The 543792-nt window shown below is 40.7% G+C and overlaps 3 protein-coding genes across 7 annotated transcripts; 1 reads left to right on the top strand and 2 right to left on the bottom strand.

The window, feature by feature from the left end:
- Positions 1–20690: 20690 nt before the first annotated feature.
- slc25a25b (solute carrier family 25 member 25b) lies at positions 20691–62024 on the top strand. 5 transcript variants are annotated; one of them, XM_078426434.1, is made up of 11 exons: positions 20691–21069; positions 48333–48459; positions 48570–48657; positions 49469–49504; positions 49800–49911; positions 54197–54355; positions 56859–57011; positions 57242–57349; positions 57443–57610; positions 57778–57928; positions 58662–62024. In XM_078426434.1, exons 1-11 carry the CDS (start codon positions 20842–20844, stop codon positions 58844–58846), a joined length of 1515 nt encoding a protein of 504 aa, XP_078282560.1. In that variant the 5' UTR covers positions 20691–20841; the 3' UTR covers positions 58847–62024. The 5 variants fall into 5 exon arrangements, with proteins under 5 accessions (XP_078282560.1, XP_078282562.1, XP_078282561.1 ...); XM_078426435.1 differs by lacking the exon at positions 20691–21069 and adding an exon at positions 28208–28501; XM_078426437.1 differs by lacking the exon at positions 20691–21069 and adding an exon at positions 44840–45014.
- Positions 62025–86338: 24314 nt separating this feature from the next.
- Positions 86339–97428, bottom strand: LOC144608319 (alpha-1-acid glycoprotein-like). Its single transcript, XM_078425959.1, has 6 exons — positions 97300–97428; positions 94945–95087; positions 92838–92908; positions 91774–91884; positions 90714–90817; positions 86339–88740 (listed from the first exon to the last, which is right to left on the bottom strand). The coding sequence occupies exons 1-6, from the start codon at positions 97414–97416 to the stop codon at positions 88699–88701; spliced, it is 588 nt and encodes a 195-aa protein (XP_078282085.1). The 5' UTR covers positions 97417–97428; the 3' UTR covers positions 86339–88698.
- Positions 97429–109274: 11846 nt separating this feature from the next.
- On the bottom strand, positions 109275–443624 carry LOC144608367 (uncharacterized). Its single transcript, XM_078426045.1, is given in 62 exon segments — positions 109275–111314; positions 111930–112148; positions 120764–120873; positions 121763–121931; positions 122056–122121; positions 122584–122610; positions 122775–122810; positions 123299–123316; positions 124790–124825; positions 124953–125006; positions 125673–125735; positions 128236–128289; positions 131437–131544; positions 133258–133365; positions 135514–135621; positions 137608–137661; positions 146044–146097; positions 146398–146451; positions 148831–148884; positions 151355–151411; positions 164136–164189; positions 170197–170250; positions 170819–170926; positions 171779–171832; positions 193599–193706; positions 196573–196626; positions 198607–198660; positions 202751–202804; positions 204617–204670; positions 207449–207502; positions 211129–211173; positions 211297–211341; positions 211910–211963; positions 231333–231386; positions 236384–236437; positions 251501–251554; positions 252726–252779; positions 254058–254102; positions 256341–256394; positions 261578–261622; positions 262137–262190; positions 262451–262504; positions 277815–277868; positions 279090–279143; positions 283440–283493; positions 287238–287282; positions 289635–289688; positions 296959–297003; positions 301193–301246; positions 308267–308311; positions 311403–311456; positions 321398–321442; positions 327847–327879; positions 327882–327896; positions 334338–334382; positions 344776–344829; positions 345630–345683; positions 359898–359951; positions 370373–370426; positions 388721–390147; positions 414192–414262; positions 443427–443624. Coding segments are annotated over 62 exon segments (5220 nt in total). The 5' UTR covers positions 443480–443624; the 3' UTR covers positions 109275–111167.
- Positions 443625–543792: the final 100168 nt, after the last annotated feature.

Here is a 543792-nt window from a genome sequence, read left to right as displayed (position 1 = left end):
CAGTAATCCAGTAATTCCTACCATTGCAAATCCCTGCCAAATGTATACCATTGCAATAATTGCATAACGGTACCATATGCGAGGGTACAAAGTGAGTTATTCCTGGGAGAGGTGTGCCGTTTAACTGTCACTCAAAGGTGGATAGAAGGATAGAAATATTTTGTGGAGCAGAGACATCTACCATCTGGTTGAGATTGGATCTTTGTGTCACACACTCGACACTAAGAACCAAACATATGTCAATTTCCGTAAAATTTCCTGCCAATATGTGATTAATGTTCAGTCTAAACACAAACTGTTGGAGTTCTCTCCTGATAAAGCTCTGCAGTATGCAAATTGAACCAGTGTTGAGTATCACATTGTACCTCTTGAACACTCATTCATAGCCACCGAGGCTGGTGCTGTCAGTTCTGATTTACTGCTGAAAATAAAGTTCTATTGTTTATTTGTGTGATACATATACTCTGACAATAATTGAGCAATTATCATGACCTATTTTATTAAAAGGCACAGCAGAGACCAAAATAGACTTATGTGCTTCATACCAATTTCCCTTCAAGGGAATAATAAGTATTATAATATTACAAAGATTTGAAAAATATTTGAAGTTTAATAAATATTTGAAATTTAAATGTTTAATATTAGAAACTATCTCTGACTCACATTTTTAAGATATGCTGTGCAGTTTTAAGATGAGTTGGTCTCATTATTATTAGCATTGTGTTATTTGTCATGAGAGGGTGACATTTAAAGCAGATGCTTTCTTCTGCTGCATTAAAGGTGTAATTGACAAGTAATGACTTTCAGTTTTCAGTGCTAGCTACAAATTATTACAAGGCTTGGAACAGTTTTTCATTTCTTCGTTAAGATAGCATCGTAGCATGAAACATGCAGGTGTTCAAATATTTCTGAGATATGTTGAAACGTGCACCAGGTCAAATAAACCCACTTGGAATTCATTATTAACATAGAACAGCTCAGTGAACCTTTCAACCATGACTCAGTGGAAAGATCTCTTATTGAGTCAGAATTGAGTCTGATATCTGAGGTGATGCTGCATTACAGGAAGTGCTATCTTTTGATGAGATGTTAAATCAAAATCTGAGATCATTATCAGGTTGCAAAAATTAACCTATGGCTACACGTGGAACTGCAGAGGCTGGAACCGAGCAAAGTTCAAAGTGCTGGAGGAACTGGCAGCATCGGTGGAGGTAATGGGCAGGTGACGTTTTAGGTCGATCCCCTTCTTCAGATTGAGTGGAATACGGACGAGAGCTAGAAAAGAGAGTGGGGTGGGACAAAGCACGGAGTGAAATATAAACTCAGAGGGAGGGATATAGGTGGAAGGGGTCAGAGGGTGAGGAAAGAGAGGGGATAAAAGGGAAATGTGGGACTCGGGGATGGGAGATGAACATACGAAGGAGGGGAAAGGAGCAGGGTGACTGGGATGGTGAGAGATGGTGGGAAATATATGTGCACTCCAGAGTGAGATGGGGGACAGGAAAGAGAAGGGCATTCTATTGAGAAATGCAGTGAGGCAATTGTGTTGGGGCAAATATTTATTCCCCAGCTATCATCATTATCTGGTCAGTGTCACTACAATCTGCAGGTGCTTCCTGGGCACAAACTGCAAGCTGGGATTCTCGTATTACAATTTCAAGTAAATGCTTCAATGGTTGTAAGGTACGTTTGAGATGTCCTGGGATTGTGAAGCGCTTTAGATAAACGCGTGTCTCTGATAGGTTTCTTCTTATTTACATGATCGTAAAGCTCCATGACCAATGTATTCGGCAGGATTTTGCTGGCTTCGTCCACTGCTCAGAATCATGCCCATGGTTCCAGCTTGCGATGCTGACCTTTGCTGATCCTATGCACATGGAGTAGTCAGACAGGGAAGTCCCACCAATCAGCATGTGTAAAGCTGAAACATTTAAAAACTATTAAAATTGATGTGAATAATTTCTAAAAAGACAAGTTTTAAAAATACACCAAATGTTAATTAAAACACATGTAATTGCTTGGAAATCATTAAAGTACTTTCCTTCTGCAGACTGAGAATCTCCACTGAAATGAACGGGATATCAGATTCTGCTCCTAGTCTAATCTGAGATGTGGCTGATGAGGCAGACCCCTGATACAACACTGGCCCAGCCACATTGGGCTCTGCTGCTGGATTTCCAAATGTGGTAAATGTAATTTGCTCTGGTAAAGGAAGAAAGGCTTGCAGTCAGCAGAACATTTGTGGATTGAATGCAATATTGATGCCCTGAATCCCTTATTCCTTTAGTTTATTGTTGTCACATGTACAGAGATACAGTAGAAAGCTTGTTCTGCATGCTACCCAGTTGAATCATACTATACAAAAGGACAATTGATCCTCTTCTAGAACAACATGCTGAAAACCGCCACGTTTTGGCACCACACAGGTAAAAACAGAAATCCAGTGATGCTCTTCTTGCTGTTACTCTGACGATGTTGGACCTCTCATGCAGTCCAGTGCCAAGACAGCAACTTCACGTACTTTTTCAGAAATACTATGGGAAACCTGTCTATTTAAACTGCACCGAGCTAGCAAGTTCTGCAATTCCTTTCATTTCACAGGATATCAATGGCTCCAAAGAAGAGTGGGTCATTGCAGGTAATTTTTGTTTTTAGAATTAATTTAAATTCATTTTATTGTTATATAGTAATAATTTTCTAGTATTTCACATTTTTAATTTATAGTAAAAGTTTTCATAATTTTCATTCATTAATAGATCATGAACATGGTTCAGAAATGTGTGTCAGAAATATTCACAAACATTCAAAGCATCTTAACGGTTTGGACAGCTGGTAAGCCAGGAGTGTGGATTAATCAGATATACAAGCATTTTGGGAGTGTGGCTCATCCAAGTGCCTTGGGGTGTACTGCACCTTGCCAATCGTGAGCCAGCTTTCAGGTCTGAGTTTGCTGTTGCTAGTAAGTTCATTGTTAAGGGCATTAAGTTCACCATTAAAGGCAAGAAGCTGTATGTGAAGGAGCAGTAAAATGGGGGCAGCCTATCATTGAAATACATCACTGATACACCCCTCCTTGGCACGCAAGGCCCTGGCGAATGCCTGAGGCAGATTGAAGATTCACAAACCCAACGTTTTTTTCTATCCATGTCATTGGTACCAAATATATTACAACCAGTTTTAGTATATAGATGGAATTGGTAAAACACAGGCAAATGGAATGAGCTCAGCATTTTGACCTGGCACCTGGGAGGTGCCATTTTGGTCAGCGTGGACTGTTGGGCCAGTTTCTGTGCTGTAAAAGTCTCTCTCTATGATTTTAACCTCCCGCTATACAAGAATCTGTGCACCTCATGACAATCCTCAAAGTCTACTGACCTGCCATTAGCAGCTACATCTTGCTACCTGACCCTAAACTAAGGATATCTCTCCCCTAACTGCTCTACTCTTCATCTTTCTCACCCCCTAAGAATATTATATAAAGAAGGTGAAAGAGAGATTTCAGAGGGACCACGGAGGCACTTTTTTCACAGGGTGGTTCGTATCTGGAATGAGCTGCTAGAAGAAGCGATAGACGTGGATACAAATATGGTTTTTAAGACATTTGGACAGATGTATAGTTAGGAAGGGTTTAGAGGAATAGGGGCTGAATGCAGGCAAATGGGACTAGCTCAACATACCAACTTGGTCAGCGTGGTTAAGATGCACCAAAGAGCTTGTTTCCATGCTGTACAGCTCTAGGCCTCTATGCCACATAATCAATGAGGAATGATGTAACTTGGGAGAAGTAATGATGTGCTGCTGACATTAGAGGGAGCTGGAGTCCATCTTATTAACCATGGAGACCAGATTTAAAATGCAAAGATCATTAAATGATGCTGGAAATCTGCAACAAAAACAAAAGATGCTTGGAAAAACTCAGCAGGTCAGAAAACATCTGTGGAAAGAGAAATAACGATCCAGTGTGCAACATTATGAAATTTGGATATGAGATCGGACAACTTGGAACTGATCTATTGCTACCTAGATGAGAATGCTGCCATCTACTGTTGGTAGGAATTATTGTATTCTTATAACAAAGTAAAACACTGCAGATATTGGAAATCTGCCAACTAAGAAGAAAATACTGAGAAATAGTAGCAGGTTAGGCTACACCTGTGAAGTGGGAACCAGTTGCTATTCAGATAGATGATCACCAACGAACACCACTCTCTTTCCCTGAACCCTGACTGACGCATTGGTTTCTTCCACATTTCCCCCACCCAAGCCTTCAGCATACATCATTCAACAAGCACGCAAACAAAACCTTTTCATTGTACATCAGTACTTGTGTCAATAACAAACTAAGCTAGAAAAATAGTTTGGAACGATGTATTTAATTTGGGCTCACACACATGCTTCTCTCCAACAATCTGCCTATCAGGTACCCCCTCGCCTGTGATCATCTGCTGCCGGCCATGATTTGTCTGGCCCCCTTTTCTCTCCCAGTTCCCCACCGCTTCCCCTCGGCAATCAGTCTGAAGAAGGGCCCCAACCTGAAACATCACATGCATTTTCTACAGAGATGCTGCCTGACCTGCTGAGTTACTCCAGCATTTTGTGTCTATTAATGACCTTGCATCAAGTCTGGTAGTTACTAAGCTTAGTAGTTACTGCGCTTTCCTCATTTTCATTTAAAATTGTTTCCTCCAAGTGTCATGTAGAATTTTAGGCTAACTTTCTGCCATTGTTCATCCGTTAAGATGTTCTTCCCCTGCCACATAACAATGTTACCAAAGTTCTGTCTTCCAATAGACCAATATTATAGAATGGTGGTGGTCAGTGTCATAAGGACTAGCCAAGGTTCTCAGAAAAGAAAGCTCCTCAGCCTTCTGCTGTATGATAGAGGTGTTTAAGATAATGAAAGAGTTTGATGGGATAAACATAGGGTTCATGTTCCTATTTGTAGGCAGATAAGATAATTATTAATACATCTAATAAAGAATTCAGGATGAGGTTCCTTTTTCCTGAGAGTATTTAGATTGTGGAGCTCATAATCACAAGGAGTACTGATGCAAAGATGCAGAAACAGAACATTTCAATGATCAGTAGGTTGAGTAGGGCTGGGAAAAGGCAAGAGAAGTCATCGTTTTGATCTTTGACAAAGCCAAAATGTCTTTGTCTTTTTCTATGCATAGCTCAATTTTCCAATTTACTTCCAATTCTCAATAACTTAAAGACTGCAAATGGTCTTGCAGGAGAGAAAACTAGCAAGGCAATGAAGACGGGATTCCTGAATTTAAGACCTTGCAACCTTTGTTCAACCTACAGGATGAAGGTGGGTAGTGAGTAAATTAGAAACATGTAAGAGGCTAGAAATAAGGAGGCATAAAAATTAAGTGTTTGTGGAATTGGTGGAGGTTTTAGAGAGAGAAATGGTCAAGAGCATGAGGAAACATGAACACAAGAAAGGGAGTTCAAAATAATTTTACATTGTCAGACCAAAACCTAATTTAAATCGGTGTGAACAGGGATGATGGCTGTGGTGTGAATTAGGATACAGCAGCAACATTTTGTATGTTCATGTTGAAGAATGTAGGCATGTGATATCTGTGGCTCAAACAATTCATTTTTTGTACCCACACAGAGAATCTTTAACAATTACCTCTCTGATAGTTAAAAATCTCCTTTTCAAAGTATTCTCCGTCGGTGGCCGGTTGAAGTTTGTGCTTTGATCCTAATCTGTAATTAACTGTGTGACCTAAATAAACACTTGTCACTGAGTGCAGCTTCTCTTTGGATATTAAAAAGGATAATTCCTCTGATAATTAGCTTTTCAGCACTTGGTTTCTAAAGCAGCAGCAGATTGGGTTTTGCTGTTTGTTTTCTCAACATCAAATAATGTTCATATTTCAAAAGCTCAAGGTGAAGGACGGTTTCAGGGGTTAGGTGAGGATTTTTGAATAGGAGTTGGTAAGCCCATGAAATGTCAGGATAAACACAGGGAGACCTTGAGTCACCACAATTCACCAAAATCCTTGGGACGTCATGAGTTTCAGAATCAATGGACACTCAATCCCAATTGTAAACTGCAACTGTTCCCAAGAAGACAAGGGTCACTGTTCTTAATGACTACAGGCCTGTCACACTGACCTCTGTAGTCATGAAGACCTTTGAAAGACTTGTGCTAGCCCAGCTGAAAAACATCACAAACCCCCTGCTGGACTCCCTGCAGTTTGCATACAGGGCCAATAGATCGGTGAATGATGCAGTCAACCTAAGCATGCACTTCATCCTCCAGCACCTCGACCGCAAGGGGACCTATGCCAGGATTCTGTTTGTGGACTTTAGCTCTGCATTTACCACCATTGTGCCAGAGCTACTACACTCCAAACTCTCCCAGTTGACTATGCCTGAACCCCTCTGTCAGTGGATCATCAACTTCCTGACAGACAGGAAGCAGCATGTGAGGCTGGGAAAGCACATCTTGGACCCGCAGACCCTCAGCATAGGAGCACCGCAAGGCTGTGTACTCTCCCCTCTCCTTTACTCTCTACACCAACGACTGCACCTCCACAGACTCCTCTGTCAAGTTCCTCAAGTTTGCGGATGACACAACCCTGATTGGACTGACCCAGGATGGGGAGGAATCTGCCTACAGATGGGAAGTGACACAGCTGGTGTCATCATAACAACCTGGAGCTCAATGCTCTTAAGACAGTGGAACTGATTGTAAATTTTCGAAGAGCTCCCTCTCCCCTCCCCTCACTCACCATCAACAACACTACAGTCACATCTGTGGAGTCATTTAAGTTCCTTGGAACCATCATCTCCAGGGACCTTAAATGGGGGGGCACCATCGACTCCACCGTCAAAAAAGCCCAACAGAGGATGTACTTCCGGCGGCAACTGAGGAAACACAATCTGCCACAGGCAATGATGGTCCAATTCTACACTGCCATCATAGAGTCTGTCCTCACCTTCTCCATCATGGTCTGGTTTGGCTCAGCCACCAAGCACGACATCCGGAGGCTGCAACGGATCGTTCACTCAGCTGAGAAGGTTGTTGGCTGCAACTTTCCCCCCATTGACGAACTGTACACTGCAAGGGCCAGAAAGTGAGCGGGCAAGATCATCTCTGACCCCTCTCACCCTGGCCACAAAATCTTTGAAGCACTTCCCTCTGGAAGGCGACTCCGGACTGTCAAAGCAGCCACAGCCAGACATAAAAATAGCTTTTTTTCACGAGTAGTTCTACTCAATAACCAAAGTCTGTAGTCTCTTTTTTGTTCTGGTTTATTTTCACATGTTTAGACCGTAATGTTGTATCCTTATTGCTTTGATGTGTTTATGCTTTATTCTTAATTGTTAACTGTATGTTTGTGTTGTCATTTGTGAGCAGAGCACCAAGGCACATTCCTTGTATATGCACATACTTGGCCAATAAACATCTGAAACTCCACAATCGTGCTCTAGAAAATATCAACTATAACATACAAAGAAGTCAATCTATTCCATTTTACTCTTGTAATGGGACAATAACAGAACAGAGTTTAATATTCAAGAAAAATGAAAAACAAATTTAGTAAAATTTACTTTCAGATCCTGTGGCGAGCTGCTGTTTTTGCTGCAGATCACCTGGTTAAATTGGTAAATGGCTTTAGGAAACGTTAGCTAGGTCAAATCATGCTCTCCTTTCTTCAGCGATGTCTCCTCCCGTCTGGCTCAACTCGCACTACTCCCCACATTGCCCAATGATAGACAGTCATTGACATGTAATATGCACAAGCCCCGTTTAGACCTCAGTGCAATCAATATGTAGCTTGTAAGCTGTACTAGAAATACAGCAATGTCTTTGTTAATATTTTAAAATGTTATTAAGTATCAGGGGAACTAGAATTTCCTTCTAGGAAAGTAACATAAGATTTTAACAGTATATTTGTTTCATTTAGTTCTGGCTCTGTAGTTTTACTCATTCCACTCAGGCTTGAAGCAGGGCACTAGAAAAAGTCAACATGATTAAGTTACTCAATGCTTCAGTAGGCAACCTTCTGCCTGCTTTCTCATGCAGATGTAAAAAAATCACATAATGCAACATCAAAGAGCAGACTTATTCCCAGTGTTTGAAACAATATTTATCACCTAGTCAGAAGCAGATTATTTGATAATTATCACAGTTTTATTGAAAATGGAAAGATGGAGGTATTAATTTGTCACTGATACCACTTGGGTAATCCAGTGCACTTTTACTTGTTAAATTAAATAAACGTGCAGTCAGGGGCTGCTTTGTTTTTTGCCAATTTTTTTTCACGAGATGGCACTGTGCCTATCTTGAATTTCTTGATGAGAGAATGTCAACACATGCCCAAGAGTCAAGAGAGTGCTTAGTTGTCATATTTACTGAAACAGAATCATGAGATTCTTTTGTGCAGCAACATAGCAGGTCGGTAAACACAGTACTCAATAGATAACACAATAAACAAACAAAAAAAATCAATAAATAAAAAAACAATATTAGTACAAAAAACAAAAACCTGTAGTCCCTCGTGCCCCAGACTTTAGATCATAATTACAGTGGAATGTTATTAAGTAGACTGTCAGACTATTTTAAATTTCAATCAATAGCAAGGTGCCCATCCCTTAATGCTTTTGAGGATGTGATGGTAAGTCACCTTCTGGAGTTGCTATAGGGTTTCTGATGAAGGTACTCCTCTGGTGTTGCAGGTGTTTCCAAGATTTAGCCCTAAATCCCCGCTGTGTCTCTAAACTAAACTATACTTTATGTGGCTGACCCATTTGAGTTATAGTCCATAAGTCACAGCACGGAAACAGGCCCCTCGTTCCTACCTGTACACGCTATGATTTTATATCTATGCTAGTCCCACCGGCCCAATTTTGGCCCAGATCCCTCTAGACCTTTCCTATCTATGTATCTGTCCATGTGTCTTTTAAATGCTGATATAGTACCTGCCTCAACTACTTCCTAGGGCAGCTCGTTTCATGCTCACTTCTCTCTTCACCAATTTCTGGGTGAAAAAGTTGCCTCTGAGGTTCCTGTTAAATCTTTCCCTTCTCACCTTAAACCTATGTCCTCCAGTTCTTGATACCCCTACTCTGGGTAAAAGACGACATTCGCCCTATCTATTCCTCTCATGATTTTATACATCTCAATAACATCTCCCTTCAGCCTACTGCGCTCCAAGGAATAAAGTGCAAGCCTGCTCAACCTCTCCCTCCAGTTCAGGTCCTCGAATCTCTGCATTTGTTCCAGCTTAACAACATCACTCTTATTGCATTCTTCCATAGCAGACCAAAACTGAACACAATATTCCAAATGCGGCCTCACCAAAGAGTTGTTGTACAACTGTAACATAACACCCCAACTTCTATAGTCAATACCCTGACAGATGAAGATTCATTTACTGAAAGCCTTCTTGACCACGCTATCTACCTATGATGCCACTTTCCGGGAACTCTGTACCTAGGTTCCTAGATCCCTCTGCTCTCCCCAGGGCCCTACCATTTACTGTCAATGTCCTGCCCTGGTTTGACTTTCCAAAATGCAGCACCTCAAACTTGTCTACATTAAACTCCATTAGACGTTACTCAGCCTACTTGCCCAAATGATCAAGATCCTGCTATAATTTTTAATAACCATTTTCACTATCAACAAAACAGAGGTTCATATGCACCTCCTCTAACCTCATCTACTCCATATGGTGTTCCTGAGGTGGCCTCCTGTATATCGGGGAGACCAAGCGTAAACCCGGCAAACATTTTGCTGAAAACTTGCGTTCTGTCCACCAAGACTTTCTGTCCTTGGCCTCTACCACTGGCAGAACGAGGTGACATGCAAATTTGAGGAATAACACCTCATATTTTGCCTGGGTAGCTTACAACCCAGTGGTATGAACGTCAAATTCTCTAATTTTAGGTATCTTCTATATACACTCCCCCCCCCCTTACTTTATCCCTCTAGCCCACCCCCCTCTCCCCATCCCCTTCCTCCACTAAATGTCTGTTAATCAATTCCACAGTTCACAACAATGCATCCCTCTTGGGATCACACCGCATCCATCTTGCTCTTCCATCGTCTTCAAAGTAAAGTCTATTTCAGTGGAACGTTCTTACAGTTTTGTACTGTTTATCATTTTGAATGCTTATTTGTCTTTTTTGGGGGGGGGGTGAAACTAGTAATTTCATCCAATTTCAGTACATTCCCTCGGCTTGGGATCATCCAGTTCAGCACGGAACCTAGGTCTTATCTGACTGAGTGATTTCTCACATAAGGTATGACTTAAAGAGCCGGGGAGTATTTAATTTTCTATTTGCAACATCTTTTGCAGGGAGAATTAATATATCAGAATTAATATATGTATTAATAATACATTCTTGTCTATGCACAAGATTGATAAACTAGCTGACCCACTCTGTATAAATGTGTTCACAAGATAAGAAAAATATAACAGCCATGTCACTTGAGGATTGCTCGTAAACAAACACACAAGGAAAATTTCTATGGCATATAAAATACAGTGGTGTTTGCACATTGCATGCAAGAGAATGATTAGCAAGGCACATTGGCAAAGACCGATATGTTGGTAAACAAATAGGACAAAGTTTCACAGTAATAGAATGTGGCAAGATTCGGTGAATTGTTGCATTCTAGAGGCAAAGGTCATAAGGCAACAGGTCTAAAGGCTGAATGGAATATTTTCTCTGCACGTAGATTGTGTAGAAGCTGTGTTCAACAACATGGACTTAAACGTTATAGAAATAAATTGGGGAAATTTCAAGGGACATGTGTTCCACTAAAAAGCCTCTCCATTAATGTGTGGATTTGCAAGCGTAATTAAAAACAAAACTTTGTTTTCTCCCACCCAATTAAAAATATCCATGTTGTAAAATTACAGTGTCTACAGTGGTGTTCATATTTAATTGCATTGTAACAAATAAATCATTTTTGAAATGTACACATGGAATAATAAAGGTAATATAGCACAAACATGCACACATTAAGATCCCACAACAGCAATGAGGTAAATGACAAGGTTTTCTAATCTAATGAGATTGCTTATAGAAAGAACATTAGAAAGACTTCAAGAACTCCTTGCTCTTTCTCCACTTGTAGCTGTGCAATCTTACACCCGCCCATTGGTCTTAACTGGAAGACTGTGTGATCATCCCTTAATAGGAGGAATGTCATTCTGCATTCCTTCAGGAATGGAGCCTGAATCAACAACCTTCAGACTTGAGATAAAATGAAATAGCTACCCACTGACTCACTGGTGATACAAGGTCTGGCAAAAATATTTCTCTCCGTGGTTTTCTATAACTTTCTTATAGACATGAACTTCTTGTTGGTTTGAAAATCTATCAATGCCAGTGCCCCAAGCTGCCATTCTTCACATGAATAGATTGGCAGTTAGCAAATCCAAGGATTTGAACAGCATCTAAAGTCCACCCCTTGAGACTGATTGGCTGGTGCAATGGAGTGTATGTCGACTCCATCCACACACGTTGGTTAAGTAAAAGCATGCCTGGCAGAAAGCGGCTTAATTTTCACAGGTTCCATTGACCTTCCTCCCGCAATCATATTTTGGAAGACAGAATTCCAAATGAACACCACATTATGACAAATTGCATCCTGAAATCTCTCTGGAATAGCATGATGTAATTTTAATGTTATCTCCCTTTATTCTAGATTTTTGATACGTTGTGGTTTCTAAATGCATGCAGATGTGCCTGGTCTATGGCAGGGGAGGAGTGTGGGTGGGTGGGGATTTGTGGGTTCAACTGTTTCTCAATGGAATTTTGTCTCTAATTGCATATCTCATGTTTTATAGAAGTATTGGTAATTTTACAGCCTTTTACTATTCATAATAATGAAACAAACCATAGCAGTCTGAACTAAATGCACTGAATAGAAAGGTTGCTACATAATACCCATTGGAATAAAAGTTCATTCAGACAAATCCCCTAAAATGGGCTTCATGCTGTTGCAAATTGCTTTAATGCATAATACACCAATTTTGCAACACTGTTCTGATGCTCATCGGCAAATTCATTTTCTCATTTATAGCGAGTTTTGTTTCTAGCATAAAATTCCACCAAATTGAATCCACAAGTGTGCACATCCAAAATGCGATGTGGTTTTTCAACCTCATTGGTTTGAACAACCATAGGCATTTGCTTGCATTGTCAACTTCCTTAAAATTCTGAAGTATACAGATTGCACTCATGACCTTGTATAGAATTCATGGGACGCCTAGCTGTAGCCATTGAGGTATCTGACCTATTTTACTTGCTCTCCCTCACTTTGCACAATAGCTATCTGCTTAGATCGCACCTGCTGGGCTGCACGTTGAAAACTGAGAGCTAGCAACACTGCTGAAGCAGGCTATGATAGTTGAAGTGTGACATTACACACTGATCCGTCTGAAGAAGGGTCTTCTTAGGCCTGAAACGTCGCCTATCCATGTTCTTCAGAGATGCTGCCCGAGCCGCTGAGTTACTCCAGCACTTTGTCTTTTTTTGTAAACCAGCATCTGCAGTTCTTTGTTTCTTCTTGAAAAAAATTGTTGACAATGCTGTGTCAGCAAATGAGCTGGATATGGGGCAGAGCATATAATTAATCCCACAGCATAGACATAGAAATTAGTCAATTTGAAGAAAAATGAAAAAGATTTCATGACAGACTTCACTGCAACTTCTCCAAGATAAAATTTCCAGGAAAATGTAGCATGGAGTGCAGTTAAATACAAAGTATATGCTTAAAAGTATTGTAGTTATCTTCAGCATATTGTTCACCAGTTTGATTGAGAGGGGGATTGTGCAATTGACCCACACATGCTTGGAAGTTGGAAGAGCATTGTAACCATACACAACCTAAATAGAAAGAATTCAGATGTTGTTCAAGTCAAGTTTATTGTCATTTTCACAATGACAGGCCAACTCTGTCCTGGGATGCCGACTCGACTCAGTGCAGGCGGTGGGAGAGAGGAGGATGATGGCAAAGCTATCATCACTGCTGGACAACGACTCCCACCCCATGCAGGACACTGTCACTGCACTGAGCAGCTCCTTCAGTGACAGACTTCTTCACCCCAAGTGTGTGAAGGAGAGATATCGAAGGTCCTTCCTTCCTGCTGCCGTCAGACTGCACAATCAGCATTGCTCCCAGCAGACCAGTAAATAAAGATAATTACCGTTATTTTATTTTTTAATGAATGCTTATTTATTTTTGCTATCCACTTTGCTGCTGTAACCCTGCAAATTTCCCCATTGTGGGATGAATAAAGGATATTATTATTATTATTAAGTATGGTGAGGTACAGGTACAATGAAAATCTTGCTTACAGCAGCATCACAGGCACATAGACCCAGACAAACAAAAACATAAATTATACAAAATCACAAAAATTCTACAAGACAGCAAAAAAACATTGAATCTTAAATCACTTCAAATGTTCCTTGATAAGCAAGCTTTTTTTAATCATCCATCTATTATCTCCCTTTGTACTTCAGTATAGTTTTTTTGGTTGTTAAGCACCTTGGAATATTGTTAAGAACCATGGTATATTTTTATTTAGGGTTCAATTGCATAATCAAGGGTTCAATTACCCATGGTGGAAAGAAAGGCAAGGCATATATGTAAGTTATTAATTTTTCTCTGAAAATTGGCATTAACAACATTGATAGGAATAGATACAAAGAAACTGGAATACTAAATATTAATCTTGCGCTTGACATTTGGAGACTTGTGGGTTTGATTTGATGTGTACAGTGGAGGCCAATTCTCTGAATGCATTCAAAAGAGAGCTAGATAGAGCTCTTAAGGATAGCGGAGTCAGGGGGTATGGGGAGAAGGCAGGAACGGGGTACTGATTGAGAATGATCAGCCATGATCACATTGAATAGCGGTGCTGGCTCGAAGGGCCGAATGGCCTCCTCCTGCACCTATTGTCTATTGTCTAAAAAGTCTGATGAAGTAACTGAAGGTTTTTCCTTGGTGACCTCAGATTTCCAGGTAATAGTGGACAGAGGACTAAAACTTCCATTAGTTACTTGAAAAAAAGATGTACACTTATATGCCATACAATATATCCTGTAGCTAAAGTTTCACCGTACGGTGAGGTACAGGTGCAGTCGAAGTTCCCAAGTTCTTCGACGTAAGTAGATACAAGAATCTTTGGGTATTAAGCCACAACCTGAATACAATTTACAGTGATAACTGCTGCTTATATTAATGCTGAATGATGGTTTTATCAACGCAAAGTATTTGAGGAACTCTGGACTACACTTGTTATCACCGTACTTCTTGCAAAGATGCTATACTCTACTCTCAATTCCTCCGTCTCCACTGCATCTGCTCCAAAGATGAGAATTTCCCACACAAAGACATCTGAGATGTCCTCATTCTTTAGTGAATATGGTTTCCCCCCTTGTCATAGATGGGTCCCTCACACTTGTCGCCTGTGTCCCGTAGTTCTGCTCTCGCTCCTCTTCCCCCCAGATGCGACAAAGACAGAGTTCCCCTGGACTGTCACCTCTCACCCCACCAGCCTCCGCATACAACACATCATCCTCTGACATTTCCATCACCTTCAATGTAATCCAACCACGAATCATATCTTTCCATCTCCACCCCTTTCTGTCCTCTGCAATTCCTTGGTTCACGCATCACTTCCCAACCAAACCGCCATTTTCGCAGGTACTTTCCCCGCAACCACAGGAGTTGCAACAGCTGTCCTTATACCTCCTCCCTCAACTCCATCCAGCAATCCCGATAGTCCTTCCAGGTGAGATAGAGGTTCACATGCACCTCCTCTAACTTCATCTACTGCATCTGGTATTCCAGATGTGAATTCCTATACATTGGCGAGACAGTGTAGAGTCGGCAACCGTTTCGCTGAACACTTACGCTCAGTCCACCAAGGCCATCTCTCAGTTGCTAATCATTTGAACTCCCCTTTCCATTCCCATACTGACCATTCTCTCTTGCGCCTCTGCCTTTGCCAGGGTAAGGCCACATGCAAATTGGAGGAACAGCCTCTCATATTTCACGGGTAGTTTTCAACCCAGTGGTGTGAACGTTGAATTCTCTCATTTTTGGTAACTTCTATAATCACTCCCCTCCACCTCCGCCCCCCCCTCTCCCCTCACTCTTCTCCCCCTGCCCTCCACTAAAGTCAGTTAACTAGTTCCACAGTTCGCAACTATGTATCCCACTTGGGATCACACTGTCACTAGCCAACAATTAGCCTATCAGGGAACCGCTCTGTCCGAGGTCATCTATTGCCAGCCCTGACTTGTCCTGGTCTTGTTTGCAGATCCCCCCTCCACCTAAAACTAGTCTGAAGAAGGGTCCTGACCCAAAATGTCACCTAACCATTTTCTCCAGAGATGCTGCCTGACCCGCTGAATTGCTCCAGCATTATGTCTATCTTTGATATAAGTCAACATTTGTAGTTCCTTTTGAATACTGGATGAATTCAGTGGGTCAGGTAGCATTTGGGGAGGAAATGGACAGGCCATGTTTTGGGTCAGGTCCCTTCAGTCTGATCCACAGATGCTGCCTGACCAGTTGAGTTCCTCCAGCATTTTGTGCTGTCCTCAAGATAGCATCTACAATTTCTTGTGTCGTCACGATTTTGTTTTCTGTACTACCTCACCAGAAGTAGTACTATTTCACTTACTACGTGAACAATGTTTATCCAAGTTTCTCCTTGAAGATTAAGGGAATCCACATTCCAAGCATGCCGACCTCTCCCCTCATTCTCAGGCATTGATTATAAATTTATGATCTCTAGTCATGGACTCCACAGCCATCATCATCTAAATAGTTCATTGTACAGTATTTCACATAGCTAGACAATTATGTACCCTATTTGGAAAACCTGAGACTTTTCTAGGTATTGAAGGGAATCTTAATGGGAAATATCGAGCAAAGCAAGGACAGAAACATGAGCCGTCCACATTTCCCATTCTAACCATTAAACATGACAATACACCAAATTTTCTCTTGTTTCCAAGCTTTGCTTTTGTCTTCATTTTATACTGGGACTGTAGCTTTTTGTTGAATGTAAATGTAGTTGAAATCAAATCCCAACACTTAAACAAACTCCACCCAATGGCACAATAAATGAAAAACAAGAGCAGAGAGTTGATTTCAAGACTATTTCACAGACAAGTCGGGCATTTTCACAGATTCCCAAGCCACACAATGCAGATATGCATGTTCCCTGATTATGCTGACAGGGAGAAATTTAAGCTAGATTAGTTACTTGAACAAGTTGCTTTTATCATTCTAGTTTGAAATAGAGCATTATTTTCCTAATCTTTATTCACCTGTGATGGTATGTCAGGAGATGAGAGATTATGAGGGAGAGCTTCAGGAGGGTGGGGAAGGAGGGAGGGTCATCTTTTGACATGGGAATCTGCCAACAGTTCTCACCCTCAAATCTTTCAGGTTGTGGTCGCCAATCCAAACATGCATCGTGCCCAATGTTGGTCAGGCCAGCACGAAATGGAACCCACACTGCCAGAATTCAGGTTTTCAAGGCCTGAATTCAAGGGTGCACAGAGTCCTGATGGTTACTATCTAGTGCATGTGGAACCCAGCAATTTTCTCACATTACCAGAGACACGGGTCACATCTAGGTATACTGATGTGGCGATCAGAATATTTCTCATCCAGCTTGATTCTGGCTGGATCATGAGCATCCACCAACTTGTCCAACATCCATTTGTGGTGGCATTGCAGACTATTCTAGGATTCAAGGTGTCCACCACATCATTACAACAATTAACATGCATAACCATATTTACAAAGCCACAATACATCTTATGTTTTTGATTTTTGGTTTTGGAAACTGGCACCCAAATTGTCGATACAAGGCCAATTACGACCTTTAGAGACATTTGAACCGATGTATGTATAGGAAGTGGTTAGAAGGATATGGAGCAAATGGTACCAGCCCAACTTGGTAGGCATGGACTAGGCAGGCCGAATGGTCTGTTTCCATGTTGTAATGGAAACAGCTCCGACTCCAGCCTTAGCCTTTTCTAATTTCACATCCAGATGTGAAAAACATTAAGTCTATTTCTCTCTTGGCAGAATTTGCCTGACTGAGAATTTCCAGCATTTTCTTTTTTTAATTTTTCCTCATTTGTTTTATTAACTCTTCCAGACAGAAATAGGGAGACTTTTAATGAAAATAATTAATTATTTTGAATCAGTCTGCCTTCATAGAAATAAGATGTAAAAACTCAGATATTTTAATGAGAAAAAATGATGCATTGAGTATCAGCCAAAAAATAGTACCAGAGAAGCTGATGAAATTTAAAACTGATAATATCAAGGACTTAGTGTTTTACATTCTGTGATTGTGAAAGAGCAGGTTAAAGGTGATATATATGCTCAGATTATCATCTTCCAAAGTCTACATGTATTGACATTTTTCTTGTGGATTGGAAAAGCTGCAACACTAAGCTGCAACTAAGAGAGGAAGGGAAAGAAAACAGGAGACAACTGACCTGTGATTGATAAATACATCTCTTGATGCTCCTAAACACATCATCAGTGATGTAACCTGGGGTCATTGGGTGTTTCAGGTCTTTCAACCTCAGACACCCTCGCCTGGGCGACCCAGCCGTGGTTGATCAGACCACGACGTGTTCAGGTGGCATTCGCTCCTCCCCATGGACATCCTCTCCTGATCCAGAGCCATCTCGAGGCTTTCTCCGCTGCCTCTGTGGTGTTCTTGATGGCTCTTCTCCTCTCCATTCCGGTGATGCCCAGTGCTCTCAAGGCCTTGTAGAGCGATTGCCCTGCAAAACCTCTACAGCCAACCTCAATGGGCATACACCTTGCCTTCCAGCCCTGCTTACGGCAGTCTATGACCAGCTCTTCGTATTTGGTCTTCATTCTCTCATGGGCCTCCTCCAGACGGTGTTAGCTTAACATCAGTGGCAGTGAAAATGCTGGAATTAATAATGAAGGATTAACTCAGAAAATACCTTAAAGATTAATAAGATTGAGCAGAACCAATATGGATTAATGAAAAGAAAGTCATATTTCATTAATTTGTTGGAGTTCTTTAAGGATATGACCGTTCAAAAAGATAAGGAAGAATCAGTGGATGTGATATATTTGGATTTTTGAAAAGTATTCAAAAAGCACCAGAATGCAAAGAGTTAGAAAATGGATTGTTCTCAGATTAAAAAGCTGTAAGTAATGGGATACTGCAGAGATCACTGTTTGGATTCTAATTTTGCACAATATCAAAGAATCACGCAGCAGTAAATTAGGCCCTACCACCCAACTCATCCATGCCGACCAAGATGCTAGTTCCATTTGCCTGCATTTGACCTATATCCTTCGAAATCTTTCCTATCCATGTACCTGTCCACCTGCCTCATATACTTCCTTTGGGAGCTCGTTCCATTCAAGTACCACCCTCTGTGTGAAAAGATTGTGCCTCAGGTTTTATTAAATCTTTCCTCTCTATATGAACAATTTAGATGTGGGAACCAAATGGTAAATGTTGAATTTTGCTGATCATACTAAACTAGGCAGAATTTAGCAAAGATCAACAATCAAAGTGACTGGATAAAACATGACAGACATAATATTGTGTAGGAAAATTGAAGTTATGTACCACTGCACACAGTGGAAAAATAAGGTACTGAATGGCGAGCGAATAGTGTGATTTCGGAGGAAACTAAATTTACACAAATTGCTATCACCAAGATAAGTTGCACCAAGTTGCAGCAAACGAATAAGAGAAAAATGTGATGATCTTAATTCTGAGAGAATTTGAAGAGTGAGAAAGTTTTACTATAATCATTAAAACAATAAAGTGCTGAGGAACTTAGCAGGTCAGGCAGCATTCGTGGAGCCAGACCTGCCGAGCACTTTGTTTTTGCTCCAGATTACAGTATCTGCATTCTCTTATTGTAATTGTATATTGTGAGACCTCGTCTGAACTATTGTGTACAGTTTTTGTCTTGTCACCTAAGAAAGGATTTACTTGCTATGGACTGAATACAGCAAAGATTCACTGGAGTGATTCAAAGAATGATGAATTTGCTGTATGAGGAGAGATCGAGTAAATGGGACTATATCCTCTTTAGAAAATTTGTGAGGAAATCTCATGGAAATAGATTCTTAAACAGCTTGATAGATGAAATGCAGGGAAAATTGTTTTACTACACAATATTACGTCTGTCATGTTTTTATCCAGTCACTTTGCTTGTTGATCTTTGCTAAATTCTGCCTAGTTTAGTATGATCAGCAAAATTCAACATGTATCATTTGATTCCCACATCCAAATTGTTGATATAGAGGGGAAAGATTTAATAAAACCTGAGGCGCAACCTTTTTACACAGGTGGTACTTGAATGGAACAAGCTTCCAAAGGAAGTGTATGAGGCAGGTGGACAGGTACATGGATAGGAAAGGTTTCGAAGGATATAGGTCAAATGCAGGCAAATGGAACTAGCTTAGATGGGCAGAGAGGAAAGCTCTTCAGCGGGTAGTCCATAGAGCTCAGAGGACTTTCGGAACAAAGCTACCAGCCTTGGAGGGCATCTACAACACACGATGCCTCAGAAAAGCCACCAGCATCCACAAAGACTCTTCACACCCCTGCAACAGTCTGTTTGAACTTCTACCATCGGACAGATGATACAAGGCCTTCTACGCCCGCACCTCCAGACTCAGGAACAGCTTCATCCCCAGGGCCATAGCTGCTATGAACCGGTCCTGCTGAGCCGGATGGTCACATCGCACAGTGAACCGGCACAGATCTATTTGCACTTTATTCTGTTTTAAAACTGTTCTAATTTGTTTCATTGGGTTGTTTAAATTAATACTGACTAGCTAATTAATTTATTGCATTGTATGGGAGGCGCATTCCCAATCTCGTTGTATCCCTGTACAATGACAATAAAGATATATTGTAGTGTATTGTATTGTATCTTGGTCGGCATGGATGAGTTGGGTGGTAGGGCCTAATTTACTGCTGTGTGATTCTTTGATATTGTGCATAATTAGAATCCTAAATTGTTTTCCCTGGTGAGGAAACTTGGGAAAAGGGGAGAGGAACTATTTCAATTAAGGAGTATGCAGTTTGGGACAAAGAGGAGATAGTTTGTCATTCAAGGCTGATGAATTTTGGAATTCTTTACCCCAATGGGCTTTGAAAGCCACGTCATTGGCAGCTAAACAGTATGAAAAAAGACTCTTCATCCCAATGCACCCAGACAGAGATGCTTAAAAATCCATTAAACAAACAGATCAATAGATATTTAGATATCAGGGGAATCAGGGGTTATGTGCATAAAGATGGAAAATTACACCAAGGTAAAAATCAGTCGTGATATTAATGAATGGTCTAGGAGGCTCGAAGGGACGGGTGATCCGCTCCGCTGTGTTTTTAAATACGCACATTCTGTTCTTACATGAAAATTTACGTACATGATGTTCCTGCATGAAAAAAAACCTGTCAACCCAGCTTTTTAATGTCTTCGGCTCGAGGTGAACAGTTATCGTTGGTCATATGTGCGCCGCCCCATCGTGGGATTGGTTCGCCTTTGTACCCGCCCATCACGAGCTGGCGTGTGAGTGGCTGAAGATGAGATGGTACCCGCCCCTCAGGCCAGGCCTTTCGTTTCCATTGGTTAACATGGCTGTCAATCGAAACCCCGCCCGCCATGCAAGTGGAGAGCAAGCGCTCGTGAGCTGGTTTTCCCGGCGAGAACGAGCGAGTCCATCGCGGGCTTTTTTTTTCCTCTCTTCTTTCCCCTCGAAAATTTCAGCCGTCGAGCCGCCTTTCTCCTCAGAATCCAGCTCGCCCGGGAATGAAAGAACGTGCCCACGTCTCACCATTAATCAGCGGCCACTTCTGCAAGTGCGAGTCGGCGTTCCCGGCCGACAGCCACTGCCAGGCGGCCCGGGCCGAGCAGGAACGGCGCTTCCAGGTCCTCTTCCAGCAACTGGATGTCAACCAGGACGGGGGGGTGTGCGTCGAAGACCTGACGGTCGGGTTGCCGCGGCTCGGCGTCCACCGGACTGAATCGGAGCTGAGGGTGAGTCGAGGTTTGATTTTATTACCGGTAAGGGCCGAAAATGTGCCAGCCTGCTAATCTGCTGGGAGGAGCCTGAGCAGAGGGGAAATTCCGCCATTAACGCTTTATTAGACCATTGCCGGGTGTCCCGTGGTGAGACGTAGAGTTGCCCTAGGCTTTTGCAAGATGTCCAAGATCCATTTGGCGTCGAGAATGAAGAACCTTCAGCGATTAAAATTAAATATCGGACACGGGTCGGGCTGCATCTGCGGAGAAAGAATCAGTCAACGTGTCAGGCCGATTGTTCAATAACAACTTTTAGGATTAATTTATATAACTTTGTCGTGAAGGTCCATGTGGGTCCAGTAAAACCTTGAGGAAATCTTCCTTCCTTGACTATCTTGCTTCCATTGTGTAAATTGAGATAATTTTAAATGGGTCAGCAAGCCAATCTGTTCTAACGTTACAGGTGCGTTGAAACGGGGCATATAACCGGACTCCTGACAGCTTTGAGCATTTAATTTGGACACTAGGTAGAATTGCAAAGCCTCAGATGTCTGGACATGGATACCTAAATTGGTTTGTAAATTGCTTACAAACCTGATGTGCTGTTGTAAGAAATATTGTGATTGTTCTGTTTCGGTACATATGACACTCTTGGCTCTTTTAGGATAAGCAATTAAAGACTCAAGGTACTGCAGTAACTCAGCGGGCCAGGCAGCATCTCTGGAGAACGTGGATAGGTGACGGTTTTGGGTGGGGATCCTTCTTCAGACTGATTACTTAACATGATAAGAAATGATTTTGTAGGTACAGGTTCACCACAAATTTTCTGGCATCTGGTGACCCGGCTGCTGGTGATCTGGCACCCCCTTTAATCCAGACAAAATTATGATTGCACATTTGAAATCCACCGCGGAAGTCCCCCCGAAAATATAGCACCTCGGCCAGGTGAGGTGGCCGATCTCTACCTCATCGGGACTTCCAAGCTGATCAGCGGGTTGAATTTTCCTGCTGTGGTCGGAGCTCAGGAACTCCAGCCCGGCAGGAGCCGGCAGATCCATCCCCGTAGCTGATGACCACGGTCAATTTGCCAGCTGCGGCCGGGGATCTGGAATTCTAGCCCGGCCAGAGCCGGCAGATCTGTTCCCATAGCCGTCTTCTGCGGCCGACTTTGCGGGCCGGTATTTCGGGCCTCTGTTGGTCCGGAAAGTTGATAATACGATAAGGTTCTGGCACCAAGGGTGCTGGAAAATCGGTGGTGGTCCTTATAACTTTGCCAGACTTCATCAAAGACTTAGTAATATTCAGTACTGCAAACAGTTCAACGTATCAGAGGTGGCAGCACAGTGGTATACGGGAAGGAAGAAGTAGCTTTGGGAATTCTCCAGAATCTACAAAGTCTTGTGACATCGCACCAAACAGAAGCAACGAACAATTCTTCCTCATTACCCCCCAGCGCACGACCTTTATTGATAAATCAGAGCTATTCTGTGTTGCCTAACACTATTCTGTGTTGCCTAACACTTGGAAGGAGCATTGAAAGTAGCAATGGCACAGACGGTAGGGAAAATATTCCTATTGGGTAGGGAAAACCTCAATATCTTTTACCTGATTGAATCCTAAAGGACATAGCTGCCATACTAATATTTAAGGCAGGTTCTGAGTGAATCCAAGTGAGTGATAAAGATCATTGTTGCCAATCCAACTGTGACAGATGCATAGGACTGTGATAGCATGGGTAGGAATGACTGCTTTGCAATTCTTGCAACAACAATGTCCTGTCTTCACATTGCTGATGTACCTTGGTGTGTTGTGTGACAATACAATTGTGATAAACGCAGAATAGATCTGAGCTCAATTGGCATCCATGAAGAACTGGATAAACAACAGCAGAAATATACACCATCATGATGTCTAAGCTTGTCTGGATTATCACTAACTCTGCCATTCCTATCAAGTAGATGATCAGACCTAGTTCAATGAAGAGTTCAGTAGGCATGACAAAATAACGCTGTGCCTAAAAATGAGATACTATCTTAGTGAACATGTAACATTGGACTTCAGATATGCTACATAGTGTGCAATAGACGTTACTAAGTGACCTCAAAACTTCATCAGATCTGCAATCCTGTGACATCTGGTGTTTAATTAAAATAGAGAAGGTAGATCCCAACCTCACGGCCAGCAGGAACACCTGAGGGCTGTGTCCAAAACCAAAACATTTTCCTCCCATCAAGATGTCAAAAATGTGCAGTGTTCAGCAAATATCCCAATGTTCTATTCCATTTGCAATTCACCATCAGTTACAGCTGTACACAGCAAGATTATTCAGGAATGGGTTGACGTCCTATGTGCATTCAAGATGCTGATCCTCCACTATCAGCATCTTGTGGGTCACCGTTAACCAGAAATTCACCTAGTACGTTTGTGGTCAACAGAGTATTTGTGATCCTTGCTCTCCCATTTGCTTCTAAGACTTGGACTATGTTCCCAGGAAATAGCTTAAAGCGCTGGAGAGTTCACATTGATGCTGTCTCAAAAGTCTTCCGAATCCACTGGCAACATGGGGCTGCACGGTAGCGCAGCGGTAGAGTTGCTGCTTTACAGCGAATGCAGCGCTGGAGACTCAGGTTCGATCCTGACTACGGGTGCTGCACTGTAAGGAGTTTGTACGTTCTCCCCGTGACCTGCGTGGGTTTACTCCGAGATCTTCGGTTTCCTCCCACACTCCAAAGACGTACAGGTATGTAGGTTAATTGGCTGGGTAAATGTAAAAATTGTCCCTAGTGGGTGTAGGATAATGTTAATGTACGGGGATCACTGGGCGGCACGGACTTGGAGGGCCGAAAAGGCCTGTTTCCGGCTGTATGTATATGATATGATATGATATGAATGATGGAAGTTCAGTATCCAGTCCCAGGCCAACATTCCCAGCATTCATTGCACTCCGTTCCCTCGGGAACATTGTGTTTAGTGCATGTCTGACCAAACTTCAGAAACCGATGTTCTATCCTGAACTCTGTCAGTGTGAAGACTCCACTAGATACACGGGGGGAAATTTTCAGGGATGTTCTTAAATCCTTCTTAGAAAAAAACTTCAACATCTCCATGGGAATCAATGACCCATGACAGTTTTTGTGGAGTAAATGCTTTTGGATGATGTGAAGAACTTCTAGTTCTGTTGGGAGTACACGGAAGCTCCATGCAAATGGCTGAAAGGGTGTGCCACCTCATAGACTGCCTGCCTGTCATACCTATGATAAAATTTGCATATTCTATGTTGGCCATGTCATCTCACAGAAATGGCATAATTGGTTACAAGGAGCCACCTGAGTGAACAGGAAGATTTTTTCATATAGAAATTTCTGTTGGTTTAATAAGGAGAGAAGAGGACGAGGTGGCATTTAGCAATATCTCATAGGACCTGGCACTTTGTTGGCAATATTTGGACATATGGGGCATTGTGTCATCTTATCCCTAGGATATTTCTTCAGGAGCATCTCAATGATTTTAAACCCTACTATCTTCAGTTGCTCATCTTGTCATTATTAGGCCAGATCACATTGATCCCATTGCTTCATTGTTCTGTGGTTAAACAAAATCTTTCAAATCTGCATCTTCCTACGCTGCCATTGTTGCCACCATGGCCCTTCTGTAATGCACTGTAAGTAGAGACCGTCACTGATGATGTGAAAAGTGCTCTGTATCCTGGGCCTGGCCTTTGTGCTGCCAGAACTGTTTGCAGGCCTTTAGGAAATGTTATAAAATACATTTTTAATGAAAAATAAATTCTGAAACATGAAATTTCTGTTAAATGCAAATATACCCAGCATATTTTTCACTTGAAACCATTTTTCCTAGAATGTTAGCAAACCTATTTGAACAACTGGTATAAAGCACTCGGATGCAGCCCAATCAAACAACAAGATCTGGGCAACATTTAAGTTGGAGCAAATTCATGCAGTAAACAACATGCTTTCCACACCCAACCTCGACAAAACAACTTGCTGAAATGGCATGTAATCCATCAGATTTGAACATTATTTCTCTATCATTGGATCACGATAGCTGTAGAGTATGACATCTGCAACCTTTTCTGTAGCATTTTGTTACAACCGTGTATAGTTGTGGTAAGATTTCTCAACTTCTGTGCTCCTAATCCCTTGAGGTGCGATGATCTGTTTCAATAGAGCAAGTTCATTGTGTTTATTATTAGGCACTTGTTGGTTTCGTGAAGGCCATTTTACCGGTTCTGAGGAAATAAACACGAGATTTGCCGATAATCAGCAGCCAACAGTGTTGTCCATTATTTACAAGAAAAAGTAAATGGTGAATCCATTGCAACAAACCATCTGGATTGTCGAAAAGGTCAAAGAGATGCACAAAAGTAAGATGAAATGACAGACATTTAGAGTGAATTCCAGAGGCCCATATTGTCTCAGTGAATGAGCTGTTAAGTGTGTCCTTTCTGAGTGCAGCTGTGACATTCTCCCTGATTAGTAATGCAATTCCACCACCTCTTTTACCTTCCCTCTTTATCATACCTGAAATGTTGAAACCGTGGAACGTTGTGCTGCCAGTCCAGACCCTCTTGCAACCAAGTCTTTGTAATGGCCACAACATCATAATTACATGCTTTGATCCATGCTTTAAGTTCATCTGTTCATAATACTCCTTGCATTGAAGTAAACACACTCCATCAGTCTTACTATTTTACATATTACACTTAATTGGGAACCAAACAGTTGAAGGCTGGTCATCAATAGTGAAATGATGAAAATTCTGACAGATATTTATCATTCGCCAACCCAATCTTTTGCTTTGTTTTATTGGGGGAGGGCGGGGAATTTCAGTACATTTTGGTAATAGCCACATTTGTATTAATTAAGCATGAATCAGGCCAGTAAATGATTTTGCCCCTTTTCCCCCATTTACTTTAATACTGCCAGGGCTGCTTCATATGGCACCCTGTCAGCTTTTGTCTTGATGTCCAAGTTGCTCTTCTTGCCTCTTCTCTGGGATTCAAATGTTTAGGTTAAAGCTATTGTAAGCTTTGGAGCCAAGTGTTGATGGGGAAACCCCGAACTACAACAGTACGCTTGTCATTGGTTATTAAATGCTCGATTGTACTAATGAGGATGACTTCAATTTGTGGAAGATGGAAAGCAGTCTGTGCTGTGTGAGATTTGTTTGCAATTTTTACATATGACATACGTGGTAATTTTCCACTGAAACAGTTTGGTAAGAAGTGCTGTTGCTGCTTCTCTACTGTGAGTTGCAAACACTGCTCCTGATCTTTATGTCCAAACACTATGATATTCATATTTTTGATTTGGCTGATGACTGAATCTTAAATATAGGTCAAACAGTACTAGTGGAACAAGACTAGTTTTGTTAAAGGGTATTTCTCCCAGTAGTACATATATGCCTTTCTTCCTCTTGGTGTTCTTCCAAATGATGCTCAACATTTATACTGATGCATCACCTGAGGAAGATGGTAGGAGGAAATCAGCAGTTAATTTTGGAGGTGGCTGGGTCTGCTGTTTGGACTGTATACTGCCACATTTGGTGAATTTGACTTACAGCTGCACGAGTTCATACTCTGGGACGGTATTGGAGTAAAAGTGTGTTTTTTTTTTGTCAGTCAATTGCTTGTCTGTTCTGTGAGGCAGGTCTGCCAAATATTAACATATTCTGAAATATTACTGAGAAGTTTATGCTAGATGTGATTATGTTTTGTTGAGTGCCCCAACAATGTTTTATTTTGTAGTAGCTTGGTACAATTGACTTACTAAGGCCAAAGAAGCCAAGGCATTCTTATCAGACATCGGTGAACTGGATGTGATTTTGTGGCAATTAGTTTTTGAAATTAAGATTGTTGTTTGTCACTTATTCTTGTATAAGACCATGACATCTAATTTAAAGTGTTGAGGTCGCTGATTAGACTTATCTGGGCTTGAAAGTTTATTTCTTATAGATGACTGAGGTGTTGCGATGAACACCATTTAATTAACTATTAATATCCCCAGTTGCAGTTGCTGGTTTTGAAATATTTTGTATCATTATTTCCAATCTTCTGCATGATTCAGTGATTAGATGTCCTATTTCAGTCATCCCAGTAATATATAATATTTTTCTATTCAGAATCCTTTGCTACTGTTTAGTGTTGAGCTACAAATGTGATGTCTCATTAGATTCCAGTTTGCCTAACAGGGTGATAATTGTCAAAACCAAATGAAATACAGATTTGGCAATGGCAAACATTAGGAATACTTTTTACATTGGACTTCCATTTATTAAAACTGAAAAATATAAATCGTGTGTTTAGACAGTAACATGCACCCTACAACATTGTTGTTATCAGATAGGGAAAAAAAGCAAAATGTCTTCCATTTTGATAACTTTTACTTGCATCTTGCTGGAAAGTGAATGTACTAAAATAAGTCAATCTGAATGGCTGTTATTACTGCCCTGTTGAGCCATATCAATGAATTCTGAAATATTGGGATTGGAATCCATTTTAATTGTCATTTCAGTGCTTTCATTAGTTTGATTTCTAGTCATTTAGATATGTGGATTAACCTGCTTTTACTTAAATCTTAATCGTGCCAATTGGAATGTTTTGAAATAATAGGCATACTGTCCATGGGTAAAAAAATGGTACAGAATTCATTATAATAGCTTAATTGGTAACTTGTAGTTTGCATAATTTTAGACGTTAATTGTAGACTTAGGGTAAGAATGGTGCAAAATTGTCAAGTGCTTTCTTTGCACAATTTTAAACTGTGATAAGCTGACGCGAATGTTAATTAGGTTGAATCAGCCAGTGTTTCCTCCAGGATTTTTGCATAATGGTGTTAGCTGGTGTTCAATCCATTTCAGTTAAACTGTCTGCACATGAAACATAATGATCTGGTATGACAAATGAGAAAACTATTGATCAGTGTGAATTGTTCAGCAATTTTTCGTCAACTATGACCCTGTAGATGCTTTCGCTTTAGACATTTGAAATTTGATTTGCTGAAAGGTGGTTTTGAAATGAAGCATATTAGTATCTTGTTCTATGAGTGGCTGGGAAAATGCTGCATTGAACCTGCAGGCTTTGCGACATTGCAGAGAGAAAGAGACTGAGTTTCATTCACATACCATTTTTGGCCTGTAGTTCAGTGTATTACATAGTGTAGATGCTGCAGCATCTCTCCACTGGAAGTGATAGAAATTTCAAGTATCAAACTCCTAAGAGTGCAGGATGTTAAAATCTTTTTATGAGTACTTGCATAAATTATTCTTGAAAGTGCAATGTCAGGAAGCAGGATTGGGAAGAGAACAGAACAATTGCACAAATAATGCAACTGAAAGGCATGGGACATCCACTAACAAAGAGGATGGGGTTGATGCTGATGCAAAGTGCCGTGGGCAGGATAAAAAAATTGTGCAGGAGCCAGTAAAGGTAATGCGTAGAGATTCTGTGATTGGAGTTAAATACTTTAAAAACTGATTCTTAAAGGATATTTTATGATACATAGATTATAGCAGATGATTTAAACTCAAGTTTTGACAAAATCTAGTTTTAAATCCTTTTGTAAAAATGGCAGAACAATCATGCATGAGGTGTCCAAGTTTAAAACTTGTTAATATAGGAGTCAAAATGATTATTCAGATTTTTTTCCTATAAAAGTATGCTCGCATTTTAAAAAAATGACAGTCATTTACCAAATGGCATAAGTTTTATCTGGAAATTGAATTTAGCAAGCTATTTAAATAATGAGTATCAAAAGATTATTTTAATGGTGGTTTATAGAAAAGTATAGAATTCAATATATCTTTAATTACTTTCTAAATTTATAAAATATTCTGCCCAGTTGAGTTAAAGTGCCTTTGCTGCTCTTCAGGAAAGTAAAGAACAATTGTATTTATTTGATTGGTTGCATGATGAGAAATCAGTGTTTGCCTTTCTGAAGTAATGTCAGGTGTATGTGATGGAGTGAGTGTCTTTTCTGGTGCAGTGCTTCTTGTCTTTGTTTATCAAATGTACCTTCACTTGAATGCAGTTTGAAACCTGAAATTTGGAATCCTTCTTTCTGCATATAAACTGATTTATTTTCCATAAGATTGCAAATTACTATGGAATATAGAGTTAAAACATTGGGTACATGCTTGAAACTATTTTTCAAAGTTTAAAGGAAGGTTCTTACTTTGCTCCAAAAAATTGTGTTAAAGTTTACATTTTGCTTGTTCATATTTCTTAAAATTTCAATTGGATTTCCGTGGAAAGTTCCCCATTTCCTTCTAGCTCTGAGATAGTTCTATAGGAATTGTAGGAGATCTGGAAGTTAATGAAAATCCAATCATATATCCTCTTTAAGATGCACTGAATATCTTGAAAAAACGCTCCTTTATTGTAATTTATGTAAAGAGGGATGTGATATAATATTGAAACGTTTGAATGTGGCAGAATATTGTACTGACAGGTTTTATGAATAGAAATCCAAAATATGAAATACAAATGTTGTAATTTTCTACTGTTCATTGTGATCATGGCTGATCATCCACAATCAGTAAAACCGTGCCTGCCTTGTTAAATTATATGACATTATATGAAATTGTGCTGTCCCTTAAATTGAATATCGGTCTTGCTGCATTTGGGAAAATAATGGAAATTCATAAATAGAAATTTGGATTAGTTGTGCAAATAGTTGTAGTAGCAGAATATACAGAATATAGAACAGCACAGGAAAGGGTCTGAAGAAGGGTCTCGACCCGAAACGTCATCCATTGCTTCTCTCCATAGATGCTGCCTGAGTTGCTCCAGCATTTTGTGTCTATCTTCGATTTAAACCAGCATTTGCTGTTCTTTCCTACACAGGAAAGGGCCCTTTGGTCCACAATGTTTGTGCCGAACAAGATGCCAAGTCTGCCTGTACGTGATTCTCCTATTCCTTGCCTCTACTACACTCTGAATACAAATGCAAAGTACTTGTTTAGTACCTCACTTGCATCCTCCGACTTTAAGCATATATTCCCCCCTTTATATTTGAGCAATCCTACCTTCTCCCTGGCCCCCTCTTATTTTTAATGTGCACATAAAAAGTGATTGTTAAAACTGGTTAAAAATCTCAAATCACATTTTAAGTGTAAATTATTTGTCTTTCTGTGCCTTTGGTCTGATATACCAATAATATGGCAGAGCAATTTCCCTCCTGGGATAAAGTTTTATCGTATCATACCAAAAATATTTATTTTAGATACTTGTGCATATGACAATAAACTCAACGACTTGATTAGTTGATGATGGTCATGAGTTTGCTAGATGCTGTTAAAGCAGTTTTGAGTTACTGTAGTAGATCTTGTGCATGGCTAGCTAAGTTCCAATACAAGGGGGAGGAGGAATGGCAGGCCTTTGTGTGTAGCTAAAAATCATGCCTTAGTGCAAAAGATGCAAGTTCAGAACCCTTATCTATGAAGCTAATTAATATTGGACAAATGAATAATTTTAAATCTGGATCTGAAATATACGCAGTAATATGGAGTTGAGTCATAGATATGCCATGATGTTGAATGATGGAATGTGTTTGTGGGGCTAAGCATTCATTTGTGTTTTTCTGTTCTTGTATTTCTAACCACCTGGTGCATTTCCCCCCTAATTCTAGATTTCTAGATGTAGTGAATTATCGGACCTGTGATGCAGAATCCTGTCTGCATAGTTGAAAGGCATGAGTTCAAATCACGCTGTGGCAGCAGTAGAATTTAAATGAATATTTTTCTTAAAACAAGTCGTTTGTCTTATTTCAAACATATTATCTTGAAAGGATTGTTGTGCAGATACCCCGAGATACTAATTTGTACTACATTTTGCTGTCAGTCCACACTGGCAGTTTGGGTGGTGTGTCATCTCTGGGAACTTGCACAAACTTATTTCCAGCAGGTGCCTTAGAGGTGTTTAGGGATGGTGAGAGTTTAAATTCAGCTAGGGAGCCCAGGTTTCTACATCTACTTCAGTCTGAAGAAGGGTCTCGACCCGAAACGTCACCCATTCCTTCTCTCCCGAGATGCTGCCTGACCTGCTGAGTTACTCCAGCATTTTGTGAATAAACCAGGTTTCTACATGTTGGGTCCCGAAGAGCATGCCCTTTGTCCTTCTCACTAGGAAACTCCAGAAAAAGTATGAATCTGGTGGGGAAGCCACAATTGTTCCATCACTTAGTCTCTGGTTGAAATTGCAGGTTGAGCAGATTACCTATTTGTTTATTAATCATTTAAATTTTTCATTCTGTGTTGAAATGGAGGCCTGTGTTTATAACGAAGATAGACACAAAGTTCTGGGGTAACTCAGCGAGACAGGCAGCATCTCTAGAAAAAAAAGAATGGGTGAAGCTTTGAGTCTGAAGAAGGGTTCTGCAGATCCTTGCCACACATACACCTATGTTTCACAAATCTGAACTTTATAATAAAATATTCACTTGCTGTATGGAAGAATTGCTGTCCTAGTCCAAAAGTATTTGGAACAATGCAAATATATTAATAAATTAACCTCTACTTAAAGATTCTTTGGTGCAACAAAGGATAAGGGAGCATGTTTGGATAGTCTTTGAAACATAGGTCTGTGAAAACCAGGAAGATTTAAGCCTTATTCATCGGAGTAATAGGTTGCAAAGTATTTCAATTGGGGGTTCGAGCTGGTGTGAGGTTTTAAAATCACGCACTTGCAATAAGCAAGTTCGGTATTTCAACTGAGCATGCGCTGGTCATAGGTCGCAGGGGCTAAACATTCTCACCGGCTGATCTGCTGCGTGTATACAGACCAGCGTTTCATCCGTATTTTCTAGTTTCGCTTCGTAGAGATAAGAAAATACTGTTTAAAAAAAATTAATTCGGTGTATTTATGGTTAATTTGTACAAGACTAATTACACCTAATTACACCTAATTAATTTTTTTTAAAGCAGTATTTTGTTATCTCTACGAAGCAAAACTGGAAAATACGGATGAAACGCAGGTCTGTATAAACTCAGCAGTTCAGCCGGCGAGAATGTTTAGCCCCTGCGACCTATGACCAACGCATGCTCAGTCGAAATACCAAACTCGCTTATATTCCATCTGGCAACGATGGCCACTGGATGAATGATGTGTGGACTGAAACATGTATGTTTTCACTCATCAAATTAAGCAGTGTGCTATTAATTTACTACATCGTTGTCGGAAGGAAATTGACTAGTGTCTGACTTTTCATTTCTTATAGATAGACACAAAAAGCTGGAGTAACTCAGCGGGACAGGCAGCATCTCTGGAGAGAAGGAATGAGTGACGTTTTGGGTCAAGACCCTTCTTATTGAATATCCCATAACTAAATTTTCTTTTGGAACCTTAACCTCTTTTGTTACTGAGCAGAGACCTGTAGTCTGCTTCATTAGCACCACAGCCACTAATATCCATCTCTTCTTTTACTGACTTCTTGTGCTATGGTACTAGTTGCTTCAGGTGCACAAGTCTAGCATACTGCAGTCAAAATAATCTAAACGCATACCAAAATGATTAAAATACCAATGTTATGGCGGCAATATAATTTCTTTAGTTGTTATCCTGGACTGATGTGTCAATGTTCCTTTCTTTGGACCAGCATGAGGATTGAAGTTGCCTCACATTTTGTGTGATTAACAAATTCTATGGGGTGGTCACATGGAACTAGTTTTTCCACATCAAAGTATTACTTGTATTTTGATTCCCAATGTAACAGCAGCAATTTGTTAATATGAATGATGTTTAAATGAGTATTTTTTAATTGCAAAAAATTGGAATTAAGTATCAAATAATATTATTTTGGTCTCATCTTCAATTTTACATTGGTATTTACAGTAAAGAATTTTACTCTGGTTGAAGTTAAATAAACATTTAAATTATCATCTATATACTAATAGCAAGACGTGTTCACCCATCCCATCTGGGAAATCCTTTGGACTGTCACATTTTAAATTTTAATCGGGCCACTCAGCTGCAGCCTTATTAATTCATTGCTGTTGGTAGATTTTGATTCTCTAGGTACAGGTTGAGGTTGGCCTGTCATTCAAATTTCCATCCAATGTAAGAATGCTTCTTTAGCCATCGAGTTTTGATTGATGCCAGATAGTCTTTAAGGAAAATCTTGAATTTTAAATAGAAATATATTAATTAAAGTTCCAGGGAGTATTTAATGGCTTAACATATTTTTTGTTGTTGTCTCTTTGATGTCTCATTTTCACACCTGACCCTTCCATATCTCTGTATCTCCCTCTCCCCTGACTCAGTCTGAAGAAGGGTCTCGACCCGCAACATCACCCATTCCTTCTATCCAGATGCCTGTCCTGCTGAGTTACTCCAGCATTTTGTGTCTATCTTCAGTGTAAACCAGCATCTGCAGTTTCTTCCTACACATTAAGCTATTAACATAAACTGATATTAAGGGATTTATGATATTTCATTGATATTTTTAAAAAAACGTACTTTAGATATGCAGGCCTGAGAAAACCTGAGAACCTGTGAAAAATCTAGTAGGACTGTCAAAGGTTTCTCTGCCAACAATAGCAACTTTAATTTTTGGAGTTGTTTATAAAACAATGTACATGTGGATAAACCAGTAACATCTGGTTTCATTGGAAGTGTCTTGACCTTGAATGCCTTGAAATGACACTGGAAATGCTCTCCAGAAGTCCCCCAGAAAATGTGGCGCCAAGGTTGGGTAACGCAGGACATTCACTTTGATCGGCAGGCCGAATCTGCCCCCTGTGGCCGGGGCTCTGGAACTCTGGTCTGGTAGATTCCCACGGCCGGACTTTGTGGGTCGGTATCTCAGTCTCTTGGCAGCATTGGCGGACCATTCTAGTATCGTTAGATTTCTCTCAGAGGCCATGGTCTCCGTTGGTTTGGTAAAATAGATAATCCAGAAAGGCTCTGGAACCAAGGGTGTCGGAAAATTGGTGGTGGACCTATATAATTTTCCTGTGAACCTGGCGAGTTTAAAGGGAATGGATAATAAAACCCTGAACAAAAGACAATCTATTGAAGGAATTCAGTGGATAGGCACAGCATCTTTGGAGGGAAGTGAATGGTCAACATTTCTGGTCGGGACCCTTCCTCTGAATTGAAAGAGTGGCGAGAAAGAAACAAGTATAAAAAGTGGAGGAAGAGTGAGCTGCAAGTTGGCACAGAATTTAGTTTAGAGATACAGCGCGGAAACAGGCCCTGTCGGCCCACCGGGTCCGTGCCGACCAGCACATTAACACTATCCTATACCCACTGGGGACAATTTTTACATTTACCAAGCCAATTAACCTGCATGCCTGTAGGAAGATCCAGGTGAGGAGGGTGAAGTGGAGGATGGAGTCCAGTGGGGAAGAGGGGTGGGGAAAACCTTGGAAGCTAGGGCATGATCGCTGGAGATAACAAGGGGCTTAGGATGATGGGAAAGGAAGGTGGTGGGACCAAATAAGGGTGGTGGGGTGGCAGAAGGGAATGACTGAGGGGGGAGGTGCAATGGGTCCAAGGAGAGGAGTGGGGTAAGTGAGGAAGAAGTTGGATGAGAGGGGGAGGAGTGTTGTGTGATGGATCAGGATGGGTAGTGAGATTTGGGGGGTTGGTCGGGGCAGAGCACCTGAAATGGGAGCATTCAATATTTATCCTATCGGGTTTTAGACCTCAGAGGTGGAATGAGGGGTGATGACCTTTTACTTGGCATTTTGCCTCATTCTGATAGTGGAGAAGGCCAAGGATAGTGCAGGAATGGGAAGAGGCATTGAAATTGCTAGCACCAGGGAGCTTCAGGTGACCATGGCAGATAGAGTGCAGGTGCTCAGTAAAGCAGTGGGCTAGTCTGCATTTGGTCTCACTGAAGTGAAGGAGGCCATATTGAGACTAACAGATGCATTGGACAAGGTTAGAAGAGATGTGTGTGAACCAAGACTGGCAAATTTCATGCAAGTACACCAGATCAGTGTGAGCCTATTCACTTCCTGACCTGGAACCCAACTGCACCCAAGCTGCGTTCCAGATGCTTCAATTGGATTGTGTCGGAAGGAACTGCAGATGCTGGGTTAAACCGAAGATAGACACAAAATGTTCTAAACTGGCCTATGTCAATCAAAGGAAACAATAGTTTAATGATTGAGAGGCAGTATAGCCCATTACTGGGGTAGTCATCCAGAAACCACTGTAACTACAAAATTTAAATTCAATTAATTATTTAAATAACCTGGGGTATAAAATATCAGTTTTATTGATGGCCATGTTAATATTGGACGTCTTAATCAAAAATACAATTGTCGTTTTAGGGGAAGACCATCTTCAATCATTATCCAGTTTGGCCTATATTTATTTGACTCCACTATTATGTGTTGGCTCTTAAATACACTCCTGAAGTAGTCCAGCGACCAGATACAACAAGCTGTAATTGTGCATTTTACCTACATTGTATTAATATGGTTCGCCATTCTTGCCTTATGGGCTATTAAATGAACAATGAACCATAACTTATAGCTGCACTTATGTATTAATTTAAGAAAGTGGCTACATTTATGTCTGGCACAAAGCTTTTGGCGTGTTATTATTCAATTTTCAGGATCTGAGCACTACTGACAAGATTTGAATGTAGACACAAATTGCTGGAGTAACGCCGGGTCAGGCAGCATCTTGGGAGAGAAGGAGCATCTCGGGAGAGAAGTGACTTTTCGGGTTGAGACCCTTCTTCAGACTGATGTCAGGGGAGGGGGCGGGACAAAGATAGAATGTAGTCGGAGACGGGAAGATGAGTGGGAGACCTGGGAAGGGGGTGGGGACAGAGCGGGAAAGCAGGGACTATCTGAAGTTGGATAAGTCAATGTTTATACCGCTGGGGTGTAAACTACCCAAGCGAAATATGAGGTGCTGTTCCTCCAATTTGCGCTGGGCCTCACTCTGATAATGGAGGAGGCCCAGGTCAGATTGGGAATGGGAGGGGAGTTGAAGTGCTGAGCCACCGGGAGATCAGATATGTTAAGACAGACTGAGCGGAGGTTTTCAGCGAAACGATTGCCGAGCCTGCGCTTGGTCTTGCCGATGTAGAGGTTGACATCTGGAACAGGGGATACAGTTCCAGGTGAGGTTGGAGGAGGTGCAGGTGAACCTCTGCCTCACCTGGAAAGACTGTTTGGGTCCTTGGACGGAGTCGAGGGAGGAGGTAACGGGGCAGATGTTGCATCTCCTGCGGTTGCAGGGGAAGGTACCTGGGGAGGGGGTGATTTGGGTGGGAAGGGATGAGTGGACCATGGAGATTCGGAGGGAACGGTCTCTGCGGAAAACAGAAAGGGGGGAGGTGGGAAGGTGTGGCCAGTAGTGGGATCCCGTTGGAGGTGGCAAAAATGTTGGACGATAATTTGAATATATTCCATTTGAACAAGTGGTGCTGAAGTCCTGGTAGAGGTACTCCCACACTGCTGCAGGGGAGGGTGTCAATGATTTAACCTAGTGACAATAAAGAGTCTGCATTGCGTCAGGGCTTCGGAGCCTGAGCAATTTTGGTGCTGCAGGAGTCGGATACACAAGAAATCAAGGAGTCGTAGTCATAGACTATAGCTTTGCCTTCAACACAGTCATCCCCACCAAGCTCAACACCAAACTCCACCAGCTAGGCCTCAGCTCGTCGTTATGCGACTGGATCCTGAATTTCCTGACGGAGCAACCGTAGGCAGTGAGACTGGGCCCGCACCTGTCCTCCACTATCACCCTGAGTACCGGCACACCACAGGGCTGTGTATTGAGCCCCATGCTCTACTCCCTCTTCACACACGACTGTGTTCCTGCATTCGTCACCAACACCATTGTTAAGTTTGCAGACGACACAACTGTGATCGGGCTGATCACCAACGGTGATGAATCACACTACAGAGCGGAGATGCAGAACCTGGCGGACTGGTGCTCAGATAACAACTTGTCCCTGAACACCTCTAAGACCAAGGAGCTGATCATCAACTTCAGGAGGTCACATTATGGGGAATATGCTCCGATCTTTATCAATGGGGACAGTGTGGAGAGAGTGTCCAGCTTCAGGTTTCTGGGCACACACATTTCGGAGGACCTCGCATGGTCCACTAACACCGCTGTGCTGGTCAAGAAGGCACAGCAACGACTGTTTTTCCAAAGAACACTGCAAAAGGCTGGTCTGCCCCAACAGAGGAGCAGCGGGATGAACCCGAGCTGAGGGGCCTGGACGGTCTGCAGGGGCAGAAGCAGCGAGCGTTGGAGGTCGGCAACCCACCTGAAGGCGAAGGGTCCAGGGAGGAAAGGCTCGACGGCCTTGGAGGTGGAGGCGGTGGAAGATGAGGAGCGGAGCGTCGAGCCCGAAGAGGAGCAGGAAGAGGACCAGGGAGAGGCCGATCGGCAGCCGAGGCCGAGCAGCAGCGAGGGCTGGGCGCTCTGAGCCGAGGCGGACCAGGCCAAAGCTCCGCTCGGTGGCCCCAGCCTCGAGGTTTTGAGCGCCGGCCAAGTAGAAGCGGACCCAGGCTGACGGAGAGGGCGAGCGGGGAGAAGGAGCTGGTGGGTCAGCAGGAGCGGTGAGGGGCTGAAGAGCTGCAGGAAGCGAGGCGCGGCGCAGGGGCACCGAGCCTGGAGGAGCGAGGAGTGCAGGAACGGGAGAGGTATCGGGACACTCGGAGCGCCGGGAGGGAGCCGCAGACACGCTGATGGGAGAAGACCAGCCGGAGGGTCCGGGGAAAGCCGAGTTGCAGCAAAGTGCGGCCGCAACATTGAACTGCAGTGCCCTCCAGTAGGCGTTGCGTGGCAACAGTACGGGTCCGGGGCAATGAACTCGCCTGCCGTGCAATCCTCCTGTACCTGAACCCCTTGTCCTTTTGGGCAGGCCTTGGAAATAATGCTTTTTGTTAATGGTGGAAGGAATTAATGTTAAGGGAGTGGATAGGGTACTAATCAAGTGGTAGTCAGTCTTTTAATATTAGACTGTTTGAGAGATGTTCAAGCTGCACTGAGCTTGACAAGTGGGGAGCATTATGTTACACTCCTGAAGTGTGTCTTTTAAAATGCATTAGAAAGACTTTGCGTTATCAGGAAGTTAGTCACTTGCCACAGGATGCCCAGCTTTAAACCTGCTTTTATAGCCACAGTATTTGTGTGGCTGGCCCAGTTGACTTTTAATCTATGAGGACTACCAAGGTGTGGAGGGTGAGGTACATTGAATGTCAAGAGGTGATTAGATTGTCTTTTTTGAGTTGATCATTAATACATTTTAATGGCATGAATGTTACTTGCCACATCAGCTCTTGCCTCCGTATTGTTTAGGTCTTACCATACGTAGGTATGAACGGTTCCAGTTGCTAAGAATATGCAATCACCAATGAACATCTCTACTTTGGACCTTATGATGTTATTGAATTGGATGTGGATGTGGATAGTCTGGTTTATACACTAAATGTGTGACTGCTGCATTATGTCCTGTGATGATTAATCTCCGACAACCATAATCATTCCAAGATAGACACAAAAACCTGGAGTAACTCAGCGGGACAAGCAGTATCTCTGGAGAGAAGGCATGGGTCAAGTTATGGGTTGAGACCCTTCTTCAGACTTGACCCGAAACGTCGCCCATTCATTCTCTCCAGAGATGGTGCCTGTCCCGTTACTCCAGTTTTTGTGTCTATCTTCAGTTTAAACCAGCATCTGCAGTTCTTTCCCACACAACCATAATCATTTGTTTTTGTGTGAGGTACAACTGCAACCATTGAAGTGTTTTTCCCTTTTGATGTCCATTGGCTTCAGTTTATCAGTGCTTCTTGATGCCATGCTCACTAAATAGAGTTTTGATGTTGTTGGCAATTGCTTTCACTCGCCACACAAGTCAGAGGCAAGTGGTTCATCACACTTGTCCTTGCAGCTGATTCCTGCTCCTGATGTGGCTTTTGTGTAACAATGTTTGTCAGATGAGTTCATCTCCAAAAACTCGAAGCTCAATCTATATATATCTTAATCTATATAAAACTCTCATCTTGTTTGTGTGTTTATTCTTGAAATACAGCCAAAATGGTACACGATAGCGCAACAATTTTAGGCCCACCTTACCATTGTCCTGCGGTTCAAATGTTTGTTATATATTTTTTCATATTTATTTATTTTCATATTTCAGATACAGCGCGGAAACAGGCCTTTCCGGCCCACCAAGTCCGCACCGCCCAGCGATCCCCGCACACTAACACTATCCTACACACACTAGGGACAATTTTTACATTTACCCAGCCAATTAACCTACATACCTGTACGTCTTTTAAAAGTTTTTCACTTTTTAAACTTTAAAAATCCCTTTTTAAACTTTAATAAATCCCTTTTCCACTTCATTGCCCATCAACCATGTTCAATGTCACAAAGGGAACCCAACGGCTCCACGTGTTCGACGTCACAATGGGAGCCCAACGCGTCCGCTCCTGCGCAGCTGGGGCACGTTGATCTGATACTTGCGTAAGATGTCCGCCGGATCCGCGCGTGCGCAGAACAAACGGGTCCGCACCTGCACAGTTGGGGCCTGTTCATCTAATATTTATGCAAGATGGCCGCCAGATCCGTGCGTGTGCACCTGGGGAGGGTTGCCGCTCCAGAAGGGGGCGGGATGCGCCCAAATTATGGGAGTGGTGGCCAGTAAGGGGGAGGGGGGGGGGGGGTCAGGAGAGCTCTCCTGCTGCTGGTCGCCCGGGGCCGGGGTGGGTGGCTCCCTCTCGCCCGGCCCTGGGGGAGACTCCCCTGCCGGCAGCAGGTCCACGGGTCGTCAATTGGGGATGGGTTCCCGGGTCCGCAGGAGAGGTTTGGACCCAGCGGGGGCTGCCGGGCCCGCAGGAGATGTTTGCACACAATGGGGGTTGCCGCACCCCCAGGAGAGGTTTGCACGGAGGGTTGCCGGGCCCGGAGGAAAGGTTTGGACCCAACGGGGGTTGCCGGGCCCGCAGGAGAGGTTTGGGGCCAACGGGTCCATGCCCGGCTAGTATTACATAGAACCAAGTATGGGATTAGAATTTTAAATATTGGCAACATACCATGGCTGTGGTGCAAACAATCTAAGCAACTTGTGAAGAGTTCTTAGCCACACCACCAAAATCTCTCCACTAGTGTTAAAGTTCGTTTCTTAAAACAGACAACAACATAAACAGTTAAAGGTAAACCAAGCAAATCTTTAATTATCATCAGACGGGAGTGGGGGGATCAGTGCTAAGGGTGTATGACCATACTCAGCACTCCCCTTGCTTCCACTCTCAGATACAGCATTTTTATACAGAATTTGCAGCAAGAATGTTTAACACAACATTTCCTTCAAATTAATAACAGATTGTTTCCTGCCCAATATTCTTAGTAGAGTATCACTCTACTGTCATAAAATGTCTCACAAAGTCATTAGTCAAAGGTAAGGATCCTTATTATACCACAGAAGGTTATATTTGCACAATTCCACAATCAGTCAGCAATTAACTACATCCCAATCTCAGCAGAAACATTGTTCTCATCATTCCAAGACGTCCTCCCCAAGCAAAAGGAGGGATGTACTATCAGCCTGGTGTACACGATTTAGGAGTTATATCCTGCCAGGTGCAATATTGCAAACATCAGCTATTCAGAGTTCAGGCTCTTTATTCATTCTACCATTTTATTATGGTCATGCATCTCATCATACAAAGTTAATAGCCATTAATTCTTTCTCTAGGGGGGTCAGAATTGTAAATACAATACAATACAATATATCTTTATTGTCATTGTACCCAGGGGTACAACGAGATTGGGAATGCGCCTCCCATACGATGCAATAACTTAAGTAATTTAGACAACAGCAACCCAACGAAACAATTGTAACAGTTTTAGACAGGGTAAAGTGCAAGTTGATCTATGTGTTGTGACCACCCGGCTCAGCAGGTATGGCCCTGGGGATGAAGCTGTTCCTGAGTCTGGAGGTGCGGGCGTAGAAGGCCTTATCATATCATATCATATATATACAGCCGGAAACAGGCCTTTTCGGTCCTCCAAGTCCGTGCCACCCAGTGATCCCCGCACATTAACACTATCCTACACCCACTAGGGACAATTTTTTAAAAACATTTTACCCAGCCAATTAACCTACATACCTGTACGTCTTTGGAGTGTGGGAGGAAACCGAAGATCTCGGAGAAAACCCACGCAGGTCATGGGGAGAACGTACAAACTCCTTACAGTGCAGCACCCGTAGTCAGGATCGAACCTGAGTCTCCGGTGCTGAATTCGCTGTAAAGCAGCAACTCTACCGCTGCGCTACTGTGCCTTATATCGTCTGCCCGATGGAAGGAGTTCGAACAGACTGTTGCAGGGGTGTGAAGAGTCTTTTGAGTCTTTCTGAGGCATCGTGTGTTGTAGATGCCCTCCAAGTCTGGTAGCTGTGTTCCGATGGCCCTCTGAGCTCTATAGACTACCCGCTGTAGAGCTTTCCTTTCTGCCTCCGTGCAGCTGAGGTACCACACAGGGATGTCATGCGTTAGGATGCTCTCTATGGTGCAGCGGTAGAAGGTCGTCAGCAGCTGTTGGGGTAGACCAGACTTTTTCAGTGTTCTTAGGTAGAACAGTCTTTGTTGTGCCTTCTTGACCAGCGCAGCAGTGTTATTGGACCATGTTAGGTCCTCCGAAATGTGAGTGCCCAGAAACTTGAAGCTGGACACTCTCTCCACACTGTCCCCGTTGATAGAGATCGGGGCATATTCCCCGTTATGTGACCTACGGAAGTTGATGATCAGCTCCTTGGTCTTGGTGGTGTTTAGGGACAGGTTGTTATCCGAGCACCAGTCTGCCAGGTTCTGCACCTCCGCTCTATAGTTTGTTTCATCCCCGTTGGTGATAAGCCCGATCACCGTTGTGTCGTCTGCAAACTTGACAATGGTGTTGGTGTCGAATGCAGGAACACAGTCGTGTGTGAAGAGGGAGTAGAGCATGGGGCTCAGAACACAGCCCTGTGGTGTGCCGGTACTCAGGGTGATAGTGGAGGACAGGTGCGGACTAATTCTCACTGCCTGCGGTCGTTCCAGCAGGAAGTCCAGGATCCAGTCACATAATGACGAGCTGAGGCCTAACTGGTGGAGTTTGGTGATGAGCTTGGTGGGGATGACCGTGTTGAAGGCGGAGCTATAGTCTATGGAAATACATGGAAATGTAATCATTTCTAAGTTCTATTCTAAATTGCATGTTTTACATGTGTCATCATTGTTTACATGTTTGGACATAATTCTGGAACTCTAGGAGCATCTTTGCAATACAGTTTTCAGTTTTTTGAAATGGCCTGTCCAAAAGGTATGAATAATAACTTGCTTGTTCCTCACATCTTGAGAATAAATTTGAATTTAAAAAAAACCAAATCCATCTAATCATAAGATGAAAGCCCAGGTACTAAATCTGGGATGATATCAACAGAATGCTAAAGCTTGTGTTTTTAAGGCAAAAATTAACTTATTTATCAACTTTAATATGAGGATATTTTGTGACCAAGGTGAGAGGAGTATCAGAATAATTATGGGAATTACACACTTTAAAATTCTTAATTATTTTGTGTTCCTCATTGTTGCAGTTAAACTTTATGCACATGGCGAAGATCTCTGTATTTTAAAGTAATGCTGGGTATTCAGTTACTCCACAGAATTCTGGCTGGCTCATCTTGGAAACCTGATAACAATGACCAGCATGACCACTCATGAGTAAAACAGCTGCTGCTGTCACTTTGGTATGTTGAAAACTTACTCCTGTGTTAAAATTAAATAATACCCGACTAGCAGGAAGTTTTGATAGTTTAGGTTATGGTTGACTGCTAAATTCTTGATCCGTAAGCCTAAATGAAGTAGGAGTCAAATGAACTGTATGTTGAACAAAACATTTTGGGAATTGAATGTAAAGGGTACATTTAATTAAATTAAGATCTCACGATTAGTAGAGGGATGGAGTATAGATGGAATTTGTTACAATACAAGGTGTTGGTCTAGCCCTCTCCTGTATTCTTGTACATCCTGGTTAACCATAATAAGATACCTTGAGCTAAGAAATAAACTTTATTGTAGGTCTGCAACTTAAGCTACAATAAAACATCAAGTAATTATTTATTGAGGAAAAAGATCTTGTGATGACATTTAAATTTCAAATCTTTGAAGGGAATTAATATAATTGATGCAAATGCATTGTTTCTCCATAGTGAAGTACAGTTTTTAAATGCAAAGACCACAGATTGAACTGGGAAAGTAAGATTAAACAGAAGGTTAAATGGATTTTTTTCCCAAGCAAAGCATTACGTTTTTTTTAGAAGAAAGTACTCGTGAGTGAAACAGTCTAAAATCACAAGATATGATGCAATTATGAGCAGAAAAAATATTAGAGTTGTCACAGGAAGATGTAATTACATGGTGAGTGAGGATTGGGCTTTTGTGTCCAAATTATTTTCCTAAAATAGTTGTTTCTTCATGATAACTAATTTATCTACTAAACTCCAATCTGTCTCACTGCCATGATTTTACTAGGTCTTGGGGCCCCATCATTCAGCAAATAGTGATCCTGACAACTACTGTTCTTGATTTTGCTCTCCAGCTTTGCTTTCAACTGGAGTTCACAGGGTGATAGAAGGATACCTCCTTGAGTGGTGCAGATGAATTGAATTGATATTTGAATTGTTTCTGTTAATGTGTCCCTCGCCTGTGCTGGAGGATATTTGACCTTTGTGCACCCCATCCCTTGTCTTTTACTTGCTTTGAATGTCATCCACTCGCACGACCACTAGGAATCACTTGTGTCGGAGAAATCGCAGAATTGCAAATCACTTGGCATCGAATGTGCTTGGAGCCACTTTGGCTAAGACTTGCACATTGTTGGAAGAAGCAAAATAAGCATATCAAGACATGCTTGCAACTAACTGGATAATGATGATACATCGGTTCAGGATATAGTCACTGCTGCTATTGTCATTGGTTCTATTCTAATAAACTATTCTAGTGCAGACCTCCCAACCCTTCCAAATTTGTCGGAAAGTTTCCGCTTTCTTATTTCATTTCCGCCATTCCGATTTCGCCTCACATTTTTCCGCAAAACACATGCCTCGCTCGCCGCTGGCTGGCCTCTGGCCTCGCATCGCCGCTGTAGCGCAATGCGTATGCGCATTTGGCGTGTATACTTTTCTTCGCTGAAAAGTTGCATTACGTGCCATATTCTGAATTTTGGACATCAAAATTATGAATATGTAAAATCAAATGTTGGGAGATCTGCTAGTGAACAGAATGACCGTACCAATCACGTACCGAAACTTGTATTAAGTTTGATGGCCTTTATGTAAACATTTGGTAATTGGAACATGCCTAGATATATAAAGTTCATGGTTAGTAATGTTGAACAGTATTATCTTGAACTCTGCACTTGAAACATGGAACAAATGTGCTGATGAACTTCACCTCTTTATGCGTGCTTCAACGTCATTACATCCATTGCATAATGTTGGACAATTATCAATAAATTCTCTCTTATCAGTTAACCACCAATCCTTAATTGCTAACCTGCAGTGAATGTTGAATGTTCTATTATGTAATTCTTAACTTTTGATTGGTGAGAATTGAGGAAGGCTTAATACTATGTAGTGAGGATAGATAGGGATTGGTTTACTAGAAAAATGACGTCGATGTCTTTCCAGTCTTGTGAATGTCAGCCACCTGATACTTCAGTGCTCTCTCAGAAGTCGGTAGATAACTGTATTAATTTAAATTTATTTAAAAAATATTTCCTATGTCTTATTTTTTGTATTTTGTCCAAAAAATCTTCGGTCAGTATGCTGTGCCTATGTTTATATGTACCAGTGATGGACACTGTGGAAGGAGAATTTGAATACTTTGAATCAGGACAGCTGCCTACTGAACTAAAATCGTTGTTCAAGCTCAGCCTTTTTATCCCTTCACATGAGTTAATAACCTATCGTCGATGGAGAAAGGTAAATCCGAACTCTATTCTAGATTGGTTACTTTTGAAGAATTTTGACGAAGATTTTAGAGCCTTACTTAACTGATGACTGTGCAGAAAATACCTTTCTTGAACTTGTTTCAACACTTAGCAATCCTGGACTGTTTGATTGCTGGGCTAGCTTGAAAGAGATAGGTTAAGAATTTCTTGCTTATAGTCTTTTGCTTGGTGATCTGCAAGGAGGGTTATAATAGATTTGAATGAAAGGCGGGAGATGAAATGTTAATGGAGAGATAGATATAAAGCCTTATATTTTGCTTGGAAGAACAAGAAGAGCTAATACAAATTAAACACAATTCTGAAAAGGGTCCAAGAATTGACATCTGAGGATCTATTTGGATAGCGTGCAAGAGAGACCTGGAATAACTGCCAGGGCTGGCACTAGAAAAGCAATCAATTTTAACATTTGAGAAGGGAGCCGGATATGTATCTGAAAGGAAATAATTTGCAGGGCTATGTGGAACCCTGGGTTGGAGGTTGGTGAGGCTAGTTGGATTGTTGTTCTATAGAACCAGTATAGACCTGAGCCCAAATGGCCTCCTTCCCCACTGAAACTATTCTTTAATTGTGATGGCAGGCAGTACTGACAATTTATTTCCTGCTCCAATCCCTTCAGCAACAAATTGTCATTGGTTTATGTCATGTGTACCAAGATACAGTGGAAAAGATAGAAACCAAATTGCAGGGGTAACTTGGCGGTCAGCTCTGGAGAAAAATTACTGGTGACGTTTTGAGTCAGGACCCTTGTTCGGACCTTGAGTATAAATTTTATCTTTGGTATAAACTAGCATCTACAGTTTTTTGTTTTTACAGTGGAAAATAACTTTTGTTGCTATTCATTCAAATCAGACCACATGTGCGTACATCAGGTAATGCAAAAGGGAAAATTAGCAGAGTGCAGAATATAGTGTTACAGCTACAGAGAAAGATTAAAGAAAGTGCAAAGGCTGCAATAAGGTAGATTGGAAGATCGGAAATTCATTCATTACATATGAGAGATCTATTCAGGAGCCTGATAACAGCGAGGAAAAAGCTGTACTTGAATTTGGTGGTACCTTTTTTCAATCTTCTGCCCACTGGGAGAGAGACGAGAGAATGACTGGGATGTGAGTGGTCCTTGATTATGTTGGATGTGTTCCTGACGCAGTTTGTAGTTTAGATGGAGTCGATTGGGTATGAGGCTGGTTTGTGTGCTGGGCTGCGTACACAACACTGCAATTTCATGCGGTCATGGGCAGAGCAGTTGTTATACTAAGCTGTGGTGCATCTGGATAGGATGCCTTCTGTGGTGCATTAGTGGTAACTAATAAGAGTCAATTGAGACATCACCCACTAAGGAAATTTGGTATCAGTTTTATCCACCCCGTCAATTAATAAGTTAGGGTTAATTTATTTTTATTATCCAATATTGCTAGCTGTTTTTTTATTACTCTTGCAAAGATTGTTACTGTGGCCAAGATAGAACTGAATATTTCATTATATACTAAATATTGATAAGATGGATCTGCCTCAGCATATTAGTTTTGTAGTTCGGAATATGCTTTAGGCAGAACTCCCATGAATTTGGGTACAGAGGCCAATGCAACAAAGAGATGGCTTGTTCTGCACTAAGAATCCTAAATAGGGAAACATTAACATGCAGTTAATTTAATGTAGTTTAATGTGTGTGTAAAATACATTAGTTACCAGTGGTAGTTTTAACTGCTGCAAACTTTTCATTGTTTCTGTGCAATTGAGTTGCTGTTTGTAAATCCATTGTAGTATTTATATATTTTAATTATTGAGATGAGTAGAAAATTGATCTGGAGCAACCATTCTATGTGATATCGACTGCCCGATAATAAGATAAATTAGATCACAGTAGGAACAATCGGCATTGTCAAACAGGCAATCTTAATTTGGGAGTACACTGATGCGATTTAAAAAAAACAAAACAATTTACATCGACTTGTTTCTAGTTTCTAAGTGAGTGTATATAGTTGCTTGACTTGGTGTGTGCTGAGACAGCTGTCTGCCATCAGCTGACATGCCACTCAGTTCAGTAAGGAACTTGATCCTGGTATACACGATTTTTGTTAGAGCTTGACATTTGGTGTGGGTATAATATAGTTACAACCCAACTCTATTTAAAAATTATCCAATTAACTACAACATCATAACATCCACATTGGAATTACATTTTCTGCTTCAGTTGTTGAAATTTTGTCTGAAAGAGACTAGGGCTTTTTAGCTTGTTTTTTTAAGTTGGTTGTGAACTGAAAGATCTATAATCTAAATGCTTTTTGAAAGTGTTCCTTTCAGATTCAGGTGGAATATATTATGTGAAAAGTATCAATGGAAGGTTATACTTAATATTTAAAATGTCTTGTAACTAACTTGGTTAAAAAATGTATTTCAGTACATGCATTCAGAAAATCAGCTGCATACAGGATTCTCTGAGCATGAGGCGATCGAATACTAGAATGTTGATCATGGCACATTTGAGATTAATTCGTTTGTTGCATTTCTTCAAATATAACTTGGACATACCATCAACATCTGTTTTTTAAATTACAGATCATAGTTCTGCAATGCAATAATTCTTCAGTTTTTGGTAGAATTTGCATTTAATAATGCATTATGAGCATGGATAAGGTGAGATTGGAGAGATTTAAGAGGGATCTTAGGGGCAACATTTACACGTCACTCATCTGAAATGAGCTGCCTGGGGAAGCTAGAAGTGGATACAATTACAACTCTTAAAAGACATTTGGACAGATATGGACAGGAAAGGTTGAGAGAATGATGAGCCAAATGTAGTAAATGGAACTGTCCTGGTATACCAACTTTGACTACACGGACATGTTAGGCTGAAGGGCTTATTTCCATGCTGAATAGCTCTTCGACCCTATGACTCTATATATCTGGACATAGACATTTTAATATTGGTATTTGAAAATTAATATTTTGCAAATGTTTGTCTTTTCTTGTGTTTATCACTACATTTCAAATAAGGCATCTGAGTACTGCAGTAACAAGAACAAATTTATATACACCATATTGAAAAAAATGTGTGATTATAGTAAAAAATAATATTAGGTCCATGTGTACCAAATGATTAATGATCCTTAGTCAGAATGGCCTCTCAGATGTCAGGAGTACAGGCTGTGATTCTCCTCTTTTCACTATTAAAAAGCCCACCCACAAGATGCATGAATGTGTTGGATTTTGTTTCAATAGTGGTTTTCCACAACCAGATTTTCCTATTGTCTGGCCATAAAATAAAATATTTATTTTTGCCTTTAAACAGAAAATTCTAAAAGATGGTGACAAAGACTTAGATGGCCAACTTGATTTTGAAGAATTTGTTCATTATTTAAAAGATCATGAGAAGAAACTCCGGTTGGTTTTCAAAAGCTTAGATAAGAAAAACGATGGTAAGAACCAAATATTTCCTTCTGCAACTGTGTGTCTGTTAGTTGTATCTGATGAGTGTGTTCATAGTGTTCAGTGAATTATATATCCAGAGGTTTTCTTCATTTTTCAGGCAAAATTGATGCACAAGAGATTATGCAGTCATTGCGTGACCTTGGTGTACATATTTCTGAACAGCAGGCAGAAAAGATTCTGAAACGGTGAGTTATTTTGCTTGCTAAAACAGTTGGATGTGATTTTTAGTGATTCACTGTAAATCATCTGCACCACTGTGGTATTTTGTTGCAGATTTTTCACTTCTAGCCTTTACTTATACAAAAATCCTCTACTGTGCTTGTTTTCCTTCTCGTACACCAAATGTCAAAAGGATGAGGGGTGCAATCCTGTATTGATGCATCTTTTAATTTTTTTAAATAAATGCATTTATTGAGTGACCTTTGTATAATCATTCCCTTTGAGTTAGGGGAACAATATAACTTTGGGGTAAAATCTGAACAGCTCCAACTCAGTAACTAAAACAACAGAACACAGTTGATATTTTTATCTTCCGCCAAACCTCTTGCACATTATCCAGTGATAACATGACATGGTAATGTATGCTGCTGCACTTGTCTAAAAATCTTTTTTTTCATTTATTCCAAACACATTCACATTTACACTTCAGTGCATTTGTATGCCTGGCGTAATGAAGACTGATTTCAATGCTAAATCCATGTTCCTGTTCATGATATTTCTGTATAAACCTAACGAGCATAAGGCTGAGTGACATCTTCTTGTTGTCGTTTTGAAAAGTAATATGCTACCTCTGCAAAGTACAAGTCACTACTGGTCATGTGATATTGAAGAAGTGACACAGCTTTTAAGCTGATTATTTTAGGTGATAAACAGGCGATCATCTAGAGCGTATTCTAGAGGGGTTAAGAATTGCAGAATATTGTTCTATGTTCTCTGTTAAGTGTACAAAGTACTTCACCTGTGCTATTTTCTACATCTTTTGCTTTCTGTCTTCAGAATTTGGAGAGGGCACCTTTGGGGCCCTATTGCTTAGTAAGTACCAGTTATGTCAGCTTGTTTCTCTGCTTTTCCTTCATTGAAATAGATCAGCAGCATTTTTTATCCATCATGTGTAGCTTCACCCCTCCCTCGCAAAATAGGTTGAAATAATGCCCCTGCACAAACTGGAGCCTACCTTGCCATATAATTTTCCAATTTTATTCCTAACATTCTTTAGTAATTACTTCATAATATAAGCAAAATCTAGTGTTTAGCAATTTAATTTAAATTAATAGGTTGAATACAGTATCCACAATATGTAACCGTACCATTTTTGTTTTTCTATCAGCATGGATAAAAATGGGACTATGACAATTGACTGGAATGAATGGCGAGATTATCACCTACTGCATCCAGCGAATAACATTCCTGAAATAATTCTGTACTGGAAGCACTCCACAGTAAGTTTAGCAAACATAATTACTTGAGAAGAATTGCCAGATATAGTACAGCCACACAAAAACAGGCCCTTTGGCTCAACTCGTCCACATCAACCAAGATGTCTATCCAAACCAGTCCCATTTGCCCATGTTTGGTCCACATCCCTCCAAACATTTTTCTATCCATGAACACATCAAAATGTAAGGCAGGCACAAAATGCCGGAGTAACTCAGCGGGACAGGCAGCATCTCTGGAGAGAAGGAATGGGTGATGTTTCTGGTCAAGACACTTCTTCAGACCTGCACACTTTAATGCTGTTCCAAATATTTGAGATTAGATTTGCAGCACAAAAAAAGGAGGAGGTGTTGGGTCGGTTGCAGAACACTAAAGTGCAAAGCTCTCCAGGGCTTGATGGGGTCCATCCCAAGTTATTGAAAGAGACTAACGAGGAGTTTATTGGGGCCTTGATGAAAATCTTTGTATTGTCTTTAGCTACAGGTGAGGCCCCAGATGACTGGAGTACCCCGCAGCTCCACCCTTGCTCACCCTCCCCCTAGTCACAACAGAAACAGAGTCCCCCTAGTCATTACCTTTCACCCCATCAGCCGTCGCATACAACACATAAACCTTAAATTTCCGCCACCTCCAACGGGATCCCACCACTGGCCACATTTTCCCATCTCCACCCCTTTCCACCTTCCGCAGAGACAGTTCTCTCTGCAACTCCGTGGTTAACTCATCCCTTCCCACCCAAACCACCCCCTCCCCAGGTACCTTTGCCTGCAACCGCAGAAGATGCAACACCTGATGCTGAGATACCCCTCCCTCGACTTTGTCCAGAGACCCCGACAGTCCTTTCAGGTTAGGTAGAGGTCGTGGTCAAGGAAAGAGCGTTCACGTCGTGGCCCTGTTTCCACCAATCTTTCCACCACTACGCACAAGAAGCACAAACAAGACGCCATTGTATGCAGATGCCGAGAAGTGTGTTCAGCTCTGGCTGAACAATTTCTAATCTAGTGATATGGACTCGATAAGAAGAAGGCAGTGGTTCACTTGCACCTCCTCCAACCTCATCTACTGTATCCGTTGTTCCAGGTGTGGACTCGTACATCGGCGAGATCAAACGTAGACTGGGCGATCGTTTCGCTAAATACCTTTGCTCAGTCTGCCCTAACCTACCTGATCTCCCGGTTGCTAAAGACTTTAATTCTCCTTCCCATTCCCACACAGACATTTGTCCTAGGTGTCCTCCATTGTCAGAGTAAGGCTAAATGCAAATTGGAGGAACAGCATCTCATATTTTGCTTGGGCAGCTTACAGCCCAGTAGTATGAATATTGATTTATTCACAAAATGCTGGAGTAACTCAGCAGGTCAGGCAGCATCTTGGGAGAGAAGGAATGGGTGATGTTTCGGGACGAGACCCTTCTTCAGACTGATGTCAGTGGGGCGGGACAAAGGAAGAATATAGGTGGAGACGGGAAGATAGAGGGAGATCTGGGAAGGAGGAGGGGAAGGGAGGGACAGAGGAACTATCTAAAGTTGGAGAAGTCGATGTTCATACCGCTGGGCTGAAAACTGTCTCCACCTATCTTCCGGTCTCCACCTATATCCTTCCTTTGTCCCGCCCCCCTGACATCGGTCTGAAGAAGGGTCTCAACCCGAAACGTCACCCATTCCTTCTCTCCCGAGATGCTGCCTGACCTGCTGAGTTACTCCAGCATTTTGTGAATAAATCGATTTGTACCAGCATCTGCAGTTATTTTCTTATACAGTATGAATATTGATTTCTCTAACTTCAGGTAGCCCCGGCATTCCCTCACTCTCTCTCTCTATCCCTCCCCCACCCAAGTCGCACAAGCGTCTCGTTTTCACCTAACAAATAGCCTGTTCCCTTTATCATTGTTACTTTTTTGCATATCTTTCATTCATTGTTCTTTATCTCTCTACATCATCGCCTATATCTCTCGTTTCCCTTATTCCTAACCAGTCTGAAGAAGGGTCTCGACCCGAGACGTCACCCATTTCTCTCCAGGGATGCTGTCTGTCTCAGCCTGACCTGCTGAGTTACTCCAGCTTTTTGTGTCTATCTTCGGTTTAAACCATCATCTGCAGTTCCTTCTGACACATTGTTCTTTTCTTGTTCTTTTGAAGAGCAAAAGGGATAATACTGCAGAGTGACTGGTAGATGCCCGGAATGTACTGTCAGAGGGATGGTGGAAGCAGATACAGCAGTGACATTTAATAGGCATTTAGAGAGGCATGACGGATATGGATTATGTGCAGGTAGTTGAGATTAGTTTAATTTACATTGTAGACTGCACAAACTTCGTGGGTCTGGTCCATGTTCTAAAAGCTGGTTGTTTAAAAGCCTCTAATAGTAATTCAAAGGTCTTTTATTGTCATATCATCATATCATATATATACAGCCGGAAACAGGCCTTTTCGGCCCTCCAAGTCCGTGCCGCCCAGTGATTCCCGCACATTAACACTATCCTACACCCACTAGGGACAATTTTTACATTTACCCAGCCAATTAACCTACATACCTGTACGTCTTTGGAGTGTGGGAGGAAACCGAAGATCTCGGAGAAAACCCACGCAGGTCACGGGGAGAACGTACAAACTCCTTACAGTGCAGCACCCGTAGTCAGGATCGAACCTGAGTCTCCAGCGCTGCATTCGCTGTAAAGCAGCAACTCTACCGCTGCGCTACCGTGCCGCGTAGTGCCACTACTCTGACAGTAGTGATATACGAATTACAAGACACAACTACATAAGTTAACATAAACATCTACCAGAGCGGATTCCTCACTGTGATGGAAGGAAATGAAGTCTAAACTTCTTCCCTCTTTATTCTCCCGTGGTCGGGGTAGTCGAACCATCCGTCGGGGCGGTCGAAGTCCCAGCGGCTTGGAGTTCCCAAAGTCAGTCTCTAACCAGAGACCGCAAGCTCCGCGATGTTAAAGTCCGCAGGCACCCGCGGTAGAGCTCAGAGGTCGATCCCTGGCAAAGAGATCGCGAGCACCTCAATGTTAAAGTCCCGCAGGCACCCGCGGTAGAGCTCAGAGGTCGATCCCTGGCAAAGAGATCGCGAGCACCTCAATGTTAAAGTCCCGCGGAGGAGCTCTCGAAATCGGTCTCCAGCAAAGGCCGCCAACTCCTCGATGTTAGGCCGCAGAGCGGCCGGAGATACGATTCGGAAGAAAAATGCATCTCTGTCGTGTTAAGAGACTAGAAAAAGTTTCCCCCAACCCCCTCCCCCACCCCCCACATAAAACAAGCTAAAGGACACTAAAAACATACATTTAACACATACTTAAAAAATAACAAAGAAGAAAGGGACAGACAGGCTGTTAGCGAGGCAGGTGTTTAGCAGTAACCATTAAGCCTGATTGCTACAATTCACAGTTTCTCATTTCTGTTTCTGATGATGAGATTCAATTGTTGAACAGTAGTTTCATGAAATTGTCTAAAGTAATTGTTTTGAAGCTTTTTGGGGTGGCAAATTCTCCAGATGTAAAGAACATGTTACAAGTTAATGAATAGAGGGGCACTTTTCTAGGCTAATTTAATGTTCTCCACTCACTGTTTCCTGCACAGAACACAGATATGAGCAAATATTCTCAAATTATAATTATGGAGTTACTGGGATGATTGCCATAATCTTTTAAAGGAGTATTTAATTCTTGATTGCTGTTACTTGTAAAATTGGCAAATCATTTTTTTTACCTTTTAATCTGCAGTTCGGGTTGGGGGCAACTTGTTTTGTTGCATGTCTTTGCTCATGACAATGGAAGCAACATTTGTACTATCATCATGGAATAAATTTTATTTGAAAGGGTGGCTTCAATTATTATTGACATTTTAAACTTAAATTTAATCATTCCAAAAATAATTAGAAATTTAGTTGCTGGTTCTATATGAATTGAATTTAGCAATTTTGAATTCTTCCTACTTTGCTATAAAAGTTACTTTTGAACTGTAAAATTCCATTATAATCAAGTTTAAACATTTAATTGCTGATAGACTTCGCCGAATCAAATTGATTAGTATGTAGTAATGGTTTTCGTTGCTCAACAATGGAATTGAGCAAAGAGTTTACATAACCTTTGGACTTCTGTTGAAATTCATGGAAAACCTAGTGCTGCTTTTTTAATTCAAGCCATCTTCAAATTTAACTACATCTTAGATCAGTAAATATCTGCCTTGGTACATTGGGAAAAGTTAATATGGCAATTGTTATTTGTACCTTTCTAAAAATTTGTCCATTAAGAGGACATTTTAAAAACAATTTGCTTTTCAGATATTTGATGTTGGTGAGAGTTTAACAATTCCAGATGAGTTCACGGAGGAGGAGAAAAAAACTGGAATGTGGTGGCGACAGCTCGTAGCTGGAGGAGGTGCAGGTGCTGTGTCCAGGACGTGCACTGCCCCACTTGACAGACTCAAGGTGCTAATGCAGGTGAGTTTCCCCACAAATATTAGCACACTCTGATCATTCATTGTATCGTAGTTCAGTCTGATCCTGCCCCCACACTTCTGGCAAGTATGCCTGGCAGATCATCAGTGAATATATTTTAAATGTTACCTTCTCTTCCCTCCCTGCCTTCCTTATTCTTAACCCAACAACATGGAAACAAGTTTGCATGCTGGTTTCAATCGGCTAGCTTAACACTGACAAGCCATGAGGAGGAAAATAATGAACACATTTTGTACACTGTTTGTTTGATTTTGTCTCCTGATAAGCAGTTATCAGAGCCGAAGATATTGCCTTAAAGTTACATTTAATGACTGCACGGAATGCATGTTGTGATTATGCAACCATGTTAGTGGGTTTGGAACTTGTACATTTTGCACAACATGATTTGATTGTCAGAAGTTTATTTTTATTTAAAAAGCAAGTTGATGTTTAAGGACATGACTTCTTGCATGACATCTTGCAGTCTTGACCATCTTAATTAACGTATTGCAGTTTTCTTCAAAAATAATTTTGTCTTCCTGAATAAGGAGCTAGTGAAGTATATGAATTGACTTATAATTCACTGGGTGAGTTGGGTATTGAAAGTATGGAACTGTTTTGCATTGAGTCAGAGTCTTGTAGCATGGAAACGGGCCCTTTGGCCCAACTTGCCGACAACACGTTCCATTGACACTAGTCCCACTTGCCTGCACTTGGGCCATATCCCTCTAAACCTGTCCTATCCACGTACCTGTCTAAATGGTGCGATAGAACCTGCATCAACTACCTCCGGCAGCTTATTTCATACTCCTACCACCCTTTGTGTGAAAAGGTTACCAGTCAGGTTCCTATCAAATCTTTTCCCCCTCATTTGAAACCTATGTCCTCTGGTTTTCGATTCCCCAACTCAGCGCAAGAGACTCTGTGAGTCTACCCGATCTATTCCCATGATTTTGTAGACCTCTATAAGATCACCCCTCATCCTCCTGCCCTCTGTCTGAACCAGCTTTTCTGCTTGGCTCGGAAAAGCAGGCCACCGTAAACTAGACTTATGGTTTTGTTTTTAAATATTGGTGAGACATGATAAATGGGAGCAAGGTATAGTTTATTGATGAAATTGCATTTTCTGTATTTAAAGTAGATACTTTCATTGGATCTGTGGAATGGGAAACAATACATCTTTCAGATTTGTGACCCGTTGTCAGAATTGGGAAAGAAATTTGCAAGTTAATTTTTAGTAGATGAGAAGGTGAGGGAGGGCATTGTGTAGAACAACGGCATTGTCCGTATAGGATAAGTTGAAATGGCACATTAAGCTTGCAGGTCACTGTGATGAGTTAATGCTTAGGTAGTGGGACTTGCCTAGCATGCTAGACTTGCAAGTGTGACATAAGAAAAAAAAAAGAAAATGATAAACAAACTAAGCAGGACAGGCAGCGTCTGAAAAGACAACCCAATGAGTGACCCTTCTTCGGAAAAAGAGAGAAATAAATCAGTCTGGGTAGCAATGGAAGTGGATGAAACGGAATATCTCTGACAGAGTGAACACGTGGCAGAAAGGATAAGATACTATGGCTGCGTCATTTGTTGCTCATGGTTCTGCCATACTGGGAAATGTTTTGCAATTGAGACTATAAACAATGAGGAAAAAGATATGGATGGTAGGCAGAAATTGTTCTTTTATAGACAAGAAGAAGCATGTTATCTAAAGTTAAAGAATTCATTATCGAGTCCAGAAGGCTGCAGCACAGCCAGACGGAAGTGAGGTATTGTGCCTCAAATGTGATCTGGGTCTCACTAGTGCCAGAGGCCACATACAGAGAGATTGGAGTGGGCGTGGAATAGTGGGATCAGACTGACTTAAAATGGAAGGCAACTGGAAGCCTGGGGTCAATCCTGCAGACTGAGCACAGGTCAGCAATTGCCCAATCTGCACTTGGCTTCTCCAGCGTAGAGGAAGTCACATTATTGATTACCAAATGCAGTACACTAGATTTGAAGAAGTGCACAGAAACCCGCCTCACTTGAAAGAATGTCTGTGTCCCTAAAGCCAAGAAACAAAGGGCCTGCTGAGTTTTCCCAGTATTTCCCTTGTTTCAGGTTTTCTGCATCAGCAGTTTAAAAAAAACAATTTCTTGGTATTCAGCTCAGTCATTTATTTGGTTTCTCCCTCAAAATCTGATGTTGGGAAATAGAATAGAACTTCTGCAAAAAAATAACTTTTTTCAGTTGTATGCTGATGCTTGTGCCTAAACAAGAATGTCTTAATGGTCTACCTGGGCAAGAAAGGCATAGTGAGTCATTGGCATAGTTACAGGATAATCCCCTGATTTGAGAGAGCTTTATTTTTTTAAATTCTTTAACATTCCAGTGATAACCACTTGGGACAAAATAAAACCCCTTCCTCCCCACACACTTGTATTTAATTAGTTATTGTGCATATGCAACGTGTATAAATCGCGATAACATACAGCAAAATTGAAATTAAATCTCTGATACTTAACAGGTTCACGCATCCAAATCTAACAATATGGGCATTGCGGGAGGATTTCGCCATATGATTAAAGAAGGAGGATTCCGGTCTCTGTGGCGAGGAAATGGAATCAATGCAATTAAAATCGCTCCTGAGTCTGCTCTCAAGTTTATGGCATATGAGCAGGTGAGATGGCTAAAATATAAGGAAGACCTTCTATTCAAAAAAATCAGATTTAATTAAAAATGAAATTATCAATACATTTACTGACTTATTCTGACACTATGTATATTAGTAAATATAAACATGCTCAAATTTGCATTAGACTACAAAGATTTTTATCCCTAAAGTTAACAAGGAAATCTGAGTAAGTATTATATGCCTGATATTTTTATTGTTGATTGTGATTGTTGCAGATAAAGAGAATAATTGGCAGTAACCAACAAACTTTGGGAATTCTGGAGAGATTGGTTGCAGGATCACTAGCAGGAGTAATTGCTCAGAGCACAATCTATCCAATGGAGGTAAAGGGACTTAATTCAAAATTATAAGATGCTTGTTAATTTACCTCTCCTTAATGTAAAAAAATAACCTATTTTGTGTACAACTTCCATCAGGTATTAAAGACAAGACTGGCACTGCGTAAAACTGGACAGTATTCAGGAATGCTTCACTGTGCAAAACACATTTTTAAGAAGGAGGGAATTACTGCATTCTACAAAGGCTATGTTCCTAACATGTTGGGCATCATCCCTTATGCTGGAATAGACTTGGCCATATATGAGGTGAGTTTTCCAACTTGTCATACTTGTTAACATTATTATCATACCAGACTGCAAAACATAGTTCCATTGCTGCATTTTCATTTGTTTGTTACACGTAAATGCTTGCACTGTAGGAACTTGAATTAATTAGGTGTACATTAAGTTCATCACATTTTGTTTCTTTTTAGACATTGAAGAATTCATGGCTGCAGCGCTGTGCCACTGACAGTGTTGATCCTGGGGTCTTCGTTCTCTTGGCTTGCGGCACTGTTTCAAGCACATGTGGACAGTTAGCCAGTTACCCTTTGGCACTTGTCAGGACACGAATGCAGGCCCAAGGTAATTTGGCTAAAGTGGCAAATTGTGGCTATGGGGATATTTTTCAGTTCAAGGTACTGATCTATTGATTGATTCCATGTGACTGCACAAGCACTTTTCACTGACATGAATAGAACTCTGCACATAGAAAACCAGATAACGGCAGCATTTGCTAAATCTGTAGCCCAAGAAGCTTTTGGTATGTTTATAGGAAAGAATTATTATGGTATTATAAATCATGATAAACTACTGCAGTGCATGAAATGTTTTTTCCCAAATGGTGTATAATTTTGAAGCTTGCAGCAGGCTTGTAAACTTCTGCAAAGGAGGAGGTTGAAGAATAAGTTGTTATGTTTAAAATCTTCGGGAGATGGTTAATAAATCTTGATCCTGACTTTGCACTGGGAAGTACAGAAAGTAAGCAATACCTTTTGCACATTGTTGTTAGCACATGTTCGCAGGAAGCCAGAGTCTGATTGTGGATCTCTAAAGCTACTCTACCAGCTGACGTCATTTTCAGCTTGCATCAGCCTGCTTGTCCTGTTGTTTAATACTGACCAAAACAAAATATTAAAACAAAATATTAGAACTTTATTTCTGGTGATGTTAGTAGGAGTGTAGGATACTTTTCATGGTACTAGCAACTTTAATCTTTGGCCTGTGGTTGCACTGAACTCTAAAGTTTATGATTTTTCCACTGATTTGTAAATGGGTAAATCACAAATGTATAAATATTTTCATTTTATTTTTAAAGCTACCACTGAAGGAGCAACTCAACACACAATGCTTGGACTATTCAGACACATTCTGAGCACAGAAGGAGCGTTTGGACTGTACAGAGGCTTAGCACCAAATTTCATGAAAGTTATTCCTGCTGTGAGCATTAGCTATGTGGTGTATGAAAACTTGAAAATGACACTCGGAGTCACATCACGATGATGAGACTGGGAAAACATGCTTGAAGTCATTTGATCTTGGGTGATCATCCTGGGATTTACCATCTCATTCTGTGAATGTCATAAAACACTAGTGAAATAACAGCGTACTGGGGAAGAGGCTGGTTTATTTTCTGATTAGCATTTTATTTTTAATAGCTCTAAAATGCTACCTGAATCCTTCTTGGAGATACTTTGTACAGTGTTGGTGTCACTTTGGCTCATTGGTAGTACTGTGACATGTTCACATGTCATTGGACCACCTTGATAATTGCATCAAATGTTTGCAAAAACCCTGCTACAAATTGCTGTTGTTAGTAATAGAGGGTGAATGCTTGCACACCATATCTGCTATTCAAGCAGCAGTACTATCCTATTTAGAATAAGTGACTTGGATAACATACAAAGGAACATCATAGGAATACTTTCAAGTATTCATACATTAATATCATTATTTATCATTTTAATAACCTGCGGTGAAGGACTTGAGAAACCAGATCAGACATTTTGCTGAATATATTTGGATCAGTAGAGATGGAATTCCCGCAGTCATCAGATGTAGTATGGCCTTTGCTTCTGATTTGGTGTAATGTTCACAACTGGAAAGCTCAGAAGGATTTTTGTTTGCTTGGGAGTTCTCTAAACTAAAACAATTGTTCTTTTGTCAAACTTGAGGATTTCCTCAGTTTCTTGACCAGTTTAATTAATTTTGTTATAGCCTGGTTTTTATCATATAGTGCTGGTGTAAACTGGATAAACTGGATATTTATATTATTTATTGTTTACAATTTTCCATAAGGCTCATAATTTGTCATTGTGGAGGCTTATCTGTTCAGTGAGAGAACTAAATGTTAGGCCTGTACACACATCTTGTCATTTACCATGCTGAAGTTTAAACCCAGAGATAGCTGTTGATGTTTGAAATTTCCTTCAGCTTTGCAGCTAATTAGCTGCAACTGATAAAAAAGCTTAAATGATCATCTTACATTTGGTAAGGGGTAAATTATTTATTTTTGTACACCTTGAGGTTAAGCAGATATTTATTAATAAATGTGATCTAAATGAGGACAGATTGTGTGTTGCTGATATTTGCACAACCTGTAAATTAGCTATTCATTTTGTGTGGATTTTAAGATTCTCCCAGACCCTTTTTAATGTGTATTAATGCTTAACCTTTATTTCAATGTTTAGATTTTTTTTGTATTTTCCTCTTTGGATGATTAGAAAAAGGAATGGAAGGGATAAATCTGAATGTGCTGCACAATCCAGCTTGCCCCAACGATGCACAACTCTTGCCAGCATAGCAGAATTCTGCTGGAGATCTTTAAAGGTGTATTAAATTGTTGAAAAGTCATACATTACAAAGCGCTAAATTCTAATCTGAAGCGTTTTTGCAAAGATGAGCCACTCCATTTTAATGATTTAAGATGAAGACATGTTAATATTCTGAATATTTATAAAGAAACTCCTGAGCCATCAAGCATTTCTATCTTGTGCAAAGCATGTAAAGGAAACAATGGTGTGTCTATTTGGTGTATAGTAGAAAGCCCATGCTGTATGTTTCTATGGGCTATGCTTGCGTGCAGTACACAAACCTCAGAGTTTAAAATCTTCAAAAGAGAGCATGAAATTCCTGTGTTGTATATGTGTAGGACCAATCAACTACAGTTTGCTTTGACTAGTGAAGCCTATTTTAAAGAGAAGAGGGACAGTGGGAAAGTCATGAAGGATATTGCAAACCTGGAGTACAGGCATAGTGCCTGTAACTTTGATTTACAATTATCACAGTAATGTGGATCTGTAGTATTTTGGGACCAGATAAATTATCAGTCTAAAATGCAGGTTTTAGCAGGATCACCTTGGGCTCTGATCTGATCCTTGTGTATTTGAACATGTTACAACATGTAGTGTGATTCAGTTACAGCAAAGATCTCTATGGCTCAAACGGTAACATTTTGTTTAAGCAACAATATTACAGCAATTTGAAAAACTTATTGCTGATTTATTTAAAAAGGGCAATTTCCATTTTTGCGAGCACAGATCTCTATCTTGCTCCAGCTGGTTATACAACCTTTTGCAGGGTGTCATTATTTTGAAATTACAATCAGTTTTACTCATGTATCAAATTTGGCTGTCAAGTGCTGCAAGCTGAGTTATGAGGGATTTTCCTCTGCTCCTAATTTATCTATTTATTTTGAAGATTTGTGGAAAACGAGTAGCTTTAATTGTAACTGTGTAATCACTAAATTTAGTCAATGGATTTAGAGCATTGCTTGTGCTCTGCCTTGTTCAAATTGTTTCTGATCTAGGTATTTGCACAAACGTTTACAGGGGCATTAAATGCAGTGCTCTGTGGGATGAGCAGGATGATCATTCCACTGATTTATATGAAAACCTTGCTTATTTCTTGTGATGTCTTGCATTCGGGTTATGGATTTTATGTGGGAACCTGTGAGGCAATCTTTCTAATTGGGCACAAGTTTGGAATCTGCACTGTTAACATTTTTGTGGGGGTAAGTATGGATGGGTGACATGAAGTGAGGGAATTAAGTGGTTTATTGTTGCACATGGTTGAGTTCCTTCTCAAGCATGTTGTTGGAGTTAATACAATGATATTTTGCTGGGACCATAGGGTGTTTCACATTGAAGGCTTATTTTCACTGAATCTGTTGATCATGTGAGTACAGTTTTTTATTGTACAAATTCTAAGTATTAATAAAAACAAGGCATATTGATCAATGGAGATTGAGAATACGAGATCTCTGCCCTGACCTGTAAACTGTGACTGTTGGTCTGTTTTCAAAGCCTTACTGGCATTAAAGTGCCTCCACAGATCCTGATGTGTAAGTGCTGACCCTATTTCGGAGCTTTGCTGCAAGTCCCTCTTTTTGGGACAGTTTCTCTAGAGAACAGATACAAGTGTCCTGTAATGCTGCTGTTCAGCTCGATTGTTAGACTTCATATCTAAATTAAAGTCATTTTGGAACTTCACAACAGAACCCAAGTTGCTGATTTGCCAAAGCAACCTGTTACTCGTTTCTTAAATTATGAATGCAAGTTGAGCAGAACCAATGCAAGCAAGGTTCTGTATTTGGTGTTCCTGTTGTGTTGCAGAGCAAAAATGAGTTTCAACCCAATGTATTTATGTTCAAATAAAAAATCTACTAATAAAGTTTATTTCTATGTGAATAAACTGTTTCGTCTCATTCTCTGTACTGTGTACATCAGTTTGCTGTCATGTGTGGTTAAATACAGAACTTTACAAGAATATTCCTAGTTTTATCCCTGACATGTAATGACTGCAAAATTGCCTGTGGCATTTATGACCCAAGACAGGGAAGGGGTGGGGAGAAAATAAGCAGCTGGATTCGCTCAATGACAGTAGTGCATTTACTTATGGAGCGAGGATGTGTTGTTACCAATGCTGAATGACTTGCAAACCTTACCTCGATCTCCGAGTTGAAGAATGATTTAGTGCTGTGGGCTGTTGGAGCTGATATGCCATAAAGGAAGCAGCTTGTAACCAATGATTAGCACTCACGAGTCAGTAGATGTACAGTGCCCTCCATAATGTTTGGGACAAAGACCCATCATTTATTCTGTACTCCACAATTTGAGATTTGTAATAGAAAAAATGGTTAAAGTGCACATTGTCAGATTTTATTATTATTAGAAATTCCAGCTGTGTTTATACATAGTCCCCCCCATTTCAGGGCACCATAATGTTTGGGACACATGGCTTCACAGGTGTTTGTAATTGCTCAGGTGTGTTCAAATACCTCATTAATGCAGGTATAAGAAGCAGGTATATCTTATACCTGCACTGGGTAGAAATGAACCTAGTCTTTCTTCCAGTCTTTCCATCACCTTTGGATACTTTTATTGCTATTTACCAACATGAGGACTGAAGTTGTGCCAATGACAGTCAAAGAAGCCATTATGAGACTGAGAAACAAGAATAAAACTGTTAGAGACATCAGCCAAACCTTAGGCTTACCAAAATCAACTGTTTGGAACATCAAACAGGTGCTGCACTGTAAGGAGTTTGTACGTTCTCCCCATGACCTGTGTGGGTTTTCTCCGAGATCTTCGGTTTCCTCCCACACTCCAAAGACGTACAGGTATGTAGGTTAATTGGCTGGGTAAATGTAAAAATTGTCCCTAGTGGGTGTAGGATAGTGTTAATGTACGGGGATCGCTGGGCGGCACGGACTTGGTGGGCCGAAAAGACTCAGACTACAGCTTTGAGACTACAGACTGGGACATGTTCAAGCAGGCAGCAACATACAACAACACAACCAACATTCAGGAATACACAGAGACAGTTACAAGCTACATCACCAAATGCATTGACGATGTGACCCACACCAGAGCCATCACCATCCGGGCTAACCAGAAGCCATGGCTGACAGGGGAGGTCCATGGGCTGCTGAGGGTCCGCAACGCTGCCTTCAGAGAGGGCAATCCAGCCGGTCTCAGAGCAGCCAGGGCCAACCTTTCCAGTGGCATCAGGAAAGCCAAACAACACTACACCCGGCGCATCACAGCCCACTTCAGTGACAGCAGAGACACACGGAGCCTGTGGAAGGGTATTAGGACTATCACGGACTACAAACCCTTACCACAGACCTGTGACAGTGACACCTCTCTCTTGAACGACCTCAACGGCTTCTTCGCACGCTTTGAAGCACAGAGCAACACACCTGCGCAGAAAACAACTCCCCCCCCCCAACGACCAGGCTATTTGTCTGTCTCCAGGCAGTGTGAGGAGCACACTGTTAAGGATTAACACCCGGAAAGCTTCTGGACCTGACAACATTCCTGGTCGTGTGCTAAAAGACTGCGCAGCTGAGCTCACAGATGTCCTCACAGACATCTTCAACATCTCCCTGAGCCAGGCTGTTGTTCCCTTGTGCTTCAAAGAAACCACCATCATACCTGTGCCCAAGAAGTCTTCTCCATCCTGCTTCAACGACTACCGCCCTGTAGCGCTGACTTCAACCATCATGAAGTGCTTCGAGAGGCTGGTCATGAAGCAGATCAGATCCAACCTCCCCCCCTCCCTGGACCCGTTTCAGTTTGCATATCGAGCTAAGCGGTCCACTGAGGATGCCATCTCCTCTGCTCTACACACAGCCCTCACCCACTTGGACACTAAAAACTCATATGTTAGGATGCTGTTCATAGACTTTAGCTCAGCATTCAACACCATCATCCCCCAGCAGCTGGTTTGTAAACTAACAAATCTGGGCCTCAGCCCCCTTCTCTGCAACTGGCTGCTGGACTTCCTCACTGCCAGACCCCAGTCCGTACGGGTCGGCAGCAACACATCGGACACCATCACGCTGAGTACGGGTGCCCCACAAGGATGTGTGCTAAGCCCCCTGCTCTTCACCTTGCTGACCCACGACTGCACACCCACCTACAGCTCCAACCACTTCGTCAAGTTTGCGGATGACACAACAGTGGTGGGTCTCATCAGCAACAACGACGAGACCCACTACAGGAAGGAGGTGGACCAGCTGGCCGCGTGGTGCACAGACAACAATCTCTTCCTGAATGTGGAGAAAACAAAGGAGATTGTTGTCGACTTCAGGAGAACGCACACCCAACACCCCCACCCACTGACCATCAATGGTGCTGCTGTGGAGCAGGTGAGCAGCACCAAATTCCTGGGGGTGAACATCACCGAGGATCTCTCCTGGAGCAACAACATCACGTCCATCGCCAAGAAAGCCCAGCAGCGCCTCTACTTCCTCCGCAAACTGAAGAGAGCGGGAGCCCCCACACCCATCATGTACACTTTTTACCGAGGCGCCATCGAGAGCATCCTCAGCAGCTGCATCACTGTGTGGTTCGGCAGCTGCACAGCCTCCAGCCGCAAGACCCTGCAGCGCATAGTGAACACTGCTGAGAGGATCACTGGTGCCTCACTCCCAACACTCCTGGTCCTTTACACCACCCGCCTCACCCGCAAAGCATTGAGCATTGTGGGTGACCCCTCCCACCCCTCCAACAGCCTCTTCACCCTCCTGCCTTCAGGGAGAAGGTTTCGCAGCCTGAGGTCAAGCACCACCCGACTAAAGAACAGTTTTTTCCACCAGGCTGTCAGGATGCTGAACTCTCTCCCCTCCCTTCCTCCTCTCTCCCCTGCCCCTATTGGACCTGGACTTTAACACCCCACACACACGCACATCCAGCACCAGACACTTTTTAATTATTTTTTTTTAACGCATTTGAAGTGACTATATTTTATATTTTATGTTGATTGTTGTTTGCTGTGCCTTTTTAATTTTAACTTAGTTTTATGCACTTTGTTCCTCGGGATTGTGGGAAACGGTATTTCGATTTTCTGTCTGTGTAAACTGGCTGAGGATTGACAATAAAATTGACTTTGACTTTGACTTGACTTGACTTTTGACTTGACTGTTTCCGGCTGTATATATATGATATGATATGATCATTAAGAGCCTGACCTGCTGAGTTACTCCAGCACTTTGTGAAATAAATACCTTCGATTTGTACCAGGCCAAGGAAGACCTCCACAACTGATGACAGAAGAATTCTCTCTATAATAAAGAAAAATCTCCAAACACCTGTCCGACAGATCAGGAGTCAGGTGCGGATTTGTCAATGATCACTGTCTGCAGAAGACTTCATGAACAGAAATACAGAGGCTACACTGCAAGATGCAAGGCACTGGATAGCTGCAAAAATAGGATGGCCAGGTTACAGTTTACCAAGAAGTACTTAAAAGAGCAACCACAGTTCTGGAAAAAGGTCTTGTGGACAGATGAGACGAAGATTAACTTATATCGGAGTGATGGCAAGAGCAAAGTATGGAGGAGAAAAGGAACTGCCCAAGATCCAAAGCATACCACCTCATCTGTTAAACACGGTGGTGGGGGTGTTATGGCCTGGGCATGTATGGCTGCTGAAGGTACTGGCTCACTAATCTTCATTGATGATACGTCTGCTGATGGTAGTAGAATAATGAATTCTGAAGTGTATAGACACATCCTATCTGCTCAAGTTCAGATAAATGCTTCAAAACTTATTGGCCTCATTCTTCATTGGCTGTTCATTCTACAGCAAAACAATGATCCCAAACATACTGCTAAAGCAACAAAGGAGCTTTTCAAAGTTAAAAAAAAGGTCAATTCTTGAGTGGCCAAGTCAATCACCTGATCTGAACCCAATTGAGCATGCCTTTTATATGCTGAGGAGAAAACAAGGGGACTAGCCCCCAAAACAAGCATAAGCTAAAGATGGCTGCAATACAGGCCTGGCAGAGCATCACCAGAGAAGACACGCAGCAACTGGTGATGTCCATGAATCGCAGACTTCAAGCAGTCATTGCATGCAAAGGATATGCAACAAAATACTAAACATGACTACTTTCATTTACATGACATTGCTGTGTCCCAAACATTATGGTGCCCTGAAATGGGGGGGGGCTATGTATAAACACTGCTGTAATTTCTACATGGTGAAACCAAAATGCTTAAAAATGGTTTTTATTAAAATCTGACAATGTGCTCTTTAACCACATGTGATTTTTTTCTATTACAAATCTCAAATTGTGGAGTACAGAGGCATATAAATAAATGATGGGTTTTTATCCCAAACATTATGGAGGGCACTGTAAGTCTCATTACTGAGATATAAGTATAAAATCTAGGTTGGAGTGCTTGAACTGTGGTCAGAGATTTCTGCTGCTTGAAACATTTAGTTAACACCCTGTTAACCAACTAAATCACCCTGAAAGATCCTCTGGCACTATATGGAGAAGAGGTCCATCATGTATAACACCAAAACATTATTAGATATAACGAACTGTAGATGCTGGTTTACAAAAAAAGAGTAACTCAAGATGTCAGACAGCATCTCTAGAGAATATGGATAGGTGACATTTCGGGTCGGGATCCTTCTTCAGACTGATTGCATTGGTGGGGAGAAAGCTGGAAGAGAGGAGGGGCAAGACAAAGCCTGGTGAGTGATTGGTTCTCACAGGTAAGGGGGGGGGGTTGATAGGTAGGACGCTCGCTCATTTCTTCTCTTCCACGTACATTTCTTTGGCTCCACTATTTGCACCTGTTCTATCCTTGTCCTCACTCTTTGTCTTTTAATCTCTGGCCTTTGTCCAACCATCTGCTTATTGAGAAAATCTGTAGGAAAACAATCAAGGACATCCTGAGGGTGTCCACGATTACAAAATGCAAGTCTGTCATTGCTGTACATCTTTTTATTCCCATGATATCCACGCAATGCTAGCCTGTGTTTATTTTTTTTTCATGCTAAGACTTTAATTATTTTGCTCTAATCTGAGATTAATCCGAGTCTCTGAATCCCAATTGTAAAAGTAGTCTTTTATTTAAAAAAAGGGTCCATTTAGTTCATGTCTAAAATTTGGTAGTGTCAGGGAATAGATAGGCAATCACAGCCATCTAATCTAATTTTTTTCCTCCTGACTTCAGTCTAACCTGAAACGTCACCTATCCAGAGTTGCTGCATCACCTGCTGAACTACTCCAGCACTTTGTGTCAATCTTTAGGATATCCTGAATTGCTTTAAGGCAAACTAGGTACTTGCAATCAAAGCTGAACAATATTGGTTGGAGTGCATCTGTGCAGCATGAAGTAGAGGTCAGTGACTGTTAATCAGTAATTTAAGTGCAGTCAGGGTGATAATGTAGGAAATGCATTGAAGAGCTTGCACAAAGAACCATGTTCTAATGACCAGATAACCTTTTTGTGGTGTTGACTGAGTGTTTAAATATTGGCAGGATAACAGGCTGTTCTTTGAAATAATGGTATGGAATATTTAGTTCTTGAATGAAAAATGAGTAGGAAGTGTTTATTTGGCACCTTTTGTGTGCATCACCATTGAACGTTGTGCTTAATTTTTAAATAATTTTCCTGTATTAAATCCGCATCCTTTAGTTACCTTGACATTTAAAAAAAATCTAGATTTTTGTTTTGAACATAGTCTGCAACTGAACTTGTATAGTCCTCCTGAGTTGAGAAATCCTTAGATTCAGTAACCTCTGGATGCAAGAATTTCTCCCTGTGTCCTGATTTGCTAGTCTCTTATTTTGAAATCTCCTCTTGGTTTTCATAATCATGATCATACTTTATTAGCCAAGTTTTATTTAAGTTCCCTCTCACCCAACTAGGCCAAGAGAATCAGTAGTCTGTATAAAATCCTTAAATTCTTTAACAATAACATCACTTGTCTTCGATCCAGACTTGTATAGATCCTGACTATACAAACTCTCTTTGTAGGACATTCTCACTACCCCAGTAATCAATTAGTTAAATCTTCACTACAATCCCTGTGTGAAATATATTCTATGTTGGGTGGGGAGACCAGACCTGTACACAATATTCCAAGGTGATTTTACCTGGGCTACCTGTAAATGGAACAAGATATCCCTACTCACGTACAACATCTTGATAGCACACACCACCGGACTCAGGAACAGCTTCGTCCCCTCTGTTATCAGGTTTCTAAACCGTCCTTCCATAAGATAGGGTGTTGTCTGATTCTCCTCTACCTCATTGCGGACATGGGACTTTGTTTATGAAACTGTTGTGCTACCATGCTGTGAACTACATTCTGCACTCTGTATCTTGGCCTTTGCTCTACCCTATTGTACTTGAGTTTGACGTGATTGTATTTATGTATAGAATTATTGGATCTGATTGGACAACGTACCTTGGTACACATGACAATAAACCTAAACGTACTCATATCTATTGATTTGTGTAAAAAGATACTTTGATTCCTATAAAACAATGAACATCTTTTAATCAGAATAGTAAAAGCCTGAGTTTAATGATTTATCAATGCATAGCAGCATTCCTTCATGTCCGGTGTTGGGGGTGTTGCCTGGAGATGTGCGTAAGTGCCTTGAATTGGACTTGGAAACAAAACCTTCTAGCTTTGAGCCACATCTAACTGAATAAATCTCACTCTAAATGCCAATTCTATCTACAATTACACTTTGCATGACATACAATTCATTTTCTACTTTGTACTTCTAGCAATAACAGCTTTACATTCTATATTGAGTATGTTTCATCTGGTTGACGAGAATGTAATTTGTGATTGCGAGATAATTTTGAATATTTTGACTTATGTTGCATATGAGGGAGATGACCTTTTATTCTTTTGTTTGTGTTTGCTCTGAAAGGGAAAGATTGAAATTTGATTGAAAATTTGTGTTTTATGTAATTGTCAGCGGACATCAGCGAGATATGTTGCATGCTTCTCCAATTGTGCCTTCATGCACGATCCTGATTTGAATTGTTCAATATTGGCTGTGGATCCAGGTGCCAAAGAGGTAAGTTTTTCAATACCCAACTTGTATCTGCTCCACCTGACCTCTAAAATGCTCCTTAAATGAAAACAAGATTACGTCAATCTATTGATTTATAACTTCTGTCTAAATTTGGTTTGATAACATCCTTATGAAGCACTTTTGGTTGCTTTGTTGGTAAACAATTAGTAGCTATGTTGATACATTCTCAATGTTTTGGGATAGTTATTAGAATAATGTGCCCCAGAGCTAATTGTGGTAAATTCCAATCTGGCTATCCAATTAGCCTAATCTGTTCACTGATATACAGTGTCAATTTTGCTGGGACCACTTGTCTTCAGTTCTTATCAAAGGCTTGGTGAAAACGTGGACCAAAACGTTCTGTTCAAGAGTCAAGGTGAAAAAGGCTGATTTGTCTTCAAGGGACCTTGGTAAAACTGGTCAAACAGACAATTGGTTGAAGTTATACCTTACACAAAGGAAGATGTTTGTGGTCTTTGGTCCTCATCCTGACCCCGATATCTTTGCAGGAGCTCATCAGGGCAGTATCCAACTTCCTTTGACAGGACATTAATGACTTTCAATCATAAAATCAGAAGGGAGGATTCTTGCTGACAATTCCACAATATTTAATTCCATTTGCACCATCTCAGCGACTGGAGCAGACTAAACTTGCTTCTGCCAAGATTCGGGCATGGGCTGATGAATGGCAAGTAATATTTGTGCTACAAAAGTCCCAGGCAATGACAATCAAGACAAGAGAGTGTCTAACCTTTCCATTCAATAGCATTGCCGAGTCTTCCACCACCACTGACGCTTCTGGTCAAGGCACGTTTATGTTGACCAGAAAGTTAACTGGATCAGCTACCTCATGAATGTGATTAAAAGTGCTAATCAGAGCCTGGATATTGTTGAGCAGGGGACTCATCTTCCGATACCCCAAAACCCTGTTCATCATCTGCAAGGCACACATTGGCTGTATGTTGGAATACTCTCCACTTGGCTGGATGAGTGTAATACCCCCCCCCCCATCACCAGCCCACGACAGCTGCAGTGCGTACCATCTATGAGTAGTTGCTTAGCCAGGCGACTCCGATAGGACTTCCGATAGGATAGTTGTTAAGTCTAAATTGCAGAAGAATGGTACCTTCCCCAGAAGGATTACATTGGTTCAAGAAAGTGCTCCAGATGATACTAAGTTGGGGGGTAGTGTGAATTGTGAGGAAGATGCAATAAGGCTGCAGGGTGACTTGGACAGGTTGTGTGAGTGGGCGGATACATGGCAGATGCAGTTTAATGTAGATAAGTGTGAGGTTATTCACTTTGGAAGTAAGAATAGAAAGGCAGATTATTATCTGAATGGTGTCAAGTTAGGTGGAGGGGGAGTTCAACGAGATCTGGGTGTCCTAGTGCATGAGTCAATGAAAGGAAGCATGCAGGTTCAGCAGGCAGTGAAGAAAGCCAATGGAATGTTGGCCTTCGTAACAAGAGGAGTTGAGTATAGAAGCAAAGAGGTCCTTCTACAGTTGTACCGGGCCCTGGTGAGACCGCACCTGGAGTACTGTGTGCAGTTTTGGTCTCCAAATTTGAGGAAGGATATTCTTGCTATGGAGGGCGTGCAGCGTAGGTTCACTAGGTTAATTCCCAGAATGGCGGGACTGTCGTATGTTGAAAGGCTGGAGCGATTGGGCTTGTATACACTGGAATTTAGAAGGATGAGGGGGGATCTTATTGAAACATATAAGATAATTAGGGGATTGGACACATTAGAGGCAGATAACATGTTCCCAATGTTGGGGGAGTCCAGAACAAGGGGCCACAGTTTGAGAATAAGGGGTAGGCCATTTAGAATGGAGATGAGGAAGAACTTTTTCAGTCAGAGGGTGGTGAAGGTGTGGAATTCTCTGCCTCAGAAGGCAGTGGAGGCCAGTTCGTTGGATGCTTTCAAGAGAGAGCTGGATAGAGCTCTTAAGGATAGCGGAGTGAGGGGGTATGGGGAGAAGGCAGGAACGGGGTACTGATTGAGAGTGATCAGCCATGATCGCATTGAATGGCGGTGCTGGCTCGAAGGGCTGAATGGCCTACTCCTGCACCTATTGTCTATTGTCTATTGTCTATCTCAAGGGCAATAAATACTGGCTTTGCTGGTGACACCCAGATCCTAAAAATCTAGAATCCAATAAAACAGGATGATTTTTTTGGGCATCAATCAAATAATACCAAGATATATGGAGCTGGGCAAACGGATCCTAATGCCTGTGCACAATGAGTAGACTGATCATCTTAAACGCAAGGAAGGGAAAAGGCAGGATATGGACAAGATAAAGATCTGCCATGTTTTCTCTCTTTGCTTTCTGCCGAATAATCAGTTCAAAATCTATGTTGATATAGGGGGATTGCATGGCAGGTAAGGTCATGAACCCTGACCCGTACTGTTGCCACGCAACGCCTTCTGGAGTGCAAGCAGTGAACTTCAGGTAAGCACTTGCTATGGCTGCCATTGAAGAGTTGGGATATTTGCTTGGTCTTTTTCTTATATTTTATGTTTGGAACGACTTCTGTTGTGGAACAATTCGTCAGTCCTAATTTGAGAGAGTGTTGCAGTTGAATGTTGCGGCTGCACTTTGCTGAAGCTCCCCCGGAACCTCCAGGGGGATTTCAACGCGTCTCTGGCTCCCTCCCAGCGCTCCAAGTGTCTTGCCACCTCTCCCAGTTCCTGCGCTCCTCGCTCCTCCAGGCTCGGCGCCCCTGCTCCGCGCCTCGCTTCCTGCGGCTCGTCGGCACCTCGTCGTTCCTGCTGGCCCTCCGGCCCTTCTCCCCGCTCGCCATCTCCGTCAGCCGGGCTCCATTTCCACTTGGCTGGTGCTCAACAACTCGAGGCTGGGGCCGCCGAGCAGATCCGTGGCCTCTCCCCGGCTCCTCCGGGCTCAACACTCCACTCCTCCTTATCCACCGTCTCCTCCTCCAAGACCGTCCAACACTGCTCCCTGGGCCCTTCGCCCTCAGGCCCCGGAGGGTTGCCGACTTCCAGCACTCGCTACTTCTGCCCATGCAGACCCTCCAGGCCCCTCGGCTCGGGTTCTTCCCGCTGCTCCTCTGCCAGCTCCTTTCCTCCTCCTCTTCTTTTCTTTTCCCCCCGCCGGCCCTCTGCTTCTCGGCCTTGCCCTCCTGCCTCCCATCCCGGCCGCATTTCCCCTTCTCCCTCCGGCTGGCCAGACATCTTCCCAGCTGTTTCTTGCATCCGTGGGCTTTGCAGCCCTTCTCCCGGTTCTCTTTCCTCCGCCGGATCCTCCAGCTTCTTTCCCATTTTTTTATAGCACAAAAATTGACCATTTTGGCGGGTTTTTCAAGGTAAGAACGCACGTGTTGCAAGTGTTACTAGTGTATGCCAGAAGCTACCATGTACTCCAGGTGGCTTGAGCGACTCTCTGCGTCACGCCCTTTGACCTTATGATCTTATGTGCAATCCCCCTATATTACCCCCAATTTATAATAATAATAATAATAATGCATTTTATTTATATAGCGCTTTTCATATACTCAAAGACGCTTTACAGAGATTTTGAGAACATAGGGAAATGAATAAATAGATAAATAAGTAAATAAATAAATGAACAGAGAAAGGAGACAGAAGGTGAGGTGACTTTCAGTGGTTGAAGGCAGTACTGAACAGGTGAGACTTCAGCGATGTTTTGAATGTGGTGAGTGTGGAGGAGTCTCTAACGTTTTGGGGTAGTGAGTTCCATAGGGTGGGAGCAGCGATGGAGAAAGCCCTGTCCCCCCAGGATCTGAGTTTGGTCCGGATGTGGGGGGATAGGAGATTGGCAGCGGCAGAGCGGAGGGTGCAGGTGGGAGTGTGCCTGTGGAGGAGGTCGGTCAGGTAGGATGGGGCCAGGTTATGGAGGGCTTTGTAGGTTATGAGGAGGATTTTGTACTGGATTCTCTGGGGGATGGGGAGCCAGTGGAGTTTATAAAGGACGGGGGTGATATGGTCACGGATCGAGGTGTGTGTGAGTAGACGGGCAGCGGAGTTTTGAATGTATTGAAGTTTATTGATGATTTTTGAGGGTGCGCCATAGAGGAGGCTGTTGCAGTAGTCCAGACGGGAGGTGATGAAGGCGTGGATGAGGGTTTCTGCAGCTGTGGAGGAGAGGGATGGACGGAGACGGGCAATGTTTTTGAGGTGGAAGAAGGCTGTATGTATTCTAACCTTCTTGACCGGTCTTCTGTAATGGAATCATATCAAAAGCTTTCTGAAAATCGAAATACACAGCATTTTCTTATTTTAAGAGAAAATAGTCATTATCAGGGGAAGCGAGAAAGGGAGTAAATTCCTTGTATCGTTAAGGCTGAATAACTGATCATCTTGCATCCTCTGGTGGACTCTGGTGGTATTGCAAACGGTTTATTTGGCCTTAGGATCTTGAGAGAAAAACGTATTCATGAATTTTTAAGAACTTTTATTTTGCTATCTCTAAATTCCCCAAGGCGTTGTACAGCCAGCAGAATGCTTCAGAAATGTTTTCACCTATTTTTAGTTAATGAAATGCAGCAGATAAAGCTGCAACAAACAATAATAATCTGGTGACCAGATAATATGTTTGTATATTGCTGGTTAAGAAATATTGTTGGGTTATTGGGCTATCTGGTGTTCTTTGAAAGAGGCCCATTAAATTCACTATCGCTACCTAGTTTAATAAAAATTATAGGATGAGGCTATCACAGACATGATCTGCATTCATCGCTGGATTGTAATGGTTCTTGGGGAGATGCGGGTTAGCTATCCTCTTGATTGTCTGCTAAGAGATGTAATGCTGAGGCTGTACAAGGCACAGGTCAGGCCGCATTTGGAATATTGTGAGCAATTTTGAGTACCATATCTGTGGAAGGATGTACGGGCTCTGGAGAGGGTCCAGAGGAGGTTTACAAGAATGATCTTATGAATGAGTAGGTTAACATATGATGAGCGTTTGACTGAGGCACTGGACCTATATTTGCTGGAGTTTAGAAGAATGAGGGGGACCTCATTGAAACGTTCAGAATAGTGAAAGGTTTGGATGGAGTGGATGTGGAGAGGATGTTTCCACTAGTGTGCGAGTCTAGGACTAGAGGTCATAGCCTCGGAATTAAAGGACATTCTTTTTAGAAGGAGATGAGGAGGAATTCCTTTAGTCAGGTGGAGTGAATCTGGAAGGCTGTGGAGGCCGTCAGTGGATATATTTAAGGCAGAGATAGATAGATTCTTTATTAGTACGGGTGTCAGAGGTTATGGGGAGAAGGCAGGAGAATGGGGTTAGGAGGGAGAGATAGATCAGCCAAGATTGAATGGCGGAGTAGACTTGATGGGCCGAATGGTCTAATTCTACTCCAATTGCTTATGATCTTATGATCTGTGTAATCGGATGTGGAGTTCCAGGAATTAATCGCTCTAATAAATTGACACGAAGAAGCAGCGAGATATTATAAATATTAAATTAAAGAGTAGAGGGCAGAGCTTTAAGGTCAGAGGGGGAAAGTTGAAAGGAGATGTGCAGGACAAGTTTTTTTTTACACAGCAGGGTGGGTGCATGGAACATGCTGCCAGGGATGGTGGTGGAGGATGGTATCAGTGGCATTTAAGAGGCTTTTAGATAGAGACATGGATATGCAGAGAATGAATGGGTATGGATCATGTGCAGGCAGAGGAGATGAGTTTAGAGGAGATAGGCATCATGTTCGGCACGGACATTTTTGGCCAAAGGGCTGTACTGTTCTAATTCATGATCGTGTGTTACTCTGAGTTCATGCTGTTCCCATGTGCCTGCGGTCTTTCCCTCCCAAATGGCTGCGAGTCGCAGAGCAGATTTCCACTGTTCCTTTCAATAACTTGTACCTTGGTCTGTCTTGTAAAGTCAAGAATATTGTGCTGTGGAATACGCAAATTATAATTTTATTGAAGCATTGCTCTGTGATGGTCATAAAATGTTAGGGTAGTCACAAATTAATGAATCTTCTATTTCAATGACAGGAGATCAAACTAGTTTCTTTCTCTTTAAAGCGAAAGATTATCTCTCATCATGGATTGCAGGTATTATGGCCTTCTTCCCCTGCCTTGCCCTTCAAACTCTTGCTACCGATGCATTTTATGTTGGTTGTATGGAGTTCAGTTTCTTTTCTAAATTACTTATTTGAAACATTTAACTTTTTATCTTTAATCATGCAAGAAGAATTTGGCAAGAAGTCAATAGTACACTATGACTCTTGCACTACCATAGACTTTGGTATTTTCTAATTACGTTTTTACACTAATATCTTGTTTTTCTGTTGCATTAACTTTCTCTTGGAATCTTGTGTAATTTATGTGTAACTTGTGTACAATTTGCTTTTGTGTGTTTGTCTGAGTTCTTGTGTGTTTGAGTTCATGTGAGTGATGCAACTGCGAGCAAGATTTTTCATGTGTCCATTCGTCTCCATACTCGTGCCTATGACAATAAGCTTGAACAGTTGCAAAGAACTCAAAATAAAAGAGCACCACTGAAAAGTGACATGTGAATTGTGGCATACAAGCTGGAATATGCCGTTCCTTTTATTGCTAATGGATCTGGCCCTTGCAGCCTGTCAGGCAATATATTTATTTTGGAATGATTACTAATGTAAGCATCTGCAGATATGGACGTTTGGGGACACAAGAAGTTGCAGATGGTGGAATATTGATCAGAAAAAAAGGGCTGGAGAAATCTGGCAGGTCTGGCAGCATCTGGGGTGGGAATGGACAGGCAATGTCAGAATGAAGAAGGATCCTGACCGAAAATGGTGCCTACCCAAATGCTGCCAGACCAGCTGGGTTCCTCCAGTCTTTGATACGGAGGCTTCTAATTTATCTTGTGTTGGGAAATGTTCTGCAAGTTGCATGGTATTCCAGTTCTGAAACACAAATTGGACGATGGTACTTAAAAGTGAAGTGTAGACATGTGGTGATGAAGACAAAAGCTTTTCACTGTACCTCAGTACACGTGACGATAAACTAACCTCAACTCAACATGGCTCACCATCAACAATACACTTAGCAAGGGCAGGAATATTATTGAATATGAATAATATGAAAAAGGATCCAACCCTAAACATTGCCTGTCTATTCCCTCCACAGATGCTGCCTGACTAGCTGAATTCCTCCAGCACATTATGTTTTGCTCAGGAATATTATACTGTGCCTTCATCAAAGTGACCTCTGTATCTGTTCTTTGACAGATATGTTCTAATCAAGCTGGAGATAAGCTTCCTGTTTTGTGTATATAGTTTATTCATAGCTTGTACACTCCTCATCAGGGCAAACTCCTCATCAGGACAGCAAAGAGTTCCATTCCTCGCGGCTATCATCGCCGATACATCCCCACATGGGACGAAGAGTGTGACGCATGCTATGACGCATTCCTATACACTGAACACTTCACTTCACTTCACTTCATACACTTCAAGGCTGCGGAACTGACAAACTGCCTTGACAAGAAGCGCAGAGAGCGGTGGGAAGAGACAGTCCAAGGAATCAACTTCACACACTCCAGTAGGGTGGCGTGGAAGACCTTCAATCGCCTCACCGGTCGAAGTACCCGCCCAAAGCATTGCCCTGTCACGGCCAACTCCATCACCCACCAGTTCCTGGCCAATGGCCACTCCAAAGACGCGGACAAGAAACATACTCGTTCTGTCAAACAGGAATCCACTAATCTTTGGAAAGCTCCAGGTGCTCCAGGTGATGGGCACCTGTCAGCACCCTTTTCCTCTAGAACTTCTGTCATCTCTCAAGTGAAATGTGGAAAAGCTCAGGGTCCTGATAACATCTCCCCAGAATTCCTGAAACACTGCGGTCCTAAATGCCTGGCGTGGCTCCGTGAGTTTTACTCCTCTTGTCTCATTGGTCAGTCCATTCCGAAGATCTGGCGGAAAGCCACCGTCATTGCGCTACCAAAACCAAACAAGCCTGCGGACGACCCAAGGAACTATTGGCCCATCTCACTCCTCTGTGTCCTGTTCAAGCTCCTCGAACGGCTTCTCCTGGCCCGGCTCGATCCAATCGTTGGCCCTCAACTATCCGCTGGACAAGCCGGATTCGTCGTGGACGCTGCACCACCCACCAAATAGTCAAGCTGACCAATGACATCGAAGACAGTTTCAAAAACAGTCACAAGGTGGGCATCACACTGGTGGGCCTCACCTTTGCCTATGATACTGTCTGGCACCAGGGCTTGATCGTGAAGCTCCTCCGAACCATCCCTGACCATCATTTAGTGCTGTTCCTTGCCAACCGCAGTTTTGTACTCAAGACCAGCGACGGACAATCTAGCCGACTGCGACGCCTAAGAAACGGAGTCCCCTAAGGCTCGGTACTGGCCCCCACGCTTTTCAACCTCTATATCAGTGATCTGCCACGCACGACCTCCTGCCAGTATGGATACGCAGATGACTTGGCCCTACTGCAATCGGACAAGAGCTGGTCAAATGTTGAGGATGTGCTCTCGGCGGATATGGAACTTGTCGCGGGCCTTTCACCTGAACAACAAGGAAGTTCAACGCCAGCTAACCGTCACCCTCAATGGGTCACCCCTACCCTACAACCCATTCCCCACATACCTTGGGGTGAAACTAGATCGGCAGCTGACCTACAAGCAACACCTTGAAGCTCTCCGTGCTAAAGTCTCGGCACAGAACAACCTCCTGCGTTGCTTGGCCGGATCGTCATGGGCCGCCAGGACATCTACTCTTCGAACCAGTGCTCTTGCACTCGTGTACAGCGCCGCTGAATATACCGCCCCAGCATGGTGCTGCAGCGCTCATACTAGCAAGCTAGACGCCACCCTCAACGACACCATGCGGATCATCACTGGCTGCCTACGCCCTACTCCGACGGATCTCCTGCCGGTGCTCGCAGGTATCGCACCCGCCAAGCTTCGCAGAGATTTCTTCACTCATAGGCTGGTGTGCAAGGCCCCATCGGACGCCAAACATCCTTTGCACCACCTCGCCCAGGATTCTCAGCAACTGGGACCTCAACGCCCATCATGCAGCGACCCTCTGTGGCTCCGGTTCCAACATACTAGGAGCATGGAGAACCAGCTGGGAACAGACATCGCCACCTCCTCAATTCACTGTCGCACCGAACACCACAGCCCCACCCGGCTCAGACATGCCCCGCAAAGAGTGGGTCGCCCAGAACCGGCTCCGTACAGAGGTCGGCCAGTTCAACGCCAACATGCATCATTGGGGGTTGCGTCCATCAGCAGCCTGCGTGTGTGGAGCAGACCAGCAAACAGTGCAGCATGTCATTTTCGACTGCACTGTCCTCCGTTCCCCTGGTGGAGGGGTAGACCTCACGGCCCTCGACAACAGCACATTGCACTGGCTACAGTGCCTGGAGGGTGTTACATAATTTCTGCTGCCTCAAACGCAAGATGAAGACAGCTTGTAGATCTTGTTGGTTCTGTGATTCTTCGTCCATGTGAACTTCTCTGCATTGCAAATATTTTTTTATAATTTGAATTATAGCACTGAAATTTGAATTAATGAAGTGTGCACATAAAATGATCAGAAATCTGAAACAATAATTCTGCTGCTTTCTCCACAGAAGCTGCCTGATCCATCTATGTTTAATTGTAATATTGAATTGGAAAATGTATGTTGAGAATTCTCAATTATCCATATAGAGATCCAGTCAATTGAAGGAGCATTGTGGTAAGGCCCTGATTGTCAATTGTGAGCTGAGGAAGTTTTAACACAGTGCCTGCAGGTTTTGATAAACTACTACCTTCACATATGTATTAGTAATTGTAAGTGCAAAATGTGGTAAATTTCACTAACATTTAGTACAATGCTATTTTACTTGTGTGGTTGAAGCAGTTTGTTTATTTTAGATTCTGTGGATCGAGACCAGATAGAAAGTGGAGAAGATAAGAAAAGTCTTTTGGCGCCTGTGCAATGTGTCAACAATCGGTGTGTGGAAAAACAACTGGGAGAGTGCAACATTTGTCCATAGTCTTAAAGTCAAGGTTGGATAAAGACTAAATATTTAGACCATATTTATCAGCAAGATGTTGACTATTGTGTGTAAGAGGAGACTGATGTGAAAGGTCAGTGTGTTTTCCTTGCTTATCTGGAAATTTGTTGATGAGTTGCATTCTCTTTGTCAATCTCCCTCCCTTTCCTGAAGTAGGTCTGTTGAAATGTGCCTGATATCATTCTTTGTGCCGGAGATAGACACAAAATGCTGGAGTAACTCTGTGGAACAGGCAGCAGCTCTGGAGTGAAGGAATGGGTGACCCATTTTCAGACCTTTGTGCACTTCTTTCTGCACTTCATTGCTATCCAAAAGCCTGAATTTGTATTATGAATACCAATGGCTTGTGGACCACAACCAATAATATTTTTAAGAAAAGCAGAAAATACAGGAAAAGCAGATTCTGTGGGAAGAGCAAATGTTTTTGCTTGAAGTCCCTTCATCAGAACAGTTCTGCTGAATATTTCCAGCATTTTCCATTTGCACTTTAGATTTCCGACATCTTCAGTTTTTATTTTTACAACCAATTCATTGTCGTCCCTTTGCATTGGAAGATTTGTATTTGTAGGGGTTCAAAAATTCCCCCTAAAGCCCAAAAGTCATCGACATGGATACACTTTGAGGTGCATGGTTTTATATAATTCAAAGATTGCCTGAGAGGGCTGTGAAAAATTTGCTTACTAGTTTATTTTTCCTCAGCAATTGTTGCCTCTTCTAAGAAACTGGATGGCTGAGGAGAGGGGGAGAATTGGGTGGAACAGTCTAGTATTAATATTCCCACTGGTCCATCAAACTAGCCCCACCAAAAAAAAACCCAATCGAAACCTAGATAGCTGCCAGTTAACAGAAGGGCTGCAATCTTGTGGCGAGGTGAGGGAAGATCAACCTAATGGGCAAAGGTTATCTCTCTGGAAATGGGAAGGATGTGTGACGATGGCTTGGTGAGACCAGTTGTGTGTCTCCTGGTAACCATCAGGAATGATAATCTCTAGTTGTGAGGTCCTTCCCATCAACCTCGCCTCCCTCCACCCCATCCATAACCCAAACTCTATGCAGATCTGATGTAAACTACTTTGGATATAAAATGATTATTAATAGATCCAGTGGCTAATTCAGGAATAAACTTTACTTGGAGGCACATGATCATGGGGAATTTACTGGCAGAGAAAGTGGTTGAGTGAAATGGTACAGATACATTTCACAGAACTGGGTACAGAACAGGCCTCAGAATTTTGTCTCAGACATGGTAGTGAGCAACACAAGGGCCCCGTAGGGGATGGTCCTCTCTCCCTCCCTGTTTATTATCTACACCTCGGACTTGAGATACAACTCGAACTGCAACCTGCAGAACTTTTCGGATGACTTTGCAATTGGGAAGCTGAATGCAGAGGTGTAGTCAATGACTTTGTTAAGTGATGTGGGCTGAATCACCTGCAGCTCAACACCGAGACTAAGGAGTTAGTGGTGGACTTTAGGAGGCGAGGAACACCCCTGTCTCCTTCAAGGGTGTGGATGTGCAGTTTACCAAGGAGTAGAAGTACCTTGTTTACCTGGACAGTAAACTGGACTTGTCCAGGAACGCTGAGGCCATGTATAAGAAGGGACAGAGCTGCCTGTACTTTCTGAGGAGGCTCCACTCTCCACATCTGCAGTAAGCTGATGCAGATGTTCTATCAATTGGTGGTGGCCAGCGCCATCTTCTTCGCTGTCATGTGCTGGGGTAGCTGGGCAAAGGCCGTGGACACCAACAGAATTAACAAGCTCATCAAGAAGGCTGGCTCCTTGGGGCTGCAATTGGATTCATTGGAGGTGGTCTTGGAGGGGAGGATGCTCCACAAAATGTGGAGCATCTTGAACAATACAACTCACCCCCTCAATGACACACTGGGCAACCTGAGGAGTACTTTCAGCAACAGATGGGTTCCACCAAGATGCTGCACAGAACGCCACAGGAGATCCTTTTTCCCTGTGGCTATCAAACTGTACAATTCCTTCCCCTTCTGTCGTGGGGTGGACTGACTCCCCTTTCTCTCCCCTTCCCAATCTTTGCACATCCCCAATCCTGGACTCATCGCTTTAATTTCATGTTCCATGTATCTTGTGTTTTATGACTGTTGACAGACCAATTTCCCTCCTGGGATAAATAAAGTTCTATTGCATCGTACATTTAATGAGCAGCTAGACAACCATGAGAAAGATGTGACAGAAACTGTTAATGGGGTTAGATTACGAAAGACAGGAGATGGGAAATATATGTAGCATGGACCCATGAGGCTGAATGGCTCATTTCTACTTTGAAAGCTACCGCGTAACACTATTTAACTGCTTAGTCTTAGTATCTTTACTTGAGAATAACAAATTCTATATAGGCCTGGGTTGATCAGGAGAATATCTGTGTTCGTGCAATCCAATTCAAGAGGGTCATCTGCTTGATGTTCCCTCAACCTTGGCTTTAATCTCTTACTTGACCTTCCTATAAATCTCTGACTATTACAGATCATGTCTCAGATTCCTTATTTACCACTGTTATTTTTTAAAGGAAATTTATTGAATTTGCTCAATTAAGTTTTGTTCCAACAGAACTTCAGAGTTTGCACCCTTAAAGGTGCAACCAGTAATTTGTGCAAAGTGTGATACTTTGTTAAATTTGGAGTTGTCTGCATTGATCTGATCTTTTCTCACCTTGTATGTTCTTTGTGCCCTTCCATATCTCGTTTCCCTCTCCCCTGACTCTCAGTCTGAAGAAGGGTCTCGACCTGAAACGTCACCCATTCCTTCTCTCCAGGGATGCTGTCTGTCCCGCTGAGGTATTTCCAGCATTTTCTGAGAACCTGCCAAATTATCCAGTTGATCATCGTCCACTCTCTCTAACGCTGAATAATTCTAATTGCTGACATCAGTGTCCTTTTCAATTGCTGCACCATTCTTGCATTGTTGCAATTTGCACTGTGCATGGCATTCAAAGCGCAGTGATACCAATGATGTAGTGAGAGGCTCCCATCATTCTAACTTCTGTTACAACAGTAACTACATTACATAAGCACATTATCTATCTATATCTATATACTATTAAAACTCAGATCTTGAATATATATATATATATTCCACTGATGTCGGCTGAATACGGCAATTCCGGCAAAACGGTGAACCGTAGCGCCACGATTTTTGTACCGCCTTAATCAGCATGCGGTTCGCTGCTGGAAAATGATATTTTTATTTAATTCGGACGCATATTTTTTAAGTTACAGAGGTTTAAATGTGCTGCCCCCCCTGATTTATCGAAGTTTTGACAGAAGGGGGGCGCTGCGCTGCGGATTTATTCTTCATTGTGATGTCACAATGCCCCTGTGAGATGAACTCGAGCAGACCCCCCTTCCCCCCCCCCCCGTGGTATTCAGCGTGTGACGTCACAATGCCCCTGTGCCCCTCCCTCCCCCTTCCCCCCTCCCCCTCCCCTACCTCCCCACTCCCTCCCCCTCCCCCCCTTCCCCTCTCCCTCCCCCCTCCCCCCCCTCCCCCCCATTCCGCCCTCCCCTTCCCCCCTCCCTCCCCTCCTCCCTCCTCCCTCCCCTACCTCCCCCCCCCCTCCCCCCCTTCCCCTCTCCCTCCCCCCTCCCCCTCCCCCCTCCCCCCCTTTCCGCCCTCCCCTTCCCCCTCCCTCCCCTCCTCCCTCCTCCCTCCCCCTTCCCTCCCTCCCCTCCTCCCGGTTACAATGGAATCCCTACGAGGACGGGCCCAACGGGGAAAGAGTGGTACTGGGAAAAGGGGAGAGCCCCCTCCCTCCCCCCCTTCCCCTCCCATCTGCCCTCCCTCCCCCTCCCCCCTACCCCCCCTCCCTCCCCCCTCCCTCCCCCCTCCCTCCACCTCACCCCTACCCCCTCACTCCCCCTTCCCCCTCCCCTCCTCCCCTCCTCCCTCCACACCTCCCTCCTCCCTCCCTCCCTCCCCTCCTCCCGGTTACAATGGAAACCCTACGAGGACGGGCCCAACGGGGAAAGAGGGGTACTGGGAAAAGGGGAGGTCCCCCTCCCCCATCCCCCCTCCCTCCCACCCCCTCCCCCCTCCCCTCCCCTCCCCTCCCCTCTCCCTCCCCTTCCCCCCACCTCTGCCCCCTTCCTCCCCCCCCTCCTCTCCCCCCCTCTCCTCTCCCCCCTCTCCTCTCCCCCCTCTCCTCTCCCCCCTCTCCTCTCCCCCCTCTCCTCTCCCCCCTCTCCTCCTCTCCCCCCCTCCTCCCCCCCCCTCCACCCCCCCTCCTCCTCTCCCCCCTCCTCCCCCCCTCCCCCCCCTCCTCTCCCCCCCTCCTCTCCCCGAAGCGGAAGTGTAGTCGCTGTCGCCTCTCCCGCTGTTTGATTTCATTTATAACAAAGACATTTATTTTAAATGAGGAATGTGATTTTCATTAAGTTTGATTTTATTTATTTTTAAAAAGCTGCTGCTCTATAGATAAGTTTATTTCCTTTTCAACAAAGAACTTATTTTAAAGTAAAAACGCGGTTTTTTTCATTGGGTTTCACCCTCCCTGTTAGCGCCCGATTGGTTGGATCTTTACGTGGTACCTCCCCTCCTCCCTCCACACCTCCCTCCCTCCCCCTTCCCTCCCTCCCCTCCTCCCGGTTACAATGGAAACCCTACGAGGACGGGCCCAACGGGGAAAGAGGGGTACTGGGAAAAGGGGAGTTCCCCCATCCTCCCCCCTTCCCCCCTCCCTCCCCCCTCCCTCCACCTCCCCCCTTCCCCCCTCCCCTCCCCCCCTTTCCCTCCCCTCCTCCCTCCACACCTCCCTCCTCCCTCCCTCCCCCTCCCTCCCCGCCTCCCGGTTACAATGGAAACCCTACGAGGACGGGCACAACGGGGAAAGAGGGGTACTGGGAAAACAGGTGTCCCCCCTCCCTCCCCCCTCCACCCCTACCCCCTTCCCTCCCCTCTCCCTCCCCCTTTCCCGCCTCTCCTCCCCCTCCCCTCCCCCCTCCCTCCCCCTCCCCTCCTCCCTCCACTCCTCCCTCCCTCCCCCCTCCCTCCCCGCCTCCCGGTTACAATGGAAACCCTACAAGGACGGGCACAACGGGGAAAGAGGGGTACTGGGAAAAGGGGAGGTCCTCCTCCCTCCCCCCTTCCCTCCCCCCTCCCCCTTCCCCCCTCCCCTCCCTCCCCTCCCTCCCCCTACCCCCTCCCTCCCCTCTCCCTCCCCCTCCCCTCCCCTCCCCTCCCCCCTCCCATCCCACAACGGGGAAAGAGGGGTACTGGGAAAACAGGTGGTCCCCCTCCCCCCTCCCTCCCCCCTCCCTCCCCGCCTCCCGGTTACAATGGAAACCCTACGAGGACGGGCCCAACGGGCCCACTTGGTCTAGTATATTACTAAAACTCTCATCTTGTTTGTTCCCGTATGTTTGTTCCCCCATATGTTTGTCTCATATGTTTGTCCCTTATGTTTGTTTGCGCCGTTTTCATTCACAATACAGCGAAAACGGTACACAATAGCGTCACAATTTTAGGCCCACCTACTCATCATTCTCCGTGGTCTCAATAAATTAGATTTTGTTACTTTTAAAAACAATTTACCAAATAAACTTTAATGAATACGCTCCCTCCCCCCCCCCCCCCCCGCCGGGAGGACCGGCGCCCGTTCCGGCATGCCCCGTGCCTGAACTTCCTCCCATGGTGCAACGCGGCGGCAGATGGTCCAACAAGATGGCCGTCGTTGCCCTTCACCACCATTCGCCGCCGAGCTGCAAGAGAGGCTTCGGGTCCATGGCTCGCTCTGGCTGCAGCGTTGGACACACGGGGCCGAGGTCAGTGGCTTTTCCTTGTCCCCCTTGCCCGTCCACGGCCCCGGGGGACACTCCCCGCCCGGCAACGGATCCACGGGATGCCGGGCCCGCAGGAGCGTCTGTTGCGGGAGGGTTACCCGGCCCGCAGGAGAGATTTGGACCCAAGGGTCCACGTCAATCTATTGTATATGTGTATATATATATATATATATATATACACATAATTAAAAGTCTCATCTTGTATGTATGTTCCCGAAATACAGCTAAAACAGTATACGATAGTGCAACACTTTTAGGGGCACCTTACTCACCATTCGCCTGCGGTGTGCAGTATCAAGTTTCATTCAAATTGTTGCGCTCTCGTGTACTGTTTTGGCTGTATTTGGGGAACATACATATAGCACCAGGGGGTGCCGCATGATGGCTGCCTCGCCTACAGTCTGTCTGTCCTTTTCAAACTCTTTTTGTTATTTTTGGTAAGTTTTTAAAGTTTTTATAAATGTTCTCTGGTTTGCTTTATGTGGGGGGTAGGAGAGGAGGTCGGGGGAAACTTTTTTTTCAGTCTCTTACCTTGCCGGAGATTCGATTGTTTTCCGGATCGTATCTCTGGTCGCTATGCTGCCTAACATCATGGAGCTGGAGGTCTTGCCTGGGACTGACCTTGAGTCCCCGTGGGGGCGTGGACTTATCATCTGAGCCTGCGATCCCTTGCCTGGGATCGACGCTCCAATGCAGCCTGCGGTCTTTAACATCAGAGCTCGCAGTCTCGGGTTGAGACCGGTCGGGAGCTCCAAAAGCTGCACGAGGTTCGACTGGTCCCGACCCGGTGTAGACCGCCATCGCGGGGGCGCTGAGATCCCCCCCCGATGAAGGAGCTTGATTGCCCCGACGAGGAAGGCTCGCCGCCGGCTACAGGAGTCAAGATCATCCCGTCAACGGAAGGTTAGAGCCCCCGACCGCTGGAGGACAAAGAAGGGAGAGATTGAACTTTTTTTTCACCTTCCATCACAGTGAGGAATGTGGAGGAGTCACTGTGGTGGATGTTCATGTTAAAATGTATTTTGTGTGTCCTGTTGCTTTTTACTGTTATGACTGTATGGTAAATGAAGTTCCTCGTATGTTGCAAAATATACTTGGCTAATAACGTTTTATTGTGATTGTGATTGTGTGATACATAATAAAAGATGAGATCGCCATTTTGAGATCGCTGGTGTCACAACAGGAACCCACGGGTTGTCTAGTTAGATATAAAACTCTGGAGTATCTGAAGATCACAGAAAGCCCAAGATGACTGTGTCATTGGAGACCCAAGAAACTGCTAATGCTGTTTGAAACACATTTAATTAATAAGTACACAAACAACTGGCAGTAGAGCGCTGTGCAAAGTAACGTTTTATTCACAAGAAAAAAATATTGATGGTGAACTTGACCGTATCACATGGCAACAGTGTGGTACACTTACAAGTTGGGTACAAGAAAGAATAAGTCATTCCTTTTCCTCGTGGATGTATATGTTTCCTTTATTCTACAAAGATTAATCAACATCTGACTACATGGAAGATCGAAAAAGTATAGCAGAGGAACAGGCCCTTCGGCCCACGATGTCCATGCCGAACATGATGTCAGGTTAAACCAATCTCTGCATGCACTTGATCCATGTCCTTCCATTCCCTACATATCCATCTACCTTGCTAAGAGACGGACAATGTGGTTCAGAAATTGGCCATCTTGATAGTCATTTGAAGTTGAGTTGTTTTTTTAATCTAATTCTCTTCTTCCCATTCTCATGTTCTGCCGTTATGCAAACTAAATTCACAAAGATCCCATGGCCAACTGTTATAATGTCACTCTAGTGAAATTGCAAGCAAAATAAAGCACAAGCTAATAAACTAGTGATGATTTAGCAGGTTGAGCATCGTCTGCTGGAGAGGGGGTGTGAGGGGAAGGGATGGCCTAAGTTTTGAGCCGAGACCCTGCATCAGGACTGAGTTGAGAGGGAGTACGGTCAGTTTGAAGGAAGGAGGAGGGGTGAGATGGGCCATCATGTGATAGATGTATATTGGAGCGGGTATGGGGCAGATAGAGACTGGGGGGGGGGGGGGGGCGTGTGAAAGAGTGGAGTTGAGAAATTGAGGCAGGTGGGTGATAGATGGAAGCAGACAGGAAAAAGGAAAAGGCAGCTGGAGCCATGGAAGGGGAGGAGCAGATGATTTCCCATTCTTATTTTTCCTCATTCTTGGTCTATTATTTATTGTCTATTATCATTCTGTTCTATTCTCAATGACAGCAAACTGACAGCATGTAGGAGTTTTAAACTCAACAACATATTAGTTCATCATTTGAAATAGAGCGGCCAATCTGTGGTGACTTTGCTGGCTCCTAGAGTTATCTAATTATTCCACTCTGCTTCAATTTCCCCAAACCCTGCTTATCTTTCCTAAGATGTATCCAATTCCCTTTTGAACATTATTATTAAATCTATTTCCACCACCCTTTCAGTCACCTTATTTCAGATTATAATAATTCACTGTGATAAAAATCGTTTAAAATAAATGTATTTGTTTCCTCTCGGGTCCTTTTGTCAAAACAACTCCTTAAAGAATTGAATCCTCCCCTTCCACTAACATTCCCCACTCTACGAATAGAAGGATCTTCCTCCTACTTGTTCCTGCGACCTGGTATTCAGAGACATTACACGGCTCTCTCGCCAAATAATGGCTGTAAATCAAAACACAATAACGGGCCATTTCAGGCAACAAAAGTGCATTGAGTTCTCTTGGGATCCATTGCTTTAATACCCCTGTCAAAATCAAATAACTAGATTTGATTGTGTTTTTCTCACAAGTATTACAGTTGACCTCAAACATATCTAATCTACATCAATAGCACGGATGGTGAGGAGATTTGCGAGGCAATTATTTCCACAATGGTGCAGGTGACAGAGTTACTATCTTACAGTACAGAGACCTAGTTCCATCCTGACCTCGAGTGTTGTCTGTGTGAAGTTTGCACTCGAGCATTGTCATGATATTGAGGCAAGGAACTGCTGATGGTAGTTTACAAACAAAGGTACAGTGCTGGATTAGCTCAGCAGACCAGGCAGCATCTCTGGTGAACATGGATAAGTGTTGTTTTGGGTCGGGACCCTCCTGACTGATTAGAGTGGGGGGGGGGGGGAGGAGGGAAAATCTGGAAGAGAGGTGTGGGTGAGACAAAAATGGATACAGGTGAGGGAGGGGGGGGTTGATTGGCAGATGATTAGACAATGGCCAGAGGTGAAAAGGCAAAACGTGTGAGATAAGGATAGAAGGGGCACAAAATGTGAAGCCAGGGAAAGGGAGACAGGTGGAAGGGTAAGGAGAAAGGGAGAAAAGGTGATCATTCAGATGGAGCACAGGGAAGAGAAGGAGGGAAAAAGGGAGGGGGGGGGGGACACTTGGGTGGCTTACAAACGAACGGTTTGAATAGCGTCATTATTTGCTGACCTGAACAAACCAAACTGAAGCTGCATTGTTCTTGGATTAAGCTGCTTTTAAATCTGCTCCATCGGTGAGAGAACCTACTTAGCTGGTCAATCCCTGGTGGGACTCTTGTTACAAAATAATCTCGGAACTCGTGCTAAATGAGTATAACTAGCTCTTTGCTAACTTGGAATTGATACAGAAGTTTAATTTTGGAAATGTGTTGGTGGACTGTGATTTCCAAAGCTCCCCCTTGCTGAGGAGTTGGTGCATTTATTTTCATTTGATGGCTTCCACTGTGTCTTGTGGGCTGCACTCACCCTGTAGGAGAGAAAACAAAACATTCTGTAATGGAAAACGTGCTTAAGACAACAGCAGCTGTATTTATTCTATCAGAGTATATCGGGAATTTAAAGACAGCTTCATCTGCATGATAACAAATCCTAGTTTACTTTGAGATTACAGATTTTTTGATAGACACAAGGAACCGCAGATGCAGGAATCTTGAGTAAAACACAAAGTGCTGGAGTAACTCGGTGGGTCAAGCAGCATCTGTGGGGAGAATGGATCGGTGATGTTTGGGTCAGGACCGTTCCCTCCACGATTGCTGCCTGATCCACTGAGTTACTCCAGAACTTAGTGTTTTGATGCAATTTAGAGCAGGAACAGTGTTTCTGATGCACCCATATTTGTGAGACTGGCAGATGACAGGTGTAGTTGGAAATTATTGTCGAGAGCCAATAATGACATAAGTATTAGGTCTTTGCTTTTGAGCTGCGAAAAACCAATAATTTTGAAAACAAAAAGGTGGTGGAAGGCATGATATTCCTTGCTATTGGTGTCTCGGGCAGATTGTCATCCTGTAACCTGTTTAAGGGCCTGACCACCTAATGTAATTATTACATTTTATTTTTTAAACTTTAGTAGTAATCTTGCAACGTTAAAAATTCTAACCATTTGAAAATCTAGCATTTAACCTTTTAGAGGTACCAGTATGCTATATCAGCATGTACCATCACGTATAAAGCCCTAAATGGACATTCCCCCCCCTATATCAAAAATCTTCTAACCCACCTCTCTAACTCCAGGTCCTTCAGGTCGGCCGACTTGGGGCTACTCACTATCCCGCGGTCTAGGCTTAAGCTCAGGGGTGACCGCGCTTTTGCGGTTGCAGCTCCTAGACTGTGGAACAGCATCCCTCTCCCCATCAGAACTGCCCCCTCCATCGACTCCTTTAAGTCCAGGCTCAAAACCTATTTCTACTCCCTAGCGTTTGAGGCTCATTGAGGAGGCGCTGTGAACTGTTTGCGTGCTACTGTATGTTTCATTTTTTTCCTTAGTACCTAATCAGATGTACAGCACTTTGGTCAACGTGGGTTGTTTTTAAATGTGCTATACAAATAAAATTGACTTGACTTGACACTTGGAACGTAGAACATAGAACAGTACAGCACAGGAACAGGCCCTTCAGCCGATAATGTGCCAACACCAACTCTTATCTTTCTACACATCCATATCCCTAATTCCCTGCATATCCACATACCTATTCAAAGTCTCTTAAATGCTACAATCGCATCTTCCGCAAACACCATCCCCAGCAGCACACATTCCAGACACCAACCACCTTCAGTGTAAAAAAACTAAAACGCTCCGAGCATCTCCTTTAAACTTTACCCCTCTCACCTTAAAGCTATGGCCTCTAGTCTTTGATTTTGCCATCCTGGGAAAAAGGTTCTGACCGTCGACCTTATCTATGCCTTTCATCATTTTATATACTTCTATCAGGTCCCACCATAATCTCCAATGTTCCAGGCAAAACTATCCAAGTCTGTCTAACCTCTCCCTGTAGCTAATACCCCCTAATCCAGCATCATTTTGATAAACCTCCCATAAAGCTGCATCCTGATTTTTATGCTCAATCCCCTTGTCTGTGAAAGCAAGTCGATCATATTCCTTCTTTACCAGTATATCTGCTTGTATTGTCATTTTCAGGGAGTTATGGCTTGTCACAAGAAAACCATATCCTCGGCATTTATGTGTAGGAAGGAACTGCAGATGCTCGTTTAAACCAAAGGTAGACACAAAAGGCTGGAGCAACTCAGCGGGTCAGGCAGCATCTCTGGGGAAAAAGAATAGGTGACGTTTCAGGTCGAGACCCTTCTTCAGAGGAAAGATCCCGTCCCGAAACGTCACCTATTCCTTTTCTCCAAAGACTCTGACAGACCCGCTGAGTTGCTCCAGCTTTGTGTGTCTATCCTGAGCATTTATGTCTGGAATGAAAATAAGGAGCCAACCTTCAGTCGAGATGGGACTACAATTTTATCACTCTTCATTCCCACACATTGCACCTGCTCGTCAAAGATCTTCAATTCATTCTCCATTGCAATAGGATTTCGACCTGTTGATGAACAAAAATAAAATGAGTTGTTTCCTGGTCATAAATCTTGAGGGGGATTGTAATTTCCTATTTGCCTTGGTAAATGTTGTATACGAGAAGACACATCTGACAATGAGGCAATATTGTTTGCAAGACAACTGAAGGCGGTGCCTTTGGGCAAAGGGATGGGTGAAAGGGGCAAGTTGGTACAAGAGAGAGGCATGTAGAGGGAAGAGGAAGTGTGTAGGTACGTAACATAGGGACTACTAGGGAAGGTGGCAAGGGGGAGGGAGTGGAGGTGAGTAGGTAGAAGTAAAGATGGATAGAAGGAAAGATTAAAAGAGCAGGGAAATGTAAGAATAAATATGAGGGGCAACTGGAGGGAAGGTGGAGGGACAACAGGGTAGGAAGTAACATAAATCCTCTGACCCACTGCAGAGAGTTGCGGACCTAGCCCAGACATCAGGCAAACCAACCTCCCTTCTATTGACTCCCTCTAAACCATACTGCCTCAGCAAGACCACCAGCATATTTGAGGACCAGTCTTACCCCGGTCACACCCTCTTTTCCCCTCTCCCATCAGCCACGAGGTACAGCAATTTGAAAACTCATCCAGTACTTCCAATTTGGGGACAGTTTCTTCCCAGCTGTTATCGGGCATCTGAACCATCTTCTCACCAGCTAGAGTATGGTACTGACCTCACATCTACCTCATTAGAGACCTTTGAACTATCTTTAATCTGACTTTATCGGATTTTATATTGCACTAAAGGTTGTACCCTTTATCTGTACACAGTGGACGGCTTGATTGCAATCATTTATAGTCTTCTCTTTGACAGGGTAGCATGCAACAAAAAACGTTGCTATTCCTTGGTACATGTGACAATGATAAACTAAACTAAACTAAACTAAAGATACCATGGCTTAGAAACTATTCTTCATTGAGCGTTTACCTGCATAAGGCATCGTGCACTCACCGTAGAGGGAGATTGTGTGGAAGATTCTGCCTTCTCTCTTCTCTTGCATGTGGAAAAGCAAGGAAGTTCGAATCTTGGTGTTGAGAATTCTGAACACCATAAATGGTTTGGCTACAAGTGAACAAAGAAAAAAATACTTCATCCATTGGACGATTTTCCAAGTAGAAAGCAATGTTCAGGAGGGGGGGATTGGATGTGGGGCCCATTGCTGATGTATTACTGCACAACAGGATTGGGAATTACTTGTAGCAGGTTATTGAAAAACAATAAACTGGTGACACTGCGCTTAGATTCTGGGATCAATAGGCCGGAGGCCTGGACTGACAATCCAGCCCAGAGTTCAAATCTTACCTGAGGAAATTAAATTCAGTAAATAACCTGGAATTAAAAAATAGAACTGGACTTTGTAACAATGATCACAAGAACTATTATTTTGTCATTTTTAAAAATCTGGTTCACCTGTGTCCTACTGGTGAGGGTGTCCTTACCTGTCTGGCCCAGGTGAATTGAGATACTTGCTGAAATGCCCTGTGTAAAGCCTGGTAAATACGCTTGTTGTAACATTACTATGATGTCCAAACGGAGAAAGGTTAAAACCCAAAAGACTGTCTGGCATTGACCATGAATTTATCACAGACAGAGCAACTTCACTCCTGTCCTATTCAACATTGCATGATTAGTACCTAAACAAAAGTGTGCTTTGCATTCCAATTTCTAGACAAAAGTTAGATTGATCTGACATCATCCTCTTGAATGGCAGAATTGAGTGGCTAATGATTTTCCCAAGTTTGAATGTTACTATTGAGTTTTATCAACATGATATTTCTACCCATTGACTGATCAAGCTGTGGAGCATGGAAACAGGGCTTTTGGCCCAACTTGTCTGTGCCAACCAAGTTGGCATTCTGGCCCAGCTTCATTTGCCTGTATTTGGCCCATATTGCTCTACGCGCTTCCTATCTATATATCTGTTCAGATGACTTTTGGAAATCATAATTGTGATTTGCTGAGCTAAGATGCACAATCAATCAGACTTTTGCTTAACTCCTAATATTGGTACTTACCTTCACAGGTGAAATCTATGCCATTATTTGACAAGCGGTAGGCCTCTATCTCCGAGATGCATTCGTCTCCTCTGGGTGAAATAAAAAAGGAATTGGTGCCCAAGCAAGAACTGGTGAGTCCCTTCCCCGTGTAACTGGCTTTATTCCTTCCTCAGGGCCTCAGTTCATTTGGTGGATTTATTTGTTGCTGGATTATTCCCTCTCCTGTGGATGCTCCATTGAGTTGCTGCACTATCTTTGCATTCTAGTGTAGAATGTAGTTCTGGTAAATAAGTTTAAGCCCATCTCAAAGGCCCTCTAGACCTCTTTAGGGTGTAATTATGAATCATCTATGTTGACAAGGAACTGGATTCAAACCGAGACCTAGAATGGGGTAAGACAACAGCTTCCAGAGTGTTGTGAAGACTATCTTACTAAAACAGGATTTTCAAAATCCCTCTGCAACCATGGAATGTCATCATCACCTTCTCAAGGGCAATTCAGGATGGGAAATAAATGCCAGCTGAGACAGGGATGGCTACAAGTTGTGAGTAATTGATCCAATTGAGTAACACAAAACAAGTTCACATAGATATTTAAGGAACAATAAACACTGGAGTGTGGGGAAAGAGTGGGGAATTTGCTCTACCATGTGAGTCTCTACCAGGGCGGCACGGTAGCGCAGTGGTAGAGTTGCTGCTTTACAGCGAATGCAGCGCCGGAGACTCAGGTTCGATCCTGACTACGGGTGCTGCACTGTAAGGAGTTTGTACGTTCTCCCCGTGACCTGCGTGGGTTTTCTCCGAGATCTTCGGTTTCCTCCCACACTCCAAAGACGTACAGGTATGTAGGTTAATTGGCTGGGTAAATGTAAAAATTGTCCCTAGTGGGTGTAGGATAGTGTTAATGTACGGGGATCGCTGGGCGGCACGGACTTGGTGGGCCGAAAAGGCCTGTTTCCGGCTGTATATATATGATATGATATGATATGAAGCAGCATCAGGTCTGATGGAAGGAATGGCCTCCTTGTGTGTAGAAATTAATCTGTGGTTCCTCATGCTATAGGACAATATAACAGCATCTATGCACTTGTATTTCCAAAGTGAATAGACCTAAATTTTGGGAATATGTTTAATACTTTTATATTTAATTTTGGTTTTAAAGAACCGGCCCTTTATTTTGAAACCACATTTTGCCCCCCACCCCTCACCCCTCAGCTGCTCCACTACCATTAAGACTCTTCCACTAGTGGAAACTATTAACATCTACCCATGATTAGCTGGGATTGTGGTTTACATTTCTAAAAGGCTCGGAGGAAGAATTGTTCTTTGTTATTCCAGACTTGACCTGAGCATCCAAAGAAACTTTCCCTCCCAAGGTAAGGCTTGCACTGTCCTTTAAGTGACCCCCCTGGGCAGAGTTTGGTGATTTCCTAACTGGGTTTACTATCTGGTCATGAAAATCAATTTCTCCTCATCCGAAGGGCAGCAAAAATTTGAACACTTCAAAGAAGTTATTACCAGAGGTTTTGAGCAATCCCATCAGTTGCTGCTTCTTTAGTTTAGTTTAGAGATACAGCGCGGAAACAGGCCCTTCGGCCCACCAGGTCCGCACCAACCAGCGATCTCCCACATTAACACTATCCTACACACACGTGGGACAATTTATATTTGTACCAAGTCAATTAATCTACAATCTTGTACGTCTTTGGAGAGTGGGAGGAAACCGAAGATCTCGGAGAAAACCCACATGGTCACGGGGAGAACGTACAAACCCTGTACAGACAGCACCCGTAGTCAGGATTGAACCCGAGTCTCCGGCGCTATAAGGCAGCAACTCTACCACTGTGCCAAAACGATTCTCTACAATTTTTTGCATCAACTCCTCCACATTCTTGTACTACCCCGCAGTAGTAACTTAAGATACCAATCCCCAGATCAGGAGAAATTCCACAAGGTCGCAGGGTGGACGTGCGAACTCCACACAGATGCCACTGGATGTTGGGATAAAACTCAGACAGCCACACTAGCTGTGGGGCCAGTGTGCATGGCCAGGGTAACAGGCTGAATGTGCTTAGCCAGTTACCAAAGAGAGACGAGATGGAAGACACTGAGTAAAGTGGACTTACATTCGCATGTAGCCCTTCATCAATGTTTTGTTCATTCGCACAACAGGTGAGTTCACAAAGTATGCATTGTCCACGTGGCCAAACTCCTTTCGATAAGGCTCATACTGTGTTGCCCAGCGCAGTAAGTACCACTTGCCAGAGAACTGTTGGAGATGAAGAGTACAAGGCATCATTGTGAATGGACGGTGGGTGCTAAAGGTTTCTCAATGTTGCTACTATAGACACAGCTTCTGTGACATAATCTGCAAAGGTACAACAAAGCTTGTAAGGATGTCTCAAAGTAATTTACAAACAATGAGGTACTTATAAAGTATAGACATTATACTGTCAGTAAACTTGAGCCAAGCACTCTTGAACTGGAACGAGTGCAGGAAAGATTTATGAGAATGTTGCCAGAACTCGAAGGCCTGAGCTCTAGGGAGAGGTTGGGAGGGCTAGGACTTTTCCCCTTGGAGCACAGGAGGCTGAGGGATGATCTTGCGGTGGTGTATAAAATCACGAGGGAAATGGATAGGGTGAATGCACAGAATTTTAAACTCAAGATAGGGAAATCAAAAACCAAAGGACATGGATTTAAGTTGAGACGGGCAAGATTAAATGGGAACCTGAGGGGAAACTTCTTTACTCAGAGGGTAATGGGTATTTGGAACAATCTGCCATAGGAGGTAGTTAAGACCGATACTATAACAACATTTCAAAGACCCTTGGACAGGTGCATGAATAGGAAAGGTTTAGACGGGTATGGGCCAAACACTGGCAAATGGGATTAGCTTAGATGGGGCATCTTGATTGGCATGGATAAGTTGGGCTGAAGGGCCTGTTTCCATGATGTGTGACTCTATGATTCTGACTATTGTAATATCAGAAACTCACCAACCATCCATGCCCTGAAAGCTGCTTTAAGCAGGAAGGGGATAAATAGCTGATTGTCAGTGTTAATGACTTTGGATGAAGAGTGAATATTGCCCTGGCCACTGGAGACCTCAACTTATTTGTCACACTGCAGGGCAGGTCTATATTGCTGGCAAGCTCGATGGAACCCACATTCCTGATTTGCCGTCCACCAACTCCTCATTGGCTGGAGAAATCAGTCAGGTTTGTAAAAAGAGCAGTACCTCACAAGCCATGGTAACTGTTTGCTGAAGTTTAGCTGAGAACTGGAGACACTCTTCCAATGGGTTCGTACTGCTGGCTGAGTGTACTCTCGGAGGTCTCCTCACCTGACATCTTGTTCCCTCCTCAACATTCATGACCTTAGTTGGTTGACACATCCATCCTTCTGCCCAGCCTCCCCATGGCCAATTGGGAGAGTGAAAAGACTCAGTTCCATAATTTTTAACTCATTCTAATGGCCCTTCCCAACATCAGCTCCAACACTTTTATAACCAATGAATGGAAAAACAGCAAAATGCAGTTTGGTTCCATCGTCCTGATTGTCAGATCCTCGCCTGAATGCAAAATCCGATTTCAATGGTGGAGATTTCAAGGACAAACTGGTGTATCTCTCTGAGAGAAGTGACAGCAGCTTTGCATGTTCTGAATCAAAGTCAAGTACTCATGTATTCAATGGGCCAGTTGTACCGTGTTATTTGGACAAGGTTCAGGTCTCCGTAATAAACAAAACACTCTTGAGCTACCTTAAGATGCAATTGTTAAGCCATCACCCTCCAAGAATGCCATAAAAGATCTCATTGCACCATTTCAATGATTTAGAAACATAGACATAGAAAAATAGGTGCAGGAGTAGGCCATTCGGCCCTTCGAGCCAGCACTGCCATTCAATGGTCATGGATGATCATCTAAAATCAGTAGGAAAGAACTATAGATGCTGGTTTAAATCAAAGGTAGACACAAAATGCTGGAGTAACTCAACGGGTCAGGCAGCATCCCTGGAGAGAAGGGATGGGTTTCAGGTTGAGACCCTTCTTCAGATCTAAAATCAGTACCCCATTCCTGGTTTTCCCCCATATCCCTTGATTCCTTTAGCCCTAAGCGCTAAATCTAATTCTCTCTTAAAAATATCCAGTGAATTGGCCTCCACTGCCTTCTGTGGCAGAGAATTCCACAGATTCACAACTCTCTGGGTGAAAAGGTTTTTCCACATCTCTAGCCAAATCCTAATATAACATTTTATCATAATGTTCTGCCTAATGTTCACTCCTCAACCATTCCCACCGTCAACAGAATGCCAGGTCATTACCGTTTTGTTTGTGGGAGCCTGCTGGAGCAAAACAATTCACCGAGCTTCCCACAGTAAAAAACACTTTAAAAAATGTCAAAAATGGTTTTGCACAAAGATTTGAAAAATGCAAGCTATTATTTTTGTCCTTTTCAGTTTGATTTATGCTTTCTTACCGCCTGACTCTTCAGGTCGATTTTTTTCGGCTGGAGCTTCTTACAGTTGGATGGACCAGGAGCAGACAACTGGATCAGGCTGGCAGCGAGGAAGATCACCAGGGTGAGGGAAGCCATTGTCCTGGCCGCGTTGTTTGCCAATGTCTTGCAGCAGCAGAGTTAGCAGCACTGGGGTTTATATAGGAGCCTTGGAGTTTGTTGCAATCTGAATATGGGCAAAATGTTTTGCCCAATAGCATCCCGTCCATTTCTGGTTTCATCACAGAATGAGGTGTTTTCCTGGACTACTGCCAGGAACTATTATTGTGTATAAATAAGATCTTTAACCAGAAGCCTTCTTCATGAAGCAATAACGTAATGTTCTGCCCGACCCTGAGAGCTCTAAGCTCTTGCTCAATGGGTGACACTTTTGCCTCCAAGTCAGAATGTGGTGGGTTCAAGGCCCATGCCAGGAACTTGAGCACAATAACAAGGCTGAAGTTATCTGGAATACTAAACCAGAGCCTGCCTGCCCCCTGGGTTGGAGGTAAAATATCCCAGAGCACAACGTCAAGGCTGGGCAGAGTGTTGGCAGATATTCTTTTATTTTAACCAATACTACAAACAACAGATTAATATGGACATTGTCACAATGTTGCTTGCAACATCTTGCTATGGGTAATTTGGCTGCCATGCTTCAGATTATTACAGCATTTCAAAGGTACTTCAACCCTTGAAAATCTCTTGGAGAAGCTCTGGGATCACAGACGCTGTGGAAATGCAAGTTTACTTGTGGGTAACACGTGGAACTGGAGCTGGAGTTACTGTTGAAAAGGGTAGGGAGGCCTTGGTTTAACTGGACCTAGTCCAGCACTCCCTGTATCGAAATGAAGAGCAATCCTTGGGTTTCTGTTTAGTCTCCAGAGTTTAGTTTGGTTTAGAAATAGTGCGGAAATAGGCCCTTCGGCCCGAGTCTGCACCGAGTCCCACCAGCGATTCCCGCATACTAGCATTATCCTTCACACACTAGGGACAATTTACACTTATACCAAGCCAATTAACTTACAAACCTGTGTGTCTTTGGAGTGTGGGAGGAAACCAAAGATCTCAGAGAAAACCCACGCGGTCACGGGGAGAAGGTACAAACTCCGTACAGACAGCACCCATACTGAGGTCCAGGCCTAACAACTCCAAATGGATGATGTCCATGTAATAAACTTGGAACAAACAGATTTTCCAAACTTTCCATCTGATATTGATCCTTGGATTTCCTGTAAGTTCCTTCTCAGTATTTATTTGAATAGAATTTTGTTTTCGACAAATTATTTTGAAGAAGTATGGCTACAGTTTTTTTTGCTGGGAAATATTAGGTAACAACATGTGGGTTGTCTGGGAAATGTGGGACTGAATTATCACACAACTTCTCTTGTTCATTTCCTGATGTGTTAAATTGTGAAACTGAATTCAAGCAATCTGGGCTGTGATGAGAAGTTTAACCATGTGGTTTCATCATGAAGTCTATGTTGAAAGGCTGGAGCGATTGGGCTTGTATACACTGGAATTTAGAAGGATGAGGGGGGATCTTATTGAAACATATAAGATAATTAGGGGATTGGACACATTAGAGGCAGATAACATGTTCCCAATGTTGGGGGAGTCCAGAACAAGGGGCCACAGTTTGAGAATAAGGGGTAGGCCATTTAGAACGGAGATGAGGAAGAACTTTTTCAGTCAGAGGGTGGTGAAGGTGTGGAATTCTCTGCCTCAGAAGGCAGTGGAGGCCAGTTCGTTGGATGCTTTCAAGAGAGAGCTGGATAGAGCTCTTAAGGATAGCGGAGTAAGGGGGTATGGGGAGAAGGCAGGAACGGGGTACTGATTGAGAGTGATCAGCCATGATCGCATTGAATGGCGGTGCTGGCTCGAAGGGCTGAATGGCCTACTCCTGCACCTATTGTCTATTGTCTATTGTCTATGCATGTTTACCAATGCCTTTCAGGGAAGGAATTATGCAACTTTGCTCAAGATTTTTATACTCAATATATGAATTGAGCCTTTGATTTGTACCCTTGCAGCCCAATCATAAACTAATGGCCACACTTTTATTTTTAATCTGTCGGGTTAAATTGTGCAATGTTAACAAGATTAAACAATAAAAGATATTTAAAGACCTTGTGTAGGCATCTAGTGTAGGAAAATAACTGCAGATGCTGATACAAATAGAAGGTATCACAAAATGCTGGAGTAACTCAACAGGTCAGGCAGCATCTAGGAGAGAGGGAATGGGTGATGTTTCGGGTCGAGACCCTTCTTGACCCGAAAAGTCACCCATTCCCTCTCTCCTAGATGCTTGCTGCCTGACCTGCTGAGTTACTCCAGCATTTTGTGTAGGCATCTGATCCATCCTTCCATAAGTTAGGGAACAGGCCAATCCTCCTCTACCTCACTGCGGACATTGGACTTTGTCAATGGAACTGGGTGCTAAAATGCTGTGAACTGTATTCTGTGCTCAGTATTTTTCCCTTCACTCTACCCATTGTACTTGAGTTCGGTTTGATTGTATTTTGTACAGTATCATCTGATTTGATTGGATAGCATTGCATAAAAAAGTATTTCAATGTACCTATAATAAATCTAAACCTATATTCCGAATGAAAATTAAATCGGTTATCTGGTGCTCTGAGTGATATTGGCCGATATTGGGTCACTTTCTGAAGGTGTTACTCCATAAAGCAGTGAGAATGTCTATGTTAAGAGTCCCTGGCTTTATTCTTTGGATAAACTTATTGCATGATAATTGACCATACAGAAGGGTGTGACATTAATGACATGCTGATAACGTGAGTATGAAATTGGCAAAGGATTTAAAGGCAGTGACTACTGGTGATTGGAAGGAAGTGTGCAGTAGAGTCAGGGACCATTGTTGTACGTGCTACACAGAAATGATCGAGAGAAACATACAGGGAGAGCATTTTCATAATTTATCAGTGATGCAAAACCTCGCAGCAGAGAAAATATTGAGCAAAGTAGTAGTGGACTTTAGAAGGATAGGGAGGGTCTGGTGAATGGGCAGGCATATGTCAGATAAGGTTTAGTCGGTAATTGGAAGTGATGCATTTGAGGGGAGCAACACAAAGAGTCAGCATTATCTGCACGCTTCAGTCTTGAGGGGTGATGCCAGGGTTGGGGCGTGGGGTTTGGCAAGAAATGTTGAGTATGGGATATTTGGCTTTGTTAACAAGGGCATTAAGTGGAAAAGTAAGGAAAACATGCTCAAGCTTTACTTGGCCAGTTTACTGGGACGATACCGGGGACGGAGAAGTTTGGCCATTAGCAGAATCTGGTGAAACGTACTTCCCTTTACAGCAAAAAGGTTAACATCGTGAATCCAAAATATCAATATTTTGATAGTGTAAGTTGAGAAAAGCCTTTTCTTCCTGGATGTAGTGCAGTAAGGAGATTCAGGTGTGAGATTATTTGTCTCCTCTGGTCTCTCATCCAAGCAGCCATTGTTGAGTGAGTTTTGCTAGACTTCTCAACTCATGACCTAAATGCATCCTGACTTGAATACAACTCGTGTTAACAGCGGGTGTTCTGCAGTGATTAACAGCAGGAAACTTAATAACGTTTTTATTTTCCTTAAGTGTGGGGATTGCGACCGTTGTTAGTGTGTGAAATCTGGGGAGAGCATGAGTTTATTTTAGAGATACAACATTGAAACTGGCTCTTTGGCCCACTGAGTCCAGGCCAATATCGATCACCAGCTCACACTATTCTGTTATCTCACTTTCACATCCACTCCCTACACACAAACCCGGATCTCTGGCACTATGAGACCAGCTCTGCCCACTGTGCCACTTTGCTGGTTAATGGCTGGGCTGCTGCTTGGGGAGATTTGCTATGCATCAAGGAGCCTGGAATGACTTTAATCGTGCTTTCTGGGTGGGATGAATGAAGCAAACCAATATGTGGTTACCTACATATAATTTATTGTATTGTTGCTATATAATTATTTGTTGTAATATTGCATTAATGTACCTGTTAAGCTACAAAAAGTAAGAACTACATTGTACTGTTTGTGGCACATATAACAAATAAAAACACTTGGCCTGCTTTTACTTGCCTGCTGACTGAACAATCCAGAACTTTCTGATACAACATTTCATTGTGTATCATTGCACTAAGATTCATTGGAGAGATTTATTTCTCTAAAAAAAGCTGTTAATCTAAATAGTTTGTGTGGTTTAATTCCTAGCAACAGTGCTTTTGTTTTTGTAGACAAAAAAGTTCTGGCACACAAAATAATTAAAAATTAAGCTACATTATCAACAATTTGTTTCCATCAACATTCCTGCCACTTCTCTTTTGATTTGTTGACCAATCAACTTCGAAGTAAATAAATTAATAACTAAAAATGTATCAAATTCGATCAAAATTTAAAATCTGTAATTTTTTGGAACTTTTTAGAGGTTCAAAACGCTGTACCATTGAAAAAGCCCTGCCTTGAAGAGTTTAGTTATGTTAAGGATTATAAATTTTTGTAATAAATTATGACTGTTTAGTATACCACATTGCTATCTTTACAAAATTAAGTTATACTCTGTATTGCTTTCAAAACATTGAATCTGCTCTTCAATTGCATTTTAGTTGCATTTGTTTAACTAAAATATGGATTCAATCATCTGCCAGATACATAGAAATTAGTGAATGAATATTTATCTAATGGAACCCCACTTTTATTACACCTTTTCTGAACGTGTGTTAAATTTTGCTTTGCTTTGAAATGAGACACTAACACAAAAAGCATTTAACTCATTAAAAGTCTCTGTGGACATCTTGGTTTATTTTTGTTTGTTTGCTCTTTGATAGCTTTCTGTCTTATTCTTTGTCTTCATGAAGTTCACTTCTGTGACATTGCAAGAAAATAGGAACTAACTGTGAAAGAATTGTTAATAATTCCGTTAGGACAATTTGTTTTCTTTTCACACTTGTGAACAATTTAACTCTATTTTAATGCTTAACCAACTCGATTGTGGGATTTGTGGCAGGAGCAGTTAGTGTATTGAGAACACAATGTGATTTTATGCTTTAGTGAAGTTGCGTTGGGCTTTTCTGCGGATCTGTTTCATTGAACGAATCCAGCCAGACACTTGTTACTGTATGCTTTTTCAGTGATTTTTATTTTGGCAACATTTTCTCAGATATTGATTTTTGCCAAGTTCCAGTTTGTTTCAACCACTTCACATCTATTCCCAACACCTGTTTAGACTGGAGATGCACAATTCTATCACTGTGTGGTTCAGAATGACATTCCAAATCACTTTTGAAGGTCAACAATACAAAGGCGCTAGTCCTGAACATCGCTAGGTTCCCTGTCGCTGTCATTCTGACTGCACTGAAGTGAGACGTCTCTTACACCAACATCATCCTGTGGTTACTCAGCAATTACACTGGAAGATCTGACCTCTGAACCTGCTCCAACTATTCAATGACCCCATTCACCTCCAGCAAAGTAATGGTTCCTCCAGCAGTGGGATAAATTTCAGGTAATGTATATATTTTTAATTAATTTATAAAAAAACATGATTATAAATATATTTAACAGTTTTAAGTTTTTTTCTCCTGTTTTTAACTTAATTGTTTTCTTTTAGTTGAAACAGTTCTTATTTTTAAATACATTTTTCAGGATATTTTTAAACATTTGTCCATGTCAGTGGTACTAACTGATGTTTGAAGTTTCTGTACGTCCGTATGCCTGAAGAATTTGATTAAATAGCCGACAAAATATTTGTAAGGTTGGAGCGTGATTTGCAGAGAATGGTCCCATGCTGGACTCTGCTGAAAGGGACGTGGCCTTAGGGGTCAGGTTTCTGCTGCAGGTATGTGGTACATTGCATGTATATGTCAGTTATAGTACAAAGTGGAGAATTTAAAGTAATGCAATTAATGCTGGATTACTATGAATGGGTACTTGGTGACACACACCTGATGGGCCCAGGGCTTATTTCAGTGCTGCAACTTTCTATTATTCTAGAAAATGCCAACCTAGCTGATATTTGACTCTATTTGCATATGGGTATTTCTGTAAATACAGCACTCAGTGGTGAAACTGAAGGTAATATTCCCATTGTTTCATGTCCTGTATTTAAAGTAGTATTGATCATGGTGTATAGCCAAAATAATGAGATGAAGCAAAAATAAATGAATCTGGTTTTTTTTGCCTTTTTTGGTGACATTTTTCAAGCAAGATTTCATCAAATCCTTCGGCTAATTTATACCAGATAGATTACATAACTTTTGCAGTTAAATATCTTATATAAGCCAAATTCCGATTATGCTTATGATTTTTATCATTTATAATATAATAATAATATATTCCTTTATTTGTCCCACACTGGGGAAATTTACAGTGTTACAGCAGCAAAGTGGATAGCAAGAGAGCAAGAGATCATTCATTATAAATAAATGATACATAAATTGTCATCAGTTTTCTGTGTTCTTAGCTGTTATTGTTGACTTGTCTGCTGAGAGCAGTGCTGGTTGTGCAGTCTCACAGTAGTGGGAAGGAAGGACCTCCTATATCTCTCCTTCACGCACTTGGGGTGAAGGAGTCTGTCACTGAAGGAGCTACTCAGTGAAGTGACAGTGTCCTGCATGGGGTGGGAGTCGTTGTCCAGCAGCAATGTTAGCTTTGCCATCATCCTCCTCTCTCCCACCACCTGCACTGAGTCGAGGGGCAACCCAGGACAGAGCTGGCCTTCCTGACCAGCTTGTCGAGTCTCTTCCCTTCCGCCGCTGAGATGCTGCTGCTCCAGCAGACCACTCCATAGAAAATAGCCGATGCAACCACCGTGTTGTAGAAGGACCTTAGCAGTGCCCCCTGCACTCCAAAGGACCCGAGTCTCCTTAGCAGATAAAGTCTGCTCTGGTCCTTTCTGTATAGTGCATCGGTGTTTTCAGTCCAGTTCAGTTTAATGTTGAGGTAGACACCCAGGTACTTATAAGAATCCACCCCCTCGATGTCCATTCCCTGGATGTTCACTGGTGTCGGGGGGACCTCGCTGCGCCTGCAGAAATCTACCACCATCTCCATGGTTTTCCCCGCGTTGATCCGGAGGCAGTTCCGCTGGCACCAGTCCATAAACTCCTTGATCAGTTCTCTGTACACCCTGTCCTCGTCGCCCGTGATGAGGCCGACGATGGCAGAGTCGTCTGAGAACTTCTGTAGATGGGAGTCTGCAGAGCTGTGCCTGAAGTCCACAGTGTACAGGGTGAACAAGAATGGAGCTAGCACTGTTCCCTGCGGAACCCCAGTGCTGCAGACGACCCTATCCCAGACCAGGTCCTTTGTCCTCACGTACTGTGGTCGGTTGGTGAGGTAGTCCAGAATCCAGGATGTGAGGTGGAGATCCACTCCTGTGCGCTCCAGCTTGCCCCCCAGAAGCCCCGGCTGGATGGTGTTGAATGAACTGGAGAAATCAAAGAACATGATTCTCACAGTGCTATCCAATAAGATGGTTTTGTGATGCACCAAGTTTTTGCAGCAGAACTTGAGTAGCAGTGTCCATTTGTTCACGTGTGAAATGTGTGAATTAAAAGCAAACTAACCGTTTTTATATTTATTGTTTCTTTTTTTATTGTTTATACTTTGTGGTTACGCTTTCCATTGAAATACTTAATAATGAATAGAACTTAAAATCATGAAATAAAAATCTAGTTTGCTCACCTATTTTATCGATGTCTCATTCTGTAGTCCCTGCTGATTCCACAACGTGATTGTAATGACCCTGACCTGAACTACAGGCCTCGTGGTGAGTTACGTGCCAATATTTTGTAAGTGAGCTTAGAAATCAGTATAAGAGACAGTCTCCCATATGTCTTAGATGTCTTATAAATCATTTTTTATCTTGTTTTTTTCAATTTTGAAAGTATTAAATTTTGGTCGCATTTTGGTCGATTTTGAAAAAACAAATTAGCTCAAAAAGATCATAGGTAGGCCCATTTTTAATGCTGTGGTATTTCATTATGATTTAATAACTTTCAAATTTGGCCACCCATGTCACAGGTGGTACCCTTATTTACGGAAACATCCATATGCAAGTTTCAACTCTGCTTCAATACCCTATCATTCTGCACCGACCTGTGGATCTTGAAAGGATGCAACCATGCAGTTGTACCGCTACCACTGCTACACCCCTCCAAAGCTCACTATCTTCCAGCACTTCATCTCCACAACAAGATGACCAGATAAATTGTGTAGGAAGGAACTGCTGATGCTGGGTTGCACTGAAGATAGACACAAAATGCTGGAGAACTCAGCAGAACAGGCAGCATCTCTGGATGTAAGGAATGGGTGACGTTTTGGGTCCCCTTTGATGTCTCATTTTCATACCTTGCTCTTCCATATATCTGTGTATTCCTCTTCTCTGACTCTTAGTCTGAAGAAGGATTTCGACCCAAAATATCACCCATTCTACCAAGAGTTGCTGCCTGTTCAATAGACAATAGACAATATGTGCAGGAGTAGGCTATTTGGCCCTTCGAGCCAGCACCACCATTCAATGTGATCATGGCTGATCATTCTCAATCAGTACCCTGTTCCTGCCTTCTCCCCATTCCCCCTGACTCCGCTATCCTCTATCTAGCTCTCTCTTGAATGCATTCAGAGAATTGGCCTCTGTGAATTCCACAGATTTACTACACTCTGACAGAAAAAGATTTTCCTCATCTCCGTTCTAAATGGCCTACCCCTTATTCTTAAACTGTGGCCCCTGGTTCTGGACTCCCCCAACATTGGTAACATGTTTCCTGCCTCTAACGTGTCCAACCCCTTAATGATCTTGTATGTTTCAATAAGATCCCCTCTCATCCTTCCAAATTCCAATGTATACAAGCCTAGCTGCTCCAGTCTTGCAACATATGACAGTCCCGCCATTCCGGGAATTAACCTAGTAAACCTACGCTGCACGCCCTCAATAGCAAGAATATCCTTCCTCAAATCTGGAGACCAAAACTGCACACAGTACTCCAGGTGAGGTCTCACTAGGGCCCTATACAACTGCAGAAGGACCTCTTTGCTCCTATACTCAACTCGTCTTGTTATGAAGGCCAACATTCCATTGGCTTTCTTCACTGCCTGCTATACCTGCATGTTTCCTTTCAGTGACTGATGCACTAGGATACCCAAATCTCGTTGTACTTCTCTTTTTCCTAACTTGACACCATTCAGATAATAATCTGCCTTCTTATTCTTACCACCAAAGTGGATAACCTCACACTTATCCACATTAAACTGCATCTGCCATGCATCCGCCCACTCACACAACCTGTCCAAGTCACCCTGCAATCTCAGAGCATCTTCCTCACAACTCACACTACCACCCAGCTTTGTATCATCTGCAAATTTGCCAATGGTACTTTTAATCCCTTCATCCAAGTCATTAATGTTCCATTGAGTTACTCCAGTATTCTATTTTTTGAATGATGAACTGTTTTTCATTGGCATTGCGGAAAGTATATCAGATGGTACGTGCTTCCCAACATCAGGTGTGTTACCGTGTGTGTGCCCAGTTTACCAGTTTGTTATTTGAGATGGCAGTGTTTTCAGATACATGAAATGCATTAAAGCCAACTCTTGTAAATCTTGGAATGAACAAATGTTAAATGCTGCTAATGAGGGAGGCTTACATATTTTTAAATTACTGGTTGAACATAGAAACACAATTTTGGAATGACTTTGTTTTTCTTTTAGTAATTGCTGACTTGTTATTTTTGGTGTGTTCCCAATGTAGGACATTTAAATGATATCCGAACACTACACTGCATGTATTTGGTTAGCAAAGTGTAGTTTCTGGAATGCTTATTCATCCCCTATGCTTTCTCATTTAAAGGCTCACATAAAAATCAGGGTAGGAAGTGGCAGGAAAGGTGTGGCAAGGTATTACTGGAAACCTCGTGACTCTACTCATGGTTAGAGAGAAAATAATATATTAATGTTAGGCACAGTAACCTTATTCCATGAGAAACAATGGGGTAGACTGTTAACATTGGAGTCTGGATTGTAAACATACCCTCATTGAAAACCTGCCTCATTTTCCATCAGTTATCTTGAGCATAAAGAAAACTGATCAAGTTCTCTCACTGCATGACTATATTTAATCATGAGTACAAGGTATGAAATCCCAACTCAGTTACTGTTACACATGTATCTGTCCTATTGAAGTTACAAAGTTTACTCGATGATTAGCAAATATTTAAGCTCCGGTATTGGAAATGAAAGAAAATTAACTTGAATTAGATTATGGCTGGAAGCATTTATGGGTGGAATTGCACCCATCAGGGAGTAAGCTGGGCACTTCATGCAGAATTCGTGTTGTTACTTTGGAAATTCACAGTTTTTGAATGTAACCTACAATTTCCACAATATGTCAAGAAGTATATCCGACCGCTTTGCCGAACATTTGCATTCAGTCTGGCAAGGCCTACTGGTGCTGAGAATGGGTGTGGTTGGGTTGGTGGTTTTATACCCAAAAACAACTCTGGCCTCAGGTTCCGCTTTAGCATATAATTCAGGGTGTGAACCACAAAATGTAGTTCAAATCTTGGGATAATTTCATGATATTGTTATGAGAAAACAAATACACCAATGACATTGTACCAATGAGGGGTGAAGCACTATTTCTAGGCCATATCTTATGTTTTCGGCACTATGGCGCAGTGGTAGAGATGCTGCCTTGCAGTACCAGAGACCCAGGTTCAATCCTGACTATGGGTACTGTCAGTACGGAGTTTGTATGTTCTCCCTGTGACCGCGTGGGTTTTCTCTTGGTGTTCTGGTTTCCACCCACATTCCTAGCCATGTAGGTTTGTAAGTTATTTGGCTTCTGTAGGTTGTGTTTAGTTTGTAGTATTGAACCAGTGAACGGGTAATCGTGGGTCGGTGTATACTTGGTGTGCCGAAGGGTCTGTTTCCATGCTTTATCTCTAAACTAAACTCAACTAAACTTACAGCGCTGATTTAACCTTTGAACATTTTTGTCTGTAGGAGAAAGACTTGGTTTTATTGGTGATAAAAGACTGTGCCACCATGCTGGTTTGGGATAGGGCAGGAGCCGAATGGTGGAGTTGTGATGATGCTTCAGTAAAGTAAGGATTCAGAAAATATCAAAACATTACCATGTCCATAGGCATAAGAACAGTAGATGATAAAGAAGTGAATATTTTGATGGAAAAATGCAAAATTAAGATTTCTTCAATGTATAAGTGTAATTCCATTACCTGGAAATTAGTTTCCTTAATGTTGAACATGTATTGTTGAAGAATGCTGATGTTGTAGAAGTAGTTTGAAGGAATTCTGAAAGTCATGTCATAAGTGAAAGGAGCAGAATTAGGCCATTCGGCCCATCAAGTCTACTCTGCCATTCAATCATGGCTGATATATCTCTCCCTCCTAACCTAATTTTCTTGCCTTCTCCCCATAACCCTTGACACCCTTACTAATCAAGTCTAATAAATAATTTGTGCTATGAGATGAGTTTAGATGTGTATGCCACAGAAAGTGGTTGGTACTTATACTGGAGTCAAAATATCATGAGTCTCAATTCTCAATCCAGAACTCATTATAAAAAGCATGAGAACTTTTAAATAGAAAAAGTTAAAACAATACCAGTATCAGAAGCATGTCAATAGCAAGCCATGTTGTGGAACGAGGAAGCATGTAACATTTAAAATCTATTATCAAAGTGTGTAAGAAGCCTCTTGGTCATTATTCTGCAAAGTGAATTGTCATCTGATGTGTAATAAGAAGGGAGAACCTGCTTTTATTTCCAGTGTAAAAATCCCTTGTTAGTTCAAAAGGTTTTGATTAATTTATTACGTGGAATCTACATTTTTCTTGAAACAAAACAGACAATCCAGGTTTCATTGCTTCAGTTTGAAATTTTTATTTCAATAAAGTTTCAGAAACTTTTAATTTCAAACAATGGAAGTCTAAGCCCCAATGAGACTAGCAAAGGCCGAGTAAGGTACTTCACAGCTAAATAGTGAACCGTTGTACAGAACGTTCAAACATTTGCAACTAAGGCAATAATGATACTGTTGTCTGCGGATGACCATTTTATGGCAAATCTGTTTCTATAGCAACAGACACACACAGAAAAGCAAATGGAATAGAAAAAACCCAAAGTAAAAAAATTAAAAATTAAAATAAAGTGAAACAAGGTTGAAATGAGTTCAGAATGGTACCAAAATGTATCTGAGGTATTCTGATGGCTGGCTTTTTAACTGTATAATCAGATTCTTTTAAAATGAAATAAATTTAAAATAATGTATTAGAATTCTAGATTCTTCACATATTTCCTTCAACGTAAAAAAAAATCAGGAATTAAAAAGCGCTTAATGCATTTTCCTATACAGTACGTTTAAACTCTGCATAATATCGTATAGATTTGAAACACTGAAATATTCTTCTCTTCAAAGCACCAAATTTACACATTAAACAAGCCACAAAAGAACTCCACATAACTTTCCAAGACCAGTTGGGTGCTGAAGCAACATGTTTACAACTACAAAAAAGACAGATCTACTTTGAAACATAGACATCTGTGATAGGAAGAGACGTTTGTTTTTTTTAACTATGATTTTAAAACATTTAAATAACATTAAATAGCAGACTGTAAAATATTGATCCACTGTATACAACATAGCACGTAGAAACATTTTACACAATTTTAAAAGAAGGTGAAAAATCTACCATTTCAGTAAAGATCTAGTTCCTTTTTAATTAATAAAGCTTCCCTAAATATTAATTACAGCTTTCAAGGGCAACTCTGTACAAACAGAAGCAGTATTCAAAATAAAGAACTTAAAAACAGTATAGCTTTCAAAAATACTTTAACTCTCATCAACGTTCCAACTTTACTCTTTTAAAAAGTCAGTCAGTGACACAGGAATGGTAGGCTGCTTTCATCCCTCCCCAAAGCATAATTAAAATTATCCCTTAAAATACTAAAGGGACTCTGGACATAATTAAGTTAATAACTATTGTACTTCTGTAAGGAGAAGTGGGCAGGTGAAATAGGGATGAGGGTTCTCACCCTACTCAGTAAGTAGAAACGCTACCCGGGGCAGCCACGTTTGTCCTGTGGGAATTGCATAGCACCACTGTGTGTGAACTGACATACGCATGGAAATAAAATCTGAGAATGTGAGCACCAGTACCAGGAATCGGGAGGTAGAAAATCACCCTGGGAAGCTCATTCTATTAGCACCATGTTATAAATCTAGAAAACTAGCTGGTGCAAATGCACCATTCTTTTCTCCGATTCCCCTTTCCTGAAACCAATCAATTGGGCCAAGCATCTTTTGTCTGCAGGCCAACTCTAAAGGTTCACACGTTAAATTAAGTCTCATGGATTTAGAAAATGTCAACAACTCTGACAAGTTCCCCATTCCCCTCCACTATTGCACATTGGTGATGCTTATCAGGCATGTAGCCCCCAGCTATTTCGTCACTATTTTAGAAGTCTCCTAACCTATGGCTGCTCATGTCTTGTGATGTAGTTTCACAGCTACTGGAAACCAATTTGCTTTTTTTTCCACAAAATTGATTTTCTGCAATCTAGTTATAGACTTTCTCATTTCTCTCAACGCAATGGCAGAAAGATTCTTTGGCTACTGGTGGATATTTTCAATTCTAGTTGTTTTAGCTAAGAACTCTTCCTTAAATCAAGTCTGATAACATTTTCCTTAATTATTTTTTTAAAAAAGCCATTGTTAGCCTTTTCTGATCTGCAATGTGACATCTTCACATCATACCAGCAATTTCTTTACTTCAATATATAGTAAAGACCAATTATGCTCTGATGTGGGTTAAAGATTGTTCAGTCAGGAGTTCAGAGAAAGCAGACAGGCCCGACCTCTAGGTGGTAATGTATTCCTGGCTTTGGTTGTGGTAAATTATAGATGCCGATTATTGGCAGCTGGTTGGGGTCTTGTGTGTGAAAAATGAAGTGAGTCTGATGCCATCGGCCATCCTGTATCTGAAAGACAATAACAAGAAAGAATATGGTCACCAGTTTTATTTTACTTATAATAAAGCTAAAATAATGGGTTTCACTGTTGAGTTAAAAATCACTTTGCTTTCTTTCCCAATGATAGAATTTAAACCCCCTGTCGGTAAATGCATGTACCCCTGGTGGCCTTGGCTTGAGCTGGACAAAAAGCCCTGGAATCCCTTCCCTAAATCTCTCCACCTCTCTTACTTCCTTAATCCTCCTCCATTAACCTGATCTAATATTGTCAAATACAGTATCATTTGCCATACTGTTCGATGATGCTCTTACATGTCTTCTAAAACTGCAAATGTTGTGTTATTGATATGAGGCATGGAAAGGATCTTGACTATGACACCATATCATTAAAATTATTTGTTATCAAGCCTGATTAGGATGTGAGGTGACAAATTGGAAAATGTTGCTCTGGAACAATTGAGATGCCCTGTTCTCCTGGGTTAATGCTCGGTTTCGTGCAACATACGGAACTTTTACTTCAGCATTGGGTGCCATATAAGGAGCAACAAAATACAGCAATGTATTAGTAAATGTAAAGAATACAGCCATAAGGTGAAGATGGATTTGACTCAAGGTGATCTGTACCCGGCAATCATCCAGCAGCACTTTCGGAATAAACTGGCCTCCTGCCTCCAGCACCAGGCCATTCCAGGATTTGAACTTGACAGCCTGTTTAAATGGCTTGTTCGAACTTCCATCCGTCCAGACTGGCACATTGAGGCAGTGAATGGTAATGTGTTGGACTGCCTCGGAGCTCAGCAAATGCAGAAAGTTCATCTGGATTCTTCCCATTGAAAACTCCAACTGAAACCAGAGAAAAAAAAAGTAAATCCAGTTTGTTAGAATCTGGTTTAATTGGGCTAGAAAGCACTGGCCTCAACTGGCTAACACGTACAAATTGTACACCACTAATTCTGATCCCTACAAACTCAGCAATAATTATTAGTAAGAAAAACATGCAACATTAATTACATGCATTACTTTATTTATTTTTATTATCTGATATTTTATCTTTCACCTTCAACTTAAAGGATAGTTTCAATCAGTTCTTTTTTCTTTTTTTTTAGCGAGATGGACACTGAAGAAGCACGTTTAAGCTGTGGTTTCAATATTCCAATAGCAAAAACACAAACTTGAAGATTTGGAGTTGTAGAAGCTATGTTTAGAAAATGGTTACTATAAAGAGGACATAGAATATGTAAAGGATTCTACAAGTGTACAAAAACGAACAGAATGACAAAAATAGATGTATTTAAACAAGGTTAATAATTAGCAAGAAGGTGGATTCTCATTGTAACTTAAACATGTAAGTTAATCTAAAGGCAAAGAAATCAAATATGATATCTAATGGAGTAACACACGCAATTTGATCGCCATACCCAACGAAAGACATAATTGTCATAGCGGAAGTGCAATGAATGTTCACTGTAGGATCGAATTTGGGGTGGCTGTCATAACATGAGAGATGGAGCAATAAGGGTCAAATGTATCTGGCATTTAGAAGAACAAGAGGAGGTTTCTTTGAAACATACAAGAGTAATAGGGTATCTGTTGAGAAAGTTTCCTTTGGCTGAAGAATGTAGAATTCTGTTCCAAATTACGTCCATTTAGGACTAAAATGAGGAAAAAGATCTAATACGAGATAATTGTGAGCCTTTGGAATCTTCTGCACTAGAGTCTGTTGCTGAGTGTTTTCAAGACAAGACAAAATAAGATTAAGATGGCTAAGATTAAGGTGATGGGTAAGGATGGACTATGGGAAATTGAGGTTAGAAGGGCTGGACAGCCCACTCCTCCTGCTTCTTGTGTTCTATTTATTGTGTAACTCTTTGCATATGTTTAAAGCATTATTACAATATTTGATCAAGAATGGCCATCTATCATCAGGATCAAGATGAATGTGCACACATCATTGAGTCATGGCCTGATACAGCACGGGAGGCCGTTTTCCTTGTTATGCCCTGTGGCTCTCAGCAAAAGTTGTCTAATTTAGTTCCACGCCTCATATTTTCACTCCAAATCCTGCAAATTACTTTTCTTCAAGTACATATCTTAGTTTCTCCTAAGTATTTGCTATTTAAACTTAAAAAGTTACAGGATGAGGTCAAAATTAAGATGATAGTTATGCCATTTTATTTGCACAGGTTTATAATATAGGTTGAGACCAGAACTGAAGTAACATATTCCCATCTACCTCATTGGAGACCTTTTAATTATCTTTAATTAGACTTTATCTTGCACACAATGTTGTACTCTTTATCCTTTATCTGTACACTAGAGACAGTTTAATTGTAATCATATATATTCTATTCTTTGACTGGGTAGCACGCAAACCAAAGCTTTTCACTCAGTGCATGTGTGAATACTAATCTAAAATAATAGAGGTTATTTTTGGCCTTGTCTCAACCTATGCCCTATCCACTCCTCTCTGTAGCTTAAAACTTAAGGGCCTGTCCCACTTAGGCGATTTTAAGGCGACTGCCGGCGACTAGGCTGCCGCCAACAGTTTGCCGGGGTGTCGCGGGCATGATCGTGAGGAGTCTTCAAAGAATCGTAGTGGATCTCGGCGCGTTGCTGAGAAATTAACCGGATTGAAATTTCTCGGTGACAACTGGCTTGTCACCAGGTATCGTTGCTTATTGCGGGCGCTGTCGCATGCTGTCCCCAGGTTTGCTAGGTTGTCGCAGATGCATCTAGAAGCACGTAATATTAAATTAAGTAAAGTCATTTGAAGATACCATAAAATACTTGTATTTAACCAATTTATTTACTGTCAGGACATTTGACAGGTAGATTGGAGGCGACAGTTTAACGGTCAGGTAAGCGTGGGGATTTTGCGATGTTTATGGCCATCAGCGATTACTTTTAAAGTAGGCCCCCAACCCAGAAACCTGATATGCATCTCCCGTACATTTTGATAGAATGCCCACACTCGCACAAAAATCCATTTAACCATGTTTAAAATTAAATTTCTTAATACTGCTATTTATAAACTGGGAGTCAATCCAGTTAATGCCTTGTTACCATGAAGCTTGGTTCTCAAGTAACCTGGGCACGATGTTATATTTCAAAACTCTCAAGTAATTATAGACTTGTCAGTGATTTCAGCGAAAATTAGGACGCCGGAGAAGCATTGATAAGCGTGGGAATTTCGCAATGTTTCCGAAGACGGTGTAATCTCTTAGCCAGGTGCTAGTTTCACAAAAAAAGTAAACTGTATCGACCTGACTCGGCATTGTCGTGGTCATTGTCGTAAGGTAAAAGAAAATGTTGGCGATCTGCTACGACTTTGACAGTCGCCGGCAGTCGCCTAAAAAAATCGCCTAAGTGGGACAGGCCCTTAACATGTTTTCTCATTTTCTCAGTTCTGATGAATCATTAACCCTTTCTCTATCCACAGATGCTACTTGTTCTGAATATACAGCATTTTTTGTTAAGTATTTTTTGTTCAGCAGTTTTTAAATTTTCATTTGTAATTGTTGTCTAATTTTGACTTAAAACAATTAAAGTAATAGTTTTGTTGCAGAATTATATTGAACTGTTTGTCTTTCAAACCAAGGTTAAAATGATAGTTGCAATATTTGTTGTGTAACTATATACACTAGCGATGTACTCAGCAACTTAAAGTGGAATGCTGCCTTGTAGCTTGAGGAATTCTGTTACAGGAGGTGGCAATTTACCACCTTGTGTCCATCCTGCTCTGTAATGAAATGACCTTCAGATCCTATCCAAACCTCAGACAAAATCTACCCATTTCAATATTGAACAAGTCAACTGACCCAGCTTTGGCTTTCTTCAGGAGAGAAGTCCTGATTTGCACTTAACTTGCGAGTTATGGTTTCTCTTTTTCATGGCCAAGATCCAAATATGGGTTCAAGTGCCGGACTTGCTCAGCGGAGGAAATAGATGTTTTGTAGCTATGTTGAAAAATCCTTGTATTATGTTAGGCACTTCAATCAAGTTGTCCCTCATCCAAGCAGTCTATGCCAGCATTCATGCTGCATTTGAGGCTCCTCCGATCCTCTGTCAGAAGGAATGCCATCTGTCCATTTCCCTTCACAGATACTGCCTGACCCACTAAGATCCTCCAGAAAAGTTTGTACCTGCAGTATCTTGTGTCTCCATCTTCTCATCCTTCCACATACAGTGCATTCAGAAAGTATTCAGACCCCTTCACGTTTTCCACATTTTACTATGTTACAGCCTTATTTTAAAATGGATTAAATTCTTTTTTTTATCATCAATCTACACACACTACCCCATAATAAAAAAGAGAAAACTGGTGTTTAGAAAATTTTGCAAAGTAATTAAAAAGAAATAACTGAAATATCATATTTACATAGGTATTCAGACCCTTCACTCAGTGCTTTGTTGAGGTACCTCTGGCAGCGATTACAGCCTTAAGTCTTCTTGGGTATGAAGCTACAAGCTTCGCACACCTGTATTTGGGTAATTTTTCCCATTCTTCTCTGCAGATCCTCTCAAGCTCTGTCAGGTTGGATGGGGAGCGTCGATGCACAGCTATTTTCAGGTCCCTCCAGAGATGTTCGATCGATCGGGTTCAAGTCCAGGCTCTGGTTGGGCCACTCAAGGACATTCACAGACTTGTCACAAAGCCACTCCTGTGTTGTCTTGGCTGTGTGCTTTGGGTCGTTGTCCTGTTGGAAAGTGAACCTCTGCCCCAGTCTGAGGTTCAGAACACTCTGGCGAAGGTTTTCATCAAGGATCTCTCTGTACCTTGCTCCTTTCATCTTTCCCTCGATCCTGACTAGTCTCCCAGTTCCTACCGCTGAAAAACATCCCCACAGCATGATGCTGCCACCACCATGCTTCACTGTAGGTATGGTATTGGCCAGGTGATGAGCGGTGCCGCTTGGCATTCAGGCCAAAGAGTTCAATCTTGGTTTCATCAGACCAGAGAATCTTATTTCTCATGGTCTGAGAGTCCTTTAGGTACCTTTTGGCAATCTCCAAGCGGGCTGTCATGTGCCTTTTACAGAGGAAAGGCCTGATTGGCGGAGTGCTGCAGATATAGTTGTCCTTCTGGAAGGTTCTCCCAACTTCACAGAGGAACTCTGGAGCTCTGCCAGAGTGACCATCGGGTTCTTAGTCACCTCCCTGACCAAGGCCCTTCTCCCCCGATTGCTCAGTTTGGCCGGGCGGCCAGCTCTATGAAGAGTCCTGGTGGTTCCAAAGTTCTTCCATTTAAGAATGACGGAGGCCACTGTGCTCTTCAGGACCTGCAATGCTGCAGAAATTGTTTTATACCCTTCCCCAGATTTGTGTCTCAACATAATCTTGTCTCGGAGGTCTACGAACAATTCCTTCGTCTTCATGGCTTGGTTTTTGCTCTGACATGCACTGCCAACTGTGGGTCCTTATATAGACAGGTGTGTGCCTTTTCAAATCATGTCCAATCAATTTAATTTACCCCTGGTGGACTCCAATCAAGTTGTAGAAACATCTCAAGGATAATCAATGGAAACAGGATGAACATCAGCTCATTTTTGTGCGTCATTGCAAAGGGTCTGATATGTATATTTCTTTTTAATTACTTTGCGAAAATTTCTAAACATCTGTTTTCGCTATTTTATTATGTGTAGATTGATGATTTAAAAAAAAAAGAATTTAATGTGGAGAAAGTGAAGGGGTCTGAATACTTTCTGAATGCACTGTACAATCATTTACTGCCCTGGCTTGATATTCTACATAATCTAATAATAAAATAAGATTCAAAAACCTTGAATAACCGTTCAAAATGTTTTTTTTAAACATTTAGGTAAAACAATCGTCACTGCACAAATAAAAAAGAAAAGCACTTGCAGTAACAGCAGACACCTCTTGGTAGTGCTGTGGTTATGATTTTGTTTCTGCCATCGTCACCTCATGGTATTGATCTTTTTGTTGGCAGCTCTTCCTCCTCTCATTTTTAAAATGATAAAGATACTAACTTATTGGCGGTCCAATTTGAACCTTTAATCTAGTAGATAGTAATGGTGGTTATGAAAAATCACAGCAGGATCTTGAAAACTCAGGAATGGCTGATGAAGTTTAATGCAGATAAGTGTGAAGCCTTGCATTTTGGAAAGTCAAATCAGTGCAGAACTTTCACAGTGAAGGGTAGGGTCCTGGGGAGTGTTGGAGACCAGATGGGTCTAAGAAAGTGGCATGACTGGTAGTTAACACAAAGGCATTTATTATGTTGCATTTGTACAACATGTTGGTGAGGCTGCATTTGGAGCATAGTGTTCAGTTTTGGTCATCCTGCCACAGGAAGTCATAGTCATCCAGTCATTCAGCTGGAAAGAGTGCAGAGAAGGTTTATGAGGATGTTGCCAGGACTTGAGGGCCTGAGCTAGAAGGGAGAGGTTGGGCAGATTAGGACCTTGAAGCACAGAGGGCTAAGGGGTGATCTTGGAGATGTGTATAAAATCAAGAGGGGAATAGACAGGGTGAATGCACAGAGTCTTTTACCCAGGGTACATATAAGACATAGGTTTAAGGTGAGAGGTGAAAGATTTAATAGGAACTTGAGGAGCAACTTTTTCACTTATAGGGTGGAGGGTATAGGAACGACTTGCCAGAGGTGATAGTTGAGGCAGGTACTATAACAACATTTGAAAGACATTTGGACAGGTACATGGATAAGAAAGGCTAAGAGGGATATGGGCACAATGTGGGCAAGTGGGACTAAAGTTGATGGTTTTGGTCGGCATTAACAAGTGAGGCTGAAGGGCTTATTTCTGGCCAGACTGTTGCTTGACCTTGCCTGAACATTGGTCAGTTCTTGCATGGATGGCTTCATTTGTGGAGCAGCTCTGAATGGAGTTTTGTGCATGGAATTGAACATTGTGCAATCATCAGGGGGGAAAAAAGTCGATTATGAGCAGGAGCAGACCACTGTTAGAGCTACAAATATTCCCAGAATATTCTCATTTTATGACCAAAGGGAAATCATTGCTGAAGCACCTGATTGGACAAAGGACACTGCACTGAGAAACCTCAGCAGTGGGTTCTTGGATGGTGCCAGATGGGTGTGGATGATTGACCTTGAACAACCACAACAATCTTCCTTCGTACAAGGTAGGTCTCCACTGGAGTGCTTTCCCCTTGACTGCCATCGATTTCAATGTCAACAGTGGTCTGATGCCACACTCGATCAAACACAAAACAAGGGCAGTCATTTTCATGTCATTTCTGGAATATCACTCTTTGGTCCATGTTTAGATCAAGGCTACATCTAGTACACAGCGGTTTGGGCAAAACCCAAACTGGGCACTGATAAGCAGGTTAGTAATGAGTAGGTTCTGCTTGATAGCTCCGTTATTGACATCTTCCATTGCTTTCATGATGATAGGAAGTAAACTGATTGGGCAGTAATTGGATTGGAATTGTCCTGCTCTTGTGTAAACGGGACATATCTGGGAAATGTTCCACATTGTTGGGTAGCTGGCAGTGCTGTAACAGTATTGGAACAGCTTAGAGTAAGGAATGTGTAAGCAGATGCTGGTTTAAACCGAAGATCAACACAAAAAGCTGGAGTAACTCAGCGGAACAGGCAACATCTCTGGAGAGAAGGAATGGGTGATGTTTCGGGTCGAGATCCTTCTTCAGACCATTGTCTTTGCTATAATTAGTGTTCTTCGGGTTAATCAGGTTTAGGTATGTGTAGCGATGCCCCTAGCATGCTGGCGTCCGAGCTAATTGCTTGTGCCTTGGCAGAGATACTTGCATTGTCTTTAGCGACGATGGGGTGGGGGAAGGTATCAGAAGACTGGAAGCTGCCTAATATTGTATCCCTCTTTAAGAAGGGTTGTAAGGACAAGCCAGGGAACTACAGTCTGGTGAGCCTGACATCAGTGGTGGGTATGTTTTACTGGAGGGGATTCTGAAGGATGGAATCTATAAGCATTAGGGATAGCCAGCAAGGCTTTGTGTGTGGGAAATTGTGTCTCACAAATTTGATTGTTTTTAAAGAGGTTATCAGGGTGATGGACATTGTCTACATGGACTTTAGCAAGACCATTGACAAGGTTTTGCATGATAGGGCAGGTTGGAAGGTTAGATCATATGGGAGATTAAAATTGGATTTAAATTGACATAGTGGAAAATTGACATAGAGGGATCTCTGCTTTTGTTTTATTTAATCTATATTAACAAATTGGCTGACAATGTAGCTGATGTGGGTGGTAAATTTGCTGATTACACCAAAATTGGTGCTACAGTTTGGAGGGATATTTAAGTTTACAAAAATATTTTGATTAATTACGGAAGTGGGCCAAGATGTTTGAGGTGATGCATTTTGGCAAGTCAAACCAAGCCATGACTTGCACAGTAAATACTGGGGCCCTGAAGGGTGTTGTAGAGCAGAGAGACCTATGGACAGAAGTACTAAAGTTCCTTGAAAGTGGCGACACAAGTGGATAGGATGGTAAAGAAGCCGTTTTGTACACTGACCAACATTAGTAAGAGTATTAAGTACAGGAGTTGGCATATCATACTATAGTTCTACAAGACTTTGAGATCACTTTATTGGGTGCAGTTCTAGTTTCCCTGCTTTAGGAAGGGTGTTATTAAGCTAGAAAGTGTGCAGAAAAGATTCACAAGGATGTTGCCTGAATTTGAAGGCTTGGAGAGGAAGGATAGGCTGGGTCGTTTATTCCTTGGAGTGGATGAGGCTAAGGTGGTAGGATGACAATAAACTAAACTGAAACTAAGGGTTGCTATTATAGAGGTAGATAAAATCTTTTAGTTTAGTTTAGGTTTGAGATACAGTGCGGAGAAAGGCCCTTCGACCCACCGAGACCGCACCGACCAGTCTTACCTGCACATTAACACTATCCTACACACACTAGGGACAATTTTACATTTACACCAAGCCAATTAACCTACAAACCTGTACGTCTTTGGAGTGTGAGAGGAAACTGAAGATCTTGGAGAAAACCCACGCAGGTCACGGAGGGAACGTACAAGCGCCATACAGACAGCTCCCTGAGTCAGGATTGAACCTGGGTCTCTGGCGCTGTAAGGCAGTAGCTCTAGTGCTACACCACCGTGCTGCCCTTGAGAAGCATAGATAGGTTGAATGGTCACAGTCCTTTTCCAGAGTAGAGGAGTTCAGAAACAGAGGACATTTATTTAAGGTGAGAGAGGAAAGATTTAAGAGATCTGAGGGGCATTGTCATGGTGTGTGTATATAGAACAAGCTGCAAGAGAAAGCTGTACAGGTGGGTACAGTGACAATGTCTAAAAGACGAGAGAGACAGACAGAGACAGTCAGAGAGAGACAGACAGACACAGAGAGACACAGACAAAGGCAAATGGGGCTAGCTCAGTTACAAAACCTGGCCAGCATGGATGAATTAGGCTGATGGAACGGTTTCCGTGTTGTATGGCTATAGATTAGAACATAGCCTTACCTTTGACACAGTGATGGGCTTGAGACAGGTTTGCCCGCCCTTAGTGAAGTTACAGGCTACTTCAATCGTGTCAGAAGTACAACCAAGGTTAGGATCAATCCAGTAAGTGCCTAAATATTTCATAAAAGAATAAGAAACATAATTGTACACAAGCAACAGTGGAAGCTGGGAAATGCACCATTCAGATTTTCTTTGTAAAATGGTCTGAGCTTCACATATCTAGCCAGCTAGGCAAAAGTGGGATTGACTGCAATTAGATACTACACAAAACATATTTAGAAACGACCTAAAAATTGAGATAATTGAATAAGTCCTTGGTACAAGTGGTAGAAGCTGATAGCAAGTGTGTCTCTGAGTCTATGCTTTGGACCATGTGGGATAGAGCACCGCAATTTGTGTTTTGGACTTTGTTCATCCAGCAGTCCCAATTGGACTTTGTTCATCCAGCAGTTTGAGAGTTGTCTAGGTCTGTGTGCAACCAGGCTTTTAAAGTAAATAACAAACTTTCTTTCTTGAGAGGTCTTGACTTCCAACAACTCCAATCTGGAGAAGTTCATGCTATCAACATTTTAAAAAGTTAGAAAAGGTAAAGGGGCTGGCAGGTGCAGATCTTGCAGAGGATCTGCAGCAGAACATACAAATTTAAAATGCTATGCAAAGGATCAGAAGTGACACAAGAAAATATTTTTGTACACGCTTAGTGTTTTGATGCTGAATGTACTGCTTGAAACGGTGGTGGAAGATCTAATCGTACATTCAAAATGATGAACACGTGAAGGGAAAAAGTAGTGGGAAACTGGGAAAGAATAAGGGAGTATGATCAACTGGATAACTTCATCAAAGAGCTGGCAGCCAAATGGGTTGCATGGCGTTCATCTGTGCTGTGTCATATACACTAATAATAGGATTCAAATTGTGTGGTGATGTTGGCATGGGGAGGTACTAAACCAATATCTAAAAACATTGCATTAGCACAAAGAATCAGTAGGACTGACTTACCATCATTCATTCGCTGCTCACAGTTCATAAGATCACGGCAGACCCGGGCAGGATTGTCCCTGGTGCCCAGGGGGTTCTTTATGCTGTGGATAAGATTACTGAGGTAGTGTAGAGTCTTAAAGATCTCTGCTCCCTGGTCAATCAAAGGTAGGTCTGAATTCTGATAGTTCTGGGTAAGGGAAACAAATCCATTTCAGGATTAATTATATAATGCAAATTAATTACAGAATTTATGAAAAATGGTTTCAAATTGACGAAGGATACTAATATGCAGATGAGGAGCATTAAGTTACCTCTGTCCTGAGTGTAGTTTTTGATTCGATATAAGCTTGTAAAGCAGCACCGAGCTCTTCGTGTTTCTGAAAATTAGTGGTACAAAATAAGAACATCTAAAAATTCTGAAACTCGATGCTAGAGTTGGGACAAAGTAGAAAGTACTTGGAGCAAGGATGGACTGAGTGCAGCCTTTGATTACAGTAGTAACTACAGTAAAAGTGTTAGAAATATTTAACCATTTTATGTCACTGTACAGCAATCAATGTATATTATAGATTACCCACTCAAATCTGTTATTATATGTGGAAAATAAAGAATATTATTTTATAATGCTGTATGATGAATTGTACATTGTGCAAAATGTTTAATTCACCCCATTAACTTGTTATATTGGACTTTTTATTATGAAAGAATCTACCTGTGGTCAACTCTCAGTTGGGTATGTGTTAAGAGCAATTTACCAGATTAAATTTAGCAGCCTTTAACAGAGACTGGCATTGCGATACATGAAGAATTAACAGATTAAATAATTTTTAATGACTTACGAGTGCGTCTTGAATTCCAGGAAGACCCTGTTCAAAAGATCAAATGTTAGCTAACCAAAAAGTAAATTTTGGATTATTACCAATATTATGCTCTGTGATATTCTATTTTCCATTGTAAACAATGGTCACTGAGGTTCTAAACATTATGTTGCTATGGTGTTAAGAGTTAAAAACAAAATCCAGGAACTTACTGGTGGTCCAGGAAGTCCTCGAGGCCCCATTGGACCCTAAAAGTTTGACGGCATAAAGTATTCCATCAGTTTCCAATATTGCATTTACAAAGAAATAGATATTGAACATGTCACAGTGGTATTTTCTAACTGTAAGTTTACAATTGTTTATAGCAGCTGATTCTAATTAATATATTTTTTCTGATAGGCAATAAATGAGTGAAATGGTCTGCACTCTGCAGTGGGCAAGTAGGATATACCTCAATCGCTTGTAACACTACAGATTCATAATATGAATATGTGTTCAGCAGGGCAAAACTGTAGCATGTCTTGGGAAGGTTTGTTTGTCTGTAGTTTGCACTGGGATGACCATTCTCTCCTTTTGCTGTGGAATTGCTCCTTTTTTCTTCATGTAAAAACGCCAGCAAATGTGAAACTGAAAATTATACTGGTGTTGTTTTCAGGTTATACCAGGCAACCTCTGCAAAATGCTTGCCAGAAAAGATTAACATAATCTAAAAATTTAAAAGAAGGCATCATCTTACCTTTGGCCCTTGTGGCCCCTGCCATTCAATCAAGGAGGGAGGAAAAATAAAAGATAATGATAAGTAAGTCAGTCCCATGGACATTCTCAGAAATATTTTGGTAGTATACTGATAACCAGCCCCTGTAACAATGGCTCTGCTAAGGCACAGATCTCTACATTCAGAATTGCTAACTCCAACCAATTTGCAACATAGAAATATAGAAAATAGGTGCAGGAATAGGTCTTTTGGCCCTTCGAGCCACCACCATCATTCAATATGATCATGGCTGATCATCCAAAACGAGTACCCTGATCCTGCTTTCTCCACATATCCCTTGATTCCATTAGCCCTCAGAGCTATATCTAACTCTCCCTTGAAAACATCCAGTGAATTGGCCTCCACTGCCTTCTGTGGCAGAGAATTCCACAGATTCACAACTCTGGGTGAAAAGGTTTTTCCTCATTCCTAAATGGCCTACCCCTTATTCTTACACTGTGACCTCTGGTTCTGGACTCTACAAACATCGGGAACATTTTTCCTGCATGTAGCCTGTCCAATCCCTTAAGATTGTTGGAACCATCGTGCACACTAATCATGAACAAAAGTGAGATCTAGCAGATATGTATGAGAGTCCTCTGACAGAGATGTACAGAACATTTTTTATTCGCTCTAATGTCTCCTTTGGCTCCTGAGAGTAGGCCTTTGGCTCCTTTGGTCGGCCTTCACAGTGGTGAGGAGGACTAGGATGCCTGGAGGAGGCTCATGAGTCAACTTTTTATTTAAAAATAAGCAATGGATAATGGATTAGTGGAGATTTACTGTATTATGCACTTCCATTACAGTTTACAAGACCATAGATAACTCCCAAAGTATTCTGCCCCTTGTTATTTCTTAGCTTCACCCAAAATGATTATTTCTTGATTTTCCAAACTATGATCCATTTTCTCATTGTTTTAATCCTATACATCATATCGTCATCCTCCTCCATTGCTTCTATTTCTTCTAAGAATTAAATATCTTGGAGTATTTACTTCCTAATCTTGGTCACTTTAGATCTACATCTCTGCAAATGCTATGGGATCATAGCCATTTAATATGTTTGTGCTATTATTCATCAATATGGTTGCAAATACAGCATGCGTAAAGAGAAAGAGCTTTCAATTTGTTTTTGTACATATTCCCCCTGCTTTTACTCTGACAGGAGGTATGCGTTATTGTTTGTCCTTATTGGACCTTGGCTATTATTACCAATGTTTCCACTCAACAGCATTGCCTTTTCTCTTTAACTTTCTAAATTTTTTGCTTAACCAGCTCTGATGGATTAATCAGCTTCCTCTTCCTTACGTTCTATTAATCAATACGTACAATCATTGTTACTCAAACTAAAATGACTACCAAATCATGTCTTGAACAGCAATTAGGTTCCTCAAATTGAAGAGCAAAGAGAAGTTGGAGCTTACTCATCAAGTGGAGAGTCTGGCTTTTAATTTTTTTCACTATTGGTCTTACCGTATCACCTTGATTTCCTTTGTAACCTTTTGGACCCTAAGAAATAAATAGGAAATAAAATTTGTCATGCCTGGGGTAGTTATAATGAAAAACTGTAAATTCCACCAATTATTCAAATCATTCTTTGATTCAACTTCATAAAGACAAACAAAAGAATACTTACTGGATGCCCCTTTGGACCTGTAAATCCGAACGGACCCATGACACCTTCTTTACCCTGGAGAGTAAAGAGAGTTTATTTTCTCCCGCCAACAGTTTTCAAACACTATTGTAGTTATGACCATGTTTAATTGTGACAGTAGGGTGTGAACAAGTAACTTTCCAGATTCACAAAGATCAGAAGTTTTAAAGATTTAGTAAAATGCCAGTACTGACTAAATCCAATGTGAAAATTTAATAATCACTTTGCACATATTCTAAAACTTTGAACATTTGTCTTAAATGGTGTTATGACATTGTATTTTATCAATTCAGAGCTGAAGATAGATGACAGCATTCCACAATGCACGTTTACCACCTTCCTGCAATTGTATATTCAGTTTATTTTTGTCATAATTATGCATGCTTGTAGAATTCTCAATTCCTTATAAATTTAGTTACTAGTCAAAGGTGTAATGGAAACATCCTGCATCTCTCAATAAAAGAGCCTGCTTGAAGGCCCCTGCATTTCAAGACCAATATGTTAATCCTTTGCTGATTGAGCTGAATAAGAGGTTAATTAGTGCAGGTTATTGTCTATTGAAGCCTTTGCGAGTCTGGTTTGGTGAAGTGAAGCAAATCAGTGATTATTCAACTTTTCATTGACTAAATCAACTTTTTTACTTGTATGTACATTTACTGATTATGTAAAACTCTGAAATCCCTGCAACATATAACTACATACCATTATTCCCGGAGGCCCTTTTGGACCTTGGATCCCAGTAAAACCTACATCTCCAGGATGGCCCTAAACAGAAAAAAAAGCAAATAACAGATGATGGATCATTGTAATTCCTAATTCTTATGTATCTCCACATTCACAAACATGATCATTTGACTGGAAGTGTCAAGATACTATTTCATAATGGAGAATAAAATGATCAACTATTAAATAATTGGCCTGACCACACTGAGGGTGTTATTTTCCAGTTATTGATTTTGATGGGTGAGAAATTTCAGGCTGCTAAATATAGAAGAGGAAATGTTCCTTTAGTTAAAGCTTATTGTCCAATGAAAAAAATTCAGAGGTTTTAACAGAAAAGGGAATGCAGGTACTGGTGATAAGTTTGCGATAATGGTGCTCAAAGAAAGTGCAGGGCAACACTCAAGTGTGAAGTAAAAAGGAAATAGGATTCTCTAGGTCGAACAGTGATAATGGCAGGTAGTGGATCTGATTGATATGTCAGTGAACTTGAGAAGTACAAGAGATTGCAGCCACTGGCACTATTTAATAGACTGAATGGAAATGTTCTAGTGAATAAGTAACATCACTGAAGTCCTAGAAAGGACATAGAAAGGTGAAACAAAGCCACAAGTAATGAGAGGAAGGTGATATTGTTTCTGGATGCAAGGCTGAAGACAAATGAGAAGTGGACAAGTTTATAGTCTATGGATAAGGTCTCTTATGAGAACATTGTAAGACCCTTGAAGGGACACTTTTGCACAGTACCTTCAGAAATTTTTGAGTTACAGATCTGGTATACGTAGCCAGGATTAGATAAAACAGCAAAGAATGTAATTTTAGATGGGATGCTTTGATAGAGTGTCCAGGCTGACAAATGACAGAATACAAGTGCAAGTGAGATATTGTGTTTGAAAGAGCATGCAGAATAGCCAGCAGTAAAATAGTTCAATTCAGGGCACTATTCTCAGGTGCAGGCTGGAATCAGAGCTACGGATTTGTTAATGGTGGAATGGTCTACTTTGTGCCTTGTCCTGTGAATGCTGCAAGTGTGGTTGGTGTGAAAAGTGGGTGAATGTGCAAGACAGAAAGTCATTTGCATATGCATAATTGTGTATCATTGCCTGGGTGGCACAGTGGTGTAGCGGTAGAGCTATTGCCTTACAGCACCAGAGACTCGGGTGTACGGAGTTTGTACGTTCTCCCCGTGACATGCGTGGGTTTTCTCCGAGATCTTCGATTTCTTCCCACATTCCAAAGACGTACTGGTTTGTAGGAAATTGGCTTGGTATAAATGGTATCGGTACCATTTATTTAATATCAATTGGTATAAATGTAAATTGTCTCTAGTGTGTGTAGGATAGTGTTAGTGTGTGGTGCGGACTCAGTGGACTGAAGGGCCTGTTTCCACGCTGTATCTCTGAACTAAACTAAAAATTGCCATGATAACATCGAAAACACTGTATTACACTCAAACTTCCCAGAGACAGAACAAATACAATAACCCAAAAATGTTCATGGTTGATTCACAAAGTATATTTACCTGCTTAAAATAATTGATACACAAGACAATAGAAGCAGGAGTGGGCCACCTGACCTCTCCCTACCCCCACCATTCAAGTGACTCAGGTGGCCAAAACTACTCTTCTGTGCCAGAATTTCTTGATCTTCAAAAACTGCATCTATCTCCATTCAAATACTTCTAACGATCAATCTCCAAAGGGGACAAAGATTTCCAGTGATTCACTACCCAGTGTGAGAAGAAATTTCTACACGCCTTGATTTTAAATGATCGTGCAGCCCCTATTGTGCAACTATGTTCTGTTGTTTGAGACCAGTACAAACATCTATAGTTAATATCTGTCATGTACCCTTCGTATTTTATGTGTTTCAATAAGATCACCCTTTACTATTCCGATTTCTAAAGAACATAGACCCAACATGTTTAGTCTCTCTTCATAGGATAACCCTCCCATCCTAAGTGTGGTAAACCTCGTCTGGATTGCCTTCAAAATCACTATATCCTTTCTTGGGTAAGGCAACCAAAATTGTGACTACAATGGCTAAAAGCTAAATATTTCATAACAACTCTCTAGTGGTCAAGAACATGTGAACATATGAGGTTGTTTACACAAAGATGTCAATATTGGTTACACATGTAAATATTTTAAATTTAACTTAATCTGCTTACATGAATCACAACCAAGAAGGTCATGTCCAATTATTTAAACCTATCTGACATCTGGTGCATATATAATATTGGCCACAGACAATGTTTACAGTGTAGCTAATAAGTATTTCGTAGGATATAGCAACACCATGTGAAGATGATAGTCATTTTTATCAACAATTCATATTGTTGGTATAATAGTGAATTACCCTATGACATATTAATTCATCAAAGTAATTGTTAAAATAAAATCTCAGATTAATATGGAGGTTGAGAATCCAATTATTTTTTTTCTATTTAAATGTTATTAAATTTTTCAAGGTTCTAAATAGTTCATAGAAAACAAGAAAACGGAAAATGATCATAAATCTCAGAAAATGGTCACGGATCCCATACCTTTGGTCCAAACACTCCCATCAGTCCAGGGAAGCCAGACTCTCCGGGATCTCCCTGAAATCAACAAATTCATTTGGGTTAGTAATAAATAAGAGGATTCCATTAAGTTGAGGGTAAAACTGTACAGACAGCAATGTCAACCAGTACGTTTCATATCATCTGTCACATACCCTATCCTACAGCCAATTTTAATGACTTGATATTTGATGTAGGATAGATGTAAAGCAATTTTGACCCTTTTGCATCCACACCAACATACCATTTTGTGTCCTGTATTCTAATACAATAGCAACAAGAATTCAATTCATGCATCCTATCCCACAAACTCAGTAAGATCACATTCCTCTACTTCTGCTTCTTTGTACCCTTGATTATTTTAAGGTAACCACAGGGTACAAATAATACTTTAATATACAGCGATATCTATTGCTGCATTTCCAAAGTAAAAAGACCATGGCTCCTGTCATTTACCGTTGAATATAATAGGGACGATAGTAGCACGGTGCCAGTAAAAATGTGATTATACCTGAAATTTATTAACATTAGTTTTGCTTGACACTTCAGTAATACTGGGTGAAAATATAATACTGAATTTCAAACATTTGGCTGATTTTGAACAGAAGACTAACCTTCATTGTATGTCCTCTCATAAGGTTTTATTACACTGTAATTTTACTTGGGAACTAATTATTTGCAAATAAGTTATGCAAAGATCATATGTGATTACTAATGTAGTGGATGAGAGGATGAATATATTCAGAAATAACCGATTCAATATCATATTAGATTTTTAAAGCATTAATTGATGGAAAGATTTAAATAGCCTTAATTGACAGAACAAATTGTAAAATAATTATTACATGGCATCTCCATTACAAATTCAGATTTTTCAGTTTTATTAATATTTCAACCACACAGGCACTCTATCCTAAACACCTCTGTACTAATTCCCATATTTAAAGAATCTGATGCACTTCCATCTTTACAGAATTTATCTTGAAATAATCACCATTAGAGGGCAAGTTTTTGTTCTCAATTATTTCCACGATTTCCTCTGGATAAACTGTGACTAGTTTTGCAAAACTACATGGAATATGCAAAATGCATTTATCAACAATACCTAGTCGGTCCTTATTGTTACAGTGTAACTGACTTACATGTTGGATAATATATTTCCATCATATGTGAACACCATTATCTGGGTGGACATTTTAGATTTAACATTATGTAAGCAAAAAAACCCTCAGTCAACTGGAAAATCAATAGTGTGGTTTCTGGAGAAAATCCAGGTCATTATACAGAGTTGTGAATGGAAACTGGAGTAATTCCAGGGGAAAAAACTCCTAGTTATGATCGGTGTTGGGCACTGAATCTTAACTTTTCTTGCTAACCTAGGTCACTGTTAAATCAAACATAGCAGATGTGAAAGGCTGCACAATATGAATAATTGAGAGGATGAAATAGGCTGCGAGAAGGATTGTCTGGAGCATCAACCCCAACATAGATTAGTTGGGCTAGTCAGTTCCTGTGTTATACTTTAATGTAACTCAGTGTAACTGGATATCTCCCAATAAGTTGTAAGGGGTTCTGTATGCTGCTTTGCCAGTGAAGGCTGATGATGCAAACAATGGGCCAATATTATGAGCTTGGAAGAGATAGTTAATTTGAAGTTTATTTTTAGCAGCACATTGGAAAGTCAGCTGCTAAGGTCTGTTAACTCCTGCTGATTGGCAATCATTGAAAATCCACTGCAATTGAGCCCGATTCTGATATCATCAATGCCCACAAGCACGCTCGCGCGTGCATAAATGCATTCTCTTGCATGCACACACACACATGCACAGAGAGTTTAATAGAAATCACTGGGGAATGAGAAGGAGTGGAAATCTTGTTTATCTAGTTCAGGGGTCTCCAAACTATGGCCCGCGGGCCACATCCTGCCCGCCAAGAGATTTTAACACGTTCCGTACTGTAGCTCGGCTTCCCCCGTCTTCTCCCATCAGCACGTCTCCGGCTCCCTCCCAGCGTTCCAAGTGTCCCGACACCTCTCCCTGTTCCTGCGCTCCTCGCTCCTCGCTCCTCCATGCTCGTAGCCCCTGCTCCGCTCCTTACTTCCTGCGGCACTTCGGCCCCTCGCCACTCCTGCTGGTCCTCCAGCCCTTCTCCCCGCTCGCCATCTCCGTCAGCCAGGCTGCGTTTCCACTTGGCTGACGCTCAACACCTCGAGGCTGGGGCCGCCGATCAGAGCCATGCCCTGGCCCAGAGCTCGGCCCAGCACTCGCTACTTCTGCCCCTGCAGACCCCTCGGCTCGGGTACTTCCCGCTGCACCTCTCCCAGCTCGCTCAACCCCATCCTTTCCTCCTCCTCCTCCTCCTATTCTTCTCTCCCCGGTCGTCGGCCCTCTGCTTCTCGGCCTTGCTCTCCTGCCTCCCTTCCCGGCTGCGTTTCCCCTTCTTCCACCGGCTGGCCAGACGTCTTCCCAGCTCTTTCTTGCAGCCCTTCTCCTGGTACCTCTTCCTCCGCCAGATCCTCCAGCTTCTTTCCCATTTTTTACACCACAAAAATTTACCATTTTGGCCTTTTTTTCATTTTTTCAAATAAAATAAATAAATGCATTATTAAGGTAAAAACGTATCTGTTGCATGTGTTACTAGTATATGCCGGAAGCTACCATGTACTCCCGATGGGTTGAATTTCTTCCACTTGTTTTACTTAAATTCTTTTTTGAGTTTATTAAATTTATAAAACTGACATTTCTTTATTTTTTCCTAAGGCCCGCAAAAATGTGCCAAATATAATGTGGCCCTCATGCTGAAAAGTTAGGAGGCCCCTGATCTAGTTAATTCCCCAGAGAGCAACATGTACCTCCAAGTCTGTTCAGTTGCTCAAGGCACTGAGCATTGAGGGTCATGGGTAATAATGGTAAAATATGTAGTGACAAAACAAAACACCATGAAAATATCTGACCAAATCATGCAGTAAAACATACATAAAAGTGAATCACCAGATAACTTTAGTAGCATAGTTGGTAAAATTGTTCCTTGCCAATTCTCTACCTAATCTAAAATTAGTTCTTAATTAATTTTAGGCATCACTTTAAAAGAGGCCTAAATCTCAGCCTGTTTTTATTTTCCATCATAAACTGAACTTAGCTAATATCATCTCTGCAATATACAATTCAAGAAAAAAGTGTAACTGACCGGTTGACCTTTGGAACCTGGATCACCTCTCTTCCCTGGAAGTCCAGTCCCTCCTTCGGTTCCTTTTATTCCAGGTGGTCCTGCCTGACCCCGCAAACCTCTTTCGCCCTGCAACAATCACAACAGTTAAAAGAAATATGTTTATTAAAACTATCACAGCCTAGACAACATCTGTGGCAGCATTTGACTTGATGCTATCCTGAAACAAAGCAAATGGGGAAAGAATGATCCAAACTGCACACTGAATTCAGCAAGGATCTTAGTCACATTGTTTGTTCAACAGAGGCAAAGCTCCTAATGCACAGATTAGGAGCAATATTGTAAGGAACATTTTTTAATTGGTATTTTGATTATGTTTGGAAGTATAATAATAATATAATATATTCCTTTATTTGTCCCACACCGAGGAAATTTAGTGTTACAGCAGCAAAGTGGATAGCAAGAGATCATTCATTATAAATAAAGTAAAGACAAGGATAAATTGTCATCAGTTTACTGTGTATTCCTTAACTGTTACTGTTGACTCGTCTGCTGGGAGCAGTGCTGGTTGTGCAGTCTCACAGCAGCGGGAAGGATGGACCTCCTATATCTTTCCTTCACGCACTTGGGGTGAAGGAGTCTGTCACTGAAGGAGCTACTCAGTGCAATGACAGTGTCCTGCATAGGGTGGGAGTCGTTGTCCAGCAGCGATGTTAACTTTGCCATCATCCTCCTCTCTCCCACCGCCTTCACTGAGTCAAGGGGGCAACCCAGGACAGAGCTGGCCTTCCTGACCAGCTTGTCGAGTCTCTTCCCCTCCGCCGCTGAGATGCTGCTGCTCCAGCAGACCACTCCATAGAAAATGGCTGATGCAACCACCGTGTTGTAGAAGGTCCTTAGGAGCCCCCTGCATCAATGTACTTTCATTCATTTAGCAAAATTTCAATATTCCCATATTTATATGTTTAAACCAACAGTGGGCCTGATGCGGAATGAAATCACTGAGTAACACAGCAACTTCAGTAGGTTATATGGTCTTCTCTTTTTTAGTTTAGTTTAGTTTACAGATACAGCGTGGAAACAGGCCCTTCGTCCCACCAAGTCTGCGCCAACTAGTGATCCTAATACACTAACACAGTCCTACCTGGTGAGTTTCATTGTCTGTTTAACTTGTTTTCACCGAGCCCACAGCTAACAATGGCCAATTTCCTTTATCATTGTTAATTTTTTTGCATATCTTTCATTCATTTGTTCTAGACAGACACAAAAAGCTGGAGTAATTCAGCGGGACAGACAGCATCTCTGGAGGGAAGGAATGGATGACGATTCGGGTTGAGACCCTTCTTCAGACTGGTTAGGGATAAGGGAAACTTCATTTGTTCTATATCTCTCTATATCACCGTCTATATCTCTTGTTTTCTGTCCCGATTCTCAGTCTGAAGAAGGATTTCGACCCAAAACGTCACCTATTCCTTTTCACCTGCTGAGTTACTTCACCTTTTTGTGTGTATCTTCCTTTCAACTCACCTTGTTTATCAGAAAATTTATCAAACTCTCCAACATTTTAAATAAAATCAATTAAAAAAAAGTTGAGGTATTATTAGGAATAGCATCAACTGGTCCAAAAAATCTGCCCGTTCAATATCACCAAAGTTCTGAGCATGCAGGATTGTTGGAATCTCACTCCAGTGTTACACGAGTACATTGATTAATGAGATAATTCTTCACTTTAATGGATAATGCATGAGCAGCTCATCTTTGAAGAATCATCACTGTCTTTCTATTGCTCAAATTATTGTAGAGGTTACAGAATGAGACGCTGAAAGTGTTAATCCTTCTCACCTTAAAGCCAGGGGATCCCTGAGATCCAGGTAGTCCGGGTACTCCAACACGGCCACGTGCCCCAAATGCACCAATCAATCCCATGCTCCCATCGTCTCCCTGTTCCCCCTTAAGTATGAGCAAAACATACATGTAGCGCCAAAAATAAACTTTCTTTCCGATAATTTTAAAACTGCTGTGAGGCTTTATGCATTAAAAATAATAATTCAGTGTGTGAAAAGGAAAGATTCTAGGAACAAATAGCAACTGATATGGATTAATTAACGGATATCCTATTGGGATGTAATGTCCAATCCTGAATTCATTCTCTCCACTTCATTATGCACATCTCAGTCAGACTGCCCTTTAATCTTTTCTGAGTCAATGAAAATATATTAATCCTCTAGTATTTTGTAACTAAAACCTCCTTGCATCATCGCAAACGTAGTAAATGAGAAAGCTTCACTTTCTCAGCATCCTTCATAAACAGGGCACATTGTTAGAAAACCTTGGGGTCTAATATCAATTTTACTTTGACAGCTTTGTTAAATTGCTCACTACTTTAAACCTGAAGAAGGGTCACAACCCAAAACGTCATCATCTGTCTATTCCCTCCACAGATGCTGCTTGACCCGCTGAAGTTCCTCCAGCGTTTTGCTCAAGATTCCAGCAGTTCCTGTGTCTCTACTTTAATTGAGCCAAGTCAAAAAGAACATCTGTTCTCTTCATTATGGGTGAAATAGATGACAACAAGGGGTCACATTGTATGGAAAACAAAAACCTCCTTATAATCAGAGGTTAGTTCCAATGTTGGTGCTTTTGATGGTTGGACTGCATTTTAATTTGTTGGCTTTGGCAGAAAGGTACATCATGTGTGAAACAAGTCTGTGGTAAAAGTAGACTAATATTTCATTGTCTACCAATATGGGAATACAGTTAACATTTTGACTGTTTGAAAGGAAATTCCTTTACATGAAAGAGCTTCCATGGGACCAATAACCCCGTCTTGGCTATTGGTCTTTGGTTCCAACCAGGACGATTAGACTCTGGAGATGTTGGAAGTTCATACATTCTGCATGTAATGCATAAGATTGAATGAATAATTTTGTGCTTCCTATAGCATAAGAAAGAGCTGACTACCCCAAAAAATACTGTTACGTACTTTAAAGTACTTTAAAGAAAGTAACTGTCATAATATTATGTTTTTAACCAATTGTATTCATCACCTAAAAGTTAATGTTTTCATCTTTGGGTGTGGTAAGAGTTCTAGGAGTCAGGATAGGGCCCAGGGATCAATTCAAGCTGTAGTCTGGGGAGTCCACTTTGGACTGAGACAGTTGTGAGCATGAAGAGTAGGGGGATATCAAGGACAGGAAGTGACATGAGGAGTTAAATATGTGAAAAAAACTACCCTATGGTGCAAAAGTCACCCTATGCCAGAAGGCAGTATATAAATTACGTGAAGCAATTTTGCATAGGGTGCAACAAACAGGTACTAACCCTCTTATTTTTCTATGCATTAGGTTAAATTTCTGCTTCAAACCTGGGTGAAGCACTACTTTTATCATTTTCTTTCAAACTGGAAGGTGACACACTTCTGGAGAATTGTGTGGGTGCTTCTCTTCTCCATACAGTATCGGAGACCTGTTGGTGTCTGTAAAAATGGGCCCTGCTTAGACCAATTCCAAGGACGTATCGCCACTACATATATGTTTGATATTTTGCCTGTATCTCTGATATGATATATCACGTAATTAAATACAAAACAGCAGCTGTCACAGAGGGCTTTATCACCAGCTATCAAACAAACTGCAATATATGTACAAAATAAAAGTGCAGATGCTGGTTTAAATCAAAGGTAGATACAAAATGCTGGAGTAACTCAATGGGTCAGGCAGCATCTCGGGAGAGAAGGAATGGGTGACGTTTCGGGTCAAGACCCCAAATGCAATATCGTGGTGGCTAACAATGGAGATTTTAGTTTAGTCAATCTTATTGTGAAGAGTACCACTGATAGGGCTCATTGACTGTTGGGGGGTTACTGTTTACTTTTCAATTATATTATTCGTTAGTTAGGACTGTGATGATTTGATGGATAGAATAAGTGTTAGCAATGGTGGTACAACATATAAAGTGCACGGTTTTGTGATTCATTTACATTCATGGTTGTGAAATATTATTGTTATAAACCAAGATTTCAACAAAGATAGGTCTTACATTATTGTGCTTATGATGCCAACACGGGTATCTTTATCATTGTTAAAAGCTCCTTCTTACTGTAATTCCTGGTTTGCCATCGAATCCTGGAATTCCATCCAACCCTGGAGCGCCCTCTTGACCTTGCCGGCCAACAACGCCTCTTGGACCAGGAGGCCCAACTGGTCCCTAAGTGATAATAATTAAAAATTCTATTAGTTCAGCTTTAAGGTTTTTAGATTACAATGATATAACATTCAATTCCATACTGTAGAATGTTCTTACAAATGTAATAGCAACTTTACTTCAAAACAAATGAACTGATCAAAGAGCACTTTGGAAAAAATTGAAAGGTACTATATACTGTAAGGTACTATACTGCAAGGTATTATATACTATACACTGGTAATAAGAGCTATGTCCTCTTTGACATATCCTTTTTTCTCTTTCAATATAACGTACCATTGGAAAATACATATTTATGGTTCTATAGACTCTTAATCACATCCTCAGGGATGTGATTAAGAATCTTTTTTATACATCACCCATTCCTTCTCTCCTGAGATGCTGCCTGACCTGCTGAGTTACTCCAGCATTTTGTGTTTCTCATCGACGACTGCAGTGGTGCTACCTCTTGTACCCATGCAGAACTCACTGACTTCATACACTTCACTTCCAATTTCCATCCTGCCCTTAAATATACTTGGACTATCTCCGACATTTCCCTCCCGTTTCTGGACCTCACCATCTCAATCACAGGAGACAGACTAGTGACTGACATCTACTATAAACTCACTGACTCGCACAGCTATCTGGACTACACTTCTTCCCACCCTGTCTCCTGCAAAAAGTCTATCCCCTACTCCCAATTCATCTGTCTATGCCGCATCTGCACCCGGGATGAGGTGTTTCACATTAAGGCATCAGAGATGTCCTCATTCTTCAGGAAACGGGGCTTCCCCTCTTCCATTATAGATGAGGCTCTCACTAGGGTCTCTTCTACATCCCGCAGCTCCGCTCTTGCTCCCCCTCCCCCCATTCATAACAAGGACAGAAACATCACCCATTCCTTCTCTCCTGAGATGCTACCTGACCTGCTGAGTTACTCCAGCATTTTGTGAATAAATACCTTCGATTTGTACCAGCATCTGCAGTGAAGAAAGCCAATGGAACAGTGAAGAAAGCCAATGGAACAGTGAAGAAAGCCAATGGAATGTTGACCTTCGTAACAAGAGGAGTTGAGTATAGGAGCAAAGAGGTCCTTCTACAGTTGTACCGGGCCCTGGTGAGACCGCACCTGGAGTACTGTGTGCAGTTTTGGTCTCCAAATTTGAGGAAGGATATTCTTGCTATTGTGGGCGTGCAGCGTAGGTTCACTAGGTTAATTCCCGGAATGGCGGGACTGTCGTATGTTGAAAGGCTGGAGCAATTAGGCTTGTATACACTGGAATTTAGAAGGATGAGGGGAGATCTTATTGAAACATATAAGATAATTAGGGGATTGGACACATTAGAGGCAGGAAACATGTTCCCAATGTTGGGGGAGTCCAGAACAAGGGGCCACAGTTTAAGAATAAGGGGTAGGCCATTTAGAATGGAGATGAGGAAGAACTTTTTCAGTCAGAGAGTGGTGAAGGTGTGGAATTCTCTGCCTCAGAAGGCAGTGGAGGCCAGTTCGTTGGATGCTTTCAAGAGAGAGCTGGATAGAGCTCTTAAGGATAGCGGAGTGAGGGGGTATGGGGAGAAGGCAGGAACGGGGTACTGATTGAGAGTGATCAGCCATGATCGCATTGAATGGTGGTGCTGGCTCGAAGGGCTGAATGGCCTACTCCTGCACCTATTGTCTATTGTCTATTGTTATTTTCTTACACATCCTCAGGGAATATCAGAGCCATTTGTAGTCAATGAAATCATTTTAGATCCTAGTTAGTATTGATCTATGGAAAATTCTGCTAAAATGGAAAATCCTGCTAAATTACAATATTTAATGCACAGGACCAGATTGTCCAATCTGTGCCTATTGCTGGGGTCTATTGACTTTTCTCTCGATTTTCATTATTAATAAAATTAAATTCATATTTTGCAATCCTCAGCTACAATGTTTTTGGATTCACCCCTCAGTTTAGGCAGAGCCTCAGTAATGCATGAATATATATACACATATAAAACACTTACTGGTGGGCCTGGGCTTCCTCGAATGCCCCGCACGCCTGTTTTTCCTGTTCGTCCCTGTGTAAATGTGAAATAATGAACTGAGTTTTGCTGTTATTTGTGTACCTGTGATTTTACAATAGAATTCAGCTTCATTGTGTGTTTGACTGTGTTTTTTTACCCCAGTTCAGCTCAAAAGAGAATAAGGTCTGTGAGTTCCTGGCTTATAAATTTATCTTTGGTCAATGGGTGCTAGAAAATCAGCTTTCTGTTGTAGTCACCTCTTGAAATTTGGCTCCATTGCCGTGAAGATAAACAATTATTATGAACAGAGTAAAACATACAGATACTCATTTAACCTTTGCAAACAGGTGAATTTCTGCCTCACAGTGATCACATTGTCAGAAAGACTGCGTGTTCATTGCACATGCTGACAGTTTAATTCCAGACGAAGGAAAATTCTACAGTTTTAATAAGGGATATAAGAAATACAGCTCATTCACAGAAGCAGCAACTGAAACCGTAATATTCTACTTGCAACATAGATTAACAGGGTCCATGATTTCAGACAGAATGCTAGTGAGTATCCAGTTGCAGTTAGCTTCTAATAAATATATTTGGATTATTTTTATAACTGTTGTTACTGCAATAGTCATCTTACATTAACAATTTCCACAAATTGGCAAATTTTACTTGTTCTTGATGGATTAATAGGTTGAAATTGGGAAGGGATCGTTGTTTGCTTACAGCTGTCAAACAAGGCAGGCATTTGACAAAATAAAAGTGACCTACTGGTCATCAGCAGATTAACACAATGTTCTTTTCCTTAACACCTGTTTATGAACTGTTATGGAAATCCTCTGGAATACAGTGGGACATTTCACTATAATAAAGGTCTTGTACTATTCTTCTTATTATTTCTTTGAAAATCTGTAGTACAAATTATAAATGGAAGGCAGGTTTCTTTTTTGTATGACATCACCGGCACAGCCCTATCCTGGTTCAAATCTTACCTCTCTGACAGGCACCAGTTCATCTCCATTAACAACTGTAAATCCCCCACCGCTCCCCTCCCCCAAGGTGTCCCTCAAGGCTCAGTCCTTGGCCCCCTCCTCTTCATCCTCTACCTGTTCCTCCTTGGTCAATTAATCCGCCGTCATGGTCTCAACTTCCACTGCTTCGCCGATGATATCCAGCTCCTCATCTCCACCAAGTCAATCTCCACCACCACACACTCTACACTGACAAACTGCATCACTGAAATAAAATCTTGGCTTCAATCAAATTTCCTCAAACTCAACTGCAACAAATCTGAAATCATCATCATTGGTCCAAAAACGCTCACCAAATCCACCCAAAACTTCATCCTCAATACTGATGGTCTCCCAGTATCCACCTCCCCTCACATCCGGAATCTTGGAATCATCTTTGATCAAACCCTCTCCTTCGACAAACACATCAAACACATCACAAAGACAGTCTTCTTCCACCTCAAAAACATTGCCCGTCTCCGTCCATCCCTCTCCTCCACAGCTGCAGAAACCCTCATCCACGCCTTCATCACCTCCCGTCTGGACTACTGCAACAGCCTCCTCTATGGCTCACCCTCAAAAATCATCAGTAAACTTCAATACATTCAAAACTCCGCTGCCCGTCTACTTACCCACTCCCCGATCCGTGACCATATCACCCCCGTGCTTTACAAACTCCACTGGCTCCCCATCCCCCAGAGAATCCACTACAAAATCCTCCTCATGACCTACAAAGCCCTCCATAACAATAGACAATAGACAATAGGTGCAGGAGTAGGCCATTCAGCCCTTCGAGCCAGCACCGCCATTCAATGCGATCATGGCTGATCACTCTCAATCAGTACCCCGTTCCTGCCTTCTCCCCATACCCCCTCACTCCGCTATCCTTAAGAGCTCTATCCAGCTCTCTCTTGAAAGCATCCAACGAACTGGCCTCCACTGCCTTCTGAGGCAGAGAATTCCACACCTTCACCACTCTCTGACTGAAAAAGTTCTTCCTCATCTCCGTTCTAAATGGCCTACCCCTTATTCTTAAACTGTGGCCCCTTGTTCTGGACTCCCCCAACATTGGGAACATGTTTCCTGCCTCTAATGTGTCCAATCCCCTAATTATCTTATATGTTTCAATAAGATCCCCCCTCATCCTTCTAAATTCCAGTGTATACAAGCGCAATCGCTCCAGCCTTTCAACATACGACAGTCCTGCCATTCCGGGAATTAACCTGGTGAACCTACGCTGCACGCCCTCAATAGCAAGAATATCCTTCCTCAAATTTGGAGACCAAAACTGCACACAGTACTCCAGGAGCGGTCTCACCAGGGCCCGGTACAACTGTAGAAGGACCTCTTTGCTCCTATACTCAACTCCTCTTGTTACGAAGGCCAACATTCCATTGGCTTTCTTCACTGCCTGCTGTACCTGCATGCTTCCTTTCATTGACTGATGCACTAGGACACCCAGATCTTGTTGAACTCCCCCTCCTCCTAACTTGACACCATTCAGATAATAATCTGCCTTTCTATTCTTACTTCCAAAGTGAATAACCTCACACTTATCTACATTAAACTGCATCTGCCATGTATCCGCCCACTCACACAACCTGTCCAAGTCACCCTGCAGCCTTATTGCATCTTCCTCACAATTCACACTACCCCCCAGCTTAGTATCATCTGCAAATTTGCTAATGGTACTTTTAATCCCTTCGTCTAAGTCATTAATGTATATTGTAAATAGCTGGGGTCCCAGCACCGAACCTTGCGGTACCCCACTGGTCACTGCCTGCCATTCCGAAAGGGCCCCATTTATCCCCACTCTTTGCTTTCGGTCTGTCAACCAATTTTCTATCCATGTCAGTACCCTACCCCCAATAGCATGTGCCCTAATTTTGCCCACTAATCTCCTATGTGGGACCTTGTCGAAGGCTTTCTGAAAGTCGAGGTACACCACATCCACTGTCAATTTTCCTAGTTACATCCTCAAAAAATTCCAGTAGATTTGTCAAGCATGATTTCCCCTTCGTAAATCCATGCTGACTCGGAATGATCCCGTTACTGCTATCCAAATGCTCAGCAATTTCGTCTTTTATAATTGACTCCAGCATCTTCCCCACCACTGATGTCAGACTAACTGGTCTATAATTACCCGTTTTCTCTCTCCCTCCTTTCTTAAAAAGTGGGATAACATTTGCTATCCTCCAATCCACAGGAACTGATCCTGAATCTATAGAACATTGAAAAATGATCTCCAATGCTTCCACTATTTCTAGAGCCACCTCCTTAAGTACCCTGGGATGCAGACCATCAGGCCCTGGGGATTTATCAGCCTTCAGTCCCATCAGTCTACCCAAAACCATTTCCTGCCTAATGTGGATAACCTGGCCCCATCATACCTGACTGACCTCCTCCACAGGCATACTCCCACCTGCACCCTCCGCTCTGCTGCTGCCAATCTCCTGTCCCCCCCCATCCGGACCAAACTCAGATCCTGGGGGGACAGGGCTTTCTCCATCGCTGCTCCCACCCTATGGAACTCACTACCCCAAACCGTCAGAGACTCCTCCTCACTCACCACATTCAAAACATCACTGAAGTCTCACCTGTTCAGCACTGCCTTCAACCACCTCACCTTTTGTCTCCTTTTTCTGTTCGTTTACTTATTTATCTATTTATTCACTTCTCTATGTTCTAGAAATCCCTGTAAAGCGTCTTTGAGTGTTTGAAAAGCGCTATATAAATGTAATGCATTATTATTATTATTATTATTATTATAAGCGTTGCATATATTAATGTTTTAGATGTTTTGTACAATGACATGTGGGAGAATTGAACATGGGGTTGCTGATTTCTACATGTAAACTGGTGTCAGCGGTTACAATACTTATACCTCATTCTTTTCGTTTTAATATTGTAGACACAGCATGTTAGCATCCAGATGCACATGCATTGCTGACATTCTGGAATGCCAACAGAAGTTGCAATCAACACCACTGTTTTTTGGTGGTGTTGCTTACATAAAATAGAACCATGAATGAAAGCTAGTATGTAGCACATAATACCTATACATTTTTTTGGTTAGATTCTTAACTCAGTGAAACATTGTTAAAAACCTAGTAGTTATAATTGAAAGATACAGCATGGAAACAGGACCTTCAGCCCACCAAGCCCATACCAACCATCTAACCCATTCACCACTTTGGTGAAATCCCAGTGTAATTCCACTCCGTACACACTAGCGTCAATTCACAGAGAGTGTCTATTGTCCAATTAATCTACAAATCCCTATGGCTTTGGGATATGGGAGGAAAAGGAGCACCCTGAGGAAATCCACACGATCACTGGGAGAACGCGTAAATTCCACCCAGATAGGATCGAACCCGGGTCTCGGGCGCTGTTAGGCAGCAGCTCTACCAGCTGCACCACTGTGCTGCTCAAGTGTTCTTGAACATGAATTGATGGAGGAAACATTGTTACTAACTGAGGTATACCATTCCAGGCAACATTTTGGAGAAGGCATACTTAAGTAGATTTCTGGGCTCAATATTGAATTCTACCATCTCAGGTAACTGTGTTTTCTCTTCCGTTTTTAATCAGAACCAGCCATTTCTGCTGCATTTTATCTACCAGTGATATTGGCTCAGATTGTCTTTCTATATTTGCTAGTCCTAGAACTATTCACTTTGCAACTTTTATGTTGCTACGTTTGTGATCTCATTCGCTCATTGCCATCACTTCCACGGCTGTTTGTTTTCTCTCTCTCTCTCTCTCTCTCTCTCTCTCTCTCTCTCTCTCTCTCTCTCTCTCTCTCTCTCTCTCTCTCTCCCCAACTCATAAGTTGATAAGTACATAATTCATCACCTTAACTCATTGACCTGACGATCTCCATAACTTACCTTCACAGCTAGGTTTGCCACACTCAATTAAAGATTTTCATTTTGTTTTAACCATTCCTCCCTCATCCTCTGTGCCACTTTAAATGAATTTACTTTTTCTACTTCCCAGTTCTGAAGTAGGACCCTATATTGAGTAAAATGAATCAAATCTGTGGAAGGGTTTAGAGATCTAGCACGGAAACAGCCCCTTTGCCCACCAAGTGTGTGCTGACCAGCAATCCCCCCACATTAATACTATCCTACACACACTAGGGACGATTTACATTTATACTGAGCCAATTAAACTACAAACCTGTACGTCTTTGGAGTGTGGGAGGAAACCGAAGATCTCAGAGAAAACCCACGCGGTCACGGGGAGAACGTACAAACTCCGGACAGACAGCACCCGTAGTTGGGATCGAACCCACGTCTCTGGTGCTGAAAGCGCTATAAGGCAGCAACTCTACTGCTGCGCCACCGTGCCGCCATAAAGGTAGTCACCCAAGTCTCTGTTTCTTTTCCACAATTGCTGAATGATCTGCTGAGTGTTACTAGCATTTTTTACTTTTATTTAAGATTTGCAACAAATGTAGTGTTTGATTATCGTTATATGATACATTATAAGGGCGGCACGGTAGCGCAGCGGTAGAGTTGCTGCTTTACAGCGAATGCAGCGCCGGAGACTCAGGTTCGATCCTGACTACGGGTGCTGCACTGTAAGGAGTTTGTACGTTCTCCCCGTGACCTGCGTGGGTTTTCTCCGAGATCTTCGGTTTCCTCCCACACTCCAAAGATGTACAGGTATGTAGGTTAATTGGCTGGGTAAATGTAAAAATTGTCCCTAGTGGGTGTAGGATAGTGTTAATGTACGGGGATCACTGGGCAGCACGGACTTGGAGGGCCGAAAAGGCCTGTTTCCGGCTGTAGATATATGATATGATATGATATGATATATTTTAGCTGTGCCATTGTATTGCCAGAATTATTCATGATTTGTCCTTTCTGCAATTCAGCAAAATTCATTGTATCTTATTAAACGTCTTAATCTATTATACCCTTCTTGTCATGTGCTGTACATAGCAAAATCAAATGAATTAATGTTGGTATTTAATCAAAAAAGATAGCCACATAAGGAAAATAAAAGGAGAAATCAATATTTTGGAGCCTATACTGAAATGTACCGTAAACTGTCTCTTTTACTAAAACTACATTTGTTGATCATTAATTTCAACAGTAAAAGTTAGTTCATAAGACACCAACTTAAAAAAGCAACAAAAAAAAAATGCTGGAGGAATTCAGCAGGTTAGGCAACATCTGAGGAAGGAATGGACAGGCGACATTTCGGGTAGGGACCCTTCTTCAGGAAGTGCAGTGTAGGCTCACCAGGTTAATTTCATGGGATGGTGGGACTGACATATGATGAAAGAATGGATCAACTGGGCTTATATTCACTGGAATTTAGAAGGATGAGAGGGGATCTTATTGAAACATAAATTTCTTAAGGGATTTGGACAGGCTGGATCCAGGGAAAATGTTTTTGATGTTGGGGGAGTCTAGAACCAGGGGGTTACAGTTTAACAATAAGGGGTAGGCCATTTAGGACTGACATGAGGAAAAGCTTTTTCATCCAGAGAGTTGTGAATTCTGTGGAATCTGTGGAAGGCAGTGTAGGCCAATACACTGGATTTTTTCGAGAGAGTTAGATATAGCTCTGAGGGCTAACGGAATCAAGGGATATGGGGAGAAAGCATGAATGGGGTACTGATTTTAGATGATCAGCGATGATCATATTGAATGGCGGTGCTGGCAAGAAGGGCCGAATGGCCTACTCCAGCACCTATTTTCTATGTTTCTGTCTGAAATATTGCCTGTCCATTCCCCCCCACCTGATGAATTTCTTCAGCACCTTTTTTTTTGTTCAAGATTCCAACACCTTCAATTTCTCGAGTCTGTATTAAAATGTTAGGACGTGCTACCACTGTTCTATTAGGTTTAATATAGTTATGGATAGAGACAGAGCGGGCCCACAAGTTTAAATTCTAAATTTGGGCAATGCCAACTTTGAAGACATTAGACAGGAACTCACTCCAGTTGAATGGAGCAGGTTGTTTGAAGGATAAGGAATATCAGGAAAGTGGGATTATTTTAAAAGTGTGTGCTGACAAGAATTTAGGACAGACACAAAATGCTGGAGTAACTCAGCGGGCCAGGCAGCATCTCGGGAGAGAAGGAATGGGTGACGTTTCAGATCAAGACCTTTCCTTTGGCTACAAAATGTCACCCATTCCTTCTCTGCCTGATCCGCTGAGTTACTCCAGCATTTTGTGTCTACCTTCGAGTTTAACCAGCTTCTGCAGGCATTGGACAGGTGTAAGAAGTTGGTACCAAGTGTATCCATGGAGGAGTTTTGGGAATTGAGGAGCAAGCTGTAAAAGGAAATCAGGCCAAAAAGGGGAAATTAGATAAATCTGGCAGATGATATTAAGAATAATCCTAAGATTTTATGTACATTAAGGGATGTACATTACCTGCATGCTAACATTCAGTAATTTGTGTACAAGGACACACAGGTCCTGCTGAACAACAACACCCGGCACACCACTTGGTTAGAGTCCAAGCTGAATAGAAAGTCTCCAGTTTCATCCATTTCTTTGGAGACCAATATGCCAGCATTATATCCAATTTGGCAATTTATATGACTCTGGGAGATATTCTCTTTTTTTCCTTTATTTAAAATAGACTGGCACACATTTCCTACTGTGTCATTTGAAAAATATACATGTTCGATTTTTGTACCAAAATGGATGACATCAAAGATTTTCCACATTATATCCCATTTACAAAATCGTTATCCATTTACTTATCCTGTCAGTATCCCCTTGAACCTTCTTCACAACCCACTCTGACAATGAGCAGTTTTTCATTCGTGTAAATGGTTTGAATCTAAGTACAAATAGGATTTTGATAATAAACAATGATAATAATTTGGTGCTCATTTCAAGGTTATAGATGTGGTAAACAATAAGGCAGAATATAAGAGCATGCAATGATTGAACACATTGGTGAAGGGAGTATATGAACACTAAATGCAGTGGAATGCGGCACCATAAATTTTGAGAGAAAAGAATAAGAAGTAGAATATACTCCATGTAGTGCAGAGACTGAGATATTTGGAGTACAGACACAAGGGTCTTCAGAAAAATGAATGTAGAGAAGTATTGTTCAGTTCTGTCTCCAATGTGAAGTTGACCACCAATGCATATCCTATGGGATGGAAAGCTGCCAAGATCTGGCAACCCCATTATAGTGGATATTAGTATGATGGAAAAAGTATGGTAAAAATTAACTTATAGTAATCCAAGAATGGGAAGTTATTGTTATGACGGAACATTTAAAACTACTTTTTTCACTGGAAAATTGAAAACATTTGATTTTGATGGGTGGATCTATTTGACAACAGAGGACAGACTGAAAACCGTTACTAGATGAGAAAGCAGGACAAGTTTTTTTTACACAGAGAGTGGTGGGTTCTATGTTATCACGGGCAGAAAGTTACCTACCTCTTGACTTTTAGATCCTTTTACACCTGGTTGACCCCGGGGTCCAGGATTACCCTAGAAATTCAAAGCAAATAATAAAAGAATTATATCTCTATGCAATTCTATCTCTGATGCAAGCTAGCATTTCTACAACATGGAAGTTATCCTCCTTCATGTGGAATCAATTACTGTTGTGCTTCCCATCCAGATAAATTCTCCGCCCACTGCACAATCACATAAGTACTTCAAAATGTGTGGTTTGGTGAAGAGAATTAAGAAATACTGGCAATTTTATTAAAATGAAATTTTAATCTTTTGGAGCATTATTTAATGTCTGCAATATATTGATTTTTATGAAGTTTAAATTGGACTTACTGGTAAACCTTGCTGGCCAGGCTTCCCCCTCTCGCCATCCAGCCCTTCCTGACCCTGTAGGAAACAAATATCCATCAATGATAGTGGTGCTAATATCTAGGCCATCTAAAATATTATGGGTATTTTCAGTGTTTTAAATTCAAGCATGCAAGACACATCCTAAAAATGCACCTATCCTCTGTTTTGTCTTTGCAATGATTGCAGGTGTGCTGATTTCCCATGAAAAGAGCAGCATGAGTCAAAGCATGGGGAGCATGGGAACATGAGCAGTGTTCTCTCTCTCTCCCACACACACAAGGAAGGGTCAGGTGATGAAGATGACGACATTGAGCACTTTTTGTTGCTCTACCTTAAATCCCACGGCACCACCTTAGCATCTGGCACTGAGAGGGTTGAGCAAAATAGGTTAGATCTGGAGAGATATGTGCCCTAGGAACTAGCAAGATGCAATTTGTCTCTAGGCATAGGGAATCTGGTGTGGAGGTCTGGGTGCAGGTGGGGGAGAAGGGATTCTGTTCTGATCAAAGATGAGCCACTCATCTCAAAGATGTTGGTGCCCCTCCAGTTCAGGTGCAACCTGCCCCTCTGGTAAAGGTCACCTCTGTCTCAGAAGAGATCCCAATGGTCCAAAAATCTGAATCCCTGCCCCCTGCACCAACTCCTCAGCCTTGCATTCATCTGTTCTATCCTTCTAGTGCTACCCTCACTAACATATGGCACTGAGCACATGGCACATAGAACCTCACAGCATCGGAACCTAACCAATACAGAGATGACCACACTTGAGGTCCTGCATTTTAACCTTTTGCCTAACTCCCTATATTCACTTTGCAGGACCTCATCCATTTTCCTACCTATGTCATTTGACTGCTCACCTTCCCTCTTGAGAATGTTCTGCAACCGTTTCGAGACACCTGAGACCCTGGCCCCAGGGAGGTAATAGACCGCCCTGGAGTCACTGTTTACTGCCACAGAATCCCCTGTCTACTCCTTAACTATTGAATCTCCAGTCACTATCAGTCTGCCCGACTTTACCCTACCCCACTGTGCCTCAGAGCCAGGCCCAGTGCCACAGACCTGGCTACCCCTGCTCTCCCCTGAATGGTCATCCCCTCAACAGTATCCAAAGTGGTCTACCTGCTGTGCTGGGGAATGGCCACAGGAGATTCCTGGACTCCATTCCTACTCCCTATTCTCTGATCCATAATCTGATTTAATTGGATAGTGCGCGAACAAAAGCTTTGCACTGTATCTCACTACACATGACAATAATAAACAAATACCAATTAATGTTGTTAAAATTGATTTTTGATTGTGCGGTATTTAAAAAGTAAGAGTTGTCGACTATTGTACTGACAACTGATGGGCAAAAGCTTCAATATTTAAGGCCATCAATTGGTCATGTGGCGGCGCCTAACGGCTGCGGCTCGCTAGCAGTCTGTTCGTCTTTATTCCTTTTTTTTTGTTGTGTGTCGGTGTTGGGATGGTTTTTGTATTTTTTTTTGGTTGTGTATGTGTGGGGGGTGGTGGTGTGGGTGGGGGGGGTGGTGGTGTGGGTGGGGGGGGTGGGGGAAACTTTTCTCTTCCTCACGGCGCGGGGTGCGGCTCGGCTGCGGGGCCTAACATCGCCCGGTGCGGCTCGGCCGCTGGACTTTACATCGCCCGGTGCGGCTTGGCCGCTGGACTTAACAATGCCCGGTGCGGCTCGGCCGCGGGACTTTACATCGCTGGTGCGGCTTGGCCGCTGGACTTAACAGTGCCCGGTGCAGCTTGGCCGCGGGACTTTACATCGCTGGTGCGGCTTGGCCGCTGGACTTAACAGTGCCCGGTGCAGCTCGGCCGCGGGACTTAACATCGCCCGGTGCGGCTCGGCCGCGGGACTTTACATCGCCCGGTGCAGCTCGGCCGCGGGACTTTTCATCGCTGGTGCGGCTCGGCCGCGGGACTTAACATCGCCCGGTGCGGCTCGGCCACGGGACTTAGCTGCGCAAGGCTTGGTCGCGGGGCCTTTCATCGCCCGGCTCGGCCGCGAGACGTTTCAGCGCCCGGTGCGATTCGGCCGCGGGGACTTCCATCCCCTTGCGGGGACTGTGCGGGTCGGTCGGGGACGAGCTGTCTGTCCGTGGGCGTGGGGAAGAGAGTGGAAGTTTTGTTGCCTCCATCACAGTGAGGGGGTGTTTGGAGTCACTGTGATGGACGTTTGTGTTGGGGTTATGTGTCTTGTGTTCTTTTTTTCTATGACTGCTATGTAGTTTCGTTCGGTACTTCGGTACCGAATGACAAATAAAGCTCTGTTATAAAGAAGCTTATTTCTATTTATGTCATGGAAAACTGAGCCAATTAATGTGAAATTATTACTGAAATAAAACAACGAATATTCCTTCAAATACAGGGAATACACAGTGATTCTGAGGAAAGTGGTAAATAACTTACAGGATAACCAGGATCTCCAGATTCGCCTCTGTCTCCCCGATCCCCAACAGGGCCCTGCAACAAATACTCAATTCAATTAGTTAGGCACTTTGTTCTTCTTTACATAGACTGTGAATAAAGCTTCTGGAAATCCCTACCGCAGACTTTTCTAGTTAACTTTATCTTTAATATGAACCTTCATGTTTATGTGTTTCTAATTCTTATTTTGGTTTGATTTTTTGAGCGATAGTTCTACATAAGTTGCAGATGCTGTTTCTTTTTTTTAAATTAAGTGGGAGAGTGTTCCAGAAATAAGTCAGAAACATCGTATTACCGAGATAATTGGCAAAAATCTGGTGGTAAGTGACAAGAGTTAAGTAAATTGTTTAAAGTTTGAAGTTAATGAGAACTTTACTTGAAACTTGTCTGAAAACATCTGCTGTTAGTTGAATCTGCACTAACTTGAGCACTCTGGTAACAATTTAATGACTGGAAACTGAATTGTCTTTGTGGTTCACGGCAGAAGTTGCTGTCATACTGAGGAATATCTCGTGGCTTTGACTTATAATGCAACTTGTATAAGGTTGCATCAATTAATTGCATGCAGATGCAGGACCTGTATTTGCAACTGGCTGTCAAGAGTTTGCCTACTATTTCTCTCATCACTATTTTAATGGAGGTAATAACCTATTTAATTAAAAAAATGTGAAGAGTATAGTGTCAGTGTACATATAATTTTCTGTGTACAGAGTACAGAGTACAGAGTACTGTGTACAGAGTACAGGGCGGCACGGTAGCGCAGCGGTAGAGTTGCTGCTTTACAGCGAATGCAGCGCCGGAGACTCAGGTTCGATCCTGACTACGGGTACTGCACTGTAAGGAGTTTGTACGTTCTCCCCGTGACCTGCGTGGGTTTTCTCCGAGATCTTCGGTTTCCTCCCACACTCCAAAGACGTACAGGTATGTAGGTTAATTGGCTGGGTAAATGTAAAAATTGTCCCTAGTGGGTGTAGGATAGTGTTAATGTACGGGGATCACTGGGCGGCACGGACTTGGTGGGCCGAAAAGGCCTGTTTCCGGCTGTATATATATGATATGATATGATGATACACGGACCCATGCCCTGCATCAGAATGTGTTATCCTGCATTTAGGATGCTGTTGGCTGAGAGATATCATAACCTCAAACTTTGCATTCCTTTTGTGTCCTTCCACTAATATTCTGGCAGGAGTGTAGCAGAAGGCTAGTATTCTCATGGCATGACGACTTTAATTACTCAGCCAAAAGCCTACCAAATAAGCAACAGACTACCTACCCTTCATGACTCAGCTCCATTTGCTGAATACATGATACTCTCAAACTCTGGCCTGAAAATTCATGGGCCTTGGTCCAATGGCAGAATCATGCCAGGCCAGAACTGATGCTTGCTTTTGCTTCTTGATGTTGGGATAATTTGCTTCTCTTATGCTAGCCATTGGTGTTTGCAAGGTGTGTCGATGTATGATTTCCCTTTCCAAAATGAGAAGAACGTAAATATCTCAACTATAATTTATCATGGGATGGAGTGTACTGGGAGACCTGGGATATAGGCAGAATGATCCGGCCTGCCCAGTCTGTTTTTGGGACCTTCACTTGGTGCGTTAGGCCTATTTATAATATTTGGCCTCAGGCAGGGCAGGGACTCAGCCCAGAAGCAGGATAAAAACATAGAACACAGATCACATAATAGATCACAGGAACAGGCTATTTGGCCCATAATGTCCATACTGTAGCTGATGCCAAGGTAAACCTATCGCCTCTACTGGCATGTGATCCATATTGCTCCATTCCCTGCATATCCATGTGCCTATCTAAAAGCCTTTTAAATGTCACTATCCACCACTATCCCTGGCAACATGTTCCAGGCACCTACCACTCTGTGAGTAAAAAATAACTTGCCCTGCACATTTAAACTTTGCCCTCTTACCTTGAACCTACGGCCTCAAGTTTAGTTCTGATTGTCTATTCTAACTATGCCTCTCATGATTTTATATGCTGATGTCAGGTCTTCCCTTATCCTCTGATGTTCCGGAGAAAACAATCCAAGTTTGTTCAACCTCTCTTTACAGGTAATACATTCTAATCCAGGCAGCATTCTTGTAAACCTCTGATCAACATAAAAACATGGCAGTAGAGATGTTTAGAGTTGTTACACTTTCACCATCACCAATAAACATAAGAAGTAGTGATTTCTCACTTAAGCTCAGGGAGTTAAAAACATGCCAACATGCTTACAATGGTTAAAAATTGCCACAATCTGTCAAGCAAGTGGCTCCATTGGTTTAGCTTTATTATTCTCACGTGTACTAATGTACAGTGAAAATCTTTGTTTTGCATCCAATCAAATCAGATAATACTATACATAAATATAATCAAGCCAAACTCAAGTAAAATAGGTAGAGCGAAAGGTAGATGCAGAGTGCAGGATATACTTAGAATATTATTAGAACAACTAGAAATCGTGCTAGATTTATAGGTAGAAAAGAGATTTAAAATCATACTTTACCCTATCACCAGGCGGACCAGAAGGTCCTTCCACCTTCCCATCATCTCCTTGTTCACCCTGGAGCATAAGAAAAACTGTTAATAATACGCTTAGTACACTTTGGGAAACAGAACTTACGGGTTGGGCTAACTGCAGGTACAAGGGAAGTGTAAATGATCTGATTATTGAGGAAATAAAAGAATAAACAAGTCACATCACAGACCGGCTTCAGAAAATCCTAGCGAGGGAAGGCGATCAACCTGAAGTCGTTGTGCACGTGGGCACGAATGACGTCGGGCGGAAGAGGAAGGAGGTGCTACAGCGGGAGTTTAGAGAGTTGGGAAAAACGCTGAGAAGTAGGACGTCGAAGGTGGTTATCTCTGGACTGCTACCGGTACCTCGTGCTGGTGAGGCCAGGAACAGAGAGATAGAGGGTATGAATTTATGGCTGAGGGACTGGTGCAGAGAGCAGGGATTTAGATTTCTGGACCACTGGGATCTCTTCTGGGCTAGGGGTGACTTGTACAAAAGGGACGGGTTGCATCTTAACAGCAGGGGGACAAACATTCTGGCAGGCAGGTTTGCTAGTGTGACACCTGTGGCTTTAAACTAAGTAGTGGGGGGGAGGGGTTAACAAATTGTGAATATGAAGATGAGGTAAAAGGGAATACAGGAGATATTGCAAAAGACTCTCGGAAGAATGGGAACAGAAGTTCTAGAGCGGAAAAGAAATTAAGGGCAGGGCCAATTGTGAACGATGTGAGAGGGGAGGTAAATACAGAAGTTAAAGTGTTGTACTTAAATGCGCGTAGTATAAAAAATAAAGTGGATGAGCTTGAGGCTCAGTTAGTCATGGGCAAGTATGATGTTGTAGGGATCACTGAGACATGGCTACAAGAGGACCAGGGCTGGGAACTGAATATTCAGGGGTGCACAACGTATAGAAAAGACAGACAGGTGGGCAGAGGGGGTGGGGTTGCTCTGATGGTAAGGAATGATATTCATTCCCTTGCAAGGGGTGACATAGAATCAGGAGATGTTGAATCAGTATGGATAGAAATGAGAAATTGTAAGGGTAAAAAGACCCTAATGGGAGTTATCTATAGGCCCCCAAACAGTAGCCTCGACTTAGGGTGCAAGTTAAATCAGGAGATAAAATTGGCGTGTCAAAAATGTAATGCTACGGTGGTTATGGGAGATTTCAACATGCAGGTAGACTGGGAAAATCAGGTTGGAAATGGACCCCAGGAAAGAGAGTTTGTAGAGTGCCTTCGAGATGGATTCTTAGAACAGCTTGTACTGGAGCCTACCAGGGAGAAGGCAATTCTGGATTTAGTGTTGTGTAATGATCCTGATCTGGTAAGGGGACTAGAGGTAAAAGAGCCATTAGGAGGCAGTGATCACAACATGATAAGTTTTACTCTGCAAATGGAAAGGCAGAAGGGAAAATCGGAAGTGTCGGTATTGCAGTATAGCAAAGGGGATTACAGAGGCATGAGGCGGGAGCTGGCCAAAATTGATTGGAAGGAGGCCCTAGCAGGGAAGACGGTAGAACAGCAATGGCAGGTATTCCTGGGAATAATGCAGAGGTTGCAGGATCAATTTATTCCAAAGAGGTGGAAAGACTCTAAGGGGAGTAAGAGACACCTGTGGCTGACAAGGGAAGTCAGGGACAGCATAAAAATTAAGGAGAGGAAGTATAACATAGCAAAGAAGAGTGGGAAGACAGAGGATTGGGACTCTTTTAAAGAGCAACAAAAGTTAACTAAAAAGGCAATACGAGGAGAAAAGATGAGGTACGAGGGTAAACTAGCCAATAATATAAAGGAGGATAGCAAAAGTTTTTTTAGGTACGTGAAGAGGAAAAAAATAGTCAAGGCAAATGTGGGTCCCTTGAAGACAGAAGCAGGGGAGTTTATTATGGGGAACAAAGAAATGGCAGACGAGTTAAACCGTTACTTTGGATCTGTCTTCACTGAGGAAGATACACACAATCTCCCAAATGTTCTAGGGGCTGGAGAACCTAGGGTGATGGAGGAACTGAAGGAAATCCACATTAGGCAGGAAATGGTTTTGGGTAGACTGATGGGACTGAAGGCTGATAAATCCCCAGGGCCTGATGGTCTGCATCCCAGAGTACTTAAGGAGGTGGCTCTAGAAATAGTGGAAGCATTGGAGATCATTTTTCAATGTTCTATAGATTCAGGATCAGTTCCTGTGGATTGGAGAATAGCAAATGTTATCCCACTTTTTAAGAAAGGAGGGAGAGAGAAAACGGGTAATTATAGACCAGTTAGTCTGACATCAGTGGTGGGGAAAATGCTGGAGTCAATTATAAAAGACGAAATTGCTGAGCATTTGGATAGCAGTAACGGGATCGTTCCGAGTCAGCATGGATTTACGAAGGGGAAATCATGCTTGACAAATCTACTGGAATTTTTTGAGGATGTAACTAGGAAAATTGACAAGGGAGAGTCAGTGGATGTGGTGTACCTCGACTTTCAGAAAGCCTTCGACAAGGTCCCACATAGGAGATTAGTGGGCAAAATTAGGGCACATGGTATTGGGGGTAGGGTACTGACATGGATAGAAAATTGGTTAACAGACAGAAAGCAAAGAGTGGGGATAAATGGGTCCCTTTCGGAATGGCAGGCAGTGACCAGTGGGGTACCGCAAGGTTCGGTGCTGGGACCCCAGCTATTTACGATATACATTAATGACTTAGACGAAGGGATTAAAAGTACCATTAGCAAATTTGCAGATGATACTAAGTTGGGGGGTAGTGTGAATTGTGAGGAAGATGCAATAAGGCTGCAGGGTGACCTGGACAGGTTGTGTGAGTGGGCGGATACATGGCAGATGCAGTTTAATGTAGATAAGTGTGAGGTTATTCACTTTGGAAGTAAGAATAGAAAGGCAGATTATTATCTGAATGGTGTCAAGTTAGGAGGAGGGGGAGTTCAACGAGATCTGGGTGTCCTAGTGCATCAGTCAATGAAAGGAAGCATGCAGGTTCAGCAGGCAGTGAAGAAAGCCAATGGAATGTTGGCCTTCGTAACAAGAGGAGTTGAGTATAGGAGCAAAGAGGTCCTTCTACAGTTGTACCGGGCCCTGGTGAGACCGCACCTGGAGTACTGTGTGCAGTTTTGGTCTCCAAATTTGAGGAAGGATATTCTTGCTATGGAGGGCGTGCAGCGTAGGTTCACTAGATTAATTCCCGGAATGGCGGGACTGTCGTATGTTGAAAGGCTGGAGCGATTGGGCTTGTATACACTGGAATTTAGAAGGATGAGGGGGGATCTTATTGAAACATATAAGATAATTAGGGGATTGGACACATTAGAGGCAGATAACATGTTCCCAATGTTGGGGGAGTCCAGAACAAGGGGCCACAGTTTGAGAATAAGGGGTAGGCCATTTAGAACGGAGATGAGGAAGAACTTTTTCAGTCAGAGGGTGGTGAAGGTGTGGAATTCTCTGCCTCAGAAGGCAGTGGAGGCCAGTTCGTTGGATGCTTTCAAGAGAGAGCTGGATAGAGCTCTTAAGGATAGCGGAGTGAGGGGGTATGGGGAGAAGGCAGGAACGGGGTACTGATTGATAGTGATCAGCCATGATCGCATTGAATGGCGGTGCTGGCTCGAAGGGCTGAATGGCCTACTCCTGCACCTATTGTCTATTGTCTATTGTCTATTGTCAAAAGAAAGGTAATAAAACAGAATGTTTTTCCAGCAGCACAGTTGCAGGTACAGGTTCGCTGGTGATTCAACCTAAACCCATGCGTCACTACAGAGTTGGTAGACTGTAGCTAAATTTCTAGATAACATTAGTTAATGACAGTGTTGTTATTCTCACGATTAATTTAAGATTTATTGGGGTGTAAATATCTACATTAGTAACAGTACCATAAAAGATCTTCATCAATTTCTAGAAAGGAACCATTACAAAGTGTTACAAATTACTCAAACAATCTCACTTGTTGACTCCATTTGGACTGTACTCACTTTAGGAAGATGTGAACGTTTGGAAAGGGCACAAATGAGTTCTCGCAAGAATTACAATTATTTGGATAGATTGAGGTTTTTTCTCTCTGAAGCAAAGCAGGGAATAATGAGGAATTTGATTGAGAACTGTAAAATCATGATGAATGGATATTGAAGGATATCAATATCAATTACGGATTTTGGCCCATGGCATCGCTGGACTTGGCCTGCTGAAGTGCAACATTCCTGAAGGGAGAGTCTGATACTCAATAATTTTCTTCTTAGGCAGTCTCTCACGGTCGGGAATGAATAATTTCCACTGGAGTTTTGTGGGAAATTAGGTGATTAATGAGACCAGTGTGGGAATTGCAAACTCTCTGTGGATGGAACAAGAGATGTCTGTCGAGTAGGCTGGTGGGTAGTTTGTGGAATGGTGTGCTCCTTCTACCACTCTGTGTGCTCCTGATATATCAACTCAAAGTTCTCAATACCACCCCAATGAATATGGACCAAGGATTTTGAACATTCAGTGAAGATATTGCATTTATTCAAGGAAGCGTTGAATCTCTTCCTCTGTGTGCCTAGAAATCTCTTGCTGTGAAATTCAAAATAAAGTATCTGTTTTAGGAGGGAGAGACTCAAGCTTCCAGTTGCATGTCATTTTAACTCTCCTTCTCATTCCCACTTATCTTTAGATATACACAAAATGCTGGAATAACTCAATGGGTCAGACAGCATCCTGCAGAAAAGGAATAGGTGATGTTTTGGGTCGGAACCCTTCTTCAGACTGAAAGTAGAAAAGGCTTCTTCTTTTCCAACTTGACCCTTTCTCTATCTTTCAATCTGAAGAAGGGTTCCAATTTGAAACATCATCTATGCCTTTTCTCCAGAGATCCTGCTTGATCCGCTGAGTTACTCCAGCATTTTGTGTCTATCTTCGGGATAAACCAATCTGCAGTTCCTTTCCACTTATCCTTGGCTCACTTATCATGAAGAATTTTGTAGAAACGGTGTTGGTGCTATCTTTTAAGTGACATAAAATGCTTGCTGTGGGTGGTAATCTCTGGTGCCTGGGAAACTGAGGGTTATGTCCTCAGCCTTTTCCTTTGCTATGGAAAGGCCAAATGCAAATTGGAGGAACTATAATCTCATAATCCACATGGGCAATTGCAAGTCAGTAGTATGAACAGTGTTTTTTTCCAATTTCAGTGGGATGTTCTCCTCCCACACTCACAGTCAATGGGTACTAGTTTTCTTTTCTCTTTACCTACCTTTCTCACCTCTTCCCACACCCTCCACTTTCCAGATTAACACTGTTATAATAACACTCTGTCTTTCTGTTTTGCAACTGAAATGGATAACTATACATTTATCAACATTATACTGCATATGCCAAGTGCTGCTCACACTAGGTCACGTTGAAGAGCCAATATTAAGACCAATTGTTTTTCTTTCCAAATTCCAGATTATTACTTGACTAAATCCAGCATTCTTGTTTATTTTGGATTTACAGCAAACTGCTGTGTTCTACCTAGAATTGATTTGTTTTCTCTCTATTGCCCATATTAATCTCCTTCCACTCCAAATAAGTCCCGACACCGGTGAACATCCAGGGAATGGACATCGAGGGGGTGGATTCTTATAAGTACCTGGGTGTCTACCTCAACAATAAACTGGACTGGACTGAAAACACCGATGCGCTATACAGAAAGGGCGAGAGCAGACTTTATCTGCTAAGGAGACTCAGGTCCTTTGGAGTGCAGGGGGCACTCCTAAGAACCTTCTACAACACGGTGGTTGCATCGGCCATTTTCTATGGAATGGTCTGCTAGAGCAGCAGCATCTCAGCGGCAGAAGGGAAGAGACTCGACAAGCTGGTCAGGAAGGCCAGCGCTGTCCTGGGTTGCCCCCTCGACTCAGTGCAGGTGGTGGGAGAGAGGAGGATGATGGCAAAGCTAACATTGCTGCTGGACAACGACTCCCACCCCACGCAGGACACTGTCACTGCACTGAGTAGCTCCTTCAGTGACAGACTCCTTCACCCCAAGTGCGTGAAGGATATAGGAGGTCCTTCCTTCCCTCTGCTGTGAGACTGCACAACCAGCACTGCTCCCAGCAGACGAGTCAACAATAACAGCTAAGAACACACAGAAAACTGATGACAATATATGTATCTTTTGTTTATTTATAATGAATGATCTCTTGCTCTCTTGCTATTCACTTTGCTGCTGTAACACTGTAAATTTCCCTGGTGTGGGACGAATAAAGGAATATATTATTATATTATTTGTATCAGTCAAGGAATAGGTTGAAAGGGTTTTTAAGGTAATTACATCATTTTTCCAGTTTACAACAGATGAGCCCGATAGTTTTAGAGATAGTATGGAAACAGGCTCTTTGGCCCACCGAGTCCACACCGACTATCGATCACCCATTCACACTGGTTCTATGTTATCCCACTTTCTCATCCACTCCCTGCACACTAGGATCAATAAGCAGGTTCGGTATTCCGACTGAGCATGCGCAGGTCATAGGTCGCAGAAGCATAGAATTGTCGCCAGCTGATCTACTATGTGTAAATAAACCATCGTTTCATCCGTTTTTTCCCAGTTTTTCTCCGTATAGGTAAGAAAATACTGTTTTCAAAACTGTTAATTTGGTGTATATATGGTTAATTAGTAAAAACTACGATGATTTTGTAGGATGTTTTGCTTTATGCGGCGAGTTCCCCTCAACTCTCCTCGACTCTTGAACTTGTCCCGGAGTCGTGGAACCGCAGTGGCAGCAGCGGGGACTGGAAGCAGAAGCTGCCGGCGAAGGTTCACCGGAGAGCGGATCACCACCGACCTAGAGCCGGGGCAAGGCGAGAGATCGCAGCGCCCCTTTGCAAACAACAAACTCAAGGAAACATCCGTCCTCGCTGCCGCCGCCGCCGCCACTCACACCGGGGATGCGAGGCTTCTGAACAACAACTACAACACTTGTGTTTGTTCTTAATACGCTGCGTTAGAGGGAGACGGAGCCGGGGAAGAGAGTGAGGGAGCGGCGCAGATTTCGCTGGGACTGGGAGAGAGAGAGGGGAGAGAGAGAGGGAAGAGGGAGGGAGAGAGAGAGAGGTAGGGAGAGAGAGGGTGGGGAGCAAGTTGGGGTAAAGGGAGCAGTGGGTAAGGCCAGGAGAGCGGGGACGGGGAGGGTGTCAGAGGGTCCGGTGAAGGAACGTCACCGCATGCGGGCCTGCTCCCTCCCTCCCTCTCTCTCCCTCTCTCTCCCCCAGTGCCAGCGAGATCTGTGCCACTCCTCCACTCTCTTCCCCGGCCCCGTCTCCCTCTAACGCAGCAAACTAAGAAAAACGCAAGTGTTGTAGTTGTTGTTCAGAAGCCCCGCATCCCCGGTGTGAGCGGCGGCGGCGAGGAGGGAAGTTTCCTTGAGTTGTTGTTTGCGAGGGGGTGCTGCGATCTCTCGCCTTACCCCGGCTCTAGGTCGGTGGCGATCTGTTCTCTGGTGAACCTTCGCCGGCAACTTCTGCCTCCAGTGCCCGCCACCACCACGGTCACGGTTCCACGACTCCGGGACAAGTTCAAGAGTCGGGGAGAGTTGAGGAGAACTTGCCGCATAAAGCAACAAAAAAAAAACCCGACAAAATCATCGTAGTTTTTACTAATTAACCATATACACATCAAATTAACAGTTTTGAAAACAATATTTTCTTACCTATGCGGAGAAAAACTGGAAAAAACGGATGAAACGAAGGTTTGTTACATGTAATAGATCAGCTGGTGACAATTCTATACCCCCGCGACCTATGACCTGCGCATGCTCAGTCGGAATACCGAACTCGCTTATTTACAAAGGTCAATTAACCTACAAACCTGCATGATTTTGGGATGTAGTAAACATGAGCACCTGGAGGAAACTCACATGGTCACAGGGAGAAGGTGCAAACTCCACACAGACTGCACACAGATTGCGCACAGATTGAACACAGATCTCTGGTGCTGTGAGGCAGCACCTCTACCAGCTGTGCCCCTTTGCTACCCAACTCACGGTGTTGGAGTCAATCACAGCATTTACCCAGTTTATCACTGATTTATGTTAGATTTGTTTCTCCTGAGAGAGAATAAGATATTAAACAATAAGGAAAGAATTCTTGTGATTTGCCCTCGTAGATGATTAAAGTATTAATTAATTACTCAATTATGCATAAAATATGATAATCACTATTTAATTTGCATGGAATTTAAGACAGCTCTTTCATGGGCTGATTGGCCTCCTTTAATACTGTATCATTATCAGATTCTATGAACTTTCTTTTAAGAAAGCGTGATGACAAATGAACCTCAGAATGTTACTGAAAAGGCTGTTTTGGTCCTGTACTTCAGCATGCCAGACATTACGAAACAGATTTTTTTTCTAATTTTCCAGTGAAATAAGATCTTTCTTATGGGTTTGTGTGCAGACAGCAAGTTAATTTTAACTGTCAGGACTTGGCAGTTGTTACCACCTTTAGGATTCCTGGAGAATCCTGGGGTGTTTGTTTTCCTGGCAGTTGAGTCCAACTGAACCAGAGCCAGTTTTTAATCACAGATAATGTAGAGGTGAATCAGCAATGAACCGTAGGACTGTGTGTTTTTAAAGCCGAGTCTGGAGAACTCATTTTTAAACCAATCAAGAAACCCCAAACATCATAACAATTGGAAAATTGGAGTAATTACAGTTAAAGTGGTTTGGGAGTCAGTTCTTTTCCATTTCCCAAGACAGCAATCATTCCCTCTGACAAATGTAATAACAAATCAAAGTACAACTGTTACATTTGGTAATATGCAGCTGGTTGCTCCTGTCCTCCCCATTCTACGGTCGAATTTTACAAAATAATAAGTGTTATTTGAAGCCATTTGTTTAAAAATCATTCCTTGTTTATAAATGAGCCGATATGCAGCCAATGTGAACAAAACATTCAGATAACAGCCTTTCTGCTACAAAAAGTATTCGTAAATGTCTTTAAAAAAATTCTTTTATTTCTATTTTAATGGTGATATCATGCTGAATAAAATAAATGCCTCTCTGCCATGGAGATAGTAATGGAGACACTAAACTAAAATAAATGCCTCTTAATATTTTCAGACAAATATTTGTCAAACAAATTGGTTGGGCCAGATCATGTTGGACCGAAACACTTCCTGGGTGCATGTCCATCTACCCTCACTTACTTCCTCCATAAGTGGAGCTCGAAGCAAGCTGATCTTTACACCAAAGAGGCAGTGCAGGCCTCAAATGGTAAATGCAGGTAACATTTGCAGTGCACTCCATTGCGGAGTGTCCCACTCTGCTTCTGACTCTGTTAAACTCAAAATCAACAATCCAATCCGATCCTGCAAGGTAGGTTTACCAGGGACACTTGCTTGGGAGTATTTATCTTTTCTGTCTGAGTCTGGGCATTTAGGAATGTAGACTTACCAGCGACCTCTTCCTCAAAATCTATTGTGGATTTTTTTTTTAGCTTTGATCCTCAATAGGCAGGAATTATAAATCTGATGGCGATTTCTGGAGTGTTAAATGGATTTACTTACATTGACATTTTTGCTTTCAATTGAAACATTTACTTTCAATATGGTTAAGATCCCTTTATCTATAAGGTTTTTAAAAATATATATGCCAAGTAGACCCTGGGCCATAGGTAGGGTTTGTGTTGCAGGGGGAGATCTGTGGGATCAATATTGTGGGAAAAGAGTTCTAAAGTGAGCAGGAGATTTAAAAAAATCAGAGAAACCACTTGGGTCAGGTTCATGTATTCTATTTTAATCTGCTCCAGGAGGCCTCCTTAAATAGTTCTGCTGAACGTTTGGTTGCTCCCAGAGCACTCGGTGTTGCCAGAACATTGGAATAGGAACGAAAATATGTCCACAGTCTCTTGAGACTCGTCTGCCATTCAGTAAGATCATTGCTGACCTCATCTTGGCTCCACTTACCTGTCTGTTGCCTAGGACCCTTAACTACCCTTTTGACAAAGAATCTGTTTGTTTTGGCCTTGAATATATTTAATAATTCAGATTCCCCAACACTCTGGGGTAGAAAATTTCAAAGAGCCACAACTCTTAGGGAAGAAATTCTTCTTCATCATGATTTTATTGAATATTGTTGAATATTCAACAATATTTTAATGGGCAATCTCTTGTTTTGAGGACCTATGAAAGGAAACATCCTCTTAGCATCTATCCTTTCATTCCCCCTGCAGAATCTTATTTGTTTTAATAAGGTCACCTCACATTCTAATGAGTACAGGGTATCCTTTCCTTATTAGACCAGGTCTTCATCCCTGCAATCAAATTAGTGAACCTTCTCTGAACTGCCTCCAATGCAATTACATTAAAAAACATACCAGAACCGTACATAGTATTTCACGTTCTGTTTCACCAATTCCTGCATGGTTGTACCAAGTTATATATGGTTGTAGCAAGACTTTTATATTTTATCTCTTTTGCAAAAAGGTCAACATTCCTAATTACATTGCTATATGTGCATGCTAACCATCTGTATATAAAAACAAGGAGATTCAGATTTATTTGTTCTGCGGCATTTTGCATTCTCCTCCATTTGCATATTATGCTATTTCCCTATTATTCCGACTGAAGCAGACAACCTCACATATCCCCAATATTGCACTCCATCGGCTGATTTTTTTTCAAACTCAATAATCTTGCAGATCTTTTTTGTCCTCCTCATACTTTGCATTCCCAACCTGGACCAATATGAACTCATTGGCCACACATCTCTCTAAAGGACCATTATTGGGGTGTAACATTATCACCCTTCATTCAACTGTAGTTCAATTATGTTTCCACTGTAGTTCAATTATGTAGCACAAATAAAAAAGTAATGTTATAAAACAAACTTTCTTAACCGTACTCGTAGAACATACAACACAGGAACAGACTCTTCAGCCCACAATGCCCGTGCCAAATGTGATGCCAAGCTAAACTAAACTACTCTGCCTGCATGTGATCATATCCCCCCCCGTTCCCTGCATATCCAAAGTTTTACTGACAAGGGAAAAAAAATGGGCAGAGAGATCGTACTCATTGCATCAGTCCTGGGCTTTGGTGACAGAGAGGATTGCGTGAGGTAGTTCCCGTGAGCATTGCATGAGGTGGTACCGATCGTTAGTTGGGTAGAGTGTGTGTTTTGCCCCTCTAGGCTAACTACTCGCTTCATCTCCCTCCCTCTGGAAAATGATGATCTTAAAGCAATAGTGCAAAATCATGGCAAAAATTAGTTCTTCAGTAAAACCCTGGAATCTGACTAATCCTTGGTTTTGAAAGGAGTTTTAGACCTGGTGTACTTACTGTCTGAGAGTGTTAAAGCAGCACTGGCTCAAAGCACGGAGTGGAAAGAAGAGGGCTTGTTTGACATCACAGTGAGCTATAAATTGCAGCTGTGAACAGAGACTGGAGTTGAAGCTTGGCCCTGGGGAGATAGTGATTGTGGTAGGGGGAAGGGGATGGTGGTGAGGGGAATCTGTTTTTTTCTATCGTTATTATTGTCTTTGATAGCAGCCTACTCTCAAACTGTCTGTCCCAAACCTTCAACTACAAGGCATGTATTGCTTTGGGAGATCTGAAGAAGGGTGAGGAAGGTAAATGTTTTCTTTGGAATAAGATTTAACATTCAATTTTCAATATCCCAATTCAGTGGATTCAAGAATATTAAATAATAATTTTATATATTATATATTTCCATACATTTCAATATCTGTCGGTACAGTCCATATGGAGTTTGTATTTTCTTCCTGTGAGCATGCGGGTATTCCCTGGGTGCTCTCATTTCCTCCCACATTCCAAGGACATGCTGGGTGGTAGGTTAATTAGCCACTGTCAAATGCCCTCAGTGTATTTGTGAATCGTAGAATTGTTGGGGTTTTTTTTTGGGGGGTGGGGTGAATTGAAATGTGGTGAGAATAAAATGGGATTAATGTACGATGAGAGTGAATGGGTGCTTGATGGTCAGCATGGACTTGATGGGCTGAAGGACATGTTTCAAAGCCATACAGCTACATTTCCACGGTATAGAAGCTACTCCCTTGTGGCTACAATGTGGACTTAGAAAAACTTAGTAAAAACGTAATAAGACTTAGAAAAACTGAATTCATTTATATTCCCGCAATATATGGCACTTAATTACAAATCCCTGTCTATGCCAATACTGCGCTGCACCACAACAGAGCTTTTCAGAAAATCAGTATCACTGGCACAGAACCAAACTTCCAGCTTTTCCCTCTGTAGACAACTGAACATTTACATAAATGGAGTTCAAATAAAAATAAACAAAACATTTCCCCTCAAAAAGATCAAAAGAAACTGCAAAGCACTGGAGATTTAGAAAGTTTAAAAGCCTCTCTAAAGTATAAATCAACGAGCTACCATATACTGCACATGAAGGCTTGTTTTATCTTTCATTTGGCTAAATCTTGACTGCACAAACAATTCCAGATGAGTGTAACTGCGGACTGACCAGCAATGCATACAAAATCTGATGTAGGCTGCTTGAGCAGAATAGTTTGTTTAACAGTTTAATTGAGTACTTTGGAAGTAGGTACAATTCAGTCTCAGGCACGTGTCAATGAGCAAACTGATAGGTATAGATCATTTAACGCCATCGACTTAAATAAACTGAATTGACTCGAGAAGCAGCTGCAGTTTATAGAACTGGATGTGCACTGAGTTCCTTGATTAGCTGATTCTTCCCTTGCTGCCAAAACAAAGTTTAACTCTATTAAGCTCTCAATTCAGACTAACGAAAAACCAACTTTAAAAATTAATCTAATTTACCTTTTCACCTTTGGGACCAGGTGGTCCTTTTGGGCCAGGCGGTCCTTTATGTCCCTATAAAAAGACAAAAATGAATGTTAAATATTCTACATCCAAATTACAATTAACACAAAAAAGCAAATGTATTGCCTATTAAATCCACATTTTACTATTAAAAGCATTATACCATTCACGTTACTAGCATGGAGAATAAGGCTGGAGAGGTAGCTAACGACTTTATCACAGATAATTTGTTTTATACCTATCTGTGACCCAATAACTTTATTATTTATTAAGCTAAAGAGGCATTTCTATAATAAAAGTGACAGATGTAATGGCATAATAGCAGTGGATTATCAGTTTATCCATCACAATTTGTCTTAATGACATAATACATCTTGAATAGTCAGCAGCAATTATTCTAAATGTATGGATTGCTCCCTTTTCAGGACGATCGATGATAGTGATGCAACATTTGAATGATGGATATGAAAGAAGAAATGAAATTGAGCAAAACACAAAGTGCTGGAGTAACCCGGTGGGTCATTGAGGGCAGCGTAGGTTTACTAGGTTAATTCCCGGAATGGTGGGACTGTCATATGTTGAAAGACTGGAGCGACCAGGCTTGTATACACTGGAATTTAGAAGGATGAGAGAGGATCTTATCGAAACATATAAGATTATTAAGGGGTTGGACACGTTAGAGACAGGAAACATGTTCCCAATGTTGGGGGAGTCTAGAACCAGGGACCACAGTTTAAGAATAAGGGGAAGGCCATTTAGAACGGAGATGAGGAAAAACTTTTTCAGTCAGAGAGTTGTAAATCTGTGGAATTCTCTGCTTCAGAAGGCAGTGAAGACCAGTTCTCTGAATGCATTCAAGAGAGAGCTAGATAGAGCTCTTGATAGCAGAGTCAGGGGGTATGGGGAGAAGGCAGGAACGGGGTACTGATTGAGAATGATCAGCTATGATCTCATTGAATGGTGGAGCTGACTCGAAGGGCCGAATGGCCTACTCCTGCACCTATTGTCTATTGTCAGGTAGCATCTATGAAGGAGCTGACATGTTTCTGTCAGTTTCTGATAGTAAAATAGATCTGGATATAAATTAGGCATCTGAACTAATGCTGATTCAAGGTCTGGTGGGAGGGAACAGTTTTAGGGAGGAGAGTAGAATTTAACAGTACTCACTATCTGCAAAAGCAAAAATGTACTTTAATTCACCCAGGAACATTGATAATATGTGACCAGGGCACTGTCAAAGGAAACTGTCCACAAAGATCAACTATCTCTATGACATGGATTTTTTCCTTTCCATAAATTAAAAATAATTTCACTCTGGCATCAATCTCCGAGATCCAGCATCAGTGTGTCATCAAGCCAGCTGTGGAGACATTTACAATGAAGATTTCTTACAGATAGGGCTCTTATGGACAGGAAACTAGGAAGTGAAAGCTCTAATTATTAAAGGGCATGTTTGTGTACAGTGAAAATATAATTTGGGACATACTGGAGATTAATATAGCTGAACGATAAGCAGACGCTGAATTATAACATTAATTGTTGAATGTCATCAGAACTTTATGGGTTGCGGTGCCAATGTAACTCAGTTTATGGAACATACATTTGATGTGCAAAAGTCATAATATTGCAGATACTAGAAGTTTGAATTAAAACTGAAAATGCTGGAAACACTCAGCAGGTCAGGTAGTATCAGCGCAGAGGAACTAAATTAACATGTCAGGTTGATAATCTTTCATTAGAACTGGGGAATGTAAGAAATAAAACAAGTTTTGAGGTGCAATCAGAGTGGAAAATATTCAATTTCGTAAAAATAATTATTTGTTCTGTATTTAATAGTTTTTAATTTTTTTAAAAGATATTCAAAAATATTAAAAACACTAGACAGATTCAATAGCTGCAAAGTGGAGCAGCACTTGCTAGGTTTTCGAAGGAATACCTCTGAAGAAATCTCATGGTTTGTTCAGGCCGCCCACTTCAGTTCCCTACATGTTTAGAAGGCAAGCAAAATTGGCTCTCTGGAATTGCTAACCAAGAGTGAGGGATACAGGATGTGAGTACTGTTCCATGTTCCAATGTCTGGAACACACTGCCAGTGGTGGTGAGGGTGGGAGGTGTAAGATACGATTGGAACGTTTAAGAGGCTTTTAGATAGACACGTAGACATGCAGGGAATGGGGGGATATGATCATGTGCAGGCAGAGGAGATTAGTTTAACTTGGCATTGTTTTTGGCACAAGCATTGTGGGCTGAAGGGTCTTTTCCTGTGTTGTATGTTCTACGTTCTATAAGTACGGGTAACAGCCCATGTCAGGAAATTCTAGCTTCATAGTTATGGATTTAAACACTTGATAATTCTAAGGTTTCAATGACCACCAGAGTACCACTACTGTCAAGGCAATTTGTAATTATAGAGTTAGTTTAGTTGAGATTATATGATGAGTTTATGGAAACAGAGGATTCTGAAGCTTAGCTTCAATGCCTTATGTTTCAGAAGGAAATTTCTAAACTTGTTCCTGAATTTGCCAAACAAGAGATTAGATTACAGTACTTGAAAGAAATCCAAGAAATTGGCGTTGAAGATCAATAATGCTAGACTTAGTATCAAAAAACTGTAAACTGGAAGACTCTTTAGGATCACTTAGATTATTTGAGGATTTAAACTAAACCTTGAATTTAAACAAAACAGACTGCAGATGCAGGAATCTTGAGCACAAAACCAAACACTGAAGGACTCTGAAGAGTCCAGAACCAAAATGTTGCCTGCCCATTTCCCTTCACAGATGACAATAGACAATAGACAATAGACAATAGGTGCAGGAGTAGGCCATTCAGCCCTTCGAGCCAGCACCGCCATTCAATGCGATCATGGCTGATCACTCTCAATCAGTACCCCGTTCCTGCCTTCTCCCCATACCCCCTCACTCCGCTATCCTTAAGAGCTCTATCCAGCTCTCTCTTGAAAGCATCCAACGAACTGGCCTCCACTGCCTTCTGAGGCAGAGAATTCCACACCTTCACCACCCTCTGACTGAAAAAGTTCTTCCTCATCTCCGCTCTAAATGGCCTACCCCTTATTCTTAAACTGTGGCCCCTTGATGCTGCTTGATGTCCTTGTACATCAGTCACTGAAAGTAAACATGCAGGTACAACAGGCAGTGAAGAAAACTAATGGCATGTTGGCCTTCATAATGAGAGAAGTTGAATATAGGAGCAAAGAGGTCCTTCTGCAGTTGTACAGGACCCTGGTGAGACCACACCTGGAGTATTGTGTGCAGTTTTGGTCTCCTAATTTGAGGAAGGATATTCTTGCTATTGAGGGAGTGCAGCGTTGGTTCATAAGGTTAATTCCCGGGATGGCGGGACTGTCATATGATGAAAGAATAGAGCGACTGGGCTTGTATTCACTGGAATTTAGAAGGGTTAGAGGGGATCTTATCGAAACATATAAAATTATTAAGGGATTAGACACGCTAGATGCAGGAAACATGTCCCCGATGTTGGGGGAATCCAGAACCAGGGGCCACAGTTTAAGAATAAGGGGCCATTTAGAACTGAGATGAGGAAAAAAGTTTTCACACAGAGAGTTGTGAATTTGTGGAATTCTCTGCCTCAAAAGGCAGTGGAGGCCGATTCACTAGATGCATTCAAGAGAGAGTTAGATAGAGCTCTTAGGGCTAGCGGAATCAAGGGGTATGGGAAGGCAGGAATGGGATACTGATTGTGGATGATCAGCCATGATCTCATTGAATGGCAGAGCTGGCTCGAAGGGCCGAATGGCCTACTCCTGCACCTATTGTCTATGTATCTATGCATCTATGATCCGCTGCATTCCTCCAGCACTTTTTGTTTTGTTTTTGGACCATTAATTTATTCCACTATATTTTCTTTCTTTGCTTATTTGCATCATTTTGTCTTTGGCATGGTATGCCTCTTTTTCCACACACTGCCTGGTATGCCAAAAGTTTGAGCAGTTTCTGTTTTTATTTCCAACATTTGTAAAACTTTGTATTTTGATCATAAAAAAGACACAAAGTGCTGGAGTAACTCAGTGGGTCAGACAGCATCTCTGGAGAACATGAATAGGTGATGTTTCGGGTCAGAACTCTTCATGAGACTTTTTTGATCATGACTACTTTATGGCTTAACCTTAAAAAAGGTCATCTTCCTATGTTTGGCTGTCAGTAAATGTATTCCTGCTACATAATAGTGAAAGTAATAAGCTGATATTATTCCTTAGACTTATCTAGCTTAAATATAACATTCATATGTAGCACAGTAAAAATAATATATGAACACAATGCCAGATGGAAGGAAGCATCTTGAAATACAAAGGTTATGTGCCTGCCATTTCAACAAATTTATTTGCCAATGCTTATCCACCCCATATGTGAAGATCTAGAATTATGATGGGATCTTGTTTCTAACTATAGACAAAAAGTGCTGGAGTAACTCAGCGGGACAGGCAGCACCTCTGGAGTGACGTTTCAGGTCGAGAACCTTCTTCAGATTGAGAGTCAGGGGAGAGGGAGTCTAGAGATATGGAGGGATAAGGTGTGAAAACAAAATATCAAAGCAGACGATGACAAGGAAACAGAATGGTTCATTGTTGGCTGAGGGGAGGTGACAAGGAGGCATACAATCAGTAAAATTAATCCGAAGAACAGTGAAACTAGTCGGAGAACTGGGGTGGGGGAGAGACGGAGAGAGAGGGAAAGCAAGGGTTACTTGAAGTTAGAGAAATCAATATCAATACCGCTGGGTTATAAGCTGCCCAAGTTCTGCTTGCAAGAAACATATCATAGCATGGAATACTTTGGAATAAAGAGTAATTGACACATAGATTGTTACTTTTTAAAAGCAAGGGTAGTTAAACATTTAGAGCTGCGGGATTAGTCCTGGATTGCTTTAATGAAGAATTGATGTAGGAACAATAGCCCATATGGATATCTTAACAGCTAAAAAATCTAACAACACTTTTACCTTGCAATATAAGCAGTTTATTTTGTTCAGTTACTTAGTGACATCAAATATTTAATTATTTTACATTACACGTAGATTTAATAAAATTTCTGGTGAAGATAAAACATTGATTCTGGGCACAGAAGTGTGGTGACTATAAGACAAAAACAAACTATAAAACAAAAACCTATTGATGCTGGAAAATGAAAATAAGAACATAAAACACTAACTAATTAGCCTCAGGAGGTTAGCAGCGTTCACAGTAAAACAGTGGATGCATTTTCACCAGGGAAGGATGTCCAATTCTGTCCAATCCCGCCAGGGAAGTAGATTTTACACACCATTTGCAAAATGAATAATAGTCAATCCAATTTTGCCCAAATTTTTAATTCTGGACTAGAAATCCTGAGATTGGAAATAGTAATATGCACCATTTTATTCCATTTGATCATTTCTGATGAGCATGTGTGAAATAATTACCATTCAGGGAAGGATATGTTACCTCCAAATTGGTCTATTCATTGGTCTGGCATGGTTAATTCTTTACAATGTCTACAGCTGAACAGCAAACCATGTAATGTACAAAACATCCAGTTGACAGCATTGGTATTGGCCACACTAGCAATTCACAGATACCCACGATATAAAAAAAGCATATGGTGTTCTAATGAAAGGTCTTTGACAAGGAACATTTACTCTGTTTTTCATTCCTCAGAGGCACAACAGACTGCAGATGTTGGAATATGGAGCAAAAAACAAACTGTTGGAGGAACTTAACATGTCAGGTAGCAACTGAGGAGAGAAAGCAATGGTTGATGTTTAGGGTCAAGACCATGCATCAGGACTTGACCTATTCCTTTCCTGCCATGGGTGCCTGACCCACTGAGTTTCTCCAGCAGTTTGTTTTTATTTTCTCTGCAGATGCTGTCCATTTTGTTCAGTTTTTCCAGCGTTATATGTTTTTATTTTTTAATATGATGCTCCTGCAAAAAATGTGTTAAAATAGTTCAAGAATATTCTATTTCACATTTGGACCTGTGCAGTTATCCATTATGAAGAAGTAAACATTACTAATGTCCGTGCATTGAAATGTCCTTACCTCATAGCCTGGTAACCCAGGTTCACCCTGAACTCCCATTCGACCAGGAGCACCCTATCAAAGAGGGAAGAAAAAATCTTGCTTGAAAACTGAATATATCGTGGTGTTTGTTCATTTCAAATTATTTGATTTATACATTCATTGGAAAATCAGTAAAATATATAACTTTGCCCTAATGCTATGCCTATTAGGACCCAATGTTTGGAATGTCTAAAGCCAGTGTTTTAATTCATAACAATGTGCGACTCTGAGAAGTTAAATGTAATTACTTTGTGTTCCAGCCATGTTTATTCATGGTGCGTACTGACACCTTTGTCCACCAAATAAAGCAACGTCTAGGCTTAAAATAGAATTTCAGCAAACAAAAATCAGGCTGAGAATGAAAAAAAATTTGACTACATTACACGTTTATGTATTTTATCGAACACTGCAAAACTGAACTAGGTCTTCAATTGAAAGCAATATCAATGTTTAAACATTATCAAGACAGACAGTCTGCAGCACTTAATATGGAAAATCAAGCAGCCTCCGTCAATACTATTAATAGTTAACTTTACATTTTGTAGGCTTTTTGGTGATGGCTTAATTCAGTAAAAGACACTATATTTATAAAGCTGAATACCAAAGATCCTCGTGTTCCTCGTGATCCCTTGGGCCCCTGGGTTCCTACAGGTCCTTGGTCTCCTGGGGGTCCAGTTTCTCCCAGATATCCCAAGTGTCCTTTGCTACCCTGCAACATAATGCATGAAAGGGTGAACAGGTACATCAGCACTGGCTAATTAAGTCTGATTTCAACACATTTTATATAAATAATTCTAAATATCAAATAGAGATTCTAAATTTAAAAAAAATAATTCTACCAAATATCTTCAGAAGGAAAAGGCAGATCTGAGAATTTATTATTTGCAAACTAGTAATTCTGAGGATGGAGAATGAAGAGGAGCATTGGAAAGGCATTTTGATAAAGTTGTTTGAATTGTTAGATAGAACTCAATGCTCTTTCCCATTGGCACTGGATGCAAGATCAGAAATATAATCGCCAGGGCGAATACAGTCAATATATTTTAATGATGTGTGGATACATAATTTGCATTGAAAATCTATCCACCATAGTATCACTACTGGGGCAAGTAAAGTATGCTGTTGGTTTCCACAGGCTGAATAGTTTTGCAGATTGTTCATGGATCTCCTACAAGGTCACAGAGGAAATTATGTACTAATGTAAGTTTCAATAATTCCATAAGAGCATGAAAGTGTTATCTTCAACCAATATTATATGGCAAGGTTTGGAGCCTTTCAAAGATACTTCAGAGATGCATTGCTTTGCCTCTTATGTATTAGCAGTGCGTAGAAATATTTTGTTCTTTTAATCAATTTTATCTCTTGGATGTTAGGACAATCTGGAGGGAGAAAATAGAAATGAATAGGCCAAATATTGAGAGAAAGATTGATGGGTACAATGATTGACAAACAAAGTAGAACATCCGATGACTTAGACACAGGGTGTTGGATCAGTATGTAAAAATTGGCAAATACTGGTGTTCCTTTTGCTACTCCAAAACAAATCATAAGTGCAACAAACCTTTCTGCCAGGTATTCCCCTTATCCCAGGTTTTCCCGGTTTTCCTTCAGGTCCCTAGATAAAAATAATCATTAATAGTTGAAAATCAATTTGTAGAAAAATCACTTACTAAGACGGTGATACAAAAACAGAGAGGGCTGCAGAGAGATCATATTAGACAGCAGTTTGAAGGAGAGAACAGTTAACATTCCATATTGATGACTTTTCAGTAGGCTGGTGTTACGTTGATCAGTGTTTGCTGACCATGTCATATGAGGGAAGCTTCTTCTGGTTCGAACTGAATTCTGCCATTTTCCTCACCTCTCTCCTACTCATCGCACCCTGGACTAATGATGTCTCATCATTGTATGAAATTCTATCCAATGCAAAGGGCAAGAACTGGTAAAAACCAACTCAGCTGAACGCAATGATAAAATGTATCCAGAAAGCAGAACTCCAACAACCAAACTTTAGTTGAATAAATCTTATACTTCCTAAAATTCTGGATATAGTTTAGATTAAGAATAAATGCTTTTGTAATGAAGTAGAAAATAATCTTTCTCATTAGCATGACTTTGCCATGCTTATGGTTAAAACTTATATTTTCCAGAACTCTTTGGCCAACTTCAAGTTTGAAGAAATCAAAATATAATGCCTAAACTTTTTAATTTCAGGGAAATTTTACAGCAACTTTTAAACTTGCATAATGAAATAATCGGAGGCATCTTTGTACCTAATTTCAGTCACATCCAAATTAATTAAATAAAGTTTCAAATCTGCATACAGTGGCAGAATCATGGATAGAGATGTTATTATTGGAGTCGAGAAGATTGCATACATGCACATGTCAATTGATGAAATTATACACTGTGGAGTCACAAAGACAACAACTATTCTTGTCTGTAACTTTAGCAAAAATGTGGAATCAACAGGAAATTATCATTGGAGTGATTTTATCTCGAGTTTATTCAAGTTTCCTATTGGTTCACTGCTCTATTTTTTCATTTTGTCACTAATTTATTTTGATTTTATGAGTAGATTTTATGTAGAATCCATTGAGACAAATTTGACTGTGGACTGGCAAAGATTCAGCATGATCTTTTTAAAGTGTTATTTTCCATTCCATACTTTGTAATTGTACATTCCCAAAAGACCATTCCTAGGTTGTTGGAACAATAAAAAGTTGAAGTAAATTTTCTATAAAGCACGTTCGGCAATATATATATTTCTTTTACCCTGGAGAGGTGACCAGATTAATGGCGATGACAGCCCTGAAATATCAGCTTCAGCCTTGTTGTAACAGCTACCTGCTAATTATCTGAAGGGTTTTACAAAGTTTAACTGCTGTAGGCAAGGTCTTAAAGTCATCTTAATGAACACCCATCAATTGTAGCATAATTCATTTCATTCTGTAAATGACAATACAGGAAACTGTTCATTGCAATCCTACACCACAAATTCTTCGAAGATTTGGGATGAGGGTGGGAGAGAGAAGTGAATAACCTGCAGTTAATAAATGAACTCACAGACTGACTTCCCACAACCTGAATAGTTGGAGTAATTTTCAGACACAGGGTCGTGGTCAGAAGCAGACCCTTTGACATATCTGAATATTCCCAGGATAGTGTACATACAATTTAGGTCTGCATTGGAAATCTCCTTTGAGTACAATTGATATTTTGTATTGTATGGGATTCAAAAAATGAAAAAATACCCCATGAAAACAGAAATAACTCAACTGCAATAATCTCATTGTTTCAAACTGTAAAAAATTAAATGTCTCACAATATATAACACTTTGAATTTAAGTCAATGGATTCTAGTCATGAACAGAAGTCCAATTCAAGGACATCTTATACATATATCTCTACTTATATTTTATAATGACACCAAAAGAGCCCATTCTGTTCATCAGGGCCATGCTATTTCCCAGGGGAGCACTTTCCACTTGCTTCATTCCCTGCAACTCATTCTTACTCACATACATACCTATTAATCCCCCTTTGATTCTTTTTGCTATTAACCTACAATATGGGTAATTCAATGATCCAATTATCCTACCAGTTCATCTTCAGGATATGGGAGGAAACCAGGACTTCCAGAGGAAATTTATGTAGTCAAGAAAAGAATGTGCAAACATTGCACTTAAAACACCCTAGGTCAGGATCGAACCTGGTCCCTGGAATATTGAGGCAGCAGAACTAACTGCTGCACCAATGTGCCTCCACAAGGCTAAGTTACTTTCAAACGGGATTCTAAAGTTGGCAAATATGATGTTAATTCTGAATCTACAGTTACATTGATATCTGAGCCAGATTTGAAAAGATTTAAATGTTATCTGGGGACATAAATGCTTATTGCCAGCTGCTTGTTAAAATGCTTTCAAGTTTTAAAAATATCCTCTGTTTTGCAATTATACATAAGACTTCAATAAATTTTGAATGAACTAAATGAGCAGTTTAGGGAAAGATGATATCATTATTTAATTTTATTGGTTATTCAAGAAACTACCAGTAAACAGAAAAGTTGATAAAAGACAGTTTAACAAATAGCCTAATAATTAGTCCTGCTGCAATCTAACAAATGTTCTTAAAAAAGAATTTATTGAACATTAAGATATGTCCATTCCAATTTCATGGATGTCTTTGTTTTATTAACCTTTATTACAACAAGGGAAGTTAGATGCTAGATTGTCTAGATTTCCCACTTTATCATAATCTACATCAATGCAGCATGACAAACAGCCACATGTTGCAAGGGGAGAAATTCTAAAATTCTCCATCTGGTGGCCAGCTGAACTTCAATAAACTCATCACTAGAACAAACCAAAGGCAATGTCAATTGAGACTAGAATTTGTCTTTGAAAAATCTAAGCAAAGCTTGAAACACTAGACATCAGGTTAGCAAAAATGTTTTTATTTACAATGTTTCCTTAATAAGGTCAGTTGCGTTAATTAATTTATTTTGAAGATGATCAAAATTGATGAGTCTAAGAGATTAAATAAAAATAGGGTTATTGTATCAGGGGGATTTTAACTTTTCCAAATATCAGTTGGGAGTGCCTTAGCCTAAATGCTCAGTGTGGTCAGGATTTTTGACATGTGCCCAGGAGAGATTTTTGAGGCAATATGTAGATGGACTAGATCTTATCTTCGGGATTGTAGCAGGCCAAATGAAGGAGTGTCAGTGAGGGAAGTAGAACTCCATATATTTTAAGATAAACGCTAGAATAGCTGACATTTCGGGTTTGAAACGTCACCCATCCTTTTTCTCCAGAGATGCTGCCTGGGCCGTTGAGTTACTCCAGCACTTTTTGTCTATCTTCGGTATATACCAACATCTGCAGTTCCTTTCTGCACATCCATAAATTTTAAAGTGATATGGAAAAGGACAGGGCTGGACTAGTAATTAAAATCTTAAATAGGGGTTAGGCCAATTTTACTAACCTAAGGGAGCACCTGGCAAAGGTAGATTGGGAGCATCAACAATATATAACCATATAACAACTACAGCACGGAAACAGGCCCGTTCGGCCCTTCCAGTCCACGCCGACCACTCTCCCTGACCTAGTCTCATCTACCTACACTCAGACCATAACCCTCTAATCCCCTCTTATCCATATACCTATCCAATTTACACTTAAATAATAAAATCGAGTCAGCCTCCACCACTTCCCCTGGAAGCCCATTCCATACAGCCACCACCCTCTGAGTAAAGAAGTTACCCCTCATGTTACCCCTAAACTTTTGTCCCTCAATTCTGAAGCTATGTCCCCTTGTTGGAATCTTCCCCACTCTCAAAGGGAAAAGCCTATCCACGTCAACTCTGTCCGTCCCTCTCAAAATTTAAAAAACCTCTATCAAGTCCCCGCTCAACCTTCTACGCTCCAAAGAATAAAGACCCAACCTGTTCAACCTCTCTCTGAAGCTTAAGTGCTGAAACCCAGGCAACATTTTAGTAAATCTCCTCTGTACCCTCTCCATTTTGTCGACATCTTTCCTATAATTTGGCGACCAGAACTGCACACCATACTCCAGATTCGGCCTCACCAATGCCCTGTACAATTTTAACATTACATCCCAACTTCTATACTCGATGCTCTGATTTATAAAGGCAAGCATACCAAATGCCTTCTTCACCACCCTATCCACATGAGATTCCACCTTCAGGGAACAATGCACAGTTATTCCCAGATCCCTCTGTTCCACTGCATTCCTCAATTCCCTACCATTTACCCTGTACGTCCTATTTTGATTTGTCCTACCAAAATGCAGCACCTCACACTTATCAGCATTAAACTCCATCTGCCATCTTTCAGCCCACCCTTCCAAAAGGCCCAAGTCTCTCTGCAGACTTTGAAACTCTACTTCATTACTAACTACACCACCTATCTTAGTATCATCTGCATATTTACTAATCCAATTTGCCACACCATCATCCAGATCATTAATGTAAATGACAAACAACAGTGGACCCAACACAGATCCCTGGGGCACTCCACTAGACACTGGCCTCCAACCTGACATACAATTGTCAACCATTACCCTCTGGTATCTCCCATTCAGCCATTGTTGAATCCATCTTGCAACCTCACTATTAATACCCAACGATTTAACCTTCTTAATCAACCTTCCATGTGGAACCTTGTCAAATGCCTTACTGAAGTCCATATAGACAACATCCACAGCCTTGCCCTTATCAATTTCCCTGGTAACCTCTTCAATTTGCAGGTGTATCTACATCTGCACAGTGGGGAGCATTCAAAGAAATATCAAGAGTTCAATGCCAACATATTCATGGAAGGGTAAAAATTAGAGGTAATGTCGAGGGTCCAGAACCCTGAATGTCGAGAATTATTGAGGATCAGCTAAAGAGAAAATGGGAAGCACAGAACAGGTGTAAGGAAGTAATGATAGGGGAAGTTTCTCAAGAGTATGTATAACATATATAACATATAACAACTACAGCATGGAAACAGGCCTGTCCGGCCCTACCAGTCCACGCCGACCATTCTCCCTGACCTAGTCTCATCTACCTGCACCCAGACCATAACCCTCCAATCCCCTCCTATCCATATACCTATCCAATTTACTCTTAAATAATAAAATCGAGCCAGCCTCCACCACTTCCACCGGAAGCCCATTCCATACAGCCACAACCCTCTGAGTAAAGAAGTTCCCCCTCATGTTACCCCTAAACCTTTGTCCCTCAATTCTGAAGCTATGTCCCCTTGTTGGAATCTTCCCCACTCTCAAAGGGAAAAGCCTACCCATGTCAACTCTGTCCGTCCCTCTCATAATTTTAAAAACCTCTATCAAGGCAAGCATTTAAAAAAAAATTAAGAAGCAAAGAGAAATCACTGGCATTAATCACTAGCACTAGTATTAAGCTAAATCTGAAGCAGTTCCTATAAATATATTATACAAACAATAACCAGGGATACATTAGCAACAACATGGGTAATCTATGCATGGAGCTAGAAGAGTCAGGTGAGGTGCTAAATGAAAACATTTTAATAGGTATTCACAAAGGAAACAAATTTTGTTATTGGAGATTTCAGTGAAAGGGTAGGTGAAAGTCCTGTGTAACTTCCTTAAATAAAGAGGAGAAACATAAAGCCTTTACGGGCTTAAAGGCCTCAACTCCTCTTTAAAACAGATCCCCAGAGTCCACAATACTACAGTTCACTCTTCTACATGTTAACTTCCCGTCATTGAACTTTTAACTTCAAAGCTTTAGAAAAGAATAAGCTTCTGTCCTAAAATAATTTAGAACTGTGAGATATTCCAACAAGTGGAATTGCAGTGAAACACTGTTTCCTCTTCCATTTGCTTATTTTGGCCTCTTTATCCATATTCTTTCCTGTGTTTGGTTTCCTTCTGAATGTATCTTAGCCATTTGTCCCAATTCCTTCATCTGGTAATCAGTTCTACATTCCAAACATTTAAGAAATTGCAGAAATCATATATTACAAATTGTTAGACATATAACCATGAAAATGTGTTGCAAATGTGCAGCCTTTGAAGGAATCATACATTATGTCACATGAATAATCTTTTAACCTTTGTTTACTCACCACCCCAATGACGCTGATCCCCCATTGACAAGGGGGAATGTGACATTGCTATCGTCCTGCAGATGTCAACATTTCTCCCTGCTAGGGCGGCATGGCGGTGCAGCGCTGCCTTACAGCGCTTGCAGTGCCAGAGACCAGGGTTCGATCCTGACTATGGGTGCTGTCTGTACGGAGTTTTGTGTGTTCTCCCTGTGGCCGCGTGAGTTTTCTCCGAGATTTTTGGTTTCCTCCCACATTCCAAAGACGTACAGATTTGTAGGTTAATTGGCTTGATATAAGTGTAAATTGTTCTGAGTGTGTATAGGATAATGTTAATGTGCGGGGATCGCTGGTCGGAGTGGACTCGGTGGGCCGAAGGGCCCGTTTCCGCGCTGTATCTCTAAACTAAACTAAACTAAACTAAACTAAACTAAACTAACGGGTTCCCTAGGCAATACGCTTATCTCTTTTCCAAAAACAGCTGTCCCAGATTTGGCCACACTTGTTGACACACAGCATAGCATCTGGCTAATTATATGCATGTACTCTGGACATTTGCTGTGCTTTCCAGAGGTCTGGAGCACTCTGTCATAGCTTTAGGCTAGTTAAACTGAGGTTGGAAGATACTCACAAAGAAAATATTGTAAGGTGTTTATATTATTATGTAAATGTGATAACTTTCATTTCAGGAGTGAAGATGTTACTGATTGTTGCACAATGTTCACCACCATTCACAATTCCTCAGCTAATGAAGCAGTCCATATCCAAGTGCAACAAGACCCGGACAATGTCCAGTCCTGGACAGGTAACATTTGCCTGCACAAGTGCCAGGCAATGATGATATCCAACAAGACAAAATCCAGCTATAACCCCCTGACAGTCAATGCATTACCATCAATGAATCCCCCACTACGAATATCCCAGGGATTACCATTGCCTAGAAACTGAATGGTGTAGCCATAGAGTCAATGTGGATATAAGAGCAGGTCAAAGGCTATGAATCCTGCAGCACCTAACTCTCCAAACCCTGTCCATCATCTACTTTCCACTTGCATGGATGAGTTCAGCTTCAAATACACTAAAAAAACGACATCATGCAGGACTTAGCAACCCATTTGCAAGGCACCATATCCATAAGTATTCACTCATTCCAGCATTGATGCACAGTAGCAGCAGTTTGTACAATCTACTGGATGCACTGCATCAACACCATGACTCCTCAGACGGATCTTTCAAACTCACCAAAGATAAGACACAAAAAGGTGGAGTAACTCAGCGGGACAGGCAGCATCTATGGAGGGAAGGAATGGGTGGTATTTTGGGTCGAGACCCTTCTTCAGACGAAGGAGTCTCGACCCGAAACGCCACCCATTCCTTCTCTCCAGAGATGCTGCCTGCCCCGCTGAGTACTCCAGCTTTTTGTATCTATCTTCAGTTTAAACCAGCAACTGCAGTTCCGTCTTACACATTCCAAACTCACCACTCCCACTAGCTAGAAGTACAAGGCCAGCAAACGCATGGGGACACCACCAGCTGGAAGCTGCCCTTCAAGTCACACACCATCCTTATTTGGAACGATATCACCATTTCTTCACCATCACCGGTTCAGAATCTTGGAACCCTCTCCGTAACAGCATTGTGATATACCCACACCTCATGGAGTGCAGAGGTTCAAGAAGGCAGCTCACCACCAAATTCTCAAAGGCAACTCGGAATGAGTAATTAGATACTGGCTCAGCCCACATAGGCTACATCCCTGAGCGAATAATTTAAAAAATGAAATAATTAAATGTATTATGTTAATTTGCAAATAATTCTGACAGTATATTGTTTGACTCACTCTCACGGCTAGGCTATGGAGGTGAGTGTGAAGACTACTGAGATATAGACAATTATTGTGAACAATTGGACTCTTCACTGGATCAATAATTACTTATTCATATATTTAAGGTGAAAGAGCATGAAGGATCAATTGAAATACTTCAAACACAACAATGGATTTTCTCTTTCTCTGTTAGATGTAATTTATTCATACATGACCAGGCAATAGATCCATACTGATGGCTGAGGGAAATGGGGTTTCAGCTTCAATAAAAGCAAAGAGGATATCAAAGAAAAAAGATGGTCCCTTTGGAGAACTCAATGATAGCATGTATGTGGAGGCATTGACACTGAAATCCTGTATAGATCATTTTTCCCTGGAGCATAGGAGGCTGAGGGGTGACCGTATAGAGGTATTTTAAACCATGAGTGGATTAGAAAGAAGGAAGCCTAAAACTAGAAGGGAAAGGGGAAAAATTCAAAGGTATCCAAGGGGCAGGTTTTCACACAGATAGTGGTGTGTGCATGGAACGAGCTGTCAAAGGAAATAGTAAATATGGATACAATTACAACATCTAGAAGACACTTGGACAGGAACATGGATAGGAAAGGAAAGGTTTGGAGGGATAAGGGCCAGATGCAGGTATGGGACTAATTTGGTCAGCATGGACCAGTTGGCCGAAGGGCCTGTTTCTGTGCTATATGACCAAATGGCCATGGTTGTATACAGGTTTAAAGTAACTTCTCCCCTTTTCAATTCCCGTTTTCAAAAAGTAGAAAATGGTTATTTGATTTAAACTCTCTTTCTCTTGTGCTAAAGTTAAACACATTTCATTTTTCGATTGGAAGATTTCTGTTCTACCATCCTTACCTTTTCTATTCTACATTATTTGCCATTTTGATATTTAAATTGCTATGATAATGCTTACTCAATTAGCTTTTTGTTAGAGCATATGTACATCTTTAGCAATTAATTTCTATTCAAATCACTTGAAATGTACCAAAACACAACTATCTTTATAAAACTGTAAATCATCCAGAATCAATGGAAGGACTTTATCTCTTCCCTTTTGAATAGAAAAATCCAACAGGATTTCAAATGTAAATTTTGGTAGCATATATGGCGTTTTTATATTGTTGCAAATGGCTTGTTACTTCAAATCTTCACCTAGAAACGAATAATTTGATTTAAGCTCTCTTTTTCTTGTGCTAAAGCTAAATACTGTATGTGTTGTTCGGTTGGCAGATTTATGTTCTAAAAACCTAGTTCAGTTTATTTTCTGCTTTATATTTATATAATTTTATATAAAATGAAATTCCAGTTCTTTAAAGGTCAAAGTTCCTCATGCATTTCATTTACTGAATTACTGTGGCTTTCTTCAAGGTAAGGGACTTGTCTCCAGGACGATGAAACACCCCTTGTCTCAATGACTGGAGTTACAGTATTGTCAAACCAATTTCTAAACGAAATTTAGTATTGTTCTGCACTTCACCAAATATTTGTCTCACTCCTATTCTGTAAACATAATAATTTCCTGCTTCCAAAACCAAATATGCTCCGGCTTCTTTGAATTAGAATGCTGATTTTGTTTTAAATATAACTTCACGAGTGCTGTTTTGGGCTGTGGATGTACTACTTTCAGGAACTGGCTTGTTACAAGATGACGGAAACTTTTATCTCATCAGTTTAGCTGAATTAATCTTTGAGGTGAAAGGCCAACATTTAAACCCCAGGAGCATGCAGTCACTACCATTTCAAAGATTTATTACAGAGTACCTCTTGGAAACTTGAGACTTGAATTCAGCAGAAACCAGCCAAAACCCTGAACCGTGAAAAGTGTTAAAACACAAAGGAATGTGGCCATTGGGATCACAGCAACAATGAATTTTCTAAGATTAGTTTTGAGGCATGTAATCTGAATAAACATTGGGTCTGACTAGACTGTTAGAATTTAATTATGTACTGAAAGTTTAACAGTTTGGTCAAGAGCTCCAATTATCACCAGTATATGCAGGAAGTAAACTTTAATCTCCATTTGAAGCTCCAGCACATGAGCTTGTTTATCTAACCATGAGTAGAATGTACCATCCATGAATGTAGTCACAGGCATGTACCCAAACCTCTGGATTAAGAGAAAGAGAAAGAGAAACAGAAGCACATAAGAACACAAAACACAAGAAGACAAAAATAGAGGAGCAGGAGTAGACACCAGCCTCTCAAGTCCCGCCAGTCATGACTGATATCTAATGGCATCTCCCCGTGTGCCAGTTCCCAATAAGTCTCAATTCTTCAATCTTTCAAATATTGGCCTATCTCCATCTTAAAGCAGGAGTTGGCCACCATGCCTGCTCTTTTCAATGTATGGTTGAACTATCAACTCGGAACCAATTTCCTGCACTAACTTTTTATTCCTTCATTCCATTATTACCTGCAAACCTATCGATCTCTGTTTCCACTGTTTTCTTGAATGTAGCATTCCAAAGATTCAAGACCCTCTGGGTGTATAAATTATTTTCTCATCGCTGACCCAATGAGCAGTGTGGTCTCATGAAGACTATTCCTGCATTACTCTTGTTATCAAATCGTCTTAAAAACAAAAGCCAACATTCCATTTGCTTGCTGTACCTGCATAATGACTTTCAGTGATTTGTGTAAAAAAACACTTAGACCCTTCTGAATACCTGTACCTTTTAATCTCTCAATGCTTCCTAAATATTCTTCCTTTATAGTTTTTCTACTAAAGAGTTTGACCTTCTATGGTTCTACTGTATGTACCATCTGCCATTCACAGAAACTGCTGGTACCTTTCTGCACTATCCTCAGAACCACTTTGCTACCCAAGATAGACACAAAGTGCTGGAGTAACTCAATGAGTCAGGTAGCATCTCTGGAGAAAAAGAATAGGTGACATTTCGGGTCAGGACTTTTAGAGTCATAGAGTGATACAGTGTGGAAACAGATCCTCCGGCTCAACTTGCCCACACTGACCAACATGTCCCAGCTACACTAGTCCCACCGGCCTGCGCTTGGTCCATATCCCTCCAAACCTGTCCTATCCATGTACCTGTCTAACTGTTTCTTAAACATTGGGATAGTCCCAGCCTCAACTACCTCATCTGGTAGCTTGTTCCATACACCCACCACCCTTTGTGTGAAAAAGTTACCCCTCAGATTCTTATTAAATCTTTTCCTGTTCACCTTGAACCTATGTTCTCTGGTCCTACATTCCCCTACTCAGGGCAAGAGACTCTGTGCATCTACCCGATCTATTCCTCTCATGATTTTGTACACCTCTATAAGATCACCCTCATCCTCCTGCACTACAAGGAATAGAGACCCAACCTACTCAACCTCTCCCTACAGCTCACACCATCTAGTCCTGGCAACATCCTCGTAAATCTTCTCTGAACCCTTTCAAGCTTGACGATATCTTTCCTATAACATTGCGCCCAGAACTGAACACAATATTCCAAATGCGGTCTCACCAACGTCTTATACAACTGCAACATGACCTCCCAACTTCTATACTCTATACTCTGACTGATGAAGGCCAATGTGCCAAAAGCCTTTTTGACCACCTTATCTACCTGTAACTCGACCTTCAAGGAACTATGCACCTGCCCTCCTAGCTCCCTCTGTTCTACAACACTCCACAGAGGCCTACCATTCACTGTGTAGGTCCTGCCCTTGTTAGACGTCACAAAATGCCACACCTCACACTTCTTTAGACTAACTTTATAATACTTAAATTGTAATATCAACAAACTTGAATAAATTATACTAGATCCCCTCATCCAAATCATTGATATAAATTATAAACAGCTGGAGCAACAGCGTTCATCCCTCTGGTATCCCACTCATTAATCATAGCCACCTAATATAACTAATTTGTTTATTCTCTGCATTTTCTGTCTGTTGATCAATCCGCAAACCATAGTAGAATATTACCTCAAACTGAGGTCCAATCTTAGTTAATCTTGAGTGACGTCTTACTAATGGCCCTTTAAAAGTTCAAATGCCCGACATAAATTGGTTTCTACTTATCCATTCTAGTAGTTATAATATTAAAATTCCTCATCTTCACCATCCACAAGGAGGTGAGACTGCCAAATCCTGGAGTAATTGTGCAAACATGATTTTCTTTTCATAACGCTATGTTGACTACCCAATTTGTTATCTATATCTATATTAGATTACTAAAACTCTCATCTTGTAAGTTTGTTTGTTTGTATATATATATTAGTTTGATCCCAAAAAACAGCCAAACCGGTACACGACAGCGCAACAATTTTAGGCCCACCTTACTCACCATTGTCCTGTGGTATGCTGGAAGAAGTTTCATTCAAATTGTTGTTATATTTTAAAAGTTATTGACATTAATAAACCCCTTTTCCACTTTCCCTGCTCGTCAGCTGCGTTCAATGTCACAATGGGAACCCAACAGGTCCTCGCCTGCGCAGTTGGGGCCCGCTGATCTAATATCTACGTATTCATCTTGCGTCACAACGGTAAGATGGCCGCCAGATCCGTGTGTGCGCAGTTGGGGGAGGGTTGCCATTTTGAGATCGTCATTTTGAGTTTGCCATTTGATTGGCTCTACCACCTCCCACCACGTGGGGTCCGATGCGTCCTGATTTGCCCCTGCCGCTCCGCCCCACGCGGGGTCGATTGATTGGCTCCGACCTCCCGCTCGACGCCCGATTGGTCGCTGTTCCGGGTCCCACGTGGGGGGAGCGCCGTCTCAGCTCTGATTGGTTGCTGGTTCTCCCCGCTCAAAGCGCGCTGGTTGTCTGCCGGGGCTTCTTCCCGCTCAAAGCAATGGGCGTTGCCGTCGAGCCACCGCTGCCGCTGAATGAGGGGACAGTTGCCTTCGAGCCGCCGCTTCCTCAAGGGGGGTTGAAGGGGGATGGAGTGGATGAGTGGGTGAGGGTGGGGAGGGGGGGGATAAGGGGAGTTGAGGGGGGATGGAGTGGGTGAGTGGGTGAGGGGGGGCGGGGAGATGGAGTGGGTGAAGGGGAGATAAGGGGGGGTTGAGGGGGATGGAGTGGGGGAGGGGAGGGTGCTAGATCAATGCAGGAGAGGTTTGGGGAGTTGTGAGGGGGTTTGAGGGGGCATGGAGTGGGTGAGTAGGGGAGGGGAGGAGGAGGGGGGATAAGGGGGCTTGAGGGGGATGGAGTGGGTGAGGGGGAGGAGGGGGGGATAAGGGGGGGGTTGAGGGGGGATGGAGTGGGTGAGTGGGTGAGGAGAATGGGAGGGATGCGGGGAGTGGGTGCGAGGAGATGTTTGGGCCCAACGGGTCCACCCTGTTCTAGTTGTTTTCTAAATACATTATTACTACTTTTTTAGAAGTAGAATATAATATTTTCCTCACAGCTGTTTTTAGGTTAACTGCTCAGTTGAGCCCTGTTTATTCTCTCCCTCATTTTTTAAAATAGTGGGGTCATATTTGCTCTTCTCCAATCTCTCAGCATCATTCTAGAATCCATGGAATTTTTGAAAGCTAATGTGTCTATTATTCCTATAGCCATCTCCTTCAAAATGATAAGATCCAGGTCATCAGGTCCATGGGAATAATTACCTTTCAGTCTAATTTCCCCATATTAATTATTTTACTAATGCTAATTTTTTTAGCTCATTCATGGAGTTAATTTCTCGCAGTCAGTTGGTATATTTATTCAGTCATTTTATTCAGATTTAATACTGTAGCTTCAGACTGAAAGCTATAATAATTCTTACACAGTCTCTAGATATTAAAGAAGAATGGGTGCTTATACTGTGGTATGAGGCTCTGATTATTAAAGAGATTTGGAAGCTCCACTAGGAGATTTCCTCGTCTTCACCATCCACAGGGAAGAGAGACAGCCAAATCCTGGAGTGATTTATGCAAATTCAGGCCAACATGAACTTGCATTAAGAACTAACTCATTCCAGATTCCATTGGCTAGATCCCAATTTAAAAAAATTAATGGGAACAGTTAATCTTATGGTCCATCATGACTGAACAAACTCAATAGCAAAAATCCCCGAAAAGGGGAATTAAAATGAGACTTTTCAGTAGTAGTGTATTTAACCCATTCTTGACCTTCCTGCCAAATCTATATGAAAGCTTTATGGAACTATATTAATTTTATTTACTTGAAAGCAATTATGCGCAAGACTTTCACAAAGGTAGTCATAGCTAATTGTGATGGTTGTCAGCTTTTTCAATTGCATGAAGGTGCAACAAAGAATCAGTAAAGGCATTTTCCACAGCAGGCTATTCAGACTGTGGATTAAAGTAATGAAAATATGACATTCTTAGCAGGTCAACTCTCATTTTGTGGAGAAACATTATGAACATTTTAGGATGACAACTTTTCATCAGAACTGGAAAAAAAATAGATAGTTTACGTAAATCACTCTGGGATTTGGCAATCTCTTCTCCCTGTGGATTGTAAAGACGAGGAAACCTCCCAATGGCTCAGCCAGGTCACTTCGATACACAGACACAACATAAGCACCAACCCTGCCTTAATGTCTGGAGACTATCACAGCATTTCATTAAAGGCATGGGTGCATGCCTTTTGCTGCATTTATGGAAGATGTACTGAACTCCACTTCGCTCACAATGTTTCTGACAGCTAGCAGTATAATGATAAAGGATGTTCTAGAGCTTTAGAACTAGATTTAAGTAAGGAAAGAGGAGAGGCAAGAACAAAAGGGAAGGTCTGAGGCAAAAGAACCACAACCATCCTGTTTAGGTTTTTTCACCTCCTTTTGCCAGTTCATTCCTCCCTTTATTACTTCCTACCCTGTACCCTTTCTTTAGTGTCCCTGTACTCAATTGTGATTACATTTTCCAGTTTTTATTCATCTGAAATAGTCACTTTGTTTCTCAGTCTGCAGTTGTTGTTTTGCCAGTGGACTATTCAATAGACAATAGACAATAGACAATAGGTGCAGGAGTAGGCCATTCAGCCCTTCGAGCCATTCAATGCGATCATGGCTGATCACTCTCAATCAGTACCCCGTTCCTGTCTTCTCCCCATACCCCCTCACTCCGCTATCCTTAAGAGCTCTATCCAGCTCTCTCTTGAAAGCATCCAACGAACTGGCCTCCGCTGCCTTCTGAGGCAGAGAATTCCACACCTTCACCACTCTCTGACTGAAAAAGCATTTTACTCACATTATGATGCTTCTGATTTAACTGCCATATGGATATATTTATTCTCAGATGTACCAGCAATATTAAAAATATAAATCACTCATTAAGCACTGCAGTATTCAGAGGAGCCTTCCAAGATTTATTCTGAGAGATCGAAAAACATCTCCAATTATGTGCTGCATGATCTCTCCAGTAGAACAAAGCATTGATAATGATGCTTGCTCTTTCGTCCATGGGAGGCAATCACTTGTGTGTAAAGGATAAGATTTAATTATATCAACTGCAGTGAGCGTTTTTAAAATGAAACTCAGAGTAAAAAAATAATTTAAGAATAAAATTGATTTTGATATTAATTAAAAAAAATTATGCATGCAATGATTCAACTTTTTTTTTGCAAATTTGAATGGTGTCCCTGGCCTCATTCAAGTGATTGGTTTGAAGATACACAGAGTTGGTAAATTGCACAGTCATGTTAAACGAAGTATAATTTTTTTTTTGTCAAAAGAATGAAATGAGGCATTTCTGATTTCATCGGGAATGTGCATAGTGAATGTCCGTTTAATTTATAATGAAACACAGAACATTTCGAAAGAGGCTTAACTGCTTTTAAAAACATTTGTTTGTCTGTTAAGGAACTCTTTTCATATTTTTAGAAATTTCAGAAATATTTTTAGAAATTATTTCAGCTCCAGAGCCTGTTGGCTTGGCTCAATTTCTGTGTCCGTCTGGCACTCGTTTCCTCCCCATTTTCGCTGTACAACACTATAAATTGTCAGATTCAACAACGTCCAGATGTTGGGCACCTGGTTCTTAAATTTGCTACTCTACAACTTCCTAAATCTACAAATATTATGCACAATTGTCATTTGGGATGAAATACCCCTTGTTTATAGTTTACTGCAGCATTTTAACTTAACCTGCAAAAATATACATGATCTCTCTTGAATAAATCATTCTTTACAACAAGGACTCCATAGTGTTCCTGAACAGTTTCAAATGACACCTCAAAGCAGTTGCAAACCACAGATAAGGATGTCAGCAAGTTCCATCATGCAACTCCTTTGAGAATATTAATTAAGGCGACAGTAAGCAGTGTAAGAAAAGCTTCGCCAGGTCCATTGCCATAAATGAATGCATCAGGTTTGTTATTCAGCAAAGAAGTAGCAACAATATTCACTAAAATATCAAACCTTGCATACTTTGGAAGAGTGAAAAGAAACCAAGTTACCGTACCATCTGACAATTAAACAGCACACCTTTTCTAAATTGCAACTTCAAAAATGCAATATGGTTTAATGAACTATATTTTTTATTTTAAAAGGTAACACGTCTCCACAACACAAATTGTATATAATAGGAGTTATGAATTAGAAACGTTATTTGCATTACGTGGAGTGAATTAGTTACATGATTTAGATTAGGAACTAGAGAACCACTTTGTAAATAGTGAAACAGACAATAAAAGTGGTCTCAAATTTACATGGGATAAGGGACAAAAAACCTGTTTCCAGGTAATCTCCCCCAGGTAATCATACACTATTGTCTCTTAAGAACACACTGTCAGTTTCACCATAGGAAGCTATTGAAATTGACACGTAATCGTTTCTATTGATATTTGGGCAAGGATACTCTATTAATACAGCCTGTAGTATTTTCACCTTGCACAAAAATAAACTTATTGCTATTGAAAAGACCTTTGAAAATCCTACAGGAAAAGTAATTTTGTTATTGCAAGTCTGAAACTCTTGAGCTCTGAAACCCCTATTTTCCCATTGACACAATTGTCTTTCTAATGCGATTTTCGTTAACACAAGGTTTCTTCGGAATGCAAATACCACATCATAGCATAACTACCTGTACTGTAATTCTATTTAAGTTATGTAGAAGTGGTTCATTGAAAGACAACCCAGACTCTTAGAAAGAAAATAACCTCCATGAAACCATTTTATGTGTTCCAAGGTGGGAAGACAACATAGCTGGTCTCAACTTTCCATTTCTTTAATGGAACTGGAACATAGTATATAGAAAGGTACAGCACAGGTATGGACCCTTCGGCCCACAATGTCAGTGCCAAACATGATGCCAAGATAACTAATGTTATCTGCCTGCACTTAATCCATATCCCTCCATTTTTTTGCATTTCCATCCAAAATGCTCTTAAATGCCTCTATCATATTTGCCTCCACCACCAGTGCATTCCTGGAGCTCAGCACCGTCTGTGTAAAACAATTTGCCCCGCACATGTCCTTTAAACTTTCAACTTAAAGCTATGCCCTCTAGACTAAAGCTATACCATCTTGCTGATTCTTATTATTATATCTATAAAATCCAAGAAATATATTTTATGAACTAGATGGATTAATGAATTAGATACTATTATTTCTCCCCATATTTACGAGATGAATGACTCAAGAAAATAAAATTCATTTCCAGGATATTACAGAAAGAATATCAGAATTATCTAAGGATTCCATTATAATGTAACCAGTGAAATAATTCAGTGACAGAATGAGCTGCTCAATTTTTTGAAAGACAATACAATTCCATTTCCACTGCATAATCTGTTATTTATTTCTGAGACCAGATCAGGAGGACTGACACCACAATGAAACAGTCCAAATTCTAGACAGTCACCAAGATTTTTCAGCAACAAATTGGCAGCATAAGTCATGCAGACTTAAGCGAGATGGCAATTTCCTCGTATTAATGAAAAACCATATCATTGATAGGATGTTTCATTCTTAAATCTACCTTTTGAACAGGAGTAACACAAAATATCTTTGTACAAGAACACTTTCCTTGCAAGTTATGTTTTGATAAAATGGAAATAGCAGGTCTCACTGGAATTTTGTGCAGAATGTAAAACTGAACAGAGTAAATAATTTAATCAATTATCTTTCATCAGAACTAGATTTTTCTGTCAATTATATTTCTCTCCTTATAGATTTTGCCTGATCTGTTGAGTATTTCTCGAATTTTCAATTTTTATTTCAAATTTCCAACCTGCACTTTTTTTGCTTTTTAGTTCTAATATAAACCTAACTGTACAGCCGCACTTTGCACCAGAGCTAATTTATATTATTGGTAACTGTGGATACCTTGATATTATGAACTCAGTGGATCTTGATCAGCAAATAATTATTGGTTTAAATCTTCCCATGCAATAATATTCCTCTGTTGCAAGATACACGAATGAATGAATGAATAAGTTTATTGACCAAGTATGTACACATACAAGGAATGTGCCTTGGTGCTCCGCTCGCAAGTAACAACAGTAAACAGTTAAGAATAAAGCATAAAACATTAAGACATTAAGAATACAACATTACTATTTAAACATGTGAGTGAAATAAACCAGAGCAAAAAGAGACTACAGACTTTTGGTTATTGAGTAGAGCTACTACTCGTGGAAAAAAGCTGTTTTTATGTCTGGCTGTGGCTGCTTTGACAGTCTGGAGTCACCTTCCAGAGGGAAGTGCTTCAAAGAGTTTGTGGCCAGGGCGAGAGGGGTCAGAGATGATCCTGCCCGCCCGCTTCCTGGTCCTTGCTGTGTACAGTTCGTCAATGGGGGGAAGGTTGCAGCCAACAACCTTCTCAGCTGATCGAAAGATTCGTTGCAGCCTTTGGATGTCGTGCTTGGTAGCTGAGCCAAACCAGACCATGATGGAGAAGGTGAGGACAGATGGCAGTATAGAATTGGACCATCATTGCCTGTGGCAGATTGTGCTTCCTCAGCTGCCGCAGGAAGTACTTCCTCTGTTGGGCCTTTTTGACGGTGGAGTCCATGGTGGCCCCCCATTTAAGGTACTTGGAGATGATGGTTCCAAGGAACTTAAATGACTCCACAGATGTGACTGTGGTGTTGTTGATGGTGAGTGAGGGGAGGGGAGGGGATGCTCTCCTAAAGTCTACAATCAGTTCCACTGTCTTAAGAGCATTGAGCTCCAGGTTGTTATGAAGGCACCAGGACGCCAGCTGTGTCACTTCCTGTCTGTAGGCAGATTCCTCCCCATCCTCGATCAGTCCAATCAGGGTAGTGTCATCCGCAAACTTGAGAAGCTTGACAGAGTAGTCTATGGAGGTGCAGTTGTTGGTGTAGAGAGAGTAAAGGAGAGGGGAGAGTACGCAGCCTTGCGGTGCTCCTATGCTGAGGGTCTGCGGGTCCGAGATGTGCTTTCCCAGCCTCCTATGCTGCTTCCTGTATGTCAGGCAGTTGATGATCCACTGACAGAGGGGTTCAGGCACAGTCAACTGGGAGAGTTTGGAGTGTAGTAACTCTGGCACAATGGTGTTAAATGCAGAGCTAAAGTCCACAAACAGAATCCTGGCATAGGTCCCCTGGTGGTCTAGGTACTGGAGGATGAAGTGCAGGCCTAGGTTGACTGCGTCATCCACCGATCTATTGGCACGGTATGCAAACTGCAGAGGGTCCAGCAGGGGGTTTGTGATGTTTTTCAGCTGGGCCAACACAAGGTCTTCATGAGTACAGAGGTCAGTACAACAGGCCTGTTGTCATTAAGACCAGTGATCCTTGTGTTTTTGGGTACAGGGACAATAGTGGAGACTTTGAAGCAGGCAGGGACAGTACAGGTTTGCAGGGACTGGTTAAAAATGTCTGTGTAGACCAGTTGTTCGGCACAGAGCTTGAGGATAGAGGGGGAAACATCGTCTGGCATTTCTATCTCCTGAATAGCCTCTCCACCTCCTTAATTTCTGTTGTTGGAGATGGAGAAGTGGCCAGACTGATGTTGGGCAGCAAGGAGGGGGTGTGTAGTGGATGAAGGCCCAGTCTTTGCAGACTGGAGTCAGGCTGTAAGTGGGTGGGAAGTGGTGATTGCAGAGGGGTGGGGGGGGGGGGGGGGGGTGGGGGAAGGGGCCAGTCTTTGCAGACTTGAGTCAGGCTGTGAGTAGGTGTGAAGTGGTAATTGGGGAGAGGGGGGGGGGGGGCTGGGGTTGAGGGAGTCCCAGGGTTATGTTTCTGCTTCTCGAACCTGCAGTAGAGCTCGTTCAGGTCGTTGGTCAGCTGACGATTGTCCAAGGAGCAGGGGGAGGGGGGTTTCCTCTTGTACCTGGTGATTTCTTGCAAGCCCTTCCAAACTGAAGAGGAGGCATTAGCTGAAAACTTGCTCCTCAGCTTCTCAGAGTATCTTTCCTTGGCAGCTCTGATTCCTCTTCTCAGCTTGTACGGCCTGCCTGTAGAGTTCTGCATCCCCGCTCCTGCAGGCCTCATCTTTTGAGCTGTCTGAGTTCTACTCTGAACCAGGGCTTGTCGTTGTTGTACCAGATCCGAGTCTTAGTGGGAATGCAACTGTCCTTGCAAAAGCTGACATAGGATGTTACAGTATCTGTGTACTCATCGAGGCTTGTGGTTGCTTCCCTGAACTCATTCCAATCAGTGCAGTCAAAGCAGGACTGTAGTTTTTCAATGCCCTCGCTTGTCCACCACCTTTTCATTGTTCTGACCACAGGCTTAGCAGATTTTAGTTTCTGCCTGTAGGTTGGAATAAGGTGAACTAAACAATGATCAGAGAGGCCCAGAGCCGCCCGGGGAACAGAGCGATATGTGTCCTTGATTGAAGTGATCAAGTGTTCTTTCCCCTCTGGTGGGGCAGGTAACATGAAGTCTGTACTTTGGGAGCTCACGACTGAGGTTAGCCTTGTTAAAGTCCCCCAAAACAATGACCATGGAGTCGGGGAAGTCACTCTTTACCCTCAATACCTGGTCAGCGAGTTGTGTTTGCGCCTCACGTACGCAGGCTTGGGGAAGGGATGTAAACTCCAGCAAGAATAAAATAGGTAAATTCCCTCAGAGAATAAAAGGGTTTGCAGTTGTTAAAGAATTATTCTAGATTGGGGGAACAGAGGTTAGACATGTACCATGATGTCATTGCACCAGTCCTGGTTAGTATAGAAGCATATTCTACCTCCTCTTGTTTTTCCCGCTGCCTCTGCCTCGCGGTCCGCTCCATGTAGTTGAAAGCCAGCCAGTTGCAGCGCATTGTCCGGGGTCAACTCACACAGCCAGGTCTCGGTGAAGTACAGGGCAGCAGCTCGAGAGAAGTCCTTGTTTGTATGGTGCAGGAGTTGCAGTTCGCCCACTTTGTTATTGTGAGAACGTAGATTTGCGAGGAATATACTCAGGAGCGGCGTGCGTAATCCTTGTCGCTGGAGTCGGGTGAGTGCTCCAGAGCGCTTCCCACGGGTCCAACGTTTCAAGACCTTGAACACAGCCACAGCCCCGCCGATGAGTATGTCCAAATAATCGAGCAAGTGAGAGAAATCCGGAATGATGTTTGAAGGTACCGTATATCTGATGTTAATGAGAACCTCTCTCATGAAAGTGATCTTTGTGGGATTTTCACAGACGACACAGACGACACAAACGAACAAACGCATACAAAACAGCAAGGAGCAGCACACTGTGGCAGCCATCGTCAGCGCCATCCGGAGAGAGAGAGAGAGGGGGGAGGTGTGGAGAGAGAGAGAGAGGGGGGGAGTGTGGCGAGAGAGATGGGAGAAGTGGAGAGAGAGAGAGAGAAGTGGAGAGAGAGAGAGAGAGAGAGAGAGAGAGAGAGAGAGAGAGAGAGAGAGAGAGAGAGAGAGAGAGAGAGAGAGAGAGAGAGAGAGAGAGAGAGAGAGAGAGAGAGAGAGAGAGAGAGAGAGAGAGAGAGAGAGAGAGAGAGAGAGAGAGAGAGAGAGAGAGAGAGTGGAGAGAGAGGGAGTGTGGAGGGAGAGAGAGGGGGACATCACTGTTACTTCTTGTAAATTGTTATCTCTAATCACACCACTTTCTGTAGAAATCATTAGAAATGATTCTTACTTGTACTCCCGTGATTCCTGGTACTCCTGGTGGGCCTTCTTTTCCTTTTAATCCTTCTGTCCCCTTCTCTCCTTTATCCCCTTCAGTCCCTGGGTCTCCTTTGTCACCCTAACGGGAGAAAAAAATTAAGGTGCTCAGTCAGATGTAGCTCATTCAGTCACAGTAGGGCCAGCAAGATATGTTGCCTTTAAAGCAAGTTATATTAGCAGCATGGCATTACAGCATTCAGCAAATATTATACAAAAATAAATGAAAAACATACCTACAAGTGTGGATGCCATTGACCCTATTCAAATGAAAGGAGCTACACTAAATGCGGCAAGTTAAAGTCCCATGGACTCATCAGTTAGTCATATGTATATTCTGGCCCAATGTTAAAAAGCAATAACAGAGAAATTAGGTGGTCATTAAAGGAAGTTAAGAAGCATATGCTATGCTGAGGCACTTGAGGAGTGGCACAGCAGTAGAGTTGCCGCCTTACAGCGCCACAGACCCGGGTTCGATCCTGATTATGGGTGCTGTCTGTATGGAGTCTCCCTATGACAATGTGGGTTTTCTCCGGGTGCTCCGGTTTCCTCCCACACTCCACATACCAGGCTTGTAAGTTAATTGGCTTTGGTAAGTTGTAAAATTGCTGGTTGGCGCGGACTCAGTGGGTCGAAGGGCCAGTTTCTGTGTTGTATCTCTAAAGTCTAAAGTCTATAGAGTGCTTTAAGCAGGGAAGTTAGGAACAGCTAGAGATAGATATGAACATTTTGAAACAGAATAAATTTTTGAAGGCATTCAGTGGTTTTGAAAAAGTTGTAATTTATTATTGAGATTCTCAATAGATTTGGACAAACGGTGCTGTTTAAAATCACACCAATCAAATTTACAAACACTCTAACAAGACCATTAATAGGACTTCATGTTACGGATTAATTAATTTACTGGAACTACTGATCACTCTTTCATATTTACATGATATTAATGCAAAGTAGGCCAATCCAGCTATTATACCTGGGCCAAGTCTTTGACATTTATCAACTAATCACATTTTTTCCTTAGTTTTCCTGTTCATTTTATAATATATTCCTTTATTCGTCCCACACCAGGGAAATTTACACCGGGGTTATTTTTTACCACTCACTTTAAAACTTGGTTTTCTTGTATTTTCGACAGCGGTTTAATCAGCATTTTATCAAGTTTTTGCCTTTTAAACTTTCTGTGCTATTCTCAGAGATTTGTGCACGTTCATGTCGGGGTTCGTGTAAATCTATTAAAATTGCATCTTTTTATCCTCTCTTCATTCGTTCCACCAATACACACACTTCAAAGTATCCTGATTGAAATTTCACCTGCCATGTATTTGCTTATTTCTTGTCTGTTTATAGTTTTTTAAACTTCTAAAAACATAACAAGCTTCTTGAGTCCACTTCACTGTTCCTAGAGATCTTGTACCTCAAGTCCAGCTTTCAAACTAATTTTGATAACACTTGACTCCATGAGTGTCAACAATCTTGGCCTGAAATATAATTCATGATTGAACATTCATCAACCACTGAGACAGAGAATTGCAAAGTTTACACCTTACCAAGTGAAGACATTTTCCTTACCGTACAAGCTACACTTGCAAGATGGGACTATAGTACGGGGCATACCTTAACTGCATTGTAATATTTTGATATATTGAAGTACAAACTCATTTTCTAACAATTTTCCAACCACAAGGCAGATACTTTCTTCACTTTTTGTATAGTTAATCCTGATAATTTAGGGTGAAAATCCTAGCCATACGATATGATGTCTAATGTTAGTCATGAGATGAGATTACCCAGATAAATTGATTATAGATCTATTTTGCAATCCAAATATCAAAACATTATAATCTACAACAACAAAAAAATCAATATTTTACCTTTTGGGCTAAAAATGCTTTTTAATTATTTGCCCTTTGTTTAAGACATTGCCATGCACTGTTCTAAATTCTCTGCTTGCTTTCTTGCCACTTTAACTCTTTTATGCGACCTTATTGTTTCAAGTACTCATCTCACACTCTCCCTGCTATAAACAGTCCTCCGAATCTCTCCCTGCTTTAAGCCGTCACCTCACCATCTCCCTGCTTTCAACCACACCCCACCCTCTCCCTGCTATAAAACGTCATGCCACCCTCTCCCTGCTTTAAACCCTCACCCAATCTCTCACAACTTTTAACTTATAGCTTTTTCTCTTGACATTTTAGACTTTTAGCCTCACTCGATGAACAGCAAAACTCATTTTCAAACTCTCCATTTGTTTCTGGATGATAAAACAGTTAAAACTACACATTTTATATATTTTTAAAAATCTTTAAATCATGCAATTGAACTAACTCTGTAGAGTGATTTATCTTAGTGTACATAATGTATCTTCAATATGTGTTCATCGTTAGACATATTGATGTTCATTTCTAGGTCTATTGCTGAAACTGGTGCCTTTGGGATCGGTAATTGTAGTAGTTAGTAGTGCTGGTAAGGGAGAGGTCAGAGCTCACAGTTATTGATCAAGAAGCTGATGGGGAGTGAGTTGCATGACCTGGCCCATTGCTGTAGAGGCCCGATATTGCAAGATCTGCTATTTCTGCTATATTCTGCTATGCAGCCTTATTGGAAGTCTAATGCTCAAATAAACAACATGACCATATCTATGAGTAATGCATTAGATATTATCTCTGGCAAAATAATATGGAGGCAAGAACAGTAACAGTCCATCAAAAAAATGTTCTCCCCTGCTTTGAAATATCCAAGTTGGAGAAACTAATATTTTCAAAATGTACTTAGGTATGTGCAAATATATATATTTTAAATGTTAATTTTAAATATGCTATGCATATATTAAATTAAAATGTCTTGGATGCTGAAGATAAATTGATGTCTGTGTGATCTTAATGCTGCTCTATTCAGATTTTAGTTCCATTGATATTGTGCTTGTGTATTTTCATGCTTGAAATGCTTACCTTGAGCCCATCAATTCCCATGGGTCCATCATCACCAACCAGACCAGGCTCACCCTTTGCAAATAAAAAAAATGATTACTGAAGATGTCAGTTTTGTCTGGTTATTATGTAGTAAAAATGATTTCAAAGCATAATTTGTAACATTAATTTAATAATAATAATAATAATAATATTAATAAGTATACAGTTAATGCATTCTATTTATGTAATCTCACCACAGACCCAGATAAACTTATAGACTGACCATTAGAAGAATTGGGTGCTGCAATCAGAATAGAGAACGGCAAGGTTTGATGGTCCCAATGATGTCCTAAATTACGTGCCTACAAAGACCAAGGATGTTGCAGGATTTAACCGAGGAACTCCTAATTTACAAGGTCACTCAATGAAGCAAACCCATTTTGTGATATGCTTATGCTTGTGTAAAACAAAATGTATCTATTGATGTTTGGGAAGCACTGAGTTTTATAGAGCCTCTGTCTGGAACTATAGGGCAGGGGAGAAATATTGATTTGAAAGGGTAGTGTATTGGAATGGACAAATGACTACAGACACTTGATGCAATCTAACTACAGGATTATCTTGCAAAGAACATGGATGGATTACGAAAGAACAATATTTTTAGAAGACAATCAATTTCTTAAATGATAGTTTAATGGTTGGTAAGCATAGCAGAAAATAAAAAGGACATGAGATATTGCAGGTGCTGGAATCTTTAGCAGCCAACAACCCGCTGGAGGAACTCAGTGGGTTGAGCAGCATGTGTGGATAGAAAGGAATGGTCGACCCTGTATCAGGACAGAAAATAAATATTTGGTGTGTTTCTGAAGATTGTTAAACTGCTAGGATGTTGGGAGATGGGGATTTCTCTGACAGGGTAAAACCGGGGTGACCATGGAATAAACTATAAACAAGATTATCTGGTCGATGAGTGAATGGAAGCAGTTACAGTGTGAAACCATGGACAAAAGATCTTAGCCAAGCAATGATGGAGATGCAAGTGCAAAGCAGAAAGACAGGGCCAGGTCCGGCTGGGCACTTGCACCAATTCTGAAGCAGATTCATAGAGTGGTACAGCTCATGGTCTGGCCTTCGGATCACCATGTCCATGCAAACCTTTTTGCCCATAAAAACAATTACCATTTGCCTGCCTTAGGACTGAGAAAAAAAGGATGAAAAAGGAGCATGCTACTTTCTTTTATCTATGTCCTTTTGTCTTTGTTCTCACTCTCAACCTATTCAGTGATTAACTAGATAACTTTACAGCTATCTCTGTAGTCACTCTGGTTTTACCCTGTCAGAGACATTAACTCACCCCCACAGAACACTACACGCTTCTTTTTTCTCCTTCCAGTTCTGACAAAGGGTCTTTGAATGGAATTGTTAACTCTATTTCTCTTCCACAGATGTGGCCTCACTTGCTGAGTATTTCCATTTCCAGCATCTGCAGTTTTGTTGATTTTCTCTACCTGAATTACCTGAACTATCTGTGACTATTTTGGAAAACCATTAAGTGACATGTTATGACTGATAGCAAAACATAATGATAACCTCTATTTTCACATTACCAGCACTCTGACAATATACATTTTCAAATATTGCAGAAGTACATGGGTCAAGTAACCCTTGTAAAATTTTGGGGAAAAAAAATGCATAGTAATATTTCGACCTTTAATTGTTTATATAACCCATGTCTGACTGGTAATCTGAAAAAAGGGAAATCATTCAACCCAAAAGAACCTCAGTTGGGAGTAAATGATATTTAAGCTATGTACGTGTGTTTTTACTAAGTTACACAAGGGCAGATTATACCAGCATGATAAAGTAGATGCTGGTATTTCCTGACATCCTTGTGTTATGTTGGTTATTACAACAACTGTTCACTACAAAGGATAATAGGTGTCATTAACACAGGAATGAGAGGCAAAAAAACAACAAAGGCCTCCTCCATGACACTCTGGAAGAATGTTTTTGGATACGTTTTCATATTCGGAACGCGAAAAGCAATGGAATGTCACATAATCAATAACTCACCCTTTGGCCCATGAGTCCTTGTTCACCTGCAACTCCAGCTGGACCAATTGCACCCTATGGGTCGGAAAAATTGAAACATTTGTATTAATTCACAAACTCTAAATCTCAAATCCCTTTGTATCATACAATCCTGGTCAAATCACAATAATTAAAATACAGGTTTTGTGCAAATTGTCTTATTAGTCAGCAAAAATAATAAAAAATCTCGTCGGGCATGCTTTGACAAATTTCATTGAAACTTCAACTTGTTTCAACTTGCTTGTAAGTGCACCCAAGCTATTGAAACTTATTTAGTTAAAATAATGTTATTTGATAAACATGGGACAAATTCTTGATTTGCCATTTCAAATATATCATGAGAAAACTTTGTATGTCATTAAAAAAATCTCAAAACTATGTTGCTATTATCAACATTACACAAGGGATGCCTTCAGATAAAGTAAACCTCTGCTTTCCCCATAATTTTAAGCAGTCCAGTCATGGAATACTCAAGACTGCTAGAGTTCTAACTTTATCAGCACCCATTGTCTAGAAATTAACTGTATTATGGAGATAAACAATGGTGCAGATTTTGTAGTTAGCAGCAAAGAGACAACGCACATTGCTGACCTCAAAAGACTGCTCTTAAAGATGTAATGGGCTGCAGATCATTTCACCCATTCCAATGTAGTTTTAAATCTCATGCCATCCAGAGGGGAATTCAAACCCTGAAGAGGTAACTATAGACAAAGATTTGCAGGTCAACCCATACTTAGCAAAGATTTCGCCAATAGATCTGGTTCTGTCCCAAATCTTTGAAAGTGATAAATATTTGAACTATCATGAAAATTAAACCCATTCACAAATTGTAGAATGCTGACAAGCTTAGACTTTTCACTCTCAAAGCACCTTTGCCATGCTAATGTTGAATATGAAGCATCAAATGTGTCTAGATTGAACAGTGTATGAATGTGTAGCAGTAACAGGATGGAGATAGTACAATCAAATCACAGCTTGTATCAATCAATATGTAATTGCTGTGATTTTTGTATTACATAAGGAAGGTTTAGTGTAAACTTTAACAATTTGGAAGGGTAACCGGATTTTTGAGTCTATGGGGCCACATTTCTTTGAGTGATTGACAGGGTGTTTTGTTCAAAATCATCTAAAGATAAAAGTAAGTAATAATATTTGGAAAAGAACAGCTTGTATAGGAACAGCAGACACAGGTGTTTGTCTGTGTACACTCTTCTTGTAATTGTGGGAGCGAGTTGTGCTCATAGAGTTAGCAAGAAGTACATGTGAGAAGTATATCTCAGTTGAGGTTAAAGCTATGTAAGCTGCAGCGTATGGAGGTCCTATCAGTGTACAACAGCAAGTAGCATTTTACTCCTCAGTGGGTTGTCATGAAATTTGCAGCGTTTATTATTAGTAATAGTTATACAGCACGGAAATAGGCCCTTTGCCCCAACACATCCATGCCGACCAAGATACCCCTATCGTGACTAGTCACATTTGCCCATATTTGGCCCAAATCCCTCTTTATCTTTCCTATGCGTGTACCTGTCCAAACTACTTTTGAATATTGTCATTGCATCTGTTCGATCTTCTCTGGCAGCTGGTTCCATCTGTTTCCCACCTTCTGTGTGAAAAGGTTGCCTATCAGGTTCCAATTATAACTTTCCCCTCTCACAACCTATGCCCTCTAGTTTTGAAAAGATTATGTGCATTCATTCTCTGAATTGTTAGCATTTTATTTATATTTCATATTTTCTTCTCTAATGGTTATTAGATACATTGATTCTATGTGGCTCTCAGTCCCATGCCCCAGGTTTTCTCTCTAAACTATTCTCTCTCCCATGACCATCTGGCACTGGGTTCCTTTTCTCCCCCAAATTCTGTTGCCAAATACCTACTCTCAGGTTAATATATGGTGGACAGTGAAGCTACCAGTACATCTTTAGGATGTGGGATGAAACCCTGTTGCACCCAGAGAAAACCCACATGATCACAAGGAGAACAAGCAAACTTCACACTGATGTCAAGTTTGTGCCTGATTGTGAGGTTGCAATTCAGACTGCTGCACAACTCCTACTGTTTTCTCAGACTTAATACATGTTTAGTTCAATAATTTATTAGTGCTTTATTGCTAAGAGTTCCTGATTGTGCTGCTTTGTGAACTTAAAGAGTATAGGTGCAAGAGGCAACTACCTATACATCTCATATGCATGACATTAATGGCTTGTACAGTAAACTGCATTAACCCGCCACCTTTGGGACACAGTGGAGCAAGTCTAGCAGATTTTCTGGGCTATTGAATATTAAGTTTTATGGTTTCGTTTTTTCTGGTTAGCGTTCATGGATGTTGTCAAATGGACTTTGAGAAAGTAACTGTTAAGATTCCACACTAGAGATTATCAGCAAAACTGGAAGTACTTAGAATTGTAGGTAAATATGTGAATAGATAAGTAATTGTTGATAGAAAGCTCGGAGCAAGACTGATCAGTTCATTCTTTGTTTGCTGGGAATGTAATTAAAAGCATTTCCATCAAGTCTGTGCAGGACCATCAGCTTTTTTTTAATCAAAGCTATTGACTAAGATAAAGGAAGTTTGCACATGAGCACCATGTTAGGATGCACAATAAATTATGTAGGCAGAAGGATAAAATTATGAAAATACATAAATAAGAGAAAATATGCAAATTATGACAAATGTTCAGTGTGGAGTGATGTAAGATTGTCCACTTTGGATCAAACAAAGTCAGGCACAGCTGTTTTCTTGTTGAGTTATTTTAAGTGTAAAAAGATTCAAATATCTATGTTGAAAAACCATTAATATTTTATGCATAGGTATAAAGTATATAGTTCAATTTATATAGTTATATAGTTAATACAAAAGTCTAATAGTTGGCCTTTATCTCAAGAGGCCAAATTTCAAAAGCAAGGAAATAATTCGGAGCTTTGATCAGATCCTCTCTGGAGTGCCGTGTTCAGTTTTGGGCACTGCCTCTCAAGCTTTTGAACAAATGTTGGGCAGACTCACACGATTATAAACATAAAAGTTAAATTATGAGATCATATTGGATAAACCTGGCTAGTAGTCCCTTGAGTTTATAAATTTGAGGGTAATTTAAGTGAGATGTTGATACAAAAAGAACTATTTCCTGTATTGGAGCAGAGGGAATATTTAGAATTAAATTCATAATATTCATAATCAGCAAGCATTTTATCATAAAGTTTTGAATTTCATCTCCTAGAGAGTGTGGGTACTGGGTTAATGTACATTTTCAAAATAGCAGGTATCACAAAATGCTGGCGTAACTCAGCGGGTCAGGCAGCATCTCTGGAGAGAAGGAATGGGTGACGTTTCGAGTCGAGACCCTTCTTTTCAAAATAGCGACTGATGCAAAATAGAAGAAAAAGCGGGTAAATGGAATTGAGGTACTGATGAATGGTAATATAATTGAATGGTAAAACCCCCTCAAAGGAGTAAATGGCTGATTGGTTCTTCAATTAAAAAACATCACATTTAATGCATTGGAGGGTTTGATGAGTAGAAAAAAGGCATAAATTATTTTAAACCTGTTTGTGTACTGGTACGGACTTGCATAGTTGAGCAGCCACCACAAGTTAAAGCCACGTATATAAACCTGCTAATTGTTATTTTAAAAATTCTGCTGCTGCGCATTCCACATGTGGCGCAACGTAAACTTTGTCTGCAGCTAGTATTCAGGTAGTAGAAACAGAAAATTTGGAGCTGGCAATTTCTTTCAGCCGGAACACTCCTCAAAATTAAAACTCATTTAAGATGGCAGATTTTAAAACAATTACTTACAGTATATACTGGTATATTTCTCTCATTTTATTTCATAAAATAGAGAATTGGTCATTTTTAGAAAATCAGTTCCAATTATATTACCTGATAGAAAACAGGTGCATATTTAACGAACTGCAAAGGAAACTCAGAACACAGAGGGCTATTTTCAGCCCACTTTCCCTTTCCACTAAATAAATTTTGCAGGAAGAATAGGGCCTGCTGTAGTAATTCTGGTTTATTCTGTCTGGCTGCCCAATTGGAATGGGTTGTAATAAGAGAGCCAGTCTTCAAAACGAAAGCCTCCATTATCCATAGAAAGTTCATTCAGTACCGATTAAAATGACATACCTTCTCTCCGACTTCACCTGGGAGTCCAGGCTCACCGAAAGGACCAGGCAACCCCTAAAAAATAAGAAATCTTCAGGGAAAATTCATAACATCATCACATCAATATAGAGTCATACAGCACAAAAGTAGGCCCTTCGGCCCAACTCATCCACGCCAACCAAGATGCTCCATTTAAGCTCGTCCCATTTATCTGTGTTTGGCCAATATATATCTCTCTAAACCTTTCCCATCCATGTACCTGTTCAAGTTTCTTTTAAATGTTGTTTTAGTATTTGTCTCAACTACCTTCTTCCATATACCCACTATTTCGATGGAATCTGTGGCAATCAGACTCATTATGATGTTCAGAAGAATTGCTGAAGGGAAGGTTGAGAAAGGTAGAGCTATTTATGAAATTCAGGTTGAAACTGGTCAAAATGCATCAGTACAAAGCAACTCCTCTCCTATGCTTGCCAGCATTAAGGTGCAGATGAGGTCTTTGTTAAGAGCCTTAGAGGAGAACTTTAGGGAAAGATTGATAGTGGGTATTGGAAATAAGTTCTTGAGATGAAAGGACACATTTTCAAGTACTAGTTGGGGGCAGAGGAGGTGCTGGCATGGAATGGGTGTGGGTGATCAAGTGGTGGGGTTAGGAAGATGAAACATTGTGCATTTAAATTCACTGCTGGCTCAACAACTCAGACCTATAAATTAGCACATGATGCACAAGGGCATTCTAGCATTGTAAGTGAAGAGGTGTATCACTAACAGAAATACTTGTTTTCGCTGAGATGTTAAAACTATTTGCTGAGTGGATGAATTAGCTCCCGCAACACACTTTTAAAGTAGACAGATAAGATCTTTTCCTTGTGTTGAAACATATTTTTGAATGGCACCAACACTAGTTATGATCATCTTCACACATCTGCTTATTGGAATTTGCTTTTCACAAAATGACTACTCTGATTCCGATGTAACAACAGAAATTATACTTCAAAATGCTTTGTAATGCTCTGAAGTGTGAAAGGTGTTATATAAATGCAAATCACTTCTTTACATTTTTATCCAGGGGTATTACTTCAGTTATGGTTTCTCCAGGTTGAGAAGTGAACTCGTGCTCTGGAAGGAAGTACTGGAGACCTCTCCCAAAGATTCAGATACTTTATTTGACCAGATCTTTGTGGCACCAGCAGGAGGAGTGCTAGTCTTGGGCCCACAAATATATTCCAATCCCTGGCAGTTGCTCACAGTACGTGCTTGACTGCCAACAGGGTACTCGCTGGCTAGCTAATCGTAGTTGCCAGCTGACTTTTTTCATGCCACAACATGGGCTCACTTAAAAAAGTTAATGTGGGCAAAATCTAAAATTAGTGCATCCTCTCTGCTGTCACATTGAGCAGCCACCAAGAGCACAACCCAATGCCCCACTCTGACTCCTGAACATTTCCTCGATGTACCACAAGTTTTCAGACTCATTTCTGGAACCTGGGTTGACATTCTTTATGGAGTACTAGAATTATTTTTGAACTGTCTGGTTAAGGGTCCAAAAACTACAATAAAATGTATTTGTGCAGCCTTAAACTGGTTCTGATGTACTGCAATACAAAGGACAAAACGGTTTACAATGTGACAATTAAGTGAACAGTCTCAGTTTTAAAAGCAAGATGATAAGGAATATGAACTTGTGACACTGGGCTCACTCCATCTGTTAATCTGGGGCTCACTATATTGCATACAATTCAGGAAATGAACAGGAGGTTTAATGATAAATTTAACTCACATCATATCTGATTTGTATTGATTTTTATGAAGCTGAATGTAAACATTTAAAATATCACAATTACCTTCAACAATACAATATACAGTTTGTAAAAATGATTGGTTTACCTTTGGACCCATCTCTCCCATCATTCCAATTACTCCCTCTGGTCCAGGTGGCCCCTAAAAAATAAGCAAAATAATTTGGATAATGGTCACAATGGAGGATGTAATCAGTTTATGAAGGGGTTATTCTAAAATATTCTGATGATGAATAAACAGGTATTGAGTTCTGCTTAGTGGGCAATTCAGGCATATATCACTGAGGAACCCACAAAGTTTTAGTTAACACTGTTAGTAAAGTTCTTTCTTTTATAATAACACAATTTGATGTGTGTTGAGAAAGAATATGCTGCACTGAATGACATCATCACTGAAATTATTTGTCTGTTTCATTTTGCAATGAAATGTTGAGTAAAAAATCCAGTGTTGTCAAGAATTATGTGTAGTTCTGGTTGAGTATCCTGCGCAGTTCTGGTCACCCCATTATAGGAAGGATATTGAAACTTTTGGAAAGAGGTTTATGGAAACAGAAGAGGTTTACCAGAATGCTGTCTGGATTAGAAGGATTTAACTACAAAGAAAGGTTGGATTGTTTTCTCTGGACCATGGAAGGCTGAGGCGGGACCTGATAGAAATTTATAAAATTATGAGAGGCACAGATAGAGTAGATAGCAAGAACCTTTGTTTCCAGGGTGGAATATCAGACTAGAGGGCGTTTTTTTACACAGAGAATGTGGGTTCCTGGAACATATTACCACGGGTGGTAGTGGAGGCAGATGTGATAGTGGTATTTAAGAGGCTTTTAGATAGACATATGGAGGGATATGCTTCAAGTGTAAGCAGAGATTAGTTTAACACGGCACCATATTCAGTGGAGACATTTTTGGCCAAACGGACTATGCCAGTGCTGTATTGCTCTATGAAAATAATCTTCAAACCTGCCCAGTGAGGGGGTGTTTGGAGTTACTGTGATGGATGTTTGTGTTGGGGTCATGTGTCTTGTGTTCTTTTTTTTTTGTGTGACTGCAATGTAATTTCGTTCGGTACCTCGGTACCGAATGACAAATAAAGCTCTGTATTCTCTGTATAAGAAAATAACTGCAGATGCTGGTACAAATCGATTTATTCACAAAATGCTGGAGTAACTCAGCAGGTCAGGCAGCATCTCTGTATTCTCTGTATTCTGTAAGCTTATTCACAGCTCAGCAAAAGGTAGTCGTCTGGCTAAATATTAACATGCATGGCAAATTGGATAAAAGTGCATGCTGTTGTGCATCAAACAGGCCGTGCTGGCAGTGGGTGAGGTGGGATGAAAGCTGCTCTTTCTCTTGCACTTTCCATTGTTGACATGAATGCACTGAACTTGAGAGACAATAAAACTTGAATCTAAAAATACAGACCACAGGCAAGGAACTAAAGACCATTCAGCCTAACTTTAGTAAGGAACAAATGGAATGCCTACCAGAAAGAACATTCCAAAAATATGAAGTAATGTACTGAATTCCTACTTCATAAAGAGAAATCTATCTTAACATATATTACTAGATTTTTTGATGAGGTAACAGAGAATGTGGACAATGGTAATACAGTAGATATAACTATTTACTTTTCTTATTTTCAAAAATCCTCAGATAAGCTGCCACATAATACAATAATGAAGGTTGGAGTCAGGAGACCAACAAAACAAAAGGACTTCTGCTAGTGCATTTTGGAAATGGGGATTCTGGACTCAAAGCCTCGTCACCACACCGCATTCAACTCAAGGTATAGGGGGCCAGCAAGGTCAGCCATCCTCACCTAACCCAAATTCATTCAGGCATGTGTTGCCCACATGCAGAGACTCCAGGTATTGGACAGGGTCAGGGTCCAGGTGTAATATGGCATAGGATGGCATATGCCAGATGTAATATGGCATAGGCATACTGAACAACTATTTTGTCAAAGAAAATTCCAAATAAAGGTTAGACCTTTTTGCATGTAATATCTAAAATCCTAATAATTTTTTATGGATTCTAGTCAACAAGACTAATAATCTACATTCTTCTGTAAACTATTGTTTTATCAAACTGGAGTTTGTCAAGGCAATATATTGTGAATGCAGAAAAACTGAAATAAAATTAAAAAATGTAGAAAATATCAGCAGGGCAGGCAGAGTCTGTGAAGAGAGAAATAGAGTTAACCTCTCATGTTAATGACTTTTCGTTTGGATCTTCGTGAACTGATCTTATTGTCTTTCTCCACAGAATACACGTACGTACCTGCTGAGTTTCCAGGATTTTATGTTTTCTATTTCCAAAACGTGTTTGGCAATGTAAAAGTTGCTTTTTGCTCACACGCATTACAAAATATTAATTTTAGCCTTTATCTTTCACATTTCAAGTAAGTCAGGGAGACATTTTTTCAGAACTTATTAATGCATTTGTTTAGCAAATAAGCAAATAATACAAACTTTGCCAAAATGAAATGTATTGTGTGAGTTCACTGGAATAATACATAGCGAATCCAACAGGAATCAAGCTATATTGTGGAGTAATTAGTAATCTAATTTAAAGGAACATTTGGAGAAGAGTGATCATAATAGGATTGAATTTCACGTTCAAATTGAGAACAAAAATTATTTTCACAGTTGGGATATTTTTAAGGCAGAGATAGATAGGTTCTTTATTAGTAAGGGTGTCAGGGGTTGTGGGGCAAAGGCAGGAGAATGGGTTGTGAGGAAAAGATAGATCAGCCATGATTGAATGGCAGAATAGACTTGATGGGCTGAATGGCCTAATTTTGCTCCTAGAACTTATGATATAACATATGTACTGAAAACTATTTGTGGGTCTGTTCTCCTCTATTAATTTTTTTGTTCTTGAACCCATGATCCCATCAAACAATGGTAAAGATACTTACTGGTTCTCCTGGAACTCCTTTTATGCCTGGAGGACCAGAAGGTCCTGATATACCCTGCAACATTAAAGTGATCAAGTTCATTTTCAACAGACTGGTAGGCAATACAATGAAATAAGAAGTTTATATACGTAAAGGTGAATGAAGTGTAAATTATTGACATTTGTTTGCAGAAAATGTTCCGATTTCCTTTGCTGTTTGAGGATTGGAAGTCAACAGTTACTCAATCTTTGATAAATGTACATATTATAGATATGGATTAGGTGGGCTGAAGGGCCTGTTTCTGTGTTGTATTTCTGAAGTCTAAAGTAATTATATCAAGGAAGCTATACATACAATGACCTATGCATGGAATTTATTCATGCCTCACTTCAATATCTTCTAATTAGTTTCGAGGTTCATAAAGCCTAAAAATGGACGGATAAGATACCACATGGTGTAAAATAATAATGCCTAAGTTCTCCGTTTCTTGATTCACTTACCCGGGTTACCAAACTGTGCAATAACTTATGTTTCTTCATTCCCTTACCCTGGGTAAAAGACCATGCATTCACCTATCAATTCCCCTCATAATTTTATACATCTCTATGAGATCACCCCTTAGCCTCCTGAGCTCCAGGGAAAAGTCCCAGTTTGCACAATCACTCTCTATAGTTCCGGCCTGTCAGTCCTGGCAACATCCTTGTAAACCTTCCCTGCACTCTTTCCAGCTTAATAACATCCAGAAAGGTGACAAAAACTGAACACAGTACTCCTAATGCGGCTCACCAACATCTTGTACAACTGTAATATAACATTCCTGGATAGGGATTATAATATAGTTGTATAATAGTTTCATTTGGTTTATTTGTTTGTATTGTATTCTGGTGGTGGGTTCTGTTTTGTTTTATTGCATTGTAAATATTGTTTTAAAATAATTTTTTTGATAATTAAAAAAAAAAGTGGTGGGATCCCGTTGGAGGTGATAAAAATGCCAGAGTATTATGTGTTGTATGCGACGGCTGATGGGGTGAAAGGTAAGGAATAGGGGGACTCTTCCTGTTCTCTGTTTCCTGTGGGGTGAGGGAGCATGAGCAGAGCTGCAGGGCACCGAGGAGACACGTGTGAGGGGCTCATCTATGCTGGGAGAGGGGAACCCCTGTTCGCTAAAGAATGAGGACATCTCGGATGTCCTGTCAAGGAAAACCTCATCTTGGGCGCAGATGCGGCATAGATGGAGAAATTGGGAGTAGGAGATCATCTTTGCAGGAAGCGGGGTGGAAAGAAGTGTAGTATAGATAGTTGTGGGAGTCAACTTCTACATTCAATACCCTGATGGATGAAGACCAATGTGCCAAAAACTTTCTTTACCACCCTATCTACCTGTGACACCACATCAGGGAACTGTGCACCTGCACTCGTAGGTCCCTCTGCTCTACAACATTCCCCAGGATCCTATTCACTGTAGCCACTTACCATTCAGCCCACTTGCCCAATTGAACAAAATCCTGTTGTAATTTTTGATAACATCTTCACTGTCATCTACAAAGTTATTAATCATGCCTTGCAAGTTCTCATCAAAATCATTGAAGCAATAGGTTCGGCACCAATACCTGAGGCACACCACTAGTCACAGGTTTCCAGTCCGATAAACAACCTCCACCATTACCTTCCCTCCATGAAGCTAATTCTATTTCCAAGCAGCCAAGCAACCTTTCCCTGGATGCCATGTAATTTAATCTTCCAGACAGCCTACCATGCAGAACTTTATCATAGGCATTGCTGGTCTTCACTTTCCGCTGACCTTGACTCTTTTATCCTGTCTTACACGTTACAACCCTCGCTTTTCCGATTCCAAAAGATCAGTTCACAGCAGATGTCTCAGCTTTATCCCCACCTCATATGAGTTCTGGGATCACCATGACATTTCATTGTGTTTTGCAAGGTGAATTAATCAGGTTCTGAAAGCAAGGTAAATCCTATGCATCTACTTCCTCTTCATATCTGCTGTGTCGAAAAAAATACGTCAAGCATAATATTTAAAATTATAGCCTTCACTAAAATGTCTACCAAACCATTTTCTATTGAATCTTGTTGATCCAGGCAAAATACTCACAAAAAATGGTGATGCATGCATAAGATTCTAATTTACCTAACCACTTCCATTTCTTTTTCATTGTATGATATCAGATCCAAATAAAATATCTTAAAATGAAATCTTGATCCAAACATTGAAGGTTTTTTCAAGATTTAGTTAGCAATATTCCAGGGACAGCTAGTCCATGAGTTAGTGAAACAAAACAAAACAAAATATTTTAGATATTTCAACAACTTTGACAAAGATTATTATTTTAATAAGATTGTGTCACATTTGTTTAGATTGTGTAATTAAATATGTTTGAACCAAATGATTTAATGATTTATAATATAAAGATATGCAATTTTTAAACAGTATGTAGAAAAATGTTTTAAAATAAAATAAAGAAATTCATTTCTTAAAACATATTTTCTAGACAATCTTTTCAGATTAGATACTAGCTTTAATAATTAAGACTCTTCTCAGATATTTATATATTTGTAACAAAATTAAAACATAGAAAGAGGGTCATTTTATAGGCATCCAGAATCGCTCTATAGCTGACATATCTCAGGAAAAGGTGGAGGCCATACATCATGTTTTGAGTTTTAACTTACTTCTAAATGGCCATTTGTTCTAATCAGGATCAAATTTTAAAAATATGGATCACAAATGTACAGACACTAATTGGTAACAAAAAGCTATGTATTAAATCCAGGCCCTGAGTTGAATCACCCCCAAATTCAGGCATGACCTAGATGCACTAACTGCTGTTAGTGCCTGAATAGGCCAGAGATATAACCAGGAAAAGTTAGTCCACTGAATTTCAAGATATGACTTTCAAGATATGAATTTCAAGATATGGCTTTCAAGATATGAACATCACCACAGCTTGGGATAGCTTGTTGATTGGGGGGATGGGGGGGGGGGGGGGGGGGGATCATATTGTCTATTGTCTATTGAATCCTCAAGTTAGCACCCCCAGGGCAATAAGTATATCTGAGTAAGCAAGTCAGTGAAGAGGTGGTGATTCATGTAAATGCAAGGTATACCGCTTGAAGTAGTTCTGGAGCCCCACATGGTCAGAGTGATCAGTGAGGTCCAGGTTGAACTAGTCTGTGCTTTTCACAGGACCTCTACATGAACTGAAATAATCCCAGCTAAGACATAGACAAGGCAACCATCTCATTCACAAGATAAACAGGTTGTTGAAACACAAGAGACTGCTGGAACCTTGCGCAAAACACAAAGTGCTGGAGTAACTCAGCAGTCAGCACTTTGTTTCATTTTTTATAAAACAGCATCTGCAGTTCCTTGTGTCTACCAACAAGGGTCATCCCCATACACCTCCTCGACCAGTGTTTTCCAGGTTCATTCTAATAAATGACAAGTTCAACTTCATAATATTCTAAAATAACAATTCCATATTTTATCAAATGTGTCTCAGTCATGTAATTGTACTGTTAATCGTTCAGCATGCTCCTTCTGAGTTAAAGGTTAAGAACTTCGCGAACATTACAGGATGTTTTCTCAGGACCGTTAAATCTCAAGGTAAATGCTGTTTTTATATTAACTTATCATTTTTATTGGTTTGTAAATTGTGATTTAAAAAACTTTAAATACATACTGGAAATCCGGGTGGTCCTGGCTTTCCTGATTCTCCACTTTTCCCCTGCAAATAAAACATGGATATCAACCAATTTATACGTTAAAGTGTTTGGCAGATAAATAATTACATACTGTGGATAAATTAAAGAGACTCAAAATATTGTGTTGCCTCTTTGGCTTCACATACCCTCTGTCCATCTGGTCCCGTACGCCCAGGGTCCCCTACAGATCCCTGTTATCATTAAGAAACAAAATTAATAAACCTTATTAACCAAGGCAATCATGTTTTAAACACATTCCTAACTTCAACAGCACAGCAAATTATAGAGTAGAAGGCTTGTTTTATCCACTAACACCATGAAGGCAACTGTTATGCTGAATGGTAAATCCCTTCATTAAGTTAACTTTCATGAGAGGTATTACTAATATTTATTTGTGAACACGCTGCTGGCTATAATTTACTTGTGGTATGCTCCTAAATATATCTAAAATCTTTTGCAGAAAGAAAACCCTTGTTTCATGGCTACGGCATAATATCATTGATCACTAATAGCTTGTTCCTTTCACATGATAAGCATCACTGGAGAGGTTAAACTAAAGTAACAGATACTGAAAGGAGTCTTTAAAACATTTTTGAAACCAATGAGTAAACAGCAAAATGAAATTGAAAGATATTCTAAATTTTATTAACTACTTTGAAGATAAAATATTGAATGAATATTTGTAAATTAAATGCTAAATGAAAGATTATTAAATGCAGACTGGGCCGCCCCTGACAATCTAATGTTGTCATTACATACCTTGACACCTGATGACCCTGGCTCCCCTGTAGGACCATCAGAACCTCTTGCACCCTGAAAGACAGAGAAGATGATTTGAACAGCAGGTGTCTCTCTTGCACTTCTCCCAACTTTAGCCCCTGCACAGAATCAATTTTGTGCTTAGATTCTTACTCTGTTTCTTCCCATATTTCTTTCCCATTCCCGATTTGTACAACATCCAGGATGATTTACTGGTTTGTTTTTGCTGTTTAGTTCTCTTTTTCTTCCAAATTTAGTTTATTGTTTGACAGAATTTTATCAGTAATCCGAATAGCATTTCATTCTGTGACCTTATTAAACAGTTAAATCCTTTTGAAGGGATCAGTGGAAATTTGCACCAAAATCTAAGCACACTGCCTAACAAGAAATACACTGTCTAACAATAATATGAATGAAGACTGTTGTAGGTTCATTTTTGTACAACCGTCACACTAATGGACAGTATTTTACAATTTTCATTTAATACGTCAGTAGACAAAAAGAAAATATATATTTTATATTCAGAGCACAAGGAATTTAAATCACTGCAAATACTTTCTGTAAGCTGCAAATTATCTTCAGTTCCTGTGTCTCTGGGTTTTGCAGCATGTGTTTTGTATTTTTTTTATTTAGATGATGACTTACATCATTTTATGAAACCATATCTCCTGGACATTCTACATATTCTACAAATAATATATTCTACTTTTTAAAGGTTTTCAGTTTTTTTAGAGAAACAATTCAGAATAAAGATATAAAATGACTTTTAAAAGACATTTGGACACATATATGGATAGCAAAGGTTCAGAGGGACATGGACCAAATCCAGACAAATGGGATTCGCCCAATATGCCAATTTGTTTGGCAGGGACAAGGTGCATCAAGGGCCTGTTTCCTGCCGTACACCTCTATGACTCTAAAATCTTAAACTTATGATTTGACAAAATGGTTAACAAATAATACAAATTCCTGTCTTTTCCTACATTTAATGCTCCAGAAACTCCAACTTAGAAACATATAGCAATCCATTTTTTTTCCACAAATTACAAAAATACAATCAATATCACACTAACATTAAATATATACTGAAAGGATTTTCAGTACAAAAGTACATAGGTGCAATGAAGTGAATATTAGAAATTTCCCAAGCTAAAATGGGGCAGCACAGTGGCGCAGCGGTAGAGTTGCTGCCTTACAGCATTAGAGATCCAGGTTCGATCCTGACTACAAGTACTGTCTGTATGGAGTTTATATGTTCTCGCTGTGACCAAATGAATGCATAATACAGTGTTTGAACTGTTATACTAATACTATTATGAAGATTTCTCATGAAGATGCTGAGCATTTGATTAATTCATTGAAAGATGCAACATGAAAGCAGTCCCTTCAGTCCTCTATGCCGACCATCAATCACCCATTCACACGAGTTCTATGTTATCCCATTGTCGCATCCACTCCCTGCAGACCAGGGGTAATTTACAGAGTCGAATTAATCTACTAAACCGCTCGTCTTTGGGATATGGGAGGAAACCGGAGCACCCAGAGGACACACACGTGGTCACAGGAAGAACATGAGAAGTCAACACAGACAGCACTTGAAATCAGGATCAAACCCGGACTCTGGCACTGTTGGGCTCCGGCACTGTGAAGCAACAGCTCCATCAGCTGAGCCACTGTGATGGTTTAAAACCGTCATGGTTGAAAATTAGCACCATCACAATCTTTACCCATCTTAACTCATTAAAATTGGAAAACTGCAACAGCATTATTTGCAATGCATTAAGAAACAAAGATGTTAAAAATGCACTGTAACTTTAAATAGGTAAACTACATAATACGTATCTAGAGTCTAACTTAATCTCTAAAGTATGAAAGAATTAGATAAAACCTTATTGGTATACTGTAAATCACTAACTGTATAAAACAGATGTCAATATGATTATGTACAAACGAATCAAACTTGCTGTAATCTAAGGTTGTGCATGTGATTTTTTAAAACGTCATTTTGAATAGATTAAAAAGGAAAGTTGGAGTACTTGCACTCATTTCCGAATCTTGGGAAATTAAAATTTTAAATGTAGAAATTTACCAGAATGAATCTGAACAGAATTGTCACATATCCCAGCATATACTTCTTGAAAATATACACCACAGGTCTACTGCATCACCAGAAAGAAACAAATGTAGAAGCGTGAATACACAGTGAATGGAGCTGAAAATTTAAGGGATACTTTTGGGCTTACAAATTGGGTCATAAATAACTTTACCAGGTTTGTAAATAGAAGAATTTATACAGATGTCATCTTTTGACCTTTGAAAGACAAACTACCTGTTCTTGAGAAATCTCTTCTTTTACCATGCCTTGAACTTGTAACAAACATCTTTAACATAATTTAAGGCTTTTATTGTCGATTTTTAGTGTGCGTGAATGTCAGCTCTTTTTTTGGTAGCGCAAAGAGGTAAGAAACAAAGTACAATTTCACACATTTGATCCTCAATTATATCACAATGAATAGTGATAGCAGAAATACACCTTGACATCAAAAGCAAACAATGTGAAGGCTTAAATTGTTTGGGTTTGTATTATTATATTTAAGCACAATTGTTCTTTATCTGGGAATTCTGGAATCATACAGCCAAGCTCAAAGGAAAGGAAGTTGCCAGATTTATGGAGGAAAACATGTAGGGAGAAGAAACTAACTGTATTTTTTTGGCAGGCGTGATTGGAAAAGACTGCCAGAATTACGGAGACAAATGGAGGGGTGATGGGGGGGGGGGGGGTTGGAATGGGACCTGTCAGGCTGATGGAACAAGGCCCCCGTTTAGCTCTTCTTTTTTTAAACATATAAGCAGTGACAGCATGTCGGAACTAAAGTAATGAAAGGAAAACAGCAGTGATATTGCTGAATTATGAGAAAATAAATTTGTGAAGTACCAAATTTGAGAATTCATTTGTGCACTGATTTATTTTAACTACTGGAATTCCCACCTCAAGCAATGCAAATAAATTTATGTTATATCATTTGTACATGTCATGATTTTTGATGTGATGAGAAATTGGAAGTTAAGTCATTTTACATTTTTTTCAATATTGGACTATTTATAAAGACAATTGGGGCATCTCATTTACTGTCCTCTAGATGGTAATCTTATATGGGCCTGATGATTTCCTGATAGATCTGACTGACACAGCATTGATAGTATTTGTAAAGTCAGTCAACAGGAAAGGAAAATAAATGGATAAGTGACAAAGACTAGAGGTGAAAACGAGACAAAATTATGTCAGATAAGGAGAGAATAAGAAGGAAATGCAAAGCCAAAAGGAGGGATATAGGTGGAAGAAAATGGGAAGACAGGTTTTGGATTGTTGAAGAAATGGGTGCACACCGGGGTTGTGGGGGCATAAGAATTTAAAAGAGAAAGCGGGGGGTGGGGGGTAGTGTTCTTACTAAGGTTGAAACTGCTTTGTGTTCTAACTTCATTTATCCGTTGTGGCTCCATATTGTTTAAAACCCGTGGTTGTGAAAATATGAGACTTAAAACTATTCATTGAGCCTGCTCTTGCAATCTTTTGCCAGAATTATTTCCAAATCTCTTCCACTTTTTTTGATTAAAGAAGTGGTTACTAATTATTCTCCTAAAGGCCTGGCTCTAACTTTAAGGTTATGACCTCTTGTCCTAGGTTTTTCCAAAAATGTTTGTATCATCTCTTAACCTCAGCATGATGTACTGCAGTTTGAGCCATGCCACAACTTAGAGCCACAATAAACAATCTCAACAAAGGGAACTTATCACAAAAAAAGCATAAAACGGCAAGACGGCAGTTTTCTCCACTTCCTCTCCAGATGGTCATTGCAGCTCCTTGCAAAAACCACACTAATTTTCATAAAAGATGAAAATTATATCTTTGGCTGAATACAAGGTTTGTGAACAAGACCATTGTGCCTTTACTGAACAACAACAGTATATTTTCATTTTCCACATTTGCCATCTGTGTGTTTCTCTTCTCTGAGATGGATTAAGTAATATGAATTAGTTTTTCATTTCAAGCTGTTGTGATGGATTGCTTGTGCTTGTTTACTTAAAATCTGAAACTGATATTCAAAGTATAAATTTTTATCCATTTGCCAATAGATAAGAAACTAAATTATATCTATTTAGATTTAGCCTATCTGATCATATTTGATATCATATCAAATTTTAAGCAAATTAATAAGAATAAACTCAAAATCAAGTAATTACCATCACTTCTGCATTCACCTGGGATTCTCATAGGTTGCTCGAGCCCACTGATAATTTGATAGTGTCACAAACATATCGGAAGAGATGGAACATAGATCAAGAACGGGCTCTTCGGCCCTCGTATGTGCTGAACGTGATGCATTACTGAACTGATCTCATCTGATCGTGATCCATATCCCTCTATGCCCTGCATTTCCATGTGCCTGTCCAAAAGCCTTTTAAACACCACTATCATATCTGTCTCTACCACCACCCCTGGCAATGCGTTTCAGGCCCATTGGGGTTCTGGGGCTCTATTACTGTATTTTCCAGAAAAACCCTCTTTATAATTGAATTTAAAATATCCTAGTAACATTTAAGACATGATTTATTGACTAAAATGTGGAATATAAGACAATAGACAATAGGTGCAGGAGTAAACCATTCGGCCCTTCGAGCCAGCACCACCATTCAATGTGATCAAGGCTGATCATTCTCAATCAGTACCCCGTTCCTGCCTTCTCCCCATACTCCCTGACTCCGCTATCCTTAAGAGCGCTATCTAGTTATCTCTTTAATGCATTCAGAGACTTGGCCTCCACTGCCTTCTGAGGAAGTGAATTCCACAGATAAGAGCAGCGTGATCATACTAAACATGCTATATTGAACTTTATTTAGACCGTAATACAGAGAAAAATATGATTGAACAGGTAGTTGAACAGAGAAGATAAAGAGGATATTGCTTGAATTAGAGAAATGTAGTTATAAGGAGAGATCGGGTTGGGGTTATTTTAGAATTATGGGGGAGGTTTAAGTGAGGTGTATGAAATTATGAGGTCATGGTAAGATTATTCGGGATGATGCAATTTTCTTTGTAGAAACTTCAGTAATTAAGAGACATGAATTGAATGTAATTATACGAAGAATTAGATGGCTACGTGGAGCTTTGGAACTCACATGCGGAAACTAATCCCGTATCTAACTTGCATTAAAATAATCACATTTTGGTTATACTCTGCAGCTGTTTGTAAGTTTGTGCTTATAATAAAGTCATTATCAAGATTGTGGCACCAAAAAGACAATTATGTTTTGTGATCTCATTTTTTCTCAATGTCTGTGAAACACCTTGATTTCTTCAGAAATATGCAATATACAAACAAAAATACGATACTAACATAACATCTTAATCACAATTACATCTTTAGTAGAATGTCTGTCTTTTGTTGGCTGGTGACATTGCTTACTTTGGAAGGCAGTAAAGAGAAGAATAATACAATGAATTCAATATTAATTTGTAAAGAAGTAAATTATTGTAAAATATGTTCCCATATTGCCAACAACAAAACAAGATTAGTAGGTACAGTTGCAAACAATGCAACAATCCATTCCCTGGGCTGGCACTTACTGGTATCAACTTTGCCCTTTCTTCCTCACACTGACACACAACATAACCACTAGAGACTCAAGTGTGTGATATACATCTCCATAATTTGATTGGACAGAAGCAGCAGGACTTGGCCAATTAGCTAAAAATAAATTCTACAGGTTTACTCAATGTGACATGCTTCATTAAAGATTAGATTCGTGAAGGGAGTAGCACATTCCTGAATTAATTCCAGTAACTATCACATCATCATCCCCACCCCCGCCTAGGCTGCATCACTCAGAATGGAAACAGGGAAAAAAATGAATCTTCAAGTAGCTGGAAGCGCAGATTCATCCTGTGAATGATTGCGCTGTAAGATTATTCAAATAGTAATATTTTTAGAATTTGTTGAACTTTTAAAATTGCTTCATCACAGAATCTGCTCCAAAACAAATATCAAGTATATTTTGGATTTGTTTTTGAAACCCATGTAACTTATTTCTTCCCTATGAAATGAGAGAAGTTTACTTTACATGAAACAGATTTCAATATTAAAAAATCCTCACATCACGGTATAAATTAATCCACTCAATCCAAAGAAAATCACAGGCCTTTCAGCTGTTTGAAAATGAATTTATTGTTGCATGTCTAACTTGTCACATTCTCTAACATCCCCTTGTGTGGCTTTCCTAATGGAAGAGGCAGTCAGCATATGTTTACATACTTGGCTAATAAATTAATTACAATTACATATGGGTTAATTGATGCATAACCTCACCTACCCTCCTGGTTTGACTCTGCTAAAAATCAGAATTGACAAGGAGATCCTGACCAGATCAATTCAGACCAACATTCCACCCCCTCCTCTCCTGCCAAGTGATAGCTTTTTCTTTTATCTAATTTTCAGCTTTTCCAGTCATTTCTCCAGTCCCAGGTTTCATCGTAAAGAGACACAAAGTACTGGTGTAGCTCAACAGGGCAGGCAGCATCTCTGGAGAACATGGATAGATGGCATTTCGAGGGAGACTGGTTCCGACCCAAAACTCCACCTATCCAGGTTTTCCAGAGATGCTGCCTAACCTGCTGACTAACTCCAGTACATTATGTCCTTTTGTTTAAACGAGCATTTGCAGCTCTGTTTTTCTCCAGATTTCATCACATTCCTTTGCATTGAAAATTTCAGATTAAACAGCTTAACTGCACCGGTGGTCAGGCTAAATATTCATTCAGCAATATGAGCGTAGATGAGCAAACTGCTAGGAATCTGAAGTGCTGGAAATATTCAACAAGACAGGTAATATTTATGGAGAAAAATGGGCAGAATTTGTGTAACTTTATTTTTTGCAGTTTTGTCAGCTTCCTCTGTCCAGTTGAGTTTACTAATGAAACATACTTTCATTTATTGCTTTTCCTCTTCATTCTATAAAAGGTTTTTCTTGTTAATTTGTGACATAGTGGAAAACACTCTATACACCTTGTAGTTCAGTTGTTGCCGTTGTAAGATACACACAAAAGAAACTACAACTTAAATTTATACAATCTAAGTGTCCTAGGTTAAGTCAGAGAATTCCGTGATTGAGTAAAAATAATTGAAAATAATACCTTTTTTCTTTATTTTAGAGATGCTGATAACCTTTCGCTTCTTATGTAGCAAAATGGAAAATCTCCACAATTCCATCGTGCACATTTAAATCTCCACATTTATATCTTCAGCCAGATATTGATATCATTTCTGCTCACATAAACTGTGGGGATTGGTTATTTTCTGTTTGATTTGAGAGTAGCATGAGGCCCCTTTGATTTGAATTGCAAAACAAATTGGATCAAATTTTAGACTGTGGAGTAATACTCTAGATACATCCAGTTCTTCTCTTTTTTTGTATGTATACTAATGATCAATGACTCAGGTGATTCCAGATTTACTCTCCAGTGTAATTTGTCACCTCCAACTCATTTTATTTGCCGCGTTTAATATGTGTTAATAAGAAATAAATGATTTGCTTGTACAATTATTCATGTCAAAGCTGTAGTAATGTACTTAGATTTTAGTACTGTGCGACTGAGGATATTGGTAATGCAACTAGAGAAACAAGTCCTAAACCCCCTTGTCATTCAATAACATCATGGTTGATCCTGTAATTTCTGGCTGCCAAATCCCCACTTTACCCGATAGAGGTCAATAGATCATTAGCCCATTGATCTGTTGAGGCAAATAGGACTGGCTCAGGAAAGCACTTTGGTCGGGATGTGAAGTACTTGCAAACATTTTCTCATTTGTCTTTTTCAGGTTGTTCCTCTTCAATTTGCCTGCGTCTTTTTCTTGAAGAGGGCAAATTTACTGACATTAATATTTTGTGAAATTCTATTTGATGAAATAAATGAGCAGAAGATCCTTGTTCCTCCTCAAAGATGGCAGTGGTAATAATTACCATTAGGTGTAAACATTATTTGAACACATTCAAGCATTCACTTGACCACCTTAATCCAAGTAGTTGGGGCTAGCACATTACATGATATTTCATATTGTGGTCCCAACTGTCTCCATATAAATTCAGTTTTTCTGTTGCTGTATATTCTGCTTTAGATGATGTCGTTTATATACAGAAAAATATGCCCACAATATAGCATGCATCACTTTTTCCCACATAGATACTCCATATTCCTAACCACAAATTTGTTTTTTTTACTATCTGTGTATTCTTTAGAAAACTGCCTTTGTACTAACTACTAATCAATGTCAACCTTTCCAAATACCAATATTTTCAAACATGAAACATGTTTGGATAGCTTTCATGATGAATGGTGCTAATTTTGTAAATATTTTGACAGGACCTGTACTTTACAAATGAGCTACAACAAAATTGTGACAACTGAAACACTTTAGAAATTGTCCCCAAATATGTGCCAAGCAAATAGAAGTGCAGAGTACTAATCAGACTGGAATGTAGCCTGTTGATGAGGCACGAAGAGAAACAAAGCATATGTTGTTGTTCATGTGTTAGATATACTTTAGATTCTACAAAGAGATGTTTCTGCATTCCTAACTACATCTATTTGCTCAAACCTGCAAATATCTGGCGTGGCTTCCAATTAAAATCCATGTGATTTAAATGTTTAGGATCACCAATGATTTCTGATGCATGCCAGTCTTATATCATAGAACAATCATGTGACAATGTTTGGAATGTGCAGCTGGCAATGACTGAATGCAGATTTTGCCATTATGGAGGGAAAATATCTTAACTTTTTAAGGCAATGATGTAAATATGATTTTGTTGGGTTTATTTATGATTTTGTTACAGCCAACAGATGAAACCTTTACCCTTTGACATCTCTGTGCCATTGGTTTACGTTCAAATACAACATTAAAGTAATGGAGGAATATGAAACAAACACAGAGTTCAAATGTTAATACTATCAAAACAACCTTTAGGCCATTCAATGTTTATTAGGCCTGGCACTAAAACTGCTCCTTGAAGTGCTTTTAGGTAAACAGTCAATAAGATGGTCTGAAGCGCCTCAAGGAGTTATTGATTTTTGACTTTATAATTAGATATTTTTCAGTTATTTAAAACACAAAGTGTTAGAATAACCCAGCTGGTCAGGAAGCATCACTGGAGGACATGGATAGGAGGGTTTTGGGGTGGGACCCTTCTTCACACCTCACACTAACTTCCATCATCATCATTAACAATTTACAATAATTTTAGGACTCGAATAATTTTTGAAATTCCTTGAAAGCTAAGGGTATTAAATATTTTTCAGAGTGCTAGTTAATTGGAAAGAAAAGTTGAAACGATGGGAGATAGAATAAGGTCCACTGAACTCTCCGGAAAATGTTTACCAAGGGCAGGTTGTTAATCTAGAAAGAGAATGTGTACATAGAGTGATACAGTGTGGAAACAGGGCCTTTGGCCCAACTTGTTCACATCGGCCAACATGTTCCAGCTACACTAGTCCCACCTGCCTGCACTTGGGTGCATATCCCTCCAAACCTGTCCTATCCATGTACCTGTCTAACCGTTTCTTAAACATTGGGATAGTCCCAGCCTCAACTACCTCATCTGGCAGCTTGTTTCATACACCCACCACCCTTTGTGCGAAAAAGGTACCCCTCAGATTCCTATAAAATCTTTTCCCCTTCACCTTCAACCTATGTCCTCTGGTCCTTGATTCCCCTACTGTGGGCAAGAGACTCTGTGCATCTACCCGATCTATTCCTCTCATGATTTTATACACATTCTCTGGGAAATACTTCTATCAGCAGTAAGACACTAGAGGACACAATTCATTGAATCTTGCAAGACATCGTTGCTGCTGTTTAGATATGATGGGACTAATTCAACCTCTGAAAGAAATTTCAGAGTGAGCTCATATGCTTTTCGAGAGATGGGTGGCAAAACCTGACCATGCAGATTACCCTTCTCTTGTGTTGTGGGATGGTACTCTTAGGTTCTAGTTAGTGCAGGTATGTATCCTACTTTGTCATACTTTACATGTGCCTGCTTAACAAACTCCCAGGAATTTCAGGCCTAAAATCATTGTCTAGAACAGTGGCAAAGATAACAATAAAATCTGATGAGATCTTTTAATGGTAAAATATGACTCAAGTGAGCCACATTGTTAAAATATGTGGCAGTATTGCCTGAACGTATTTTTTTATTGTAAGAAACAACGGAATAAATAATATTAGTACTGATTAACGTGGTAAAAGTAGATTGCAAGCAAAATTAATGGTATGCTTTGAGATAATTTACACAAATCCATTGACTATTTTTCCTACTCTACGGCAATAAAAACTGTTATAAAGATTTGGCATGAAGGATTAGCATGGATTTGGTGATTGGATTATTTATTAGTTAGTTTGTGTAGGACCTATAATAAAATTAAAGTTTGTTATCCCTGAAGTCTCTGAAAATAGCCTAATTTAAGCACTAGTAGATCATCTTTTTGCATCACCAATCTCTCTGATATTTTATTTTACTAATACTTCCTTCCTTCCATTCTTCATTCTCATTAGACAATAGGTGCAGGAGTAGGCCATTCTGCCCTTCGAGCCAGCACCGCCATTCACCGTGATCATGGCTGATCATCCACAATCAGTACCCCGTTCCTGCCTTCTCCCCATACCTTGACTCCGCTATCATTGAGCTTTATCTAACTCTCTCTTGAAAGCAACCAGAGAATTGGCCTCCACTGCCTGCTGAGGCAGAAACTTCCACAGCTTCACAACTCTCTGAGTGAAAAAGTTTTTCCTCATCTCCGTTCTAAATGGCCTAACTCTTATTCTTAAACTGCGACCCCTGGTTCGGGACTCCCCCAACATCAGGAACATGTTTCCTGCCTCTAACGTGTCCAATCACTTAATAATCTTATATGTTTCAATAAGATCCCCTCTCATCCTTCTAAATTCCAGAGTATACAAGCCCAGTAGCTCCAGTCTTTCAACGCATGACAGTCCCGCCATTCTGGAATTAACCTCGTGAACCTACGCTGCACTCCCTCAATAGCAAGAATGTCCTTCCTCAAGTTTGGAGACCAAAACTGCACGCAATACTCCAGGTGTGGTCTCAGTAGGGCCCTGTACAACTGCAGAAGGACCTCTTTGCTCCTACACTCAACTCCTCTTGTTATGAAGGCCAACATTCCATTGGCTTTCTTCACCGCCTGCTGTACCTGCATGCTTCCTTTCAGTGACTGATGAACTAGGACACCCAGATCTCGATGTACTTCCCCTTTTTCTAACTTGACACCATTCAGATAATAATCTGCCTTCCTGTTCTTACCACCAAAGTGGATAACCTCACACTTATCCACATTAAACTGCATCTGCCATGCATCTGCCCACTCACACAACCTGTCCAAGTCACCCTGCATCTTCATAGCATCCTCCTCACAGTTCACACTGCCACCCAGCTTTGTGTCATCTGCAAATTTGCTAATGTTGCTTTTAATCCCTTCATCCAAGTCATTAATGTATATTGTAAATAGCTGCGGTCCCAGCACTGAGCCTTGCGGTACCCCACTAGTCACTGCCTGCCATTCTGAAAGGGACCCATTTATCCATACTCTTTGTTTCCTGTCTGCCAACCAATTTTCTATCGATGTCAGTATCCTACCCCCAATACCATGTGCTCTAATTTTGCCCACTAATCTCCTATGTGGGACCTTGTTGAAGGCTTTCTGAAAGTCCAGGTACGCTACATCCACTGGCTCTTCCCTGTCCATTTCCCTAGTTACATCCTCAAAAAATTCCAGAAGATTAGTCAAGCATGATTTCCCCTTCGTAAATCCATGCTGACTCGGAACAATCCTGTTATTGCTATCCAAATGCTCTGCAATTTCTTCTTTTATAATTGACTCCAGCATCTTCCCCACCACTGATGTCAGACTAACTGGTCTATAATTTCCTGTTTTCTCTCTCCCTCCTTTCTTAAAAAGTGGGATAACATTAGCTACCCTCCAATCCACAGGAACTGATCCTGAATCTATAGAACATTGGAAAATGATCACCAATGCATCTACGATTTCTAGAGCCACCTCCTTAAGTACCCTGGGATGTAGACTATCAGGCCCTGGGGATTTATCAGCCTTCAGTCCCATCAGTCTACCCAACACCATTTCCTGCCTAATGTGAATTTCCTTCAGTTCCTCCGTCACCCTAGGATCTCTGGCCACAAGAACATTTGGGAGATTGTTTGTATCTTCCTTAGTGAAGACTGATCCAAAGTACCGGTTCAGCTTGTCAATTGAGCTGAGGGTTTCTTATATTTCTGGCTATTTTTGTGTCATCTCCCGTGATGACATGCTGAACGTAGTTTAATTCCCGCCGATTTCCTTATTCTTTATTACAAACTGTCAGGGTTCTCTTCGGTCAGGTATCCATAATTGTCCTTGCTAGCCTTTTCTATTGTATGTAGCTTCAGAATCTATTAGAGTCTGTTTTTGTTTTGATAGCTTAGGCACCACATCAAAATATTGTTTGCTGCAGAATTGGTGGAAATTGTGAATTTGATCATGCTTTCTACAATTAATTGTTCAGGGTAAATGCCCAATAGAAGTGAGGAGAGAAAATGCGATTATGTATTGGCGCATTTCATCTTAAATCCATCCTGTATTCCTTAACAATTGTTAAAAAGAATGCACTACTTAATAAGTTTAAATGGCAGAATATGGGTTAATGGTAGAACTACGAAAGGCAATCCTTTCCACTTACTTTATTACAGATGTGAACGATTGATATATACACACTACTTTTTGGAAGAATTCCATTATTTTATTTTACATTATGGCACCCTCTGGGATATTAGCAGTGTTCACTGTTGATGCTCAGTTTGTTCAATTTAAATGTTGCAGGCCCATGAGAGATCAATAGAGAAATATTGGCTGTTTGCAGTTAAGATGTCATAGCTGAAACGCTGAGTAACTTATCTTCTCAGAAGTAACAGAGATATTAAATGGTTAAATGGTTAAAAGAGCTAAATTCTGGCACAAATCTCAGATCTTCACTTGAAGACAGTAATTTAATAGCATTTTTCTCCAAATACGACAATTCCCCTCGGATCAATTTTTCAGTCAAATGTCAAATCTCATTTTCACTTATTACAAGAACAATTCAGATGGTGATATTGGAAACTAAATGCAATTTTTTGCATGTGGATTCAAGCTACTTTAGATTATGTTTTATATAATGAACAGAAAATTTGAAAACATTAAACCAAGATACATCATATATCATTTAGGAATATAGGAGCACCATTGGAAAATTTGTCCACAAGGTCAGGCAATGGTACCACACTTTCTATCATAAAGGTTGAAGAGTAGCTGTAACCATCTCCCAGGTAAACTGGAAACTTCTTGTACAGACATCTGATACTGAAAAAGTATTTGTTGCAGAGTTGCAGCTAACCACAACCTGTCAATGTTAATGAGATATGAACCCAAATCTGTACTATCTTTCTTGAAGACGAGCATAAATTATTTGTTTAATTTCTCATCATTTCCTGATGGCTATCATCACCCTTTTTGGTCGCAATATACAATTACGCAGCTATGGAAGTTTTTACATTCTATTATATTCCTCAATAGATTTCTTTCTTATTTCACTTTCCTCCCAGTCTTTAATTCCCAGTGCTCTTGCCTGAATTCTGAAATTTTCCCCATCTCCAGGCTTTGTTCCATTTGGCAGCATTATGAATATATCTTTATCTTCTAGAGAGCCAGCACTGGAACACTTTTTCTGTTGAGGTTTTGTGCCTTAACAAGAAATATATTTGTAGTCAACTATTGATTAATTTTTTTAATGCTAACCATCGTTTGTTTACTGTCATGTCTCTTAAGGTAGTTACCGTCCTACTACACCTAATTTATGCCACAGACATCCTTACACTTCTATATTTATATTTGAGATACTGGTTTTGGAGTGAACCAAATTACATTCAATTTTTAACTAAACTTCTATGGTATAATGATCACTGTTCCATAAAGGCCTCTCAACCCAGCAATGTACTGATTAACCCTTGCTCATTGCACAAAACTGGATTTAAATACCCATTCTCTCATTGGTCCTCCTACAAGCTGTTTGTGGAAACCATACTGTATTCACTATCACACCATCATTGCTAATTTGGTTATATGCTGTTTAACACTCCGTGATTATTGTATCACTCTTGTAACACGTGCATCCAATTCACACTATGGCCTGCATTACTTCTCCTGTTTGAATGTCTAAAATGAACTTTGTTAAATGTTTTCTATTTCTTCTGTTTCTTAGTGTCATCCATAACTGGTATGACTACTTAATTTTCCAAGCTATGAACCTTTTTTCCTTCTGCTTTTGTTGCATCCTTTATTGTCAGGTCAAGCATTACTTCTTTTGAATGTATATTTCAATTTCAATATTGGGCGGCACAGTGGTGCAAGGGTAGAGTTGCTGCCTTACAACATTTGCAGCGCCGGAGACCTGGGTTCGATCCCAACTACGGGTGCTGACTGTACAGAGTTTGTATGTTCTCCCTGTGACCGTGTGGGTTTTTTTCCAAGATCTTCGGTTACCCCCCACACTCCAAAGATGGCAGATTTGTAGGTTAATTGGCTTGGTGTATGTGTAAAATTGTCCCTAGTGTGTGTAGGATAGCGCGAGTGTGCGGGAATCGCTGGTCAGTGCGGACTCCGTGGGCACGTTTCCGCGCTGTATCTCTAAACTAAACTATCTTTTCTAAAAATCCAGTATTCTGAAATATTCAATTCCCTACTACGTAACTTTGCAAACACTTCTCTGAAATGACTATTGGAATGAACGCATTTATTTCTATTTATAACATGAAATCATATTCCTTGTTACAAATGAGATGCGCATTCTGATAAAAACGCTTTCAATCTTTCTATCATTTTATCTCTTGGCAGAATACTCTTATGCTTGTATGCTCTGAACCTTCCTGACAGACTCTGCTTACTGTTTCCCATTTTGCTACCCTGCAGTGTCATTTGGCTCTTTCCCTTTAACTTTCCAAATTTCCCTTAATAAGAACAATCCCTCTACCCCCACCCCACTCACTATTTATTTTAAAGCCCTATTACCTGCTTTGCTAGGGCACAGTTGATTCGAGTGAAGCCTGTTTCAAAGAACCATCACCTCTTTCTCATGTTTCTCTGTCAGTGTACCGTGAATTGGAACCCATTTTCCCCATTAATCTTCAATGAAAAGGAATGTGAAAGGAATGGTTGGACTAGATCTTGCTGACACAGTATATTGCACCTCGAATTATCATCTCAGGTTTTTGCTGTGTTCAGATGTGGAGGAAAAATCTCACTGGCTCAGACACCAGCAGCATCACCTGGACAGGGGCACAGCCTCTGGTAATCTAGGATAATATTTGCATTGAAATGAATGAGAACTGAGATGCTAGGCATTCTCCAACATCCGACTGCGCTCCAGCATGGGATTTCACGTGGTGTAGCAAAGTGATGGATTATGCAATCCAGATCTGTGAGCATGATTTCAATACTTCTAGGACATCCATGCTCAACAGCACATGCACACAAATTCTGCACTTACAAATAAATATAGAAACAGATAAATGCCATTGCTTCTGAATAGCAGCACCAGGCTAATCATTGTTTTTCTTAACTTTATATCAAAATTAATTCACTTTATACTTAAAGAAACATGAAATAAAATTATGTTTCAGAATAAAATTATCATATTTTCTGCACTCCTTTTAAGAAAAATGCAAAAAGAATTTGAAATCTGAAAAAGAATTTTACCTGAACTCTAAGTGCATGCTCAAGTCCATGTAATACACTAACAAAACCAGCTGTTCTTTTAAACAAGAGTCTTCTACACTGTCACTAAGGGATTTTTTTCCTAGTATCATTGCCAAATTTTGCTGCTCAGGTTTAAATTTCTTACAGCTGCTGCTACTGTGACCTAAGAGCTCCAAGAGGGCTGACATTGTATAAAAAGGCGTGGAATATGATTATTTTGCATAGTAAGTTACCAGACTATGTTGAAAACAACCAAAGTCTTGATCTAATTTATCTTCCAGCATCCTGGTAGATGTAGGATAATATCATTATAGATTAGTTGACCAACTATGGCAAGTAGTCTGTGTTTGGTTATGGCTCATTTAGAAATCAAAAACCCCAGTGTTAATTATAAATGGCAAACTATTGGACCGCAGTCACCTGTTTCTGCCAAGCTTGCTACACTTATTTTGTGTCTGAAATTACTCACATTTGACCACTTTTTTTATTGTCTGAAAGGTATCCAATTTGCTTTGGAATGAGTCAATACTAAGTGCATCCACCATATGCCATTGAGTCAAAGAGCATGGAAAAAGGCTCGCTAGTGTAACTCTATATATTGAACACGAACTCTCCAAATTAATGGATCACAACTTGCTAGTGGAGGCAAATCAACAATGTTCATCACTCATGCACACGGTAATTACCAAATTAATTTTCTGAATCTGCAAAGCTTTTTTGAGCTTGTTCTCAGAGGTTATCCATATATTTTATGGGGAAGACCAGTGTGATGGCATGATGCAAGCTGACAAGTGGGAGCGGGGTGTGTGGTTTAGAGGGTGGGATGGAGAGAGGGAAGATGCGAGTAGGGATAAAGAAAAGGGAAGTTGGAAGAGAAGAGGAAAGGGGAGAGACGTGGTGTAAGAGGGGAATTGGAGGGAAGAGGAAGTGTAGGTGTTCATGAGGGAGGAAGAGGAGGACAGGGGAATCAGAAGGAAGGGGAGGGGAAGAAGGGGAGGAAGAACATGTCTCACCCACCTAAAAAAACTGTTATCAGCAATTGAGCTAACTGGAATACCCGAAACACAGTTCAAACCCTCAAAAACTTTCAATAATCTGATCTTGACCTCAACTAATTTTTTTCTGCCTGCTCTCCTTATTCAAATACAGACCATTGTTTATTTCAGGTCCTTCTGGCACAAAGAGGGTGATTTCTCAGTTTCTCTGTGTGTGGCAAAATCAGCAATTTTTATTAAAAGATACGATTCAATGTCAATAAATTTCAGTTTTAACTAAATTGAGATAATAACATGCATATTCAAGATACTTGTAACCTGAGTGCCATTTAGTTCAGGGTTTTTAATCAACCTATTAGTACTCGCCATGCTTGCAAAGAGGTTGCAAATCATTTTCACAAACCTCAACAAGTACTTGCTGTAAAGTGGCAGAGTTCTCCCTGTTAAGGTGTTGAATGATATCTAGTTCCAGATTTCTTGACCCCTTTAACACCTGGCTCCCTAAGAACCCCTCTGATATTCATTCTCCCCTTTCCCTAACCACCTCTCCCTTCTATTCAATGATCTCCTGGCCACTTCCCTTTTCCTTTTTCTTTCCTTCTCTGAACTCCCACACCTTCTCAACCCACTAATGACCCTACTTTGTTGTTCCTAACCGTCCAGCTGCTGGTTATTTGTTTTCTCTTAGGGACAGGCCTCTCTAAAATCAACCCCCCCCCCCCCTCCAGCCTTCACACCTGCTGACCATTCTTTGCACAGTATGATGCCTGTATTGGAAATTTATTGGAAAATGCCAATTACACTGCTTGTTTGTGGATTATCTTGTTTAGAGACAGTTGAAAATAGATGTCAATAGAGTGCTCTTGGAGAGCTGTATGGTTGGACAGAAATCCACTGCTGAAATCACAAACGATTAAAATATATATATACTATGTATAAATACACACAGGAGAAAACAGTATTTGGATGGAAGAACACCAATCCATCATTTTAATGACCTTCATCAGTTTAATCCTCATCTTTCCTCAAGAGAAAAGTGACTCAGTGTGCTCGCATTCTACTGCACTAGTGTGCCTCAATATCCCTGATTTCAACATCTGGCCTGATCCCAGAGAAGCTCCCATCAGAAATGAGGCACTGTAATTGGAAAAATATCTTCCCAAGCCACACAACGATTGGATTTCAGTGTAATTGGTTTATTTTGGTCATGTCATTCCCATGATTTTTAAAATTTACTTTTCATTGTGAAACATGTTGTGAATTAAATTTACTATGTGGAACTCACGGATAGTTTTGTTTAACACTATTCGATGTGACATTAGACTCATACCATCAGAAAAATTTACTCACCAGAATCAACGTTATTTTTTTAGCAAACCGGTCCCAACTATATTCCCTCTCCGATCATTAATTAAATGGTAAACTCTCAATAGTCAGATTTTGACTTCAAAGATTAGAAATTTTGTATATTTTTCTGCTCAAGGCACTGAGATTTATGGAGAACAGAATTTACTTTCCAAAGGTTAGATCTGCAATGCCACAGTCGTTATGACTTTTGAAAACTTAGAAAAATGCATGAAGAAAGAAAAGATTTTGGAAGTGCTATAACTATACTCAAATATCAACCATCGTCAAAGACTAATCCAACCATAGCATCTGTGGAATTTCAAATTTGGATAATAGTCTAATGACCATAAAAACTATTTAAGTGCTGCAAATTTCTCACATGTTCTTCAGAGAAAAAAATCTACCATCTTTAACTGGTCTAGTGAATGTGTGACTCCAGAGTCATCCACAGGTTTGCCTGTTAAATGCCCTGTAGTCCTGCCTAACAAGCCATGCAGCTGCACTATATCCTAATAAAACAAATAAAGAATAAACAAGATGAACCAAGACTTCCATTCAACCTTGCAAAGTTCTCCTCCTCATAAACAGCTGGGAACTGGTATCTAAACTGGGAGAGCATGTCAATAGCATCAACAATACTATATTCATAACTCTTTAGGTATCACATGCTGCAATTAGTACAATGGGAGTGGGCAAACAGATATATTTTGTGTGAATTATAGTGAGCCTGAAAAGGCCTAGACCTACAGTACTGACGCCAGTGCAATGTGACATTTGCTGCAGACTTCCACTCATGAACCAACTACAAGATATGACATGCACTTGCTCCTTATACCCTCGTGGGTGTAGGTGGGCCTATCTCTATGTAACATTGAGCCACCTTTCCTTATTAATGCAGTTATTTTTGTCGGATATGGTAAGGATGCAAAAGTTCCATTTCAAATAGATGGATATTAGCGATATGATATGCTTGCTCACTAGCACTGCTAAGTGTTATTTTTAATTCCTGGTGCATGAAAATACAGAGAAACAATTCTCTAACTAGTAATATGCTGCATAGTATTATTCTTTACCATTGTCTTGGTGCAATCACGATTGTAAAACCTCTTTTTTCCAATGACTATTGTCTTCAATACAGCACAATATATTAATAACTCACTTGCTGTGATTGAGATGCTCTTCACAATAAGGCTATTTATTCCATTTGTATTTGAAAGTGCTTGCTTACCCTGCGGCCCTTTATCCCTCTCAATCCAGGGGATCCTTGAATGCCTCTGACACCCTGTGATAGATACATAAGCCACAGGTTACAAATGTCATAATCATCTAGATGTTAGCAACTCAACAGCATAACCATTATTTTAATATGGAGATTTAATGAATACAACTGTAATGCCAGTGGCACATGACAAAATATTATGTAATTAGTGTACAGTATAAACCTACTCTTATAAAAATATTAACATCTTTGCATTCATTCAGAGTTACACCTTTTACAACAATCAGCAGTTAACTGAGCAGCAGCTTCACTTATTAAAAACATATTTGAATATTTGATGATTTTCTGTTGTTTTGTTTAATTCTGCTACCATATTATTCTTTACATTCATCTGAACAAATTTAATATTGCGAATATAGAGATTTTGCAGAAGCAAGTATGGAATCACAGTCCCAGTGCTTGGCATACTTACCACTTTCCGGTTGATTAAATAATGTGGAGGTAAAATTCAAGGTAAAGCCAGAGATACTCATTGAATCTCACCTTTTGCTCTTTTAATGTTGTATTTGTATTTTAGTTTTTTTTCTACTAGATGTAAGTATTCCAAAATATGAAAACAATAGGATGACACTTAGAAATAAGAGCTGATGAATTACAAGATGTAGCATTGCATGATGCCATTTTTAACTACTCACCAAAAATGTAATGAAAAATTTAACCGTATGAAGATATTTAGCTCATCATGCCTGTGCAGTTTACAAAGAACAACCCAGCCTACTCCCACCTCCCAGCACTTGACACATTGCCCTGTAGGTCACAGTTCTTTAAGAACAGATTCAAGTATTGTTTGAAAGGTTGTTTATATTCCAATCTGAAGAAAGGTCCAGACCAAAATGTCGTCTATCCGATGCTGGATTACTCCAGTACTTTTTTTTTGTAAACCAGCATCTGCACTTTCTTGTCTCCAAATATAGCTTAAATGGGATAATGATATCTGCCTCTGTCACTCTTTCAGGCAGTGATTTCCAAACCCTTAATGCAGTCTGGGAGACATTTCCCCCTCATCTCCCGTATAATCCTTCAAAAATTACTCTAAATCTTTCCCCTCTAGTTTTAGACTTCTGTTATTAGAGAAATGTCCTACTCACAATTGTATGCAGCTCAATTGTCTCCCCTCAGCTCATCTCCAGTAGCCAGATACTATTTTTCCCCAGGCTTCTTCTAACAGATTGAGATCTGCTTTACTTGGGCTTGGCAATTTGTATATTTTTAAGACCTCTTAATAATTCCTCTTTTACGACTTATCTTGGCAAACATTTCAGACTTGTTCTCTTTGAATACAATATCAACATAATTCTTTTCATTTGTGAAGACACTCTTAAAATATTCATAGGAAAATAACTGCAGATGCTGGTTCAAATTGAAGGTCGACCCAAAATGCTGGAGTAACTCAGCGGGTCAGGCAGCATCTCAGGAGAGAAGGAATGGGTGACGTTTCGGGTCGAGACCCTTCCTCAGACTGATGAAACACCAGTTTACACCAATGAAAACAGAAACATTTGTGTTCTAAAAAACACTTCTGAATACGTTAAAGTAGTTAACTGTATTATACGTAAATTGTACCAATAAATGTATGTATATAAATAGGGAGAAAATAGAAAACAATTTTAGCCAATGATTATTTATTCTGCCATGCAGAACTGCTTGGACTCATGAAAGATCAAAGATAGGTAATGATGTGTTGCTGGGGAAAGTGCCTACCTGAAATATTTAACATTCCTGCTCTGCAACATGAAATGGAAATATTTTCTTCAACAGTGGGTTCACAATTTCATTATTTAAAAGAACATTTCTGAGCAACTGAAGGAGTGGGTTCAGATAAAAATAATTATCCTTGGACACTGACATTATGATATAATGGCTTGGGAAAAATTGTAACTCCATGAATAAGCCAAACTCCATGTCCAAAGAAACAGCTTAAAGGATCTTCAGAAATATTTGTATACAGTGATTCTTTGGTGGAATAAACATTAATAAGTCAGTTGGAGATGCTTACTTTCTGCTCAAAGGATAAACATATTGACACCACTCACACTTCAAACGTTTCTTATTGATGTTGGGACAAATTATAATCGTTAAAAATGATTATGTAATTGGAGAATACTTTCTGATTTAGAGCATTGTCTAAAATCTTTGCAAAGTAGAATTATTAAAAGATAATAGTAATTAGACAATTTAAATAGGAAAAAATATGTAGGTATTTAGTTGGAGAAATTCAAATACCTTGAATACAAATGCTAAAAACATGCGCAGGAGATCTGTTCCGGTTTGGCTCTGCAGTGCTGTTTCTTGAGTCTAACTTGTCCAAAGATACTTGAATTTATGTGATAGCAAATACAATTTTTCTTTACTTCAGCACATAATAATTCCAAGTATCATTAAGAGTTATGTGCACAAACTGTAACTAACCATGCATGTATCTCTTAAAGGGGAAGCTGCAATCCAGGTTGAGTGAATCGTTCACAAGAATGGTGACACATACATGGGAAAAGAGATGCTGATTCTCCAATGCTGATACCAAGTCCCAATGGAAGAGATGGACACCTAGAGACAAGTTCTGCATGACTGGGGGCCTGGAGACTCTCCATATTGGAAATGGATCACTCTGAAATGGCTAGAGGTGGTGGCCAGGAAGATAATGACGGCAGAGTATCCCTAAAACTTCTGTGAGAGGTTTAATAATCTCCCACCTAAGGTCAGCACCAACTTAATTAGCCACAAATCTCATTTAACAGCAACTGCAAAATAGCACTCCCATGAGATTCTTTGCTCTATCCCCTCACTAATCACCAAGGGTAAACACATATCTTGCGGCTTACACACACTTCCAGACTTTCAACCATAACAAGCATATTGCTACACACTAATCCCCAAATATTAACTTGTAAATAGAAGGATACCTTTCTCGTAAGCCTCAGGAGGAGATTGATGGGATTTGCTGTTCCCCACATGTGAAGCTGCATTAGAGAGACTACTGTCCTTCTTGGAATCAGTATTCGTAAAACAATTGGCCAAGAAATCAGACATCATTGAAGATAACCATACATCCATATGCCATCTTCCTCCACCTCCTCTTCTCATCCCACCTCTCCCTCTCCTCACACTCTTATCTGGTTTACTAGATTCAGATGGTTACACATGTCACTTTTACCTGCTTCCTCTTTTCATCCCAATTGTATCTTTGTGTCTTTTTTGTTCCAATGCTTGGGCTACGTAGCCCTTGTATTAAGATGAAAATGATACAAAATCACTGGATGTAAATATTCGTAGGCATCAGTTTAGATCCTAGAACTCGATACAAGGTAGAGGCACTTCAGAGATGGAAATGTATGCAGTGATTCACCAGGTGCATTCATTGCTGCCAGGCAAGGGAGAAAGTGTAGCTCAGGTGCTAGTTTACCAAGAGTGATTGCACACCAGTTCTACCCGATAGGGCAACAAACAGATTATAGTTGATCTGCCTGGGAAATTGCACAGCCATTCACAATGACTACATGAGATGCCTAGGAACATGGGGCACCAGCTTCAACCACATGAACAAATGTCACCATTTAGCCTAGATTGCTGTTATTCATTGCAAGATGATTAAAAAAAACTGAACTACCTAGGTTGGGGCTGCTCATAGTTGCCCTCCACAGTCATCTGTTACCTCTTTTACACCAAGCAAGTAATCGTTCATTAGCCTAGCTGCAGCACTAGGAAACTTCAGCACAGAAGTAGACATACAGGCAAAAACACAGGAGACTGGCACCAAAAGGAACACGAAAGGCTAATCAGACAACAACTGTATGGTTTTGGCACTGATCTAAAAGAAAATGGTTGGTTTGGTGATTTGGTTAGTTCTTGTAACTTTCCAGAGCCATTGTGGTGCTCATGGTGAAACTAATATGTGAGCAGCTCCGCTGTTGAGAATGAGGAAACATGTCATGTTTGGTAAGCGCCTAAATGAGCACATGAAGAACCAGAACCTTCAAGGCCACAGATTGAGATTTGGAAAAAGTAGCTCTACCTCTGGCCAGCATGAAAATGATGGGCTGAATTACCTGCTTTCTTGCCATAAATCTCTGTTCAATATTCAAAAATCTGCATTGTGTGTGCTCTGTTAGAACACCCAAGTAATTGCTGTACTTGGCCATCCTGTACTTGGCGCTGGTTGAGGCTTTTCCATTTGCCCCCCTTGAAGTCTTGAAGAATTGCTGACATCTATTTATAACGTCGTGCACACTGCAGTCAATGAGTTGATGCCAAATAGCAGGGAAAGCCAATGGTGATTAGTGTGGTCATTTAAGGGTGCTGCTTAATGCTCAATGAATGCATGCTCCTTCAGTTTTATGCACAAGTAGGGACACATAGTGCTTACAAGCACACATTACACAACTAACTCAGAACTTTTGACTTCAAAATTATTCTGTGCTTATTCAAGGGATTGAAGTATTTTCTCACTAATGAAAGTCATGAATGGGCTGCTTTGAGTTGTTGGCAAAATTGAATTATTTATCTAGTTATTATGCAATGTGGAAAGAAGGTATAGGCATCTCATTCATTCTTAACCTGATCCACAATTAATAATGAGTTAAATAAACTTTCATCACTCTTGCACTTCATGTACTCAAGTTGTTTTCAAAATCTCTTATATTTCATGAATGTAAAATTCATTAAATTTTGTTGATTAAATATTTTATGGCCACACAAAATGCACTTTCCTGCTATTTACCAAAAAAGATTTCTCTATAATAAAAAAAAATCTAGATAAACTATCTGATGAAAAATTACAAACTAAATTGATAAACAGTGTCAATATTGGGTACATTCAATGAGAGGTTGAGTATCCCAGTTCTATTACACATCACATTTCTGAAGAGCATACTTATAAACAACATTATTAAATGAATATAAAGGTGTGAAAGGCATATTGAGGAATAGTTTTAAACACCAAAGCTATTGGTCATGTTTCCAAAGAATGCGATTCAAAATTTAATCTAATAATGTAGGGCACTTACTGGGGGTCCCATTGGTCCAGGAGGGCCTAGGGCTCCTGGAGGCCCTGGGTGACCCTGAAAATCAAAAGAAGAAAAATACGTATATTCAGTTAAGAATATGCACATTTCAAACAATTGCTGAGCTTTTGAGCAGTTAAGCGGTTTAATTATAACTTAGGAATCGTACAGTATCGAAACTACCCTACATGTTGTCAGGTCCTCGCCAAGAATCTCGCACCCTGTACATTCACCCTGCAACAATCCCACTTTATTTTTAGTACGCAACTACATACTCCTGGCTATCTACAGTGACCTGTTCACCCATGCATCTCTGGGATGTGGGAGGAAACTGGTGATTCTATAAACAGCCTTTCATTTAGAAAAACATCTTTGGCAGTTAAAGATAGGGTGGAGAGGATGCAGAGGAAATTCACCAGGGTTTTGCCTGGGATGGAGCATTTCAGTTATGAGAGGTTCGAGAGGTTGAGTCTGTTTCCCCTGAGTGGAGGAAGTTAAGAAGCAAAAAATTTGAAAAGTACAAAATTGGACAGATTAAAAGAGATGATAAAATTACAGAAAACAGAGTTTGGATAAGTGTGTGAAAAGCAGAATATTATTTAAATAGTGTGACTGTTGGATGCAAGGAAGCAGAGCATGATTGTGGAAGGCTGTTTTTTCAGACTGGAGGCCTATGACTAGTGATGTGCCTCAGGGTTGGTGCTGGGACCATTGCTATATCAATGATTTGGATGAGAACTTACAAGGCATGATTGGTAAGTTTTCAGATGACATTAAGTGGTGGTATTATAGCTAGCGAAGATGTTTGTCCAAAATTGCAGCAGGATCTTCATCGTTTCGGAAGGATTGAATGATGGAGTTTAATACAGAGCAGTGCGAGGTGTTGCATTTTGGGAAGTCTAACCAGGGCAGGACCCACACAGTGAATGGCAGGGCTCTCAATAGAAGATGGGATGTCATGTTACAGATGTACAGGACATTGGTGAGGACTAATTTGGAGTATTGTGTTCAGTTTTGGTCATGATATTCCCTCTCTCCCCACCCTCCCCCACCTTAGTGATCCTAGTAGTTCCACTGATCGCATCCTTGTATCCCTTCGATATCACCTCTTCCCCAGCCAACAATGCACCATAATGGGCTCCACCCTTTCTTGGTTATCTGATGCTGGTCCGGATTTGTTCCGGCTTTGAAATGTGGGGGGAAACCAGAGCAGCTAGAGTCGTCATAGAGAGAACATACAAACTTCATTCAGATAGCACCTGAGGTCCGAATTGAACCCGGATCCCTGGCGCTGTGAGACAGTAGCTCTACTAGCTGCGTTACTGTGCTGCCCTGTAATTTGCTGAATTGTTGCCAACACATTTATATCCTTCCTTAAATAAGGGACTAATATTATACACAGTAGATGTATTCTCACCAGCACACTAATTAATTTTCAGTGTCCACTCTGCTTTCATATCTTTGTGTAATTACCTTTATTTAAATTCAGGATGCCAGTTTCAGATCTATGTTTCTCACTTGCAAATTGGTTATGAAATTTTATCTTTTGCAACTATTATTCTGTTGTGAATCTACTACGAGATCAAATGTTAATGATATCCTTTTACATACAGCCAGGTCTATTGTCCCAGTTTTCCCACTTTATAACAGTAGTGTCAGTGCTGAGCATGTCTATGCTAGGTATATCAGAGTCAGATGGAGAACAAAGTTCCCTCTTCTATTCTTCCTATCATGCACCTCAACCACAGTATGGAGGTTACACACCACAACACCATTATGATCTACTTTTTCAAACTATGCTGTGATTTTTAAAGATAGTGTTTGGGGAACTGTGCAATATTCTGTGACGTACATGTGACACCAACAGAAGGTGAACTTTGCTGTGTGTAGGCTATTCAAGCTCATTTCACATAGGTTCATAAAAAGCCAGAGAAAGCAAACTTCTATTCGGTCATTCCCAATTGGATCCAAGCACATGCCCATGAGTTGAGAAGATCTTTCATCAATAAACCCATTCCAAATTAAAAGGATTAAAATATCCTCACAGTATTTAATATATGTTATGAGGTCTATTAAATTATAGATTCTCAAAACCTATATCTCTTGTAATTTAGCATAACAAATATCCTGCAAATAATCCAAACTTTCTTAATTTATTCATTAGCCAGAGTAATGAATCGGAAATACGGTGATCAGTGAAGCAATAGCTGATTGCACGGACCATGCAGTCTACTCTTGCTCGAATTTCTTATGTTTTTGTGGACTGCGAAGATACTAACTTTCCTTGCAGACTTACCAAAATTGGCTCCACAAACCTTTAACACCTTGATACAGTTAAATAAGGCACTACTAGAAATTTATAAAGCCCCCACTTTGAATGAAACGGGCTGTGTTGGAAACGGAATTGATGTCCTTAATACTCTAAATTACAAACATTATTTGTAATACTGGATTTGTGATTACTCATTGTATTGAAGTCTCGTATATTCCAAAATGTAAATTTCCACGTCTTTCTTGCTTTTCCCTTTCTTCAATTTCTTGAAATTATCATGTGAAAATGGAATATATCTTTGAGCTGCTGTTAATCATATGCATCTAATTATATGAACAGTCATGACTTGATAACAATCAGCTCAGGAACATCAGAATGAATGATTGGCACGTAGAATATTAAAGGTAACATAGAGTTATACAGTGTGGGAACAGGCCCTTTGGCCCAACTTGTCCATGCCGACCTACAGCATTTGATGGCACTGGGTCTGTCTCGCTGGAGTTTAGAAAAATGAGAGGGGACCTCATTGAAACATACAGAGTAGTGAAAGGCTTAGATAGAGTGGATGTGGAGAGGATGTTTTCACTAGGAGGAGACTTTAGGACTAGAGGTCATAGCCTCAGAATTAAAGGACGTTCTTTTAGGAAGATGAGGAGGAATTTCTTTAGTTAGAGGGTGGTGAACCCGTGGAATTCTTTGCCACAGAAGGCTGTAGAGGCCAAGTCAGTCGATATATTTATGAGAATAGGCAGAGATAGATAGATTCTTGATAAGTACAGGTGTCACAGGTTATGGGGAGAAGGCAGGAGAATGGGGTTAGGAGGGAGAGATAGAATAGCCATGATTGAATGACAGAGTAGACTTGATAGGCCGATTGGCCTAATTCTGCTCCTATCACTTATGACCTTATGAACATGCCCCGACTAGTCCCATCTACCTGTGTTTGGCACATATCCCTCTATTCCTATCCTATCCTATCCATGTACCTGTCTACACGTTTCTTAAAAGTTGTGATAGTACCTGCCTCAATTACCTCCTCCGGCAGCTTGTTCCACACCCTTATCACCCTTCGTGTGAAAAAGTTGCCTCTCAGGTTTCTATTAAATCTTTCCCCCCTCTCTTTAAACCTATGTCCTCGGGTTCTAGATTCCCCTACTCTACATACAAGACTCTATTCTTCTCATGATTTTGTACACATCCATGAGATCACCTCTCATTCTTCTGCGCTCTAAGGAATAAAGCCTTAGGCTGCTCAACCTCTCCCAAAAGCTCAAGCCCTCGAGTCCTGGCAACATCCTTGTTAGTCTATCCTGCACCATTTCCATCTTAACAACATCTTTCCTATGAGGATGACCAAAACTGAACACAATACTCCAAATGTGGCCTCTCCGATGTCTTGTACAACTGTAACATGACCTTCCAACTTCTATACTCAGTGCTCTGACTGATGAAGGCCAATGTGCCGAAAGCCTTCTTGACCACCCTATCTACTTGTGATGCCACTTTCAAGGAACTGTACATAAAATGTTTCAAATGAGAAGCTATAGGACAACAATTAGTTATTTAAACTGAATATATCCCAAATGTTAATGCAAATAAGAGGAAGAATATTGAACTTTATTGCCTTCCATCGCAGTGAGGAATGTGGAATTCACTGTGATGGATGTTTATGTTAACTTTTAAGTGGTTGTGTGTCTTGTTGCTTTTCACTTTGTATGGCTCCATGGTAACTCAAATTTCACTGTACCTTAATCGGCACATGTGACAATAAACTGACCTTGAAACCCTTGAAATTGTTCAGTCACAATATGCCCCATTTTTTCAACAACTGGATGATCAATACATCTTAATGTTTTTTCTAGCCTGCCACTCACAAAGCAAGTAGTTGGCAGTTTACAGCTACCACACAGGCTATGCATATGAAACAGATTTCCTGCAGACTTCTAAAAGCAGCAATTGGAATAAATTAGACGAAGAAAATAACTGTTTAAGAAAATACTGCACACAAATAAATTAGAAGCGAACAGTCATCAAGTCTTATGCACATGAACCAACCTCACCACAATGTACAATTACACCTAATCAAATTCATATTTGGATAGGTTGGAAGACATGACTAACCAAAATAAATATATTCTATTTTAAATTGGAGTAGATAGCATCTTTAAATGTGGGATAGTGTAGATTTTGGCTTTTATATTTGGAAAAAATTCTTAAGTACATGTGTTCATTCATTTAAAAGTACCAGAACAGAAATGTCAGTATATATCTGTGGGAAATAAAAAATGGTGTTCAGTGAGAAATAAGTTCTTTTCTAACATCTATGACTGGCCATCAGTGCAACCTTCATTTTGCTGCCATTTCCTGTGAAGGAAACTGCTTTCAATAAATATTTCTGTGTCTTTCAATTCACTTTGACTGTTATGTGCCAGACCTCTTTCTGGCAAGTGTAGACTGAAACATCTATATTCCGTTTTTCTAGCCACATTGGCCAAGAGACAGTAAATACACAGAATGTGTGTTCAGGTTCCAGTGGGCAGAGGGGGAATGCCCTCACTCCCACAGCAATTATCAACATATTTAAAACATATCGGGTAAACAGATTCAACTGTTTTAAAAATAGCCTTCTTTAGCATTTCTGGGTGGGCAGCTAAACTTACGTTCACAACTTCAGGCTAGGAACTGAGAAGTTTATTGACATAGAAGTCTTAAGCTGCATTCAGTTAACCTTCCATAAGCTGTCTGAATGTGGTTAGGAGTGGTTTGGCAGTGCAGAGTGCAAAAAGACATGAATTAAAGGGAATTCACACTGGTATCTTACCTTGAATGTATGCCAATTGGTGGAAATAATTTATCACAATAACCTGATGTATGCACCATATGTTGACAACACATCTATGTGATCTCTTATGGCTGCTTTCACTCAGAATGTCTGCAAGTTATTTCTCAGTTGCACAGCTTTTATAGCCATTTCCGCTTTTAGTTCACTGAGCAGAAAGTAGTAAGTTTGGCCGTTTTTAACCCAATTCCATCCAGATAGCAACACTGAGATGAAAGCTCTAAAGCAACCATACGTGGAAATATGGACAATAAAGATGGGTGTGAAATTTTCATGTACTTCAGTCCCACAATGTAATAATCCATACTAATAACAAAAAAACTGGAATGAATTTAGTCAACGCGATTGTAATTAAACTTATATTCCAAATTTCAACTTCCACAAATACAAAAAATATTTTACTAAATATACTCATGTTAACTGTTCCAATTACGGCAGATGACAATCTCATTGCGTAAAATTAGCTTTTCAGAATTTCTTCTCATCAAAGGGAAGATCACAATATGTCATTGAATGGTGGATAAATTGGGGAAAAAAACAAAAATAAAATGTTTGTTTCAGTAAAACAACTTAAATTTTCATAATTAAATAAAAGTAGCTCTATTGGTCCGATTTTGTGGCAATAACACATCCTGCTGTGTGCCTTTAGTTAAAGGTTTATGTACAAATTTAAGTTTGAACATTTAATTTGTTGACAAAAATATCAGAAGCATAACCTGATGGCACGACATGAAAACAAAACGATGATGATAAACGTGGAGACTGTTGCAGCAAATGGTTTCTCTCTTTAGTCCACTTACTTATTGAATAATAGAGGAAGGAAGGACCGAATTAGAGTTAACAAAACCAATGGCAAATACCTTACAAAAAAAATTGTGATACAGAAAGAATGGATGGTAGAAACAGAAAAGTAACAGAAATGAAAAGAAAGAAAAGAAATTTAATCATTTACTTTTTAAAATCTCTTTAAAAATTCTCAATTTAAAGTTTTAGGGGTAAAAAATGTACAGTCTGAAGAAGGGTCCTGACCCAAAATATCTCCTATCCATGTCCTTTATAGATGCTGATTGACCTGCTCAGTAACTCCAGTACACTGTGTTCGACACAATCTGAGGAATGAGAACCACTTTTCATATTCCAAGTAAAATAAAATGATCATTATATAATGTTCATTATAAAATGTAACATTTTAGCAACGTTAAGGTGAGATTAGTGTGCATTATGAGATTACTCAAGAATTGCAATTTTTAGAAATCTTCAGGCGGAATTGTGCAAGTTGGCCAGCAACACAGTGGTTCACATTCCACATACTGCTGGATGAGTTGCACATCAGTAACAATATGCATTGGTTATTGATGTTTTTCAGCAAAATCAGGGCCATAATAATCTTCCCTCGCATTTCCTTCTTATATTCCAGATTTTGGACCAGATTTGAATACTAACTAGATCTTGCTTTCGGTCTTCTCTTGGCTGGGAATCAGGGTAACTGGCCCTATACACTGTTTTAAAGTAATTGCCTAAAAGGAATACCTGAGTATAAAAACAATTATGGCCAAAAAGCTCACTAATTTATCCACTCACTTTTTCACATAGAAAACACTGGTCTCCGTTTGATATGTACCACTAGCTGCAGAAAAAAATAAAATCAGTAAATCACTGTGTGCTGAATTACGGTGTAAACATTCCCCCTTTGCTGCATATTGTGTTTAAGAATAAGATCACATGATTTAATTCCAGTTGTAGTTCCATAGACCTAACTGTATGTTTTAGGATAAAAGCAAACATTATCTAATATTTATTATTGATAGCAGCTCTCAATTTTCTAATGCCCATTTCATCAGTTTTGAATTCTAGATGTTGTTTATGCTGTAACAGTTCCAGTTTTGGCAGATAAATATTGAATTCTAAAATAATTTTATTCCTAATCTTGGCCCTTCCTGTTGGATTGATTCCATGCAATTTTTCAGATAAATGCTGTGACTAGCAGATTAACTGTTACCTTGCCGAATAAACATTAATTCTATGCATCAGGATAAACAAGTGTAGCTGAACTGGTGTATAGCACATAAATCGTATACTCATAATTTGGCTGCTAATCAACTATCTACCCCTCTATTCAACTATTCAACAAATTCAACAAAAATGAGATTTAGATTACGTAATATATTTTTAATCTACCCAGAAGACAAAACATAGACCAGAAATTTGTCTGTAGTGTTTCCTGGCTTAAAAACAGCACTGGTAATCTGTTTCAGAAGGTCATGAAATTAATTAGTGGCAGTTCCAAAACAGCACTAAATTGATTCTATTTTAAGAACATTACATGTTCTGTTAACAATGATGGTAACTTTCTTCAAAAAATTGAGTTTAGCAAGTAACCCTGAAAAGACAACATGATAATACAACCAGGATGGTGGTAGCTAAGTATGAGTGCATTCTACATTAAAAGGATAGGGGTTGGAGAGTAATCGTGACAAGATAGATTAACTCGCAAAAACCTCAAGAACAGTATGTTCAGAAGCCAACTTTCATCAGAAACAGGCACATGTGCACGGAGGTTGTCAGGGAGATAAATGGAAGGACATGATTAACCATTATGAATGGTTAAAATTTTGGGGTTCCGGCAATGTAACTTAATACTCCTTCCAGGTTTGATGAAAAATCAGAAACTACCCCATGGAGCTGTAAAGTATCAAATGTCAGAAGATACAGACTGCAAGAATTGTGAGACAAGATTTCTGAGAGTTAGAATGACTCAAACGCCGAGAGCAGCATATGCACTTGTATTTGGTTACCCAGCAAACTTCAAGTGTAACTTAAGATAAGGCTCTGCTCTGCTCCTGAAGTCAGTCACCCTAACTCTTGGAATCTATTCTTCAGAATTTCTGGATGCTGCTTCTGCTAAGAACCATTATTTTAGAAACATAGAAAATAGTAGGCCATTCGGCCCTTCGAGCCAGCACCACCATTCAATATGATCATGGCTGATCATCCAAAATCAGTTCCTGCTTTCTCCCCATATCCCTTGATTCCGTTAGCCCAAAGAGCTATATCTAACTCTCTCTTGAATACATCCAGTGAATTGGCCTCCACTCCCTCCTGTGGCAGAGAATTCCACAGATTCACAACTCTCTGGGCAAAAAGAATATTCCTCATCTCAGTTTTAAATGGCCTACCCCTTATTCTTAAACAGTGATCCCTGGTTCTGGACTCCCCCAACATCGGGAACATTTTTCCTGCATCTAGCCTGTCCAATCTCTTAAGAATTTTATATGTTTCTATAAGATCCCCTCTCATCCTTCTAAATTCCAGTGAATATAAGCCCAGTCGATCAATTCCTTCAGTCAGTCAGTCCCGACATCCCGGGAATTAACCTGGTGAACTTACGCTGCACTCCCTCAATAGCAAGAATGTCCTTCCTCAACTTAGGAGACCAAAACTGCACACAATACTCCTTCTGTGGTCTCACCAGGGCCCTGACCAACTGCAGTAGGACCTCCTTGCTCCTATACTCAAATCTTCTTGCTATGAAGACCAACATGATACTTTGCTGTTAGGGTTGCCAACTTCCTCACTCCCAAATACGGGACGAAGGGTGACGTCTCCACCTCGTGCCCCATGTGACTTCACCCAGCCAGAGGCCACGTGCTCCCTCTCTACCAATGGCCGCCGTCCGGGCCGGGAGGCAGGTTGCTAGGCAAACGCCGCTAGGCGGTGCCTGGGCCTTCACTGTCCGGGATTACAGCGGCCCCCGGGCTATAGTGTCCAGGCCTACAGTGTCCGGGCCTGTCTGGGCCTAATGACATTTGGTGCAAAAAGGCAAAATTTCTACCAGATTTTTCATAAATGTGTCTTTTGCATTTCTACTTCAAAGGGCTGAAAGGGATGGAGTGCAGAGCTCCCAAAAGTGCAGGCAATCATAAAAGTACCCTAACATCTTATAGATGGTCTGGCTACTTTTACCATGAACACCACGTGTTTTGTCAGAGGTCTTTCTCCATTTTTGTTTTACTTATTTCTCATCTGTTGACGATGGAAGTGCTTCTCTTTTGCAAAATGTTGGCATTTGTATCCACTTAATTTTGCTGAAACTACCTGAGAATGTGGCAAATGGTATCCCAGTTTGAGTCAATTTGTTTGAAGCTTTTGGCAAACAGTTGTGCAGCAATCTGCCCTCTACTGTAGGTAAATGTGCCTGACCCCTTGAACTGTTTAAGCCTTTATCATTATCAAATGCTCTTTCTTCTGTGATGAAAACCCACCATTTGTGATTTTGACTAAGGTAGTTGAAAATCTCATCAGAAACAGACTTTGGGACTCAGACTGCAACTGACATCATAAGTGTACGCAGGACAATGGAAAAAGATTACAAGGTTATATAAAGTTCCTGTACCAGGAAGTCAATCCTCATTAACGACCAAAGATATCGCATTCGGAAATCTGCATAAAATTGGTCAATGCTGTCCAACCATGCCACGCTTTGTCTTTAGATATTGTGCAAACTTCTTTGTTGAAAGTGCCTGGCTTCTGATCACTCAGACCTTAGGTAACATTATTTTTGTCAGTAAATAGGATTCCACATGTGGAGAGACACACAAGGAGCCTATTTACTGACACCTCAGTGTACTTAAATACCACAATGCAAATGCAAAGTTAACATCTTCCTGACAAAAAAAAAACTGTCCTGAGATTCTGTTCTTTAATTTTTTGAATACAGCGCAGTTATCTTGAGCAACAACATGTTAAAGAATTGTATATTTTTAGAATGACATTTGTAATACATCACCTCTGTGGTTTGATAATTAATCATTAGTCTATAAGATTAATCATGTCAGTAGGCATGACAGAAACATTGTAATTGAGAAGAATTTGGAAAATGAATTTATTTAATCAAGTAATTTATTTCCCAATTTTAGTTTTTAGTTTTTAGAAATAGAGCTCACCAAGTCTGCGATCACTAACACTATCCTACACACTAGGGACAATTTACAATTTTTACCAAAGCCAAATTAATCTGCAAACCTGTACATCTTTGGAGTGTGGGAGGAAACTAGAGCACTCGGGGGAAACCCACGCGGTCACGGGGCGAACGTACAAACTCTGTACAGACAGCTGGTCTCTTCACTATTTTTAATAATCCATATTCACTGTGACCACCAGATGGAGCAGTTCAGCAGCAGGATATAGTAAAGATGACACAAAAACTCTGACAAGGCCATTCTTCCTTTGAGAAACACCTCTGTTTGTGAATTGTATTGTGTGCTGAAACATTCAAAACACAATGAGACTCCACCTGAAACATGAATCTTTCTTTTCTGTTTTCAAATGCTGACAATCTAATTATATACTGCATTTTGTATCAGTATTCTTCCCTTTGTTTAACACCAGAGAATCGCAGAATCACAGAGTAGGAGAGTGATATTTGTCCAAATATGTCACTGACAACACTTTGGAAGAACTACCAATTAATCCAAACTCCAAGTTTTCTCCACTGGAGACTTTAAATGTATTGTGTTCAATTGTTTATCCAATTCTATTTCGAAAGTTGTTATTGAAAATTTCTCCACCACTATTATTTGATAATGCATTCTAGATCACAAGAGCTCAATAAAATAAAGATATTTTCATAGGTACTTTGTTTACTGATAAACCAGTATCTTCAAGTTAGAGAATCTCTTGCCACTGGAAAATTTACCTGCTACAAATATTCCCCTGCCACCTTTACCCTCTTCTTTTCCCTTTGTCCCAATTGTATGCATACCCATTTCTCCCACAATCCCACCTCCCTTTACCCTCATCCCCTTTCACCTATATCCCTTCCTCTTAGATCATATATCACATCTTAGAGTCATATAGTGTGGAAAGAGGCCCCTTGACCCAGGGCAGCACGGTGGCGCAGAGGTAGAATTGCTGCCTAACAGTGCTTTCAGCCCCAGAGACACGGGCTCGATTTTGCCTACGGGTCCTGACTGTAAGTAGTTTGTACGTTCTCCTGTGACTGCGTCGGTTTTCTGCGAGATCTTCGGTTTCCTCCCACACTCCAAAGACATGAGGTTTCTAGGTTAATTGGCTTGGTATAAATTTAAATTGTCCCTAGTGTGTGTAGGGTAGTGATAATGGTAATTGTTCTGCACTGTATCTCTAAACAAAGCTCAACTAAACTTGTCCATGCTGTCCAACATGCCCCATCTACACTACACTAGTCCTACGTGCCTGAATTTGACCCATACCCCTCCAAACCTATCCTATCCATGTACCGGTCTAAATGTTTCTTAAACGTTGTGAAAGTACCTGCCTCAACCACCTCCTTCAGCATCTCTTTGCATATACCTACCACCCTTTATGTGAAAAAGTTGCCCTTCAGGTTCCCATTAAATCTTTCCCCCCTCACCTTAAGACTATATCCACTGGTTCTCAATTCCCTCTTCTCTCCTCATCTCACAGCCTTTTGTCTTTTCCATCTCCGGCCTCGGTCCAGCCATCTACCAATTAAACCCCCTCACCTGTATTCAACTATCACTTGCCTTGCTTTATGCTGCCCTCAGCTATCTTTCAGCTTTATTCTTTCTACTACAATCAGTCTGAAGAAAATTTCATACCCAATATGTCACCTATTCACCTGCCTCACATGCTGCTTGCCTACTCCAGTACTTTGTGTCTTTTTTGGCACACCAGCATCCGCAGCTCCTTGTGTCTACATCTGCTAATTTACCCAGTCATAGTAATTCACAAACTTCAAACTATGAACTACCCACATAATCTCCCTTGTAATAAGAATAATTCCATCTTGTTGCCCGATTTTTAACCCTGGTGAATCCAGCGAGGAGAGGAGAGGGATGTTGGTTCGTGGGAAGTGCTCTAGCACATCGAGCGCATGGGCTGACCGGGCTTTGGATTTTGGAAATGGCGCCAAAACATGGCGCCAAAACATGGCGCCAAAACATGGCGCCAAAACATGGCGCCTGCACGTGTAATATAAGCAAAAACGAATTTCACTGTCCAGTTGCATATTTGACAAATATAACATAATTGAACCACCATTAATTGAATATAATCCCATAAAATGTTTGCTTTCGATAAGAAATATCTGAAGAGCCGAGTAAAATTTAAGACCAAAATTATTTAAAATACAGCCGATTTGTGCCTGTGCATTGAAATGAAAAGTTTAAAAAAAAATAACCACTGTACATTGTCAGGCCTATTTTTAATCCTTAAGTTTTTAGTTTTAGAGTTAGACCATGAAAACATGCAGTTTGGCCCACGGAGTCTACAACATCCATTGATTACCTGTTCACACTCGTTCTATGTTATCCCACTTGCACATCCACTTCCAACACACTAAGGGGAATTTACAGAGGCCAGTCAACCTACAAACCCACACTTCTTTGAGATATGAAAGGAGCACCGGGAGGAAACCCACCCAGTCACATGGAGAACATGCAAACTCTACATAGACAATAGTCAAGGTCAGGAATGAATCCAGCAGTTCTACCAGCTGTGCTATTGTGCTGCCAATCCTGTTTATTAAAATCTTACTGAAAATGTTGGAAATATTCAGCAGACCAGGCAGCATTATTGATGGGAATCGTCATTAATGAAACATTATCTCTGCTTCACTTTCTGCAGTTGTAGCATTGGCCTGTTGTGTGATTATAGCCTTCCTTTTTTACGTTGGATTTACAGCACTGGCAGTATTTTATTTCCGAATTCCTGATAATAAAAATTTGCAGATTCCATGCATTTCAGAACTTGCATTTATAGGAGTATTTTTAATCCATTGTGCAAGTCTTTCAGTTATCTAAGGAATAATCATGAAGTTATTTTTTTCTCATCAGGCAAACGGGCAGCATGGTGACACAGTGATTGACTTGCTACCTTACAATGCCAAAGACCCGGGTTCGATCCTGACTGCGGGTACTGTCTGTACAGAGTTTATATGTCCTACCCGTGATCTGCGTGGGTTTTCGCCGGGATCTCTGGTTTGTAGGTTAATTTGCTAGCTAGGATTGTAAATTATCCCTAAAGTGTGCAGGATAGTGTTAGTGTGCAGGGATTGCTGGTCGGCGTGGACTCGGTGGGCTGAAGGTCCTGTTTCTGTGCTGTATCTCTAAACTAAACTAAACAAATGTGTATGATGGATGGAAACTGTCAACATAACTCAGAAAACATGGCTTTCGTAATAACATGGGGGAGAGGGTAAGGGGGAGGAACAAGTAAATAAGGGAGAGAGAGATAAATGGGAGGAGAAAAAGAGGTTGACAGAGTTGAGAGAGAGCAAGAGAAAGGAATGTGAGGAAGCAATGGGGTGGGAAAGGAGGAGAGGAGGGAAAAGGACAGGATGGTAGGGGAAGGGAGAGAGAAAGGAGAATAAAAAGAGGCAGTCAAGAGCAAAGGGGTGAGAAAGGGGGCCGAGGAGGAGAATGCAAGGGGGAAAGGGAGGGAAGAGTTGGAGGCAAGGGGAGTGGTAGGGAAGAGAGAAAGGAAGAAGTGGAAGGAATGCTAAGAGAGAAGGAAAAAAGAGAAAGAGAGGGCAGAGCGAAGGGAGGGAATGAGAAGATGTTGAAGAGACAAGAGGGGAAGAAGGGGTAGTTTATGTGAAAGCGGTTGGGAAAGAGAAGGGGAAAGGGAAAAAAGATGAGCAGGGGAATGAGAAGGAAGAATGGGTGGATGGGAAACATAGAAAAATAGGTGCAGGAGTAGGCCATTCAGCCCTTCGAGCCAGCACCGCCATTTAATATGATCATGGCTGATCATCTAAAATCTACCCCGTTCCTTCTTTTTCTCTATATCCCTTGATTCCTTTAGCCCTAAGAGCTAAATCTAACTCTCTCTTGAAAATATCCAGTAAATTGGCCTCCACTGCCTTCTGTGGCAGATAATTCCACAGTTCTCATGGGTGAAGAAGCTTTTCCTCATCTCAGTCCTAAATGGCCGACCCCTTATTCTTAAACTGGGACCCCTGGTTCTGGACTCCCCCAACATCGGGAACATTTTTCCTGCATCTAGCCTGTTCAATCCTTTAAGAATTGTATATGTTTCTATAAGATCCCCTCTCATCCCAAATTCCAGTGAATACAAGCTCAGTCGACACATTCTTTCATCGTATATCTGTCCCGCCATCCCGGGAATTAACCTGGTGAACCTACGCTGTACTCCCTCAACAGCAATAATGTCCTTCCTCACATTAGGAGAACAAAATTGCACACAATACTCCAGGTGCGGTCTCACCAGGGCCCTGTACAACTGCAGTAGGACCTCCTTGCTCCTAAACTCAAATCCTCTCGCAATGAAGGCCGACATGCCATTAGCTTTACCTCACTGCCTGCTGTACCTGCATGCGTACTTTCAGTGACCTGCACACCCAGGTCTCGTTGCACCTCCTTTTCCTAATCTGACACCATTCAGATAATAATCTGCCTCCCTGTTCTTGCCAACAAAGTGGATAACCTCACATTTATCCACATTATACTACATCTGCCATGCATCTGCCCACTCACCCAAGTCACCCTGCAGCCTCGTAGCATCCCCCTCGCAGTTCACACTGCCACCCACACCTTTGTGTCATCCATAAAGTTGAGGATGTCACATTTAATTCCCTCGTTTAAATCGTTAATATGTATTGTAAATATCTGGGGTCCCAGCACCGAGCTTTGCGGCACCCCACTAGTCACTGCCTGTCATTCTGAAAAGGACCCGTTAATTCCTACTCTTTGCTTCCTGTCTGTCAACCAGTTCTCTACCCATGTCAATACCCTACCCCCAATACCATGTGCTCTAATTTTGCACTCTGACAGACAGAGTGATGGACACTGCAGAAAAATGACGGGGAAATGAGTGGAGAAAGAAGTCAGGAGGAAAGAGGGCAAGTAGGAGTGAGAAGGTACTAAGAGGACTGAGGAAGGGGAGTTGGGAAGGTTTGTAGAGGCAGGCTAAAGAGTTGAGTGGTTGTAGGAGCAGGAGTGGAGGGAGGGAAAGAAATGGGGAGAGGGACAACTAACTTACTCCTTACCATTGCACCCTTAACTCCTGGAGGTCCTGGCGGACCAGTTTCACCACGATCACCCTGCAGAAACAAGAGCAGGCAATGTTCAGTGGGAATTTCAGAGTACACTTTACACAACGCTCTTACATGAGATTTTAGAGAAATGGGACCAATGCCGTTGGTGTGCCTTCATTATCAGGGATCCAATGCGTTTCAAAAATGATGGGGAAAGGGCAGTGTAAAATGCTGAGATTTTGGATTCAGAATTGTAATGTCTCCAGCGTTTGCGCGTTTACACTTGAACCAGACTCATGGAGATATCCTTCTTGTATCCATGGTATATTAATGTAATAAAAAAAAACAAAAAAACTGCAGATGCTGGTTTATCCTAAAGTTAGACACAAAACGATGGAGTAACTCAGCGGGCCAGGCAGTGTCTCTGGAGAACATGGATAGATGACATTTCGGATCGAGATCATTTTCAGGCTTCCCTACTACAATCAGTCTGAAGAAGGGTCCCGACCCGAAATATCACCTATCCATGTTCTCCAGAGATGCTGCCTGACCCACTGAGTTACTTCAGTATTTTGTGTCTATCCATGTAGCACCATATCCCTTTATACAGTCAACTCCCAATAAGAGTTGACAGTGTTATTCAGTCATTTTACATAGAAAAATGAAGCTTTGCGATTGAATAGCAAAATATACCATAAATACAAGGGTCTCGACCCGAAACGTCACCCATTCCTTCTCTCCCGAGATGCTGCCTGACCTGCTGAGTTACTCCAGCATTTTGTGAATAAATCGATTTGTACCAGCATCTGCAGTTATTTTCTTATACACATTTTTAAACATTGTTTCCCTTTTTTTAAAATCACATTTAGTTCATTATTTTGGTTCATTTTGCATGTGCTTCCAATCTTTCCGGGATAAAAGGCAAATTTTCCATTAAAATGCCTGAATTATATCTGACATTCCCTGTTACGTCACCTGTGAGGGGATTTGCTTCAGCAAATTAGTGGAATTTGCCAATATGGGACAAAAATTAAATTCTATTTCCACCAAATTGAGGAATGTGTTAATTGTAGAGAATGGATTAAATTGCAATGCCTTTACATACTATGGTCTTGAAACCTATCACTGGCATATTCTTTTGTTCAAAACAGCCATTAATATCCATGCCTAATTCTGATGCCTATTATATTCCAACATCTCAGTTTTAACACAAATTAATGGTATTAATTTTATATACCTTTTCCCCAATCTTCCCAAGTTCTCCAATTGGTCCCATGAATCCTGCCTCGCCCTGTAAAGGAAAGAGCATTCTTTCATTTTAAAAGCAATAACAAGCGTTGTGAATCCTCCAATTAATAACTATTTGGACCTGGAAATAGACCAATAATTGTGCATGGATTTTGAAGCATTTGTTACTTCATTGATTAACCAGGTTTGCATATTAGCAGCAATTTTATACAAATTATCGTAAATCGGGTCATGTGTCACAAAACGTACAGCCAAAACAAAAAGTTCAAATAGGGCCCTTAGGACAGGTACCCCTGGGTTTGGATGAAATGCCATTATTATTATTATTATTATTATTATTATTATTATTTTCCGTTGACTGAAATGAACCGAGTGACATTACACTCTTATTTTTTGCGCCAGTTGTATCATTATGACCTGGGTGGCAGAACTTTAATCCTTTGTCACGGCCTCGAAAACCTCGATCAAATTAGTAAGACATGGCCTGCCATGTACAAAGCCATGCTCACTTTTCCTAATTAGCCCATTCCCTTTCAAATGGGCGTAAATCCTATTCTGAATAACTTAACTTATCCTCTTCAATAACTTAACAACCACTGGTGTGAGGCTTACCGGCCTATAATTCCCTGGAATCTTTCTATTTCCCTTCATATATTTTTATAAATTACAGTTAAGTATTGTTAGGTAATGCTGATTAATTAATTTTTTGAACAATTCATCATTTTCACTGATCTGTTTAATTTCTGTCACATTTTCAATGACAACTGGTTAAAACTATTTCAGTGGGATTTATGGACAGAAGGCACTGCACAGATCAGATCTGAATTAGATTCCTCAATGAGTGCGAAAATAGTGGAGTTACCAGAAAAAGATACCAAGTCACCGAACATTACAGACTATATATATATTTTTTAAATTAAAAATCTGTATAGTTAAAATTGAGCAAAATGTACTGAAGGCACAAGATGTTTGCAAAAAATCTCTACACATATTATTGATGGAAATAAGATACTTACAGTGCTTCATTAACAATGATCAATTTCCAAACTATGCAGTGCAATGAGTTTGGATCACAATTTGTTCTCCAGCAATCAGTATTTTTATTGATTAGCACATACAATATTTAATATTGCCAGCTCAGCACAAACAGTTGTAAAAGTCCATGTTTGGTTTGCAAATGTGTTTTAGCTGGACTAAGTGCTTTAATAGTGCATGGTTAAAATTGGACACTTTTAGATTTACACCAGATGTGCATTAATCAAAATACGGCTTGATACAATGAATTGTGGTTATGAAATGCGAACAAAAAGCCAATCAGTACCTGCTCTCCAACTTTCCCCCCTTTTCCAAGATCGCCAGGTTCACCCTTTGGGTTGGGAGAAAACAATTAAAATCTCAAGAAAATACAGCTTCACACTAACATATTTAAAGATTATTTTGAAATGGTATGAAATTCTCCAGAGCCTGGAATTTCTACAAGAAAAGAAAACGAATTCCTCAATCTAAATAAATAATGCATTTCCAGGATCAGTGAGGGCCAGATTACAGTTTATCGCGAATCAATACATTTATCTCTAAAGCGTCAACTTATTTAAACTCAACATGTTCACGGTTATAAAACTTCATATGTGCATATTGGGCCCATGAAATTCCATGAAAATGGCATGCTCGTCATAAGTAAAAGAGACAATGCCATTAAACTATTATATAAAATTATATAATATCATATCATGCGATAGACTGTCACATCCATAGAAGTTCAATACTTAACTAACATCTTTGTATCATCGAAATGCAGTCATTATATCAAAATAATTTTACATTTATTACTTTTCTATAATTTATGCTTCCCTTGCAGTACATTGACATTGAATAAATGATGCATACTTTCAAAGCAGTTCTTCATTGCCAATCGATATACTAAAACTCTCGTTTGTTTGTTTGTTTCTGAACTACAGCCAGAACGGTACACTACAGCACGGCAATTTTAGGCCCACCTTACTCACCGTCGTCCCTTTGGTGTTAATGGAAGAAGTTTCATTGAAATCGGCGTTATATATTTAAAGTTATTCACATTTTAAAGTTTAAATCGATCTCCTAGGGAGGGAGGGAGTGGAGGGAGGGGGAGGGGAGGGGAGAGGAGGGAAGATAAGGGGGGGTTGAGAGGGATGGAGTGGGGGGAGGGGAAGGGGAGGGGAGGGAGGTGGATGGGGAGGGAGGTGGAGGGAGAGGGGAAGGGGAGAGGGAAGGGGAGGGGGAGGGGGAGGGAGGGGGGAAGGGTGGGGGGGGGGTGCTGGACCAATGCAGAAGAGGTTTGTGCCCAACTTCGTCTATTCTCAATTAAAATTAAGTTATATTTATCAACATTTTTTTCCGTTAATATACCCAACATTGGAGATATATAATTTATAATCACTAAATTCTAAGTCTAAATAAATAAATGTTCTAATTCATTCACTTACATCGTCCAATCGCTAAGCATGATTAATAAACATGTGTGTCACATTAGAGATGCTGGAACAATGTACTGGCATGTACCATCACAAGAAAAATAATGGGTATGCGAAGAAATTATTATAATCTCTGATTCACTCATGTGTGTGTGAAATTATGAAAAAGTGCACGACTTTAGAAAGTTTCACACATTTCTTCATAAAAAATGTTACAAAATTAAGAATGTTTTGAGTTCACAGAATGTTTAATACTTAAAAAACATGAACTTGCTTTGTGAGACTGTCAGGATGAGAATTGATTTTAATTCAAGTTCAAGCCCACAGATACCATAGCTCCGTTTACATCAGCACTCTGGCCAATTACACAATTACTGGATCCTGTGCCTGGTTTTTGTAATAGTCCCAATAAATTCGCAAATTAGGTCTTAAAACAATGGCCAGTAACTGGCAATCTGGCAAAAGTAACACGAAAAGATCAATTAAAAATCATTTTCATGGATGCATATGTTCCCCTCCCAACTGGAAAAGATTAATATGGGCAACCGCCAGTGTGTCTTTCCATTGGGGTGTCATGCTCCCAGAATCTTGATATTCTTCTGGGCTAGAACCCACAGAAATACCTGTTTTCATCAGGCCATCTGCATGCAGGATGTTAGAATCTAAGCTCTCCCAGGCAGCCAATATATACTCACTGCACAATTCCTGCCTCGGTGGCAAAACATAAAATAGGATCAAGAATTTGCTGATATATATTTTTGTTAACTTATACTTATGATGAAACTAAACAGTGTTAAGTTTGGTTCAATCTGTTACAATTTCAATTTAAACAAGGACCAGCCTCATTTCAGAGATTTTGGGAAAGAATTGCATTTCTATCATATATCTCTCTAATCCATGCACAAATTGTTTGTAATATGACAATTTACTTTAATAACTGTTAATTAAAGCTAAAGTCATATCTGGTGCAATCAAATGAAGTTAGACATCTCTCAGAGGACATCAATGAACTTTAATGTAATGTGATCGTGAAATATTGGAAGAAACATTTCTTGAAATACATTTTTGATGTTACTGTTTAGCTGTAATTCTAGTTAAATGTACACAAAGCAGTCAAAATATGATCAATGTTGTTATATCCATGTATTCTTTACCTTAGGACCATCAGGTCCTGGTTTGCCTGGAAATCCTCTCCTCCCAGGACGTCCCTAGAATAATACACATAAATAGAAGGAAATTAATGCCACATGCTTGAATAATGGATCCATTCCAAAACTCATTGAGAAGAATTTTAAATGTCATTAAAAGTTGGGGGCTACCTCAGTACATTGGTGTAATACATCATATAGCCCTTGAAATTCGGGGACCTGCCCAAGTGGAATGCATTCCACACAAATAGTGGTAGGAACATTACAGGCAGCTCTTGTACAAATTCCTGATAGATGTCCCAGGTGGTGAAACTCTCCTCGATGGTCGGAAATTCAAGTGGATCACCGAACAAACTCTTTTACCAGCTCACCCAAGCTATTATGAAGCGATATTGTTTGAGAAACAGTGTTCTTGAATTGGTGATTCCAAGACTCATTTAATATTACTTACACTTAATATTGATTGACATAACATTTACAAGCTTCCACCAAGCATAAAGGCATAAAGCATGTGTTGACTTAGAAATCTATATTATATTACTAAAACTCTCATCTTGTTTGTTCCCTACGTTTGAGCCCGTTGTGCGTTTGTGCCCGCTGTGCGGTTGTTACTTGATGCGGTTTTCATCCAAAAAATGGTAAACGATAGCGCAACAATTTTAGGACCACCCTACTCACCATTGTCCCAGGGAGTGTTTAACACTCATTCAAATTGGTCTTTTATTTTTAAAGTTAGAGAGATTTTAAAGTTTAAAAATCACCTTATTAAACCGATGCCTGCCATGTTCAGAGTATGATGTCACAATGGGACCCGCCTGAGTGACGGTCAATGAGGGATGGGGGGCCACGATGCCCGTAGGGGGCGGGACCCGCCAGAGTGATGGTCAATGGGGGGGGGGCCTGTGGGCTGACGAGCTGCCGCTAACTCACCCACTCCATCCCTCCTGAACCTCCCTCATCCCCTCCCCCCCACACATCCACTGCTTCCCCCCTCAACCCCCCTCCTCCACTCCTCCCCCTCATCCATTCCATCCCCCATCAACCCCCCTTATCCCTCATCCACCCCCCCTCCCTCACCCACTCCCCCCCCACCCCACACGCCGCTGGGAGGACGAGCTGCGTTTTCGATGTCATTCCACCCCTGTGATGATGCAAAATGGAGACGACTGGTTGCTTTATAGGCCACGTGAGGGGGAATGGAGTGGTTGAGTGGGTAAGGGGGGCGGGGGGAGGGGAGGGGGGAGATAAAGGGGGCTTGGGGCGGATGGAGTTGGGTGAGTGGGGGGGTTGACAAGAGGGGGGGGATAAGGGGGGTTGCGGGGAGAGAGTGGGTGAGGGGGGGGGAAGAGGTGGATTGAAGAGAGGTGGAGTGGGTGAGTAGGTGGAACGGAGGAGTGGGGGATAAGGGGGGATTGAGTGGGTCAGTAGAGGGAGGGAAGGAGGGGGGTTCAGGTGGGATGGAGTGAGTGAGTGGGGGGGGAGTGGAGGTTAAGGAGAGGGGGGGTGGAGTGGGTGAGTGGGGGGAAGGAGGAGGTGATACGGGGGATAGAGGGGGGATGGAATGGGTGAGAGGAGGGGAAGGGGGAGAGGAGGGTGCTAGACCAATGCAGGAGAGGTTTGGGGGGGTTGAGGGGGGATGGAGTGGGTGAGGGAGGGGGGTGAGGGGAGGTGGGGGATAAGGGGGTTGAGGAAGGATGGAGTGGGTGAGGGGAGGAGGGGGGATCGAGTGCGCGAGTGGCGGGGGAGTGGAGGAGGGGGAATAAGGGGGGTTGAGGGGGAATAAGGGGGGGTTGAGGGGGATGGAGTTTGTTGAGTAGGGGAGGGGAACGGGGGGGAGTGGGGGAGGAGAGGGTGCTGGACCAATGCAGAAGAGGTTTGGTGCCAATGAGGGGGAGGGGGTTGCTTCAATAGATGCGCTCAACCCCCCCAGGAAGACCGGCGCCTGTCCCGGCGTGCCACGCACATGACCTTCCTCCTGTGGTGCAGCGGGGCGGCAGGGGATCCAACAAGATGGCAGTTGCCGCTGTTCGCCGGTGATCCCTGCCGTGCTGCTGGAGAGGCTTTGGGTCCACGGCTTGCTCAGACAGTTGGCATTATTGGCATTATTCGGCTGCGGGACTTAACATCGCCGGCGCGGCTCGGCCGCGGGACGTTTCAGTGCCCGGTGCGGCTCGGCCGCGGGACTTAGCAGCGGCCGCGGGGCCTTCCATCGCCCGGCGCGGCTTGGCTGCTGGACTTAACATTGCCAGCGCGGCTCGGCCGCGGGACGTTTCAGTGCCCGGTGCGGCTCGGCCGCGGGACTTAGCAGCGGCCGCGGGGCCTTCCATCGCCCGGCGCGGCTTGGCCGCTGGACTTAACATCGCCAGCGCGGCTCGGCCGCGGGACGTTTCAGTGCCCGGTGCGGCTCGGCCGCGGGACTTAGCAGCGGCCGCGGGGCCTTCCATCGCCCGGCGCGGCTTGGCCGCTGGACTTAACATCGCCAGCGCGGCTCGGCCGCGGGACGTTTCGGTGCCCGGGGAGGCTCGGCCGCGGGGCCTTCCATCCCCTTGCGGGGGCTGTGCGTGTCGGTTGCCTCGGTAAGGGTCGAGCTGCCTGTCCGTGGGCGCGGGGGGAGGAGAGTGGAAGTTTTGTTGCCTTCCATCACAGTGAGGGGGTGTTTGGAGTCACTGTGATGGATGTTTGTGTTGGGGTCGTGTGTCCTGTGTTCTTTTCTTTTTTGCTGTGTCTTGTGACTGCTGAAATTTTGTTCGGTATTTATACCGAATGACAATAAAGTTCTGTTATACTGTTATATTCCAAAGGAATGGTATGCTGTAAAATGTCATCACTAATATGGAATGTTGTCATTTATTGGGTTAGCACCTTGTTCTTTCATATCTGGTGTATGGGTTTGAAAGCTATCCAAACTGCTGGGATGAAAGTCTCTTCTTTCTTTACGGTACAGATTCTATGCAAAATAAGTCTGTTCAGCGGCAAGCCAGATGCTAACAAGAACAGACTTGCTTCACAAAGCTGGCAAACCCTCAGCACATACTGGCACAGAAATTGACCACAAGAATGGACATATGAGAAATGGGAAAATTCATACTGTAAAGAGTATCTTTCTGAGTTGGTGCTTGAGCAGTGTTGAGAGGATCTTAAGGGGAGTTTGTTTTAATGAATCAGCGTGTCATACCAGCTTTGTTATTTACTTAAGTTACTTAAATTAAAACATTCCATTTCCATCAGGGATATTACTTACTAACTCAGCACAAAAATAAGATTAACACATACATTTTAGTTGTCATCAGCAAATAAGATCTTCACCCATCTCCTATTCAATGAGAAATCTGTAAGCAATGCAGCCTTCAATTTCCTATCAATGACTGGGTGAATCTTATCCCTAATGTGACTCATTCTGTAAACAGAATGGATTGTAATTCTAGGAATCAATCAAGATGCCAGTTTCAATGTGCAGTTCAGTGTGCAGAACACAAATCTGTGTTCAGTGTGCAGATATTCAAGTCATACCACATACAAACCATCCCAGAAATCAGTTAGTCACAAATTCAATTATTCTGAATGTTATTTCTTAAATTGATTAATCAAATCAGTAACAATGATTGGCCCAAATCTCGATCAGAACTCTGCCCAAATTCTTGTTTACATCGCTTTTTCCAGTATTTGCTTCCTCCAAATCTTGTTTGCTTCCTGCATCCTCATTTCAAATCTTATCTTTCACTCTATCCTGCAAATTTCAATCAATGCATCCTTCAAATTGCCCACGTCATCTTCCTTTAAAATTCAATTTGTGCTCTTTCCCAAACATTCTTCCCCAAAATGTTGTTCAACGTTTCTGCACTTAAATCTTAGTCAATATCATGTCTACATATCATTCAACATTGCATCAAACTTTTCCCATGAGCCGATCTATTCCTTTGTCCTTTAAAATCTCAGCTTAGAATTCCAATCTTCAAAGTTTATGCAGCACTCACACTTTCAAATCACACTCAGTGTTCTTCACTTAAGTCCCACTCAGCATTTCCTTCCTCCAAATTATGCTTCCCATTTTCCCCTTCAAGTTTTGCTGAGTTCTCACTTTAATGAGTCATGAGTCATGATCTGGTTCAATGAAAATTGCAATTGACTGAAAGTTATGTTTAATTTGAGAACATTCGATTTGGAAAAGGTAGCGGGATGTAAAACCCGAGTACAATTTAAAGACTGGGGAATAGAGATAGATTAGATTTAACATTCTTTTGCTTCCTTTCTCAACTCTCACATCCTTAGATTATCCACAATAGTCAGTTGCAATTTCAATTGAGCCAGTTAAAGACAAATTACTACAACTTTACACAATGCTGGAAAATCCTTTAAAGTGGTTGTAGGTCCAATTAACATATATAATTATTCAACTGATAAAATTAATTGAATTATTATAGAAATGAAATTATCAGATCTCCAGGTGAAAGAAAAATTGTTATGAGTAGAATATTACAGCTTTGTGGAATATTTAAGATCTCATGAATCATTGAATACATTGGACTAGGGTAAGGAAGTCTTTTCCTAGGGCAGTAAGGTGCTTGCTTACCTATTGTACAGCACAATTTCTAATTGCTTGTACAAGAATCTTACTTTTAGATTCTTGTAAGTTGTAAAATACTCTGCAATAGCTAACCAACAGTGAGATATTAGTAATTACTACCGTTATGCGAATACATACTGAAAAAACAAAAAATGTATGGTTTGATATTGTGGATTTGCTTGTAAACATGCAAATAGAATTGGACATTAGTGATCATGCCATCTTATCACCTTAAAAATGTAGGTAAGGTCTGTGAAAAAGCAGCTGAAGGTGGTTGGGCTGGGGTATTGCCCTGAGGAAGTCTTGCGGTAATGTTTTGGGAATGAGATAACCAACTTCAACAACCACGATAATATTCCTTTGATGGTATCACTTGAATCAGTGGAAGTGTGTCTTTGATTCACACTCATTAGTTTTATCAGGGCTCTTTAATACTACACTTGCTTAAATCTATTCCAAAGTTAAGGACAGATTTCATCTCATTCCCTCATCCCACTCTTTTATACAGCCAAAGGGCCACAAAGAGATCTAATGAGAATTGGGAATCCTTTTATTCTATCCAGCACTTTGCTTCAAGGTATAAAGTTAGTTAAACAATTAAACTTTGCCTGACCATAACTTATTCTAGATTCTTCATGTTTCCATTGATACCAATGAAAGCCTGAAATTTTAAGCATACCTCAGGGCCAGGCTCTCCCAAAGGTCCACTTGGTCCTTCATCCCCCTTTAATAAAGCATGTGAAAAATGAATGTCAATTAATAATATGCACTGGTTATTGAAATACACATTAAATTTTTTACTTCAAAGGCACTTTGCCCCATGGACATGCTAAAATAACTGCAATAGGAGGATGATCGGCATTATCTCGCCTGCATAGTCTTTCTTAATTGGAATGAAACAACCAGAAATTTATGACCATAAATTGGGAAACATGTCTGTTGGCCTGAGTTGCCTTTTAAAAAAATATCCTGCTATACTATTTAGACTTTAGAGATACAGCACAGAAACGGGCCCATCAGCCCACTGAGTCCGCGCTGACCAGCGATCACCCCATACACTAACACTATCCAACACACTAGGTACAATTTACAATTTTACCAAAACCAATTAACCTGCAAACCTCATTGATCTGGACTGTGAATAACCAAGCAGGTGCCTCATCCTGCCAATTATTCCCACTCCAGATCCAACTATTCCCACTCTTTACTTACCAATATAGTTTTATCTCAGGACTTACCTCTCGACCACCTATGCCCTGTGGTCCAGGTAGACCTCGTGCTCCAGGTTTCCCCTATAAAAAATTAAAGAAACTTAAATGTAGTTTATCTTTGTAAGGAAATAACTACTGCAGCCATCACGTCTGACTTCCCAAATTTCTGACTTCCAGCATTTGTTACATTTTTTAATAATTGGTGAGGTATTTATAAAAATACAAGTACTGACTGTCAAGTCAGGCCAACTTTTTGAAAGATAACCAAATATTGAAGTCAGGACATTGTTTTAGTTGTCTAATTGTTTGCCGGAATGGAAAAGCCATATAAATCTGCTCACCTTTTGGCCTTCTGGACCATTTTGCCCTGGTGGTCCAATATCTCCTGGAAAACCCTTAGAGATAAAATAAAAGATGATATGTATAGATAGACCACAAGTCTGAAAGATTATGTAGCAACTTGCAATTGTCACCCATTGCCACCTCACAAACTTATTTCATCCAGATGTGAAAGCCATACATGAGTTCATGAGATCATGTATCATGGACTCCAGTCAACTTGACCTGATAGTCACAGACATGGAAGAAACCCCACTCCAAAACTCCCTTAAAACTATCTGACAGTTAGCCAATTCCTGTCTTTTGTTTTACTGGTTGTCAAATCTGAAAGATTACATTCCTATAAATGTTACTGTCACATAATACATTTAATAATGAAGCACAATTTAAAAAAAAGTTTTTTTAAATTAAAAAAGATTAAAAAAATAAATAAAACTGGCAAAAAAGGAATTTAGACAATAGACAATAGGTGCAGGAGTAGGCCATTCGGCCCTTCGAGCAAGCACCACCATTCAATGTGATCATTGCTGATCATTCTCAGTCAGTACCCCGTTCCTGCCTTCTCCCCATACCCCCTGACACCGCTATCCTTAAGAGCTCTATCTAGCTCTCTCTTGAAAGCATTCAGAGAACTGGCCTCCACTGCCTTCAGAAGCAGAGAATTCCACAGATTTACAACTCTCTGACCGAAAATGTTTTTCCTCATCTCTGTTCTAAATGGCCTACCCCTTATTCTTAAACTGTGGCCCCTGGTTCTGGATTCCCCCAACATTGGGAACATGTTTCCTGCCTCTAACGTGTCCAACCCCTTAATAATCTTATATGTTTCAAAAAGATCCCCTCTCATCTAAATTCCAGTGTATATAACAGAGCTTTATTAGAGACATAAGCCTAGTCGCTCCAGTCTTTCAACATACGACAGTCCCGCCATTCCGGGAATTAACCTAGTAAACCTATGCTGCACGCCCTCAATAGCAAGAATATCCTTCCTCAAATTTTGAGACCAAAACTGCACACAGTACTCCAGGTGCGGTCTCACTAGGGCCCTGTACAACTGTAGAAGGACCTCTTTGCTCCTATACTCAACTCCTCTTGTTATGAAGGCCAACATTCCATTGGCTTTCTTCACTGCCTGCTGTACCTGCATGCTTCCTTTCAGTGACTGATGCACTAGGACACCCAGATCTCGTTGCACGTCCCCTTTTCCTAACTTGACACCATTCAGATAATAATCTGCCTTCCTATTCTTACCACCAAAGTGGATAACCTCACACTTATCCACATTAAACTGCATCTGCCATGCATCCGCCCACTCACACAGCCTGTCCAAGTCACCCTGCAACCTCATAGCATCTTCCTCACAGTTCACACTGCCACCCAGCTTTGTGTCATCTGCAAATTTGCTAATGTTACTTTTAATCCCTTCATCCAAGTCATTAATGTATATTGTAAATAGCTGCGGTCCCAGCACCGAGCCTTGCACTAGTCACTGCCTGCCATTCTGAAAGGGACCCATTTATCCCCACTCTTTGCTTTCTGTCTGCCAACCAATTTTCTATCCGTGATTATATTGCATGGTGGCTCAGGCTTGAGGGGCCTGTGGACCTTCTCCTGCTCCTACTTTCCTGTGTTCTTGTGTCCAAGATATTCCAAATTAGCTACAGATTTCATCTGGTTTAGCACCATAACATTGATGTGGTCAAAATCTATTTTCTTTTCAAAAACAACTGAATGCAGATGCAATTTGACACAAATTCAGTACCCTACCCCCAATACCATGTGCTTTAATTTTGCACACTAATCTCTTATTTGGGACCTTGTCGAAAGCTTTCTGAAAGTCAAGGTACTCTACATCCACCGGCTCTTTACTCTCTTTTCCACATTCCTACAATTCTCATTGAAATAACCTGGTGCTGGATTTGAGACATTTGACCCAGTGCCAATGGGAAATCCAACAGAGGAACATTTTGGCAGATTAACCCCCAAAACTGCAGAATAATTTGGGATTTGCAATTTTAAACTGTATGTACATGGATTGGATTTGCTGGCTTCCAGCAGGAAAAATAGTTTTTGTGTCAAATTGCATCTGCATTCAGTTGTTTTTGAAAAGAAAATAGATTTTGACCACATCAATGTTATGGTGCTAAACCAGATGAAATCTGTTGCTAATTTGGAATATCTTGGACACAAGAACACAGGAAAGTAGGAGCAGGAGAAGGTCCACAGGCCCCTCAAGCCTGAGCCACCATGCAATATAATCACGGCTGATCTCTGCTGGTTTCAACTCCTTTTCTGTGCCATTTCTCCCAAAACATCAATTCCTTGGAGTTTAAAACATTTATCGATCTCCACCATAAATATATCTCATGATTTGATTTCCACCACCTTTGGGGACAGCCAATTCCCCAAATTCACTAGCCCATGAGAGAAGAAATTTCTACGGCCTGTTTGAAATGATTGGCCTCTTATGCCACTCATTCTTCTAAAAGTCAAGCAGTAGACCTAAACAGTCATACTTCTCTTGATGGGGCAACCCTCTAGCTTAGTTTAGTTTAGTTTTAGTTTTCAACATGAAAACAGGCCCGATGGTCCACCAAGTCCATGCTGACCAGCGATCACCTGTACATTATCTTTTTCCTATGCACTAGGGACAATTTACAGAAGCCAATTAACCTACAAGCCTGCACACCTTTGGAAAGTGAGAGGAAACTAGAGCACCCAGGAAAAACCCACAGGGTGACGGGGAGAATGTACAAACTCTGTATAGACAGCACCCAGTCAGGTTGGAATCGGGGTCTCTGGCGCTGTAAGCTAGCAACTCCACCACTGCGCCACTAGGCCATCCTGGGATAATTTTGGTGTATCTTTTTCAGACTGCCTTCCATGCCACTGTATTAGTGCATGGTGTGGCCTCTCACACAACTGCAACAAAACATCCCTAATCTTAAACTCCAACCCCCTTTGCAATAATAAGGGCAAATGTGCCATTTATCAATTAATTGTGGGACGTTCTTGATAACCTTTTGTGATTCATGCACGAGGACGCCTGGATCCATCAGAATTTCATTCATTTCTCGCTATTTTGGTAACAATCCACCTTTTAATTCCTTTTACTGGGGCATGACCTAACACTTCCTCACATTAAACTCCAATTGCCAGGTTTATGTCTAAACACTCAATCTATCTATATCCTGTTACAGAATAACAACGTCCTCATCACAACATGTCTTTACATCTAATTTTGTATCATCCGCAAACTTGAAAACCTTACATTTTGTTCACTTCTTCAGGTCATTAATGCAAATAGTAAACAATTGAGGGCCAAGAACCAATCCCTAGGCTACTTTGCTGGTTACATCTCTCTAGCCTGAAATGTATCTACTTATTGTGACCTTATTATTTACGGGCATTTTTAAACAACAAAGCCAATCATAGCATTACAGACACCATTATGTCAAACAGTCTTCTGTTTACTACCACTACAATAATAATAATAATAATAATAATAATAATAATAATAATAATAATAATAATAATAATAATAATAATAATATGAGGGCCATTTGAATTGCTTGTTCATAGCAAGCTGTCATCAATGTTTTTTCTAATGAAGCCAACAAAATGACTGTCAGAGCACTCTGTCCTTATTATAGAAAGATTTAATATGAACAGCCAGGGATGCATTTCTCCATATAATATTTATTGATGCATACAACTGATGCTATCAACATAGCCATGTAAATAGCATAAGCCTCTAAGTAATATCCAATTTCAATACTTGGCCAAGGATAAATTAGACTCCAGACAGTCTCTGGTGAATCATCTAAAATTATACCACTAAAAGCATCACTGTTGGAGTGGTGCATGAGACAGAGAAGAGAGTGCAGTCAGTCATGAAGAATGACTAATATCTTCCCCCAGAATGAAACCCACTTAACAGCTGACTGTTTGGTTCCAGCAAATTTTGGTTTAACTCAGTTAAACATGGTTGAAACAAAAATTAAGTCGTATTACATTGCTGTCTATTTGAGGGGGGGGGGGGGTAAACCAAAGGAAGCTCTGCATTGTGTCTAACTATGGTAACAGAGCTGTATGACTCTATGAAATGAAGAAATGCCGTCGTGGCTTTGTGAAAGATATTTTCAAGGTTGTCACGGTAGCAGAGATGAGCAAATGGAGTTAATTGATGACTTATGGAAAATGTTTATTTGGAATTGTAACCATTAAACCAATCGCTTAACCACAGCTCTTTGCTCATTGTAATTTGCCTTGGATGTCATTTGATAATAATGATTATCTGTTGGTGTTAAGTTGGATCTTTGGTGTTAACTCTAAAGGAAAATATCAGGACTCCTCTGCATTGCTGATTCAATGTCAGTATCTTGAATGCATTGGTACACATTTGTTAATGCAGTTGCTACCTTTGATGTGCAAATATTTGAAGCTACAATTGGGATGCTGCCACAGCAGATTGGATTCACAGGGTGGTGAATCTGTGGAATTCTTTGCCACAGAAGGCTGTGGAGGCAAAGTCAGTGAATATATTTAAGGCAAAGATTAGTACGGGTGTCAGAGGTTATGGGGAGAAGGCAGGGAGAGATAGATCAGCCAATGTACACCTCGGACACACTGACCCTCAGCATTGGAGTACTGCAAGGCTGCGTACTCTTCCCTCTCCTTTACTCTCTCTACACCAACGACTGCACATCCACAGACTCCTCTGTCAAGCTTCTCAAATTTGCGGACGACATAACCCTGATTGGACTGATCCAGGATGGGGAGGAATCTGCCTACAGACAGGAGGTGACACAGCTGGCGTCCTGAAGCGTCATCGCAACAATCTGAAACTCAATGCTCTTAAGACAGTTGAATTGATTGTAGACTTTAGGAGAGCTCCCCCTCCCCTCCCCCCACTCATCATCAACAACACTACAGTCACAACTGTGAAGTCATTTAGGTTCCTCGGAACCATCATCTCCAGAGACCTTAAATGAGGGGCCACCATCGACTCCACAGTCAAAAAGGCCCAACAGAGGATGTACTTCCTCGGCAGCTGAGGAAACACAACCTGCCACAGGTAATGATGCTCCAGTTTTACACTACCATCATAGAGTCTGTCCTCACCTTCGCCATCATGGTTTGGCTCAGCTACCAAGCATGACATCCGGAGGCTGCAGCGCCTCGTTCGATCAGCCGAGAAAGTTGTTGGCTGCAACCTCCCCCCCCCCATTGACGAACTGTACACTGCAAGGACCAGGAAGCGAGCAGGTAAGATCATCTCTGACCCCTCTCACCCTGGCCACAAACTCTTTGAAGTACTTCCTTCTGGGAGGCAACTCCGGCCAGACATAAAAACAGCTTTTTTCCACGAGCAGTATCTCTACTTTTCAGCCAAAAGTCTGTAGCCTCTTTTTACTCTGCTACTTTATATTCACATGTTTAAATTATAATGTTTTATTTTAATTGTCTGCTGTATATTGTGTTTTTAACCTTTTGTGAGCAATGTACCAAGGCAAATTCCTTGTATGTATACATACTTGGCTAATAATTTTTTTAATTCATTCATTATTCATTGAATGGCGGAGTAGACCTGATGGGCCGAATGGCCTAATTCTACTCCTATCACATGATCTTATAACTTATGATCTTATGATTTGTTATGGTCATATGCATCAATGTATAACACTTATCATTTGTCATCACTTATCATCCCTAACATCTTCCAATGGCAGACTGTTACAATACCATTTCAAGAAAACAGTTTCTCAATTATAATGTAGTTTAATTCTTTATGTATTGCACTATTACTTATTCTTCTGTCAAAACAAATATCCAGAGCTGTGCATCATTCATTTCAACAAAGACACATAAATTGTATTCAATTGAGTAGACAACACATAAAAACAGGAATCACAATTTTGTAGGAAGGAACTGCAGATACTGGTTTAAACCGAAGATAGACACAAAAAGCTGGAGTAACTCAGCAGGTCAGACAGCATCGTTGGAGAAAAGGAATGGTGAAGTTTTGGGTTGAGACCCTTCTTCAGATTGAGTCAGGGGTAAAGGAAATGAGAGATGTAGTGATATAGAGAGATATAGAAGAAATGAATAAAAGATATGCAATAAAGTAGCGATGATAAAGGAAACATGCTATTGTTAGCAGTGGGCTAGGTGAAAACGAGTTACAATGAGGCTCAACAAGACAACTTTGAAGTTAGTACAACTTTGTTAGGGGAGGGATGGAGAAAGAGGGGATGCAAGGGTAACTTGAAGTTAGAGAAATCAATATTCATATCGCTGCCCAAGCAAAATATGAGGTGCTGTTCCTCCAATTTGCATTTGGCTTCACTCTGACAATGGAGGAGGCCCAGGACACAAAGGTCTGCATGGGAATAGGAAGGGGAATTAAAGTGTTTGGCAACCAGGTAATCAGGTAGGTCCAGGTGGACTGAGCGAAGATGTTCAGTGAAACGATCACCCAATCTACGTTTGGTCTCGCCTATGTATAGGAGTCCACACTTTGAACAATGTATACAGTAGATGAGGTTAGGGGAGGTGCAAGTGAACCTCTGCCTAACCTGTCAGGGTCCCTGGACAGAGTTGAGGGAGGAGGTATAGGGACAGGCGTTGCATCTCTTGCGGCTGTGGGGGAAGGTACCTGAGGGGTGGTTCTCTTGAGTTATTTTTCTTCAGATTATACACTTTTGATTAAGATTTGATGACTACAAATTTCAAAAGGATCAATTCTAAATCTTTCCTTTAATATGTAATTAATTGTGGCCACTGTTAGAAATATTTTAAACAAAGTTTTGCATTCTTGGTTTGAGTATTGAAAAAATCTTGCTTTGTGCAGATGACTCATAAACTCTAAAAATGCATTTGCCTAATAGTGCTGTTTGTCATCTGTTGGCTTGGCACTCAGCATTTTTTTGGCCAACTGCATAACAACTGTTGGCACAGCTCAGAAGGGAAACATTTTTCTGAATAAGCTGATTGCCAAATAAGTCCTGACCTTGTAGCTCATGTTTTGCTTCCTGCCATGTTGCTCTGCTCCACAACTACCGAGGCTGTAATTTGAAGATCTTGCTGGAGTGAACAATGGGTGTGCCGGTTGCCTTGGCACCTTTATGTTAACCAGTGGATGGCAAAGACAAGATAATGGACCTGGAAAAGTTTTTTCAACTGTGCAGTGCTACAAGGATGATATAACCCCTTGCCATTGACTCTCTGCAGAGACCTTTGAACCTCATCCAGGAGAGATTATTGGAGATGATGATCTCTGCCAAGATTACTGTCGTTCAGAGGATTTGGATCATGTCTTTCACCAACTATTTTCTCTTGGGGCCAAAAGCTAGGTTCTCATTTGTCAAATAACAGACAGCAACAATAAATTTGAAATGTCTAAATCTATGACACCAGCACCCCAAGAAACATCAGAATGGAGTACCACAGAGAGACACAATGCTACAGATAAATGCACCTAATTTTCTTGAGGATTAGAATTTGATAGTAGGCAGTAACTGGAAGCTGTGACAAATCGATGAAGTAGCATAGACAAAAACTCGACAGATTTTCAGCACGACTAATGGAGAGAAACAAGTCCAAGTTAACTATTGGCAGTTAAGCTGCCAATGAGCAATGTAATGCTGAAATTTTCTCAGGCCACATTGGATTCTGGAGATGCAAACGTCGACCTGTGATCTTCTAGCCAAGAGTGATCAGCTGTCAGAAAGCCTTGGGGAACTGTGTAAAAATCTGGTAATTGTTGGCTAATAAAAAAATAACAATAATAATCATATTTAGCTGTCATTCAACACAAAATGCTGAAAATTATAAGCATGTCGAGTAAGTAGCTGCTGCATATAGTTAACTGGTGGCCAGAGAAGCTAATAAATAACATGGGGATGAATCATGCTGGCTGCAGCAACCTCCCAGGTAAGTATGGTCCAGATGTAAGCGTCATTTGTTATAAGTCCAAGACCTACAGTCCAAGGAATGGCGCTGTTCCTTGCTGGGATTTTCCAGCATTTTGTTGGAATCCACCTGACCAGGCCTAGCTCAGTCAGAATTGGCACAGGATTTGAAATTATTTACAAGAATCTTAATTATTTGAAAATCATTTGAAATGCATTAAGAATAACAAAGGCAAAGATTCTCCCCCAGCTTTGCCTCTTGTCAAGGGCTGTCAACGAGTTCCAGGCATAGGCCCAGCTGGCTGAGACCTATCTATTGCTGAGGCCTTGTTAAACAGCCAGACCATCTGGCAGGGGGTCAATTTGGTTGATCTTCTGCATCATGCCCAAAAAAGTGTTGGTTGGGCAAAGAATCTGCGCAGGAGACTAAATCCAGTTTTATTTGGCTGATTAGATACTGTTCCATGCAACTGAACCGAAAAACTACTCCACTTAGTTTCATTTATTTACTTATCAAATTATTAAATCTGTATGTAATGTCTGTAAGCAAGTGAAATCTTGGCTGACGTATGATGGGTTCTTTGTTGAAATAATGTACGTGTTCTGAGAGAGGAGAGATGACTGAGAGAGGAAAATTTAAAATAACAAAGAAGGGAAAAGGTTGAGTATTTACTTTTAAAGAAAGTCTTGAAAATTGATTTAAAAACTACTTTTAAACAATAGTTGATAAAGGTTAAACTAGAGGAGTGCAAATCATATAATCTTTATTAGAAAATGAGTAGAGAATATGATGTATAATTGCAAAAACAATTGAACCTGGACTTTCTATGATGTACTGTTCCTTTGAGACTGTAGTTGACTTGCAGATCCAATAATCAGCTCCCATGAGAAGATTTTTAAAAAAAGAAAATATAGAAAAAGTCAGAGTACTACAGAAATGCAGGGAAGATTCAGTAAAGATCAAACAGCAGATCAGTCTGAAGAAGGATTCCAATTCAAAACATTATCTGTCTATTCCCTCCACAGATGCTGTCTACCCAATGAGTTCCTACAGCACTTTGTGTTTTGTGAAAAAGTTAGTGAAACAACCAAATGAATATATAGATGCTGAGCAAATAACAAATAAAGGAAAGGAGAACAGAGGAGGAGAAAGATTATTAATTCCATGAACATATGTTCTATTCGATGATCTATCCAGATCTCAGCATGTTTGTTGATAATGCCAGACAAAATTATAGGGAAAATAAGATCCAAATCTAATATTTATCGGCAATTACAATTTTAACAACCCGTGTATTTTGAAACCATTTCACTGCCACTGTCCTATCTAATGTTTGGCTTTTGGAGTACAACAATATGACAACTGTATTTCGTGCAGGTGCTAATTCCAATTAGTTAAGTACTGCTCAAAACATAAAAACATTTACAATGCTGGAAATAATTACGTATAACATTTTAAATGTTTCATGTTTAATGGGCATATGAAGTCCTTATGTTGCAATGGTGATTTTCTTAGAATGTATCTCATGCCCCATATACATGAAGCCAGTATTGACACCATATGCTTGGTTGATACAATTAGTAAACCATACCATGCTACATTGTGCATCTTAATCAGAACTGTTATTCTGATTAAAATATACTTGTAAGAGTTACATAACTATATTGATTTTTTGGTACTAAAACTTAGTGGCAATTTCTAATGCATTTTATTCTTGAAAGATATATGGTACAAAAAAATTCTAGAAATTTTATTAAAGAAAATTCACTGAATCTTTAGGCAGTTATTCAGCATATTTGCCACACAAAAATGCAAGTGTTTAATGACGGGGAGGTTGGAAGTGACAGCATTCCTATATACCTGCTGATTTTATTGGAGGTGTTAGTTGAGGAACTGACTGGCTCTGTTGTCTTATTACTTCTGTTGTTTATAGTGTGTCAGAGGCAGGGTTATCTGATGTGGCTGCTGGGCCATACCAGATTAGACTTGGGCCCTTGGCTAGATGGTAATAGTAGAGTGAAAATGTCATGCCCTAAGGTTGGTTTGTGGTGGAATTACCTCATGGCTCACTGTATTTTGTGAATGAAACTTTTGAGTTACCAGATCTGTTCTTCATCCACCCCATTTATCATTATGTTAGTTCTACACAGCATAATGAAGGATACCCTTATTTCTATGACGGAAGCTTGTGTCCCTGTGATTTGTGTAGACCAATACTGTTAACAACAGAGGCATTTCTAAAATAAAAATTGGCGAGGGAAAAATCAAATGAATGTATCACTTTGGTGGGCTTTTGCACCAACTGGCACAATTTAAACAGCAGACATGCCTTTCAGGGCAGTGCCACCAATGGTGCTAAACCACTCTTCCTGATGAACATTAACGTTCATCCACTCAGAGTGCATGCTATGCCTCTGCCACTCTCAGTTCCTCCAAAGAGCATTCAACATGTGGAACATCGATTCATCAGCTGAGTAGGTGATTTATTTCCTTGCCATGAGAAGTCAGGCGGTCTGGAGTCAATATGTACAAGCCCAGGATCATTCTATCCTGACTGTATACCACTGCATTGCCACTTGTGGTGACTCCTCGAGATTTATGAGGAGAACTTTACAGGGTTTACTATGCTGCATGCTCCTTTCCCATGTGCCCCGATTGATGTCAGGTGGTTAGTCCATTTTGCTTCTTATGTTTTGACATAGGTCTGGAGTCACACGTATAATTTGGTAAGTATGGGTGATTTTCTTCTCAGAATGACAGGAGTAAATTAGATAGGCTTAATAACAAGCCTGTAGATTCATGGTTACTATTATTGATACTAATGTTTTGCTCCGTACCGAGACTACTGTTGTTCATAATTAAGATTTAGACTCAAAAACATTATGATATCTAAATTTGCAGATGATATCATGTTTTGGGAGGATGATAGCAAATTTCTGAGGACTGCAATATCGATTTCACAAACATTCCTCAGCTAAAATCAAAAATATGTTCCCTCCAAATAGGAAACAAAATTTGCAAATTATAGTTTTGAACTGTATTTAGGAATATCCTCTCATTCTATTTTTACATATGCTACCGCTATTGACAGATTGTTGACTTTATATGCATCAGCATAAACATCAGAAATAATTTAACTTTAACACATAATCAGAATGAACAAAATGGATCCAAACAATTTTGTTTTTTATCCAACTAAAAATATCCTTTGATTAGAAAGGGGATTGCTGAATTGGTCCCAAAACACTTAGATATATTCCATAGAGCCGAGCTTCAGTTCAAAATAAAAAAATTCTGGCACAGATAGAGTTCTTGAAACAAATTCTCTTTGATATAAATTAAGCTAATGCTGACGAGGACAATGCAAGTGACAGTTCACATTGCACAAGGGCAGCAACCAAATTCTTTGATGAGGCTCTGGAACGTAAAACCAAAGAGCGATGCAAATTTTAAAAAACTGGGACTCGAAATACAGCTAAAAAAAGTTGCTTGGTCATATTTAACTTGAATACTAGTGAGGGTTTAACTCCAGCTATCACTTTGTCAGCTTATCAAGTATGGCACTAAATATAGGAAAGAACTGCAGATGCTGGTTTAAATCGAAGGTAGATATAAAATGCTGGAGGAACTCAATGGGTCAGGCAGCATCTCTGGAGAGAAGGAATGGGTGACGTTTCTGGTCAAGACCCTTCTTCTGACTGATGTCAGGGGAGGGAGCAGGACAAAGATAGAATGTAGTCGGAGACAGTAAGACTAGTGGGAGAACTGGGAAGGGGGTGGCAAAATACACTACGATTATTATTTTTTACTGATTTTTTAAAAGTGTAAATATGTTTAAGCTTCTTACAAATGTCTCTGATTTTCAGACATTTAGAAAAAGTTAAAAAAAACAGAGATTGGGTCTCTCATTCCTTTGCCTGAGACACAGCGATAACCTCCAGAGCATGGCAGCAAAGCCTCTAGGTCTGTTGGATATGTGGGGAAGTGAAAGAATAGTGCAGCTCCAAGGATCACACGGGTGGGGGGGGGGGGGGGGTGTTGACTGGATGGAGCTGTATCTGCTTCAGTGTTGCAGCAATCTAATATCTGCAAAGTACAAATATTTACATACTTATATAATTAAACATTGGAGACTGGGGAAAGCAAAGCAGAACCTCAATCAGTGAATTTAAAATATAGTTCATTTTTTTGTGTCAGCTTTTTCATATATATTTGTATCGCATTTTAAAGTCGAATTAAAATTCTCATGCTGGCTTTTCAATTTTGTGGGTCCATGAATACAATCACCTTTTATTGATGTTTTTTTGTGTAAAAACTGTTTCTAAATGGGAGGACATGGATTCTTGTATCGTTGCTCATAGAAACAATGGCTCAATTGAGAACAAGCAGCGCACAGAATTGGAAACAGCTGCTGTTAGTCCATATCCAACATAAACATCAAACAGACCAAAATGGAACAAAACCTGACCTAATTTTTATTTAGAATACGGAAATGTCAGGCTTTCATTATTCTATCATTATTCTACAAATGCTCCTGGTCCAACATTGCCTGGATTCTAAATTTCTCATTCTAGTATTTAAATCTCTCTATGGCCTGGCTCTGCTTCAATCCTTACAATCCCCAACAGTCTTGGAAGACAATAGCCTTCCAAGAAATCGGCACTCATAATTTCTGATGTCTTGTGTACCCTCTTTTTTCACTTCACTGTCAGCGCTAATGCCTTCGGTTGACCAAATATTTGAACTTCCTTTCTAAAACTCTCAACCTCACTATCCCTCTCTTGTCCTTTAAAACACTCTACAAAGCCAATCATTTGATCAAGCTCTTGACCATTGGTCCTTCTCTTGAGTATTACTTTATGTGGCTCAGAATCAGATTTTATCTGATAAAGCTCCTACACAATACATTGTGATATTTTACATTAAAGGTGTTAAATAATCCGTCTTTTTCATTAATAAAGTATTGTGTAAATCCAAATTCACAAAGACAGTTTGTGTGTCACAAATTTGTGTTATGAGAAACTAGAGATACGTTTTCATGACACTGATAAAATGTGGAAGTGACATAGAATCATAAAACTACAAATCGAAGAAAAGCCATTTGGCCCATCATATTTGTGCTTGTCAAAAAAGAGTTGCCAACCTAATCCTCAAGTCATGTCTCTTCAAGTACATCCAAGTGGTTTTTAAATGGGATGAGTGTTTTTGCCACTATCACCCTTCTGGGAGTTTCAAACCACTCACTCCAAGTGATCTTTTGATCCCTCATCTAAGGCATATACTTCCATAAATCTTTGTCTCTCGTTTTGACCCCATGTGCTGAGGCAAGTGGATTTTTCCCATTTCACGAAGGTCGCTGATCATTTTATTTACCTCAGTTAAATCTTCCCTCTGTCACCTCTGTTCCAAAGAAAATATCCCCAGCCGATTCAATCTTTGCTCATAGTTAAAATTTTCCAATCATGGCAACTAAAAAAATTAATTTCCTCACAACTCTCTCCAATGCAAACAAAATGTTCCTATAACTTGGTGATCGAAATTCTAGGCACTACTTAAACTGAGATTTAATCAACGATATAAATAATTACGTGAATCAGGAGTAGGAGTGAGCCACTTGCCCTGGAATCTGCTACAATATTTAACAGGATCATGATTCATCTGATTACAACCTCAATCTTATTATTCAGCCTATTGATCAATAACTTTTAACTCCACCAGCCTTTGGGAAAGAAAGTCACAAACCCACAAGGTATTGGGAAAAAAATATTCACTTTAACGCTGCCTTAAATGGGTCACCCACCCTCTCCCTGCAATTTTTTAACATTAATCCAAGATCCTAGATTCTCCCGCAAAAGGAAACAACCTCGCCACATCCACCTCGTCAAATGCCCCCAGGATTGTATTTACTTCCGGCTGATTATTTCTCACTCTTTTCAACTTCAGGATTAAACCACTCACGTCCTCATGAGATAAACCATCCAGTTCAGTATCAGTCTAGTAAACCTTCTCTGAACTGCCTCTAACATGTTTGCATCCTTTCTTAAGAGTGTAAGATAGTAAACCACACTGAGTTATTACACATGTCACGACGTTTTAGGTGCCACCCTGGACCCTTCAAGTCCAAATTAATTTTTAGTCTTCTTTTATAGTATTCATGACTTACTTTCTTACCCATCGTGGTGTCATCAACCTACTTAGCAATCAAATCTTTGGAGCTCTCATCTAAGCATTTTAAAAAAATGTATATTTGCATAATTTGTGGCCCGAGTCCCAGTGACACATCATTCAATACATTTTGCGAAACGGGAAAATACATTTTTATTCTTATTCTCCATTTCAGTTTAACCAGTCAATTTTCTGTAATGCCACACATTATCTCTGACACAATAAGTTTGTATTTTCCACAATATCCTTTGAATGAGGTACTTGATCATATTCTTTCTGGATCTTAATCTGGGTAGATCTTAATTCACCCACTGGTTCTCCTTTATCCTAAGCACACATTCAAGGATTTCTAAGTTATACATGAAAAGAACTTCAATAAATTGGTCAAATATGAAATCCCTTTCAGAAAACAGCATGAACTTCACCTTATTATCTTGATTTTTTCAAATTCTATAGCTTAACTGCTTTTTTTGTATTCTGTTGCATTTTTATCTGGATGTATCTATAAGGATCTGCACATATACATTCCAAGATCCCCTTGATCTTCCACACCACTCACTATCTCCACTTTCCTAGTATCATATCTCTATTGATTAACCTTTTGCAAACACTGTTGCAGCCCAAGTTCCTTGATATTTACTTTGTGCAGGTATGTAAAATTATTATTGGTCCTGATACTGATGTTCTTCAACCCTGCCATTCATGTCGTTCAACTACCTTTCCCCACATTAGTTTAACCATAAATATTTTATATCTAATGACTGGTACAAAATATTTTTGAGCATCAATTTGCTTTTAGTTTTTCCATCAAAATGTTGTGGCTTTCAATCAGAAGCTTATGTATATTTTTCCTCCTCCCCAACTTTATAATCAAGGACAATAACTCGCCATTTGATTTCCACATTGAGAACATGTGTACTGGCAGCTTCCAGTTCATACACGAGCATAGAGTTTATTTTAAGCATTTTTTTAAATCATTTGCCTTGAAAAAACCACACGTATGCACACTTGCATGCACAATGCAAGTTCATTGAATAAATAAATATTTTCCATGATTTGTCCTGATTGAATAAAGGATCAATGTGATTACAATTACTGGTTATTATACAATATTATGGCCATATTATATTGTGTGGATTTCATTTATTGATATGTGTGCTGGTCCTTGAACAATGCAATCTACAAATGCAGAAACAATAAAAATAGAGGATGATGATTTTAAGCAGTGCGCCATCAGCATAAACGTAAGTTTTATTTGCAATCATTATTAATATATTTTATACTTACTTCAAGGCCAGGGGGTCCTGGTATTCCAACTGGACCTTTATCACCAATTATTCCCTGAAAACAAATGCAAGTAACAAATCAATGAAGTGCATCAATATGCAATATTCCAGCTGAAAGCTGACTATTGATTTGTGACGGGCTATGACAATTTCCTTGCATTTGTTGCTTTCTATTTTTAAGTATGACAATGGGTCATTGAAGCATTAACTGTTTCTCTTTCCACAGATGCTGCTTGGTCTGCTGAGTGTTTACTGCATTTTCTGTTTTTACATAATGTAATTTTAAGATATTTTACAGCAAAAGTAGTTGTTAAGAATTTTAACCTCACACCAGCTCATCTGATTTACCTTTTGTTCAGTTGGAAAAGGCTGCAAGCAGTATAGTTTATAAAGATGCCTGAATCATTGACTCCAACTGCATGATTTACAGGTAAACTATGCACACACAGAAATCCTGAAGTTACTGTCAATTCCAAGGTGTGATGGCAGCAAATGGTAATAGCTGCATCGTCAAAGCAACTGCAAAATGTGGGCCATTTACAAGTCCATTTATCCACTGGCATCAATAATAGTGGGTTTGCACTGAATGCAGTAGACTTTTAAATGTATAGAGATTATAGTGCATGCTCTGAATTTTGTGAAGGATCGGTTTTAATTACAGAACGACAATATGTTATAATTGATCTTTACATTCATGAGACAAATACCTGACACATAGTCTTAGGAAAATTTCTGTCTGCGTGCTCATTCTGAACAAAGTTCCAGTGTAAAGATTAATGTATTTTAATTAACAAAGTATATACATACAACTTGATTATAACTCTGCTTGGAGTGCTTGAAGAATTAATCCATTCACTCTTGGATCTTTAGTCCAAATCATGGATGCCAGGAGAGCGATGCTACGGTACAAAAGTTCTTTGAAGCATTACGGCCATACAATATTAATGGGTGTCATTAACTCTTTGAGATATTTATGGAAAACAACTAAATGTTGCAGTACTGTTATTTTCTGTCTGTGCAATGCATGAAACATGAGTGTGGTGTAGATGAATTTTGGAGCTCGTGACTATTTTGATTTGAATCTTTAAATCAGCACAAATAGAAAATAATTGTAGTTACGTCATTCATATCTAAGATTGTAGAATATGCAATTTTTAATATAAATTTCTGAACCTGAAATATATATGTTATATCAAATAAATGATAGATTTTTGAATACCTGAATAAGGAATATGTATATCTAAATATCAAAACTGAGAAAGGATCAAATACTCACAGCTATCCCAATTTTCCCCCTCATTCCAGGCAAACCCTGTAATCCTGGATTACCCTGTAGTGAAATAACAACAGATTGACTGATTCAGAGAAATGTAATTATCATTAATCACCCATGGCAGCACTCTGCTCCATAATCATTAACTGCACAAAACTAGTTACGAATATGCAGTAGTAGCTATATTTGCCACCAGAAAATACGATTCAAACAATTTTGCCTGGAAATTAAGCACATCACCAGAGGATACATTTATAAATAGATTTATAGTCCTCAAACCTGATCAAAATTTAGATGACATCTTTTACTTGTTACTGAATGGAGTCAAGAGGGAGTGGATTAATATTATCATTAGTTGTTTCTGAGTGAAATTATACCATTGATATGAAACTGGAGCAATAACATCAGATACATGTCTGGGAATGTAGCATTATTAATAAACCTGTTTGATTCATTGAGTGGTGCAAGGCTAATGGGGTTTGCCATATTAGTCATTTTTTGTTAAATGAGAAATCCTATCTGAATCTATGTTTTATCAACATGGAGGTAACTTAATATTCTACAGTGCAATTAATGCAAATAATGATTCAACACCATCGGACTATGGACAGTGCAATCCAGTCCTCTGACTGTATATTTAAATTATATTGTTTGAGTCGCTCTGGGATAATAAATCTGTCCATATTCTTTGAGAATGCTGTGCAAGCTATTGTGAAAAGAACATAAAGTACCAAACCAACATCTTGAATTACATGGTGCTGGCAGCAATAATCAAATGTCTTTCAATTAACAAAGGCTAGGTATATTCCCTTTACTAGTTGGATCTTGGTCCAACTAATCTCCTTTTAAAGTAAATTAATACTATTCTGATTTTGCAGATTAGACAATATGGTGAAAAGGACAAACAACTGCTCCTTCTACAATCAGTATAGTTTAAAAATTCTGGCAAAATTGGAACAATTCACCGCATGGATTACATGCCATCCCTCTGAAATAGTGGTATGGATTTTAAATATATTTAAAATCAATTTATAAATTAATTTAAGGCTCGCGGCTAATTTTAATCTTTAGCTCTCCTGCAGTTCATCTTCTCATAATAAGGATGCTTATTGGAATTAAAGGCATGTGTTTGACCTAATCGTTCAGTCACCCACTACAAAAAATTCCTGAAGCAGTAGGATTAAAATAATTTCAGTACTTTTTATTTTCTTTGCTGAAGTTCCAATGTTTCAAATTGACTCATAAATGCTTTTCATACATTCCCATTGTAACTATATATAGTAAATTAATGACAGCACATTTACAAAAACAATTCATCTTGAAATAATAACTTGCCTTCTGGGATTAGCTTTGCCCAAAGCTTGCCTTAATATTTCCTGTGCCATCACATAGTGCTAAGAAAACAATCCCCCATGAAATGACAACGATAAGGCAAACTTCCATTAGCCACGGGAACAAGTGCTGGACTGAATGTTACAATCCTTTTTGTTCTCTATACATGTTATTCCTGATACATGTTATTCTCTATACATGTTATTCCTGATTTTGCACCTAAATGTTAGTGACTTTCAGGTTATTTTCAGGATATATAAAATATATTGGGCACGAAGTTACTACAACAAAAGAACTCATGAAACATTTTTTGCTGAGAAAAATGAAGTTGGCAACTCCAAATGAAAAATGCAAAGTCAATCAATTTATCAAGATCAAAACTTATTTTAAAGAGCATGATTCATGGAGAAATAAGGTCATTTTTGAGTTGGATAACACTCAGAGGTTCTAAACAGAAAAATGAGTCCATATGACATTCATTCCTTATAGCTGCTTCTTTACTGATAAACAATGATGGTTTCCTTATCTAACTATGTGAATTCTTAATATTTTTATATAGTCTGAAACTATATGTGGTATCTGTATAAGTAGGTATGGCTTATTATTGCTCCTCTAATTACATTGATTTTCTACCTAACACCACTATCACTCCAAGCCAATTCAACATTCAAAGAAGGGTGACACTAACTTTACAAAATGGCCTTACTCGTGATCACTACCATCACCAGCACCAAGTTGGCACCCTCTTACATCCATATTAAGAGTAAAAAATATCAATGACATTGTGCAACAGCATAAAACCAAGGGTTGGTTCTAATTAAAATATAAAATAGGCTCCTGCTTTTCTTAACATATTCTACCATACTGCATGAAAACAAAATCTACCTTATCAGATTCAAAACCTAGTTGTAAGACTTCTGTACTTGTAGTTCCTGGTGCAATGGGGTATGTGTCCAACTAAAGCCCAATATGCAGCCTGTTATGTTGTATTCATACCTCACATTTAACATTTCTAATTCCCTGTCATTCTAAGCTTGTGAAGATCTTGCCTAATTGCCATCCTGACTCTTCATAGCTTTTGAGGGATGAGCAGCATCTGCCTCATCATAGAAAACTCAGTGTTTATCTCTTCAAAACTAGACCCATCAACATTTTGATTCAAACACTTTTAAAAAAAAATCTATTTTGTACATCGATTCAGATTTGAAAGATTGAAATCTAATGGAATTCAGAAAGATAAGAACTCTCATTTTAGACAATAGACAATAGACAATAGACAATAGGTGCAGGAGTAGGCCATTCAGCCCTTCGAGCCAGCACCGCCATTCAATGCGATCATGGCTGATCACTATCAATCAGTACCCCGTTCCTGCCTTCTCCCCATACCCCCTCACTCCGCTATCCTTAAGAGCTCTATCCAGCTCTCTCTTGAAAGCATCCAACGAACTGGCCTCCACTGCCTTCTGAGGCAGAGAATTCCACACCTTCACCACCCTCTGACTGAAAAAGTTCTTCCTCATCTCCGTTCTAAATGGCCTACCCCTTATTCTCAAACTGTGGCCCCTTGTTCTGGACTCCCCCAACATTGGGAACATGTTATCTGCCTCTAATGTGTCCAATCCCCTAATTATCTTATATGTTTCAATAAGATCCCCCCTCATCCTTCTAAATTCCAGTGTATACAAGCCCAATCGCTCCAGCCTTTCAACATACGACAGTCCCGCCATTCCGGGAATTAATCTAGTGAACCTACGCTGCACGCCCTCCATAGCAAGAATATCCTTCCTCAAATTTGGAGACCAAAACTGCACACAGTACTCCAGGTGCGGTCTCACCAGGGCCCGGTACAACTGTAGAAGGACCTCTTTGCTCCTATACTCAACTCCTCTTGTTACGAAGGCCAACATTCCATTGGCTTTCTTCACTGCCTGCTGAACCTGCATGCTTCCTTTCATTGACTGATGCACTAGGACACCCAGATCTCGTTGAACTCCCCCTCCTCCTAACTTGACACCATTCAGATAATAATCTGCCTTTCTATTCTTACTTCCAAAGTGAATAACCTCACACTTATCTACATTAAACTGCATCTGCCATGTATCCGCCCACTCACACAACCTGTCCAGGTCACCCTGCAGCCTTATTGCATCTTCCTCACAATTCACACTACCCCCCAACTTAGTATCATCTGCAAATTTGCTAATGGTACTTTTAATCCCTTCGTCTAAGTCATTAATGTATATCGTAAATAGCTGGGGTCCCAGCACCGAACCTTGCGGTACCCCACTGGTCACTGCCTGCCATTCCGAAAGGGACCCATTTATCCCCACTCTTTGCTTTCTGTCTGTTAACCAATTTTCTATCCATGTCAGTACCCTACCCCCAATACCATGTGCCCTAATTTTGCCCACTAATCTCCTATGTGGGACCTTGTCGAAGGCTTTCTGAAAGTCGAGGTACACCACATCCACTGACTCTCCCTTGTCAATTTTCCTAGTTACATCCTCAAAAAATTCCAGTAGATTTGTCAAGCATGATTTCCCCTTCGTAAATCCATGCTGACTCGGAACGATCCCGTTACTGCTATCCAAATGCTCAGCAATTTCGTCTTTTATAATTGACTCCAGCATTTTTCCCACCACTGATGTCAGACTAACTGGTCTATATTTTGATTCATCTATCAAGGTTGTAACTAATTTTCAAAGGAATTAAATTCAGAAATTATGTTTGCTAAATGGCATTATATATATGAAATAAACTTAGTCACAATCTTTTTTTGAATGTGGTATAAATTACTCAGGCATTAAAAAAAAGCACTACAGTTTACTTGTACAGAAAAGCACTGTACCTCAAAGATGGAAATAGGAAAATACTTGATAAGAAAGAGGTTTCATTAATATTGGTATAAACCCTCTGCTGAAATCAATGCTTTTTAAAAAAAAGTACAGTACCAGATTTAAACTAGAGATTAAATAGCTTGAATTAATCATGTTAAAACTCTTTGACCATTGATAAACTTACCTTATCACCAGGGAAACCCGGTTCTCCTGGTATTCCTGGAATGCCCTCGTCACCCTAAACTCACAGTGCAAGACAACATAGTGTTAGAACATTGCTACTTTTCCTAAACACTGAAACACACAATAGATTTGTAGCATTGCCTCATGAATCTTAATATCGTGAAAGGCTAGCCATTAGAGTGACATTCTGAACATAATTAACAAGCGAACACTTAAAAATATTATTTCATTATTCCAGATTTAGTTTAGTGCACTTCTTCAAAATTTGATTGTTCTAGATCCAGTTCACAGCTCTAAATGGAATATTATAGTGTTGCATTCTATAACGAACTTGTAATTGCAAATGCACAAATATTAGAGTTACAATATTGTTTCATAACATGAACAGTGTACAATAACACGCAAGAGGTTGGAAGAATGTTCTGACCTAAAATGTCACCTGTCTATTCCTTCCTCCATGCTAGAGTTGATAAAAATAGCAATGAATATCCACTAAATGAAAAATCTGGTAGGTTGAAAATGAACAGAGAAGCCCTATTGTTGTTCTGAGATGGAAGGGTGCAATTGTGTGGAAAATAGAATAGATCTGGTTGACTACAATGGTGGTAAACCCTTGATTGGTGACGAAGCAAAGCACGGAAAAAGTGCTGGCGTGGAACAAATGCAGTAGATTATGAAAACGCATTGGAGTATAGGAATCACAGAGACATGAAGCTAAACACAATGGATTTGGGTATCAGTGGCATTCCTAGAGTTGGAGACAGAGGTCTTGGAAGAGAAGATGTGAAGACAAATGAAGAAAGATTTGAAATTGGCAACAACGATTCTCAGTTCAAGATGACAGCAGGAAAAAAAACTGCTAAAGTCAATGATGGATTGTAAAAAGAAGCAAGATTCCGAAGATGTACTGGTTTGTAGGTTAATTGGCTTGGTAAATGTAAAAATTGTCACTAGTGTGTGTAGGGTAGTGTTAGTGTGTGGGGATCGCTGGTCGGCATGGACAAGGTGGGCTGAAGGGCCTGTTTTCGTTCTGTATCTCAAAACCAAACTAAACTAAAACAAAGGCACCCATGCAAGAGAGGGTATTGAAAGGGTCCAAGTGTGGTTTCCATTACAATATCTTTTATCTAGAATAAATTTGTGGAGTCAGTTAATGGTCCCCAGCACTGGTCTAATGAAGTTTATTTTTCAACTCACACATGAGATCCTTCAATGTTCAACAATTTGCACTTCATAGTTAAACAATTTCAGATAACAATTCTGTCACTCCCACTTTTACTTCTCCCTTTCTTTTTTGTTCTCTTGACACCCCTTTTATTTTGTACCAACATTCCACAAAAATTCTGCTGACAAAATGAATAAACCCGTCACAGCTTTTTTCGCATTGATCAAATATCAACAAACACTGTTATTGTTTACCAAGTATAGTTTTCTCTCACCCTCATTAATGTAAAACCTCCAATATAATAAAATGGTCAGTCAATAACTATATCTGGGTATTGATGAATTCCTACCTTATGATTATAGCTCAAAACAGAGTAGGAAGTGAATATAAAATGTAATATTACTTGTGGTATAGAGAGTTTAGAGTAGATTCACCAGATGCTGCCTGGATATCAATGTTACAGTTAGAAGGAGGAACTACATAGGTTGTTTTTTCTCTGGAGCAAAGGAGGCTGAGGTATGTCCTTAGAGAGGTATATAGAGTTATGACATGTGTAGACCGTATACATAGTAATAAGGAGGCACAAGAAACTGCAGGTGTTGGAATCTTGGTAAGAATAAATAGTAAATAATAATAAATAGTAATAATATTTTTTTCCCTATGGGGATGTCTGAGATATGAGGACATAGGTTTAAGATGAGAGGTAAGAGGTATACAGGAGATCTGCGGGGGAAGCTATTCACACAGAATAGGTGTTTGGAGCCTGGATCTGGAAGACTGGTAGAGGCAGATAGTCTCACAGCATTTAAGATACATCTAGATAAGTACTTGTATCGCCAAAACATAGAAGGCAACATACCTACTGTGGACAAACATACAGCAGCATTAACATGGTGAACAAAATGGCTTGTTTCTGTATTGTACAACACTGTGTCTTTATTCATAATTATCCTACATATTTAGGCTGGATGCTGCCAAAACTAACTGGGTTTCATCATAAGATATGACCAAAAACTGAGTCGCTCTTATCCCCTCTAAAACTTTCAGAATCAAAAATATCTTTCTGTTCATCCTTTCATGAATACTTCAAAAGGAACTGGTTCTCTGACATAACAAGCAGTCTTTTAAACCACATCTAAGTTTTTTCAGCATATTTGCAATGAAACAAAATGGTGCATTTTACATTGAGTACACACTTTTAAAGTTTTCAATGATTACTTGCCAGTTCTCACAAAAATAGAGGTATCGCAGAGGTAGGTTCAACATAGCAAATGTAAAATAAACTTTTGCTTAGAAATGCTAGCGCATTCTTAAAGGGAGTATACCAAACATTTATAACACCATCTCTACAGTGGAAGACTATCATCTATATTTGGAATAATGAGCATAGAATATTTCCTTACCAGCTATAATATTTAAATAAACTTCTAACATGCAAACCTAGTTATATATTCATTATACTCTAGTGATTAAATAGGAAGTTTCATTATTTATATATCAGCCTTAGAGTAAACAATGTGTCAGGAATGAAATACATAGCTTCTGTACATAGAAATAGCAGCATTATTGCTTTGCCCAAAAAGGAATTATTACAGTGCAAACAGTGATCTGGAAATAAACCGCATATAAATGCAGAACATATATCTTCAATGAGCATACTAGGCCAGATCATATATCAGTGTCTAGCAGTATGGATCCCAAAGGTGTGCAGATTTGTAGGTTAATTGGCCTCTGTAAATTGCCCTAAGGGGAGTAGTACATGACAAAAAGGGATAACATAGGACTAAGGAGATCAAAGGCCAGCATGAACGGGGACGAAGGACCTGTTTCCATGCTGTATCTCTAAATATAAAAATAAATAGTATGAATACTTTAATAGCGTTCATAATATTTTGATGAGTGAAATAATAATTTGAAGTCAGCACTGATAGTTCAACATGTGGTGCTACAGATGTGTACGCAATGCTTTACCCCAATCATTTCTCACAAGCTAGGTTTCCAAATATAACCAAGTATCAGAAGTTGAGAAAAAAGAGAAAAAATGAGTATTTCAAAATTATGATAAACTCATTTTGTGCCTCTGTTGTGCATCTCTTTGTCAGAAATGGAAAATAAGAGTGGAAGTAGGCCACTGGACCCTTTGAGTCTGCTCCACCTTCAATGTGATCATGCCTGGTCCTTTAAATTCAATAATATGGTCCAGCATTCTCCCCATAATCCCTTGATCCCTATGGAATAATGTCAGTAATTCCTGTCTAGAAGATTTATAGGGGAAAGTATATACTCGCAATAAATGCAAAACAAGCTACACTGCAGTGTCAGAAAGAAATATTAGAGACTGTTTTTATAAATATTATATAACTAGAATTTCAAAAATATTGAAGATAAATATTGAAATAAATTCCATGGTTAGAAGAAAATTAATATTGGTCAGATGAGAAATAAGAAAACATTATCTTTAAATTAGTGCTGTAAAAGGGCATAAATCATTACACATGATTACAGTGTAGCGACACAGAGAATGCAACGCTATCATTTGAGACGATTACATCACAATGCAATAGGGAATATTAAACTTGTGTTGGAAGTGTGCATTAATATTTCATCAGTGCAATAAGGCAGTATTCAGATCACCTTATCACCTTTCAGTCCTGGTTCTCCAGGGTTTCCCATCAGTCCCTAGGAAGACAAGCAAAAAAATTAATAAACAGGCACATGGACGTTTAGCATTGAGTTATACATTTTTAACATACTTTTAAAAAGATAATTGGATTAAATTTCTTGGTAGAATGCCCAAACTTCAGTTAGACTGGAGGAATAGGGGCACACAGTGGCGTAGCGGTAGAGTTGCTGCCTTACAGCGCCAGAGATCTAGGTTCGATCCGGACTACAGGTGCTGTCTGTACATAGTCTGTACATTCTCCCAGTGACCGCATGGGTTTTTTCTCGGTGCTTCGATTTCCTCTCACACTCCAAAGACGTACAGGGTTGTACGTCTTTTTGGCTTTGATAAAATTGTAAAATTGTCTTTAATGTGTAGGACAATGCTAGTGTACGTGGTGATCGCTGGTCGGCACGAACTCGGTGGACTGAAGGATCTGTTTCCACACTTATCTTTAAAGTAAAAAGTCTAAAGTTCATTACGTTTACAGGATCTCCCTCTCTGAAAACATGGCAGAAATTCTCACAGAAATTTAATCCCAGTGTCATTTACCTAACAAACATTTACATAATAAAATTCAGATATGTTAGTTAATATATAATATAAAAATTAATTATGTAATTATTATTGATTTTAACCAAACACTTTTATATTGTAATCACCTCAGAACCACTGAGTATAAGCAAATCTACCCACGTCATAAAAAGATGGTCAAAGAAGGAATTTTAATAAGATGGAGTATTTGGGTAGGAAAATCCAAAGTGTAGGTACTAGCAGCTTATGGCGCAGCGGTACTTTAGAAGCTAGAATTACTGAAGCGGAGATAACTTGGAGAATTGTAAGGTGTGAAGCGTTTAAAGAGAAAGGGAAGGGCAAAGCCCTTGAGGGATTTGAAAGAAAAGATAAAGATATTAAAATTAATGTGCTAATTCATGAGGTGCCAGTGTAGGTCAGCAGGTAAAGAGAATTTTACAAATGAGAATTGATGTGAGTTAGGCTAAGTCAGAAAAGTTTGAGATTATTCCAATTTTCTACAGTATGGGAGATGCAAAGCTGGAGAGGAATGTGTTCGAATAGTTAAGGAGTGAGAAAGCCATGGATATGAAGAGATTAAGGAGCAGATGAACTGAATAAAGACCAGGATCAGATGATGTTCCTTGGGTAAACCAAAATGCCCATGGTGATGGAAATGTCCCCAGTCAAGTACATCCAGTTTCATCATTGTTTTTGGAAGCAGAATCTCACGCATTGAACACCAAACATATCTTTATCCTTAATTTTTCATGATTCCCATAGGTTATAAAGTTTATTGAACTTTAGTTAAAAAGGAGAAAGAGCACTCTAAGCAAATATAACAGCGAAATAAGAAACCTCAATCTATTTGATTGAGCACAGATATTCACCCCTGCCATACTTTTATCAAGTTAAAGTTAATTGCCATTTGATTTGGAGATTGTATGCAATTAGAAACTATTTGTGAATTTCTTAGGGATTTAATATGGAGAGTTTATAATTGAGAATACAGTTCTGATTATATTTGGCACCTTGCTGTACAAATAAACACCCCCACAAAATATATACCCTGTCAATTTTGGTGAAATTCATCTTGGAGATTTTGCCTACTTTTAGCAGAGTATGTACATCAACATATTTCACAATTTTATATAAACATGAGCATTATCCCAACGAAAGTCATCAACGGTTAGTAATGCTGCACACATTGCTACTGTGATAGTGTGTTTTAAATGAGATATATTCCATTATAGTCAATCTTGATTTTTTCATTTGTTTTCACACAATTCCATATATATTAGCTACCATACTACTTAGAAACTGTATAAAATGTGCTATACATATACTAATACCAGAATTTAATGAGGTACAATTAGACCATAGTAACATATCTACAAGTTATCATATGGTATCTTTAGAGCATGCACTTGCTGTGGTTTTCCTCAAATTTATGCTACTTGAAACATATATTTTGCTTTAGATCGTTTAAAATAACCTATTATCTTTAATCCATATCACTAATTACATTTTAACAACAAAAACAATACACAAAGTCATAAGGTCATAAGTGATAGGAGTAGAATTAGGCCTTTCGGCCCATCAAGTCAATCATGGCTGATGTATCTCTCCCTCCTAACCCCTTTCTCCTGCCTTCTCCCCAAGGGCTAACTTAATTGCAATATTAGTATATTCAGAAGTAATATAATGTTCTCAATAGCACCCACAAACATATTATATTCCCTGATAATGAGCTTGCATTATGAAAAGAAGCTTCAAGCCATTATACTGGACATCAGTTACATCAATAGCCTTCCAAAATTCAGTTGACAAAATAAGTGTGAGTGCAACCATCTCACCTTCGGTCCGTGTTTCCCAGGCCTGCCCATCTTCCCAAGTGTCCCGACATCACCCTGTCAAAAACATGAAAGGCAAATAAAGTCGATTGCTTCGATCAATATCAACAAGCAAGTAAAACAAATGAACAGAATGAACAAGAATGTTATGCTGAAAATTGTATTTCTACATAGTCTAATCATTAAATTGCATTAGGCACTTCCAGATCAGACGTAATTTTAAACTTTGTCTGACAACATATTGACAAAAACTTTGCTGTCAGTATTTGCTTCCACATGGCATTCCCATTTCCAAAACATTTTTCACATATGACAGCTTTGAGCAATTATCTAGAATATCAACTAATTGTTATTTATTGCCCAGGCTTTAAAAACTTATTACTGAACATTTCCACCTTGCAGAGCCAGAATTAACACTATCCAGAAACATAATACATCACACAACTAACTTTTCATCTGTGATATAGGTTGGTACCACATATTTACTTTTCATGAATTTAAATAGAACTTAAAAATATTAAAAAGTGGTCATTATGATCTCTCCCTTTGGGACTCTTCTGCTTGTTAATTATTGCCTCGTTAAATGTGCTTGTTGTTTTGTGGTTAAACTAGAAATGCATCAGGGTACATAAATATTAAAACAATAGAAGATTCCACTGTGATTGACAGTTATATTACATCACTGAAGATATGGAATATTTCACAAAATGCTGGAGCAACTCAGCAGGTCAGGCAGCATCTCAGGAGAGAAGGAATGGGTGACGTTTCGGGTCGAGACCCTTCTTCAGACTGATGTCAGGGGGGCGGGACAAAGGAAGGATATAGGTGGAGACAGGAAGATAGAGGGAGAACTGGGAAGGGGAGGGGAAGAGAGTGACAGAGGAACTATCTAAAGTTGGAGAAGTCAATGTTCATACCGCTGGGCTGCAAGCTTCCCAAGCGAAATATGAGGTGCTGTTCCTCCAATTTCCGGTGGGCCTCACTATGGCACTGGAGGAGGCCAATGACAGAAAGACACTATGGCACTGGAGGAGGCCCATGACAGAAAGTCATGACAGAAGATATGGAATAGATTCCTTGAGTTTATTATTTGCATCCAAATCACTTATCCAAACCATAAATAAACACATTTTGGAAATTCTCAATAAGCCAGGCAATATCACCAGAATTTCCTTCATTACCATGGGTACTGTTTTTCTCCAGATTGTATCAAGTAGGCCATTATCATGCAAGATCATTGATCTGACACATTAACTCGTAGTATAAGAAAATAACTGCAGATGCTGGTACAAATCGAAGGTATTTATTCACAAAATGTTGAACTCAGCAGGTCAGGCAGCATCTCAGGAGAGAAGGAATGGGTGACGTTTCGGGTCGAGACCCTTCTTCAGACTGATACATTAAATGATACATTAACTCGGTTGCTTCCTCCACAGATGTTGATTGACTTTTGAGCATTTCTGAAATTTGTTGTTTTTCAGATTTCCAACATCTGCATTTGTTTGTTTTCAATTAAATGTAATCCAAATAATGCATAAATCACCAAATGGATAAAAAACTTTCTAACTAAGCATTTTTTAAAGCTATCTTTTTGAGTGACATCTGAAATGTGTGTTCAAAAGTTCATTGGTTGTGATTTGGGATGTTTCGAGATCATAGAAAGTCTCATATAGAAGCAATTTTTGGGGGGGAGCTAATGGGAAAGTACAGCATGAGAATTGTGTAGCGGACATAAGAAAGCAATTTGATTAAATTAGATACTTTCTTATGCAGCTTTATAATTTACTTTTTTGTTTGTTGTAGCCCTTTAGAAACGCAATACTTTTTTTGTGAGATTAACGTGTTAATTTGGGATGCCCCACTGTTTCCTGAATGGTTAAATTAGAAGAACAGATTTCCAAAATTAGCTGCTCCTTCAGTCTGCCGCATACCTTCCCCTACATAGAACAAATAAAATGTGTGTTTAATAATGATTTTATAGTGTATACTTGGCAGTACCACTGTGGTAAACTAGAATGTGTTTGCATATCAGCGGGAGACTACCTCCAAGACATAGTCTTCTCTTTAATTCTTCCACATCAGCTGTTATATAATCACAACGACTGCTTTGCATGCTTAAGATTTAATTTCCCACACACTTCTGAACAGTGTTTAACTTTTAGTGCGAGTGTAGTAGTATAGTTCATTTATAAAATTTCACTGATATCCAAATTCCATTGATATTCCAAGAGTCATACTGGCCTTCATTAATCAGGACACCGAATATAGACGTTGGGAGGTTATACGTGTAATTCTGGTCACCATACCATGGGAAGGATGTGACAGCATTCAAGGTGCAGAGAGATTCACCAGGGATGTTGCCTGGGATGGAGCAGTTGAGTTATGAGAGACAAGGTCTGTTTCCGAGGATTGGAGCAGTTAAGAGTGGCAATGATAAAGTAATGAGGTGTATTGAGAGGATAGTCTGCAGGAAACTTTTCCCCATATCAGAGGTAAAAAAAACTAGGACATTGGTTTAGGATGAAGGGGAAGAGGTTCAGAGAGGATATGAGAAGGAACTTTTTTGCCCAAAGAAAGGTCTAAGTACCAGGAATGCTCTTTCTGAGATAGTGGTTGAAGCTGAGGTCACTAACAGCATTTAAGAAGTGTTTAGATGTGCACAAATCCCTCAGGTATAGAGGCCATGGATTAAGTGGTGGGAAATGGGCATAATAAGGAAGGGTGCCCACTGATCAGCATGGGCAAGTTGGGCTGAATGGCCGTTACCATGCTGTATGGTTTTATGACTCTATTACCTGAGTCGAGCATAATGTATAGCATCTAACCACTGTTAACAAAGATTCTTGGCTTGCTCATCTGAGCAAAGATATGTCCAGTACTAACATTAGGAGTGAGTTATCGGCCTTTGGGCCTCCCAGATGTTGCCTTGAAACTATGCAGGTCAATATCGGGTTGCAAGAAAAGTATCAGATAAAAGGTAGACACAAAATGCTGGAGTAACTCAGCGGGACAGGCAGCATCTCCGGAGAGAATGAAAGGGTGACATTTTGGGTCGAGACCCTTCTTCAGACATGATCAGTCTGAAGAAGGGACTCGACTCGAAACATCACCCATTCCTTCTCTCCAAAGATACTGCCTGTCCTGCTGAGTTACTCCAGCATTTTGTGTCTACCTTCGATTTAAACCAGCATCTGCAGTTCTTTCTTACACATCATAGAAAAGGTTCATGTTAAGTTCTATCTTCAACGTACAAATATACAATGTGTATGGAGGAACTGCAGATGCTGGTTTGAACCGAAGATAGACACAAAATGCTCGAGTAACTCAGCGGGACAGGTAGCATCTCTGGAGAGAAGGGATGGGTGACGTGTAACTGTGAAAAGATCCAACGCAGTTTTATCGACTAGTTCTGAAAAGGGTCTCGACCCGAAATGTCACCCATTCCTTCTCTTCAGAGATGCTGCCTGTCCCGCTGAGTTACTTTATTTTTTCACTGTTTGCTGAACTTTCTTGGAAACCGACACACCATTCCTTGTTTGATTCCTTGTGTACTGATGATGGATCACGGGTCTCTGACATAACCGCCTCAGAGAACCTTGAGCTCTGGATAAATTGTTCTTGAGAGAGCTGGAAATAGGAGCTTAGTTTCATGAACACATTTCGGGGCTGGGTTATGCACACATGAATCCTTCTTTGCTTCTTTCCTTGGGATCTGACAGCATTAGCCTGTGCAGTACATCAGCATCATCACCACTGAAACACTGAATGGACAGTGGATCTCACTTACAGTTTCTGTGGTGGGACAGGCTTCTGCATCTTCTGGCAAGCTCTAGTGTGGTTTGTTGCAGACTGCAGAATTTTGCGTTGGGTTAAGTAAGGCCCTTTAGATCACACTGTTCTTCAGATAACATACAATGAAATTAATCAATAAATGGGGAGCCGATCACTTAATAGAAGTTCAAAGTAGCAACCTCATACCCAAGTTATACTACACTACAAAAAATGATTTTCTGCAATGTAAACTGTGTCATGATGTTCTGAATTAACAATCAGTGATTGTAACAATAGTGCATTTATTTAACATTGCGAATTGTTGAAGGAGTTAAACAAATTTTTGAGAATAAAATATTGTTTCAACTATTCTACTTTGAACCATTATGCAGACTGAATCCTTCTTTAGGTAAATAAACATCACAATTCTCTGAAAAACACCGTCACATTTCCAAACTGCAATGGGAAAATTCAACCGGGGCTAAGATGATTTGATACAGGAAGAAACCAATTCAATTTTTTAGTGGGATAGGATTTCAAAATAGTAAATGTGTGCAGACTTTGAAACAGGTGCAAAAAAGGTGATTGTGCATAACTTATGCAAAAGGTTCCAAATGGGTCCAATTTCCAGGTGCAAATGCTTTTCTGAATCATTTTGGGGTTTGTATTCATATTGCAACAACCTTAACCTGAACCTTAAGATTAACATCTGCAGAAGTGACTAATTACATGAAGCAGATGTTGAATGGTTATTGACAAATTTTCCTCACTCGAGGAATTGCAACACCCTCTGGCACTTTTTGTTATGAGAAAATGCAATCTGGCAATTTAAATTCAGCAAACTGTTGCCAGTACTTGGTGGTTTCTGCAGTCATAGCCATTTCCCTCTAATAATGCTAATGAAGCAAAATTCTGCTAATAGTTTGCAAGACAAATGTGTAGAACACATTGATTAAAACCACTATGCATTGTTAAAAGAAAGTTTTATGGTTTCTTTAACATGTTTATGCCTATTAAGTGAACAGTGTTGGCAAATATCTGACACCCATAAGATCCTGTTTACTGATTATAAATGTCTAGAATCCATGTTTTAAGCTGCTACGTTTAAAGCTGGAAAGATACTTTAATTAATGTAAATTGAAACTGCTAAAAGACAGCTGTCAAAGGGGGTTTATTACAAGGGGATACATAGATCAAAGAAAATTTGGGGGAACAAATTTTTTGTCACAAATGCTTCATGCATTTTAGATTTTCTTTGGCAGCTTGTTGAAGGAATGATAGATTTTCTGAATTATGCCATCAATTTCGATTTCTTGCATAAAATGAACAATTACATGTTGACTCGGGCTGAAACACAACATTTATGGGAAGGTTTAATCTGTCTACATGTGTATTTAACTGAAAATTGTTTCAGGAGCATTTGGAAAATAACTTTATGAACGAATTAATTGGATGGCTCCAGAGTCCACTAATTGTTCTTTTCAGTGTTATTCTAATTGGCAAACAAATGCTGCGTCTTGGCAACCTGGCCAGAAAGGAGAGTTGTGTTGAGTGTGAATCATTGCCTGAGATATGCTATTCTCTCAAGCTTACCTGATGCATATCCCTGATGGAGAATTTGCTGGGTCCAATAGGCAAGGCCATGAGTGCTGTAATCTGGGAATGCCAGAACAGCCCCCATCCTTGAAACTGCTGATTAAGGCTTTGACAGGTGGCAAACACATGCTCCCAGCTTTGCTACCTGTCCTTTTTTATCCACTTAGCTAGGATTAACTGTTAGATTTGGATTAGGTCAAAGTGGTAGTTGTCATAGCTAATAAACTAACCGCAATGGTATTTTGGTTGGGTCCACATCAATGCCAGTCTATAGTAAAGGTAATTGGTCGGATTCTTTTGGAGTTGGGTTATTGTTTAACACTTTTTTGCATGAATATTATTTGCCACTAATTAGCCATGGCCAAATGTTGTGTAGGTCTTGCAATTCAGGCATGAAATCTTTCATTTGATTAGGAATAGTGAATGGAATTGAACTGCAATTATCAGTGAACATCTCCATCTCTGACCATATTGTGCAAGGAAGGCCTTTGATGATGAAGCTAAACATGGTTAACCCTAGGACATGGCCCCCGGTGTACATTTCCCTGGTGTGGGACAAATAAAGGAATATATTATTATTATGGCCCTGAGAAACTTCTATATGATGTCCTGGGGTGAGATTTCCAACAATCATAACCATTTCCCTTTGTGCAAATGCAAAATATCAACTATGTTCAGCCAATCATAACCATTTCATAATTAAATGTTGGATCTGGAGGATCTCTGTTTGATCTATGAGGACTCCCAGATCCTGCTATGCAATAGCATTCTGCCATCACTCTCCATTTAAAGAACATTCAGCTTTTCTAGTTTGCTTATCAAAGCGGATAACTTCACATTTTCTTCATGGCCTCACCATTCCCATCTTCCATTAATTTTCGTCTGCCTGATATCTTTTCAAATTATCTGGGCTACACAATTCTGACCTCATAGTCATTCCTGAATTCAATTGGTGCATCATCAATGGCAATGCTTTCAGGTGTATTAACTCTCTAATCCCTTCCTAACTTAATCATCTCTCTAACTTCCCTAAAATTACCTCTTTGAGCAGGTCTTGGTCACGCATTCTAATGGCTTGGTGTTTTTTGTTGTTTTTTTACATTCCCGTGAAGTGTCCTGGCTATTTTTAAGGTGCTACATAAATATATGTTGTTGGTGTTGTTGTTTGGCCTGTATACGTCCACTAAAGGTTGATCCTCTAGCATCTAAAATGCAACCTCCCAAATCAAGAAAAACTAATTTCAAGGTTGCTTTCTTTATTACCTCCATTTCCAAAATATACAATGAGATGTATGAATATTTGTTTTTGTCTAACATTATAGTTGAGAATTTATTTTTTTTATAAGGTAGAGAATAAGAAAAAAAAATGGTAATGGAGTGGGAAGGCAGTTATAAAGGGGAAAAGAAATTATCCAAAATTGAATTATTTAATTTTTGCTTAAATTGTGCGTGTAAGTGCTTAGTTTTAGTTTCAAGTATTTTAGTGTACAATCTTAATGCAGTATCACAACAAGAAATCTATTCATAATGTTATATTCATTGAATCAGCATGTGCCATAAGCAAATATTTTGATTGAGGAAATAATGTTACAGGAAACAGAAATTTTATTGGAACTTCAAACAACAAGAGTTAAAAGAACATTCCTTTTCACTGAAGTAAGCAACAAAGGATCTTGTCAAATAAAATGATCTGACTTTTTATGTAGTATACATCTTGATATCTTTAACAAGATTCTGTTAAACTCTATTACCTATGAACCAGTAGTTAAGATTTAATATTCATCCCCCCATCCTGTCTTGAGTAACAGAGCATAATGTGCTGCAATATTTATATCTTTTTCTTGAACAACTTATTATACGCCATGCAGTTATTAATGTCACTTAAAGTAAAACAATTGCAAACAGCTGAATATAAAATAAATAACAGCATTGAAGTAGTTAAGGACTGCTTGTTACTTACAACCAATCCGCGAACGCCAGCAGGGCCTGGGGCTCCCAATTCTCCCTGTAAGCAAAGTTCAGATTATTGGTTCTTTTCTAAACAAATGAGAGTTTGAAAGTGGCTAGTACTCTGAAAGCAGAGGCTCAAGGGGAAATACCTGGTTCCCTCCCTAGCCTGTGTAATCTGCAACTCCCATCTACAGAAGGCATGCAAATAAATGGACCCCAGCTATTTCCACTCAGCGTTCAAACAGAGGCTTGCTTGTTGTCCCGTTTCAGTAAGCTACAGTTATGTGCAAGCCAGATTTCCTCCACTCCACCACTGAGACTGCAAGAACACTTCAGTGAAAGAGATAACTGTAACCACCCAGTAGCCAGCACTTTTTTTGGTAGATGAATTGAAGGGAAATTGGAATAGAACCAGGGTAAAATCCTAAGTTAAATACAGAATGTGGATAGTGCGGATGTTTCAGTTAGCAAAATCACTGCTAGATTTAATTATATGAATAAAGTTCTGAATGACACAGACTTCAATCCAAATAAACTGCAGGCATTTAACTGAATTACAGACTCTGTATATTGCCTTATTGTACTGAATCAGAATCTTTTTTTACCTTGCTACAATTTACAATGTTTCCATCGCTAAATTACTTTCTTACATGTTAAAATTTAAAATAACAGTGCTCATTATAATTCCAATAGAGCACACTGCTTCACCATAACACCAATAACAAAGTAATTTTCTTCAAATATTCATAGTGACTAAAATGCAGTACTGCCACACCACAGATTACTAACACCTTCACTTAATGATGTAAGGTATTCAATATGTGTGACTAATTATGTACTTGGAGTTCAAATCATGAGATATGCAGGAACAGTTCAGCATCCAAGTTAAATATCTGATTCATAAATGAATCAGTTATCTTTAGGAGGCAGGTGGTGGATGGCAGTTGTCAAACGTTAAACACCTCGTAATTGTGAAAATAAAAGTAACGCTTGCTAATCTCTGCAGTAATTTTATCTTCACAAGACACATCCCTGAGAGTAGAGCTTCAGAACACTTTTTGCCCCTTAAAATGTTCCACTGGGCATTGCAGTTCATTTTACTCCCCTCCCTAACTTGGTTCTTTAATTCACCATTCGTGCCTAATTGTAATAAATTATCATTTTTTGTTATTTTTGTGCAGAAATAAATGCATTTAAGACTCAGCTGCAAGATTGGCCAGCTTTCAGATGGGTTTGTTTTTTTCTACATCATAACAACACACATTCAACCTTCAGTTCAGTACTGGCTTACCGGCCAATTAGGTAATTTAGAGACTGATATTAACAAGGCTTGCACAAGGGGTGCAGCCCTGTTAAGGGAAGTGCCCTGTGAGAAAAGTGTGAGTCTTTGGCTGCGAGTCTTCGGCGAGAAGGCTGAGGTGAGGAGGTTACACTTGTTTTTGAGCCTGATTTTTCTTTTAGACAATAAAGTAATGGCAGATAAGTTGGTGCAGTGCGTTTCATGCAGGATGTGGGAAGGTAGGGACACCACTGGAGCTTCTGGGAGCTACACCTGCAAGAATTGTGTCCAGGTGCAGCTCCTGAATGGACGTGTGGTGGAGTTGGAGAAGCAGCTGGATGACCTCAGGGCCATCCGGGAATGCGAAAGTTTCCTGGACAGGACCTACTGTGAGGCTGTCATGCCGAGGGTCTAGGTCGAGCGAAGGTGGGAGACTGTTTCAGGGGGGAGTGAATGTAGACTCCAGGAGACCCCGGTGGCTGTGCCTATTGCAAACAGGTACACCCTCTTGGGAGCTGTCGGGGCAGAAAACGCTTCCAGTCCAAGCGGCGGACAGGTTGGTGGCTCTAATCCAGGCAAGGAGACTCGACCGGGGAGACCGAAGTCAGGAAGAGCCATAGTAGTGGGTGACTCCATTGTCCGAGGGACGGACGGTAGATTCTGTGGCGGAAGGCGGGACTTGAGGATGGTCTGTTGCCTCCCTGGTGCCAGGGTTCAAGACATTACGGACCGGCTTCAGAACATCCTAGCAGGGAAGGCGATCAACCGGAAGTGGTTGTGCACGTGGCACGAACGACTTCGGGAGGAAGAGGAGGGAGATACTGCAGCGTGTTTAGAGAGTTAGGAAGAAGACTGAGAAGTAGGACGTCGAGGGTGGTTATCTCTGGACTGTTGCCTGTGCCTCGTGCTGGTGAGGGCAGGAACAGAGAGATTGGGGATATGAATGTATGGCTGAGAGTTTGGTGCAGGGAGCAGGGATTTAGATTTCTAGACCACTGGGATCTCTTCTGGGGTAGGGGTGACCTGTACAAAAGGGACGGGTTGCACCTTAACAGCAGGGGGACCAACATTCTGGCAGGCAGGTTTGCTAGTGCTACACGGGAGGCTTTAAACTAAGTAGTGGGGGGGAGGGGTTGACAAATTGGGAATATGAAGATGGAGTTAAAGGGGAAGTGAATACAGGAGAAATTGCAACGGTCTCTCGAATAAATGGGAAGAGAAGTTCTGGATGGGATAAGAGAGTAAGGTCAGGACCAATTGTGACCAGTGGGAGAGGGGAGGTGAATAACAGTCATGAACTAGTGAGAAACTGTTGATGAATCTAACACCATGTTATATTGCCTCAATGCACTGAGTGCACACTGAAAATATACTTTGGGAAACTCTACAAAGTCATAGTCATACAGCATGGAAACAAGCCCTTTCACCCAAATTGCCCCCATCTACACTAGTCCCTCCTGCCCACGTTTGGCCCATATCCCTCTAAACCTTTCCTATCCATGTACCTGTTCAAATGTCTTTTAAATGTTGTTATAGTACCTGCCTCATCCACCTCCTCAGGCATCTCATTCCATATATCCACCATCCTTTGTGTGAAACGTTTGCCCCTCAGATTCCTTTTAAATCTTTGCCCTTTCACCTTAAACCTGTCTTCTGATTCTTGATTCGCCTACTCTGGGTAAAAGGCAGTGCATCTACCCTATCTATTCTCCTCATGGTCTTATACACCTTCATAAAATCAGCCCTCATCCTTCTGCAACCCAAGGAATAAAATCCTAGCTTGCCCAACCTCTCCCTTGAGTCCTGGCAACAGCCTCATAAAGAAGAGAAAGAAATGAAACATCAGCTTCTCAGTTACTGATATTTTCTACACCTGGAAACACCTTAAAGTATGCATTGAACTCAACAGTAAGTCTTCAAAATTATATATTCTCAGACTAAATAAAATCCAATCAGCTGGTGCTCAGACAACAACCTGTTCCTAAACACAGCTAAGACCAAGGAGCTAATCATCAACTTTAGAAGGCCACAGAATGAGGAATACGCTCCAGTCTTCATCAACAGGCAGAGTGGAGAGAGTGTCCAGCTTCAGGTCTCTGGGCACACACATTTCAGAGGCCCTCACATGGTCCACTAACACCGCTGCGCTGGCCAAGAAAGCACAGCAACGGCTGTTTTTCCTGAGGACGCTGAAAAAGGCTGGTCTGCCCCAACAGTTGCTGATGACCTTCTACCGCTGCACCACAGAGAGCATACTAACATACCACATCTCTATGTGGTATCTCAGCTGCACGACAGCAGATAGGAGAGCTCTTCGGAGGGTCGTCTGCAAAGAGCAGAGGATCATTTGGATACAGCTACCAGCCCTGGAGGACATCTACAATGCACGCTGCCTCAGGAAAGCCACCAGCATCTACAAGGACTCCACACACCCATGCCACCGTCTGTTTGAACTACTTCCATCTGGCAGACATTACAAGGCCTACTACGCCTGCACCTCCAGACTAAGGAACAGCTTTATTCCTAGAGCTATAACTGCTCTGAATCGGACCTGCTGAGTGCCCCCCATGATCTGTCTCTCCCCCCATGACCATCTGGCACAATTGAACCTGCATGAACCCATTTGCACTTAACCGTTTCTTTTATTTTCTCCCTTTTTGTTGTTTTTTGCGTGTTTTATTTTATATCATGAATACGGAAGTGGCATTCTTAATCTCGTTGTACTTGTACAATGACAATAAAGATATATTGATTGATTGAGTTATCACTTACACAAGAAAATATTGTGCAAGAATTCCATCTTGAAACAAGGAAAAATATAACATCTCTTTAATATCAAGATATGTTCCGACCTAATTAGCATCCCACATGGAGAGACCACATGGTTGAAAACAATACTTAGCAGATAATAAAATGGAAAGAGAAAAGTCACTGTTCTACCAACGACAGAACAATATGAACTTACTGGACTTCCATCTAAGCCTGGTGTTCCCCTCTCCCCAAAATGTCCTGGAAATCCCTGCAAGATAGGAGAAATATGTTATCAGCACGAGAAATTTCCTGGACTATCTGAATATCATATTAAACGGAAGCACAAAATTTGCCAAATATTTCAGTTTTGCTCTGCGAGGAATACATACACCTAGCTAGATTGAAATAAAGTTGTTGCTTTAAGAAAGAGTAAATCCATGAACGTTGTTCTACTAACACACTTAGGTGGCATTCTCTTTATGGGACTCGTGCCAAGTCTGCAATTAACACACCTACATTTTACAACAACATTATATGAAGCACTACCCACATAATCTAGCGACAGAACAGCATATATTTTGCTTTGTACTTGTAACTGCAAATTAACAAATGGGTCCCATTTTTACAAACGTTCGTAAATCAATTTTTTATGTCGGAAAAATTACACAATCACTCAATATGGTAACCACATACTTCCACTGTATAGTAATGAATGGCATCAAAAGCACTTAAAACTGGTAAGAACAAACCATTACGTAAAGTGGAGAGTGAATAAAAACTAGTTCTGATGCTTGTAGGAACAAACGTATGTACATACATTGAATTTTTGAATTTAATAATATAATGTGAGCTCATTTATATGTAGGGGTGTCCTTAATTTATGTGTCCACAAACTGGGGTGGCCAGTACTCACAAGATCTAGTAAGGCAGATGTGTTTGTTAAATAGAAACACTTATTTGCAATTTTATTAATTAATAATCATTATTGAAGTCAACAAAATATGTTTTTAAGACTTTGTCCGTTTGGTTTATTTTTATCATGCACTACATGTGATGGAAAATGATTATATTTGCCTACATGGAAAAAACTGGGAATTCCCAATTTACGAGTCTATTTAAAGCAAAACACATTTTAGGGAAATTCTATGAATTCTGAATGGAAGCAACATTCAAATGGAGCACGAGTTAGATATCATCCTTAATTCTCCAATCTGCACACCTTGCATATCCTTAATTCTCCAATCTGACACCTTGAAGTCATTTTGCGTGTAGAATCACAAAATGACTTTGCTCTATTTTAGGATTTTCTGTAATCAGATGGTCTCTATATTTATTTTGTATTTGTTTTTGTTCTCTGCTATACTTGGATTAGGATTGCAATAAGGAATATGGTCTAAATGAAACCTTTGTACATTTCAAAGGAAATTCATTGCTAAATATTTAAAGACTTTAATTTCATTTCCAATTCATTAACTCCAGTTTCCCAATATTTAATGCATTTTCTTTCTCAGAATGAAATATTCTCATGTCACTTTCAACTTTTAATGTTTTTGTTACTTGCTTCATCCTAATTATTTATACATTTTTTAATACTCTCCTCTATTTATGGCTTTTTCATTATTTCATCTTTGCCTCTTCCTGTTTGGTATTTATTTCACTGTGGCACAGGCCGAATAGAGGAAAGAGTAACATTCGGCTGCCAGGAAAAGAGTCCAGGCAATACTGGCAGTCTTCCACCTGTCTTATTTTCATCCAAAAATAGGATTGAATTCTCCATGGGTGAGGACCAAATTTAACAACAAATCCAGGGACTGTTTGAAAATGCTCCTTGTGCGGAAAAAAGAAAAGAACTTCTGCCAATATCTCCTTGAAGTAAAAATGTCTGCATAATGTCCAACTCCAGAGACATATGTAGGAGAAAGAAGGTATTGTACTGTATGTATAAATTTATCTTATTCTTACATTAAAGAACAAAAAAAGAACCCAGTCATGCAAACTAATGATGGTTTAACAGTAAGTTCAAAGATTTTGAGCAGAAAGCAATTTTACTGAGGATCTGACAAGGTACAGAGATACAGAGATGAGGAAGTGTAAAAATGGGACATCAGGTGGGGTGGAGATCAAGGAAAATGTAGAATAGATCATTGTGTGTAAACTACCCAAGCGAAATATGAGTTGCTATTCCTCCAATTTGTGCTGGGCCTCACTCTGACAACGGAGGAGGCCCAGGACAGAAAGGTCAGTGTGGGAATGGGAGGGGGAGTTAAAGTGTTGAGCAACCGGGAGAGCAGGTAGGTTTAGGCGGATTGAGCGGAGGTGTTAAGCGAAACAATCGCCGAGCCTGCGCCTGGTCTCACCGACATATAGGAGTCCACACCTGGAACAGCAAATACAGTAGATGAGGTTGGAGGAAGTGCAAGTGAATCTCTGCCTCACCTCAAAAAACTGTTGGGGTCCTTGGACTGAGTCAAGGGAGGAGATATAGGGACAGGTGATGCATCTCTTGCGGTTGCAGGGGAAAGTACCTGGGCGAGGTATTGAGCATAGAATTTTCCAAAGAATTAGAAGTAAACACTTTTGACTCTTAAAAGGATCTTCACCTTATTGAACATATTCAGTACAAAAAAAGTACTAGAGTGATATATGGTAATGGGAAGACAGATACCCAAATACATCCTTCTTGGAGCATGGTAACCAGAAATGATACAAAGCACTTGACCCATACCATAATTATCCTTCTAAGCATTTCTATCAGCACTCCCAGCACATCAGCTAGTAACCTTTTTATATACTTAACCACCTTCTATGTCTGTCCTGCTACCTGTGAAAATGCCTTTCAGGACATCAAGATCTCCATGTATTTGAATAATCATATATCTGAGATATAACCTGTAACTAAGCATCCTATCATTTATTTTGTATTCCTTTGCTTTGTTATCCACCAGACACACATAATCTCCATACTGAAATCCATTTGGTCCTTTTACATAGACCTATTCTATCCACTAATGTCTTCCTGCAGCTGCAGTTTCACTTTCAACCAAACTCCTTCCTTCTGCCAATTTCTAAAACATGTTTCCATATTTAACTCCAAGTAATTGATATTCACCTTTAAAGGCAAGGGACCAAACCATTAAAGCTCCAGTTATCCAGGTCACAGGGTCATACTGCACAGAAGCAGGCCCTTTGGTCCAATTCATCCATGACGACCAAGAGGCCACATCTAAGCTAGTCCAATTTGCCTGCATTTGGCCAATATCCCTCCAAGCCTTTTTTAAAATCCATGTATCTGTCCATGTATTTTAAATGTTATTATAGTACTTGCTTCAGCTACCTCATCTGGCAGTCCATTCCATTTATCTACCACCTTCTGAGTGATAAAGATCCCCTTCAGGTTCTATTAAATCTTGTCCATTTCACCTTAAATCCATGTCATCTGGTTCTTGATTCCCCTATACTGGGAAAACATCTGCATTCACCTTATCCATTCCCCTCATGATTTTATATATCTCTATAAGATCACCCCTCAGTCTTCTGCGCTCCAAGGAATAAAGTCCTAGCCTGCCCAACCTTTTCCTATAGCTCGAGCCCTGGCAACATAAATCTCTGCACTCTTTCCAGCCCAATGACATCCTTCTATAGCAGGGTGACCTTGAACATAGTACTCAAATGCGGCCTCACCAACATCTTGTACAACTGGAACATAACATCCCAACTTTTATACTCGATACCCTGAACGAAGTCCAATGAAGCCCTATATTCCTGTTACACCACTTTCAGAGAACTATGTACCTGTACTCCAGATATCCATCTGCTCTACAACACTCTCCAGGGCCCTACCATTCATTCACTGTGGAGATCCTGCCCTAGTTTGACTTTCCAAATTACAATGCCTCATACTTATCTGCATTAAACCCCCTGCAGTTTGCATACAGGGCCAATAGATCGGTGGATGATGCAGTCAACCTAGGCCTGCACTTTATCGTCCAGTACCTAGACTGCAAGGGGACCTATGCCAGGATTCTGTTTGTGGACTTTAGCTCTGCTTTTAACACCATTGTGCCAGAGCTACTACACTCCAAACTCTCCCAGCTGACTGTGCCTGAACCCCTCTGTCAGTGGATCATCAACTTCCTGATGGACAGGAAGCAGCAGTCGAGGCTGGGAAAGCACATCTCGGACCCGCAGACCCTCAGCATAGGAGCACCACAAGGCTGCGTACTCTCCCCTCTTCTTTACTTTCTCTACACCAACGACTGCACCTCCATAGACTCCTCTGTCAAGCTCCTCAAGTTTGCGGATGACACTACCCTGATTGGACTGATCCAGGATGGGGAGGAATCTACCTACAGATAGGAAGTGACACAGCTGGCGTCCTGGTGCCATCTCAACAACCTGGAGCTCAATGCTCTCAAGACAGTGGAACTAATTGTAGACTTTCAAAGAAATCCTCCTCCCCTCCCTCCACTCACCATCAACAACACCCTAGTCACATCTGTGGAGTCATTGAAGTTCTTTGGAACCATTATCTCCAGGGACCTTAAATGGGGGGCCACCATCGACCACAGTCAAAAAGGCCCAACAGAGGATGTACTTCCTGCGGCAACTGAGGAAACACAATCTGCCACAGGCAATGATGGTCCAATTCTACACTGCCATCGTAGAGTCTGTCCTCACCTTCTCCATCATGGTCTGGTTTGGCTCAGCCACCAAGCACGACATCCGGAGGCTGCAACGGATCGTTCGCGCAGCTGAGAAGGTTATTGGCTGCAACCTTCCCCTTGATGAACTGAACACTACAAGGGCCAGGAAGCGAGCGGGCAAGACCATCTCTGACTCCTCTCACCCTGGCCACAAACTCTTTGAAACACTTCCCTCTGGAAGGCGACTCCGGATTGTCAAAACAGCTTTTTTCCATGAGTGATAGTTCTACTCAATAACCAAAGTCTGTAGTCTCTTTTTTGCTCTGGTTTATTTCCACCCACATGTTTAGACCGTAATGGTGTGTCCTTATTGTTTTGATGTGTTTATGCTTTATTCTTAATTGTTAACTGTATGTTTGTGTTGTCATTTGTGAGCGGAGCACCAAGACACATTCCTTGTACATGCATACTTGGCTAATAAATTCATTCATTCATTCATTCATTAAACTCCATCATTCCTCAACCCACTTGCCCAACTGATCAAGATCCTGTTGTTGTATTTGATAACCATCGTCAATTATACCACATATTTTAGGATCATCTGCAAATTTATTAATCATGCCTTGTACATTCTCATTCTACTTGTTGATGTAAACCACAAATAGCAATGTGCCCAGCACCAATTTCTGAGCACACCACTAGTCACAGGCCTCCAATCTGAAAAAACAATCTTCCACTGCCACCCTCTGCTTCCTTCCATTAAGCCAATTCTGTATCCATTTAGCTAGCACTACCCGGCTCCCATGTGAACCTTCCAGAGCAGCCTACCAAGGGGAATCTTTTATCAAACGTCTTGATGAAGTTGGATATTAGTCATTGCTTTCTCCCACAGAACCATTCGTGAATTTGCACCTTACGGGTTTATAAAGCTCAAAATACTTTTGGCCCTTGTGTTGTTGTATTTGCCTGCATCAGAATTTTGTGTTTTAACCTTTTCATGAGCTCTTAAAGTTTAAGGCACCAAAAGTACATTCCCTACACCTGGATGGTGAAGCTCAAGCCTTGCCTTGTACTCTACTAAAGCTCAACAATGAAGGGAAATGGAAGAATGCGCTGCTCCCACTATCGTGATGACTTTCCGGAAAGCAATCTGAGAATTGGATTGGGAATAGGCCAAAAGAATGATCCAATCTAGGAACTAGAGGCGTGAGAGTCTACCTCGGTTTCAAGATATAGCTTTGGATGCCATGAAATCGAATAGTGCAATATATTGCAAAATATTAATTATATTAATCACATTACACCCAGAATAACCACAAGCATTTATGTTAAGTTAATAACTTTTGCCCAAGTCAGTCCCTGCCAACAACATTGACCATGTTCCCAAATTGGAACTGCTTGTTTTTGCGCCTTCTGGTGGGAATGGGCAGGTTTCATTATACTTTGTCCAAATTCTCAAACACACAAGCACAGGTCATCAACCGAATACAACATGAATCAATTGACAAGTAGCCAATTGAAATCACAGATCTTTTTGGTGCTTACATAATAAATCAAATTGTTAATTGAAGAACAGTGGCCTGCAGTTATTTAAAGCCATGGATGTTGTCTTCTGTTGCTGAATGTTGCATGGATGTTGTCTTCTGTTTGTCAATTAGTTAAAAAGCTCTTTCATTGGCCAAGTATTGGCAGCCTGCTCAGTTTTTCTTGCTAAGCAAATGACTGCCAATTCACTGTTGCTATTTTGCACTAATTCCCAAGGTGACTTCATCCCATCACACATTTAATGTTGGATAACAATCTTTGTTTAATTTACCGGGGCTCATCTTGATTAGAAACATATCAAGAATGAAATGAATAAGGAATGCATGTTTCAGTTCAGAAACTGGAAATAATCAGTGACAATTCTCATAATTAAGATTTTATGACTTTATGCATTAAATTCAAATCTATATAAACACAAACTTGAATAAAGCATAAGTTTTTCAATGTTCTATTCCTATTCCTTCCCTCTACAGCTCAGAAGTATAATATTCCATTCCTATTATGTAAAAGTCCTGATCCATTCATTGCATTCCAGAAGCTGAATTCCTATTCTACCATATTCCTTATCCAAGAAAAATATATATTTGCAAATGCAAGTGTGGCTTTGCACAGCTTTACAATTGGAACACATAGCATTTCTTGGTTTCTTGTTAGGATTTTATTCCTACAAAGGCTGCTTTGTAAAGTGCTAGTCATGTTTTATATCAGCTTATCTTTAACCCCTGTAGTTTCGTTTATAAAGGATATGTGCCAAAAATTTGTATATGTTAAAACAGTGAATCATTCAGCCCAACAGTCAATATAATTAACTTGTTACTGTAATTACATCATTAATTTGGCCTGAGAAACTTGTCTTAGAATTATAAGATTAGTCATAATAATTGACACTTTGTACCTTGAGGAAGAAATTATTAGATTTTGAAATATTAAAAGGTCATGGAACATTAATATAAAATAACCGTAAGTAATTCCTCAGTACAATTTTCCTTTCTTTTTTCATTCTTAATTTCTTCTGCAAATATTATTTTATATTTTAATTGTTGTCTTAGATCTCTTGTACATCAGATAAAACAGCTAAGAAAAATTGAGAAAATCTTTACCGGCCTACCCATCTTGCCCCTCTTCCCTGGTTCTCCTGGCATGCCCTGCAAAGATGAGAAATAAAAATCAGAGTGCAAAACGTAAGATTTTATTCATCATGTGTTGGCAGCTACCATCGCTTGTTTATCAAGAGCCTTCTTAGTTTTCATGGAAGCATGAGATACCAGTGCATGGTATCACAGGCAGAGTGCGCTAGATATACACTCTATGACTAGATTCTTCAAAAATCAGCAGTTTTGGTGCATGTCACCAACATCCTGATGAAAATCTGCAAATCATTAAAATCATTTCTATATCAAACATATTTGCAAAATATTTTCAATCAAATATACTGTTAGTTATTATCTGTGTTAGCTGTGACATGAAATGCAATATAAACAGTTCAAAGTTCAGAGAAAATTGGAAAAAGAATTGCAGATGCTAGAAATCTAGTGCAAAACAAAATGCTGGAAATACTCAACAGACCAGGCCACAGCTGCGAGAAAAGAAAGAGCCACCGTCAGTTCTGACACAAGGTTTATTTTGTTTCTCTTCCTACACGTGCTGACGTGCTGAGTATTTCCAGCATTTTCTGTTCTTGTTTTAAAATTCAATGAATTATCTTTCTTCTTGTAAGTTTAGTATATTTGGAATATACCTTTCGGAAGCCACCTAGATACAAGTGTTAATCTATTTACATAACACTTCTTGCACCTGTAACAAAGGAATTCTATCATATCGATAAGCGTTATATTTTTAAAAATGGATTAACAGGAAGTAACAAATTCAATACTTTGCTGAAAAAAATGTAATGCTGTAAACCACAAGCACAAATGCTCAGTTTCCTTGGTTTGCACCAAACTCCTTGAATTAAACTATCATAATTGACACCTGGAACAGCGGATACAGTAGATGAGGTTGGAGGAGGTGCAAGTGAACTTCTGCCTCACCTGGAAACACTGTTTGGGTCATTGGATGAAGTCAAGGGGGAGGTAAAGGGACAGGTTGCAGGGGAACCTGTTTGGGTGGGAAGGGACGAGTTGACCAGGGAGTTTCGGAGGGAACGGTCTCTGCAGAAAGCAGAAAGGGGTGGAGATGGGAAGATGTGGCCAGTAGTGTGATCCCGTTGGACGTGGTTAAAATGTTGGAGCATTGAGGTTCACTTGTACCTCCTCCAACTACTGTATCCGCTGCTCCAGGTGTCAACTTCTCTACATCGGCGAGACCAAGCTCAGGCTCGGCGATCGTTTCAATGAACACCTCCGCTCAGTCCGTCTTAACCAACCTGATCTCCCGGTGGCTCAGCACTTTAACTCCCCCTCCCATTCCCAATGTGACCTTTCTATCCTGGGCTTCCTCCAATGACAGAGTGAGGTCCAGCACAAATTGGAGGAACAGCACCTCATATTTTGCTTGGGTAGTTTACACCTCAGCAGTATGAACATTGACTTCTCTAACTTCAGATAGCCCTTGCTTTCCCTCTCCATCCCCTCCCCCTTCCCAGTTCTCCCACTATTTTACTGTCTCTGACTACATTCTATGTTTGTCTCACCCCCTCCTCTGACATCAGTCTGAAGGGTCTCGATCCGAAATGTCACCCATTCCTACTCTCCAGAGATTGTGCCTGATGCAGGATCTTATCGTTACTGTCTGCACCCTAACTTGCATCATCTTATTTACCAAATACCCATCTGCATGCTGACCTACTCCTGATTGAATAGCACCTCAATGTTTAATTACATATCCTTGTTTTCAAATCTGCGCATGTTCTCTTCTCTCACTACCTCTGCAATTTGAAATTCGAAAGTCCTCAGATATTTGCCCTGCTCAAATTCTGGCCTCTTGATTGTCACCAGATTTAGTTGCTTAGCTTTTGATACCTACATGCCTTCAAATACCATTCTGGAAATCTCTCCCCTTCTGGAAAATCTTTATTTTCTCCTTTAAGAACCTCCTTAAAAGCTCCTCATTCACCAGATTTTTAATCTTCTGCCTTTGCATGTCCTTATCTACGTCAGTGTCAAATTTTGTTAAGTTACACTCTTGCAGTGTATGTTTGCGACACACAAAGTGATTTATAAGTTGAAAAAGTTTGATTTACATATCACTTTTGTTATATTCCAAAACCACTGTCAGACTAATTTGGAAAATAATAGTAAAGAACCCCAGATTCACTGAGTGAGGAAAGACATGGTGGAACAGGAAGAGTGTTATCCTCACTAAGTAGAAAGCAAGAGAAACCTAGGCAACAATTAATTCCAGGTTTGTCTTTAAACAGATGCCTAGCAATCGTCTTAGAAGGATTAGGTTTTGTAAAATGATCTTACCTGTCTATGATTGAGCCAAAAGTAGCATGTGTTGATGGAATTTACATTTAGTCTATCAGAGAAGTAAGCCTAGCATTCAGTTAAACATCTCATATTTTATGCTTGCTTATTTTCTGGATCCTATTCAAATTTGGTGGAGGTATTTATCTTACACTAGGTAATAGGGAAGCAACACACAGAATGTTTACCATGGTGAAACACCAAGCTGGAAAAAAAAATTCCACAATAATAATACAAGAACAGATTGCAAATTGGTTCCATTTCAGAAAGGTTGGAGATGTTTTTTTCAACATAACTGCTAGTTTAAGAATAATTCAGATTGTGAATATTGTTTATCTATATACTAAAACTCTTGTTTGTTTGTTTGTTTGTTCCTGAACTACAGCCAAAACGGTACACGAAAGCAAGAAAACTTTAGGCCCACCTTACTCACAGTCATCCCTTTGGTCCTAATGGAAGAAGTTTCATATATATGTTATATTTTTAAAGTTATTCACATTTTAAAGTTTAAATCTATCTCCTAGGGAGGGGGGAGGGAGAATAAGAGGGGTGAGGGGGATGGAGTGGGGGGGAGGGGAAGGGGGGAGGGGAAGTGGGAGGAGGAGGAGGTGAGGGGGTGTGGTGGGAGGGGGAAGGGGAAGGGGTGAGGGTGGGGGAGGGGAGAGGGTGGGGGAGGGGGGGAGGGGAGAGGGTGGGGGAGGGGGGAGGGGAGAGGGGGGAGGAGAGGGTGCTGCACCAATACAGGAGAGGTTTGGGCCCAACTTGGTCTAGTTTATATTTAAATGTTACAGAGATCGAGAGAGAAAATGAAAGAGAGAAAGAGACTTACTTGCTTTCCATTTGCCCCCGAAAGCCCCATTAACCCTGGTGGGCCTATGAAGCCCTGTAGAAAGAGGAGAGAAGTGCCATCAGTGGATCTTCTAGTAATTCAGGGATGTCAGTGATTTATCTGGTTCCAACGATGCAGCGAGGTGACGCAGGTGATGAACAAAGCCTTGAGGCAAGTGTATATGCCCATGGACTGCATGGTGCTGGCTTCCACGATGTAGTCCAAGGGCACATACCCCCACACCAGGGATCAAGCTGTCTGATGCACACTGCTTCTAGAAACAAAAATATGAAAAGCCTACCTTACGATCCTTGCTAGAGGTGTTTAATAACTTGATTAAAGCAAAACCATGATATTTCATTCTTGACATTTACCATTGGGCTAGTTAAACAAGGTACATTTAGCAATGGAATGCAGAATAATATAATCATAAAAAGCAGATATTTGATTTCCCTATCAAATTGTGCAACATTGTTTCTTCTCAACAACAAATTATGACATTTAAAAAATGGGTAAAAGAATCTGGACAATGTTATTTTATATGTAAGCTTTACACAAATATTTTAATTCCAGCATTATTCATAAAAATAATCTTTCCAAATTGTGCAATACAACAAACATTCATCTTCTCCATTCCATCGTGCTGTTGGGTACAAGGAAATATAAACACGTGAATTTGGTTTAATTGGAAGAGAGGAGATTTAGCGATCTATATACTAAAACTCTCATTTGTTTGTTTGTTTGTTCCTGAACTACAGCCTTAACGGTGCACGATAGCGCAACAATTTTGTAGGGGGGGGGGAGGGTGCTGCACCAATGCAGGAGAGGTTTGGGCCCAACAGGTCCACCTAGTCTAGTATTTTATAAAATTCTGAAGTGTCGAGATAGGACAGACATTCAGAAAGAAATGGTGGAGGCAGAAACAATTACATTTTAAAAGTGTTTGACAGGTGCATAGACAAGAAAAGTGTAAGGTGTTATTGCCCTAATGGAGCCTAAATTAGATTTGTGTAGAAAGGCATTACATCCTGCAGAGAAGGTGGGCTGAATGTGCCTGTTTCTGTGTTGTATGTATTTATGATTTTATTATCTTGTGAATGGGTGATCAACGGTCGGTGTGGAATCAGTGGGCCAAAGGGCCTGTTTCCATGCTGTATTAATTGAATCTACCAATCAATACTTCTGTCTGTAAATGCTGGCGAGTATATCCAGTATTTATTTTTATTTCAGATTTCCAGAATTTAAATATTTTGCTTTTTATTATATAAAAGCAGTCTAAACATTGCACAGCAACAATTGACAGAGTAGAAAGAAAACAAAGTCTGCAGTGACAGCAGGCCCCACTCTTTCAGAGGTATTTTGAAGACTGAGGTTCATTTGTGGACCACATTCTACCAGCTTAGGTTACATAAAATCAGTTCATGCCAGAATGCAATATAACTACTATTTGGACACAGAATGATAAATGGGAAGTTACCATTACACCATACTTTATGCCTGGCAATGATCAACTATTTCATTATTTCCCTTTGGTATAACCTCTACCTTATCTTCCAACATCAATATATTGTGAATTACTGTGGTGCTCTCGATGCAATGTGCTAGACTGAAGTCCTTGCATTATGAAGTTTTCCCACTGTCTTTAAGGCTTAAGTCAAGGCTATGGAAAATGTTCTCAACAGCTTCTGTTTCTGCAAATGCAGTTTTTAATACATTAAACAAGGTTCCAGCTCATTGTATATGAAATAGCACTGCATACCACTGCTATGCACTCGCCTGAACTTTCATTGCAGTCCAACACTGATGCAATGCCTGCAATGTGTGCCATTTTTCAAATAGGAAGGCTAAAATTCATGAAAACTTCCCATCATAAGGAATCAGCGACATAATCAAGGATCTTTCTCACCTTGGTCATTCCCTCTTCTCCCCTCTCACGATGGGCAGAAGATACATAAATGCCGAAAAGCGTATACCACCAGATTCAGGAACAGCTTCTTCTCTGCAAATCCATAAACTAGTGTGTAGTTCCAATTTTCCAATTTACACCATTTTGGATCTTACACTGTTTTTTGATCTGCACTTTCTCTGCAATTGTAGTGCTATTATGACGCACTCCAAAGACGTACAGGTATGTAGGTTAATTGGCTGGGTAGATGTAAAAAATTGTCCCTAGTGGGTGTAGGATAGTGTTAATGGGGATCACTGGGCGGCACGGACTTGGAGGGCCGAAAAGGCCTGTTTCCGGCTGTATATATATGATATGATGATATGATATGTTTTAAAACCATATTCTGCACTCTGTATTTTTATATCAAATCAAGACAAAGGGTTAATAATCATATTTCTGCATTTCTTTCTGTTTCTACTTACCTATACCTCATGTGCAGTACGCCATGGTGGAAACTGTGGGAAGGTGCAGATAGTTTTGAGGGCAACCACAAGCCTAAATGGCCCAACTTTGGATTGCACCATCTTGCCATGAATAACTACACTTAGTCACTATTGAGGTGGCAGCGATAGATTCATAATTGCTTAATTTTAATAGAGGATACTGGATTAGCACACTGAACCACATGAAGGGCTAACTGACTGAACGATCTGCTCAAGTATACATCACTATAATTTGAAAACATTGCCAAGTTCATACATTGGGTACCTCCTGGCTGAGATATAATGGTGACTCTGCCATCAAATATCATTCTATAGTTGGTTCAAGAATTGGCAGCAGCTGGCACTATTCTTATGCTAGAAAATAAAGGCTCTAGATTCTGCATGGAGGTATATGCCACTAGACTTGGATCCAGCTCTTGCCCCTAGACATCTCAACTAATAATATGCTGCCCCTTTAGAAAAAAACTGTAATCCTTTCCCCTGGCTTCATTCTTGATATACCTTTAAAACACATTCTATCATCAGTGAAGTGCTAGAATCTACTGGTAGATGTGAACATTATGTTATGTTATGTTATGTTATGATGCTCTTCTATCCAGAATACATAGTTCCACTGCAGGGGTATGGACATTTTTTATATTTCCTGGGTATCTGAAATAAGGAAACATGGAGTAAACTCACAATGAGGAAAGGGTGCAGGTCAATGGAACACCTTTAAACCCTCCCCATGTTATAAGGCAGGGAGGTACAGTAATTGAATGTGGAGGAAATGAGGCAATTACAAGGATTATCCATGAGTATTTTGCCATCCTGCATGATCTCTGAACCAATGTCAGCTACTGGCACTACATCAGATGAACAAGTATACATCGGCATTTTTCCTACAAACAAGTAAGCGGGTGGATGCATCTGCCATCTGCAATGGCTTACAGCTCAGTAGCAAGCAAGTCAATAAACGTGTTGCAATAAATGTATATAACATACCTTCCAAAGTTCAACATTTATTAATGTCTTTGAAGTCTGAGGTATTTGTATAAAATTGATGTGGTATGTGAATATAGTTGTAAGTATTTAAGGATTGTTGCATTTTCTACCAATTTTCACATGCAAAGTCAATAAACCTAGTGGCACTGCGATCATGTCCTTGGGGCACTTCTTGCAATCATAGAATTGTATGGAATAGAAACGGGTCCTATCAGACCATCTTGGTCATGCTGATAGTGATGCCCATCTATGCAAACCACATTTGCCTTTATTCCTCCATACCTCTACCTGTCCGAATGTCTTATATATGGTATCTGCGTCTATCACCTCTGCTGATAGCTCGTCCTAGAAAACCATCACACCTTGTGTGAGAACATAGACCTCAGATTTCCTTTAACTTTCTCCCCTTCCATTTTAAATCTGTATGCTTGAGTTCGAGACTGTCCTGTGCTGACTATCTATCCTATCTATGTCTCTTCTCTGGTAATTTTATAAACTGCCTTAAGGTCACCCCTCAGCCCCTTATGTTCCAGTAAAAATAAATTCAATCCGCTCAATCTCTCCTTATAACTACAACCCTCTATTCCAAGTAACACCCTGGTGAGTCTCTTCTGCATTGCCTTTATTATTGCTGCATCTATCTTATAATATGGTCAACAGAACTGGACATAATACTCCAAATGCAGTAAAACCAACATTTTGTACAGCTTCAACAGGACATCCCAACTCTTATACTCAAAGCAGCCTATGAAGGTGAGCATATCAAATGCCTTCTTTACTACTCTAACTGCATTGCCACTTCTAGCTAGTTATGAACGTGAACCACAAGGTCCCTTTGAACATCAACATTCCTAGGTTTCCTACCATTTACTTGACCCTCAAGTAAATGGTAGGAAACCTAGGAATGTTGATGTTCAAAGAATTTGACTATCTTCTGCCATCAATTTCTCTGCCTACTGTTATTTGATTTTGCTCTTCCTGGCTTTTATTGTTGTTTAAAATACAAGGGTCCTCCTCACCCACCAGGATTTCAAAATTGGCATCAGTGAAAAAGGTACCTGCTGCTGTGGGGTCAGTGCATAATTACTCTAGCAGTAGATGGAATCTATGGTCAATGGGCAACTGATGCAGGTTAGTTTCAGCAGATGGGCTGGAACATTTAGAATTGTCCATTCTCAGAACATGCTAATGTGCAAAATATTGAACGTATTAACAGCAAAGCATATAAAATGCATTCCCTGGCTTCACTCAAACTAGCGTGGATACCCCTGCACAGTGTAATTTTAGCACACTTAGGTGCAAATAATTTCTAGGCATGGGGCTTTAAATTAGCAATACATGAAGCCGAAAATGAAATTGGTTCACATCAATGACAAACACAGAGAGAGGTTAGACTAAATAGAGACACAGGAACCGCAGATGATGCAATCTTCTGCAAAATAAAAAGTGCTGGAGGAATTCAATGAGTCAGGCAGCATCTGTGGTGGGAGTGGAGAGATAATATCTCGGGTTGGGACCCTTATTCAGATTGATTAGCAAACAATGTTTTGGGTCGCGTCCCTTCTTCAGACTGAAGGTCTTGGTGTCCAATCAGTCAGAAGAAGAACCCTGATCCAAAATGTCACCGGTAGATGCTACCTGACCTGCTGAGTTCCTCAAACACTTTGTATTTTGATTAGACTAAACAAGTTATTTCTAAGTCATAATTTCTTTGGCATTCTTTGTAAATTGTTTCTGTGAACATAGGTCTCTTCATCTTAACATTGACAAACATTCTAACAATTCTCAGTTCTTATGTCATCATGTAATATGCCCACAAATATTCAGCTCAACAAAATATTACATTCAGCTAATCCAGACTAACATATCCTTGCACATTCATCTCAATAAACTAACAATAATATTCAATCAGTATTCTTTCCAAGCTGCCAGTTCTGAAAATTCATTCCAAACAATCTCCAATAGGACTTTGTTTTCATTGTATGCCCTGGCTCATATTGTCAACAGTTCACTTTGCAAATTGCCAACAAAAACTTCAGCAATAGCTAACTGTAAAAGGTCTTGGTGTCCAAAAATAAAACAGTGATTCAGAATGGTGGAAACACCTGAACTCCGCAATCAAGTGAACAATCATTTGAAAATTTAGAATGTATTCACGTATTTGTAAGAAACATTGCTTTTTAATTGCACATACAGCAAAATTAAATTATTTATCCTTTTTCTGATCTGTCACTGTGCTAAAACCAGTTAAGAATTAAATCCATACACTATTATCTCATTTGGTTTCATTGGTTTCTGTTACTTCACTGTGTGTGAATATTTAACTTATTGCAGATTAATAAGCCAAATCCTATTCTGTGCTATTGCATGAATGTTGAGTAATTAAAACTGGCATGATTGGAACAGTTCATCGTGATTCAGAAGGATGACTTGAAGTTTCAAAAATATCACAAATGCTTCTTATATCCTGGATTGGGTAATCCAGGATATAATTGGGAAATTAAGATTCAGGATAACAAATCAAAACTCCATCCATACAAATTATACAGTCAGAGAGATTAATTATTCAAGTGTTGGCCTTTTCAGTCTTTTCACAAGCACTAGTCCTCTACCTTGGTGAAAACAATTGCAGATTGGGTGACCCAGGGGCTTCCTGTTCTTTGCGACTTTAATTCTGAATCCTACTCCTGCTCTAACCTATTTGTCTATGGCCTTCTCCATTGTCAAAACGAAGCCCTTTACAAACTTGAGTAACAATGCCACAGACTCAATATCAAATTCTCCATCGTTATATAATTTATTTTCCCTGTTTCTGTCAGAACTGGTCATTTTGTTTGTAAATCTCAATTTTTCTCCCCCCACTTGGCTGTGATAAACAGGAAGAAGTAATAATCCCCTCTAACTGCCCATTAATCTATTTAACCTGTTCTCAACATATCACATAAATCAAAGTTGCTTCCTAAACTTGTTAAACACTGGCAGCATGTACAATGGAGGTAATAAGGTTTAAATGACTTATTTTGGAGAACAACGTGTATTAGCATATATTCAACTATAACACCGATTTGTTTAATTTCCGAGATTTGGACTATCACTTCAACCTAAGAACTATCCAAATATCCAAATAAATTCCAAATCCCAAGTACAGTTAACATTAATATTCTGCTGATTCTGAACTTTAACCATGGAAAATGCAGTCATAGGCCAGATTTTGATGGTTTTGCCAACAGTTCTACGTAGAACTGTTGGCATTCATCCTCACAAGTCCCAGCAACGTATTGGCCGAGCTCCTGCGGTGACTTCCTGCCTGTGCTCTGCTGCTGGACTCTGCGTGAACTCCAGTGAAGTGGGTGTTTGCTGGAATTCCCCAGAATTTCTGCTGGGGAATCTACTTGAAGATACTGTGGCAGATTAGACCTGGCAAAAGAACTGTGAACTCATTCATTTCAATGCCGGTTTTAGAACAGTGAGGAAGAATAATATGAAAAAGTTTACAATTCTTCAATTGTGTTTGCAGTAATGTTATTAATTATTGCAGATAATTATAGGTGATTTCTTTTCTTTTTCTTTTCTGAAATGTTTCAACAAATATTTCATTTTGAATGCTTCCAAACGTCAGCAAAGATTTGGCCCACCCTGATGTCTCGGTTATAATGCGTGAAGCCTTTGGCACTGTACTGCACCTAACTGTTTAGTTCTAAGACTATCTTCCCCAGCAAGATCACCTTCCTGGATGTGGACAAGATAAGTGCACAATATCAAAATAGTTTAGCACCAAGTGGAGCCAATAATCTTCATGAAGAAGTTTAAGTAGGAATTTAAAGTGGGGGAAGGAGAGGGTGCTGCACCATTACAGGAGAGGTTTGGGCCCAACGGGTCCACTTTGTCTAGTTTGTTTTAAAAGTTTCCTGTAAAATAACTCTTAACTGAGCTGGGGGATTTCCTGCTTGTGAGAGCAGTGCCATGTGCCATTTCATGTGCCATGTAATTGACAGCTGTGAAAATTCTAGAACATTCTACTCATATCCTTTGCATTTCTCAGAAGTAAATTAGCCTTTAGGCACTAAATGTAGCCGCCAAGGAACGCAGGGGCGATACATAATAAGAGACTGTGAAATCGACAGAAGGATGTAGGGTTGGGTGTTTATGCGTGCTATTTTCATGATATTTATTTTAGTTGTTTATCTGTTTTAAAATATTTTACCTTGTATGTATCGTTAGCTTTTAGAAATGTTTGAATGGTGCACTGACTGGCTGACATTTTACAATTTCGTTGTACATGGCTCATGTTACAATGACAATAAAGGAACTATTCTACTATTCTAAAAAGTCAAATTCTATGCACCCATCCATGTCATTGAATGAACAACCCAGATCTAACCAATACAGTGAAAAATAAAATAAAGAAACATTAATAGAAAAAATGATGTGTCATGCTGATCAGAACAAGACTGATGAATGAAACATCTCTGAAACTCATGCAATTTTACAGTAACGGAACAAAACAGAGATAAGGAAGCAGCAAAGGTACAAGAAGTGCAGTTGCTGGAATTTGAGCAAAACACAAAGTGCTTGAGGAACTAAGTGGGTCAGGCAGTATCTGTAGAGGGAATGGACAGAGAATGTTTCAGGTTGTATCTCTTCTTTAGAGCAAAGGAGGAAACAGCAGACTACATATTCACAGATGATAGTAAGTAATTACAACTTGATTGTTAGACACATTGTCAGCACAAACCTCTCTGAGGAAGGGATGGAATGAAGAAGATTTTGTTGCAGTGCAATAATTCCATATGCACAAATCCCCCACGCACAATATCATACAACAGGAAAAAGAACATATATATTAAAATTGCAAACAGAGCGTTTCTGATGAAAGGTCAACTCTGCCTCTCGCTCCTACTGAATAGTTTCAGACAGGTCACAAAATGGGTACAGGTGGCAGAGATTTTCCGCAGTATTAAGAATGATGCATACATGGTACCATCAAAATGCAAAGATGTTCTTTGCGAAAAATTGCCTACCCACTGGGCAGAGGCCACACGGTGTAAACACACAACATACTGTAGACAAGTAATTTTGGAATGGATCCAGTTGAGATTTCTCTTTTCAGTGAGAAAATTAAAGAGTTTGAGATGCAAATGACTATTTCGTGGACAGAAGTCAGTCATCTGCTTAGAAAGACATGCAAATGCAAACATGTAGATGAGTTCCATCAACTCACAGGTTCTTCATAATATATTTAAGGTGACAAGGGAGACAGTAACTTGCATTGACTGTGAAAATGAAAGTGAATCTAGTTGTTTAGTGGTCAGAAAATCCCATTGCAAGTTCACAAACAATGAGCTGCAATGTACACATTTTTACTCCAATGGTTTCCATAGAGAATTACAAACCAACTGCAGTGTGTGGAACAACTTGACCCTCACTTTCATTCACATATTGCAATGGGGAAGACAGGAAGAAGCTAGAGGCCATATGCCCGAGTCAGATATTTTATTGGCATTAACTCATTTAGTATTGAACTAGGGTACTGCCTGATTTAATACTAAATGACTTAATGCCAACAAAATATCTGGACATTAATCCTCGACAAAGACAAGCATATCAATCCAAGTAGTTCAGTAACAGATTACATAACTGAACTTTTAATTGTCTGCACTCTTCAAAGGGTGAATTCACTGCAGATGGTATCAAAGAATCCTGATGAAGAAATCCATATATATATATATATATATATATATATATATATATATATGCAACCATGTCATTTTGACTGAATAGATAACGATGGAGGCAGCCATATCATCCTCCATTGTATGTGTCCTGGCACACATGATACTTGATTTAAAATGTTGAAAATGTTTGTATTTTGACACAATTCATCATTACACAAACTTGGTAATGAGTGAATAAAATCTATGTCTAGAACTTTTTCACATTGTGAAAATCAAACTGATGCATCAGGAATGTAATTTCCCATATTTAAATCAGTGGAACTAAGAAAGTCAAGAACAGAACATTCTTAATGTAATGTCAAATTATCTTAAAGAGATATTTCCCTTGTGAAAGTTGAACAGCATGATAATCTCATCAATGTACCGAGAGATTGGCAAAAATGAGAATGTTTTATTGATATAATTAACTTTGAAGATTGTCTCTCGAAGTAGTATTTATACTATGCAAGTTGTGTAAGTTTGCAGTGTTTTTTCATAAAACCTTATTGCTTCCAGGAAATAAATATGAACAAAAGTGGTGATAGTGTGATATTGTGTATCATGAGTGCAATTGGGCCAATGGATTTGTAAAAAAATAAAATAACTGCCAATTGATGATGTTTTAGTTTAATCTATTGCAGAGATAAAGTTTAATACCAAAAATAGTTTGGGAACCTCAGTTAATACCATACATAGCCCAGATATAACTTTTAAAAGAACATTTCGACATCAATACATTTTTTTTAACTCAATTTGGATTAATGTTTCAATACAAGATCATTGAATGCCCTTTGGATTAGTATTATCCTGTTAACACAACAATTCTAGTTAATCAATAAAATAGTTTTAGCGCTCATTTAGCAAGACCATGGAAAACCAATAGATGGATTTCACATAGTCACTTACCCTTATTCCTTTAGGTCCACGTTTTCCTACTGGTCCTGGTAAACCCTGTAAACGTAAAAAAAAACATTTCAGAAACAACAGCTTTATCTTTAAACTGTGATGAGATCTGTTTGTAGGTAGGCAAAGTGGGGTGGACAGGCATGTGAGTGAGGTTTAAAAAAAAGAGGAAAAGAGCCAAGCGCTTGTGTGAGGCATACAGCAGGGGTCAGAAAATGGGGACATTTTTGAATATTTACACACAAAATTACCAGTTTCATGCCTCTTTTAGTGCATTTCAAAGTAAAAACGGACATTACAAAATAACGTGAATATGTCTGTATACTAATAACATTTAAATTATTTTTATTAATTTAGTTATATAATCTTGCACTTAAATTTAATATTTACTCATTACAGTTCCACCACTGATTTTCTGGCACTCATGGTTCCAGAGTTTTGCTGGTCTATCCAGCCGGCCAAGGAAGTCGGCTATGGGGATAGATGTGCTGGCTCCAGCTGGGCTGGAGTTCCAGAGCCCCGGCCGCAGGTTGCAAATTCAACCCACCGATCGGCAGTGAAAGTCCCGATGAGGTCGAGATTGGCTGCCTTGCCCAGCCTAGGTGCCACATTTTCGGGGAGACTTCCAGGGCGGGGGGATTTCAAGTGGGCTCTCGTAATTTTGCCCGGATTTCAATGATTAGCGGCTATTTCTCGTGGAAACCCTAGCGACCTCTAGCGGAAGCCTAGTGTTCCAGGGAACCCCGGTTGAGAAGCGCTGCTATACATTATTTTTTTTCTCTTTTTTTTCTTTCTTTTTTTCGATCGATTTCTCTGTTGGTAAATGCGATTTTGGCAAAGTGAAAAACGCAGAAATCATGCAAAAAGCACAGAAAATGGATTACAAAAACGCGGAAAACTGCGGAAACGCGGAACGTTCACATGCCTGGGTGGAGGCAGGTGGTAGGATAAGTAAGGATAAGTTCACTCCATCAGAACCCTGAGAGAGATTTTAGCATTCAAGATCAGACCCACAATGTCGCAGTTAGAAGTCTAATGTGTGGGCAGGAGTAGGTTTTCAAGCAGCAGAAGGCTGTCACCCATGAGCCCAGGAACAAACCCTTGATTAAGCCAAGTACACCAGAGTCCTTGGGGAAGGGAAACCTTGATATGGGGTTGATAATATTAGAGAGTGGAGTGTCCAGGGCAGGCATTAACCTCTTCCACTATTTAACAGATTATGAGGAAAGAAAAAGATAATAAAGGACTAAAGTTAACTAGATGCAAGTGCAGAGAGCCAGAAATAATTTTCTTCTTTGGTGAATGAATGGGACAGATCTCACACTGAAAAGCCCTCAGATTTATTCCAAAATGCTGGCTGTAAGCTCTTACAGGACTACCAAGCACAGCAGAAGGCTGTCACCCGTAATCCGCAGGAACAAACCCTGGAATAAGCTAAGACTGCTTACGAGTTTTAAAAGTCTACCTTTCACTTTTTTGAAATTTAGCCTTATGACACCTAGGTTGTACAAGAGAACTCCCCATAGAGTCCAATGGTGCAATTCTTGAGCTGAGAAATCCGCCCCCTCAAATTGGTGCAGGTATAGTGACACTGGTGGCATTAATTTGACCAAACAAGCTGTCCATTGAATGGTGTGTATACTTTTATATTTTATAAATTTAGTCATTTTAAATACAATCACTTGTTTTTTAAGTGTGAAACTGTTTTTAGTAATTTAATTTTTCAAATTTTAGAGATAATTAAAAAGTAAATATCAGTTTATACTGAAAATAGTCTGATGTTTTATCAGAGACATTCACAAATCCTGCAATACAGTGACAGTTTGCAAAGCTGGTGAGCCAGCAGTGGGCCCTCACCTGCAGTTAAAGCCTTTTTGGAGGCAGACCCAGCTCCTCAAGCTTGCGAAGATCCTACACGATGCTGGGTCTCACAATCAGCTGGGTGACAGTTTCCCAAAAGAAGAAATCCCCAGGGCCATACCAGAATAAACAGCATGGAAGAAATTGCAACTGGTCAGCTCAGACAGCTTGTTGGTTATCAGGAAACCTGATGCAATATATAGAGTGGAATCACAGCAAATATAGTTAAGAATACGATGATCTTTAAAAGGTTTAATCAATCATTTATATATGGAGATTGGAATAATTAAATATTCCTCAAGGCATGGTGGCCCTCTATTGCTGGGAGTGGAAAGAGTGAGATTATCAACAAATCAAGGCTGATAATGAGCTTATGAATATGAACGTTGGAGTTTTATGTGATTACCTCTGGAGAATAAGCTGAGAAACCCTTCAGGCAAACATATTTCTTATTGAAAAGGTTGTACAATTGGAAGGACGACTAGGAACGCTTTACTTCATTTGAGTTTTCTTTTTTGTATAATTTGAGACATTTGTAACGGAAGCTCCTATTTCCCCAATGGTTGAAACACAAAAGCTCTCACTGATATTTCTGAAAGGTCTTTCTTTCCATAGCAGCATGCCTGTAAACTATAAATTTTATGATTTAACGAAAGCATTTATCAGCAGTAATATCAAACCACCAAATGTGAACAACAAGTGATTAAAAAGGGAGTGAATCATTGTTGCACTAACCACAACTGGTGAGGGGAAATCCATTATTGTATCCAGAATCCATAATCTGTATTCTATCTTTTTGCAAACTTTGCATCTGTTATTGTATTACATGCTTACATGCTTAGCTAATTCCCCAAAACAAATATATAACAGTTGACCACATTAAATGATAGAATTGTGCAGCATTCTGTAAAAATCATCCAAAAGAACCATTATTCTTATGTTATGGAGGGTGACATATGCTAAAATAAATCAAATTACAAGCTCAGTACATAAAATGCAGTATGATTCTTCTGGTGCAAATACTTTTGATTTCACATATCACTAAGAATTTCATGCAAATTACTTTAGAAAAGAATGATATACAAAGATCTCTGCTACTTGACATGGTATTTCAATAAGCAGACACGAATAAAAATTGTTTATTTATGTGAAATGGAAAGCTGCCTTTTACTACCAGAAAAGCCCATTTCCTTTCCATTAGTTTCATTGACTATGTTCATTGAGGTAAGAAACCATTTGTTTCAGAGATTATGTTCATTGAGGAAAGACAAGAAAATCGTCCCTTAATGAACATAGTCACTGAAACGGGGGAAATGTTAGGATTGAGGCAACGCCTAACTGGAAAGTGCACCTTCACCAGTATTATACCAACATACATATCTTCCCTCCCCTCCATTTCTGAAGGGGCATTTCTCCCTGCCTCTCACTGGTCTGTCACTTTCTCACAGCATTTTATCCATTACACTGCACCAGTTATTCCAGGTGTGATTAATGCATACTTTGCATCTTGGTTTCCCATCCTCTCTCGCTGCCCTCATAATTTATTAGCGAGTCAGCTCAGTGAACCTCGGCAACCCTGACCTCACCTTGGCAGAAGTATTTCCTTTGCCCCATCCATTCCTCCAGCATTCTCTCACTTCCCCTACTATCCCAGGTTTGAAATAACAAATGTCTCTCTTTTCACAGATGCTCCAGGACTAGCTGAATCTTTCCATCATTTTACTGCATTTAGTTAAAATTTCAGCATTGGTAGAATTTTGATTTTCTATGCAACCGTCATAGTCATATTGCATGGAAACAGGCCCTTCGGCCCAATGTGCCCACACGACCAACATGTCCCATCTACACAAGTCCCACCTGCCTGCGTTTGGCCCATATCCCTGGACATTGAGTCCTGGCAACATCCTTGTAAATCTTCTCTGTACCCTTTCCAACTTGACAACATTTTTCCTGTAACATGGTGCCCAGAACTGAACAGAATACTCTAAATATGGCTTATATAACTGCAACATGACCTCCTAACTTTTCTACTCAATACTCTGACTGATGGAAGTCAATGGGCCAAAAGCCTTTTTGACCACCCTTTCTACTTGTGACACCACCTTCAAGGAGGTATATACCCTCACACCTAGATCCCTCTGTTCAAAAATACCACCTAGAGCCAATTACTGTGTAGGTCCTGCCCACGTTAGACTTTCCAAACTGCAACATCTCACATTTCGCTGTATTAAATTCCATCAACCATTCCTCAGCCCATCTGACCAACTCATCAAGATCCTGCTGTAATTTTTGACAACTATCTTCACTCTGCAATACCACCCACTTTTGTATCATCTGCAAACTTGCTAATCTTGCCATGTATGTTCTCATCCAAATCATTGATAGAGATAACAAACTGTGATGAACTCAGCACCAAACCCTGAGACACACCACTTGTCATAAGTCTCCAGTCCGAGAAGCAACGTTCCACCATCATCCTCTTCTTCCTTCCCTGAAGCCAATTTTCCATCCCTTCAGCTATCTCTCCTTGGATCTCATGTGATCTAACTTCCCAGAGCAGCCTACCACGTGGTTGTCAACAGTCTTTGCAAAGATTTTCCAAATACCCTCTAATCAACATTCTTTAATACTTTTTGTTTCAAATTATTTCTGCCATTGCACCGACTGCAGAATGTTGTGTAATTCTTTTTCTAATTAACAGAACCACACACACACAATCTAAGAAAAATTGAAGTCATTAGAAGCTATTTGGAACCCCACCAATTTTGACCTATTCAAATAAATAAGCATAAAGTCCTGGGTACAGAAGCAAACAACTTGAGTGTGTGTCTAAGAAAAGAGAACCAGGAATGAGTTAAAAATAAAACAACAAAAATACCAAAGGCATTTGTTCACTATGTTTTTTCCATTATATATTTACGAGGGGTAAGTCAATTTATTATGTCCATAAATGTATGTTTATGCAAAAGTCAAAAGCAAAATAACTATACTCCTGCAGTTATTGTTCATAAATGCCAAATGGATGAGTATTTACTGTATCAAATCTGTATCCATATTTGTCAGTTGTTTATTTACTACGACAGAAAGCCCATTGCATCTGTACCTGCCCACAATCCATTCTCCTAATCTATATTTCCATCTACCCCTTTGACTTACCTTCTCTCACAAGCCCATCTACTCCCTTTTCTTTTTTTGCCATGTCTCTCCCATAAAGGGGATTCACCTGTAGTGGTTTAGTCTACCAGTATGTCTTTGGGGAGTAGGAGGAAACTGCAGTTCTCAACAGAACTCTATAGTATCGCAGGGGGAACATGTCAGGATCTAACTCACAATGGAGGAACAGTGGATTTTCTATTTTGAAGTGTATTTTATGGAGCAGAAAGGGCAACAGTAGAGTTGCTGCCTTGCAGCACCAGAGATCCGGGTTCAATCCTGAGGCGGGTGCTATCTGTACGGAGTTTGTATATTCTGCCTGTGACTACATGCGTTTTCTCCGATGGCTCCAGTTTCCTTCCACATTCCAAAGATGTGCAAGTTTGTACGTTAATTGGCTTCTGTAAATTGTGTGTAACATAGAACTAGTGTATGGGTGATTGCTGCTCGGCGTGGATTCAATGGGCCAAAGGGCCTGTTTCCACTCTGTATCTCTAAACTAAACATCATCTTATGTATAATTGCAATTAAGCATATCTTATTTAGTAAAGGGAAGCAGTTATTAGACTAGATAAAAACACAGGCTCATATCTCATTTTTCACAAGACCTATTTGGCCAACATTTGTGGCAGAGCAATGAAGGAAAGCCAGAACAAGAAGCAGCAGACAAATTGTGACTGGTTGTGTAGGAAAAAAACAGCAGATTCTGGTTTAAATCGAAGGTAGATAGAAAATGCTGGAGGAACTCAGCAAGAGAGGCAGCATCTCTAGAGAGAAGGAATGGGTAACCATTTGGGTCAAGAAAGACAAAGTTTGACTGCTGCTTAATAAACATAGTTACTCTCAAAAACAGAACACTCAGCTTTGTGTAAAAGCAGACAAGCAAAAGCGCATTTAAAAAAAGATTTTATCACATTTTTGCACGAAAATTCGATAAAGAGCAGTCAACATATTCACTAATATTGTCCTTATGTTAAGCTTTGAAAGTTAGGGTAGAAATGTTGATCATTTGTTCTCAGACAGTGTTTAAGGCATCTGCTGTCTTATTGTTTTTGCCTCCATTAAAAAGTACAGAAAGAAATGTGATTTAAATTGTACCTCATTGCATCGTAATTTAGAAGGAAATTCTTTGCGGAATCTTATTTATAGTATAATTTGGTAACTTTTTCCATCTTGCACTTTGTGTTGCGAGTTTATAACTAAGTTACCCGAGATCAGGAAAGAGCTTAGAAAATCAATCATCATTAGTCAGTTGAACTAATACTTCATTTTCCCATTTTGAAATGTTTAACAGAAAGCTATATGCAAAATAAGGTCAACCACCATACATTAATGTATTCTTTTGGATGATTTAGTAAAATCTTAAGTAAACAAGCTTTGCAAAATGAACATTTTATCTGTATTAAACTGCGCGGCACGAGAAGATTTACTGCACCTGCCTGCCAGGATAACCTTTGGCACCTCGGCTTCCATCTGGTCCACGTTCCCCCTGTTAGAAAGAGGAGGACAATGTTACCAATAAGATCACTGGAGAGATCACCAAACTGGCACTAGTATTTTAGGCTTTCTTTTGTTTCAATATTCAATATAAAGATTTAAGTATTTTAAAATTTATTTTCAACACTAACTTTTACTTTATCATGAAAGAGTAATGAAATGTTGCAGTTGGGATTACAACTTTACACATTCTCAAGTAAATGTCTTTGAAAACTATTTTCCAGATGTGTTACTGACATGGTATTCACGCATGCACACTATTAAAGAAGCTCTCTGCCAAGTGCAGCATGATTCAGTTTAAAAACTTGGCTTTAATTTCTAGGATGTCTCTTGTTCCAAGGAATTCATGTTTCAGTTCAACCCATGAGGCATGATTCCATAGCAAAGAACTATTCTTAATTTAACAGACTCAGATTGGTCCAAGTCATCTGGAATAATATTTAAAAAACATGATCTAATCTATATTGGTCCCACTGTGGAGTTCGAGTGGGGTGATTATGTATCACTAATAAATTGAGTTGATCCATGCCATCTAAAATTGACAGAATATATGTTCCAAATCTGTTGCACCCTTACTTCTTCCTAAATTTCTTTCTTGTGAACTGGAATAGATTTGGCCTGGCTTCAGCTCACTACAGAGTCTGCAGTTGTTGTTACATTAAAAACAATTCAGAATCACTTAAGCACTGAACCAATTTCCATGGAGAATAATCTGGAAATTACTGTTAATTGCATTAACCTACGAGTGCTCAAAACGTTTGGGTGACATTCTTCTGTTTGCTGGTTTAATTTTAGCATTAATACAGACAATTTAATCCAGGGACCATTATTCTCTTACTGATTCACTAAAATAGCATTCAGGAAATTGCTATACAAATGTGTTCCCTGTGTTTGCTAATATACCCAACAGTTATTGTGTTTTTCTACTTTTTTTGGAGTACTATTCTACTCCAGAATAATGCAGCATCCTAGCACAGAAAAAGATTGCCAAAGAGATAGAAATCTATTATTGAGTCAAGACAATGCAAATGGTTGCTTCACCATTAAGACTCAAGCTTGCCAACAGAAACACTCACAAAATATTATTAGCGGTGACTGACATGACCTCACTGTATCCGCATGTCTTAAAATTGTTAGACATGCTAAGTATAATTATAACGCTTCTGTTTCAACCACTGTTAGAAGTAACATGATGACAGCACCATTTTTTTCAAAAGGTCATATAATAAGCTTCTGCTGAAACAAGGACATTTTTTTGAATTTTTTTGAAAAAGAGCTGGAAAATAGTAAGCATACAAATTACAGAATGAAATATTTGGAAAAATGTTGACTTTAATCTGAATATTTCTTTCTCTCCTAGTGCCGATGCAGCAATTTTAGTTTTTAGATTTTTATTGATTGTGTTACAATCTTTGTGCAATATTTAATTATTGACTTTTCTGTATGGACTCAAACACAGAAATGTACAATACAATGGTGGATTCAATATCAAATCAGCTATTGGTACAAGAAAGAGTAAGCAAAAGAAAGGCAGGGTTAAGAAAGGAGAGAGAATCTTTGAATTACATTTTTCTCCAATAAAAAACCCAGAAGAAATAAGGCTTCACATCTCTCCAATAAAATATCACGGACAGGGAGAGTGAGTTACAGCAAATGAGTCCATAAGAATTCATTTGGGGCTCACGTTGTCGACCTCCCCGTGATGAGCCCTGTCAACTGACCTCAGTCAGGCGAACGACAACAAACAGAGACAGCAGAAGCAGAAGCAGCTTCATAACTTCTGCTGGCTCAAACGCAAGACGAAGTCGTCCGAAGAAGGGACCTGACCCGAAACGTCACCTTTCCATGTTCTCTGGGGCTGCTGCCTGACTCGCTGAGTTACTCCAGCACTTTGTCTTTTCTTAAACAGTAAACACCAGTGATTACACCATTAATGGTGTATAATGGACTATCCCAAGCTTTTTGCAGTGAGTTTAGCCCATATTTATTGGGGATATGCAGGAACAAAATGCCATTCAATACTTTTCAATATGTTTATTATTATTGTGAACTTAATAAGTAGAATGGTCCATCTCACATAATAACTTTCATATTTTTGTTTAGTCTTGCATCTGCTCTCAACTGCAGTTACTATAACATTTGCACATAAATAATGACAAGCACTATTTATCATTGAGAGAACTTTGTGTGAAATATTCATATTGAGATGAGAACATGCATAATGAATTGTTTCAGCAGAACAAATATTTCAGTTCAAATAAATGCACTTTTCTTTGCACTCACACAAAGAATAAATACCCTGTTAACCTAAATGATTACATTAAAGAGCAATTAAAAGTCTGGCCACACAATTAGAAACAATTGTATTCATGTTGCAGTTTCTGTATTGACCACTTTAAATCCTGATGGTTAAAAAAAAAAAAAAAGAATTCCATTGTTATCAAATAATGTGATACTGATTTTTTTCGATTTTTTTTTGCAAGGTTAAAAATCCTTTGAAAGGGATTCATTCATTTAAATATTTTTTTTTTTTTTTGTTAAAGCTGAATACAAAATATCTGTAAAAGCTTTTTAAAAAATTGATCCAATGTGCATCTAAAAGCAGCTGGATCTACTTATCAAGCGTAATTCCTGCCAAAAATTCCTGGAAGTGCAAATGCATTTAATGATAAATTGTCCAACATTCCCTGCATTTACAGCACATTCATTCACACATACACGATCCCCTACGCATCAAATGCATATGGAAATGGTTTTAAAAATCATCTTTCCAATAAATAAGACAGTTGTAGTATAACATAACTGACAGAGAGCTGGTCATTTGTGATATGAATCCAAATCGTACAGATATGTTTGTGCCACATACATACTTTTAATTTGTTTACCAAAGATTGTAATGCAGATTCCAACTTGTTTGCTCATCTCCAATTAAAATTTACTTCTAGACACCTATTTAAGTACAATTTGTTATTCATTACAGTCCAGAACAAAAATCAAATATATTTACTATAATTTCACCTGAAGTCCTTTTGCAGGATACTTTATATATAAATGGAACCAAGTTGAGATTTTCATTGCAATTCTGCTTGCCACAGTGTCGGAAGGACGTGATAGCACCAGAGAGGGTGCAGAAAAGATTCACCAGTATATTTCCTGGGATGTAATATTTCAGTTATGAGCGGAGACTGGATAGACTGGGTTTGTTTTCCTTATTAAATCTTTCCCCTCTCCCTTTAACTATGTCCTCAGCTCTTGATTCTTCTATTGGGTAAAATACTCTGCATTAATCCTACTTATTCCCCTCATGATTTTATATTCTATAAGATCACCTCAGCCTCCTGTGCTCCAAGGGATAAAGTCCTAGGTTGCTCAACTTCACCCTCTTGCTCAGATCCTCGAGTTCTGGCAACATCCTCCTAAATCTTCTCTGCCCTCATACAAATATAGAAACATAGAAAATAGGTGCAGGAGGTGGCCATTCGATCCAGCACCGCCATTTATTGTGATCATGACTGATCGTCCCCAATCAATAACCCGTGCCTGCCTTCTCCACATATCCCTTGATTCCACTAGCCCCTAGAGCTATATCTAACTCTCTCTTAAATCCATCACTCTTTTCAGCTTAATGATATCCTTCCTTTTGCGGGTGACCAAAAGTGAACATAATACTCCAAATGCTGCTTCACCCAAATGTTGTACATCTGTAACATAACACCCAACTTCTATACTCAATACTGACTGATGAAGGGCAATGTATTGAAATCCTTCTTGACCATCCTGTCTATCAGTGACCACTTTCGGGGAACCATGTGCCTGTACTCCTGGAGCCCTCGGCTCCACAACACTCCTCAGAGCTCTGCCAATCACTGTGATGGTCCTGCCCTGGTTTGACTTCCCAAAATGCAATACCTCGCACTTATCTGCATTCTCCATGAGCCATTCCTCAGCCCACTTGCCGAAATGATTAAGATCCTGCTGTAATTTTCGATAACTGTCTTCATTATCTACAATATCACCCACTTTAGTGTCATCTGCAAACTTACTAATCATGCCTTTTACATTCTCATCTGAATAGTTGACATAAGCCACAAGCAGCAATGGGCCCAACAACGATCACTAGACAAGGCATACCACAAGTTACAGGTCTCCAGTCCGAAAATCATCCTTCCACCATCACCTTCTGCTTCCTTCCTTGGAGCCAATTCCCAATTCAGTCGGTTAGCTCTCCCTGGATCTTAACCTTCCAGAGCAGCCTATCTTGTGGAAACTCATTGAATACCTTGCGAAAATGCATATGGACAACATTTATGGCTTTGCCTTGTCAACCTTTTACATTTAGTTCTTCAAAAAACCAATTATATTTGTAAGATACAATCTCCCATGTACAAAACTATGCCAACAATCCAAAAGTATACAGTATATACCTTATGCCTCAGAATCCTCTACAGTAACTTGCCTACCACAGATGTTCGGCTCACTGATCTGTAGTTCCCAGGCTTTTCCATGTAGCTCTTCTTAAATAGAAGAACAACATTAGCCACTTTCTGGTCTTCCGTCACCTCACCCATGTCTACTGATGATTCATATATCTCAGCCAGGGCTCCGGCAATTTTCTCTCTAGCTTCCCATAGTATCCTCAGATACATCTGATCAAGCCTGGGAGATATATCTACCTTCATAAGCCTTTGGATGTCCAGCACCTCCTCAACCATAATATGGACTCAAGATATCTCTACTAACTATTCCAAGTTCCCCAGTTTTCACGTTTTTCCCCATGGTAAAACCAGAGGAGAAATACTCATTGAGGACCTTGCCCATCTCCAGACGCTCCACACATGGATATACTTGATCCCAGTGGCCTATACCTGTCCCATGTCTCCGTCTTTTTCCTTACCAGTGCCTCAATTACTCTCGTCATCCAAGCTTCCTTACTCTCACCTGCCTTGACCTTCACTCTAACAGGAAATGCATGCCCTGAACTCTCATTATCACATACTTTTCAGACATCCCTTTGTTCGTAAAGTACTCAAATCAACTTTAGCAAGTTCCTGTTTAATACCATAATACCTGTTTTCTGAACCCAAGGATCTTTCTATAGGGAAATGTTGGGAAATCTAGGACTTTATTCCTTGGTACACAGGAGGCTGAGGGGTGATCTTATAGAGATGCATAAAATCCTGAGGGGAATAGAAAGGGTGAATGCATAGCGGTTATTCCTTGGGATAGGGAATTCAAGAACCAGAGGACATAAGGTTAAGGTGATGGGGAAAGATTTAATAAGAACCTGAGATGTAACATTTTGGAATGAGCTGCCAGCGGAGGTAGTTGATGCACATACTGCTACAACATTTAAAATACACGTGGATAAGTATGTGGATCGGAAAGCTTTAGAGGGTATGGGCTTAATGGGACTAGCTTAGATGGAGCATCTTGGTTAGTATGGACAAGTTGGGCCAAAGGGCTTGTTTTCATGCGCTGTGACTCCAAGAGTAAAAGATATTTATCTTCAAAATATTGATAGATTAGCAGAATCAATATGTTTTGAACTATAGTTAAGCCAATGATTTCTTTTTATGGGACTGATGCACAGATCTTTCCACTTCTGCCTTTCCTAAGTTGTGCAGCTTTGAATGGGTGGAGTTTATTTGCATCTCAATGCACATGGCATCACAAGCTGTGGGACAGTTTAGATGAAGAAACTATCCTTTCCTTCTGCATTTTTGTCAGTTTCTCTTTATAGGCCGGCTTCCTTCCTAAAGAGCACAAAGTTAAACCACATAACTCTTTTATGGGGTAATTTAAAAGCTGAGACCATGTCCACAGAGCAATTTCTCAGAAGATTTACTTACCAAAATTCCCTTTAAAATTTACAGAAACTAAAGGACAATGGCTGTTCCTAGTTATATTCGATCATTCATCAGTAAAAACACAGAAATGCTTTCATTAGTTTTAAATGTGTAGTTAATCTCTGAAAATGGCAGGCTGGTTTTCCCTTCCATGATTTTATCTATCCTTTGCCTCTGCTGGCAAACTATGAAGATATTCTTTAGCATGGCTGTTTGCAACCGGTGCCAAACTAGGTATGGTGAAATTGATACCCAGGCAGCAAAAGACCATCAGAATAGCAATGCAGCTAAGTGAGATGTTTCCACCTTGCGAAAAATGACATAATGTCTTTGAGTTGTAGAAGAAATAAAGAGTGATGATTTAGTAAAAAATACTTTTGTCACAAATATGCACAGAGAAAGCTGTGGTTTATATGGTTTAATGTAGGATATAATCAGTTTGAATTATATATGCAGATATGGAGAGACAAACAATTAATACAGGGAATTGAAATGGTTAATTTTGCATTTAACAATATTTCATTCTTGTATATTGTATTCAAAAATACAGATGGCATCACTAAGTGTAAAGGGAAGTGAACACTCACTGGTTCTCCGGGATGGCCAGATGATCCAGGGTAACCTTTTAGTCCCTAAATTAAAGAAAACAACATTACTTAGTTTGTAAAAGAAAGTTCACCAAAGTATATGCATAAACACACAAGTTCATATGTCAGAGGGGAAGAATCAGGCGATTCAGCCCATCGCGTCTACTCCGCCATTCAATCATCTTTCCCTTTCAACCCCATTCTCCTGCATTCTCACCATAACCTTTGACACCCATACTAATCAGGAACCTGTCAATCTCCACTTTAAAACTAACCAGTGACTTGGCCTCCACAGCCTTCTGTGACAATGAATTCCATATATTCATCACCCTCTGACGAAAGAAATTCCTCCTCATCTCCTTTCTAAAGATATGTCCTTTTATTCTGAGGCTGTGCCCTCTGCCTCAAGACTCTCTCACTCGCATGTTTGCGGATGCAAACATCCGCTCCACATCCATTCTATGCAGGCCTTTCACTATTCAGTAAGTTTCAATGACCCCCCCCCCCTCCTAACCTCTAGCAAGTACAGGTCAAGAACCGTCAAACATTGATCATACGTTAACCCATCTCTGGGATCATTTTCGTAAACCTCCTCTGGACTCTCTCCAATGCCAGCTCATCCTTCCTCAGATAGAGGGCCCAAAACTGTTCATAATACTTTAAATGCAGTCATAGCAGTGCCTTATAAAGCCTCAGTTCTCCACTTTGCCCACCTGGATTCTACAAAGCCACCCTCCTCCCCAGTTCTCACCTGAATTCTCACTCATCTTTCCACTCCTCCTCCCCTTCCACCTATATTCCTTTCTCTACCTTCACAATTTGCACTTCTATCCTTATCTCACCCATGTCTTGTCATCTCTGGCCGTTGTCCAACTATCTGCTTACCAAAACCCCACTCACCTATATCCACCTATCACTCATATATTAATAGAGAGTCATAGATTCATACAGCATGGAAACAGACCCTTCAGTCCAACTTGCCCACTCTGACCAACATGCCCCATCTACACTAGTCCCACCTTCCTGCTTTTGGCCCATATCCCTCTAAACCTGCCCTATCCGTGTACCTGTCTAAATGTTGCTTAAACATTGTGATAGTAACTGCCTCAACTATTTCCTCCAGCAGCTCGTTCCACACACCAACCACTCTTTGTATGAAAAAGTTACCCCTCAGGTTCCTATTAAATCTTTCCCTCCCTCACCTTAAACCCATGTCTGGTTCTCGATTCCCTTCCTCTGGGCAAGAGACTCTGAGTTTACCCAATCTATTTCTCTCATGATTTGGTACACCTCTATAAGATCACCTCCTGTGCAACGAATAAAGCCCTAGTCTGCTCAACTTCTCTTTCGCTCCGTCCCTCAAATCCTTGCAACATCCTGGTAAATCTTGGTGAATCCTTTTAAGCTTGACAACATCTTTCCTATAACATGGTGCCTAGAATAACGCAAGACTCTAAATGTGGCCTCACCAGCCGTATGTTCTCATCTGAATTATCGATATCGATGACAAACAGTGATGGGCCCAGCATTAAACCCTGAGGTCACTAGTCACAGGCCTCCAGTCCGAGAAACAACCTTTCACCATCACTCTCTGCTTCCTTCCATGAAGCCAATTGTCTATCCATTCGGCTATCTCTCCTTAGATCTCCTAAATTGCTTAAATTCTACACCTTGATCAACTGAGCTAAGATTTTCTATATCTGTTGTGCTGATATCATCACTTATTAATGATGTAAACACACCTCCTCTTTCTTTTTGCCTGTTCTGTCTAATTGTCAAATATTCTGGAATATTTAATTCCTAATGCATAAATACTGGATAAATGAGCATTTATAGTCACTGTTTTCCCGTCACTAGCTGCTTGCTAACTCCTCGAAAATACTAGATTTTTCAAACTTAATTTCCGTTTCATAATCCCATCAAATCAACTGGAGTAAATTCAATTAATTGAAAAATCTGAAATTAAAAAAATATTGTACATTAATGGCACCTATGAAATTACCGATTGTCCTTACACTTTTTGGCCTGTATTCAACGCCAGATTTCCTATCAATGTGATTTGCTCTTAAGAATCTAATGAGATAATTGAGTATTCTGTTCACTCGAATTGAACTGATACAAAACAAATTAAGATCTCTCTGTTTTACATCTTTAGTCTTCTGCACAGTTCAAGGCAAACTCAAAGAATACTGTCCCATCTTTCAACCTGCCACATTACAAATCTTAATACCCAAAGTCCACAATTCTACCTAGACTGATCCTGGCCTGAAACGTCTCCTATCCATTCCCTCCATAGATGCTGTCTGACCTGCAGAGTTCTTCCGGAACTTCGTGTTTTGCTCAAGATTCCAGCATATGCAGTTTCCGGTGTCAATAATTCCCGTTTTTTGCATTTCATATATCCAGGATTCTGAGATCAATTCTTCTAGTCATTTCACATAATTATTCAGAATTTCCCGCTGAACATCTCCATAGATATTTCTCACTCAGCCTTAATACCTTTTAACGTCCTGCATTATCTTTCCTTCTGTCGATTCAGTTTTTCTGCTTTCCACTTTATCAAATACTTATTTTCTTTTCTTCTCCTCATGCCTCTTCAGTATCTTAAAACTTGTTTTATCCCTGACTTTTTCCAGTTTTAGTGAAAAGTCGTGGACCTCAAACATTAATATTGCTTCCTACTCCAAAAATGCCATCTGATCTATTGAGTTCTTGTGGCTTCCTCAGATTTTATTTAAAACAATCCTTAAACAAGATTGATGTCTTAAATTAATTTAGCTATTAATGATCTGGCTGAAAGAATGAGTAGTATTCTGTGTAAATCTACTATTGTTAAATACTCTGGACTATTAATCAGAACAGAAAATTGAGGTAGCCAATATCTGCGGAGATCTGAGATATCAATTGTGATTCTGGGCACCAATCATGCAAGCAGAATAAATGCAGTGATTTGTGTTCCACCATCAATGAGATTTGTGCTCACATTGGTTGACCACAGTTTGTATGTAATTTTACTAGAATCAGTTTTTAGTTTAGTTTTAGACATTACTTTTAGACTTTAGGGAGATAGCGTGGAAACATGCCCTTCGGCCCACCGAGTCCGAGCTAAACAGCAATTACCCTGTCCACTAGCACTATCCCTCACGCTAGGGATGATTTACAATTTTAACTGTCAATTAACCTACAAACATGTATGTCTTTGGGGGTGTGTGGGAGGAAACACGCATTTAGAGGGAGAACGTGCAAACCCCATACAGACAGCGCCCGTAGATAGGATTGAACCTGGGTCTCTGGCACTCTAAGGCAACAGCTCTACTACTGCACCACTGTGCGGCCCTAGTTTTAAAGATACAGCATGGAAACAGGTTCTTCGACCCACCAGTCTAAGCCGACCATCAATGCCCTGTTCGCTCTATTCTATGTTAATCGTTTTCTCATCCACTCCCTGCGCATTAGGAGCAATGTTTGCGGATGCCAACATCCGCAGAGGCCAACTAACGTACAAACCTGCACGTCTTTGCGATGTGGGAGAAAACCGGAGCACCTGGAGGAAACCCACGAGGTCGCAGCAGGTGTGTTCAAACTCCATGCAGACAGCACCCAAGGTCAGGATCGAACCCAGGTCACTGGCACTCTGAGGTATTATCTCTGCCAGCTACAGCATTGTGTCGCCTTCTGTATATGTTGTACAGTGCCCTCCATAACGTTTGGGACAAAATGACCCATCATTTATTTATTTGCCTCTGTACTCCACAATTTGAGATTTGTAATAGAAAAAAACCCACATGTGGTTAAAGTGCACATTGTCAGATTTTATTACAGAGTATTATTATACATTTTGGTTTCACCATGTAGAAATCACAGCTGTGTTTATATATAATCCACCCATTTCAGGGCACCATAATGTTTGGGACACATGGTTTCATAGGTGTTTGTAATTGCTCAGGTGTGTTTAAATGCCTACTTAATGCAGGTATAAGAGAGCTCTCAGCACCTAGTCTTTTCTCCAGTCTTTCCCTCACCTTTCGAAACTTTTATTGCTGTTTATCAACATGAGGACCAACGTTGTGCCAATGAAAGTCAAAGAAGCCATTATGAGACTGATAAACAAGAACAAAACTGTTAGAGACATCAGCCAAACCTTAGGCCTGCCAAAATCAACTGTTTGGAACATCATTAAGAAGTAAGAGAGCACTGGTGAGCTTACTAATCACTAAAGGACTGGTAGGCCAAGGAAGACCTACACAGCTGATGACAGAAGAATTCTCTCTTTAGTAAAGAAAAATCCCTAAATACCTGTCCGACAGATCAGAAATACTCTTCGGGAGTCAGGTGTGGATTTATCAATGACCATTGTCTGCAGAAGACTTCATGAACAGAAATACAGAGGCTACACTGCAAGATGCAAACCACTGGTTAGTCGCAAAAACAGGTTGGGCAGGTTATAGTTTGCCAAGAAGTACTTAAAAGAGCAACTACAGTTCTGGAAAAAGGTCTTGTGGACAGATGAGACGAAGATTAACATATCAGAGTGATGGCAAGAGCAAAGTATGGAGGAGAGAAGGAACTGCATACCACCTCATCTGTGAAACACAGTGGTGGGGGTGTTATAGACAATAGGTGCAGGAGTAGGCCATTCGGCCCTTCGAGCCAGCACCGCCATTCAATGTGATCATGGCTGATCATTCACATTCAGTACCCTCTCACACTGCTATCTTTAACAGCTCTATCTAGTTCTCTCTTGAAAGCATCCAGAGAATTGGCCTGCACTGCCTTCTGAGGCAGAGAATTTCACATGGCCAGGCCATGTATGGCTGCTGAAGGTACTGACTCACTTATCTTCATTGATGATACAACTGCTGATGGTTGTAGCATAATGAATTCTGATGTGTATAAACACATCCTATTTGCTCAAGTTCAAACAAATGCCTCAAAACACATTGGGCGGCGGTTCATTCTACAGCAAGACAATGATCCCAAACATACTGCTAAAGCAACAAAGGAGTTTTTCAAAGCTAAAAAATTCTTGAGTGGCCAAGTCAATCATCTGATCTGAACCCAATTGAGCATGCTTTTTGTATGCTGAAGAAAAAACTGAAGGGGACTAGGCCCCAAAACAAGCATAAGCTAAAGATGGCTGCAATACAGGCTTGGTAGAGCATCACCAGAGAAGACACCCAGCAACTGGTGATGTCCATGGATCACAGATTTCAAGCAGTCATTGCATGCAAAGGATATGCAACAAAATACTAAACATGACTACTTTCATTTACATGACACTACTGTGTCCCAAACATTATGGTGCCCTGAAATGGGGGGACTATGTATAAACACTGCTGTAATTTCTACAAGGTGAAACCAAAAAGGTATAAAAATGGCCTTTATTAAAATCTGACAATGTGGACTTTAACCACGTGTGATTTTTTTCTATTACAAATCTCAAATTGTGGAATACAGAGGCAAATAAATAAATGATGGGTCTTTGTCCCAAACATTATGGAGGGCACTGTATGTGTGTTTTCCATATTTGAAGATCACAACAACCCAATCTTGTGCGGAATTGGCTAACATGTTTTACAAAGTCATTTGGTGAAGAAATGAATCACTCTGGGTTACAGATACAGTCCTTGAATACAAAATGAATATAATCTATGCAATTGGGTTAAATGTTTCTTGAGAATTGTTTTTTGTGGATACATATGCGCATCAGATGCACGACCACAAAACTTATGGAAAATACATATTTGATGAAGAGGGATTGAATTATGGCAATAAGAACAAACAGTCCAAAGAGTGCCATGTGGTTTTTTTTGTGTGGTGGGAAATGTATTGTATATAGTTAAATGTTGGCTTGATAAACGAATGGTGGAGCAATAATGGCATTTACTTTAGAACTTTGTGCCAGGCATTCTCCAATTCATTGCTAAGGTAAGGATATTTCTGAAATCGATTTGATTTCCTCTAAAAGTGATAGAATGAATATGCTGAATAGGTTTGTATGCTTGACACAAACTTGATCCTCTTTGGCCTTTGTTTCTTTCAGATTGCAGTTTCTACCATTAAGTTGTTTGATAAACAAACGTAGCATGCATTATCAAAAGTTAAATTAAAACCATCTCAATAAGTCAGCACATATGCTGTCTTAATATAATTTGATCATTTACAAACTCCCTGATAATTGTTGGAGTCCTTAAAATAATTAATAAGCAGAAATTTCTCTCAAACTGTTTGCAAAATGTTTGATGTTAGATCATGTTAAATTGTCTAATATATAATAGGTTTCACTGTTTAAAAGCAAACTCTTTGGAAAAATTGGGCAGACATATTAATGAATAATTCTTGGTGTTTTTGAAAAGGAAACTGGACAAATGGGATTACTCTACTTGAAGCTACATAGCTTCCTTCTCTGCCAGAACGGTTCCATGATTCTACGATGAAATAAAGTGAAATAGTTAATTAGCTCTGTAACTAAGAATTCAGTTGGCCAATGAAATACCAAATTTGATAACTGTATAATCCCAACAGACTACAAAGAAGTAATTTATTAACTAGTCAGATGGAAAGTGACATTCATTATCTGCCAGCACTCCATTAAGTGGACCCAATTAGCCCCTTTGCCAGCAATTATCAATGGAATTCATTCATGGGCTAACAGGAATTTGTGATGTTCACGGGAAAGCTCTCGCAGATTTAGATCAATTCTCTAGTGTGATCATTAGCAATTTCATATTACTAAATGGCAATTACAATAAATGTTGCATCCGATAATCTTAGGCAATGCTCCAGAAGAAAAATCTGTTTCAGATACTTCTCAAAATTTAATGCTCAGATCAATGCTTGTAGTCAATAATTAATTCACTGATTCCCATTGAATTGTCTGTTAAAATAAGATCTCAGGAAATAATAAACAGGTGTATCCACTGTCATAACATTAGGACCAGAAACAGCATGTGCATGTCTAATATTTCACTATAGTAGAGGCAGCAATCCCAAAGCTTTTATTTTATGTTTAAACACAAACTTATGTACAAATATAAGCTCTGCAAAATGTTTTAAAACACTTCTATTAAATACCACTGTGTTTATTTGCTTTGATATTTGTACTTTGAGTGAAGTTAACATTATCTCTTTTGCAATGCACTCACATTACATCACATTTAGAGGGAGTAAAATGATAGCCAATTAATGGATGAGATTTCTAGGAGACCATCCTGAATTTAAGAATGAAGTAAGGAAGAAATGTCCACTTTACACAAAATGTCTCTATTAGTTTTTCAGGGAATAGGAAACAAAGATGTCAACGAGCCAAAATGAAAAATATTCAAAAGTAAACAAGTAAAAGTCATTTCAGTTAAAAATAAGGTATCTTTGAAACTGAAGGAGACTGGATAAGAGAATAAAGAGCCATTCAGCATACATTTTCTATGGTTTTCTGAATTGTGTTTATAATGTATAGGAAAATACGCTCTGTGAAAAAAGGAAAAGGGATAAGGCCAGGAAATAGAGACAAGCGATGATAAGAGAGCCAATCGCTGAATTTTTGCAAGGTCAGTCAGTAACATTTTTGTCAAACACTAAGACCTTGAGAAAGGGTCCATCAAATATACAATTTGAACAAGTTTAGATCATCTCTTTAAATTTTAGTGTGGAAATTGAAAGTACCAATGGCTCTCATAAAAGCCTTAAGAAAATCTCAAACTTTATCTACTTCAGGATGTTAACTGCTCCATGGACCACTCATGAATTTCTTTCTTTCTGCGATCAGTTTAGTTTAGTTCAGTTTAGAGATACAGATAGGAAACAGTGCCTTCGGCCCACCGAGTTCGCACCGACCAGCGAACCCTATTACCTTAGCACGCACTACACACGAGGGACAATTTACAATTTTTAATGAAGCCAATTAACCTCAAACCTGCACATCTTTGGATTGCGGGAGGAAATCTGAGCACCCGGGGAAAACCCACGCAGCCACGGGCAGAACCAGCAGTCAGGATCGAACCCGGGTCTCTGCTGCTGTAAGGCAGCAACTCTGCTGCTGCACCACCGTGCCACTCATACACCATAAAATAACAGTGTAACTATTCAGGATGTGTGCTGCTAAGAACCGTCACTGGCAAAACTACTGTTTGTTGCCCTTTCTTGTTTTAACATAGAAACATAGAAAATAGGTGCAGGAGGAGGCCATTCGGCTCTTCAAGCCAGCACCGCCATTCATTGTGATCATGGATGATCGTCCCCAATAAATACCCCGTGCCCGCCTTCTCCCCATATCCCTTGATTCCACTAGCCCCTAGCCTCTATCTAACTCTCTCTTAAATCCATCCAGTGACTTGGCTTCCACTGCCCTCTGTGGCAGAGAATTCCACAAATACACAACTCTCTGGGTGAAAAAGGTTTTTCTCACTTCATTTTTATCTGGGAAGCCAGTGGTGAACCACTCTTCCTCAACTTCTTGGGTCCATATGATGAAGGTACTCCCATTCTACTGTTGGGAGCTGCAGGTTTTAGACCAAGATTTAATACAGTTGTGTATATTTCCTGGAAATTGTAGTACTCTGAAAAAAGGGTAGCCTGGCCATTGTATGGTGCCACAAGGACCATTTTTTCCCCCAACGTTGAAAGGGTGCTGCACTTTATTGCAAAGGGAAAGTTACTGATTAAAGGAGAATCAGGTGGTAGTTTATTACTATGCACCAACTTTTCTTGTCCTTCTAGGTAGTAGAAAGGTGCTTCCAATTAAGTTCTAACTAGTTGCTGCTATAAAATTTATAGATGGTAATCCTGTAGCTACATGGAGTAGCATGAGATAAGAGCCCAGAAAACAAAAAAACAGATTTAAACTGATGTTTAATCTGATAGAATATGGTTAATGATACTGCTCAAATTGTCTTTGAAGGGATCAATTTGCTTTCATTTTATATAAATGATTTGGACAAAGGAACGAGATCATCATAAAAAAAGTTTCTGAACAAAATCAAATTAAGGGACTCAACAAATGGTGAGGAAACAGTGAGGAAGAGTATTAAAACAATAGAAAAACAGATTGGGAGAATGAATGGAAAGATTACAAGTTCAGCTCTTTGCAGAGTAATATATTCTGAGGGAATAGATTCTTTATTTTACAGAACATCCAACTAAAACCAAATATTCTAAAATTCTGTTAGCTACCTGATCTTTTATGGCAAATTCTCGCACCTATGATAGTGCCTTTTCTGATCAGCAAATTCAATGGTTCTATTAAGTTATAAAGGATTACAGAGCTGAACCCATTACATGATTTTTTTCCAATTATTCAAAATTTCCAGAAAATCCTCTTGCTGAGTGCTGTAAATAGGCACCATGGCCTATTTGCTGGTCCTAAATTAGGACTGATGACTTCAAAAATTGTCAACCTATCCCCTTTCTCAAACTAAGTCGATATGATTGATCTTGAACTTCAATGAGGTGTGAAGGATGTAAACCAGTGGTTCACATTTATATTCAAATTGGTTTCAGCATTGTCAAATGAATGCCATTATTGCCTTTAGCCAGATCAACTTGGAAGTTTAACAGGGACTATTGTTACATTAGGTGTTCAAAGATTTGATATTGCAGACCCTGTATCACTACCAGCAAGTTGGTATCAATAAGCGAGTTCGATATCTCGCCTGAGCATAGGTCGCAAGGGTAAAACATTCTCGCCGGCTGATCTGCTGCGTGTATACAGACCTGCATTTCATCCGTATTTTCCAGTTTTGCTTTGTAGAGGTAAGAAAATATTGCTTTAAAAAATATTAATTAGGTGTATTTATAGTTAAATTGTACTCCGGTAGACACAAAATGCTGGAGTAACTTACTTCTTACCTCTACAAAGCAAAACTGGAAAATACAGAAGAAACGCAGGTCTGTATACATGCAGCAGATCAGCCGGCGAGAATGTTTTGCCCCTGCGACCTATGACCGGTGCATGCTCAGTCAAGATACCAAACTCGCTTATTTTACAAGTGAAAACTAATACATTCATCGTGAAACAGTTGTACTATTTCTTTGTGAATAGCCAAATAATTTTTCAAAGAAAGGAACGTGCCTGACTGCAAGCTGGAAATGTCTTCCATTAAAAAAAAAATGTACACATTGGCCGAGCCAACTGCAGGAAGTTTCTTCTGGCAGTTCTAGTAACATAACTCAAAAAGAAGCCAAGGTGATATTCATCACAATCACACCAGTGCAGAGCCACTCAATTTTCAGCAAAGTGCAGATGATACATACTAAGTTCGCAATGTTACCAATTCAGACACAATCACCCAAACAATCACATACCTTAAACACAATATTCTAACTTTCCATTAACCCTGCCCTCCTTGATTGCTAATTAATGCTTCACTTCTTCCTTAAATTCATTAAAAAATTCTCAATAAAAAATAAACAAAACCAGGTAAATAAGTAATAAATTGCCTACCTTTCGGCCTTTTGGTCCCTGTAGTCCCAGGGCACCAGGACGGCCCCGGTCACCCTGTAAAACAACAAAACCAAATTTTTACGTTAAAAATAAGTTTTAAATCTGTTAATGTTAATGGTACAAAAATATCCAGCCTAATTTCATGAGGTTAGCTAACAGCTTTGTCATTCTGTTATTAATGATATAAATAGCAATTTCAGCATGCATCTAAAAATCTTAAAATCACCAAAGGATGCCTGGTAATATGTTTACATTATAGTATCTAATTTTCTATCTCTTCACAAAGGGTGTTCCAGATATGAACACACTGCTGTAATACTAAAGGTCCGTTTTACAATCAATGATTCCCAAGATGGAAGTGATTTTTCTCATTTTTTCAACAAAATATTTTGCTTACAACTTGTGGTTTGCTATTTTCTGTATTTGAAGTTTGTGTTTTTTTACTGAATACTGCATTGTCTTCAGTTTGCTACTACTAATTTGCATTGCATAAAGAATTTCATTATTCCAATGCTGGCACATATGATAATTAAACACTCTTGACTGTTGACCCATCTAACAATGCAATTTGGTTGTTGTTGTGACTCATATACAAACTTTAGCTGCAACATATCAATTTTTGGTAGTGATATACTTACCGATGTTCAAAGTTTAGGACTTGTTTAGTTTAGTTTAAGCATTAAAGACTTCACACATAGTTTGGTTTGAGAATACATACCGATATCAACATCAGCATCGAAACTTTTTATTGCAGTAATTTAAAAATAAATTTCCCTCTTTTGAGTACCTTACATTATGTTTCTCTGCACACAACTGTAAACTATTGTTCTTGTAACAATATTCTTCATTCTAACCTTGTGTCCATTTGGTGCTTTTCCTGGAGAGATGCCAGGTTCACCTTTATGGCCCTGTAAGAAAAGGAAATAAGAGTTTCTAAAATTTGCCATGTGAAACAATGAACTGAACAAAGTCATAGAGCTGTGCAGCACTGAAACGGGCCCTTTGGCCTACCTTGTCCAGGCCAAACAAGTTAGCATATTGAGATAGTCCCATCTGCTTGCATTTGGCCTATATCCCTCCAAACTCATTCTATCCATATATATCTGCCCAAATATCTTTTAAAGACAGACAGTTCTTAGAGGAACATAGTATTTGTATGAGGAGAGCATTACATTTGTCTGGGTTATTCCAGCATTCATACTGGTGACTACTGGCTCAAAAATCTAATCTTAGACTCTGGAGCATAATGTTGACATAAGTCACAAAACAGTATTTTTATCAAATGGGACATAAATATAGCAGGAAGTCGAGATGGTGTTTACTAAAACTGGAACTCTTGAATAGCCTCTACATCAATGTGTTATGTGGTGAAGTCCTGTCAAATAACAGCCGAAAATTATTTTTTTCCACACAGAAACCTGGAAACAAAACCTGATAAACAGCCAAAAATTTCACTGATGCAAACGCAACTGGTAGCAAATAAAATAAATTTGTGCCTGCTGCTGGAAATGATCACTTCAAGTCCAATACTCAAACCTCCTGAGTTACAGCCTTACAAGGTCAATATTACGGTCAATAAGAACATCACACCTAAGGTACAAATATCACTTGTAGTTTTAGTCATGGCAAATATTAAGTGTGAAAAGAAAGCCTAAAAATGACTTATTATTGTCATGTTCAAACATTGTATTGAAGTCTTTGTCAGTTAAATCTCCATTGTGTTAGCGTAGTCTTTGCAGTCTTTAATCTAGAAACACAAAGAACTTTAGGTCAGTCTGAAGAAAGATCTCAACCCAAAACATCACCTGTCAATTCCCTCCACAGATGCTGCCTGACTCACTGAGTTCCTCTAGCACTTTGTGTAGTATTTTAGTCTGTGCTGGACAAATTCCCAGATGTGGCAAGCTGGATATTGGGTTCAATTATAAAGGTGCAATACACAAGAGCATCTTATTTGACAGTCATGGCCTTCCATTCAGATTATTCAATGCTTGCCAAAACAATTGGCATGGAGGATTTCTAGTTTTATAGACAACTTCAAAGTCAACACGTCTGATTGTAATGTGGATTAAAGTAATTTGTCCCTCATTGGACAGTGGTAGATGGGTAGCTAGAAGATCTGGATGGGATATATAATTGCCTAAAATTTGTGATGATAATTGCTCAGCTATCAGCACTTGCACTTAGAATGAAGAAAAGCAGACATCTGGATATTCACATGTTCAGTTAAATGAAGAAATCCAAGAATTTCTGCCAATGACTCCCTGCACCCACATAGACTGTGATTTTGTTTTCTTTGGCAATCACGTAAAAGCAATTTACATGCAACGGGGAGAAATGCATCTCTGACCATTAGTGTAAGTCTGAGTGAGTTTTGGACACTTGTTATACTCATCACTGCATATTCAATGCCACCAATGCCAGTAGAGTGTGATATGCAATTGTAAGTACAGCCAACAGCCAAATCTCATCCTTACACTTGGCGTTGGCAACCAAAAACATTTTTTCTATAAATATTTTAATGAACCACTGTAAAAAAAAGAAAATATGTCTGATGTTCACTAAGGCTCCAAGGCCAAGCACAATCACAAGTACTACTGAACAACTCCTTTGGTAGTCCAAGGATATCGTGAGAAATGAATTCAAAATCCTGTAAATTATAAAAAAAATAATAATAACTTTCATAAATTAAAAACAAAAGCCTATTAATTCATTTACCCTGAAATTAAATCTTAACAACTTTGCATACAGCAGTAGCTCTGGGTTTAAAAGTTCATGTTTAAGTTGAGTTTATTATTGTATGCACAGGTACAGTGAAAATTCTTGCTTGGAGTAGCATCAGCACAGCCATGCTATAGGTTTTTGATATTTAATCATACAAAAGGACAGCCCCCCCCCCCCCTCCAACAAAACAACGTGGACACGAATTTACCTTACAGAGGACATTCAGCACACTTAAATAGGTTAAGTACCTTAAATTAGAACATACTTGAATGCTGCTTGTGCTTGGAGAATGTTTATAACAACCTGAATGGAAAAATGTGATATTTATCTGCAATAGTAGTTTTGTGCTTTTCTTGTTTAAGAGGCTTGTTGTGGGTTTTAATATCCTTGCCCAACTTTGCAGCATCGTCTCTAAATAATCAGGTACTTAATCCCTGTTGTTATGTTTGGTGGGGTAGAGGTTGTTGGGGAGAGTAGGATTTGGGTGTGGAAAGAGTAACTGTTTGTGGGTGTCTGTGCATTTATCGCTAAAAAAACAGTATTTTGTTGTTCTATGCAAGTCATCTTGATCTATATTGTAAGCTCAACAAACATGTTGCACTACTGTTTGGATACTTTCACTCCTGGAAGAAGCCATTCCAATAATTTTGCCAGAACCAATATTTCTATAATCTTCAAGAAATTTACGGGAAAAAACCCCTCAATTTAAACCACAGAATTGGGAATGTAGTTGAAAAGGAACATCATCAGCATGTTTAAAGCAATTTAAATAATTACTTATTTCTAAGAACAAGTTGTTTGAAAATACCATAATTATTATATTATTTGATGCACATCTGTGATCAAAACCATTCATAATCAGGCTAACTATCCACATAGTTAACTGATTTCGTATTATCTCAATGACAGACAGACAGAAAGCAAAGAGTGGGGATAAATGGGTCCCTTTCGGAATGGCAGGCAGTGACCAGTGGGGTACCGCAAGGTTCGGTGCTGGGACCGCAGCTATTTACGATATACATTAATGACTTAGACGAAGGGATTAAAAGTACCATTAACAAATTTGCAGATGATACTAAGCTGGGGGGTAGTGTGAATTGTGAGGAAGATGCAATAAGGCTGCAGGGTGACTTGGACAGGTTGTGTGAGTGGGCGGATACATGGCAGATGCAGTTTAATGTAGATAAGTGTGAGGTTATTCACTTTGGAAGTAAGAATAGAAAGGCAGATTATTATCTGAATGGTGTCAAGTTAGGAGGAGGGGGAGTTCAACGAGATCTGGGTGTCCTAGTGCACCAGTCAATGAAAGGAAGCATGCAGGTACAGCAGGCAGTGAAGAAAGCCAATGGAATGTTGGCCTTCATAACAAGAGGAGTTGAGTATAGGAGCAAAGAGTCCTTCTACAGTTGTACCGGGCCCTGGTGAGACCGCACCTGGAGTACTGTGTGCAGTTTTGGTCTCCAAATTTGAGGAAGGATATTCTTGCTATGGAGGGCGTGCAGCGTAGGTTCACTAGGTTAATTCCCGGAATGGCGGGACTGTCGTATGTTGAAAGGCTGGAGCGATTAGGCTTGTATACACTGGAATTTAGAAGGATGAGGGGGGATCTTATTGAAACATATAAGATAATTAGGGGATTGGACACATTAGAGGCAGGAAACATGTTCCCAATGTTGGGGGAGTCCAGAACAAGGGGCCACAGTTTAAGAATAAGGGGTAGGCCATTTAGAACGGAGATGAGGAAGAACTTTTTCAGTCAGAGAGTGGTGAAGGTGTGGAATTCTCTGCCTCAGAAGGCAGTGGAGGCCAGTTCGTTGGATGCTTTCAAGAGAGAGCTGGATAGAGCTCTTAAGGATAGCGGAGTGAGGGGGTATGGGGAGAAGGCAGGAACGGGGTACTGATTGAGAGTGATCAGCCATGATCGCATTGAATGGCGGTGCTGGCTCGAAGGGCTGAATGGCCTACTCCTGCACCTATTGTCTATTGTCTATTGTCTTAATCTATTTTATATTATTCCAGCTAAACATGGAAACAATTGCAGTTCTCTGCAGAGGGTATCATTCAGAGCCACGAGATTGATTGGTAATTTTCTACATGATTTATTCTGAAAATCTAACTCACGATCTGAGCATTGCCAAGAATTACCAGACATGAAAAAAATCCAGTAATAAGATTCTGACTGTAAAATATCAGGCCAGTAAAATATTCAGAAGCATCTCCTGAAATTTATATGATTGTTTATCAAGAGATATGGTATTTTGAACAAAAATGCATTCACATCTCTGATTATTTCCAGAACAGGGCTTTTGTCATCTGGCTAGTGACTACTGTTTATGTCGACATCACATACAGTATTGCCAAAGACACAACAGTATAAGAATGTAGGAACAATAGCAAATGATTCAGCCCTTCTCACTTGATCTTGCATTCAAGTGCTGCAGATCTATCCCTCATAATAAATCAAGTACAACACTTATATTCATTAAAGCATGCACAACCTTCATGTTGTGTCAAGTTGCTATGGTGGTAGCAAATAGTCATGCTGCTTCTGACAATCAAATCATTGTGTTTTGAGAGATTAACACTTCACATTTTAGGATATTAATCAGCATAATGCTGAAAGGGAAAACTCGGCATAATGTTTAACCTCATTGCTGTGCTATCCAATTTATTGCAAAACAGAGTTTAAATAGAAATGAATGTATTTGGATCCTTATAAATAATCCGATATTGTGAGATGTTAGTAAGTGGTTTTGTCTGCGATGAGAGCACATAAGTATTAATGCGTTGTGGTTACAGAGAGTACTGACTGTATTACATAAACCTCAACAATGGTCTGCACTAGAAGCCAGAGAGAAACAGCAGTCTATTTCTTGTGTGTCAATATTTACATTGTCTCAAGGACATAGTTGGCTTTAAAAAGACTGTAGAGAACAACCATTTTGGATGAGCTTCTGGAACCAGTAGTAAATCTTTATTTATTTTGCGATACTATAGCCAAATTTCAAGCTCTTTTTAACAATGCTATTATGGCGAGTCCGAAACTTGCTAGTTGTAGACGAAGTTTATTGCAGCCGCAATACACGAATACAGAATCAAAACAACAAGTTACAGGACAACCAATATAAACTTACTGTCTTCCTTGAAGACTTCGCCGAACTGGCTAAAACGGGCGCCAAACGCGCACCTGACATCGCTGGCCAATCAGCGATGTCGTTTGCTGGACCAATCCTCATGGTCGCGTTCCCACGTGACCTCGCTGGCCAATCCGAGGGTTCGACGACCTGGACCATTCTCTATGGTCGCTACATGACCCCCCCCAGAACCCGAGGTGCGGAACCTAGCCGGGAGCCGGATTTCGCGACCAAAACGAGTACGGAGAGGGACAGCCTGAACCACAGGAGCCGGAGGTTCCGGACTTGGTGGAACAGCCGGAACGGGAGGTTCTGGAGGAACTACCGGAACGGGGGGTCCTGGAGGAACTGCCGAAACGGGGGGTCCTAGGGGAACTGCCGAAACTGATGGTCCCGGAGGAACTGTCGGAATGGGGGTTTGTGGACTGGGCGGAACTAACGGAGGTCGGCCTCTTCTAGGGGTTTGACCGACCAGGACTGGTTGATCTGGGTCCAAATGGGCAGGTTTGAGCCGGGACACCGAGACGAGTTCACTCTTGCCGCCCATGTCTAAGGTGAAAGTAGCCGTTCCCTTACGTAAAACCCGAAACGGCCCTTGATAGACCCTCTGCAACGGGGCGCGATGGGCATCTTTACGCAAAAAAACAAACTCACAGTCCTTCAGGGAAGACGGTTCATGTACCATGGGACACCCATGACGTGAAGTCGGCACTGGAGCCAGGGAGCCCACCTGTTCCCGGAGAGCTGATAACGCTGATGGGACTGTAGGGAGCAGGGCTGAAGTGTCCGGAAACAGATCTCCAGGTACTCGAAGGGTCGAGCCATATACCAGCTCTGCGGACGACGCACCGAGATCTGGCTTAGGAGCCGTCCGGATGCCCAACAGAACCCAAGGGAGTTGGTCTACCCAGTCTGGGCCTTCAAGCCTTGCACAGAGGGACGCCTTAAGTTGGCGGTGGAACCTTTCTACGAGTCCATTTGCCTGGGGGTGATATGCAGTTGTGGGTTGCAATTTGGACCCGTACAGTTCCGCCAGCGCGGCCCAGAGGGACGAAGTGAACTGTGGTCCTCTGTCAGTTGTAATAACTGCCGGGACCCCGAAACGAGCTACCCAGTGAAGGGCCAAAGTCCTAGCACAAGACGCTGACGAGATATCACACAATGGGAAAGCCTCTGGCCACCGGGTGAACCGATCCACCACCGTGAGGAGGTGGGTGTAGCCCCGGGAGGAAGGCAAAGGCCCGACCAAATCCACGTGGATGTGGAAAAAACGAAAAGCCGGGACTTCGAAATCCTGTACGGGGGGCTGGACGTGGCGCTGGACCTTAGCGGTCTGACAGGGCACGCAGGAACGTGCCCATCCCGCTACCTGTTTCCGCAGGCCATGCCAGACAAACCTCGCTGCCACCAAGGCAGAGGTGGAGCGGATGGACGGGTGTGCCAGCCCATGAATAGCATCGAAAACCCGGCGCTGAAGGGAGGGCGGTACTACCGGCCTGGGGCGAGGAAGAGAAACATCGCACCAGACTTTCGTGCCCTCCGACCCACAAGCTACCTGGGCCAACTTCAATCCCGAAGTGGTGGACTGGTACGTCGAAACGGTATCCGCCAGGAGCTGTGCCTCCGCGAGCTCCTGGGGATCCACTTCGCAGTCCACCGCCGAAATAGGGGGAAAAGCAGGTCTAGACAGGGCGTCAGCAACGGCATTCAGCTTACCCGCGATATGACGGACATCTGTGGTAAATTCTGAGATAGCAGTCAGGTGCCGCTGCTGGCGGGCCGACCATGGGTCAGACAATTTCAAAAAAGCAAATGTTAATGGCTTGTGGTCCGTAAATGCCACAAATGGGCGGCCCTCGAGGAAATACCTGAAATGACGGACAGCTAAATGGAGAGCTAGAAGCTCTCGGTCAAATGCGCTATATTTCAGCTCGGCCGAATTTAGTTGCCGGCTGAAAAACGCTAAAGGCTGCCAACGGCCACCAACCTGCTGCTCCAGAACCCCGCCCACCGCCACGTCAGAGGCGTCAACCGTCAGGGCCGTGGGGGCGGAGGGGCTCGGATGGACCAGCATGGTGGCGTCTGCCAAGGCTGCCTTAGCTGCCGTAAAAGCCGACTCTGCGGCCGGGGACCACAACAACTCTACCGGATTACCTGCAAGGCATTGGAAAAGTGGGCGCAGGACTCGCGCCGCTGCCGGAACGAATCTATGGTAGAAATTAACCATGCCTACGAACTCCTGCAGCCCTTTTACTGTGGTAGGCCTGGGGAAAGCCCTGATAGCCTCCACCTTCTCTGGCAAAGGGACAGCGCCGGCAGAGGTAATTCTGTGACCTAGAAAATCGAGAGCAGGCAGGCCGAATTGACATTTGGAGGGTTGAAGAATGAGCCCGTGGTCTTGGAGCCGCTGGAACACGGTCCGCAAATGGGCCTGGTGTTCTTGCACTGAGGGGCTGGCTACCAGGATGTCGTCTAAATAAATAAACACAAAGGGTAAACCCCTGCCCACGCGGTCCATCAGTCGCTGGAAAGCCTGTGCCGCGTTCTTTAAACCGAAAGGCATACGCAACCATTCAAACAACCCGAACGGAGTAATAGTTGCAGTTTTTTGTATGTCCTCCGGTCGCACCGGAATCTGATGGTATCCTCGCACCAAATCGATTTTGGAAAACACCACCGCTCCTTCCAGTCCAGATGAAAAGTCCTGTAGGTGCGGTATGGGGTAGCGATCAGCCGTGGTGACAGCATTGAGACGCCGATAATCGCCACATGGCCTCCACCCCCCAGATGCCTTGGAGACCATGTGTAACGGCGAGGCCCACGGGCTGTCGGACTGACGAACAATTCCCATTTCCTCCATCTTCCTGAACTCCGCCCGTGCCACCACCAGTTTGTCTGGCGGTAGTCTCCTGGCCCGAGCGAAAACGGGAGGGCCTTCAGTGCGGATGTGATGGACTACACCGTGCTTAGCTGAAGGTGCGTCAAAACGTTGGACGAGCAGCTCTGGGAACTCTGCCAGAATCGCAGCATACGAGTCGGGGGCCGCGACGACGGCCTGGACAGTAGGGCTGGGCGAGGAGGCGATTGCCGGAGCGACGTGCTCGTCTTCAGCAGCGGGTCGGAGGTCGTTACCGCGGACATCAGGAACCAGTGAAAAAGCCCAGAGAAAATCTGCGCCCAGGATCGCTTGTTTGACGTCGGCTATGATGAATGGCCATTCGTACGTGCGGAGGCCTAAAGCAAGGGACATCTTCCGTGTGCCGAAAGTGCGAATTGGGCTGCCGTTAACCGCGATGAGGGTGGGACCTGTCTTGCCCGATCTGGTTTCGAGGTCGGTCGGCGGCACTATGCTGACGATGGCTCCGGTGTCTACCAAAAATTCTGTGTCCATGAATCGATCATGGACATAGAGGCGCCGGTTCTGGCCAATCGTAACTGCCCCTATGTACGATCGGCCGAGGCATTTCCCGCGAAGGTACAAGGCAAACGACAGTTGCGGGATTCGTTACCCCATCGTAGGTGATAATAGCACCAGCCGCGCTTGTGCGGATCTTTTTGGCGGGCTTTCGGGGAATTGGCGGGAGACGTGGCGCCATCTTTCCGTCGCTGTGGCGTGGTCACCGATGTCGAGACTTTGTTGATGGAATCACTGGCCTTGTTTTTTCCCGCTATGAGCGCGTCCGCCTTCGCTGCATATGCTTCGGGGTCCTTAAAAGAACAATCCGTAAGCAGCAGTCGGACATCCTCAGGAAGTTTCTCGCGGAATGCCTGTTCAAACATCGGGCAATCCGTATGCTCACCGGCTAGCACCATCATTTCAGCCATGCGGACGGAAGGCAGTTGGTCTCCAAGCTCCGGTAGGTGCAGAAGTTTTGCTGCACCACCATGCTTATTTAACCCGAAGGTTCGCAGTAATGCCTTCTTCATGGTTTCGTATTTGTCTTCCGCAGGTGAAGTTATGATAAACCGCATCATGCGCTTGGTTGTGTCCGGCGATAGAGCGCTGACGAGGTAGAAGTACTTCGTGGAATCGTCCGACACCTTCTTTATGTGGAATTGAGCCTCGGCGTGGATAAACCAAGCTTGCGGTGCGTACGTCCAAAATAACGGAAGATGAACGCCTGCCGCGCCTGACTCCGGTGTGCCCTGCTCGGTCATCGTCAACGAGGCGTCGGGTTCCTGCTCAGTTGGTGATCGTCCAGATCACGTTCGGGGTCACCAATATGGCGAGTCCGAAACTTGCTAGTTGTAGACGAAGTTTATTGCAGCCGCAATACACGAATACAGAATCAAAACAACAAGTTACAGGACAACCAATATAAACTTACTGTCTTCCTTGAAGACTTCGCCGAACTGGCTAAAACGGGCGCCAAACGTGCACCTGACATCGCTGGCCAATCAGCGATGTCGTTTGCTGGACCAATCCTCATGGTCGCGTTCCCACGTGACCTCGCTGGCCAATCCGAGGGTTCGACGACCTGGACCATTCTCTATGGTCGCTACACTATGACTTTATTCAGAGTTTTTGCTTTATAAATTCATCAATGCATTTCTTTTCATGGCACGACAAACAATCACGTCAAGGGTAATTGTGAGTTTATTTTGATTGTGAATCCACCACAGCAAAATTTAGTAGAAACTAACATTCAAATGGCTGCACATTGGACACTTTCCTTAGTGGGCTACGTTGTGCATGAGAAAATTAAGATGAGCCTTGCACCAGGGCTGGTGCTTTTTTTGGGTGAGGGTTGTTGATGGAGAGCGATGGTTTGCATTTGGGGCCAAATTGGAGCACAGGTTCAGATCCCAGGGACTGGGGAGCAGAGATATGGTGCCTTAACTATGGCCATGTTAACAGCCCATCAGGGAGGATATGGTGAAGTTCAGAAATTGGGATGTTGAGGGTGTGAGGTAACTAGATATTAGAACATAGATAAGTAAAGCACAAGAAAAGGCCCTTTGGCCAACAATATCTGCTCCAAACAAGATGTCAATTTAAACTAATTCTTTTTCCCTGCATTTGATCCACATTCCTCGAATCCATGTCTATCTAAAATATATCATATCGGCTTCCACCACCACCCCTGACAGCACATTCCATGCATCTATCACTCTGTGTAAAGGACTTGCTCCACACATCTCCTTTAAAGTTTTCCCCTCAAGCCTTAGAGCTATGCCCTCTGTAATTTGATATTTCCAACCCTAAAAAAAGTCTGACCATCTACTCTATCTATGCCTCTTATAATATTATATACCTCTCTCAGGTCTCTCCTCCGACACTCCAGAGAAAACAATCCAAGTGTGTTCAAACTCTCCTTATAGGTGATACTCTCTAATCCACGTAGTATTCTGGTAAACCACATCTGCACCCTCTCCAAAGCCTCTACTTCCTCTCTGGAAAGGGACTGTAAACAATATACTAAATGCGGTTGGACCAAAGTTCTATAACATCTTCCCGACCAATGAAAGCAAACATACCATACGCCTTCTTTACATTCTACTGTCTTGCTACTTTCAGAGACCGATGGACCCAAGCCTCCCGCCCAAGATCTCTCTGTGCATGAATACCATTAAGGATCCTGTCATCAACTGTATATTTTCCCCTCCCAAAGTGACCTCCCAAAGTGCCACAGCTCACAATTGCTCGGATTTAACTCTATCTGCCATTTATCCACCCCGATCTATAACTGATCTATCACCTGCTGTATCCTTTGACAGCTTTCTTCATCGTTTGCATCTCCACCAATTTTTGTGTCATCTGCAAATGTACTAACCAACCCATCTCCATTTTTGTCCATATATATATATCACAAACAACGGATGTCCCAGTACTGATCCACTGGCCACACCCCCCGGAATAATTTCAACCATTACCCTCGGTCTTCCATGTGCAAACCAATTTTGAATCCAAATGACCAAGTCATTGTGGATCCCATGCATCTTAACCTTCAGGATCCACCTACCGTAAGAGACCTTTGCAAATACCTCAGTAAAGACCATGTAGACAACATCCACTGCCCTACTCTCATTGACCACCTACATCATCTCCTGAAAAAACTCGATCAAGTTTGTAAGTCACGACCTCCCTTGGACAAAGCCATACTGTCTGCCAATAACTAACCCATTCTCTTGCAAAAGCAAATAAAAATTCAGAGATCAGAGATAAGAGTAGAGAAGATTTACGAAGATGTTGCCAGGATGCGAGGGCCTGAGCTACAAGGAGAAGCTGAGCCGGCTAGGACTCTATTCCTTGGAGCGCAGGGGGATGAGGGGTGTTCTTATAGAAATTATGAGAGGATTGAATCAGGTAGACCCATAGTGTCTCTTGCCCAGAGAAGGGGAATTGAGAACCAGAGGACATAGGTGAGGGGGGGAAAGATTTAATAAGAACCTGAGGGGAAACATTGTCATACAAAGAGAGGTGGGTGTATGGAACACGCTGCCAGAGGAGATAGTTGGAGCAGGTACTAATGCACCGTTTATGCAACATTTAGGTACATGGGTAGGACAGGTTTAGAGGGATATGGGCCAAATGCAGGCAGGTGGGACTAGTGTAGATGGTGCATGTTATCCAGTGTGGGCAGGGCGCCGGGGCGTGAGCTATAAGGAGAGGCTGAGCAGGCTAGGACTCTATTCCTTGGAGCACAGGGGGATGAGGAGTGTTCTTATAGAAATTATGAGAGGATTGAATCAGGTAGACCCATAGTGTCTCTTGTCCAGAGTAGGGGAATTGAGAACCAGAGAACATAGGTTTAAGGTGAGAGTGGAAAGATTTAATAGGGTAACTTTTTCATTCAAAGAGAGGCGGGTGTATGAGCCGAAGTTGGGCCGAAGGGCCTGCTTCCACGCTGTGAGACTTTATGATTCCATTAGATTTTTGGAAAGTGCTGGGAAGGGTCATGATCAGAACCTTGGGGAGATTGAGACCTCGGAATAGTTAGATCGGTCTAGTGCTGTGTTGACTGCAAGGGTGGGAATGGTGGTGTGCGATCAGCACATTGATGGTGAATGGGGATGGGGGAAGTGAAGGTGGGAAGGTGGATCTGGAGATCAGGAGCTTGCGGAGAGGGGCATAGCGTTTGCGCTTCAATATGCTCATCGGGGCCAGAGGAAGTAGGTAGGCCATAAATGTGGGAAATGTCAGGGAATGGGGTAAACTGTACCCCAGTTGCATTTAAAAAAAAAAAAACATGATCCTTCCTGGGTTGGATTCCTGGTGCTGAGTGAACCTATTCCAAGAACTTAAATAAGGCTGTTGTTGGTCAAGCAGATGTATGCCTGGTTGTGACTGCTAATAGATGCTTCTTGGAATAATGTGACCTAATTTCCTAAGCAACACTGTGAAGCTAACCCATGTACAACCAATATCGAAATTGTGCCAAAAGAAACAGAAATTATGTTATTGGAACAAAGATAACTTATAACCAAATTCTTTTGGCAAATTTACAATGTGGAACGAGTCGAGAGCAAATGGTTACATTTACATTCCGTTCCAGGAATCTGAGATTTTCAGACGTATAATGCTGAACGGAACAATACCGAACAACTGAAATGCTAAGTCTCTTTTTCTACTCACGTGATATTGGAAAGTGAAGCATGCTGAGAATTTAAAATTAAAATTGCTGACAAAATCAAAAGGTCAGCCACATATTTACTCAAATACTCAATAGACCAGATTGCACACGTTACCTTTACTATGGATTTTAATTCAAAGAATCAGACAAATCAAAATGCGGTTTTCTAACTTCATCAATAGACCATTCAATGTGACCAAGATGAGAAAGGTTCTTCACAGCAGAAATCTGATATAGCTATCAGTAATGAAAATACTGCAATATTTACAAGCCAAGTTTCTGTCTTTTTAATGAAAATTAGTAGCAAAATAAAATATATGTGTGCAAAGAAACCTTAAACTGTAGGGCAATTGACATGAATTTAACTTGTCAAGCAGGTGCCGAAGTAGTTCGCCAATACTAGGTCAATGGCCTACTCTCACTCATAATTTATATATCTGTATGTTTGTAAATGGTAGTTTCTAAAAAGTCACATGAAAACAGAATTGTACTGGAAACAAATACAAGTTTGGTGCAAGGCCCCTTGACTGAAATTCTAATTTCGTTTTTTAGTTTAGAGATATAGCATAGAAACAGGCCCTTCGGCCCATTGAATTCATACCAACCATCACAGCAGTTCACACTAGTATTTTTGTTATCCCACCTTCTCATCCACTCCCTGCACACTAGGGACAATTTACAGATGCCAATTAACTTATAAACCCAGGAAGAAGGGTTTCAACCTGAAACATCACCCATTTCTTCTGTCCAGAGATGCTGCCTGTCCCGCTGATTTACTCCAGTATTTTGTGTCTACCTTCAATTTAAACCAGCATCTGTAGTTCTTTCCTACACAACTTATAAAACCACATGTCATCTGAACGTGGGTGGAAACCGGAGCACCCAGTAGAAACTACATAGTGACAGAGGGAATGTGCAAACTCACAGACAGTACCTGAGGTCAGGATCAAACCCATGACTCTGGCGCTATGAAGCAGCAGCTCTACCAGCTGTGCCATGGTGCCGTTCCGAGCGGGAGGCGCTGTGGTATTGTGGACGTGGCCCAGAATGTCACACAAACCAGTCTCCCTTCCATTTACTCCATCTACACCTCACGCTGCCTCGGCAATGCCGCCAGATTAATCAAGGACCAGTCTCATCCTGGTCACTCTCTCTTCTCCCCTCTCCCATCAGGCAAGAGATATAGATGTTTCAAAAAACATACCTCCAGATTCAGGTTCAGTTTCTACCCAGCTGTTATCAGGCAACTGAATGGCCCTCTCATCAGCCAGAGTGCGGTCTACTAGCTTAAGCACTGTACTAGCTTAGCTTTCCCTATGATTCTTCAGTATATTGATGCTGAATCGACATTCATTTTCTTTTCCAGACCTCACCTGTACAATAATGTAGATGAGCTCCGTCCCTTTAAGGAATCCTTTAACAAGGTTGTTTCCTCTGCTTGAGTTTACTTTCAAACCCCACCTTGTCACCATGTCACGTTTGCACTTTTGTCAGCAGCAACAACAATAAGTGCGCTTTGCACAATTGATGTTAATGGTACATGGACACATCCATCAGGCTCAAGCATATTACACATGTGTAATCACAAGAGCTGCTAATTATGTTTTATTTTCTATTTTACAACTTAAATCACACAACAAACATGTACAATCTATTTGAATTTCTTGGGATATTTTAAGACAGGACAAACCTTCCCACCGGTGGGACCTGGCCGGCCAGGGTTTCCATGGGGTCCTTGACGTCCCTGCAGAAACAGAACAAATATTGGAATCAGACACTGCATTTCTCAATTTAAACAGCATTCTGCACGTCATTTTGGAATTGTAATGTCAATAAAAGAAACAAATTAAATAAAAACCATATTATCTGATTGATAAAAATACTTGTGTAAATTTTTTCGTTTTCCCATTTTACGAAGTATATGAGATAATGTAACTAGTACACCCGATAAAACACTGTAAAGCAGCAATATTTTCAATGAGTTCTTTGCAGGTGTGCACACTGCTACTTTGCTCAGCGCTCAGCATGCTGCCCCATGATTGTTGACAGACTCAGTAAAGAAAGGAGTCACATGCATCAATGACAGCGCCGCTGTGATGGAAAGCTGGCACAAACCATTGCCATTCCTGTATCTGCCCACAGTTGTGCCAGCAACTAGTGCAAACCCAGAACAAATTACCACACAGCTCAATGTGGAGGTCTTAAAAGGAAACACCAATTTTCATAACTACTATTGTTGCTGGGAATTAAAATCAAAATAAAACATTAGAAATGGTGGATCAAATTCCATTGGATAATATCAAGGTACTTAATCGATTCTGTCACATCATCCCCTTGCTGAACCCCACACATGGTGGAGCTCAGATTCCCTAAATTTTATGCTGGGGTATCATTTCCTGGATTAGACATCTGATTAGAGGGCACATGAAGTGAATCCTAATTAATTTCAATGCGACTGTAGGATGGGGAGCCAAAGAGAAAGATGAAAACTATTTAGCTAATTTTCAGGATCCTGGGCCACAAACGTCTTCTGCAATAGCAATCAATTGTGGCTGGCATGTAAAATGGATGTCAAAGACTTGGGCATCCTTCACAAATTCTGTCCTGTTTAAGTTCCAAATGTTCTTGAATGCCACCTGATGTATCTAATTGTTTGTTTCTACACATTTTTAACTTACTAAAATTCACAACTATTTTTGTTGTCATTCACTCATCACCCACATGTGTGCACAAGACATTAGCATGGTGCCATGCTTAACAATAACTCAATATTGGAGTGGTTTACAATCTAAAGTGGAAACAGTAAATGAGGTATCTGCATTTTTAAATCTTTCTGCTGCGTCATGTTTAGCATAAAAAGTAACTTTCACAAGCAGGCATGAAACAAAACAAGAGAGTATGCATTAACATAGCCTTTTCATGTCTACAGGACACCACAGGGCACTTCACTATTAATTAGGTATATTTGACGTGAGTAACTATTTTGTTTTAATGCAACACAGGAGCTAATTTGTACACAACATGAGGGTGGTGAATCTGTGGAATTCATTGCCAGAGACAGCTGTGGAGGCCAAGAGATTGACAGGTTCTTGATTAGTAAGGTCGTTAAAGGTTAGGGGGAGAAGGCTGGACAATGGGATTGAGAGGGAAAGATAGATCAGCTAAGATTGAATGGCAGAGTAGACCCAATAGGCTGAATGACCTAATTCTGCTCCTACGATTTAGAGTCATAGAGACATATAGTGTGGAAACAGACCCTTTGGCCCAACTTGCCCACACCGACCAACCTGTCCCATCTACACTTGTCCCACTTGCCTGTGTTTCGCCCATATCCCTCTAAACCTGTCCTACCCATGTACCTGCCTCAGCGCTTCTTAAACGTTGCGATAGTCTCTGCCTCCACTGGCAGCTCATTCCATACACCCACCACTCTTTGCATGAAAAAGTTACTTCTCGGATTCCTATAACATCTTTCCTCCCATTACCTTAAACCTATGCCCTCCTGTTCTCGATCCCCCAAGAGACTCTATGCGTCCACCTGATCTATTCCTCTCATGATCTTATACACCTCTATAAGATCACCCCTCATCTTCCAGTGCTCCAGGGAATAGTCACAGCCTGGTCAACCTTTTCCTAAAGCTCAGACTCTCAAGTCCTGGCAACAGTTTTGTAAATCTTCTCTGCATCTTTTCCAACTTAGCAACATCTGTCCTCTAACATGGTGCCCAGAACTGAATACAGTACTCCAAATGTGGCGTCACCAACATCTTATATAACATGACCTCTCAACTTCTATACTCAATACTCCGAATAATGAAGGCCAAAGTGCCAAAAGCCTTTTTGACCACCCCATCTACCTGTGATACCACCTTCAAGGAACTATGTACCTAGATCCCTCTGCTCTACAACATTTCCCAGAACCCTACCATTTACTGTGTAGGTCCTGCCATGTTAGACTTTCCAAAATACAACACCTCACATTTCTCTGTATTAAATTCCATCAACCATTCCTCAGCCCACCTGGCCAACCGATCAATATCCTGCTGCAATTTTTGACAACCATCTTCATTATCTGCAATACCACAACACTTTTGTATAATTTGCAAATTTGCAAATTATTGAAAGAGATGACAAACAATAATGGGCCCAGCACCGAATCCTGAGGCACACTACTATTCCACCATCACCCTCTGCTTCCTTCCATGTAATCAATTTTCTATTCATTCAGCTATCTCTCCTTGGATTCCATGCGAAGTAACCTACCAGAGCAAGGTGTGGAACCTTGCTGAATGCTTTGTTGAAATCCATATATAAAACATCTACAGCTTTGCCCTCATCAAGCTTTTTGGTCACATCTTCAAAAAACTCAGATTTGTGACTTATGAATGCATACACTACAAAATGTGACCAATTAATCTGCTTTAATGGTGACTGAGAGTTGCAAAGTACTGTCCCAACAACCTAGTAAAATAACTGCAGTGCAGTTGTACTAACCCCAGTAGAAGAGGAAGGGTATCCAAAACATGGTTAATGGTCCGATGTTCTCTTAATTCTTCAGACAAAATTACAGATGGGGACATTTTGTATAGTTTTGTATATTCATTGATATATTTTGGCAGTTACAAAAATATAAATTTTCATTGGGTTCAACTCGATAGCTCTTAATTCTTATATATTTATGTTCCCATGCAATGTTAATTTTATGTAATTGCATGCACCATTAGTTGGCTATCTGTTACAGGGAACTTGTGTTGAAACAAATTCAGATAGCTCAGCTGCACCAAATTATTTCAATCAAATTGCCAGATGTTTTGGAATTAAAGTGGTTCAATGTAACTTTTCTCAGTCCAAAACTGAACCATTGGAAAATGAACCAAAGGTGGAATATAATCCAAATGACATCCAGCCAATTTTCAACAATTAATTTTGACTCACAGAGAAGTTGTTGCAATCAGCTGAAATAATCGTTATCTTTCACATTTGAAAAGATCCAAGTAATTATTCAGCATTTCAAATCCACAATAATTCCTAAGTATTGAGGAATTCTGTAAATCTATCTGGTATTCACATCTTCTGAAAAGCTAATGTTTGGCCAGCGAGGATATAATTAATAGGAACATTATTAGACACCACTGGCCCCTAAGCCAGGAATTCAATATACAGTATTTAAGACAGCTGCAATGTTACAGATAATTTTGAACAGCTCACATTGTTAGTGTCAAGCTGGTATAAACAATTCAATATGAATCCGGCTGGTGTGAACAACCTGATTCAAACCCAGTTGGTGTGAGCAATTTGATCTACTGCAGCTGGTGTAAACAAACTCAATTAAGTCAGATAACTGAATATTGTAGCGTTGCAATTAGATTTCTATGAAAGGCCTTTACAGATGCAATGGTAATATATCACAGAGCTGTAGTGTGAATTTAAGTTATCATGCAACTTCCCATATCCTGTTGTGTCAATTAATACAACAAACCTCTGCAAAACTGCACATTACAAATAAGAACTCACATTACTTTCAGTACTGATTCAAAAATAATGTAAAATATAATAACCAAAAAATGTGACATATTGGAGTCGGAATGCATAATTCTATTTGATCAAGTGCAGCAAGCATTCAAACCTGCGGCATATCTGACTGACATCATTGAGTGCTCATTACCATTCATTCATATTATATGACTTCAGTGGTTTCTAACACAGTTTTTTGTAAAAAATATTTACAAATATTTACATAATTCTCAATTCAGTATTTATAAAATTTACATCAAAGTAAAACACTGCCATTCCTGTCCAGGATTTACCCTAGCTCCTCTGGCGCCTACCAGAGACGGAAGGCCTCCTTAAAGCAGAGGACACCACTTGTTCTATTGCCAATGATGCTTGGGGACAGAGGTATCCATGAAAGGGCGACAGGCAGTCAGCTCAGGCAAAACCTTCAGCTGCATGCTGCCATGAGCAGCAATGGCATCGAGACTATTGAGAACGATGGCACAGTAAGTGGTGAGGCAGATGGCGCAACTGTTGCACAGCTCCTGCAGAGTCTCTTCCGGTTTACAAGATACACCTATTTTAATCATCACCAAACCAACATAACTTTCTCCTTTCAGAAAACCAATAACATCCAACTGACCTGGCTCTAGCTGCTGAGCAATACACGTAAGAAGCTGTTGGACCATCAGCCTATCTGAAAGTCTCAGCTATTGGTTTTGATATTAGCACTCCACACTCCATAGAAGATAAACATAGAACAGTACAGCACAGGAATGGGCTCTTCAGCCCACAATGTTTGTGCTGAACATGATGCCAAGTTAAACTGATTTCATTTACCTGTACATGATCCATATTCCTCTATTCCTTGTACTTCTCTGTACTTCCATGTGCCTATCTAAAAGCCTCTTAAACTCCACTATCATATCTGCCACCACCACCACTCCTGGAAATGCCCTCCAGGCCCGCGCCACTCTCTGTGTAAAATACTTGTCCCTCACATCTCAATTTAACTTTCCCCTTTTCACCTAATAGCTATAAAGGTAGCCATATGGTGAATCTTCAGGCATGGGTGGACTGCAACTGGAAGGAAGATAACACATGTACCTGCTCCCCAGGGGGTGAATTAACAAACCAATTCTACCATATAGTCTTCAATGAGGCAGGTTAAGGACAAAGACAGGGGTTCATATAGGCATTCCCTACTAGGACAATGCATGTGCTCCCAAGATCCAGGATAATCAATAATTTTGGCATTGGACCTGAAAATCTTATTACATTTGCAAGCATAAAGTTATTAAAATGAATAAGAATCACATGACATCATATATTGATCTCTGTCTATTATTAAACAGTTGTTTAGTGGAGATGTAGTTGTGGGATAATAAAATGTTAAATTAAAGTTAAGTCACCTACAATAGCTACTATTATGTTCATGATACAAGGCTATATTGTTTTGTAAGTTTTAACTTCTGATTTCATTGGGCTTTTGCATGTTTTTATTCTATTGCTTAGAATAGGTATACATCTATACCAAGTATTGGAATTCATTTGCTGTTGAAAATGCCCCCTAAGTGTAACTAAGAGGTAAAAAGAATCAAAGGGGAATTGATGGGAGAAAATAAATATCAGAGCAGATATGAAGGGGGTGAAATGCAACTGGTGGGATGGCTCTGTTGGGAGCCAGTATGGAGCCAAAGTGGATAATGCCTTTGTCTGCAATAATAGCTAGACCTTGGAGGATGCAGCAAACATAGATGAAGCAGGAGTTGCTCTTTAATGTCATGGAGAGCACCCAGACTGGCGTCCAAAATGCTATTTGCAGATCACAATAATCATATTGAACAGCACAAATTGAAGGAGGGGGTCATTGGTGTACAGGAATAGGGTATGAGGTTCTTCAGACCATTTTTCCTGTGCCTGGTACATGTATCATGTGCATTAACACAACACAATTTCCGCGGCACTTTCCATCGCCCGGTGGGGGCTCAGGACCTTCATCGGCCTGCTCGGCTCGGCCCTGGGACTTTCCATCGCCCAGTGGGGGCTTCAAAAGTCGGGAGCCTCGATCGCCTCGTGGCACCACGGGAGAAGAAGGAGGAGATAAGACTTTTCTTTGCCTTCCATCACAGTGAGGGTGTGCCTGGAGCAATCACTGCGATGGCTGTTTGTTAAAATTGTAATTGTGTGTCTTGTGTTCTTGATTGTCTACTGCCGGACCCTGACGTGAGAGGACGCTGGCGCTATTTGTTCGCCGCTTCTCCGTCAGGATAGTTCGTCTGTTTTTTTTAATGTCATGACTGTTTTTGTAAAGCGTCTTTGAGCACTTGGAAAAGCGCTATATAAAATAAATGTTTATTATTATTATTATTATTACAATTTGTTCAGGTAAGCTTCAATCAGCTGAGCAAAAGAACTGATGTCACCAACAGCCGACTCTGTATAGGTCCAGCAGACATTCCTGCTGATTTTCTGCCATATTTCCCAGGTTTTTATGCACCAGAATATGATGAATCACATGGTCCAGAAGAAGGGCTTTCTCTTTTTCTTTGAGCAGGGATAATCTGATTAAGGAGGCACGTGAATTTTCACGGATTATGACTTTCTTGAAATTTCAGTGAATAATAGATTGCACATGCTGCCTTCAGGCTTCTTTATGAAAACCCACAGCTGTATATAAATCAAAAAGGCCATCATGTTCTGAAAGTCCAATTTACAGTAAAGTACAAAATTACCATCAGAACTCTGATCAAATAGGTTGCACAGCGCTATGCCACTGAGTGACCCAATTTCTAAAAAATGGTCTGTGCATTTCCACATCCCAACAATGCTCGGTGTTCTTCTGCTCTTCAACCTGAATCTTCTTTAAATAAACTGGCAAATGAGTTCAGCTCAGGTGGGAATCATGGTAGGCATGGATGGATGGATGGGCCAAAAGTCCTGTTTCCATGCTGAGCAATTCTTTAACGGAAATATGAGCCATGGTTTAATGTCTCATACAGGGATAGAATCATCTGTAGCACTATCTCATTGCTGGACAGAAATATTACTAGAGATTATGTGCTCAGATCTTTGAGTGGTGCTTGAATCCAATGCTTTCTTATTCAATCAGAAGCACAGCCAACTTGTAAAAGAGGCTTTCATGTGATTTTTTGTTTCCATTAGTTGAAATTGAACCAAACCACTGTATGTTGACAACAGACTACTGTTCACTGAAGTTTTCCACATTTTAATCTATTCCCACTAGTCAACTTAAAATCCAAGGGAACACAAGCAACATTTTTATTCACTATTTTCCTTAGTAAGATATTTAAATGTTTGATAAACAGCTACGCCAATACCTTGAAATATTTATTCATACAAACTGCTAAATCAGCTTTTCTTTAATTCAGACAAGGTGCCTGTGCATTGGAGAAACCATCGTAGAACATGCCCTTTCTTTTCTAAAAGATCAGAACATAAAATACATGAAATAGTTGCAGAAATAGGTCATCCAGTCCTTTGAGCCTACTCTGCCATTCATTAAGATTATGGCTGATCTCCCACCTCAGCACAATTTTCTAGTCTTTGGTATTGGTATTTGTTTATTATTGTCATGTGTTCGGAGGTATAGCGAGAAAGTGTTTTCCGTGCTATCCAGGTAAATCATCTATTTGTGATTATAATCAAACCTTGCGCCAGTACAAAAGTAATGCAAAAAATGAAAAGAAGCAGAGTGCAAAATATAGCATACGATCCATACCGCATGATTCATTTAATCTCAGCTATCTATTGATCTTGTGGAATACCTCAGCCAATCTGGAAGCTGACAAATGTGGCACATATATTGTACTTCCAAATGATAAAATATATACTATCACAATTCCCTTACAAACAGGTATCTGATAGAATATTACAGTTGCAAATATAAGTTGAAGTTCCTGGAAGTGAGACCAAATTATTGATGTGTTTAACAGATGGGCTGAGCAGCTGAAGACCGATTTGGGACAATGGTTAGGTGTTCTAAATGGTTAGGTGTTCTAAATGTGTAACTACTGGCATTCCAGAGGAATCTGCAGATTAAAGGGACAATTGTTTGCATTACTATTAAATTATTCATAAATTGGAATAGAGTGCAGGTTTCCATATCTTCCTGTTGATGGCCAGCATTATAGTCATAATTCGAAGATAAATTCACAAAGAACTATTTATTTATTAAAAATTAGGGAATATTTTAGAACTCCTCAGGGAAATTGGAGTGCCATGAGTTGAACATGCTTTAAGCTTCCTCCACTCAGAATTTCCTCACGCGGACATGGCCTAACCAGCAAAGAATATAAAAAAGATACGTTTATTTTTATCTCAGGTTTATGTGAAGCCAGAATAACAGTATTCCCGCTGGCCACTAACTACCATGATCAGGTTTGTCTGGTTGTTCATTAGCTCTCCCCATTCACAGTTTGTGCAAAGTGCAACAGGTATAAGTGGCCTGACATTAAATTTCAGGTTGGGGATAATGCGTGTTGGAGATTTGACGTGGATCTTTGGTCTTGAAACTGACTGAAAACCCATGGCTCAATTTTCATAAAAATGGGCCCTAATACACCTACAGTGTAACTTAAGAAACAAAAGCTGGAGTGGCCAAGCTTGCTCTATCCTTACACTTGCTCTATCATTCACTGAGATCTTGGCGATCCAGTCTTAGTATCACTATCCTGGACCCTTGTTCAAATGTCTGTCAATCTCTGTTTTAAATGTATTTAATGATTTCACCTTCACTGCTCTCTGAGTTGGAGAATTCCAAAGAGTCACAACTTGCTGCAGAAGAGATTAATTCTCACAGAGCCATACAGCATGCCCTTCGGCCGAACTCATTCATTCTGACCAAGATGCCCCATCTAAACTCATCCCACTTGTCCATGTTTGGCCATATCCCTCTAAACATTTTTTATCCATGTACCTGTCCACATACCTTTTAATTACTGTTATAGTATCTACCTCAACTACCTCCGCTGGCAGCCCATTCCTTATACCCACCACCTTCTAAGTGAAAAAGTTGTCTTTCAAATTCCTGTTAAATCTTTCCCCTCTTGCTTTAAACCCATGTCCCCTGGATATAAGACTCTGTGCATTCATCCAATCTATTCCCGTCATGATTTTATACACTTCTACAAGATCGCCCCACAGTCTTCTACGCTACAAGGAATAATGTCGTAGCCTCTCAGCATCCATGGTCAAATCCCTTCATAAACCTATATGTTTCAATAAGATCACCTCTCATTCTTGTAAACTGGATGTCTTGAGAATCGTCTGAAGGACAAGCAAATATAATCAACGTAACCATGCAAATGAGGAGGGCGTGGATGAAACATGCCTTATTGCTTAATTTGTCCATTAGAACAATGATAAAGCGCCAATTGAAAGAGGTTCCATGTATCATTCAGCTTTAGCCCTTAAATACAATCAATTTGGATAGAAATTTCTCAGTCAACACTAATGAATTGTCTGAACAAGGCAAGATGCCAAAATGTTTTGATCATTGAATATTTGAAGTACATTATCAGCACAATTTCTAATCAGCTCAGACTTTGACTTACCTTCACTGATTATCACTTACAAAAAGTGACATTGCTACTTAAATGGATAATTAGGATAATAAATGACCTTACAAATAAATTCAGTCTTAGATATCATTTGTGGAGTTATCACCATTTTGTTCACTGCTTCGTCAATATGCTTATTAATATTTGGTTAGTTAACAGCCATGGACATAAACTTCAGATTGAATAGCAACATCATCTGGTATTGTTATATTACTTTTAACATGGTGAATATCCCCAAACACATCACCTGATGATTAACAAATCAAATTTGATACCAAACCACGTGTGGATATTTTGGCATTGAAAACCATGATCAAAAAGCTAGCCAGTGTGTTAAAGGTAGTCGACGGGGTAGAGAAGGGGAAAGGTAAAGAGAGGGAATTCTAGGGTTGGAAACTTTGCAGCTAAATGAGTAGGGCAGATATCAAAAATGGAGCTACACAGGTTAAGGATGAGTAACAGACCAGACCTGGAAATAAAGGTAAAGTGCAGGAATTAACTGGTTTAAACCGAAGATAGACACAAAAAGCTGGAGTAACTCAGTGGGACAGGCAGCATCTCTGGGGAGAAGGAATAGGTGACGTTTCAAATCGAGACTCTTCTTCAGACTGAAGAAAGCCGAGTTACTCCAGCTTTTTGTGTCTATCTTTGGAAATAAAGGCGTGTTTGGGTACTGTAAAACTGCTTGTGATTACAAATAGAGTGTTGAAAGGACGTGGGGGTCATGCTTTTCTTTAAAACAAGGAGAATGATGACGGCAGATTTGAAGGAGACGTACAGAAAAGAAAGCCAATAATATGAACTAACAATGCAGGCAGGAAGGAAATTTGGATGCTTAAGTGAGATCATGATCAAACGTCTGAGAGATTCCTATCATTGACAAGATGAGTTCAGATAGGACTCAAGGTGAGAAAGGTAACATACTTGAAGATTCAAATTAAAACTACATTTTAATAATCAGGTTTATTAATGGGATAATATTGGCAATTTTAAATGGCTGTAATCACTGTTTTGTGCTCTTGAAAATGGTTGGTAGTCAAACTAGTATTTCTGGTGAGTAAATATTACGAGAAAAAAATAAAGCACTTACCCGAGGTCCTCTTTTTCCAGGTTGACCAAGTAGGCCTGGAGGGCCTCGAGGACCCTGCGGAGAAATAATTAATATGTATTAAAATATTATACAGTCATTCCTCAATTTGTACAGCAATTAGTTACTAATTCCTCTTAAGGTGACAGAGTTCATGGGTTAGTTGCCAGAATACCTACTCTGTTTTCCGCAGTGAATTAAGCTTTCAGAAAACTGACAGACTTGACAAGGTCACTGCATAATGAGGGTATTAATTGCGGAAACACAAACTCTGGAGTAAGCAAAAGGTTTTGAAAGCAGTGAATAAAATTTTCCACTATGTTAAATGAAAGTTAAAAGAAAACATGTTGTGGCTCTGGAAGAATAGATACCACAGAATAATCAAGTTCAATTGGTATCAGTAGCAAAGTACATCAGTTTTAAAGTTTTGTTTTGTTTATTGTTATGTGTACTCAAGTACAGTGAAAAACTTTTGATTTGAAAGATCTTGAACAACTTCTGAGCAACTTCTGGGAAATGTGGAAGCAAACTGGAATATTACAGTGGAAAGAGGAATACTTATGAAGTCATGCAAGATAATCTGAGAAATAAACATGCATATATCTAATGCATTTAGATGTATAATAATGAGTTAGAGTTGGGCATATAAAAGTCTCAATTTTTTCAACCATTTTCATCTCAGAAACACAATTAGTCAAAAAAATTAGGAAAAATATACAGACTAAGAAATAGAAGCAGAGGTAGATCAGAGAGCTGCTCGACAATACTTTGTCATTCAACCCCTTTCAATCTTGTACAACTCAATGAGATACAGTCCTAATTTTCTGCAGAATTGTGAACAGTTCCATGCACAAGGGTAACTGTGTTGAAGTTTACAGTTCCATGAAGTTTACAGCTGATCACCATTTATTTCCTGATTACCCTCTCATGAAGTCTAATAGGTATTGCAACTTTGGAAGATATTTCTTGCGCTTACACTAAGAAATTTGTCCATTATTCCCACAATGGAACATCAAGCCCATTTATTTGAATGGAGAGGAACAGCCTGCAAGCGAGAAAGGCAAATAGAGAGTAATTTACATTTTTATTTAATTAAATTAACGTTAATATTACTTTTAAGTGTTTTCTAGTATTTAAGTATTTGAATTGTCGTAACTTTTTTGTGATTTTACAAGAAATATTTGTATGCTTAATTATTAATAGCTTTTGAATATTTAATTCTTTGTAGCTGAGAAGCCAAGGAACATAGCTTGCCTGGTTGTCAAAACAACAGTAGGCAGAGCTACAAAAAGGTCAGGCATCCTGCTGGGCTTTGCAGTGCAGTTTGAGGACACTTTATTTGATTCACATAGATCAGGCTAGGTAAGACAGATGACCAACAAGCACAGAGAATTCAGATCAATGCCTTCTATATTCTAATAAATCACTCTTGACAAACCTCATCCCAGAATTAATCTAATCTAGAGCATTTTAGATATTGTAGGAATGGGAATTCAGACAACAGCGTGGTGAATCTCCTCTGCATCTTCTTCAAAACAATCACACCCTTCCTATGGTGTGACAATTAGAGACAACCCCAATACTCCAGGTGTAGCCTAATCAATGCTTTATAAAGTTTAACATGATGTCCCAGTTCATATATTCTATGATTGAAAGCAACCTTCAACCACTGTAGGCAACATCCCATATGACTTCTTCACCACACTCCCCTCCTGTACTACCAGTTTCAAGAATTTATGGATTTATACCCCAAGGTCACTCCATCCCTCAACAACTTCCTCCAAACCAGAGGCGTAGCTATGGGCACTCGCATGGGCCCTAGCTACGCCTGCCTCTTTGTCGGGTACGTCGAACAATCCCTGTTCCAGACGTACACTGGCCCCATCCCCGAACTCTACCTCCGCTACATCGACGACTGCATTGGTGCTACCTCTTGCACCCATGCAGAACTCACTGACTTTATACACTTCACCTCCAATTTCCATCCTGCCCTTAAATATACCTGGACTATCTCTGACATCTCCCTCCCGTTTCTGGACCTCACCATCTCCATCACAGGAGAAAAACTAGTGACGGACATTTATTACAAGCCCACCGACTCGCACAGCTATCTGGACTACACTTCTTCCCACCCGGTCCCCTGCAAAAAGTCTATCCCCTACTCCCAATTCCTCCGTCTACGCCGCATCTGCGCCCGGGATGAGGTGTTTCAGACTAGGGCTTCCGAGATGTCCTCGTTTTTCAGAAAACGGGGCTTCCCCTCCTCCATTATAGATGAGGCTCTCACTAGGGTCTCTTCTACATCCCGCAGCTCCGCTCTTGCTCCCCATCCCCCCACTCGCAACAAGGACAGGATCCCCCTCGTTCTCACCTTCCACCCCACCAGCCAGCGGATCCAACATATCATCCACCAACATTTCCGTCACCTACAACAGGACCCCACCACTGGCCATATCTTCCCATCCCCTCCCCTCTCTGCGTTCCGCAGAGACCGTTCCCTCCGCAACTCCCTGGTCCACTCGTCCCTTCCTACCCAAACCACCCTAACCCCGGGCACTTTCCCTTGCAACCGCACGAGATGCAACACCTGTCCCTTTACCTCCCCCCTCAACTCCATCAAAGGACCCAAACATTCTTTCCAGGTGAGACAGAGGTTCACCTGCACCTCCTCCAACCTCATCTATTGCATCCGCTGCTCTAGATGTCAACTGATCTATATCGGCGAAACCAAGCGCAGGCTCGGCGATCGCTTCGCTGAACACCTGCGCTCGGTCCGCATTAACGCAACTGATCTCCCGGTGGCCCAGCACTTTAACTCCCCCTCCCATTCCCAGTCTGACCTCTCTGTCATGGGCCTCCTCCAGTGCCATAGTGAGGCCCGCCGGAAATTGGAGGAGCAGCACCTCATATTTCGCCTAGGCAGTTTGCAGCCCGATGGTATGAACGTCGACTTCTCCAACTTCAAATAGCTCCTCTGTCCCTCCCTTCCCCTCCTCCTTCCCAGAGCTCCCTCTATCTTCCTGTCTCCACCATTATCCTTCCTTTGTCCCACCCCCGACATCAGTCTGAAGAAGGGTCTTGACCCGAAACGTCACCCATTCCTTCTCTCCCGAGATGCTGCCTGACCTGCTGAGTTACTCCAGCATTTTGTGAATAAATCGATTTTATACCAGCATCTGCAGTTATTTTCTTATGTCACTCCATTCATAACACTTTCTAGAGCCCTACCATTTACTGTGTATATCTTGGCCTTGTTTACCCTCTCAAAATGTATCACTTCAAACAAGTCAGGATTAAATTCCGTCTGGCCTTGTTCCACCCAATTTTATCAGCTAATCTATGTCATGCCTTAAACTAAACAAACAAAACCAGTTGCCTCATTGTCATTATTCCCTCGAAATCTGGCTAGGGTCTCCCTGTCCATATCTGCAGGTGACAATCAATTTGCCACATTTTCTCCATTGACAACTTGCACACACTGAAATCATACCTCATGCAAGTTAGATGGTTGTAGTTTTTCGAGGACAGCCATGCAATCCCAGACCATCAAAGCAGGACTTTGTTGGGCCAATATCAGGCTACTTCTCCTATGACCCTCCTCCTACATTTGGTTAGAATTAGGGATGCTCACAGATGATTAGTCAACATTCAACTCCATTGGCAATCCATGCCTGCATTCAAAAAGACTTTGACATCGTTCAGACATGTGCAATAAATGCCAGGCAAGGAGTCTCTCCTAGCAATAGAGAGTCTAACTACTACCTTTACCATTCAATGGAATTACCATAATTAAATCTCACATTCCCGTTCTCAGACCCCTTCTTTACTCCTTATACACCCACGACTGTGCAACCAAGTACAACTCCAATTCACTTTACAAATCACAATCACAATCACAATAAAACGTTATTAGCCAAGTATGTTTTGCAACATACGAGGAACTTCATTTACCATACAGTCATAACAATAAAAAGCAACAGGACACACAAAATACATTTTAACATGAACATCCACCACAGTGACTCCTCCACATTCCTCACTGTGATAGAAGGTGAAAAAAAAGTTCAATCTCTCCCTTCATTGTCCTCCAGCGGTCGGGGGCTCTAACCTTCCGTTGACGGGATGATCTTAATCCAGTAGCCGGCGGCGAGCCTTCCTCATCGGGGCGATCAAGCTACTTCATTGGGGGGGGGGGATCTCAGCTCCCCCGCGACGGCGATCTACCCCGGGTCGGGACCAGTCGAACCTCGTGCAGCTTTTGGAGCTCCCGACCGGTCTCAACCCGAGACTGCGAGCTCCTGATGTTAAAGTCCGCAGGCTGCATTGGAGCATCGGTCCTAGGCAAGGGATCGCAGGCTCAGATGATAAGTCCACGCCCCCACGGGGACTCAAGGTCAGTCCCAGGCAAGACCTCCAGCTCCGTGATGTTCGGCCGCAGAGCGAGCAGAGATACGATCCGGAACACAATCGCATCTCCGGCAAGGTGAGAGATTGAAAAAACCTTTTCCCCGACCCCATCTCCCACCCCCCACATAAAACAAACCAGAGAACATTTACACAAACTTTTAAAACTTACCAAAAATAACAAAAGAGTTTGAAAAGGACAGACAGACTGTAGGCGAGGCAGCCATCGTGCGGCGCCCCCTGGTGGATGACAACACCATTGTGGGCCAGCTTTCAAATAATGACAAGACAGAGTGCAGGAAGGAGATAGAGATCCTCATAATCTGTTGGCAAGACAACAACCTTTTTCTCAAAGTCAGCAAGACAAAGAAGAAAGTGATCAACTTCAGCAAGCGTAGACATACCCTGGTATACATTGACAACGCTGAAGTATAGTTGGTTGAAAGCTTCAAGTTTGTAGGAGTAAATATACCCAACAACTTGTCCTGGACTACCCATAACAAAGCAAGGTCCAAGAAAGTACACCAATGCTTCTACTTCCTTAGAAGGCTTTGGATGTTTGGCATGTCCAAAACAACTCACACCAACTTCTACAGAGGTGCCATAGAAAGCATTTTATCAGAGAATTATGGTTGCAGCCCAGACCATCACACAAACTAACCTTCCATCCATTGACTGCATTTACACTTCACGGTGCCTCGGCATGGCCACCAGCATAATCAAGGACGAGTCTCACCCCGGTCACTTCCTCTTCTTCCCTCTCCCATCACGCAAGAGGTACAAAAGTGTGAAAATTCATTCCTCCAGATTCAGGGACTGGATTGAGTTTCTTCCCTGCTGTTATCAGGCAACTAAACCATCCGATCACTAACTAGAGAGTGGTCCAGAGCTACTATCTACCTCCCTGGAGACCTTTGGATGATCTTTAATTGGACTTTACTGGACTTTATGTTGCACTGAACATTATTCTCTTTATCATGCATCTGTACACCATGGATGGCTCGATTGTAATCATGCATAGTTTTTCCGCTGACTAGTTAGCACGTAATGAAAGCTTTTCACGGTACCTTGGTACACATGACAATAAACTAAACTAAACTAAACCATCAGCAACCTGGATGTCACTATTGACCATAATCTCAACTGGACCAACAGCACAAAATACTGTTCGCACAGATCATAGCTAGGTTTCCTATAGCAAACGATATCTCTTGACACCCCAAGCCCTTTCCACCAACTTTAAGGCACGTCAGGAGTATGATGGAATGAATACCACTCCACTTATTTGGAAGCATACAGCACCAATAACTTTCAATAAGTACACCATCGAGAACAAAGCAACCCACTTGATTGGCATCTGGTTGGCAGACAGGAAGCAAAGAGTAGGAATTAATGGGTCCTTTTCAGACTGGCAGGCAGTGACTAGTGGGGTGCCGCAATGGTCAATGCTGGGACCCCAGTTATTTACAATATATTAATGATTTAGACGAAGAAATTAAATGTAACATCTCCAAGTTTGTGGATGACACAAAGCTGGGTGGCAGTGTGAGTTGCAAGGAGGATGCTATGAGGCTGCAGGGTGACTTAGATAGGTTGGGTGAGTGGGCAGATGCATGGCAGAAGCAGATAAATGTGAGGTTATCCACTTTGGTGACAAGAACAAGAAGGCAGATTATTATCTGAATGATGTCAGATTAGTAAAAGGGGAGGTGCAACGAGACCTGGGTGTCCTTGTACATCAATCACTGAAAGTAAGCATGCAAGTACAGCAGGCAGTGAAGAAAGCAAATGGCATGTTGGCCTTAATAGTGAGAGGATTTGAGTATAGACAATAGACAATAGACAATAGGTGCAGGAGGAGGCCATTCGGCCCTTCGAGCCAGCACCGCCATTCAATGTGATCATGGCTGATCATTCTCAATCAGTACCCCGTTCCTGCCTTCTCCCCATACCCCCTGATTCCGCTATCCTTAAGAGCTCTATCCAGCTCTCTCTTGAATGCATTCAGAGAATTGGCCTCCACTGCCTTCTGAGGCAGAGAATTCCACAGATTCACAATTCTCTGACTGAAAAGGTTTTTCCTCATCTCAGTTCTAAATGGCCTACCCCTTATTCTTAAACTGTGGCCCCTTGTTCTGGACTCCCCCAACATTGGGAACATGTTTCCTGCCTCTAACGTGTCCAACCCCTTAATAATCTTATATGTTTCGATAAGATCTCCTCTAGGAGCAAGGAGGTCCTACTGCAGTTGTACAAGGCCCCGGTGAGACCACACCTGGAGTATTGTGTGCAGTTTTGGTTTCCTAATTTGAGGAAGGACATTATTGCCATTGAGGAAATGCAGCGTAAGTTCACCAGGTTAATTCCCAGGAAGGAGGGAATCACATATGGCGAAAGAATGGGTCGACTGGGTTTGTATTCACTGGAATTTAGAAGGATGTGAGGGGATCTTATAGAAACATAAAATTCTTAAAAGGATTGGACAGGCTAGATGCAGGAAAAATATTCCCGATGTTGGGGGAGTCCAGAACCAGGGGTCACAGTTTAAGATTAAGGGGTAGGCCAGTTAGGACTGAGATGAGGAAAATTCTCTGCCACAGAAGGCAATGGAAGCCAATTCACTGGATGTTTTCAAGAGGGAGTTAGATATAGCTCTTCGCACTAACGGAATCAAGGGATATGGGGAGAAAGCAGGAATGGAGTACTGATTTTGGATGAGCAGCCAGCACTGCCATATTGGCTCAAAGGGCCGAATGGCCTACTCCTGCACTTATTTTCTATGTTTCTATGTTTCATCCCATCGACCGCCATTACCATTAAATGCCTCTACCACCAACATAGTGGCTGCAGTTATTCTTCCAGGAAACTGCCCAAACGTACAACCCCTAATACCAAGAAGAACAAAGTTGGTGCATGGGAACACACCATCTTCAGCTACCCCTGCAAATCATGCACCGTATTGAAAATATATTTATCGTCATTGGGTCTAAATTCAAAAACTCCTTTTCCAACAGTATTGGGGATATCTTGTCATGACAACCACAGTGGTTCATAAAAGTACCACTCACCACCACTTTTTCAAGAGCAATTAAAGATAGGCAATAAATGCTGGTGTTAACAGATTCCCAGATTCTGAGAACAAAATTTTTAAAAAACTTCTGAAGATCGTGACTCTCATTTTGATTTTTTTTAAATGAAAGTTCCCTGAGCATGACCATTGATAAATTTATTCAGTCATGGAGCACATCCAAGTTAAACTTGTTCCTGTACTGCTTGTGTCTGTTTCCAGAAAGAATTGCTGGATAACTACCAGAAGTTGAAGCAATGGCTGAATTTTGTTTTACCTCTCCAGGCTGACGTCTAGTGCTAATCTTTATACTGTCAAGTTCATCCAGGCTGAAATGAACCATCTTGACATGTTCAAGGATTTGAGCTTAGAATCCTCTTGGTATATTTTATTCGTTCTACTTTTGTATACTTTGAGCCATTTGGGAATTGAATCCTGTTCTTTCTAATTCATCAAAGTTTTTATAAATCACCTTTTTTGACTGCGCTCTGTGATTATACTCTGTGCATTGAAACTATTCACAGTTCTTACCTTTCCCCATGCTTCAGAAACTACTGCATCATCATGTGGCCCTGATATTGGCAGACAAATGTGTGAATGTGAGAGACTGATAAAGCAGGCAAAAAAACCATGGATGGTCAGAGATCCCACAATAATGAAGAAGATAGGTGGACAGACCGGTAGTGTGGAGGAAACAAGGAATCTGCAGAAGGACTTGGACAGGTTTGGAGAGTGGGCAAAGAAGTGGCAGATGGAATACAGTGTAACAAAGTGTGCGGTCATGCACTTTAGTAGTAGGAATAAAGGTGTAAACTATCTTCTAAATGGGGAGGGGATTTAGAAATTGGAGATGCAAAGGGACTTGAGAGTGCTGGTGCAGGATTCCCAAAAGCTTTATTTACAATTTCAATTGGTAGAAAGGAAGGCAGATGCAATGTAAGTATTCATTTTGAGAGGTCTATTAAATTTGAGATTATAAAAGCAGAGATGCAAAGCTGAGACTTTATAAGGCACTGGTCAGACCGGATTTGGAGTATTGCTAGCTGTTTTGGGCCCTATATCTGAGGAGGGATGCTCGGTGTTGGAGAAGGTCCAGAGGTGGTTAACGAGAATGATCGTGGGAATGATTGGGTTAATATATGATGAGGATTTTATGACTCCTGGCGTGTACTCGCTGGAATTTTGGCCAAGAGCCATAAAATGCTCATCATTTACCAGTACTCATTGGAGTTTAGAAAGATGAGGGGTGAATCTCATTGAAACTTGCTGAATAATGAAAAGCCTGGATAGAGTGGGTGTGGAGAGGATGTTTCCAATAGTGGGAGAGTCTAGGACCGGAGGCCATAGCCTCAGAATAAAAGTACGTACCTTTAGAAGGGGATGAGGAGGAATTTCTTTAACCAGAGGGTGGTGAATCTGTGGAATTCATTGCCACGAACAGCTGTGGAGGCTGTCATGGGGTATGTTTAAAGCGGAAATTGACAGGTTCTTGATTAGGACGGGGGTCAATATTTATGGGGAGAAGGCAGGAGAATGGGGTTGAGGTGGAAAGAAAGATCAGCCATTATTGAATGGCAGAGTAGACTCGATGGGCCAAAGGGCCTAATTCTACTATGATTTATGAATGTCGAACCTTGTCAGCGGTTTATCTTGTTTCCTGTCCAACAGCTAGTCAAGCAATAGACGAAGGAATTAAATGTAACATCTCCAAGTTTGTGGATGACACAAAGCTGGGTGGCAGTGTAAACTGTGAGGAGGATGCTATGAGGCTGCAGGGTGACTTGGATAGGTTGGGTGTGTGGGCAGATGCATGGCAGATGCAGTATAATGTGGATAAATGTGAGGTTATCCACTTTGGTGGCAAGAACAAGAAGGCAGATTATTATCTGAATGGTGTCAGATTAGGAAAAGGGGAGGTGCAATGAGACCGAGGTGTCCTTGTACATCAGTCACTGAAAATAAGCATGCAGGTACAGTAGGCAGTGAAGAAAGCTAATGGCATGTTGTGAGAAATTTTGAGTATTGGAGCAAGGAGGTCCTACTGCATTTGTACAGGGCCTGGTGAGACTGCACCTGGAGTATTGTGTCAGTTTTGGTCTCCTAATTTGAGGAAGGACATTCTTGCTATTGAGGGAGTGCAACATAGAATCACCAGGTTAATTCCCAGGGTGGCGGGACTGACAATAGACAATAGACAATAGACAATAGGTGCAGGAGTAGGCCATTCAGCCCTTCGAGCCAGCACCGCCATTCAATGCGATCATGGCTGATCACTCAATCAGTACCCCGTTCCTGCCTTCTCCCCATACCCCCTCACTCCGCTATCCTCAAGAGCTCTATCCAGCTCTCTCTTGAAAGCATCCAACGAACTGGCCTCCACTGCCTTCTGAGGCAGAGAATTCCACACCTTCACCACCCTCTGACTGAAAAAGTTCTTCCTCATCTCCGTTCTAAATGGCCTACCCCTTATTCTCAAACTGTGGCCCCTTGTTCTGGACTCCCCTAACATTGGGAACATGTTATCTGCCTCTAATGTGTCCAATCCCCTAATTATCTTATATGTTTCAATAAGATCCCCCCTCATCCTTCTAAATTCCAGTGTATACAAGCCCAATCGCTCCAGCCTTTCAACATACGACAGTCCCGCCATTCCGGGAATTAACCTAGTGAACCTACGCTGCACGCCCTCCATAGCAAGAATATCCTTCCTCAAATTTGGAGACCAAAACTGCACACAGTACTCCAGGTGCGGTCTCACCAGGGCCCGGTACAACTGTAGAAGGACCTTTTTGCTCCTATACTCAACTCCTCTTGTTACGAAGGCCAACATTCCATTGGCTTTCTTCACTGCCTGCTGTACCTGCATGCTTCCTTTCATTGACTGCCTGCATGCTTCCTTTCATTAGATGCAGGAAAAATGGTCCTCTTGTTGGGGGAGTCCAGAACCAGGGGTCACAGTTTAAGAATAAGGGGTAGGCTATTTAGGACTGAGATGAGGAAAAACGGTTTCAGCCAGAGAGTTGTGGAATTCTCTGCCACATAAGGCAGTGGAGGCCAAATCACTGGATGCATTCAAGAGAGAGTTAGATATAGCTCTTAGGGCTAATGGAATCAAGGGATATGGAGAGAACGTAGGAGCAGGGTACTAGTTCTGGATGATCAGCCATGATCATATTGAATGGAGGTGCTGGCTCGAAGGGCTGAATGCCCTACTCCTGCCCCTATTTTCTATGTTTCTAGCTTGTTTGGTAGCCTGCTGGCTGCTACTAGGGACAACTCTTGGAGAAATGTCAATGTTCTGGACTTAGGCTGGTATGACAACCAATCATGGGAGAAGGTAGGTCATTAGGGTGGAGGTTTGTTTTAGGTCCATAGTGCAGAGTTAGTGTTTGTGGCAGCTAAAAGGCTATGTTCAGCAGAAGAGAGGTTAAATGCTTCTGAGTCCACAAGGAGCGCTGGAAGGCCACCAGCCAGATCCTAACTCCCATTCACTGGTAAATTTGCCAAGCCCTGTAAACCCAGATAACAGCTGTAAAAATTAAATGGAACTCACAACTGCACAGCAGGAACCTATTTTAAATGTATTCCTTAAGTCTGGGATAGTTTAAAATTCAGCTTCATAAAAATTACAAAGGGTAAAAACATTGAGGGTCCAGAGTAAAATTCTACTTGATTTCTTTTATAATTTTGAATTTATACAACTTATCAGAGGATTAGAAATATCAACCCCCACATACTTAAATATCTACTGCCAACAAATTTTACTTTCCTGTTTGCTTCTAAAATCTCTTCAATGCATTCTCTGCAAAAATAAATAATGAATATGAATTGAATTAACTAATGAAGCAAACAAACTCAATAAAAAGCATCCACCTATGTAATAAAGAGCGGCTTTGCACCCCCAGCAACATCTTCACATATCAGTGACTGAGCAACCCTTCAAAAAATCCTCAGGAGTTGCAGCCATAATAATTCTGATTTCTCAATTTGCGTATTACTAATAGCACTTCATGCAAAGACTGAAAACATTCGTTTTATCGTAAAAATGAATGGACTCATAACCATGTCTCTATAGAGCTTGGAGCACTGGAGGCAAAGAGTATTATAAACATAACATTACATAATGGAAAGATTTTTATTGATATGCTCAGCTATCAAGACAATTATAACTGTCGTATCAACTCAGATATAAGAACATAAAATAGTACAGCACAGAAATTGACCCTTCAGCCCACAATGTGCATGTCGAACACCGTCAGGTTAATCTTCTTGGTCTGCATGTGACCCATATCCCTCCATTCCCTGCAATTTCATGTAAAAGCCTCTTAAATGCCACTATATCTATGAATGCAATTGTGAATTCTGACAGCATCAACTTTGCTGCTATAATTCTCTAATGTTTAGATATCTCCTACATATCTGTCCTTTGTTTAATTTGTCTTGTATTAGTAACTTTGTCAACCAACCTTCATATTTAAACACACGATTTACACAACCTCAGCCTGCAACAGGGCAAACAGACAAATCTTACTAGACCATATCTTCTCAATAGAATAGAGATGCAGAAAACAAATTCTTTACCAAATAGTTCCAACTCCAAATTATCCCTTCCAAGCAAGTCCAATCCAAAGTCGCTTTATTGATAAAGAAATTGTGACTCACAAAATGATTTTAAAGCATAACTGAGAAAAGCAGTGCAATTTCCTGACAGCATAATATATATTCAAGATTCAAGATATAGACAATAGACAATAGACAATAGGTGCAGGAGTAGGCCATTCAGCCCTTCGAGCCAGCACCGCCATTCAATGCGATCATGGCTGATCACTATCAATCAGTACCCCGTTCCTGCCTTCTCCCCATACCCCCTCACTCCGCTATCCTTAAGAGCTCTATCCAGCTCTCTCTTGAAAGCATCCAACGAACTGGCCTCCACTGCCTTCTGAGGCAGAGAATTCCACACCTTCACCACCCTCTGACTGAAAAAGTTCTTCCTCATCTCCGTTCTAAATGGCCTACCCCTTATTCTCAAACTGTGGCCCCTTGTTCTGGACTCCCCCAACATTGGGAACATGTTATCTGCCTCTAATGTGTCCAATCCCCTAATTATCTTATATGTTTCAATAAGATCCCCCCTCATCCTTCTAAATTCCAGTGTATACAAGCCCAATCGCTCCAGCCTTTCAACATACGACAGTCCCGCCATTCCGGGAATTAATCTAGTGAACCTACGCTGCACACCCTCCATAGCAAGAATATCCTTCCTCAAATTTGGAGACCAAAACTGCACACAGTACTCCAGGTGCGGTCTCACCAGGGCCCGGTACAACTGTAGAAGGACCTCTTTGCTCCTATACTCAACTCCTCTTGTTACGAAGGCCAACATTCCATTGGCTTTCTTCACTGCCTGCTGAACCTGCATGCTTCCTTTCATTGACTGATGCACTAGGACACCCAGATCTCGTTGAACTCCCCCTCCTCCTAACTTGACACCATTCAGATAATAATCTGCCTTTCTATTCTTACTTCCAAAGTGAATAACCTCACACTTATCTACATTAAACTGCATCTGCCATGTATCCGCCCACTCACACAACCTGTCCAGGTCACCCTGCAGCCTTATTGCATCTTCCTCACAATTCACACTACCCCCCAACTTAGTATCATCTGCAAATTTGCTAATGGTACTTTTAATCCCTTCGTCTAAGTCATTAATGTATATCGTAAATAGCTGGGGTCCCAGCACCGAACCTTGCGGTACCCCACTGGTCACTGCCTGCCATTCCGAAAGGGACTCATTTATCCCCACTCTTTGCTTTCTGTCTGTTAACCAATCTTTATTTGTCATCCAAAAAACAAGTGTATATATATATATATATATATATATATATATATATATATACACATGTATATGATGCTCTTCTGTATCCTTTGATAATAATCAAATCCCTTTATTTTTTAATGCTTCACAAACAGACACAGCCTAAATATGCATAGCAGAATTATTATTCTTTGAATTAAAAGAGCCGGCAATCTCACATAGTATTCGTAGCTCAGCAATGAAAATTATAAATGCCAAATAAAGTGCAGCTGTATTAGAATGAAAATACAGCAAAGCAAAGCAATTCATAAAGATATTGTCAAATAAAAATGCACTCTGAGCGTTTAGATGGGATATTAGTCAAGCTGATCAAAACAACTTGATTGAAAACAACTTTTACAAAGGAGGTAGAGGGTCAGCAAAGTGGCACAACTATTAGAGTTGTTGCCAAACAGATCCAGCAACTGGGATCAATACTGTCCTCTGGTGCTGTCTGAGTACAATTAGCATATTTTCCCTGTGACCAGGATGTCAGGGGCTTTGGGGAGAAAGCAGGAGCATGGGGTTAGGAAGGAGAGATAGATCAGCCACGATTGAACGGTGGAGTAGACTTATTCACAAAATGCTGGAGTAACTCAGCAGGTCAGGCAGCAGTCGTAGAGTAGGAGGGCAGGAGAAATCACAGAGGGGGAGCTCGTAGAGTAGGAGGGCAGGAGAAATCACAGAGGGGGAGCTCGTAGAGTAGGAGGGCAGGAGAAATCACAGAGGGGGAGCTCATAGAGTAGGAGGGCAGGAGAAATCACAGAGGGGGAGCTCGTAGAGTACGAGGGCAGGAGAAATCACAGAGGGGGAGCTCGTAGAGTAGGAGGGCAGGAGAAATCACAGAGGGGGAGCTCGTAGAGTAGGAGGGCAGGAGAAATCACAGAGGGGGAGCTCGTAGAGTAGGAGGGCGGAGTAGATAGGTGGAGTAGACTTGATGGGCTAAATGGCCTAATTCTACACCTATCACTTATAACCTTATGACCATGTGCATTGTCACCCAGGGCGCCCCGTTTCCTTCCACTTCCCGAACAGTGAGGGTTGGATGATTAACTGGTCAGTCTAAATTGCTCCAGGTGTTGTTAGTGAGTGGTAAAACCTAGAGAGAGCAGATCGGTGTGGGGAGAATAAAATGTGATCAGTGTAGGACCATTGCAAAATGGGTGCTTGATGGCCACTACGAACTTGTAGGTCCACTTCCCTTGTTGTATGGCTCTATGAAGAATGTGGACCTGAATCCTCATCAAATCTCACTCTCAGACATTTTTTGATGAAGTGTGGAAAGGTTTTGTATTCCTAACAATTCCCATAGGACTTTTCTGTCAGTTAATTACTTCCAAATTGTGGTTACAGTATGTTGTTGGCAAAAGTAACAACCAATGCAAGGATCCCCTGAAAGGATCCCCACAAACAACTGAGAGTTTCAGTTGATGTTAGTTGAGGAATAAAAGTTGGCCACAAAACCAGGAAAGCTCTCTGATCTCCTCAAGAAAAGACACAAAATGCTGAAGTAACTCAGTGAGTCAGGCAGCATCCCTGGACAACATGGATAGGTGATGTTTTGGGGCGGGACTCTTCTTCAGACTGATCTCAAGTTGTGCCAATGGGTTTCGACATTCATTAGCAGATGGACAGTGGGTTGAAGAAGGATCTTTGATCTAAAACTTTAATTCTGTTTCTCTTTCAACAAATGCCATCTCATGTGCTGAGTATTTTTCTTGCATTTTGTTTCATTTCCAATGTCTAGCATCTGCAGTTTTTAAATTTTGATTTACTCTCTCATCTTTAGGAGAATACGGTCAGCAACTCCCTACATACTGTCTTGAATTGTAAGCCTAGATTACACTTTTAAGTAGCTAAATGAGGTTCGAGACCACAATGGCCTTCCTGAGAGAGAACAAGACCATAACTCAGGCAAGCTGTTGGATGGGAGAGGAAGTATATGAGCTATAGGTCTCTGGTGGCCATTGCATACAATATTTAATGTGATTGGGAACAACTCTGTATAAATTCAGAACTATCCAGCCAAACCTTAAGAATATTACTCATGAGTATGCCATGAGGATAAACAGTGTTTAAAACAATTATCATGGAATATACTAGATGCATAAAATTAAAAGTTAAAAGTCTGATTCACAGCAAAAATATTTCATAACCTCACAGAAAGAAGGGAAAATAAAAACTGTGCTGAATACAATGTCGGTCAAAAAAAGGAATGGAAAGCCAAGAAAATCTGAAAAATGATACAGCAAGTAAATGTGCCAAAAAATCCTTCCAATACAGGAACAGCAAAAGAGTAGAGCAAAATCTAAAACCCTATGTGGCAAATGTAGAATGGAAGATGGAGGAAAAAATAGCTGAATAATTTTTAAAATTTTCCATAAGCATGTTCAATTCATTCGAGAATACAAGAAAAGTTACAATAGTTTTTGCAGAATTGGTTGCGTGGCCCTTCGTGGGATATTTCCTTTTCAGAGGAGATTGCCTGATAAGGGTGTGTGGCAATAGTATATATTAGAGATCCTGTACTTGTTGTCTGGATGAGGCAACCATGAGAGTGTGTTTTAAACTTCCATTTTATACGGTCATGTGAATGGAATTGTTTAAAGCTACAATTTGATTTCAGTCTTAATGTGAATTGAATGACCAGTCTGTGTGAAATGCATTGGTATAGTTCCACAGATCCTCTAATTTATGTCATGTTGGATATGGCCTGCCCACATCATAACTACTGTAGTAGATAATCTCTTTGTAGCTATGCAGTTATAGGGTTAGTCTTTCAGCATATAAAATAAAATCTCTTCAGACAAGACACTAATACTTTTGTTCTAATGACACTGAAATTTTTTTTTTGCTTAATAGAGGATAGATACTGAGTAATTTTAGACCTAATCTAATATAAATTTAGCTTTAGAATTACCTTGCTTTTCTGTAAAGAGTAACGTAATTCCCACAGATTACATAATTTCTAATTAGAAGTAATTTAATGTAACACCAAGTCCTTGCCCACGTTCGGATCAAAGCTGCAAAGAAGTCGATTGGCAAATTGAGTGGCTTAATTTTAATTGAGCATTATTCTGCAATTCAATATAGAAGTACAGTGAGAACAGCAAATAGGACTGGAACCTTTAGCTAGTGAGTCCAATGTTTAGTCTAATTTATTATTGTCACGGTACCGAGGTGCATTGAAAAACTTTTGTTTGCATGCTATTAATTAAAGAAAAGACTAGACATGAATATAATCAAGCCATCCACCATGCACAAAGGATAAAGGCCACAACATTTAGTGCAAGGCTAGACCAAGTGGACCTGATGGGCCCAAACCCCTCTTGCATTGGTGCAGCACCCTCTCCTCCCCCCCCCCCCCCTTCCTTCTCCCCTCCCCTCCCCTCCCCACCCTCCCCTCCCCCTCCCTCCCCTTTTCCCCAACCCCCTCCCCTTCCCCTCCCCCCAATCCATCCCCTCAACCCTCCTCATCCTCCCTCCTCCCCTCTCCCTCCCGATCCACCCCTCCCTCCACCCCCTCCCTCTCCCTCCCTAGGAGATAGATATAAACTTTAAAATGTGAATAACTTTCAAAATATAACACCGATTTCAATTAAACTTCTTCCATTAGCACCAAAGGGACGACAGTGAGTAAGGTGGGCCTAAAATTGTCATGCTATCGTGTACCGTTTTGGCTGTAGTTAAGGAACAAACAAACAAACAAACGAGTTTTAGTATATAGATGAAGTCTGATAAATTCCAATTAGAGATAGTTCAAAGGTCTCCAATGAGGAAGGTGGGAGGTCAGGACCAGAGTCAGGCAGTTACAAAAAATCACATTACAAATTCCAAGCCAGATCCAGCAGCGGGCAAATCTATACACTAAAACTCATTTGTTTGTTTGTTTGTGATCGAACTACAGCCAAAACGGTACATGATAGCGTGACAATTTTAGGCCCACCTTACTCACTGTCATCGCATTAATGGTAATGCAAGTAGTTTTATTGAAATTGATGTTATATTTTTTGTTATTCACATTTTAACGTTTAAATCTATCTCCGGGGGGGGAGGAGGGAGGATAAAGGGGGGTTGAGGGGATGGAGTGGGGGTGAGGGGGAGAGGAAGAGGAAGAGGGAGGAGGACGGATGGACGGGGGAGCAGAAGGAGGGAGGGGAAGGGAGGGAGGGGGGATGAGGGAGGGGGGGAGGAGGGAGGGAGCGGAGGGAGGGGGGGTGGAAGGGGAGGGGGAGGGTCAGGGAGAGGGGAGGGGGAGGGAGGGAAGGGGTAGGGAGGGGGAGAGGGAGGGAGGGGGAGAGGGAGGGAGGGGGGGAGAGGGGAGAGGGAGGGAGGGGGGGAGAGAGGAAGGGTAGAGAGGAGTGGGGGATGAGAGGGTGCTGCACCAACGGGTCCACTTGGTCTAGTAATTTATAAAGTTAGCAAGCACTAAATTTGTTTTGTTTTTAAAAACAATTAATAAACAAGATTTTGGAGGCAAATCAATCAAATGTAAGGGGCTTGGCTCTTGTAACATAAAAAATCCTTGTAACATATTTTCAGAGAGATATCTCTCAGAATCCAAATAAGATAGATGCTTCAGAGAGCAGTAACATGAAAAGTAATATTATACAAATTCTAAACAAAGAGTGTGGTACTGCTCATGCAAACTCAATATTTCGTAAAAATGTGATTACATTTGTTATGTTAAAACGTTATTAAAAATATAGAGTTAAGTAGAAGACAAGGGTGTTTGATGAAAAAGTAATAAATTCTAACACATCTGAAAGTGTGCACTTGATGGATGTACCGATGGGCATCAGTGCCCATCACTGTCCCCATATCCCACCCACCAAACAAAGCTAAAAAATTCCGTTTTGTGAAAAAGAAAGGAAGTGGATATGAAAGTGGGATAGCAGAAGTAGTTGGAACAGGTGATCAATGGTTGGCGTGGACTTGGTGGGTCAAAGGGCCGGTTTCTATGCTGTATATTTCAATCAATCAATTTAGTTAGAGAATATAATAAGGACATGAATCTTACCATTAGTCCAGGGTCGCCTTTTATACTTAGTTGTTCTTCAAAAAATGGGTCAACGGTATAACTTTCCATCCCAAAGGTTTGGTATCCATCTGTGGCAGCAGGTGTTACAGTCAAGACAGTGTAGGTACCCCTAGAGTCATATTGGGATGTTGATTTTGGCTCAGTGTTCTTTTCTGAAGGCTGCTTGTTATGCCCTCGTGGTTGTTCATCCTGTCTTTCCAGCAATTTTCCCGCAAGTACTGTTGAGGGTTTCTGGGTCTCAAAACGACTCTCGGTGGATTGGTATTCTGGTTTCTTTTTTACTGGCTCTGTTGATGTTGGATTTGTTGTCACATTTACAGTTATTTTTGCTTTCTTTTTCATATCTGGCTCTGTCGCAATATCGGAAGATTTTGGTCCTTGCTGCTTTGTTAACCTTACATTATTTTTTTTGGTTGATTTGTCATGAGCTGTGTGAGATAGCATCATAGCAGGGGCTGTAGTTGGAGATTTGATATGTGGAGGGAGCTGGAGAAGTTCAGTGCTTGGGAATAGAGTTGTTGTTGCCATCTGTGGACGGGGAGAAGCAGTGCTCCGGCCTTGTGTTGACAACAGAGCAGGCTGGGCTGTGGTATCGAAAGATGCACGTTTCTTAGTCTGGATATTGATGTTCGGCATCGTTTGACCAATGCCCATCAAAGCTGACCTCCCTGTACAGTTGTCATCCTTTCCAGTCTTTTTATGCAGCATTAATGGGGAAGAGGTGATAACAGATGAATTAGGAAATCGTGGTAAAACAGGAAGCAGTGGAAGAAGGTTCGGCCGGTAGATGTCTGCCTGCCTACACTGTTTTTTAATATATTTGCAATAATTATGAGCTGCTTTTGCAGAGGGATAAATATCAAATTGACAAATGGCTCCTTCAAATTGAACTGAGTTTTGGTTCATTTTTCCCAAAAGAAAGGAACCATCGGGATCTAAAGAATCTTCCTTTTTGAAATGCAAATTTGCATTTGTGCGATTCTTCCCACAGGAAGTATATAGAGCAACCTTTCGGCTCCTGATGTTGATCGCCATGTGGTGCCACTGGCCATCATGAACATCATAATCAAAATTTACAGACTGTTTATGTCCTACGTACACAATGATTTTACCTGGTATAAACTGAACACCAAGCTGTAGTTTTTTCTTCTTATTTCTAACAGAAAATAAAAAAGCATTGTTGATACGATGTGAGCATAAGCTCAAAACTATGGCAAGGTTAGTGCCATATGAGGCAGGAATGAGTGCTGCAACTGGTGTTTTGATGCGTGCTCTCTGGGTGAGAATAACACCTGATTTAAAAGGAATGACCCCCTGAGGAACAGAGTGGGACGTTACAGAAGGTGGTGATGACTGTGTTTGTGCTTTTTTCCCAGTAAGGCCCAGCCTTTGGAGAATGTCCACATCTGAAAAATAAAATGAATATAAAAAATAAATCAACAATTAAGTCTGCGTAGGTGGGGTCTTTAAGTGGCTTGCTTTACAAATTGATTTGTGAAAAAAAACAAAGTTGCCTTATAAAGGTTTCCAATATTTTTTGGTTATTCTAACAAATTCAAGAATACACTATCAAAATTTGATTTGAACAAGTTTAAAAAATAGAAGCATGAATGGGCCCTTTGAGCACTTATGCCCGTGCTGCCATTCAACAGGATTGTAGCTGATCTTTTCCATCAACACCACACATGCACTAACCCTATATCCTTTGATTCTCTTCATATATAAAACTCTCAGCAATGGAACCTTCACAATCCTCATGGGAAGAGCGTAGTTTCTTCTCATCTTTGTTGCGCACCTTGACAAATGAGCTTTGGTTTAGACAACACCAACTCAACATCTATCCTGATAAGTCTTGTTACAAGTTAGGATGTTCTAATGAGATTACCTTTCATACTTCTAAACTCGAGAATATAGGTATAGTCTGCTTAATCACTCCTCATACTACAAACCCACTAGCCCAGACCTGCATTCCTTCCGTATATCCTTAAATTGGCAGAGACATCAGACCTGTTCACAATATCCTAGGTGCAATCACACCAAGGCCTTATAAAATTCCAGTCAGACATCTCTACTGCACACTCAAATCCTCCAGCAATAAAAGCCAATATACAGTTTACCCTCCCAGTTGCTTGCTAGACCAGTAAATTCAATTTCAATTATGTGTGCACAAGGACTCCTCAACAACAACATTTGCAATCTCTCACTGTTCAAATAATACTCTAAGTTTCTCAATTTATTTTTAAACATGGTAGTTGACCTTCTATATTTCTACATGAAATTTGATTTATCACATTCTTACCAATTCTCTTAACCTGAATCATTTCTACATTCATCTCACAGCCATACTAGCACAAAGCTTTGAACCATCAACAAACTTATATGTATTACACTTGGTCCCCTTACCCAAATTACAGGTGAACGTGCAGGACAACAGCATCAATGCCTACACCCCTGTGGTCCACCAAATTGATAAGCTGAATGTACAGCATTTTTTACCCAGGTTAGGTGTAATCAAGAACCTGAGGACATTGCTTTAAAGTGAGAGGGAAAAAAATTAATATGAACCTGAGAGGCAACCATTTCACCCAGAGGATGGTGGGTTTATGGAATGAGCTGCCAGAGGAGGTAGTTGAGTCAGGTACAAAAATAAAATTTAATAGACACATGAACAGGTACATGGATATGCAAAATTTAGAGGGGCATTGGCCAAATGCAGGCAAATGCGACAAGCTTAGATGGGGATTCTTGATTGGCATGGACGAGTTGGTCTGCTTTCTGTGCTGTATGACTGCCCTTGCAGTCACAGCCACCTACCCAAAAATAACTTACTTATTCCAATTTAGATTAGTTTAACCACTATTTAGCAGTCCAGCAGAGTACAAACCTCCCTACTGTATGCAATGTTAATAATATTTCAATTAGAACTAAGTTTGTCGGAAATAAAGGTAGTATAACAGAAAATTAATCATTGGAACTGAACTTTATATTTTGCGTCATTAAATGTATTAGATTTTAAATATGAAGTATGTATAACTTCTTGATACCACCAAGCACCAATTCTAATTCTAGCACCACGACCAGCATTTCATTTGGAGTGACACCTGGCACCAGTGTGGCAGGTTTCTGCCACCAGTGGTTCAGAAAACCTCAGCCCCTGGATGCATTGCTGTTCAGAGTGCTGGAAATGTGGACTTACTCAATACCCTCAATGGATATGATTTGTGGTCAGCTCTTTCTTCCTGTCTCCATTAGTTCATGCAGACATATGCTGCCCTGTCTATGACATTGTCTTGCAGCTCCATCTCAAGCAACATTGGAGCAGAAGCATTGGTGTCAAAGAGGTAATGTGGAAAATTGACAGGGCACTTCATTCAAAATCCTAGTATAAACATGCAGCAGCTTCTATTTCCCCAGCAGGTCACCAAAGTTCCCAACGGCACAGTGCAGAAGTTAGCGTCAAGTGAATCCATAACACTTTAAATCATCCAGCTTCCCTGTGAGTTGCCAATGATTTTTCAAAAGCAGTAGAATGTGACCTAACTTTATCTGGCACCAGCAAATCAGGCACTGCATAGTGGATATCATTCAGTGCATATTCTAGGTACCAAAGTTCTGACGCGTTTGAGCACATACATGAACAGTTAAGTTCTGCTATAGATAAGTTCTGCCATCCACACAATTCTCATGGGAAGACCATTCTTGAAATTTAGTCACAAAAACATTTTGTAAAACATCATCCAGACAAACCATCTTCATCTGGAAAAGCATCATTTAAAATAAATGTGTTGAAATTAGATTTATATCCTATTATTCCTGGCCAACTAAAGAAATTTTGATTTAAAGTACAGAAAAAGAAAGACCTTCCTGACAGTGTGTGGTGATGCAGAGGAACAATTGATATATTACAGTCCCGCTAGTTTCAAACACTGCAGGAAGCTGGCTATTTTTTAATGCAAGGGATACGATGGAGCCAAACCAATAAGCTAGAGGTGAAAAAAATAGAACTCTGGTTGTACTGCACATTAGAATTTATATGTGTTCCAATTTGGCTTTAATTCAATCTCTGCTGCGTAGTAAAAATCACTATAATCTTAGTGCTGAACCAATTCCTGCGAGCATAATTTACCTCTGGCAATAATTTGCACCAATTCCATAAATTCAATGTTAATATTTTCATGAGATAGTTATACAGCGCTGTGCCTCAAAATGATGAAACTAAAATGTTGAATGGCATGTATTCAGACTGAATCAGCATGTTACTATGCTATGAATCACTGAGATTTCAATGCAGAAGGTAATTTTGGCCAATGAACCCCCAATGCCAGTACTACACCGCTGTTCAAAGAACTTTAATTTTATTATCAAATTTTCACAGGGCCCTTGAATATTTTCATCTCCAGTTGTTTCATTCTGTCATCTAAACTTTACACTCTAATCCTGATTTATTGCCTCCTGTTATTATTGCAAGGCCGAGTGGGAAATAATAATTCACTCTTTAATCTTAAATGCAGTTATAATTTTGAACCAATACTCTTGCCTAAAATGTAATCCGCAGTTAAATGTGTAAAATTTTCTGCAGGTAACTTCCTAAGACATGCTCGTATGTTAATTGTCAATTATCAATTTCTCTAATGCACATGGGTGGCAGGCAAATCTGGGGGAGTTTATGTGCATATTAGAGAGAATATGTTAAGATAAATTAGTGGTGGTATAGAATTGTAGATACAACATGAAGATGCTGGTGAACAAAAAAATGACACAATGTATTTGAGTAACTCAGCAAGTCAGGCAGCATCTCTGGTGAACATGGATAGTTGACATTTCGGATTTGGATCTTTACTGAAGGGAATGCTCTGAGAGCTGGCCAAATTATCTCCTGATGAAGGCCAATGTGCTGAATGCCTTCTTGACCACCATATCTACCTGTGATGCCACTTTTAATGAACTATGTACCTGCACTCCTGGATCCCCAGAGACCTGCTATTTACTGAAGGTCCTGCCCTGGGTAGACTTCCCAAAATTCAATGCCTCACATTTATCTATAACTCCATAACCCATTCTTCTGCCCACTTGTCCAACTGATTAAGATCCTACTCAATCTATGATAACCAGATCTACCTGTAACTGTTTAAGAGTTTTAGAACTGCAGAGGAATGACTCAGGCAAGAAATATGTGGAAACAAGATAATAATGCTGATTAGCTGACATTGCAATGTTGTGCATGACAAAAGAAACAGATCCAAGGTGTGACTAAAAAAATAAGTTGCCCAATTGTTAAGTAAAACCACACAGAAAGACAAGTCTGATCCAGACAAGAACTGGTGCCAGAAAAGATAAGAATGTGCTGAGGAATGTTTGTAATTAACTACCCGTGAATACTCAGGCATAAATGTACTGTCTGTGCTCAATTCAGGTGTGTGGGACCACGAGGGACAGCAAGTATGTCGACAAACTCGGGGTGCTCTCCCACACCCTCATGTGTGTATAAAAAGGTATTGTTACTTTCTTAAGGTGTCTAATGTGGTTTGTTGTCTGAAAACGTGGATCGGACTTTAACATTGGCGTAGTCAGCAGGATCTCGCTGAGACCATCTCTGACGACTGAGTAAGCGGCTGCCATCTGGCCGGGACCTCGAAGCGAGTAAAAGTGCACTATCGGATCCATTGAGTCTGAACTCCCGAGCGAGTTCCCGGGAACGCCATGGTCCCTCATCTGAGGTAGATCTGGTTCCCTGCCGAGAACCTCAAAGAAGACAACACCGGGTAAGAAAATTTTATGAATTGATCAGTTCAAATTGCGTAACCAGTCTCAGGGAAGCTGGGGTCTGTGTCTATTAGAGAAGTAAGTTTTATGAATTGGTCAGTTCAAATTGTGTAACCAGTCTCAGGGAGGCTGGGGTCTGAGTCTATTAGAGAAGTAATTTTTTTGTGAATTGGTCAGAGCAGCCTACGTTAAACTAATTTCCCGGAGAGGAAAGTGGGGTCTGTGGTAATTTTTTTGTGAATTGGTCAGTGCAGACTACGTTATACTAGTTTCCCAGAGAGGAAAGTGGGCCTGTGGTAAATTAGTAGTAATAAAGAAGGTTGAAAATGGGACAAGCCATGGATAAGAGTGATGGTGGAGCTCCAGTACAGCACATGTGTTACTTAGACCCAGAAAAACATAAAGATTACAGACAGTTATCAACTTTGTTGACCAAGAGACTAGGAGACGAAGCTTGGCCGATGGGGGGAACATGGAATGTAGAAACCATTAAGCAGGTGGAGCAGCTGCCATGGGAAAGAGAGATAGGCAAGAAATAGAAGAAAATAATTAAGGAGTGGAAAGATGAGGCGCAAAAGAAGTGAGATGAGTCTCAGCATAAGAGTTGGATGCATAATGCAAGTCGTAGAGGGATAGAGTTACATACAAAGGAAGGCATGCTGAAAGGTTGGAATTTATTACAGGTGGAGTGCCAATGGCATGATGATCAGCTGAAAAGATTAGAGCAAGGAAAAAATGCGGTTGGCCAACAGAATTGTAAACAATTGGTAATGCAAAGACGGAAACCTAAGCAAAATAACCCCGGGGACCCCTTGTCTGGCATGGCGACCCTGTTTATAGAAGAGGGGGGTGGGGAACAAAGTCGGGAATGGTGTAGGCCACCTCCCTCATATGCCCCTGGCCACCAGTCCCGAAGAGCGGGAACTGCCCCACTAAGATCCCGTCGGGGGGCTATGGCACCCCTACAGGAAAGGGCGCCCACAGAGGAAGATGATACCAATAGTGACTGGGAAACTGAAAAGGAGGATGAAAAGGAAGGGAAAGGGCTGAGGCAGAAGAGGAAGGAGGAGCAGTAATTGAATCCATCAGTGAGAGAGTGAAACAAAAAGCGCAAAGGAAACGCGAGGCCGAGAACCAACAGAAAACTAAAAAGACTAAAAAGATAATGCCAACGAGAGCAATGCCAAATCCATTGGCTGGAACATATACACTGACTCCCGCTATGCTTTTGGAGTTGTCCACGATTCCGGCGCCCTCTGGCAACACGAAGATTCCTTACCTCTTCTGGAACACGGGTCGAATGCAACTTATGTGAAGATCTTACTGCAAGCCCTAAACCTCCCGGCACAGCTGGCCATTATTAAGTACATTGCCCATACACGCGACTAAGTTTCCCAGGGAAATGCCCTTCCTGACATTACTACCCACACAGCAGTTTGCGAATCCTGCACCATGGTCCCCACAGAACCAAAGATTCTAGTAGACAGAACGGCCTTGCCAGACATGGGTGATGTACAGTTAATGCAGAGGGACACCTCTGCCGCAAAGCGTGATCTTTGGAAACGAAAGGGCTGCGCCATGGACTCTTTGACGGGCCTCTGGCACACCCCTCTCGGACAAGTTTGTGTACCCGATGTGTTCTGCCCGTTTCGTTTAAACTATATACACTCCCTTACGCACGCTGGTAAGGAGGGAATGGCAAAAGAAACATGGTGGCATCACAAAATTCCCAAGCCTCGGAATGTGAAATTTGCAGGCAAAACCATGCCGGACAGTAAAATGTCCAAATGGAGTGACACCAATGCCAGGCTGACCCTTTGAGTGTATACAAGTAGATTTCATAGAGTTGCCACGGGCACATTGTTATCAGTATTGTTTAGTATCGTAGATTTGTTTAGTCGTTGGATTGAAACCTTGCCAACTACAAATGCGATAGCTGAGACTACAGTAACACTTATTTTAAAAGAAATTATACCTCGCTTTGGGCTACCTTACTGTTATTAGTTCCGATAACGCCCCCCACTTTATCGTAAAGATTAAAAAAGAATTGTGTCAGCATTTTAGCAATTCCACTGTGTTCACCATCCACAGGCCACTGGAGTGGTCGAGAGGGCAAATGGAGCCCTAAAGACTAATGGAGGAAACAGGGCAGAGTTGTGTTAATGTCCTTCCCTTGGCCCTCTTTGAAATGAGGGTGATCCCACACGGAGCTACTAAACTAACACCGGCTGAAATAATGTACGGTCGGCCGCTAGGTAGCCCCTGGGGTGCGACTAAGAGTGTGGAAGTTAGTTTTGACCTACATGCCCTCAGCGATGATTTACTTGCCTATGCACAGCAATTAACCCATGCCTCATCAGTCCTGCATTCCCAGGTACGAGAGGCACAGAAGCCACTACAAGTTAAACACAGGGACGAGTCCATCCTACCAGGGGACTACGTACTGATAAGGAACTGGGATCGGAGGAAATTGGGACCTCGCTAGAAGGGATCGTACCAAGTGCTACTAATAACACCCACCATCGTGAAGGTTGAAGACCACCCCCGTTGGATACATCTGACTAACTGCAAACGTATCGAAAAACCAAGAAAGGACAATGCGGCTATTGACCATCCTTTTTGTCTTGGGGCTGGCCTGGATGGGCTGGACCTGGGGAAACAATCTGTTTCTGTCTATGAGCCATGAATTTGTCCTCCACAGCAATGTGAGTGCATGCTAGGTGTGTACGCACATCCCACATAATGGTGGGGGAGGTATCCCCTCTTAACAGTATCCCTTAACAGTACTGAGATTCTGGCCTTGCACTGCTTCTGCAATAGAACAGCAAATAGTGGGTGCCGCAAGAGCGGCCAAATCCAGGGCATGTTTTTTTTTTTTTTTAAATATTTTATTTAAGTTTTAACAGAACCCATACGTTATACATTTTACATTCCTTAGTAAACAATAGTCACTGACCTATAACTTCGATTATACACGCATTGTTCTGTATTTCAAGGGCATGTTTAAAGGATGGTACGTCCCCCCTTTCAAACCAGGTTGGAAGAAAAATGTGGTCAGGATTTTGGAAATAACACAACTTAAATTAGCAGATCGCCCCTACAGCCCAGTTAACACCACTTGTTATTGTAGCACGGAAGGCCACGGAGTATACTAAGGGAACAGCACCTGCACCAAGGTTAGTGCTAGGGGCCCGCCCCGTCCACTAAATGGGACGTATTTTGCATGCGGATCCTGGGCATACCCATGGTTGCCTGGTATGCTGCCCGGGGATGTGGTGAACTGGGAAAGGTTGATCAACCCAAACCATAACTGGAGGGGATGCTGTTATCTGGTCTTTGTGTCCCTCACATGCGAGCTGTGCAACATCTAACTGAATTGTCTACCCCCTTAAGGGCCAAGCGAAATATATCTGAATCAGAGTGACTCTGGATGATCGCCTTCCCATTCTACGGGACAGCCCGTGCCTCACAGGAATTGATTAAAATGGCCTCTGCAATGGAGAAATTGGCCAACGAAACTGCGGACGCCTTTGCGAATACACAAAAGGTCCTCTCATCCATGACAGCTGAAATGGTTGCACTCTGCACAATGGCCCTGCAAAATCGTATAGCCTTGGATTTCATTCTGGCTGAAAAAGGAGGGACCTAAGCTATTATAGGGCAAGAATGCTGCACCTATGTCCCCGATGAGTCCTCTAACATTACCAACCTAGCTGCCCACATATCCCAAGAAGTTAATAAAATCAGGGAAATTGAGAGCCAGATGCATGGCTACAGGTGGCCATTTAGCTGGTTCGGTCTCTGGGGGCCCGTACCACATTACTGCTCTATTTTTCTATTTATAATTGCATTAATATTTGTAATACAATGTATCTGACCACTCTGTGCTTCGCGGGGACTTTAATTGTTGTCATATAAAGATAAAAGGAGGGAATGAAAGAGTTTTAAAACTGCAGAGGAATGACTCAGGCAAGAAATATGTGCAGAACTGATGCCAGAAAAGATAAGAATGTGCTGAGGAATGTGCTGAGAAATTACCCGTGACTACCCGTGAATACTCATGTATAAATGTACTGTCTGTGCACAATTCAGGTGTGTGGGACCATGAGGTACAGTGAGTATGTAGCCATACTCGGGTTGCTCTCCCACACCCGCATGCGTGAATAAAAAAGGTATCATTACTTTCTTAAGGTGTCTAATGTGGTTTGTTGTCTGAAAGCAGGGATTGAACTATAACATGTTGATAACCCTTGATCATGCAGTAACTATGGAAAGAGAAACAGAGGTATCATTTTGGGTACCATTCATTTGAAATGATTGGGAAAAGGTTGCTAGTTGTGAGGCAAATTGTGAGTAAAATGTACCTAGAATATTAGATGTTTTCAGATGGTGTTGCTAAATGGTGGAATAAAGAAGCATTGCAGGAAGGATGTGGTGATTTTAGTGCAGTAGAGATTTACCAGAATGCTGCCTGAATTAGAGGGTAGTAGCAAAGAGGACAAACTTGAATTGTATTCTCTGGACCACTGGAGGCTGAGTAGAGACCTGATAGAAGAATATAAAATGATGAGTCAGAAATAGGGTAGACAGTCAGAATTTTTTTTGTGGAAAAGTCAAATACTAGAGGTCATAGCTTTAAGGTGAAAGGGGCAAAATCTAAAGAAGATGTGTAGGGCAAGGTTTTTTTCACACAAAAAGTGGTGGGTGCCTGGGGAGGTAGAAAAGGCAGATACAATAGTGCATTTAAGAGGCTTGTAGAGGCTTAGATAGACACACGAATATGCAGGGAATTGAGGAATATGGATCGGGCAGAGGATATTAATTTAATCTTGCAGCATGTTCGACATGGACATTGCGGGCCAAAGGGCTTGTTCCTTAGCTGTACTGTTCTATGTATGTATTGCGGCAGCCTACAAATAGGCCTATAAATAGTTTTTTGGTGAACACCAGAGATTAAAATGTGGGTTTCAGAAGATAAGCCATTGTCAATCCATCCTGAGTAGGTAAGTATGAAACCACAAATGTAATCTTGTCACATTGTGCAACCCGAATGAGCATTGTAGTCCAACAGCATTATCAACCACTTCAAGAGTATTCTAGAATCCACATCAACTAGCTTGAAGTGATATAAACCACTCAAAGATTATTGTGTTGTTATATACTGAGGAAATGAAAAGTGAAGTTGGACCCACCTAATCACTCTAATAATACCAATATGGTAAGAGTACACATTTTAGGTAGTCTGCACCTGATTTAAAAGTGGTAGATTAATCTGTGTTGATCTCAGCACTCTTTTTCATTTAGGGCCAGAAAACAATGAATAAATTTTAAAAAACACAAAATTGGCAAAACTTGTAACCAACTTAGCCACTCAGCATGTATACAAGCATATTGACAAATAGTGGAAATAGTCATGTAGGAAATTCGACATATGGACAGAATCAAAGTCGGCTGCCCCAAAATTTGTATTAGTATTCCAAACAAAAAATGAACTACAACTGTGCTCGCTCAACAGACCGCGTCCTTCTTTAATCATAACATAATCTGTATCTTCAATAAAAAGTGTAAAAGGCTGGTTGTGTCTCAGAAAATAATTGCATAAATCTATCCTTAACAGTGTTAAAAGTTTAATATTTTAAGCACAAGAGAGTCTTAATTCAAGAACTAAAGTACAAATTTGAATATTAACATAAAGTTTACATTTATCATTACAAAACATAAACACTTGAAATGTACATTGAAACATTTTTTTTTTACAAGGACTTTAACTACTTGCAAAGTTAAACAATTGATTTAATTTTACAATGTAGTTTTCCTACTTAGCCTCCCCCCTCCCTTTATTGGGCCCCACTTTTCTCCCTTCCTCACTGTTGCCATGCATCCACCTTCAGCTGGTTTGACATTCTTAGCTATAAACTGAATGCTAAGAATCAGTTATTATTATTATTACTATTATTCATTTGTATAGTGTTTCTTTTTAAATGATTTAGAGAAAGCATCATAAATGATCCTTATAACAATTGAGAATCAGTGAATGTATTCAAGCATTTCCCTTCCTCTTCTACAGACAGTGACTCATTCTGCAATGTAATTCCTTGTTCTAAGACTCCTATGTGCAATCTTATTTGTCTGTGGGAGACATCTTGTGGGAAATACTTGTGCAGGAAATTACAGCAATTTTGAAAGAAAATGGACGATAATTAAAGGAAGCATGGGGTAGCTGGGTGCTTGACATTTGCACTGAATTAGACTAAGGGAAGCAGGACATGGATGGCGTGGTGCAGATATGCTTGGAAGAGTTGACAAGAAAAGATTATGTGCATTGTACATGGAAAATGGGACGTCTGAGAAATAACCTGCAAAATTGGTACGTGAAACAAGTGTAGGAGTCAAATAATGTACTTCATTATATTTATGCCGTAAAATTCATGAAATATCTAATTCAAGATATTCGTGACAATATCAGTGAAAAAATGGCATAATGGGCAGGAGATCATGCTTGATTCAGCCACATCTTGAATATGGCCTCCTATACTATTCCCAGAACTGCACTTAGCTTTTGCAGCCTCACAGCTGCAGTCAGAATAAAACAGTCTACCAGCAGCAACTGCTTCTCAGGGAACAGAACCAAAAAGCCATGTTTCCTGACTGCACTGATGACCCATTGAAAGCTTGGACCTTTTTGACTGTTTCTAAATGTTTCAGATTATTAAGTGCTTAATCGAATTTAATAAATTATGTTAAAAAAAGAAAATTATTGTTATTGCTAAATGTGAAAATAATATTTAATTTATCATTCATTTATTGAGTATATATTAATTTAAACTAACAGAACTAGGAAAAGTTAGAAATCAAAAATATTTTATGTTAGTGGGAGAGATGAAGAGAAAAATGAGGACACAACTGCAGATGCTGGAATCTTGAGCAAAACAAGATTCAGTAGCTCAGTGGGTCAAACAGCATCTGTGAAGGGAACAGATAGGCAATGTTTCGAATTGGGATCCCTTTACAGAGAAAAATGTTTGTGATGGAGTGGAGACCGCCTCATTAGACATTAAAGGACATGTCTGCCCTTACCTCCCCTTATCTGAAACTTAAAAGAATTTTGATTTCTAACTCTTTAAAATAAAATAAGTGATCGTTTTTATTTATTGGAGTGCTGCTGGGCTTCCAGAGACCGATTTCTGATGATGTCAATGTCTACATATGGAATGTGTATCCCTTGCTGCCTTGCACAACAACTCAATCTGCTTCCTGTTCCAAAAAGATTACAGAATTTAGACAGCTGCAGAGCTCGAATCATAGCAGCTATCCAGGAATCTTGTGTTCACCTACGTAAACATATTTTTTCAGTTACACACTTGGTCCAAATTGCAGGAACTACAGTTGAGGCAGGAGCATGTTAAAGGTACTTGCCATCTTCTGTGTAGATGCCCTACACATTTACTTTATACTTTGCCCTTCTCACCTTAAAACTATGCTTTCTAATATTTGTTTTTTCTTAGTTCCTGAGACCCTGCTGTATTCTCATGTCACAAAAACACATGTCTGTATACCCCATTTCAATTGTAGTGTTTAGTGCCAAATACACCTTAGTGGTGTATTGTTGCAGGTCTATGACTAAAAGGCAACTGTTGACATCCTACTGCTGCTCATCCCGATCCTCCTTTGAGGTCCATTCTAAGGGGCAAAAACCCCCCACTCATTTTATAGAAAAAGGAAAATCCTAAAAATAAGGCAATTTCTAAACTGTACTATGACCTATATTTCATGGCTTGAGCATGTGTCTTTGTTTGTTTACTGTCCATTTAAAATCCTTGTTAATTTATCAACCCAAAGGCTTCCTCAACAACCTATCGCCGTCCCAAATCTGGTCCCAACCCATCAAAGATATTCTCTTTGTCCTCCATATTCCTACCCTGCTCTCTCTTCCATTAACAAATAATGTGTTTTGTATCTTTACCAATTTAGATGAAGGGTCCTCAACCTTAAGAGTTCACTGTTTCACTTTCCGCAGGTGCATCTTGGCCTGCTGATGTTTACAGCATTTTCTGTCTTTATTCTAAAGCATAGCTTTAAGGTGAGAGACACAAAGATAAAAGGAGAAGTGCGGGGCCAATTTTATTTTGTACAGAAGGTGGTGAGTGCCTGGAACGTGCTGCTGGGGGTGGTGGAGGTAGATACGATAGTGGCATTTAAGAGACTTTTGGGTAGCACATAGAAATGCAGGAGATGGAAGGATGTGGATCATGAGCAAGCAAATAATGCTTAGTTTTGGCATCATGTTCTGCACAAACGTTGTGGACTATTTTATGTTCTGGATGAAGTAACTGTACAAAGAGTTTTCCAAACAAACTCTAACCCATAAGTAGGTAAGCCTGAGTTTGCTTCAGCTTCTTCAACATTCACTGCATATGCATCTTAATTTTACTGGCAAAGTTTGGAAAGCCTGGTAAGTCTATATACCCAACATTTTGTCAATTCTCAATTGAGAAATATACCTCTCCTGAGAAGCTTCACCATGCAACCTATGGTGCACCTGTAAAGATATGAATGACATTAGATTGCATGGGGTTGTTTGATGATTCTTTTCAATCATTTTGACAGCCAACCCACACTCAAACCCAATCCCACATGCTCTCTCTGGTTACAATAAGACTAGTAAGTTTGTAAATTAGTTTTGAACGCTGGCAATGTCCCAGAATCTACTACGCATGAAAAGTTGAAATAGTCAGAGTCTACAGTAAATAAATATTTCTACATCTTATCATCTCGGCCTGAATATGCAGAATCCAAAAAAATATCACTCTTGATATATACACATGGTAAAAATGAAGCAAACAAGACTGTATCAAGACTATTGCCCAGTAAGGAATCAGGCCTCTTTGGTTGCTTTCCAAGTTATGACATAATAATGTAAATATGTTATTTTTTTAAATTCTAATACACATTGTATCATTAGATTTAGAATCAATTGAGTTGAACCAATTTTATATGCAGTGCTGCACTTTTTAACTTCTGGCTTCAACAGAGAAAATAATAAAAAAACACTCTTCATTCAGAATCTATTTCAGATACATCTGTCAGGTGTCAGTTCTTTGGCAATGTAGAGTGCAATATCTGCTGAGGAAATCCCTTATACATATTATCCAACTACAAATTTAGCTTTAAAGAAAGTGGGGATTCTTACATTAGTTTAGAATAGTTGGTTCAATATTTAAACACTGTGATCTTCATCTTGGGTAGTTCCTCAGAGTAAAAGACGCCCTTTAAAATTCCAGATTATTTTATATAACTGAATTTAAACTCCATCATTGTTGTGATTTGTTACTGCAAATCACTGGATTATTAATTCATTAATTTAAACACTACAGCTTTACTCCAATAATTTTGTGATCTCTAGTGTTAGAACAGATCTTTCAATGATCATGTGATCAACAAAAACTGGGGAGGTCATGTCTTACAAACTTGATTGGGCTTTTTGAGTAGGAAATGAAGATGATTACTGGCCTACGCTGGTGGAGGCTATATAATTGGAATTTCGTAAAGCTTTCAACAAGGTCCCTCATGGTAGGCTGATACAGAAGATTAAGGCACATGGGAACCGTGGAGACTTGGCAGATTGGATTCAAAATTGATTTGGTTACAGAGTATAGTGGTGCAAGGTGTAATTCTAACTGGAAGTCTGTGACCAGTGGTGTTCAGCAAGGATCAGTGCTAGGACCTCTGATGTTTGTGATATAATTAAATGATTTGGATGGAAATGTAGACGGGCCAATCAGTAAATTTGCATATAACTAAAAATTTGTGGAGTTGAGGGTAGTGAGGATAGTTGTCAAAGGATTCATCAGGATCTAGACCAGTTAGAAATATGGGTAGAGAAATGGCAGATGGACATTAATCAGGCTAAGTATGAGATGTTGTATATGGACTGGTCAAATGTAGGTGTGCAAAACTTTGGAATATTGTGTGCACTTCAAATCACGACAACGCTAAGTAAATTTCTGTACCTGCTGTGCCCTATGTGACCACTCTAACTGACTAATGTCTTCTCTGTTTAAGTATGGACTTGGATGAATTCCCATGCCACTCGCCAGGGGTATCCCGGCAAACCACACGCCAGAAAAATCCCGGCAAGCCACGAGCCAAGAGTATCCCGGCAACCCATGGCAAAGCCAACCAGCAGGCCCAGCTCACCTGACGCGGACAGAGGTCCAAGGATTGCCCAGTAGGCCAGGCCCGCCCGCCACGGACCGAGGACTCATTCACCAAGGACGGGGGACCCACCCGGTAGTCCCGGCTAGCCCACAGCGGACTCTGAACTTGGCCCCGAGCCACCCTCGTCCACGGAAACAGCCTCTGGACTCAGCCCTGAGTCACCAGCATCGACAGGAGTCACCTCCAGACTCAGCCCCGAGCCACTGGTGTCGGCGATCACGTTGCCTAACCCTACTGGTAGCCGGCCGCAGAACCTGACTGGAGTGGGTCCAAAGCACTTCTCCGGGAAGACCGGGAACTAGAATGAGGAGAGAGTTGGATGTATGAGGGGAAGAGTCGGTCGGCTGCCAAAACAAGGAGGGACCCGGTGGGCGGAGGCCCCAAAAACAAGGAGGGATCCGGTGTGGTGGGGGGTTGCACAGAGAACAAAGAGGGACCATTGAGTACTTTGAAGGTGCCAGATACAAGGCAACTCTTTGCGTACTTGTATATTATGTGCACAAACAAAGAATCACAATATACCTAGGTACATGTGACAATAAAGTATAATTGAATCATTGAATTGAATTGAATCATTGAATAATGCAGCAGGGAACCACAGAGTGTGAAGAGGGACAGAGGTGATTACCCTTTCCATGTGATCCGACTGCAGATAGCACTTCTAAACTACTCTCCACTCTTTGTGAAGCTGCAACATCTGAGCTGGTGGCTCCTTCTATTTGCAAAGGCTCACCAGCCTGGAGTGCTGTTGGTTGTATTTCATCAGTCTCTAATATTACCCCAGTCATCACCGCCTGCCCATCTGAGAAGGCCCTATTTGTTCCTTTTCCTTGTTGTCTTTCCTTTAACCAACACCTAATCCACACAAGTATTTCACCCCAATATTTCCTGTGCTCTCCTCTTGTTCACTAACCTCCTGTATGGGATCTTATCAAACATTTCTGATAATCCAAATACATGACATCCATCAGCTTTACTATATATATCCTTAACAAATTAAAACTAGACTATTCAGGATTTGAACACTAAACCTCTCACACCTCAGATAAACCACATCCCTCAGCAAGAATCATATCCCTTGACAACAGTATTTCGTACAGATATACTGTAGGGTAGAAATAATATGTAGTATGCGTAAATATAACAATAACCGGAAAACATGAAGTGGCTTTAGAATATACAACAGTAGAGCACAAGAACAGGCCCTTCAGCCCACAATGTCTGTGCCATACATGATGCCAAGATAAACTAATCTCATACGCCTGCACATGATCCATATTCTTCCATTCCCTGCATATCCATGTTCCTAAACAAAGGCATCTTAAACACCACTACCATATCTACCTTAGCCACTACCTCCAGCATAGCGTTCCAGGCACCCATTGTCATTTAAATGTTGCCCCTCACACCTTACAGTCTTCGACATTTCCACCCTTGGAAAAAGGTTCTGAATGTCCACTTTATCTATGCAACTGAAAATTGTCAATAGTGGGGAAAAGAAAGATAAGCACAAGAGATTTCAGAAGGTTGTAGGTCTGGGGAGATTGCAAGCATTAGGAACAGAAAGGCTGAAGAAGGGTCTCGACCCAAAGCATCACCCATTCCTTCTCTCCAGAGAAGCTGCCTGTCCTGTTGACTTATTCCAGCATTTTGTGTCTATCTTCGATTTAAACCAGGAACAGGAAGGCTATGGAGGATCTTGGAAATTATTTGCTATGCCTGAGATGAACCAAATTCATTATTAATAAGTTGCAATAGGTAGTTTCTCCAACAATTTGACTGCCTTTCTTGCTCCAGTTTTAACACAGAAATTTCAACTTTTACATCAGCAAACTGTGTGTTGGTGAGAAAGTGACCGTTTTTATGATGTTTTCTCTTTTCTGTCTATGGAATATCGATTGGTATAGTACTGAGGTATTACATAACATCAGTGTGCTGGAAACAATATCATGAAAAAGATAGCATGCTTAATTCTCTATTGTTATCAGCAAACATAATTCTATGACAGAGAAGGATCTTAGCTGTATCCCATGATGGACGGTGAGGGGTTTGGTAGAGGATAGAAAGAGGGGAAGAATAAAGGCCCCCTTTGAGGGAGTTAAGTGAAATGGAGGTAGGTTATAGTCAAGGACATCCAGAGAAGATTAATAACGGGAATGAAACAGTCTATATGTTTGTGAAACTATTTGAGGCAGGATACCAAGGAAGTCAAAAACAGAATAAAAAACTGAATTTAGCTAAAAGTTTAGGTACAAAAACAAAGAAAAGAAACGTGACCAAGAAACATCACCAACATGACCAAAGACTGCGAGTGCGGATGGCGCCTCCAGACTATGGAACATCTGCTGAGCTGTGACATGCTGCATGACACATACACTGTAAAGGATCTTGCAGAGGCCAACGACGTGGCACTAAAATTTGCTCACTATTGGCAAACAGTTGTGTGATCAGCCATGATCGCATTGAATGGCGGTGCTGGCTCGAAGGGCTGAATGGCCTACTCCTGCACCTATTGTCTATTGTCTATGACACAAAATAATAATAATACCAAAGGCTCAGGAGGATAAAAGCTGATAATTAAAAAGAACTACAAGGGGCGGATCAAGGCAGTATGTGCAATGTTAAATAGATGCCACAGAAGAAGACACCCAATGGAATAGACTGATTAAAGAATGGCCTCATTATAAATTATCATTCTTTAATGCAGAAATAATTTTAAAATTAGAAGATAAAGTCATCATCAGTTGCCAAAACCCAACAACATACAACTATTATATTTGAGAATGATTATTTACAGTTATTTACATTCTTATGATGTGGGGGGGTTTATTTTCTTCTGCTTTCATCCTACCAGAGCAGTTTTTTTTTCATATGTACTGAAATGTCTTGGTTGCAAATTGCAGACATTACCTACAATAAAAGGAGAAATAGCACAAAGGAAAATATGAACATGAAACGAATGCTGGTTTATATCCTAGCATGATACGTGTATCTGCAGATTTGTGTTTTTATAGACTGTATTTAATGGATGCTTTAAAGCTCTCTCTATTGCCAACCTATTCCCTGAGCAACTGTTTTAACAAAGGTCAAACTAGTCCTGAGCTATTTTCACGCAAGCTTGCGATTGCCAAAATAACTTACTGAAAATAGCACATTTTGGCCAACAATATTTCACAATTATAGTCAGTTATGTTTAAATTGTGGGAACAATAGTAAAAAAAAATTGGGGAAATGGTGATGTGATTGCAACTGACCACAGCAGAAGACAATGAAGTTTTATTAGAGAAACAAATACAAATCATAGCCACTATTGAATTATTACCATGTCTCAAATTAAAATGTTTCACATCAGATAGCATCATAAATTTTAATTATTTCACCTTGATCAAAAAATTATTTTGAATTGAATTGATAAACAGCCACACATATAATAGCTAATTCATTACTTTAAATAAACTGCTGGAAAAACTCAGCAGCACAAGAAAAGTAGCATGTGCGGAGAGAAAAGGATAGTCGATATTTCAGATTGAGACTCCATATCAATATCCTAATGTAGGGTCTCAACCTAGAAACTCAACTATCCTTTTGTCTCCACAGATGCTGCTTGACGCACTGAGTCAGTTTTTACTCGATTCCGCATATGCAATTATTTGTACCTTCATAAATTCTAGTACTCTAAAGAATGCAGTGAGGCAATTTAAAAAAATGAAATATCAAGATATGATTTAAATTTATATTGTTTGATTTAGAAATGTTACTGTTCAATTCACCTCTACCCCAATAAGGTCATTGGACTTTGTCTGTGGAACTGATGGGCTACAATGCTGAGAACCATATTCTTCACTCTGTATCTTCCCCATTGCTCTATCTGTTGTCCTTGAGTTTGAACTGATTATATCTAAGTATGGTTGTTGTTGTTGTTGTTGTTGTTGTTCGTCCTTCGGGTTCGAAGATGACCATGACTTCACTTTCAGTTGGAGGATTGGTGACTGTGGGTCCGGAAGTGACTGGTGAGGCCAATCCGGGCCCGGAAGGCACGCCCACACGTAGGACACAAGTGGATGGCTGCTGCAGTGGAAGTGGAGGTAGCCCGGGCCTTGCGCGCGGTGCGTTTCCTCTGGGCCTCTGCAGTGCGTCTGTTCTCTGCTGCACGGGCTCCTGTGGTGAGCTTGCTACGCCAGGTTGGACGGTCCAGAGCAAGAGAATCCCAAGTGCTGAGGTTGATGTCCAAGTCTTTGAGGGACACTTTGAGGCAGTCCTTAAACCGTTTCTTCTGTCCTCCTACTGAGCGCTTGCCCTGACACAGTTCTCCATATAGAAGCTGTTTTGGCAGTCGACTCTCGGGCATTTTGACGACATGGCCTGCCCATCTGGCTTGGGCTTTCCGTAGGAGGGTGTGGACGCTGGGGATTCCGGCCTGTTCCAAGACCTCTGTGTCGGGAATTTTGTCCTGCCACCTGATGGGAAGGAGTCTACATAGGCAGCTCAAGTGAAAGTGGTTGAGCTGTTCGGCATGTCTGCTGTAGACAGTCCAAGTCTCACTGGCATAGAGAAGAGTGGTGAGTACGACTGCACGGTAGACCTTCAGCTTGGTGGTAAGGCTGAGTCCTCTCCGCTCCCAAACATTCCCACGGAGTCGCCCAAAGGCAGCGCTGGCCTTGGCAATCCTGTTGTTGACCTCAGCTTCAATGTTTACCACTCGCGAGAGTGTGCTACCCAGATAGGTAAAGCTGTCGACTGCCTGTAGGTTCTGCCCCTTCACCATGATGTGTGGTTCCTGATAGGGCTTTCCAGGCGCTGGCTGGTACATAACTTCAGTCTTTTTGGTGCTAATGGAGAGGCCAAAGTTGTCACAGGCCTGTGAGAAGCAGCCCATTTCATGCTGCATCTTCTGCTCTGTGCTGGCGTTGAGGGCGCAGTCATCAGCAAATAAGAAATCTCTGATGATGGTCTCCTTCACCTTTGTAATAGCTTGCAGGCGCCTGAGGTTGAACAGCCTGCTGTCAGTCCTGTACCTGATGTGTATTCCATCCTGGCAGTCACGGAAGGCATCAGTCAGCATGGCAGAGAAGACCATGCTGAAGAGTGTAGGGGCAAGAACACAACCTTGCTTCACGCCGTTTGTCACTGGAAAGGCTTCCGACTCGTCTCCATCATCTAGCGCTTTCACCATCATGCCGTCATGGAACTGCCGAACAATCGTGATGAACTTGCTGGGACAGCCAAACTTCTGCATTATCTTCCACAAGCCATCTCTGCTGACAGTGTCGAAGGCCTTTGCCAGATCGACGAAGGTCACGAACAGGTCGCTGTGCTGCTCTTGGCATTTTTCCTGGAGTTGGCGTGCAGCAAATATCAGGAAACCGCACTGGCTTTCTGGAAGGAGACCCTGCTCAAGGTGTTGAATGAGACGGTTGAGCAGGATGCGAGCCAAGATCTTCCCAGCTATGGACAGGAGGGAGATGCCTCGATGATTGTCGCAAGACTGGCGGCTGCCTTTCCTCTTGTAGATGTGGACTATGCTGGCATCTTTCAGCTGTTGTGGGACCTTCCCTTCATTCCACATGGACTGGAAGAGTTCACTCAGCTTCTGCATCATGACAGGGCCTCCTGCTTTGTACACTTCAGCAGGAATTGCATCTGATCCTGGTGCTTTGCCACAGGAAAGTTGCTTGATGGCCTTTGTGACTTCTTCTTCTGTTGGGAGGTTGTCAAGGTCCTGGTTGATCTCCATCTGAGGTAGGCGAGTGATGGCCTCGTCGTTGATATTAGCAGGGTGATTGAGGACCTGGTTGAAATGTTCAGCCCATCTCTCCAGAATCTGCTTCTTCTCTGTCAGCAACTGGGTCCCGTCTGCACTGAAGAGGGGAGAGGAGCCAGAGGACTGGGGTCCATACACAGCCTTCAATGCATCGTAGAAACGCTTGGTGTCATGACTGTCTGCGTAGCCCTGGATTTCATCGGCCTTCTTGCTATACCATGCGTCCTGCATCTCATGGAGTTTCTTCTGTACCTTTTGTCTTGCACTGGCAAAGGCATCTTTCTTTGCTTGTGACGTGAGGTCGTTCTGGTGTGCTCTGAACAGTTGGTGTTTCTCTGATTGCAGTGCCTGTATCTCTTCATCGTTCTCGTCGAACCAGTCCTGGTTTCTGCGGGATGCTGGCCCGAGGTGTTCGAGGGCAGTGGAGTAGACTGCATCTCTAAAGGCCACCCACCGTTCGTCAGTGCTGTCCTGGTCATCATGGGGTGTGTCCACCAGCTTGCCATCAAGGTCTCTGGAGATTTCTTCTGCAATTTTGCTGCTCTTCAGCTTGGAGACGTTGAGCCTCTTTGCAGTCTTCTGACCTTGGGGTCTTCTCATGGGCACGATGCAAAGCTTGAGTATATCTGATCTGTTAGGCAGCATGTAAAACAAAGCTTTTCTTTGTACCTTAGTAATAATAAACCTAAACCTAAATGGAAACTGTAACCTGATAAGCAAAGCTGACAATAATCCAGAATTGCAAAGTAACCTCATTAGCTTGTAGCATTTACCGTAGCACAAAAATATACTACTGAGAAGCCTAACAATGGTAATTAATCCAGTATGAGCCAATGTGAAAAGATGTGAACTAATAACTTGCTCATTGATTGTCAGTTTTGGATTTTCACTGGAACCATGCAGCTCCAGAACCCATTGCACGTTTAAATGTGGACAGAGAGGCTGACATTCAGTGAAAGGTGGGAGGAACGTGTAAGAATGATTCAAGGTTTCAAGGTCAGTTTATTGTCACATGTACCAATTAAGGCACTGTGAAATTCATATTGATATCAGCATTTCTCTAAGGAGCTCTGTAGCGAACAGGCAGCAGGTGGAAAACATTCTATTTGCAGTCAAATGTCACATCACAAGAGATGGTTGTACTTTGAACACTGAGAAGCCTAAGTGACTTGTTGTAATACCAATGATTCTAACTGTTGGTAGCTAATCACCTCAGCCCCAGAACATTAGTGCAGAAGTTCAAAACATTGTTCTGACTTAAACATCTCCAGCTTTTCATGTATGATATCTTATAAGGTAAGAACTGAGGATATTCATTGATGACCACAAAAGTCACAGGTTACATTTGCATCTAGCAAAGGTAAGTACAAATGCCAAGCCACCATCTCCAGAGAGAATCAAACCCATGACATTCAATGGCATTGCCACCAATTCACTGACGAGAAACACACCGAGATCACCATATAAAATACAGTGGCTCTAAGTGTGGGCCATATATTGTTTTTTTTAAATGATGAAAGACTCACCTTTCCACTCCTAAATGCCCTTCACCATTAACATGGAACAAGTCAAGAATCCAGTGATTACTTTGCTTTACTTGTCTAGCTGAGTGCAGAATGAGCAACATTCAAAAAGCTTAATATCCAGGGGAAAGCAGTCAATTTGACTAACATCCTGTTCAACACCCTAACAATCTCTCCTTTCACCACAGGTGCAATGGATCTCTAGAGCGTTCCATCTATAAAATGCAATGCAGTTACTTGCCTATGTTTTGGTGACTGCATATCCAAATTTACAACCTCTACCAGTAAGATAATTAAACACATGAAAACTCCACCAACTGCAGATTTCGAGTCACACACCATCCTGACTTAGAAACGTATAACCATTCCTAAATTTGTCATGTTCGTGTACCTGACATAATTTCTGCATCAAACATGTGTCGAGTTGCATCATTATTGTGCAAAATCCCTATCAGAGCATTGCAGGGGAAATCAGAGCAAGTAATTTAGAAAGCAACTATTGTTGTTCACTTGAAGAAAAACTAAATCATACTATCTACCTTTTATTCTTTGAGAATCCTCCCCACCCTACCAACTAACTACCATCCACCGGGCTCCCACGGAAACTAAAAACGTTGATCTGCCCCTAACTCCTACAATATTCTGATCCACCAATCCTCTAAGGCTCCAAACACACCAGCCCCGTTGGTCACCCCACAGGTATTTTGTGCAACCAACCATCTGCCTCAGCCAATGATCTATGGCTCAATTATTCAATATTCCTCATTCAATGAACTTCTCCTTCATCCATTGATCAGCTGACATCCCTGCGCCCTATTTCCATCCCTCAATCTCTCTGCTAATCATCCAATGTGAGCAGGTTCTGATCCCACTCCCAACTTCTGGTGATCATTCTTGGGTACTACTGAAGTTTAAAATTGAAAACCTACGACAAACCTCTGGGCATTGAACTTAATAATTTCAAACAAGGATACTGCTGTCTCCATTTTCCACATTTCAAGGCTCAGATTTTTAATTGAACCTTGCACATGAATTCCTTTGGTTAATTTATGTCTTCTGAATTCCAATATTTATGAAAGGTCATAAAGTCATAGGTGACAGGAGTAGATTTAGGCCATTTGGCCCATCAAGTCTACTCCACCATTCAATCATGGCTGATCTATCTCTTCCTCCTAACCCCATTCTCCTGCCTTCTCCCCATAACCTCTGACACCTGTACGAATCAAGAATCTATCTATCTCTGCCTTAAAAATATCCACTGACTTGGCCTTCACAGCCTGCTGTGACAAAGAATTCTACAGATTCACCACCCTTTGACTAAATAAATTTATCCTCATCTCCTTCCTAAAAGAACGTCCTTTAATTCTGAGACTATGATCTCTAGTCCTAGATTCTCTCACTAATGGAAACATCCTCTCCACATCCACTCTATCCAGGCCTTTCACTATTCTGTATTTTTTAATGCGGTCCCCCCTCATTCTTCTAAACTCCAGCGAATACAGACCCAGTGCTGACAAACACTCATCATAGGTTAACCTACTCATTCCTGGGATAATTCTTGTAAACCTCCACTGGACCCTCTCCAGAGCCAGCACATCCTTCCTCAGATATGGTGCCCAAAATTGCTCACAATATTCCAAATGTGGCCTTACCTGTGCCTTATAGAGCTTCAGCATTACATACCTGTTTTTGTATAGAAGCACTCTTGAAATAAATGCTAGCATTGAGTGCTTTCTTTACGACCGATTCGACTTTTGGGAATCCTGTACCAGCACTCCTAAGTCCCTTTGCACCTTCGATTTCTGGATTCTCTCCCCGTTTAGAAAATAGTCTGCGCCTTTATTCCTACTACCAAAATGCATGACTTCACACGTTGTTACACTATATTCCATCTGCCACTTCTCTACCCACTCTTCCAACCTGTCCAAGTCCTTCCACCTCTTTTCGTATCATCCGCAAACTTGGCCACAAAGCCTTCAATCCCCTCGTCCAAATCATTAATACACAACGTGAAGAGTAGCGGCCCCAGCACCAACTCCTGCGGAACTCTAAGGTAAAGAAGGTAATGAATTTGTAAAGTTGATTTTATTTCCCTCCCCCTAAATGCCTCAGCATGTCCTGCAATTTTTGGTTTCATTTTGGATTTCCAATATCTGCAGATTTGTATTAATGAAATACTTCTTACCTTCAGGCAGTACTTGTGCAAGTCCCAGGCAACAAGTACAGTACAATACAGCACAGAGGATTAGGGCTCTCCTAAGGATTGGATTAAAAAAGATTGATAGAATAGATTAGAAATTTTGAAAAATAAACTAATCAATTCTCATTATAAGTCATATGTCCGTGCATTAGTGTTACAATCCTTTGCAATATTTTTACCCCTAACAAGATATATTCCACTAAGGCAGGCCCCCAATTCTAGGATAACTACCAGTGAAAAAAAATTACATTCCTAAATGTTCCTGAATCGGTTCAGAGTTTTAACACAATCAACATAGGCAAAAGTTGATTCCATGTGTCGGTTATGTTTTATGACATTAATATATAGTTCTCATTTCTTCATTTAGAAACGTATTCTGCAACTATCCTTTCTTGTATATTTTCTGGTTAATTTCATTGACATAAGCTTTTATTTTTCAAAAATAAAAAAGTTGAATTAATTAAAAAAACTAAAGGGTCTCATTTAAGAAAATAAATGGTATTCTGGAACCATAATTAGGACTGGAACTGGGACTTTTTAGGTTGATGAAAAGGGTAGCACATTGATAAATTTCTGAAGATTGGTAATATATATTAGCAATGTTATCAAAAATACAAATTTCTATGGTCTCCACTGGTATTTAATAAGTAGCTCATGCCCATCTTATAGTTGCAGTGGTTCCTTAAAATTTACAGATCCAGGCTAGAACTGGTGCGGGACTTGTGATGCACTAATTATATGGCTATTTTGTGGCTTTTATGAGACTTTATGGCTATGGATAATAAAGCAATGGAGAAGGGAGGTTATTTTTAATGTATTTCATTTCAAAATTATTTAAAGCAATTGCATTTATAATACTTTCTCTTTTTTAATAATAAAGACATTAGTTTTCACAACTTTAACAGCCAGAAAATGCAGGGCTGGCCTTTGAAAGCTGTCCAAGTTTTCCAAGGTGGTTTGGGGCTGAGATATCCTCTGAGCATCATTGAGGTCCGACCATAGCTCATGTCTTGGCACTGCATTCTGAGGGGGGCACTCTAGTTTTAGAATCCGCTAGCCAGGGAATAAGACTGCGTTCGTTTGTTAGTTTTTTCCACTCGTTCCAGTTAAGGCACTGTGCACACGGCAGCCAGCCAACAGTCGCTTGTCTTTTTCTTTTTTTCACTTTTAATTTAATTTTAATTTCAAGTTTTCGTGTACCTTGTTGTGTGTTATGACTGTTAGCAGACCAATTTCCCTCTGGGGATGAATAAAGTTCTATCTTATCATATCGTATTGTATTGTTTTTCAATCTCTATTTCAACCTATCCTGCCATGCAAAGATTTACAGATATCTATACATCCAAAGGTTTTAGATTCTTCTATCCCCTTTACATTGCACCAATTTATACTGACTTTCTTCACTTTCTCTGGCAAAATATATCACCACATGTCTGAAGAAGGGTCTCGACCTGAAACGTCACTCATTCCTTCTCTCCTGAGATGCTGCCTGACCTACTGAGTTACTCCAGCATATTGTGAATAAATACCTTCGATTTGTGCCCAGCATCTGCAGTTATTGTCTTATACCACATATCTATACATCAAGCTTCTATCTTTATAAGAAAATAACTGCAGATGCTGGTACAAATCGATTTATTCACAAAATGCTGGAGTAACTCAGCAGGTCAGGCAGCATCTCGCGAGAGAAGGAATGGGTGACGTTTCGGGTCGAGACCCTTCTTCAGACTCAGACCCGAAACGTCACCCATTCCTTCTCTCCCGAGATGCTGCCTGACCTGCTGAGTTACTCCAGCATTTTGTGAATAAAAGCTTCTATCTTTATTTTGGGATGACTTTTATTTTCAAATTTACAAATTGTAAATTGGCACTCCAATAGTCCAATACATGAAAATAACAAGTAATGCTCAATCCTTGTAGAATCCCATAGCATTCCTTCTTCCAACCTGAAAATTAACTGCTCACTGCAATTCAGTTTCTTGTCACTATGCTAATTTTATGCTGCCTTTTCATTCCACTGGATTCACCATTGCATCACCTGCATTGACCCTTTCAGCTACCATGTCAAAGAAATCAAATAAGTTAGTGAATCAAGATTTGCCTTTAACAACTTATTTCTAGGTTTCCTTCACTAATCCTCTGTCTCACCTCTAAGAAATCTACTTGTAATAATACCTTTCATACAGATCGAATTTCCTGTAATAGTCACACTTTTTTCTTGCAGTTTTATAGTTAATTGGAAAAAAACTTGAATTAAATACAAAATGAAAGCAGTAAAATGCTGGAAATGCAAAGGAAGGAACTGAAGGAGGTTTACTGACAGTTTGGGTGTGTGCCAGATCTGACTAATGGGACTTCTAAGAGTTTTATTCCATCAATTTGTTTTTTAGTTTGTCCCACTTGGTGGGGGAGTTGAAGCCCAGACAGATGTTGCAGCTACACATTTCAAGCATTTGAATAGACAACAGAAAATACAAATCATGACCAGCTGCCATTGTGGATGCTCTGCAGAGTTGCAAGAAATGGTTGAAATTGATCACAATATTTATCCAAAATTTTATTTTTCAAATTAGAGAAGAAAGTTTTCATTGTATTTTTAATATGCAGTTAACAAAGTGGACCATTTATGTAAAACAGATGAAGGAAACAAATAAACAAAAAACACATGGATGATAAAGGATAAGAGGAAAATGACAAAATGCAAGCAAATGGAACTAGCTTACATGGGGCACTTTTGTCGGCAGGGGCAGGTTGGGCCAAAGGGTGTTTCTGTGCTATATGACTCTGCAACTCTCTATGACTGTGTTTCATTATCAAACCTTTAGGAAACAAATGTTCATATGCATATCAGATGCAGAAAAAATGAATCTACTCACTGGTCAAATCTGGACCTTTTATATTATTGGAATGAGAAGGATAATATTGAGATACCTCAATTTTGTGACATCAGATCACTTCCACTGACTCATGGCAATAGTTAAGGAAATTAAATCTGAAGAAGACAAGGAAGACTGGGAGAATGCAAAGATAAGGAACTGCAGTTGTTGGTTTACCAAAAAAGACACAAAGTGCTGAAGTAACTTGCAAAGACACTATCCCCTAATCTCAATTTCTCTGTCTCTGCTGCAACTGTTCCCAAGCTGAGGCTTTTTATTCTAGGATGTTCCCAGTCTTTAGTAAATGTGGTTCCCCCCTGCAGACACAGGTGAGGAATCCATGCATGACTGCAGGGGGGAAACCACATTTACTAAAGACAGGGAACATCCTAGAATAAAAATCCTCATCTTGGGAGCAGTTGCAGTGGAGACAGAGAAATTGAGATTAGGGGATAGTGTCTCTGCAAGAGGTAGGGTGGAAGGAAGTGTAGTCCAGGCAACTATGGGAGTTTGTGGGTTAGACATAAGTCGATATTCTATCCCATGATGGTGAGAAAGATCAAGAGAGGGGAGAGATGTTCAGAGTCCAAGTGAATTTATAGGACTGGGTGGAAGTTAGTGGCAAAATTCATGAAATCAATGTGTTCTGCACGGGTGCAGGAGGCAGCCCCGATGTAATGATCGATGAAGTTAGAGAAAGAGTGGGGTATGGTGCCAGTATACATTTGGAACCAGGACTGTTCAATGTAAAAGGCCGGCATAGCTGTGGCCCATGTGAGTGCCCATAGCTGCACCTTCAACTTGAAGAAAGTGAGAAGCGTCAAAAGAGAAATTGTTTGTGCCAAGGACAAGCTCTGCCAGGCAGAGGAGTGTGTTAGTAGAGGGAAATTGATTTGGATGATAGAATCGTGGTTCAATTACTGGTCCAAGTATTCAGAGGCATAGTCTAACGATCCAAAGATGTGAGTTTAAGTGTATTAAAACAACAATGGAATGTAAATTTGACGAATTAAATAAATCAGATCTTTAAAACAAATAATCACAGTAATGATATAACGTTTCAATCTTGTCAAGAGAGAAGAGTATTTAATTGTCATATGTCTTGATAACAGAACAATTAAATTCTTAGTTGCAACAGCATAAGCGACCTGTAACACAATACCAACAGATAATATATAATAAACCAAAAAAAAAATTTAATAATCCAAATACTAGTGTAAAAAAACCCAAGGTCATCTGTATAACCAAAGACATAAAGCTACTTATCTTTAAAACTTATCTCGTTCACTAATAATCTTTAGGAACGGAACTGTTGCTCTGTGTCACAGGCAAGAAGGCTTTTAGAACACTGGCCTTCATCAGTTGGGCATTGAGTATAGAAGTTCAGATGTTAGGTTGCAGTTGTACATAACATTGGTGAGGCCACAATTGGAGTATTGCATTCAGTTTTGATCACCTTGCTAGAGGAAAGATGCCATTAAGCTGGAAAGAATGCAGAAAAGATTTACGAGGATGTTGCCAGGGCAGGCTAGGACTTTACTTCTGGGAGCAGAGAAGACTGAAGGATGGACTCACAGAATTAGAACTTTCAATAAATAATCAGGCTATTTCAACATGATTCAAAGGCATGTCCTGTCCCAGCACAAAAGGAGTGACAGTCCAGTGGTATGAATATTGGTTTCCCTCACTTCAGGTAGCCCCAGCATTCCCTCTCTCTCTATTTCTCCCCCACCCAAGTCGCACTAGTTTCTCATTTTCACCCTACAAACAGCTTACAATGGCCCATTTCCTTAATCATCATTACTTTTTTGCATATCTTTCATTCATTGTTTTTCATCTCTCCACATCATCGTTTATATCTCTCATTTCCCTTATCCCTAACCAGTCTGAAGAAGGGTCTCGACCCGAAACATCGCCCATTCCTTCTCTCCAGAGAAGCTGCCTGACCCGCTGAGTTACTCCAGCTTTTTGTGTCTATCTATAGGAATAAACAACATTGATTCCAGAACTATGGTCTAAATGCATCAAGATCAGTCATGGAAAGGGAAATCTCTTGCTGATTACTATCATTATTCATCATCACATGAATCAGTACTGCTCCACATTGAGCAATGATTAGGCAGCAGTGGGAATAACAAAGGATGCATAATGTACTCAATATCCATCATCAAGAAAGACTTAGTAGTACCAATTCTGATCAAGTTTTAGACTGCTGAAAGACATAACCCTCAATGTAATGAACATGGATTTTCTCATTGATTCACTTGTAACCAATTATAAGATGTACACAGCACTATTAGTTTCAGTTACATGCACAGTCCTTGTGGGGACAAAATCATATCTTCACTCCAAAGTCATACTACATTATGTTGTGAGGTACTTTCAGTGTGATTAACGGCACAGATTTAGAATGGACCAACAGCTTAAAATTGTCCATCCACATCATGCATGAGCGCTTGCAGCCTCAGAGCCCAGCAAATTACTCACACTACCAGCATCAAATTAACCAGAAATCAATAAGGGTTGTGATAAAACATGCCCGAAACAACAGCAGTCATACCTAAGAGATGTCAATGACACTGTCATCAAACAGCACATGCTGACCAATATTCCATTCATCAACGGTCTTTGTTTTTTTCAGGGCTGGACCTCATTTCAGCCCTGTCATATGTCCCGCCTCCAGTGCCAGCTTATTTGGGTCCCCTGCTAAGTGCGAAGAATTCTCTACATTTTTCACTAGTAAAGTTGAGAACATTAAAATGAATATTTCCCCTCCCACCCATGACCTAGCTGCCTCACTGGTCTGTTCATCTAAATTGGACTGTTTCCAACCCGTCACTCTATCCTCCCTTGCAAAGCTCGTCTCCACTATGAAACCTGCAACCTGCCCTCTTAACGCTGTCCTCACTGCCCTTCTGAAGGACGTCATTGCAATAGCCGGTCCCAGCATCCTCTCTATCATCAACAGTTCTCTAGCCACTGGCACCGTTCCAACCTGCTTCAAGCACGCGGTGGTCCAGCCCCTCCTGAAAAAACCTAACCTAGACCCCACCTTGCCTAGCAACTACAGACCTATTTCCAAACTGCCATTCCTGTCAAAAGGTAATTCTAAATCAACTACTGCCTTGCCTACACCAAAATACCATCCTGGAAAGTTTCCAGTCAGGTTTCAGGGCCAATTAGCACTTATGAATGTGACAATGGCTTCAGTCTGTTGGTGCCTCTTTGCTCTCAAATCCAGTGATATTAAATGTATCGGCAGGAGTAGATTAACAAACTGTATCATCTGCAACTACAGAAATGGTGTTTTAAATCACTTGATTGATTAATAGCAATGGTTCTAGTGCCCATGCTTTGGGAACATTCACATCTTTTTTAGTAAAGACCAATCGAGAAATGGCATGTGGTATCTTTGCCATGCTCTCTGCCTCCCTATGCTGATCTCTTACTCCATCTCATACTACCAGCTTATTATTTACATGCTATTAGAAGACTTATGACTTTTATGTAGACTTCCAAACTACTTCCATGCTCTTCATATTTACTTACATTCAGATCTTTCTCTATTTGTCATCACCTGGCTATGCTTACATGCTTACATGCAGAAAATGAAACGGGAGGATCCAGTTCAGAAAGTCATGGATTGATCTTTTTACGGATCTTTTCTCTCCTGTATTCATTCATGGGTCTTTTTCATCTAGGTTCCATGACATTACATTGTAAACTGCACAAGCTATCATATAACCATGGAGAGCTCTAAAGTGCAATTCCAAAGTTCAGAACAGTCAAGTTTAGAAAATTAGCTTAATTTCTAACAGAACTTCCTGCAAAGTTTGGACAATTTCTATGAAGAAATCCTTTCAGAGTCAGTCAAGAAATCATTTCTGAACCCGCAGAACATGGTTTATCTACTCTTCAACTAATATACAAAATTGCTTGCATCTCAGCTCCAGGAATCTCAGAAACTACATACACATATAGTTAAAGACTCCACCTCCTCCTAACATTGGTTTATATTCAAAATACCAACTGCCTTCTCCTAAAGGAAGTTAAACCATGCAGATGGGCACCTTTAGATTGAATATGAAAATGGGAAGGAAAGTTTCTGACTACCCATCTCTGCATATTTGACCGCTTCCTGTTTCCAATTCTGGGTAGTGCTTTGTGAATTCTGTCAAGATGGATTTCCGTAGCTCGAGCAGCCGTAACATGGGGTCATCTATTTTGTTTTAAGGCAATGAAGAGTCAAAAAGTTGAAGTTACAGGGAGAAAAATATGAAAAACAGGTCCCTTATGTCTGAAGGAAAGGCCGCAAATAATGCTTGAAAAGCAACGATTAAGATGAAGCAGGGGCTGCTTGCAGGTGTAAGTCTGCAAGAAGGCTGTAAAAGGAAAATCAAATTGCTGATTCAGAGTGAATGACTGTACAATAGATATAGCATATATGATTTTCCGGAGTTTTATAACTGATGAATTGTAACCCAAAATATTGCCAGAACTCATTGTTGTTAAGCTGGAATGGGTGCAGAGATTTATGAGGATTTTGCCAGGACTCGAGAGCCTGAGCTATAAGGAGAGGTTGAGCAGGCTAGGATTTTCCTCCTTGGAATGCAGGAGGATGAGGGGTGATCTTATACAGGTGTACAAAATCAAGAAAGAAATTGATTGGGTAAATACAGTCTTTTGCCTAGAGGAATTGAGAACCAGAGGACATAAGTTTAAGGCGAGGGGGGAAAGATTTAATAGGAACCTGGGAGGCAACTTTTTTACACAAAGATTGGATGGTGCATGGAATGAGCTGCCGGAGGAGGTAGTTGAGGCAGATACTATCGCAACATTTAAAAAACATTTAGACAGGTGCATGGATCCGATAGGCTTTGAGGGATATGGGCCAAATGCAGGCAGGGTGGGACTAGTATATATAGGGCATGTTAGTCGGCATGGGCAGGTTGGGCCAAAGGGCATGTTTCCATGCTGTAAGACTCTACAACTCACAGTTTACAGTGAGGCCTAATAATCAGGAAAAATGAGACGGTGACAGTTAAGAAAAATGTAAATTGGCATCTGGAGTCAAATGAACTGGGCAGCAAAGAAAAAACACCCAAGATAGCACATATGTAGAAGAGAAGCCAGCCAAATAAAGAACTGACTTGAGCCAGGACTTGATTGTGACAGAGGTTTCATCACTGTTGTATAAAAAAAGACTCAATGCTTAAAGTATCATCAATTGCAACAGTGTCCGAGCCTTTTAATTGGAAAAAAGTGAGTGTCAATGACTTCAACCATGCACTCACACATGTTCATAGTTGGTAGGTCCATTTGTGAAAGAAATCAAGAATTTGATAACAGGAAGTTCCAAATAAACCTTGGTTAAAATATGATGTTCTCAAATTATTAAAACAGTGTACCAGTTGTTAAGATTAAACCCACACATGGTTACCACATATGGTTCCAACTTTGCACTTTTTCAAAAGAATCTCTGCAACGGATGTCAGAATATCCTTTTAGGAACTATGATTAAAATCTGGTAAAGCTAAACACATTGTATAATGTGGCATTCAATGACTAGCACCAGGTTTTCTCCCATCAGTACAATAATGACAACTCGGACTCATCCAAAGATATGACAGGAGCCTCCATCATTTGACTGTATCAGTCAAGGTGGTCCAAAGGTCAAAATCTTTAAGGTTTAAATCATGTTTAGTAGCAATACAAGGGAATATGGGAGCAAGATGACGTGGGTCATACCCATCACAATTTTCTCTGGACAACTCAAGATGAGCAATAAATGTATTTTACCAGAATATAGGTAAAATACATTTATTGCCCATCTTCAGATGTCCAGAGAAATTTGTGATGGGTATGATCCACATCACATTGCTCCCATATTCTTTTGTATTGCTATTAAACATGATTTAAACCTAATAGATTTTGACTTTTGGACCACCTTGACTGATACAGTGAAATGATGGAGGCTCCTGTCATATCTTTGGATAAGTCCTAGTTGTCATTATTGTCCTGATGGAAGAAAATCTGGTGCTGGTCTTTGAATGCCACATTTTACAATGTGTTTGGCTTGGTCTCGACCCGAAGCGTCACCCATTTGTTCTCTCCAGAGATGCTGCCTGTCCCGCTGAGTTACTCCAGCATTTTGTGCCTAGCTTGGAATATAAAATATCAGTCCAAGTAAATTACAAGATTAACTTCAGCTAAAAGCTATTATTTAATCTGTAACCACAACCTCGTTCACCCCTATCCCTCTCCTTGCACTCCCATAGAAATCCTCATATCATGTTTTGCACGCTGAGTGCTCAAATGATTATTGAATTAAAATAGATTAAAGGACCAATTTATATCCTTGCACCTGTGCAGTAAATCAATCTCAGTTTATTTCTTCCCTTGAATCAATTCCATAGATTTCTTCAGAAGAAATGCACCAATTGCTTTATTACATATATTTGCTATCGATGCAAAAACACGATATTGCTTCTTGTCGCTTATCACAGTGAATTTTTATTTTTTTAGTGGACTACTGCCAGGCTGTTAGAGACAACAGAGATAATTTTCCGTTTCTCCATATATGCTGCCTCACCTGCAGAGTTACTCCAACAATTGTGTCTATCTTTATTAGAGAGATATAACAGTTTCCTCTTTTTATGAAATGTTTTGGGAAGTTTCACTCAATATTCTTCCTTATGGAATTTAGAGGTTCAGTTAATTCGTATTTGTAAAATTTGAAGCTGTTTAAAAGTAGCACTTTTAGGAGAAAAGGTTGCAATAAAATTCTTCCACTTTAGAAATGTATAAAGTTAATGAGAATCATCCAAAGGTCTTTCTTAATGTTCCTTCAGAGTTAAAAACTTTGATTCCTGAATAGAACATTTGCACATGATAGTGTTGTGACATTTATTGCTGTATAAAATGAAATGATTTAGAAAATTTGTTTTTAAACTGAGTGAAACATTATCAAAGTGGTGTACAGTCACAACAAGTCATGTTTATATCTATCTAAAGGAAAAGAAAATAGCCTGTGTCTTTTTAGTTAGCATCATCTTTATTGTCCTCCAACATCTTTTTAAAGTCAATCATTCATGGTCTCTTCTTGGTTTTTTTATGCAGTTCTGTTTAATTTGCTCTTTGATAGACGCTTACTGTAGGTTGTGGTGCAGTTTGACTGGGCATATTTGAATGAACTGAAAACATACCCATAGAGGAGATTATGAACATGCAGCACTTTTAGATTTTTAAAATTTATTTAACAATCCTTTGTGATGTGCTTGAAAATAGGAATATACAGAACAGAAAATAAACCAAAGCAATATAAATATAAAATCATGGAAATATTGAGGTATATTCATATGGATGGGTATTTTGAGATCAAGAAGGAGGTGGTGTTGGGTCTCTTGAGGAGCATAAAAGTGGAAAAGATCCTAGGACCTGATGTGATCTATTCCAGGTGATAAAGAGATTACTGGGAGCACTGACAAAGATCTTTGTATTTAACCTCTCTAACCTCAGTCGTGGCCCCAGAGGATAGAGAGTGGTCAATTCATATCTTACAAATGTGATTATGGTTATTGAGAAGGTGACAAAGGTCACCTTGATGAAGGCAAGGCAGTAGATACTGTCTACATGAACTTTAGCAAGGCAAGGTCCCTCATGGTAGAATGACCTAGAAGATTGTAGGAGATCCACGATGACTTGGTACTTTGAATTTAAAACTGGCTTACCCAAAGAAAACAGAAGGCAATGGTAGAAGCATGTATTTCTGGCTGAAGGTATGTGACCAGTGATGTTCCATGGCGATCAGTGCTGGGACTCTGTTGCTGATGACACAAACATTGGTGGAATTACAGGCAGTGAAGAAGGGTGTTACAGGATACAGCAGGACATAGATCAGTTACAGATATGGGCAAAGAAATAGGAGTTAAGAGTTTAACCCGGGAAAATATAAAGTGTTGCACTTTGGGAGGACAAATGCAAGGGGAAAGTATTATAGCATTGATGTACAGAGGGTGATCTTGGGGTCCAAGGCCATAGTTCCCTCAAAGTAGTAACACTAGTAGATAAAGTGGTAAAGATGGCATATGGTATGCTTGCCTTCATTGGTCGAGGCATTGGTATGAGAGTCAGTAGTCATGTTTCAGCTTTATAACATTTTAGTTAATAAAATATTGCATGCAGTTCTGGTCGATCCATTACAGGACGGATCTGGGAGCTATGGAGAGGGTGCAGGAGATGTTTATGAGGATGCTGCCTGGATTAGAGGGTATTAACGACAGGAAGTTGGCCAAACTTGAATTGTTTTCTCTGGATCTTAAGAGGCTGAGGGGAGGCTTGATAGATTTCTTTTTAAATTATGAGAGCCTTAATATGGTAAACAGTCAGAATTTATTTTTCCTCCAAGGTATAAATGTCAAATAATAGATGGCATATTTTTAAACTGAAAAGAGAAAAGTGTAAAGGATATGTACAGGACAAATGTTTTACGCAGAGAGCACTAGGTACCTGGAATGCACTGCCAGGTATGGTGTTGGACGCAGATAAGATAGTGGCAGTTAAGAGGGTTTTTCAGATGGACACATGAATATGCAAGGAATGGAGGAGTTTGGATCATATGCAGGCAAATGAGATTAGTTTAATTTGCCATCATTTTCAGCAAAGGAGGAGGGCTTGTTTCTGTGTTGTATTCTATGTTTTATGTCAGGCGGCATCTGTAGAATGCAACAGAGATAACATCTCAGGTTGATGACATTTAATTAAATGTGAATTCTGATGGAAGTCCATAATGTGAAATGTTAATTCTGTTTCTTTATCTACAGATTCTGCTTTGCCTATTGAGTATTTCTAGCATTTGTTTTTATTCCATATTTCAACGTTAATAGACTGTTACAAAATAACGGGCAGCCATATGGATCAAAAATAGGAAAGTATCAGGATAGTCAAGCCTCTAGGATGGTCCTGGAGTGCTCAGGAATTGAATATTAATCTCCAAGATACTACTGGGAGCAACTCAATAGAAAAAAAATCATAAAAACATTAAACATATCACTAGACATTTTGTCTATAAGTTATAAAAATTTTGAAGTTGGGAACAAAAAGTCAGTGAAAAATTATCCAGCTGAATAATGAAAAGTAACAAAGATTTAAGGATAGGTATGCTAAGAAAATGAACCTGTGGGCAGCTAACAACAGAAGCGGGGAGAGTGACAAAGGCAATAAGGCAAATGTCATGTGATGAAATTTCTTAGTGATATTTCCAGCCAAAGTCCTGCCTTTGAAAATGCAAGTACAGTGATAGTTTGTGCAAAAAAACAATCGGGATGATAGTATTTCCAAGATCATGTTTTGGTAGCACATAGGACAGTGATTATTTGGAAGAATATTGTACAGTATTGAACAAGCAACAAGGTTAACTGTATAGGATGTAGAACTCTAACCCATGTCCTCTCCAATGTATCTCTTCAGCCCAGTGGATATTAGTACCTCTCTTGGAATGTAGGTCATGCATAACATGCCACATTTCTGAACAAAGAGCACAGTGGATTTGCATGTCAGTAGCTATTGACAGTGACAAACTTTCCATAAGTTGAAAATCAAATTGTCAGATGGTGCAATTACTAATAATTCTCAATTCTATCCATGCAGGGGAGATATGAAGCCCATTCTGAAACTTTGTCAAATGATATTATAGAGATGTAAAGTGACTAGATGAAAGGATTTTTCTTCTTTAAGAAGTGCTTATCTCTTCATAGAAATTCAAAACAAATCTTACTGCTGACAATTACACCCTTGAAATAAAAACCAGAAACAAGGGTAATACTCTGGAGTTAGACTTTTCCAACGGAACATATCAATGTTTCCAGTATGGAATTTTAATTTAGAAATGTTTGATAAAACAGATGTTAAAGAAATCAGTACAAGTTAACGTCAATGACCAATCATGTTCTGTGCTTTATAAATGAAATGCAAGGCACTTAAAAAACAGTTTCTTCCTTTCTATTAAACACTCAGCTGATTTTGTTCAGGCCATAATACAGATATCTATACCACATCATAACTTTAATGATAATTTTGCTCCAGCCAGTACAGGAGCCTTGATTTATGGAAATCTGACTTTACGCAAATTCTCCCATCATTTTTTTAAAGAATTTTTGGAATAGGAAAGATAGTCACAGATATGCAAACAACATCAGCAGTAATGGAATACAGGTAGCAACTAGATAATTCAAAAGACAACCAGTCATGTAACATTCCCGCAGTAATCAAACAGACACCATTATCTGTTAAGAACATAGGTACTGATTCACAGCAGGAGGCCATTTAAGAGATTTACATTGGAGACTGATACGGCAAACTTTTCTATTGATACTCGTTAAATATTTTAGCAAACAATGTAACATTCATTAATACATTTATGTCAGGGAAACTAGCCACTAGATGTCAGAGATTCAAATTCTGTACCATTGTAGCCACACCGGGAATGACAATAAAGAAATGTTCATGTTAATTGACCTTTTTTGGAATTGCTTGTTTCTGATATGAAAACAAAATTGGATTACGGACTGTTCTCAGGAATGGAACCTTTACATAACACAGGGACTGCTTGTATGTTCTATTATTAAAATGCAAACATAGCAGCATCCCCGGGAATAGGAGAGAGAAAGAAATTATGCCTAACATGGGATTGTGCTTGGGATTGGGGTAATATCTCTATCAGTTTATGCTGGTAAAATGCATTTCCTTGGTATCAATTTGGTATTTTTTTCTTCCACCGGACAGGAATCCACTTCATTGTTTTTTTCAAATTTTCTATTTTAACTACTGTAACAGCCTCCTCTATGGTTCACCCTCAAAAATCATCAATAAACTCCAGTACATCCAGAACTCCGCTGCCCGTCTACTCACCCACTCCCCGACCCGTGACCATATCACCCCCGTCCTCTACAAGCTTCACTGGCTCCCCATCCCCCAGAGAATCCAGTACAAAATCCTCCTCATGACCTACAAAGCCCTCCATAACCTGGCCCCATCCTACCTGACTGACCTCCTCCACAGACACACTCCCACCCGCACCCTCCGCTCTGCTGCTGCTAACCTCCTGTCCCCCCCCCCCCATCCGGACCAAACTCAGATCCTGGGGGACAGGGCTTTCTCCATCGCTGCTCCCACCCTCTGGAACTCACTACCCCAAACTGTCAGAGACTCCTCCTCACTCACCACATTCAAAACATCACTGAAGTCTCACTTGTTCAACACCGCCTTCAATCATTGACCGTCGCTCCACCTTATTCTTCCTTTTCTGTTCGTTTATTTATTTATCTTTATGTTATATCTAATATGTAAAGCGTCTTTGGGTTTCTAGAAAAGCGCTATATAAATGTAATGCATTATTATTATTATTATTATTATTATTACTTTCCTTCTTTGGTTACTTTCACACTTTCCATTTCCTTAATGTATATCATTGTTTTCCATTATACTCCCTTTTGTCAATTTGCCACCTCAGCTTCTTGAGCATTCTTTACCATATTTGGATGTGTTCATAATGGCTTTGCCTCCACCCAAGTTTTCCATCTTCTGTTTTAAATATATATTGTTCATATATAACATCATGCATTTCTAAGTACTGCAGTTTTGTAATGGAAATATTAAATTCTGTCCTCTCAGCTGCCTGACTTAATTTTCATAATTAAAGTTCATAAATTTTCGGATTTTGCTTCAGATTTCCAGCAGCTGCAATATTTAACTATTGGCAGTAGAAATAAGATATAGTAACTAACACTCTACTTACAAAGGTCCATCTGTTTTCTGCACTATAGTTTTGCCTACACTATTCTCCTGAAAGATGACATATATGAATTATTTTTCTAACTCAAAGCATCTCTTGACATCAAACTAAATATTTGCCTTTTACCACTCTACACTTCCTCTCATGCAATCAATTTAATTTTAAATAATGCTTGAATACCAGTTTATCAACTTTTTTGATTACCCATTTTCCTATTCAACAATGTCATGCCTTCAACATTAAATATTCCAAATTTTCTAGTATCTCCTTATAATTCAGTCATCTATTATTAACACTCCAGCTTATACTCTGTTCCACTTCCAGTTTTAAATATTTATGTTAATTAAAACTTGAGCACACTATTCACAACTAAGGGCTGATTAAGATAACAGAAAAAGATAGAAACATAGAAAATAGGTGCAGGAGGAGGCCATTCGGCCCTTCAAGCCAGCACCGCCATTCATTGTGATTATGGCTGATCGTCCACAATCAATAACCTGTGCCTGCCTTCTCCCCATATCCCTTGATTCCACTAGTCCCTAGAGCTCTATCTAACTCTCTCTTAAATCCATCCAGTGATTTGGCTTCCACTGCCCTCTGTGGCAGAGAATTCCACAAATTCACAATTCTCTGGATAAAAAAAGTTCCTTCTCACCTCAGAATGGCCTCCCCTTTATTCTAAGACTGTGGCCCCTGGTTCGGGACTCGCCCAACATTGGAAAAAAATTTCCTGCATCTAGCTTGTCCAGTCCTTTTATAATTTTACATGTTTGTATAAGATCCCCTCTCATCCTTCTAAACTCCAGTGAATACAAGCCTAGTGTTTTCAATCTTTCCTCATATGACAGTCATCCCAGGGATCAATCTCGTGAACCTACGCTGCACTGCCTCAATTACAAGGATGTCCTTCCTCAAATTAGGAGTCCAAAACTGTACACAATACTCCAGATGTGGTCTTACCAGGGGCCTATACAACAGCAGAAGAACCTCTTTACCCCTATAGTCTCGACCATTTCAGTATTATCATTTCAGATGTATGCATCACCAAACTCCAACATGAATAATCAAAATCTCTTAAGAATATTGGCACATATCCTTGAGGGGCTGGAATTCAAAAATGGTGATATCTGTCATCTAAGTCAAAGCCCATTTAAAGATTCAGTTATGGGCAGCGAATCAGAAAAATATATTGGCTTTGCAAGGATATATATTCATCAAAATTATACCTCTACTTCAAAGGTTGAATCGTGAATACAAATTGAAAAAAATAGTCTCTGAATTGAGGAAATGAAAGGGATATTTAACTGATGTATAAAAATGATTTTAAAAAAGGAGACAGTGTATACAACAGAAGAAATCTGGAATGTTCACCAAAGTGTTGTGGATGTTCAGTCAACTGAAATTGACGAGAATAAGAAATTGTTGGCTCGAGGAGACAGAATATGGAACAAAGATTGGCAAATGGAGTTGAGGCACAAATCAGATCAGTCCCGATCTAATCAAATAATGAATCGGACATGAAGTTCAGATTGACCTGGTCTTGTTGTTAGGTTTCTATAATTTTCTGATATCTATCAAGATAATTGAAGTCTTTTGGCATTCATGCAAACTTAAAAAACTTAACTCACTGGACTCTAGACTAGACAATGATATCAATAACAATCCATCTCTCTAGTTATGCTGCCTAATTGTTCATTACATTTTGTTCTATAGAGTCACAGAGTGAAAATAAGGAAACAGGTTCTCCAGCCTAACTTGTCCATAGCAAACATGATGCCTGTCTACGATAGTCCCATTGGCCTGGATTTGATCAATATCCCTGAAACCTTTCCTATCTATGTACCTGTCCAAATGTCCCTTATATGTTGTTGTTGTACCTGAGTTAACCACTTCATCTGACAGCTCTTTCCATTTACGTAGCATCCTGTGTGAAGAAATTGCCCCTCAGCTTCTGACTAAATCTCTCCCCTCTGAACTCAAAGATATGCCCTCTTTTTTTTATCCCACCCCCCCCAAGAAAAAGACTGTGTGCATTCACGCTATCTATGCTCTTCATGATTTTATATGTCTATAAGATCACCCCTCAGTCTTCCATAGTCTAAGGAATAAATACATAGCCTGCCCAATCACATTCCCCATAACTTAGTCTGTCCAGTCCTGTCAACATCTTCCTAAATCGTTTCTGCTGTCTTCTCAGCTTAATGGATGATGTTTTGTCATTTATATCTAGTGTGGATGTATTTAGTGTACTAGATATGTATTAAGTTTACATATACACTAGATGAACCTGCAATAATCTATTTATTGCGGGTTCATTTAGTGTCCTGCATTATATATTGTGTTTTCTTCCCCACTCTCCCAAGAAGGGTCCTGACCCAAAAAGTCACCTATCTATTTACTCCACAGATACTGCCTGACCCGCTGAGTTACTCCAACATTTTGTGTCTATCTTTGGTATAAACCAGCACTATTATATTAGATATTTATTGTGTGCTTCTTTTTAAGTTTAGAAAGAAATTCCCCAATGGCTCAACTTGGATTGTTTTCTGATTAGCTTTGGAGGCTGAGGGGAGACCTGACAGCAGTATATAAAATTATGAGAGGCATGTATGGTCAAAATCTTTTTGCCATAGAGGAAACGTCAAAGACTGGAGGGCATAAGGCGAGAGGGGCAAAGTTTAAAGGAGATGTACAGGGCAATTTTTTTTTGCACAGAGGGTGGTGCCTGGAATGCGCTGGTGGTGGAGACAAATACGATAATAATATTTCCTCATGGATAGGCAGGGAGTGGATGGATATGTGTAGGCAGAGGAGGTTAGTTTAACAGCCTCATATTTGGCAAGGACATTGAAGGCCAAAGGGCCTATTCCTGTGTTGTATTGTTCTATATTCAATGAAGAGAGTTTTCATTGGATGATAACCATAAGAGGTTGTGGGGCTTAAGTTAATTAAAGGGATTAGATGTCAGTCTCTCTGCTGTTAATACACTGAAGAGAATCAAATGGTAAATATTTGATATTTAGGATAATATGTCAGTTTATCTCCCTTTCCATGTGTCAACCTTGCACTTGATATTCATCTGTACCTCACTAAGAATAAATATGAGCTCAAGAAAGATAATGATTGATTTTATTAGAAGCAAGGTTAAAGGGTAAAATTCTGAGCACAAAACACTTAAACACCTTGTGTTGCCTAAGGTTTAGAGGATAGAGGGATGAACTTATTGAGCTAGATAAAATGTAAATTACAATAATATAGTAAACACGTGGAACCCTCCTATGTGTGCATGTGAATGTGCATATAGAATAGGGGGAAATTTAGATTAAAGGCACAACTGAAGCCCAACCAAAATTGCATTTTGGAGAAATTGTACATTTTGCAAATTCAGGCCCCACTGAAATGGGTCAGATTGCCCGATGTGCTCCCGCTTCCTGGATTTTTAACCTCCATCTCAACTGCTTGCTGAATGTCGGATATCCATCTCAACCACAATTATGTCAAGCAATCTGCCAACCCAATCTCAGATCTCATACTTGTCTGTTTCCTGTAAACCAAACAAATCGCATCCCTACATGGGACAAGTGAACTGCAGTGTACCAATAGATCTGTATTGAGAAACAAGTGATGGTTACTAAGATAATACTTCATGGATATGATTTAACAACACAATTACAACTGCTTAACTATTTACATCTTGCTAAGCTATACAGAGAAAATTACAAACTTGCTTCCCAGTCTATGCTAGGTCAGTTGATCTCATCTTGGACATTTAATTTGACATTAACAGGTATATATCTCAGCTACAATTGCCTATTGTGTTTCACTCTCCCAGAATTCAAAGTTTTCTGACCTTTGCTAATTACAAGTAACAAGAGTAAATGTTTTTCTGCAATATTTATGCTTCTGTTATTCATCCCGCAACTGAGATCCCAGGGGGCATCTCATTGCAACTTACAGAATAATGAAAGACCTACATAGAGTGGATATGGAGAGTTGTTTCCAGGAGTGGGAGAGTCTAGAACCAGAGGGCACTGCCTCAGAATAAAAGGATATACCTTTAGAATGAAAACGAGAAAATAATAGTGCAAAACCAAAGTATATAATGCGCCCAAAACGAAGTCCATTGTAGATCATTATTGCTGAGGTAAAGTTGTAGTTAGTGTTGTGTAGTGCTCAAGAGGCTGATGGCTGGTGGGATGAACCTGAACATCACAGTTTTCTGCCTTCTGCATCTTCTTGCCGATTGAAATAACGAGATGACAAAGTGGTCTGGGAGGTCTTGGTCTTTGATGACGTTAATTGTATTGTTGAGGCAATGCCGCCTGTAGGTGGCTTTGATGATGGGGAGGCCAGTACTTGTGGTGGACCAGGCAATGACTACCACTTTCTGCAGCTCCCTTCATTTCTGGCCATTCAAGTTTCTGAACCAGGCTATGATGCAATCAGTCAATATGCTCTCCACCGTATACCTGTTGAAGTTTGATAATTTGCCGACATACTAAATCTCCTCATTCTTTTAAGGAAGTAGAGGCGTTGAAGGGCTTTCAGTGTGCTAGCCCACAACAGATCTTTTGACTCTCTCCACTGCCATCGATGTAGACAGGCTATCCTTTCCTGAAACCAACAATCAGCTCCTTGGTCTTGGTGACAGTGAGAGCAAAATTGGTTTTCTGATACCATTCAATCAAATTATCAATCTCCCTCCTGTACTCTGATTTCTCATTACCAGTTATTCATCCTACAAATATTGATATAGCGACAATTGTAAGGATGGGGTTGGAGTCGAGTCGAGTCTACACATTAATGGGTATAGAGAGAGCAGAGCAGGGAGCTGAGCATTATCATAAAGTGCTCCTTTGTTAATGGTCATCTAGGAGGAAGTGTTAGAAACAAAGAACATCAGATGTAGGTTTATACCAAAGATAGACACAAAGTGCTGGAGTAACTCAGTGTGTTATGCAGCATCTCTGGAGAAAAAGGCTGGGTAACGTTTCAGGTCAGGACCCTTCTGCAGAAGTTTAGACCCAGTTCCCTGAGTCTGATGTTAAGTTTTTATACTTAAACGGTGTTGAATACTGAACTGTAGTCGATGAACAACAGCTTGTCGTGCATGTTCGTTGAGTCCAAGTGCTCCAGTGCAGAGTGAGCAAGATTACATCTCCTGTTGATTGGTTGTGGTAGTAGGCAAATTGTAGTGGGTACAGGAACATATTAAGGTAGGAGTTGATTTGCGTTATATCCAACTCTCAAAGCACATCATCACTACTGAGCAAGTGCTATTGATCAGTAGTCATTGTAGTCAAACAGTTGGGGACTTTGGATGTCAGTAGCGAGAAACAAAAGCACCAGCCAGTTGGTCCATGTGGGTTTTGAGAACATTTAGGCTGGTCGCGTTCTGAGGGTTTATCTTCATGAAGGATCTTCTGACGTGGCCTTGGTGACTCAGAATAGTTTGTTCGGGGACCATGGGGGCCTGAGAAGGTACATCGATGATCACTCTTTCAAAGTGAGCAAAGGACTGAGCTTATCCAGGAGTAATGCATCTCTGTTATTTAAGCTACTACTTGATTTCACTTTATAGGAAGTAATGGCATGCAAGCCATGCCACAGCTACCGAAAACATGACTAATTTTCCAGTTTAGACCAAGCTTGTCTCTTTGCTTCCTCAATGGTTTTCTCGAGGTTGTGCCTGAACTTCATATATGACCTTGTATTGCCAGATTTGAATGTCTGAGATCTCATCTTCGGTAGATTGCGGACTTTCTGGTTCATCCATGACCTGATTAGGGAAACTTTGGATGTTCTTGGCAGGACTACACCCCTCCACACATTTCCATATGAAGTTGATAACTACTGTAGCATTTGTTCAGTTCCATTGCCAAGTCCTTGAACATCGCCCAGTCTACTGACATTGCTCCAGTAATGTTACCAAATATTAAGTTCCCACATCATGTAAAAGATGTCAAATGTGACATAGGCACTTATCTATGGAGATAGAGAAAACCTGGAAGACTGGTGATCCTGGATCATATTAATGCACCTCCTAGTGCACCTGTAGCTCCAGCAGATTTGTGCTGACCTGTAGCCTATCATATCTGCCACAAAACTACATGGCAAGGGAAAGCTAAGGCAGGTTAACTAGCAAAACAAATATTTTTTGTACACCAATCACACAAAAAAACATTTCCATCAACCAAAAAAGGGATTTTAAGAACAATGTGTCTTGCAATATTCTTGAGGAAAAGCATGAGAAAGCAACTAGAAATTTAAAACACGTTCTCCAATTATCTCTGTTAAGTAAATAGATTCACTGTGCTCTTTTGGAGCAACACTATTTAAATGGAATAATCTGTTAAATATCAGCAATTGTAAAAATTGGAAAGGAACACAGATGATAAATGGAACATGATCAATATATTGTTATTATTAGTCTGATTCCAGATACCCTGAAATATAATTGATGATCAATGGGCAATGTGACAAAAGACCTACTGAATTAAAGAGGTATGTCCATTCAATGCTATGGTTTGATGTAAAAGGGGTGGAACTATCAACAGAGGTTAAGTATTGCAGTCCAGGAGAAATCACTACAAGTTTGAGTTAGTCTCCACTGCATAGAGATATTCACAATGCTAACTACAGAACTGGCAGTCTTCCAGTAGTACACTACAGTACAGAGAAACCTCTGTGGATTAGTTATTAAGCAGATATTGTATGCTTCTAAGATTTTCAGTCACTGAAGACAAGCCATGAGAGTATTTAAAATAGTCAAGTTATTTTTGTACTTTAATCTAAAACAAGTGCATCCTGAAAGCAAGATTAACTATTCATGATTTTTTTTTACTGTCCCTTATAAAATTAAGAGAAAAAGAAAGTAACATAAAAAGACTGAATAATATTCATTACCCATAATGAATACCCATAGTATTCTGTAACATCAAGAGCACAATTTGAAGAAGCTCAATTTGAAGAAGACTGATATCAAATCAATTTCAAGTCAATGAAATTAATAAAACTAGTGCATTTCTTGATTTTTAAACAAGAAATGTTGGTTATGCTAATTTGGCCCAGAGAAAAAACATGCAGCAATGCTCTACATATATTTGGGCCTCTTAATATGCATGGTGCATTTATTGTTGCTTGATATATCTGAAACTAACAACTGATTCAATTCTAATCTGACTGAAATCAGAAAAGAGGGGTTTAAAGGACATTCATCTCAATTAGAGACACTTTGTGTGAAACGAACTAAAGAAACTTGGTTAAAATACTGGACGGAGAGCAAAGAAGTAATACTGAAAATGCTAGAAATACTTAGTGGGGCAGGCAGATTTGAGACGAAAAGGAAGTCATGGAGTCATAGAGTGATACAGCATGGAAACAGGCCCTTCGGCCTAACTTGCCCACACCAGCCAATGTGTCACAGCTACACTAGTGCCTCCTACCCGGGTTTGGCCCATATCCCACCAAACCTATCCATGTACCTGTCTAACTGTTTCTTAAACATTGGAATAGTCCCTGCCTCAACTACCTCCTCTGGCAGCTTGTTCCATACACCTACCACCCTTTGTGTGAAAAAGTTACTCCTCAGATTCCTATTAACTCTTTTCCCCTTCACCTTAAAACTATGTCCCCTGGCCCTCAATTCACCTATTCTAGGCAAGAGACACTGTGCATCTATCCAATCTATTTATCTCATGATTTTATCCACCTTTATAACATGACCTCTCATCTTCCTGCGCTCCAAGGCATATAGTCGCAGCCTACTCAACCTCTCCCTCTAGCTCAGACCCTCTAGTCCTGGCAATATCTTCATAAATCATCTCTCTACTCTTTCCGGCTTGACAACATCTTTTCTCTAACATGGTTCCCAGAACTGAACACAATACTCTACATGTGGCCTCACCAACATCTTTTACAACTGCAACATGACTTCCCAACATCTATACTCAATACTCTGACTGATGAAGGCCAATGTCTTAAAAGCCTTTTTGATCACCGTATCTATCTGCGACTCCACCTCAAGGATCCATGCACCTGCACTTCTAGATCCCTCTGCTCTACAACTCCCCAGAGTCCTACCCATGTTAGACTTTCCAAAATGCAACTGCTCACATTTCGCTGTATTAAATTCCATCAACCATTCCTCAGCCCACCTGCCCAATCGATGAAGATCCTGCTGTAATTTTTCATAACCATCTTCACTATCTGCAAAACCACTCACTTTTGGATCATCTGCAAACTTGGTTAATCTTGCCATGTATGTTCTCATCCAAATCATTGATATAGATGGAAAATAGTAATGTGCAACAGTAATAACAAAGCAAACAGAGATAAAATGTAGTCGGAGACAGTAAGATTGACTACATTTTATCTGTTTACTTTGTTGTTAGCTTCTCCCACCTAACAATGATCTATTCTACATTTTCCTTGCTTCCCATTCCCTTTATCCTATTTTCACACCTTACACTTTATCTATGTATCTCCCTCTCCCCTGACATCAGCCTGAAGGTCTCGACCCGAAATGTCACCCATTCCTTCTCACCAGAGATGCTATCTGTCCCGCTGAGTTACTCCAGCATTTTGTGTCTATCATTGGTTTAAACCAGCATCTGCAGTTCCTTCCTTAAAGAAGCTTTGTTCCTCTGTCCCACAAGATTTTCTTTTATTCATTTTTACCTTTTTCAGCTTTATTGCTTTTAATAAGGTGTCTACCCAAATTCATTTCCATAACTACATTAGTTTCCTTAACAAAAGTTTCCAATTCAACTTATTCCATGTGCATTCGAAATGAAAGCCCAGTCTTCACATGTTGGATTACCTACACTTAAAGTTATTAAGTACAATCAATATTTTCATTGCAAGTTGAGGTCCATACTGTTATGTGTCAGCTCATGCACATTTTTGATCTCTTCCTTCAACGCCATCAACCTGCTCTTTCTCTACGCAGTCTATTTCACTATAGACAAAAACATCAACAATTCTTCCAGGTCGATTTTCCCCTTCATGTTCCTCTGTTCCCAGCTGTTCAACCAATTACTCCTTTCATTATTTCTTGTGATCTTCCCTTCTCTCAGCACAAATAATTGGTCCTCTGCCGCATCCCCTTGCATTCCTAGCTCAATTAATTTGAAGCCCCTTTTTCTGCTGCATTTGCCTTCATGTGCATTTCATTGGCTAGGAATTTTCAGACAGTCAACACATTCCTCCACCCAGTCCTCAGAATTCCCACGGACTCCATTCTCTCGCATTTCATCCTTTAACCTCAGCATGGCATTGACTGTCTCAATCTATCCATTTCATTGATTTCTTGACTCACCCTTGCTGTGGTCTATTAACTAAGGTGAGCTTGCTGTGGTCTATTAACTAAGGTTGTTGCTATTGGATACTACTGTTGTTGTATGGTTACAACTCTCTGATATCACCTCATATCTCCCTCTACACCATGGCCCCATCACAGGCCACTTAATTGTTTAAGCAGAAATGTTTAAACAGATCTGATTAAAGATCATTGACCTGAGTCGTTATCTCTTCTTCTTTCTCACCAGGTGCTGCCTGATCAGCTGACTATTTCCACTATTTTTTTTGCTTAATTTAAGATTTCCAGTATCTGCAACTTGTAAAGGAGGGGAAGGAATTCTGCTTTTGCCACTGCACGAGTTATCTTGCTCCCTCTCTTACCTGAAATTTCCTTGAATTCTGGACATCTGCTGCGTCCTACAAACCATTCAAGTTGCCTTTAATTTTTGTGCAGTTGTGTGGAAATCGTTTCTATTTCAGATGAAATCTATACTGAAGGAAAAGCCTCTCACAGTTTTTGGAAATGCATCACAGGGCAGCGTTGCGAGTTCAGTACTGCGAGTTCAGGCACCGTCTCTAAACAGCTCAATCTTCTTCGAAATCAAGGACGCAGAAACTATGTCCGAGCAAATTCAAATGTTGAATGACACCCTCCAGAAGAAACTATAAAACAACATTGACCTGCCGATTGAAGTTTCGCACTCGATCTTTACATTGACCGATTTTGCATAATGAGATATTTTAAAATGTTAACTGAAACTTTAATTTTGCACGAAAAAATAATGAATTCGCAATAAATTGTAAGATCAGAAACACGATACGCCAGGGCCACAAAGGGCACATCTAATTCAATTCATATTGTATAAGCATCAGAAATAATTTAGAGATTGTTTATTTTTTAAAAACAACCACTAGAAATCATTCGAGTTTTACAGTTGTTCCCTTACTTGGAATTGACAGATCTGCAGCATGTCTGCCTTGCGGAGGAAACGGGAAGATGAATTCACGCGGCTCTCCGTCTCAACCACAATACTACCCCTGCACTGTTGACTTCCCTTCATATTAACTGTCAGTTGTTCTTACGTGAATAATATGTTATAATTAAAACTATCTGCAGTATTATAGATACTTTGAAATCTATAAGCATGAACCACAGCGGATATATGTGGAAACGCCAGGCTAACAAGGGTTAATTTTTATTTTGATTGTACACTGTGTCTCAATACATTCCCGGGGAATCAAGGGATCAAGGTTGTTTCATTTGTCACTCAGGGTTGTTAGACAAGGGCTACCCTGGTCATTATAGAAAGAGAAACGTGGGGTTAAACCATTCCCTGTCCGCCGGAGCCCGCAACACCCCTGAATATCCGAAGTTATCAAATGCTTTCGATTACGTTTTGAACTCACCCCCCGAAGGCAGCAGCTTTGCTGGAGTCCGGGACTGCCGCCGTCTCCATCCCGTTACTTCATTATCTTTCTGAGTCCCATTGGGGAGAAAGCAGACACATCTGACAGCATCTGCCTGTTCATTCCATTGAGTTCTTGGAAACTTTAGGTTGAAAAAAAATAGGCTGAGGAAAAGTAAGCAAACTTTGGAGCCAGTTGAAGTCTTGAAGATCGAATCGTACCGGTCTCTCGATGTGTTGCACCGACTCTCAATCCCATTTAACACCGAGCAGATGTAGAGTGTTACCAGCGAGCGAGGAAAGCTACATTTTTTTGTGTTTGTGCATAAAAAAACTCTTTGGAAAAAATAAAAAAGCTATAAATCCCAACGGGACCGAGCGCGAGGCTTGAGGGGAGGGGGGCAGGAGGTTCACCCTCAGCTTGATAGTTTCAGAGCTGTAGGCAAATCCCACTCCCACCGTGAATAACCCAGAGGTCTCGACATTTCCGAGCCGAACAAACTCCAACTGAAACCGCTCGAAAGCAGTTGGAAAGGGCAAAGAAGGATTTCAAAGCGAGGAAAGTTTATTTTAATTATAACCTCTCTACTGCCGCCCCACGGCGAGGACTGCAAACTGCAATCCGACTCCGATACCAAAAAAATCGGGGCCTTGATTGACAATAAGTTTTGGCTGATCTGCCAAATGTGATTTCTAAAACCTCATTACCATAAATTGTAAAACGTTGAGCTATAAAGGCAGGAGGGAACCTAAGAGATTAAAATCACTTGTTTTTACTGATATTGTTAAGAAACTAATATGGCAAATATTATAAACAAATGTAGCAAATATACTAAAATGGATATAGCAAAGCTGTTGCCTTGGAGGGGAGAGGAACAGTTCAAAACTTACAGGAAAAGTTAAGATATGGGCCAAGTTCCTTCAGCCTGAAGAAAGATCCCGACCCAAAACGTCGCCTGTCCATTCCAGCCCACAGATGCTGCCTAGCTCGCTGAGTTCCTCCAGCATTTTTTTAATTAAGGTTTAGAGGGAGAGCCAAATGCTGGCACATGGGACTAGTTCGGGAAGGCACCTTGGTCAGCGTGGACGGATTGCTATGCCAAATAACTCTAACTCGAGTTTTATCTTTGGTAAACTACAAAGGTTTATTAATATGTTGAACAGTACAAATTGATGATCAGTTTGAGATTACTACATGGCAACGTTTAGAAGTATAAATCAATGTTGTGGCATATGCCTGTAAGAAGACCAATCTTTGAAGATGAACAGTGATGGATAAAACGAAAGGAATGTTAAATTAATTAGATGTAAAATACTGCAGATGCCGAAAATCTGAGATAAAATCCAAAAATGTTGCAAATGCTCGACGGGTCAAGGAGCATTTAGGGAGAGGAACTGGGTTAATACCTCATTAGATCATTGCCTTTTCTTAATCAAAACAAATGATAAACGGTAATCGACCACAAATACTGTCAAACTTGCTGGGAATTTTTTGTTTTATTATTTATTTATTCGTCCTATTTGCCTTGAAGGCGTCCAAATCTCGGTTAATATATATAAATCCAGTGCAATTTAAAGTCTTACAAAGACCCTACGTAAAATCAATTATCTTCCTCTGCCAATATACACTTGTAAACTTCATTGTGTAAATCCAGTTTCTGTTTATGCAGAACTCTCATGTGAAATATTGTCTATTTATTCTAAGATATTAACTTCATACCGTGTGAGTTTGGAAATAAAATGTTCATTAGAATTATCAAGAATAATACGTGTGTATGTATCATTTACGTGTATGGCGTTTATATTTATGTTCAGGAACTGTGTGCGTGTGCATAGAAACATAGAAAATAGGTGCAGGAGTAGGCCATTCGGCCCTTCGAGCCAGCACCGCCATTCAATGTGATTATGGCTGATCATCCACAATCAGTACTCGTTCCTTCCTTCTCCTCATATCCCTGGATTCCGCTAGCCCTTGGAGCTCTATCTAACTCTCTTTTGAATGCATCCGGTGAATCGGCCTCCACAGTCTTCTGAGGCAGAGAATTCCACAAACTCACAACTTTCTGGGTGAAAAGGTTTATCCTCATCTCAGTTCTAAATGGCCTACCCCTTAACCTTAAACTGTGGCCCCTGGTTCTGGACTCCCCCAACAGCGGGAACCTGCATCTACTTGTCCAATCCCTTAATAATGTTATATGTTTATATATAATCCCCTCTCATCCTTCTAAATTCCATTGATTACAAGCCCAGTCGTTCCATTCTTTCATCATATGACAGTCCCGCCATCCCGGGAATTAACCTCGTGATCATACGCTGCACTCCCTCGATAGCAAGAATGTCCTTCCTCAAATTAGTAGTACAAGATTGTGCGTGTGAATTGAGTGAATAAGACTTAGGTGGCGATTTCATTGGGAGCGCTAAAGAATCAATAAAGATAATTGAATACGGAATCAAGGGATATGGGGAAACATAGAAAGCAGGAACAGGTTACTGATTCTGGATGATCAGCCATGATCATATTGAATGGCGGTGCTGGCTCGAAGGACCGAATACTCTTGCACCTATTTTCTATGTTTCTATGTTTCTAATGCAGTCACTGAGTTTATCTGGATTATTTAAATGCTGAACGAGATAGGTTAAGAACCAAAAATGTAGAGATCCATCACTTTAGCGAAGATTCTGCTGTTTTTGTGTGTTTTAGTTAAATGAAGATTAAATAATGATCTCATGGCCATCTCTATCCAGCAACCCATTCCTTGGTGATTGTCGACAAAATTCAACAGGATGGTTCTTTTTTCCCCAGGAGGGACCCGATTCTGCGTGCATGTTTCTGAACACCTGCAATGTACGCGCCTCCCAAGATGTGTCGGTGTGACTCAGGTCTGGCAAACATGTAATACTGGTGTGTACGTGTGATTTCGGGACTTGCCGTTGTTTCAAGGAGTCTGCCTTGTTTATCTGCAGATAATTTTGGGCAGTATATGTACATATAGATGAGTGTGGCAGATGTTTGCGTGGGCTCCTCGGCGTTTAGAATGATGTGTCAGCAGATAGTGGAACCGTCCAACCCCTTGTTCTTAAACGCTACTGAACAGTACAATAACAGAACTTATCGACATTAACTCCAAACACACCATATTACATCAAAGGTGAAATCAAACAAACCTACGCTTTTTCAGGTGAAAGGTGAATTCCAACAAACTGCAACCTTACTCCCAAGTTCTCCAACAGATCTTTGGTTTAATGCGACAAAATGAGAACTGACTACAAAGAGAAAGTTCAGATCGCTCAGAAAATAAAAGTTCCAAATGGCTCATTAACATGCGCATACATGTCTCTCCCCTTTTCATATTTCCCTGCAGCAGCCATATGAACTTTATGGCATTCAGCTGTGCGGATGGAAACGTTGTCTCGTCTCCCATTGGATCTCGCCACGCTGAATCGTAGCTTTGAGAAAATCACACAAAGAAATCTACTAAAATTGTAAAATTTGCCCTCAACCATCATGCGCGGACTCCTACCAAAATACTCAGCATACAAATGAGTACAGTACTTAAAACCGACAGTGCCCAGGCAACCGGTGCAAATGCAACATATTCATCGGTTAGTTTTCGCCATAACTTTGAATTATGCTCAAAATAGAAATCACAGCTATCTTTTGCATAATCTTTCGTAAAGTTTAAGTGTATGATTTCTTTACACCTAAATGAGATGTGTGTTTTCGGGTGGAGGGAGGGAGTCGTTTCTGAGCAAATGGGCCAATCCTAATTAACACGCTCCAGGATGGCCACCGGCTTTTCGACCCAGTGGAGAAATTCAGCTTTACAGTTAAAGAAAAAAATCTTACTTTTTTGCGAGTGTAGAGCGTCTGCAGTCTCTCCTTCGAGTCGCTAAATACATTTGTATGCATTTGTCCCAGTAACTAAATCCAAGCTTTAATCAGAACGTGACTCTGAGCTGGCCCACAGAATGGAGGAGTCCCTTGCATTCATTGGGTGAAGAGCGAAAATATCCCAACAGAGAAAAATGATATAAATCTCCTCCGCCCACCTATTTGGGCAACAATCCTAAAGCGTGCGGGTTGTTAGTTTGCAATTCCAGGAGTGGCTTTTCTTCTTTTGGTGCCGATTTTACTCATTGAGGAACGATCCAAATTCCAGGGAACTCCGGTCCCTGGAGGCTTGCAGGATGAGCGGAGCTGATCTGCGAGAATGTTGAACGCACGCGGGCTGGTAACTGACGATTGCTCTTTCCCATTTAAATAGTGCTTTACTACAGACTGAGGTTTCTGGCTCCAAGTGCCGAGGTGTCCGGTTTCAACACTCATTTACTTTAATGAGCCCGTATCCTGCCTCTAGGATAAGACTGGGCTCAATTCCTCGCCTTTAACTCAGATGGAGCTAAATTCAGTAACCCCTTCTTTCTCTCTTCCTCACTGAAATGTCACTAACTGGTCATGACTTCACCCGCTAAGCAGCACTCCAGCGAAACGTTAAATTAACTTAAAATAAGACTATTTCCAAGTCTCCGAACTCGCTGTCACGGCAAACGCCAATGTTCAACACACTTTCAAAGTGACAGCTTTCCCTTCGCTCTAATTCCGTGTTTATCAATATAAAAACGCGAAACGGTGACATTCGCCCACCTATCAAATGCTACCGAGATTGATGTACGATTTTGGTGCAGTTTAGTACAGTTGAGGCAACGTGTAGGGGAAAATGTAAGGTGAGAAATTTTGGAGGAAACAATCTGGGACATTGTATTTATTGCATTGGAGAATAGCTGTGATGTTAATTCCGATCGTGTGTCAGTCATAATAATAATAATAATAATAATGTATTACATTTATATAACGCTTTTCATACACTCAAAGACGCTTTACAGGGATTTAAAGAACATAGGGAAGTGAATAAATAGATAAATAAGTAAACGAACAGAGAAAGGAGACAGAAGGTGAGGTGACCTTCAGTGGTTGAAGGCAGTACTGAACCGAGTCATGACTCGGTTATTATAAGCAGTTTGATTCTGTTTGAAGCGGTTGTTAGTTCAAGTTCCACAGACATGTGATCACAAAGGTCTGTTCTGTAACTCTGGTTTATGCTCGTCCATCAGAGATGCTGTTTATGCCGGTGCAGAACTAACGGGGTTGCTGTACAGTGGATGTATGATTTTCAAATGAGATATTAAAATAAGATTTATTTTTTATCTGGTGAAAGTAAAAGGCACTGTTGAAGATTGGCCAGGTCGTCATTCCTGTGGTCAGAGATTCCATTTATCCCACGGTCAGGATCAAGAAAACAGATTATCTTGATCATTGTAACATTACATTAGTTGAAAGTTTGCGGTGCTCAAATCGGTTGCCATGGTTTCAATATTATCAAACTGACCACGCTTCAAATAACTTACAAGGAATTAAGCATATGGGCCATCTGGGATATTAAAAGGCTTTGGATAATTGCAGCAGATCTGTGACGTATTTGTAAAAAGATACTCAAGAGTTCTTGGATTTAAGAATGTGGGCTCCTTAACCTTCTGTAATGTAGGAGAACTCGGCACATGCATTCCGTTTGAGTCAAGCACTTCCAGGCAGGAAAATAGCATTTCCAGCCTGGTAATATAAATATTGGGAAGCTGGATGCAGTCAGCAGAGTTGGCAGCATCTGATGAAGGTTCCACCCTGAAATATTAACTCCTATATTCTCTTGGCATCTCCTGGCAAACTTCCAAGTGATTCTAGCTTTTTCTATTTTTGTTTCAGATTTCCAGCATTTAATTTTTTTTTTGTGTAAACAAAATATTGTTGGTGTGGAACTAATACCACAAATATAACCTCCCCCTGGAGGTGCTCTGAACTCCTTCCAATGTTAGAGTGATTGGATCCATGGAGCCCGACAGCCACTGTGCATAATGGAGCATAGTAACCAAAACATATTTTGACCAGAAGACAATGCTCTTTGAACAAGGCTTATTCTGATTTCCACTGTACTGCCTTAAGTAAAGACCTCAGTATTCTGTTTGCTTTGTTGAATGCTGATTCAAAGTAATTGGAGATAGGAAGTGCCAAAATTACCAAATCAACAAAACATTGATCGTCCACTGACCCATACCAACTGATCAAAACCACCCCCACGATGAGGTTCTGAAAAACCAAGAAAATTTTCCATATCTCAGGAGCCACCTCTCTGTGAGGCCATTCAGCAATATGAAATCCCCCAATGCCTCCTGTGAACTGATTGAGAATGATCAGCCATGATCACATTGAATGGTGGTGCTGGCTCGAAGGGTCGAATGGCCTACTCCTGCACCTATTATCTATTGTCTATTGAACCAATCTAGCCTTTGGCCATCTGAGGAAAAGTGTGTTCGAAAATCGAGATCTGAAACCTGACATAATGATCCTCGCTTTCCTTTCCACTTCAGTGACATGGACTAATTAAAGTAAACATCTCAAAACATCGCTGTCTCTACAAAATTCTCCAAATCTACCAACAAAATAAGTGAATTAATATCAGCATCCCCTCCACCAAGTCAACTTTGCAGACACATGCTCTAATTATATTCACCATCTCCACCAGGCCTATTTCTCTTGTGCTCACCACCAGACTCACAAAACAGACACTCTGAACTCCACGAGACTTAAAATGACCAGAATAAAGGAAATCATTCCTTAAACAAAACAATTTGTAGGAACCCTTACCATATATCTGCTCAAAATGGTGATAGTGCATTTCCAATGGCACCAGGAACCCTGAGTCTCAAGAGGAGCAAAAAAGTCCATTCTAAACAGCAAGATCTCCCATAAATACCTAACAGCAATAACCTTACCCATCCCCAGCATCTTGGAAAACATTTAAATACTTTCCGCAGCATCTGTGGCAGTGTTTGCAGGTCCTAACTTAGCCTCGGCAACCAGGTCAGAAGGCACAACCATGGAGTTGAATCACTATTCTCAACCCAAGAGATTGCCTAAAATAAAATAAAATCTGAGTATTTTTCATCATCATCTTTAACTATCTCTGCATTAGTTATGTAAAGCATGTATTAGTTTATTCATAGTATCTTGCCAGACTGTATCCATAAGATCATCAGGTCATAAGTGATAGTAGAATTAGGCCATTCAGCCTATCAAGTTTACTCTGCCATTCAATCATGGCTAATCTATCCCTTCCTCCTAACTCAATTCTCCTGCCTTCTCCCCATAACCTCTGACACCTTTACTAATCAAGAATCTATCTATCTCTGCCTTAAAAATATCCACTCACTTGGCCTCCACAGCCTTCTGTGGCAAAGAATTCCACAGATTCGCCACCCTCTGACTAAAGAAATTTCTCCTCATCTCCTTCCTAAAAGAATGTCCTTTAATTCTGAGGCTATGACCTCTAGTCCTAGACTCTCCCACTAGTGGAAACATCATCTTCCCAAGCCTGTCCTTATCCAGTCCTGAGCAAGTTGAAAATTTCTCAGACGCAACAATATGAAAGCCAATTACATTGCCTTTGGCCTTCACCACAACTTTGCTATTTTGCCATTTATTCTCTTTGTCTTCTTAGTTCCTGTTTCAGGCTAAACGAGCCAAATTGTAATCTTGGTATCCTATTGGAGGGTAAACTGATCTTTAAACTCCATGTTGTGTCCATCAGAGAGATTGGCGTCATAACAAAACCTATCCCCACTGTTGCCTCAGTTCATTTGTTCATAAGTCCCATGTTACTTTTTCATTACTTCCAGGAAAAATAGTTTAGTTATTCCTTTATAAATATTTTAGTGCCCTGGATTACTGATTTAGAGATACCAATTCAAATCTGATGGAATTGAAATTTGGTTTACTAAGTAGCATTAAAACATTGAAACATGAAACTTCCAGTGTGTTTTAAATTCCCAATTCAGTTGTAATAGCTTTTTAGAGAAGAAACTGTCACAGTCTGGCCGAGAAAGTGACTCCAGACTTAATTTTAACTGGACTCATCAAGAATCTCAATTTTATCAAACAGCTGCGTCAAAACAGAAGAATATAGTTGGACAGACCACCCCCAGCGTCAATCTAGGGAGGTAATGCTTCAATTACATAGGGTACTGGTGACACCACATCTGGAATACTGTTCTCCTTATTTAAGTAATGCGAGTAATATGTTAGATTCAGTTCAGTGTATTTGACTGATGAATAAGTGAGAAAGGCTGAACAGGCCATATTAGTATCTGTTGAAGTTTAGAAGAGTGAGTGGAGACTTGACGATGAGGGCTTTAGACTGAGTGAATGTGGAGAGGATATTTAGGCTCTCGTAGGAAAATCAGAGGCTGAGGAGAGACCTGATAAAAGTATACAAAATTATGCAAATAATAGGGCATAGATAGTTAGAAACTTCTTCCGATAATCTATGTCTAAAACTAGAGAGCAGAGGTTTAGAATATGGGGTAAGAAGTTTAGAAGGAATTTGAGGATGGTTTTGAGAGAGTGGGTGGAAGTTGGAAACATACTGTCTGAATGGGTGGTAGAGACAGTATTTTCGCAAAATGAAGTATCTAGATGAACATTTAATTCCCGAAGACAGAGAAGGCTATGGGCGAAGTGCTGGTAAATAGGATTACTATATTTGATGGTTAGCATGGACACAGTAGGCCGAGGCATTTTTCTGTTTCATACCATTCTAATGTGCTTTGAGAGTAGAGAACATTCCATTACACACCTAAAACGCAACTCTAGGATAATGAAAATGCTTTGGACAGTTAGGAGGTAATATACCAGCCATGGGATATCTAGCCACTTGATGGGTTGTTGGAGTTATAGTACTTACTAGACCAAGTGGACCCGTTGGGCCCAAACCTCTCCTGCATTGGTGCAGGACCCTCTCCTCCCCCCTCCCTTCCTCCCTCCCTAGGAGATAGATTTAAACTTTAAAATGTGAATAACTTTTAAAATATATCACCGATTTCAATGAAACTTCTTCCATTAGCACCAAAGGGATGACGATAAGTAAGGTGGGCCTAAAATTGTTGCACTATTGTGTACCATTTTGGCTGTAGTTCAGGAACAAACAAACAAACAAATGAGAGTTTTAATATATAGATGTGACTGCTCCAGTTAAGAACTTGATCAATGGTGACGGCCAGGATATTTATGGATTCTGCAGTGGTAATGCCATTAAAAAACACACAAAAATTTCTGTTAGTTGAAGACAGTTATTGGATGGCACTTGTGCAGCCTAAATGTTACTTGTCATTTTTCAGCCATGTATGAATGTGATCCAGATCTTGCTGCATGCAAGCATAGGCCGCCTCATTCTCTGAGGAGTAAGAAGAGTGGCAGTGATCTAAGTATATGCTGTCATAAGAGCTCTCTCCCATGGAGCAAAAGACCATACACAGCTTTTTGATCTATTGTGTACTCAAGGATTTGGGGATAAGCCGGGAAGTATAACTGAAGCTAAGATGAGATGAGCCTAGCACTTATTGAATGGTGGAGGTGACTTAAGTGGCCACATCCACTACACCTGCTTTTGTTGCCTACATTGCTATTTTCAATGAAAAGCACTGAAAAAATGAAGATATTTCCTACTCTCTGATTCTTGAGTCATATAGGATGAGTCATTAGTTCCCTGAACATGATAAAGGCTTGCACTATGATAGGCTACTGCTGACATTTCACACTGCCACCATGTAAAGTCATTTAGCTGTCACATTGTGAACATTCTGTGGGTACTGCATTTCCACAGTATCACATTATATTGCATGGGGTGCCTTATAGGAATGTTGAGGCACAGTCCAAAATATGTTTTGGACTCATATGAGAAGGGTGGTAGGTAATGAAACAAGCTGTTGGAGGAGGTAGTTGAGGCAGGTACTATCTCAACGTTTAAGAAACATTTGGACAGGAACATGGATAGAATAGGTTTAGAGACATCTGGACCAAACACAGGCAGGTGGGTCTAGTGTAGATTGAGCATGTTGGTTGGCGTGGGCTAGTTGGGCTGAAATGCTTGTTTTCATGCTGTATGGCTCTATGATTCACCTTATGTGCAGCCTCCACAGTTCTCAGAGGAAGAGAATTCTCATGGTTCACAAATTTCTGAAAGACAAAATTCCTCTTCATCTCTACCTTAATTCAACAACCTCACCAAGAAACTAAAGCCATACAGTGCTACAGGGTGTGGTCTCGCCACATTCTGTACAGTGTCCGAAAGATTGCCATACTTTTATGCTTCATCCCCTATTGGTCTATCGCAGAGACCAATATTCCAGTTGCCTTCTTTATTAATAATTGCATCTGCATATTAACTTGCTCTGTTGTATGTACCAGAGCAGCCAGATACTCTACAATAGCATGCTGCAGCACCTCTCCAATTGAAAATATTTAGCTTTCCATGAGCAACAACCAATCAGTACCAACGGGTTGAGTAGCATTTGTGGAGTGACAAGGAATTGTTAACATTTCTGAGTGTCATCTCACCAAGGTTTGATACATGTTTCGCATAACCTGCCTTCTTCTCAATTCTAGAATTCCAGAGAAAGAGCCAGTAGCTTCTTTCATAGCCTTGCTTTTCCGTGGTGCAACCTTCAGTAGGTGTTGTATTTGTTTTCCAAAATCCCTAACCTGATCCCACAGAGATTGGATCTCACTTTTCTTCCTATCAAAATGTACAATTGTTTGTATTGTGTTCCCAACAAGTTGCAATTTTGTGCAATGCCCTTATTTACAACTTAAATCTACAATTCTTGTCAGGATTTGAAATCTTTTATATGCCACTTATTATTTTACACAATATATTTGCTGTTAGTGAGCAAAGTTGGAGCTCTCTCATAACACATTGGTTGGAATATTGCTCTTGATCTCCATCATTGTAATCACAATACATTAGGTGTGTTTTGCCTAAGCATTGTAAGCAATTTCAAAAATGACCAAATTATTAAGTTCAAGTTTTAAGAATGGAGATGTCTACTTTTCACAGTTGAAATTCAGTAATTATTTGCAATATAAGAGCAAATAAATAGCCTCTAGTTAAATTCTGATCTTAAACACCATTTTTAAAAATAAGAACAATGTTTGTAGTTTATCGTTCCAAAAAGTTGAATGTTACAGATTAGTATTCCTCTCCATCATGAAAGGATATTATTGAAAATTTGACAAATACATGCTGCATTGGGGTTACAAACAACCAACATATATATAGATACCCATATGTATGAGCGAGCTCCCATAATATTACTAAATTCAAAAGTCCACTGTATACGTTCGCTCCTACAAACATCAGAACTAGTTTTCCCTCACTCTCCACTTTCAGTAATTGTTCCTTCTTATTTGTCTTATGAATGTTGAGTGCTATTCACTACAATACCATGGAGGTATGGTTATCATATTAAATGTTTTTTTGGTATATTTTCTGACGTAGGGACAAGATCGACTCATGAACATCTATAAGAATGGAACCAGGTCGTTTGACAGGGACGCATGCAATGATGCAAACCAATTTACCCAATGAGATGCATAACTATTTATTTATTTATTTATTTATATCCATCCATCCATCCATCCATCCATCCATCCATCCATCCATCCATCCATCCATCCATCCATCCATCCATCCATCCATCCATCCATCCATCCATCCATCCATCCATCCATCCATCCATCCATCCATCCATCCATCCATCCATCCATCCATCCATCCATCCATCCATCTCTCTATCTCTCAGATCTTGTATATATATATATATCCGTATCTATCTGTGATTTTGGCAAAACGGTAAAATGTACGCACAAACAAGATGGACGCCGTTAGCGGAGCTGCCCACCCGCAATCAGGGGCTCCCCTCTCCTCTCTCCCCTCGCTTCTCTCCTCTCTCCCCTCACTCTCCCCACTTTCCCACACCCGGCGGACAATCCGAGCAGGAGGGAGATGCTCTCCCCGCTCCGCCCTCCGCCACACCACAATAACGGCCGCACTCCGCAGCTCCCTCCTCCTCCCTGCACGCTCCGGAAGAGCCTTTCGCCGCCAACGGGTCCGCGGAGGGGAGTGGGGGCCGAGTGGGTGGAGGGGAGGATAGGGGTAGGAGGGGGGTGAGGGTGCGGGGAGGAGAGAGTGGGGAGGCGGAGGGTGGGGGAGGAGAGACGGGGCTGGTGGGGAAAGGGGGGTGGGGGAGAGTAAGAGTGGGGGGGACGGTGAGGGTGGGAGGAGGAGAGAGTGGGGGTGGCAGGGAGAGTATATTACTAAAATTCTCATCTTGTTTGTTTGATCATGCCTTATTTTTGTGCCCCCGTCACACGATAGCGCGCCAATTTTAGGCCCACCTTACTCACCATTGTCCTGGGGTCACCTTAATGCAAGTTTCATTCAAATTGGCCTTATATATTTAAAGTTAGAGACATTTTAATGTTTAAAATATCACTTTACCAGTCCCCATGACCGTCTTCAACGTTCAACGTCACAAAGGGACCTGCCCCAGTGACGGGAGTGGCGGCCAATGAGGGAGAGGGTGTTACGATTACCGCTGGGGGCGGGATCCACCAGAGTGACGGCAGTGCCGGCCAATGAGGGGGGGTAACTCTAATAAATGTGCTCCCCCCCCCGCGCCGGGAGGATCGGCGCCCGTCCCTCACCCACTCATCCCCTGCCCGCCGGGAGAACGAGCTGCGTTTTCAACGTCGGTCCACGTGTGAGCAGTTGGGGGCCCATCGATCTATTACAGATGCTCCCTGACTTAGTGGGTGAGTGGGGGGGGGGAGGGGTGGGGAGAGGGGAGTAGGGGGGATGCAGTGGATGAGTGGGGGGGGGGAGAGAGAGTAGGGAGGTACAGAGGGGATTGAGTGGGTGAGTGGGGGAGTAGGGGGGTTTGAGGGGGGATGGAGTGCATGAGTGGGGTGGGGGAGAGGGGAAGAGGGGATTAGGAGAGGGGAGGGTGCTAGACCAATGCAGGAGAGATTTGGTGGTTTGAGGGGAGATGAAGTCGGTGAGGGAGGGGGGTGAGGGGAGGGGGGATAAGGGGGTTGAGGAGGTGGGGGGAGGGGAGGAGGGGGTTGAGGGGGATGGAGTGTGTGAGTGGGGGGGAGGGGGGGATAAGGGGGGTTGAGGGGGGTGAGTGGGAGGGAGGGGGGGAGGAGTGGGGGGAGAGGGAGAGGGGGGGAAGAGGGTGCTGGACCAATGCAGGAGAGGTTTGGGCCCAACGGGTCCACTTGGTCTAGTATTATATATAATTGCCACATAGTATAATTTCAAAGATGTTTGAACCTATTACTCCTAGGTTTTAATAATTTGTTTCTATACAATTTTGTGCAAATATTTTCCACTGAGGTTTGCATTTACTAAAATTCATAATTCTCAAACACCTCAGGGTATTCTCCTGCCAATAGGTTTTCCAAATGAAACTGTCCTGTATTTATTTAATATTTATGGTATTTTTTGTAATCTAAATAGGTTTCTCAATTACCTTGTAGTATTCCAACTTGTAGATATTATTTCATAGCTTCCTCTGAATTACCCACTAGAGGGAGAATGAAAGCAGTGAAAATATCCCTTTCCAGGGTCAGGCAACTAATTCATTATCTACAGCTCTGCACCACAACTGAGCTTTATCACATAAGGATCAGATGAAGTACTTACTCTCTTTCTCTTTCATTTTTAAAAAAAGGCGTATCAGTCTAACAATCATTACAAAAAATTAATAACTTAATTGAACATAACAATTATGTCATTAGTTTTAGTTTCTACCGCTGCACCATAGAGAGCATCCTAACACATGGCATCCCTGTGTGGTACCTCAGCTGCACGAAGGCAGAGAGGAGAGCTCTTCAGCGGGCAGTCCATAGAGCTCAAAAGACTATCGGAACACAGCTACCAGCCTTGGAGGACATCTACAACACACGATGCCTCAGAAAAGCCACCAGCATTCACAAAGACTCCTCACACCCCTGCAATAGTCTGTTTGAAATTCTACCATCGGGCAGACGCTACAAGGCCTTCTACGCCCGCACCTCCAGACACAGGAACAGCTTCATCCCCAGGGCCATAGCTGCCATGAACTGGTCCTGCTGAGCCGGATGGTCACGTCGCACAGTGAACCGGCACAGACCTACTGGAACTTTATACTGTTTTAAAACTGTTTCTAATTTTGTTTCACTGGGTTGTATAAATTTATACTGATTAGCTAATTAATTTATTGCATCGTATGGAAGGCGCATTCCCAATCTCATTGTACCCCTGGTCAATGACAATAAAGATATATTGTATGGTATTGTATTGTATTGTATTGTATTGCATTGTGTTGTATTGTATTGTATTGTATTGTATTGTATTGAATTGTATTGTATTGTATTGTATTATATTGTTTAGTTTAGTTTATGGTCATGTGTACCAAAATACAGTAAAAAGCTTTTTTGTTGCGTGCTATCCAGTCAACGGAAAGAGTATTCATGATCACAAACAAGCCATCCACAGTGTACAAATGCAGGGTACAGGATAGGGTTGCCAACTGACCCGTATTAGCTGAGAAATCTCATATTTTGGGCTAGATTGGTTTGTCCTGTATGGGACCGCCCTTTTCCCGTATTAGGCCCGGACGACACTGTAAGCCCGGACACTGTAGGCCCGGACTCAGTAACCCGGGGGCTGCAGTAGACCCGGACAATGTAGGTAGACACACAATGCTGGAGTAACTCAGAGGGTCAATCAGCATCTCGGGAGAGAAGGAATGGGTGACGTTTCGGGTCGAAGAGTCGAGTCTGAAGTAGGGTCTCGACCCGAAACGTCACCCATTCCTTCTCTCCCGAGATGCTGCATGGATCAGTCTGAAGAAGGGTCTCGACCCGAAACATCACCCATTCCTTCTCTCCCGAGATGCTGCATGACCCGCTGAGTTACTCCAGCATTGTGGGCCTTCCTTCGATTTTAACCAGCATCTGCAGTTTTTTTCCTATATCGGGCAGTGTAGGCCCAGGCGCTGCCTAACGGATGTTGCGTAGCAACCTGACTTCCGCCCCAAACGGCCGCCGTTGGTGGAGCGGGAGCACGTGGCCGCTGGCTGGGTGATGACATGTGGGGCGCGGGGCGGTGACGTCACCTTGTCCCGTATTTGGGAGTAATTTGGCAACTCCAATACAGGATAAGGGAATAACATTTAGTGCAAAATAAAGTTCAGTAACATCCGATTAAAGGTAATCCAAGGGTCTCCAATGAGATAAATGGTAGCTTAGGATTGTTCTCCATTTGGTAATAGGATGGTTCAGTTGCCTGGTAACAGCTGGGAGATACTGTCCCTGAATCTGGAAGTATGCGTATGTGTCTGTACTGCTTGCCTGATGCGAGAGGAGAGAAGAGAGAGTGTCCGGGGTGAGACTCATCCTTGATTATGCTGGCGGCCTTGCTAAGGCAGCGTGAAATACAGATAGAGTCAATGGAAGGGAGTTTGGTTTGCGTGATTGTCTGGGCTTTCACAAAACAAACCTCAGAAGGCATGGTATGAAAGTGTGTGGATGTAAGTTCACCAAATAGGATAAAAACATCATCTAATTTATTAAAGGTCGAGTGAAATTAGCTTAGATACTCTCAAAAATGTGCACAAAAAATATCTGGTTTGGCACAGGGATTCCTGAATAATGCTTCTTCAGCATTTCCTTTCAACTCGCAACCAATTTTAAAATTTAATTACTGTGCCCCACAGTTCTTCACAGCAAGCTGAGTTAGAAACTATGGTCTATTTTTAGCCAGCATTAGTTAACTATGGGTTAAAGATGCATTCGCTGAAGATTGTTGGTGCATCTCAAGGATTAGAATTAAAATATAGAAATCCAACTTTACACAAATAATCCAATACATTTTAAAACATTATCAAGCCAGTAATAAGAATAATAAAATGTTTCGTGGTATTCATTAATGACTGGATACGGTATAATAAACTTTTTGGGACAGTGCCTGGGTGATAATTCAATGAACTGAAAGAATTATAACAAATGTACGTCGAGCGATAAGATTTGGGTAGCTATGGAAAACAGACATTTCTGACAAATGGAGAAATCGGCTCAGGGATAGTTCTCAGGAATGGAACCCTTACCAAATTTGGAAAGCAATAACTGGATTGGTCAAAGTCAGCATGAATTTATGAAGGGAAATCATGCTTGACTAATCTTCTGGAATGTTTTGATGATGTAACAAGTAGAATGGATAAGGGAGAACCAGTGGAGCAGCACGGTGGCACAGTGGTAGAGTTGCTGCCTTACAGCGAATGCAGCGCCGGAGACTCAGGTTCGATCCTGACTAAGGGCGCCGTCTGTACGGAGTTTGTACATTCTCCCCGTGATCTGCGTGGGTTTTCTCCGAGATCTTCGGTTTCCTCCCACACTCCAAAGACGTGCAGGTTTGAAGGTTAATTGACTGGGTAAATGTAAAAATTGTCCCTGGTGTGTGTAGGATAGTGTTAGTGTGCGGGGATCGCTGGGCGGCGCGGACTCGGTGGGCCGAAGGGCCTGTTTCCGCGCTGTATCACAAAATCTAAAAATCTAAATCTAAATCAGTGGATGTGGTGTATCTGGGCTTTCAAAATGCCTTTGACAAGATTCCACACAAGAGATTAGTGTGCAAAATTAGAGCACATGGTATTGTGGGTGGGGTATTGACATGGATAGAGAACTGGTTGGCAGACAGTAAGCAAAGAGTAGGAATTAATGGGTCCTTTTCAGAATGGCAGGCAATGACTAGTGGAGTGCCACAAGGCTCAGTGCTGGGACCCCAGTTATTTACAATATATATTAACGATTTAGACAAATGAATTAAATGTAACATCTACAAGTTTGCGGATGACACCAAGCTGTGTGGCAGTGTGAGCTGCGATGAGGATGCTATGAGGCTGCAGGGTGACTTAGATAGGTTGGGTGAGTGGGCAGACACATGGCAGATGCAGTATAATGTGGATAAATGTGAGGTTATCCACTTCGGTGGCAAGAACAAGAAGGCAGATTATTATTTGAATGGTGTCAGATTAGGAAAAGGGGAGGTGCAATGAGGCCTGGGTGTCTTTGTACATCAGTCACTGAAAGTAAGCATGCAGGTACAGCAGGCAGTGGGGAATGCAAATGGCATGCTGGCCTTCATAGCGAGCGGATTTGAGTTTTGGAGCAAGGAGGTCCTACTGCAGTTGTACAGGGCCCTGGTAATACCACACCTGGAGTATTGTGTGCAGATTTAGTCTCCTAATTTGAGGAAGGACATTCTTGTTTTTGAGGGAGTGCAGCGTAGGTTCACCAGAATAATTCCCGGGATAGCGGAACTAACATATGATGAAAGAATGGATGAACTGAGCTTATATTCCATGGAATTTAGAAGGATGAGAGGGGATCTTATAGAAACCTATAAAATTCTTAAGGGAAATTCTTAACGAAAAACCTTTTCACCCAGAGAGTTGTGAATCTGTGGAATTCACTGCCACAGAAGACAATGGAGGTCAATTCACTGGATGGGTTCAAGAAAAAGTTAGATATAGCTCTTAGGGCTAACAGAATCAAGGGATATGGGGAGAATGCAGGAATGGAGCACTGATAAAGCAAGCAACAGATTTTATTGCAAGAGGCTTCAGGAACTGGAGAAATAAAGCATAAGATACGAAAAGCACAGAGTATAGAAAAGTACTGCAAAGGAATAGGCCCACAATGTCCGTGCTGAACATAATGCCAAGCTAAACTAATCTCATCTGCCTGCAAATGATCCACACCCATTCCCTGCACATATATGTGCTTATTTAAAAACCTCTTAAAACCATTGTATCTGCCTCCACCACCACTACCGGCAGCACATTTCCAGGCACCCACCAGACTCTGTAAAAATCTTACCTCGCACATCTCCTTTAAGCTTTCCATCTTTCACCTAAAGTTATGTCCTCTAGTGTTTGACATTTCCACCCTGGGATAAAGGTTTTAACTGTCTACCCTATCTGTGCCGAAGATCGAGGAAGAGGCTACCTGGCCTACATATCTTGTGGACTCATTAAGACCTCTGAGCAAACTTTTATCTGTTCCTCCAACAAGCTTGGCCATTCTTCATTCTAGTTGTTAACTGTAAAGCTGTTGCTTTTGTTCCTATTGGTCTAAGTTTTCATCCAAAATAATGTGGTTGGAATGGCACTTCCCATAAACCATATGCTTATTCAGTGTTTAAGAAGGAACTGCAGATGCTGGTTTACACCTATGAAAGACACAAAATGCTGGAGTAACTCAGCGGTTGAATCAGCATCTCTGGAGAAAAGGAATAGTTGACATTTTGGGTCAAACCCCTCTGAACCCAGTCTCAAGAAGGGTTTTCGACCCAAAACGTCACCTATTTGTTGTCTCCAGAGATGCTGCCTGACTGGCTGACTTACTCCAGCATTTTAAGGATAGCGGAGTCAGGGGGTATGGGGAGAAAGCAGGAACGGGGTACTAATTGAGAATGATCAGCCATGATCACATTGAATGGCGGTGCTGGCTCGAAGGGCCGAATGGCCTACTCCTGCACCTATTGTCTATTGTCTATAATACATTTTGCCCAACACAAAGTAAAAATCTCTTGATTCTAAGGTAATACAAGATTACAAAAATGTGAGTGCTCGCACTTCACACCTTTTTAAAATAATGTTTCCAGTTGGCATCATAACCCACTCCAATGATCTTTTACCCAACAGGTTCAGCAACAGGTCTAATTCTGATTTTGATTCAGTTTGATACTAAATATCAATACAATGCCTGTAAAAGATCAGAGAGAATCTGATTTCAAGTCATGTGAATCAGGACTCATGATCTAGTTTGATCAAAAAAGTAGGTTTTAAGATGTTTCTTAAAAATAATGAAAGGTGTAGAAATGTGATTCCAGAGCATTGGATTAAAGCAGCTAATGGCAGTTATCAATGCAGACATGGAATCTGGAATGCATAATGTTAGAATAAGTACACAGCAAAGATCTTGGACTGTTACCTGAGAATACAGAGATGGAAAATGGCTCAGGCCTTGAGGAGAGTTAAATAAAAGTATGAGGATCCTACATTGAAAGTTTTGCATCCATGAGTGAGATCAGATGGGCTATTTTGCTTAGGACAATAGGAAGCAGAGAGTTGGATGTGGTCAAACAGCATTGCAAATCAGAAGCAATGGAGAGGTCGAGTGAGGGCATGAGATACAGGCCCTTATCGACTACCTTAATGTATTTTCAAATATTACTAGCACACAGTATGCAGATAAAAAACAGCAGGTTAATTTATTCTATTCATTAACTATCCAAATAAATGCCTCAGTTAAAGGGCGCTGAAATAGCATGCGTGCCCCACTTTCATTCTATAAATCACCTCCAAAAGAAATCAATTATATTTGGTCACCAATTATTTTGATAGAGTGTGTTTGGACCGAAAAAATCCAATGGTTTAACTAAACAGACCGACAATGTGTATGCTAACTATTGCACTGGGTTTTGGTGGGACAAGCCACAGGACCGAACTTTGTCCTGTTGCTGTGTTGGAACCATAAAAAAAAGATTAAATCCTGAGCTGTTATGAAGATGGTATTGGTGAACAGGCAAATGCAGGACAACCCATGGATTTTGTTGCCAAAGTCTTCTGCTGTAACCTTGAGAGAATAAGTAGAATTAAGGTTGAGAATATTTCTGATTTGCAAACCTTTGAGATTGACCCGAATTACAGATTAATACCCAGACAGTCCTTATCCAGATTTCTTTTTTATTTAACAATAGGTGTGTGGCCCTTTATGCACCATATGGAAGTATTAGGAGTCCATCCTTGGCCCTTGGCATTTACTCTTTTGCACTTTTCTTATCTACTCTCCCATAAACAAGAGCAGCCTTAGATGGGAATCTCAAACACATTTTCATTCCCTTGTGTGCTAAATTTAAAAATTGCCAGTAAGCAGAAATTCTCATTGTCAGCTTAAATTTCACCCAACTTGCACCCAAAATCAGAGGATAATTATAGATTTAACTACTCTATTAATAGTTGCCTGCAGCTGGAACATTTTTCAATTTTTTGGTTTGTCTGCTTATTTTAGGATTATTTTAAGATAAGCAATATTGCACTAAATGTTTTACTTCAGTGCAGTTGGGGGAAAAACAACCCAAATGCTCTCACTATCTTTTGCATAAATTATGATGGAAAAGAAGTAGAATTGAGGTCCCAAAACTAACTTCTAAAAAATTATATTCAGCAACATTAGAATTAAATATATTTAAATAATTAACTAAAAGCATTTTTATGGTCAGCTTCATTGTTTCAACAATGTTTCACAAATGTTCTCGGAAATACATTAACTCCTTGTAGTGACATTGTTAATTGATGTGTAAATTATAGTCTGAAGAAACAGATGCTGCCTGACTTGCTGTGTTCCTCCTTAAGTTTTTTTTGCAAAAGATTCCAACATCTGTAGCTGCCTGTATCTGCAAATGACTAATTGTAGGCTGAGATACAGTGCATTCAGAAAGTATTACTTTTTCCACATTTTGGTACGTTACAGCCTTATTTTAAAATGGATTAAATTCTTTTTTTTATCATCAATCTACACACAATACCCCATAATAAAAAAGCAAAAGCAGGTGTTTAGAAATTTTTGCAAAGTAATTAAAAAGAAATAACTGAAATATACATTCACATAAGTATTCAGCCCCTTTACTCAGTACTTTGTTGAGGCACCTTTGGCAGTGATTACAGCCTCAAGTCTTCTTTGGTATGACTCTACAAGCTTGGCACACCTGTATTTGGGTAATTTCTCCCATTCTTCTCTGCAGATCTTCTCAAGCTCTGTCAGGTTGGATGGGGAGAGTTGATGCACAGCTATTTTCAGGTCCCTCCAGAGATGTTCGAATGTCCCTCCAGAGATGTCCCTCCAGCGATGTTCAAAATTTCTAAACACCTGTTTTCGCTTCTTCATTCTGGGATATTGTGTGTAGATTGATGATTAAAAAAATGAATTTAATCCATTTTAAAATAAGGCTGTAACATACCAAAATGTGGAAAAAGTGAAGAGGTCTGAATACTTTCTGAATGCACTGTAGTATTGTCAAGTTAGTCGTAAGCAAAAAATAAACAGCTGGAAGAACTCAGCGGGCCAGGCAGAATCAGCAGTGACACTGGGATGGTCAATGTTTCAGGTGAAGACCTTTCATAAGCGCTGAGAGTGTAAAGGGAAAATAGCCAGAAAATAGAGGGAAGGGCGAGGCAAAGGCCGGTAGGTGATAGGTGGAAACATAAGAAGATTTTTTTTTAATAGGGGCAGATGGAGCTAGGCAAGAGTTGAGCGAGGGAAGGTAGAATATACAATAAACAATAAAATATCAGTTATACTAGGAAACCAAAGTACATTGTGTAACTCTTATACAAAGTCCATAGTAGTTGGGGACTGCCGTACAGTTGTGGTTAAGGTCATACTGTGTGGTTCTTAATGCATCTTAATGGCGGCACTGCCCTAGCAGCTGCCGCTCACCTGCGGTCCATTTGTCTTTGCGTTTTTGTTGTTTTTTTTGGTCTTAATTGTAGTTGTGATGTGGTGTTTTTGTGTTTGTGTACTATGTGTGTATGTGGGGGGGAGGGGGAAACTGTAACGTTGTAAATATGTGTCCCTTCAGAACGGAGACCCGACCTTTGTTTTCTGGGTGTTGTCTCCGTTCCTGCTGCGGCCTACCATCGGCCCAACTCCTGGAGCTGTCGGCCTCCAGGGCTCTGGTTCACAGAGCCCGCGGATCGGACTTACCACCACCGGATCCGGCCGTCTTCGGAGGCTGCGGGAGCGGCTGCGACTGCGACTGCGGCTGCGACTCGCCTTAGGCTCGGGCCGCGTGGATGCCGACATCGGGAGCTCCGGCAGCGGCAGCGTGTTCGCCCACCCCGGATCGCGGGGCTTGGGTCGAGGACATTTCACCGTCCGGCGCGGCCTAAGATATGCCACGGGATATTTCTCTGCTGGGCGGGGGCTTCAATGTCGGGAGCCACGACCGCCCCGACGTGCAGCAACAGCGGCAGCAGCGTGTTCGCCCGCCCCGGATCGGACTTATCATCAGCGGAGCCGGCCGTCTTCGGAGGCTGCGGGAGCGGCTGCGACTCGCCTTGGGCTTGGCCCGCTGTGGACCGTCCGGTGCGGCCTGCAACCACAACAACCTGACTGCGGGCGAGGACAGCAGGAGAAGGGAAAGACATTCTGGCCTTCCATCACAGTGAGGAGAGGACTGGAGGAGACTCACTGTGATGGATGTTTCTTTGATGGATGTTTATTTTTTTGTGTGTTTTTGGGGTTGGGTGGTTTGAGTGCCTGTTTGATGCTTTTATTGTTGGACTGTGTTTTTGGGGGTTTTGGGGTGTGTGATTTGAATGCCTATTTAATGCTTTTATTGTTGGACTGTGTTTTGGGGGGTTTTTGGGGTTGGGTAATTTGGGTGCCTGTTTAGTGCTTTTATTGTTGGACTGCGGGTGATTGAATTAACATTTTGTCCAAGATGGCCGCGCCGTTGTGTTTGGCTGCCTGCCACTGTATGTTTCTTTTTTTCCTAGTCAGATGTGCAGCACTTTGGTCAACGTGGGTTGTTTTTAAATGTGCTATACAAATAAATTGACTTGACTTGACTTGACTTGGTTCGATAGCCTAATGGTAGAATGTAGAGATAATGTTTCTCAGGCTCCTTAACTTTTTTCTTAGTGGTTGCAGTGAGATAAGAGTGTGGGCAGGGTGGTGTGGGTCTTTAGTGATATTAGCTGCCTTCTTGAGGCAACACTTCCTGTATATTCCTTCGATGATGGGAAGGTCAATACCCGTAAAGAACTACCACTTTCTGCAGCGGCCTTCATTCTTGGGTGATACATGAAACCAGACAAGGGCCTTCCATCCCCTTGCGGGGGCTGTGCGTGTCGGTTGCCTCGGTAGGGGTCGAGCTGTCTGTCCGTGGGTGCGGGGGGAGGAGAGGGGAAGTTTTGTTGCCTCCATCACAGTGAGGGGGTGTTTGGAGTCACTGTGATGGATGTTTGTGTTGGGGTCGTGTGTCCTGTGTTCTTTTCTTTTTTTGCTGTGACTGCTGAAATTTCGTTCGGTGTTGTGCCGAGTGACAATAAAGTTTTGTTATGTTATGTTATGTTATGTTATGTTATGATAGCCAGAGGAAATCAGGTGGGGGGAAAAGGATCAGAAAGGAGAACCAACGGAGAAGAAACTCAGACAGATAAGTATATGTGTTGGGCAGATGAAATCAGGTGGGGGATGGTGATCAATCCAGATAACGAGGGAGGAGGTGAAAAGGGTGAAAAGAGAGACGCTGAGTGGACCGGTAGGAGAGGGAAAGGACCACAAAATGGGCGGGCCACCTGACATTGACATACCCAAGCAGAAAATAATATTCTGTTTTCCCAGTTTATGAATGGCCACACTGGGACTGTGAAAAAGGCCAAGGACAGACAAGTTGGTGTGTGACTGAGAAACGGCGTTGAAATGATATGCAACTGGAATGTTCAATGCACGTCATTTCAACTCCCTTATTTCTCTTTTCCTATGTTTCCATCTGTCACTTGACCAGCCTCTGACTCAACACTCTCCCTCACCTATCTGACTCAATCTGCTTGCACCATCACCTCCCAGCCTGTCTCGCCCCTCCTTCTCAATTCTATATACCAGCTATCTTCTACACTCCGTCCTGATACAGGGTCTCAACCAGAACGTCTACCATCCCTTTGCCTCCACAAATGTTGTTTGGCCTGCTAAGTTCTTCAAGCAGTTTATTTATCACTCTTGGTTCCACCAGCTACAGTTTTGTGTTTCTCGTTTTAATCTTTCTTCTGTTGTTAGCACAGGATTTGTCTTGAGCAGTTAGGAAGGACCAAATATGGCATCCATTACAAGTGGAAGATAAGGTGCTGAAATATGCATCTTCTGTAAGCATAAGAAAATAACTGCAGATGCTGGTACAAATCGAAGGTATTTATTCACAAAATGCTGGAGTAACTCAGCAGGTCAGGCAGCATCTCGGGAGAGAAGGAATGGGTGACGTTTCGGGTCGAGACCCTTCTTCAGACATAATCATAATCATAATCATAAGCATAATCATTCTTCAAGAAAAAAACCTATTGTCAACAATTGTAATTTTCAGGAAACAAACTAAAAGATTCTGTTGGCTGCTATACGTGGAAGATAAGGTACTGAAATATGCATCTTCTGTAAGCATAATCATTCTTCAAGAAAGAAAAACTATTGTCAACAATTGTAATTTAGAAATTGTATTCAGAATCTCTAATGCTGGAAGATGTAGTCTGCTAAAAAACAGGATGCATAGAGCTAGTACTATTAACTCTTCTAGAAACAATAGGTTTCCACAAGATAACAAGAGGTTATCCACTTTGGTGGTAAGAATAGGAAGGCAGATTATTATCTGAAGGGTGTCAAGTTAGGAAAAGGGGACGTACAACGAGATCTGGGTGTCCTAGTGCATCAGTCACTGAAAGTAAGCATGCAGGTACAGCAGGCAGTGAAGAAAGCCAATGGAATGTTGGCCTTCATAACAAGAGGAGTTGAGTATAGGAGAAAAGAGGTCCTTCTACAGTTGTACAGGGCCCTAGTGAGATCGCACCTGGAGTACTGTGTGCAGTTTTGGTCTCCAAATTTGAGGAAGGATATTCTTGCTATTGAGGGCGTGCAGCGTAGGTTTACTGGGTTAATTCCCGGAATGGCGAGACTGTCATATGTTGAAAGACTGGAGCGACTAGGCTTGTATACACTGGAATTTAGAAGGATGAGAGGGGATCTTATCGAAACGTATAAGGTTATTAAGGGGTTGGACACGTTAGAGGCAGGAAACATGTTCCCAATGTTGGGGGAGTCCAGATCCAGGGGCCACAGTTTAAGAATAAGGGGTAGGCCATTTAGAACGGAAATGAGGAAAAACTTTTTCAGTCAGAGAGTTGTGAATCTGTGGAATTCTCTGCCTCAGAAGGCAATGGAGGCCAATTCTTTGAATGCATTCAAGAGAGAGCTAGATAGAGCACTTAAGGATAGTGGAGTCAGGGGGTATGGGGAGAAGGCAGGAACGGGGTACTGATTGAGAATGATCAGCCATGATCACATTGAATGGCGGTGCTGGCTCGAAGTGCCGAATAGCCTACTCCTGCACCTATTGTCTATTGTCTATTGTCGAATACTAAAGGGCATCTCTGCACTTGGCAACCTTCAGAATGAAAACACTGAAGGATGCTTCAACTGTTGGCAGCTATACCTATGGAAATATAGATGAAAACCATCTCAGTTTCTGGCATGCACGTTCTTCTAGAAACAGCTAAAAGATGTTTCTATTTTTGGCAACCATATTGTTCTGGAAATACAGATGAAAAATGTCACTTTGGTGCCACTTTGTTCTTCTAGAAACACAGAATTATGATCCTACTATTGGCATTGCTTAACAGGATATTTATGCCATTGGCAAATGCATAAAGAAATATATTTACCATTACTGGCATCAATGAAGAACATTTCTGCTCTCCCAGCTGCACCAAAGATGTTACAGCGTTAGCAGCTGCACTGAAGAAATGTTTTTCTGTTGGTATCAGCAGAGGACACGGTTGTTGCACCAGGCTGCAATTGCCCTTGACATTTTGCTAAAGGATATTTGTTTCCACCTAATCTTGCTTTCATCAAATAATTTCATTACAAATTCCTGATTAAAACATCATGGATGGCATGAGAAAAGAATATGGGTTGATGGTTAACCTACAGGATAATTTATGAAGAGGTTATAAGAGGGTGTTAAAGAAACATGCAAACATCATATGCAAATCAAGCATCTCTTAATAATCAGCCATATATAATCCCACTTCTTCTCGGTTTAACTAGGTTGGCTTCCTTAAACAGCCTTTCACTAATCGGGAATGATCAACGCAATGATAAAAAATGTAATCCCTTGTCTTCCTCCTGATTTACCACACTAATTACATCCAATGAGAAAATCATGCAGCTCTTATTATTTCTCCACTGCAAATAATATAGTAGATGTCCAGAATTCACTCCTACTGATGGGAGTTTTGGCAGAAATATTGAAAAGAGGAACACTTTCCCCAATGCCAAATACTTCAGCAGGGTCATCAGCAGATGAACCCTATTACTTATGTTGGAAATGAGAATACGTAAATTAATTTTAGTGAGAAAGATCAAAAACAAAAATAAAATCTAAGCTAAAAATGTGGTGTAACAGGATTGATCTATGTGCAACATGATGGTGGTGCAGCCTCAAAGTACAAATGTCTATTTGTCTATTGGTAGAAAATAGGATGGAGGTTTCCAATGTATCAGATCTCCTCCAATAATAAGTGTATAAATAATAAATTATCAATAAATAAATAATTGGAAATAAATAGTTATCAGCAATTACCAGAAAGCTGCTGAATTTGGTTTCCCACGAGCATATTCGAGTAAAAATCCAGATTCTTAATGGACCTTAAACTGGTCCATTCTTACACATTTTCTAAGAATGTGTAAAAAAGTGAGCACACATTCAATTGCACAATGCAATATCAATGATTTAATTGCACATTCTCTATTTTGTAATGGTGGAATGAATACAAAAATAATTTATGCTGAGATAAATAGTATTTGAATTAATTAGATTGTCTCACAGAGAAGACCCATTTCTTTGTTGTGCAAAGGTAATTTTTTGGATGTTCCTTTATAACATGAAAAAGTGATAAATGCAGAGATTTTTAGTTTTGTTATAAAGCAATTTTAACAGGTAAAAAACTATTCTTTATGATTGGAATGCAAGTTTAAACATCCAATTAATTACCTCAAACCTGAAACTGGAATTCCATATACTAAGCGATGTACTGGCAGTGTATTATACAACAGTGGAGAATTAGACTTGCAAACATATTCCTGCTGTCAACTAGTGTTCTATTTGCTTTCTATTTCAGTTACTCTGGAAAATTTCCTATTTACATCCTTGAAAATAGGAAAACACAAAAAAATATTTTTAACAAAATTGCTGGACATTGCTTTGACAAAATTTTTAACAAAAACATGCCTGACATTTTATTAATGTGGGGGATACAGATACAGTACTCTATTTTTTAGTCCTTCTAATTATATCTTTGACGTTTATGATGAAACTAGTTCTCAACTGAAGATCTATTTCATAAACACGGTTAGTTTAAATTAAAATGGTTTACTGTCAGTTTACTCCTGATTAGCACATATTCTGTGTAATTCACCCATATGCACAAAATAGGAGGGTGAATAAAACCCTTCATGACATCCTTATAAAATTATTAGCACCACAAACGTTAAAATTCTTATATCCAACTGTTTTGCTCTGTCAAACCTAAAAGTCTACACTTTCCTTTTTTTGGACAAATTTTCATAATTTACACTTGTTTTTCTTATTTTCCACATGACACAGACATAAAGATCAAAGTACATACAGATTGGTTTCACTTAATGCGGTGAAGAAAAATTCTTATCCAATAGATCATATTCAAGTTCAGTATTCTTGAACAATGTGTCCTGAAACCCTTAATCTAAAAATTAAATTTTCCTCCAAACTGTGACCATCATCTGAGCATGCTTCGCAGATGCCAGGAGTTCTACCAAAAAAATACTATGGATGGCATTTGTTAGTGCCGTTAAATGCACAACAGTTAGGTCTATAGATGAAATGAAGCTAGGGAAGCTAGCCATGTGGGAAAGGGTGGGCTCCAAATTCTCTTCAAAACTGCGTGTAAAATTGGAGTCTGATGTTCCATGTGCCTTGATGTTCTACATAGACCTTCATGTAGATCAGATGCTCCTTGCATCTTGCATCTTCTGTCTGTTGCCCCATCAAAGAGTCCACTTGAGTCTCTGGTCTCTGCATGCAATTTCCAACTCAGGAGCTAACTTCTGTGTAACCTGTGTCCCAGCCCTTGTGTAAGATACTTTTAAACAAATGACAATACATACAATGACTCTGCGCCAATATGCCTAAAAGCACAGATGGGAATTGTTGGACGCTGCAGTTGTGATAATGAGTTGCATGCACAAATATCAGGTGCGAACAACACAAGTTGTTCTGGCATTGGACCCTCATACATTGTGTGCGTGCGCACGTTTTTGAGTGACAATGAATTTCTAGGAAAATAGAACAATAGCAGCATAGAAGGAGGCCATTTGGTCCATCAAGTTCATACTATTTCAAAGGAAGTGCAATCCCACTCACCCACCTCACCCCATTACCCTGCAATATTTCCTTCATTGAATTATCAAGCACTCTTTTGAAAACTACAGTTGAATTTGCCTCCACAGTGAGGCCAAATAATCGTATATTAAGAAGAGGAATGGTCCTCGTGCCAGCCCCTTGGAAACTCCATGAGATACTTCACCCTGCAGTCAGAAAAACACTCTTCCTTTGTTTCCTATCACATTGCCTATTTTTTTTACTAATGTTGCTTTTGCTCACTTTATTCCATAGCATTCAATCTTGATGACATCTATTATGTTGAACCTTCACGTCTTACTGGAAAGTCCATATCTAGCACACCAATTACTGTTCTTTCCCTCATCAGTCAGCTTAGTTACTTTATCAAAAGTCTACCTAATCACTTAGATAAATTAGATCCATAATCATTCCATTTAAATAATAATTTGCCCTTTCATTTTCCTATCATAGTGGATTCCTTTGCATTTTTCACATTTCTGTTTGCAGCTGTCTCAGAATCACCTTCAATGTTCTAGAACACAACATTTTCCCTCCTGCACATTTCTCCGGCCACATATTCACCTTTCCTAATAATGTATTTCTGTACTCACCAGTGAGCAGCACCAAGAGTAATTCCATATTTACTAACAATCTTGTCCTAATGTCTAATCTCCTTCCCATCTGCAACTGCTCAATGGCATCCTTGACCCTGAACCAGCGAAGGCAACATATCCTGGATTCATGTTTTTTGGTAACAAATTGACCTGTATGCTCATATTTAATGAATTCTCATTCAGAATGCCTTTCCTGACCTTCACTGTCCTCTGCGTTCAACTTGGCCACTTCTGAGCTGACCCCTCGTGTATTTCTCAGAGGAATTAAGATTAGACAGATGAAAATGAAAGATATTCACGAGACTTTTTGCACTACCTGTCTGCTCCTCCTTGTTTAAAGAGCAGTGACCCATTCCCTTACATGCCAGCACACTTTTGAATAGTGAGGGCACCACTTCCTGAAACATGCTAACCACACGATTCGCAGCACCTGGTTGTTTGTATCATTAGTTATACTGATATCAGCATGAATGACAAACCTCCAGCACTATCAGCACGGTGAGATGTAAAGCCGGAGGAGGACAGTAGTGGCATTGATTTCCAAGCCTCAAGCCAAGTCAGTTTCTCATCATAAAACAGATCATCTGAGTCATCATTTCTATTCACAATTCACCAACAGTCTTACATTGTTGGTTTTATATGTATATATATATATAATATATATATATATATATTATATATATAAACATAGCACAAAAAGTAAGGAAATTTGTGTTTGGTAGATTATTTCTTTGTTGTAACAATGCTTCTTGGCAATAAATCTTATACCGTTGGAAAGCCTGTTTATTTCCCTTTTAAATGGTGCCACATTTGTAAGGAACATGCATTTGGAGGTAGTCTCTGAGAAACCCTGCTCTGTGGGGGCGAGCATTGTCATCTTGGAGGATAGAGTTCGGTCCCAGACTGTGGAGATATGGGACTCCCACTGGTTGCAGAATCTCATCTCGATATCTCTCTGCATTGAGATTGCCTCCAATGATGACAAGCCTCGTTTTTCCAGTGAGGGAGATGCTGCCCCACACCATCACACTGCCTCCACCAAAAGATGTTACTCTATCGGTGCAGCAATCAGCATAGCGTTCTCCGCGTCTTCTCCACACTTTGACCCTATGATCCAACTGCCGTAGGCAGAATCTAGACTCATCGCTGAACATAACGTTCCTCCACATGTTCAGGTTCCAGTGCACGTGTTGCCGACACCAGCGCAAACGGGCCTGACGGTGAAGGGCAGTCATGGCAGGCCTCCTGGCAGCCCTATGAGACCGGAGATCGGCTGCGTGCAGTCTGTTCCGAATTGTCTGGGCAGAGAGCCGTCAGCCATATCGTCCTGCAAACCTTGACTGCAAATCTGTAGAAGACAGCCTACGGTTCCTAAGTGCTGACAGGGTGAGGAAACGGTCTTCTTCGGGTGTCGTCTTCTTGGGACGCCCACTTCGTGGCCTGTCTCTGACATCCCCCGTTATATGGAACTTGGCCTTCACTTTGGAGATGGTACTAGGGCTCACTCCAAATAATGCTGCAACTTGGTTTTGCGGAACACCAGCTTGAAGTTGCCCTATCGCACGGGCCCAATCCAGATCAGTCAAACGTGGCATGCCGATTCTTGGAGCAGACACCTACTGACCACTGTAGCAGGGCCCATGCTCACAGATGCTGCCAATCAGGCACCTGATTGTCAGCACCTGGAGGTACCAGAAGCTCAAAACAAGAGTCAATAGCAACAGCAGAATAAACTGTTTGGCATTGGCAGAGAAGATTTGGCAAATTTTTCATGGGCGCAACCCATATACTCAGCTCTGCTGCTCATCCCACAAATGCATGTTCCTTACAAATGTGGCACCATTTAAAAGGGGAATAAACAGGCTTTCCAACGGTATAAGATTTATTGCCAAGAAGCATTGTTACAACAAAGAAATAATCTACCAAACACAAATTTCCTTACTTTTTGTGCTATGTTTATATGTGTGTGTATGTGTTTTCTTGTGAGCATGTGTATATATACACACTAAACTTTTTTTTTCTCTCTCTCGTTTATCATATTGTTGACAGTGTACTATGTTTACATATTATGTTATGCTGCAGCAAGTAAGAATTTCATTGTTCTATCTGGGACATATGACAATAAAACACTTTTGACTCTTGACTTTTGTTGCTGTCTTTACTATCACTAATTGATTCAATTTCTTCATCATTTGACTACAAATAGTTACACCGAATCTAGAATAAAAAGTCCCAAATATACCAAACAATGGAATGCTCTCTGTTTTTAAAAGTTTTTGAAAATATTGAATTATTTAGAGTTTTTTAGTCCACACTGACCATCGATCACCCATTCACACTAGTTCTATGTTATTTCATTTTCATATTAATTCCTTCTCTACTGTTTCCTTTTTCATTTCCATATCCTAGCGCATGGAACCTATCTGTAAGATGGTCATCATAGTTTATGATAATTGTGTAAAACAGTTAGAACGATATACATTTTAGGAGAATGAAAGGAAATAGTACCTTATGAATAGTATGGCTGAAAGTGTGAGCACAAAGTAAGCGAGATTCGTACTTTCTCAATATTGGCAAGTTTCTTAAACATTGTGTCATGGATTCGAAGCTTTGATATTGGGCTCTACAGGAGCTCTTCTCAATGATGGTATGGGTATTGCCTGGAGGCACTTAGATTCTTCCGAAGGAACAGAATCTTTCTCCTCCTATCGTACCCCTGTACCTGGGTTTCCAAGCAGAATTGAAGCACAATCACCAGTACCCAAACTATTCACTGCCTCATTTTCAGACAATGGGGAAACTTATTAATCCATCAATGAGCAGAGGAACAGGAAACTCCAGTTATCTGCCTTTTCTACATCCTTTCTTTGTCCCGCCCCTCCCCTGACATCAGTCTGAAGAATGGTCTCGACCCAAAACGTCATCCATTCCTTCTCTCCTGAGATGCTGCCTGACCCGCTGAGTTACTCCAGCTTTTTGTGATACCTTTGATTTGTACCAGCATCTGCAGTTTGTTTCCTACACCAGTTATATGCCTGACTCATTACAATGATTTGGCAGCACCAATTGCATGTGGCCACATTGACGCCAAATTCTGCAAGATGTTTTTGGCCCTGACCAAACTTTTAAACCCTTCAGATTATTTCAAGCAATGGAATAATCAAAATTCCATTTTAGTTTCTCTTTAACAGAAATATAAAAATTCTAAATCCAGATTAACTTTAAATTTAAATACTGAGGTCATGTAATTCAGTTTGTCAATTTGCCTGATTTTTGTCCAAAGGAAACACTAATGTAAGCAGCAAAGGCCCACAGTAGCAAGGGTTATTGCATTATAATCTGGCAGCGTTTCAGGATTTGGGGTGGAAAATATTTGTTCTTAACTGTATCCAATCACAAATATATGAACAACGTTCCATTTACTTGAGTAATTGGACCATTTTGCTAACTTATCATTAAAGTGAAGATGTTATATCAATATATTATTTATATCAATACACAAAATTAACAGCACCATATTTAGTTAGAATTTAAAATCCAAGTTAAAATTTCCTAACAACAATTAAACTACATTTCCACTGATTCTCCACCCAAGTTGTAGCAGGGCATCAGAAGAAATTCTACAAAAACTGCTCATCCCAACATCTTTAGGGCATGCCAAAGAAGAATACCATGAGTAAATACAAGAAGAATATGTCCAATACCTGTACCTTGACCACTTCTCAACTGGATTCAACCAAGGTTCCAAAATATAAAGTCTATTACAATGTGAAAAACAGATTATTTTTAATACAATTTTCAAATAATTTGACACGCATTTTATTATCTAGTTACATAATACATCAAATCCAACAGATACTTTCAGCCTGTGATATAGAAGGGCAGTGGAACTAAAGAAACAAAACTCCTTTAAGAACATCAGATGAATAACAGGAATAAAAGTAGGCTATTTGGTCTTCTGCTATTCCATAAGAACCTGGCTGAACTTGAACATCAGTTGCTCTTCCACCATATTCTCATAAACTTAGACTCATTTCAACACCTTTTTATCACAGTTTTGACTGTTTATCGACTGAGCATGCATGGTTCTTTAATATACAAAATTCCATTACCCTTCTCCTCTTCTGAAGGTGAACTTAACCACAGGGAACAGCTGGATTTCACAATTGTGGAGGTGAGCAAAATTTCCATTCTACTAAAAGCAGTCTGCAGTCAGAAACACATAAAACATTAAACTTCTGGACTTAACCCAGTCGCATTAGGCTGCAGTTGGAAAACCCAATGGGAGTAGGTATTGGTTAGCTAAACTGCTAAGTGCTCTATAAGAATGACTTTAACTGCAGCTGTGGGACATAATCCAGATGCAGAGATTTCCCTGTCTCTAAGATTTGCCATTGAAATCCTTTACTGAATAGATGTATGAAGGTTTTCTTCAGAGGAATTGTCTTAAGTTTTTTTCATTGAACAATCTTCAGGGAAGGTTTAGAGGACCTGTGGTGTACTTGTCATAGAGTGTCTTTACTTCAGAACTACCGATTTGCTTCACTTAGACATGAATGATGCTCAGACCCACAGGTGCAACTGACAAAGTACCCTGCTGCTCTCACAACCGCATCTATAAAACAGAGAGGTTCTTGACCTTATGACATGTATATGCTGCACACAAGTTGTATAGGTGGAGCTTCATTTTTCTCTATATGTCAGAACAGCAGTATCTTCAGAGTCTTGGGCAATTATGCATGCAATTATAAAGATCTCTGCTGGATCAGGTAAATCTTATGCACATGCTCTGCTTGTACCTGTCAAACTGACCACATTCTCAACTTCTAGACGTTGAGGTTATTCCAGTGTTCTGATAGAAGCATCCATAGGATTTCTCAGCCATTGCACTCAACTATGTCAAGCAGGTAATAGATGTAATATGTATACCCATGATGATGCTGGAGTTTTTGACAATCAGAAAGCATCCCTGTCATAATCTGCAGTCAGTAAACCCAGGGAAGTGCTTATTCAAGTATGCATTTCAGACCTGGGAAACTTCCATAATTCTTCTTTCCTGTAACACTGCACCTTCAAGCAGATTTAGGGCAGACTATAGAGGGACACAATCAACTCACCGAAAAACTGGCTCATGACTCCACTCTGAAGCAACTAATGAAGAAAAGGAGTGCAAGAACTAAAGCCATCTCTCCACCTGGAATGACAAAGAGAAAGCCAAAGAAATGTTGAAAAAGTGGAGTGTTTCAATATGCACCTGCTGGAATCTCGAGAATGGTACTGGTCTCTGTGTGTTCCTCAACACAGTGCATGAGGCAAGGAGGTTGGACATAGTTGGATGGAGAGGTATAGCGTCTTCACATGAGCTGACAGACGTACATAAAAGATAAGCTAATGTTGAAAGAGCAGTAGATATAGCTGCCTAGGATGCCCAGTATGTACTGGCAGCTGTTGGCTACTTGATGCAAACCCCTCTGTGCCTTGCCCCTTTCCAATGCACAAACCCATCCCACAGCCAATCTTAATACTTTTTTCCAATTCCCACTTCACCTAGTCTATTCCATGGTTTCAGGTACGTCATTTGTGTGTAAAATAAATACAGACACACTGAAAATACTTCCCTGCAAGAGCTGCTGTTAATGATCCATAAATGACACAGCACTTTAAATAAACCATAAAAATAATTATATGTATACAGACTCACCACCCCCCAACCCCCTCCTCCTCCTCCCCACCCCCCCCTCCTCCTCCCCACCCCCCCCCCCCCCTTATTAAGAACGGTATCTTATGTACAGCCCCTATAAACAATCAAGCATTTGGGAGCGTGTTGGGATGGATTTGCCATCTACTACCATGTGGGATCTCAGTTTGTGGCTCCATTTCCGATTTGCAAACTGTGCTGGTTACAAATGATTCTCAGGTACGAACCTTGCCATAACCTGGGGAGGACATGCATTAAGCAATTCATCTTTGAAGAATGCTTAGAATTTTTTAATATATCACTGCAATTTATTGCACTTCCAGTTTATATTACCAAGACTCTCCCGTATAAAAGCAAAAACACTGCTTCTCCAACTTCATCTCCAAAATAAATGTGATACCCGTGGTTGCTAAAGAGAGACCAGAGTGGATGCAAAGCTAATTTGCATCCAACAAGGGGAGGTTTCAATAATTCCATGATAAACTGATATCAGACGAGTAATGATCTAATTATACCAATAATTGCAGGACCTTGTGCAAAGAATAAAGATGGTTCTAGAGACACCAGGAAATGTAGATTGGTGGACAAAGGCTAGAGATTAAAAGGGGACAAAAGAGATTGTTCTGGAGCTTGTGGAGTAATTTGGTAGTTTACTAGGCTTTCTGTCTGTCCCTTCCTTCTTTGGTGTGGGGGGTGGCGGGGGTGAGTTGGGGGAAACTTTTTCTAATCTCTTACCTTGACGGAGATGCGATTTTTTTTCTGTATCGTATCTCCATCCGCACTGTGGCCTAACATCGAGGAGTTGGCGGCCTTTGCTGGAGACCGACTTTGAGAGCTCCACTGCGGGAGCCTGCGGGACTTTAACATCGTGAGCTGGCGATCCCTGTTGGTGATCGACTTTGGGGCTCCAACCGCGGGAGCCTGTGAACTTAAACATTGCGGAACTTGCGGTCTCTGGTTGGAGACCGACTTCGGGAATTCCAAGCCGCAGGAGCTTCGACAACCCCAACGCGGGAGCTTCGACCGTTTGCTGCGGGAGCTTCGATCATCCCGACTGCGGATGGTTCAACTACCCCGACTGCGTGAGAGTAAAAGAGGAAGAGGATTGGACTTTATTGCCTTCCATCACAGTAAGGAATATGGGGAATCCGCTATGGTGGGTGTTTATGTTAACTTTTATTATAATTGTGTGTCTTGTTGGGTTTTTTTTAGTATGACTAAATGGTAATTCGAATTTCACTGCACCTTAATTGGTACATGTGACAATAAACTGACCTTGAAACCTTGATATCATTGACCACTGCCTACTTCCTGGTGTCAGGCATCTGGGCTGTACATGTTAGAGTGGCCGACTTAAAGATTGCTAATGTGGACAACATAATGTTTTGTATCCCAGCTCTGTCTCTAAATGAGGTTATAAGCTCCCAAAGTCTGACCTAAACACCATAAATAACTGATTCCAGATACAATGCATTGGACTAACCCAGCAAAGTCAGCAGTTGAAGTGCTGCACCTGGACCGTAACAACATACTTGAAGCTTTGCACCTTCCCGTGGTGCCAAAACATACCACGATCCTGCCCAAAGTACCTGGATGCAACATAGATCACTCATTCAATTATTTGCAAAAATCTCAAATGCACAAGTTCAAAAATCAAATGGCAGCTGAATATTATTGAGAAATTACATCTGCAAAATGGGAACTGCAGTTGGCCTCCTCTGGATTTCTGTTTTGTCCATGAAAATGGCAGTCGAACACATAGTTATCACTGACAATCAGATGCAATGCACTAATATGAAAATAAGACCTGTAATGCATAAGGCAACAGCACTGCCTTGGTTACAGTTGTTCCGTGAATTACTTCACCTTGTATCAAATGCAAAGTAGACACATAACAGAAACTTTGACAGCCCTGATTTGGCAATCTACCCAGACCTTAGCAATGCAAAGCAGTAGAACCTGAGAAATTTGTTCAGCACACGTGCTGCTCTCAATCATGAGATCTTATTTTCAATTACAATGAAAGAGACTGAAATAAAATAATTGTTCAAAACAAATATCTCAACAACTATACAACTAAACTCAGATTGTGTGGCCCCCTTTGAAGAATAGTCAGTACAATCTGCACGGATGAATGTAAGTGTCACTTTAATGCTCAATTCACACCAAATTCGATCTCTTCCTTTTGCCTCTTACTTATTTGCAACAAAGATCAATATATACTTAAGGAACACCATTTCATCTTTCAACTAAGCGATATTACAGTCATCACGAGTCAATAATAATTTCAGATCTACAGATCTGTCCAGTTCTACATTAAATCATCCACCTAAAACATTAACTCAGTTTTCCTTTCTCCACAGATGTTGCTGTAAGTTTTGGGATATTTTCAGCACTCTTGCTTATTTTAGATTTCCAGCTATTGCAAATCTCACTTCCAATGTTGTTTTTCTTGCTTTCGTTCTTCATTCATCTATTTACATCTTCAATAGACGGATCTGCTGGAATGAACAAGCCTTCACTCCCTCTCTCTCAACCATCCAATATTGTGATAGACAGTATAGCTTGCTCTCCATATTCTTTTTGTTCCCTTCATGCCCGTTTCCAATATAAAAAAAGTTCCACGTTCTTGTGAAAGGCCATTGACCTGAAATGTTAAGCAAATCAAAATATGGGAGAAACCAAAAAGGTCAGCCAGCTTCAGTCAGGAATGGACAGATGACATTTCGGTTTTGGACTGTTCTTCAGACTTGAAATGCTAATACTGTTATCACCTGAAGAAAGAGAATTTAAAAAAAATTCTAGATTCATATCAATTTCCATAATCTGCAGGGGGGTTTTAGCTTTTTGATAAATTTTTCAACCTTTCTTGAAGAAGCAATGGACAAAACCAAACAAGATACGAAAGATGCGCCTACCTCATGCATAAGTGGAAAACTGAAGAGTCTCTTTTTTGGTTGTGACAAGGTTTAAACTGTTTTACATGATAAATTTGAATGTCCAGAATACTTTTTCACATGCTGAAGTCCCATTGGTTTCAAAAAGCACTGCATATGGCTACATGATTTAAGATTTTCACATTAACTTTTGACTTTGTTAGATTTTGTTGCTTGTCTGCTATGCCATGCAACAATAACCCCATGATTAAGTTATCTGTCATCGGATTCATCGGCATTCATAAAGCCCCAACACTAAACAAGATTCTACCTGCATTTATGTGATGCTCAATGGTGGTGGCAATTATTTCTATTGATCTTGATAAGAACTTATCAACAGGGGCAGTAAGTTTGCTCTCCCCCCATTATGCTCTCATTTGACTCCTCCATTTTATCTTCCTGAGCGCACAGTACAGCTGGATGCTGTACTTAATATACAAAATGACACAAAAGTGCTGGAGTAACTCAGAGGTCAGGCAGCATCTCTGGAGAACATGGATAGATGGTGCTTTGGGTCAAGATTCTGCTTCAGTCGGTCCAGAATTTGGCCTGGAATCCAGGCGGGTTGACAGCCCTGGCTCGCTGGCAGCTGGGGGAGAGGCGAGCTTCGGCAGAGTCAATGGTCTCAGCCTACGAGTGGCTGAGGTGCAGCTAAGGGTCGGCGGTGGTGGTGGCAACGGCAGGCACAGCTTGAAGCGGTCGAGGAGGTTGTGTGGACGGGCAGTGGAGGCCATAGGTCCAGCCTGGAAGTGGTGCGAGCTGGGGGAGGCGTGGGCCACTGGCACTGCAAGCAGCTGCGGAGGTGGCACAAGTCGGGGATGATGTGGGCACCCAGGGTTGCAAGTGGCTGGGGAGGCAGTGCAGGCAGCCGGGGCTGTGAGGCGACGTGAGGGCAGCTGGCATTGAAGCTGCTGCACAAGGGCAACCAGTGATGCGAGCAGCCGGGGAGGAGGAGTAAGCCGGGGGTGGTGTGGGCGGCCGGGGCTGCAAGCAGCTGGGGGAGCCAGGGGCAGGAAAGGCAACCGGCACTGTCAGCAGGGGAAGCGGCACGAGCCAGGAGTGGCATGGGCAGTCCGTTATTACCAAAATCCGTTAAAAAGAGATCCGTTAAAATGAGGGTTCACTGTATTTTTTTTCTGATCACACTTTTTAGCATCAATTTCCTTGTGAATTACAATACCGAAATGCAAAACAATATTCTCACATAGCATTATCAATGTATCATTGAACGTCAAAGTAGCTCGTTTTTGATTTGCAATCAAATGCTTTTGAATATATGCCAGTGCTTGATCATCCTAGGTAATAGCTAAATGTTGATTATCTATAGATTTAATGACTAAGCTGGTAGATTCTTTATCATCTCTTCATTTGCTATTCTTTCTGTATCTCTCTATCTCTATTCAGCCCTCTCCCTTATATTTATTGGCACAGCATTCTTTCCACTACATTTTGAGTTTGGATTTACTCTGTTCAACTTGGACCCAGCAGAAATCATCACTAATTTAAAAAAAAGTAAGCAAACAGTCTCAACACTGCTTGTCATTGTTCCTGACCTTCTGTCCTTGGAACAGGATATTAACAAGTCAACCTTTCAAGAATTATAATTTCAGAAGTACGTACACGTTTTTCTGTATATCAATATTTGTAATTAAAAATAAAATTAAAAATAAGATAAGGATTTTATATTTATTAAAAAATGTTACTCAACAAGTAGCAGTGTAAATTGATTCAAAGGTCAGTTTCTGCAAAAAAAAATAGTCACACGATTTTGATACCTTAAAGTAAATATTCACCTTTCTAACCCAGCCTTCAGTAATTAGGTAGAATTGCTGGCTCATATGAATAAAATGCAGTTCTTTAATTTCTTCATATCCCTTATTATTCCATTACACAAATACATATGTATAACCTTCTAACTTGAATTTATTGCAGCAATCTTCAACAAACATTTGCATTTCACTACGATAAATTGAAAATATGCAAGCTTTACCAAATGTCCAGTTCTTTACCAATTATAGAAATTAAACTGATTGCCAAGTATAAAGTGGATGTAGTCCTAGAATGGTATTCTCACAAATAAATGTTGGAGGATCACAAAATTCAAGCTCATTCAGATTTTCAGTAGGTATCCAGATATGTTCAATCCTTCAAATAAGTTTTTTAAAGTGTATCAATCTTTGAAAATTGATGGCAAGACTGGAAAGAAAGTCTAAATGATAGGCTGTTCACAAAGGGTACATCCTTTTTATGGAGAGGATTCAAAAGAGAAATGGGAATAGAAAAACAAGTTATAGTTGGCATGCTGTTTTGCAGCACATGAATAGATGTTATGGAACCTGTTGCTACAATATTCCCTTTGGTTATGTTTTGCATTCAGATTTTGAACCAAAAAGTTTACCTAGCTCCACTAACCTATTATATATACAGGATATGGATCATTTTATATTTGCTTTTATCACTTTGAGAATTAAATAGTAATGGTTATTGGTGAAAGCTGTTGGTTAGTATGACATGATCAATAGTTATTTATATTATGTATGTAGAAATATTAAAAGTACAAAAACTTCAAAAGTTGTAAAGCTGTCTGAAAAATAGGAGCCTATTCAGCAACATTCAACCCTTTTGGTATTTCATGTACAAGACCTTGGTCCTATAGGTTTCTTCTTTCAAGCTCGGAAGGATATCCTGGGGGAGCAAATGGTCTCTATTATGGAAATTAACACTGACATTATACCAAGAGTTGATTTACAGTGAACTGGGGCCAAGCCTCTGATCAACTTGGGAGACCTCAGACGTTAGTAGAGGGGTTGATAGCAAGTTGTGAAATGGACCCCTGGCTTTGCAAGGGGACTAAAGATTTAAAAATTACGTAGTGCAGTACCTTGCAGTAAAATGTTCAGAAGAAGGCAACCGTATGAAAGATGCAATATTGCTTCTTCTACCTTGGGAAATAAGAAAATATACTTGTGTACGAAGGAACTGCAGACACTGGTTTAAACTGATGATAGACACAAAAAGCTGGAGTAACTCAGCGGGACAGGCAGCATCTCTGGAGAGAAGGAATGGGTGACGTTTTGGGTCGAGACCCTTCTTCAGAAATTAATGCAGAGTATGACCATCTAAATATATATTGGCAATATAGTATTATGCCATTCTAAACATTTTTTTGCTTTTATGTTGTTCGTTCCCACCATCCAGGGGGTTAAATAGTCCTTCCAGGTGAAGGAGTGATTCACTTGCACTTGTTTCAATCTAGTGTACAGTATTCAGTCCTCACAATGTAGTTTCTTCCACTCTGGAGAAGTCAAATATAGGTTGGGTGACCACTTTGCAGATCACTTCCATTCAGTCTGCAAGAGTAATCTTGAACTACCAGTTGTCTGTCACTTTAATGTTCCAATCTGCTCTCACCCATTTCTCTATGGTCTTCAAAACCAATCCAATGCAACCTACTATAAACTTGAGGCAGAGTATCTCATCTTCCATCTTGAAAAGATGTCTTCACAACTCATAGAACATAGAAAAGTATAGCAAACATACAGGCCTATCTGCCCACAATGTCTGCACTGAACATATGCCAACATAAACTAATCTTCATCTGATTTCACATGATTTACATCCCTCCATTCCCTGCATATCCATGTGCCTGTCAAGAAGCCTCTTAGATATCACTATCGCTTCTATTTATGGAAACTCGCCCACCGAGTCCAGACTGATCACCCACTACACATTTACACTAATCTTACACTAATCTAATCCAAGATTTTCTCTCCAGTTTGTTATCCCCCAGATGCTACCACTCACCTATACAAGGGATAATTTGCAACAGCCAATTAATCTACCAATCCACAAGTATTTGGGATGTGGGAACCCACGTGGTCACAGGGAGAATGTGCAAGCTCCACACAGATAGCACCTGAGTTCAGGATTGACCCCAGGTCTCTGGCATTGTGAAGCAGTGGCTCTACCCGCTGCGCTATTGGGGAACTGCCTCAATGTCGAATTCAATATTTCAGATAACTCACTTCTATTGTTTGCATCAAAACTCTGTGAAATGACATTGTTTTCCAATGCAAAGTTCTTTTAACTGCTTCTTCTCTCCAGCCAATCTAGCTCACGCATTCTGGTCATGCCCCAAACTTGGGGACTACTGGACAGTGGTTTTTAAAACCATCAGTGAAGTCCTTGGGGTGACAGTGAGGCTTTGCCCACTTGTACCTGTATTCGGCGTAACAGATGGAACTTTGGGTTTAAATGCAAACCAATCTGACATCATTGCATTCACATCACTTTTGGCCCGTAGGAGAATTTTGCTGGTCTGGAAATCTACAACTCCTCCATCTGCTGCCGCTTGGCTAGAGGACGTAATGTTTTTTCTAAAACTAGAAAAGATCAAATTTACACTGAGGGGGTCTGTGAAAAAGTTTTATTCAGAATGGGAACCTTTTCTGTCATACTTTGAGAATCTAAAAGAACTACCCACTGACTGATGGCACTTGATTGCAGTTGGGGATCTGCCTTTAATTATGTTTTACTTTTATTTATTTACTTATTTTTGTTTACACAATTGCCGATTACCTCACAGGATGGCTGATGCATAATGAATGAGAGAATCCTGAACCATCTGACATGTTGTAGATATGTATGGGCCTGCGCCTTGGAAGAATGTAGAGGTTTTGCTGTCAAATTGTGCATTTGTATTTGTGATATGATATATTGTGAACACATCAGCTACAAAGGGGTGTCCAGGGAGGGTGGGTGAGGGTTATTTTTGTTGGTATATATAAAGAACAAAATGGAGGGGAATGTAATGCATTACGTTTTTTCGTATTGTATCATTCCTTCAATAAAAATAAGTATATATTTTTTTTTTTTAAGTTAAAAATGCATTTTTATTATTGCTAAAAATACTAAAGGCTGTTTGTTATATTGTTTAATAGATTTATGTATCGATCAAAGCGATTGCTTGTCAATTTTAATATCTTATCAATTTCATTGCCTCCGCAGTGTAACTAATAGCAACAAGTTAAATTTTACCCAACAAAAAATATATTTGAACTGTTTCTGATAAGGGCACAAAACTACACATGCGGGAACAGTGGGGGCACATGAAGACCGGTGTGGGAGGATTTAAGGCTGTAGTCTTCCGCCTGTCTCTGGCACTAACAAGTCGGCTTCGGTGATTGTCTTTGAAACGGCTGACTGCCTTCCTAGTGGTTGTACGTCAGCTAGTCATGTCACTGGCACTGATTTCCAGTTCATTGGGGCGAGGCCTACGTGCTGGAGGTGGTCCTTAATGCAGTCCTTGAACCTCCACAACTACAATGTACTAAATCACCATATTCCATGCATTTTAATCTTCTGGATCAGCCTAACATGAGGAACCTTGTGAAATGCCTCACTAAAGTCCATGTAGATTACATCCGCTGCTCTACATCAATCATCTTCATCACCTCCTTATATAAATCGATCAAGTTTCCTTCCCAAAAGTATCTCAGTAAACCAGTAAGGTTTTTACAACAATCCAATAGTTTTATGGTTACAATAAATGAATCTAGCTTTCTTTTAAATCACAGTTATTTATTTACTTGATATCATTCAAGAGTCTGGTTAAATAATCCAGAACACTGGCTGCCCCTCCCCATAATCTAACCACAACATTTCTAGAGGAAGATCTATGGGAGAAAGTTCTATTTACTGCCAAATACTTGAGGCTCTATGTATGCTTAACATGTTGCCGCCTAATCATTATTAGAAGAGGAATGATATCAGGAACTGCCTACTCTGCATAATTGCAGCAAGTGACAATGTTGCATGCAGTTGCATGTTGCCCAATATGACAGCCATCACAACTGATGATACAAATGTGCTCATGCACATCAAACATCCATTAGAAGCAAGTAGACACAAAATGCTGGAGTAACTCAGTGGGTCAGGCAGCATCTCGGGAGAGAAGGAATGTTTCTCGGGAGAGAAGAATGGGTGATGTTTCGGGTCGAGACCCTTCTTCATTGTCTACCTTCGATTTAAACCAGCATCTCCAGTTTTTTTTGCTATCCATTAGAAGCACATGAGCTCCTACAGTTTCCAAACACAGTGGCAGAGCTGCTGCATCACAGCGCCAGAGATCCGGGTTCAATCTTGACTATCGGTGCTGTTTGTGTGGAGTTTGTACGTTCTCCCTGTGACTGCATGGGTTTTCTCCGGGTGCTCCAATTTCGTCGCACATTCCAAAGATGTGCAGATTTGTAGGTTAATTGGCTTTTGTAAATTGCCCCTAGTATGTAGGACATAGAACCAGTGTGCAGGTGAATAATGCTTAGCAAGGACTGGGTGGGCCAAAGGGTCTTGTATCTCTAAACTAAACTAAACAATGGCCAATACACATTTGGATTGAGCAACTTAAATTAATCCTCTGTGCCACTGCAGCCAATGTGGCATGATTCCAATTTGAAGACGTGGCATCTAATGATCTTTATATGTATGCATGTGAATTGAAATCTGATGACAATCATGAATTCAACCACAAATACACTGAAATATTTGTTTTCAAATGATATCCAGATTTACATGTGTGCATCAGGACATCTATAAATTCTCTTTTATTTCTCATTCATTCTATCTCTCTGGGGACGGAGAACAAGGCAAGCATGCATAAAATGTAGCAAACCTAGAAGTTTACTTGCGTGAGAAAGTGTACAATAAAATTCTAGGTTAGGTGTTACGGAGTTTGTTGAAACCTTGGCAATATTATAAACACTTCCTTTTGGATTTTCGTCAACATGTTCCAAAGGATAAAGAGACCTTGTCTATCTGAATGAGGTCTCACATGCACACATTCAGAGATCCAGTTAAGAAAATTTGGACAAGTCCTCACTCATGCCAATTTTTCACTATTATTTTTTTACAGATTGTCATTATTACAAACAAAATGCAGATAGTTGTGTTGTTAATCCTTTATCTGGCCAAAGCATTCCAAAAAATGCAATCTGTATTATTATATGGTATACATAGGTAGCCATGCTTTTAATTCTGTGCCCAACTCATGCATCCCAGAGAGAAACACTTTGAAATAACTCAGACACATGCAATAGCTGCCAGGGTTTGGTCGCCCAGAGCTAAACTAAGTTCCCAGAAGAGCTGGTATTTTCATCTCCTCATCCTGAATGGAACCATTATGGAGCCTTCATTAATATTTCTGAAATGTTCTACTGATATCCCTGCTCTCCATTTCCTGTTGAAATTCAAACACATTTCAAACACAGAAAGACTTCTTAAACATTGCATATTCACTTCCCAATAAAGGGCACACCTATTAGAAGAGAGTTTGTACTTCACCTATAATTTAATTTTGTGCAGTCATCACAAACTTCACACCACATATTGCATTTAAATTCAGTTTCTTGAAAGAATCTGATTTTTTTTTTCATAGTTCCACAATAAATTATGCTTTCATACTGGGAAAACAATAATAAAAATAAAGAACAATTTCAAATACAACCAAAGCCAAGTGGATGGGTTGCTTAAACTATACAGATTACCACTTTACACTGATTGTACCATGAGCAAGTAGTCACTGCTCAGCAAGGTAAGTGTATACTGGCACTTAAGTGCCAGAACACACCCATTTGAACATCAATTGGTTAAAATGCAGGAATGATTTTTAACTAAAAATTAAATTTTCCATTTGCCGTTCATTATTTCTTGGAAGTCAAACTACGTGATGTTTTGTTCACTTATACCCCCATATTATCTGATTAGTATAGTCGTACTATTTTTATACCATATATTTGTAGATTGTTTTTAACTGACTCTGCCACTGCCTCACATTCTTTCCCAGCAAACTTCCCTGGCCTCTACAGAAATCATTGAGTTGAACATCATTGAAACAGGCCCTTCGGTCTGCCACATCGATGCTAACATTTTATCCCATCTACACTAATCTCGTTTGCCCAAATTAGGTCCACATCTTTTTATGCCCATTTATTCAAGTGCCCGTCCAAATGTCTCTTAAATGTTGTGCTCGTTTATAATTTCACTACCTCCCCCGGCAGTGAGTTCCATAAAACGAGCACTATGTGTGTAAGAAACAATTCCCTCAAATTCCTTTTTAAATCCCTTCCTCTTATCTTAAACCATATTAAATCTTCTTGCTTTTAATAGCCTTACCAATGGAAAACGATTCTGACAACACCCCCTGCCGATGCCTCTTAGAATTTTATATACATATTAGATTCCTCTAAAATCTTGCAAATAATAGCAGGATCAAACCACATTTATTTTTGTAGTTAAAAGCACTTTAATCATAATGAAGCACAAATCTGGACTGTGAGCATTTTAATATCTTTTTTTCTTGATGATGAAACTATTCCATTAGTGCACATTTAATCAATTTACAAACACAAACACCAATATTTCTAGTATTATCCAAAAGAGTAAAGGAAGTAATTCTAAATTCTTGAGTGCTACATGCAAATATACAACAGCATTCCTCTCAATATTCAAAGTTTTCTCGAAGACAAACTCCACAGGATTTAGCCATCATGTGTTGTACTGGTGTAATGAGATTTCATGTAGAGTAAGAGCAGAAATGCTGGCTTGGTTTTTTGCCTCCCTTGACAAGGTAATCTGCCAGAATTGCAATGAGGGAATTCAGGAATGGAGGCAGTATTTTTATTGAGAGAATTTGTTAACTTTTAATGTTCAGTTAGATTGAAGGGATGCCAAGAAGACATCAAAATGATACACAAAAGTTATGTTGTTATTAATAAAGAAATAATGGTGTAGAAAACTGAAAATTTGCTCCAATATTTTATAAAGATATATAATTTCCGATAGCTAACATGGAAATATCAGTCATTTCAATATTACAATTGCACAGGAAAATGCTCAAGCAGAGTCTGGGTTTCCGGGCCGTCAGTCATTTACATTGTACTGCACAATAAATTATTTGGGAGGTTGCAGGAATTTAAAATAAAGAGGAGGGGGAAAGATTGGATTAAAAGCTTGTTAGAAGGAAGGAAGCAGAGAGGTTGAATTCGGCAGTTACCAATTAGAAGTAATTCCAGTAGTTCCAGTCAATTTAAATAGGAAAAGATTAATAAAATTTGAAATTACAGGTCCTCCCTATGTTCTGTTCCCATGTTTTCCTGTGTAATTCTCTCTGAACTATTAACCCTGTTTTACCTCTAATTCTGTCCAGTTATGATGAAAGGTCATAAACTCTGTTTCACTCTCCACAGATGCTACTTGACCTGTTGGGTTTTTTCAGCATTTTCTGTTTTATTTTGGAAGTGACTTGCGATGGCTTGTAGATTTTCTTCCACTTAGAAATGCCAATACATGCTTTGATATAAAGCAATGAGAGTATTTAATTTTTGAACGTACAATGTTGCATATAAGAAAAAAGATTGCAGAAATTTTGAGTTTATAATAAATTAAAACTAGTATCTCAATGAATTAAAAGACAAATAAGATGCTTGCTTAAAGGGCAGGAAACGCAGAATATGAAAGTTGAGATGCAATGACGAAACTAAATAAAATCTTAACTAGACTCACGTTGGGAGTACAGAATGCAGTTTTGTTCTGCGTGCTAAAGAAATTTGTTGATTTGATGGACGTCAGCCAGCACATTACCATCTGATGTAAGGAAAATACAAGTAAATATTTGAACATTTAAAGTTGATTTTGCCCAAACAAAGGAAGATGTGGAATGATGTAAAAAAAGAGTTTAAGATTATGAAGACAATTTTGATGATCAAGGAGTCTCAGACATACAATCAAATCTATGAGAAAGACTTTACTGAATATCTACCTGAAAGTTGAAAGGTTGGGATTAAATTAGAACGTTAAAGTTTTTTTTGAAAAATCTTAAATTTCCCCCAGCTTCCATTTCAACCAATCTGCTTTTAGGATTAACATGGTTGACAAAGATTTGCAGCCAACCTGCTCTCAAGAGGGTTTTAATTACTTAGAAAGAAATGGTAACATAGCCTTCAACTTGTTTCATAGATATATTTGCCTCAAAAACAGGTAGATTTACTACACTCCCAATAAACTTCCATGCAACCTCCCAAGTTTCCCAACATCACACAAGCTCTATTCCAAGGTCTGACATCTAATTTTCCTCGGGTTAGTAATCAGACCATCATCCCTACAACAAAAGATGAGGGACTAACCAGTCCCTAAAATGGAGATCCTTATCCTTCAGGATTGGAGACCACTTGACATTTGTCCCCAATAAGTCCGTTTATAAATCAGACCTATCTTGTCCTACCTGCTCTAGGATCATTCCCGCTGGTCTGGAAATCTTGATAGATAGCGATGTTCACTTTTGATCATGGAATCTGTCATGGATGAAAGACAGAAGTGTTAAAACTTTGGGATTCCAGCTTCCTTTTTCTAAATCCCACCCACACCTATAGAACAATCCTGCAGAATGCATAACTGTTGTAGATTAAACCAAAGACCCTGGCAAATTTTAGGAATGGTTTAAATATATGATTAATAGAAAGAATTATATTGTTTAAGTTTTGTCGTAGTAACAAAGATGAAAAAAGTGATATTCATCGTCATGAAACTGAAGTAACCTTGGGATTCCACATATGTGTGGATTCATACCAAATCTGGCAATGGTGTTTCTATCTTCTTACACAGGCCGTGCGATTTGCATCCTTCTCTAACAAAATAAAAGGAAACCAGAACCAGCATGAATATAAGATATTTTCAAATCCATTCTCTATACAAAATAAGCTGAAAATATTGTACTGATAGATGAAGTTGTAATGATTTTAGTGCCATAATTAACATTCTTCAAATACTCCAATTTGGATTGTAATTCCTTCACCTCAATATTTCAAAACATAATGGTCTAAAACAAAATCTGTTGAAAGGATTGTATATGTTATGATTCATTTTCTACTATAATCATATGTATACATTCCAGTCTTTATTAATCTGCTTTGCTAACTGTGAGAATTCTTATAGATATGACTGGTGATCGGCCAACTTGATGACTTCATGGCTCATAAGCACTAGGAACCTTCAACTGACGATATAGACCAACAAACAATGGAGAAAAGGGAATTTCACACCACAGATATTGTGCTGCAGTTATGCTACAGACTCCAAAATTTAAGTCAAAAGATATTAAAAGGTGTACTTGCAAAACTGATTCTCTTGCAAAGTTTCTTAATTAAACCGGGGATCTGAAAAATGTAATGGAATTGCTTTTCTAAATGCCTTATGTTCATTGATCTGGTTTTTGTCTCTTCTTGGTGATTTGATCACTGCCTATTCTGAAATTGGAGATCGTTGTTCAATTAAATAGTCCGTTATAATATAGATTATTTTCGGAATATTATGCAACAGAATTAGTTAAGGTTATTTTTACGATAGGTAAACCAATACGCTCATTGATTCAATGTTCATGTCGACCTGATGTACAGAGTCCATAAACAGAGATTCATCTCACGTTTCCCCTATTATTATTAATGTCTTAAGTAAGCAGCGAAATAGGATTGCCGGTAATGCACATCAATACTTTATCTAGAGCTGCATATTCATTGTCAGTCATTCATAACTGAGTTAAGATATAACATTTCCCAGATTCTACCTCCTGTGAAAAACTGAAATGTTTGACCAGTGATACGAGAACAAGATGACTCTGGCAATCAGCATATTTAATTTTACAAATAGTTTTGAATGATTCTATTCACGGATCAGTGAATACATACCCCAGACTAAATTTGGACACATTCCTTATGATAAAGCTTTAGTTAGTTAAATATTTATGTTGTTATAACATTTGTTCGTTTTCAGAATATGATTCAATCTCATCAACAAAATCAAGCAATACTATTTACAACTATTATTACAGTTAGAATTATTGTACTTACGTAATAAAATGCAATCAGTTTACATGGCATAAAATCGATAAACAAAACAGAGGAGCAAAGTGCAGCGATATCCAAAGAAATTCCTTTTAATGTGCAAGTCCAGGAAATATCATTAACAGATTAAGTTGTGGGACCAGTTTCTGAATTAAGATTTTGTATCTTAAGTTTTAAAATTTGAATGCTGATCTATTTAATGTTCCCTTAAAAATCAATCTAGGATTAAGGAATTTAACAAACAATGTGTCATATTTTCACCATCAGTGAAATTTATAAGTGTGTTGTTTCTTTGCTTGGTTTTTCCTCAGTATAGTGGTGCTGCAGATTTTGCTGCACTTTTCCCATAGTTCTAGTGAGCCATGTTCAGGTTGACTTCCAAAGCAGTCTGTGTGCAGTTTGTATGTTCTCCCTGTGACTACATGGGTTTACTCCAATTTCTCCTGTTCCCTATTACATCCCAAAGACACGGTGATTGTTAGGTTAATTGGTTATTATAATTACACATCATGGGCTGTGAGTGGGCATCCATGAGAGAATGGATTACAAGGAAATTAATGGAGAAATAGGATTGCCCTCAGGGTTGGCATGCACTTTATGGGTCCAATGGGCTCCTATGTTATGAAGAAATAAAATATGAAATAATTGTTTGGAGATAACAGAGAGAAATCGAACACAAGGAACTGCAGGTGCCTGTTTACAAAAAGAGACACAAAAGTACTGGAGTTACTCAGCAGGTCAGTCAACATCTCTAAAGAACATGGATAGGCGATGTTTCTGGTAGGGACCCTGCCTCAGGCTTAAGACCAAGCCTTTAGAGAATAGGAACATAAATAGAGGCAATGTAGAGCTCAAAATCCTTTCCAAATTTAGGCCTGGTCCCATTAAATACTGACTGATTACTACAAACATATGGACATTACACAGGGAATGTCCATGCTACCAGATAAACAGCTATTTGTAAAGACATCTTGTAAACAGTATTCTAAAATGAAGCGTAGATGGTCAATGGAAGGGAAGTCAGTTTGCGTGATAGTCTAGACTGCGTCCACAATTCTCTGCAATTTCTTGTAGTCTTGGATAGAGCTCTTCCCAAACCATACTGTGATCATCCCGATAAAATGCTTTTCATGGCACTTCAGTAGACGTTGGTGAGAGTTGTTGGGGACGTGCCAAACTTCGTAAGCCTTCTAAGGAAGTAAAGGCGTTGGTATGCTTTCTTGGCCATTGCTTCGATATGGCTGGTCAAGGACAAGTTGCTGGTGATATTTACTCCTAGGAACTTGAAGCTTTCAACCATCTCTACTTTGGTGCTGTCAATGTATGCCGGCGTGTGTGTACCTCTTCGCTTCCTGAAATCGATCACAAACTCCTTTGTCTTGCTGACGTTGAGGAAAAGGTTATTGTCTTGGCACCAGGTTACAAGATGGAGATGGTTGAGGCAGGGACTATCGCAACGTTAAGAAGCAATTAGACAGGTACATGGATAGGACAGGTTTATAGGGATATGGGCCAAACTCAGGCAAATGGGACTAGTGTAGATCGGACATGTTGGTCGGTGTGTTACTTACCCACCCAAAGAAAAAACTGGCAACCCAAATGGTAGCAGAGCCAATCCATCTTGCACAATTTTGTTTTATAGAAATTATTAAAAATGAAATTAATGACAGTTCAAAATACATTTGAATTCAAAATTTGTTGCAATTCTTTCATAGACGAATGGCATGAAAAAGGAGGCATCAGCTCAGAATGAACACTTTAAAGTGTCACACCTTTGGCTTTGGACTGTAATAGTTACAGCTTTGCACCAACGTCTTGTGGAATACCAGTGACATTGGGCAAGAAAGGAAATATGCAGTCAGGTATCCTTTTTTAATATAAACAGTAAAATGGCATGCCTTAGTATATCACATGACAACACATAACGCTTCATAACAAAGATCTCCTTCATTTTTATCCTGGAGCTCAAGCCTCTATTTTCCCTTCAAACCTCATTTCCACTTCACATCTTTTCCTGCTTGTGGTCCTATTTTCTCTCCCACTCAACACCTCAATAATGCTATTGCTCCTACTTGAGATTCTGTTACTGATTGAGGTCTTATTTAAAAACATATTTCTGATTCCAAAAATAACAGTGGTATTTTCACTAAATCTTCAAGTGACATTGAGAACAAAACATAAGGTACTGCACTAGTCTCGACACAACTTACTGATGGTCTTTTTTTACATTTTAGCCTTCCACTAAATAACAGTGTGGGCAACTTTGAGGGAAGCAGCCAACAAAATTCACCGAAGCTGACAGCAATAATAATTTTCTTGAACAATGGTTGCACTTTATGAGAGACTGGAAACAGATTCAGCTGGCAGCATCCTTGTGGATAAATTGGATGCAGTAGAGAGGGTGCTCCTATGCATGGTGGTCTCAGCAAAAGTGAATGGATCTTTTAAACTAAGTTATGGCACACCCTTGGGCAAAATGAAGGAAAAATTGTACTAGAATCAACAGTTCTAACAGTAACAAGGCACACCCCAAATCTGAGACTTCAGGAGTTTATTACAAACATTTGTAAACCAGTGGTTTACTACGTTCTTGTCTTCAGACTCCATAAAAGTATAACTTTGGGCAGATCACTCATGACAGTGCTAAGAATAGTTCCGATTTCCATATCATTACAAGAGATACTGGAGAAGGTGCAAAAAATGCTAGAAGGCTACCAGAATGAGAGATCGTGCTAAAGTAGCTCTTTATTTTAGAACTGAAAATAATTTGTCATGGCAGTCATACAGCACCAAAACAGGCTGTTCAGCCCAACCAGTGCATGATGACCAAGATGCCCCATCTCAGCTAGTCCCATTTGGCCAAGCCTGCCCCATATCCCTCTAAACGCTTCCTATCCATGTATCTGTAAATGTCTTTTAAATGTTGTTATTGTATCTGCCTCAACCACTTTGTCTGGCTGCTCATTCCATATACTCATCACCCTCAGTGTGAAGGGGTTGCCCCTCGGATTCCTATTAGATTTTTCTCCTCTCAATTTAAATTATGCCCTCTAGTTCTTGATTCCCCTACCCAAGGAAAATGATTCTGTGCATTAGGATAATCAAAGGACTTGACAATGCTGAAGTAATCATTTCCTTACCTATAAAGGACCGGATCTACAAAAAAACTCAGAAGGTAAATCAAACAGTCGCAAGCACTTGGTTGCACAGCTGTTATGGCAAATCTCTAGCTCTCAAGGGATTGCAAAACACTGCACACCCCACTGCTCAAGTGGTCTTCTATGGACTTTGGAAGAAAAGGCAAATTAGGTAAGAGAACATGCTTCCCTCATCATGGACAAGAGACCCTAATATCCTTTGTTGAAGTTTAGTTTAAGTTTAACTTTAAAAGCCAACCCGAATCCATCCTAATCACAGCTAACCTGAAAATAACCGAGACGTAAATATTTCCAATTTTTTCTACACCCCACATGATTTCACTACTGTTGTAAATGTAAAAATCTCAAATGCACTACTGATCTAATTAAGGATGAAAATATTTTGCAAGTCATCCTGACCTGTATAAAGTATTGAGCTGAACCAACATGTTTACAGAAGGTGGTTAAGGTGGAATATCTGCACGTACATCATTGGATACATAAAAGCTTGTCGTCAGTGTAGTGAGCAGATGGAAATTCACACATGGATTGCATTCCAAATGATGGACAGATTATAGATAAAAGAGTGATTGAATGAGCAAGATGCTTGATCAAATGACAAAATATCAGTTTGTGATCAAAACGGAAGAAAATTGCCACCTGCAGCACCAGAAAACTACCTAGAAATTTGGCCTGACTCAATATCTCGAAAAGCACAGTAGAAGTGTTCAATTATTACATTACATTTCAAAAATTAGGGTCTACTGAATGAATGGAAACAAAATTCAGAAGTAAAATATAACCTACCATTGCTATTGTGCTGTGTATTTAGCTCCTCAGCCAAGAATAAAATCCTCTGCTACAGAGCTAACATAATTATTACTACAATCATTCATAAAATTGTCATTATTTTTCTTTCCGCGGTCCAAATTCAATTCCCAGTCGAAGAGGCAAATTTTTGCATGATGAAATTAATGTGTTTGAGTATGGTTGGGAGTGGAGGCAAGTCCAAAGAAAATGACATAGCGCTGCTCGCCATCTCAAATCTGGTGACCTCTACAATTCAGGCAGCATCTTGGGCAGCATGTGCAAAACCCCTCATAGAGAACAGTTATGAGTTACTAATTACAAGTCATAGTTATACAGCATGGAAACAGGCTCTTTGGCCCAACTTGCCCGCCCACATGCCCCATCTACGCTAGTCACACCTGCCTACGTTTGGCCCATATCACTCTAAACTGATCCTATCCTTGTACCTGTCTAAATGTTTCTTAAATGCTGTGAGTCATATTTATGTCATATTTAGAACAATATTTATGTTTTGAGTCTTGTGAGTTTCTCAAGTTTCTAGAAATTTGACAGTAATAGGGAAATGCAACTTATTCATTATTAATATAACTGAGGGAATCAAAGAATCTCATGTAAATGCCTAATATTCATGGCTACATTCTTCATTGCTAATGTACGCAGAGGGAAGCAGCTGTTTGTATGAGGCCAAAATGTAATGTTTGTCTCAGAAAATTCAGAGGGGAAGGAGGAAGCCAGAGGGTTTGTTTTTAAATCCAGCCCATACTTCTGAATGGGATTGCCAGACGGCCATTTTTAAAGCAATATTGATTTGGGTTGCACCAGTGGCCCATGTCTACAGCACTGGCACCATGGACCAGCCACAGAGAAAGCACCAGAGAGCAGCCTCATTGATACTAACTACAAATTCCAAAAAGGCTTTTAAGGTGCACACACGGCTGTAAGATTCCTTGCTTTATCATCCATGCTCTGGCCGCCTTCCCAGACTTTAGAGATAGGCACATATATATACTTGAGGGATTACCAGAAACAAATGATGCTGCAGAAGACAATAATTTTTGATAGCAAACAGAAACAAAATATTCTTGACTTAGAGAAGAGGAAAAAGTTTGTCCTCGGAGACCAAGGATGAACATCTAAACATACAAATCAACAGCAGAAAGACCACTCAGCCCCTCTGCCATTCAACTAGATCATGACTGATCTGAATGTAAACTCAACGCTGCAGTCTACCTCCAAAACCATCGTCATTCCCCAACCAGTGGCTGATACGGCAGGTGGCTGGATAACGTGAGATGGTGGCTTCTTCAGCTATCTACAAATGACTTCAGTGTGCTGCTAATGCATGGCCTTTGGGTTCTCAATACCATCATGAATGCCACTCCTCCATTTTGTGTGATCATGGACGTAGTTCCTAAGGATCAATGGGAATGCTGCATTTTCTCAAAGTTTTGAGCACTGATTTGAATCTTATTCCTTTCCATCTTGTGTTTCCTCCTACCGCAAAGCTGAGAAACAAAATCTAGTGTTGGACATGTGATCCATGTGGCCTGCCCAATGTAGGCAAGGGTAACTAGGAGCTCAATGCTGAGGATGTTGGCCAGGGAAAGGATCCTGACATTGGTTTGATTATCCTTCCAGAGAATGTGGAGAATTTAGTGAAGCCAACACTGATGGCATTTTGTCATTTGTTTGAGATGCCTGCTATCACTGACACCTGGTGAACCATAGATTTTGTTTACATCGTTGCCTTGATGCTCTGGATATTTTTTCTCAATTACTGTGTCTCAACACTTCCCTGCTGATTGTGATTTTCTTGAATTCCTCCCCCTCTCATCCAATTCCCAATTTACAGATATTTCTGGGATGTTATTTACATAATCTGCAGTGAAGGCTAATGAAAATTAATAGTTGAAATCATCGGTCATTTCCTTGTTTTCTATTATTAATTCCAACTCACTTTCTATTAGACCAGCACTCACTCCTTTCTTCCTTAAATAACCTGGAGAAATGCTTACTACCTCTTTTGTATTTCTGTCCAGGTTTATCTCATATTCTAACCTTTCCTAATTAAAGTTTTTCTCATAAGTTGCTATATTTTATATTCTGTTCAATCTGCTAAACAGCTAGCTTTTTGAAAAGTCTATAAAAAAAAAAAAAATTCTAACAGAATTTAACAGAGTACAGGAATGGGTTACTTATTGAATATTATTTCATATTATTTCAATTTCAAAAGATAGTTTGACCCAATGAGCCCATATTGGGATCTTCTATTTTCCAATGATGGGGTGAGGGGACTGACTGTTGTTTCCCTACCTACCAAAGACCCCACCAGCAACCTGTCTCCTTTAGGAACGCAATGTTGGTATGCCTTTGCAACACAATGCTTAAGAGAGACTTAAGCTAATGCTCAAGAAAGTCTTTTCCAATCTTTCTGTAATCACAATCAGTATATTTGGAAAACCTCTCATATTATTCCAAGTCAGTGAATCTACACAGATCCTGATCTTTCTTTTTTTTCTCTTCTTCTTCAAATACCCTCAATGAACATGCCTCCACAACCGTACAGGGTGGAGAATCCTCTACATCTATCAATCTGTACTGTGCTTTACATTCCACTTATTGATAGAACTTAATACTCCAGCAAATAATAAGGCAAACGGGCAGATTTAACACTGTGGCAGTTTTGAGGGAAATAGCCAGCAAAATCACTGAAATAGCAGCAAGAATAATTTCAGTAAACAATGGCAATACTTTATGAGTGGCTGGCAGCAACTTGAGGACATATTGGAACAAACCCTCTCTCGTATCCTTAGTGGTCTCAAATAAAATGAATGGGTCCTCAGATATTAACTACAGTCTTTAATCTTTCGCATCCTGGCAAACATTGGCACCATATCTTTTGAGGTTGTTGACACTTCCATGGAATTTTTGAAAATACAAGCATTTACAGTGCAGTTTCTTTTTATTCACTATGCCTGCATACATGTATTCAAAATTAAACACTTGAGCTTACATTGATATATTTCAGACAAAATCATGAAAACCTTTAAAAAGCATTCTCTTTTTTGTATTACTGTACTATTGTGAATAATCTGGAACGTGGGTAACTGCCAGCTTCTGCAAATCATTCCAATATGAAATAAGTTTTTTTTGCATTTAGGCATGATGGTGGATGGAAGTAGTGAATCTATTTAATAAAAGCTATAAATCATGATAAATATTTTGAGACACTCAAAATTTTCTTATGTTAGATTTTAACCATATCACAAAGACAAAAGGAAACTTCCAATTATGATCCCTGCTAATGCCTATTCACTGACATACATTTTGCAATCCACATGTTCAGAAATGCAAACAGAGATCCATTACATTAGATTCTTCCTCATTTTGCATACTGCCTGCAAAATGATTGGCATTGGTTTATCATTGTCATATGTATTGAAACAGAACAATGAAATTCTTAGTTTCTGCTAAAAAACAAATGGTGCCATACCATGGTGACATTTTGCCAGCAGCACCACAGGGCAGTATCAAATATAACATCATACCATACATGAGTACCATCAAGCCATACACGTACAACAGGTAGTGGAAAAAGGAAAATACCAGAGTGCTGAATCTAGTGGCACAGCATTATAGTGTTACAGCTACAGAAAAAGTGCAAATAAGCAAAATTTCCAAGAGCTGCAATAAGGTAGCTTAGAAAATTGGGACTTTACCCATAACTTATGGGAGACGTGTTCAGTAGTCTCATAAAAGGTGAGTAAGACAAGTTCATGAATCTGGTGGTGTGTTTTATATCATCTGCCTGACAGAAAAAAGATGGAAGAGACAATGTAAATAGTATAAGAAAATAACTGCAGATGCTGGTACAAATCGATTTATTCACAAAATGCTGGAGTAACTCAGCAGATCAGGCAGCATCTCGGGAGAGAAGGAATGGGTGACGTTTCGGGTCAAGACCCTTTAAATAGTCCTTGATTATATTTATTGCTTTCCCAAGGCAGCGTAAATTACACATGAAGGTGATGTGGAAAGATGGGGGGCTGATTTGCATGATGGATTGGGCAACTTTCTTGTAGCCTTCCAATCTTAGGCAGAGCAGTTGCCAAACCTTGCTGTAATACATCTCGATAGGATGCTTTCTAAGGTGCATCTGTAGAATGTTGTTTAGTTTAGTTTAGTTTAGGGATACAGAGCAGAAACAGGCTTTTCAGCCCACCGGGACTGTGCCGACCAGCGAACCCCGCATATTAACACTATTCTACACACACTTGGGACGTTTTTTTTACATTTACCAAGCCAATTTACCTACACACCTGTATATCTTTGGAGGGTGGGAGGAAACTGAAGATCTCGGAGAAAACCCAAGCAGGTCACGGGGAGAATGTAAAACTCCGTACAGACAGCTCCCGTAGTCGGGATCAAACCCGGGTCTCCGGCGCTGCATTCACTGTAAGGCAGCAACTCTACCGCTGTGCCATGTTGATATGAGTCATTGGAGATATGCCAAACTTATTAAGTCTTCTGAGGAAGTAGAGGCATTGGTGATCTTTTTTAATTTTAAGATGATTGGTGCAAGATAAATTATTGGTAACATTAACACCTAGGAACCTGAAGCTCTCAACCATTTCCACTTTGGCACCATTGATGCAGACTAGGGCATGTACACCATCTAGTTTTGTGATCTCAGTAACTAGCTCCTTTCTCTTGCTGACATTGACGGAGAGATTGTTGTCCTGATACCATGTTACTATGCTCTTTATCTCCTTCCTGTACTCCGTCTCGTCACTGTTTGAGAAGGGTCCAACTCATACACAACACTCCAAGTGTGATCTCGCCAAGGTCCTAAATAATTGCATTGAGACATCTTTACTCTTGTATTCAAAGGCAAAAATACTATTGGCCTTGACCTGAGTGGGACTTCTCAAAATCCAGATATACCACACTCATTGGTTCACCCTTACCTATTCTACTCCTTGCATCCTCAAATGAACTTCAGTAAATTAATCAAATACAAGTTTCCTTTCATAAATCCATGCAGCTTCTGTTCATTCCTATTATTCTATTCCATGTACACACAAGGAACTGCAGATGACGGTTTACAAAACAAACTGGTGAAATAACTCAGCAGGTCAGGCAGTATATTTGGAGAACATGGATGAGAAATAATTTGAGTTGGACCCTTCTTGAGAATGTAGTGGTTGAGTAGGGGGGTGGGAGGGTGGGGAAGAGAATGTTGGAATGGAGGTGGGAGTGGGACAAAGTCTGGCAAGTGATGTGGAGACAGGACAAGCCAGTTTTCACTCTTTCCTTTCTTTAAAAGTGGAGTCACATTAGCTACCTTTCATCTACATAAACCAACCAAAATCTTTGCAATTTTAGAAGGTGATAAATTGAGCTTCCACAATCTCAATCAAAAATCTTGGGTGTAGATCTTTGGTCCTTGAAATGTATTGATTTTTAGTCTCGCCAACTTCCCGAGTGATGTTTTAACTTATACTTCCTTCAGTTCCTTATTTTCCGCGGATCCTTGGTTCTTTGGTATTTATATCAGATTTCTTTGATGTTTTTCTGTGAAGCTATTTCTGTGGTAGGTGTTTAATTATTCTGCTATTTCCTTATTTGTTTTATGGTTGAATTTTTGACAAGGGAATTATTTTAATTCTAAACTTAAACAACATTAAAATGTAATGATGAGTTCTAGTTTTATGAGGATTATAGAACTGCAATTCAAAATCAAAATCTACATTACAGAAATCAGTATAAACTTTTAACCAGGTAATTCCATTAAAGATAGTGCTGTTGTTGGTCTTCAGCTACAGTTGATTCCTGTGGGTCTGTGAATATATTTGCCAAAGTCTTGTAATTCTGGCAGACAAATAAGCCATCCATTTATTCAGCTAACGCAGAAAGTGGCTGTGTGACACAGAAGAATTACGCAAAAACTTCACACGTTGCTGATATTTTTACACACAAACAGTTCCACGATGAATTCCACACCTCCTATTATTTTAGGACCATAATATTACTCCATACAAAATTGATGCAATAGTCCATGTGGTATAATTAATCAGTGAACCTTTAACACAAGGTCTGGTCAAAAACTCTCCTGTTACTCTTTTTTTTGTAAAGCCTATGTAAACAATAAAACCTTTGAAAAAAACATTAAACCTAGAGTGGATTGACTTTCCTTTGCTATTATTAGCCTGATAATTCATTGAATTAGAATCTGAAATCAGTAAGAGCAGAAAATGAAATCAAAACACATGATGCAGGAAATTAGATAACATAATTTTGACATGCAGAAAAATTCAGATAGTCTTAAACTCTTAACAGAGGTAATGTTTCAGGTTGATGACCTTTTATCAGTGCAAATAAAATGTAGAATCAAAACACTTTTTAAAGTAGAGGGATGGAGCGTACAAAAGGAATATCTGTGAGAGCATGCAGACAAAGAGAAACCAAATGATGAAGCTCATGCCAGCTCAGAGAGGGTTATGGAGATTTATTAAATGCAATGGATCTATCTCAAGAAGATGTAAACTGAAGAAGAAAATAGATGAAAAAATGCTGGAACAGTGAGATATAAAACTGTAGAAGCAAGGAACTGCAAATGTCAGTTTACCAAAAGGACACAAAGTGCTGGAGTAACTCAGCATGTCAGACTGCATCTCTGAAGAACATGGATAGGTGATGTTTTGGGTCAGAACCTTTCCTCAGACCCTGCAGTTACTCTAAATGTGAAATAAAAGATGATGCTAGAAACATCCAGCAGGTCAAGCAGGTTAATATTGATAACCTTTCATCATGTACTGTGTTCAGTTTTGGTCACCCTGCTACAGAAAGGATGTCATGAAGCTGGAAAGAGAGCAGAGAAGATTTACGAGGATGTTGCCAGGACTCGCGGAACTGAGCAATTGGGAGAGGTTGGGTAGGCTAGGATTTTATTCTTTGAAGCGCAGGAGGCTGAGGGATGATCTTATAGAAGTATATAAAATCATGTGGAATAGTTAGATGAATGCACAGAGTCTTTTACCCAGGATAGGGGAATCAAAACCAGAGGACATAAGTTAAGATGAGAGGGGTAAGATTTAATCAGAAACTAAGGGGCAACTTTTTCAAGGTGGTGGAAATATGGATCGAGCTACCAGAGGAGGTAGTTCGGGCAAGTGCTATAACAACATTTAAAAGACACTTGGACAGGTACATGGATAGGAAAGGTTGAAGAATATGGGCAAAATGCAGGTAAGTGAGACTAGCGTCGAGAAAGCACAGGTTGAGCCAAAGGGCCTGTTTTCCTGCTGTATGATTCTATGACACCATGTAACTTACCAGTCCGACATAAACTGGAAAGGTTGGTTATTTAAGACTGAAATTAAGACATTTTAACAGAAAAACAATATAATTTAGAATGTTTTTTCTCCAACTCTCTATTCTTGGCCTCTAACACTATTAATTCAGTGCTGAACCTTGAAGACTGTAATATGGCTTTTGGAAGATTTAGTGACAGGCATACAATATCAAACAGGCCCTCGGTCCACCAAGTCCCTGTCAATCATTAACCCCCCTTTTACACTAATCCCATTTTATTTGCCTCATATTCCCTTTAACTCCCTCAAAATTCTACCTACATAGAAGGGGCAATTTACAATGGCCAATTAATCTACCAACCGGCACATATTAGCGATGTGGCAAGCAAACAGACCATCCAGAGGAAACCCACTTGGTCACAGGGAGAGCATGCAAAGTCCATACAGACAGCGCCGGAGATCAGGATCAAACACCTGTCACCGGAGCTGTGAGGAAGAAGCTCTACTAGCTGTGTCACCACAAATCAGACTTTCTTAAGACAAGAATAGAGGTCAGAGTGGAAGGGTGATTTCATTCTAAAATTCAGTTAAGCTTTTCTGTTAGAATTTATCAACTTTAATTTCAAATTGTGATTTCATTTGCAAGGTTAGTCAGTGGGAACCAAACTACATGTCATTAGCAGTTTCACGGTTAATCAGGTGGCTACTTGGAACTGGTAACCTGTTATTTACTGTTATTCGAGCCTGCATAGGATCCAAGGAGAGATCGCTGAATGGATAAAGAATTGGCTTCATGGAAGGAAGCAGAGGGTGATGATGGAAGATTGCTTCTCGAACTGGAGACCTATGAATAGTGGTGTGCCACAGGGTTCGGTGCTGGGTCCATTACCGTTTTTCATCTATATCAATGATTTGGATAAGAATGTACATGGCAAGATTAACAAATTTGCAGATGATACAAAAGTGGGTGGGTGCTTTTGTATCATCTGCAAATTTGCTAATCTTGCCATGTACATTCTTATCCAAATCGTTGATATAGATGACAAACGGTAATGGGCCCAGCACCGAACCCTGAGGCACACCACTAGTCATAGGTCTCCAGTTCGAGAAGCAACCTTCCACCATCACCCTCTGCTTCCTTCCATGAAGCCAAATCTTTATCCATTCAGCGATCTCTCCTTGGATCCTATGCAAGCTGGAATAACAGTGAAAATGGTTGTCAAAAATTGAAGCAGGATCTTGATCGGTTGGCCAGGTGGGCTGAGGAATGGTTAATGGAATTTAATATAGAGAAATGTGAGGTGTTGCATTTTGGAAGACTAACATGGACAGGACCTACATAATGAATAGCATGGCTCTGGCAAGTATTTTAGAGTAGAGTAGAAGGACCTAGGAATACAGGCACATAGGTCCTGGAAGGTGGCACCAGAGGCAAATGGGTCAAAAGGGCTTTTGGCACATTGGCCATCAGTCAGATGCAGTTGGTACTTCACTGAGTGTAGTAGTTGGGAGGTCATGTTGCAGTTGGTGAGGCCACATTTAGAGTATTGTGTTCAGTTCTGGGCACCATGTTATAGGAAATATGTTGTTAAGTTGGAAAGGGTGCAGAGAAGATTTACAAGGATGTTGCCAAGACTCGAGGGCCAGAACTATAGGGAGAGGTTGTGCAGGCTAGGACTCTATTCCCTAGAGCACAGGGGGATGAGGGGGATCTTATAGAGGTGTCTAAAATCATGAGAGGAATAGATCGGGTGGATGCACAGAGCCTCTTGCCCAGAGTGGGGAAATCGAGAACCAGAGGACATAGGTTTAAGGTGAAGGGGGAAAGATTTGATAGGAATCTGGGGGGTGACTTTTTCACGCAAAGGGTGGTGGGTGTATGGAATGAGCTGTCGGGGAAGGTTATTGTTTTCGCACCAGGTTACAAGAAGGAGGTAAATGAGGCAGGGACTATCACAAGGTATATGCACAGGATAGATTTAGAGGGCTATGGGCCAAACGAAGGCAGGTGGGACTAGTGTAGGTGGAACATGTTGGTCGTGTGGGCAAGGTGGGCCGAAGAGCCTGTTTCTACACTGTATGACGATAGATACCACAGAAGGTTGTGGATTTTTTTTGTTAAACTACAATCTCAAGTTCATTGGTCTCAGTAATGTGTTCATGCTCCTATCTTCCCATGTATCCTAAAAAAGGGGGGGGGGGGTGGAAGAGACAGACAGAGAGGCAAAATGAGGTTTCTCCAAGAGTAATAACATCAAGACAACATAACGTTGGACTTGTAAATGGTATTAAATCCAAAAGCAAACCTGTTCATAACAATTTAATTATCACACTGGCTTTTAAAGCTAACTGCCAGCACATTATTGGCAGAATTCAGTGTTTAGGATTATGATGTCTTCTTGTGTCAACATCAAGACTCACCATTACAATTGCCCCAGAAATGTTGGCCCTGACTACAGGTACAGTCACTGAGCCTGAGCCATCTCTCTATAGACCATGCATCTACCCTGCACTTGGTCATGGACATTGAGCAAGGACCACAGAGGAAGAGAGTTCGACAGCTCCATTCCGCCAGTCCGTTTGAGTCCCCGGGTCATCTTTCTACGTCCAGTTCGCATCACACTGGCTTTAAACGTTCTCTATCAAGACCGGTGAACGGTAACTACATACATGTTAGCCGACGGCACAAACTCTCTCGGGTGATGGAGGAATAGAGCCAGCGCGCGCGCGCGTCTCCCAACTGCCACCGCCGTCGCTGCACAAGCGCCGGCAGCACGCGGACCGCCGCTTGCACAAGCGCCGGCAGCACGAGGTCCGCCGCCCCACTCGAGCGCCGGCAGCACGCGGACCGCCGCTGGAACGAGGGCCGCCGCTGGCACAAGCGCCGGCAGCACGCGGACCGCCGCTGGCACGAGGGCCGCCGCTGGCACAAGCACCGGCAGCACGCGGACCGCCGCTGGCACGAGGGTCGCAAACATTACTGCAGAATGTCAATGTGAGTCCGAAGGCAGATTGGAGGGAAATCACCTCATATTTCGCTTATGCTTCTTACAACCCAGCTATCTGAATTTGATTTATCTAACTTCAAGTAACCCTTGCTTTCTCTCTCTCCGTCCCGCAGTTCTCCGACTAGTTTAACTGTCCTCCTGGTTAATTTTACTGATTGTATGTCGCGTTGTCACCTTCTCCTCCGCTAGCAATGAACCATTCTACATTTCATTGACTATGGTCTGCTTTGATCTGTCCTTTTAACACCTCATCCTTCCATATCTCTAGTTTCCCTCTCCCCTGACTCTCGGTCTGAAGGGTCTCGACCCGAAATGTCACCCATTCCTTCTCTCCAAAGATGCTGCCTGTCCGGCTGAGTTACTCCAGCATTCTGTGTCTATCTTCGGTGTAAATCAGCATCTGCAGTTCCTTCCTGCACATTACTGCTGCATGTGGTGATCAGCCTCAAATGAATTAAAAACTCACCTCATGAGAGTCAAGAGCGTTTAATTATAATTTGTACCAGCAAAACAACAGTTAAATTCCTACTTGCTTCAGCTTAGCTTCAGTGCAAAACACCAGGTCAATATATAATAATCAATAATACAAGGGCAGTACTGTGGCACAGCTGGCGGAGTTACTGCCTTACAGCACCAGAGATCCAATAGCCCCTAGTGTGTAACGAGTGGAGGTTAAAAAGAGATAACATTGTACTCGTGTGAACTCAGCGTGAACTTAGGGAGCGGAAGGGCCTGTTTCCATGCTGTATCTCTAAAGTAAACTAAACAATGAATTACTAGGTAACAATGAATAACTAGCTACCTAATACTAGGCAACAATTAATTTAAAATAGTATTACTAGGTAACCATGCATAGAACAGTACAATGCAACCAAGAGTCAAGAATGTGTTATATGTACCGACAATGCAATAATGGAATTCTTACTTGCAGCAGCATTATAGGCCTTTTAACATAATACACAGATTATATTAACACTGATACCAGTGCAAAGAAAACAACATTCTTAGTGCAAGCAAGACAGTCCATAGAATAGGACCTTCCCACTATGTCTCCGCCAAACATGATGTCAAGTTAACTCTCTCCTCTGCCTGCACACGATCCATTTCCCTCCAGTCCCTGCATGTTCATGTGCCTATCCAAAAGATTCTTAAATGCCACTATTGTATCTGCCTCCAATACCAGCACATTCCAGGCACCCACCAATTTCTGTGTAAAAAATTTGCATTGCACATCTACTTTAAACTTTATTCACAAAATGCTGGAATAAACGTCACCCATTCCTTCTCTCCTGAGATGCTGCCTGACCTGCTGAGTTACTCCAGCATTTTGTGAATAAATACCTTCGATTTGTACCAGCATCTGCAGTTATTTTCTTACTCTACTTTAAACTTTGATCCTTTCACCTTAAGGTTATCCCCGTTAGTTTTTGACATTTTCACCCTGAGAAAAAGGTTCCGACTGTCTACATATCTATGCAAAATTTTATAAACTTCAATCAGGTCGCTACTCTACCTCTGACGTTCCAGAGAAAACAATCCAAGCTAGTTTTGTTTCATGTGTCATCATGAAACAAAACTTGTTAGCAACAACAGTCCCAGTGCAAAATCCTCAGACACATTCCCAGGTTTGGCTAATGGTACCAGTAAGTACCAGTAAGTACAATAGGTCCCACCACGTCTGTTATGATATCACTTTAGTATCATATTTCTGAAAGTAGAATGTGGTGAGGATCTACGCAGTTTTTTTCCAGCTGGAGAATATTCGGAGGTTGAGTGAAAGGATGTTTGTCCTTGCACATGTACATAATTAGTAATAAGGAAATAGATGTGCTCATCCATCTTCATAAACATCAACTTTACTCTGGGGTCCATGTATAACATTCAAGAAATCTTGAAAATCTTACTATGCTCATGTTATTCATAGACCCAACAGCTGGGAGATTCGGGCAATCCATTGTACTATATAATTTCCCTAATTGAACCAACATCAGGACAGTTGTTGTGATGCTCGCTGTATGCTTATTCTGATGCAATTTGCCAGATTCACCTTTTTGACCTCTTATCTAGTTTTGACCGTAACACCCAGATGTTCTATAACTATTATAAGCACAATGCTATTTAGAAAGGACCACACAAACAATTTAAATTGTCGGGCGCAAAAGGGCATTGGCCAGAAATCAAACTACGTGGAATTGCTTGGAGGCTAGGTTGGAGGGTGGGGCTTTTTGTATGTCGTGAGGGAGATTGTGAATCCAAGAAGTGCAGATAAGTTTAAGAAACTAAAGGGAACTTCCCCAGATTTCAAAAGCTCAGATGAGTCCTTCTCCAGAAATCCCCTCTAAATCATGGTCTGAAAGGTATAGGTTCCTGTAATAAACAATACAGTCACTCCTTGGTACTTAATTTGTCTTGCAATGTTCCAAGAGCCTGTTGCATGGGGACTGATGTTACCTCATGCTCCACTGGTGTGATCATTGCATGACTGACATAAGGGTTATTTACAACTACAACTTCCTGCCCGAATTTCTGGAACGGTGTGATCAAACCTGGGATAAATGCAATCATATTCCACTTTGGAAAAAGGTGATTTTCAGATGCGTCATGCTAAAAATATCGCACTATGCAACCGAATTTCTACACCACAAAATGGAGGCCAGATACTTCACCTGAAAAGTAGCAGATACTTCACCTGAAAGTAACAGACACTTCACCTGAAAGTAAGAGCATTCAAACAAAAGCAGATCATTCCAAGCCATTCTTGCATGTGTTATTTTGGCTACCACAAGACCTACATTGGAAGGAGAGCATATGTTTATTCCTTCTAGTAACATGAGAAGCGATCAGGGGAAAATATCAGAAAAATATATTTCAGTCAGAAGACTATTAATTGATGTGGGGAAAAAAATCAAAGTAGCTCAAAAGTGTACGGACCTACGGTAGCCATCAATCTATCTTGTCTAGAGCACTGAGGTGAAAATATTAAATGAAATAATTATTTCTTAATGATGAGGCTTGATTGATTCCATGCTGAAGGGTCTCAACCCATTCCTTCTCTCGAGAGATGCTGCCTGTCCCGCTGAGTTACTCTAGCTTTTTGCGTCTATCCATGCTTATTATACATTGCTCGCTCACCATGAATTGTTTTCCTTGGAGTATTACAAATTTAATAGAATTTATTAGTGCATTAACTCTCAGAGAGGACAACAGAGATGTTATAAACCATTGCTAAATTTTCTTCTTTTTGTTGTTGGAAGCAGTGAGCAACAAAAAATGTCTTCAGTCTCGTTCTATTGCAGGCATTGCATTTCTTTTTGGAGGATCCAGTTGCAATCTGGTCTTTGAATTTGCAAGCAACCACATGTGCTGACAAATGAATGCAAAGAAGAATGAGTGTAATTACAGCGTCTACTGGCTGAACGATTTAGATTAAAGAAGATCACTTAATCCTGTTGGTTAGATGGGAGGCAACAAAAATACCAGCCAGTATTAACAGTATCAGATGAATTGGATATGTGTTTCAATGCACTTCTAGAAACACATAGTTTCCTGTGCCAGTTATAAAGTTAGAAGCTTTAGATCTTCATATTGTTTAATGCACTCAAAGACTATGGGCTTCTTCTCCAATTATGAGCATGTTTCAGTCACAATAAAGGATAGAGAGCGGTAAATTGGTTCAGTTTTGTGCTGGACATTTCTTCAGATTGAATCCAGATGTCAGTTAAATGTGAAGAACCCTGAAGGCTGGAAGGACAGTTGACTCCATCTGTCAGAATTTTAATGTTCTGAGATGAAGTGCTCTGGGTGAAAATCAGATGTTTTAAATTATTCTTATATTAATATATAACAATTATATCTATGAATATTACCAACAGAAACTTAATTATTGCCTGAGGCAATTTAATATCTGTTTTCCATATTCCATCTTCTCTAAATTACAGCTTGTTGGCTTTCAGCTTCTACAGTAAAGAGACATTTAAACATAAATGCTTTTCTAGAAATACAGTTGAATATCGTATAAATATAACCAGAAGATAAAAAGCTGAAAACTTGATGTAAAATTTTCTGGTGTAATTATCTTAGAGCAACTCTCAGGTATATATCATTATATCTCAATAACCCTATAATTAAGTAACATATTTTTGTGTTTACGCTATATAGCTATTAAATAAAATTTCACGCTGGGACAAGCCTGGCTTTTTTTGCCATTTGCCCTCATTGCTCTGTAAATGACAAAAAAAGCCAATCAAAGAATCAGATGCTAAGGGGTGTCTTCAAGAAGAAAGAGAGGTGGAGTGGAGAGATTTAGGGAGAGAATTTCAGATCATAGCTTTGGCAATGGTAAGCACAATAATGTGGTTAAAATCAGGGATGCTCAAAAATACCAGAATTAAAGGAGCATAGACATCAAGAATATGCAAGAGATTCCATAGATTGGGATAAAGAGAGGATTGAGGATCTAAAAACAGATTTATGCATTCTGAAACTGGGAGCCAAAGAGCGTCAGGAAGTGCATGTGTGAGGGGGCGCAACTAAAATTACAATGATAATTAATGGCAAAAATACACTCATGGGTTAATTTCCTGACTCAGTCAACTGGGATCACATCCCATAATTGCTTTACACGGTGAATGCCACTCTTATCCTTGCATTTGAGGAAACAAGTGTTGCTATTGGTTCCAGAACCTGCTGCAGCAGTTAAAGGTAAATAGATGTTAGTGAATAAATGTGGCGTACTTTTCGGAAAAGATGGTGATTTTATTGGTAAAGGTTACTTTCATCCTCACCAAAGCTAGTCTCCCACCATCCCCTAACCTCTCTCTCCCCCCCCCCCCTTTTTAACATTCATTTTCTTTTTCCCTTGCTTTCTCTCGGTCACAATCCACTTCACAATCATATATTTCTGCACAGGCTTATCAGAAATATGCAAGGAAAAGTCAATTCATCATGTGAAGAACTGCCTCAAGATTCCAAACACATCTTTAAAGGGATTATGATTGAGGTGCCAATGAATTCTATGTTAAGTTTTTGCCAGTTGAATAATTGGATTTTGGCCAAAGAGCTTTGGGAATTATGTTGCTTATCCAGACTTCCACTGCTTGTTTCACTGAATGAAAACTGGCCTCCACACAAGTACCAGCCATAAGCAGATTGATGACAGTAGAGCCAATCTTCTTCAGATTTATTACAATTTTACTTTGGCATCTTTAAAGTTTACTTTTACCATGTTAAATAGACAATCATAGCTCTCTGTCTACAGTCAATATAGTCCACGGCAGTATCTATTACATTAAATGTATTTCCAGGCAGTATTCAATGTATTCCAGGTGAGACTGAGGTTCACATGTACCTCCTCTAACCTCATCTACTGTGTTCCCATTGTGGGCTCCTGTACCTCAGTGAGACCAAGCATAGATTGGGCGACCATTTTGCTGAACATCTACGCTCAGTCCGCCAAGGCCTACTGGATCTCCCGGTAGCTTACAGCCCAGGTGTGAATGTTGAATTCTCTAATTTTAGGTAATTTGTACAGACACTCCCCTCTCCTCCTAACCCCCCTTCCGCCATTGAAAGTCAGTTAACCAGCTCCACAGTTTGCAACGACGTATCCTTCTTGGGATCACACCATCCCTAGTGAACAATTGACCTATCAGGGAAGCACCCTGCCTGAGGTCATCTGTTGCTGGCCCTGATTTGTCCTGGTCTTTTTTTGTTTCGAGTCCCCCTCCCCTACAATCGATCAGAAGAAGGGTCTCAACCTGAAACATCAAATTGCATTTTCTTCAGAGATGCTGCCTGACCATTGAGTTACTCCAGCACTTTGTGTCTATCTTTGTTATAAACAAACAACTGCAGTTCCTTTTTATTATACTTAGTCCTTGTCAGTGTTATTCTCCACATTCCACCTCTATTCATCTACTTTGCCATCATTTGTTAACCATTTCTCCTTAAGGCATTCATCTGTCTTCCTCTTAAATACATTATGCTATTCATCTCATCTAGGTATATGGTAGAGAGCAGATTGATTGGCTATATATCACTGCCAGATTCAACAACTCTCATGCACAGAAATGAATGAGACTACAGAGTCCACAATAGACACGAGTCGATCAGTCACAGCTACTGACCTCCCCACCATCGAAGGGATCTATAGGAGGCGCTGCTTCAAAAAGGAAGCCAATATCATCAAAGCTACACATCACCCTGACCACATTTTCATTCCACTACCACCATCAGGAAGAAGGTATAAGAGGTTGAAAACTCGGACCACCAGGTTCAATGGCAGCCTCTTCCCAACAATCATCCAGCACCTGAAAACTACAACATTAACCCCAGCAATGATGATCTTCCATGGACTCTTTGGTTGCATTACGGACTTCAGTTTTGCATGATTTGGTTATCTAGTATAACAGTTATTAATTTATTAAGGTATTATTGTTTATAATATATTTATCTGCATGCTATTGCACTCAATGGCAAGCGACAGCAAGTAAGAATTTCATTGTTTCATTGTCGGTAAATATGATAATGAAACACTCTTGACTCTCTTCTTGTGGTAATGATTCCCACCTTCGAGGCATTCCTAGAAGTTTCTCCTGAATTCCTTCCAGGATTTGATAGCAACTCTCATACTTTTGCCATGATCATGCTATTCCCCTATAAGCTGATGAATAAATCTGTTAAATTATTCAATAAAGTCGCAATATAATTTCTTAAATGAGGGTCAATGTGCAATATCTGAAAATTTGATAGGTCAAAATTGTAAATGTTTTTTAAAAATCACAACTTTTCCCCCCAAATTATATTTGTTTTCCTTTCATAAACTGATTTTTAATAACCGATATCATTGAGAGAGGGGACCTGGATAGAACAAAACCAATATTTTATAACACTGCAGATGTTTTACGTTACAGCATCGGTCACTAAGCTGATAATGTTTTTGTGTTCATTTGGAAATGACCACGTTACTGGCTTGGAAGCTTTAATGGAAAGGCTAAATTCTAATTATCTATCCAGCAGTTGGCTCCTCAAGGAAATTTCTTTATTACAAACTCCAGACTTGGTTAATGTAAAAAAATTATTATCTCCATATTAAACTTCAAGGTTGAATTCATGTATTTTCAGAGTAGATCTTTAGCGATAAGTGAACTTTGCTAATCAGTTTTTAAAAGTTAAACTAATTATTGTTGGAGTGTTTTTTTAGCTATCATGTTTTGAGATTTGTAGAATCATTGCAGCAATGAAGAGGGTTCTTATAACCCAGCAGGCCTGTGTTGGCTCTTGACATGAAAAAAAATCATTTCCATTCCCCAATTCTTTCCCTGGAGCCTCACAAATGTTTTTCTTCCTCAATTATCTAGTGCTCTTCTGAAATCAACAACAAAGTCTGCTTCCACTCTATTCCCAGGCAAGCATTTCCAGATCATAACATGATGTGTGAAAAGGCTTTTCTTGCAGATCCCCTCTTCTGACAATTGCCTTTAACTTAGGTACTTTGAACTTCAACCATAATAGCAAGCAGAACAGTTTCTCATTCACAAACAGAATGCCTAGAAATTCATTAGTTCTGTTTTTAGTGTTAAAACACTTTTACAGTTACCGATGGCAATCTCTTTGCATTAGTACCCTTTTGCACTTAGGGCAACTTTCTATATTGGGAGGCATCTCAGTTTTCCATTTTGCCTGCTTAAGTTTCACACAACTGCCAACTCTTGGCCATGCAGCAAGCACATAGAGACTCCAGTTTTTAACATGCCCACTCCATGGTGACCCATCAGTAATGGCAGATAAGCAGAAAAAGAGATTCTCCCAGAAACAGATATACAAAATTACAAGGGACATAAGGTAGACAGGGTAGATATGCACAGGGTGGATAGTAGGAAACTATTATCCATAACTATCTAAAGTTAGATTTAGGGTATGGGGTAAGAGGTTTAGAGGAGATCTGAGTATGGATTTTTTTCACCAAGAGGAGGTTGGAAGATACTTCCTAAGGTTGATGTGGCAACAGTTTTCTTAACACTTAATAAACATCCACTTGAACACTTGAATCACCAAAGCATAGAAGACAATGGACCAAATTCTTGGTAGCATAGATAGGTGCTTAATAATTAGCATGGTGGGCTAAAAGGCCTGTTTCTGTGCTATATGACGCTATGAAACTATGATTTCATCCTATCACAATGCAGACTCAGCCAGCACATTGACAGAGGGAACTGAGCTTTCATTTTAAATGATTTAAAAAAAAATTGCAGATGCAGGAAGGCTGAAATAAAAACACAAATTGCTGAAAACACACAGCAGCACGAGCAGCTTCAATGGACAGAGAAATGGTTCACACTTCATTAGAACTAGGAAAGAGAGAACATATTCGTTTATGAAGCAGAAGTGGGGGGAGGGATGGGCATAACAAACGGACTATCTTTGATCGGGAGAGATCAAATGATTTGATATGAAACATAGAAACATATGGCAGCTCAGTAGATGTTAAAGTCAAATTAAGCTTTTTTTTTGCCTGCGTAATGTACTGCTAATGAAATGGCCATGCGACTGTAGAAAAAGAAGGAAAATCTAAGCCAAAATAATTGCAGGTGGAAATGGCCGAAAATGTAAGTCACTTGAAGTTGAAGAATTTGATATTGTGTCCTGAAGGTTGCAACATTGCAAACAGTAGACGATTGGCTGACTCGTGTCTTTATGACTAATTCTCATTGATATTCAGCGAACTCTTATGACAAAATTACTCCCAAATGGATGAGGCTAATTCTACGATTACTCAAAACCAAAGACTGATTTTCTAAACATAACTGAATTGAACTTTATATTGATATTTCATAACTAACCTTTATCCTCTTGAAATGTTTTGGCAAAAGTATCCTGCCTTTATTGGCAGAAGGTGCTGCAGTTTCTCCTTTCTTTTTAAAATCTTTTTAATGTGCCACTAGGAACAGAGCCACCAGAAAATCAATGGCATAGCTCTCACAAAGATTTCTCTTCTTAAGCAGTGCTTCCTAATTTCCCAGCCTACAGGAGTTACAAGGTGTCCATGGACTCTCAGATGCCTTGGTCTACCAGAATTGGCTCCTGTAAAGACACACTTATCTTCTCTACCATGAAGATCTAGGACTGGTTTATCAAAATGATAATGGGACCAAAGAGCTATTGTAAGCTCCACCTTTATTCATTTGTAAAAAAAAAAAATCATCAGCAAATGGTCACAAAAAACCAAGCTCCTTTAAGAATTTAATATTAGGAGATAAATCTTGTTATTCAATAAATGTGTATTATGTTCTAAATATAACTATGTATTTTCTGCAACCAACTGACCAGGGTAACCAGTATTCAAATCATTCCAAACGATCAAATTGGATCCATGTTTAAAAAAGGTATTAAGCTATAATTTGCATCAAAATAACATTGAGCTGAAATCTGTTCACAACAATACATGTGGAATTACTACAGTAAATTCAGCTAAGTACAAAAGTTGTTGGTTTACCCACTTTCTCTGTTCATTTCATAAAAACAAGCACCTTGATTGGGAAACAAGCACCATGGGTCCCCACGCAAATACAAATTGCTAGAAATTTAAAAATTGTAATTTGTATATATTTTTTCCTCATCTCAAACTAATATTTCCTGCTCCATGTGTCACTATTTTGTCACAGATTTCGCCCACTTGAAATTACACATTGATTTCAGCCTTTATGCTTTTTGCCTTGCAATTTTTTTTACCTTGGCTAAAGAGATGCAGTTACTTTCCCTGTCCACGCTCGTCCCTGGCGGCTGGTTTCCCTTGAAGGACCATTTTCTGCACCATTCATGTCTTGCCACATCAAATCTGATGGTGGTAAAATAGACAGAGGCAGGTTGAACTGGAGGCATTCACTGTTAGATTCACTCCTGTGGCATATTATGACCTGTTGATTTATAACTTTAGTTTAGGTCTACTTAAATGCATTCTGGCCTAATTTATCAATTGTGTTACAGATATACTGAACTGTTATGTCCAAAACAATTGTGTTCTTCAAGGATCGAGTAAAATAAAATCCGAAACTTTCAGGATCTGTGTTGCTGCAAAGAATTGGTCAGGATGGTGATGCAAACTGCATGTTAATAATGTAAGCCCTGCCCTAAAGAGGCAACTGTGAGTGCAGATGTTTCCAAAATACCTTTTATTTTAAAAAATCCCAAAGGAAGCTGGAAAGTGCCTGAAGGCAAAATGTAAAGAGACTGATTTGGAACTCTTCACTCAGGAGGTCCTGAAAAAAAAAGAGGTAGCTCTTTTTGGCAAAGGCAAGAAAAGTCTACAGTTTGGAACAAGAAATGAAACCCAGATTGTTCCAGTCTAAAAAAAGATCAGCACTGCCTATCAGGAAGTGGGTATAATATTCTGGTTACCTGGGACCAAGAGTAGACCATCCAGGCTGAGGCATTAAACCTCTGTTATAAAACAGTACACAGCCTGTGGGTTACATTATGCTGAGTGCTGACTCAGAAAAGTGAAGTATGCACTTATGGAGTCTATTCATATTATAATTTCAGATTGATGACAATTCAAAAGTAATTTCAGCTTCAAACTGCAACAATGGATCACATAAAACTCCCATCAGCAACATGGAAACAGTAACAATCAAGTCAGTTCCTCTTGAATGTTCTATCACTCAACTTTACCTTGGGACATGGGGTGGGAGCTGCTTTACGTCCTCATCGTCCACCCTGGGTAGTTCTACAGAACTGGTAAAATTTACAGCAAAGCGTCAACTACGGTACTCTGAAGGCCCAATTGCCATTTTTGACTGTTGTAGTTGACATACGAAAGAAGAAGACCTTGGAACATAACTGCGCCCACTTCTTGTCCCTTAGTACCACTGGCCTTCAGTAGGCTACCAATATCAGGTTTAAAAATTATTATTTGACCTCACATCTACAGCTTCATTGGGTGAACATTTCAAGCTTTATGTCCTTGGTGTGAATAACTGACTTCCCTCCTGATCACGCTAACCATGGGGATGAATCTGAAACAATAATTTCTGGGCAATAATGCTACAAAAATGGAGCAGGAGGGATTTATAGAATCATACAATACAGAAGAGGACCACTAGGCCTGTCACACCTGCATCTGCTCTTTGAGAGAGATGAATAATGAGTTCAAAAGTAGACACAAAATGCAGAAGTAACTCAGCGGGTCAGGCAGCATCTCTGGAGAGAAGGAATGGGTGATGTTTCGGGTCGAGACCCTTCTTCAGTCTGACGAATTTTGTGTCTACCTTCGGTTTAAACCAGCATCTGCAGTTTTCTTTCCTGAATAATTAGTTCACTCTTCTGGTCTTTCTCCATGGACTAACAATCAATGGACTTTGTTTTGGTCACACTATGTACTTTGACTTGCATTATAATATTCTGGTTACCTAGTGTTAATGATAATTTATTGTATTGTGATAATGTGCCTGTAAAGCTGCAGCAAGTAAGAATTTCATTGTTACCTTCCTGGTGCATAAGACAATTACACATTTATATTAAAAGTGTGCTGGGAACTCTTGATAACTGCATAAATATTATTTTGAAAATACTTACCCAATTCCTTCCTAAAAGATGCTATAGAATCTCCATCTATCCAGTGTTCCTGTGAGGAATATGATTCCACTAGATACAGGTAACAAGAGTCAACAGTAGTATCTAACATTACACTTGTTTAAAAATAATCTTACTTAAACCGAACGTATATAATGAAAACAATGGAGACACAAGGAATTGCAGATGCTGCAATCTTGCAAAGAAAGCAAAATTCTGGTGTTACTCAGTGGTCATCATCTCTGAAGGACACAGATAGGCAACTTTTTGGGTTGGGATTCCTGTTCAGACTTTATGAAGGTATAAAGAAAAGGCCTCTGCTGAGGACAGACCATTCTGCATTCTTTGGAGGGGGCCCCGAGCCAAAACATTGCTTATCCAAGTCCTCCAGAGATGTCTGACCCAGTGAGTTACTCCAGAATTTTGTGTTCTAATTAAAAGAATATTTGAAGTTAGTATTGCTTTTCATTACTTCAGAGTAACATTTATATTAAAAGCGTGCTGGGAACTCTTTTATCTTAGATCTAATCTACCCTTTATTTACAAATCCTTATTACTTCATTCTTGTAACTAAAATTGCTCAGAAAAACAATTTTACTTTGATCTCGATGTTTAATTCAATCAGGAACAGAAGCACCAAAGTGCCGGGAGTGAAAATCCATTCATTTTCCGAGGCCCCTTTCACCTATCTTAGTACAAAATACATCCAAAAACAATTAAAAAAAGCAAAATTAATTGAGAACAGAAATTGCAAAAAGGGAGAAACGTTTTAGTGCACCACAAAAAGCCACAAGGTAGTAAGAAAATCTGCATATGGTACTAATGTGCACAAATAAAATCATGACCTGGAAGATTTGGCAGCCAGATTGCGAATGGAAACTGCAATATTCCATATCACCTGAAGAAAAACCCAATGCGCTGCTTACCTTTTACAGCGTAAAGATTTATTTGATCAAAGCAGGAAAAGGAAACGTATTTAGATTCATTTGGTTATATTCCAGATGTTCTTCAATGTTTGGCTATTCTATCTGAATATGGGGATATCTCTGTGATGGTATTCCATCCGAATAAGAGTTGATGCTTATCTTTGAACCTTTAGAGTGGATGCTTGAGCTGAGAAACTGGATTAGACAATAGACAATAGGTGCAGGAGTAGGCCATTCGGCCCTTCGAGCCAGCACCGCCATTCAATGTGATCATGGCTGATCATTCTCAATCAGTACCCTGTTCCTGCTTTCTCCCCATACCCCCTGACTCCGCTATCCTTAAGAGCTCTATCTAGCTCTCTCTTGAATGTATTCAGAGAATTGGCCTCCACTGCCCTCGGAGGCAGAGAATTCCACAGATTCACAACTCTCTGACTGAAAAAGTTTTTCCTCATCTCTGTTCTAAATGGCCTACCCCGTATTCTTAAACTGTGGCCCCTGGTTCTGGACTCCCCCAACATTGGGAACATGTTTCCTGCCTCTAATGTGTCCAACCCCTTAATAATCTTATTCGTTTCGATAAGATCCCCTCTCATCCTTCTAAATTTCAGTGTATACAAGCCTAGTCGCTCCAGTCTTTCAACATATGACAGTCCCGCCATTCCGGGAATTAACCTAGTAAACCTACGCTGCACGCCCTCAATAGCAATTAGTGCCAACTTTTAAAGTGCTAATCGCACCAATGTTAATTTTTATCAGGAGTGTATTGCAACGGCAGCATGTTCCAGATGAAACTGCACAATGCAAAGTTAGTCTGGCAGTCCTACTATGCAGGATGCTTGCTTCAGCATTGGACCTGCTCCAAGAACGTGCATGTAGTGATGTCACCACTGGCGCACCATCCATTTTTAGCCTTCCTGACAAAATTGAAGCTAAAACCAGCAACATACACTGCTATGGAACCACCTCAATACAACTCGAAGCACATACAAAGGGCTCTGGATCTGAAATATTAACTATTTCTCATTCCGCAGAGGCTGCCTGATCTGCTGAGTGGATCCAGCATTTTATGTTTTTATTTAAGGTTTTCATCATCTGCAGTTCTTTTAATACTCAGCGAACAACAGATGAGTTTGATTGGAATTATGGTGTTGAAGGTAGAGCCGAGAGTCAATAAATAAGTCTGACATAGGTGTCCTTCCTTCGAGATGTGCAGATGTCCTACTGTGTGCAGTTTTGGTCTCCAAATTTGAGGAAGGACATTCTTGCTATTGAGGGAGTGCAGCATAGGTTCACTAGGTTAATTCCCGGAATGGCGGGACTGTCATATGTTGAAAGATTGGAGCGACTTGGCTTGTATACATTGGAATTTAGAAGGATGAGAGGGGATCTTATTGAAACATATAAGATTATTGAGGGATTGGACATGCTAGAGGCAGGAAACATATTCCCAATGTTGGGGGAGTCCAGAACCAGGGGCCACAGTTTAAGGATAAGGGGTAGACCATTTAGAATGGAGATTAGGAAAAACCTTTTCAGTCAGAGAGTTGTAAATCTGTGGAATTCTCTGCCTCAGAAGGCAGTGGAGGCCAATTCTCTGGATACTTTCAAGAGAGAGCTAGATAGAGCTCTTAATGATAGCAGAGTCAAGGAGTATGGGGAGAAGGCAGGAACGGGGTACTGATTGGGAATGATCAGCCATGATCACATTGAATGGCGGTGCTGGCTTGAAGGGCCAAATGGCCTACTCTGCACCTATTGTCCATTGTCTATTGAGATGTTCCAGGAATGAGTGTATGGCCAGGGAGATGGCATCCGCCATGGACTTGTTGTGGTGATAGTGAATTGCAGTGAATCAAGGCTGTCTGGGAGTGCTGCAGCAGTTAAATTACCAGAGGCCTGGACTAACAATTCACAGATCTGAGTTAAAATCCCATTATAACAGCTAAAGAATTTAACATTCAGTTAATAATCTAGAATTAAATGACAGCTAGTTTTAGCAATGATGACCATGCAATTACCAGCTGGCACTCTGATGTCTACTTCATCCTCTCTGGCTTCTTTGTGACTTCAGCCCGACTGTGGTATGATCGACTTCAAGTTGACCTCTAACATGGCCTTACAATCCAGGAACATTGGGGATGAGTAGCGAATGGTGCAATTTTCTACTGGCATTCAGACCCTTCTGTTATCACTGCATTTAATAGACTTGAAGCCGAGACTCTGACACTCTGAATTTTAAGTAGATGGTCTCTGCCATCTTTGTTCTTGTCCACAGGGCCAGTATTTAGCATGCACTGAGCGGGACTCTGCTCATACTGACGAGATATGCCCGTGAGCGAGAGGCATTTCTCTGTCACTCTGCAGAAGAGTGATGAACTCCTACATCACTACTCCCGCAAGACAGCATTCTACTTGTCTTGTATCAAAACACAAAGTGCTAGTGGAATTTAGTGGTTCAGTCAGCATCTGTGGAGGGAGTGAACAGTCGGCATTTTAGGGTGGGACATAGAAACATAGAAAAATAGGTGCAGGAGTAGGTCATTCGGCCCTTCGAGCCAGCATTCAATATGATCATGGCTGAACATCTAAAATCAGTAACCCGTTCCTACTTTTTCCCCATATCCCTTGATTCCTTTAGCCCTAAGACACTTCTTCAAACTGATGATCAGTCTGAAAAAGGGACACAACTCAAACAACATCTATATAAAAAAATATTTTTGCTAAAAATAGTTATTTAAGTTCCAATAATTTGCTCAAAATGTAATGACTTATGTTTTAATGTGGCGGTTTGTGCTGCTCCCATGCAATCTATGATTCAGTCCTGTCCTCAGAAGCTATCTTTGTGGTGTTTACATGTTCTCTCTGTGACCTGGTGGGTTTTTGCTCAATATTCTAATTGCCTCCTACATCCTAATGGGTAAAACAGTGTAGCAGATAACAAGAAGGCAAGGAAGGGAGGGACAGGGTAGGGGAGGGTAAGGCAATGTGGGGAAGAAATGCTTACAGGGAATTCAATGGAGGAATAGGAACATCCTGACATAGAGAAAGGCATAGACCTGATGGGCTTAAGGAATATGAGGATCTCGACATCTGGAAAGGGATACAGTGTGATAAGGCAGAAAGTGGGATGATTCTCAAGGCTGGGCAATAGACCTAACTGAAAACTGAGTGAACAGTAGCAAGGTAAGAATGAACTACAGTGAACCCATCCCTGGATACTCCATAGCATCCACTACACAGACTCTAGGGCAGGAATTCATCATTGCAGGTAGACACAAAATGCTGGAGTAACTCAGCAGGTCAGGCAGCATCTCTGGAGAGAAGGAATGGGTGACGTTTCAGGTCGAGACCTTTCTTCAGACTTCATCATTGTACATTCATGATAAAAGGGGAATGCACATGGCTTATGTAGCACACTGCGCTCTAGAGCACAGGACAGCAAAAACAACTTCAGGTTTATTATTGGCACGTATACCGAGGTACAGTGAAAAACTTTTGTTTGAGTGCTATCCAATCAAATCGAATATTATTATGTCTGAATAAACTATAAGCCAAACACAAATAAAAAAGTAGAGCAAAGAAAAAGATGCCAGAGTGCAGAATATAGTTTCTCAGCATTGTAATGTAACAGTTCCAGAGACAAAGTCATGTCCGCAATGAGGCATTTTGGAAAATAGGGACTGTACCCTAGTTTATGAAGAACCCTTCAGATGTCTGATGACAGAGGGTAGAGATAGCAGGTGGAAAGTAGATAAAGAATATTTTTTAAATAATGATGTTTTGGATGTGAGAACATCTGACCAAGGATAGATGTGTTCTATTTATTCACAAAATGCTGGAGTAACTCAGCAGGTCAGGCAGCATCTCGGGAGAGAAGGAATGGGTGACGTTTCGGGTCGAGACCCTTCTTCAGACGTGTTCTAAGTTGGTTCACTTGCAATAAAGAGTAGACACAACGAGCTACATGCACAAGGAGCAGACACAAGGAACTCCTTGTCTTGCATATCACACAAAGTGCTGGAATAAGTCAGCAGGTCAAGCAGCATCCCTGGAGGATATGAATAGGCAATGTTTCAGGTGGGGACTCTTCATCAGACGATAATAAAAGAGTTTGTTCTAAAGGTGAACCCTGGACTCCACACTAATTCTTTCTGTCTACAGCATTGTTCCAACATGTCCATGTGCAGGGGGACTCCATCATGCGGTTGAAATTTTAAATGTTTATCCAGCTGTTTCCACCAACATATGGTTATAAAGAAACTCAGCTTGTTGTTGTATTAAAGGTTATTCACAGAGACGGTGGTTGTCTGGTGCTTGGCTACTGTCATTTTACCTCAAGAGTAACAACTTTACCAACCGTGGCTGGGCAAATGCATGGAGATGATGGACACCTCATATCAATGTAACATTGACTGCTCTAGGCTTCAACCTCAGCTTTTGTTTTGTTATAAAGTATCGCACCCACTAGGTGTTCACATGTCTCTTTAAGGTAATTATATTATAAATAATTTTACATAGAAATTTTGGTTATTTCCTTCCCAGCAGTTTGGATCTTGGAATAAAGCCTAGATATTCTTGTATTTTCCAACTCCTACATGTTGTTTCCCAGAAGAGATGGTGGTTCGTGCATTCTACAACCGACGCTAGATTTCCTGTGCTCTATTCAACATTTGCCTGACTTTTAGATTGATGTTTCCACTGGTCCTTGTAACAAGTTGCCTTCCAAATCGAATGTGGAGCCCAGCTGCTGTGCTGCGGATGAATTTTCGTAGCTCAAGATGATTAGGATGATTCTTTTACCCATGTGCTTATATGTTAACCACTAACTTGCACTCATGCCAAAATTAAATGCATTGCTAAATTAGCTGTGGCTGTCTGAATGTGGGCTGCAATTTTTAAAATGTTGAGCAACGTCCCTTCTCCAGAATGTGGACATTATTCTGCTACAGAGTAAGTGGGCTACAAATTCACTGCTGAATTCAAATGGAACATGAAGACATTGTTTTACACCTTCAGTCAGATGCCTGAAGTGAACACTGACAGATTCGGGAAACAAGGAGAGTACATAGCAACTCAAATTTCACAACTTTTGGAGGGTCAGGTCAAATATACATTATACTAATAAAACAATCTTAATATTTCACAAAATGCTGGAGTAACTCAGCAGGTCACGCAGGATCTCAGGAGAGAAGGAATGGGTGACGTTTTGGGTCGAGACCCTTCTCTTAAACAACCTTAATATGCTGATACAAGGAACTGTAGACGCTGGTTTACCAAAAAGACCCACCAATTGCAGGAGTAACTCAGTGGGTCAGGCAGCATCTCTGGAAGACATGGATAGATGACGTTTTGGTCTGCACCCTACCTCAGACTGATTGTTAGAAGGGGATGAAAACTGGAAAAGAAGTAGAAATGGGATAAAGTGATAGGTGATTACAGATGAGGGGAATTTCATAAGAAGTTCAACGAGGAGACAAAAGATTATCAGATAAGGAGAGGAGTGGAAAGTAAAACCGGTGGAGGGTTACAGGTGGAAGGGGACAGCGGGAAGGGGAAAGGGGGCACAGCTGAGGAACAAAAAAGGGATGATCACCTTGTGTACCACAGACCCCCGAATAGCCAACGGGAATTGGAAGAACAAATGTGCCAGGAGATTGCAGACAGCTGCAGGTCAAATAAGGCTGTTGTTGTAGGGGGTTTTAACTTTCCCAATATAGACGGGAAATTATAATGGGTTTAAATGGGGTGCAATTCCTCAAAAGTGTTCAGGAGAGTTTTCTTAAGCAGTATGTGGAGGTCCCCACATGTGAGAGGGCAACGCTGGATCTAGTATTGGGAAATTGGGAAGGGCAAGTTAATGAAGTGTTTGTGGAGGAGCCTTTTGGACCAGTGACCACAGTTTGATTAAGTTTAAGATAGTTATGGATAGGGACGGAGAGGGTCCATGTGGTAAAATGCTCAACTGGGATAAAGCCAACTTTGAGGATATGAGAGAAGGTCATGCTCAAGTTGACTGGAGCAGGTTATTTGAGGGGAAAGGGACATAGGCCAAGTGTGATGCTTTTAAAAGTGTACTAGACCAAGTGGACCCGTTGGGCCCATTCCTCATAGAGGGGGAGCAGAGAAGGGGAGAGGGTGTCACTGAGTGAGCCCTGGATCCAAAGCCTCTCCTGTATTGGTGTAGCACCCTCAACCCCCCCTCCACTCAATCCCTCTTATCCCCCCTCCTTCCCCCACTGACCCACTCCATCCCATCTACCCCACCCCCATTTGTCCCTCAACTGCCCCCACCCCCACTCCCCCAGCCCTCCGTGCGAGGGGGAGAGGAAAGGGGAGAGGAAGGCACTGAGCACGGCACTCCCGTCAGTAGGGCGGGTGCACGGGGGGGGGGGGGGGGGGGGGAGCGCATTAGTTAAAGGTCCGGGGGGGGGGGGGGGGGCAGATTAGTTAAAGGACGGGGGCGGGGGGGGGGGGGGGGGGGCAGATTAGTTAAAGGACGGGGGGGGGGGGGGGGGGGGGGGGGCGCATTAATTAAAGGTATGGGGGGGAGCGCATTAGTTAAAGGTCGGGGGGGGGGGGGGGGGGGGGGGGAGCGCATTGTGACGTCACACGCTGAAGACTAAATCCGCACCACAGCGCCCCCCTGAAAAAGGGGGGGGGGGGGGCAGCGCTTTAAAACTTCTGTAACTTAAAAAATATGCGACCGAATTAAATAAAAATATCATTTTCCAGCAGCGAACCGCGTGGTGATTAAGGCGGTGCAAAAGTCGTGGCGCTACGGTTCACCGTTTTGCCGAAATCAGCGAAATCACGGATATAAATATGAAACAAATATACATAACACACATTCACAAGATCTGAGTTTTAATAGTATAAATAGTATATAGATACTGGACCAAGTGGACCCGTTGGGCCCATTCCTCATAGAGAGGGGTCAGGGAAGGGGAGAGGGTGTCATCACTGAGTGAGTCCTATTCCCCCTCCCCCTCTCCTGACCCCCACCTCCCTCCCTCCCTCCCCCACTTTCCCCTCCCTCCCCACCTCCACTTTCCCCTCCTCCCCAACTCCACTCTCTCCTGCCCCCCACAGCCCCCCTTCCCCCCACCCCCACTGTCCCCCCACCCCCTCCTCCCCCCTGCCCCCACCCCCTCCTCCCTCTCCGTAACTCTCCCCGACCCCACCCCCACTCTCCCCCTCTTCCCCCCACCCCCACTGTCCCCCCTCCCCTCCACCCACTCGGCCGCCACGCTCACTCCCCTCCGTGGAGCCGTTGGCTGCGAAAGGCACTTACCAGTGCCCGTGCGTTCAACGCTGACTGCCGACGTGCGAGTCTCCGCCGGAGCGGGGCCAGGCGAGAGGCGAGGGGAGAAGGGAGATGGTGTACCATTTTGGCTGTGCGAACGATAAAAGTTATGCTTTGCACAAACACGCATACACACGGACAGAGAGTTTTAGAGACAGACAGACAGACAGACAGACAGACAGACAGATGAATAAATGTTGGCCAGACATTTAGAGAACCCTATTCTTCTTCCAATAATGCCATTGCATCACTTAAGTGTCTGGGATGACAGATTAAAGTCACATCCAAATGGCAAGACCTCCTATATAATTACTCGTTCTCAAGGTCCAGAAAATGTTTTGAACCTACAAGCAAATGGCTCAAAGGCAAACATGTCGACACCACAACAAGGCTGAAGTGATCATGATAATAAGACAATTGTAAATCATTCAGATATTGAAAACATTTCAGCATTGATGAAGCCAGGTAATTAAACCGAACAGTACAGCACAGGAACAGGACCTTCGGCACACAGTGTCCGTGCTGAACATGATGCCAAATTAAACTAATCTCCTCTGCCTGCATGTAATCCATGTCCCTCCATTCCCTGCAGATACATGTGCCTATCGAAAAGCCTCCTAAACACAACTATTGCATCAACATCCTGCTCATGGGATAACCAAAATTGCACACAATACTTCAAATGTAGTCCTATCAAAGTTTTAAAAAGTCTCAACATGACTTCCTGACTCTTAGACTCAATGCTTTGACCCATATATGCACACCATATGCCAGCTAGAAGGTCCCTGTAATCTATTCTCTTGCCTCTCTCAATAACCTGAGATAGAACCCATCAGGTCCTGGGGATTTATCCACCTTAATGCTTGTGAAGAGATCCAGCACCATCTTCTTCCTGATCTCAAACTGCTCTCAGGTATTAGTCTTCCCCACACCCATCTCACTATCATCCATGACCTTCTTTCTCCTTGGTGAATAATAATGTAGAGAGCTTGTTTAGTCCCTTAGCTACATCCTCTGACTGCAGGCATAAATTCCCTCCTTTATCCTTGAGTGATCTTACCCTTTCCCTAGTTAACCTCTTGTTTTTCATGCAAGTGTACAGGTAATTGCTTTGGGATTTTTTTTAATCTGACTTGCTAATGACATTTCATGGCCCCTTTTGGCACTTCTGATTGCCTGCTTAAGTTCTTTCCTCCTTGCAATATGTTCCTCAAAGCCACTGTTTGATTTCATATTCCTCAACCTTACATATGCTTCATTTTATTTTTGGCTAAATGTAGAACCTCTCTTGTCATCCAAGGTCCCCTTACATTACCATCCTTATCCCTCATCCTTACTGGAACAAGCCGGTCCTGAACTCAGATCAGCTGGTCGCTGGTCCGTAAACAACTGTGGACTTACTCAAGAACAGCTGCTCTTAATTTACTCTCTTAGCAACTGCCAAATAATGTTGTAATCTGCCCTACTCCAATTTAATAATTTCCCCAAAGGTCCAGACATATCCTTATTCATAACTATCTATAAATCAATGGAGTTATGATAACTATTCCCAAAATGCTCTTCCACTGAAACACAAGTCACCTGGCCAGGTTCCCAATACAAGATCTTGTATGATCCCTCCTCAAGTTGGACTATCCACATACTGTTTTAAGAAACTCTCTTGGTTACACCTAACAAGTTCCCATCCGAGCCTTTTGCATCACATATGCAAGGAAATCACAGTCAATATTGGGGAAGTCAAAATCACCCACTACCACAAATCTGTTGCTTTGACATCTTTCCACATGCCTACATGTCTGCTCCTCTATTTCCCGGGAAAATATTGGGAAGCAATTGCACCATTCTTATTTTTGAGCGCAGCCCACATTGCCTCAACGCTTCACTATGTCTTCTCTGAGTGCCGAGGAGACATTCTACCTCATTGGTGAGCAAAAATAGACAATAGACAATAGGTGCAGGAGGAGGCCATTTGGCCCTTTGAGCCAGCAACGCCATTCAATGTGATCATGGCTGATCATTCTCGATCAGTACCCCGTTCCTGCCTTCTCCCCATACCCCCTGACTCCGCTATCCTTCAGAGCTCGATCTAGCTCTCTCTTGAATGCATTCAGAGAATTGGCCTCCACTGCCTTCTGAGGCAGAGAATTCCACAAATTCACAACTCCCTGACTGAAAAAGATTTCCTCAGGTTCCTGAAAAACCTTTCCACCACTTTTACCTCCTTCTCGGTTACATCTGAAACATCGAAACACTGGAATGTTAAGCTGCCAACTTAGTTTCTCTCGCAATCAAATCTCCTTACTGGCCACAATATCATAGTTCCATGCACCAATGCAGACTCTAAGTTCATCCGTTTTGTCCGTGATATTCCTTGCTTTGAAATAACCACACTTCAGCTCATCAGATTCACTGTGTTCATCCCTGCTCGTCTTTCTTTGAGATTTACTGCTCATGGCCTCTATCTTCCCATTAGTCCTTCCATTTGCTGACCTGCTGCTAGTGTTCCCAGCTCTTGCCACTAGATTAAACCCCCTGATGTAGCAGTACTGAACCCCCCCCAGCCAGGATTTTAAAATCCCTCTAATTCATGTGCAACATGCTCTTCTGGTACATGTCCTATCTGCGTAGGACGAGCGCCCATTTGTCCATAGATATGAAGCCATCTCTCCTGACAAGTTCCTTAGCCATGTGTTCAACTGCACTTTCTTTCTATTCCTTGCCTCAATAGTGATGCTGCTGGTAATCCTGACATCAAAACCTTGGATATGCTGTTTTTGAAGATGGGCCCCACCCAAAACAGCACTTATTCATGTTCTCCAGAGATGTTGCCTGACCTGCTGAGCTACTCCAGCACTTTGTGTTCTACACAAGATATCAGCATTCTTGTGTCTCTGTTTTTCAAGCTATTACTAACTCCCTGAATTCTCTTTGCATGACCTACCTCCCTTCCTACCCATGTCATTGGTATCAATATGGATCACAAACTCTGGCTACTCACCCTCCGTTCTCAGAATGGTTGACAAATTTAAAGCAGCTTCCAGAGAATACATTAAGTCAAAAACAGTGGGGATACAAGGATTAGATAAATGGGAAGAAAGTTGGTAAAAAAACATTAGATTATTTATTAACAATGTTAATAATGTTAATAAATTGAAAATACAGCATGGAAACATGCCTTTCAGCCCAACTAGTGCAGGCTGACTGAGATGCCCCATCTAAGCTGGTCCCATTTGCCTGTGTTTGGCCCATATCCCTCTAAATCCTCCCGATCAATGTACCTGTCCAAGGTCAATTAAATGAGGACTTTGCTTTACTCAATAATATCAGTGATAATTAATTAAATCAGAAGCTCTGAGGAGGTGACAAAGGTGATAGACAGTGGCCATGGTTTCCACTTCTGGTTACAGCAGGACAAGAGCAGATGGCATCCGGGACGGCAGAGGCTAATAGAACATAGAACAGTACCACAGAGGAACAGGACCTTCAGACCACAATGTGATGGCAGGTTACACTAATCTCCTCTGCCTGCGCATGATCCATATCCCTCCACATCCATGTGCCTATCTAAGAACCTATAAATTTCACTATCATATCTGCCTCCATGGCAGCACAATCCAGGCACCCGCCACTCTCTATGTAAAAACGTTCCAAACATTTCCTTTAAACTTTGCCCCTCTCACTTTAAAGCTGGGCCCTCTAGTCTTTGACATTTAAACGCTGAGAAGATTCTGACTGTCTACCTTATCCATGCATCTAATAATTTTATATACTTCATTCAGCATTGGAAAACCAGTGCGGGGGTGCAGACAGGCATGACAGCACATGACTGAGTGAGGAAAGAGGATGATGAGGTTGGGTGGAGTCATGGTTGTCCATGGGTCCAATATGACAACAAGGATCTGCTCTGTGCCTGGATCTCCTGGAAATTCACTGCCATGGTGCCACCCTGTGGTGTATGAAGAGAACTGCATAAGAAATTGGGAAGCAGGTCGTTGGCAGAAGGGGAAGTGGGGGGGGTTCCCAAACTAAAACATCACCTGTCCATCCCCTCCATAGATGCTGCCTGATCTGCTGAGTTTCTTTATTTTTTGTTGACAAAATTAGATGTTACAATATTATGCTGAGAGCATCAGGTGCAAATTCAGGACCATAGAATGTTAAATAAATATATTACATCAATGCATAATAATCATGAGGGAATGATGTATCTGTGCAAAATGATAATTGTGGTCTGAGAGTGAGGATACTTGCTTTTAATGTACATTTCTCTCTTCTCTTTTTGGATTACTCAATTTATCCAACTCTGGACAACTCAGCGACGCACTTCATGGACCTGAACTACAAGTCAGCAATTCAGAGCATTGTTGAATGGCAGAGTCATCATGTTTAGATTATTCACAAAATGCTGGAGTAACTCAGCAGGTCAGGCAGCATCTCAGGAGAGAAGGAACGGGCAACGTTTCGGGTCGAGACCCTTCGTCGATGTTTAGATTAGATCTGTTCTGTTGACTGAATGTAAATGGTCTTGTTCACTGTTCAAAGCAAAGGAGCTCCTGTGGTATTCCTGACAATATTCATCGCGGAACCAACATCCCTGAGACAGATTTAAATGTTCTTTCAGGACATTGACCGGGACAAATTGACTGCATCTAAACAATGACTACATTTCAAATATGATTTATTGAGTGCAAAGTATGAGGAATATATCGGGGAGATGCACAGAGTCTCTTGCCCAGAGTAGGGGAATCAAGAGCTAGAGGGTATAGGCTTAAGGTGAAAGGGGAAAGATTTTATAGGAATCTGAGGGGTAATATTTTCACACAAAAGGCGGTAGGAGTATGAAATGAGCTGCCAGATGAGGTAGTTGAGGCAGGGACTATTGCAACATTTAAGAAGCAATTAGACAGGTACATGGATAGGACCGGTTTAGAGGGCCAAACACGGGCAAGTGGGACTAATGTAGATGGGACATGTTGGTCGGTTTGGGCAAGTTGGGGCGAAGGGCCTGTTTCCACACTGTATGACTATGACTCAAAGTACTTCAAGAGGTTTTGAAAGGCAGTATATCAAGTCTGAAGATCACCTATCCATTCTTTCCACTGATGATGCCTGACCCGTTGTGTTACTCTTGCACTTTGTGTTTCAGCAAAGCAGTTCCTTCTACTTTAAAGGAAATCAAAACACAATAGTTTTGTTGTAGGAGATCCTAAATTTGTGGTGAGTGGAACTGCCATCTTTAGAGTTCTGGGAAAAAGTGGCACCATTCCAGTGTAGCAGTTACTGTGGAAATGCGGGCCAGGGTACAAAATGGGTGTTAACCTTGCCAATTTTGTTTTATAAAGCTGTGAGGTATTTGGATGAAACACAATGACCGTTGCCTGCTGTTATAGCGCAACACACACAGCAGACACACCATTCCTTTTTGCACACTGTTGGTCTGGCTCTAATTTCCATTATAATCTAAAACTGAAAATTAAGTGTGACAGAGCAGGGCCTGAGGCTTTTGGCCTGGATTACAATTATGCATTGGTAGCACATCAAGCCAAGTTTAGCATAACAAGTAAATAGCATACAGGGGCACAGATGGTGACTTTCTGATGGCCACATGATAACATTTAATGAAATGTTTTGGCTCCTATTGCAATTGAGTCCTGCTTTTCATTTAAACTTTGGGGAGGGAGGGCAGTTTAGAACATGAAATCTCCATATGTGATGTAAATTCATGAGTGCTTCTGGCATATCTATACTTAAAACAGATTAAACATACTCAAAATACATTCTTCCCAGAGGTTTTTCAATTACAACTATGCCATCCCTCTTACAACTTGTTAATCATATTCAAGCTATCTTAAGTCAAACAAGTGGTGAAGGTGACTGGAAAAGGCAGAACATTAGGAAATGTGCAGATATTGGATTTGGAAGAGCAAGGTTTTTACGTGCTTCGCTTCGGATAGGTGAAGTCAGACCTTTGGCATATGGTGTTTCAACTTGGTGAAATAAGGAATGAAAAATGCAGCAAATTGCTGCCTGTGAGCACAGTCAAAACAGATTCAATAAGAAGTTTCAAAAGGGAATTACTGAAAGAGAAAAAAAACGCAGGTCTGTGAGAGAGTTGGGGAGTGGCATTAATTGGAGAGCTTTTTCAAAAACTGGCAAATGAACAATGGGATGACAGACCTTGTTTTGTGCTGCTACATTCCATGATTCCACGCGATAAGCTAAACCTCAGACTTTATCAGCCACACACTCTGCTCCTGCAGCACTTTGTCTTTGACACACACCCAAAGTTAACAGCAGATCAGCAGAGACTAAAGATGCACTAAGATGCTCTGAATCGACCCATTGGTAGTCTGCACCAGGATATTCAATGCATGTACAACAAAATACCAATATATATGAGAAGAAATTCAGCTCACAAGTGTGTCACTATGATTGAACTGTGTTGTTGAGTTATTGTCCCCAATCTTACAAAATGTCTCCTTGATCAGGAAAACATGCCACCTTTGTCCGTGTGGGTGAGTCTAAGACCAGAGGGCACAGCCTCAGAATAAAAGGACATCCCTTTGGAAAGGAGTTGAGGAGGAATTTCTTTAGTCAGAGGTGGTGAATCTGTGGAATTCATTGCCACAGATGGCTGTGGAGGCTAAGTCTTTGGTTATTTTTAAAGCAGAGATTGACAGATTCTTGATTAGTAAGGGTATCAAAGGTTACAGGTAGAAGGCAGGAGAATGGGGTTGAAAGGGAAAGATAGATCAGCCGTGATTGAATGGCGGAGTTGACCCGATGGGCCGAATGGTCTAACTCTGCTCCTATGACTTATGAACATATGAATTAGGTACTTTATCTGTTACTCTCGCAAAAACACAGTTGTCTACATCATCTGGCCATAAGGTAGAACAGGCCAGTTTCCCACAGCAGTTGAATCTGTCAACAGTCGTATTCCCTTCCACTATGTGTGCTTGCAGTAGTTGGTGTAAAGGGTTTCTGCGCCGAGCTTTCGCCCGACCTAAGGTCCCCGTGCCTTGCTCTGATCCCTTGACCAGGCCGCGCACACTGGTTCCCCGTGAGTGGTTCGATCCACTCACCCCTTACGGTTCTAGACACTGGACTTAGATGCAGGAGCGTTTATAGTGCAGAAAAATTCAACCAGACCAGATTTGAAGACCAGGGTTTAAATGGAAAAGGCTTTTATTGAACGCTTGGGACTATTGTCCATGAATACTTATACAGTTCTATAAGACATATCTATAAGACACATACCGAATTACATGAATACTTTTGACTATGAATCATAAAACGCACAGTTCTACAAGACATATACATGAATACCTTTTACTCTGAATTCTAAAACGCACAGTTCTACAAGACATATACACGACTGTAAGATGGGGAACGTACGACACATCGCAAAATTGACCAACACATATTCCTTTACACACCCACGTTTATTCAAAACCACCCTCCCCTCTACACTAAACTATGTCCAGGATATGTAGGATCGGAGTACATGCTCACCATGGGGCTATTACTGGGGTTACTGGCTGTTCGTGCTGCTTCTCCGCTGCTTTCCGTGAGGGTCGTGCTTGTCCCCTGAGTTTCTTCCTTCCGTTTCTTGCGTTCCTTGCAGGTTTTCTTGCAGTATTTCTTCTCGAATTGCGTGCCGGTTCCTCTCTCTTGCACTTCGCTTCTTCTTGCCTGTCTTTTCTTCCTCCTGCATCCATTTGACTTCTTTCTTGCATGAGTTGCAGGTTTCTTCTTTCTTTTTAAAACCCAAAGGTCGTGGCCAGTTATACTATTCTGACCCGTCCTATCTCCCGCCAGATCTTGGGATCTCTTTGTTCAAAAAGATATGTATGAGTTCTCTCTCTGATCTGCGCTTATGTCCGGGGGTACCGGGGATGGCCAGACGGTGTTAATTGGTATTTCGTTGCGAGGTGATGGGTTTAACTGGTTTCCCATCACCTACCAGGTAGTTTTCTATGGGCTATTGTGCCCCCTTAACGAGATTAACTGTGTAGGTCGGCTTGGGGCATTGTGAGTATGCTGATGTCAGCGCCCCAGTGTCTGGACTTCGACCTGGTTTCGCAGGTTTCTGCATGGCCAATACCCATCCATTGTTCTGGCCGTGGCTTTGCAGAAACCTAGAGACTGGGCTGTAAGGTTTTTACCTTTGTGGCTGGTCACGAGGTCCTGCAGCCATCTTAGGACCCACAGATTGTGACATCCCTTGGTAAACTGATCGCAGCCTTTCTCCGCTATCAGCCCCAGTCTCCCGTTTAAAATGTCCAAACTGCAGTTCTTTGATTTGGTGTTGCTTTCAGAATGAGGGAAAACTTCTCAAATCTTACAGTGGGAATGGTAGCACAGACCTGATGCACTCCTGAGATACTTTATTTGCATCCATTCCAGCAATTCCACAGGTACTGAACTCCTTGAAACCATATCCATTCAAGCTTCTCTGAAACTGATCTCTGACCTTGTTGCGAATGGAAAAAAAAGCTATTTTTTAACTTGGGCACATCAAAAATGTCGAGGACATCGGTGTAAAAATCAGCAACTAGTCTTAGGGTCTCTGCCATGGTGTCATGTCCTGTAGACCTCTGCTGGGACTGTCATGCTTGTGGCCAATTAATGAACCCATGCTGGCTTATGTATAATTGACAAGGTCTTCAATGCTTCCTCAAAACATTTGTTGTTTAAAATAAAGGATACATGAAACCCAAATGCACAAGTTTATTAACTAGCCCAAAGGATAACTTAAACCTGCAGATTCCTCTGCCTTGTGGGCCACCCGTAACATGCGTTTCACAGCCATGTTACATGTACCACTCTCTATTTCCAGGTCTGAATCATATTCAGGATAGAAAAACATAACAGACACAAAAAGGCCAAAAGTAATGTTTGACCTGTGAACCATCCACCTCCTGAACTATACATACATACTGCATGAACTATACATACATACATACTGCATGAACTATACATACATACTGCATGAACTATACATACATGCTGCATGAACTATACATACATGCTGCATGAACTATACATACATGCTGCATGAACTATACATACATGCTGCATGAACTACACATACATACTGCATGAACTATACATACATACTGCATGAACTATACATACATGCTACGTGAACTATACATACATGCTGCATGAACTAGACATACATACATACTGCATGAACTATACATACATACTGCCTGAACTATACATACATACTGCATGAACTATACATACATACTGCATGAACTATACATACATGCTGCATGAACTATACATACATACTGCATGAACTAGATGATATTCACATTTGTTGAAAATGATTTCCAAAATAGTTGGCTTCACTTTAACTACCAGCTCCTGGCAATTTGGATCTAAATAAGAAGAAATAATACTGCTACAAAAAAAAGAGTCCTTGAAGGCAGCATCCTCCAGCGGGGCATCACATTAAATCATATTCAGGATAGAAAAACATAACAGACACAAAAAGGCCAAAAGTAATGTTTGACCTGTGAACCATCCACCTCCTGAACTATACATACATACTGCATGAACTATACATACATACATACTGCATGAACTATACATACATACTGCATGAACTATACATACATACTGCATGAACTATACATACATACATACTGCATGAACTATACATACATACTGCATGAACTATACATACATACTGCATGAACTATACATACATACTGCATGAACTATACATACATACTGCATGAACTATACATACATACTGCATGAACTATACATACATACTGCATGAACTATACATACATGCTGCATGAACTATACATACATGCTGCATGAACTATACATACATGCTGCATGAACTATACATACATGCTGCATGAACTACACATACATACTGCATGAACTATACATACATACTGCATGAACTATACATACATGCTACGTGAACTATACATACATGCTGCATGAACTAGACATACATACATACTGCATGAACTATACATACATACTGCCTGAACTATACATACATACTGCATGAACTATACATACATACTGCATGAACTATACATACATGCTGCATGAACTATACATACATACTGCATGAACTAGATGATATTCACATTTGTTGAAAATGATTTCCAAAATAGTTGGCTTCACTTTAACTACCAGCTCCTGGCAATTTGGATCTAAATAAGAAGAAATAATACTGCTACAAAAAAAAGAGTCCTTGAAGGCAGCATCCTCCAGCGGGGCATCACATTAAATGCGTCACCTTCCCTGCATCATGCAGTGCTACTCCGCTGTAAATTGAAGCAGCAGTCCTTTAAATGTTGCTGGATTGCCAGAAAAGTCACGGATTGCTGTTGTGTAAAACACCAAATGCTGAGGAACCATACTCTTTGTTTATTATTCAAGATTCCAGCATCTGTAGTTCCTTCCTTCTCAATTTCTGCTGCGGGTTCTTTTTGTGCCTAGATTGCAGATGGTGCAACGAATGGACTTAGATAGGTTGATCTTAGAAGCTCAAGCAAGGTGAGCGCTTCTCCATTTCAGTATCCCTACCAACTGCATTTGATTATTGCTCATCAGCCAGGAATGGAGTTTAGTGCCTCTGTAAAAGGGAGCAATCTGTACTACTTTTCCCTTTCTTTTCTAGGAACAGAGAATGGTCATTACAGATGCTCAGAGCACAAAAGGGAATAAACACAGGTTTAAACATAAAGTTAAGTTCATAGTTGTAAAACAAGCTCTGGGATTCACTTTTGCAGCGACAGAAGACAGTATTGTGGAAGGTAAAAGTTACTTGAGACTTGCACAGAACTTTGTTCAATGCATGCTTGGAGGATTGCACAGTTCTGGTCCATGTCTTATGAAAATGACATAGAATACGTGCAGAAGGCTTTTTCCTTTAAAAAAAAATAACACTGAAAAATTATTCCAAGTAGGGGAGAGATTGAACAGTTATGTTTTCTTTTTTTCTGGAACTAGAAAAGACAAGGTGACGTGTTTGAGGTTCTTAAGTTTATGAACCAGGTTGTTTGGTTGGATGTGGCAAAAATATTTTTGGAATCAGAAACCAGAAATACAAGGCTCTTCCTAATATATCCAATGAGAATGCAAGAGATATTTGTTTACTTTAAGGTTAACGGCCACCTTCATTTGAAAGGTCAAGAGGGACTTGATGTCTCATTTGAAAGGTGACTTTTTGGATTTCCACAATACTGCACTGGATTATCAAATGAGATTTAGCCTAAAGTCTACAATAAAGGTTAAGTACTGTGCCCCATCTCCTTTATTAAGGAAGGAGTGTGACACATGGAAATTGTTACAGCAAAAAATGGGAACAAATAAAAGGTGGATACGTATATTATGCCATTGGAGCACTGGCTACAATTTCAAGCATGGTTGTGAGATACTTAGCATATCCCAAGGCCTTGACAGATCCGCGCGGTAGACTTCCTTTTACAGTCAAGAGATTATTCACACTTTTGTTTAGAACATTTATTTTCTTCAAATAAATGTTAAAGGCAGGGTGCAATGTTTTATTGCTGTAATGTACCCTGTCATCAGTTGAGGGTGAAGAAGAAGTCTTTAAGAAGGAAAGCACTTTGCATAGCTTAATTATTTTTTTTTAATCCACAAAAATCTATAAACAAACAGGAAAAATATAGTAGACAAAATAAAGAAAGAATGTGCAAGGGATGCCAACGTTAGTGCGGTTCAGGCAGCTGTGCCAAGTGGCAACACAAACTTTGCCACGGCCTATCACTTTAATAAAGGAAAATCTACAGTAGAGCAAAATGCTCCTTGTTTCCATCACAGGAATGCCACAGCGATATTTACCTGGGAGGCAGGAAATCGCATGGAGACATTAAAATCACACATTGGGATGGAATAGCGCTGGAATCTTTTCTGATCTCTCTGCACAAAGATGCCTGCCCCGAGGCTCCTGCAAGACCAGCCAGAGGCTGCAACAAGCAACAGGCGCCATGTATGCCGGTTTATACCTCGTACCGGCTGCCTGTAACCAATTTGGCTGGTCTCCTAGGAGGCAGAGGTTGATCGTGTTTAGTATCTTGCACTCTCTCAATCTGAGTTGTATCTGAAAAGCTTGAACTGTTTGCAGTTTTTGAGGCCCTACCCCACCTCGTGAATCCATCAACCAACCCTCCATTATAAACAGGCAATCTCCATCGTGAGATCATGTGTTGGCGTCTCTTTGAAGGACTCTTCCCAAGATACAAAGTACTGGAGAACTCAGCAGGTCAGGCAGCATCTGTGGAGGTAATGTTCAGATGAAGTTTTGGGTCAGGACCCTTCTCAAGATAGTTGAGCTGATCCCTTGAGATGAGCTTCATCTGCTGGACCAGTAAAAAAGATACAGCATTCCTAATGACACGGAACAGTTTTGAGAAGCCCTAGAAAGGGCCACCATGTGCGTTTCACATCAATAATAACCAATTAAATAGGGAACACTAAACTTTGGTGGGAGGTGCGCCTCACAGAAGAGAGGCAGAGACTTGAGAGTACCCAGTGTCCAGGGTTTGGCTGCTTCCATCCCTCGCACAGGAAGGTCAGCCACCATCAACCTCTCGTATCAACCACCAGAAACCATTCCTGACCCGAATGTTAGGAATCGTACCATCATCACTCCACACTGATGTAGTCTATGAAGGTGCAGATGCATCAGACCTGTGCCAAGTTGCCAGCTGTTGTCGTACTTTAAACATCCTTTCTCCTCGGAGTCCGAATGGTGTGACTATTGCTTTGACAGAGTCAATATTTCCTGCAACTATGAGAAGGCATTTTGTGAAATTTCTATCAGGGTAATCAAAAAGAGAGTGCTGTTGCTCTCACTATGTAGAGTCGCATCAATATGAACACCAAAGGCCGATCAGCCCCTCGAGTCTGTGCTACTATTCAATTCAATGGTGGATGATCTGTATCTTAACACCACCTCTCTAATCAGGTCTCTTGATGCAAACGCCAATCAGTCTTAGTTCAAAATTTTCAACCCAGGGTGATATGAGTCTTTCTACTTGGAAATAAGCCCAGCAAAGTGATCAAACTTTCATTTGGGTAACTTTTGGTATTCATAATTTTATAAATTTAAAGATAGATATAGATTGATAAATCTGGTCTTCAGCTGCAAGACTAAATTGGGAAAGGGCTAATAGTATTAGGCAGGAATGGGAAAAAGTAGATTGGGAGCATCCACAGCGGATATCTGTGGATATTGGTTTGAGAGTTTAGGATCAGCATGTTCCTGTGAGGGTGAAAGATAAGGTTCAATAACCTTGGATGACAAGAGATATTATCAGTTTAGTCCAAAAGAAAAATGAAGAACATGTAAGATTTAAGCAGCTGAAATTGGACAAGGCCCTTGAGGTATATGAGGGCCTAATGAATTAGAAGGGCTAATAGAAGCTCTGATATATTCTTGGCAAGTAGTATTGAGGGGAATCCCAAGGCATTTTAAATACGTTAAAAGTAAGAGGGTAGCTAGGGAAGCAGTTGGTCCACTCAAGGATAAAGGAGGGAATTTACGCAAAGCTTCAGAGGAAGTGGGCAGTCACAAATGAGTATCTTGCATCGGTATTCACCAAGAAGCACATGGACATGGTGACATCAGGGAGGGGTATTTTGAAATTAAGGAACAGTTGGTGTTGGGTCTTTTGAAAAACATTATGGCGGAACTGTATGTACGACTCCAAGGGTGGTGCTGTGCTTTTCTGAACATTAGCAGCACCAATCCAATGGCATTGCCAGGTTAATCGGTGCTTAAGGCCAAGATAAGACTATTTTAAGAACTTTAAACTTGAAGGGCACAAGATGGCACCAGAAACCTGGTGACTATTTGTGCACCGCCTCAATGAGTAATTGTATTCCTACACTGTAATTCTTGCACTTTTGTGTTTATTTATGACTATGCTGATGTACAATTTTACTGAATTGTATGTAAAACAATGAATTTCACTGTATCTAGGTACATGTGACCTTTTGACCACTGAGAGCGTCCCCATACCATATTGGGGTGGGGAGTTTGAGGGAGCAAAGATTGGAGCAGGGCAGCTGACAGTTGAGATGTTGAGATATCATTTACACTCATTAGCAATCTCAGAATTTTGAAACCAACCAAGTCAACAGACCACAATCAGTATGAATTGGCAACAACATTTCCCCCTCAATAACCAATAGAGGCACCTCATGGCTGTTTGCTCAGTCTCCTGCTCTACTCACTCTACATCCATGGTTGGGTAGCTGGATACAGTTCCAACTCCATCTTTAATTTGCTGACATCGCCACTGTTGTTGGACGAATTCTGGATAATAATGTGTCAGAGTATAGGAGGGAGATCAATCGTCTGATTGAATGGTGGCAGAACAACAATCTTAGCGTCAATGTCAGTTAGACCAAGGAACTGACTGTTGACATTAAAAGAGGAAGGCTGAGAATCCACAAATCTGTCTTCATTGACGGGACGGTGTTGGAGAGAGTCAACAACTTCAAGTTCCTGGGCGTGCCTATCTCTGAAGATATGTCCTGGACCCAGCACATTGATGCAATCAAAAAGAAAGCCCATCAACACCTCTACTTCCTTAGAAGATTGACGAGATTTGGCATGTTGATGAATACTCTCTTGAACCTCAACAGATGTATGGTAGAGAGCATAATTGACTGGTTACATTGTGGCCTGGTTCGACAACTCGAATGCCCAGGAACTAAGGAGATTACAAAATGTGTTGGACACTGCCCAGTCCATCACGGGTACAGGTATGTAGGTTAATTGGCTGGGTAAATGTAAATGTAAAAATTGTCCCTAGTGGGTGTAGGATAGTGTTAATGTGCGGGGATCGCTGGGCGGCACGGACTTGGAGGGCCGAAAAGGCCTGTTTCCGGCTGTATATATATGATATGATATGATATGAAACCATCAAAGCGATTTATTGGAGGTGCTGCCTCACAAAAGGTAGCCAGCATCATCAAGGACCCTTTGGGAAGAATATATAGGAGTCTGAAAACCATGACATTCAGGTTCGGGAACAGCTTCTTCCTAAGCTTCAGGCATTTGAAACAGCTGCATATATGAACTAAGCGTCAAACTACTAACACTCTTGGTTGCACTAGCGACTTTGAGCTTTTGTTTTGTTTTGCACTAATATATTTTTAAATTTATTTAACTTTTTTTGTTTGTTTTATTATTATGCTATCTATTGAGTGCTGTGTTCACAGAGCTGTTACGCGGTTGCAAGTCAGAATTAAATTGTTCTGTTCAGTACATATGACAATTCTTGACTTGAGTCCATTTTTTTTCTGTTTAGAACCTTAATTTCCTGACAACGATTAACAGGAAACATCGCAGCTGCTTCTGTTTTGTGGTCACAGCTTTTGATACCACTGTTGAAATAATCGGAAGAGATTACACAGATGGTCAAGCAATAATGGAAACACACAGAACAGGTTATCCACATGCAAGCTGATAGGATGGCTCCAAGTTTTGCTGTCACTATTGAATCGGGAATCAGATTATTGTAAAGAAATTCAAAGGGAAAGCACAGCAAGAATAAAGCCCATTTTAATTTAGAAAGAAGGAACTACACATACTGGACTACCAAAAAGACACAAAGTGCTGGAGTAACTCAGCAGGTCAGGCAGCATTTCTGGAGAACATGTTCCTGACCTGCAATGTCACCTATCCTAAGCCCTCCAGAGATGCAAGAGCCGTTGAGTTCAATTTAATTTACTTCAGACTGATTCAGCCTGACCTGCAGATGAAGGCAGAATTCTAAATAAATAGCAGTCAAGTTGATAAATCTTGTTAAAGCCCCAACAACTCCTGGTTTGGGGAAGAGTCTGAAGAAGGGTCTCGACCCGAAACATCACCCTTTCCTTCTCTCCCGAGATGCTGCCTGACCTGCTGAGTTACTCCAGCATTTTGTGAATAAAAACCTTCGATTTGTACCAGCATCTGCAGTTATCTTCTTATACTTACTCCTGGTTTAACTCTCCTGCTAAAGCACACAGAGAGGAGGGGAGGAGGGGATTGCTGTGCCCTGGAGTGATTTGGAAGCTGAGATGCTGCCACAATTGGAGATCACTCAGCAGATGGAGCCGTCCCATTCTGATGGCTTGAGGCCTGCCTGTGTCCACTCAGTGCAGACCCCAGCCTGGATTCTTCATGATTACACTTGCCAACTGGAACTTTAGGAGGTTGTTGATTAAACATAAGAAATTAATCAAATCTGAGGGAAGAATCAATCAAGAAGTAACATCTGGAATTAACTCGTGTTGGGGATGGTGGGGGAGGAATCAGAAATCAGGAGCCAAGCAATTCTCTTTCTCTCTGTGTGAAGCCGTTTTTAAGACCTATATGTATTCTGTGGGATTGCCACAAAAAGTAACAAAAAGAGGAGTGGCTCAGCTGGTGGAGCTGCTGCCTCACAGCGCCAAAGACCCTGGCTCAATTCCGACCTTGGGTGCTGTCTGTTTGGAGTTTGCACGTTCTCTCTGACAGCATAGGTTTCCTCTGTGTGCTACGGTTTCTCCCACCAAGATGGGCTGGTTTGTAGGTCAATTTGCATCTGTAAATTATCCCTAGTGTGTTGGGAGTGGATGAGAAAGTGGGATAACTGGTGTGAATGGGTGATCGGTGGTTGGCGTGGCCTCGGGAGAGAGGGGGAGGGGCAAAGGGCCTGTTCCATGCAGTATCTTATCCAATGTAGCAGGAAGTGGTCAATGGTTTAAATAATCAATTACATTGAATGCTTGCAAGCAAACATACTGGTGCAGAGGATGTGTCCTATTATGGAGTCAGAGCCCAAATCCCAGAGAATTTGACGGAAGTTGCAACAAACTGAGAGGATTCACATGTGATTGAGTAAACAAATTGCGTCAACTGGCAGATGAGGGAGAACTGGGAGGCGGTCGGATTGTCAAGTCATTCAAAGCTTCTCCTCCCGCAGTTCAGAAATTTGCACAGAAATAAATAGGAACTGTCATAAAATTGCTGGAAATGTTGGGATTCAAACTCAGTCGTGTGCATGTGAGAGATTAAGCACTGCAAACTCATTGATATGTTCAGTGGGATCAGCGACATTAATGGGGTTGTGATCTCAAATTACAATGAAAACTGTCTCTTTTTTGTGTTATTTGATATGAAAAAGATAAAATGTTGAGGGAAGATATTGACTTCCCCCAAACTTACCGCTATTTCCATGTTAGCAGATTAAAACACTCCTGAATATTGCACGGTATTTTTCAAACATGGGTTTCACAATAAGTGGATGTAATAGGCAGGGATCCAGCAGACATGCACAGCCAGCACTGACTTTAGGCAGTAACTGGGGATCAAAGGTAACATGATTCCACTCCAGTTCCCTGAGTGCTAAGTGCCAGACTCTTTCACCAGTGGTGTCTGTGGCTGTGGAGAGAGCTTGATAACATGGATAGTTTGTGAGATGGTTCCTTCCTTCCACCATTTGTGCTGGACCTCCCTCTGCTCCCAATGCATGCACTTGAGAAATGTAGCACCATCCTGAAAACTCCTCCTTCACCTCCCAGTGTTGGAGGCTGTGGGTGGTGGAGACAGATGCAATAGAGACATTTAAGAAACTTTTAGAAAGGCCCACAGATATGCAGGGAATGGAGGGATATGGACCACATGTAGGCAGAGCAGATTAGTTTAACTTGGCATGATGTTCAACATGACACTGTGAGCTGAAAGGCCTGTTCCTGTGCTGCACTATACTGTTCTATGTTAAACTTGTGGATATGATGTAATTTTTCCCCAAGGAGACCAACAGAACATTTCTGAATGTTTTCCGCCATCCCCTGGCAATGCCTTCCCAGTGCTCAGAAAAGCACACATCTTCTGGGAGTTTGATATCAAGTGCACAATGGTGCCCTGCACAATGCAGCTGAGTGTAGTGATAGCCTCGATGCTAGATATGTTTTTCTTGAATAGGACGCAGGTGTTAGTTTACTTATCTTTCTAATAGATTTGGAGGATTTTGTAGAGACAATGTTAGTGGTCTGTTTCAATTTCTCTGGGGTACCTGCGATAAGTAGACTTTGCTCACAAGCATACGGGAGAGCAGGAAATAGAGCTGCCATGACTTTTGTGATAACTTAGATCCTGATCTTCAAACACTCGTTGCCTCAATTGACCAAAGCTGACACAGTGAAGGTGATGGTGAACTTCATCTTAGATGTTTGCCTTCACTGAGTGTTGGCTCCCAACAATCGACCTGATACAGACATTTGAACATTAAAAGATAATGCAGCAAATTAATGTATTCTTACTGCTGCATTATCAGTGTGAAGAAGGGTCTTGGCCCAAAACATCGCTTATCCATGTCCTCCAGAGATGCTATCTGAACCACTGACTTATTCCAACAGCCTTGTGTCTCCAATTTAATTAAACATAGAAACATAAAAAATCGGTGCAGGAAGAGGCCATTTGGGCCTTTGAGCCAGCACCGCCATTCATTGTGATCATGGCTGATCATCCACAATCAGTAACCTGTGCCTGCCTTCTCCCCATATCTCTTGATTCCACTGGCCCGGAGAGCTCTATCTAACTCTCTTTTAAATCCATCCAGTGAATTGGCCTCCACTGCCTTCTGTGGCAGAGAATTCCACAAATTCACAACTCTCTGGATGAAAAAGTTTCTTCACACCTCAGTTTTAAATGGCCTTCCCTTTATTCTTAGACTGTGGCCCCTGGTTCTGGACTCCCCCAACATTGAGAACATTTTTCCTGCATCTAGTTTATCCAGTCTTTTTAAATGTTATACATCCCTATAAGATCCCCTCTCATTCTTCTAAACTCCAGTGAATACGAGCTCAGTCTTTCCAATCTTTAATAAAGTCATAGAGTGATACAGTGTGGAAACAGGCCCTTCGGCCCAACTCGTCCACACCGGCCAACAATGTCCCAACTACACTAGTCCCACTTGCCTGCGCTTGTTCCACATCTCTCTAATCCTGTCCTATCCTTGTACCTGTCTAACTGTTTCTTAAATGATGGGATAGTTGCTTTGTTGCTTGTCATGAGTATTTTTAACTGCCATTGCTATGTGGCCAAAATGTGCAAAGTGTTTCTTGCTATTTGTTTTCTTCAGGTGGGAATACAGCCTCATTTTAATTCTAACATCCGTGGCCTAGAACCTGGACCCATTCAGAACCCTTTTTAAATGAATAAACTGTACATAAAAGTCATTCTGGGCCTGCTCTGGTGGAAGCCCCACAGATTGGGAAGTTGAAGCAGATACATCTATGCACGATTCATCTTATGCACGGGTTTTGGAGGTGATGGTAGCATAGGCTAGGTAAGTCATTGCAGTGCATTTTTTAGACGATTCATACCATGCACAGAGAGTGCCAGTAGTGGCGGGATTAACGTATAGGGTGATGGATGGGGTGAAGACCAAGCAGACTGCTTCATCCTGGGATGTGTCAAACTCTTTAAGTGTTCAGCAACCAACCTGATGGCAGAAAGACTTTGGTGTGTCAAGGGGTGAATCATCACCACAGTTTATCAGTCTCTAACCTGATCTAGTTGGGTTTCTGGTCAATGATGCCATGGGATGATAAATCTCAGAGAGTTGATATTGAGTGGTGCAACATGCCTGGCACTGTTGAGCCATGGCTGTTACCTGCCGCCTATCAACCCATGGCTGAATGATGTTTCAGTCTTGGTGCAGGCAGCCATGGATTGTCTCATTTGCTGAGGAGTTGCCAATGGTAACAAGGTGCAATCATCAGCAAACATTGCTACTTCTGACATATGATGGAAAAAAAATAATTGATGAAGCAGCTGGAACTGTTTGGACTTCAAACACTGCTTTGAACAACTCAGCCATGAATAGAGATTGATTGGTTTCAATGGTTCATGAAAAGGAATTTCAACACAGATTTGTGAGGGTGTGCAAGCCTTCCCTGTTGAAGTTCTGGGTGTTGCGGCTTTGAAGCCCTTAGAAAGCAAATGATTGCCTGCAGACCCTTTTGATCGGCAGGTCCATGAGCTCATCTCTGAGACAGAGGCCAACAGTTTTCAGTGAGGAGGTGGTACAGGGAGTTGGTCCACATGTTTGTGAAGTGACAGTCACCAGCTGCAAGACTGGGTGGTTTAGGCGTCCACGTTAGCCTGACATGTCTCACTGGGGTTACTGCAAGTAAATATACGGTGACTGATTATATTTGCAGAGAGAGTGAGCTGCGTCAGAACATTGCAAACATTGGAAGTTACCCTTCAAACTGGACATGATCACTGAAAAATGCAGGATCGTCAAAATAAGTCGACTTTGTTGCAAAGGCTGGGTGGTGCTCAAGCAACTATTTCATGTCCTCTTGAAAAGCAGTCACTCCATTTACAAAGATTGCTTATCCACACAAGGCAAGTATAAAGAGTTTACAAGGAGATACTTGACAAGTTATCGCAGAGAAAAATGATTTTAAATATATTTCATGGTGTAGCATTTTAATATTGGGCAGAGTTTAGGGGAACTTGAGGTTCACTTATAAGAATTGCCAGACAAATTAACAGCATCGAAACCTAGAAATGGTGGCATTTAGAAATGGCTGCTCCATTAAACAAATAGTTAAAGACTTCAAATGAAAATTACTTCAACAGCAGTGTATAAAATAAACTGTTGATTTATATCTCATTTAAAATAGCGTAGAGATTCAACTATGAGTATTTCCAATGTTAGCTTCTGTTCTGAAATTGGTTATAAAACTGCTTTAAAGTTTAATAAAGCACAGTGGTACTGCGGGTGGAACTGCTGCCACAGCTCCAGAGACCTAAGTTTATCCTGGTCTTCATTCTTCCTGTGACCACATAGTTTCCCCTGGGT

Source organism: Rhinoraja longicauda, chromosome 31 (assembly GCF_053455715.1).
Source record: "Rhinoraja longicauda isolate Sanriku21f chromosome 31, sRhiLon1.1, whole genome shotgun sequence".
NCBI classification, from domain to species: Eukaryota; Metazoa; Chordata; class Chondrichthyes; order Rajiformes; family Arhynchobatidae; genus Rhinoraja; species Rhinoraja longicauda.
Note: the sequence above shows the minus strand (reverse complement) of the source record. Positions and strands in the feature narration are given on the sequence as shown.

Coding starts and splice junctions, on each gene's coding strand:
- slc25a25b (XM_078426434.1), top strand. CDS start 20,842: ATGAAAGAACGTGCCCACGTCTCACCATTAATCAGCGGCCACTTCTGC. Junction 49,912..54,196: donor TGTACTGGAAGCACTCCACA/GTAAGTTTAGCA, acceptor TTTGCTTTTCAG/ATATTTGATGTTGGTGAGAG. Junction 57,012..57,241: donor AGTTTATGGCATATGAGCAG/GTGAGATGGCTA, acceptor TGATTGTTGCAG/ATAAAGAGAATAATTGGCAG.
- LOC144608319 (XM_078425959.1), bottom strand. CDS start 97,416: ATGGCTTCCCTCACCCTGGTGATCTTCCTCGCTGCCAGCCTGATCCAG. Junction 95,088..97,299: donor TCGACCTGAAGAGTCAGGCG/GTAAGAAAGCAT, acceptor CATCTCCAACAG/TTCTCTGGCAAGTGGTACTT. Junction 92,909..94,944: donor ATGAAGGGCTACATGCGAAT/GTAAGTCCACTT, acceptor TATTTCACCCAG/AGGAGACGAATGCATCTCGG.